The sequence below is a fragment of the Schistocerca cancellata genome, chromosome 6 (genome assembly GCF_023864275.1).
Source record: "Schistocerca cancellata isolate TAMUIC-IGC-003103 chromosome 6, iqSchCanc2.1, whole genome shotgun sequence".
Lineage (NCBI taxonomy): Eukaryota > Metazoa > Arthropoda > Insecta > Orthoptera > Acrididae > Schistocerca > Schistocerca cancellata.
Window position 1 is genome coordinate 575,010,607 of NC_064631.1, and position 576,716 is coordinate 575,587,322.

The 576,716-nt window shown below is 42.5% G+C and overlaps 2 protein-coding genes and 1 pseudogene across 9 annotated transcripts; 1 reads left to right on the top strand and 2 right to left on the bottom strand.

Moving 5' to 3' along the window:
• Positions 1 to 39,270: 39,270 nt before the first annotated feature.
• Positions 39,271 to 50,747, bottom strand: LOC126191286 (putative lipoyltransferase 2, mitochondrial). Of its 5 annotated transcripts, XM_049932099.1 has the most exons (3): positions 50,573 to 50,747; positions 49,143 to 49,493; positions 39,271 to 41,946 (listed from the first exon to the last, which is right to left on the bottom strand). In XM_049932099.1, the coding sequence occupies exon 3, from the start codon at positions 41,926 to 41,928 to the stop codon at positions 41,224 to 41,226; it is 705 nt and encodes a 234-aa protein (XP_049788056.1). In that variant the 5' UTR covers positions 41,929 to 41,946; positions 49,143 to 49,493; positions 50,573 to 50,747; the 3' UTR covers positions 39,271 to 41,223. The 5 variants fall into 5 exon arrangements, with proteins under 5 accessions (XP_049788056.1, XP_049788054.1, XP_049788052.1 ...); XM_049932097.1 differs by lacking the exon at positions 49,143 to 49,493; XM_049932095.1 differs by lacking the exon at positions 49,143 to 49,493 and having other exon boundaries at positions 50,217 to 50,747.
• Positions 50,748 to 152,164: 101,417 nt separating this feature from the next.
• Positions 152,165 to 424,698, bottom strand: LOC126088604 (glycerophosphocholine phosphodiesterase GPCPD1-like). Of its 4 annotated transcripts, XM_049906816.1 has the most exons (16): positions 424,530 to 424,698; positions 341,578 to 341,636; positions 225,104 to 225,383; positions 221,634 to 221,794; positions 220,778 to 220,938; positions 205,885 to 206,022; positions 205,661 to 205,771; positions 204,953 to 205,118; positions 193,251 to 193,392; positions 192,850 to 193,075; positions 174,118 to 174,273; positions 173,904 to 174,034; positions 173,601 to 173,736; positions 162,589 to 162,749; positions 152,746 to 152,902; positions 152,165 to 152,641 (listed from the first exon to the last, which is right to left on the bottom strand). In XM_049906816.1, exons 3-16 carry the CDS (start codon positions 225,286 to 225,288, stop codon positions 152,501 to 152,503), a joined length of 2,172 nt encoding a protein of 723 aa, XP_049762773.1. In that variant the 5' UTR covers positions 225,289 to 225,383; positions 341,578 to 341,636; positions 424,530 to 424,698; the 3' UTR covers positions 152,165 to 152,500. The 4 variants fall into 4 exon arrangements, with proteins under 4 accessions (XP_049762773.1, XP_049762776.1, XP_049762774.1 ...); XM_049906819.1 differs by lacking the exon at positions 341,578 to 341,636; XM_049906817.1 differs by lacking the exons at positions 341,578 to 341,636; positions 424,530 to 424,698 and adding an exon at positions 225,574 to 225,681.
• Positions 306,433 to 306,550, top strand: LOC126089619 (5S ribosomal RNA; annotated as a pseudogene).
• Positions 424,699 to 576,716: the final 152,018 nt, after the last annotated feature.

Consider the following 576,716-nt stretch of genomic DNA (forward strand, 5'->3'; position numbering starts at 1 on the left):
CAATGATACGATTCGCTGATGACATTGCTATCCTGAGTGAAAGTTAAGAAGAATTAAATGATCTGCTGAACGGAATGAACAGTGTAATGAGTACACAGTATGGTTTGAGAGTAAATCGGAGAAAGACGAAGGTAATGAGAAGTAGTAGAAATGAGAACAGCGAGAAACTTAACATCAGGATTGATGGTCACGAAGTCAATGAAGTTAAGGAATTCTGCTACCTAGGCAGTAAAATAACCAATGATGGACGGAGCAAGGAGGACATCAAAAGCAGACTCGTTATGGCAAAAACGGCATTTCTGGCCAAGAGAAGTCTACTAATATCAAATACCTGTCTTAATTTGAGGAAGAAATTTCTGAGGATGTACGTCTGGAGTACAGCATTGTATGGTAGTGAAGCATGGACTGTGGGAAAACCGGAACAGAAGATAATCAAAGCATTTGAGATGTGGTGCTATAGACGAATGTTGAAAATTAGGTGGACTGATAAGGTAAGGAATGAGGAGGTTCTACGCAGAATCGGAGAGGAAAGGAATATGTGGAAAACACTGATAAGGAGAAGGGACAGGATGATAGGACATCTGCTAAGACATGAGGGAATGACTTCCATGGTACTAGAGGGAGCTGTAGAGGGCAAAAACTGTAGAGGAAGACAGAGATTGGAATACATCAAGCAAATAATTGAGGACGTAGGTTGCAAGAGCTACTCTGAGATGAAGAGGTTAGCACAGGAAAGGAGTTCGTGGCGGGCCGCATCAAACCAGTCAGTAGACTGATGACCAAAAAAAAAAAGATCACCCTCTATTTTTATAGCCTTCAGACACATCTCTCTGCTGTAGAAACTAAGTTCAGTTTTTTTGCAGTAGCTCTTTGTTAAAATCATTAAATTCCATAAATTTCCATTCTCATTTATATCCCTCTCTAGAGAATCAGAATGCATGCGTACATCTGGAGATTATGACAGTGTTACTGCACTGTTAATATAGCATACAGTCAACTCGGAAAAACCACAAGTTTTTGCTGTCAGTTTACACAAATGTTGTATGAGTCCTGACTTCTTCACTGTCGCCCAGGCCAGTAAAAAACTTAATATGTTTGATCCAGCCATTTTAGTTTGTTTTTGAATGTCTTGTAGCTTTCTGCGCACACCAACCAGTGTTGCACTACATGTAGGTCCTTGTTCCTGCATTTGGCTCACTCCTGAACGCAGGTCAATGCACCTTTCCACAAAAGACTTAAACCACATGTGAACACACGATATGATGTGGGAGCACTGAACATATGTTTGGCATTGACCGGCACTGCAGCAGCATACATGTGGCAAATAAGCTGTGAAGTGAATGAATCACAGCAGCTCCCACCTGAAGACTGAACCCAGTGGATGTGACCTTGAGCTGCGTGTTCTTATGCTGGCCATGTTGTGCCTCTTTGAGGGTAATTGTTTTGTAAAGATAGAACTGTTAAACAACAATACACATATTTACTACAATCAGTGGAGAAACAAAAGACTGCATCCTAAAGGTAACGATCATAACAAATTTGGATTTTTCTATCAGAATATAAGCAGTTTCTTAAATAAGAAGGATGGGCTTCTCTTATCATTACATGATACTGAAAAGAGCTAAAACTATTTATACCGATGTACTAAGGCACATATGGATTCAGAAATGTGTGCCTGAAGAAGGGGGAAAGGGAATAATAATTTCAGTGTTTAAGAAGGGAGACAGAAAAGTATGTGATGACAGTCAAGGTTGACATACATATCACAAGTGTAAAAATAACAGAAAAAATACTGGAAAGAAGACTTGAGGCAAAAAGTGGAAGGTCAGTTGGAAGAGGAGCAGTATGGCTTTCAGCATGATAGATCAAGCAGTTGATCCAGTCTTCAGAATGATACAGCTGATGGAAAGGCACTTGGGAGTATTGGAAGGATCTGGTGATGACATTTCTTGACTTAGGCTTACAATAGTGTCCTCAGAGAAAAGGCATGAGAAAGCTTGGAGACAAAGGGAGTTTGAAAACAAACAACTGAAATTCTTCAAGCAACGTATGACAAAAGCTTCAGCTGTGTCCAGACCCAGGTTGAAGAACTGATTAGTTTAGGAATGTTACAGGATTGAAACAAGGCAATGTGGTGCCACCATTCTTATTTGTAATGGTGGTGGGTGAAATTGTGAAAGAGACAAAAGTAGTTCATAGGGGAAAGACGATGAAGTTATCGCTATTTGAGAATGACACTGTAGTGTAGGGAACCAACAGTAAGGATGTACAAGAACAAATAGACATATTAAATGAAAAAAATCGAGAAATATGGACTGAAATAAGAGTGTGGAGGAAAGCAAGGTTTTGGTGGTAACCAGAGGAGATGCAGAAGGCAAGGGACGAATTAATATTAAAGGACAGGATATTGAAATTGAGGGTAACTTTAAACATTTAGGAAGTGTGACAACAGAGAACGCAAGAATGAAGGCAGATGTCAGAAAAAGGATACAACAGAGCAATGCATTTTACCTGTGTGAGAGAGGTTTAGTCTATGGAACAGAGGTACCAATGAAGTACTATACAAGATGCACTTTACACTCATGCTGATATATGCATCGGAGACCTGGACAATGACAATAAGAGAGGAGAGCTAAATCCAAGCCAGTGAAATGGAAGTTTGTAAGAGGGAAAATGAGGAGAAACAGAGTTAAAAATACTAAAATGAGCCAAGAGGGAGCTCTAGAGCAAGATGGATTGAAACTTCCTGACAGATTAAAACTGTGTGCCGGACCGAGACGCGAACTCAGGACCTTTGCCTTTCGCAGGCAAGTGCTCTACCAACTGAGCTACCCAAGCACGACTCATGACATGTCCTCACAGCTTCAATTCTGCCAGTACCTCGTCTCCTGTCTTACAAACTTCACAGAAAGTCTTCTGCGAACCTTGCAGAACTAGCCAGTACCTGTCTCCTACCTTCCAAACCTCACAGAAGCTCTTCTGTTTGCAGAATGGGGCAATGGTACTATGTTCACCTACAGTGGGGGTGAGACCTATTGAACTGCATATGTTTTCAGAAAAATCAATTATCAGGATAAAATACCAGCAGGATAAGATACCAACTTGTCGAGGGAAACATTGTATGTGGTTTAACGTCTCATAAGCAATGAAGAGCTGGATAGTTCATACTTTTTTGTCTGCAGGAGATTCACACATGTGAGTGACATTAATGGGGAATGTATGATTTTGGTTAGCATGGATAACTTTGGCAGAGGGGTGATGCCTCTGTCAAAGGGTGCAGTGCCACTCTGCAGCTCTTGGAAGATGAGAACTTTGATAAGTCAAGTCTAGAGGAAAACCACAAGCAAACTGTCGATATGAAAGTGTTACAAGGAAAAGTGGGTTACTTGAAGGGCAGCGATTGAAGAGCTATGGTAAATTTGTTGTTGAGATTTAGTGGTTTATTTTGCTCAAAGGATTACCAGCAACTTCGATGATACAACATCATATATTGACAGGGGATGGCACACCAATTTATAGGAAGCCATACCATATATTACGGCAACAACTACAGGATGGGATCATAGAACTGAGTGGTAGCCCCTGGAACAAGAATATAGTGGTTGTGTGAAAAAAGTGATAGATGGAACAAGGAATTTGCTGTGACTGCAGATATCTAAATGTACAAACCACAGAAACTTTGGATAATTTCAGCCAGAGTCATTTCTTTACAACTATGGATCTCAGGAGCAGGTACCACGAATTGGAAGTGGCACCTAAGGATAGACTGAAAACAGCATTTACAGCACCAGGCGGCAACTTTCATTGTACACACATGCAATTTGGACTAAGGAATGCATCATAAACTTTTCAGCAGTTGTCAGATGGGTTGTTGAGAGGATTAAAACCAAAACTTGTATGATGCACTGGGATGACGTGACTGTCTTTTCAAAAGTTTTACAAGAACATGTGAAATGTTTGGAGGATGTCTTTAGTAGATTACAGTTTGCACATTTAACATTAAGTGTGGACGAGGGTCATTTTATACAAACTCAGCAGGTACAGCCATTCATCAGCCTTTGTAATTATTATAGACAGTTCAAGAGAGACTTTGCAAAAATAGCTGAAGCCTTGAACATGCTACTGAAAATGAGAGCAAGATTCCATTGGCCACAGGAATGTCAAGTGGCATTTGAAAAATTAAAACAAATATTAGTTTCAGATCCAGTATTGGTTTTTCCAGGTTACGAGAAAGAGACACTTCTAACGAAGCACTCGGTATTGTTTTGGGACAGATGGTAGATGATCAAGAACATCCAGTAGCTTACACTTCAAGGCAGCTAAACAAGGTGGAGTGTAACTACACAGTGACTGAGAAAGAGATGTTGTCGGTCATATATCATATTACGTGTTCCTGATCTTACCTGTATGGTAGAGTGTTTAAGCTGATTATGGACCGTGCCTCACTGAAATAGTTGCTTGGCTTAAAAGATTTGCTGAGTGGATTAACGTGGTGGGCACTTAAGCTTAGTAAATTCGTCTGTGAGATAATCCATAAGCCAGGAAGATGGCATGCAAATGCAGATGCATTAAGTCATGGGGTAGCACTGTTGTTGTTAGGGAGGAGCGTAGAGAATGGCAAAGAAAATGGATTGCCAGGCATTGAAGACGCAGCCACATTTTGTTATTCATGAGGGCTTGTTGTGTAGAATGACAAGGTGTGGACTGTTTGGTGGTTCCAGCAGTTTTCCAGAAGTTTTGCAGCAAGCTTATGTCCATACATTTTCAGGTCATGGAGGACTAAATGTGATTGGCAGATAAGTAGCAGAGCAGTTTTGGTGAAGGAACAGGAAATGCGACATGTAGCAGTATGATAGGGATTGTGTGCCATGTGTGAAGAGGGCAGACATTGCACATCAGGAAGTGACATTTTGAAGATTACCAGAGGCATCAATTCCATTTTCTGTGTTGGGTATGGATGTCTTCAGGCCATTTAATAAAACAACTGCAGGGAGTAGATATGTTTTCATGACCATTGATCATTTTTCTCGATTTTTGGCAATGGTACCAATGCCAGCCCAGTGAGCTAGCACTGTGGTGCAGGTGTTAGTAAATAATTGGATATTGAAGTTTTGGGTACCTGATACCATAGTTATGTATCAGGGTACAAACTTTGTTTCAGATTTAGTGAAACAACTGTGCCATGAGTTGCATATACAGAAGTCCATTTCATGTGTGGACTAATGAGAGAACCGAATGCATGCACAAGATAATGGCAAATATGTTTAGCTTTTATGTTAATTCCAGGCACAATGACTGGGACACATGTCTTTCCTATGTCTTGTGCACTTATAATTTCAAGGTCCATACTGCAGTGGGTTTATTGGCATTTAAGGTAGTGATTGGCAGGAAGATGCCATCTCCCTTTGAAATTTTGACTCCTAAATAAGAGCCAGGTGGTGAGTCAGTAAGGAAGTTTGCCGGAAGAAGATTGATATAATGGCAAAGGGACTTCACTTGCATTTGAGGGACCTGGGTTCAATCCCCCACACCAGCCACCAAATTTGGGTTTTCCATGATTTTCTCTACCACCTTAAGCAAATGTAGGAATGAGTCAATGAAGTGGCTATGCACAATCCCTCCTCTAGTGATACAGCTATAACTTTCTGACATTTTTTGCTAAGAATATTTTTCCTTTGTATGTTCATGCGTATTTATATAATGCATAAAAGTTTGAAGTAAATCATTCAAGAACTTTCTGAGATTTTTGGTAACAACATTTCCCCTTTATCTGCATACATTGACTGAAAAAAAGTCACAACACCAAGAAGAAGTTGTCTACATGAGCAAGAGTTGGCAGGTGTGTTTCTACATGTTAATCCCTACACACCAAAGGAGAAAACAAAGAAATTTTTAACAAAGTACCAAGGATCTTACCAGGTTGTGGAGATGATACTACTAGTCAATTTGAAGATACAGTTTCCCACAAAAATGTCTTGTACACATCAGTCACATAAATCCGTTTAAAGGAATGATGGAGTTGATACTGCAGTTATTGGCAACCAGCCAGGAGGAGAAAGTTACAAGGGCTAGAAAGAAAGGAACTGAAATTGGTGACCAATGTACAGTGCATGATGTGCCATATAGGTTCAGACCGCATAAATAAGTTGTATTATTGTAATTTGTTGGGGGTTTTCAGGTTAGTATGTCCGAGAGTGTGTATTTTTATTGCCATAGTGATATTTTTTCCAGAGTTATTAGTTTTATTCATATTGTTATTATTGGTGTGTGTGTGTCTGTGTCTCAGGAGGAGGGAGATGGTGACAGAGTAATGTCTTTCTGCAGGAGGCAATGTTTCATGTTGTAAATGGGCATCATAGTCCCGTATTGGTTACACTTGGGGAATTAATGATGGTATTGTGTCAAGCAGAAAAGCAGTGTCTTGTGGAGTTACCTGATATGCAGACATGTGAAACAAGTTTGTATCTGGGGGAAGTAAATGGGACAAGTTGTGGGAAGAGGCTTCTGCCAGTTCGAAATTACTTTCACAGAATGGTAATTTATTGGTTATACTCAGTTTTCACACAGGAATCCATACAGTTGAATTGCTGGAAAGGAGGAAGATTGGTAGGGTTCAGAAAACTCGAGCTTTGGGAAAGTGAAATGATTATTAATGGCATACCTTGGGAGATTATTAGGATGGACTTTCATCTTCTGGCTGCACTCACACATGACATTGTCACAGAATACATTGTATTGGCCAGAAGGATCTCTGACAATACTGACTGTTCAAAATTTAATCTATTTAAGTGCACTCAATCCAGAGAGTATGTACTCCTTGAATAAATTAATAGAGTCCTGGAAAGGGAGACTTTTGATGGAATAAATGTGGCAGCATCTACGCCATTATCAGGAACAGCAGCAGCAGCACAAAATGTTAGCAGAAAGTGTATTGGCTACCAATTGCATGTTTCTTGCAGGCTTTTGCATATTGTACTTCTGAGTCAAATGGAAGCAGGTACAGGCTGTAGATGTGCCAACACAGCAACTATTGGTAGAATTATTGACTGACACTGACTTAATTAATATCTAAGAGTATAAAAGGGGTAGATGGTAGTTAGTTAAGATGGGGGAGAGGGGCAATACAGGTGTGGGGAAAAGTTTCATGTGCGAGCACTACATTGTGAATTGGGTGGGTTGTCCTCATTATGTAAATTATTATAATTAAGGTAGTTTAGTGACAAATCTTCTCAGAAGTGAGGATGGATGCTGCACCACGAGTAAGTATAGACATGGATTTGGGAAATTCTTGAAAATTTTACACATTTATGGCTGGAAGGTAGAAGTTAACCCTGTAACGGCAAGTTGAAGTTTCCTGACACAAACGGTAAAACGGGGTAAAATAAAAAAATGAATAATGGGAAAAAGTTTTATTATCAATTAAACACATGTAATATTTGTTATAACAACAAGTTTTTTTTTATTTTTATAGTCAATAAGTAAGAATATAAAGTACTTTGGAAAGAAATAGGAACTTGATTACAAAAAAATACCTTAATAGAAATATTCTCTCTAAAATTATTGAAAACATAGTTAAAATCAATAGATTCAGTCATCAACTAGGAACTTGAGTGCTTTAGAAATTCTAAAGATAGGAACTAAATGAGAAACATCTCTTACTAATTGTAGAAAATAATTATAATGTCAGTAGTTTCGAAATATAAAGTTCTCAATAATAAATGTCTTTGTACACATAATGTAATAGGAACAAATAATAAATGTATAATGTTATCCTGGAAATGATCACATACAGCCCTGAAAATACATATTTCGCACAATTTATCACATCTCAGTTTCTTTACAGCCAGGGCATATAATAACTTTATGCTCCCCACATATAGAACAATTAACTTACTACAAAAAGCATTCCCCTTCCTACCTTTTGATCTGTCACAAAAATCGCATCACCTTTTCTTTAGTGGCTGTGCTTGGGTAGGCTTGTCTAATTCGATTGGTTCTTTTTCTAAAAGTTTTCCCATAGACGAACGGAGCTCACGGGGAAGATGTGTGTTATTCAACCTTTTTTCCATAAGAGGTTTTGTCAAAGAGAGCGCAAGATTTTTGAGAAATGATATTCTCGCGTCATTTGAAAAGCTGTCCATTTTGCTATTGCTTTTGTAAATGATAAAACTATTTATAGCAGCATAAAAGTACCACATGGGCCATCTTCTCGATTTTATTTTTGTGGTCCTGCTGTGGCAAAGCATATGTAATACATTGACCCCTCCTTTAGTTAGATTGTAGAACTCCACAATTTCAGGCTTATTTGATTTTTCATTTATCTCTCCAATGAAGTGCATAGACAATATCAGTAAAACTTTTTTATTTTTCTTTGGGGTAAATGACACCAAAGTTTTGTCGTCCTGATACATAAATGATGAAGAGCCTACTGGAGCGGAAAGCAGCGTTGATGGTGGTATTTGTGGTTTGTTCCTCCTCAGTGTACCTACAAATGTGAGTTTCTTTTGGAGAAGGGCATCAGTCACCTCCAGTGAGGAGAACCAATTGTCTGCTGTAATGTTTCTATTAGAACCCCCGATAGATTCCGTCAGGTGCAAAACATACTGGTCAGGTAAAGGCAAATCTCCAGGTCTCCTCTTTATTCTGTTGTCCTTGCCAGTGTATGGAATGCCACGTCCTTGCATCGCATAGTGACATTATTTTCAACCCATATTTGTCGGGTTTCGATAGGATATACGTTTTGAATGGACAGGCACCCCAAAAACTCAGTAGAGTCTCATCTACTGTGACATATTCAGATGGACTATAATTTTTTTCACTGTTAAATTCAAACATGTCCCACACTTCTCTGTAAGCCGCAAATTGGTCGCTGATTTTTCTGGCCTCTCTGGTGGCTTTATCATCGAAGCGGAGGTATTCTAGAAGAAATGCAAACCTTTTCTTGCACATAGTGCAACGGAATACCAGAGGTCCATATGTTGCTGAGAACATCTCAGCATAGAATTTTTTAGGACACCACTCATGAAGAGAAGGCCCCTCAACCCTTTTATTTCAACACTCTCTGTTGGTGAATGAAACCACTGGACTGTATCGTACTTTTGCCTAGATTTCTAGATCTCAAGATTTGTGCACAAAACAATTTTTTCTATAATTTTCGAATCTATAAATAATAAAAATATTTGCAATTCACTAGTGACCCCCCTTGCTTCCCCATGTGGACCAGGGACATGAGTAATAAGATTTGACGGTGGTGTCCTAGAAAATTTTGAATGGATGGGTTTCTTGGTTCATATTGTCTCTAAGTCTTTACGTAGCTCAAAATTTCTCGCATCATCTACATCTGACTGAGAATTATCAAACTCGACTGCTCCTGCCACACAATGAAATACATCATCCTCATCATCAGTATTAGGTAATACATCATCCTCAGTTTCCGAACAGTTTTCTGCATCGATGTTGTTGCCATCCTTTGACTCAGCCTCCTGTCGGAGAAACTTGTTGTATATCTCCTCAGGAGTTCTAAGGAGTTGATGCGCCATTTTAGTAAGATACTAGAAGAGAAAATAAAACTTAGATTCAATATGGGGTTGAATCCTCCCCACAAAAGAAACTAATAAGTGTGGTGTAAACAGTAAGGTGGGGTCGGATCCAACCCGAGTGCGGGTATGTAGGTTTCGGATAGAGAGGGTAGCAGCAGGTCACTCACCAGACTGATGTGGTCTCCTCAGCGTTCTCAGGACCACTGGCTGGTAGGGTAGGTGGAACCATAGTGCTCTCAGAAAATGGAGTGGGGAGTTATAAACAAAACAGACTCGCTGGGTTTGGATCCAACCCCAACCTTACTGTTACAGGGTTAAGGGACCAATGGACACATCAGGTAGCAGGCACTAGCAATTTTGTTATTAAGCAAACAGTTCTGTGAGGTACATTTATGACACCTCATGCAGGTGAGGAAGCACAGCCTTGCAGGCACTATAAGTAAGTGTGGAGATAGGTATGAGCACACAGGTGCAACACAGAGCACTGACATGCTATAAAACTTGTACATTGCATTTAAACAGCACCTAGTAACCTATATGTAGGGGCTGAAGTGGGCTGAAAAATGTTGACTATCACGGGACACTCCACTCACCCCATCTGGAGGGACTATATCAGAAGCATAGGAAGCAAACTCACAGTCTCTTGGATCCAAGGCTGTCCTCAATCATTGACTGAACCACCTTGAGCAGGTGACTGGAGCTGCTGAGGCTCTACTATAATGACGGGTGTTGGCTTTTACCCATTGGTGCTCTACGTGGTGGTCTGAACCTATTGTCAGAGTGAAGTTTGACACTGCCACAGTGAAGTTTGACACAGTCCATAATAATAATAATAATAATAATGCATTCACTGTCCATTTAATCATTGGAAACATTGACTTAACTACAGAGTGATTTCCTGGATGTGAAATTTAGATAAAACTTGGCACATTTTATGGCCTGTGATTTGTGCAGACTCATCTGTGTACTTTGTGCAGTACTGTTAGGCACAGATCTTGGTTAAATCAGACCTTCCACAGGTTGACTGAAATGGGTTCTGAGAAATTTCTTATATAGATTTACAATAACTTGAATTTCATTCAGCTATTGTTGTTTGCTCTCTTTTTACAAATTACAATTAAAGACTTCCATTTCTGAATAACTGAATGGTGAAAGAAGATTTGTTGAATTAATGTCTTTTAGATACAATGATAATTTCTATTAAATTATGTTGTTCAGTTTGCCAAAATTTGGGAGTCTAATTCAGTAACAATGTTTTGCGTAAAAGTGTTAATTGCTCTGAAACTGAATGAATGCATGTCTTTCTAACATGTTCTCATCATTAGCTGTATAGGCACTTCATTTATTTACACTCCTGGAAAATGAAATATGAACACCTTGGCGCAAGTGAATGAGACCCACCATACTTGCACTAGACACTACGAGAGGGCGGTGCATGCGCTGATCAAATGCGCAGCACTGCAGACACACCAGGGACCATGTTATTGGGTGTGGGATGTTGCTAGCTGTGCATCAGTTGGTCACCACCAGAACCAATGGCAGCCAGTTTGCCCTGGCATAGAGAGCTCCATCTGTGCCTGCAACATTGTTAGCATGCTCCGACAGTTCATATGTGAACTGTCTGTGCAATTGATGGAGTTCGAGTGAGGGCTTCTAGTGGACCTGTGGGAGTCTGGGGGATGTACCATAGAATTGGGCCACACATGGGGCATGAGGTCTCTACAAGGCATCAACGTTGTTGCCAGTGTTCAGCAGAAGGTGCACATGCCCGTCGACCTCGGTCTGGACAGCGGCGACGCACAGTTGCATGCCATGACTGTCACATCCTGCAAAGTGCCAATTGGGCCACACAGTCACTTCACAACAGCTTAGGGGCACCATTGCCCCAGAAGTATCAGCAAGAACCATTCACAACTTTCTCCATGAAGTAGGGTTATGGTCCCACATTACATTAGGGTGTCTTCTGCTCATGCCACAGCATCGTTCAGCCCACCTCCAGTGGTGTTACGATAAGCGTTTATGGAAGGACAAATGGAGACTTGTCATCTTCAGTGTTGAGAGTCACTTCCGCCTTGGTGCCAATGATGGTCATACACGTGTGTGGCGTCATGCAGATGAGTGCGAAAATCAGGAGTGCATATGACAGAGGCATAAAGAGCCAACACCCGGCATCATGGTATGGGGGGCAATATCCTGTACTCCTCTGGTGATTGTTGAGGGAACATTGAACAGTGGACAGTACATTAAAACTATCATTCAACGCATCATGCTTCTGTTCATGGGCCGGCAAGTTGATGTGCTTTTCCAACAGGTCAGTGCACGTCCACATGTATCCCATACCACCCAATGTGCTCTTGAAAGTGTACATCAACTACCCTGGCCAGCACAAACCCCAGATCTGCCCCCATTGAGCATGTTTGGAACAGGATGAAATGTCATCTTTTGCGGTCTGCATGTTCAGCATAAACTCTGGCCGAACTGAGGCACTAGGGGAAATTGCATGGCAGGCCATTGTGCAAGACTACAGTCAGCACATCTAAGATCATCTCCATGGAAGAACTGCAGCCTGCATTGCTGCAAAAGGAGGGCATACACAGTACTATCGCTGACATTGTGCGTACTCTATTGACTGTACTCACATGCGTATGGCTCTGTCTGTGTGATCGTGAGTTGTATACGTCCTCAAGAACGTGTCAGTAAAATTTGCTGCTTCTTGGGCAATGAATGCATGATGTTCATTTTTTATTTTCCAGGAGTGTATATAAAATTTTGATGTATTTTGTCAGGAAGTTAGCAATCAGGTACTTGTTTACACATGGACAATGATAACAAAGTTCGAAATTACTGGTATTTATAATTAGCACAGTTTTCAGGCAAGTTTGTCCCGCCAATGGATTCTAACTAACCAAACGAATGTCATAGATAATAAAGTTATGTCGAATAAGCCCTGAGTTAGTATTCACGATTTTGGTTACTGTACATATGCCATATAAGTGATCATATCAATGATTTTTGCAAAAAATAAAATAAAATGAAATAAACAAACAAAAATTTTGGCTGCAAGAAAGACATAATAGCTCAATGGAATTCACTTGTTTTGTTACAAGCTCCACAAAATATTTGTGCTCTTCTCCATGATAGCTTATTTTATGGCTTTCATTCATGAGTATCATTTACTGAGATGGATAGGCAGGGGTGCACATCACTCACCTGGCATGGTATGCAACACCACAGAAGCTATCAAGGCAGATGATCAATGAAGAAAACTTGATGCTGTACCATCAACTGAACAGTGAGGCAGTGTCGAGGAATGGGTGACCACATCATAAGTGCGATGTAACTTTGCATTAAATTATGAGAGGCATTCAATAAGTAAAATGAAACATTTTTTTTTCTGAAAACAGATTGGTTTTATTCAGTATTCCAATACACAATATTCTGGTTCAAATCGCTATTTTTTAACATAATCTGCATACAATGCAGCGGCCTTACACCACCTTACCAGGAGGACTTGTATGCCCTCATGGTACCACTCTACTAGGTGACATTGGAGCCAACATCTTGCTGAATCTATAACCTTCCCATCATCTATGTAAAACAAATACTAACAAAGAGATAGAGTGGCTGGCCAGTACTTACCTCAGCTCAGTACAGCCGATAGATACACATAAAACAGAACCGAAAATTACATTCCTAGCTTTCGGAACAAATGTTCCTTCATCAGGGAGGAGAGAGGGGAAAGAAAGGGAAGAAGGGAAAGGAGATTCAGTTACTCACAACCCAGGCTATGAAGCAACAGGGAAAGGAAAATAGGGAGGGTAGCAAGGATGGAAGCATGGTTGTCAGAGGGAAGCCAAAGATATTCTACTGTAAGTACTGTGCCAGCTTCAAACCAAAGAGGATGCATACAGAAGTAAAGAGGTATATAGTATAAAGATAAAGATAAACAGAACTATGTAGGATGAAAAGATGCGTGAATGGTTAAAGAGGAAAGGGAAAGAGGAGAAGACTGAAGAGTAAATGGGAGTGAGGTTGTTTAACGTAGGTTCAGTCCAGGGGGATGGCGGGATGAAAGGATGTGTTGGAGTGCAAGTTCCCATCTCCGCAGTTCAGAGGGACTGGTGTTGGGTGGGAGAAGCCAAATGGCACATACGGTGTAGCAGGTTCCTAGGTCCCTAGAATTATGCTGGAGGGCATGCTCCGCTACTGGGTATTGGGCATCTCCTAGGCGGACAGTTCGTCTGTGTCCGTTCATGCGCTCAGCCAGTTTAGTTGTTGTCATGCCGATGTAAAAGGCTGTGCAGTGCAGACATGTCAGTTGATAAATGACGTGTGTAGTTTCACACGTGGCCCTGCCTTGAATTGTGTATGTTTTACCAGTAGCGGGGCTGGAGTAGGTGGTTGTGGGGGGATGCATGGGGCAGGTTTTGCAGCGGGGTCGGTTACAGGGGTAGGAACCGCTGGGTAGAGAAGGTGGTCTGGGAATATTGTAGGGTTTAACAAGGATGTTACGGAGGTTAGGGGGGCGACGAAAGGCGACTCTGGGTGGTGTGGGGAGAATTTTGTCAAGGGATGATCTCATTTCAGGGGTTGACTTGAGAAAGTCATATCCCTGGCGGAGTAATTTGTTGATGTTTTCGAGGCCAGGATAATATTGGGTGACAAGGGGGATGCTTCTGTGTGGTCTGGGGGTAGGAACATTGTTGTTGGACGGGGAGGAATGTATTGCTCGGGAGATCTGTTTGTGGACAAGGTCTGTAGGATAGTTGCGGGAGAGGAAAGCACTGGTCAGGTTATTGGTGTAATTGTTGAGGGATTCATCACTGGAGCAGATGTGTTTGCCACGAATAGCTAGGCTGTAGGGAAGGAAGCGTTTGATGTGGAATGGATGGCAACTATCAAAGTGAAGGTACTGTTGTTTGTTTGTGGGTTTGATATGGACAGAGGTGTGGATGTGAGCTTCAACAAGACGAAGGTCAACATCCAGGAAGGTGGCTTGGGTTTTGGAGAAGGACCAGGTGAAATTCAGATTCGAAAAGGAGTTGAGGTTATGGAGGAAATTAAGGAGTGTTTCTTCACCATGAGTCCAGACCACAAAGATGTCATCTATAAACCTATACCAGGCCAGGGGAAGCAGCTGTTGGGTCTTCAGGAAAGCCTCCTCCATGCGGCCCATGAAGAGGTTGGCATAGGACGGAGCCATCCTGGTTCCCATGGCCGTTCCCCTGATTTGTTTGTAGGTCTGGCCTTCAAAAGTGAAGTAGTTATGGGTGAGGATGAAGTTGGTAAGTGTGATAAGGAACGAGGTTTTTGGAAGATCTTCGGGTGGGCGTTGGGAGAGGTAGTGCTCAAGGGCAGAGAGACCATGGGTATGTGGGATGTTTGTGTAAAGGGATGTAGCATCTATGGTGACAAGAAAGGTTTCAGGTGGGAGAGGAGTGGGAATGGATTTGAGGCGTTCTAGGAAGTGGTTTGTGTCTTTGATGTAGGATGGGAGTCTGCGGGTGATAGGTTGGAGGTGCTGGTCAACCAAAGCTGAGATACGTTCAGTTGGGGCTTTGAAGCCTGCTACAATGGGACGGCCAGGATGGTTCTCTTTGTGGATTTTTGGTAGTAGGTAAAAGGTAGGGGTACGTGGCTCAGGTGGAATGAGTAAGTCTATGGAAGCCGTTGTGAGGCCTTGTGAGGGACCTTGGATTTTTAGGATTTTTTGCAGCTCAGTCTGGATGGAGGGAATGGGATCCTGGGTAACAGCTTTGTAGGTTGAGGTGTCGGAGAGTTGACGCAGTCCTTCTGCCACATACTCCACACGGTCAAGTACGACAGTTGTGGAGCCTTTATCCGCCGGGAGGATGACTATAGAGCGGTCTATTTTCAGCTCCTTAATGGCACGGGATTCAGCTGGGGTGATGTTGGGGGTTGTCGGGATGTTCTTCAAGAAGGACTGGGAGGCAACACTGGATGTGAGGAATTCCTGAAATGTCTGCAACGGATGGTTTTGGGGGAGGGGAGGAGGATCCCTTTGGGAAGGCAGTCGGAACTGTTCTAGACAGGGTTCAACACTGGGTCTAGTATTTGGGGGCTGTGTTTGGGTAGTGAAGTGATATTTCCAGTTGAGGTTCCGGGTGAATGAGAGGAGATCTTTAACCAGGCCAGTGTGGTTGAATTTAGGCGTGGGGCTAAAGGTTAAGCCTTTTGATAGAACAGATGTCTCTGGAGGAGAGAGGGATCTGGATGAGAGGTTTAGGACTGAATTGGGACTAGTGATATGTGACATTTGACTGTGGTTATAATTGAGATTTGGTCTGTGTGGGGTATGTGCTGGGATGGGGAGATTGAGTAGGGTGGCTAGGCTAGGTTTGTTGGCTATGAGGGGGGTTTGTTGAAGGTTCTGTTGTGGTTGGTGTTTGTGAGGGATAGGGAGAGGGACCCCACTTCTTAGGTGTTGCACTAGCACTGTGGATAGTTTTTTCAGGTGGTGTGTGGCATGGAATTCAAGTTTGCAGCTGGCTTCTAGGATGATGTTCCTGAGTGTGTTCTCCAAGCAAGGGTTTGAGAGGCGAAGGACTTTGAAGAGAGATAGGAGCTGTTGGGAGTGGTGGTTACATGAAGAAGCTGGCACAGTACTTACAGTAGAATATCTTTGGCTTCCCTCTGACAACCATGCTTCCATCCTTGCTACCCTCCCTATTTTCCTTTCCCTGTTGCTTCATAGCCTGGGTTGTGAGTAACTGAATCTCCTTTCCCTTCTTCCCTTTCTTTCCCCTCTCTCCTCCCTGATGAAGGAACATTTGTTCCGAAAGCTAGGAATGTAATTTTCGGTTCTGTTTTATGTGTATCTATCGGCTGTACTGAGCTGAGGTAAGTACTGGCCAGCCACTCTATCTCTTTGTTAGTATTTGTTTCACATCTTTATATGAGATTTTCCATTAATCATTTCCATCATCTATGTACTATTTCCAGCTGAGTGCATCCTTCATTGGGCCACCACAGACAGAATTAGGAAGGAACAAAATTCAGGCTGTAGGAGCAAGGATAGCCTACAAAGTTTTGTGAGGTCCTCGCAGGTGCGCAAACTTGTGTGAGGCCTTGCATTGTCATGGAGAGGGAGAAATTCATTTTCTTTTTTGTGGAAGTTCATTTGCATTTTTATGGAGATGAACATGCTGAAGTTTCTTCAATTTCCTGAGGGTAGTGCAATACGCTTCAGAGTTGATCATTGCACCATGAGGGATGACATCAAACAGAATAACCCTTTCAGAGTCCCAGAAGATCATCACCATGACTTTACCGACTGAGGATGTGGCTTTGAACACTTTCTTCAGAGGAGAAATGTTGTGGCATCAACCCATGGATTGCCATTTTGTTTCCAGTTCGAAATGATGAACCCAAGTTTCATCACCTGGGACAATGTTCGACAAAAAATTGTCATGATGAGCCTTGTAATAGGCAAGTAACTCCACACAGGTGGTCCTTCATTGCTCTTTATGGTTTTCTGTTAGGCGGTGCGGAACCCAGTGGACACACACCTTTCAGCAGCCCAACTGATAGATGAGTGTTTTAGCACTACCAAAAAAGATGTCCAGTTGAGCAGTAAAGTGTATGATTGTGATCAATTGATCATCTTGAATGAGAGTGTTTGCATGTTCCGGCAATGCAGAAGTCACAGTTGTGTGTGGCCAGTCAGCACATGGTAGACTGGACAGGTTAGCATGACCTCATTGTGATGATGACGGACTCGTTGTGCTTTTGTTCACTGCCAGGTCTCTGTAAGACATTCTGCAAGCACCTATGAATATCTGCAGTGCTCTGGGTTCCTGCCAAAATAAACTCAATGACAGCTCTCTGCTTGGATTGCACCTCCATTACAGATGTCATTTTGAAGGCTACGTATAGCACCACCACCTATCAGAACTTCATGAAACTATACGGGCTGAAGCAGGAATATCCTATGATGTCCCACAACAAATTCTGCATTTTTTCAACTGAAATTGGGTGAGAAAAAAAAAAGTGTTGCATTGCTTACTGAATGCTTCCCATATTTATCTGCCATAAGTCATCACTCCAAGCCTTTGAACAACAAAGGCTAAATATTGACTTCCAGCAAAACAAAGGAAAATTGTCGTGACTGGTGTTCCTGCACTCTATCAACCATTCGACTTAATTTTATAAAGATACGGAAATCTATCAGGAGGCTTTCTGGTAAATACATTCAGCCTCATTTAGCAGTACGGCTGTCTCCATACACCTCCAGAAGACATCACCCAAGCAATTGCAAAGCATTTTGGAATGAATGCTTGTACTTACAATTAAAAGCCAGCATTCTGCTGCTATTCTGCAAATATGAAAAGAAATGAATTGGACTTCTGAGTAACGTAACTCTCCTTCTCCATGTGGGAGATGAAATGGACCCTTTCCGAAGTTTGTGAAATTACACCCAGTCACGAGCAAATCCAGTGTCATTTTCAAATTGTATCAAAGCAAATCCTATAATGTTTCTATTCAGTACAGCACTCCTGACAATTTCCTACCCTGTGAAACGAGGCAATTTTTGACACCTCTCCTCAAACCTGCATAGGAACAAACATACCACAGTCATTACAGAAGCACTACCTTCATGAGCTGTGTGAGAAAAAGTGTGGTTCGGATGATCAGCCATCATCTGATCTAGACATTGGAAACCGGACAGCTCCTTAGCCACTCTCAGTATGGATTTTAGGGGAAGTCAATCCATTGTTAAAACCTGACTCTGCCTGAGGAATCTATGTAGCAATCTTTAATTAATATGGATATTATTTAACATAGAGTGTGCAACACTGCTTGGGGCAAAATATTCTAGGACATCTCCAACAACATGGCCATCTGTCCATATTCACTTGGTCCTTCTTATCACAACACTTTGTGAAGTATCAAGCTAGTGAAGAGATAATGGTGCCCCAATTTAAATATTATCCTCTTTGCCATCACCATAAGCAGTATAATTCCCTCAGTAAAGAGACATGCTCCTTATTTATTTTAGACGATTTTGCAGTTTTTTGTTCCTTCTCCAATGCTGGATCAGGATCTCACCAGTTACAGCTTGTGAAGTCACTGTTGCTGCATCTTGATCAATAAAAGGCCAACAACAATCTCTGTGAGGTGTGTCAATGTGTGGTTAAGCACCACTGAGCTCAACAATGAGTTTTATATTTCCTCGTTTTTCAGTGCATACCAGTGTGTCAGCTGTTAAAGATACATAATACACTAATCATAATAAAGCCCAAAGATAAAATTACAATATTAAAAGAAGAAGACATTATGTGATGATCAAAGAACATCAGGCTGTTGTTAAGTGTTGCTGGTATATCAGTGGTATTGTTTCTTTGATTAGAGATGGAGAGGATAAACATTCAAATTTAGACAGTGTCTGAAGTGGTGACAAGGATACATTACCCAAAAATCTGTGCCACATTTGCATACAAAACTAAATAACCCTTCAACATAGGTACTTTTCACTCCAAAACTAGAGCAATCTACAGTAATCAAACACTCCATATGTATTATGCATTTACTCTGTTACATAGCATTGTGCAAAAATCATTATTGTAACAAGTTTTATACACACTATGTGATCAAAAGTATCTGGACACCCCCAAAAACATAAATTTTTCATATTAGGTGCATTGTGCTGCCACCTACTGTCAGGTGTTCTTTATCAGCGGCCTCAGTAGTCATTAGACATTGTGAGAGAGCAGAATGGGGCACTCTGTGGAACTCAGAGACTTCAAACCTGGTCAGGTGATTGGGTGTCACTTGTGTCATATGTCTGTATGCAAGATTTCCACACTCCTAAGCATCCCTAGGTCCACTGTTTCCGATGTGGCAGTGAAGTGGAAACGTGAAGGGACACGTACAGCACAAAAGCGTGCAGGCCGAACTCGTCTGTTGACTGACAGATACCGCCGACAGGTGAAGAGGATCATAATGTGTAATAGGCAGACATCTATCCAGACCATCAAACAGGAATTCCAAACTGCATCAAGATCCACTGCAAGTACTATGACAGTTAGGCAGGAGGTGAGAAAACTTAGATTTCATTGTCAAGTATCTGCTCATAAGCCACACATTACGCCGGTAAATGCCAAATGAAGCCTCACTTGGTGTAAGGAGCATAAACAGGAGATGGAAAATATTTGAATGATGTAAAATTTGATATAGAATATTTTTTTGTGTGTTCCAATGGTGGTTGTGAATGACCTACATAATTTTTATCAATATAGTACTTGGTAATACTTTCAATGACATTGGTACATAAAACTTGTCATTATCGTGAGTTATGCTCAATGTTATGTAACATAGTAAACACATAATATGTGTGGAGTATTTGATTACTGTAGATTTCTCTAGTTTAGGAATGAAAAATACCTATGTTTAGGGCTTATTTAGTTTTGTATGCAAATATGGCGTAGATTTTTGGGTAATGCGTCCTTCTTACCACTACTAGTAGACACCATCTGAACTTGAATGTTTTCCACTTCATCTGTCATCAAAGAAGCAGTACAGTAGATATATCGGCTACACGTAACTATAGCCATATCTTTTTTGAAGAACATGTAATGTCTCCTTCCTTTAATATTGTAATTTTGTCTGTGGGCATTAATATGACCTGTGTACAATATATATCAATGAAATAGTGTCTTAATGTATAGATCGTGCTCTGACTGAGTTGGTGGTGTTTATTTTATGTTAAGATCAAGAATGTACATGTTATCACACTTCGATTGCGTGAATCTTCTACACTGGCAACTCTGTAACAATTATTGTGATAATTTGCTACTTACCATAAAGAAGACACATCAAGTTGCAGACAGGCACAATTAAAAGACAGTCACATAAAGGTTTTGACCACAGCCTTCATTAGTAAAAGAGGTGGGGAGAGAGATGGAAGCTATCTGGTGGAGTGTGCAGGGACTAGACTGCTAACAGGTGCAGCACCAGGAGGTTGTGGGCAGGGTGGTGGGGAAGAAAGGAGCAAAAAAGGAGAGAAATGGGGAAAGACAGGTTGATGCGTTTTGCGGAGGGCTGCAAAGAAACAGGGTGGGAGGTGAGAATGAGAAGGAGGTGATAGGAGAGAGGGAATGGAAACTGTTGGGTGGAGGGTGTGGGAACAGTATGTTGCTGTAGGTTATGGCCGGGATAATTACGGGAGTGGAGAATATGCTGTAAGGATAACTTAAGGATAACTCCCATCTGTGCAGTTCAGAAAAGCTGGAGGTGGATGGAAGGATCAAGATGGCTCAGGTAATGAAGCAACTATTGAAATCAAGTGCGTTGTGTTCAGCTGTATGTTGTGCAACAGGGTGGTCTACTTTTGTCATGGCCACAGTTTGGCAGTGGCCATTCATCCAGGTGAATAGCTGGTTGGTAGTGATACCAGTATAAGAAGATGTGCAATGATTGCAGCAAAGCTGGTAAATGACATGGCTGCCTTTGCAGGTGGCCTGGCCCTTGATGGGGTGCCCTGAAATGAGGGAAATCCTACCCCAGATACTTTCCACCCCTCCTAAAGTGGTTTGGTCCCCTACCCCATATCAAAGAATCCTAAAGTGGTGTTCCATCACTCACCCAACCTCCACAACATCCTATTCCATCCCTATGCCATTCCCAATCCCAACCCCTTGCCACAAGGATCATACCCCTTTGGAAGAATGAGGTGCAGAACCTGCCCAATCTACTCATCCTCCTCTTCCTATTCTTGTCTTGTCATGGGTTACCCTACCTCATCCTGGCCCAGGCCACCTGTAAAAGCAGCCATGTCATTTATCAGCTCTGCTTCAATCATTGCACAGCTTTTTATGCTCGTATGACTACCAACCAGCTAGCTGTCCACCAGGATGAACAGCCATTGCCAAACTGTGGACAAGAGCAAAATAGACCATCCTGTGGCACGACATACAGAAGATTGATTTCAATGGCTACTTCACTACCTGAGCCATCTGGATCCTTCCCTCTACCACCAGCTTCTCTGAACTGTGCAGATGGGAGTTATTCTTACACCACATTCTCGTCTCCTGTAATTATCCCAGCCTCAACCTATGGTTACATACTGTCCCCACACTCTCCACCCAACAGTTTCCAGCATCTTTGTCCTATCATCTCCTCCCCACGCTCATTTCCCACCCTGTTTATTTGGAACCACCTGCCAATGCATCTGCCCATCTTTCCCCCTCCTCTCCTTTTTTGATCCTGTTTGCCTGTCTCCCTGCCCCATACCTCCTGGTGTGCTGTAAGCGTCTTAACATAAATGGGATCAGCTACAAATTAACAATGTGATGACTATGGGTTGAGCTACATGTTACACCACCCAATCTGTTCAATGTGCACGACTGCACAAGTTCGGCAGTCAACAGTTGTGGCATTTTTAGTTAGGTGAGCCCATCCACCATGGCAAGGTTGTACAACATTGGATGGGAAAAATCTATTTTTAACTGTCCTGATGCCAAAAAGTGTATAAAAACCAAAATGACATGGGTTTCTAATTGTCCTGAGGCCAAAGACTGGATAAATAGCAAAATGACATTGGTTTTTAAGTGTCTTGAGGCCACAGACTGCATAAGAAACAAAATGAAATCTGTTTCTAATTGTCATGAGACTGGTGCAAGATATTTCAGTATGCTGTCCAACATTTTCTGCCACAAGTTGAAATTGAGGAACAGTATATTCCATGACAGGTTGGACTGTCGCAGAAGTCTTGTTCAGAATGTGTTGTGTAACGCATGCCATCAATTCAGCTACATTCATAACTGAAGCCCTGAACACGTCTTTCAGATATCCCCCCAGTGAGAAGTCACACAGATCAAAATCAGGTGATCTGGGTGGCCAGGCAATTCTAGTGTTTCCATAATACCTCTGCAGCAGCTGCTTCACTGGCTTTGCAAGTGCAGAGGAGTGCTATTTGCATAAAAATGATACTACCCACACATCTACACTTTTGAAGGGTTGTTTAATTGGGTAGATAAAAAAATCTACTCACCAAGTGATGGCAGAACACACACATAAAAGACGGTCGTAATTGGCAAGCTTTTGGAGCCAGTGGCTCCTTCTTCAGGCAGAAGGGTTGAAGGGGCAGGAAGAGGAGTGAAGGAAAAGTACTGGAGAGGTCTAGGAAAAGGGGCAGATTTCAGGAAAGTCACCCAGAACCGTGGGTCAGGGGAGATTTACCATATGGGATGAGAAGGAAAGCATAGGTTATTAATTACATTGCCAGCATGCATTATCAGCACGCGGTTCCCCCTCACCTTACTGCTAGATCATCATACTACACATCAGTATTGGCTAAACTGCAGAAGCGTGCTGCAAGGAAACAAGCAGAACTTTCTTGGACTGGGTGGCGACTCCATCATGATGATGTGAGGGCCTCAGGCCACAAATCAAGTCATGCAGTTTCTGGCTCAGTTCAACATTACCTATGTACCAAATCTGCCTTATAGTCCCGACCTTGCATCTTGTGATTTTCTTTTATTTTTGTTCTCATAACTAAAGGCAAAGCTTCAGGGCATTCCATTTGAGAACTCTAAAGCAATGCCCCAGAAAAATGAGGCAATACTCAAGGAACTGACTAAGAATGGCTTGCACCATGTATTCAAAGACCAGCTGAGCTGCTGCAAGAAGTGCATTCACATAGGAGGGCAGCACTTTGACAAAGATCATGTAAACACTGAATTGGAATAATAAACATCTCTGAAAAAACAAGTCAGCCTGAGTCTTTGTTGATCAGTCCTTGTATGTTTGTTACGTGTATAAATAATGAAATTCATCTAAGCAAGATCAATCAGTTAATGCAGTCGTTTCTGATGAAAGAAATCAAGACACGTGGAAATGTTTGTTTATTCAACGAATTGCAGCAGATCTGCATTTTAATTGTTAAAACAATTACACGACTTGCCTGCAAGCAATCTGTAGTGATTGAACAGCCTTGTGCTTCTCTTACGTAGGAAAAAAAAAAAAAAATAGAAACCCTCCCCAGGTGTGGTTATCAAGCATAATTCCCCCCTATGAAACTAAAAACAATAATGTACAAAACCTAACAAAGTTATACACAAATTTTGTCCTCCTAGTCAGTAATCCTAAAAAAATTTTCTTGTTAAACCTTCAATAATTTATAAATAGTACATAATACCTAAACATTTTGGCCCCCTAGCATGGTATTCAAAATGTAGAGACTCGTAAATGGTTTAAGTCCCATTTAGTCCTATTGCTAACAAGATTAATCATAGCTGCAAAGGTTTATACCCACTATTGACAACCGGTGAACTGCAGTCTACGTCAAGACCACTGAAGGTCAAAAACTGGACTGCCAAAAATGTTTTAAATATATAAAGCGCTCAAGTAAATTATTTAAAAACATATTTTTCTGCAAATAACAATGCATTTGAGTGCCACCCTCATCATTTTTAGAGTATTTTACAACTAACTGCATGATTGATTTGTGCCTTGATGGTTAGCACATAGATTAAATACATAGTTGCTATGCTGTGTAGCACTGTGTGCACTGGAAAGCAGGGGCAGAAGGGAGCAAGCTGTCCAACTGGCACGTCATGGTATGCTGATCCACATAAAAATCTTTGTACACCTGAAAGCACAAGTATTTTATTTAATGAAAGAGAAGTTTTATAAATCAATCTTCGACTCTTGCAACCTATGAACTCTCTTTTAATCAGAGGAGGCGTATTCATTCTAAAACAGTTTTTGTGCTCATAACTCAAATGGAAGCTTAACACCACTTTAGGAAACTTTGATGTGAAACGACAATCTTATTTTTTCGGCGGCTGTATGTGGTAGTGGCAACCTGTAACATGGAAGTGGCTCCTTTGCACTGCATCATTGTACATTCCGACATTGAAGCAAATCATTTGCAGTGCTTCGGCATGGGCTCTGTACTGGGCAGCAGTATTTTTATAAACAATGAGTCTAAGTAAAACAGACAAATTTTATCATCACTTCATCAGTAGTTCTTGCAATCACATACAAAGTTGTTCTCAGTTTGTTTTGTTATTGCTGAGACTTGTAACACTTTTTTTGCTTTGATATGGACATTAAAAATCAAAAAGTTGATAGTGAAAATAGGAAGGTTTTGACAGAGTGGACTGAACAATAGTTTTACACTGTCTGGTACACTTGAAGCTGTTCCAGTTTGCCTCACATGTAACAAATCTGTCACTCTTGTTTAAAGTGCCAATTTAAAGCAACACTATGAAACAACTCATCAGTAGTTCCATAAAAATTTTCCTCTGAGTAGTGAAGCTCAACAATTAAAAATCCAGGAATATCTTTTTACAATAAAAGCACAGCCTTAGTAAACTGCTCTGTGTGCAGGCAACAGAAATCTGCTAAAGCAGTGTGAAGGGAAAAAGGATGTTGTTGTCACAATTCAGGGTATTACATTGTCGGCTAGAAGCAGTACAAGAAGACACGAAATTTTGGTTGCTGCTAATACGAGGTGCATTCAAGTTCTAAGGCCTCCGATTTTTTTTCTCCGGACTGGAAAGAGATAGAAACATGCGCATTGTTTTAAAATGAGGCCGCGTTTATTGTCAATACGTCCCAGAGATGGCAGCATCGTATGGCAGATGGAATTTTACCGCCAGCGGCGAGAATGAGAACTGTTTTAAATACTTAAAATGGCGACATTTTCCTTACTTGAACAGCGTGCAATCATTCGTTTTCTGAATTTGTGTGGTGTGAAACCAATTGAAATTCATCGACAGTTGAAGGAGGCATGTGGTGATGGAGTTATGGATGTGTTGAAAGTGCATTTGTGGGTGCGACAGTTTAATGAAGGCAGAACATCGTGTGACAACAAACCGAAACAACCTCGGGCACGCACAAGCCGGTCTGATGACATGATCGAGAAAGTGGAGAGAATTGTTTTGGGAGATCGCCGAATGACTGTTGAACAGATCGCCTCCAGAGTTGGCATTTCTGTTGGTTCTGTGCACACAATCCTGCATGACGACCTGAAAATGCGAAAAGTGTCATCCAGGTGGGTGCCACGAATGCTGACGGACGACCACATGGCTGCCCGTGTAGCATGTTGCCAAGCAATGTTGACGCGCAACGACAGCACGAATGGGACTTTCTTTTCATCAGTTGTGACAATGGATGAGACGTGGATGCCATTTTTCAATCCAGAAACAAAGCGCCAGTCAGCTCAATGGAAGCACACAGATTCACCGCCACCAAAAAAATTTCAGGCAACCGACAGTGCTGAAAAAATGATGGTGTCCATGTTCTGGGACAGCGAGGGCGTAATCCTTACCCATTGCGTTCCAAAGGGCACTACGGTAACAGGTGCATCCTACGAAAATGTTTTGAAGAACAAATTCCTTCCTGCACTGCAACAAAAACGTCCGGGAAGGGCTGCGCGTGTGCTGTTTCACCAAGACAACGCACCCGCACATCGAGCTAACGTTATGCAACAGTTTCTTCATGATAACAACTTTGAAGTGATTCCTCATGCTCCCTACTGACCTGACCTGGCTCCTAGTGACTTTTGGCTTTTTCCAACAATGAAAGACACTCTCTGTGGCCGCACATTCACCAGCCGTGCTGCTATTGCCTCAGTGATTTTCCAATGGTCAAAACAGACTCCTAAAGAAGCCTTCGCCGCTGCCATGGAATCATGGCATCAGCGTTGTGAAAAATGTGTGCGTCTGCATGGCGATTACATCGAGAAGTAATGCCAGTTTCATCGATTTCGGATGAGTAGTTAATTAGAAAAAAAATTGGAGGCCTTAGAACTTGAATGCACCTCGTAAAAGCAGTTTGCTTGAACGTCTGCGGAAGATGCCTTGCTATGCCACAGCATTACCCAAATCATGTGACATCAGACAATTTTTGGATATGGAAATTGACGTGTCGTAAGCACAGCACACACCACCAGGCAGCACCACAGGTGTCAAAGATCAACAACCCACTCCAGAAATGGTGTGTAGCCCAGTGACTGCTGCAGAGGTGGCTCCACCGGAGAAGTTATATGTGCTGGCACCATAGCAGAATGGGCAGTTGCAAGTCAACTGGACTACAGAGACCAGCTTCTATTAGTGTACTTCACACCATATTGTCTGCTTCTAGCAAGTCCACAGCAGCCCAACTCCAGAGAACATTCTAGTGGGACAAGAACTGTTTACTATCCAGCCATCGCTTCAGGAATAGTAGCTGAATTTCAGGATCTGCTGCCTGAGCCAGTTATACAAAGTTGAATATTCATCAATAAGTGTGTGTGTTCTTGCTGCTAATCATTATCAGTGTTCTCCTAATTTACTGACCCCTACTATATCTAAATTGAGCTTCTGCCTTTCCCTTTTCAGATTTTCTAGCTTCCCTGTCACATTCAAGCTTCTGACATTCCATGCCTCAACTTGTAGAACATTATCCTTTCATTGATTATTCAATCTTTTTCTCGTAGTCACCTGCCCCTTGACAATCCCCTCCTGCAGATCTGAATGGGGAACTATTCCAGAATCTTTTGCCAATGGAGAGATCATCATGACACCTTTTCTATTACAGGCCACAAGTCCTGTAGATACATGTCATGTGTCTTTAATGTAGTGGCTTCCACTGTATCCTCATGCCGTTGATCATTGCTGACATTACATACAGAGAGAAACAGTTCCATGCTGTGCCAGCAGAACACCAGTAGACAGAAAAAAATGCGAAGTCTTGTACAAAGTGCTTTAGAGCCCAAGTTGCAACACTAGTTGTTATTTTTGCAACACAAAAGATCATGTTCAGTCGGTGTGCACGGAAAAGCTGCATGGACAGCAAATTCCCAAGCAACATGTCAATAAACCAATTCAAATTATTAACGCTGTCGTGGCGCAGCCAGCCACAGAGCAGTGTGACTTGGTGGCTGTAGTAAACTTTGTGAAAGGTCACTGAGGTACAAAACTTAGCAAACATCAGTTGGGTGATTTTCATGGGCCTAACAAGTCACACTGATGCAAACATAGGTCCACTACTAAATCTTTGACCACTTCACCTGTCACACATTGTAGTAGATCACAGCAACAGGCAGGAAGTGGTAGTTCTCTCTTAGATGTTGAACATAGCTGGAACAAGGTGTTTGTTACTTTGACAGTAGCTAAGAAAAATGTCAAATTGCAACTGGACACAGTTAACCTTCTGAACAAACTTACTTATGAAAAATTAGGTTCACCAATACTGAGTCCAGCTTCACAAGTGTTTTTAGCTTATGAGGGACAGGAAATTCCAGTTTTAGGAGTTTTCAATATGCTAGCTACTTTTCAAGGTGTAACGAAGACAGTTGTATTCACAGCACTTTCTGCTAAACCTTCGCAGTATATTTTTGGCTTGGAGTCTTTAGACATTTTTGGATTGTCAATTCACAGGTCAGTGTTGCAAATTTAAACAGATGTGCCTACAGACAAGCTTCAAGCTCTATGTGACAAGGTTAGTGAAAGTTTTAGCAATGGTCTCAGTTGTGTGAACAATTTTTTAACTCATGTGTCACTCGAAGACAATGCACAACCAAAGTTTTGTCAAGCTAGGCAAGTGCACACTGGCATTATGGAACAAGTCACTGAAAAAATTACGGCAATGGCAAGCTGATGAGGTCATCAAGCCCATCAGTGCAAGTCAGTGGTCTTCGCCATTAGCAATCCTTCACAAACCTTCAGGACGTCTTCAACTGTGTGTTGATTTTAAATCGACAGTGTACTCTCGGACAGTGATAGATATGTAGCCTTTGCCCCGCCCATAGGAACTCAGGAGATTAGCCGAGGGTCGTTATTTTTCCAAGACAGACTTTGTGTATGCTTACCTCCAATTGACTTGGATAACTACTCTAAGAAATTTTTGATTATTAACACTCATCTTGGGTTATTTGAATTGCAATGCCTGCCCTTCATTAGTACTTCAGCACTGGCGATCTTTCAACACTTCATGGAACGAGTGAGTGCCAAGGTGCCTTCTTGCTCAAATTACCTGGATGACAGTGTCATGTCTGGATGTACTGCAGAAGAATCTTGAGTGCCTTTTTCGAGTACTGTTGTTGGCAGGCATCAAGTGTCGCACAGACAAGTGCTCTTTTTCTCCATGTGGAAACAGAATATCTGAGACATGTCATTAGTGTGCAGGGTATTCATCCCACCCAGGCTCATTTGCAAGTCATCAAAGATTTTTCAGCTCCAAAAAATCTAAAGGAACTGCAAGCAGAATTAGGCAAAAACGAACTACTACTTCAAATTCATTCCATGCACCTCTTAGATTGCAGTTCCACTTCACAAGTTACGGTGTAAGGATGTTGGCTTTTATCAACTGAAACAGGCACTACTTAGTAACACGTGCCTCATATATTCTGATCTGGCTAAACCAGTGGCATAAGGGTTGGTGCTTCTTCTATTGGTCTAGGCACCATTCTGTCACATCAATGGATCATCCAATAGCATTTGCCTTCAAACTTCTATGACTCAGGCAAATTACAGTTGATTGAAAAAGAAGCAATGGCAATCATTTATGGTGTAACCAAGTTTCATCAATACCTCCGTGGAACAAAGTTCTACACAGTCACGGATCATAAGTTACTCACTTCACTCTTCCACCCAACCAATCGTGCTCCACCAAATAAGGCGCAGAAACTGCAATGGTGGGCTTTATTGCTTTTGAACTACAACTACGAAATCTTTTACTGCCCTACAGCTCACCATTCCAATGCCAATGTGTTGTCAAGGTTACCAATGGACAAGGATGATCAGTTCAGCTCCTCTGTAGCATAGTGTTGTCAGACAGACACTCTGGACACTTTTGAAGTTCACAATTTTGCCATGGACTTTTTGTCGCACAGCATAGGGGACACCTGTAGATGTGGATATAAGCATTGTGCGGAATTGCGTGCACACAGGGTAGCCAAAGAGACTGAAAGACATTATTCAGCTGGAAGTACATAGATACTTCACTCACCATCCAGTCTTGTCAGTACAGAGTAGTGTTTTACTGTCACACACTGACCGGGTCCGGTCATCATCCCATGCAACCTTCTGCAGAATGTTTTAGAGTTGTTGCTTTAGGGACACTGGAGTGTGAGAACAAAGCAGCTTGCTCAATGCCATTGTTCTTGGCCAGGGATGGACACCAGATTGAAGACACGACATCAGGCTGCACTGCTTGCATGGAGCAACAGGCAGCTCCACCTCAATGCTTTTCTGAATGGCAATGCCCAACAGTCCATGGACCTGCATCCACGTTGATGTTGCTGGACCTTTCTGGAACACACGATGGCTTATTGAAGTGGAGGCCTTCAGTCATTTTCCCTTTGTGGTTCCAATGAACTCTGTGATGTTGGCCAGTGCTATCAGAATGCTTATTTCAATATTTTGCATCAAGGGCATGCTGGAACTACTAGTGTCTGATAATGGACTGTAGTTCTCCTGACAGAAATTTGAACAATTTTTCACAACAAGTTGTATTGAACATGTGACCATGTGCCATTCCACATGCAATCAAATGGTGAAGCTGGACATTTTCTGTGAAAATTCAAGGTGCAGATGAATAAATTCGATGGAACTCACTCATGGGAGCAGGCTCTGCAACTGTTCCTGTCCACCTACCATCCTCGAGATGGACCTTCCCAGCTGAGTTCCTCCACAGCCACCGGTATCACACCCTACTTCAGGCATATAAGATCATCACCATTTCAAATTTTCCAGCATATCAATCCATTACTTGCTCTACAATGCAGAAAATTTTCCTAATTCATCTGCGAACAACAAGGTCAATTGGGATTTCTGTGTTTGCACAAATATGATCAATAATAGGTTCTCGTCACAGCATCATCTGTGCTTAACGAGTGTTTATTTTCAAAAACTGATGTGATTATGATTCAGAGTAGGAATAAGTTGTCTCCTAAATATTTACAGCAACTGCTCTTTTTGGGAAATCTTCCAAAAGGTGACTTTTTTGTTTAACGATTATCATTAATAAAATTATAAAAGTATTTAATGTGTTTTATTAAACAGTATAAAATTATCAATCAAGTAAAATGTCATATATACTCAGAATTACTTCTGTCACAAAAAAAAATAAAAATAAAAAAGATATCAATATGAACAGAACATTAGTTTGATGGTATGATTACTTCTCTAAATATGACATATTTTAATTGACTGTGTTTTACATTCTGACAAAATGCACTGAGTAATTTAGCTGCAAATCTGCTCTAAGATTCTGTGAAACATCCAACTTGCTCAGTACATTATTAGGGAAGAGTTTTTAATGTGTTACCAGGGTGGCTGCCTCATCCATTTTCTTTTTTTTTTTTTTAATTCCTCTAATACTAATATGTGTTTTAAAAAAAGTTTTTGAATATTTGATCAAATTTACAGTATTGTCCACACTGCATGATCGTATAAAGTGTTTGCACGGAATTTACTTACACACACACACACACACACACACACACACACACTCTCTCTCTCTCTCTCTCTCTCTCTCTCTCTCTCTCTCTCTCTCTCTCTCTGTATTCCGACCAAATATTGCACTGGCTTGGTAACATCCCCAATGATTTACCTTCATAACCAGTCAGTGACTCATGGTACATTACTTGAAATGCTGAAGTATGTGGTAGTAACTGTGGCCACACCACCCAGAGATAACAATGGGCATGTGTATCTGGCTGTTTGTTTATGAACAAATGTATGCGTTTCTTCATCTGACGAAGGACTTTCTTCAGAAACTAATAACATCCAACAACCTAATTTTAAATGTGCCCGATTCGTGCCCAACACCTCATCCATGTGGTGAATAGTTATCTACCCTAATTCATACTGTTAGTACAAACCCTAATTTTGAAAACACAATTTCTGTGCTCCTGAAAAATTGGTTCACATTTTATTAAACTAATTCAGTTTCTTTTGTAGTACAGTATTTAGTCATTTTTAAAATATAGCTAGACCCAAGATGTCACAGATAACCAAAAACACTGGAAAATAACTGTTGACTTTTTTCCTGACTATGGTTCCCATTTTCCGAAGAGTCCAACTATTAGTATAATCAAATGAATTTTGTCTTTTATACTTTAGTAATAAATGAACACATTTCAGTGCATGACTATGGATTACTCAACCACCTCACTTAGTTGCTCAGATCCCAGTTAACAAGCATTGCTGTTTGACAACTTGTGAATGATTTTGTAATCTCCATCATCAAAACCAGAAAGTTCTTTCACAAGATTGGCTGGATGAGTAGAATTTTACATCCATCACCAATATAACCTTCAAAGCTGCTTTCAGCAAAAGGCGCTGCAATTTTCTTCAAAGAGCAAGTTATTGCTGTTAACTTCAAGTTGTCCCAAGACTTACAAACACCACAGATTATATCGAGCACATTCCGCACTTCCAGAAACTGAGGTGGTTTGAAACTGCTTTTTGATGTTAAAACTTAAAGTCAAGTGCCGGCATGCCAGTTGTGAATGACAGGGAAAAGAAGGCTGTGAGAAGAAGTCAACCAGTCACATGCTGACCAGACCTCCCTCCAGGACAACAATGTGCCGTGACCGACTGGTGGTGCCTAGTTCAATAGCAACTTCAAGATTAGCAACTTCTCTTGCACACTCTAGGTAGCACAGACTAGGATTGTTTGTACTGAAGAACATTGCTTATTTTGTATGTAACCCTTTGCTTGTGACACACCTGCGTAATTGCAAAAGTTAAGTACTGTAATTTTTTATTGAAATAAAACTCTTTAATATGACTTGTTTGTCTAGTGAACCAAGTATGCGGGCTTCCTAGACACTACACATGAGGCCTGACTAGAGGTGATGTTCAGCAGCCATGATCACACATTGATACATTGACTATAAGATGATGTAATGCAAGGCATCAGTCTTCCAAAACAAGTACATCTGCAGGATGATATATTACTTTGTCCAGTAAAAGAACAGCTCTTCCATGGAAACATTTCCCTTCCAAATACGTATGCACACTAGGAATAAACTCTGAATAGAACTAGTCTCTCAAGACAGTGCTGTCCATCCAGTTTCCTTTCTGATGCATGTAATATAGTGGTAAGTTCATTATTCCATTGCATACACATTACTATTTCAATTTACTGATAATGAGTGGTTCCAGTTTGAGTTCACCCACTGAATTTGCACAGAAAAGAAGAGTCAGCCTTTCTCTACTACATTTACATCCCGTAGCATGCACTCAGTACTGAGAGGCTAAAGGTCATTGGGGAATGCCCTATCAGTACAGCACAGTTGCATCAGCATTGTAAATCTATTTTGTTCAATGAAATTTTAAAATTCATCACAAAAAAACATCAGCTGAATATTCGTTAGCACTACGCCCCAAACAGCAATTTCTCAAATGCAGCAGAAATGTTTAAATCAGGCCAGCCATCCTGATTATGTGTTAAATTTTCCTCCAGTCCCCAGAGTTTCCTGAAATTCTCCTGCTTTCTCTATTAACATCAAATCTGATATGGGATCTATCCCTCCTCTCTTCAGCTGGAATAACAAGTGCAGTGCTTCATCTCCTTTCACGAAAGCTTAGGTTCAATAGGGGGAGTGGGAGGAGGACGAGGAGGGAGAGGGAGGGCGAGGGACTGGAGATAGTGTGAATCCTAGTGTCCATAACATCTCCCCCTCCACCCCCCCCCCCCCTACCCCACCCCAATAAAAAAAGGAAAAAAATATTTTAGTAATAGCATTTATATTTTTACATACATAATTTCCCAAATTTCTCAGCTAATTTTCAGAGAGTAAAGTAGCATACATACTGCCTTCAGAGAAAATTCATCTACATAAAAGTAAAGGCACCCATTCACAGGTTGATTGTACCTGGTGCTAACAACAAATCTGACAGTCTGAAAGTTAACAGGTATGAACTAGAGTAAGCTCAGGCACTAAGAGAAAGAACACTCTCCCACATTAACATACTAGGAAGAAAATGACAGAAAGACTAATTACCTTTCATGTAGGCAGGAATGACTGAATGCAACAGAATTCCCTAATTCACATTTTCATGTAACCACAGTCTGCAGACCTGCATTCACAATCATAGTGGTAGGTGAAATATCAACAAATCTGACAGTTTTAAAGTCAACAGGTATGAAGTAGAGTATGCTGAGACACAAAGAGGAAGAACATCCTCCCACATACACATACTAGGAAGAAAACAACAGAAAGACTGATTCCCTTACATGTAGGCAGAAATGACTGAATGCAACAGCATTCCATGATTTACACATTCACGTAACCATAGTCTGCAAACCTGTATTCACATTTGTAGTGGTAGGTGAAATATTAATAGTGGTGAATTGACGCTTCAGATTTGTATCATTCTAATTCTGATTTTGTCAAAGTTATGAGAGCTTGTTGCAATTATCTGTATAGTTCACAAAACAAAAGCTAGAATATGAAATTCTCACTTGTTTGGATGAATGGTTCCCAAAGGCTATATTTCTCTGAAATGCAATTTCTCAAAGGTTACATTAAAGTAATGTACGGGTGCTAAACCATCATGTAAACAAATTATGATAGCTAATATACAGGGTGTCAGAGGCATGGTCAATAGTCATGGATGATGTGAACAATCATTTGAAGAAAAAAAGTCTAATACAGATGAGTTGTAAAATGCATACCTGAAGATCTATGAGCACTTTTTTTATCTTCGATATTATGACACAACCAAGCTCTTTCTTTCCATATTTTGAGAGGTATGTAAAAAAAAGGTCTGGTAAACATGGGCTCTAAAATGCATACCTTAAATCTATGAGCACTTGTTCAGTAGAAGAGATGTGTTTCACAGTAGCAAAGATGAACAAGTGGTCATGGCTCCTTAAGCTACATGTTTTTGAGCCCATGTTGACCTTATTGCTTTGAATGATCATTCTTCTCATGTCACTGAATATTGGTCATTCCTCCTGGGACATACTGTATAGGGTAATTATAAAGTCTACAAAACAATTTTAAAGATCAGTATAGGTAAATGAACAATATTATGAAAAAGATAGAATGCTACTCCCATAAAGACAGCATGTTGAGTTGCAGACAGGCACAATGAAAAGACAGTTACACACTGAGCTTTTGGCCAAAAGGAAAAGCGCGCGCCCACCCACACCCACACACACACACACACACACACACACACACACATACACACACAAAGCGTAGCTAATGTACATGTGACCGATATCTCTGACCACTGCGGCTCTGGAGAGAGATTGCAATCACATGTGTATTAGCTATGCCTGCTTGTGCGAACATATACAGTGAGTAGCAGTCTATCCTTTTCATAATATTGTTGATAGTCCAACCTGGACTTTCTATGTAAAAGAAAATTTCTCAATGTTTTTTCTTGAATGTGTTGCCGGCAAGTTAATTTGTAAAATGACTGACAGTGGTACCACCGACAACAGTTGCTGAAAATAGTGGTGAACCTGGTAGAGAAAGCATTTTGTCAAACCAGAGAGAGAATGCATTTTGTGTGCTAGAATTTGCCTGTTGCCAACCATAGTGTGTATGCTACGGGCTTCCCATTCCAAGTTTCACAAGACACCAACAATTTAAAACTCCATAGTGATGTGGTACAAGAAATTTGAGGAGTTATTTGTGCTATTCAAAACACTCAGGCCAACAAGGTGTGTTAGAAAAGATAGTGGGTTGTGTGAGTGATGTGATGTTGCGATGTCCCATACAGGCTAACCATTGAGCTAGTGCAGAACTGAACATCCCTCAGCCAACAGTGTGGAGAATACTTCACAAGTGATTAAGAGTGAAGCCTTGCAAATTGCAGCTCCTCCAAGCCATAAGCAATGACACTAAATTGTGCACTCTGCAGTGATATACAGAACCATCTCTAAAATGGTGTCTTCATAAGAAAATTAATCTTTTAATGAAGAAGTCACCTTTTATCTGTTGGGAATGCTCAACCACCACAAGACAGCCACATCGGGCACAGACAATCCACATGCAACTATGAAACATGTCAAACTATGGACCCTTCTTCACTGAGAGAGTTGTCAATGGTACCACCTATCTTGACATGCTGCAACTGTGGCTCATACCGCAGCTTGAAACCGATAGAAGGATGTCATCTTTCAAGATAATGCCTCTCCACTGCAACAGTTGTGTATGAGATTATCTGAATGAGAGGTTGCCACATCACATTTTGTAGTTGTTGACCTAGTGCCACTCAAGTGACCACCACAGTTGTTTTCCAGTGGGAGTTACATCAAGGATAACGTTTGTGTTCTACCTCTACCATTGAACCACGAAGATCTGTGACACTGCAACGCAGCAGCTGTTCTTACCATCAGCCCTGATATGCTGGGTTAGATATGAGAAGAATTGGACTACCAATTAGGTGTGTGTTCCCTGGTGAAGGGTACACATGCAAAACATTCATGAAGAAAAACAAAAAACTTTGAGAGTTTGTTTCATGTACTGTAACATTTTTTATGTTGTTCTTAGCGATTTATCTGCACTGACTTCGGAAAAATTTCCTGGACTTTATAATTACTATGTATTAAAATATTATATATTTTTTTTATTATAGTCACAGGTAAGTCTAGCACATCAAAAGTGAGGCTGATGCCAAATTAAATTTGGTAGTTGAGGGGATGTAAGATTGTAATAGACTGTGAACTCCTCCTCCAGACCCTTCCTGGATCTGCACTTGGTTCCATTTTGATGGTCCCACTTGGCTGTCAGTTTAGACTATGAAGTTTTGCGGCATTTCTTTACATCTATTTAATACTCTCACTGTTCATACACCTAACCTATAGCCATGAGAAAGTTTTATTACAGATTTCCCCTTACCAATACCCTCCACTTTTTTTTCGACGATTAGAACATGCTTGTTTTTATCTTTCATATTCTTAGCATGTATAAACCATCTGTAACTTTAGTAATAACAAGAAATGTGACATAGAGTAAAGCTCACTGTCAACGATCCATTTTAGACACTATTACTGAGGTCCATCAATGGATAGAAAAGTATGATCAACAACACATTCCTCACAGCGATGTTTAACCGTATGCTTTCATTTCCTATCGACAAAAATCAAGAATTCTGAAAGAAACCATTCCTGAAGAAAATCTAAATCTTTTTCTTTAACTATCCACTTTAAGCAAGTTTGAGATTATCGATCATTAACCTCCATGGGAAAGTTTCTACGCAAACAGATAGAAAGGCAATAAGCCACAGAATATTACAATTGTAGAATCCCCTATTTACTGGAAGACAGGATATTTCAGGCATGTCTGATGGTGATATCTGGACCTGTGCCTTTTGCCAGAAGTAAAACATGGTTCATGTGCACAATAGTGTATTCTAAATGAAAATATTCATCCTAATTAGAACAGAACACATCAATTTTTGTTTCTTATTTTTCAAAAAGTCACCAAACTATGCACATATAATCCACACCCTACTCATTGTAAGTTTGCTGTATTTTGAATTACTATTGTAGCTGCACAATTGGTTTAGTTATTACAGAAGCTGCTGCAAGGATACCAACAGTCAGTTCCTGATTAAGATGTTACATCACTTGATACACCCTTTACTTGTGAACTGCTGAAGGGTATTTCAACAATGTGTTACTTTAGTATAGATCCAAGAGCTGTTAATCTACTCAGGATCACAAGTAAACCAAGTTGTTCTACAGAAGAGCATTGAATGAAATTTTCTTTAATCTCATGAATACCAGGCTCAGACTAGATATTCTGATCAAATATAACATTATGACCATCGGCCTTATAACCGGTATGTCTACCCTTGGCATGGATAACAGTGGCGACACATCATGGCATGGAAGCAATGAAGCTTTACTAGGTCGCTGGAGGGAACTGGCACCACATCTGCACACATACAAGTCACTTAAATCCCGTGAATTCCTGGGAGGGAGCAATGAGCTCTGACTTTATGTTCAATCACATGCCATGTGTGTGTGACTGGGTTCAGAACTGGCGAGTTGGGAGGCCAGCACATCAACTGGGAGAGTTCTCCCCTGTGTTCCTCAAACCACTCCATCACATTCCTAGCCCTGTGACATGGTGCATTATCTTGTTGAAAAATGCCACTGCAGTCAGGAAACAGGATCATCATGAAGGGGTGTACGTGGTCTGCAACCGGGATACGATACTCCTTGGCCATCATGGTGCACATGCATGAGCTCCACTAGCCCCATGGATACCCATGTGAATGTTTCCCAGACTATAATGGAGCCAACGCCAGCTTGTCTCCATTCCGCAGTACATACGTCAAGGAGCTTTTCCCCTAGAAAATTATGGATTTGCGCCCTCCAATCAGCACAATGAAGAAGGTATCGAGGTTCATCATACCATGCAATACACTGCCATTGCACTAATGGCCACGTGCCCATTGCAGACGTAGTTGCTGATGTCGTGGTGTTAACATTGGCATATGCACTGGTCATTGGCTACGGAGTCCCATCGTGAGGAGTGTTTGATGCAATGTGCTCCAAACACACTTGTAGTCTGCCCAGCAGTCTGATGTTAGTTCTGCCACAGTCCACTGCCTGTCCTGTTTTACCAGCCTGCCAGCCTACAATGTCCAACATCTGTAATGAGGGGTAGCTGCCCAATCCCATAACGTCTGGACATGGTTTTACCTTGCTTTTGTCACATGTTGAAGACACTCGCCACAGCACTCCTGAAGCACCGAAAAAGCCGCACAGTTTCCAAAATGCTCAAGCTGAGCCTCCAGGCCATTACAATCTGCCCTCAGTCAAACTCAAATAGATTGCGCACCTTCCCCATTCTACACATGAACATGCTCACTGATACTACATGCACCTTGCATGTGTCTGGCTAGCAGTCATTCCTTATCAGGTGACACTGCTATCCCCTGGATGGGTTTCTATCGATAGTAGGTTGGTGGTCATAATGATCAGGTTGGTCAGTTTATGAGCCACACTAATTTAAAGAAACCTGTTATCCAATAAAGGATGATAACTAGTTAATCTTTTGGATAAAGTAGTTCCAGTCTCAGTCTCTCCCTCTAACTTTGCTTGCATCCTAATTCATTGCATTTCTGGAATGCAGTAACTCAAATTCCATATCTTCCACTGACATATCAGCCACATATCTTGTGGCCATTCTCAGAGTGAGCCTACAGACTGGCCAAATGGTGCCATATATGCACCACCCTGGCAGCAATGCACCTGATGGTTGGAATCACAGATACTGATCAGTGACGAAGAGGTGTAACTTGCACTGAGCACCCCCTGTGACAGGTACAGAAAATGCTCAAATCATTGAGTCCTTAGCCGATGTAGATTCAGCAATGACAGTACTGTGATAGCTTGTCTGCAATTTTATTTTAGCAAAGGCTGGATTCCATATCTTGTCTGAATTAAAACCACTACCACAATTTATTAAATGACTTGCCAATCAAATTTACTCACATCTGCAAGGTATACTTGGCGGTATACCATGTGGGGCATATAACACCACTCTAAGACAGTCATCAGTCTCTTGGCTCACTTTGAGGATGGTCACAAGATATGTGACTGTAATGTCAGTGGAAGAGATTCCAGAAATAAAGGGTGTTTCATAAAGAATGACCACATTTCAAAACACCATATTTGCTGATAAAAACATACTACAAACATGGGCTATATTACAAAATACTCACAAAATCTTAAAGTTTTGAGCTATGCTATCAAAAATGCCCTGTGTCCACCATCAGCAACATGAACAACAACGAGAAATGGAAAAAAAAGTTCATTTTAGGTGAGTCTCTTTTGTGTTCAATAATGTCATGAGGGTTCTGGGGTCCCCATATGTGCATGTTATGTCAGTTTACTTTATCGCTGACACAAAATGTTGCTTCATCACTGAAAATTAACCATGGCAGAAACTGTATCATCCTACATGTCCTCTAGCAGAGCACTGTTGAAGTCAACCTGTTTCCTTTTAGCACCAAACCGAGGGTCTTGCCCAATTGCAGTCTGCATGGTTTGTAGACCAAATGACATCTTAACGCTCGCCAGACAGTCATATGAGGTGTTGCTAGTCCTCTGCTTGCATGGCGAGTAGACTTTCGAGGACTACCCTCAAACATTTGCAGAATTTTTCCTACATGTCATCAGAAATGTAAGGTCAATTTGGATTCTTACTGTTGCACAAGCATCCTGCCTCTTCAAATTGGCGATACCACCTATGAATTTTTTTGGGTGCAGGTGGATCAATGCCAAAATGCTGACAAAAAGCAAGCTGGACTGAGATCAATGACTCACTCTTTGCAAACTTCAGCAAGCAAAACACCTTCCATTGAGTGGACACCGTCTTTCTTCTGACTGACTGCAAACTGAGACAATGCACTGACCGACATCTAATGCCAATTTTCTGAAACTCTAGGCCATGCCCATTCAAACAACACACATTTCCTTGCTGACACATCCCATGTATTGTAATTATTACTGTCCAAAATCAGGTCATTCTTTTTCAAACACCCCGTATAATGGATTATTCATTACCCCATGAAAAACTAAAAATGCACTTGTTCATATCCTTTTACATGCCTGTCTACTGATTAACGCCTCTTCTGTTTGATGAGTAGCCATCTCATATACATAATTAGTTGATGGAGAATACAGAATGTTTGGAAGGTAAGAGACTGGTGGAAGTAAAGCTGTGAGGACGGGGCGCGAGTTGTGCCTGCATAGCTCAGATGGTAGAGCCCTTGCCTGCGAAAGGCAAAGGTCCCGAGTTGGAGTCTTGGTCTGGCACATAGTTTTAATCTGCCAGGAAGTTTCAAGTTTCAATATAGAATGTGTTTCTACTTATTAATCATTAAAATAGCAAATTTAAAATGCCACAGCTAAACTGCTAGCATTCGTACCTTAACAATCCCTTTCGATAAAAAAGAGAGAGTACTCTGAGGGATTTTTTTTCCTAAAAGCTAAGCATTATTCTGTCTCCAGCTGATTACTAGGCACCTCTTCTGTTAAATAATAGGATAAGATGTACAGGTACTGAAACACAGGAAAAACAACCTGAAACCAGGGGTTAGGAGCTGAACAAGATGCTGGAGAGCATTTGGCAATAACCATGGACTAAAAGTACAGATTCAAATAACCAAGTCCAAATAACAAACAAGTCCTGAAAAATCACAGGATGCAGACTGCGACCAAAAATGAAAAATAGTAAATGTAGAAAAATGCAAGCTGTTTTACTGTCATTAGCACCTTGTTTATAAGCCTACACAGTGTTCAACAGTTATTTTATATGCTGAGCACATCTTTCTTCAGATCTCAGTAAGTTGCTAAAGAATCAGGTAGTATTCTTTCCTTCTACTTCAGATATTTCATCACAGATTATGCTCATATTGGTTTCTCATTTCTTGCTTAATGTTGGAAACTTGGTAATACAAGGAAATTACATTTTCAGCCAATTTATACACAAGTGATTACAAAATAAATCTTTATGTATTCTATCAAAACAAAACAGTTGACTGTATGGAAAATAAATGTTGCAAAAACCTCACACATTACATAACAGACAAGATCATTCATTTGATCTCCATCACATATTTTGCATCCCAGGGGAGACCAATGAAGAATTATTCCCCTCCCACGGCAAGCAGGTGGGAGAACAACACATTTCTCATTTATTTTTATTAATACAAAGCACGAGTTTCACAACATAAGGTCAGTTCTTTCACATTTCTACATATAGTTTCTGTTTCTCTGCTGCAGGATAATCTGCAAGATGGCATTGAAAGACAGTAGCAAAAGCAGTAAGGAAATAAGGTACCACTTCCTCAATCTCAACTCTTCGTTTTAACTGTTGAGATAATGAGGTTACTTCACAGCCTTCAAGTCCACAAGGAATGATATGCTTAAACCAATCCAAATCTACACAGCAATTGAGTGCTAGTCCATGTGTTGTAACTTGACGACTTGCTCGTACCCCAATAGCACAAATTTTTGCGTTACCAAGCCAGACGCCAGTGTATGGTGCAGGCCTCGCTTCGACATTTTGTAGTGCAAATCCATTACTGATTGTGTGTATTACAGTATTCTCCAACCTAGACACATATGATCGTAAACCTCCTTTCCAAAAGCGGAGATTAAGCACAGGATAAGCTACCATCTGACCTGGTCCATGAAATGTAACCAAGCCTCCACGATCCACTACATGGAATTCTGCACCCAGTGCACAGAGACGTGACTGATCTTGAGCATACTCTTCCCTCTTCCGGATGCCAATGGTATACACTGGTGGATGTTCAACAAGAATTAATGTACCAGCAAGCTGAGGGTTGCCATTTATGTGTTCTTTTGCCAGTATTCTCTGTAGATGACAGGCACGACCATAAGTCATTGGTCCCACCTGAAGTACTCTTATCACTGGTGTTATCATCCCAAAACAAAGAATGGCCTGAAGCAACAGATAATCATTAAATAAATATCAGCACATTTATGGAAAAGTGTTACTAGACTTAACATAAAATGTTATGATTGGATAACACTAGTTTAAGAAGGGGCAAACCCAAAATTGCACTTCAAGAAAATGCTTATAACATCTAAGATAACTACTTTTAGCACTGGCAACAAAAGATACTTTGTGCATATATGTGGAAAGTTTTACAACTATTGTTTTTCTACATTTTCTGTTACATAAAAGAACACATTCAAAGAACAAGTGATCCTTGGCTGTTGACAATAGAAACTTTATACTGCAGACATAGTTCAGTTCAGAACAAAGATATTAATGTTTTCTTACAAATTGAGCTGAAGGAATAGCATAAATTTAAATACCATAAGAAAATATGGGTTGTGCTTTCAGGAGGGTGCCATGGGATCAGTGTAACCATTCTAGATTCTAAGATTTTACTGTATGCATCGCTTCTGCATAATCTTTCAGCGATTGTATCAGTGTATCCCGAAATATTATTAAATTCTGAACTTTTGTGAGAGCCATGATAAATCATACTACTATAATCAACTGTAGGAATAAACTTAAATTGTGCTCCTTTAGAAAGTTTGGCAACTGTAGGTCTATCCTCATTCAAATACTATTGTTCCCCAATTTCTTTGTATAATTATGTGAGAAACAGATTTATCTATGAGAATTTTTGGACACTTACAAGAGTATATTTTTGAAAACTGTTGTAAGTTACAGATGTTGTGGATAACTTATTTCACAGCAAATCAGCATTTGTGATTTACAGTTACTGTCAAAGAATATTTCACCCAGAATTTCATTGTATATCTGTGCAAATAAACATGCATTTCTGAGAATTTTCAGAAATTACCATTGTCGTATTTCGCAGTAAATCAGCAATTTTGATACAGTTACTGTGACATATTATGACTAACATATTGTGTTACATCTGTTTTTCCCGTTCAAGTGGCATGTATATTATCTACATTTATTGTAACTTAATGCTGTTTTTTAGTTTCTTGGCGATATACTCGAAAAGTTTCAGGAATCTAGAAATTTCTACCACATGTTTTTCTGTTGTCTTAATGGAAATCTCATTTTGTGTACTAATTGTTTCAGTTCTTAAAGGTAGTTAGTAATAGTTTTCACTCGACAGTTTAAAAGATAATCTGCAGGGTTAGTTTAAAGGTATTTACCCAGTGTCCTGGAAAACACTGCACCATCCACAATGCAGGCTCACTGAATGCCATGCTCGAACATGTGATGAGTTAGCTGATATTTGTAAGCAGATGGAAATTGCTCTTACTACTGTCAAATGATTGGCAGCTGCTGCAAACTGGTATGTTGGGACAGCTCACAGGAGTCAATTTACCAGAGGTACCTCGTGTACTATCCTCTCCTGCAGATCCTGTCTCCTTTGCAGGAAGATTGGGATCTGTCATTACTCATCCACGTGACTGTGTGGTATGCAAGTAGAAGCATCCTCCACAGGGTGGACAGAAACTGTGAGGACTGAGGGTGTTATACCGATCTGAAACTAACTCAGTGGGACTCACTTCACCTGTTGGGAAACCTGCTTTGTCTTGGGTCAAGAGCAAGAAAATCCATTAATCGTCGGCCATTCAAATGTATAGCAAATAATGGTATTCCCGAGAGAAATGGCAGCAAGGAACAGAAAGCAACACCCGGTGCACCCAGTGTGTATGCCTGGAGGCCTCAGTCAAAACGCTGAAGAGGCTGTTTCAGCAGCCGTTGAAGGAACAGCAATCAACTGCAGACTGACACACATTGGAACAAGTAATGCCTGTTGTTTGTACTCCAAGGTCATTGTTGGATCATTCCAGTGATTAGCAGATAAGCCTGAGAACACCAGTCTTGCGCAGGCTGCGACTCCCAAGACTTGCGCCATATGGCTGAGAACTGTAGGATCCTCCTAAATGAGTTGGGTGTGCACTACACATCAGGGACTGCTGCCCAGGTAACTGACTGTGTGTGTGGAGTGGACGCAAGGAGTACGCTACTCTCCATATGGTCAGATGATGAAAGCTGTAGGAGACACAGGATTATTGAGAGTAAGACCTGAAGGAATGCCCCTCTCCCGCAGGCAACAGTATTAAAATCTCAGTAGTTAACTGCCGAAGTATTCACAACAAAATTCCAAGAGTTTGAGGTGGTCCTGAAAAGTAGCAAAGCTCACTAGGCACATAAAGCTGTTTAAAACCTAAAGCTGGTAGCTGTGGAATTTTTGGGGAAAATTTAAGTGTATGTCGAAAGGATAGGCTAATGGAAAATGGAGGCAATATATTTGTCGCAATAGGTAAGAGACAGAATCTACCAACATAGAAATAAAAGCTGCATGTGAGATTGTTTGTTCAAGACTCAGTATCAGCAGTGGCCATAAAACTGTAACTGGATCCTTCTATCAACCACCAGTCTCACTTCCTGATGCAACCAAAAACTTTACAGAAAACCAAGTGTGCTTGTAAGCAGGTCCCTCAAGCATACTGTAATCATTGGTGCAGGCTTTAATCATTCATCAATCAATTGAGAAAATTACAGTTTTGTTAGTGGTGGGCATGACAAGGCATCCTGTGAAATGTTACTAAATGCTTTCTATGAAAACTACTTGGAACAGATGCTTCAGAACACCACTCATGATGGAAATAGAGGGTGATTCTTATTAATGTTTGGATACCTCCAAAGTGATGTACATGACACCGAGATAAGTAATTCAACGTAAGACACACAGGCCACAAATGTCAGGAAATCTCCAAAAGTGGAAGACAAATGTTGAGCATGTGATATTGCCAGATGACATACCTTACGGCACAAACAGCAGTTGCATACCTTATTTTACCAGTCAAGTCGAGTGTTCATGTTGGTGCGGCTCCTGGCCTATGTGCATGACTTTAGTGCATGGGGCTTGGGGTTCGAGTCTTGTGTCTGACAGGCAATATTTTTCTCACTGCATTATGACAATTATGTGTGTACATTGAGGCAAAATTTATTTTTTTATTTACCAGTCACACAGTCTTCGCTGGTTTATTGCAAAGTACTGTAAAACAAATATAAGTTTCCGATTTGTGTCGTTACCAATAAATGACCTATGCTTTCTTTACACAATAATGCCTGTAATCAAAAAAGGAAGGAACAAAAGGAAAGAAACACAAGATAAGAATGCCTTTTGCTTGGCTACAGTGAGGACAATTATTCTGTAATTTAAAACATTTGCAACTGATCATATTTACAAAAGGTATTCAAAATTTCCATCATTTGCTTGAATGCAAGTAATACATTGCTCAATCATTCCTCCATGCACATGTTCAAAAATACCCACTGTATTTTGGGTTACCACAGTGGCAATGGCTATGCAGGCTGTGAGGTCCATTTGGGACTCTACTGGGGTGCTAAAACCAGCTCCTTCGTATGACCCCAAAACAGAAAAGTCTAGTGGGTTTAAATCCTGGGATCTTGCTGGTCAGCAAATTGGTCCGTTGCGCCCTATCCACCTATCTGGATACATCTGATTTAAGTACTTTCTTGTTGCAATGGCATAATGTGGTGGAGCTCTATCCTGCTGTAGCCACAGGTTGCTTACTTCTGGGGGAACATCTTCAAGTGGTTCTGGTAGATAATTCCTTAAAAAGACTGAGCAATTATGCCCATTTTAATTATCAGGTGAAATGAGCAGTCCTATTCTTTGGTTGCCTAAAATACCCGCCCATACATTGATCTTAAATTTGTCCTGGCATCCGTGCTTGTCCATTTTATGGGTCCAATAAATGTTATTTTTGATGTTGAAGAATCCTTCTCCATTAAATGTTGCTTTGTCAGTAAACATAACCATGGAAGTAAAGTTAGTATCCTTTAGCCATGCATGAAACAGTTCACAAAATTCTGTGCAAAGCCTTCTGTCCAACTTGTGAACTTTAGCTTTGTGGTAAGCTTTCAGGCCTTTTCCATCCCACACATGCCAAACTGTTGACTGCAAAACATCCAACTGGCCCACGACTTGTTGTGTACTTCTTTCAGCATCCGATGTACTAGTGCCAAAGCAGCTACCTCAATTTGGTTTCTTACACATGGACGAGGCCCAAAATCACCACACCTCCAAGATATTGGAAGGTTGAAGTTAACGATAAACATCCACCTGTGACGGGAAAATCTTGAAATACAGTATCAGTGGAAAAGTTGTGATGACATTTATGTTTAAACACTCAAAACAAAAGAAGTTGGAAGCTACTGTATGTATTTACAAAACATACTTTATAAGCGTTCACAGTAAACCTACAAAACAAATACAACAAAGTTGAAATAATTTCATATGTCAGATTCTGTAACCTTTATTTCAGAACACAACATGTCTGATCACTGTGTTATTGCCCTCAATATATATGTTTTGCCTTCAGTGTTTCCGTATACAGTGTGTCCCTGTTTTATGGCTTCGACAATCCACAGGAACAAATGACATTTGAGAAGATAAATCATGCTATGGAAAATATTCTGTGTAAATATGTGTCACTGCAAGTGCAGTGGAATTAACAGCTCTATAATAAAGATGCATGTCTGCAAGCTCATTAATTGAAAACGAACTCATCATAGTCCTTTATAACCACCACTACAAGTACTACCACACCACATCAGATAATGCAAGAGTGAAAACAGAATAACCTAGAAGAGTGACTCGTAGCAGTGACCACGACTGAGAAGGGTAGGACGACCAAGTCCAGCCACTGCACGTGCAGCAAGGTACGTCATCTGGTGACATCACACGTTCGACATTTGTCATTCTCTTTGAGGTACTTCCCAACATTTGCAGCCCCATATGTCTTATATTAAATTATTTGTCTCAGAGTCATCTACATTGCTTTGCTTAATTTTATAAGTTAATAAGAATTACATTGTATTGTAGATCCAATGGCAACGAACAGACCTGAAGATGTCCACATCAAAACTGGTACCAGAAATAATTAAGTGGCCGTGGCAACAATAATTAGCAAAGTACAAAGGGCAAATAAAACACGTAGAAAGATATGAGTGTTCAGTAAACTAGATAAAAAAGCAGTAGTGTCATATCTCATTGAGGAAGTAGAAACTTTTAGCACAGGATAGGAGCATGTAGAGGAACTATAGCTAAAGTTTAAAGAAGTAGCTGGCCATGCACTGTATAGATATGTACCCAGTAGGACAGTTGGTAGAGGGAGAGCATCTCCTTGGTGTACAGTTACTGCAAAGGAACTTCTAAATAAACAGGACTACTGCATAATAGATGTAAAACACAGCATAGGGCTAGAGATAAAGAGATTCTGAGACATTGGCCATCAAGAGAGCAATTCATTAAGCCTTCAGTGACTACCATAGTAGAACACTGTCAATTGATCTTTCACAAAAACAACAGAAATTCTGGTCACACATAAACCTGAAGATATTAGTGGCATGTAAGAGTTAGGGGTCAAGAGGAATGTTCGACACGAGTTGTTGGCTTTGGACAGTGACATAATGTTAATGGCTGCTGTCATGTCACCTTTTGGTGCACGTATTCACAGTTTTAAGCCAATGAACGTGATACTGAAAAAAACCTGGTTGTGGTGCCAGACTGATCTGTACCTTAGCCCATTTGAAAAATCTCCAATAACATCACTTTATAGTCACCATATTGTTTACAGTGTTTGTTGCATGTTTCCTATGTCAATGGTCAAAGCCGATGACTCATATTGAACATTCCTCTACATCCAAAGTTAGTGTCAAGTCACTCAAAGATGAGACAGAAACTGAAATTGAGGGTGGCACAGCAAAAGCTGAAATACTTAACTCTGTTTTCATGTTTCTTTACGAAGGAAAAACCTGAAGAACTGTCCTGATTTAAGCCTCATACAACTTAAAAGATAAGTAAAATAAGTGTTGGCCTCAATGGTGTTGAGAAACAGCTGAAATAGTTAAACATAGATCCAGAGCACGATGGAATGCTTATCAGATTCTATATTAAATTTGTAGTCAAGTTACCCCCCCCTCCTTCTATTTTTTAAACTATAATCTATTACACACCTCCGCGAACAAAAACCATGTCCAGTAGTTTGAAAAGAACAAGTCAGACCCATTTGTATGAAGGGTAGTAGAAGTGATCCACAAAACCAATGTCTGTGACATTGGATTGTTGTAGAATCTTAAAACATATTCTGAACTCAAACAAAAAGAGGTATCTTGAACAGAACTCCAACGTGGCAACCAGCGTGGATTCCAGAAATATCCATCATGTGGACTCCAACTTGCACTTTTCTCACATGAAATATTGAAAGCCTTGGATCAAGGTAGTTACTTAGATGCAGTATTTTGCAGTTTCCAAAAAGCATTTGACTCATTTGCTTTTAGAATAATGATACTTGTCTCCCTTTTTTGCTTCAATATACATGAATGAAGCAAAATGTACTAAACAAATACTCAATTAGGGATTTTTCAATTTATATAAAGTTCCAGTATGTGTCACAAAAGTATCTTCATTTCCTTTACCTACAACTGAGGTCATGGAATTGATCTATTTCATTCCTCCACATTTGTTACATCTAGATACATGATATTATTACTTTAAATACTGGGTGATTCTTTTGTGAAGAAGTCAATCATTAACGGTAGGCTTTTGGCTGAACACCCAAAAGCATACCATTAACCAATCTTGCCGAGGCCTGAGAGATCAAATTAGTCATCAATAAAACTTATGCAAAACTTGTGAACTCTGGAACAGCCTATTACATCTGCTTGGTCATTGGAACAACACTGAAAGAGGCTTCCCTCCTCTCTGGATGCCACAGAGTTCCAGAAATGTTTGGTCAGAATAAACACGGGTGTCAGAGTGATTTTACCCTTCATATTCTATTCTCTTTCTAGTGTTCAACTTCATGCAGATTCATCTGTTATACCCGACTTTTATTTACCTCCTTAATCCTCAATCAACCTTCGAGTAATACAAATCTAACTATAGGATGAATTGTTGTAACAAAGGAAGTAAGTATCCCCGTGGCAATAACATTAATACTGCTCTGATACAGATTTTCACATTCATCAGTCATTTTTAAAGTGACTGCAACTACAGTTACACAGAACATTTATGACTTGTGAATTTGCCAGTGCTGTGCCAGCTTTTAATCTTTCCACATAAAGTTGACAACTGTAGCCATACTTCACACAGAATTTACCTATGCTCCCTGTCATGCTGTAAGGAGCTTCCACTAATTTCTTAATTCTCCCAATGTGTCATCACCATCTTTTTGAAAGCAGCAAGGAAAATGTTAGACATTAATAGATCAACATTATATAACTTTACAAAACATCATACATATTCCCCTCAGTTGCTGTTTACAATCAATAAGAGCTTGGCATGATGCACTTTGGCAGCACTCTGCCAGCTTCAGGTGCTCATATTAAACTGATACATTATCCTGTCTGATTCACACTTTGTCACCCGTTGCTGCTGGGTGTTGCAGTCAGGTAATGTCACAAATTGTTGTTGCCAATATTGTGAGCATACCTAAATGTTTGTGGCCTCACTGAAAACAAGAATAATAATAAATACTGATTCACACGTTTTCTTTACACAAATATTTATACTAGTGTAGCAATTCCACCATGTGTTTTGTAGGAAGTTGAGGAAGGAAGGCAGCAGCCTTAAGTAGATATTACAGCCTGAAAAATATTTTCTTAGTTGAAATGTTTATTTTCTCCCTCATGCAAAGTATGAATTCATCATTAAGTTTAAAAGGGGATACACTATCCTACTTTTAAATGAAACCCCAGCTGTTGAAGCTAATAGGCTAGTTTACGGACTCCAGACAAATAAAATATCAGCAGCCTATATAAGTTAACGATGGGAATCAGCACTTGGCCCAAATCTATACTAAAAAAAAAAACTATAGTCTATTATTAACTGTGATCATGGTAACATCTTAGCAGGCTATGTTTCTGAAACCACGTTTCAGCATTACTAATAAAACAATACCCAGGTTATTACATAAAATATTGATATAAATTAGCATGAGCGGGGCACATCACAAATAAAAATTTTAACATTAGGGGTAGCTGGAAACCTGCACATCCGTTATCTTGATCAAATGCGGATGTTATCATCTGTACAATCTCTTATGTGCCCATTCAGGAAAACAATACAACGATGCGACGGTACTTTCATTTGCATAGTTCCAATGACTAATCTTTTGATAATTAAAGTGAACTAGACACGCTGTGGGTGCACTTGATGCATAGATATCACGTACAGCTGCGCCAAAACCGCCGTGGAACCATCCCATTTACCAGCAACTATACAAATTTCACAAAGGAAACAAGTAATATGCGTCTGGATTAAGCGGTGTTCAAAGAGGTGTGTAGAACTCAGAAAGTGTTCTTTAATTTGATACCACAAGATTAGAAACCTTTATTTGAAACTGACACTTTCAGTTAAAAGTATTTTTTTCGATGAATTCCAAGTCTCTGCAAAATTAATCTACGTCTTTCTATTTCTGCCCATTTAAAATTTAATTTCTTCATTGTCAATAGAGTATCAACAGAGCTATTAATAATTTTATTCCTGTAGTTCATATCGTCAGCCACAAATAAATGACACGCCACTCACAAGTTAAAAAAGAAAGTAAACGTGGAGTCGTCTTTGGCACTGCCTGTTGTGCATGATATTGTCATCACCTTAACGCGCATGACCCATGAACGGATGTTGTAAACTAATACACACGAACGCACGGTGTATAGCTGAAGTTATTCTGCGGATTTGCGCCCTGTAGGCCTGGCAATGTCCCAACCACGCCGTAATAGCGCTAAAAGCGACCAATGAAATGTCAGGACTGGATGCCAATAGAAAATCGGTGTTAGACCCGCGTGCAGGTTTAAATTAGTAAACTGTGTTACACGTGCCTTGCATTCTCGCTCTGGTTTTGCCTGTTTAAAGCTCACAGAAAATCCAGTTTATGCTGCACTCTTAGGTTGCTGCCTAATCCCACCCTCTGAAATCGCGGCACATTCGGAAATAAAAGTCAAGTATTTGTGACAAGCGAGGAATATAAACGTCATTTCCGCAATTTTAGCTGATACATTTACATGGGCCACACGAATTACATATTGCCGACAGTATATCCCGACAATATTGTCCGGCACCATTGCGGCCACACGAATCGCAGCCAGATTTACTAAAACATTATTCGTCAATACTGCCCGGCAACGTTTGCGACAATACATTGCCGACTCAAAAATATGTGGGAAGACAGCATAAACAGTTACGCACAGTGCAATAGTCGGTGGCAAAGACGTTGATTATTTGAGTGCTGTTTATTCTTAACCTTTGTTGATTACTCGCTTTTGTGTTTTACAAGAAAGAGAAATAAAGTCGTATGTTCTCGCATGTGCGTATAAGAAATTATTATTTAATATGATGTTACGTAGCGGCCATAAATTGGTGACACCGGATTTAAATGTACAGTGGCAGTCTTGGATGTGGGAGACCGCTGACCTCCTCGCGCCTGTGGCGGCCTCGCAAAAAAGTTGAAGCTGTTAAAATTTTAGCTACTTAGTTGTCAGTCACTTTTTCTTACAAACGCAGTAGTATTTTTCTTGGGTTGTCTGGCACAATTATGACAGTTATGCCCCATTACAAGATGCATCTAAGGTGTACACCTATGCTGCGTTGTCCCAAGCTTACAAGTTTGGGACTACAGACTGGTTCTGGTAGACCTGTTACATTACACGAATCGCGCGGGATATAACTGATAAGAAATTGATTACACAAATAACTTAAGACAGAACTCAACTTGCATGAGCACTCTTTGATTAACTTTGTTGATTTGTTATCATACCCACTGGAATACTTAGATTTTAAGGATTTTATGATGGATGCTACTTCTTAGAGAGACATGATAAACTCCAGTGGAAGACTCTGCAGGAGAGACACTCAGTAGCTCAGTACGGGCTTTTGTTGAGGTTTCGAGAACATACCTTCACCGAGGAGTCAAGCTGTATATTGCTCCCTCTTACGTATATCTCGCGAAGAGACCATGAGGATAAAATCAGAGAGATTAGAGCCCACACAGAGGCATACCAACAATCCTCCTTTCCACGAACAATACGAGACTGGAATAGAAGGGAGAACCGATATAGGTACTCAAGGTACCCTCCGCCGCACACCGTCAGGTGGCTTGCAGAGTATGGATGTAACTGTAGATGCTATTTCCATTTTACTGAAGTTATTTTTAAAGACTGGTCTCAGATACTCCATTGCACTGTTCACCAAACCTGTTAGCCCCAAGCTCTCAGTAACAGAAATGAAGTAATTGTTTAAGAGGGTTGCAACACATGTGCTTGTTACCAAAGTATCATTTACTTTTAGAGCTATCTGTTCCTCTTCCTTTTTGGCCCCACATTTCTCTGTCTTCACAATATCCCATACAGTTTCTATTTTGTGATAACTGCACAGTTTTGATCTGCCAGGAAGTTTCATATCAGCACACACTTCACTGCAGAGTGAAAATCTCATTCTGGGAACTGCACAGCTTATTCGCTGTATACTACTACATTGCCCCCCCCCCCCAAGCCCCCCCACCCGAATTAACCATAGACCTTACCGTTGGTGGGGAGGCTTGTGTGCCTCAGTGATACAGATAGCTGTACTGTAGGTGCAACTACAATGGAGGAGTATCTGTTGAGAGGCCAGACAAACGTGTGCTTCCTGAAGAGGGGCAGCAACCTTTTCAGTAGTTGCAGGGGCAACAGTCTGGATGATTGACTGATCTGGCCTTGTAACACTAACCAAAACGGCCTTGCTGTGCTGGTACTGCAAACAGCTGAAAGCAAGGGGAAACTACAGCCATAATTTTTCCTGAGGGCACGCAGCTTTACTGTATGGTTTAATGACAATGGCGTCCTCTTGGGTAAAATATTCCGGAGGTAAAATAGCCCCCATTTGGATCTCCGGGCGGGGACTACTCAAGTGGACGTCATTATCACGAGAAAGAAAACTGGAGTCCTATGGATCGGAGGGTGGCATGTCAGATCCCTTAATCGGGCACGTAGGTTAGAAAATTTGAAAAGGGAAATGGATGGGTTAAAGTTAGATATAGCGGCAGGAGGAACAAGACTTTTGATCAGGTGAATACAGGGCTATAAATAAAAAATCAAATAGGGGTAATGCAGGAGTAGATTTAATAATGAATAAAAAAAATAGGAGTGCGGGTAAGCTACTACAAACACAGAGCACAGAGCATAACTTAATCGTAGCTAACACTTGGTTCAGGAATCATGAATGAAGGTTGTATACATGGAGGAAGCCTGGAGATACTAGAAGGTATCAGATAGATTATATAATGGTAAGGCAGAGATTTAGGAACCAGGTTTTAAATTGTAAGACATTTCCAGGGGCATATGTGGATTCTGACCACAATCTATTGGTTATGGCCTGTAGATTAAAACTGAAGAAACTGCAAAAAGGTGGGAATTTAAGGAGATGGGACCTGGATAAACCGACTAAACCAGAGGTTGTACAGAGTTTCAGGGAGAGCATAAGGGAACAATTGACAGGAATGGGGGAAAGAAATACAGTAGAAGAAGAATGGGTAGCTTTGAGGGATGAAGTAGTGAAGGCAGCAGAGGATCAAGTAGGTAAAAAGACCAGGGCTAGTAGAAATCCTTGGGTAACAGAAGAAATATTGAATTTAATTGATGAAAGGAGAAAATATAAAAATGCAGTAAATGAACTAGGCAAAAAGGAATACAAACGTCTAAAAATGATATCGACAGGAAGTGCAAACTGGCTAAGCAGGGATGGCTAGAGGACAAATATAAGGATGTATAGGCTTATCTCACTAGGGGTAAGATTGATACTGCCTACAGGAAAATTAAAGAGACCTTTGGAGAAAAGAGAACCACTTGTATGAACATCAAGAGCTCAGATGAAAACCCAGTTCTAAACAAAGAAGGGAAAGCAGAAAGGTGGAAGGAGTATATAGAGGGTCTATACAAGGGCGATGTACTTGAGGACAATATTATGGAAATGGAAGAGCATGTAGATGATGATGAAGTGGGAGATACGATACTGCTTGAAGATTTTGACAGAGCATTGGAAGACCTAAGTCGAAACAAGGCCCCGGGAGCAGACAACATTCCATTAGAACTACTGACGGCCTTGGGAGAGCCAGTCCTGACAACTCTACCATCTGGTGAGCAAGATGTATGAGACAGGCGAAATACCCTCAGACTTCAAGAAGAATATAATAATTCCAATCCCAAAGAAAGCAGGTGTTGACAGATGTGAAAATTACCGAACTATCAGTTTAATAAGTCACAGCTGCAAAATACTAACACGAATTCTTTACAGACGAATGGAAAAACTAGTAGAAGCCGACCTTGGGGAAGATCAGTTTGGATTCTGCAGAAATATTGGAACACGTGAGGCAATACTGACCCTACGACTTATCTTAGAAGCTAGATTAAGGAAAGGCAAACCTACGTTTCTAGCATTTGTAGACATAGAGAAAGCTTTTGACAATGTTGACTGGAATACTCTCTTTCAAATTCTGAAGCTGGCAGGGGTAAAATACAGGGAGCGAAAGGCTATTTACAATTTGTACAAGACGCAGATGGCAGTTATAAGAGTCGAGGGGCATGAAAGGGAAGCAGTGGTTGGGAAGGGAGTGAGATAGGGTTGTAGCCTCTCCCCGATGTTATTCAATCTGTATATTGAGCAAGCAGAGAAGGAAACAAAAGAAATATTCGGAGTAGGTATCAAAATTCATGGAGAAGAAATAAAAACTTTGAGGTTACCCGAAGACATTGTAATTCTGTCAGAGACAGCAAAGGACTTGGAAGAGCAGTTGAACGGAATGGATAGTGTCTTGAAAGGAGGATATAAGATGAACATCAACAAAAGCAAAACGAGGATAATGGAATGTAGTCGAATTAAGTCGGGTGATGCTGAGGGTATTAGATTAGGAAATGAGACACTTAAAGTAGTAAAGGAGTTTTGCTATTTGGGGAGCAAAATAACTGATGATGGTCGAAGTAGAGAGGATATAAAATGTAGACCGGCAATGGGAAGGAAAGCGTTTCTGAAGAAGAGAAATTTGTTAACATCGAGTATAGATTTAAGTGTCAGGAAGTCGTTTCTGAAAGTATTTGTACGGAGTGTAGCCATGTATGGAAGTGAAACATGGACGATAAATAGTTTAGACAAGAACAGAATAGAAGCTTTCGAAATGTGGTGCTACAGAAGAATGCTGAAGATTAGATGGGTAAATCACATAACTAATGAGGAGGTATTGAATAGAATTGGAGAGAAGAGAAGTTTGTGGTTCAACTTGACTAGAAGAAGGGATCGGTTGGTAGGACATGTTCTAAGGCATCAAGGGATCACCAATTTAGTATTGGAGGGCAGCATGGAGGGTAAAAATCGTAGAGGGAGACCAAGAGATGAATAAACCAAGCAGATTCAGAAGGATGTAGGTTGCAGTAGGTACTGGGAGATGAAGAAGCTTGCACAGGATAGAGTAGCATGGAGAACTGCATCAAACCAGTCTCAGGACTGAAGACCACAACAACAACATGATTTCATTTAAAATGGTCTCCAACAAAACCTAGAAAAACCTGATGAAAATTACCCCAAAGATGCAAATAAAAGACATTTTACTAAATTTCGTTTTACTAGAAAATTGAGTAATTGTGAAAGGCAACATCGTAGATGGCCAGCTTACTCAATACCTCAAGACAATGTTCATTGCTTTCCACGTCGACTTTTCGGCAGTTGCAGACACATGTGGTAAAATAAGGATGCTGGACTGGAAAGATCTGAGGAGGATATTGCAAAGGCATGAACAAAGTGAAAGATGCATGGAGTGCATGATTAGATGGATGGAATTCTGTAAAGGAATCAAATACGGAAAAACAATACATAAGGAAAACTAGAGACTGATTAGGGAATCACAACAGTATTGGTATAAATTGTTTGGAAGATTGATCGATATTATAAAATACTTAGCTTCATAAAATCTAGTGTTTTAGAGGGCATCGAGAATCCCTTAACCTGAACGATAGCGGAATAAGTGGAAGTTTTATAGGCGTATTTAAATTGTTATCCAAATACAATGTAACACTAAAAGAGCACTTGCAACGTATTAATGAAAAGCTACTTGACAGCATTACCTGAGCCACAACATACAAAATGAATTAATTACATCCGTGTCCAAATCCGTTATCAACGAAATTATAAACAAAGTCAAACAAGCTCAACTGTACCAGGGATTCGAGCCGTGTGGAACAAATGTCAATAATATTAAGATTTTGTAATTCATCAACTGGAGAGACAGGGAAACATTTCGTTGTATTTACTGTCATCGCAGAAACAATGGAAGGGTATTTAATAAATGCCATTCTAAAGGACCTAGGAAATAATGACCCAGACGACCAACACTGTCGTGGACAGGGATATGATAACAGGCCAATATGGTTGGCATTAATAAAGGTGTTAGAACAAGAATAGTCAATATTAATCCACGAGCTTTGTTCACGCCATGCGGATGCCATTGTTGGAATTTGCTTTTGCTATAGTACGTTTAAAATAAGTTACGACTTCTGACAGTTCAGCATGGAGCGAGTGGAGGGAAGCGTAGTTGCCAGCGTGCGTAGCGCGTCAACAGATGACCACAGTATAACGCCAGTCCTATTTGGTGCGGAACTTGAAGTGTCTGTCGCTTGACTGTGTGAACAGCAAGCTGGCCGATCCATGATCTTTCTGAAACGATTTTAAAGAAACTATTCGGTTATAAGCTCACATTCTCACGCACCCTATAGTTTAAGTCGTCAGCTTCATGACGAACCTCCTATCATTTCGTTAATGGTCATAGTTACTGTGATATTTCAGTAATGGGCAGTACTGCAAGAAATCCTTAGTTTATAGTGAAAAATAGGGGTCACCATGAATTTGTGTTTGATGTATGTTAGGTTACATGTTACTGTGTTTTAAATTTAGATAATGTATCGAATTACTCTGTAAACGTGCCAGGATATCATTGTCTGTTTCCAGTCTTGAGAAAATGAAATGTACGTAAAGTGCTCCAATACGAACTCGAGCGTCTGTCAAAAAACTAGAATGAAATATTCATAAATTCCTCGTGTCTCATAAATGTTTTGAGATATAGAAACAAGATTGTGGCAAGTGATAGCGATTACGAGACTGTTTTGCCAAATGATTAATATGCGGAATTTCCACATCTGCAGTGGTTTACAAGCGACTACAGATTTTTTCAGTGAGATAATGTAATTATTGAAGGCCATGGTGAAACGAAAACTGCTGTGGGTTTTGTAACAATATAAGTGAAGAAGTTACATGTTTACTTTTATAGTGACAATTTTCTGTTTCGTATCTATTGACCTGACTTGCAGTCAACTGTTAGTTTAATAAGACACTACTCAGGATTCTGTCGCAATTTGAACTGCATTACTGTTACTGAGATGAATATTTCTAAACTTTGCTGCTTTTTGACAGGAAATGCAGATTTAATGTGGCAACAGGAGAAGTTACGTATTCCTCAAAACTCGTCACTGTCCTTCATGAATCAATGTCTCCTCAACGGCCTGTTTGGTATTGTGGCTGACAACTCAAGACCTGTCCTGTAGTGTAACATTTGCAGTAGCTTCTCTTATCAGCATCTTAATCTCAGTGAGCGTAAACTTCTGTCTGTTATTTGCCACATTACTTTTCACGTAGGCCCCTAGACTCTGCCGGATTTCGATGAGCATCATACGGATGAAGCCTGATTAAACTGTTCTTTGCTGTTAGCCAGTTCATTGACATGGTAGCGTGAAGTTTTGGCTTGTACAACACTAAAAGTTCCATTAACTACATGGTAGGTTAAACCTTATCTCATGCAACATTTCGTTGTACCCGGAGCAAAATATTCGCTTTCCTCCATTGAATATTTGGAGCTGTAAGCACCACAACAGAGCGGTATGGAGTTTTGTCCATTACTATTGTCCAATTTCAAGGAATGTTTTGCAGCAGAATGTTATCTTCCTAGCCAGTAAACGTGTTCTTGGACGACACTTTTATTGCAAATCTCGTATTCAGATGTGCTGCACTGTTGTCATTAATGCAACGCCAACACAAAACACTCGTTCACAATACCTGACAACTACAAATACACTCCTGGAAATTGAAATAAGAACACCGTGAATTCATTGTCCCAGGAAGGGGAAACTTTATTGACACATTCCTGGGGTCAGATACATCACATGATCACACTGACAGAACCACAGGCACATAGACACAGGCAACAGAGCATGCACAATGTCGGCACTAGTACAGTGTATATCCACCTTTCGCAGCAATGCAGGCTCTCCCATGGAGACGATCGTAGAGATGCTGGATGTAGTCCTGTGGAACGGCTTGCCGTGCCATTTCCACCTGGCGCCTCAGTTGGACCAGCGTTCGTGCTGGGCGTGCAGACCGCGTGAGACGACGCTTCATCCAGTCCCAAACATGCTCAATGGGGGACAGATCCGGAGATCTTGCTGGCCAGGGTAGTTGACTTAAACCTTCTAGAGCACGTTGGATGGCACGGGATACATGCGGACGTGCATTGTCCTGTTGGAACAGCAAGTTCCCTTGCCGGTCTAGGAATGGTAGAACGATGGGTTCGATGACGGTTTGGATGTACCGTGCACTATTCAGTGTCCCCTCGACGATCACCAGTGGTGTACCGCCAGTGTAGGAGATCGCTCCCCACACCATGATGCCGGGTGTTGGCCCTGTGTGCCTCGGTCGTATGCAGTCCTGATTGTGGCGCTCACCTGCACGACGCCAAACACGCATACGACCATCATTGGCACCAAGGCAGAAGCGACTCTCATCGCTGAAGACAACACGTCTCCATTCGTCCCTCCATTCACGCCTGTCGCGACACCACTGGAGGCGGGCTGCACGATGTTTGGGCGTGAGCGGAAGACGGCCTAACGGTGTGCGGGACCGTAGCCCAGCTTCATGGAGACGGTTGCGAATGGTCCTCGCCCATACCCCAGGAGCAACAGTGTCCCTAATTTGCTGGGAAGTGGCGGTGCGGTCCCCTACGGCACTGCGTAGGATCCTACGGTCTTGGCATGCATCCGTGCGTCGCTGCGGTCCGGTCCCAGGTCGACGGGCACGTGCACCTTCCGCCGACCATTGGCGACAACATCGATGTACTGTGGAGACCTCACGCCCCACGTGTTGAGCAATTCGGCGGTACGTCCACCCGGCCTCCCGCATGCCCACTATACGCCCTCGCTCAAAGTCCGTCAACTGCACATACGGTTCACGTCCACGCTGTCGCGGCATGCTACCAGTGTTAAAGACTGCGATGGAGCTCCGTATGCCACGGCAAACTGGCTGACACTGACGGCGGCGGTGCACAAATGCTGCGCAGCTAGCGCCATTCGACGGCCAACACCGCGGTTCCTGGTGTGTCCGCTGTGCCGTGCGTGTGATCATTGCTTGTACAGCCCTCTCGCAGTGTCCGGAGCAAGTATGATGGGTCTGACACACCGGTGTCAATGTGTTCTTTTTTCCATTTCCAGGAGTGTACTTCAACGCGAGAAAATACGACTTTACTACGAGATCTGACAAACGTTGATGCATCTAATGCGTGACACCATGTGGTAGTGTTTACTCATAGTGTGGCAACAAGGGAGCTTTACCAGCCGAACCACTGGCGGTGTGGTAGGGAAAACCGGCTCGCCATTGGTGTTACCTGAGCAATGACATCACGTCCCTCTCTGGTCAGCCAAACGTCAAAAGTCGCAACTAATTATAAACGCACTATAGATGCCGCTTACACTTCTACAACCCAAAATGTTTTTTGGCTTCATCAGTAAAGTTCATACGCTTTTTACAAAATCAAGAAAGCGTTGGAAAAACTAAATTGGAATTGACATTGCAACCTCTGTCTGAGACACGATGGAAAAGAGGAATCGGACCTGTAAAAGCGATATTATTGCAATGTGATGATGTTATCGAAAGTTTGAGTGACATGAAAAATACAGCTGATGATTCCGTAACTCTTAGCAACTGTGAAACAGTCTCGGAGGAAATGTTAACTTTTGAGTTTATTGTTCCAATACACATGTGGTATGGGATTTTTACAATGTGTCAACAATATAAGTAAACTATGGAAATCGATTCAAATAAATTGGAAAGTCGCTATTGATACTTAATGTTCATTTCGTAACTAGATTCAAGAATTTCGTAACACAGGATTTGAGACACGTATTGCAGAAGCTCGATTGTTTGTGGAAAAAAGTAGTTACGAAAATGAGTCTCAAGGAAAAAAAAACCACACAGACAAAAGAATGTTGACTTATGAACAAGCTGATGAACCTGTACAATCTGCTGAAATGCAGCACAGAGTTAGCTTTTTTAACACAATGATATGTGCCATAATAGTCGACACTGAATGTCGATCCAAAGGGCTTAACGAATATTTTGAATGATTTGGTTTTATTTACGATATGAATTATTTGAAATCGTTAGCCAAGGATGACCGCAAACATACTCCGAGAAGACGAAAATAACGACATACAGCCTTTCGAACCTTATGAGGACTCCAACTTTTAAAATCCAACCTACAAGACTGAATCAAAGACGCAAAAAACTTATGCCGCACATATTAGAAAATAATTGGCAAGAAATATATACAAATATTTACATAACAATCAGAATAATTCTCACAGTTCCAGTCGGTACAGCTTCTGCCAAGAGAAGTTTCTCAAAGTTAAAATTCATTAAAACACATTTAAGAAGCACAGTGTCCCAAGAAAGACTATTGCATTATCAGTACTATCAACTGAAGCGGAAATAGCAGCTGGTATTAACTAGGACGTAATCTTTAAAAAATCAGTGTGGCGAAAAGCCTGAAATTTCGTTTATTTTAATGTGTGTTTTTTAATTGTGTGTTTGTTTAATGTAATTTTTCTCATTGCAGTAATCCTTGTTTATTATAATAATAAAATTTGTGTGTAATTATTATTAGCGCATAATTCAACTCATTTAATGTAACACTTTCTTTCTGACGGAAAGTGAAAGGGGCCTCGCAAACCTGATTTGTCACCGATATTCAGTTTTCGCCTAGAGCCGCCACCGCAGATGAACGCGCACGGCAAGAAGCAGGAAAGCGAAGAGCCGCAAATTCGCCGACGCATACAACAGAGGACAGAGGTCCCACGACACATTTACTACAGCTACAGAGTACGCTGCGCAGTCAGATACAAGACCTACGGAACGAAATAGCGCGGCATGGAAACGTTTCGCAGGAACAAACTAATGATTTGCGCGTGAGAGGTTCCCCAGTTGACGAAACTACGAGAAACGATGATTCATCAAGAGCGCGTACGAAGATGCTGTGGGGTGGCTGGTAAATTAGTAAAACAAAGCTTCGCCGTTTTTACAAGAGCCTGAAAACTATTTTTGCAATCAGCCAAAAAGCAGTGGAGAACATACTGACCATAATTTCCAGCCTGCAATCTACATTATTCTACTGCCCACCGAAAGAAAATGTTCCTACTTGCAATTTACTCAGCAGTCAGGAAACTTTTAGGAGTAGGGAAAAGTATGTTCTACTCCACATTTCATTGTTGCCAAATTTATTCCAGATGGCTTATCTAAGATGGGGGTCATAGATGTGGCAAAGTCGCTGTGACATCATGACGGGAAGTTCAAATTTTGGCAGGAAAATAGGTCAATTGGGTTACCTCCACTAACCTAACCCGTCCCCTCCCCTCTCCCCACCATCCCATCCACCATCAGGAAATTGGCAAGAAAAGGACTCTGTGCTGGGCTGCTGGACTGCATGGACGTAAGTCTCTATTTTGCATGCATTGTTTATGTAACCAATTTGAGTTGTCATAGAACCTAGCTCCATCCAGCAAGTTCACTATGAGGTCCAGAGTCCAACTAACCTAGATCGCATTACCACCACCAGAGGACGCTGTCGTCCCTCCCCCTCACCCCTCCCTTGACATAATCCAAAATGGCGGTCTGGCGGAAAAATAGCGGCAAAAGGACTCAGTCTTGTCTAGCTGCTGGACTGAGAGGACAGATGTAATTGTTTGCTGTTTTCAATTAACGAAATGTCTGTGCTGGAGACAGGAGTAATTAGCATCTGAGGACTGTGTCGATAGCATTGATATTTGGTGAAACCGAATAAGGGCTAAGTTACACTTTGCAACTCATACTGATAAATGTGTGTGCTGTATATGTAGATCATTGCATCAAGTCCAGTAGCATTAACATTTGGTGAAGACGAATATGAGCTAATTTATGCTTCACAACTCATACTGAAAAATGCGTGTGCTGTAAATGTAGATCATTCGATAAAAGTCCAGTCAGTCAGTCTTCTGAGCGCAAGTGACAAGACATTCACCCAGTCCAGTGTGCGGGCTCAGGGACTCGGGCAGGCAATGCGCCATCTACCTGCCCCAAGTCTCCGAGCCGGCTTACGGCATGGTGACATTGCAGCCGCTAAGCACTTCCTGTCATGTTGGAAATACCCAAGGCCTACTCCCTTCCCATCTGCAGGGCATGGATACCGTTTGTCATTGAACATGGACTGCTTCTGGAGTTATTACATCTGGTGTTGTGGAATATTGTCACATACATAACTTGAAGATATCACAGGAACTAAATGTTCAACTGAACAAAGAGAGAGCGAGAGAGAAAGAGAGAGAGAGAGAAAGAGAGAGAGAGAGAAAGAGAGAGAGAGAGAGAGAGAGAGAGAGAGAGAGAGAGTGTGCTTTGCAGATGACATGAGAATCTTTAAGAAATCACACGCTTTATTGCAAGAAATATCGTCACTGACACACACTTGAACATGAAAGCTAAAAGAAAACGATCGCGACACAGTTGTGAAACTGACCCAGAGACTTTTCGCGCGCTTTTGTGGGAAATACCCTTGTCTTCGAGCATAAGCTGCTTCAGGAGTTACTAAGTCCAACTGAATATGTCTCTAAACGCACGGTAGTTTGCGTCAATTTTGCGGCGTATACTGGCATTCTCGAGCATGGACTCTAAAAACAGATCGCTATGCACTTGTGAAACCTCCCTGAGACCCCGAAACCGATATCAGCTGCAACATCTGATTTTACACACAGAAACAATGATATTTGGAAGTCGAAATAAATATCTCTATACCTCTAAACAAGATGCTCACCACTTCTGAGTGTTAGCTGCTTGTTTGAAGGCACTGCCAGGGAGAGAGAAAACTTTCTATGTCCTACTGCTGCTGTGGTGTTCATCACTTTTCTGAAACAGTGAGTGGGTTTAGTTTACATTTTCTGCTGCTGAAGTCAGGGACGTTATTTTTACCTCACTTCTCGAAGCACACACTGATTTCTAAGCACAAACGGGAAAATCAGAAAGATTACACAAACATAATTCGAAGCACTGTCCTACACATGAGAAAGATGGCTGGATTTTTCAGGGAATTTTCAGTGTCTTACAACTACTGGTCTGGAGATGATCTAAAGTCACAATGGTGAACAAGGGACGGTATCTCACAAGAGATGGATGGTCTGCTTGATCTTATCTGTGAACACTCGAAAAAAGAAGACATCTCTTTACCCTCAGAACTATCCATAGATACCTATCCCCTATCTTGTTCGAACCAGTCTATAGAAGCCCCTATGCTCTGCACAAAGGATGTCTTGTGAATGAATGGAGCATTATGATGGGCTATTACTGAATTTATCTGCCAAAATGCTGCTGCTCCCGATGTGGGAGCACAGTCCGCCATTTTTTTTCTGCAGACAGAAGAATTACTAGAGTTTCAGTGGCAGAACTATTTTGTATAGCCCGAAAAAAACATACACACCCATATTGCACAGACAGTTAAACCCTGCAAAAGTGATCTACAGATCATGAAATATGGAAAGCCACTTCCTCAATTACACTGCCTTGCTAATATCGAGAAAAACTTGAAATTTTCGGTGTGAGACGCGCCAAACTGCTGCTGTTGCCTCAATGTGAGAGCACTGTCCGCTATTTTCAACAGACGAAACTTTCACCGGTAAAACTGTTTTGTACAGATCGAAAATAAAAATCAGATACAGCAGCCATATTGCACTGACCCAACAAAAGTTGTCTATAGGTCATGAAATACAGAAAGACACTTCCTCAATTACACTGCTCTGCTACTGTCGAGGAAAGCTTGAATATTTCAGCGTGAAACTGATCTCCAACCTGGTCATATCAACACATACCATATCGATGTACTAGTAAATACAATTTGTACCCTGCACCATACAAAATCATCACTTCTGCGTTCTGCATATATTTATCGACCACCAGACACTTGTACATATACTGCGAAGACAGACAGCAAAAGCACGTGCACCGTATATAGTTCTCACAACACTAGATATTTCCAACAAGGTCGCTCGATCATCCACCACAGCCAACGGTCATGAGTCATCTTCCACCACACATATGCTTGCCCGACGCGCAATCAGAGCTCCTACAGCAGACCGTGGTCCCTCTCCAAACTGTTGTACAAAGGCTGGCCTGGTTCGCCTCGGCACAAATATGTTATTGTTTCTGGCCCCGACCTGCTTCTTTGCTTGCTTTCTACACCCATATCAAGACGTTGGAATTATAAAAACACATGTCACATCATTTAAGTGATACTTCTTCATATCAAGTACACAGCCCTATGCTACTGATCGCATGAACAGTATAATTCCGAAGATAAATACTGGAAATTAATTCTCTAGAAACTCAAAACTTTAGCGAGGTGCAGCGAAGTAGTACATGCTGTAAACCACTGAGAACTAGAAACTTATCTCGTCTGCAAAGATCTTTAGGTGAAAACTCAAAAAATAGAAGAAACTGATAGTAACACTCATGAATACTATGTCAGTGATATAACGTATTTCAAATTATCCTTCTAATTTGCAGAGGAAACTAAGATGTTTCTCATATCTAGAGAACCAGCAAACGAGTCTTCCACCTGTCTTTCACCATCTAGATGCACAATACACACACCACAATCGATGTTTTCTCTACCAAATAAAGACAGGAAAAGTGAAGAAGCAGTCAACCAGGACAATTTACATGGAAGCTAATAAATGTCCAGTGCAAACACACGTCCATATTGAATCTCAAATTTCCACACGCAATCACGAAAGCTGTCCAACAAATATTAAGTGTCAGTTAGCTATTCAGCCGTCTACAGGGCGATAAAGTTAGGTCGCTAATTTCCTGTAACCCAGCCAGCCTCTCCATTCAGATAGCTCCCGCCATAAGCGGAAACGGCAAACATTCCCGCCACCGCCCAATGCCGCAGCGCGCTTCGCACCACAGACAGAATCGTCCTAGGAAACCAGCCACATACGAGGATTGGAACTTAAATAGTGGCAACTATTTTTTCACAACCGATACAAAAGAGTTACATGTTTGCAACTGTTGCTGTCCTTCAAAGCAATCACCAGCATTGTGTAGAACCCGTTCCCAGCGATGTGGAAGGCATAATGTACCATTAGCAGAGCCTCTTCTGTTGATGGTGCGAATGGAGTGGTCTACTGCCTGTTGAATCTCTGGAACAGTTCTGAAGCGAATGCCAAGAAGTGGTTCCTTCATCTTCGGAATCAAATCAAAGTAACAAGGACTTAAGTCCGGGGAGTATGGTGGATAGTGCAGTACTTCCCAGCCCCATCGACCGAACAGAGCAGCCACAGCTTGCACTTTATGCGCTCGCGCATTGTCGTGCAAAATGATGGGTGGGTTGCGCAGAAAGTGTCGCCGCTTCTTTCGCAAAGCCGGTCGCAGGAGAGGTCCCAAAAACGACTTTTTTCTTTTAGTATATGTCGGGGAGGGGAGGGGGGTATTCCTCGGAATATAACGTGTAATTGTTCAAAGATTCTTGTGTCATCTGCAAAGCATTCACTCTCTCTCTCTCTCTCTCTCTCTCTCTCTCCCTCCCTTCCTATCCTCTCTCTCTTTGTGCAGTGGTATATTTAGTTCTTGTGATATCGTCATGTATGTGACAATATTCTTCAACACTAGATGTAATAACTGCTGAAGCAGTTCGTGTTCAACGATAAAGGGTATCCCTGCGCCGGAGATGGAAAGGGAGGAGGTTTTGGGTAGTTCCAACGTGACAGGAAGTGCTTAGCGGCTTCTATTGACGATGCCGTAAGCCAGCGTGGAGACTTGGGGCAGATAGACGGCGCGTTGCCTACCCGAGTCTCTGGGCTCATTGGAAGAGGCCATGTGCCTGAGCGGGTGAACGTCTTGCCTCTTGCACTTCGGAAGACTGACTGGCTAAACTTTAATCGAATGATCTACATTTACAGCACACACATTTATCAGTATGAGTTGTGAAGCGTAACTTTGCCCATATTCTTTTTTACCTAATGTTAATGCTATCGACACAGTTCTCAGATGCTAATATAATCCTCCTTCTCCAATATAGACATCTCGCCCATTGAACACAGTAAACAATTGCGTCCGTCCTCCCAATCCAGCAACTAGACACAGACTGGGTCCTTTTCCCGCCATTTTTCACCCAGACCGCCATCTTGGATTACTTCATAGGAGGAGAGTGGGGGAGGGACGACAGCACCCTCTGGAGGCGGTACTGTGAACTAGGTCAGTTGGACTCTGAACCTCATGGTGAACACACTGGATGGAGCTACTGCCTATAGCAGCTTAAATAGTTTAATTTTTTTTTTTTTACACACATCAATTTCCATAGGATCAAACTGAGGAGCAACACTGGCTCGGTTTCAAATAGTGCAGTTCATAACCTAAGTTCATGGCTTGTAGAAAATAAACTAACGCTAAATCACAGTAGGACTCAGTTTTTACAGTTTCTAACACATAATTCAACAAAACCTGACATTTTAATTTCACAGAATGGGCATATGATGAGTGAAACTGAGTAGGAGTGACCCCAACACTGATCCCTGCCCCCCCCATCCCCCCCACTTGGCTGTGACCGTTCAGACCCCACATCACAGCCATTCTCAACATTGTGAATAATGACCTTTTGCTGTCTGTTGCTAAAGTAAGAGGTGAACCAATTTTGAACTACTCCCAGTATTCTGTAATGGCCCAACTTCTGGAGCAGTATTTTGTGATCAAACGCCTTAATAAATCAAAAAATATGCCTAGCGCTCGCAACCTTTTGTTTAACCCCTCACAGAGAAAAGAGAATATAGAATTTTCAGTTGTTAAACGACTTCTAACGCCGAACTGTACATTTGATAGCAAATCGTGTGATATAAAATGATCAATTATCCTTACATAAACAGCCTTTCAATAACTTTAGCGAACTCTGATAGCATAGAAATAGGCCTAAAATTGTCTACATTATCCCTTTCTCCCTTTTAATAAGGTGGTTTTACCGCTGAATACTTTAAATAAGTAATACTTGCAAAATAAAGACTTATGTCCACCCTATCCAGCAGCCCACCACAGACTGAGTCCTTTTCCTGCCTATTTACAGATGCAGGAGGGGATGGGAGGGAAGGGGTGATAAAGGGAGTAGGGGAGCGGTCAAGTTAGTGGAGGTAGCCTAATTGACCCATTTTTCCGCCAGAATTTGAACTTCCCTCCATGACGTCACTGCGACATTGCCACATCTGTGGACGTCATCTTGGATCCGCCAACTGAATAATTTTGGCAAATTTGCAACGTGGAGTAGAACATAGTACTGTTACTATAAATATATTCAGGTAAAAGTTAACATACGCGAAATACACTCCTGGAAATGGAAAAAAGAACACATTGACACCGGTGTGTCAGGCCCACCATACTTGCTCCGGACACTGCGAGAGGGCTGTACAAGCAATGATCACACGCACAGCACAGCGGACACACCAGGAACCGCGGTGTTGGCCGTCGAATGGCGCTAGCTGCGCAGCATTTGTGCACCGCCGCCGTCAGTGTCAGCCAGTTTGCCGTGGCATACGGAGCTCCATCGCAGTCTTCAACACTGGTAGCATGCCGCGACAGCGTGGACGTGAACCGTATGTGCAGTTGACGGACTTTGAGCGAGGGCGTATAGTGGGCACGCGGGAGGCCGGGTGGACGTACTGCCGAATTGCTCAACACGTGGGGCGTGAGGTCTCCACAGTACATCGATGTTGTCGCCAGTGGTCGGCGGAAGGTGCACGTGCCCGTCGACCTGGGACCGGACCGCAGCGACGCACGGATGCATGCCAAGACCGTAGGATCCTACGCAGTGCCGTAGGGGACCGCACCGCCACTTCCCAGCAAATTAGGGACACTGTTGCTCCTGGGGTATCGGCGAGGACCATTCGCAACCGTCTCCATGAAGCTGGGCTACGGTCCCGCAAACTGTTAGGCCGTCTTCCGCTCACGCCCCAACATCGTGCAGCCCGCCTCCAGTGGTGTCGCGACAGGCGTGAATGGAGGGACGAATGGAGACGTGTCGTCTTCAGCGATGAGAGTCGCTTCTGCCTTGGTGCCAATGATGGTCGTATGCGTGTTTGGCGCCGTGCAGGTGAGCGCCACAATCAGGACTGCATACGACCGAGGCACACAGGGCCAACACCCGGCATCATGGTGTGGGGAGCGATCTCCACACTGGTCGTACACCACTGGTGATCGTCGAGGGGACACTGAATAGTGCACGGTACATCCAAACCGTCATCGAACCCATCGTTCTACCATTCCTAGACCGGCAAGGGAACTTGCTGTTCCAACAGGACAATGCACGTCCGCATGTATCCCGTGCCACCCAACGTGCTCTAGAAGGTGTAAGTCAACTACCCTGGCCAGCAAGATCTCCGGATCTGTCCCCCATTGAGCATGTTTGGGACTGGATGAAGCGTCGTCTCACGCGGTCTGCACGTCCAGCACGAACGCTGGTCCAACTGAGGCGCTTGGTGGAAATGGCATGGCAAGCCGTTCCACAGGACTACATCCAGCATCTCTACGATCGTCTCCATGGGAGAATAGCAGCCTGCATTGCTGCGAAAGGTGGATATACACTGTACTAGTGCCGACATTGTGCATGCTCTGTTGCCTGCGTCTATGTGCCTGTGGTTCTGTCAGTGTGATCATGTGATGTATCTGACCCCAGGAATGTGTCAATAAAGTTTCCCCTTCCTGGGACAATGAATTCACGGTGTTCTTATTTCAATTTCCAGGAGTGTATAATAATATTCCTGATATTGATAATAATGTCCCTATGTTAAAAAGCAGTATTAATAGTTCAGAGACGAACTCTATGGGAAGTTCCAGGTAAAATGGTCTCTCACCCTGACTTTAAATCTGCCCCTTCAAAGTGGAAATCTCGTTACTTGCCACATCGTTTTGTCAACATTACAGGCAGCGCTTCTATGAAATCCAAGGATGGTGTACAGTCCTAACTAGTTCACGTCCTACTTTTACCGAAGACGCTTTAGGTTGGTGCCTAGCTTTCATGTCATACGAGGCACAGCATATGCCAGCATTTGACTGAAGTGGACAGATTTATGTCTTGGTGTGCTAGTTTCTCTTCTGACTGCCTCTGTGCCCATATTTACATGCAGGCATAACAAACCACGGAATGGAACATCTGCTGTTAACCATTGTAGGCACAGGTAGCAGCACCTAATGTCCCCTTTCTTGGACAAATATTAATTAATATTTCTGTCATTTAACAATGTACAAACTTCTAAATTTTTATATGAATGGAGTTAAGTTGGCTTTAGTTGCTGTAAAAGTTTTAGGTCAATTGTATTAAACTTTGCCCACTATAATTTTTAGAATGGAACCGACAGTAGAACATGATCTCTCAACTGATTCTTTAAGATTCCTTGTAATGATTGTTATTTACAGTAAAGTCTTGACACTTGGTACTGCTGCATTATTTCATCTGTGTAATCGAGTGCTGTAATTAGAGCTTTGTATACAGATATAAATGATACTTTATCTATTATCAATAGGAACATTTTCATTCCAAATTTAGTTTTTAGTAAATAACTTGAAGCGTAATTGAGCCACGTAGTTAATGTTTTTGTATGAAACTGAGGCCACGTACGAATTTTCATCTTTCTGAGTCAAATACTTAGAGCCGTCAAGTTTTCGTAAAATGTTGATTTTGACCAAAATGTTGCACCAATCAGGTTGAGACTTGTGACCTTCTATAGCAACACCCATTTGCACATTCTGAACAATTTTTAGCTTCATTATTTAGTTATGTTCTTCTTAAAATAATATATTTAGCAAAACTTATTTATCTTATCATTCTGAGATTTAACAGTTTGGACATCAATATACTGAAGTATACAGAAACAAAGTTTGGAAAAATTGTTTCAATTTTTAATTTCAATGTTAGATTATGCCGAACGAGTTTGCATGGTACGCGCAGCCAAATTATGATTATGTGGCGCTAGTAGCAATGTACTGGGGTAAGTGCTTGCCTCCGTATCTCTCACAACGATACGGCACTTGTTTTGCCATAGTACTCAGGCCTCAGTTCCTGTCTGATAAACCGTAGCTCTCGTTTTCGATGTTGGGAGTTGACGTTCTCATAATAAAGCAACAAACGATCAAGAAAAGTTCGTGACAGCAGTCAACAGTCTGGATGCCAGAGCAGCAGCATTAGTAGAAGACGAAATTAAATGTCCACTAACAAAGAGCAATATACAAGCCTAAAGATGATTTCGATACGCAGGCTTCGTAAATCATTAGATGACGTATTACGCATTACACAGTGAGCGATGAGGTGACAGATCCGCCTCAGAATTTAGGCGGCAGTTACCAGGGTAGTGACGGGTGCAGAATTTTCAATTTCAACGCTCTGGTACGTTTGGACATCACAACCTCCCACACCAGTATGAGTGGCGGTAACTACGAAGGATGGGTATGACATGACTACTATTCTTCAGATGGGCGACAGAGTTAATGCAACAAAGGAGACAGCAAGTACATTGAGCATGGCTAAGCCGTAGCGAAGCCAGAAGAGTATCAGGTGGAGACGATTCACAAACGTCAACTGGCGGATACAGTCTATACATAATACCATAGCCGGTAGATGCGCACTTGATAGAACACGCATGGGGAGAGTTGTAGTGGTGGAGGTTACAGGCGGGAGTTGTAGGGAAAATGCTGAGTGCTGGAGGAGAAGTTCTAAACTAATGCTCACATTTTTTTGTAAATATTAAGTGGAGCCCCTCCACACCCACACATGCATGGTGACCGTTCAAAAAGACCTGTCACCTCTGATTTCGTTTACATCTACAAAGAATTCCGCTGGAAATACAACGCTTTATTTTCACTTGTCTTACTAACCATTTGTAACTTTCAGAAAAGTTGTCGTGAGTGGCGAATTTTGAGTAAAACATACACATTTCTCTTGTTGCCATGTTAAAATTTGTTTCTTTTGCCAAAACACCTCGCTAACGTGTTGTGCATCCACAATTCCGTGAGAATTCTGAAGCAGTGGTTCATTAAATTTATTAAGTGAGAAACTGAGGAAAAGTAGGGTCAATAGCTTATGAAAAAGCGCATCCTCGGCACAAAATAAACGTGTAGTGTCTTCAGTTATGTTGTATCCAAAACATTAATTTTTCGAGATTGAGACCTCCACCAAAGTCTAACGAAAAATTCCGTAAGTCAGCTAAATTTCATGAGCAGCAACATATTACGTAATATGCACAAAAAGCAAAATCATAGCGATCACTATTTTTCATTGCAAACTTTTTCCAATTTCTCACAGTATCTTACTTCTACGTAAACATCACACTAACTATGACCGTTAATGAATTGATGGTTATATCGTCATCAGCCCGGCATATAAAGCTGTAAGTAACGCAAAAATGATATTTTTTACCAAATAGTTTCCGCAAAACCGCTTGAGAAAGAGTGCAGGGTGTGCACCTCGATTTTGTCAGTGACTACCGGCCGAAAGGCGCCTAACACTCTAGTCCTCCCCTTCTGAACGAATAAATGAAACCTCCCAGCGCGTTGGACGAAAATTGGTCACCACGCATCGTCCGCTGGTACAAACTCACACAGGGCTACATTTGCAGGCTACAAGTTGTCACCACTCTGCACATTGCAGTAGTGTGTTACGCTCTTTGGTGCGTAGAGCACATGCAGTCTCACATGCCAACAGTCTACCTGGTGAGCTACAGCACCTAAGAACGATATTCCAACAGAATGGCTATTCCAATAGACATATACGTCATACATTCCGTTCTAAGAAAATTCAAAGCAGGGACGTAAATGAGGTGTGGAGGCACCCATTGCAACCACTTCCTTACCGTATTTTGGCGGCATGTCTTGAAGTTTGGAAAGGATCCTCAAAAGGCACGATATTAATTGTGTTTTTTGGCCACCAGCAAAACTGAGGAATTTGTTGTGCCCAGTCAAAGACAACCTTGGCCTTAGGAAACATGGCGTTTATAAGATTCCATAGCAATGTGAAAAACCTTATGTCGGGCAGACATGCCATACTGTGCTAGAATGTTGCGTCGAACAACATCGTCATACACGCCTTGGGCATGTTGATAAATCAGCAGTAGCAGAGCACTGCCTGGACATGTGGCATCACATGTTTTACGAAAAGACAGAGATTTTATCCCCAGCATCATCTGTCCAGGACTGTGTTGTGAAGGAGGCCATATATATCTTTACAGCGGACAATCTTATCAACAGGGGTGTAGGTTTTCAAATAAGGACTTCGAGAATGCACAACTGTATGGCATTAAATCAACAGTTAAAATAAGAACTTATGATTCATGATTCTACGCAATGCACTACTGAGATTTAATTCAGCTTTTAACCACAGGAGCATCCGGCAGCACAGTCATTGAGGACAGCAAATGCGTGAAAGGCCTCTCTGTGGCTCCCAGCAGGGAGCACTAGGAGCGTCGCTTTCCTCCAACTATGGGCGTCTTCCCTCTCACACATATTGCCTGGACCTGGACTGATAAATTTCGACGCCGCTGTGCGATTATCATTATCTTGCAACAGTAACAGCAGGAACTACCACTACCTGAAGATCTCGAGCAGTTACATCGACGAAATATTGTGGAATTATCAGAATATGATCCAGCGGCCAAGCCAAAATGTGTATTTCCATCAGATCCATCGGGAAAGCCTGAAATGTCTTATCGTAGGAGACTATTTCTCAAGGATTTATAACAGTAACATCTATCACTCTAATGTGAAACACGCTAGTGTTACCCTCTAAGAGGATTTCGAAGACTGACCACGTGTATGTCTAATGGACAAAGGTATCAGACTATAATTTTGAATTTGTTGAAATTAACAGAAAAACCAAATGGACTTTAACCTTGGGAGTTAATGAAAGTGGAAAATTATAAGCGAATGAAAGAAATGAACAGTCGCCAGCCCAATTGGGCACTTTAATTTGGAAATATATGTTTAAGAAAATTGAATATTGGTTATTGAATTTACTTTCTTTGAAATTTCCCTTTGAATAGCAAACAGGATACAAGCTGACACTGTGCACTCTGAACTATGTGTAGCAGCAGTTGCCAATAACGCACACACCAGTAAATTATAGTAAGTAATTTTGCACAAAGCTCATACTAGAAACAGCTACACACAAGACCATTTCTTAATCAAATACTAAAATGTTACTGCATGAAATACAGAACCAAATTTGGTCATGAGGGGCTTTTATCTTGACTGGTATGAAAAGAAAAACACAAGTAAAAAAGAATAATATCATTAATACACTGTTTATGCTCCTCTACATATATCAGTTTTCATTAATAACAGTAATACTTCAATTTTTTTCCTAATAGGTGGGAAATATGATGGGGACCCATAAACTAGTGTAGTTTCACTATTCAATGTTCTTTGATTATTGCATTAGAAAAGACTAACTAATCATCCACTTCACTTGGAGTAGTTCATAATTTCTTTTACAAGACAATAAAATACAACACTGGGCTTAATTAACTTCAAAACAGGAACCATTCCCGATAGAAATCAAAACCACACTATTTTTGAAAATGAGCGTAACTTATTTGCCTTTTTATCACCTGTGACAAAGGTATTCCAGACAATAATATTTACACAATCTTGCACTGTAATCCTACAAAATTATATTTTGTAATAAACTAAGGGTACCCTAGCAAAAGCCTATCCGACATTACTTTTGTGGTTATAACTTTTACTACTCCTTTTGCATTAGACAAAAAATCACTTTTAAACACTTGAAGCAAGAAATGTTCATTTAAATCAGGATACTCGGTTTTAGTAGCACTTAGGTGAGGACCCAGCATTGGTTCACGATCAGGATAGAAAATATGGTTCTGGACACGAATTTATGTTTTGTGATCTTATTAAAACAACACACAAATTATCTGGTCCATGCCTATATTCGTTACTAAATGTATGAAGTTAGTGAAACAGTGGCGAAGATTGGTGGCAAGCGACATGGTGGCTAACTGTATTCATGGCTCTTGATGTTCGAATGCTCTATAAAATTTTCAGCATAATGGAGCCATTCCTTTATGGCGAGAATATCAAATAATAGCCAGATCCACATCCTAGCGAATCCTTTATAAAGCAGCTTCCAATTGCATCTCATAGTACTGTCAAAGTGTACTGTGTCATGGCTAGCCACATACTGTGTGTCGTTCACACAAAGGGGCTGCTCAGTTCGACCACCGAAACCACCTTTTACATTGCACCATTCCACTTTCATTGCAGGGGACTTCTCTACAGATTTTACATGTTACAAATACAAGTTCCCTAAGCACAAAGCAGCTTTCAATAAACATTTTCTTGTTTTGAACATACACATATTACAATAATTTATCATTTTTACATATCCTTTTGCTTTTTTCATATACGCATCACAAAACTCTAATTTTCTTGCTACAGATCAAGGAGTTTAAATAAGACACAGAATACACACTTCATAATTGCAGATAGACAGTTGCATAATCTAAACCTAATTCTAATTGATATAAGTGTTGCACAAGGCCCTTTTTTTTAGTTTTCCCAAAGGGATACATCAATGAAACGTCAATTACACTTCAAAACAGTGTAGCGCAAATATATTACACAACATATACTTCACATAACTGTTTAAATAAACACTGTTTCATCAAATACTAAAAAAAACATTAATTTTTGTTGCATTAAGAAAATATATACTATTCTATACATGTGTACATGTTGTGAAAATTATATTTAGGAATTTACATATCACTTACACACACAGCTTACAGTACACATTGTTAGTCCACACCTATTTCTCACTGCATGATCATTAAGAAACTATGTTTTGTCTGCTTTAAATATTCATGTAGTTCATCATGAAAACCTTAATACTCAGAACACTATATAAACTTTTCATCCTTTGTCTGTCTATAGACATATTTGACAGTCTTCCATTATTTTCAACATCAACACTTTTCTGCCTATTGACACATTTGGCAATCCTCCTGATCATCCTGTGACATTCAATCACTACAGTCCTTATGTAGTCCATATCCTGGAGTTTACATGTAATTCGTATGCTTAATTACATTATACAAAATCTGAAACTAATAGATATGTGACAGTAGTCTCATAACAAAAAAGTTTTTTCCAACACAACTACACTTGACAACACAACATTATGAACAAGAACATGAGAGTAAAATACTATTTGATTAATTCCATATACATTTTTTCATGTTGCCCCTTATTACTCATTTTTGTGGATGTAAAGTTTTGAATCTGCAATGTTATGAACACCTAATGGCTTCTTTGACTTAGGATGAACAAGATAATAGGCGTTAGTATGTGGAGTTCCTTGCACTTCAAAGGGACCATTATAAATATATTTGAACTTAGAAATTTCTTGATTTATTTCACAAGATTTTCCGCGAGTTTTTATGAGAACAAAATCCCCAATTTCGAACTTGGTTACTTTTAATACCCTTATCGTGCCTTTTAGATCTGGCTTCCACTTTTTCTTTCCTTCTTTTTCTTACTAAGTCTTTCTTCAGAATCAGATCTAGTTCTACATAGGGTGGAAATTGTAAGGTTTATTCAACTATACTTTTAGTCTTATGATTAAGTAGAATTTCCTCAGGTGTAAATCCTGTAGTTTCATGGTGGAGGGTATTCATTACAATTTCAAAGTCTGCAATAAATCTGCCCCATGCTTTATGATTGTGGTGGCAATATGTTTGACACAATCTGCCTAGTTCATGCAAATAAAGCCCCACTGGATTACTTGCAGGATGGTATGGCGAAATATATTTCACTTGAATACCATACTGTGCTATCCCTTCCTTCCATATTTTTGAAATGAATTGAGGTCTATTATCTGATAGTACTGCCTTTGTTTTTTCGTATCATTTTGAAACATTCACTCATTCTATTAAATACTGGTTTTGCGCTAGCTTTCCTAATGGGAAAGAGTTTGATAAACTTCAAAAATACTTCTAATATTACTACAATGTAGGTAAAATTACCAGGTGTTTTCGGGAGAGGCTCATACAGATCCACTGACAATAAGTCAAGAGTATCTTCCGGTACATTGTTTCGCATATAAGCTTGGTTGGTTTGATTTATGACCTTTGCCCTCTGGCAAATATCACATGACTTAATTCGATCTGTTAATTTCTTTGTTGCACTGATATTTAGTATTATTATTTCAAAGTTTTCTGATACACCTTTTCGGACTTCAGTGTCCTAGGGCGAGGCGACAATAGTCTATTACTTTGGTTGCAAATTGAGATGGCCATTAAAATTTCCACTCCTTTCTACTCAAGTCTTTTCGTTTGTATAAAATATTTTTAAAGATCTTATAATATTTAATAAATTGAGTGTATTTGGTATTATTAAAATTTACTTTACCTAACTTCCAGACTTCATATTCATTTTGGTAGTACTGCATATTTTTCCAAATTTGTTCGATTTTCTTTTTCCCAAGTACCTATTTAATGAATCTCATATGAAAAAGGGCCATATTCGTTATTTTCCTTTGGCACATTGTCTATCCCTTCAGATAGTCTGGATAGAGCATCTGCTACATAATTGTCACTTCCTTTAACATAGAAAATTTCGTAGACAAACTGCTGGAGGTACAGTGCTCAATGACTTAATCTGCTGGTAAACATGCAGCAGTCTTTAATAAACGTCAATGCTTTTTGATCAGTATGTATAATTGTTTTATGCCCCCACAAATAGTTTCGAAACTCTTTCAAACCCTATATAATGGCTACAGCTTCCTTTTCTGAAAAGGTGTAATTTCTTTCATACTTAGTTAGGGTTTAACTAGCGAAAGCTATTGTCCTACGTTTTGGTTCTACTATGTTTTCTTGGAAAATTTCTAAACTGATTCCATATGCACTGCTATTAGTACTCTTATGAAATGTTTCACTCAAAAGAGGGTGATGCAAGATATTGTTCCTTATTAATTCATCTATCAAATTTTCGAAATCTTGTTGGCATTCTTCTGTCCAAATAAATGCATTATTTTTCTTAAGTAACCCATTTGAATAAGGACTATTAAATGCTTGTGCCTTCGCAAATTTGCAGTAAAGTCCGCAGAGACCGAGATATGCTTTTAATTGTTTTCGGTTCTTAGTTGGTGGGTATTTTTCAATGGCATTACACTTCTCTGGGTCCTTTCCAATCCCAAAAATGGTAATAATATGTCCCAAGAATTTTATTTCCTGCTTTACTAATTCGCACTTCTTCAGTGTTAGTGTCATCCCTCCTGCTTGAAGAGCAGAAAAAGTTTTGTCTAATAATTTGCAGTGTTCTTTCCAATTTTCCCTGGCGATCAACAAGTCGTCTACATATATGGTCAATCTGGCACTTAGTTCCCTTCATAACACGGAATATAAAGCCCTAATAAAGACTGAGATGGAAGTATTAAGACCAAAAGGGCCAACTTTATATTGGTAACATTTTCCCACAAATAGTAATGCGGTATACTTTCGAGACTCTTTGTGCAATGGGATTTTCCAATACCCCTCTGTGAGATCTAAGCTAGTCAAATACAGCAAAGTGTGAAATTTTTGAAACGGATCATCTAAATTTTCTGGACGATCTACAAGGGCATTTGAAAAGTCTGTGGAACATAAAAACTAATTATGTGTTTGGGGTAAACCTTTTTTATTTTTAACATAGTCTCCTTTTAGACTTAGACACTTCGTCCAACACTGTTGTAATTTGTTGGTCCCTTCTGAATAATAGGAATTGTCTGCAAAATAGATATTAGTTGCTGCAGTCACCTCCTCGTTAGAATAAAATCTTTATCCTGCCAGCCATTTCTTCAAATTGGGGAACAAATAGTAGTCCGAGGGAGCCAAGTCTGCATAATAGGGGGATGTGAAACGAGTTGGAATCCTATTTCCAATCATTTTGCGACCTCAACTGCTGAGGTGTGTGCTGGTGCATTGTCGGGATGGAAAAGGACTTTTTTGCGGTCCAGTCGTCGGCGTTTTTCTTACAGCTCGGTTTTCAAACAGTCCAGTAACGATAATTAATATGCACCTGTACTAGTTTTACCCTTTTCCAGATAGTCAATGAGGATTATCCCTTGCAAATCCCAAAAGACATTCGCCATAATCTTTCCAGCCGAAGGAATGGTCTTCGCCTTTTTTGCTGCAGATTCTCCCTTGGTAACCCATTGTTTAGATTGTGTCCTGCAGGATCTTCCTAAACAGCTGCAAACCATCCTTGCAACTCTTCACACGATTCCGTTTTTGGTCAAGCGTGAGCCATCGTGGAACCCAACTTGCAGATAGCTTTCTCATGCCCAAATGTTTATGCAAAATATTATGTACCCATTCATTCGAGATGCCCACAGCAATAGCAATCTCACGCACCTTAACTCTTCTGTCATCCATCAGCATTTCATGGATTATATCAATGATCTCTGGAGTCATAACCTCCACAGGCCGTCCTGAACGTTCAGCATCACTTGTGCCCATATGGCCACTCTGAAAATTTTGAAACTACTTATAAACTGTTCTAATCGAATGTGCGGAGCCACCGTAATGGTTATCAAACTTCTCTTTAGTCTCCTGAGGCGTTTTGCCTTTCATATAGTAAAGTTTAATCGCCACACGAAATTCTTTTTCGTCCACTTTTTGACAATCACTCGACTTCCTTGATTCACATGAATGCCAAACACAAAGATATTGACAAAAATGGCTGAAACTTGGTGTGCGTTCTTTCTAAAGATGCTACTAACTAAACATGACCTCAATACGTGCTGGTGGTGCCATCTCTCGGGCTTTGCACGGACATCTCAAATGCCCCTCGTACTTCACTTTTGACAACTTTGTTTAGTGTTAGTGCATCGATTACTACTCGCATGCCTCCATCTATTTTGTTTACAATAATGGAAGGGCTATTATACTCACTATTGCTCCTTTCGATAATTCCCCATACAATAATTTTGTCGATTTCCACCTGTATGGCTTCTCTCATAGCTAAAGGTACTGGCTAAGGTCTCACGAAAAATGGTTCAGGTTCTGTTACTTTAATATGGTATTCAAAATTCTTTACTATTCCCAGTTTATCTGAAAAGATTTCCTGATTATTAGTCAGAATGCTAAATAGATCAGCTTTCTGTTCCAACGTAAGTTCCTGTATCTCTTTAATAATTTATTTAAAAGTTTCTACTTTTGGGTCATTAATCATTACATTCTTTTTATGGTATATTTCATATAAATTGGACAAACCATCATTTCCAGGATCTAATTATAATATCAATGAATCAACTTTGGTGTACTGTAAAATTTCGTTCTCCTCAATCTAACTTCCAAAATATCAGACTTATTATCAATTTTGACCATCTTGCTACCATAATTAATGAATACCTTTTCCTTATCTAAGCAATCGATACCTAAATTCATCTCAGTATTCAATTCAGGCACAACCAGGAAGTCGTGTTCAAATTTTCGTCCATTTCTTTCAGATTCCACCAACAATTGTCTTCGAATAAGCTTGCTGGATTTGCCAGTTGCTCCTACAATTTTCACACCATTCACTGACACCATAACTAACCCAGGTTTATTGGAAATGTGTTCAACGAAAAACTGTGGAATAGCGCTAATTTGGGATCCAGTGTCTAACAGTAGTTGCAATTTAATACTGCAAATTTCGACTGGAATGATAATTAGTTTGATCGTCCTATTTTCAGAATTTTCTTGTTTCTCCCCAAATCTTGTTTGACCATCAGATCGCTGCAAGATATGTTATATACTGGCAAATCACACATGTCTGGGGGCTTCTTCAGTCTTCTGATTTCTACGTCTTTTACAGCTCTAATCATATCTCACCCCAGTATCGCATCGTCTGGTTTCTCTTTCTTTTTCGGTTCCTTATTTACTGCTGGATTTTGTTTGGATAAGACTTCATTTTGCTTTTTATATACATCTTCTATTATACATTGTTCCCTTTCTTCTATTTCTACAGTTCTTCATCTGAGCTATCATTTATTTCATATTCACTGTCTGATTCTAACATGAAAGCTACTCTTAGAAACAAGGAAGCTCTTCTCTTTACCTTCAATCAGTTTTCTTATTTTCAAAATTTCGATTCTTTCGTAAAATTTCTATTTCATTTTCAGTCGCAGGCGTTTATTCAATATCACTTTTGAGAAAGCCAACTTTAACTTCATATTTGGTATAATCGCCTTGGATTTCAGTGGTTTGCGCATACTCATCTGAATCTATGTTTGCATGACCACCAACAACATCTAATTGTACGAGTCTTTCGTCAGCCAGGATCGCCTCATCTGCACTATTGAGGATTTCATCCTCCTCCAGATTCCTATTTATACCGACCATTTTTCTGTTTCTAACACCAATTTCTTTAACATCAGCAGCTTGTGTGCTTTGCACGGCACCTTCCACTCCCTTAGCAACCACTTCATCTGAAATCACTGTTCACGCACTATGTGTGGCACTAATTACTTTCATCTCCTTTTCATTTTCGGACAACGCCCTCTTTTCGACGTTTCCACTTTCGTTTCTCCTTTTTATTAATTCTTTGGCTGTATAACCCTTTTCAATGTTTTCCCACTCATATTGCTTGAAACTGTAAAACAAAACATGACGCTACCCCGCGATCCCTGAAGACCCCTTTTCGCACAAACTGTCTATCTTTGCTTGGTTGTCGATGCTTTCGCTTTTACTTAATAATGTGTCCAATTCCTTTCTCATTTTGGTAATATTTCCCACCGAAACAGAACCACTAAATTCCCTTGTGACGTCATCTCTTCCTACTGCCACTACTGCAGCCATACTACGAGCAGCTGATCGCTCCGCCAAGTTCAATACACGCGGTTGCTTCGTTCACACGGTAGCCCCTGTAGCATAGTCTGTCGCCAGTGACTCACTCATGCCCGCACCATTTGTTCTGCAAGCACCATCTTGTGACACAGCTCTGCTGCGTACTTCTGTCTTAAATTAACATTGTTTTAGCCGGTATGATTTCTTTAGTTTGGGCCGGTAATATTTGTCGGCGCGAATGTGGCCCCTAAAACACGCACTCCGTAGTTTTCCACGTCATTTCGGTTTTGATAGTTTCACGGTGCAAATCCTTTACTGCGAAATGACATGTTATCGCGACCTCTGCCTCTACCTCTTGGCTTCATATTTATTCAGTAATGTTCGTTCTCATTCTGTTCATTATTCTCGTGATTATCCCTATTCCAGCTGTTATTATTTTGACGATAGTCACGGTTCCCTCTTCAGTGTTCCTCGCCTTCAACCCTTTCTAAAAATGACAAGATGCTTTTGTGATTACTTACCGTGTAAAGTTTTGAATACTCCAGGAGCTTTTTCCATAGTTCCCACACTATTTTGGATTCTGTACATCTGCTTCTCAAGCGTGTACCACATTTCACAAAACTGTTTCATTGAGCTTCTGCCTTTGTTGTGATATAACCTGCCCATGACAAATTCCCCCCTAAGGCAATCCTGATTTTCTCTGACCAGTATTCCTCTATAAATTTCTGTTTAAATTCGCCAAATGACATTTGTTCTGTATCCAGATTTAGGCCCCATCTTTTCGCATCGCCAGCTAATGTGCTAATAACTACATTGATCTTTCCTGGTCCATTATGTAATGAGCGTAATTCCTTTCACAATTTTTCAAAAAATCTAATGGGTGCCATTCGTTATGCCTTTTTGCCGGATAGAATCGTTCTTCGCCCTCTAGCAATTTGCTGCACATTATTCTGTCAGTAGCATAATTCGGTTTTTCTCTTATTTTCCGTTCAAGGTCGCTCACTTTACCTTGAATTTGGGAAGTGTTAATTTCACACTTCTTCTCGCATGTTCTCACTTGTTTACTCAGTTCCTTTTCGGAATAATTCACCGTTTGTCAAATGGTTAAAATGGCTCTGAGCACTATGGGACTTAACATCTATGGTCATTAGTCCCCTAGAACTTAGAACTACTTAAACCTAACTAACCTAAGGACATCACATTGTCTGTCTCAATTGAAAAATTTCTGTTTTATGACTAAAAACTTTGCACCACCAATTGATTCAACTGACGTTGGCCAGTGCATGTCTGAATGAATTCCCCTGGTTTTGTTGAACGATTTGTGTCTTTGTTGCTGAACTTCAGCCAATGTGCCTTGCCTAGCTGGCATGATTCACAGAAAAAATCTTTTTTTTTTTTTTTTTTTTTTTTTTTTTTTTTTTTTTTTTTTTTTTTTTACATTTAGTCCTTCGACCATCACTTTTGCTGACATCCGTTGAATTGTTCGTGTACTGACATGTCTTAATTGTCCATGCCGCTGTATCAGATCGGCCACTGCAACATTAACTTCACTCCATAGTGTGGATTCTGTCACGAAACACATACTATAAATATTGTTCTCTTCCTTCAAGCCTTCAGCTACAGTTTCTCCGTCACGTATTAGTACAACTTGATCTTCTTTGAAAACTGCAGTAATTTTCTTCGACATGCGTACTCCGACACTAAACAAGTCCTTTTTGTTATCTGCTACATACAAAACTTTTTCGATACGTGCCTCATCCCATTTCGCGCTAACTTCTTTGCTGACAACAATAGTACCAACACCGGCGACTTGGCATTCTTTATCATTACCCAGCAACACATGCCCCCAGTCACTGGACAGAACTTCGAAAACCATTCCCGTCGAAAAGTCATGTGATGTGATGCACCGCTGTCCAGCAGCCACATATTTGACTGATCACTTTCTGACAACTCGACCCGTTATCTGCTGTCACAATAAATGCACACTTGGATTTATTTTCGCCACTCTTACGTTCTCTGTCTCACGCTTTTTCTTCTGGCAATCGCGAGCTGACCACGTATCTTGCAACAAAAATACTCGACATCTGTTCTTGTTTTTCGTTCTTGTGAACTTTTGGTTTTATCAGGATATCTAGCTTTTTCCTTTCGTCTGTTAATAGACATCACTGCCAAAGCACCAATTTCACCGTCACTCGTATTCAACTGGGACTCTTCTTTGATGAGACGTTCTGTCAAAGTGTCCATGTTTTGCTGACTAGCTGGCACACTGTGCCAAGCTGTTTTAAATGCGTTATACTTTGATGTTAATGACGCAATGATTTCCGCCATTACAGCTACATCTGAAACTTTTTCTACAGCATTTCTGAGTTGTAATGCTAGATTTTCGGTAATTTCCAAGGATGTTTGCCTATCGAAGCCGCGGGCTCCAAACGGTAGATATCTAACGTGCGATTCCAGATCGATTACGTGACTATGGTGGCGGGCGTTATGAGCATGTTTATAGTCTTCATTACAGCAATGACAAAAGAAGAGCGTTACTAAAATACTTGCAATTACACAGGAAACGACTTACCTCACTCGTCTTCGACGCTGTCGTCACGAGAAAGCCCATTTGATGTGTATAGTATGGGAAGCATTTCCTTTTTTCTGTAATCTGGGTAGACTCTGCTAATGTCACGCAAAAATATGGGTAGAGTGTCACAAGCGTCAACTTTTCCATGCAACCGTAAGTTATAGAAATACAGGTACTGAAAGAAGTAGAGCTTATCTCTCTCCCCTCGACGCCCTTCTCTTTTAATGGAAGATTTCACTGATTTCCCCAGCTGCTCGATGTTCTGCGTCTGCACACTGGCATCATTGGAAGACATGAACTTTACAGAGTGGTTGACGTACTCGTGGTTGAATCGTTCTGCTTTCAGTGTCTTATAGGACTGAAAGCCGTCTGTAATCATGTGATTCTTGAATTTCTCCAGGCGTATTTTATGACGAAATAAATCTCGGGTGAACAGCCTGGTATGAGTGTGCATAGGACACAGTATTTCGGCAATCGACCACGTTGCCATCTTCAGGTACGCTAGTGTACTGACCGGCGATTTAAATAGGGATGGGGCCCCTCCACGCCCGCACCAACGTGGTGACCAAACCAAAAGTTCTACTGTCACCTCCGTAAACATGTTAGTTATCTAGTGGGTGGATCACAGGATGCTGGGCTGTGATGTTGTCCGTGCGTCTGGGTAAGGCTACGCATTAACACGGTCCATCAGGTGATAGATAGTGGACGAAACGCGAGTGAGGGTAGCGATTTGAAGAGCAGAGGGAAAAAAGTGCCATGGCTCGTGCCATGGGAAAAAAACCTCTGCGACAGTGGGATGGGTAGTAAGAGCAGTAGTGGCTTACTAGCTGCGATAGTTCATGCAAGGTTGGATTTGTTAGTATAGGTATCATGCATCATTACCGTGACAGGCGATGGCGATGTGTCCCAGTTGCTGCGGCTGCTACTTTCCTGGAACAATCAATATCGTTATACAGTAGTGGGAGATCAGACATAGATCATCTCATTGTGTGGGAGATGTGTGGAGCTTGTTTGCATGCAGTGTACGGTACGGCTTCCCTGTATGGTGCCAGTTATTCGGCAGTGTATTTCAGCTGGATATCCAGTAAATGCGTCTGATTAACAGGGGCTCGCCTGTGCCGTTATGTTTGCGTAAGCTTGGCCATAGATGTTATGTCCTTGCAAGTATGTCTTTTGGCCAGCGCCATGTATATATAGGACAATCCCCCTCCCACTCCTCCCTCAGGCGCTTCCTATGAGTTGGTGTGGTCCGCGCCCCGCGCGCGGTCCAGGTACAGCGTCCGTTCTCCCGCCGTCTGGGCGCTGCGTCCTAGGTCTTCTCGTTCAGGAGGGTCTGCCGGCACCGCTCTCGTTATTCTCCCTCCTCCCCCGAAGTCGGTACATTCTGAGAAATATCCTTTTTCTTCTTAATCCGGGTGACCGCCGGTTCACGATTTAGTTTTGGCTCCCTTACTCTGATCTCTATGGCTTCTTTGATCACACAGTCCCAGTATTTGCAAGTCTGTGTCAGGACTTTGGTTTGGTCATAATCCTTGCTTTGGAGTTCCGACAGGCAATGCTCAGCGATTGCCGACTTACTGGGCTGTTGCAGTCTAGTGTGCCGTTGATGTTCTCGGCATCGGTCCTCGATGGTACGAATGGTCTGCTCTATGTATACTGTACCGCATTGGCAAGGTATCTGATAAACCCCTGAATTACGTAAACCAACGTTGTTCTTGACACTACCAAGAAGGCTCTTGGTTTTGCTTGGAGGACGAAAGATGGTTTTCACTTGGTGTTTACGTAAAATGCGTCCAATTTTTACGGATAAGGTCCTACAAAACGGAATAATAGCCAAGGCCGCCTCCTCCTGAGGTTCATCCTCAGTTTCCGCCGGTGCTACAGGTGTGGGATGTAGAGCCTTCCGAATTTGCCATTCCTTGTAACCATTCCTCCGAAACATGGTCTTCAAATGGTCCTATTCTTGTTGGAGACTGTCCCCGTCGGAGATGGTGTTAGCTCTGTGTACTAGAGTTTTGAGCACACCATTCTTTTGTGCTGGGTGGTGGCAGCTATCCGCATGTAGGTACAAATCGGTGCGCGTCTTCTTCCTATACACGCTGTGGCCCAAAGTGCCATCAGCTCGTCTTCTAATCAAAACATATAGGAAAGGGAGCATGTCATCCATTTCGATCTCCATGGTGAACTTAATATTCTTGTGTCTGGAGTTGAGATGTGTGACGAAGTCTCCCAGTTTATCTCTTCCATGTGGACAGATAACGAAGGTATCATCCACATATCTAAAGAAGCAGGTGGGTTTTAGATGTGCTGATTCAAGAGCTTCTTCCTCGAAATGTTCCATGTACATATTTGCGACAACGGGTGAGAGTGGACTCCCCATGGCTACTACTCCTGTTTGCTCATAGTATTCACCGTCAAATAAGAACTAAGTTGATGTCAGAACACGTCTGAAAAGGTTGGTGGCCTCTTCGCCAAATTTCTGGCTGATGAGTTCCAAGGATTCCTGTAATGGAACTTTAGTGAATAGAGATACCACGTCGAAGCTCACCAGTATGTCAGATTCCTTAAGCGCTAGGTTGTTGATGCGTCCCAGGAAATCCACGGAGTTGCAGATATGGTGTGTACATCTCCCAACGTAAGGGCTAAGCAGTTGTTTGAGGTCCTTGGCGAGAAGGTACGTTGAGGCACCAATATTGCTGACAATGGGACGTCACGGAATCGATTCCTTGTGCACCTTTGGCAGTCCGTAAAGTCTAGGAGGAACAGCGTCCCTCGGGCGTAACTTCTTGGTAATCTCGTAAGGGAAGCCGGAATCCTTGAGAAGCGCCAGAGTCTTCCTCTCGACCCTCTTGGTAGGATCAGTGTCAAACTTGCGGTATGCACTGTCACCAAGTAGGCCCCTCATCTTCTCAGCATAATCCTGTTGGGGCAGGATCACTGTTGCGTTGCCCTTGTCTGCAGGTAATATTACTATGTCTGGATCTTCTCTTAGCTCCCATATGGCGGCTCTCTCCCTGTAGGAAATGTTCGGTTTCATCAGCTTTGTTTTGGTTAGAGCTCTGCAGGTTTCGCAACGAACTTCTTCAGCAGCTTCAGGTGGAAGTCGAGCAGCTGTTTGTTCCACTGTGCTGATGATGTCAGCAATGGGTACATCTTTAGGAGTCAGAGCGAAATTGAATCCTTTCTTAAGAACCGAAATAGCGTTATCATCCAGTTCCTTGTTGGTGAGATTGATGACGGTCTTTCTGCTGTCATCAGAAAGTTGTTACTCCGATATACATTCAAACTTGGATGCCTGTCGTTCAACTGACTTCCTCTGGGTTGAGTTCGCTCGGGTGAACAGCCTGGTATGAGTGAGCATAGGACACAATATTTCGGCAATCGACCATGTTGCCATCATCAGGTGCACATTCTTGGTAGTGTCAAGGATAACCTTGGTCTACGTAAATCAGAGGTTTATCAGATACCTTGCCAATGCGGTAGTGTATACATAGGTCGGACCATTCATACCATTGAGGACCGATGCCAAAAACATCAACAGCACACTAGACTGCAACAGCCCAGTAAGTTGGCAATCGCTGAGCATTGCCTGTCGGAACTCCAAAGCAAGGATTATGACCAAACCAAAGTCCTGACACAGACTTCCAAATACTGGGACTGTGCATTCAAAGAAGCCATAGAGATCAGAGTAAGGGAGCCACAAGTAAATCGTGACAGCAGTTACATCCTTAGCAAGGCGTGGGAATCCGCGATCACCCAGATTTAGAAGAAAAAGGACATTTCCCAGAGTGTACCGACTTTGGGGGAGGAGGGAAGAATAACGAGAGCCGTGCTGGCAGACCCTCCTGAATGAGAAGACCTAGGACGCAGCGCCCAGATGGCGGGAGAACGGACGCTGTACCTGGACCGCACTGACTCATAGGAAGCGCCTGAGGGAGGAGCAGGAGGGAGGAGTGGGAGGGGGATTGTCCTATATATACATGGCGCCGGCCCACCGCCTGTCAGTACATCAGCGCACCTGATGATGGCAACGTGGTCGATTGCTGAAATATTGTGTCCTATGCACACTCATACCAGGCAGTCCACCCAAGATTTATTTCGTCGTCTGCAATCACTTTGCTACCAGGCAGTATTATCAAACCGACCAAAGGTACCTTGTCTCTCGATAACACTTTTACCACAAAACACTTCTGGAACTCTTGTTCTATACCACCGAATACCCAAATATGCTTGAGTTCATTTTTTAAGTTGTTCTCCCTGGTTTTTCCTTCTTCCTATGAGCGATTCATCCAATTCAACAATTTTATTTGGTCCACCGATCGGTACACTGTCGTTTGTCACTATTACATAACACACTTCTCTGTAAAACCTGCAATAGTCGCACACAGTATTAGTATATAATAAATGAGTTTCCGATGCTGTTGCTTGCAGGGTGTAGTCCCCAATTCAGCAAGATACAAGAATTATGTTAGTGTGGATCGATAAAGTGGAATAGTCAAACGATGTATTCTTCCTGATAGTCGTTCGTTTACCACAATTTCCTGTCATCATCATCATCATCATTTCGTCCTCATCATCGGCTGCAAGTCGCCCAATGTGGCCCCGAGCTAAATAAGACTTGCGCCTGGCGGCCAAACCCGAATGAGGCCTCCTGGCCAACAATGCCATACGATCATTTTTTCCGCAATGAAACTATCAGAACTCTTCTTACGAACTTTTATAGACTTCGCCCCGCAGGAGTCCCTCCTTTCGTCATCCGGTATTAGTCCGTATTTCAGACAAACATTCAAACAATTTTCTAAATTGCATAAGCATGATATTAGATTCTTCCACGAAAGGCAATCGGCCTAAGAAACGACTACAATACTAGACATCCCACTCAGTACCGACATAAATCGTTTGAGTTTCCCTAGCAACTTACAAATAATTTATCATAACGCCCGCCACCACAGTCGTGAGATCGATTTAAAATCTTATGTTTGATATCTGTCGTTTGGAGCCCACGGCTTCAATAGCAAATATTCTTGGAAATTACATGTGCAATAACATAATCATTTGCATTCATCCGATATTCATGAAATGTTAAGCTACTGTTGGTTTGTTGGCTTCTGACCGTTGCTCATGTGTTGATCTAAGCTTGTTCCACATTTCGTAGGTTGCCTCACAAGCCAACAACTTGGCATTTGTGTATGGTCTACTGACGTGGAAATCAGAAACGTACCTTTTGCATTTTATTTTGTCTATGCTTTCAAGGAGGCATCGTCGTCTTCGTTAGGTTGACCTCGAGTACTAATTACAACATCGAAAATTCCGAAAGCCTTCTAAGATTGAAGTTATCTGGAATTTCCATATCTGATAATTTTTCGCATTCAGCTTTGAGATTTATTTTGAGGACACTTCTTCAACCATTGCAGATTTCTCTCTCTTCTTTTCATCCGAAAACGTCACAGTCGGGATACCGAAAGTTTATGTGAAATAACAACTTTCCTCACGCAAACCGAGCGATGCCTGGGCCCATAACCTGATGCGGATTGTGGAGGTTGCTAAGAGAGATTAGAGGTGTATATGAACTTATTTTATTAATTAAAATAACTGGCTTTCTTTACAACGGCTGACTTTTCACATGCAACAAAAATACAAAGAATACTACTACTGCAAAGAAGACAAAGGTAAACAGCTGCGCTCAAATAAACTCGATACAGTAGTGGTCAGAATGTGGGCATAAACAAGAACTGCAAACACGCGCAAATGCCATTATGCAAAACCGTTCCAACAGTGACAAGGAAGATTGCAAATGTTATTGATGGCCATGGAATCTGTACGAACGCGAAGAAGGGGAAGGAAAGAAGCAGATGGCAGGACGCGAACCGACTACTTTTGACTCTGTAGTTATATGCTGAATTGTAACCGAGTGTTACCACAGTCTAAAAATGTTAGACTGTGGTGTTACTACCATTATAGTTCTCATTAGGGTCTCCTGAAGGCATTTGCCACCGATACTTCGTTACTTGACAGTTAGTTATAAGAAATCGTACCAAGGGTGACGTGTTTGTCACAAATATTCATTACGCCAAAAACAGCATTAATAAGATAAGCCTGCATGCGGGTGAAATACATCGCCCTTCGATTGACCGTCCGGTTATGGCCTTTCATCTGTCGCTTGTTTAGAGCTCAGACGGCATATTGGGGACATTGCTAGTTCCGGTGTTGTTTCTGAAGTCTCTTCCAGAGAACAAGAGAAAAGAGAAACGCAACTCCCGTGTTAAAAGTGGGAAACACACATTCTTACCTCCTCTCCATGGAAACACAGACCGACAGCAGCGCCTCAAGTGGTATGAAGATGAACTAAAATATTAAACATTGCGGGTTGCATCCCCCCTAGTTTACTTACGTTGTAGGTTTTTATTTTTTTTTAAGTCTATTACCTTATTTTTCTGTGCGTGCTATGTAATTATTTTGGCTGGCATAGTAAAATAATTGAAACCCAGCTATAGCACACTGTACTACAGCAGAGAGAAACTTATTCAGTAGTATTTTCAGTCTATTTTTGGCGTTTGCGTCTGACAGACAAGAAAACATGATAGATGCAGCGACTGTCAGGTGCAAACGTCAAAAATAGACTTTTAAATTGACATGCTTATATTGTTATCTATCAACATGTAGAAGCTCCAGCATGTTTTATGGCTCATAAGAACTAGATGCAACACTTGAAACTGAGAGTAAGTCGAAGCAAGCTTGTAGTGTAAATAATTGAAGCAAAAGAAAAATAACATTGTAGCAGCTAAACTGGACTACAAATGTTCCTGAATAATGTCATAATTTTTACGTCATACAAGTTGCTGGATCAATGGAGAAAAAAAAAGCAGAATAAGCAGCAGTTAAAAGAGGTTCAATTAAGAAATATTTATCACAGTATTAATTAATGAAGAATTCTAAAATTTGTTACAACTACATTTCAGCTATGTTTGCCTAGCAAACTTGCACTACTGACCATTAATTTCTTAAAAAGGTTCCTACATCTTACTACTGTAAATGCTTCAACACAAAAAAGAAAATATCAATACCAAGTACCAAAAGCAGGAAAGGGGGATAAAAACAGTGAAATGAACACAAAACTTACTTTTTATTTCTCAAGCACACAAGAAAAATATTCTTTTAACTGTTATGAAGCTTTAAACCATTTGCTGAATTTGTCTTTAACAATATCAAGTCTTTTATTACTGATGGTTTGTTTACAATCTTTCACATACTTGTAAATCAATAGAGGTACACATTGTCTTAAAATATACTGTTCAGAAAAATGGGCCTTGCAAAATGTAATTTCCTCTGGAAACTTAAACAATGAATAGAATGTATTCTCCGATTGTTCCTGGTGTCCACATTTATCTAAGAATGCATACAACTGACTATGAACATTTGCTACAAAGGACATTAAGCTGTCACTAGCATTTTGGGTTTACAGCATCATATTCTTTGAAACTTGTAAATAAATGATGCTCTGTGGGTGTTGGTGAGAACAGAGTTGTTTTACAGTCACTACAGTTGGTTTCAGGTGTTACACCCATCTTTCGTAGAATGTAACCAGCTACATATGGTAGTGCTTGTCTGTCATTTCTTACATCAGCCCAACCACTACCAGCAGAAGCTTCATTATCAGCAAGGGCACAATATAAAGCACTTTGATCTATAATGGAATGGTCTGTTGTGGAGTCAAGAAAGTTGTCATCACTAGCTCCCAAAAATTGCCTTAAATTGCTTAATGGCATGCATCTATCATCCTCACAATTACCTATGACTTTGTAGGTAAGGACATGTTATTGACTATAACTGTTTTCAATGCTGCTTTGAACTGGAAGCAAGTTGGGTTGGTGTTTGCAACACCATGCTGCCTCACACAACAAAATACATTCTCCACTGGGTCTTGATTGGAAAGCCCTCATGCTTAAAAAATTAAAGACTTTTTTTAAATCTGTTCCAAATGAACATCAGTGATCTTATTGTAGTTTGCCACCCACTTATGAAACTGAACATATTTGTCTTATCTCTGCCTGTGCCTAGCTCCAACACTTTCCAATTTTCCATTTCCTTTAACAGACTGTACCACATTTCAATATGTGGGGACTCTGCAGAGAGGGCACACTTATAAGACTTTCCATCTTGTGGATAACAATAGGAACTGTTTAGTGAATCAAATAAACAATCCATCTTTCCAACAAATTCTGCAGTGTATATTGCCTCAGCAGGTAAGATATTAAATGCAACTTAAGTTTCAATAACTGCAGCAACTGTATGGCTAAGCTGGGCTGCAGCTACCTTGACTTTCATTTGAGTAAAAGAATCCTTTAATTCAAAACGATTCCTATGTAGTTTTGGCAATGTCTTAAACATCTTCTGCTGATCCAGAAGAAAAGCCCTGTGAATATATTCAAAACTGGCCTCTTTTTTTTTTAAAACCCAAACTGTATTTTGTTTCCTAGCAGAGCATTTCTAGTATTTTTTAATAGATGTGGGACATTATAAATGACTGCAATAGGTTCATCTCTGACTACAAAATGAAATCAACTGGACTCAGTAGATTTCTCACAGCAGAGGTCCTTCAATGCTCTCTGGTTGGTTGCACCCTGGTCACAAACTGTACAGCCTATTTCTTGCAATTGCCTTATGACATAGTTAATAAGACTTTTTAATGTGATACTTGAAACTGTGAATGAAATAATAAGCAACAACCTGCTTCCAGCTTTTATGTATGCCTCTAACCATGAAAACTAATGCATGATTTGCATGAACATTTGACTCCCCTAAATGCCCTAAATCTTGAAACCCTGAAATTTCTTGTTTGCTTGCATTATAATACAACCCTCTTTCTAAAGACATTTCATCAAACAACAAAGCACAATATTTGTCACTGTTGTTCATTACTTCAACTTCTGCTTTCATTACATTCATGACTGAAGTATTCAATCCTGGTTCAAAAGGTATAGAAGACAACAGACATTTCAGATACCTCACAGAAGGAAGATAAAAATGGACTGACAAATATCTGTACAGGCGGGGACCTCGTTTGTATAAGGATAAAGCAAATACATTGCCCTCGGGTGTCCATCGCCTTGCATTTGCTGATCAATGAGCATTTCATAATTGGCTGTTTATGAAATCTTTGGCAACAGAGTTTTAATTAGATTCTATGACAGAGAAACTATTGCTGTCATATAAATCTTTAAATGCTTTCAGTTCTGATTTTTCATGATGTAGCTTTGCTTTCAGTTTTGATAGCCTTGTTAGAGTATTCCTATGAATCTTGTACAGTTTTGATTTTCCTGGAGTTAAGTCTGCTTTTGAAACCCCTGTACCTAAAACACCACTTTCCTCATTACAAAATGTTTCAGATAAGAATGTGTACTCACAATCTGCAGATTCATTTTGAGGGGAGATAAAAAATTTAAGAGATGCATCACTCAATGAATTACTCTGCTCAGCACAACTAGTGCTAGGTAATTCTCTAACACCAGTTTCACCTCTGGTATTGGCACCTGTATAATAAAGATTTTCCATGGTACCACTAGTGCTTGGTAAGTCTAATTCACTAACACCAGTTTCACCTGATCCACTTCTGGTACAAACACCTACATGAGAACTATTGCCACAGCACAACTAAGGCTTTGTAGTTCATTAACACCAGTTTCACTTCTGGTATTAGCAGCTGTAAAATGAACAGTTGCCATAGCACCACTAGTGCTTGGTAGGCCCAATTCACTATTAACAACAGTGTTACCTGATTCACTACCGATTTTGGCAATTTCACAAGGAACACCTGTCACACGTTTTGGAAACACACCCCTGTTTCGCCTATGCCTACTTTTATTCATAAAATCTTCTTCGAAAAAATGATCTTCACAAACAAAATAAAAAGCACAGTTCACATCTGGTGACAGTTTACAAACATTCTTCCACTTTAGAAGCAAGTCTTGAGGTTGTTTTGGAAACCTGTAGAAATGCTTGTTGCAAATTTTCTCCGTTGAACTCACGTAATAGCCAGATGAACAGCCGGGGAACTTGCAGGAGTATTTCAACGTCAATCTGTTGTGTTGAATATTCTGAAAAAAAAAAAAAAAAAAAAAAAAACAAAACATAAATGTCTTCATTAAATAAAACTACTACAGACGTATCAAAGTTATTTAAATAAACAAACGGAAACCACACTGCTTAATTCACGATAGAAGAGAATACATTTCATTTATAAGCTATGAGATTATTTAATGAAAAATTAAATGTCTTACCTTACAATAAATTGTGGACATTTTTCAGCAGGAAATTTCTTCAATTCCACGGTGAGCTTTATGAATTTAAAGTAAAAAATCTGTTTATAATGAAGATGACTAGTATGTAAATACGAAACAAATACAAAGACAACTGTAACCGAGGACCACAGACTTCAGTGCAGAGCAAGACGATAGAATATTTCAAAACAACCACCACTGGAGTTTAGACAGCTCTCATTGGTCAATTCCAGCTTTGTTTGACCCCTAGCGCCTCTAGAGGTCTGGAATGGAACTATGTGGCTTGTTGCCTCTTTGCCCATATAGATTTCACCCCCGTGGTAACTTCCATCTTCACTTTTCTGCAAATGGATTGATTACTCCAGTTGATGTAGTCTACATCGATCCACATAGAACTGAATGAATTAATTCGAGAATTCGATTGTTTACAATATAACACGGGATAACTTGGAGAAACCTTTCTCGGAAATCGTTCTGTGTCACCATGAAAGTTAATGCCATACCGTACCCAAACAGAGATTATACTGGACACCGAAGTAGTGGAAACCAACGACTCTCAGATACCAGAAAACTGTATGGTTGCAGATTGACAAGCACTCATGACTTGCCCTTGCACACAATCACACTTTTTTTCTCAGATTCACTCTTCTATATCCACGGGTTTGTCAAACGAGCCCGTACATGACTGACACCAAAAACACGAACATTACCATGCCTAAGACCCTGTAGCAAAACCACTGGCATTCAAAACATATTTCAGTCATCTTGGAATGAATAAATACAGGTGCTGTATGGTTCTCAAGAGAATTCTCGTGGAAAATAGTGGCAAGTTCAGGTAACGATGATGGAGGTCGATAACAATCACACACCCATCTCTTCAAAGTAGACTGCAAAGGCTCAATAATATTGCTATCACAGATCAAAATTTAGTAATAATGAAAAGTAAGCTGAAGTTTAAGAGACTAGTCAGGAAGGAGCAATGTGCAAAGAAGAGGGAAACAGAAATACCAAGGAATGAAGAGAGACACTTGAAATTCTCTGAGGCTATAGACACTGCAGTAATGAATTGTTCAGTAGGCAGGTTAGCTGAAGAGGAATGGACATATCTAAAAAGGGCCATCACAGAAGTTGGAAAGGAAAGTGTAGGTGCAAGGAAGGGAATTGCGACGAAATCATGCGTAACAGTAGAAATACTTCACCTGATCGAGAAAAGAAGGAAGTACAAAAATGTTAAAGGAAATTCTGGAACACAGAGAGATAAGTCACTAAGGAATGAAATAGACAGGAAATGTAGGGAAGCTAAGGTGAAATGGCTGCACAAAAAACGTGAAAAAATGGAAAAATAAATGGTTGTCAGAAGGAGTGACTCAGCATATAGGGAAGTCAAAATAATCTTCCATGAAATTAAAAGCAAAGGTCGTAACATTAAGAGTGCAATGGGAATTCACTGTTAAATGCAGAAGGAGAGAGGATAGGTGGAAAAAGTACATTGAATGCCTCTGTGGGTATTATACATGGTAGTGACTACCATGGTGTGACTACATGGTGTGACTACTCTAGTACCTTCAGCAGGGGTAACGTTGGCCCATTTTTCCCAGTATTTGACATGTTAAGCTCTTGGTAGCTAACAGAGTACTGGTAAACTGTAATACAATATTTTTTAAAGCATCTATATTCCATGTGTGACAAAATCAGTTGAGTGTTATCAAATTTTAGAAACAGTTTATGACCATAATTATTTATTTTTTTTCTTTTTTTTTTTTTTTAAAAAAAAACGGGCCAATGTTATCTTTACTTGGGGTAACTTTGTCGCGCATGTTCAAATCTGTCTACAAAAACCTAAAAAATGCAATGAGCCAATGTTCACCCAAACAAAAAGTATCATGAAATTATAAAATGTTACTAACTTCAATAACTCATTTAAATCCCAAAATTGAGTTAGCTTACTAACATTTAAAGATAGAGAATGAAAAGGAAATACCGATTAGTTTATTTTTATTTTATTCTTTATTGTAAAAGCTCAGAACAGTTTAAATATTGCAGAAATTGATTAAATTAAGTTGTCCAACTCATGAGCTGAAAATCGGTTCCTTTTAGACACCTTTTTAGGGTTCTTTTGTTTTGAACAACTCATCTTTCCAAGAATATAACATCAAATCTGGGCTTTCAGGCCACCTCCAACACTTAAGTCTCTTCTCCACGCATTTAACAACACAGCCCATCTCATTAATCTGTCTTATTTGTCCTGGATACTTTTCCCCTTTGAAAAGGACAGTTACAAAGTCATTTTTAACATAATCCTCATTACAGTTTGATGAACACTCCTCAAGCACTGAAAATGTTTCTTTTTTTCACTTGATTCTTCCAATGATACATCATCAGGATCATCATCACATGAGCAACTTGGCAGTCTGATTCTCTTCTGTCTTTCCTTATTTTTCTGGGAAAATGGAGAAGAGGCAGGTATCTCGGCAGAAAGCGGTTTCAGATTGTTAACCAAGCTGCTTTTCCCAGCAGGCACATCTAGCTTCTTTCTTCCTTTCTTAGCATCAGTTGAGGAAGTTAAATAGTCACTTCTTTTTCTCTCTACCTGTTCTAGGAATGCCTCTCCTACCATGTCAACTTGATTTTTATATTTTTGTTCATCGGCAAGCATTCTATAAGTTTTTCCCTGTTTAATGGAAAAAATCCACAATTTTCAAACACAGATATAAGATTTTTGGATTTGTTCACTTTGAAGCCATCCATTAGTTCATACAGGAGCACAGGAAATTTGTCTTTAGGCACTGTAGTAAACTTGTAGCTGGACTTTGACTCTTTCCACTTCCTCAAGATCTCCTGCCATAGTTTTATCATCGGAGCAAAAACAGCAACATCCAATGGATGTGCGAGATAACTGGTGTTAAATGGTAAACACACAAACCTAATTGCATTTCCTCACACACCTGAAGCAATTGTTGGCTAATATGGCAAGATAGATTATCACCAATGAGTACAAATGATTGTTTTTTATGCTTCACTGCAGGGAGAAAGTGAGATAAAAATCAATCTTCAAATGTCACTCCATCAAACCAGCCACTTTTGGTTCTGTTGTAACGAGTGTGCTGAGGTCTGTTTTCTGCCCATGTGGACCAAACATGCTCAGTTTCATACACTACATAAGCTGGCAAGTACCTGCCCTCAGCATTGCCACAGAACATTACAGAAGTTGAGTTCTTGGTATAGCTACAAATGTTTTCTACATATTTTGCACCTCATTTGCAAATCACCTTCTTACTTCCTGGGTCATCACAGAGGTTCATTTCATCATAATTCCAGATTGTGGACAGTGGATCCTCTTTCACAGCTTCACTGAGTTATTCATATAACTGTTCAAGTCTGCTTCACTGATTTGAGCTCTGACCTTTTTGATGTTTGAGCTCATTTGAACAGAGAGTTCATTGTGGCGTTTCAAAAAGTATTTTGTCCACTCATAACCAGGCAAATTATTCTTGAACACAGGAATATTGTCACACTTTTTAGATAAATAACTTTTGACGGCCATAGGAAGTCCAGTTCATCAATTGGAAATCCAAAATCGCACAATTTTATGAGATGGTGTTGAAAGGAAAGTTCTGCCTCATCTGTTAACAGTCGAGATCGACCTGCATTTTTTTGAATGCTTGGCAGCAAGCTTGTTTTTTATGGTCGATCTGGGTATCCCAAACCTCTGTTCTGCATCTCATAAGCTTAATCTGGAAGAGGGTGGATGACTGCATCTGGCTTAAAGACTTCTTCAGCCACAGATAATGCCCAAAACCTGTTTGTCAAACAAACTGGGGAGGCCATATGATCAGCCCCTCAGAAAGTCTTTTGCTGTCTGTCACTCTTTGGAATGATCTCCCATTTGACTACGGGTGAGGGGTCAACCTCAGTGCAGGCAGTACCTGGGCCGGCCACAGTAGTGGACCGATCGGGGGGACACGTGGGTCGTGCTCAATGTCCCTCACATCCCAGTGTCCAAACACCCCCCCCCCCCCCCCCCACAATGATACCCCTTGGCAGCAGCCTCAAACTGTGTGACAGAAGCCAATGCAGCCTGGAGCAAAGGATCACCGACACAGCTCGCACCTGTACACAGCAATCACAGTTCCTATCCATTACTGAAGTCGCTACTGTTTGAAGCACGTAGAAATATGTAGCAAATGAACAGTTTACTTGGCTTATTAGCAGCAGGAATTCTAAGTGCTCTCTCACTAATGGTCTAACCAACACTGAGTTTTACTAACAAAAAGCAAACAAAGGCCTACATGATAACAATGGCAGTACTGTACACTACACTATCTTTAAAATAAAAGATTGTGCCTAGTAAGCACTCGAACATGCAAGAAATTACAAAAATAAACTAGTAACTATGCAGGTATCTGTAAAAAAGTCACTCCTGTTTGCAAGTATCTGTAAAAAAGTTGCTCCTGTTGGAAACTCATAAAAATATATAACAAATGATCAGTGTTCTCGCCTTATTAGCAGCAGGAACATGAGGTGCTCTGTCTCTGCTGGTCTATCTGACGCTAAAAAATATCCTTATCTTACCCGAATGGCCAAATGGTCTTCCTTTCACTAAAAGAAATATTACTCTGTGCTGGTAGTGTTTGATGAAGATGATGAGAGATTTCCTGCTAATTTCTTCTGTCCAATCTTTAGAAAAGCGAGTGATGGCCTGTCCCACAGCACTAATATATTCAGCGGCAGGCTAGTTCCTTGGTGTTGGAATGAAATTCATGCCTTCCTCCAAAAAGCCTGGTGCCAGTTTTGACAATGTAGTTAAAAGTGTTAACAAAGATTGCTCAAAACTCACAAAAAAAGACAGTGTGGTGATAATAGGAGGTGCAAACAATGTTTACAGAAATGAAGCCACGGCCTTTGTTAAGAAGCTGATTACAGTGCTGCGGTTCCTGCATTTTACAAACGTAATTGTAACAACACTCCCACAAAGGTATGATCTTCCGGACTGGTTGTGTGTTAACAAAGAAATTCGACGAACGAATTATAAGTTAAAAACTTTTTGTGCTAAATTTGTAAATGTAAAGCTCATAGATATTGATACTTATGAAAGAAACTGTTTTACACGCCATGGAATGCATCACAACAAACATGGTAGGAAAAGATTAGCTGCGAATGTTAACGATGTACTTGAACTGATATCTCATGATAACGAAAACAGACCTGTTACTGCAATGGAAGCTCCTTCACAGGGAAACTAATACGGCAGACCAATTCCTGTGGAATTAGGTCCAAAAGAACTAACAAAGTGAGGGACCGTAAATTTGCAGTAAAAACTCACATCGGTGTAAACTTCGTCGACAGTTTAATAGATACTGTAAATTCTTTAGTCGGTAAAAATAGCTTCATAATGCACTTAAACATAGGTGGTGTCTCGGGAGAAATGATGAACAAACTATATGACTTAGAAATACTCTTAGGGCAAATTAACTCTGTAAAAGTCATATGTTTGAATGAACATTGGCTTAAATGGGACAATACCAAGCTACTAAATTCACTCTCAGGATACAAGTTAGCATCGAGTTTTTGCAGGAAAAAGGGGTATGGGGGATCATGTATATCAGTTGAACAGACACAAAACTTCGAAGCCAACATTCGATTGTTGAAATGAGGAACAGGTATTCGAAAGCTGTTGCATTGAGCTGTCTGAATACGGTTTACTAATCATAAGCATATATCATGTCCCGGAATATTGGGCTACGAGGGCATTTCTAGAGAAATTTGAAACTCTGCTAAGTAGGTTGCAGGTAGGGAAACCATATAAAAAGATTGTAATTTGTTCTGACTTTAATATAGATATAAGAGACGAAAACAGATTTGTTACCACCCTGAAGGATTTGTTGGCTACAAACGGCTTAACACTAAATTTTACTGAGTACACCAGGGTAACAGCCACTTCTGCCGCAAGCATTGATAATATAGTGAGCAGCAAAAATTATGGGAATACACAAAAACATGTATTAGACTTAGGAATATCTGATCACTCAGCACTTGTTATGTCATTGCCATACATAGACAAAACATATAGGCCCACAGTGAAATTGGTCAGAAATTTCAGCCAGCCAAATATAAACACATTTTTTTTTTAAATCAAAGGAAACCCATTGGACCTTCAGCAACCAGTGTTCAGTAAACAATAATTACAACACTTTCATATCTGAATTCAAGAACATTTTCAATGAATGCTTCCCCCTCATATCAACAAATGATAAATACAATAAAAGTAAGACATGGATTACGGAAGGTATCAGGATCTCTAGTATTAGAAAGAGGGAAATGCATGAGGAAGCGAAAACCAACCGTGATGCTGAATTTATTAGATACAAAATCCAATACAAAAAAATATTTGATCGGGTAGTTAAACAAGCAAAACAATTGGCAAACAGTAAATATATAGCTAATGTCTCAAATAAATCAAAAGCAGTATGGCAGGTTGTCAAGAAAGCAACAGGTACTGAAGAAACAAAACATTTTAGTTACAAACTAGAAATTGGTGGGAATACTGTTACTAACACTCGGCACATCTGTGAAGAATTTAATAAATACTTCATAACCACAAACAAAATTCATAACTTCTTACTTCCACAAATAAGACCTGATGAAGTACTGCAGGAATCAAGAGAGTTTAAATTTACTGCAGTATCATGTCATGAAGTAGCTAACATCATACAATCCCTAAAAAATCTTATCTGTGGGCTGGGATGAAATTCCAACAAATATCATAAAGGCAGGAAGTGACAGCATTGCACCTCAACTCTATAAAATAATAAACCAATCATTTGATGAGGGCTGCTTTCCAGACAGACTGAAATATGCTGAAGTCTCTCCAGTCTACAAAAAGGGAAAACAACATGATTTAGTAAATTTCCGCCCAGTGTCTATACTCCCAGTTTTCTCTAAAATAGTTGAACAAATAGTATGTAATCAATTAGAAAAGTAAAATAAGGAAGGTAATATTATTCTCAATAACCAATATGGGTTTAGGAAGAGACAAAACACTTTACAAGCTGTAAATGAACTAATCTCCAAAGTAAGTAAATGCCTTGACAACAAACAAAGTGTATCTGGTATTTTCTGTGACCTCTCAAAGGCGTCTCACACAGTAACCCATAAGCTACTGCTCCAAAAATTGGGTACCTGTGGCTTTGATGGAAAATCTATAAGATGGTTTTCATCTTATCTCAAAAACAGATACCAAAGGGTGGTGATACATCAAAAGGAAGAGAAAACTTGCTCTAGCTGGAAAGAAATTCAAGCAGGCATGCCCCAGGGCTCGATATTAGGACCACTTCTGTTCTTATATTACATAAATGACATGCCTAGCAAAGTAAATACAGATACAATACTTTACGCAGATGCCTCAACTGCTGTAGTCTGCTGCAAAAACACTGACGAATTAATAAGGACCACAAAACAAACTCTCTGCCTACGTAGATCAACACCTTCAACCCATTACATGCAGTCTCCCATCCTTCATAAAAGACACCAACCACTTTCTCGAACGCCTGGAATCCCTACCCAGTCTGTTACCCCCGGAAACCATCCTTGTAACCATTGATGCCACTTCCTTATACACAAATATTCCGCATGTCCAGGGCCTCGCTGCGATGGAGCACTTCCTTTCACGCCGATCACCTGCCGCCCTACCTAAAACCTCTTTCCTCATTACCTTAGCCAGCTTCATCCTGACCCACAACTTCTTCACTTTGGAAGCCCAGACATACCAACAATTAAAGGGAACAGCCATGGGTACCAGGATGGCCCCCTCGTACGCCAACCTATTCATGGGTCGCTTAGAGGAAGCCTTCTTGGTTACCCAGGCCTGCCAACCCAAAGTTTGGTACAGATTTATTGATGACATTTTCATGATCTGGACTCACAGTGAAGAAGAACTCCAGAATTTCCTCTCCAACCTCAACTCCTTTGGTTCCATCAGATTCACCTGGTCCACTCTAAATCCCATGCCACTTTCCTTGACGTTGACCTCCACCTGTCCAATGGCCAGCTTCACACGTCCGTCCACATCAAACCCACCAACAAGCAACAGTACCTCCATTACGACAGCTGCCACCCATTCCACATCAAACGGTCCCTTCCCTACAGCCTAGGTCTTCGTGGCAAACGAATCTGCTCCAGTCCGGAATCCTTGAACCATTACACCAACAACCTGAAAACAGCTTTTGCATCCCGTAACTACCCTCCCGACCTGGTACAGAAGCAAATAACCAGAGCCACTTCCTCATCTCCTCAAACCCGGAACCTTCCACAGAAGAACCCCAAAAGTGCCCCACTTGTGACAGGATACTTTCCGGGACTGGATCAGATTCTGAATGTGGCTCTCCAGCAGGGATACGACTTCCTCAAATCCTGCCCTGAAATGAGATCCATCCTTCATTAAATCCTCCCCACTCCACCAAGAGTGTCTTTCCGCCGTCCACCTAACCTTCGTAACCTCTTAGTTCATCCCTATGAAATCCCCAAACCACCTTCCCTACCCTCTGGCTCCTACCCCTGTAACCGCCCCCGGTGTAAAACCTGTCCCACCACCACCTATTCCAGTCCTGTAACCCGGAAGGTGTACACGATCAAAGGCAGAGCCACGTGTGAAAGCACCCACGTGATTTACCAACTGACCTGCCTACACTGTGAAGCGTTCTATCTGTGAATGACCAGCAACAAACTGTCCATTCACATGAATGGACACAGGCAGACAGTGTTTGTTGGTAATGAGGATCACCCTGTGGCTAAACATGCCTTGGTGCACGGCCAGCACATCTTGGCACAGTGTTACACCGTCCGGGTTATCTGGATACTTCCCACTAACACCAACCTGTCAGAACTCAGGAGATGGGAACTTGCCCTTCAGCATATCCTCTCTTCTCGCTATCCGCCAGGCCTCAATCTCCGCTAATTTCTAATTTCAATTTGCCGCCGCTCATACCTCACCTGTCTTTCAACATCATCTTTGCCTCTGTACTTCCGCCCCGACTGACATCTCTGCCCAAACTCTTTGCCTTTACAAATGTCTGCTTGTGTCTGTGTATATGCGGATGGATATGTGTGTGTGTGCGAGTGTATACCTGTCCTTTTTTCCCCCTAAGGTAAGTCTTTCCGCTCCCGGGATTGGAATGACTCCTTACCCTCTCCCTTAAAACCCAAATCCTTTTGTCTTTCCCTCTCCTTCCCTCTTTCCTGACGAGGCAACTGTTGGTTGCGAAAGCTAGAATTTTGTGTGTATGTTTGTGTTTGTTTGTGTGTCTATTGACCTGCCAGCGCTTTTGTTTGGTAAGTCTCATCATCTTTGTTTTTAGATATGTTTATATATAGAATTATATGGCGGTTTGTATCCCGTTCAGTACATCCATACTTCATATAGATGTGTGAAGGCTATAGTAATGATTCAATGAGTTACGAAAAGATTTAAAATATGATGTTGTATTTTTATTATAATAAGCAATGTATGTATGACGTATTTCCTGTAGTATATAAAATACTGTAACAACTTAGGTTAAAGACTGACGAGTCACCAATGTTCTCAATCGAATTATTGTATAAAAACACGTTATGTGACAATAAAGTATCTTATCTTATCTTATCTTATCAAAACCGACAAAGTAACATCATAATCTGCTGGTGAGTGATATCACCAGTTATGGATGCTTGTTTGCAAAGTCAATGAAATTTGAAAGACTGTTTCTTAAAGAGTGCTCTTCTGCATTGACCTTAACAGTGCTCTTCTGTGATGGCTCTGAATAGGCCCATGAAGCTTCGTCAACCCAATGCCACAATGTGGAAGACAGGCTAGAATGCGCCAAATACAAAAAATACAAAATCTTTGGATGTTGAATCCAGTCGTTGACAAGACTAATTTTAAGAGAGCATTTACTTAAAGAAGAGGGGGAAAGTCCTCCTCCCCCCCCCCCCCCCCCACCTCCACCAATGCTTTCAGGGAAAGGCAAAAATATAGATTAGTCTGGTGTTTTTCTTTCAAGAAAATGATTGAAAAGTTGGTATTATGCAGGTTTTCAACATAGTTGGAACAGAAACTTTTTATGGATACTTACAAGTCTCCCATTCCCTCTTCAAAAATATTAAAAATACTCCATACCCTCAGGTCTAGTCCCATCCCCCCCCCCCCCCCCTCAAACAAATAAACTATCATATGGGCATCCCTGGATGTCAGTAATTATCAAGGCAATATGGAGCTGTAGGCAAAGATTGCACTTACATGGATGACATAGTTATAGCAACCAAGATGTGGGAGGAGCAGTGTCAAATTCTGTACGAACTATTTCAAGCCTTAATAAAAGGAGGAAAGACTCTCAAGCTGTCAGACTAAGACAAAAATAAGACTTCTTGGGCATACAGTGCCCGGTGGTCAAGTTCTATTTGACCCTGAGAAGAACAATTAAAGATTTCTCAAACCAAACAACGAGAAGCAACTTGAGTTGCTCCTGGTGTCATATGAATTTTTTAGGTAATTCATGCCTGAACAAGTGTTCAGTAACCAAAACTTGCATGCACTGTTAAAGAACAATGTTTCATGGAAGTAGACAAAAGAATGTCAAGAGGCTTTTAATAGAGTGAAAGAGTCATTTGATATAAAATAATGTTATTCTATCCGGATGTAGATAAACCTTTTTGTCTTTCAACTGACAGTAGTTTTTTTATAGGATTTTGTCAGAGTTATTCTAGCTGATCCAAGCAAATGGTAGCGTAGAACACTGAACCATTTCATTCTCTAGCAGCATACTATCCAAATGTGAAAGCAACTACATTATATCAGAGAAAGAAGTTTTAAATATTGTGTGGAGCCTTAAAAAGCTTATTCTTTGCTTGGCAATAAAAATATGATTTTTACAAACCATTAATCTTTTACCTTCTTGATATACTGAAAATTAATCATGGGCAGGTAATGATATGGCCCTTATTCATTCAGCAGTATGATATAGAAGTCAGTCATGTGAAAGTATTGGAACACATAGTGATAGACACCTTTTCAAGACTCCCCTCAAAGGAGACCCTGAAGGGGAAAGGAAGGAAACAGAGGTACATGAACCTCTGATGATGCGTTGTTTGAAGGGAGTTAAATATGAAAAGGAAGAAGAGGTACAAACCTGCAGAAGTTGTGAAGATTAAAAAATGAAGGCGAATGATTGAGGTTAGTCAAGTCTTATTTAGGAAAGCTAGACTGAGAGAAAGTGAAAATGTTCTACATAGTGCATCATGGGATTTTATTTAGGAGGAGACAGGAGAATTCACTGAACTGGTAAATTTGTTGGCCTGAAAAGTGTGTAGATGTCTTGGTGGATTATTCTCATTTAAGCCACGGACATGTAGGACCTCAAAAGAGTTTAGAGAGTAGAGCATGATAGAGAAGAACATGATAAAGAAAGTAAATGAGTGAATGTGATAAGTGCAAAAAGGTGAAAGTGAACAATTGTAATAGTAAAAGGCTAATGCTGAATATTAACCCAAAGATATTTTTCGAGTTGGCATCAGTGGATTTTTAAGGACCCCTGCCTGCTACAAGTCTTAACTGAAAGTATGTTTCAGTTGTACTGGACATATTTTCAGAATTTGTGAAATTGTGTGGTGTAAAAGAGAGCTACTGTTAAAGCACTGTAGGGAAAGATGAGAAAAGATTACTTTGTAAATGTAGACAAATCTGGAGTAGTCCTGTCTGATAATGGTGTTCAATTTACTTCAAGGATTTGAAAATTTGAATGGAAGACCATGGAGTGGAAGCAAAATATATTTCAGCTTACAGATCAATTAGTAACCCACTGGAAAGATGTTTGCAGGAGATTGGACAGTACAAACAAGAGAGCACTGGTGTTGTGGCATATGAATTGATGAACAGAGAGCAAACTGGTAAATTTGTTAACAGAAATTGAAATGATGAGACCAGTAGTTTTATAGTGGAGATCTTGTTAAGGTTAAGACATAGGAAAAGTCTAAGGAAACTCATTAGGAGATATACAAGTTTTTTGAGATTTACAGCGCCGAGAGCCAGCAAAACCTGACACCAAACACCTACTGTCCAGTCTATACAACGACTAGAAAGAAATTAGCCAAGGGACATGCAGAATATTTGAAACTACAAAAATCCTGTAAATAATATTTGAAATGTGATGTCACTGTGTATTTTTAAGTTTTTCCAATTAGATGTACTTTCTCCAGTATTAGTGTAAATTCAGTGTTTTGAGAGTAATGCCATGCACAACAGGTGGATATAATAATGGGAAGCTGATGAACATGTAAGGTGAGAATATTTTCTCGATTTTTTCATATTTTTTGCATCTCTCAGAGGGTGAGGTCAGCATAAAATAGTGGACCTTGAGTGCTGAGTAATTTATTTTTTTGCTACAGCCATGACATAACTATTTTGGAAATTTATTGGAGCATGTTTGACTAGTTTAAGTCTTCTTGAGATGAAGTGATCAAAACTGTGAGTAGCAAATTAATCTAACTAATTTTTGTGCAATTTGTAGAGTATGTTTTCATGCCTATGGCCAATAATGTTATGTTGTATGAATTCATATGTATTTCTATGTCATGTATCTGGGAAGTTGCCAGTTTATCATTCTTCAAGCAGATATCAATGTAATATTTCTCCTGTAAAATTATTGTTTGTATTTACTTTGTGTGTAGCTTGGAATCATCTTTAAGTTTCTTGCATTGAGTGACAATGGGAGGTGGATGGTCTCTTTCAGACTGTGTGGAGAGGAGCCAGATGAGCATTTCCAAAGGTGCTCAAGAGTTGAGGCTCTTGAAAAGTGAAGGGGCAAGTGAAATGGAATGACACACTTGGAAGACACTCCCAGATGATTTCTGTTTTCCCCACAAGAGTGCAGCATTGGGTGACAAGTGATCTAAATCGAGGTAAAGGTATTGTTTAATTGAGGGGGACCAGACTATCGGAGGAGGAGCATCAGATGAGTACGGAGTGTCACATGGCTAAATGAGGAATACTGAAGTGTAGCTGCAAAATGTAACGAACAAGGATGTGAGCTGAAATGGCTTCAATAGTGTTTTTTAATAGTGATACTTTGTTGGAGTTTAAAGTATGGTGTTGGGTTTAATTTTTCTCAAAATACGAACAACAAAAATTTCAGTCAACTGAAATGACTTTATTATTACCCAACGTGTGAATGTGCAAATAATGCTGACTGCAATAGCTTAGTCAGTGTTCTGTTTTTACTGGTTTTCAATACAATGTAGTTATGTCAAGTGAAAAGTGTTACATTCCAAATTGAAGTTTTCAGGTGAACAGTTGTGAAGTTTACAAAATGAAACCAGTGTTATGAATGTGTGAACTTTAACAATAAGATACTGATTGCTCCCATTTCAACTTACATCTACAGCTACATACATACCTCACAAGCCACAATAGGGTGTGTGGTGTAGGGTATCTTGTACCACATCTAGTCGTTTCCTTTCCTGTTCCAATCACAAATAGAGCAAGGGAAAAACAACTGTCTATATGCCTTTGTATGAGCCCTAATTTCTTGAATCTTCGTGGTTCTCACATGTAATGTATGTTGGCAGCAGCAGAATCACTCTGAAGTCAGCCTCAAATGCTGGTTCTCTAAATTTTCTCCATAATGTTTCTTGAAAAGAACTTTGAACTTATGTGTGTATCTGTGTGATGCCAAAAGTGATATTAGCCCTATTAGCCCATATTTTGAAAATGAAAGGTGGATGTCTGAAAAATGGCAGCTTTTTTTCATGTTTACTGCTGACTGTAGAGAGATATTATTTTCTTTTTGGAGTGATGGAGCTTGGCGTCTGCGTTATGCATCGTACAGTTCAACTGAGTGTTGCTGCTGCTAAATGCCAAGTAATTCTGTTACACTCCATGAAGTGTAACACCCTGCAGCAGAACAGACTGTTGGTGGATGAAGGACGAGATGCTGATCTGTTTGCACTGTAGATGTCCAGGACACATTGTATGCTACAGCAGAGAAAGATGATGATTTTTCAACGAGTACTATCCTGCCAGATGTCAACCATCACAATTCATGCCAGTCAACTGCAGACAATTATAATGAATCTGTGGGACAAAGATCATAACTGCATCCTGAACAAGATCACTTCCCAACACGGCACAGCCATTCCTCATCGCCATACAGAGGTACCAGCCAATCACCCAACCACAGAGTTCAGGAAAATACAGAGGTGAGGCAGCCACAGATAAAATTCCTCCATGGACGACTGTTATTAAAGTGTCAGGAAATACCACCACCACCACCGAAGACCAACCTGCCCAGGCACTACTCAGCTCAGGAGCTAATTTTTCTGTGATATCAAGTTCTTATCATCACCAGCGAAAACTATGTTCCATGATACAAAAGTAATTTGGGCTGAATGCTGTATATGAGAAATACGTCTACCCTGACAAAGTTGCTCAGTTTGTCACTGAAGACATTGTTATGATGCCATCATCATCAAGAGGAATTCCAGTCACCAGTTATGTGCTTAGTTAAACTGTGAAGTTTTTGTCAGTTGCAGAAAATTCTGCAGAGTTCTAGTCAGTGCCATTGATTTCATGATGTCAGGAAAAAAATCATAAAATTTTTTGTGTTAATATGAAATTTAATTATAAATCTTTTTGATACAACAGTTACATAGAGTAGTATAAGTGCAATAGAAGAGATAAATCAGATGTTTATTGCATGTAGCAAAGGTCTGTGGTAGCTATGTAACACACATACACCTCACAGTGCACAGAATTCATTTCTTTGTGATGCTGCAGCAGCTCTCATGTTTACTCTGCCCTAGACTTTCATCCTTTTTGGATTATTTTTGACAGGAGCTTTCCTCAGACTTGCTTTTTCCATAATTCTGAGAACATTTAGGATCATATGAGTTGACACACATCATTACTTGGTAATTTTCAATTAAACATCAATTTTCACTTACATTCTGGTGAATAATCTTAATGTTTCACTTTGCATCCTAATAGTGCCCCGCTAGCACTTCACAATGATCTCTGAATCAATGTACTAGCTAAAGGCATTTCCATGCCATACTAATTTGTAACTTTACACGAAGCTAATATGTAGCAATTGTATATTTGCCTGAACTGGCATAATAACATCACAGGCAAAACAAATACTGCATGACAAACATTTACAGACATGATCTGACCATTGTCAGCTCAACCATTATTTACACAATATCAGTCTCGTAATTATTAACAATTCACATCCGACTGTATTTTGTCACACAAAAAAGTGTAACTGACGAGCAACTAGCCTCTTTATGTCAAAAATTACTCAGGCTCACAAAAATAAATAAATCTATATACTAGCAACAATCACAAATATTGCAAGTGGTCAAGGAGACCTTACAATCACTAATTGTTATGAGTGGCCACAGCTCATCTCTGAAGGTACAACAGCTGAACCAGTCCAGAATGGACAGCTCTGTGACATCAATAAAGAATTGAGCTCGACTATCACTACTGATGACACAGTGTGGGAAATTACTGTCGAACTACCAACAATATCTGCCCTGATCGAGGAATGAAGTTGGTGAGTATTAGCTGTTAGGTGCCAATTTTTGGGTGGTTTAAAATCCTGAGCAGAGAAAAGACCAACCAAGCGGCCTGAATCAGTACTGGAGATCATCCTCCAATTAGTCAGTGCTTGTATAAGGGGTCACTGGCTAAATGACATAATGTGGAAGGAAGTGAAGAAGATGCTGCAAGATGACAACTGAACTTTCATAGTGTCCTTGGTCTTCTACCGTTGTCCTCATGGAGAATAAGAATTGCACTTGGCACTTCTGCGCTTAATACCAATGAGTGAACAAAAATCAAGAGGAAAGGTGTCTACCCTTTCTGCGCATTGATGACACCCTAGACTGCCTAAAATTATTTTTCAATTATGGGCACGCATGCAGCCAGGCTACTGGCAAACAGGTTGAATGGGGAAAGACTACCTTCATAAGAGCTCAAGGCCTTGTGGATTATGTAATTTTCCAGCCAGCTTCAAATGTATGATGGATAACCAGTTTCGACACCTTAAGTGGAAGTGTCTTCATTATCTGGATGATACTCTCATTTTTAATACATATGAAAAACATCTAGGTCACCTGAAAACCACATTGAAGTGTGTTCAGACTGCAATCCTTTGCCCAAATCCAAGAAACTGCCTCTTCGTTGCCAGTGAAACAAAAAATTTGGGGCACCAAGTGGATGGTAATGTTCCAATTCAGAGAAAATGAGAGCAGTCACAGATATTCTGATTCCTTGACACATTTCTGATGTGAGACTTTTTCTCTTAACGTGTTCATACTACCAGTGATTTATAAAGGGCTTCTGCAGCAAAGCACGCCCCTTGTAAGAACTAATGCAGAGAAAGGCAAAATTTTCCTGAAATGAGATATACGAATGATCTTTCTTTGTCTTGAAGAAGACACTGGGGGTTTTGAGCAGTTTCATTGGAAGGAAAAATGAGGTTTCAAAATTTTTTCGAATTTTCCATTTTAATTTTCTTTCATATGACATACAGTATTGCTTCTTTGGTAAGATGTGGCTGAGCCTGCGCCAGCGTAGTACTGGATGTTTCGTGTAACACCCACACACAGTCCCCGTGAACATCGTCCTTTGGAAGAACCACTGAATAGGAATTCTGTGTTAAGTATCAGTGATGGAAAGATGCCCAATGAAGCATCCTCTCCGACCAATAGGACACCTGGGGGGGGGGGGGGGGGTCACATGGGGCATACCAGAGGAGTTGGTGACAATGCATCTGCATTGAGAACACTCTCTTGGCTGACCAGCTTGTTCCACAACAGGACATGTCCACTAGTTCCTCCCTTTGGGGGCACAATGCCTCTCAATTTAACTGCGGCAGCCTCCTGTTGCAATAGCAAGTTTGAGTAATGTAACCCATTAGGTGTAGGCTTTTGGAGAAATAAAACCTCCAATGATGACTGGAAACTAATTTTTTTTCGCAGGTTTTCTCCTAACACAACTGAATGCCCTGCTTCCTGCTCATTTTCTCATTCTGACAAAGCTGAGCATATACAAATGTGTGTTAGAAATGAGATCAACTTCCTGTTAGGTCTGGCTGACATGTTCCCTTCATGAATTGTTGCCACTTTAATTTGATGAATACGAACTAGCACAGCATGCTTGCCTCATACTTACAATGTAACCTGGCAATGATAGAAAACTTAGATGTCCTGTTTGGCTTGGAAGTACATAAGGCCATAGATGGCTCCTTTGGTGCGTCAGTGTGCTCTTCCGGACTGCGTCACACTGGTACCACAAAATGTGTAGTTGCAGGTGCAGTCTGGTGACCACGCAATACTTTCTTAGTCACACCATTTGTCATGCTGCTGAGGTCCATGCCGACACGCCGCTGCACACAGGTGCTGCCACTGCTGCATTCGTTGTCTTGATGCCCACCGCTGCCGTACCACTAGTTCGTTGACACTGCTACCTTTGCCGCTGTCTCCATCGACACGGGACATTAATGTAAATGTCACTGCCGTGTGTCCCTACTTTTCTTCACTGCCTGCACTGTGAGCTTCCACTGAGGGAACTCATCACTGCTTAATCTAGAATAGGTTACTATTGAGACCCTTCTTTTGTAACATTGCTGGTCTACAGAAATACACATTCATGTACTTTGGCAGGGTGGCCAGAAGCAGCTTCTGCAGCCACTGCTGCTTCTAATGATGAGGTAGATTGTCCTGTTCTCTTACAAGTGCATCTTAATGAAATGGCACTTGACAAATTAAAGAGACAGCTTGATGATGCTTTATGTAAGCCTCGCTGTGAATTCTGGCAGGTGTCAATACAGATTGCTGCAAGCTTTTCCAAAGCCACTGCAGTGGATCCTATCATGTACATATCTAATATTGCCAGTACTCTCCCTGCAATTAATTTTGTAGCTTCAGTTCCTGGAAAACCAGTGGAAATGTCACCATGTTCCTCCAAAATGTCCTCGATGAAGGGCAAAGATGTACCTGGCCCAATAGCTTACTTTTAAACATAACAAAATTAAAACTTTCTGGCAATGCATGTACATATGTGCAGGATGCAGTCACTTTTAATATACTGATGAAGCATTTAGTGGGAAAGAAGCAAACACGTAATTATTTGCTAACCGAGGAGACCGAAGCCAGAGCGATTGATGTATTTATAAGGGGAAAGAACCTGCAGATCAGGAGTGAGGCAAAAGTAGTCTCTGCCACCTCTCTGCAATAACGTTAATATGCAATGAAGCAAGATGATTCATTTCGACCCTTGCATACAGTAATGAATCGCTCCAAATTTTTATTAATGATACCAATTACAAGCAGTGTGAAAAGCCAAACCATGCTGCAGAGCATTGTTGTGCTCCTCATTGCACAAAACGCTGCATGATCGGGCATCCAAGCAACAAAATGTCCAAAACTAAGAAACAAAGTTTTTAAGACAAAATCACTACCCCTGACACACACTATCCCACATCAACTGAAACATTGGACCGAATAGGGAACTGTAAGAATTTTATCACCTTCACATGTGCTCTGGGTACCACCAAATTAATATTGCACCACAAGATTGACCTGAAACAGCTTTTGTGGTTCCTACTAGATTATATGAGTTTCTCTGTACGCATTTGGGCCTAAGGAATGCGCCTGCCACTTTTCAAGAGTTTGCTTTCTTACTGTTGAGAGGTTTGAAGTCTACTATGTGTCTCTTGGATCTGGATGATATAATAACTTTTTCAAGGACAACAGAGAAACATGCAGAGAGATTAAAGAGTGTGTTGTCTATGTCGCAAAATGTAAAGTTTGAAGACAGCACAGTCACAGATGTGGTATCTGGGACATATTATTAGTGCAGATGGGGTTAAACCAGACCCTAGGTTGACAGAAGCTGTAGACAATTTTCCAGAACCTACAAACGTTAAAGGGTTGCAATCATTTCTTGGAATAACTAATTATTATCACTGTTTTGTGGAGGATTATGCTACAATAGCCAAGCCATTGACGAAGTTGATAAAGAAGTGTACTGCATCTGAGTGGACAGAGGAACGCGACATAGCTATGAAGAAAATTAAGGACTTTAAAATGAGTTCACCTTTGTTAATCTGCCCAGATTTTGAAAATCCATTTATTCTTTTCATGGATGCACCCGATTATGCTGTGGGTGCAAGTCTTGCTCAGGAATACAATGGTGAGGAAAGGCATATAGGTTATGCCTCTAGACAGATAAACTCAGCTGAGATTACTTGTAGCACTACTGAGAAAGAGCTTTTAGCCCTTATGTCTGGAGTTAATTATTTTAAATGCTGCCTGTATGGATGCAAGTTTGTTGTGGTCACTGATAAAACCGTCCGCCCCGGTAGCTGAGTGGTCAGCGCAACAGAATGTCAATCCTAAGGGCCCGGGTTCAGTTCCTGGCTGGGTCAGAGATTTTCTCTGTTCAGGGACTGGGTGTTGTGTTGTCCTAATCATCATCATTTCATCCCCATCAATGCGCAAGTCACCGAAGTGGCGTCAAATCAAAAGACTTGCACCTGGTGAATGGTCTACCGAATGGGAGGCCCTAGTCACACATCATTTACATTTACTGATAACACCACCCTTGTATGGATGTTGAGTTTAAAGGACCCCAGTAATCACTTAACTGGATGGGCATTAAAGCAGGCAGAGTATGATTATACAGCATGTCACAAATCTGGCTGTCTCCACCAAAATGCAGATGGATTAAGTCGCAAAGTCACAATTGTTCAGACAGGTAGTGTTTCAATAGAGGAGCTACAGGAAGCACAAGTGGGAGTTGTAGAATGTCTCCAGTATGCATCTCACATGGACTTTGTCACTGAAGATGGTATTCTATATTGCAAGACCCCCTCCCCCCCCCCCCCTTGGGTAACAGAGTGACAATACCTAAAGAATTACAGCAGCACATTATGGCACAACTCATGACAGTTTACAGGCTTGCCATAATAGGTGACATGCCACCAACACTAGGATAGCCTCTCACTTTTAGGTGGACAGGCAGACAGACAGATGTACAGAAGTACACTGAAGTGAGGCAAAACAATGTGGCCTAGACTTAACTACTGTCTAAAGTAGTGCTGCAGGGAACTGACACCACGAATCCTGCAGAACTTTCCGTAAATCTGTAAGAGTATGAGGGGATGGAGATCTCTTCTGAAGTCATATCCCAGATATGCTCAATTGCTCAATAATGTTCATGTCTGGGGAGTTTGGTGGTCATCGGAAGTGTTTAAACTCAGAAGAGTGTTCCTGGCGCTACACTGTAGCAATTCTGGACTTGTAGGGTATTGCATTGTCCTGCTGGAATTGCAGTCCGTTGGAACGCACAAAGGACATGAATGGTTGCAGGTGATCAGACAGGATACTTATGTATGTGTCACCTGTCAGAGTAGTATCTAGACATATCAGGGCTCCCATATCACTCCAACTGCACACACCCCACACCATTACAGAGCCTCCACTAGCTTGAACAGTCCCCTGCTGAGATGCAGGGTCCATGGATTCCTGAGGTTGTCTCCATACTCATACTCGTCCAGCTGCTCAATACACTTTGAAATGAGACTCGTCCGACCAGGCAACATGTTTCCAGTCATCAACAGTCCATTGTTGGTGTTGACGGGCCCAGGCAAGACATAAAGCTTTGTGTCGTGCAGTCATCAAGGGTACAAGAGGGGTACTTAGGCTTAGAAAGCCCTTATCATGGTTTCATTGAATGGTTCACACATTGACACTTGTTGATGGCCCAGAATTGAAATCTGCAGCAATTTGCAGAGGGGCTGTACTACTGTCATGCTGAACAATTCTCTTCAGTTGTCATTGGTTCCGTTCCTGCAGGATCTTTTTCTGGCCACAGCGACACTGGAGAGTCCCCCCAGGGGGTCCACAACTCTTTTGTGGATACGTGCGTAGCGAGCACGGGACCCCGAGCTAATGTGGCCTTCCTTCCTTTCCGGGCTGCATACCTTCCCTTTCCACATCCTTCCCCATCCCTTTCTTCGCCCCTCCTCCCCTCACCTCTGGCTCTTTCCTTCCCTTTCTCCCCATCTGGGAGTATGGTTTGTGCCTACGTCCGGAGACGGACGCTCGTAAATGTACTGCATTCTTCGCCTTCCTTGCTTTTATGTCTTCTTCCTTCCTTTGTCCTTCTCTTTTCCTTACCTCTTCTCTTTCCCTTTTCTCCGCTGCGGCGTTTGAGACCTCTCTTCTTTCCTTTCCCTTTCTCTTTCTTCCTCCCTGTGCGTGTCTGAAGGCCGACCCACGCCTTTTGTGCGTAGCCGGTGATGGGTTAACGCGTAATTCCCCGCCCCGGGTAGACAGGTAGGACACGTACGTACCCCTTGTAACGGCCAGGCCCAGGGAGGGGTGATTACCCGAGCTGATACCTTCCAAAAGTGCCGATTGGTCCCTCCGTCCGTTTGTCGGGAGGTGTGACCTGAGGTGTGAACAATCACCTAAGGCGGGAGTGCCCTCAGAGAGGGCCCCCACAAGGGAGGAGCGCGCCATCGGAGATGCCGGTAATCGTGGGGGATTCTTCCGCAATGGTTTCCTCACCTTCCACTATGTCTGCTCACAAACGTAAGTATACTGAGTCTCAGCCACAGACGATTCTTCCATCGTTGCCACAGTTCCTTGTTGTTTCTCGGTCTGATGAAGGTCACGACTTCTCCACAGTCAACCCTTTCATTATTCAGAAAGGTGTCGACGCAATTGCAGGTCCTGTAAAGTCTTGTTCCAGATTACGAAATGGCACCCTGTTGTTAGAAACACACAGTGCCCTCCAGGCACAAAAATTGCTGCATACTTCTCTGCTCCACACCTTCCCTGTCCGGGTGGAACCGCACCATACCTTAAATTCCTCGCGTGGAGTCGTTTATACACGCTCCCTCGATGGTTTGTCTGACGAAGAAATTCAGCACTACCTGTCTGACGAGGGCGTAACGGCTGTTCATAGAGTTACGAAAAGGGTTGACACGAACATCATTCCAACCCGCACTGTCTTCTTGACATGTGACAAAGTTCAACTCCCATCCAAAATCAAAGCAGGCTATGATATAATTTCCGTTTGCCCTTATGTCCCAAACCCTACGCGTTGCTATCGGTGTCAGCGGTTCAATCACACCAGCCAGTCCTGTTCCAATCCAGCCAAATGTGTTGCGTGTGGCAAGGATGCCCATGAGGGTGCTTGTCCACCTCCATCCCCTCGCTGCATCAACTGTATGGGTGACCACGCTGCTTCCTCTCGAGATTGCCCCGTTTTTAGGGACGAAAAGCTCATCCAGGAAATAAGAGTGAAGGAAAAGGTGTCGACCTTTGCTGCTCGAAAATTATTCGCCAGTCGCAAGCCCACCGTGCCTCAGACAGGAAAATACAGCACTGTCCTTGCTTCTCCTCGGCCAACAAAGGAGGCGGCCACGCAGACATGCGACCTCACCTTTAGTGCCACGGTCGTCAGATTGGCCAGCGCAAAGATCGCTCGTTCAACCTCACCACTTTCGCCTGCCCACTCTATGGCTCACCCTTCGTCGGGTTCTGCTAAATCTCGAGCCCAAAAGTCAGACGCCAAGTCTTCGAAAAAAGAGCATACTCGTGAAGAGTTTTTACGTACCGCAACTTCACAACCATTGGTTCCTCCTTCATCTAAACATCATTCTTCCAAGAAGGCTACAAGAAAACCCAGTTCCTCTCCTTCTCCGCCAAGGCGTGTCCCATCTACAGCACCACCTGGCGGAAATCGCCCTCGGCCGTCTTCTGTGTCGCCGAGGCACACTGCTGGTGGCCGGTCAACCGGCCGATCGCTGGTGGCAGGGGCTGCTCCTGACGAACCTATGGATCAGGATCTTCTGCCTTCAGCTGAATGCCATTCCATGCTGTCGGTCACAAGCTCAGAGCAGTCGTTGAGTTGACAGCACCTTTGGTCACATTCCTCCATTTTCCGTTCACCCTATGTCCATTATCCACTGGAATATCTGCGGCATTCGAGCCAATCGGGATGAATTGTCGGTCCTTTTACGATCCTACTCGCCGGTCATCTTCTGTCTTCAGGAAACAAAGCTGCGTCACCATGACCGCTTTGTTCTCCCTCCTTTTCAGTCCGTCCGATATGACCTCCCCTCTGTTGAAGGCACTCCAGCCCATGGAGGACTCATGATTCTTCTCCATGATACTCTCCATTATCACCCAATCCCCTTAAACAGTTCCTTTCAAGCTGTCGCCATCCGTCTTTCCCTTTCTGGATACACGTTCTCTCTTTGTACTGTATACATTCCATCATCCACACCAATGGCACGAGCTGATCTCCTTCATCTTCTTGGTCAGCTTCCACCCCCCTATTTGCTGGTTGGGGACTTCAATGCCCACCACCCGCTTTGGGGATCTCCACATCCTTGTCCACGTGGCTCTCTATTGCTAGACGTCTTCCACCAAGCGGATCTAGTTTGCCTCAACACTGGGGTCCCCACATTTTTGTCTGCCTCCACGACAAATTTATCTCATTTGGACCTTGCGGTTGGTACTGTTCCGCTAGCTCGGCGCTTCGAATGGTTCGCCCTTGATGATACACACTCGAGTGACCACTTTCCATGTGTCCTTAGACTGCAGCCTCCACTGCCATATATGTGCTCGCGACGCTGGAAATTTGCCCAAGCCGATTGGACACTTTTTTCGTCTCTAGCGACATTCGATGACCGTCGCTTTCCCAGCGTCGACGATGAGGTCACACATATTACCGACGTTATTCTTACAGCTGCGGAACGTTCAATACCACGCACCTCCGAATTGCCCCGGCGCCCCCCAGTTCCTTGGTGGAACGAGGCATGCCGTGACGCAATACGTGAGCGGCGACATACTCTTCGCATTTTCCGTCACCATCCTACTTTGGCCAACTGTATCCGCTATAAGCAGCTCCGTGCGCGATGCCGTCACGTCATCCGCGATAGCAAGAAGGCAAGCTGGAAATTCTTTATTAGCTCATTTAACACCTTCACTCCCTCCTCGGAAGTTTGGAGTCGGCTTCGACGGTTCTCAGGCGCGCCTAGTTTCTCCCCGGTCTCTGGGCTCACTGTCGCGCATGATACCTTAGTGGACCCCGTCGCAATTTCTAACTCGTTGGGTCAGCACTTTGCTGAGATTTCGAGCTCTTCAAATTATCCGCCAGCATTTCTCCCGAAGAAACGTGCAGCGGAAGTGCGACATCTTGCTTTCTCCTCTCAAAATCACGAAAGCTACAATACTGTTTTCTCCATGCGGGAACTCCAACATGCCCTCTCTTCTTCTCACTCCTCCGCCCCAGGACCGGATGGTATCCACGTCCAAATGTTGCTGCATTTATCAACCCATAGTCTGCGTTACCTCCTTTGCCTTTATAATCGAATTTGGACCGACAGTACCTTTCCCAGACGGTGGCGGGAAGCTGTTGTCGTTCCCGTTCCGAAACCTGGAAAGGACAAACATCTCCCCTCTAGCTATCGCCCCATTTCTCTCACGAGTAGTGTCTGTAAGGTTTTGGAGCGTATGGTGAATTACCGTTTGCTTGGTGGCTGGAATCCCGCAGTCTTTTAACACCAGCCCAATGCGGATTTCGGAAGCATCGTTCTGCAGTTGACCATCTTGTTGCTCTCTCCACTTATATCATGAACAATTTTCTCCGGAAATGCCAAACGGTAGCAATATTTTTCGATCTGGAGAGAGCATATGATGCCTGTTGGAGGACAGGCATCCTCCGCACACTGTACTCTTGGGGCTTTCGAGGCCGGCTGCCCCTTTTTCTTCGCGAATTTATGGCAGAGCGCACTTTTAGGGTGCGGGTGAACACTACTCTCTCCCGTACTTTCTCCCAAGAAAACGGGGTACCCCAGGGATCCGTGCTGAGTGTTGTACTGTTTGCCATCGCCATAAATCCAATTATGGATTGTCTCCTTCCTGATGTCTCAGGCTCCCTCTTTGTGGACGATTTTGCGATCTACTACAGCTCTCAACGGACCAGTCTTCTTGAACGACGTCTTCAAGGATGTCTCGATCGTCTCCACTCGTGGAGCATCGAAACCGGCTTCCGTTTCTCACCCAGTAAGACCGTTTGTGTCAATTTTTGGCGACGTAAGGAGTTTCTTCCGCTCTCCTTACATCTAGGTCCTGTCAACCTTCCGTTTTCAGACATCGCTAAATTCTTGGGTCTTATGTTTGACAGAAAACTGTGCTGGTCCTCCCACGTTTCCTGTCTTTTGGCTCGCTGTCTGCGATCGCTTAACACCCTCCGTGTCCTGAATGGTACCTCCTGGGGAGCGGACCGAGTGGTCCTTCTCTGCCTCTATCGCGCCTTAGTGCGCTCGAAATTGGATTATGGTAGCATATTCTACTCCTCTGCTCGGCCATCTGTTCTTCGGCGTCTCGACTCTATCCACCACCGTGGATTACGTTTAGTGTCTGGAGCTTTTTACACTAGCCCTGTGGAAAGCCTTTATGCTGAGACTGCTGAACCTCTGCTGTCCAATTGGCGAGCAGTCCTCCTGAGTCGTTATGCTAGCCATCTGTCTTCCATGCCTGCTAATCCAGCCCATGACCTTTTTTTCGACGCCTCCTTTGATGTTGGGTATGCAGGCCGCTCCTCCTCCCTACTACCCCCGGGAGTCCGCTTCCGTCAACTGCTCCATTCTCTTTCCTTTCGCTTTCCTAAAACCTTCTTGACAACTTGGGGTACAGCACCGCCTTGGCTCCGTCCCCGGATCTGCCTGCTCCGTGACCTTTGTCAATTTCCCAAGGATGGTACCCCTACACTTGTTTATCGTTGGGCATTTGCTGCTCTATGTGCACAAATGACGGACGCCACATTTATTTACACCGACGGCTCGAAAACATCGTTAGGTGTAGGGAGTGCCTATATTGTTGGCGACACACCAAATCGCTTTCGGCTTCCCGACCAGTGTTCGGTTTATACTGCGGAGCTTTACGCTGTTCTCCAGGCTGTCCACTACATCCGCTGCCATCAGCAGATACAGTATGTTATTTGCTCCGATTCTCTCAGCTCTCTCCTCAGTCTCCAAGCTCTTTACCCTGTGCACCCTCTGGTCCACCGGATTCAGGACTGTCTGCGCTTGCTCCACCTGGGGGGCGTCTCGGTGACGTTCCTCTGGCTCCCGGGACACGCTGGTATCTGTGGGAATGAGGCGGCCGATATAGCGGCCAAGGCTGCAGTCTCTCTTCCTCGGCCAGCTATTCAGTCGCTTCCCTTCACCGATCTACGGAGCGGTTTATGTCACCAAGTTGCTCATTTATGGCATGCGCATTGGTCAACACTTTCCCGTAATAAATTGCGGGAAGTGAAAGCCCTTCCTTGCGCTTGGACCTCTTCCTCCCGAACGCGTCGTCGGGAGGAGGTAATTTTAGCTAGACTCCGGATAGGGCACTGTCTTTTTAGCCATCGACATCTTTTAAGCGGCGATCCTCCCCCACTCTGTCCCCACTGCTTTCAGCTGTGGACAGTAAGACACCTTTTAATTGAATGCCCCTATTTTAATCCGTTACGCTCCCGTCTACAGCTATCGCCTGATCTATCGTCGATTTTAGCAGATGACACGCGCTCAGCCGACCGCGTTCTCCAGTTTATTAGTGACAGTGAAATGATGTCAGTCATTTGAAGCTTTTTTTGGGGACAACCACCCCCTTTCTGTAGTGGATTTTTAAGCATTCCTTCTATTTTTAGTTTCTCCACTTTTATGACTTTGTTTCCATTGCTGCTGGTTTTCACTTTCGGTTTTTTACTGTCTTAAGTCACGGGCTGGGCGCTAATGATCATAGAAGTTTTGCGCCCTAAAACAAAAAGCGACACTGGAGATCTGATGTTTTATCGTATTCCTGACATTCACAGTACACTTGTGAAATGGTCATATGGGAAAATCCCCACTTCATCACTACCTCGGAGATGCTGTGTCCCATCGCTTGTGTGCCAACTATAACACCACATTCAAACTCATTTAAATCTTGGTAACCTGCCATTGTAGCATCAGTAACTGATCTAACAACTGTGGCAGACACTTGTCTTATATAGGTATTGCTGACCCACAGTGCCGTATTCTGCCTGTTTACATATCCCTGTATTTGAATACGCATGCCTATAGCAATTTCTTTGGCACTTCAGTGTACGTACAAAATTGTTTACCTTGTGTGCAGACAGCACTCCCTCCAAGGAACAAAATCTCTTTACAGTCAGTCACAGAAGCTACAAAACCATTTCAAACCATTGTCAGACACTGTGAGCCTCTTTCCACGAAGTATTCAAAATAATAAGTATATATTGTCTATTCTTTATCACTTTTCCCAGTAATTAATTCTAGTACCATTTACAGACATGACTGCTGAAATGTTTGCTTGAGGACTTGTCAATCACTTGGTACTCCCATTCAGAAGCCCCAATGCTGTATTAACTGACAAAGGTTCCAACTTCATGTCTGCCCGATTGTGTAAACTGGGTGCCCTAGTGTCTAAATTGTTAATCAAGAAATGGTTCACAATGCTCTTTCATCCAAAGCCTAACGGCCACCTTGAACATATCCATAAGAAGATCGTTTGAATGCTATCTTATTACGTGGGAAAGGCTCATATACAGAAGGGTCCAGAAAAATGTACACACATTGACAGCCAATACTAAGGAAACAAAATGACAAGCCAATACTAAGGAAACAAAATGACATACCAATACAATTTTTGCAAGGGGAGGGGGGGAAGTTGTTTTGTGTGTTCAAAGTGACCCCCATTAGCATCCAAACAATGCCGATGGCACTGAATTGTTGACTAAACTACAGCTGTCAGTGTTGCCAGTGTGATAGCCACACAGGACGTCCCAACGGTTTCTCATAGCTTGTTCAGTGTAGCTGGCTTCTATTGATAATTTTCATTTTTCAAGGTCCTCCATAGGTAGAAGTCAAGAGATGTAAGGGCTGAAGTTGGTGGTTGGTACGCAACAGCTCCTCTTCTACCTATCCATCATCCAGACTGATATTTATCCAAGTAGGCTCTGACATCTCTGTGGTAGTGAGGTGGAGCACCATTTGTTGAAGGTAAAAGCCTTCCTTTCCAAACACCTCTTGGCTGGCAGGTAAAATTGATGTTTGCAGCGCATGAAGATACAACTTATCAGTTATGGTACCTCCAACGAAGAGTGGCCCAATCAAACTGCGCAACGACTGACCACACCACACATTAACACCTAGTAGATTAACATGTTTTCCACGTGAATTTGAGGATTTTCAGGAGCCCAATACACACAGTTGTGGTGGTTCACAGTACTGTTCATTTTGAATTGTGCCTTGTCAGACCAGTTAACCATCCCTGCAAACCATTCACCCTCGTAAAGCAAGCGTTCAAACCACTTGCAGTACTCCATCCCTCAATCTGGTTCTTCCTCACTCATAGTGTGTAGTGATCATAGAATGTACACTTTCGACTTTGCAGCCTTCAGAATTCATAGTATGCTCGATCAACTTTCCCCGTTTTCACGTGCACCCTGCTTCATAGATTTTTTAGGCGACTTAGTAAAATGTTGCAACACAGCAGTACTGGAAGCTGGACTACTTGATGCTTTTGGTCGACCTGATCTTTCCTTATGCTTATCCTGAACAGTACCATCAGCTTCAAATTTATCACGAATGTAACAAATTGTTGTACGTGTTGGTGCCTGAGTTCCATACACATTATGCCACTGCTGTCATACCTCCATCATGTTTTCATACTTCCAGTACAACTTCAATATGGGCTTTCATTGCTAAAATGACAATATTACTCCATTCGTTGCTGCACTGTCATCTGCTGGGAAACACATGCCAAGATCTGTTAAGAAAATAACAGACTACGCTACCAGGCAAAATTTCAATGATATGTCATTTTTTTCCAAATATATTAACTATCAAAGCATGTGTACATTTTTCTGGATCCCTCTGTAGACTGGGGTAAATATATCACTTCAGTGTATAACATGCACATGCATGAATCAATTGTGTATACACCCTACGAGGCAGTCTATGGAAGGACTGTGAACTCCCCATCTGAACTCAATGAACTCCCATCTGGAGCAAATATAAGCGAAGTAAAAGGATTAGTCCACCACCTTGGTAAATTTGGAAACAGGTTAAGGAGAACAACATCAAAACTACTTAGAAGACAGTTGTGGTGTAGTAACAAAGGAGCTACGCTTCCGTGGTATAAACCAAGTGATTTTGTGCTGCTCAGAAATCCAATAGTAAGAAAGGGAAGAACTAAAAAGTTCACTCCTCAGTAAGGGGGGGCCATACCCTGTTTTACAGAGGACATCCCCTTCAAATGAGATATTCAGTTGTCCAATCATACCATGGTGGTGGTGCATTTTGACCAGCTTAAATCATACCCTGGTCCAGATGTGCTGCCGCCTGCTGTACCACCTAGCCCTGCACCAAGCAAAGGTGTTACTGCAAAAAAAAAAAAAAAAAAAAAAAAAAAAAAAAAAAAAAAAAAAAAAAAAAAAAGAATGATAAGCCACTGCCTGCACATCCTTGCTATCCCTTAAGAAATTGGTGCCCCTATGCCCTAAGGTCTAGAGATGAAGTTTTTATGTCAACAGAAAATACATTGCCAGACTTATGGCAGGGTATAAAAATGCAAGGAATAATTTATGTACACGTATGAGGAAGTCTGGAGGGCCAGTTTGCTTTGTTATTTGAATTGTGTGTATGAACATGTATCAGAAAGGCAGATTTAATTGCCATAGAGATGCATGCTGCCCTTCAAAATGATAGAAGAAGGAACTTGTGCCACTTTATCACATATATTTTACTGTAGGATAAGCAAAGGATTAGTAACTAGAGCAATGGAAAATGAACTGTGTTGTTTTAACAGAGGAAATGAGCAGAATGCTGATCTACCAAACAGCAGAATCTGTCATAATTGTGGAAATTTGTGCCATGTAGTCGAGGAACAACAGTGAAGGTACTGTTAGGCCTATGAAAACATTAGCTATCGAGTCAAACGGATAGCAACTATTAAGCTATCAATTACCTAGATTGTATGTAGCAAAGCTGTTTACTAAGAAAGAGGTTTTACAAGGTTTACTGCATTTTTGCTGTTTGGTCTAAATAACTTTGAATTTAACCCAATACAATTCTGTGACAACTAATATTAGATAGAGCTGATGACTATGTTGTTGTTGTGGTCTTCAGTCCTGAGACTGGTTTGATGCAGCTCTCCATGCTACTCTATCCTGTGCAAGCTTCTTCATCTCCCAGTACCTACTGCAACCTACATCCTTCTGAATCTGCTTAGTGTATTCATCTCTTGGTCTCCCCCTACGATTTTTACCCTCCATGCTGCCCTCCAATATTAAATTGGTGATCCCTTGATGCCTCAGAACATGTCCTACCAACCGATCCCTTCTTCCTATTCAATACTTCCTCATTAGTTATGTGATCTACCCATATAATCTTCAGCATTCTTCTGTAGCACCACATTTCGAAAGCTTCTATTCTCTTCTTGTCCAAAATATTTACCGTCCATGTTTCACTTCCATACATGGCTACACTCCATACAAATACTTTCAGAAATGACTTCCTGACACTTAAATCTATACTCGATGTTAACAAATTTCTCTTCTTCAGAAACGCTTTCCTTGCCATTGCCAGTCTACATTTTATATCCTCTCTACTTCGACCATCATCAGTTATTTTGCTCCCCAAATAGCAAAACTCCTTTACTACTTTAAGTGTCTCATTTCCTAATCTAATTCCCTCAGCATCACCTGACTTAATTCGACTACATTCCATTATCCTCATTTTACTTTTGTTGATGTTCATCTTATATCCTCCTTTCAAGACACTGTCCATTCCGTTCAACTGCTCTTCCAGGTTCTTTGCTGTCTCTGACAGAATTACAATGTCATCGGCAAACCTCAAGGTTTTTATTTCTTCTCCATGGATTTTAATACCTACTCCGAATTTTTCTTTTGCTTCCTTTACTGCTTGCTCAATATACAGATTGAATAACATCGGGGAGAGGATACAACCCTGTCTCACTCCCTTCCCAACCACTGCTTCCCTTTCATGTCCCTCAACTCTTATAACTGCCATCTGGTTTCTGTACAAATTGTAAATAGCCTTTCACTCCCTGTATTTTACCCCTGCCACCTTTAGAATTTGAAAGAGAGTATTCCAGTCAACATTGTCAAAAGCTTTCTCTAAGTCTACAAATGCTAGAAACGTAGGTTTGCCTTTCCTTAATCTTTCTTCTAAGATAAGTCGTAAGGTCAGTATTGCCTCACGTGTTCCAGTATTTCTACGGAATCCAAACTGATCTTCCCCGAGGTCGGCTTCTACAAGTTTTTCCATTCGACTGTAAAGAATTCGTGTTAGTATTTTGCAGCTGTGGCTTATTAAACTGATTGTTCGGTAATTTTCACATCTGTCAACACCTGGTTTCTTTGGGATTGGAATTATTATATTCTTCTTGAAGTCTGAGGGTATTTCGCCTGTTTCATACATCTTGCTCACCAGATGGTAGAGTTTTGTCAGGACTGGCTCTCCCAAGGCCGTCAGTAGTTCCAATGGAATGTTGTCTACTCCAGGGGCCTTGTTTCGACTCAGGTCTTTCAGTGCTCTGTCAAACTCTTCACGCAGTATCGTATCTCCCATTTCATCTTCATCTACATCCTCTTCCATTTCCATAATATTGTCCTCAAGTACATCGCCCTTGTATAGACCCTCTATATACTCCTTCCACCTTTCTGCTTCCCCTTCTTTGCTTAGAACTGGGTTTCCATCTGAGCTCTTGATGTTCATACAAGTGGTTCTCTTATCTCCAAAGGTCTCTTTAATTTTCCTGTAGGCAGTATCTATCTTACCCCTAGTGAGATAAGCCTCTACATCCTTACATTTGTCCTCTAGCCATCCCTGCTTAGCCCTTCTGCACTTCCTGTCGATCTCATTTTTGAGACGTTTGTATTCCTTTTTGCCTGCTTCATTAACTGCATTTTTATATTTTCTCCTTTCATCAATTAAATTCAATATTTCTTCTGTTACCCAAGGATTTCTAAGAGCCCTGGTCTTTTTACCTACTTGATCCTCTGCTGCCTTCACTACTTCATCCCTCAAAGCTACCCATTCTTCTTCTACTGTATTTCTTTCCCCCATTCCTGTCAATTGTTCCCTTATGCTCTCCCTAAAACTCTGTACAACCTCTGGTTCTTTCAGTTTATCCAGGTCCCATCTCCTTAAATTCCCACCTTTTTGCAGTTTCTTCAGTTTTAAACTACAGGTCATAACCAATAGATTGTGGTCAGAGTCCACATCTGCCCCTGGAAATGTCTTACAATTTAAAACCTGGTTCCTAAATCTCTGTCTTACCATTATATAATCTATCTGATACCTTTTAGTACCTCCAGGGTTCTTCCATGTATACAACCTTCTATCATGATTCTTAAACCAAGTGTTAGCTATAATTAAGTTGTGCTCTGTGCAAAATTCTACCAGGCGGCTTCCTCTTTCATTTCTTAGCCCCAATCCATATTCACCTACTACGTTTCCTTCTCTCCCTTTTCCTACACTCAAATTCCAGTCACCCATGACTATTAGATTTTCGTCTCCCTTCACTATCTGAATAATTTCTTTTATATCATCATACATTTCTTCAATTTCTTCGTCATCTGCAGAGCTAGTTGGCATATAAACTTGTACTACTGTAGTAGGCGTGGGCTTCGTGTCTATCTTGGCCACAATAATGCGTTCACTATGCTGTTTGTAGTAGCTTACCAGCATTCCTATTTTCCTATTCATTATTAAACCTACTCCTGCATTACCCCTATTTGACTTTGTGTTTATAACCCTGTAGTCACCTGACCAGAAGTCTTGTTCCTCCTGCCACCGAACTTCACTAATTCCTACTATATCTAATTTTAACCTATCCATTTCCCTTTTTAAATTTTCTAATCTACCTGCCCGATTAAGGGATCTGACATTCCACGCTCCGATCCATAGGATGCCAGTTTTCTTTCTTCTGATAACGACATCCTCTTGAGTAGTCCCCACCCAGAGATCCGAATGGGGGACTATTTTACCTCCGGAATATTTTACCCAAGAGGACACCATCATCATTTAATCATACAGTAAAGCTGCATGCCCTCGGGAAAAATTACGGCCGTAGTTTCCCCTTGCTTTCAGCCGTTCGCAGTAGCAGCACAGCAATGCCGTTTTGGTTATTGTTACAAGGCCAGATCAGTCAATCATTCAGACTGTTGCCCTTGCAACTACTGAAAAGGCTGCTGCCCCTCTTCAGGAACCACACGTTTGTCTGGCCTCTCAACAGATACCCCTCCGTTGTGGTTGTACCTATGGTACGGCCATCTGTATCGCTGAGGCACGCAAGCCTCCCCACCAACAGCAAGGTCCATGGTTCATGGGGGGCTGATGACTATACAGAAAACAATTTAGTTGCTCAAATATTATGGAGTGCCTCTCACATGCTTACCAGTAATGAATTTTGCAAGAACACTTATGTTCTATAAGAGCCTTACTCAAGTGTCTATGTACACACAATGGACATGAATTACTTTCTGGTAGAAAGTCTAACAATTTTATCTTTTCATGTGATTCTCAGGGACAGTTAATGAATTTATTATAGTTACATGGTTGAGTAAGACTCAGCCAGGAGGACAGGGTCCTAAGCTTTCATATTGGTTCTGCTGACACATAACAAGCTTGACATTATTATCACAGCACAGTTAACTATTCATTCTCAGTCAGTCTACTACACCACTAAGTAATGACCTATTGGACACAATAGAACACCGAGAAAATATGATTAAATTGTTGAATTGATATTTTCATTAGATGAATAATCAGGCAGCCACATCTAAATAGCAATGTTAGTTATGAAGACTTACAATTAACTGAAGTACAATCACTCAAACAACTAATCCTACAAAAGTAATGGCATTTATTAATTAGATTAGTTAGAGAACAGATACTGAAGTAGGTGACATAATTGCCAACCATTTTACACTCCTTTAACAAGTTATTTTTGCAAGGGTTTATGAACTAAGGAGTCAACCAAGGTAGGTTTATTTTCGCCAGTGGCAAGAGCTGTAGTACAGTACCACAAGGAATATTATGAGAAACATTTATTCATGCTATTCACCTGTGGATTACCTAGAAAACATCATAATTATATCCTGTCAGGACTCAGCAATCTAGTTACAAGCTGAGAATACCAATAAATTTTGTGAGGGACGCCATACAGATATGTCACAATGAGCATGAATTTGTACAACACAGGTTTTCCCTTCATCGCATGGCGACCATGGCATGCAAACATAATGTGGGACGTAGCCAATCCTGGCACAATGGACAATGCACGAGTGTTTGCAATGCCCTAAGCTCACACACATGGGAATAGGGAGTAAGCAAAGTGTGACACAGCCTTTAACTCACTTTGTCATTCATTCCTAATATTACTACCCAATAGGGATTTGATCCCATTACAGTTACATCACAATGTTATTCATTGAAAATAGTGGAAAAGAAACAGTAAAATGCGAAGATTTAATGATGAACTAATAGCTCATTTAGAGTAATGTTTGGCACATAGGCAGCAAATTAATGTCATGTACCACTGTTGTATACTGCACAAACTAGTCATGGCTCTGTCTGGGCAATTCTAGGGAGAAAATCTTTTCATTGTAGCCTGCAACAGGCCTATGAGATATCTTTCGCTACCTGCACTTAGTCCCTACCAGTGCTACTTCTGTTACTCTACCTTCTGATTTTCACAATTATACAGGAATATCTGTCATATCTCTCTGCTTTTTCCAGCAGTTATTTTTATTTCAAGGAGAAATGAGTGGCCTACTCAATTGTTATAGCTTGAGTAACAGGTACCATGTGACACCATTTTCGCTGGATCACTTACGCACGAAATGAGTAGAAGGTTACCGATTACCCTCCCATCCTCCAGGATGTGCTCTGGCATTGTGTGACTAGCAACCACAGAGACCCCGAGCTGGTCATAACATTTTCTCCTGTTTGATCTTCATACTATGATCCATCTATCCCCTGACACCTTACTGTTCACACAGACACACAAACATGTCTTCCATACACTGAGAAGTACGCTATACATAGTGGGCCATAGGGGCTCCACTCACATTCAGCACAAACATAACACAAAATACAGTTACATAATACACAATATAGTATACAAGGCATACAGTTTTGTCTGCTACCTCCTCTTCTAGTCTTGTTAGCCATTGTTCATCAGTTGTAACCCTTTGGCTGCAGTTGGCATCTGTACAGGGCTATTACAAATGATTGAAGCGATTTCATAAATTCACTGTAGCTCCATTCATTGACATATGGTCACGACACACTACAGATACGTAGAAAAACTCATAAAGTTTTGTTCGGCTGAAGCCGCACTTCAGGTTTCTGCCGCCAGAGCGCTCGAGAGCGCAGTGAGACAAAATGGCGACAGGAGCCGAGAAAGCGTATGTCGTGCTTGAAATGCACTCACATCAGTCAGTCATAACAGTGCAACGACACTTCAGGACGAAGTTTAACAAAGATCCACCAATTGCTAACTCCATTTGGCGATGGTATGCGCAGTTTAAAGCTTCTGGATGCCTCTGTAAGGGGAAATCAACGGGTCGGCCTGCAGTGAGTGAAGAAACGGTTGAACGCGTGCGGGCAAGTTTCACGCATAGCTCACGGAAGTCGATGAATAAAAGCAAGCAGGGAGCTAAACGTACCACAGCCAACGGTTTGGAAAATCTTACCGAAAATGCTAGAGCAGAAGCCTTACCATTTACAATTGCTACAAGCCCTGACACCCGATCACAAAGTCAAACGCTTTGAATTTTCGGTGCGGTTGCAACAGCTCATGAAAGAGGATGCGTTCAGTGCGAAACTTGTTTTCAGTGATGAAGCAACATTTTTCCTTAATGGTGAAGTGAACAGACACAATGTGTGAATCTGGGCGGTAGAGAATCCTCACGCATTCGTGCAACAAATTTGCAATTCACCAGAAGTTAACGTGTTTTGTGCAATCTCACGGTTTAAAGTTTACGGCCCCTTTTTCTTCTGCGACAAAAACATTACAGGACACGTGTATCTGGACATGCTGGAAAATTGGCTCATGCCACAACTGGAGACAGACAGCGCCGACTTCATCTTTCAACAGGATGGTGCTCCATCGCACTTCCATCATGATGTTCGGCATTTCTTAAACAGGAGATTGGAAAACCGATGGATCGGTCGTGGTGGAGATCATGATCAGCAATTCACGTCATGGCCTCCACACTCTCCCGACTTAACCCCATGCAATTTCTTTCTGTGGGGTTATATGAAAGATTCAGTGTTTAAACCTACTCTACCAAGAAACGTGCCAGAACTGTGAGCTCGCATCAACGATGCTTTCAAACTCATTGATGGGGACATGCTGCACCGAGTGTAGGAGGAACTTGATTATCGGCTTGATGTCTACTGAATCACTAAAGGGGCACATATCGAACATTTGTGAATGCCTAAAAAAACTTTTTGAGTTTTTGTATGTGTATGCAAAGCATTGTGAAAATATCTCAAATAATAAAGTTATTGTAGAGCTGTGAAATTGCTTCAATCATTTGTAATAATCCTGTATATTCAATAAGATTCACTGACAGTATACCGCTCTACTGGCTAATATCTGTTAATATGGCCACAACAACCACCATCCTCTGCTTGCAGCCCTTTGGTTACCACCAAGAATTTGGTAACTATCTGTCTCAGCAGTGTGATTCTCTGTTATCTTAGAGTGATCAAGCATTATACAATGAAAACAGCTATCAATCGGTCAATCATCCTCATGTCAGAACTTGGTGTTAGGACAAGCAGGACTGTAACTTTACATGTGTGTTTGGTCTCTCATGTTTCTTATCATCTAGAGACATCACTGCTGCCCATTGATCACTGACACAATACAATGGTTTAACACATCTGTATGACCTTTTGTTACACCTACCATGTATTCTAATATCACTGAATGATTTCCGCCTAGTCATGGTGTACATTATCTTGTGTTTTGACTTATTTCAGCTGCTACGTTGTCAGGTATACAGCCTTTGGTTCTAGACACAGGACGCACTAGCCTGGTGCTCTGCAAATGTCTGTGAAGAGCGTGATCTGGTCTGAAGGCAATATTTGTTTTATCTACTCATGGTAGGCAATATCACACGAGGGTAGCTGTATTCGTCTTGCGGTTACTCTGCCTTTCCTGATGCAACCTCTCACCTCATCTATGCCTTGCGCAGGTTTTTCAACTTCATCCTTTTCATTAAATGTTGACTAAGCACATGCATAACAATATCCCCAGTTTCTCTGAGACTTCCAGCTAGCTCTGTATCTCAATTGAGCCCCTAGTTCTACTGTAAAAAATCTAATTGTGGAGCCCTTGCCTCCATGGACATAACCTACCAATATGGTAGGGCTCTTTTGTTCAAGTGTAATAAGCCCTTTGTTAGTTCATCACTTTACTGAGCATAAAGATCAGAACAAAATGGGGACGGCGTGCCAGTGACCGAGTCACCACATGCTGTGCTCCTTATCTATGCATTGAATGCGCTAGGTAGTCTTCAGCCTCATACTGGCGCCCTGTATTCGTGTGCAACTTGCAATGTATTCACACACGCTCAAAGTCTTGGGCTTCTCTATTATTTTACTGCTATACATGTTTTTATTTTTATCCTTTCCACATATTCTGACACTTATATGATAATGTGGTGTGATGCATTTTCCCCTTGATTACTTTTGGTGCTGCGAATGTTAAAAGGTCCATCGTGCCGTACAATTAAGTACACCACTGCGAGATCCTATGCAAAACTGATGATAGTCTGAAGTGGGAGCGCCATCTGGATTTGCTGTAATATACCGTACTATTTGGTCAGACTCAACAATTATCTGCTATGTCTTATTACTGCACACCTCCTTAGTACACAACCAAATACACTTTGTGCACACCACAACACATTACACTAACAAGTCATTTCACCTTGTTCACAGAAAATTATTTGGCTTTATTGCTATAATTCTACTACTAAAGGTAAAGAAAAATTAATTTCTGGCTTCTCAAGGTTATAACACCACTACTAATGGGCTCCTCAGCCTCCTGCCTCTCTTAGCCACTGTTAGGAAATATATGCTATTGTCTAACTGTACACCCAAGTTTGTTTGGATTTTTCCATTACTTACCATTCCGAATCAGCACTTCTTGCCATCCAATCAATTTTGCTGACCGAATGCATCGGTTGTACAACAAATGATTCCAGGCATTTTATTACACTTGCTTCCAAATGAACATCAACTCATTTGATTTGTAAGCATTCATAGCTGCACAGTATCTCATATTTCCCCCTTTTTTCCAATTCCGGGTTGACGCAAAGTATTATCACCACACTTGTGATCATGGCTCATTCTATCGGCTGTTGTCCAAGTTCAGCGTTTCACACTGCCACATTCCACATACAATAATATGCGTCACCAGTTCATTCAAAGACATACAGATAACTATCTAGCAACATTCTTTCTGCTTACAGTTACATTATGTGAAATAAGTCTTGTGTGTTATAAGCCAATTAACTGAAACGGTGCTAGAGCTTATGCACCCTAATATAACATAGTGTGTGTTATCATAGGCAGCAATGTAAGTATCAGACAGCCACTGCTACTAAAACCTCTTAAACAAGTGATAACCACATTCACTGAGACACTTCGGTACCGTCGCATTCTTATCAGCTGCTGCCGATCCGTACCATGATGTGCTGTTTTATGTTTGCTCTCCTTACAACTATGTGGGAGCCCCACCTTTCCAAAACCACTCTTTGTCACTGGGTTTAATGTTTGAGCAGTTGGATAATGCACTATACACTCCTCAACAAGTCAGAATAGTAGCTGAAGAATAGTGGCCGACTTGGACTTAACTGTTTTAAAAGAAGAAGTAGCACTACAACAAATTACCAATTGATTAATGTTGTGAAAATCATTGTTGGAATGGTCAGGCCAAAGCAGAATGCTTCATACCTTATGGAACATTAAACAGATGTTTATTATAACCCATGAACAACTGTGAAGCATTTCGGATGCCGTGCCGCTCCAATTGGCCAAGCAAGTGCAGTTCAATGCGGATGGCACTGTGCTGAAAACTGTCACTGGGATAAAAGCTTTTGACAAGTCAATTCTTTAACTGACCAAAACCATGAAACATGTGCAGCTCAGGCATATTGAAAACAATCTTCTATCTACCACCAGAAAAATTCATATTGTAGCTAATAAAACAATATGAGGAACTTCAGAATTCAATCCAGCATGAATTGGTTACTACGTACACCTAATTGCTACCCTGGAAGTAGCTAAGGCATTATAAATTCTATTGTATAAGACCCACATAACCCAGTTACATGCTACTAGTTGTGTGCTATTATTCAGCTACGTTTACAACAAAAACTTAGCCCTAACTTATTACCCGGAACTGTTCCTACAAATGCTCACTAACATTTCTTTTCAATTATTTTTGTCAATGGAAATGGCTTATCCTATATGGGAATCAGCTCTGCCAAATTATTATTCCGTTGTTGAGGTATACTTATCATGATTGGCAGACATTTTACAGGCGTTAAGATTTCTAGCTATCACTTGCGCCAATAGTGTTTCCATCTACACTCTTTTTCCGGTTGCCCGACCAGCCACCCAGAAACACATCATCTGGCAAACCCAGGATGTTCTGATCATTAATAAAGATTGTCAGACATACGCAACAATATCTCTTAATGCCTTTCAGTTCTCTACCCACACCAATTATTACATGTGTTCTATGCCATCACTTATTACTCGATTAAGGAACTGTGAAATCACACTGTTCTTAAAAAGAGACTAAAACCCCTCCTTGCCCTCTTACCGTCCTTATGATACATGAACCTTGGTTCGTCCCTGTCAGAAACAGTTTATTGTACTCTGTGCCACAATCTATCTCAGTAGTTTTGATCTGCTATCAGTCTAAGCTCGTGTCTCAGACCTACCATGTTGTCATAGTCAACTGTGAATTATTGTTTAACATTTCTTCTTGGAACATAGTTCTGCCCACTGGTATGCTTTCTGTTCATTTAACCTACTCCACAATGTTAGTCTTCAATCTTTTATGCCTGAAATACCTGCTGTGTTACCCCACCCTGACTAATTGCCAGACCTGCCCAATAGTTTTGAGACTCGACTCTTTGATTCAGTTAACATATTATTAACTTAAGAACATGGACAAATCGCTCTTGATCTCGCAGTTGCACATATCATTGAATGGAACAGCAAAGATTACATGCATTGATTGATTATTCCCAGCTCTATGACTGTCTCTCTAACTCTAATCCTTGTTTGCCTTATTGTATGGATCTTGTATACATGTGGCTATTGTGAATGTTTTAAGCCACGACTTCAACCAATACCCGAGTAGCAGTCATCGGGTAAATATCATAGTTAATATCTAACATAATTGGATAGATAAAAAAAATCTACTCACCAAGTGGCCGCAGGAGAACACACGTATAAAAAGAAAGGGTTATACTTGCGCAAGCCTATGAAGCCAGTGGCTCCAAAAGTTTGCATAAGTATAACCCTATTTTATACGTGTGTTCTCCTGCAGCCACTTGATGAGTAGATTTTTTTATCTATCCAGTTATGTTATACTGTCAATAGTTAATATCTAGACACTTCAGGCATGGTCTCCCTTATGTAAAGACGTAGAGATTAGTGGTTTGTGTTGTTACATTGACGCTCCCTTTAAATGGTCACATTTTGTGTCTTGGCATGATAACAGGCAGTCACTACAGTGGATAACTGTGTATCGAAGAATATTTACATTTGAACATTGAAAGTCCTTCATATTAGGCACAAGGGTTATTTTGCAGTTTTTATGAAGAAACATATAAGATTCCACAGTTTTGTATAACACAACCATGGATATCGCCTAATTTTATTTGTTGAAAAAAGCTCAATACGTTGCATTTATATTGATAATAAGTGAGCTAGTGTTACGTTTTAGATAGCCCCACACCCTGAATTATTCTTTTGGCCATCCAATGATGTAAGCCCCATCCTGGAGTGTTACAGTCACCTGTAATCTATGAGGCCTACTCACTGAGCCTGCTGACCCCCTACGGTAGCACCAGCCCCGTCTGTTTTGCCTGCAGGCCTACACCGCAGAGCCTGAACCCTGCCACCTAACAATCAGCCGCTGTCCAGCTGACCGTGCCCTCGCAGCATCCATCAGCTTTGATAGCAGTGGTCCTTCCGACACCACCCTCACACTGATGGTATCACATCAGCAAGCCCACATCAAGACCCAAGTCACAAGGCCACTTCTCTGCAATTTTGTTTCATTTTTTGGCCATTCTACACATGTCTTCCCCCCCATGAACCATGGACCTTGCCGCTGGTGGGGAGGCTTGCGTGCCTCAGCAGATGCAGATGGCCGTACCGTAGGTGCAACCACAACGGAGGGGTATCTGTTGAGAGGCCAGACAAACATGTGGTTCCTGAAGAGGGGCAGCAGCCTTTTCAGTAGTTGCAGGGGCAACAGTCTGGATGATTGACTGATCTGGCCTTGTAACATTAACCAAAACGGCCTTGCTGTGCTGGTACTGCGAACGGCTGAAAGCAAGGGGAAACTACAGCCGTAATTTTTCCCGAGGACATGCAGCTCTACTGTATGATTAAATGATGATGGCGTCCTCTTGGGTAAAATATTCCGGAGGTAAAATAGTCCCCCATTCGGATCTCCGGGCGGGGACTACTCAGGAGGACGTCGTTATCAGGAGAAAGAAAACTGGCGTTCTGTGGATCGGAGCGTGGAATGTCAGATCCCTTAATCGGGCAGGTAGGTTAGAAAATTTAAAAAGGGAAATGGATAGGTTAACGTTAGATATAGTGGGAATTAGTGAAGTTCGGTGGCAGGAGGAACAAGACTTTTGGTCAGGTGATTACAGGGTTATAAATACAAAATCAAATAGGGGTAATGCAGGAGTAGGTTTAATAATGAATAAAAAAATAGGAGTGCGGGTTAGCTACTACAAACAGCATAGTGAACGCATTATTGTGGCCAAGATAGACACAAAGCCCATGCCTACTACAGTAGTACAAGTTTATATGCCAACTACCTCTGCAGATGATGAAGAAATAGATGAAATGTATGACGAGATAAAAGAAATTATTCAGGTAGTGAAAGGAGACGAAAATTTAATAGTGATGGGTGACTGGAATTCGTCAGTAGGAAAAGGGAGAGAAGGAAACATAGTAGGTGAATATGGATTGGGGGGAAGGAATGAAAGAGGAAGCCGCCTTGTAGAATTTTGCACAGAGCATAACTTAATCATAGCCAACACATGGTTCAAGAATCATAAAAGAAGGTTGTATACGTGGAAGAATCCCGGAGATACTAGTAGGTATCAGATAGATTATATAATGGTAAGACAGAGATTTAGGAACCAGGTTTTAAATTGTAAGACATTTCCTGGGGCAGATGTGGATTCTGACCACAATCTATTGGTTATGAACTGCAGATTGAAACTGAAGAAACTGCAAAAAGGTGGGAATTTAAGGAGATGGGACCTGGATAAACTGAAAGAACCAGAGGTTGTAGAGAGTTTCAGGGAGAGCATAAGGGAACAATTGACAGGAATGGGGGAAAGAAATACAGTAGAAGAAGAATGGGTAGCTCTGAGAGATGAAGTAGTGAAGGCAGCAGAGGATCAAGTAGGTAAAAAGACGAGGGCTAATAGAAATCCTTGGGTAACAGAAGAAATATTGAATTTAATTGATGAAAGGAGAAAATACAAAAATGCAGTAAATGAAGCAGGCAAAAAGGAATACAGACGTCTCAAAAATGAAATCGACAGGAAGTGCAAAATGGCTAAGCAGGGATGGCTAGAGGACAAATGTAAGGATGTAGAGGCTTGTCTCACTAGGGGGAAGATAGATACTGCCTACAGGAAAATTAAAGAGACCTTTGGAGAGAAGAGAACCACTTGTATGAATATCAAGAGCTCAGATGGCAACCCAGTTCTAAGCAAAGAAGGGAAGGCAGAAAGGTGGAAGGAGTATATAGAGGGTTTATACAAGGGCGATGTACTTGAGGACAATATTATGGAACTGGAAGAGGATGTAGATGAAGACGAAATGGGAGATAAGATACTGCGTGAAGAGTTTGACAGAGCACTGAAAGACCTGAGTCGAAACAAGGCCCCGGGAGTAGACAACATTCCATTTGAACTACTGATGGCCTCGGGAGAGCCAGTCATGACAAAACTTTACCATCTGGTGAGCACGATGTATGAGACAGGCGAAATACCCTCAGACTTCAAGAAGAATATAATAATTCCAATCCCAAAGAAAGCAGGTGTTGACAGATGTGAAAATTACCGAACTATCAGTTTAATAAGTCACAGCTGCAAAATACTAACGCGAATTCTTTACAGACGAATGGAAAAACTGATAGAAGCCGACCTCGGGGAAGATCAGTTTGGATTCCGTAGAAATGTTGGAACACGTGAGGCAATACTGACCTTACGACTTATCTTGGAAGAAAGATTAAGAAAAGGCAAACCTACGTTTCTAGCATTTGTAGACTTAGAGAAAGCTTTTGACAATGTTAACTGGAATACTCTCTTTCAAATTCTGAAGGTGGCAGGGGTAAAATACAGGGAGCGAAATGCTATTTACAGTTTGTACAGAAACAAGATGGCAGTCATAAGAGTCGAGGGGCATGAAAGGGAAGCAGTGGTTGGGAAAGGAGTAAGACAGGGTTGTAGCCTCTCCCCGATGTTATTCAATCTGTATATTGAGCAAGCAGTAAAGGAAACAAAAGAAAAATTCGGAGTAGGTATTAAAATTCATGGAGAAGAAGTAAAAACTTTGAGGTTCGCCGATGACATTGTAATTCTGTCAGAGACAGCAAAGGACTTGGAAGAGCAGTTGAACGGAATGGACAGTGTCTTGAAAGGAGGATATAAGATGAACATCAACAAAAGCAAAACAACGATAATGGAATGTAGTCAAATTAAGTCGGGTGATGCTGAGGGAATTAGATTAGGAAATGAGACACTTAAAGTAGTAAAGGAGTTTTGCTATTTAGGGAGTAAAATAACCGATGATGGTCGAAGTAGAGAGGATATAAAATGTAGACTGGCAATGGCAAGGAAAGCGTTTCTCAAGAAGAGGAATTTGTTGACATCGAGTATAGATTTAAGTGTCAGGAAGTCGTTTCTGAAAGTATTTGTATGGAGTGTAGCCATGTATGGAAGTGAAACGTGGACGATAACTAGTTTGGACAAGAAGAGAATAGAAGCTTTCGAAATGTGGTGCTACAGAAGAATGCTGAAGATAAGGTGGGTAGATCACGTAACTAATGAGGAGGTATTGAATAGGATTGGGGAGAAGAGAAGTTTGTGGCACAACTTGACTAGAAGAAGGGATCGGTTGGTAGGACATGTTTTGAGGCATCAAGGGATCACAAATTTAGCATTGGAGGGCAGTGTGGAGGGTAAAAATCGTAGAGGGAGACCAAGAGATGAATACGCTAAGCAGATTCAGAAGGATGTAGGTTGCAGTAGATACTGGGAGATGAAGAAGCTTGCACAGGATAGAGTAGCATGGAGAGCTGCATCAAACCAGTCTCAGGACTGAAGACCACAACAACAACAACACATGTCTTCCACAAATGACAAAATCAAATCAATTTAAGCAATTATATGATTTGTAAATCATGCCCCTTTTAAATGATTTGCTATAATTCAATTCCCCCCCCCCTCCCCTCCCCCAATATCTCTAAAGTCCCACATTACCATGAATGTCAGCCAAACATTCCATGGAATGCATTTAAATTTGCACCCAATTTTATAATCTGTAACTCATTTTTATGATCTGTGAAACAGTTCTCATTGAAGGGGGAGGAAATGTTTGTGGTGAACAATTTTACTGAATGGAAAAATGGGTTTTCAAAATTTTTTCAAATTTTAATTTTAACTGTCTTTCATATGACATATGGTTCTGCCTCTTAGGTAAGATGTGGCTGAACGTGGGCTGACACAGTACCGGATGTTTTGCATAACACCCATGCTCAGTCCACAAGACCATCATCCCACTGTAGTATCACTGAATAAGATGCCAACTGAAGTACCCTCTGCCCACCAATAGGACTGGGGTGTTAGCCACGTGGGGCGCACCAGATGGGTTGGTGAGAATGTATCGGTATTGAGAATGCTCTCTTGCCTGCCAGCTCGGTCTGCGACCAGATGTATCCACTAGTTCCTCCACTGGTGACTGGAAGCAGTCTTTTCTTTCAGAGGTTTTCTCCTACCGCCATCAGACACCTCACTTTATGCTCATATTTCCATCCTGACAAAGTTCAGCATATACAGTGCTAACATCTTCTCCAGTCCTAGCATTATATGACGAGATTGCTGAGACATAACTTTACACTGACACTAGTCCTTTTTGGGACAGTTGGAGTTCTAGCACCAATTCAGGAAGGAGCTGAAAAGTTGGTAACTCGTGCTTCCACAGTACTCTACACGGCCAAGATGTACTACTCTACAATCAAGTTTTTTGGACCATCAATAAGTTCTGGTCACATTTATTTACAAAACCATTCACTGCTGTGATCCACCATCATTCTCCATGCTGGCTGACTAGCCTGAAGCATCAATCAGCTTGACTGGTGAGATGGCCACTGAGGTATCAGGAGTACATTGCCATAGTAGTACACAAAAACAAGGCACAAACACAAGATTGTCAACTGCTTCTCAAGGAATCCTTTGGTAGAACACAGCAGCATGGACAAAGTCTCAGTCATTGCTGCATTAAATGACACTGCTGCTGAATAGAAGGAAGATTCGCAATGCTGAAAACCATAGAAGCCTTCAAGAAGAAGGAACCTGCCAAAGAAGAATTCCGATTAATAAACTTAATAAAAGCAAGTCTTCCGGTCCAGACTACATACCAATTAGGTATGCTGATGCAAATGCTAAATACAACTGTTTGCTCGATGAAAGATCCATACCCAAAGCCTGGAAAGTTGCACATGTCACACCAATATTCAAGAAAGGTAGTAGGAGTAATCCACTAAATTACAGGCCCATATCATTAACGTCGATATGCAGCAGGGTTTTGGAATACATATTGTGCTCGAACGTTATGAATTACCTCGAAGAAAACGGTCTGTTCACACACAGTCAAAACGAATTTAGAAAACATCATTCTTGTGAAACACAACTAGCCCTTTACTTACAAGAAGTGTTGAGTGCTACTGACAACGAATTTAAAATGATTCCATATTTCTGGAAGGCTTTTGACATTGTACCACACAAGTGGCTTGTAGTGAAATTGCATGCTTATGGAATATTGTCTCAGTTATGTGACTGGATTCATGATTTCCTGTCAGAGGGGTTACAGTTCATAGTAATTGACAGAAAGCCATAGAGTAAAACAGAAGTGATTTCAGGCATTCCCAAGGTAGTATTATAGGCTCATTAGTGTTCCTTATCTATAAAAAAGATGTGGGAGACAATCTGAGCAGCTGTCTTAGGTTGTTTGCAAGTGACCGACTAGTAAATTCATCAGTAGATCAAAAGAAATTGCAAAACGATTTAGAAAAGATTCCTATATGGTGCGAAAATTGGCAATTGACTTTAAATAACAAAAAGTGTGAGGTCATCCACATGAGTGCTAAAGGTAATCTGCGAAACTTCAGTTACGTTATAAATCAGTCAAATCTAATGGCCGTAAATTCAACTAAATTCCTAGGAATTACAATTGTGAGCAACTTAAATTGGAAAGAACACAAAGAAAATGTTGTGGAGAAGATTAACCAAAGACTGCATTTTATTGGCAGGACACTTAGAAAATGTAACAGATCTACTAAAGAGACTGCCTACACTATGCTTGTCCATCCTCTTTTAGAATACTGCTGCGCATTGTGGGATCCTTACCAGATAGGACTGACAGAGTACATTTAAAAAGTTCGAAGAAGGGAAGCACATTTTGTATTATCGTGAAACAGGGGGGAGAGTGTCAGTAAAATGATACAGAATTTAGGATGGACACCATTAAAACAAAGACATTTTTTGTTGCAGAGGAATCTTCTTACGAAATTCCAATCACCAACTTTCTCTTCCGAATGCGAAAATATTTTCTTGATTCCGACCTACATAGGGAGAAATGATCTCCCTGATAAAATAAGGGAAATAAGAGCTCACTCGGAAAGATATAGATGTTCGCTCTTTCCGTGCGCTATACGAGGTTGTAATAATAGAGAATTGTTAAGGTGGTTCGATGAACCCTCTTGCCAGGCACTTAAATGTGATTTGCAGAGTATTCCTGTAGATGTAGAGACAGATGCGGGTATTACTGGCCACACCTCTACTGCTCTGTTAAACACTATGTGAGCCACTGAAAGAAATGACATGAATGGAAGCATGTGCTACAATCACCTCTGGGGGATCTGATAGCAATTTTGCCTGCAACAGTGCCATTCCATCAAATTGGAATCAATCTATTGGAAAGACTCCCAAAGTCAATAAATAGGAACCAATGAATAACCGTCTGCACTGACTACCTGACCCACTACACTGTCGCCAAAGCCCTGCTGACAGCTAAAGCTTCAGATATTGCAAGGTTCGTTGAAAAAGACATCAATTTGAAGCACGGAGCAACATGTGTGATGACCTCTGGTGGTGGAAATGTTTTCCAGTCAAGGTTAGTACCAGAGGTAATTTCACTTTTGGATGTCACCCAAAGGATGACGACTGCCTACCAGCTACAGAGGAAAGGACTCACAGTATGTTTTAATGAGGAATTGGCAGATATGGTCTCAATGTTTGTTGTTGTCGTCAAGCAGAGAGATTGGGATTCAAAACTGCTCTTCATGACATTCGCACGTAACATGACCAGACACTACAGGCTTCACACCGTTCTTTCTGCTCCATGGTTGTGAGGCCAAAATGACAATGGATAAACTCTTTCTGTTTCACCCAGATGTTTCTCAGGATGACTACATGAAACACATCACCACGACCAAAGAAACAAGAGAGCTGGCTTGCACAGGATCTCTGGATGTCCAGGATAAAAGACCATGAATGCTATGACACCAAGCACAGCCAGTGAGATACAACTTCAGAGACTTGGTATGGACTTTTATGCCTGAATGGAAAGTGGGATTATCAGAAAAATAAAGTGCTACTTTGGGCAGTCATTATATGTCCAATGTCCCATACATAGTCGAGGATATGGCCCTTCATCAAGCAGTCAAAAGTGCAGAAACATCATCCATGTTCTCCATATGATACCTACTGATCTCCTGAGACGCAGGTTGATGATGGAGGCTTCTTGTTCAGATTATTACAAAACTTCAACAGGAAGGGTTACCTTTAAAGTTCAGCACAGTGAATGAATGGGATGTGACAACATGATCAGAATGCAAGGCAGATTTACTTTTCTACATTCATGCAAATGATTTTACCCATTTATCTATTTTGACTGGGAAGTCACCTACCATCTATATCAGTTAATTCCAACAAACCTAAAAGAAAGAAAGTAAATAAACTATCTTGCATTCAATGCAATTCTTTTCAGAGATGTGTTAAAATTTTGTGATTCCCTATGGCTCGTAACAGTGAAATATATTACGCACATGGTCACTGAAACTTCTGATAGCAATATTAAACTTTGTTTAAATACATAAAAAGAGAAAGGACATTGAATCAATCATAGACAATATGCCAACTGTCACATTAAACACAGTAAGTCATTCAATGTTTTCCTCAGGAATCAATTATGCAACAGAAATATACAGTGCAAACAACTCAAACTAACTTCTGCTGTAAAGTCTTCAGTGGAACTGGGTCTACACAATCTTATGAAGTTTATTCCCAAGAATTGATATTTTAGCTTTAATTGGCATGAACATTTGATTAGTAATTTTGTTTGCCAGAACATTCCAGTCAAACATTAAGCTAACCAATATTTGACAGGAAATAAAGAAACTCCCATCTTAATAGTCGTGGGACAGCACTGTACAGGAAGTTTGCTGCTAGTAGGAAAGCTTAAAAAATGTGTTGGCCAGTGCTGCTCAGGGGGGTGAAACTCATATAGGGATTTCCGGTAACACGGCGTTGGTTTGGTCCCAGGCCACTTGGAGCGCTGCAAGTTTAGCAATATATAGTCTCGTGTTCCTATTGGATGACAGTCTTCCATAATTGTTTTGGTATCGTAGCAACGTGATCGTGATTTTTCGTTTAAATTGCAGTGTAAGTATGTTGCTATTATTCTGCTTAATTTTTGGGTGCATTCGTAATATTTGATGGTGTGATGATTCAGTATTTACTTTTTTACTTTTGTTTCATATAGAACACGAGGTTGTATCATCACATTACGTTCTATGGACTCTTGTATATTTGTTCCTGCAAAGAAATACAATTTCCGTTGCTCAGTTTACTTAAATGGTAAGTATATTTCTTATTTCTGTTCATATTTCCTTGTATTTCATGGAGAATCCCATACTAGCAGCTTTTGACTCAGTTGGTATTCAGCTTTCCGAATCCCGTAATGGAATATAATTCTGGCTTTGATTCATCTTCCTTTTTGCCACGAAGTACTCTTAGTGACAGAATAAGTACCATTTATTGTGCCGTTTACTACATACCAAATATGGGACGTGTTACAATTGATTCATAATGCCTCGAGTGTGTTCTATTTCCCGTTTTCGAAAGTAAATATTCTGTACAGTACATAACACTCTATCCAGGTAAAAAGTGTTTGTTGCTGTTGTATCGACAAAGGTTGTGTTCTCACATAATAAGACATTTGTTTGGAAGTCACACAAAGCAGGTCCTTCAAGCAGGGATGGAAAACAATTTAGGTGCGCTTTATCAGAAAATTCGCCACATTTTTAAATGTGGTATAGCATATTGAGGGAAATAGGCAGCTGGCAAATAATAGATTTAAAAACGGGAAGAAACAAGACTAATATGTTTAGCTTCATAAAAGGATGGCAGATTACATTACAGTCTATTATTTTCTCGTGGAAGACCTTGAAAGTGGTTGGCTTTAAGTACTTAAATTTAAAGGCGTTCAATCAAGATGCTTTAGAAAATTTCTTTTGTTGTATAAGACAACATGGTATTGCTAATACAAACCCAACTTGTTTTCAGTTTGTACAAGCTCTGAAGACTTGTGTTGTCAATCATATGACTTTGCCTTTCAAAGCCATGAGTGTAAGTAACTGTGAAAACGATGATTACACTCCCTTGAGCAGTTTGTGTTACTTTTTGGCAGCTAGTGGTAGGAGTGAACATTTAAGTGAATGTGAGATGAATGACACTGATACAACTGAGCAAATTTATTCTTACTCAGATGGTATCATCAAGTCTGTAGAAGATCAACAAGCCTTAGCCTATGTAGCAGGCTATGTACTAAAAGCCATAGATGTACCAGATGATTGTGAAACATGTAATACCAGTCTCTACTCCTCTGTCATGACTGAAAATCATTTGTTTACCTCATTTAAAGAGAATAGTGAGGAGCATTCTCATTTGAAATATGCAAGTGAAAGAGTCATGATTTTCCTAAGGGCACTCCATGATCAGCTGTATGAGTATCTAAATAGTCATGGTCACAGAACAAGACTACATGATAATTAAAAAAAATTGTTCTGTCTCATACAACAATTTGTAATAAACATGACATTGAAGAGAGACTTCTGAAGACAAGTATTCCATTTACAATATACAAGTATGTGAAAGAAAAGAAATTTACAAACAAGAGGAAATTGTGTATGCAACAACTTAAAAAGAAGTGCAAATCATGTTAAAAGACTTTGTATTTCAGTGTTTATTGTGTGTTCAATGAGAGTAAGCTCCCTATACATATACAAATGTTGTGTTAAAAGCAGAGAATTACATGTTCTTGTACCAAAATCATGCCTTTGATTTGTTATGACAAACTCTGGTAATTCAGCAGGAACATAACTTAACACTTTCTAGATGTAATGATGGGACTCTAAAAGTATAATGAATAAAGTGCTGTCAAGGGGAATGTGTGTTAATTTTCAGTAGTTTACCAAACAAAGTTTTCAAAGAGGAAGTAAATAAATAAAAATGTTAAAAATAAATGTTGTACCAGCATCTTCTTTCATTATTGAAACATGATGGGTGTTGCCAAAATAACTGCCAAGTTGGGGAAAAAAGAAAAAAAAATGTTACGTGTTGCAGTTCATTTTCTTTGTATGTCTCATTGGCAAAAACATTTTGGCTACATTCATGGAGTGTCTACCTGCTCTGCTCCCAATTTGTTTTTCAGTTGATGTAAAGTAGTATTTTGTGTGTTTCATAAATTTATTTGAACTGTGCTGAAGTTCAGTTTCAGATGACTGAATATCTACAAGTAACTATCAACAAAAAAATAATAAATCGGATTTTGTAGACTTTACAGTACATCCTTAGTTTGTAGCACAGATTTTTTTTTCCTTTTCTTTTTTTTAACGACCTTTGGTTATCCTTTAGCTGTGTAGTTATTTATTTGTGTAACCTAATATTCCACTTTCGATCACACGAATGGACATAATGTGCTTTAGGATATGTGGAAACCTAAAAATCATTTATATATGCATTCAATGTCAGATGATTTTTTAGTCTGACATGTGCTAAAGCTCATTTATTTCCACATGATAATGGCAACACGGCCAAAATCGCAATATTGAGTTTTACAAAAAAATTTCACAGTCAAAAGGTGACGTTGTAATTTACGAAAATTTTCACAATGTAAACTGCAGCTGCGAGTAGTTAATTTTTGTTTTTGATTGAGATTTCTTTTATATATTACTTTGCAAGATCTCAAAAACCTTTATTACTGCACTATGCGGCCCACATTCAAAGATTAAATGAAAAATATTGTCATCTAATTCGCGTATTTAGAAATAAACATAAGATTTTCGTGCCATATTTTTTCATATTGAAGTTCACAGCCAGGCCACAAGTAGCGCTGGTGTCGTTGTGTGTTTCCGTATAATAACGTGGTCTTTGCACTTCTACTATATTGGTGTTCTGTGGTGCTGCTGTCACTCTTCCAATACTAAAAGTCTAGCAAAAGAACTACTTATCAGTAATTCTTTTTGCACCTTTCAGTATTATTTTCATGAGTAATAAAAGAATTATACAATTAAAAACTTTCTGATGAATGTCTTATTATGTTAGTGCAAATAATTTAGGAGTAAATAAGACAGATAACCAAAGTTAAATTAGAATTATACTGATACCTTCAGCTGCTTACAGGCGTTGATACAAATCAACAAGGAAAGGTGTAAATGTGTGCCCCGACCGGGAATCGAACCCGGGATCTCCTGCTTACATGGCAGACACTATCCATCTGAGCCACCGAGGGCACAGAGGATAGTGCGACTGCAGGGACTATCTCACGCACGCCTCCCATGAGACCCACATTCTCACCTTGTATGCCCACACACTACATTCATAGTGTCCCATCCCAACACACTCATTACTCATGGAAGACATTCTTACCAAGTCCCGTAAGAGTTCGGAGAATGTGTGTGCATCCGCTCAGAAGAAGGAGGTCTTGGCCGGTACTGCCAGAACTATTACTTATATGGATATGATGTCTGTTCTTTCGGACATGTCCGAAAGAACAGACACCATTGATGACCTGCAGCCGTCTAGAACAAAATTAGAATTATACTGATACCTTCAGCTGCTTACGGGCGTTGATACATATCAACGGGGACAGGTGAAAATGTGTGCCCCGACTGGGACTCGAACCCGGTATCTCTTGCTTACATGGCAGACGCTCTATCCATCTGATCTAATTTCATTCTAGATGGCTGCAGGTCATCAATGGTGTCTGTTCTTTTGGACGTGTTCGAAAGAACAGACACCATATCCATATAAGTAATAGTTCTGGCAATACCGACCATGACCTCCTCCTCCTCCTGTGCAGATGCACACATATTCCTCGAACTCTTACGGGACTTGGTAAGAATGTCTTCCATGAGTAATGAGTGTGTTGGGGTGGGACACTACGAATGTAGTGTGTGGACATACAAGGTGAGAATGTGGGTCTCACGGGAGGCGTGGGCAAGACACTCCCTACAGTTGCGCTATCCTCTGTGCCCTCGGTGGCTCACATGGCTAGTAGCGCATCTGCCATGTAAGCAGGAGATCCCGGGTTCAAGTCCCCAGTCGGGGCACACATTTTCACCTATCCCCATTCATATGTATCAACGCCCGTAAGCAGCTGAAGGTATCAGTATAATTCTAATTTTGTTCTAGACGGCTGCAGGTCATCAATGGTATCTGTTCTTTCGGATATGTCCAAAAGAAAAGACACCATATCCATATAAGAGTGGAAGCACCGAGTAGTTGACAGGAAGAAGAAGAAGAAGAAGAAGAAGAAGAAGGAGGAGGAGGAGGAAGAGGAAAGAAAGAAAGAACTGAAAATTCTGCTAGCTTTTGGGTGAATACTGTCACAAGCGAAAGTACACATTCGATTCGTCCGAAAGCTAGTGAAGTTTCAATTCTTTTTTATGACTCTGGCAACAACTCAATACTTCTATTATTCAGTGAGTTGTCTCATTTATTCCTAAATTATTTACATTCTGCCAGAACTTTCCTTACCATATTTATGTTAGCATAAAATTATATATAGCAAAGTAGGTAAGAGATGATTTCTGTGTAAAAACAATCTTGCAACATGTATGGCATGTTCAGAAAAGTGACTTTTTAATGCGTCAGGAAACTGTAATAATTTTACATTTTGGGCATATTCAAAAGCATTTGATGTTGAATAAGATATTATTATTGTACTTACTGAAGCATTATGGTGTTACAACCAATCCCTATATTTAAGAGACCTCTGCTTTACAATGACTTGGAAATGGGATGCAACATCTATGATGGAGAATAAATGAATGTTATTCAATTGGAAGCATTTCTTATCTTATATCAGGAACATAAATCAGCACTTTTGTTATTCCAGCTGGTATATTCCTGTCTCTTGGTACCAGTGTGTGAAGGATATTTTAGAACACTTACAAAGAGATTCTCTGAGAAGTTGTGCATATGGGTTGCCACACAGCTCTGATCCCAGTCTTATTCAACACTGGCTGAATACCCTAGATGAATAAAAGCAGTGATTTTAAAACTGTAGAGTAGAATCGGATTTGGAGTTCGATCAAGTGGAGCATGTAGGTGCTGTAAAATAATGCTATTCACACTGCCTAAAATAATGCTATTCACACTGCCTTGATCCTGAATTTTGGAGGGGCCTTTTTGGGACATGGGAAAGCTAGCATACTCCATACACTGATATTCATTTGTATTCTAGATTACCTTACAGCATGAAGTCTTATCTACTGCTTTCAGTATTAAATTTATTGTCACCTTAGCTACTTCATTTAAATATTCTCTAATGGCATGACTGGGTTCATAATATCCAATCCCATTCTCAAATTCTCACAAACATTTTCTCCTTAACAAAAAGAAGGCAATGCACAACTTCATCACAAATCAGAATCAGCTGTACATTCAGCTTAACTCCTAGTGAAGATAGTATGAAGTAAGCAATAGATGAGAACAGGATAACGAGTAGGCATAAGGTGAAGAAAAGCAAATCAATTATAGACATTTAAATTAAAACAAGATATTTGTGTTTTTAACACAAGAGACAGTGTGTTATAACCAAACAGAGTCAATGGAAATACCCAAAATTATTTTGTCGAAAAAAAGAGTTAATCGAAAATTGTTTGACTTAACCAATAATCATGAATGTGCGTGATAAGATCATAAGCAATGTAATAGTGTATACAAAATCCTTGGTGGAATATATATAATGAAAGGAGCAAAGGTAACAGCTCACCAATATAGCTGATGTGTTGAGTGGTAAATAAGCATATTACAGACTGCAAACACTACTAATCTTTCAGACAATGTCCCCTTTCAGAGTAAACTTGAGCTGAAAAAACACCTACATACCCAGAGTTGCATTGTAATGGCTGTCAAACTGTACCAGCTCAAGCTACAGTACTAAAGTAATGAAGTTGGCCAGGAATATTTAGCCGAGATCAATGTCAATTACTGTTAAATAACACAGTAACAGAAAAGGAGAAAGAAAGAGACGGTAAGATAATGAGAGAGATAAACATTGTAGAAGAATAACAAAGAATTTAAAATCAATGATAGACTGATGGTAGATGAGGGAAACAATGCAGAGAAGATCTTACACCCTGTATCCACAAGTACATGAATCTACATTCAATTTGTGTACCTGTGGATATAGGGTGCAAGGTCAATCACAGCTATACACAAAAGGTGCCAAATTTTGATTATGTACTGTTGATTTGTGATTGGGGTTCTGCATTGTTATCTTTGTAACTATGAGACTGCGTTTGTGGACATTTGAGACAGGAACTGAGTGTCCTGAACAGGTCATGCCAAAAAAAAAAAAAAAAAATTCCGTAAACTAGCTGTGGAAAGAGTAAATTTCATATCCAATATTCATGCAATTGCATACTCAACATCCACTTCATCACAACAAAGAAAATAATGCACATATTCACTGCTACAATGGTCAGCAGAAACGATGGAGTTCGAGAGATGATGACTACTGAAAATTTCACTGATATGTCACCATTTGGTTTGTCAGTCGATTTCAGCACAAACGTAGAATAGATCATTGGTACCACAATCACTGAGAGCTATAACATTAACACAGTATTTCCTACTGCCCAATTCCTCCTACATGTACTTGGAGACAACTACTGATAATTGTGAAAGCACCTGTCACACTTGTTCGGTGTTGTCTCATTATTCTTGGTAGCCATCAAATTTGCTGTGGTGCATCAGCAGAAGCATTTTCTTGTGATAACTGACGTTCATATAACTGCACCAACATCACATTTGTTTCGGCCAATACTTTTTTTTAATAAAACTGTGTGTGTGTGTTTTTTCCTTCCCAAGTTCACTATGATATGAGTCTTCAAACTCCCAACATTTGACAAACTGCAGCAGACAAATTTTCTTCAGCCAATTTTTTGTTACTACGTGATGCTTCCTGATGTGCTTCTCCTTGAATATGCCACTTGTAACCCATGTTTTCATGCATGTAATTAGTTTATTTCAATAACTATAGACTTATTAATTCTATTGAAGTCACTGAAAAATTACAAATGCTTCTTCTATAGCCACATATGTATGTATAAATGATTGGTATACTTAAATCATTTTTGTAATGTGGTACTACTGGCATAGCAGGGAATATGAAATTGCATTTGTATAATGCAGATGCTTATATATAAAACTATGTTGTTAGCACCTGTTGTTTGGTTTTAGGCAGTTAGTGCATACTCAACACTTATTGAAAGTGGTAACACTCAAATTATGAAGTGTTCCACTTTTTTTCTTTTTTTTTCAAATTTTGACTGCTTTAACATATGAACATGGAAAAAATTGAAGTCTTATCGCATGCGCATCCACGCGTACGTGGGTCGATGGAAGAACTAAATGCAAATATTTTATGTTAGGCCAAACCATGACTGGTTTTAGTTACTTATATATTTCAGTAGCTATTTGTAAGTCACATTTATTGATCTTTCCACTGCATGTTTTCATAGAGGGGAATTTATAATAATAATAATAATAATAATAATAATAATAATAATAATAATTTTTACATAAGATTATTCTGGGAAACTTTTGAGATTGTCTAGTAGCAAAAGACAAAAAAAACTATTTTAGTACATGGCTCCAACACATTAAAAATATTTAAAATATAATTATGCTGCCAACAGCCGTGAATATACATGCACGCCCATTCCAATAAAATTTTTAGATACATTTCCCCCCTGTTGGCAACATCATTCGTCATATTTTGATATTATGAAAAGGATAGATTGCTACTCACCATAAAGCAGAGACGTTGAGTCACAGACAGGAACAACAAAAAGACTTATAACCATGTAAGCTTTCGGGCAAAAGGCCTTCTTCCAAAATAGGCAACATACACACACACATTCACATAAATGCAGCTCACACACAGTTGACCACTGTCTCTGGCTGTTGGGGCCTGGTCCTCACGCGCAGTTGCTTGCACTCTGGCCCCTGCAGTCAGAGACAGTGGTCATATGTGTGTGTGTGTGTGTGTGTGTGTGTGTGTGTTTGTGTGTTTGTTTTGTCTATTTCAGAAGGCCTTCTGGCCAAAAGCTTACACATTTAGTAGTCTGTTTGTTGTGCCTGTCTGTGACTCAACATCTCTGCTATAGGGTGAGTAGCAATCTATCCTTTTCATAATATTGTCATTCTTCTACCCTGGATATTCCATTCTTTGATTTCATTACATTTTAAGTTATTTACATTGATTACCTCCTAGTAAACAACTTTTACAGTGTCTGTTGGTAGTATCATTTGCCACTATGTTTAGAGTTCTTTGCATTATTTACCTCCTATTAGACAATCTTTATGGTGTGTGTAGTATTAAAAGTATTTTACAATTTTTACCTGTGATCGAAGCACTAATATTTTAGGGCCATATTTTGTCTTTGCTGTCAGAGTGAGCAACATGTTTTGTTAATTTAAGTAGCTTCATCTGGTGACGGAGGTGTAATCCTCCAAAATGATAGTGAAAGATCAATAAAAGTGACTGGTTACAGGTATATGTTTATTTAAATAAAATTATTTTTTTTCAATGCTTTCAGGTTTCAGCTTTATATGATGTCATGAAATTCTAAACACAGGGTGTTTGTTTGCATTTGGAGACTATATCCACAAAAGTGAGGCCTTCAGTTAACAAGGCAATCCACCTAGAGCAAAGATTATTGGAATATTGTTTACAGACATATATTCAAAGAAGCATGTATGGTATGTTTACGATCTACTGAAAGTCAAACACACACCAGACAATTATTTAATAGTCAGAAGCCAAACTACAACATACGTAGTTCTTTCTACAACTATGAGTTAATTATTATTGTGAGGAATAGAAAAAGAAACTTTTCAAATAGAAATTGTAATAGGATGTATTTGTGGTGAATTAATTCAAGAATGGCATCTTAAACATATTGACTTCAAACAATTATGCAATGAATATGAGGTCATATAATAATTTTCAAGTCAGATCACTGGCTTGAGTAATAAGTTAAATTACATTAGAGATCACTCAGATTCTGAATACTAAATTATTGCTTATGAAACAAAACTAAGAGGCTTCACTTAACATTTCCAATCACTGTCCCTATTAAAATAAATATTTTTCCTCTTGCACCATAATTACGGGGTGTGGTCAAATTATTTTGGTGTCAATTGTATTGCCTACTCAACATTTTAACATCAGCTTGACTTTATACTAGTAAGAGTACTGGGTTCAGAGACATCCATAGACGACCCCAAATTTTTCATAAGCACTGCTGAGGCTGAAAGAGGATCATCATTTAGAGGAGTGCAGTTTGTAGAAATGTGCAGCTGGTAATCCTGAAACAAATATCAGAAATATCAAGGAGAAGTAGACCAAAGAAAAACGGAATTGAAAGCAATGTTGTTGAAAAACTGAAAGCAATGTTTTTAATTTCACTTACTGCAGCAGGCGTGACAGAGGCGTGCATCAATGGACTGTTATCAGAGGACTGCTTCTTATCCACTTCTTGTGCAATCTGCAATAAATTTTTCTGTCCTTCTCTAGCTTCCACAAGGAATATGCTCTCCTTTACTTCTTTTGTCCCAAACTTATCAATTCTGAAAAGAAGTGTGTAATAATTATCATGTCAAGGCAGCCAAAGAACACAAGAGGGAATTCAACTTTGAAATAGTATGAAGAGATGACATTTGAAAACATGAGAAATGGTAGAAAGCAGACAAGTGAGATAGAACAAAATAATATCAAATGCTTATAAACCATTGTACTGAATGTCAAACATTTAAAACATTTTCTTTGCATGGGCTGGTACAGAACTCTTTGTACTTATACAAATGTGTGATGAAAGTTTACTACTGTTCAGTTTTTGTCAGTGAAATTCGTGAGAACATTTTTTACTTTTTATTTCTGGTAGTTGGGAAAATTTATCTTATCACATCTACTACAAATCTTCATCCGCTGGGTATCACTGTCCTTTCGACTAAATCTTTAGTTTTTGAAATGAAGAACAACCACATGGGCAACAGCCATATGGTCTGGGAGTCTTCAAAATCTCTGAAGCCAATTGTTGCTAAACAATCAGCACAAATATTTTAATACTGCAATTATAGAGAAGAAAACAGCTACCACACACACTTTCCAACATTACTCTATTTTGGGAATATGGCAGTTTTACCTTGACTCTGAATATCAATTTAATGTTTTAGCAAGTCCATTGAAATGTGTATCTAAAGCCACATTTTCCCACATCTCAAAATGTGCACTGTCATGGAGCAAAGAATTACTCTTCTAGACTTATTGTGGTACTGAGAAAGCGAATACAAACAAATCCAAGACTTCACCTACAGGTAGTATCATATTTCCCTGGTTTTTCTACTGCAGTAATTGTCCTCAAAGACCAACACAGCTAGTCAACTTGAGAGACAAATAGCATAGAGACTTGAACTGCTGATACACTGTTGGCGCTTATGGAGCTCAGTACTCCACAACTATTTCACTCTTTCTTCCATAGTGAAACCTTTTAACAAACATCTACAATCACAGTTACAAACTGACTGCAGGAGAGATCAATCTCAACAAATTAACTCTGCAATAATGCAATACACACAAAGGCTATTTCCAACACTCATGCTGACCATACCTATTTCCACAGTCTTCGACTGTTGAAAATTCATACCCGTCAGCACAAAAGGAGATAGCTTAACTTAACTGAACTCATTCATCATGTTTAGATCACATTATAGGCAACATTCTGTATCAGAATGAGACAAGGCCTAATTTGACAACATATGTAATCTTGTTTTAGCATTTTTGTATTAGACTATATGTTGTTGTTGTTGTTGTTGTGGTCTTCAGTCCTGAGACTGGTTTGATGCAGCTCTCCATGCTACTCTATCCTGTGCAAGCTTCTTCATCTCCCAGTACCTACTGCAACCTACATCCTTCTGAATCTGCTTAGTGTATTCATCTCTTGGTCTCCCCCTACGATTTTTACCCTCCACGCTGCCCTCCAATATTAAATTGGTGATCCCTTGATGCCTCAGAACATGTCCTACCAACCGATCCCTTCTTCTGGTCAAGTTGTGCCACAAACTCCTCTTCTCCCCAATTCTATTCAATACTTCCTCATTAGTTATGTGATCTACCCATCTAATCTTCAGCATTCTTCTGTAGCACCACATTTCGAAAGCTTCTATTCTTTTCTTGTCCAAACTATTTACCGTCCATGTTTCACTTCCATACATGGCTACACTCCATACAAATACTTTCAGAAATGACTTCCTGACATTTAAATCTATACTCGATGTTAACAAATTTCTCTTCTTCAGAAACGCTTTCCTTGCCATTGCCAGTCTACATTTTATATCCTCTCTACTTCGACCATCATCAGTTATTTTGCTCCCCAAATAGCAAAACTCCTTTACTACTTTAAGTATCTCATTTCCTAATCTAATTCTCTCAGCATCACCCGACTTAATTCGACTACATTCCATTATCCTCGTTTTGCTTTTGTTGATGTTCATCTTATATCCTCCTTTCAAGACACTGTCCATTCCGTTCAACTGCTCTTCCAGGTCCTTTGCTGTCTCTGACAGAATTACAATGTCATCTATATGTGACTTACTTAATTCAAATTCCATGCCATTCAATGAACTTACAATAACACATGTTCATGCCTACAAGTGGGACTTAAAGATCCTCAAACGGGACACAGGAGCAGAAGCATCTAATAAAGAAATTCAGATCCAGATAATGCAAATCATTTGTCCATTGATCCTGGAGATTGCAGTGTCACAGTTTAAATGTAACTTCCAATTAGCATCTCCAGTTTAAATATATTTGGGAACACCTGACTGGTAGGAAGGGTGGCACCATCACATTCGTTCACAAATCGGCACTGAATGGTGCTGCATACACTATGATCAGCTCTTCAGCTCATGCCAACACAAGTAAAATTATAATGTGGCTTATTTACAATTCACCGAGATCACTCGTGTCCATTGATGGGCTACATGAAATTGTGTTTCATTTCATATAAAAAAGAGCTATGTGAAATTTGGGCTTGAAAGGGGAAAGGATGTTTCCATGCATTCAAATCCAAGCATCATGGGGAGCAGGAATAACTTTATAAATTATTACTTCTCAATAAATTTATTTGTTACCAATATAAACAGGTTGTTTACTTCAGTCTCCTTAATTGAAAATGTTCTTATTTCACAAATCACATTTGTCAGATGATGTGACTGGTCAGTGACCAGAAGCTGGATAAAGTGGCCAGACAGAGCCAAATTGTCCCTTTTTTACAACACAGTCCAAACCAACCCCTTTTGTTTTGTTTTTTTCCCTTTAAATATAAGTTAACAGCCATAAATAGTAAAATTTCTTCATCTTCAGTATGATTGTGGGAGACAATTTATTTGCTCAGGTACTACTTTTGTGAACTAACTGGGAGCAAATTGTTAAAGAATTTCTTCTAGAATTTGTGGACGTACAAACTAACTGGGTGCCAAAGTGCCACACTAGCTGTAAAGATAGTTGTTCTTTTTTTGTGGGACTGGAGGTGGCATGAATTCTGTCAAAGTAGTTGGGAATCTGCATACTATACCAGTACCAAAATTAGAAGCTTTGTATCAACTTTGGGAGGCAAACTACAAATAAATGCTGGAAGATCAACAGATGTTCATAAGAGAAAAGGAATAGATTATTTTTCGCCAAAAACTTCAGGAAGAAGCACATAATATCATTACTGTAAAAAAAAAAAGGCCAGTTTTTGAACTATCAATGGTTGATACAAGAGCTGAGATTAATGCTTAGAATCAATCTCCAGTTATTTGATCAAGAGTAGTGACAGCTATGAAGAGGAAAGAGACTATAGGGTGAACCAAAATTTATGCATTCTGATGCCACAGTGCAATTCCTTGCATATTAATGATATAAAAATGTGTCTAAACTTCATCCCCTCCATATATTCAGTATAAAATCAATGTCAAAGAAAGGGAACTTGGTAACATTTTAAGCAAACATATGACTAGTATCTTGATTCAGTAATGTGTATCTGTGCTGTCCAGTTGGTGCAGTGAGTAGAGTTTTGTGTTAGAATGCTCGAGTTTGATACTGGGTCAGGTGGTTTTTTTGAAGATTTTGTTCCAGAGTCCAAAAGACACCTACATAAAGCAATCTTAGTGCTTGACCACGCTGGTTCACACCCTGATGAGGAAGAATTACAATGCGATGGTACTCGCACATTTTTCTCACCAATTGATGTGACAAGTTTAATACAACCTAAAGACCAAGGTGTTTTCAAAACTTTAATAATAATAATAATAATAATAATAATAATAATAAAACATCACTATCGTTTGCTTCAGATTCTTCTGCAAACTACAGAAGGTGTATTAGCATACCATTAAGCATGTGGTCATCTGTTTTGGCTTATCAGTGAATGTATCTAGTAGAGCAGCTAGTGATGGGGGGGCCCTCCACAGTATACATCCAGTACAAATAAACTTTTAAGGAAACAGCAAGCACTGCACAAAAGTTGTAAAACAAAGCATAAGACTATAGTTAGAGATGCTGAATTAAACACATTTAGCTGTTAAAAAGTGCAATGAGTGAAGCCTTTGAAGATTACTGAAGCACAATTTTATTGAAAGATTTCTCACAAAATCCATAGTAATTTTTGGCACATATAAAGGCTGAGAGTCGAACCCAAATTACTTATACTCACACAAGTACGGAGGAACAAACACTGAGATAGCAAAAATGCTGAAAGACTGCAAATGTTACAACAGAGGACCCACAACTACTGTCCCAGTTTACAGTTTAATTCTGGAAACACTTTAAAGATGAGTGATGATAGTGTTAGTGGCACAAAGGAGCAGTTAGATTTATTACTACTGACAAGGCTCATGGCATGATGGAATAACTATCATATTCCATACAGGATTTGTAGCCAAGTTAGCTCGCTTGTAACGCCGATACACTGAAGACACTTCGCGCAAAAAATTTTTGCCAAGTGGAGCGAAGAAAACATAGATTATACCTGTGTACAAAAGGGATAGCATAACAGATAAACAAAGCTACCATCCAATATCACTGACCTGCATCTGTTGCAGAATACTCAAACACAATGAAATAATATAACAAAAACAATCTATTTTTGACAAAATAATTTAATTGGATGGATAAAAGATCTACCCACCACACAGGCAGCAGAACACACACATAAAAGAAGCTTATAATTAGGTAAGCTTTCAAAGGCAGTGGCTCCTCCCCTTCAGGCACAAGGGTTGAAGGGGAAAGAAGAGGGGTGAAGGAAAAGGACTGGAGAGGTCTAGGAAAAGGAGTAGATTTCGGAAAAATCACCCAGAACTACAGTCAGGGGAGACTTACCGGACGGGATGAGAAGGAAGATGATTGTTGAGGACTGCATCGGATGAGATTTGAAAATGTGAGAGCTGAAAGGAGAGAGACGGGGTAATATGCAAGACAAAGATTATTGCTTAAACATCGTGCGCAAGTTAATAAGAGTGAAAAGCTATGTGCATTGTATGTATCAGAGGTAGGAGGGGGCAGTGAAAAATAGACAGGTAAGAAATGAAAGATGTAGAAAACTAAAACGGAGTGAAGGAAAGAGCAGTTACTGTGGAGAAGTGCTGAGACAGAAGAAATTAATATAAGTTAAGGCCAGGAGGGCGGCGAGAACCAAGGGCATGTCATAGTGTTATAGTTCAAACCTGCAGAGTTCTGAGAAACTGAGTCTGGGGAAGAATCCAGATGGCACGTGTGGTGAAACAGGCACCAAGGTCACAATTGTCTTCTTGTACAGCATGCTCTGCAACAGGATATTGGGTGTTGCCAGATTACATCTTCTGCCTATGCCTGTTCATCCTAATTGATAATTTGGTGGTAATCGTGCCAAGGTAAAAAGCTGAACAGTGTTGCCATAACAGCAGGTATATGAGGCATATCATTTCACAGGTGGCTCTCCCTTTGATAGTATATGTCTTGCCAGTTCCTGGGCTGGTATAGATGGCAATAGGAAGGTGCATAGGGCAACTCTTGCAGCAGAGACGGTCACAGGGGTAGGAGCCATAGGGTAGGGACTTGGATGCAGAAGAAGCATAGGGTCCGGCAATAATATTGCGAAGATTGGGAGCCCAGTAACTAGCAAAACATATACTATTAAAGGGAGAGCCACCTGTGAAATGACATGTGTCATATACCATCTGTTATGTAAACACTGTTCAGCCTTTTACATCAGCACAACCACAACCAAATTATTAATGATGAACAGGCATAAGCAGAGGGTGTATACTGGTAACACCCAATATACTGTTACAGAGCATGCTCTACAACAAGACAATCGTGACCTTAGTGCCCATTTCTTAACATACACCATCTGGATTCTTCCCCCAGACGATTTCTCAGAATTCTGCAGGTGGGAACTAGCACTACAACATGCCCTTGGTTCTTGCCACCCACCTGGCCTTAACTTACGTTAATTTCTTCTGTCCCAGCATTTCTTCACAGTAACTACTCTTTCCTTCACTCCATTTTAGTTTTCTACATCTTTCATTTCTTACCTGTCCATTTTTCACCACCCCCCTTTATTACATACAATGCATTCAGCTTTTCACTCTTATTAACTCATGCACAATGTTTATGCCGTAATCTCTGTCTTGCATATTACCCTATTTTCCACCTTTAAGCTCTCAGGTTTTCAAATCTCGTCCAAAGCAGTCCCCAACAATCAGTCTTTCCTTCTCATCCCATCCGGTAAGTTTCCCCTGATCCATGGTTCTGGGCAACTTTTCAAAAATCTACCCCTTTCCCTAGACCTCTCTAGTCCTTTTTCTTCATCCCTATTCCTTCCCCTTCAACCCTTTTGCCTGAAGAACAAGCCACTGGCTCCGATAGCTTGCCTAATTATAACTTTCTTTTATGTGTGTGTTCAAACATATGAAGTAGTTCTAACAAATTCCGATAACAGTTATCAAGCAACACCCAACTTGCTTTTGTTTCAGATGAAACCCTGAAAGTCCTGTATCAACACAATGACATGGATGCAGTATTTTACAACTTCTGGAAAGCATTTGACTTGATACCACACCTATGCTTATTATGGAAAGCATGATCATATGGGAGTATCAAACAGAATTTGTGACTGGATTGAGGATTTTTTAGTCAGGAGGGTGCAGGATCTTATCTTAGATGGAGATTCAACATCGGCATATCTCCAATTTCAAGCATAGACCAGAGAAGTGTGTTACACCAATGTTGCACATTAATGACCTTGCAAAAAATTTTAATAGTAACCTAACTCTTGCTGCAAGTGATGCAAATATTTACAGTGGGATTCAAAAATAAAGAACTGATTTCAATTGTTTATTACAGACAAATTATGAAAGACAGAACCACATTGTGCACATTACTGGATAGAGAAAGGGAAAGGTTGTTTGCCCAGACACTATAGTTTACACTCAAATTGAGCACCAAGTATTCTTGTGAAACATAAAAATCAAAACGGTAGTCAACCTCATTCCACACCGAAGCAACTGGTTGCTGTTTACTGAATTGACAGCTCAACAGTTTGATTTCTGAGCTCTTGAAGAGAAGCTGCCACAGATGGGAAAAGATTCTTTCTTTTATGTACCCTCAAAGAAAAATGTCACAAGATGTGAGGAATGCACTTTGCATTTGAACAAGGGATTGACTCTGTGCAACTTCCAACACACAACATGATTTTTCTTGTGGTGTAGTCACCCTGATGCAACAAACAAACAACAGCACCATTATGTCAAAACTTTGAACCTTCTTCCATCCAGTGACATGTGTAATGTGTTTCTATCTTTTACAGTTTTTCTATAACAATTGAAACCTGTTTTTTCTTTTTGAATTGCCAATTATAACAAAGTACTTTCTACAAAAAACTGCAAAAATATCCACAGAATCTTGATATAAAAGGCTCCTGTGGACTTCTCACTGTGTTAGAATCTTCAGCTACACTCTTCCACATTGCTCCAGTGTGCTCTCTAATGTCATCTACCCAGCTTGTCACCTCAGTCTCTTCTAATTTCTTTGAATTCAGCAAAAAGCTTCCTTGCTCATGAACCATCTGTTTGCTACATGGTTTACCCACTGCAATTTAATTTTGGTTACAGTCGTAGTTAGCTCACCCAGTCCAGTCTGTTCCCTTGTTTTCCCACCTCTCCTGGTAGTGTCCAATGAGCCTCCCTTAACTGCTTGCCAAGTAACTCTCAGTTCAAAAATAGTTTTCTCACTGAAGTCCATACATCACAGTCATATGTCAAAACTGGCAGTATACACAAATTATAAACTTCCCTTTCTCAAACATCAGAAGCCTCATTTTAGAAACCCCATTTAATTTGTCAATTGGATTCCAAACCAGAAGTATAATAATTTAGTTAGCATACACTCAATGTAAAGGCAATGCCAAAAATAATCCCTACATGAGTTAACTAATTTGAAAGTTAAGAATCAAATGTACAATATTAACAGAACTTTACCTTTAATGCATGTACTTAATTCTGTTTTATTTAGTTGCATCTTATAATTTAAATTAACACTGCACAATAAGACAAATTTCTATACATAATTCTTACAAATTACCAGGTGACTGTAATTGAACTGATGGTGTTCTGAGTGCTGCAGTGTGGGCTGCATACATCGCAGGATGCTGAAACATCATAGGTGTTCATTAATTGGTGTGCACACAGAATATGCTGAAAAACATAATAGTTTCACTTTCTGCCACCAGGTGAAAATATGGCACTGTAAGCTGCCAGAATGTGAAATGTTTACTGTTTTGACATCAGTATGCTATTTGTTGCTTGACGAGACTTGTTGATTTCTTTTTTGAAGTGACTCTTGGTATAAAGGGTTAAGAAAGTTTAAGTTTTCTGTATGAAACACAATGGCTATTGAGAAAAATGGCCATACACTGCTGGTAAAGTTTTTTTCTCAAAATGGCCGCAATAGCCATGCTGCATTGCGGGAATATTGCCGACATAAACAGCTGCAAAGAGGCCCCATGTCAATAAATGAGCTAAATAATATGATCAAGAAATTTGAAGAAATAGTTAAATTATGTGGTGCAGCAGGGAGAGGGAGGCGGCCTGTGCAGAACACACCTCTAATTCTGCAGCCAGTGCTTCAATGAGCTGTGAAACAGGACTTCTCTCTCCCCCTCATCAACAATTCAAAAGATTTTTGTGGCACATTTTACACTGGTATCCCCACAAGATTCAGAGTGTGCACCGAATGAAGCCCCAAGATAGACTACAATGTTGTGACTTTACCTTTTGTTTGTTGGCACGCACTGAAATGGATGATATGTGGATGGGGAATATTCTTTGAACAGACGAGTCACATTTTACAATGCAGGGTTCCATAAATGCACAGAACTGTTCATATGGAGTTTTACTCATCCACATGTTATGCAGGAACAGCACTCAGTTTAGGGAGTGTGACTCTGTGGTGTGCTTTCACAAGCTCCTTCACTCTCAGTCCAATTTCCTTCTGGAGGTGACACCATGCAGACCTGTTAGGTGGACAGCTGACACTTGCTTGTAAGGACCTCCTTGTGCAATATGTGAGTTCAGATTTGCAAGAACTTAACAGTGTCCAAACCACTATTTTCATGCAAGATAGGGTGACACCACACTTGGCAGGTGACAGGTTTGCTTCAAGATACCTTTGATAATGAATGCATCATCTCTATGCAATTTCGAGATGTGTAGCTTTCCAGATCCCCTGACCTAATCCATGTGACTTCTGGTTGTGGGGATATCTGAAAGATAGTGTCAATCAGAAACATATCCAGATTCTTCCTGATCTGAAGGCTAACATACGACATCATACCACTCTGATTACACCAGATATGCTGTGAGCAATTGTCGACCAAGCTGTGGTGTGAAAACAGCACACTGTTGAACTGGAAGAACATATGAACACATTTTGTAACTAGTGAGAATATCCTAATAATGTGCCATAGTTATCATGAATTTGAACATTTGTCCCATTGGTCCTACATGCACCAAATTTTCAACTGGTGACAGAAAGTGGAGCTATTGTATTTACAGCATACTCCACAAGCAAACCTATTAACAAACAGGTATCTATGATGTTTCAGCATCCTACAGTGTATACAGCCCACATTGCAGCACTCTGAACACCGTCGGTTTAATTATAACCACTCAGTATTTTCTGAGTCAATTAGTGAACATGAAATCCATAATGATAACATTTAAGCTTGTATACTCACTTATCATAAATTATAGCATGAAGTCCAAGGCTCTTCAGATGTTTAATAGTGGCAGTATCATTGTTATCCTCACCCCAACAGAAAATTATTAATCCCGCATCAGTTACCAATTTTATTTGTGATGGATCCCTCAATATGTCCTCAGTATGTACGTTTATACCCTAAATTGAAAAATTAAAGTATTCTGCATTAAAAAAAATATTTTAGGTTTACTGAACTTAAATTCATCTAAATCTGCCACAAAAAATTATGTAACTCATTCAGATAATAAGAAACTTACAGCGTACAATGATACCTATTAAGATTAACTGAATAATTATTCTGTCCGATTCTTTCATCTGTTTCTCCACAGTCATTTTAAGCAATGAGATATCAGTGATACAGTTAAGCAGTACCTTCTTACATCTGGCAATTCAATCACATAGTGTCAATTCTGGAAATTTCCAAGATGTGTGATGTATCTGAATGCAAAATATTTCTTCATTGTCATGGACCAGGGAAATGACAATGAAAGCTTGTGCCAACAAAAATGCTTACGGTCCTGTGATGGTCCAAGAAAAGAACAAAAAGTTCATAATTTTTTTACAAAGGTGAATTTTGTTGGAATTTCTGTAATTTCGGTAGCATATGACCATAGTATTACAACATACATTTCCATTTTCTTCCTACAGGATATCGAAGAGATACTGTTCAATGTGTGTGTGGCCATCACATTCATAATTATACAGTAATATTAATGTAGCTCTTACTTTTGGGGATCTGCAAATATCATGGGCACCATATGCACTGTGCCAGTTCTGCAGTGAAACTGATGCTCAGAAACAATTTAATACTGAAATGACTGAGACACTGATACAATTTTGTTGATTTTGAGCTACTGATTCATGTAAGACTTAGCCACCCAATTTTTCCGAACCACAAATACCTGTTTACTCAGGCTTGAACATTACCTATATGGTTGGTGAATAATGCAAACAGCCATAAATTTGTGGATGGTTACATTATTCATAAAAATCATTAATGACTGTGGTGTTCATGAAATTCAGCACAGAAAAAATAACATTACTTAAAATTGTTGTGTTCCATCTCATAGCTTGTTACACTCTGAATGTGAACAGCCCACAGTATTCCTATATTAACCAAGCTTTAATCCCCAACTTATTGAACAGAGAGAGAAAATGGCCAGGTGCCACAAAGCAGCTGTGCAACATCTTCATGCTTACTTGATGAATGATTTTTGCAGTAAAATGCAAGTTATTGATGGAAAATGCACACTTGAATACAAAACATGCACAAACACAAATATCAGTTCAGTCTTTTTCTTCTTTGCTATGTACTGTGAACATGTGTGGCAATGTCATACCACTTAAGTCTAAACATTTCTGAAGAATATAATATGTAGTTAGCAGCTTATGTACAAAGTAACTCTCTTCTGAATGGATCTCTGTTACACCACACAGTTCTCTAATGAAATGATGTTTTTCTGTAAATAGTGATTTAACTTAATTACAATGAACGAATCACTCATAATCTGAATCTGGGCATTTTTATGTGAAGTAAGTACTCTCTAATCACGTGATCACTAACCTGGATCTTAACTTGAGGGACATACTCAGAAAAAGAAGAAAAGTTGCATGAAATGCTGTTTATTCAACTTATGAACATGGCATGAGGAGTATTGATAAGAGTAATTTGCATTGTAATAATCATCATCATTTCATCCCCATCGATGTGCAAGTCGCTGAAGTGGCGTCAAATCTAAAGACTTGCACCTGGCGAACAGGCTACCCGACAGGAGGCGTTAGTCACACGACATTTCCATTTCCATAAGAGTAACTTTCTTCTTCCTTGTAGAATAACACACTGATAGACGTTCTCATCACAGCTGACTGATGTTCACAATTACTGACTGAACTGAGGCAAAACAATTCCTAATAGTGTAAAGTCATAGCATATCTACAGCAAAATGTTTTCTTCTCTTCTTTGTCATTCTAACTGCCATGACCATATGTTTCAGCTTCTTCTTCACAACAGCATTGTGCATTTCTCATTCATATAGAAGTGGAAGTCAGCATGTTGTCACAAGAAACAACCACTAAATGTCCCACTTGCCAAGTCATGCATTATTACTTTCAATTCTTCTTTAGGGAAATAATCATCTGCAGCAACCAATATTTTAACAAAGTCAATATTTACAACATAGTTCAATGAAATCTGGTTCGTTACAGCATTCCAGGCAGAAAAAAAGTCCACTATATTTTGCAGGCACTGAATGCCCAGATCCAGAGGTGCAGATGACAATTGCTGTTTTCAGAATAACACAATATTACCATTCTTGAAAGGGTATGACCACTGAATGTAAATTGCATGTTAGTTATAAGAAAAGTCTTTCACATTCACTGCTCCAATCAGGGATCCAAGCAACCTCATAAATATGTGCTGTTATTCTTTAATTGCAACTGTAGTCTTAAGTATGTTCTTAAAACATCCAGTTACTACTGGCAGCGACTTTTCATGTCCATAAATATTAACAAGCAACCATTGTGCTGAATTTTCATTGCTCCTTTTTGCTTCCTGAACAATGTCCATTGCTGTGAGAATTAAACAGTAAAAGTTTCAATAAATGTAGAAATTCTTCTGGGATCATATTTTTCTTTCAGCTATGGAAAAGTTTTATTGTACAATGTTTCAGATCCTCACTTTATCTACTTAATTTTAGGGCATTCTTTCTAATCAAGGTGGCCAGATCAATGTATTCAAGACTTCGCATGATTTTTTGCAGATTCCAAGATACAATACCCAAAGAAAGGCATTCTTTCACTGACCTCATGGAACCATTTGAAGAGGACAGTCATAACCTACGAATGATGTTGCACTTCTCTCTCTATGTATATTGGACAGTTTCATGTTACACTTGTCTTTTCAGTACCATAAAAATCACCAGCTTCTGTTGAATAGTTGGTTTCTGGTTTCTTTTGCTTGTTGAACATAATTACATGAAACTATAACACGTACACAATTTGATACTTCAATGAACAATGTGTCATGTTGACTGTTTCGATTTTAATGTAAAAAGATTTCAGTAATCATGAATTTTACTTACGTATTCTGGACAGAAATTTTTCTATTTTAAGTGCATTTCATATTAATTTATGATGACTTTAAGATGAGACATATTGTATGTGAACTACTGCATTGTTCTGCAAACTTAATGGTAATGTAAATGAGCAAAGAGTCCACAACTTAATAAGTGAAGCTGGTAGAACGGATTTCGAAATTTCTCACCACCAGAATCAATTGAGAATTACTCCTGTTTACTTTATTAGCATTTTGGCAAAATGTCTTGGTGTAAATGCAAGAAAAGCCATATTGTCGTATATCTAAGAAATTTCTCACAAATGAATCTTACATAGTAAATCGATTCATATTCAAGTAAACTATTTCCTGAGGCAGATTTAATTAAAAATAAAGTTTCAGTAGTATTCTCCTGGTGACTGGTAAAAATACTAATTACACACAGGAATTTCTTAAAAGTGGATTAATTATTATGAGGTTTTTACTGTATTAGGATATTCACAATTTACGAAACAGAGGAACTGCATAGCAGCAAACCAGTGCAAATAATATTTATAGAAATGAAAAGTTGCCACCATTAGTAACTGGAAGCTCTAAGAAAATTTAAAAAGCACCATGTACTTCAGACTTCATTTGCAATTCGAGGATGACTGCATATATTTGACTTGTCTCATGTTTTCTGACATTGTAGCAGCATCAGGAGACAACAGACTGTATTTGTGGAGGTATAACTTTATCTGCATGTTAAGCAATATACAGGGTGTATCAAAAAGAATCACAAGCTCTAAAAAAAAAAATCATAATATTATGCTATTTGAGATAAGTGCATGAACTACATACTGTTGGAAAGAGCAAACTCTTCAGTTTTACATGGTTCCCATTAGGTAGTAACACTGGCATCTGGAAGTGCAGTAATTTTTAAATCAAATAATTATTGAACGATGGATCAGCCACACTTGATCAAATGGTTAGCTTTACATTACTGGCGTCCAAGGTCACTGGACCTGACTGTATGTGATTACTTCTTGTGGGTGTTTATAAAAGACTTTTTATGTGCCTCCATTACCAAAAACAATGAATGAACTGAGACTCGCTCGCTGCATTGTGGGTTGGTTGGTTTAAAGGAGGGGGTGGGGTGGGGTGGGGGGGGAAGAGACCAAACTACGAGGTCATCAGTCCCTTTTTCCGAAGGAAACAATGACACAAGGTTGAGAATAAGGCAATGAGACAACACAAAACAGAATGAAAGGAAAAACCACAACAACGACTGAAGGGCAACAACCACTTACATGGACAAAAGGGGACATGAAAACCACAAAGACGCAAGAAACAGGTGGAAGAGGTTAAAACAAGAAAGCAGGTTACCGTGGCTGGCTGACCATGAGGATAAAAAGGAAAAGCCAACCACTCTGCAACACATTAAAACCCTCACCCTGAAAGCACTAGGGTGGAGGACACACAGGGACAAAGGACATGTGCTAAAATTTAGAGCAAATGATAAAACTCACTCTCACAATTAAAACGTAAAACTAAAGCTGCTGTTGAGGCATTGTTGCCCAACACCGAAGGTAGGGTGCTGAGAAAGTTAAAAGTCCACCACAGAGCGGCTAAAAGTGCACAGTCCAGCAAGAGATGGACAACAGTCATTCGTGAGCCACAGCGACACCAAGGTGGGACCTCGCGATGGAGGAGGTAACCATGCGTCAGCCACATATGGCCAATGTAGAGCCAACAGAGGACCACAGTCCCTGTGAGAGGCATGCACGGAGGTCTTCCACACATTCGTCGTTTCCTTAATGGCACCCAGCTTGTTGTGCGTACTAAGGTTATGCCATTCTGTCTCCCAAAGCCACAAACCCTTGCGGTGTAATATTGAATGCAGGTCAGTTTCAGAAAAGCCGACCTCCAAAAGCAGTTTCTGCACTGCCTGTTTGGCCAGCCTGTTGGCAAGTTGATTGCTTGGGATTCCGACATGACCTGGAGTCTAGACAAACAACACTAAATGACTAGATCATTCCAGGGCATAGATGGATTCCTGGATGGTCGCTACCAAAGGATGACGAGGATAGCACTGGTTGATAGCTTGTAGGTTGCTCAAGGAGTCAGTACACAAGAGAAATGACTCGCCTGGGCATGAGCCGATGTGCTCAAGAGCACGAGATATGGTTGCCAGCTCTGTAGTGAAAACACTGCAGCCATCTGACAAGGAGTGCTGTTCTATATGTCCTCCATGAACATAGGCAAAGCCAACGTGATGATCAGCCATCGAGTCATTGGTGTAAACCACTTCATGGCTATGGTTCATGTTGAGAATCAAGAGGAAGTGACAGCAGAGGGTCACAGGGTTAACTGAGTCCTTAGGGCCATGTGATAGGTCCAGGTGAAGCTGCGGCCAAGTTGTACTCCATGGAGGTGAATGTGAATGAACCTCAACTATAGGCGGTAAAGGCAAGGACTCCAGTTCGGAGAGGAGGGATCGCACATGAACTGCAACTGTAAGACCTGAACCGGGCTGCCAATGCGGGAGATGAACCACCTTGGGCGGGAAAAGGAGACGGTAATTCGGATGCACAGGAGAACTACGAACATAAGCAACATAACTGGAGAGCAATTGTGCACGTCTAACCTGCAATGGAGGGACTCCTGCCTCCACCAGGGCACTGGTCACTGGACTCGTCCTAAAAGCTCCCGTCACAAAGCGAACGCCACAGTGGTGCAATGGGTCAAGTAAACGCAACGCTGAGGGTGCCGCTGAACCATAAACCAGACTCCCACAGTCAAGACGTGATTGAACAAGGGCTCTGTAGAGCTGCAGCAGCGTAGAGTGATCTGAACCCCAGTTGGTGTTGCTCAGGCAGCAGAGGGCATTGAGGTGTTGCCAGCACTTCCGCTTAAGCTGATGAAGATGAGGAAGTCAAGTCAATTGGGTGTCTAAAACCAGTCCTAACAATCGATATGTCTCTACTACAGTGAATGGACTGTCATTAAGATAAAGTTCTGGTTCCAGATGAATGGTACGATGCTGACAGAAGTGCACAACACACGTCTTTGCGGCCGAAAACTGGAAACCATGGGCTAGGGCCCATAACTGTGCCTTGTGGATGGCTCCCCATACGCACCTCTCAGCAACACCAGCACTGGTGGTCCAGTACAAAATGCAGAAGTCGTCTGCATACAGCGAAGGTGAGACGGACAGCTCTACAGCTGCTGCTGACCATTAATGGCCACTAAAAGAAGAGATACACTTAATACAGAGCCCTGCAGGACCCCATTCTCCTGGATATGGGGCGAACTATCAGAGGCACCAACTTGGACATGGAAAGTACGAAGCGACAGGAAATTTTGGATAAAAATCAGGAACGGGACTCTGAGACCCCATTCGTATAATATGGCAAGGATATGATGTCGCCAGGTCGTGTCATACACTTTTGGTAAATAAAAAAAGATGGCAACTAGATGTTGGCATCTGTAAAAGGCTGTTCGGATGGCAGATTCGAGGGACACAATATTATCGGTGGTAGAGCGACCCTGGCAGAAGCTGCAATGACATGGAGCCAGTAGGCCACGTGACTCCAGGACCCAAACCAACCGCCAACACACCAAACGTTCCAGCAGCTTACAAAGAATGTTGATAAGGCTGATGGGCCGATAGCTATCCACATCAAGCAGGTTATAAACCGGGTTTAAGTGGAGGAATGATGGTGATCTCCTACCACTGCGATGGAAAGACACCATCACACCAGATCCGGTTGAAGATGACGAGGAGATGTTGTAGTCAGATGAGAGACGTTTAATCATCTGACCGTGGATCCGATCTGGCCTAGGATCTGTGTCAGGGCAATGTGTCAGGGCAATGTGCAAGGGCACTGAGGAGCTCCCACTCTGTAAATGGGGCATTATAGGGTTCACTGTGGCGTGTAACGAACGAGATGACTTTTCTTTCCATCCACCGTTTGAGGGTGCGAAAGGGTGGGGGATAGTTCTCTGACGCAGAGGCTTGAGCGTTTGCGTCGGTAGACAACAGGCCATTTATGTTAATGCCAGGGACACCTTTTGGGGTCTGGTACTCAAAAAGACATCTGATCTTCGTCCAGGCTTTGGTAGGTAACGTATGGCATACAATGGTCAAGACATATCTCTCCCAACACTCCTGCTTCTGTCTTTTGAAAAACTGGCGGCACAGAGCCGCTTAAAGGCTATGGGGTGCTCCAGGGAAGGATGCTGCTTATGCTGCTGTAGAGCTCGCAGACACTCCTTAATTGCTTCAGAGACGTCCCGCGACCACCGAGAGAACACCTTTTGCCGGGGGGCACCCTAAAGAGCGACGGATCACATTATTCGCCGCATTAACGATTGTTGTAGTCACCTGCTCAACTATCACATCGATGTAACCGTGTGGGGGATATTCAGTGCTGACAGCAGAGGTGAAAGTACCCCAGACCGCCTTGTTTTTGCCCATCTGGGCAAGCATCTATGGGCCTGATGCAGGGGCAGCAGCAGGACGATGGGGAAGTGATCACTACCACACGCCCCAAGGTGTTATGGGAGTTAAAATCTCTCAAAAGTAGGAAAAGTTTAGGGAGTTGATCAATCAGCGCAGCTAATATTTTTCAGGGGTACTGCACCCATCTGGAGGAAGATATACACTGCAGACAGTTATTTCCTGCATCGTCCTTATTCTGACAACCACAGCTTCAATGGGGGTTTGAAGGGGCACAGGTTCACTACAGACAAAGTTTAGGACATAAACGCAAACTCCACCTGACACTTCATTATAGTCACTACGGTTCCTGTAATATAACTTATAGCGGCAGAGGACAGGGGTCCGCATTGCTGGGAACCAGGTTTCTTGGAGGGAAATGCAGAAAGCAGGTGTAAAGCTTAGTTGCTGTAGCTCAGCCAGGCGGTGGAAAAAACCGCTGCAATTCCACTGGAGGATGACATCGTGAGACTGGGAAGGCATCGAAAATTCAATGAGGCAGTTTACGCCTCAGGGTCACCTGCAGCCACCGACTTATTGCCTGAGCAGTCTATATCCATTGTATTTGAGGGTCTGGCGAGATATATGTCCACAGCGGACACCAGAATCTCCACCTCATCTCCAGACGCAGAGCTTGTAGGTAGTGGTGGTGTGGGTGCCACCGCAATTTCCTTGTGACAAAAAATAAAAACACCTACAGCCGTCCTTATGATTTTATTTTATTTTGTCACTATCAGTTTCAGTGCTTCATTACATCATCTTCAGGCTGTTTTGATGGGGTACAGGTTGATACAATCCCCATGCATAACTCATCAGTTGCCAGCATTACTAGATTCGCAGATAATGTGTCAGCACTCAGCATGGTTGGAGTGCTGACACATTATCTGTGAATCCAGTAATGCTGGCAACTGATGAGTTATGCATGGGGATCGTATCAACCTGTACCCCATCAAAACAGCCTGAAGATGATGCAATGAAGCGTTGAAACTGATAGTGACAAAATAAAATAAAATCATAAGGACGGCTGTAGGTGTTTTTATTTTTGGTCACGATAGTAAACGGCCGTTGTCCCAGAGACCTTCTGCTAAAAGGATAGACTTGCAAAAGCAATTTCCTTGGTCTTAGGGGTCTTCTTTTTGGACTTTTCTTGCTGCTCCTTGGGATTCTCCAGCTGGGAGGGCTTCACTGGTACAGTCTCCAGGACTGAGGAGGAGGGAGTGACCCAAGGAATCACTTTCTGGCGAGAGGAGCCGAAGAAGACTTACACTTCTCTGGCTGGGAAGTGGGAGACTGGTGTCTCCGATGGTTGGGGGGCCAGTGCTCCCGAGGTAAGTGGTGCGGGAGCAATGGGGAGGGGAGATTGCCCCCGCACCATCAAGGGGGCAGGTGAAGCCTTCTGACTCTGAGAGCTGACCGGAATTCGCAGAACTGATGGGGCTACAACTGTTCTCATAATGGCAGCGTATGAGGAGGTCATAGCCACTGGATGTAGGTGCTCATATTTTCTCTTAGCCTCAGTGTAGGTCAGTCAGTTCAAGGTCTTGTATTCCACGATTTTCCTCTCTTTTTGTAAAATCCTGCAGTCTGGCGAGCAAGGTGGATGATGCTCTCCACAGCTGACACAGATGGGAGGCGGGGCACATGGAGTATTGGGATGTGATGGATGTCCACAATCTCGACATGTGATGCTGGAAGTACAGCGGAAAGACGTATGGCTAAACTTCCAGCACTTAAAGCACCGCATTGGGGGAGGGGTATATGGTTTGACATCTCAGCGACAGACCATCACCTTGACCTTCTCGGGTAAGGTCTCACCCTCAAAGGCCAAGATGAAGACACCCCTCAGACCCCAATGGACGCACTGCACGAAATGAACACATTGCTGCTCTAAATTGGGATGCAGCTTGTCGTCAGACTGCAAAAGAAAGTCCCTGTGGAATATAATACCTTGGACTATATTTAAGCTCTTATGTGGCATGATGGTAACAAAAACATCCTCCAACTTGTTACAAGCAAGTTAAGCCTGTGACTGGGCAGAGGATGTTGTTCATATCAAGACTGACCCAGAGCGCATTTCGGACAAGCCCTCCACCTTCCCAAACTTGTCCTCTAAATGCTCTACAAAAAACTGTGGCTTCATCGAAACAATGGTGTCCATCAGTTCTCGTACGTACGAGGTACCAGGGTGAATAAGGTTCGCTGCCATCCTTAGCCTGGCGTTCCTCCCATGGTGTGGCCAGGGAGGGGAATGATTTAGGGTCGTACTTTCTTGCATTCTACTGAGACTTGGAATGCTTATAGACTGCTGATGTCTGATCACCAGCAAGTGATGATGTGGTATGCTTCATCACGCGTCATCCGTCCTGATGCCACCCACTCCGACCAGGGGCCCTACCCACAGGTGCCACCCAGCTACAACAAAAGCCACCTGACAGGATGGCCATTTCTGGGAGTCCCAATGTCCCAGGATGATGGGCATCTACTCCTTGGCATACACAGGGAGTTAACAATGCAGGCATCAGCAGAGCGATCCCTGTGTTGTCAGGGGGTTACAACCAACAGGGTACATGGCGGCCCCACCACAATGAATTTGCTACGGTGCTGGTGCAAAGAAGTCCATAGTCACCGTTGTTGCAGAAACTGACACTGCAGAGTGCATGGTGGAAAACGCACCCAGGAAAGTGTCCTCACCCAAGAGATGGAGAATGAGCTGGAATGCAATGTGACAATGAGAAAGTGGGCTAAAGATCAAGGCATGATGGACACAATGCACCATATAAGGTGCCATCCCCAGTTGGCTCCTCTTCGGGAAAATTTTGAAAATGGATGTCAAACCCTACAGGGGACCATCACATAAAGGCCAAAGCATGAGAGACTCCTTTTAGCAGCCTCTTACGAAAAGCAGGAATACCTCGGGCCTATTCTAATCCCCGGACTCGCAGGGGGGTGCAGTATGAGAACAATTTGAATACAGCATTGACAAATGCTGTGCATCTCAAGTGGGGCATATTGAGCACCTATGACAAGGTATGAAAAAAAAACTTTTTGAGTTTACCGTTCATCAAAAAACAAAATTCATTGTACATGTTTATTAGTTTCAGAAATATAGACATGCCAAATTGGCTGATTCTTTTTGATACACCTTGTACATAAAGTGCAAAAGTGATGCAAATAAAGCAAACAGGAATAAATTAACCCATAAAATTACTATTTTATTATTTCTTTTCCAATGCCTTCTTACACTCTTTTCCCTTTTTGTCTTCATGTGCTCCCATCTGGGGGGAAAATACCAGATTTTAACTACTGCCTTATCACTATTACTGTCAACTGTATTGCCTGTACATTATTTGAATGGCTCACATTACTTAGGAGCTAAAAGCTACATTCAAAAATTGCCATCATGTCAGAAAATTTTCATTAAACTAACATTTTTATAAAATCTGCATACTTAACTCACCAATATACCAGCAGACAGGGCATAATATACTGCCATTGGTATATTCCAAGTCCTCATATCACGATATGGTGGATACTTCGCTGTTATCCCCTGAGTAAGGAACATGACGGGATACAAATTCTGCTTGAGCCGTATCCTGTGCACAAATTTTAACATTTTTCCAATTAAATTTATTAACAAAAGACAGCACTTTTAGTTTTATGCATTCAACATTAAAATATGAAATCTAAATGATTCATTATTCATCTAACCACGAAACTTTTGGAATACTGATTATATTTGTTAATACTGATGAATGCTTACATTGTGCATATATCTGGGTGGAAGCACGAAAACACAATCTTGCGGCTACCACCGTGTTGCAGAATTACTTTGAGCACAGTATCGAGATACATGTTGAGATCAAATGGATCAACAAGCTCATATGTCCCATCCTAAGAGGAGTTAAAAAATCTTTAAGTTAGTTCTAAAATACCGCGACAACCAAAAAACTCAGTAAAAAAAGAAAGACTTTTACCTTAAGTTCCATTGTCCATTTAATCTCAACATTGAAGCCCACATGTGGATCTATTATCTCTAATGCTTCTTGAAGAGTTGGGAAAGGCTGATGTTCTTCCAAATCATCATCAAAAAATCTGGGATTCCTGTTCTTCCCTTCTTCTAGATGATACACCTTAGTCAATAAATAAAATCTGTTAGTCTGCGAAATACAAGGTCCACTCGTCAACAGCAGTTCATACAATTTACTTTAATATCTGAGGAGTGTTCACAAGTTTCAATTTGCCTGAGGATTAAACCAAGGGAGCCTCACAGCATGGGGGTACATCACACTCATTCACCTGTGGAAAAGTCAGTTTGGAGTAACTAGTAAGTCAATTATCAACTGAAGGAAGGAAGAAAACCCCTGATGACTACAAGATTATTATGAGACTGAGCAAAGATTTGGATATGACAAGAGAAGAAAATATTTCACAGGAACTATCCCAACATTCATCCAGGGGGAGGGAGAGGGAAAAAACTGCACTCTGCTGTTGTGCACATCACAGTCAACTACCTTATGAGCAAGAATATTAATGCTGATGGGAAAAAATAATTTTGTAACCCTGCATGAAATACTGGTGTAAAGAGTTCAAGAAAACAACCACCACCACCACCACCACCACCACCACCACCACCACCACCACCGTACAGAACAGCAAGACATTGCTATCTGCAAAGTTGTCGAAGGTGACCAGCATTTAACTGTGCTTGAAATCTCTCAGAAACTACAATTATTGAAGTGTCCAGTCAATTATTCAGTATGAGTTGAATTTGTGGAGAGTGCCACAGAAAGCTACACGAGCAGCAATTTCTTGCACGTTTCTCACAGAATTCAAGACAGAAGCCGATGCTGTTTTTGGCAAAAATAGTCAGTTGTGATGAGACTAGTCCCTAATTACACCCCCTAGTTGAAGTCCAACAATATGGCCTCACAAGGGAATGGCAAGAGGACACCAGTGAACATGATACAGCCGTCTGCCAGAAAGGCCACTGTCAGTGTTCTAGTACTGCAAAAGCATGTAACAGGTTGATTTCCTACAGGAACACAAGGCCCCCCAGAAAGGTCACTGTCAGTGTTCTAGTACTGCAAAAGCATGGAACAGGTTGATTTCCAACAGGAGCGTAAGGCCGTTAATGCTGCCTACTACTGCAATCATCTTTGTCAGGTTTGAGCTGGCTACCACTCAAAAAGGTGCAGCACATTAATTGGGGTCGTTCTTCTTCACACCAATGTCAGACCTCACATCGCACCAGTATTCCTGCAAACATTGGCCAATATGCATGTGACTGCCCTTAAGCATCCAACCTCCAGTACAGACAAGTCAGCACGTGACTTCCGCAAGTTTGGACTATTCAAGTTAGCTCTTAATAAAGTATTTCAAAACCAGCAAGGAATATAACAGTTTCTCCGCAATTGCTTTGGTGGTCGTCTCACACTTTCTTCGAAAATGGGATTAAAACATACCCAAACAATGGCAAGTCTATCAATAACATGGGTGATTATTTAGAAAAATAGCACTAGTAAATCTGAATTATCTTTAAACAGTAAAGGCTTGCTTATGTTTGGTCTACCTACATCAGTGTGAAATGAAGTACAGAGTTTAGGGTTCAAGTATGAAAACATAAATTGAAAACATTTAGCGTGAAGAGAGATTATATACCTATTATTTTTTTTATTCTTAAAACAGATTTAGCCAAAACACAAAGTGTTATAGATTAATTCACTCAATCGCAATGTAGTATTTAATGCTATCAGATAATGAACATGTCTTAAAATGTAATATTTTTGTTGACAAAATAAACAGAAGTAAGGCCATAAAGTGGAGAGTTATTATTTGTATGTGTGTAAAAGCAGCCCAAAGTCCATGAAGATGATACAGTAACACAACAGCAGTACCCACCAAAAATGGCACTGCCCTGATTCTTCCCCATCCAAACAAAATGGCAAGGTTTGTGGAAAACTGTAGGTTGCTATTTGAATCTAACAAAACCCTCAATTACCATAAAGAAATAAGTGGAGAGGTGTTTCCGTGGTGGTTCGAGAGCTGCCCATTAAAAATTTTGGTTGAGCTGCTTGAACTGTTACATACAATGCCTCTTATCATTAGATGATACTTAACGTGGTGCCTAGAGCTTCCTCCAGAGAACATGACTTTCGATTGGCTAAAACAAAAGAACATTTCTGTGTCAAACTATTTCAGAAAGTGCAAATTTTTGGATGTGTGGTTCTTCATAGAAATTTGTGTTGCTGGGCGAGGATAATAGCAAAAGAGTTTGTTTCATTTTAATGGCAAACAGAATGACGAAATGTTTGTATTTTTTAATTTCTTTGCAAGTTTCATGTTAAATCTTTGTGTTGCAACTTGGGAATGACTGGAACCTCTTACATCATAATTGAAGCTTCCAAAATTAATTAAATAATTTGAAAATTTATGACATAACGATCAAATCATTTCCCTACTCCCACCACTATCCCTCCTAATCCACCCTACAACACTGAAAAAGAATAAGGCAACAGAGCACACATATTGTTTATAGGCACCACCCAGCATCAACCTCCTCCCCTTCCTCCGATGCACAATCATCAAAAAGTTACTTTCGCCAAGGTATACAGTAGGCCAGTATAATTCTCAATAGTATTAAATGACTCCAATGTCAACTAACATGAGATGACAGAAATAAGCATTTTTTAAAACATACAATATAATTTTTTAAACATACAATACAATGTAATAACACTATTTTCATGCTAAAAGAAAACATTCTGATGAGAATCATCCAATGCAATATGATGACAGTCCTATCAAGTCAATAGCAACATCTGACGCAATGTTATGAAGCTACTATCTGCTAATTTCAACATACTAAGATAGAAAGTGTGGAAACATTGCAGCAAATTTGAATAATAACTGCCTTTGTCCACAAACATAGCACAAACATTGTGCATTTTATTAATGCATATGTTGCTTTGCTGATGCAGATCTTTCAAGTACATGCAATAACTGCCATATTATTCAGCAAAAAAGATATGTGGCTTCTCTCAATTAGTCTCTAGGACACAAATGTTCGGAAGGCAGGTACTAGTATTTCTAGAAAGAAATTTATGAAGGGAAACTATATGAGGTCTCTATTCTTCTTCTTTTTTTTTTATTCAATGTACAAACTTTTGAGAAACTGATCTTCTGCTAATATCTCCCAAGTGTAGCTATGCCAAGATTGTTATGACCTACAAATCACTAAGTACTATCCATTTCTGTCAAAATCTTGAAAAGAAATTAACTTCAAACCTCTCAAATGAGTAGTTACTATCAATGTCTGTGTCTACTCAAATTCTAAGTTTTTTCTTGTAACACTCTTTTGAAAGTAGTAAAATCCACTTTTGAACGGGGAAGGAGTGGTCTGAAAGCTGTAAACGCTTTGCCGTACCGCTATCCAATTAAACTGTCCCTTCACAAACAGTAAGAACTGGAAACCATCTAAGTTTTTTATAAGCTCAATGGACAAAATACCAGTTAGCCCCTTGAAAGAAAACACTTGTCTCTTTGGAGCACTAAATATGGCATAGAGCTGATGCCACGAATTATCTGTCCATCCACCACTGACCGAGTTAAATCAGCATTTTGTGTGTGTGTGTGTGTGTGTGTGTGTGTGTGTGTGTGTGTGTGTGTGTGTGTGTGTGTGTGTGTGTCAGACATAGAGAGAGAAATGCATGTGCCTCCCCATTGGTAGTGAGGCACCAGCACAATAAGACATATTGACTGGAGACATGAGAGAGTGGCAGAGGGCAATTATCAGTCAGCAGCAGCCGCCCGAGACAAGCAGCCACAGGGAAGTAACCGATTTTGTGTCATTTTATGAGTTCCTAACCAGGAGTGAATTTTATGATTTCATCTGTGTGTTTTGGTAGTTTAGTTTTTTAAATTTCTGCATGTTAATTAAATACTTAGTAGGCATATCCTCATATTTCTGTTCGCATCGGAAAGTAAACCGATTTTGTGACATATTAAAAGTTCCTAATCACCTGTGTGCTTTGGTAGTTCAGTTTTTGAATCTCTGTGTCGTAATCTAATATAATGGACACAGTTCTTGCATTTTCCTTCGAGTCTACAGTAGAGCTCCATAGCGTGTATCAATAATCATTTGCTTGTCTGTGTAATGTAGTTTTCCATGATCTTATGACATCAGCAGTTTGGTCCCTTACGAATTCACACATTTTTTTTTTTTTATTGTGAAGGCTGTTTGCAGATGCAGGTCAAATTGATGACATTTCGCTCTTAACTCTAGGCTGTGATGACTTCTGTTACACAGCTCGGAGCTGCAGTGGAAGGCCATCACTGTTGTGGGCTGGCCGTGTGGGGCCAAAGGGTGTCCCAACACGTCTGAGTGTGCCAATTGGCCCGCACCAGTAACCAGCCCAGTTACTGCTTGCACTGATGATGGCACTTCACCTGTGGTCAAGAGGGAGATTGCCTCGAGGTGTGGCAGGCAGTGAAAGAAAGACTCTGCAGGGGCCACAAGTAAGGCCTCCCTGGTTAGTCTGATGAACAGGTTCCAGGTGCTGTCTATGGCTGACACTGCCTCCAGCCAGATGCAGTCGCTTGTGCTGTTTCAGAGGGAACCTCTCAGCCTGCAAGATGCAGTAAATCACAAAGGATGGGATTACTGGTAGTTAAGAGCTTCAATATTATGCAGGTTATGGTGCTCCTTAGGGACATGGCTGCCAAGGAGCCAAGGACAGGAAGAAAGCCAATGTGCACTCCGTGTGCATACCGGGCGGAGTCATTGCAGACATGGAAAGGGTCCTTCCAGATGCCATCAAGAGCACAGGATGTAGCCAACTGCAGGTGGTGCCTCATATCGGTACCAATGATGTATGTCGCTTTGGACAGGAAGAGATTCTCTCTGGTTTCAAGCAGCTAATAGAAGAGGCAAAGGCTGCTTGTCTTGCTTGCGAGGTGAAAGCAGAGCTCACCACTTGCAGCACAGTTGACAGAACCAATTGCAGATATGTGGTACAGAGCTGAGTGGAGAGTCTTAATCAAATGCTCAGACAGTTCTGCGACTGTAGAGGCTGTAGAGGGTGGAGGAACAAAGGGGGGGGGAGAGGGGGGGAGAGAGAGAGAAGGGGGGAGAGAGGGGGCGAGAGAGAGAGAGAGAGAGAGAGAGAGAGGGGGAGAGAGGGGGAGAGGGGGGGAGAGGGGGGGAGAGGGGGGAGAGGGGGAGGCAGAGGGGGAGTGAGGGGGAGAGAGGGGCAGAGAGAGGGGGAGAGAGGGGCAGAGAGAGGGGGAGGGGGAGTGAGGGAGAGAGAGGGGGAGGGGGAGTGAGGGAGAGAGAGGGGGAGGGGGAGTGAGGGAGAGAGAGGGGGAGGGGGAGTGAGGGAGAGAGAGGGGGAGGGGGAGTGAGGGAGAGAGAGGGGGAGGGGGAGTGAGGGAGAGAGAGGGGGAGGGGGAGTGAGGGAGAGAGAGGGGGAGGGGGAGTGAGGGAGAGAGGGGGAGGGGGAGTGAGGTAGAGGGGAAAATGCAGGCAATTGGGTTTTCAATGGGCAATGCTACAAGCAGAATGATTTTTCAGCCAGCGAAAACGTAAATGTAGTCTTAAGATAAGCTGTGAGATGAATAAGAAGTTGCAAACATCTTTTCAAGTATCAAATTAACTATGATACCCACAACAGTAACACAAGTGCAGTACTGACTCTGCCTCTCATACAAGGAATAAAGGTTCTATAAATTGCTGGAAAAAATGAACAAGTCATCCAGAAACATTGGACCAAAAATTATAGATTTTCAGAAATTAATAGTAACATGAAAAATTACATCTTACCAGGAAATTCCATACATAAATCACCTAAAAATTTGTAAACAAGAGCTGCAAATCCTATTGTACACCTTGTTCGCTATAAGTCTCTGTCATATAGCAAATAATAACTAGTATTCATTCAACAGCACTCAGTATATCTACATAGGTATGAAGTACATTTTCATATGTGTACAACTATATGTATCTCTGTGTGTGTCTCAGTTAATGAAATACTAGTCTTCGCGCATTCTATTTTCATCACCATCATAGATTTTTGAGCAATCAATTAAAGCAGTGTTTTCAGATGCAAATTAAATGTTCCTACAAATCATGTATTGCTGTTCGTATTCATTCTTTATGATAGTAATTAATCGTTGGGTGTAAGTTTGCAAGTTGCCACTAGATAAAATTTGATCCAGCATACAAATTCAAAGACACAATGACAACTGGAGAAATTACAGTATGTGAATAGTGCATAAATGATTCACTGTTGTTTCAAACAGACAAAAGGTCATGCAAATTAATTTTGAAACAAATTGCAGACAGTATTTCAGATTATGAAGCTGGTTGTAGGGGATTTGTCAATGTTACAGCATAGTCTGACCAAATGATAAGAAAATTAGAACAAACAGTGCTTCCAAGCCAAAAAGTGATTTACCAGCCATCCCATCTCCTGGGATTACTCTCTTTCAAATTTACAAGCTGGCAAATGAATCATCAATATTAGTTTGAATAAGTTAGAACTACTAATTACGAAGCAGTTCATATTACCCACACAGCCAACTTCCAACAGAACTGTTATCACCTTGTACTGATCAAAGTTTGTAATAATTTCAAGAGCAGTAGAGTAAACCAACCAAAAATGAGAGCTTTGCGCACAACCTATACTCCTGATAAGGAAAATGAGGTAAGAAAAGAGACGTCCTGAAGCAAGAGGTGTGTGTGTGTGTGTGTGTGTGTGTGTGTGTGTGTGTGTGTGTGTGTGCGCGCGCGTGTGCGTGTCAGAGTGTGAAGACAGATACAGAGACAGAAACTGAGACTGACTCGACAGCACTATTTTGATTGTTACAGCAAAGCTTCAGTTGCTTTCCCAAAAATGATACTGCTCTTTATTTTTCCTTTACTCCTCCTGTTCTCAATATTAACATTTACATGACTTTCAACCCACAAATGCACACAAGTAAACTATTTCACATGCTGTAGTAGCAAGATCATTCAAAGAAACCAAATCATGCGTCCAGTTATCTCTTGCTCTAAATGAATCACTGTTCAATGAATATCTTGTATTAAGTTTGAAGCACAGTCTTCCTACTGTCTGCTTAGTAGGAACTACAGAAGCGTACAGGTATATGGAGGCCACAACAAATGGCAAAAGCATGATATAACTTCAAAGTGAAAAATAATCTTTTTGGAACTGCAAGCAACTTATCTTAATTACAGGTGACAGATTTAAAAAAAATGTAAAACTTGCAAAGTTGTCAGGTACAAATGACAATTTCACAATGCAAAACCAGAATATTAAAAAGAAAGCAGTGAATTCCAAGAAGCTTTGACAATCTCATTTTATAAAAATGATGCACAACAAGCTTCAGGAAACTGTCATGCCTAAAATATTGTCGCACTTTATCACCTGTGCTTACCCCACGCACCTCACATTCTGCTAAATCTCTATCATAATCACACAAGTGAAGGATCTTACTTCTTGGGGATGAAGCCTGAAATAATTTTAAACATCAAATATCTTTCCAGGACTGTTAACATCTGTTGCTGAAAGTCATACTTAGCACACATGTGCCAATTAAATGTCACCACTGCTTGTACAAATACACACAAGGTCCTCGTAAGATATGTGCAACATTTGAAGGTTATGTAAGTTCCTACACATCTAAAATTTTCAATAACTTGAGGAACAAAATTGAGAGTTCACTTACTTTTATAGTAAGGACAGTTCCAGCAGAATATAAATACTTTAGGAATAAAGCAACCAAATGAATCTGAGTCACTGAAAGGCATACAATAAAGGATTAGAACTTTGCTAGCTTTCAGAAATATTCTTTAATGAGCTAGAGTACATTTACGTGAGTACAAGGCCCCCAACCCCATGGCCCCCAACCCCGCCCCCCCCCCCTCTCTCTCTCTTCACACACACACACACACACACACACACACACACACACACACACACACACACCACATACCCATACCCATACCCTCTGTGCTGTTTACATTCCTTTTACATCCAACCAATTATATCCTCACACATGACTATTTCTCCTGTTTATGGCCCAAATAGAGGAAACCTTCCTAGCATCTTGTCTGGTTCAGGTTTGCTGATGATACCTTCATGATCTGAATCCAGGACTGTGACAGTATCTCCATTTCTCCACCATTTAAACATCTTGTCTATTATCTGTTTCACTCAGTTCTCCTCAACCCAACACACACTTTCCTGGAAGCAGACTACTTCTTGGATGGCTACCTCCATACCTCTGTCCATATTAAGCCAACTAATCACCAACAGCACTTCACTTTGGCAGCTGTCACACCTGCCACACAAAAAAATCATTCCCCTATAGCCCAGCATCCAGTGAAAGGTGTATTTCCAATGACAAGAATTCCCTGTCCCAATATACTGAAAGTTTCACAAAGACCTTCACAGACAATTACTAGCTCCAAATGTATATCCAATTTCCTGTCAGAAGGGTCACAGTTTGTAGTAACTGACGGAACGTCAGAGTAAAACAGAAGCTATTTCTGGTGTTCCCCAAGATAGTGTTATACGCCCTCTGCTGTTCCTTATCTATGAAACAATTTATGAGACAATCTGAGCAGCCATCTTAGGTTGATTGCAGTTGATGATGTAGTTTATTGTCTAGTACAGTCATCAGTAGATAAAAAAAATTGCAAAACGATTTAGGAAAGATAACGGTATGATCTGAAAATTGGCAATTGAACCTACATAAGGAAAAGTGTGAGGTCAACCACATGAGTGCTAAAAGAAATCAGTTAAACTTTGGTTAACTAATAAATCAATCAAATCTAAAGACTGTAAAATCCATATAATACCTAGGAATTACAATTATTAACAACTTAAATTGGAAAAAACACACAGAAAATGTTGTAGACAAGGTGAACCAAAGACTGTGTTTTATTGATGGAACACTCAGAAGATGCAACAGATCTACTAAAGAGACTGCCTACACTATACTTGTCCATCCTCTTTCGGAGTACTGCTGCACTGTGTGGGATTCTTACCAGATAGGATTAATGGAGTACATCAAGAAAGTTCAAAGAAGGGCAGCACATTTTGTACTATCAAGAAATAGGGGTGGACACCATAAAAAAAGGGTGTTTCTCACTGCAGCTGGATCCTTCCATGAAATTTCAACCACCAACATTCTCTTCTGAATGCAAAAATATTTTTTTGATGCCAAGCTACATAGGGAGAAACAATCATCATAATAAAGTAAGAGAAATCAAAGCTTGCACAGAAAGATATGGGTGTTCATTTTTTTTTCTGCAGACTGTTCAAGAGTGGATTAATAGATAATTGGTGTGAAGGCGGATCGATGAACCCTCTGGCAGTGTGATCTGCAGAGAAGCCATGCTAATGTAGATGTGGCCTGTAAACAGAATTTCTGCATCATACCCTCACACACTCCTAATCCTCCCACAACCACCAAGAATCAGCTGCACATGGAGGCAGGGCCTCCTGTGAAAGCATATACTAGCTCTGTATCAACTTCTGCACAGCATTTTATGTAGGCATGACCACCAACCAGCTACCCACCAGAACAAATAGCCACCATAAACTATGGGTCAGAGTAGAAATGACCACACAGTGTCAAATATGCTGTGAAGCACAATATTCTTGAGTTCAATGGTTGCCTCATAACCCTTGTCATCCGAATCCTTCCCTCCGGCCCAAGTTCTTGCAACAATGTAGAGGGGAGTTATCCCTGCAACACCCTTTGCTTCCATAATCATCCCAACTGCAATCTCCATTAATCCATTGTCACCAAACCCTGTACCCATCAGTTCCTCGTTCCTCTGTCCTGTCACCCTCTCCCAATCCACATCGTCATCATCATCATCCTGCACTGCACAAACTCATCAGCTACGGTGCACCCACACATTGCATGCCTAACCAGTGCACCTGCCTGCCACCCTTCCTTCCTGCATTCCTATCCTGCATATCTGCTGCCTCCAAGTTTTCCTCCACTTGATACTCATTCCCACCCCATCCTCCTCCTCCTCATTTCTTCTCTACCTACCCCACCCGACACAACCCGTTACCCCAATCCATCTGCCGAACTGCAACCCCAACACTGTGCGGCGAGCTGGCACAAAGTAGGTGCACTTTGTGTGTGTGTGTGTGTGTGTGTGTGTGTGTGTGTGTGTGTCCATACTCTAGCTTGTTAAAGATTATTTTCCAAAAGCTAGTAAAGTTTACATTCTTTCTTGTGTGCTTGTTGCCGACTCATTGTTCTGCAACTTGTGAGTGATCTTAAGTTCGTTTAAGCAGCTGCCAGTGGGCTCACATGCATGCACAGTTGTGAAATCACATATAAGCAGGGCCTTCTCCCAATTCTGGCTACTTGAGTGTGGTTGTTTGCTGTACAAGCAGTGAAAGCAAGTAGCCAGACTCTAGCCTGAAAAATTTTTCTGGCACTCCCAAGCTGCCAGATCTGCACATCTGCAGAGCTGTCAGAGTTAGAGTGGGGATACTCTCCAAATGACTTGGGTTTTGTTTTGTGGGAAATTCTTCAATCATTTGAAAGCTGTAGCAGTTCCCTTGTTGGACTATTTCATGTTCAACTTAATCACTGATTGTAAGGTAAGTATTTTACTTATTCCTACAAAATCATCACTGATTGAAACATGACACTTATAACTGCCATTTATTCCAGATGTCTAGCAAATCGGAATTGGATTTTCTGTTGAGTGATGTGGAGTTGGAATTGTTAAATAGAACAAAAACACAAAAAAATGAAAATTATTTTGGAAATGTGGTGACACAATATAGTGACACTGAATTTATGGAATGTTTTCATGTGTGGCATCATGGGACAGAGGAGTTAATGCTTTGGAGACAGGCCACTTAGGAAAATATTGTGCCTAGGAAATAGGCCATTTAAGCTATTTTTAAAGCATTACTGTCACATATGTAATTTATGTATCTTCAAGAGTAACCTATACTAAGAAATAGGCTATCTTCAAGATTTGTTTTCCATATTTGCTTTAGTTCCAAGATAGATTATATACATCAAAATAATGATGAAAGAAAGTATAATTATCCTCCCAAGAAAACAGTGCGGGGTGAGTTATTGAGCAATTTATTATTCTTGATGTTTCAAAACTTCTTGCTCACTCAACAAATGTGATGTATCTGTAGTAGAATTACAGCAAACTGTGAAACCTAATGAATATTATAAAAAGGAAAGATTGCTCCACACAGTATAGCAGGCATGTTGAGTTACTACCCCTTTCTGATCATGTGCAGCTGCTCACAGTCTGGTCCCAGAAGCCAGGGACAGAGGTCATGTGTGTGTAAGCTGCGCGTGTGTGTGTGTGTGTGTGTGTGTGTGTGTGTGTGTGTGTGTGTGTGTGTGTACATTGTCTATTTCAGAAGAAGGCCTTCTAGCTGAAAGCTCAAGTGTTTAGTAGTCTTTTTGTTGTGCCTGTCTACAACTCAACATCTCTGCTCTATGGTGAGTAGAAATTTTTCCTTTTCAAAATACTGTCATTGTCCCATCCTGGGTTTTCCATTGTTTGATTAAACCTAAAGAGTACACACATCAAATTATGTCAATGCAATCATATTGGCTCAGCCACTCACAACAGCAATTGTTACATTTGTAATGTTTCTCTCGAAATAATTCTAGAAATTGATAACAGAAAGAAGCACTAGTCAAGAAGCAGGTCGCAAGACACCTGTACATTGTTCTTGTATGAAATGAGTTCAGTTTTTAAGCAATGGGTGGCCCATACATCGAGAAAATTGTGGCCCGACCTATACTTGTGCATGGTCCTTTTAACACAAAGCTGTGGCCTGAGCTATGCTCTGATTTGATCTCTAAAGTGTTAAGTGAAAAATTCAGGAACACTAGCTATTATCAGTATCACGCAGGGAGAAATGGGAAGCTGCTTCCACTGCAACGCATTCTGATTTTTTCCTGGTTTGTGAGCATGAAGCGGCAAGTTTAAGAGATTTGACATATCAGTTGTTGATCCACCACTATGCATGAGAATCCAACCAGAAATGGGGTGGGAAGCGTTTAAGCAGAACAAATAACAAACACATGTTTCTATGTAATCGTAGATGCATATGCAAAGTAATGCCTGTTGTTTTTTGTGCTTGAAAGTAGTTCTCTGGCAGCTGCTTGAGCAAACCTCTTTACTCATTAGTTATTTATAGTTTACTTACTAAAACAGCCATTTCACGATTACAAAAAAGGAATGTTAACATAATTATAACCAACAACTTCAGTTTCCTTGCATCAAGTTTACATAGTTATTCCTCAAACTTCTCTTCATCTTAAATTGGTTTTGACTGTTGCAAATTCAACCAATAAATATTGTGTTAAGTGGAGTTTCTACCATTAAAGAAGTTTGTTCAGTGCCTAAACATAAAGCAGAACACAAAACATTGTGCTTCATCACAGCATAAGGGAACTCTGGGAAAATTTATGGGAGCTGGAAACGAATTGTGTAAATGGCAGATGTCAACCTGTCTTAACTGACGGCCAAGTATTTTGTGGTATGTGGATGCATATTTTATTTATTAGGTCACTGTAAAATGGCATTAAATGCCATCTGTAAATCAAGGAATGGAGCAATAGCTTAGCAATAATAATTTTCAAAAAATGTGAAAACTGCGACACTGTCAGTACAGAAATGGGAGTACAAGTGCTGTGACATTAAATGACAAGTGGTGTAGGTCTGGTAGATAAAGAATGCTTTTTATGAAGTGTGCTTTTTACAGGACCAAGGAGAAGAGCACCTACTGCAAATGCTAAAGGAAAATATTTTCCACCACCATACTGGAAAATATGACAGCAAAAAAGTCACATGTTTGAAAATGCTGTGTATTCAAATAGAGTGCAAAATAACTGTCAAATTTGGAAATGGGACAGAAGATGAAGTTCCTTCCAATATTTGGATGCACATGAAGTTAATGATAATCTACAACAGCTCATAACTGAACTAATCTAGATGGTGTTATGTGGCATCCACACACAATTGCACTCAAGCAGATCTGACAGTACGTGCAGCAATGCCAAAATATGTTGAAATTATGTGCTTGAGCCCACTGAGGGCTAATTAAGTCAAACTAATCAACTTTATTAATAGATGACCTAATAAGAACACACCACTAATGTATCACTGAACAAAGAGCTCTACACTCAGAAAAGTTCAAAGCCAACCTGACTGATAAGTCACACAGTACTGGCAAAACCTGCTTTTTAGCATCCTGCTGAGTGTGCCATGACAAACAAAATTCAATATACAACAGATTGTCTACATCAGAGAAAGGCCTTGTTTTTCAAAGAGGAAGTTATGAATGACACACACTGACAGTGATGTATCATAGATGTGGAACAGAGAGGAAGAAAGAGGCTGGTTGGGAGTACACCTTCATCTGTCAACGAAATATGGAGATAAAGGAGGGCAAAAACTCTATTGTCAAGTTTAATATACTCTGTTCCTCATAAGAATAAACCTGATGTAAACATTACGCCATGTATTCTTCCGTATTTGTTTGAATATCATTGGATTTTGTTTAATGTGGAGCAGAAGCCAAGCTGTGACCAGTACAGTCAAGTACAATCATAAGCATACATTTTATGCTGTGTTGCACGCACATAGCCCGAGTGGTAATGTGGGACAACAGCTTTATCAGTGCATTGAACTTGGACAGCACTGGGCAACCAGTGGTCCAACTAAACTGCAATGATGTGAGCAGTTGCAGTTCAGATGTAAAAAAGAGATGAGCAAAGAAACAACATAGCTTCAAATGTCATTTAATTTTTAAAGAAAATTAAATAATATTTGGAGAAACTTCAGCACCACCGCGTGCTTCTTAGGTGACCAAACGAAAAGCATATAATGCTCTCGTTCTCACCTGACATGGAATTCTAATTACAAACAAGAGTGATGAAAATTTCTAACTTAAAAGTAGGGTAATTTTTCTGAGCAAGCTATTTGTAATGCAAAAGCCTACTGCAGGGATTTCACTGTACTGTTGAATACTGAAGCCACTGAACGTATTAATTACAGTCAGCTGTCTGGTAATCTCTTAGCTGCTTCCTTATCCAAATCCGAGAATTACATTTCAGTTCTGGAAGTGTCATCTGCTACATTGATAACGAGCCTATCAACAACAGAATCCACGAAGCCAACCAGGTGCCACATTTTCCCTTCTTGTTTTATGACAAGTCATTCTATATTCCACCAGTGCTTGGCAGTGAGGTGAAAAAACTGTGTGTGTTAGTTCCAGTACGCCTGGCAGCTTAACAGTCTTGTTACTTCTCAGGCTAAATCCCGGGCTCCAGATCACTTCTGTTGGGTTCATATTGTAAAGGTACAGTAGCAAATGTAAAAATGCAGCATTGATATGATATGCTCGATACTGTGAAAACAGCCTCAGCCTCAGCCATCTTCATACTATGCATTAACAGTGTGACAATCAGAGCTCAATGCTAGATTGACTATACACAATTTTCGAAATAAAAACTAGATAGCTAAAGCGAGATTAAGAAAAAAGTTGATAGCTGTTAATACATTTGACTATCTTAAAGTTTCATCTAATGTAGCTTAGTAATGATATATATAATTCATAAGTAGGACCTACTTCCAAGAGCATAACACCACCAGTGTACGTGTGCTATGGCTTCTGACCAATCATTGCGTTTGTGTTTGTTTACATCAGATTTATTCTTATGATGAGCGGATTATAGTAATTTATCCACAAGTCATCCGAATGTAAATTCATAACAGTATTTGAGGTAACAATTCAATGCCTCACAATAAGCATGAATACTGATGTTTGAAAAGAACTGAGACACAAGAGAAATGTATTCATATGCATATGTTGCAGATTCCAGTAACTCAAATACACTTAAGGAAGAGCAAGTGGGAGAGTCCCACACATAATGGCATATCACAAAGAACCATAACTTTGAGCTATACAAGATTACAGCTTTGCAGAATTTAAAGCCTGTAATTACCCACACATTACTACACTAACCCACATGTTACTACATCTCCACCACTACGGCTGCAGTGCACATCTCATTCGAGTATTGTACTGTTCATTAGCTCTTGTATTTCCACTGGAGACTGCCAACCATGGATGGTGCCTCAGTTGCTGCTGCAGGAAACCAGTGGTCCCTGGCAGGTGAATACCTTTATACTGTCTTGCCCCGGCTCTGGCTGGTCCATTTAGTACAAGTTCCTAAACGATTACGTTCTGCCTTTGTTATGCTGTCATGTCATGACTCAAAGGTTGTTGATTTCTACAACAGCTTGTTGCTGCTATCGTGGCTTTCCCTCATCTCTCCAATTTGCGGGAACGGCAGATGTTACTGTCACAGGTCTCTTCTGGATGCTGCCACTCTGGGCTCACCCTCTGCACCAGTTGCTTTGTAAAAACATTCCTTTCAAGTGGTCATCAGCCTGTGAGTATGCATTTGTGCAACTCAAAGCAAGTTACGCTCCATGCCTTGCCTTGGGGCCTTCCAACCTGGTAAATATTATGTTTTGCAACAGATACGTTCCAGTAAGGGGTGCGGGGCGGAGGCTATTCTGGCCCATCATCATGCAGACAGCTATGAGCAACCTATTGCTTTTGCATCTAAAACATTCAATGCAACTCAGCAGCACTATTTGCAGGTTGAAAAAGAAGCCCCTCTGATCATTTATGCCATCAAGAAATTTCATGTATTCTTACAAGGTATGAAATTCCACTTAGTCACAGGTCATAAACCCTTAATTTCCTTGTTTCGCCTTTCAGCTGCTTTACCTAATAAAGCCGTTCATTGCCTTCAGCATTGGGCCTTAATTTTGTCAAGGTATAATTACGAGATTCATCTCCATCCTACATCGCATCATGCAAATGTCCACACAATGTCACGGGTGCCCGCGGGGCCCGATCTGCTGTTTGATCAAGAAGATCTGTTGTTTTCAACTTGACACAGAAGCACGACAGGCTTTAGGTGGTTTTCCCACTGCCAGCACCACAATCATATCAACATAGCTGCAGGCCTGGTGCTTAAACAAGTCCACACGATAGGATAGGGCCTGACCACCCACCGGGCTAGACATCTGACCTGTTGCAGAACTACTACGCTTTCGGTCATCATCTTTCCCTGTTGGATGGTGTCATTCTCTTTATAACAAAGGGGTACTTCCCAGGTTACGATTTCCGCACATCTCAGAGAGGTTCTCATCCCGTTAAGTCAAAGTCATTAGGGAGCCTACCACAATAAGCAATCGGCATGTGTTCTTGCCTGGTATTCACTGTGAGATGGAGTGCCTGGTCACGGCCTGCTACCAGTGCACTTTTTGCCCCCCTTGGCCAGTGCCCACACTACCTTGGGAATGAATCCATGTAGATTTTGCTGGACGTTTTTTGGACACTTTTTGGCTGTTGATTGTAGACATATTTTCCAGGTTTCATTACATTGTTTGCAGTCCATCTACCACAGATGAAGCGACGATCAAGGCATTGTCAGTGATTTTTTTTTCTACTGAACACCTGCCCTGTACAGTGGTTTTGAAAAATGGTCCCCAACTTGTGGCTCAATCCATAAAGGAGTTTTGCTCCACAATGGCCTCCACCACATTAGTGATGCCTTCCCTGCTGCTGCCAACCCTTCTTATGTTGTCTCCAGATGCCAAGGCTCCCCAGTTCCTGGCACCCAGTTCCACATCTGACATTAATATGCCTTCTGCCTATGAGGAGCAAGAGTCCTCTGCCTGGTCTCCAGGATGAGGAGGAAGAAGTGCATGTCCATGCTCATGCCAGTTCTGCCCCTATGGGCATGTCTTCACGTATCGATAACTGTTTGCACTCAGAATGAATGCATCCGACACCATGGGCATGTCAACCATCAGAATGTTGCAAAGGAGACAGCACCTTGGTGCTCTTCTCCCAAAGGAGGGAGGAGCGCAGTAATCCACACATTATTACACCTCCGCTGCTACAGCTGCATAGCGCACCTCATTCCAGTAGGGTACTGTTCGGCAGCTCCAGGAACTCCACCAGAGCCCACTGACTGGATGGCGCCTCAGTTGCTTTTGGAAGGATAACAGCAGCTGCTGGCATGAAAATACCCTTTATACTGCTTACACTGCCTCTGGCTGGTCTGTCTTGTACAAGTTACCAAACGATTATGTTCCATCTTTGTTACGCTGTCAATGCTGTCAAGGTTGTTGGTTTCTTATAACCACATTTCTTATTGTGTTCAGAGTTAGAACAAATCCCACAAATCATGCTACACATGTAAAGTACTGCACGTTGTTAATGCAGGAAATAAAAACACAATATTATCTATCATTGCAAATGAGGCACAGTTTGGCCTAAAGTGCTACTTTAATTCACAACATTACTTCACACTCAGCATTGGCCAGTCAGAAGCACACAAACCATATTGTAGCTACTGCTGCAGAACTCAAAAGACTGGTATGTGGTGTACTGAGTCAGCAACGAGAACCAATGGAGACCAATTACATTTGAAAACATAGGTAACGTTAGGTGTTACATTGCTAATGTCTCTGAGTGGTTCACACATCAACTGATACCACACAGTATACATCCTTCAAAGCAGAGCCTATTTCTTTTACACCTTACAGTAGACTCTAAAGATCTATGGCCCCCATTGTCTTCCAATACAGCCAGTGGTGATGTTTGTTTGTACAGTAATCTAATGGGCAATGTGTAAACAAGAATCTATGCAGTACTGACATACTGAAAGATAAATTGTTTACCTTCTCAAACTCATCAGTGAACATATTTCTTGAAACTAAGACAGGAGGAATGAAGATTATGGCATACAGTTCTGTTGTGGTCAGGGGCAAGACAAGCTGTGAATGAACAAAGGTAGGGCAATAAACTGGCCATAGCCTTTTTAGTGTATCTACTGCAGTATTTACCATTAATGAGGTGACTATATGAAGTCTAAATGTGGGCAACTAATTGACTTTTAACCCATTTTCTTCCTAATTTAAGGAAAACATCTTAACCATTGCACTATACTGTTCAGTGCTTCATACTAGGACGAAAACACAGTTGTAGAATGGTACTAAGTCATTCCTAAAATGATATTAATAGTGCAAAGACTTGCTGTGAAAAATTCAACACTATAAAAGGAAATTATACCAGAATTACAAGTACTCAAAATAATACTTTTGTGTATTCACTGTCAGGGTGAATGTATTTTCAGAAAATCCTTCTATGCTTAAACAGGACAGGTTCACAATGCAGATGTAACCGGCAACTCACATTTCACTCTATATTTGACAGTAGCTGTATTTTCACAAACAACTCCATCATTATTAATCCTAAGTGTATTGGTAGCTTGATGAAAATAATTAACTGTATAAAATGAGGTGCTGTTAGTAAGCATGGAATAAAGTACATGCAGACAGAGGAAGGAGGCTGTTTTAAACATACTAGAGTCATATTTACAAAAATGAAATAAAAATTTTCTGGAACTGATTACTAAATCTCACAGTACATGCAAAGAATCTACTAAACAGCTATTTCATTACATTACACTAACTTAACCAAATATAAATGTATGGTTAAATAATAAAAATTCAGAACACCTTAGTTACATAAGGTATAACTCTGACAACACCAAACTGCCTGAACTACATGATCCCCGAATGTCGATTAAATTTCGTCTACCTTTAGCATACGGAGCTGCTCCAAAGTAAGATCTTTAACTGGTAACTGAAGCATATCATGCTGTTCCAAATGCTTCTTCTTTTTCATTGCAATACAGACATGGAAGTCATGGTAGATTACTGGAACACCATCTTTTGTTAACTGCACATCAAACTCAACAAAATCAGCTCCATGTGATGCAGCAGTCTTCAGTGACGCTATTGTATTCTCACGGATATCAGCACAGCTGTAGCAAAAAGGCAATACAGATGATTGTGTCATATATATCTCTCTCTCTCTCTCTCTCTCTCTCTCTCTCTCTCTCTCTCTCTCTCTCTCACACACACACACACACACACACACACACACACACACACACACACACACACACACAGTGTGAAGGACTATTACCAATGACTTACGTCTGCATTTCTAATTTAAATGATGTTCCAAGTCCTCGATGACCAACATCCAAGCCTAACCAGGACTTCTTCCAGAAACGAGAGTATGAAACACTCATGTTACAGTCATACTGCTTGATTGGTTCCACAACGAGGAAGTCAACTGGAAAAAAAAGGAACATAATATGTTACTCTTTATAAGGAGCCTAAACAATGTTCTTGACTATAATCTAATAATAACAACAACAACACACTTTTGGTAAATAGTACATTATTCCATACTGAAAGCAAACAGCAATGTCCCCTGAATACTTTACACTATCTCCACTGGAACTAAGATCTCCATAAATACAACTGACTGGCAAAGTTTACAGGATAATGTCTCAATGACAAGGAAGTTTCAAGCAATCAGCCACAAGCGCAAACGGAGTTGTATGGGGAAGCAAATATGCCACCGTCACTTTCAAGAGTCCATCAAAGCAGTTTACGAAACCACAGACAAAAATCTCAAATGGATGGGTATTTACTGTAACACAAATGCTGACTACAGTATTACATCTACTGAACTGATCTCTGGCTTAAAAAGTTGTCTCTCCTGGTAATCATGAACATGCAACACTGAATAGTCTTCTGTTTATAAACACATTTTGCATGCACAGTTCCTGTGTATCATTAAATCATACCAAGTAATACACAATGATTGTAATATTTGTGTTTCAGAGAGGGGAATCTCCATTTCAAAAGCTATCATGTTCCAGCTTTATTTTCTGAGTTAAGGGCTCTGAGAAGGTCCTCTAACACTGTTCTTGTCCAACTTTCCTATCAATGTGGAATTTCCTTCTACCTTGATGAAGTCTACTAGAAGCAGTAGCATTGACATATACATTCTTGAAGGTAATAACAAGACGAATCAATACCTTCTTTCTAAAGAGCTCCTCTGTGCAGATTTTGTTGCAACTGAATCATAAGCGCTCTCAAAATCAATGAATCCCAGACAAAGTGGTAATTCATGCTAATCATTTCATTATATGATTTTGCTCACAACTTGCAAATAATTAACTGTGCTATGTCAACTTCTAGCCCAGCATGGTCCTCTGCCTGATTAAAATTCAGTGTTTTTTCTATGGCATTGGTAGTAAGGTTAGTGAATATCTTTTATATTATAGGAGGAGACAAGTACATCTTGTCTCTCTTGTTCCTTGAGAAGCAGAACAATTACAATATTGTTCCAGTTTTGGGGAATTATCTTCCAACACAGTCATTCTCTAAAAAATTTTTGCAAGTGCCTTTTGTATTACTTTTCCTCTATTTTTAATCATTTCTGCTGTTGCACCATTTCCAGATGAACGCCCTCTCTTCATGCCTCAAATGGTTTTATAACCTCATCTGGAACTACTTCCAGAATGTCATTACTTTCATTATTAACTGTGTGTTCTAGTCATGTCCTGAAATATACAATTCCTTAAAAGAACTCTAAAATTCACATAGAGAGTTCCCTCTGGTGTTAATTAGTGTGTGGTCTGTCGTCTTAACATATGAAATATTATCTCCATGCAATCTGTATTTATTTCCTTCACACATGTATTGTTTTAATTTGTTTCTTTTGCCAAATTTTCACTGTTTTTCTCCCACCCTCTTGAAGACATTCCTGAATTTTGTTTACTTCAGCATATCCTACCCTTTTCCTATAATTTGCGTTCAATGAATTCGAAAGTAAAGTTCTATGTACTGACTTGGCAGAAAATCCTAAGAAATTTTGGTATTATGTCAAAGCGGTGGGTGGATCAAAACAAAATGTCCAGACACTCTGTGACCAAAATGGTACTGAAACAGAGGATGACAGACTAATGGCCAAAATACTAAATGTCTTTTTCCAAAGCTGTTTCACAAAGGAAGACTGCACTGTAGTTCCTTCTCTAAATTGTCGTACAGATGACAAAATGGTAGATATCGAAATAGACGACAGAGGGATAGAGAAACAATTAAAATCGCTCAAAAGAGGAAAGGCCGCTGGACCTGATGGGATACCAGTTCGATTTTACACAGGAACTTGCCCCCCTTCTTGCAGCGGTGTACCGTAGATCTCTAGAAGAGCGTAGCATTCCAAAGGATTGGAAAAGGGCACAGGTCATCCCCGTTTTCATGAAGGGACATTGAACAGATGTGCAGAACTATAGACCTATATCTCTAACATCGATCAGTTGTAGAATTTTGGAACATGTATTATGTTCAAGTACAATGACTTCCGAAGTAAGAGTGATTTCAGGTGTGCCGCAGGGGAGTGTCATAGGACCGTTGCTATTCACAATATACATAAATGACCTGGTGGATGACATCGGAAGTTCACTGAGGCTTTTTGCAGATGATGCTGTGGTGTATCGAGAGGTTGTAACAATGGAAAATTGTACTGAAATGCAGGAGGATCTGCAGCGAATTGACGCATGGTGCAGGGAATGGCAATTGAATCTCAATGTAGACAAGTGTAATGTGCGGTGAATACATAGAAAGATAGATCCCTTATCATTTAGCTACAAAATAGCAGGTCAGCAACTGGAAGCAGTTAATACCATAAATTATCTGGGAGTACGCATTAGGAGTGATTTAAAATGGAATGATGATATAAAGTTGATCGTCGGTAAAGCAGATGCCAGACTGAGATTCATTGGAAGAATTCTAAGGAAATGCAATCCGAAAACAAAGGAAGTAGGTCACAGTACGCTTGTTCGCCCACTGCTTGAATACTGCTCAGCAGTGTGGGATCCGTACCAGATAGGGTTGATAGAAGAGATAGAGAAGATCCAATGAAGAGCAGCGCGCTTCATTACAGGATCATTTAGTAATCGCGAAAGCTTTATGGAGATGATAGATAAACTCCAGTGGAAGACTCTGCAGGAGAGACGCTCAGTAGCTCGGTACGGGCTTTTGTTAAAGTTTCGAGAACATATCTTCACCGAAGAGTCAAGCAGTATATTGCTCCCTCCTACGTATATCTCGTGAAGAGACCATGAGGATAAAATCAGAGAGATTAGAGCCCACACAGACGCGATAGAGGTACTCAGGGTACCCTCCGCCGCACACCGTCAGGTGGCTTGCGGAGTATGGATACTCTTGCCTTCTCTTTATAGTTACTGGCTTTTATTTGAGATTTTCTTTTCTTTTGTCACCTTCATACCTGCCATATATTTTCCTCTTTGTTAATACCATTCTAAATGATACTTACTCCTTTCTGAGTATGCAGAACCATTTTACAATGTGCTGAAGTTTTTATCTAATCCATTATACATCCCTAGCCTTAAAGAAATTCTCACGACAAGGAAATGCTCATAACATTTGAGCATGCTGAGTGGATGCTGAGTGTTTCTACAAACTTCTATATCTATCTTTACATTTTACATGAAAAATGTTGTTACTAGCAAATTCTACGATTTTATCACTTTTTGTCATTCTACTATCATATCCAAAACTGCCCATGAATAATTGATCTTTACTTTATTCAACACCTCTTTCCACTTCCTAAACTTCTATAATTTATTGTTCCCCTCCTCCACATACATGCAAAAAAAAAAAAAAAAAAAAAAAAAAAAAAAAAAAAAAAAATGTCAGGTTCCTAATGTAGACATGCTTATTTTTGTAGCATCACCTCGAATACCTAAGGGTGGGCACAGAAATAGCGAGGCATGCCCCACAGTCTACTCCCAATGTTCTTCCTTCACCCACCCACAGCAATACAGCCTCCAACAATCCTACCCCAGATACAACAGCCTGACAAGGTCTTAACGTTATGGTGAGTCATGTAAAGTCTAAGCCTCTGCAGTGTTATGTTCCCAGTGGTCTTCAGCCAGGCACAAGCTCTTTTAAATCTCAGAATCAGGGTTCAATATAACTAGTTCACATGCTTATCTCATGCTATCTGGGACCCTGCAGCTATACTGTCATTCAGCTGTCAGTCTCTGTAACCCACAACTTATTTTGTGGAATGGATTGTTTAACAACCCATCTATATTTGCTTCTCTGCAGAATTATGAAAGTCATAAACAATGTTGCCTTATGGATATGAACTGGGTTGTTTCCCTTAATCCCCACTAAGATACAATTAAGAATTTTCCTGTAGAGTCATCTGTTTCAGCCATTATAATTATACTTAGGACTATTTTTTGAGAGATATTGGTTACTACAAGGGACATAAAGCATATTATAGTTGCAAATCTTATGTTTAAAGAGGTTGTTCTAGAGTTAACTCAAGATATGTTTTAAAAAGTGTTTATGCAACAAAAATAACTGGGATGTAAATGCAAATGATCTCATATTCAAGATACCGCACTGAGCTTTGCTACAAGTTCTTAATAAACATCACTATCATTATATGACTATCTATCTTAATCTCCACATAAGAGGGTAGATGAAAAGAATATCGAGACAAGTGATGAAAATTAAAATGATGGGATGAAGTGTATGAAAGTCAATATTTGCAGCTAACGGAATAGCCAATATGTAGCAGCAAAATGGAAAACAAAGAGGTAATGAAAAACACAGTGTACATATGACCACATTCAAAAGCAAAATAACGAAAGTGAACAGAAACACGTTAATTAACAACACAGTGGAAAATGCGCACTTTTAGAGAGATGTGCAATGATGAAGTTTTTTGTTAGAGAATGTTTGGTGCCAATCAAAATTGATTCAAGATTTTTAAATATGTATGATGAGTTTCCTCCTCCAGTTTCAATCATGGATAAACAGGCTGCCAAAATTAGATGAGACCATGGAAGTATCCAAAATTATCGGTGTGAAGGATGTCAAACAGGAATTGTAGAAAAAATGCATGATTATTATCTTGGAAGCTTGGTGTACGAATGTATGTGAAATGCCAAGTATGTAGGAATTTCAAAAGAACACATCAGCTACATTTTGCACGAAGAATTGCACACAAAAGCTTTGTGCAATACAGGTGTATCGATGAACAAAATTATACTACAAACCAATAGTCAATGGACTCTCAGACCAAGACAGGTAGTTAAAGTTCTTTTCTTACACAGAGTTTAATAAAATACCATCAAACTTCTGTCCAATTTCACTGTTGCCAGCATTTCATGAAAATTTTATAAAATGTTATATACAAGCAGCTTCTTAAACATCTGGCTACAAATAATATATTGCCACGATCACAATTTGGATTCCCAAAATTCTCCTATATTGAAAAGGCTATTTACACACAGAAGCAGACTATGCTTGATTTATTAAGACAAGAAACTGGAAGCTACTGGTATAGTCTGTGATATATCAAAGGAATTAACTGGTTAAATCGTAATAGCCTTTTAAGTAAATTAGAATATTATAGTGTAACAGGAAATGTTGCATAATGGTTCAAATCTCATCTCTTTGGTAGGAACGAAGAGCTGTCAATATGAAAGAGACCTGTATTAAGCTATTAATCATCATGCAACTGTGAACTAATGAAATGTGGTGTCTCACAATGTTTCATCGTAGGACCTTTACTTTTACTTGTTATGTATTAATTACCTTTCATTACTAACATTACCAAATGCCACATTTCTTTTGTTTGCAGATGTTACAAACATTGCAATAAATAACAAATCAAGTGTAGTTTAGAAAGATCAAATAATGAAATTTTCATGGACACTGTTAAATGGTTCCTACACTCTTCTTTGTTACCTAACTTTGAAAAGACATACTATGCACAGTTCATAACTTTTAAGATGTTTCCCCCCAGTATATGTCTAAAATATGATCACAAGCAGATAAACAGCAGCTCACCATCATCAATACAAAAATCTAAGCAGTGATGTCATTAGCGAGGATGATCAAGCTACTGATGTTTGGAATGAGAAAGTTAAGTCTATTAATTGGCTATCTTCAAAAAGGTACAACAATGGCTGGGAATATTATTCTGACTTTAGAAGGCAGTTCTGGTTTACAGAAGAAAGAAAATCAGAAAATCAGCTTTTGCCAAGACAACACACCAGCCCACAAAAAGTCTTGGCAATGAGAACAATGGGCAGCCTGAGCTATAATGTGTTAGAACATAGGCCCTATTCCCCAGATGTCTCCCTCACACTACTATATCTTACAAAAACTGAAAATATTCCTTGTTAGCCACAGTTTTTCGTCTCACCAGGAAGCAATTGCAACTGTAGATGATGATGTGATGATGAATATGTGGATGAGATTTACAAACTAATTAGGGGAATACTGTGATTACTGTTAAAACTGGTGAGCACAACAATCCTACTGGCTTATCACAATAAGGATACACTGGTGTGTGTGTGTGGGGGGGGGGGGGGGGGGTTAGCTGTGATATGATAAAAGAAAGGGGGCAGTTAGACTGAAGTTTTGGGGGAAGGGTGGAGTGTTGGTGAGGACAGTCGTCAGACCTACGGATAATGAATGCTTGGTATCAAATATCCAAAAGAAGATAGCACATACAGAAAGTCCCACAGAACAATAGCCAACATCCAACAGATGTTACCCTTACCCCCTCCCCTCCCCACAGATTTACAAATTACCCCTTTCCCAGGCAAAAAAACAACTTCCGTGATTATTATGAGCAGATGTCAATTCAAACCACAACCTATTTTTGATTGGTGTGGACAAGACAAAGTTGTTACTTGCAAAGTAAAAATTGAAACACACTGACAAAAAAATCTCAACACCTAAATTAATTAATGCAGAGTAATGAAATTTCAGGAATACATTTGTCTATGTAACACATGTAAGTGATTCACATAGCATAGTAAGTGTGAGATAAGTCATTGAAAATGTGAAATGCTGTTACAGTAATAACCGGTGAAACTGCCAAAATGTTGGATGCAAGGATACAAACCTGTATGAATTGTGTTGTACAAGTGCTGGGTGACAGTTTTTAGAATGGAATTCCAAGCCTGTTGCATTTGGTCAGTCAAAATAGGGATGGGTAATGCTGTTTGTGGATGACACTGGAGTTGTCATCCGATGATGTCCCACATGTGTTGAAGTGGAGACATCCGGTGATCGAGCAGTCCAAGGAAACACACAGCATGTTGGGTCACAACAGCAGTATGTGGGTGAGTGTTATCATGCTGGAAAACACCTTCTGTAGTGGTGTTCACGAATAGCACCACAACAGATTGAATCACCAGACTGACATACACATTTGCAGTCAGGGTGCTCCTGGTGTCATGTGAAATCACACCCCAGACCATAACTCCAGGAATAGGTCTGTTATGTATAGTGCACACACACAGATTGGGTGCAGGTCCTCAACTGGCCGCCTCCTAAATGAAACACAGCCAGCACTGGCATCGAGACAGAGCCACCTTTCACCAGTGAAAGCAACAGACACCCACCCTGCCCTCTAATGAGCTCTCACTTAACACCACTGAAGTCGCAAATGGTGGAGGTTTAGGATCAGTGGAATGCATGCTAAATGCACACTACAGGCCACCTGGCTCAGAGTTGTCCTTGAACTAACCAATTTGTAACAGTTCGTTGTGTCACTGTGGTGCCAACTGCTTCTTGAATTGCTACTGCAGATGCAGTATGATGTGACACAGCCATATGCCGAACATAATGGTTTTCCCTCTGATAGTGCCACGTGGCCGTCTACTGTACATTATCGTGACCATCGCTGCCGCAATCACGTATAGTGGCCACTTCCCCGCCAAGCCTTTCTGCAACATTGCAGAAGGAACATCCAGCTTCTTGTATCCCTATTACACGGTCTCATTCCAACTCGGCGAGGCATTGAGTGCATTCTCGGCTAACATCATTTCACTATATCCAATCTCAATGGTAACTCACACTCACAACCGTTACAGCGTGGATGTAAAACAAACCTGATTTGCGTCCTCATAGTGGCACAACCAGCACCACTCTTATGTGACTGGTGCAAAGTTTGAACAGACATAATCTTTCAGAGGTAGAAACAAACCTACCAACTTCCATTTATGTTGCACAACTCCTCCTTGGTGTTGTGATTTTTTTTTCCATCAGCATAGTTCGCAACTACAAGGAAGGAGGTGCACCTTTCAAACTACAAAGAAATTGAAGATACTTTCAAAACACAATAATGTCATAGTATGAATATCAATAAAAATCAAGGAAGCAGCCTTAAGAACTTTAAAAGAGTCTGCTGGGAAAGTAGAGTGTGAGATAGTTAAGAAGGAAGGGATCACAAGGATAAGATGGAACCAATGTCAAATAATACACATGTATGAATGATAATCATTTGAGGGGAAACTTCAGATCCAACAACTAAAAAAAGCTTCTGCTTCATTATTATGTACAAGACCTATATGAATTGAACTTGTATAGACAAGTATAACGAAGTAGAAATAGAAGAATGTGACAGGGCCGGGTGTGCCCCAAACATCACAAAAGCAGAAGCTGAGACATCCATAGCAGATTTCAGGAAAGGAAAGCAGTGGGCAGTTATTGCATACCACACGATTTGTGAAAGTTTTTACGAGAAAATGTAATAGAGAGATTGTCTTTGCCCATAAACATTGTTTTCTTAAGCTACCTGAACAAACGAAAGCTATGTGAAGTAGTGCTATGATTTATGGCGTTGTATTAGTACCGTACAGTACAGTACAGGAGTGGCATGAGTTTACCATTGATAAAATACTCAAAAAGGTTTCACTAATGCTTTTAAAACTATCAACTATGGATATAAATATATTATCACACAACAGCTATTCATTCTAAGGCTACGTCAAGTGGACAACAAACTCTTAACAATTAGAACTATAAAGCTGCCCATATCATTCAATTATCAATTTAGGTAAATGTCTTTAAAATGGCAACAAAGCAATTTGCTATCAAGTAAGTAATATTGAGCTCTGCACTTTAGATCATAATATGGATCCAAACAATGTGTCAGAACAATTCTGCTAAATGAAAAATATAAAAAGTTAATTTTAATGTAACACTTATCTTCTTGCTAATATCATCCTACATTGCGTAATTTTGAACTTTCCACATATGTTCTATGACAAAAATAAAAAGAGACAATAAGCTGTCTTAGTGAAAATATAAACACTTGTAAATTAACATACTTGAAGTTTCATGTTACCTTCCATTCAGAAGGCTGTTGCACACAGCGACTGTTATATTCACTTGTAAATAATAGATTTCAGCTAGAAACTAGCCATTCTCAATGCACTATCATTTTTGATCAATGCATGTAATACCTGTTGGTCGGGCTTCATCCACAGTTCATTGAATACTGGTTGGTATTGATAGTATTCAATGAAATGTGGATGAAGCCTGACCAAAAGGCATTACATGCATTGATCAAAAATGATAGTGCATTGAGAATGGCTAGTTTCTAGCTGAAATCTAGATCTGCCAATAAAATTTAACAAGAATACTTGAAGTTTACTTCTTTCATCCAAAAACCGTTGAAACTGCAACTCTTAAGCTGCACTTTTTTGTATACGATTCGCGGGCATATAATTTTTGCACTTCCTGTTGATCTCATTTTTGAGACATTTGTATTCCTTTTTGCCTGCTTCATTTACTGCATTTTTATATTTTCTCCTTTCATCAATTAAATTCAATATTTCTTCTGTTACCCACGGATTTCTACTAGCCCTCATCTTTTTACCTACTTGATCCTCTGCTGCCTTCACTACTTCATCCCTCAGAGCTACCCATTCTTCTTCTTCTACTGTACTTCTTTCCCCCATTCCTGTCAATTGTTCCCTTATGCTCTCCCTGAAACTCTCTACAACCTCTGGTTTAGTCAGTTTATCCAGGTCCCATCTCCTTAAATTCCCACCTTTTAGCAGTTTCTTCAGTTTTAATCTACAGTTCATAACCAATAGATTGTGGTCAGAGTCCACATCTGCCCCTGGAAATGTCTTACAATTTAAAACCTGGTTCCTAAATCTCTTGTCTTACCATTATATACCTACTATGTTTCCTTCTCTCCCTTTTCCTACTCTTGAATTCCAGTCACCTATGACTATTAAATTTTCGTCTCCCTTCACTACCTGAATAATTTCTTTTATCTCATCATACATTTCATCAATTTCTTCATCATCTCCAGAGCTAGTTGGCATATAAAATTGTACTACTGTAGTAGGCGTGGGCTTCGTTTCTATTTTGGCCACAATAATGCGTTCACTACGCTGTTTGTAGTAGCTTACCCGCACTACTATTTTTTTTATTCATTATTGTGGTTGCACCTACGGTACAGCCATCTGTATCGCTGAGGCACGCAAGCCTCCCCACCAACAGCAAGGTCCATGGTTCACGGTTCACGGGAGGGGGGGGGGGGGGGGATAGGGGTGAGGGAGTAACAAAACTGATTAGAAAGACAGGTCTAGGACACCAAACTATAAAGGGATACAACAAGCTCAACATATTCCGAGCTTCTCACCTTGACAAGCTGGCAAAATAGTCACAGATATACAATGTGAAACTGATTTTCTAATTTCTCACAGGTATGGTATCAGGCTAAGCTACAGGGCTGAATAATTCAAATTTGTTTATGAAATCTGAAGAATCTTGAGTCTGCCATTTAACAAAAGTTGCAGACCGAAAATATGTGCCACTAATCTAAGTACAGATCTGATGTTGACAGTAACACTTTCATTTGTGGGAAGAAACAGTTGCTTATACATTAGTAAGGGTTTAAAAAATTACAATAAGTGTACAAGATAGCCATACTACAGCAGTAGCTTACCATTGGTGAATTTACAGGGTTATTACAAATGATCGAAGTGATTTCACAGCTCTACAATAACTTTATGATTTGAGATATTTTCAAAATGATTTGCACACACGTACAAAAACTCAAAAAGTTTTTTTAGAAATTCACAAATGTTCGATATGTGCCCCTTTAGTGATTTGGCAGACATCAAGCCGATAATCAAGTTCCTTCCACACTCGGCGCAGCATGTCCCCATCAATGAGTTCGAAAGCATTGTTGATGCGAGCTCACAGTTCTGGCACGTTTCTTGGTAGAGGAGGTTTAAACACTGAATCTTTCACATAACCCCACAGAAAGAAATCGCATGGGGTTAAGTCGGGAGAGCGTGGAGGCTATGACATCAATTGCTGATCATGATCTCCACCACAACTGATCCATCGGTTTTCCAATCTCCTGTTTAAGAAATGCCGAACATCATGATGGAAGTTCGGTGGAGCACCATCCTGTTGAAAGATGAAGTCGGCGCTGTCGGTCTCCAGTTGTGGCATGAGCCAATTTTCCGCAGGCTACGCGTGAAACTTGCACGCACGCATTCAACCGTTTCTTCGCTCACTGCAGGCCGACCCATTGATTTCCCCTTACAGAGGCATCCAGAAGCTTTAAACTGCGCATACCATCGCCGAATGGAGTTAGCAGTTGGCGGATCTTTGTTGAACTTTGTCCTGAAGTGTCGTTGCACTGTGATGACTGACTGATGTGAGTGCATTTCAAGCACGACATACGCTTTCTTGGCTCCTGTCGCCATTTTGTCTCACTGCGCTCTCGAGCACTCTGACGGCAGAAACCTGAAGTGCGGCTTCAGCCGAACAAAACTTTATGAGTTTTTCTACATATCTGAAGTGTGTCGTGACCATATGTCAATGAATGGAGCTACAGTGAATTTATGAAATCGCTTCAATCATTTGTAATAGCCCTGTACTATCTGTTATCCACCACTTTAACTATTAGTCAATATGTTCTACTTTCATGTTGTCAGCAACAACAATTTTACATTAATAATAACACAAACCTTTTAATTCACCAACTGGGCGCCGATTAGCATCAGTTAGTGGAACAACAGCACGCCCTTCACTTCTCAACAAAACATTTGGCAGAATATAACCAAATCCTATATGCATTGGTGGTTCTCCATCGACGGGCAATGACATGTGTGCAAAAACATCTACCAAGTATGCCTGAAAATAATTTACATGCTCATTCAGAAGGACACGACAACAGAAAAATGAACAGATTCATAATGGAACAAAACTTGAAATACTGTGAAACAGCTACCACCTCAAGAAAATGCATGACCACAGAAAATGTGTATTGCAAACTGACTGAACTTTTTCCTTGTCAGATCAACTATAAATTGCGTAGGTATATTTCAGATCAGAATTTAATTACTTTATGAGTGAATAATTTCACCACACATTAACACTACACGTTAAGTTGTAATATGTGCAAATATGCTACCTACATCTGTTACAACAACCTAAAGTCCTTCAAACTTTAAACTGCATTAAAAGCCACAATAACTTACAGTAAAAATGATACACAGAAAAATTTCATGATATTCACAGAAAAATGCAGACCACAGGACTGGACCAACAGAGGCACTACACCATGTGGCCACGTCAGAAGGGGTTCAAAGGTGAGATTATGGCAAGAGATTCAATGTCTGGTATTAGTGCAAACAAATGTCATACACAAATAACATTAGGTAACTGATATTTACCACATCTTTTGGATTGTGAACGTTTATGCTAAAAATTACAAATTCTTCAGGATTGTATGCTCGTCCAAACTGCTCCTGGAGCTTGAATTCATATTCAGTTTCATTCATAACCTGCAAAACAACAAAAATACATCAGGTTAAATTATCAGTTGCACCGTTGCAAAATTGGACTTGAGATAGACAAATCATTTCCATTATGTAAGTTATAAGTGACTGCTACTAACAGCAACTTCTGTAATTGGCCATATGTTATCCTGGCCATTCTCATGTGTATCCATACTCTCATCAAGACTGTCACTGAATGATGCGGAATTTGTGACTGGTGGCATTGAAATGATTACAGGTGTGATTTTGATGTAAGCCTGAAACAAAACACATTTTCATGAAAGTATGGAAAAAACACAACACACATGCCCATGTGCTGTAATATCATCAACATATTACATGCATTTAGGAGTACACCACTGCCACATGGAGAAAAACACTTACATAACAGTAATCTGACATCCATGAATGCAATGTTAATTTAAACAAACACTTTGAGTAACTAGTCCATCTATCACCCAGAAAGTCAGGAACACTCTCACCACAGGAAAATCAAGAAGAAATACCCAGTTGATGCAGGTGATAAACAGTGAGATGTCTGCAAAGACAATGAGAAGTGGGTATATTTTCTGGCAATTGCTATTCCTGATAAAGACCATAAAATTAATTTTATCTGTAATAATTATTCAGACGAAGAAACCGACATATGAGGATAAAATTTAACAATCATAAAACTACAAATAACATTAATCAGAGCTATGTATACAACTTAAATAAGTGTCTTAGAGCAAGAGAACACCACAGCTTTACAACAGAATTAAAATAATTAATGACTACAATATGTGAAATAAGTGTGTTTGCCTTCCTAGTCTTATGGCTTCCTGTAGCCCTCGTGTTTTTTTTTTTTTTAAATCAAGACATGACGACATTCAAAACACAAATGACAGTTTAAAACTGCGTGGTTAAGCAAGAGAGACAAACAATACAGTAATTATGGCACATTCACAAAAGAAAGCACAACAACGATCTTGTACAGCAGAGAAAGCAGGTAAGGACCAATGAGATCTTCATTAGGAAATCTCAAGAATGGCTGTAATAAGCAATACATGAGAGACACACCAATGTAAAAAGGTTTATCTCTACTGAATCATTTCAAATGTCAAAGTAACAAAATTCATGCAACTTTGAGGCCAAACTAGCACTTAGAATAATATAAATACTATGACTGTAAAGTAAAACACGGTAATTTAACATAAGACAAACCAATAAAAGAATCAAGAACAGTAATATCAAGACAGTGACTATTGGCATTACTTCCTCAACCATTTTGAAATAATATATAGTAAAAAGACCACAGCAACCTAAGTTGAGAAAAGTAAGTGCAGTTTGATGATTGCAGCTGCAATCTTTGAAGTTTATATACTGTAGCTCACAAGATAATGGCCACAGGAACATAATATTACATAACACGTCATCAAAGGCAAGTGTTGCATGTATGGAGAGCTGACCCTGACACCAAATAGGAACTGAGTGAGTTTATTGTCCTAGAGGCAGAATACACTTTTAGCGTACCATATTTTTTGTAAGTTAATTATCAATATTTTAATGCATCCCATTTCAACAAATGTAATTGTTGCACTATGAACTGTAACTATCTACCTCATTCTCGCTCGCCATAAACTTGTGGGGACTCTGTCAGTGACAGCAGCTGCCACAGAGATGAAACACACTGGCTATCGACAGTGGCCTGGTCTGGAATGTCTGAGGAACTATGATTCAATGTCCTTTATGCCTGCCGTGAAATTGGACATGTATTCATCCTATGTCAATTATGGAACAAAATGCACATTACACGTTAATTGTGTTGTTACTACATATTACCATTATCCTATTTCCAGGCGACATCCACAATGGTGACCTGCTATGACTGTGTATGGGTCACTTTAAAGCTTCTGTTCCTAGTTCGAATGCTGTGTGTTGACAATGGAGCCATCTTGCCATTGTCGAGCACCAAATTCCAATGAAAAGACAGTGACTTTCAGACGGAGGCATTTAATGCTTCGCAGCAAAATATGAGGTATGTAAAAAAAGATTCCGGAACTTTATCCACAAAATTTTTCTATGCCTACCTTTTACATACTGTGTGTGGTCTCCTTCAAAATACTCTCCTCCACAATTGATACACCACTCCCAACACTGCTTCAACTTTCGGAAGCAGTCTTGACATGCCTCTCCCTCGATCACACAGAGAGCCGTCAGTAAATTTTCTTTTATCTCATCTATCATTGCAAATATTTGTTCTTTCAACGGGGATTCCAACTTTGGAATTGGGGGGGGGGGGGGGGGGAGGAGTCCGCAGAGGCCAGCTATGGAGAGCACAGAGATTTCATTTTTTGTGCATTGTCGTGCAGTACTGGAGATGAAAGTGCAGGTGCGTTATCACTGCAAAATTTGTCGATCTGCTCAGCCACTTCAGTGAACAAGCTGACACAATCTGTGATATTATTCTGGCACCCCCAGACAGTAATAAATACAACACCGTGAAGTACACACTATTTCAACGCCTTTTACAGACTCTGGAGGAACAATTAAAACTAGTCATCTATGATGGACGCCTGGACAACAAGATGCCTTCTGAACTTTGGGGTCAATTACATACACTGGTGGACATTGAATTCACGGCTGATCACACACTTTGGACTCTGGATTGTCCAGCTTCCGCCTCACGTGCAATTGGTCACTGTTTCACATGAACATGAATCACTGAAAGGCAAATTAATACTGGCAGACACAATTTTCACTATTTTGTAATATCGTCAATGCATTAATGCCACAGATAATAATGTCTCCGACCAGGACTCACAGCAGCTATGTCACGCCAATCGCCTGGGTGCAGGCAAACCAAATGGACCACACTCTACCAACACTGAGCACGGCATCAACTCTGCTCCAGGGGAAGGTGACCTTCAGCCAAACACAACATACCAACCGTCAACTACATCTTATGAATTGATATTCTTGTACAGGGATGCCTTTGCTGGTTTCATATGCAGCTCGACCACTGTCAGGCCACTGTGTGATTACCCAAAAGCTAAGTGTGATCCGCAATAAGCACACCGGACACAGCGAGAATTCGTGTCACCCCACCTTGCAATGTATCAACGAAACATCTTGCACACCACCTCTTCAACAGAGCGGCTGACCCAGCATCTTTGATGACTTACATAGACAATATTTTCTCACGGACATGGGTTCAGATGCAAGTAACTCCTCTCCCTGCACTATCTCCACTGAAAAGCAACATACCTGTCATCCAGCTCTGTGCCACAAATGTCTCCTCTATTACTGTCTACAGATGTGCATCTTTTACCAAAGATCTCGGTTTCAGGGTGTTGTTTTCATGCACCTTTCTCATTGCAGGCATCAATGAACTGGTTCTCAGGGCCGACTTCCTCCAACAATTCCCTATATCGTCATATTTAGCTTGTGGCGCACTACAACATCAAGACAGTGGTTGCTCCACTCTAGGTGTCATCAGATACAGGCCACCGCCACCATGTCAGCCTTCTACTACCTCTCTCTTGACAGGCATGCAGTATAATGCCATGAGTGACCAACATCAATGATAACTGCATGTAAAGTGTCACATGACTGGCCAACTCCAATAATGTTACTTCGAGACAAGGTTAGAGTCGTTATGCCTACAGGACGAAATTGGAAACATACAATGAGTCATTGGGTGATGTAGGATGAACACTCTACCACACATCACCACTTGGTAACACAACACCATCTGGCCTTCACCCTGAAACAACACTCCACCTGTCTGCTCCTACAGACTCCAATGTAGCATCTCAACTTGAACACTGTTCAACAGGGACACCTACCAGTGCAGCAAACATGATAACAATCCTTTTACATATAACCCAGGTTAGTAATGTTCATTCCTGTTTATTGATTCGGTGTGTTACTACGCCCAATACACAGCTGCTACAACATTTTACAGAGCGCTGTAGACAACAGGACAGTCCACAACATTACCATCGCCCAGCGTCCTCCAACTCACCACAGACTGCGTCAGTTACTGGATTACTAACAGACAAGCTCTATACAACCAAAACGCCGCTAACTACTAAAAGCTAGAATTATGTGACCTGATAGTTCATGGGTGTCCCCTATCAGGTGCATAAGAAAGATGGTACAATTAGGCTATGTGGAGACTGCATAGCCTTGAATCCCCCACACAATCTTTGATAGCTGCCCACTATCCAAACATTCAAGACTTCATTTTCTGTGTCTCAGTTAGAAAAAAGCATACCTGCAGATACTGATGGGTGAGGAGGGCATTCAAAGGATGTCAATCATCATGCCCTTCAGTTTATATGAATTTTTGTACATGCCTTACGACATCAAGAATACAGTCCAGACCTGGCAATGATTTATATCATAATACCCTGTTTAAGCTGCTTTTCTGCTATGCAAATTTGATCAACATTCTAATTTTCTCCCCTTCACGAGAAGAGCACAAGCTGCATGTCAAACATTTCTCAATGTACTTACTGACAACTGCGTTATCATCAACGACGATAAGTGACAACTTTGTCAGCCCGAATTAGTCTTCCTCAACCACCTGGTTAACACTACTGGATTCCATCCTACACCACAATGTACTGAGTTTATTAAGCAACTACATTGACCATAAGATTTCCACAAACTACATCATTTTCTCGGCATGATTAACTTTTATCACTGACACCTCCTTAGCAGTGTTGCCATACAGACACCTTTCACAGAATTTATATCTGGCAAGAACATGATCAGTAAGCACAAAATGAAGTGTATCTCACATATGTAACATAGCTTTGACAAGATTAAACACTGTCTCACACATGCCATGACTTTAGTACCCACTACCTAATGCTCATTAACAATTGCACTGGACACACGTGACTTTCCCCTCAGAGCAATTCTACAGGAAAAAGTACCGTATTTACTCGAATCTAAGCCGCACTGGAATCTAAGCCGCACCTGAAAAATTTGACTCGAAATAAAGGAAAAAAAAATTCCCGAATCTAAGCCGCACCTGAAATTTGAGACTCGAAATTCAAGGGGAGAGAACAGTTTTAGGCCGCACCTCCAAATCGAAACAAAGTTGGGTCATTGTAATATGAGACACAATTTTGGTCGAATGAATGACGATACAGCTACAGTAGTTTGGTTACAGCCGTAAGCTTAGCAGTTAAGCTTTACCACGTAGCCATTGCTTTGCGTCAGGCGCTCCGTCTGTATTTATACGGGTACCCTTCCTTTTTCACGTGCTTCGTCTGGTTTGAATCGATTGCTTATTTTGCTTTGATCTGATAAATGCCGTTTTCTTTGTTATAGGTGTTCGCGTCACTCTTAAGCTGAAAATGCATTACTGCATTGTGTCATTCATTGTTTGTCGCATTCTGATAGTGCGTGTTTACGGCCTGTCACGGCATGACTTGCTTTTGTGCGCGCTACCGCCGCGTACAATAAAAAGAAGAGAGAGGAATCGTCTCATAAGCGAAACAATGACAAGACTGCTATTTGTTGTTACTTACACTGCTACTTTCTTTGATAATGATCAACAAGAATCAAATAATAGACTGCGTATGATAGAACATGTTCTGAACGAGAGTTGGGCGAAAATTTTTCTCCGTTTGAAAATCTTTGCGGCCGCTTCTTTATTACATCAAATTCTGCACAGAAATTAGAGTCATCTTAGATTTAAAAATCTAAGTCACTTGCCGTGCTTCATTTCTGGCTGTATCACTATTAGGCATAAGAATAATACGAATATAAACATGAGACGATACGTATATTCTTCCGCGTTTGCTGTTGTCTCTAGTTTCATGGTTTATTAGGCAGACAGGATTTAAATGATACAGCAGCACACACGAAGGAATACATGGCAAAATGTTTATATTCGTATTATTCTTATGGTGAAGAGAATACTGTATGTGATTCAAATTTCATCAGGTTCATATTAGCAACCATCTCTTCTCACAGATAGGAAAAAAATCAGAACGTAGAGTTGGCCATATTGACAAACATCCCAAACAGTCTTGCCAGTCAGATTTTCGTAGTACACCGAAATTATGCTACATTCGAAGATGAACAATACGGAATTTGTATTTACTTCGTTGGATAATGAATGAAAATGCAGTGGTCGAAACTTGCGGCGGAGAAAAAAACCTCGTCTTCCACTTTTTTTAAAAAAATTATTTACTGACGCAGAGGTTTTGGCGCCAGTATTTATCTTTGTGCCTACAAAGCATGCGTGCGTAGCGCTACATAGTACATATATTCGACGGCAGAAGTGAGTTGTGGCGGCACGTACCAACATTTTTCATAACTTCCGCTTGCTTTGCACTTGATTCTAAGCCGCAGGCGGTTTTTTGGATTACGAAAACCGGAAAAAAGTGCGGCTTAGATTCGAGTAAATACGGTAGTAGGCATAAAAGAAGCTACTTCATTTTTTCTTGTAAACTGATAGATTCTCAGCACAAGTGGTCCATTCACAGTTGTGAATTGTTGGAGGTGTATGAGGCAGTCTGTCAGTTTAAAGATGATGTTGAGGGCAGACCTGTCATCATTTACACAGACCACAAACATTAGGTGGACTTGATACATAACCCTTCGAAAGATTCCCGCCCTCAATGATTCTGTCACCTAGATTATCAGTGTAATTCGCAACTGATGTCAGACATCTCCACAGAGTGGACAATGTCTTTGCAGAGTATCTGTTGAGAATAAATGCCATCTCCACAGGCAGACAACAATAAATTAGCAGAGACAAAGCTGCGAGACTGACAAATTATGGAGCTCCTTCGGGAATCTACAACCAACTTACATATAGAAGGAAGTCCTACCCCTGGATCCACCCCGCAAGTACCATAGGATGTTTCGCAAAATGAAAATTGACCTCTCGTGCCCACATCAATGAGGAAGATCATAATCGACCAACTTCACAATCATCACATCTTGGCACACACCAGCTGATGCGACTTGTCACAGGCCAATTTGCATGGCCTAATGACGAAAAGAATTGCCGAGACTGGGATCATACATGCACAGCCTGCTAGAGCAGCAAAGTTGTTGACCAAATTCACAATCTGTTACACTCTGGCATACATCCATCAACACAACTCATCAATGTCTGGTTCATACGGTCTAACATCGAAAAGAATTGCCGAGATTGGACATGTACGTGTACAGCCTGCCAGCACAGAAAAGTGGGTCATCCTGCACAGTTGCCACTCAATAATTCTGATATTCCAAAAGGTCCATTTCAACATCTCCATATTGGACTGGTAGGACCTCTTCTCAATTATGAAGACTATCGTTAAATACTCTCCGTCCGTCATCATCTCTCTGATGCGCTGGGAGGAAGCCGTTCCCCTCAAGGACATTATGACAGAGGTGACAGCAAGAACATTTGTCAACACACGGATATCATGTTTCATCTGCCCAATCTCTACAATCACTGTCCAAGAATGACAGTCTGAATTGGTCCCATTAATGAACTATCTCTGTGGTATATGATGTTACTGCAAAACAGTCTTTTGTCCCTAAAGCAACAGCCTTGTGGAACAAAGGCTCTGTACACTTAAAGTGGCCCTCATCTGTCTTGGCAGTTGCTGGACAGACCTTGGTGCTATTAGGTCCATGCACATCCCACAAAGACAATCTCCATGCCTCCCTAACAGATATCCTCTACACTGAGTCACTCACACTACCTGTAGACTTCATTCTCCAAGTACCACGACAAAGACTTAAGAACTCCTCACTCTTGTCACACGAGCCAGACAACACGTCACACAGCTCAGGAGAACACCTTGACAGGTGCACAGTTCTCCAAAAATCTCTGTTGGTAGCAAATGAGCAGACTGTGACTATGTCATGCTCCAGGATGACACTATCTTCCCCGCACTACAAACACCTTACACCAGCCTCCAAAGTTATCAGATGAGGTACCAACATTTTCAACATATTGCTTCATGGTAAGCCTACCACTGTGGTGGTCGACTGCTTAAAACTGACTTGGACCTTATGCGACATCACCCAAACCGATGACACACAAACTAGCCTGACTGATGCACTTCGTCTAATCCCTTAATAGCCCGATAACATGTCACCTCGCTCAAACACTGAAAACACTTTTGAGTTTCAACTAGAAGTGCAGCACTTTCTGCTGGATGACATCCAGGTCAAAATAGTCAACAATTTCCTCGTGATTGAGTAGCGGCGTGAGGTACGTCAAGTTGGGAACAGATTTGTCATCCGAAATTTCTTTTGTAGTTACAAAAACCCAAGAGACATGGACACAGCTACAATCACATCATGACTCTCACCTGAAGGCTTCCTTGCCATTGGGACCCCCAGTACATCACAAAGACCTGCAACCAATCTTTTGGATCCTGACGTCACCACCACCGCTGCTTTGCCATGCCCACACTCTAGCCGCACACCGTTGACAATGATAGTTGATTATTTTCATTACAGCTGACCTCCACCTCACCTTAACAAATCCACGTATAAGCAACAGAATACAATTGAAGTCATTGTATCCTTTCTCTGTGTTCAATGAGAAATAGCCCAACCGCACCCTCCTCTGCAGCAGCCATAGCACGGCTGGTCACGCGTGTGGGAATGAAGATGATCGGAACAGCGATTCTCTTCAGCTACCCCTTCCTCCAGTGCTCCATACTTGTTGAGGAGAGGCTCTGTTGACATTGACAGTGACTGCCAGAGATACTAATGACACTCTGACTAGTGACAGCAACCTGGTGTGGAATATCAAAGGAACTATTATCAGTGTGTTTTATGTGTATTTGTCCTATACTGATTATGGAATGAAGTGCATGTTATATGTCATTACTACATGTTAAAATCTTCTCATAATAGGGTAAAATCCACAAGCCAGTACCTACCACAAATTGCTCAATGGAATTTTTGAACATACATCTGTCAAGCAGAAATCTACTATCTGAACTGAGTTTATGAGTAAATTTCATTTTCTTTTACATTCACACAGTCCTGTCTTAAGATGAGAATTTCTTTAGCTTCCAAACTTAGGCTTCTGATAATTATGTTGAATGTATGAAAAAACAACCACATTATTGTTGCAATCTTGTTGGCTCTTTCTCAGATTTCATTTTATTAATGCAAGGGGACAAAAACAACAGTGGTCTTCGCCCACTGTTGCCCACACCGAAACTGAGTTTACTGTGCTGTTTCACCCCCTGTGATTCTAATAAAACCAACCTGTAGCCTTAAAACTAGCCTTATTAGACACGATTTCTTCAGGCTCTACTGACCTGAATATTCTGTGTCTTTTTGCCCTCCAGAACTTTACATTGGAAAATTGGATGTTGTGCAGTTTCATCCTCCTCATCATGTAGTCTACACTTCGTGGCTTCTTCCTCGAAACCCAATGTATGGATTGAGGTCAGCAAAGTTTTATTACAATACACACTTTGTGGCTAGAATTAATCAGTAAACATCAAAGCTGCCATAAGACAAGCATTGGGTTGTATTATTTTCAGATCTAGAATGTCAGTTTGAGATAAGAAGGCCACATTTTCCATTTCACATACTACTGCATCAAATGAACAAAAATATAAAAACAATTTATTTATGCATATTGCCTACTGGCAGTCAGAAAGATTTAATCATCATCCCAAAAAACTGAAGTTACGTAATTCATAGTTTGCAGTCCAGGTACACACTGTAATCCCACATTGTTGCAAGAGCCAAAACAAAACCACACGCACCATTGATGAAGTGGCATCTTATGTGGTAATTTGTTTCCTACATTTGAAGTGGAACACTGCAGCAATAATCCACACTCAAGTGGTGGAAGTGTATGGCATCATCACTTGACACAGCGGCCATGTGGCACAGGTGCATCCAGTGTGCTCAAACAAGCACAAATGATGAACAAAGTGGCATAACATCTATCTATGAAGAAACAGAAACTGCATGAGAAGGGGCAGGTACAAAGATTATGGCTTAACGTCGCATCAACAACAAGGTCATTATACACAGAGCACAAGCTCCGATTGTTTAAAGGTCAGGAAAGAAAATTGACCATACTCTTTCAAAGGAACCATCCTGGCACTTGCCTGGAGCAATTTAGAGAAACCAGGGGAAACCTAAATCAGGAAGGTCAGATGTGGATTTGAACCATTGTCCTAAGAAATGCAAGTGCAGTGTGCTAGATTGATATCAGAATTAAGATGATAGTGGAAAAAGTCAAAACCAGTTGCAGATCAGGTTTCAACATCTTGCACAACATTTTTAATATGAGGTAGGTTGCTTGCCGAGTTCCGCGACTGCTTACACACATACTTAAAAAGCCTGTCAAACTAAGGCAGCATTGAAAATGTTGCACTGGTATCAGGCCAATCCAAATGACTTCTTCAGCAAACTATTCACAATGGATGAGTGCTGTGGGAATCACTGCAGTTCCAAGACATAGGAGGAAAATGGGCAATGAACATGATGAGTGTTTTATGGGACTATCATGGTGTAGCTCTAACAGATTAGGCTCTTAAGGAGCATACCATCAGTGAAGCATATTACCAGCATCTCCTGAAGATGTTATAGGAGGCTGTCAAGAGGAAGTGTTATAAATTTTGCCTCACCCCTCATATTATTCTGACATGGCACCCAGTGAATTCTTCCTCTTACCTCAGATTTTATAAGAAAAGTCTCGGGCAAGTCAGCCGGTATTGGGAAAAATGTGTCTCACTGTAGCATGTGTATGCAGAGAAAAGAAGGACTAACAGTATCACTAAGTTTCATCATTGCAGCTTGATTTTTTGTAGGTGATAATTAAAACTATATGATTACCCACTGTTTATCACAATTAAAAAAAAAACCTCCTCGCATAAGGTAACACACTGGTTACCTGAAAAAATTTGAACATGATGCACAGAAGGAACACTGATCTCTAATGGCCACTGTAACATTTCCAAGTGGCTTAACAGCAATTTAAAATTCAATACTGCTTGGCTAATTCAGAGCATTCAGTATCACCCATCCATCATCTCTGAATATCATAATATCAAGTCCCAAGATGTATCATTCATATATCCAGACAAAGCAGGCCAATACTACTGCAACACAACACACCTATCATGCAGGGAAGCCTACCCAACAGGGCCGTGAAAACTGTTTCTTGCCCAATATGTATGCTGCCCTGCAACACAGGCTGATTTGGCAGGCCGATACTGTTCCCACACATCATGCTGTCATGCATGGCAGCCTATATAGCAGGGGTTGGAAAAAAATATTTCTGCTATATCCCCACTCCTATTGGAGTTAGGAAGTTATAAACCCCACAGAGCTGATACTCTCGAGGCCTGCTGTTTCTGTGCCAAATAAACTAAAAATCAGACATAACTGAAAATCACAACAAAAGTAACATCTACAAAATGCAACAACAGAACCACGGCAAACTGAAGTTACAGCAAAGCAAAAAAAGCACAATTAGGACAAATAAACTAACTGGTACTGACAACATCAGTTAACCCATATAGCTCAACCTGGAAGACTGATACATATAAAAAAATATACTAAAACAGATAACACTACAAAAAGCCAAAAGGCAACACAAATACACACAGCTAAGAATCGTGAAAATTAACGAAACAGCATCGATAACATCAGTTGACCTGTATAGCTCCAAAGAAAACATTGATACCAATATAGTGAGGCCAAAACTTTCATAACAAAAACAACTTTATCAAAACAAAGAATTAAACTTACCAACATCAAATTTCCCATGAATGAGAGAGAGATTCAAATACATAAAAAATATGGTGAACAATAATTAAATAACACAATTCACCAATCAATTTAAACACTAAGAATGAAACCAATCAATTACTGTGCTTTAAGAAACGCCCGTTACGTGCAAGGCATTTTTAACAGAGGACTGATAAATAAATTAGTGCACCGTGCAACACCGTAACTATTACATAAACACTGAATCTTGACCTTTCAAACCATGACCCCACCTGATGGACCGCCACTAATTATTCCAGAGACATCTCTAAATGTAGCCATCAGAAGAACGTTGACACGACACCTTTGTCAATCACATATTATTGTCACAGGTTACATTTACAATCCTCTCCAATGACACCTAGCATTTGTATTAATTTAACAGCTGATTCCACATCCCCCCTCTCATTCCACAACACTGAATATTCAATTTTGGATTCATGTTGTACAAAATAATACATCAAGATCACAAATCAAAACAAGTAACGAAAGAAACTGTATACCACAGATTTTACAGGGTTGCCACAAGTTTCCCCAAGTGAAATTTCCTGATATTTCCCTGATTTCCGGACAACTTTTAGCATTTTTCCCTGACAAATGTTGAGATCTCAAGGGTAAGTCAAGATGTAAGTTGACAATCTGTCTTTGCAGCTGTGGTACAATAAACAATAGTGGAAACAGGAAATATCTAAACAACTTGCAAGCAAATGGTGTTCCTGGTGTGAATAAAAATATTAAGTACTAACATTAACATCTTTTGTGATGAAGTGTTTTTAGATGGAGAAAGCAATCCAAATGGTATGTGTGTTTCATTAAGACCATGGATGTTATTTTACTTCAATAACAAATCACATTTTATTACAAAAATACGCATTTCCTTGGAAGTGGCAAGATGGATTTAAAGTACCTTCACTGATTTCAGAAAAAAGTTGGCCTCTTGACAGAAGTGTATAACACAGAGAAGAACTGTGTAAACCAACATTGTAGGTGACCGCCAATAAAATGTTGGTTCTACTATGTTCATTATTGGTTATTATCCATTTGTTACACCTATTTTTTTACAGGTATTGTGTGATTTTTCTTTTGAGAAATATATGAGTACATAGCGTACTAACAGCCAGCGACTGGCACCACACACACACACACACACACACACACACACACACACACACAAAAAATCACTCTGATGCAACTCGTGCATACATGGCAGCTGTCCCCTGCCACTGCGCCTACAGCCTCGGAGAATCAGAGCCAAAGAAACCACTCCTCACGCCTCCCTGCCTCTTGTCGGCAGCTCAGCTGCACCCAGCCAATGATGATGGGTGGCACCTCAGTAAACAAACCATTTCATCTACTTAAACAAAAATGAGATCTTTCCGGTGTTTTTTCCCCCCTCCATACTGCCCAGACGTGTTCGAAACTCCCTGATTTCCAGAACCTGTGGCAACCCTGTTATATACAACATAAAAAAAGGAGTACACCACAGAAACAGATGAAAGGACATATCACACAATTACAAAACATAACATAGTAATTAGTTACCTACAATTTCATTAAAATATAAATTGCACATATAATTCACATTTCATGTAAAAGTCAGTCACAGTTTTCTCCAGATACTGAGACAACATAGATAATATTTAATCTCGGGATGCTTACGGATTTCACATCTTAACCAAATGAAGTTACAGCTCAAAGCCAATGCATGGTATCAAATGTTCAAGTTTATCCCATTGTTTGTGTACAGTTGCCAGCTCTTCTCTCTATAGCACAGCAATTGGTCACCAAATGACGGATATACAGTGAGTTGCACGAGGCCTATTAGCTTCCGTACAGTACATATTTTCCTTTCAGTTTGTTTGCTAGTGAACAAAGACTTTCATGTAGGATTTGACAGTTTACTTTTATAAAACACATGAAAGTACGCTTATATAAAAATAAGCAAATCATCTTTCCTTTCTATCCAGTAGAAGGTCTAGTGGCCCATTATGGCCTCAATCCACCTCCTACAACTCTTCTGTCTCTGGGCTGGTAGTTTTCAAGGGATTTAGTTGGTCTTCATCTGTTGCATTTTTTTCCCCCAAGGTTTTCTGTAGTCCAGTACAGTGCTGAGACTTTGTTTCACTTCAAGATCCTAAAAGACATCATCACATCTTTTCTTGTCCCATTGTGCGAAGCCAACTGTTCTCCTCATTAACCACATCTTGGGATTCCATTTGTCATTTCTATGGAGTGTCAAAACTCCACTGCCATAAAAGAGGGTAGGTTTGGCCATGGTGTTGTACAGCTTTAGTATGGTGTGCCACTGAATGAGAGATTGTCTGAAGGTGCTATTTATTTCTCCTGTTACTTTCATGAAGTTTATGCTTTTGTGTTGCATGTCATTTTCTAAAATATAGTTGAGGTTGATAAGTACCTGGTCATTTGCAAACAATATTGTACTTAGGTCAGTTTGTCTGCAAATCTTGATTTTGCTGTTGGGATTCAGTCTTCATCCATTGATTTTATGTGTCAAATTGAAGTGGTCAGAGGCAACATCCCAGTCCAACTGCTTGGTGAACGATTCCGACAGCTGTCATCCAGATGTGACTGCAATCACATTTTGGCTGTACATGTTCTGAATTGTTTCTATGGATATGTGATGGATATTACATTTATCCAGGATTTTTCAAAGTTATCCTCTATCAACTGCATTGTAAGATTTCTTAAAATTAATAAATACCATATCTGTTTTCAGAGTGAATTCTTTCTTCTTTTCAGCTATGTCTTGAGTGTTGCACAAGAGCAACTCGTGTGCGAGTGTATACCCGTCCTTTTTTCCCCCTAAGGTAAGTCTTTCCGCTTCCGGGATTGGAATGACTCCTTACCCTCTCCCTTAAAACCCACATCCTTTCGTCTTTCCCTCTCCTTCCCTCTTTCCTGATGAGGCAACAGTTTGTTGCGAAAGCTTGAATTTTGTGTGTCTGTCGACCTGCCAGCACTTTCATTTGGTAAGTCACATCATCTTTGTTTTTAGGTATATTTTTCCTACGTGGAATGTTTCCTTCTATATATATATATATATATATATATATATATATATATATATAAGACGGGGGGGGGGGGGGCACGGAATGCAGTTTACAAATTCATTTCATGTAGATAAAAACAAGAATCTACATAATGAAACCTCTTAATGCTTGATCTTCTACTACATACTTGGAATAATAACTCAATATTATCTCACATCTGACAAAAAGTAAGCAAAGAAGGTACCTTTTTATCTAGATATTTCCTTCTGCAGAATTGTAATGCACTGTTGAAGATTTTAAACTGAATCACAGTTTCGCTTGTCAGCCAACCTCTATCAACCATTGAATAATCATCATGGAAACCAAAAGTTTCATCCTCCACTTGTCTCTCAACATTTGAAGTCACTAAAATAAAATCAGAACAAATTCACTGGTTTCATTAGTGAAAACAGTACCAGAAGTAGAAAATATGGAAAAACCAACACACTCCTCTGAACTATTTTCCATTATCCTTGTTAAATAACATACACTATGAGAAAACTCACATTATAAAGATGCTAGCATGGTAAGATAATCTTTCCATTAGCTGAACAAACAAACATGAGTTGGAAGTATTAATTCAATTCCAAACTGTTGCCTTTAAATTATATACAATGCACAAACCACAAATTATCTAAACATTCCTAGGTGAGCACAATACCATATCAGTAATATTACCAGTAAAAAACTATCAAAACCTCATTTCACACGCTCCAAAACATTTATTAGAATCTAAGACTTTACTTTCAGAATGAAATATTCAATCTGCAGTGGAGTGTGCACTGAGATGAAACTTCCTGGCAGATTAAAACTGTGTGCCAGACTGAAACTCGAACTTGGAACCTCTGCCTTTTGCGGGCAAGTGCTCTACCATCTGAGCTACCCAAGTACGATTCATGCCCCATCCTCACAGCTTTATTTCCACCAGTACCTCACCCAGATGATAGAGCACTTGCCCGTAAAAGGCAAATGTCCCGAGATCGAGTCTGGGTTCGGTTCACAATTTTAATCTGCCAGGAAGTTTCATAAGAATTTACTTCTACGCAACAAGAAAAAATTACCATTCTTTGGAATAATGCGAGGTTGCCAATGAGTCTCCCAGCGTCGAATTATTAATCTTTTCTCATGAGAGATTGCCACATCTGGCTCAATTACAACACATATAAAATAACGGTATTCAACTGCTTGCAATGGTATATCGACGACACCAGACCACATGCACCTGTAACAAATTTATAACACGCCACATTTTACAGCTCAAACAGTTAGTTACTCAATACAATGATGATATACACATACTGGCATAGACGTAATATTTATCACTTCAGGCAGGGAGGTTACCTTCAAAGTGCCAGATGTTATTGAATTTAGTTGATGTAAGTAAGGGGAGGGGGGGGGGGGAATTACAGGCCTCCCAAGATGACACTGCAAACACCATTTTAAAAATGGGGATTTCAGAAAATTTTTTAAAATGCTGTATCTCTGTAACAGTTCTAGATATTTATTTAGAGTTTTTTTATTTGAAATATAATTGCTTTATGATTACAATGGTATCCTCCACTTGGACAGGCCTGTCGAAGTTCTTTTACTGTCACCTTTTGAATTTTTTTATAATTTGCAGATGGTTCAAATGGCCCTGAGCACGATGGGACTTAAGATCTGAGGTCATCAGTCCCCTAGAACTTAGAACTACTTAAACCTAACTAACCTAAGGACATCACATACATCCATGCCTAAGGCAGGATTCGAACCAGTGACCATATATAATTTACAGATTCCCCCCCCCCCCCCCCCCCCTTCAGAAGTGCCAGTCAAGCAGCTCAAGTTCACATAGTGCAGTCATTTTATCTGGAAGATAAATGGGACTGTTCTTGCCAGAGTGCCAACAAAAAGATACTATAACTGTAACAGCTGAATGTCAAAAAGTTGTGAAAGTGAAGAGGTACAGGACTTGCAGTATTAAAGAAACTTTTGCAATTTATAAGAGCAACTATACACTTCACATATTGGAAGATCAAAATTTTATGCACTACACCCAAAGTCGGTAGTTCCACACCCACCTAGAGATGTCTGTTTACGTGTTTGTGTGATAACTTTGAAGAACTTACTGGACATGTGACACCTGGGTTGGGCGTGTGAAGTCATTAATAGTCTGTGACGTAAAGCGAGAGATTTGTTTGTTTCAAGAATGTGGTGACTGCCCTGAAAACGGAGGACTGTCTTTATAGACCCTTGCTCTGGAAGACATAGAAGGGGGATGTTTGTGGCTTGTGTGTATGACTGTGACTGATGGATTGCAGAGATTATAGACACCACTTATGAGTTAAACAAAATTGTAGTGAACTTCATGCTACCACATGGTAGCTGCATATAGGTTTCCAGCTGAAGGACAGCATCAACACTATCAGTGCTTACTTCCTGTTCACAATGTTTTGAAGACTGTAAGTGCTCCAGTTCCTATTGGTTCAACAGGAAGGTATCTAAGGAAGATACTGAAGCAGTGGAACATATTTTTAGTTGAAATGAAACTTCCTGGCAGATTAAAACTGTGTGCTGGACCAAGACTCGAACTCGGGACCTTTGCCTTTTGCGGGCAAGTGCTCTACCACTGAGCTACCCAAGCACGACTCACGCCCCGTCCTCACAGCTTTACTTCTGCCAGTACCTCGTCTCCTACCTTCCAAACTGATTTATTCGTAATCATAAAGCAATTATCTTTTAAAAAAAAAAAAAAAAAAACTTAATATCTCGAACTGTTCCGGAGATACAGCATTTTAAAATTTTTACCAAAATTTGCATCTTCAAAATGGTGCGCACAGTGTCATCCTTGGAGGGCTGTATCTCAGAGTAGACTTTTTTTTGGAGAAAACAAAAAAATTGTGTGTTCCACACTTAATTCTTCATTTTAAAATATGCTAAATTCAACAACATCTGAGATTATGAAGGTAAGATTTTTTTTCCTAGCCTGCCTGAATTGATATGCACTACGCCTATACATTTCTATGGGAGAAAGCAATACAGTTGTGTTCAGGATCAGAAACTCCCCAAAAGCAAGAAAATTTTTTCTTATGGGATTCCAAAGGCAGTTTGACATACAAAGGCAATAAAATGGCTAAATATTTTACCATAGGAAACAAATGCTGTTTTCCAATACACAAAGGCCCTTTAAAGCTTACCATTGCCACACACCTGCTCGACAAATACCTGTGGACCTCCTATGCCCATATCAAAGAAATATGGTACAAAAATGAAGGATAAGGCCCTGAGAATGGTTAAACCATGAGAAAATGAATTCTAGAAATGTGACAACACAATGGATTAAATTGAAAGGGTTGGTATTTATGAATGAGAAATTAAAATTAAAATTTGCTATTTTTGTAGTCATTCACCATAACGGACATTGCCTTTCTCTATTACTGAAATAAATAATAAACTTACAATTGCTTAGATATTCTAGAGGGAGAGCAAACTTCTGCTTTGAACACAATCTACCACAATGAGAGGGCAGTGTTGCAGAGGAAACAAACTTTTCCTTGCCAATGCTGTGCAGTTCTTCTTCATCTACTGAAGTGCTTCCACAGAAACTGTTTAATCGGCAAAGTTTGCTACGGTTGAATGGGAAACGTTAGCGACCTGATGTCTTCAGACTCTTACTGATTCAGAACAACAGGTCCAAGTACTAAATGAAAATGACTAGTGACATAGTGCCTCAGATGGTCCAGAAACTGCACCACTCTTGAAACAATACAAATATGGCACAAAAAAGGTAAGGCAGCATTCATCAATCATTTTATACCACATTACTGGATCATTAAGGCTGAACACAAAGAGACCAAACACCAACAGGTCTAAGTCTTCAGGATTTAGAAGAGGTATCCAGGCTCTAACTTTACACTTCATGTCCTCACTGATGTTTCATACTAGGAGAATCAATATTTATTTATTAACCTGCCCTGTTGCATAGACTTTGTGTATCCACAACCACCTTTGGACTAGATGTAGTCATTAACCAACAACAAAGGGCCAAAAAAATCTACACAGTAAACATCAGTTTGAGCTCACAAACGATTATACAATAAAAAAGAAATCCTTTGCAGGGTAGAAAAAGCTATCCACAGATTTAGTTGTTTTTTATATTTAGTCAAATCCCCTATGGCTGACTGGACATGAAATGAAAGTATACTGTACACCTGTATGCTTAAACTCCCTCCTGTACCAAGCTACGATTTTGTATGTGTTTCTGAAGACCATTTTTACTTTTGCATCAATAAGCACAGTTTATTTAGTAAACTGTACGATCCTTGTTGGCAAAACACACAAGTGAAAAAAATATAATTACTGGTATGACACAGTAAGGATTCCAAGCTGTCATCAAAACAGTATGTGATAATCAGCAAGAAACTAGCATCACTACTAATTTATTCTTTACCAAAAAAGAGAAAGGGGTTTGATGAAAAACTTTCTTAATTTGGCGCAGACTCAGACAAAATAACACAGTAAACAGAACTTAGTAAAATACATTAATACTTACCCATCCCCCGAATCTAATACTTTAGTAAGCTGGACAGCTTGGCTGCTCTTCCAATTGCCCAATTGTTCACAATTTCCAACCACACAAACTGATTCTCCGGGCAATGTATCTGCCTTGACGCGAAAATTCCACTGTCGCGCAAGTTCTGTCATATTTGTCGTAAGATCAGCCTCTTGTTTTGTCATTTTGTTTCAATTTCAATTCTTGTGGTAACTATTTAAACTGTGATGAGACATAAATTTCGCTTCATTTAGCCATTCTTCAATCCGCGTTTTTTGACCTGCGGCAAAACATTAACATATGCATCAGTCTCTGAAGCATGATTTGAACAATGGAAGAAATCTTTCAACAAGTTCCCACAAAAACATTCCCTAACGTAATACATAAACCATATGAGACATAATTAATATTAAAACCCGATATTATTTACAAACAAACTGAGATGTGTCTAGAAAATTATCGGAACTAACTTTACGAATCGCGATTAGCAACATATTTCCAAAATGCTTCGCAAGATCCTCACTCTAACACGTATCGCACTCAACTGTACTCCAACTTCGCTACGAGAGCGATGCGTGTCAGAGATTTGTGATAAAATGGGAACTACCAACATCTGAAAAATGAATGATTGAAGTTGGTATAATGGATATCAGTTGATTATTCGCTGTGACTCTTGTTGCTAAAGTGAAGATTGTTCATTTTACTCTTAAGCAACAGTACAAAATGCTCACAAATTACACCCTAAAGTTGCCAAATCCACAAATTCTTCTTACGGAACTAGTTCGACGAACTAGTTAAAAAGAAACTACATAGTTCATTTTTACTGTTAAGTACCAATAAATAAGAGTTCTGAGAAAAACCCTTAAACTAATAAATTTGCAGCTAAATTTATCGCCTGCAAAAACTGAATGAACTTTAGGAACAGATCCAGTGTGTGTATTGCTAATAAGTGATTTTTTTTTTTTTTTTTTTTTGCACATGCAATCTTTTAATTAGGAAGGGCTGATGCATTCAATTATAACCCAAGCATTTACTTGGGAAGTTGGGTAGTGGGAAACTCTAAAAATTAAAATATTCACATTGTCACCAAGAGTGTTTATCTGGCGTTTCTTTTCTGACAGGGCTCGGCAAAAGGAAAAACTCATTTAACTGTTAACACAAATGAATTCTTATGATGGGAAAGAACTATTTAGATAAGGGTACAGAAAATAAAGTGCGCAAAAACAATAAAACTATGTAGTAAGTGTAAACAGGGCTCCAAGGAGGAGAAGGTCGGAATTGGAGCTTGAACTAAGATAAGTGAACTACTGGAGCGATTTTGGTCTACCAGTCTGACGCAGTTCAAACTGGAGCCTGAGCTGAACTAAGTGAACTAACGGAACTGTGTCGGTCTTCTGATCTAACGCTGTTCACACAATTCAGAACTGCAGCCTGAACTGTCAAGTCATAAGAATGGTACAGATATTTCCATCTCGAGGTCCACAGCCGTCAGCAGGGTGTACTTCCGATACTTCGCTCATTGTCGAATGTCGTCAAATTGAGACCGCGATCGTAATATTTATTTGTAAGTACAGTGATAAAAAATATATGTGGCTGGCTTCCTAAGATGATGATTCTGCCTATGCTTTATTGGTGTGCAGCGCCAGTGACCTGTGCCGGGAATGATTCGCGTTTTCGGCTAATGGTAGGAACTGTCAGAATGGAGAGGCCTGTTGGGGTTGACTTAACCGTGTCGTCCTCTAGACGGCCGAATAGCGAACTAATACTTAGTATGTGTCGGACAGCTTTCGTGATCGCGTGGAAATTTGAGAAGATTCATTATGGACGTGTGTTTACGCTGGACCATTTTGTTCCCTCCCATGTAAATTGTCCTGTTGTCTGCTTCATTAAATTTCGTGCCTTTATTTAGTTGAGGGAACATCGATTGTGGTGTGTGCATCTAACAGGAGAAAGACAGGTGGAAGACACGTTTTCTGGTTCTCTAGACATGAGAAACGCCTTACGTGACTTTGTAAATTATAGGGATGATTTGGAATCTGTTACATCATGGACACTGGTATTAGCTGACCACAACTTTGTACAACAGTTCTGAGGGTGACTTCGGTTTGCTGAGGGCGCTCTGGTCATGGTGGACACACTGGACGGAGCTACTGCGTCAAATTGTTTAAATAAAGACTGCCCACAAAATAGAAACTTATGTCCATCCTATTCGGCAGCCCACCAGTCTGAATTCTTTCCCCACCAATTCCTAGGAAGAACTGGCGGTCGGATGACTTAGTTTAGTGGAGGTAGTCCAAGTGATGTATTTTCCCGCCATTTTCTTAGGTTAGTGGAGGTAGCTATGGTGTGTTGCATTGTCCTACTGGAATTTGAACATCCCGCCATTATCTGGGAGAGTAAAGAGGGGGGGAGGGTGTTAGGTTAGTGGTGATAGCCTAATTGACCTATCTTCCCGCCAAAATTTGAACTTCCTGCCATGTCATGATGGCGATGTTGCCATATCCATCGCCGCCATCTTGGACGCCATCTTGAATAAATTTGGCAACAATGGAGAGTGGGGTTACGTGCAGGGTGCTCCACTACTGACTTTGGCTTTGTCGTCGACCAGTAGAGTGGTAGGTACCATGCAAGCATACAGGACTTCCCAGTAAGGCAAAAAAATGGCTCTGAGCACTCTGGGTCTTAACATCTGAGGTCATCAGTCCCCTAGACTTATAACTACGTAAACCTAACTAACCTAAGGACATCACACACATCCATGCCCGAGGCAGGATTCGAACCTGCGACCGTAGCAGCCGCGTGGTTCTAGACTGAAGCGCCTAGAATCGCTTTGCCACCGCGGCCGGCCCAGTAAGGCAGTCAAACAAACATCGATGAATGCTGCAGACTCTGGCAGTTGATCCTGAACGTAAATAAATGTAACATATTGCGCATACATAGGAAAAGAAATCCCCTACTCTACAGCTACACTATTGATGACATCAGCTGGAGACAGCGTCTGCCGTAAAATATCTAGGCGTAATTATCTAGAGCGACCTTAAGTGGAATGACCATTTAAAACAAATAGTGGTAAAAGCAGACACCAGACTCAGATTCATCGGAAGAATCTTAAGAAAGTGTAACTCATTCACGAAAGACGTGGCTTATAAGGCGCTTGTCTGCCCGATTCTTGAGTATTGTTCATCTATCTGGGACCCCTATCAGGTATGACTGATAGAGGAGATAGAAGAAGATCCAACGAAGAGAGGCGCGTTTCGTCACGGGATCGTTTAGCTGGCGAGAGAGCGTTACGGAGATGCTAAACAAACTATACTGGCAGACGTTACTAGAGAGACGTTGTGCAACACGGAGAGATTTAGTATTGAAATTTCGGGACAGCACTTTTCAGAAGGAATTAGACAACATATTACTTCGCCCCACATACATCTCGCACATTGGCCAAGAGGAGAAAATTCGAGAAATTAGAGCCAGTACAGAGTCTTACCACAACCATTCTTCCTACGCACTATTCGCGGATGGAACAGCGTTGGAGGGATCAGATAGTGTAGACGTAGACAGTCAAGTCCTTTTTCCGTCACTAAGACATGCCACCATTATACAAAACGAGCTGGGAGTAACATAATTAACGTTCTTCCTAATGTATCGCGAAATTTGCTTTCGAAGGTTAATTATTGTGTACGTCTCTTTTACCACGTAAATTATGGAGTAAGAAGGATTTTACGTTCAATAGCCAAGAACGTTAGTCGCCTGGCAAGATCAAATTAATAGTTTCGGCGAAGACAAATAGGTCAAACTTAGGTCGTTTCGAAAATATATAAAACAGGTTGTCTTTATGCTGTCAGCTATCAATCTCGTATCTTCATATCTGGACACTGACTTTTTTTATGTAAATATAATTCCGCTTCGTGACTAACAATCATATACTTCAGCAAACCCTCATCCTGTTTGACAACGGCCATGCAATTTTTACATAACGTCTCCCTCTCTTATACGACAACTAGTTGACAAATTCGGCATTGCCCAGATATTCATTTTTGCCATTTTTTTAATTAGAAACGAAACCTTGTATGTACTCCTGCAATCGACTCGGTATGAGATGACACCGGACAGTTTCTGTACGTTACTTGTCTACAATGCGATTTTGTAAACGTCTTATGGCAACGTCTCTTCATAACTCTACAGCCGTCTGCACTTCACATTTGAGAGTTGTCAAAAGCGCTGCCAGGTGTCCGGTATTTCCTTTAAGTTGATCAGACTGTAGCAGCGCCTCGGTGGTAAAGAATAATGTATTAAAACTTCACGCATGATGCGGTATTTTTCACGCATATTTACGACATATCTCTTGAGCTGTGTGTCCCACCGTGATATACTTTGGTAGAAAAATCCAACGGTAAATGTGGATACTGTATAGGAAAAATGCTGCGAATACATTTTGTAGTAGAGAAGTAATAAATTTAAACGTCACGCATTATGCGGCAGTTTTTCAAGCATTTCAGTGTTTATGACGTCATATCTTCCGAACTATTTCGGTTCCGTGATATATTTTGTAGGTTCCTTTAGCTATATATATATATATATATATATATATATATATATACTGTCTGCGAAGTTCATTGCGAATGGAGTTAGTAGCTCAGAAGTAATAATTTGAGCAGTAATGACTGAGCAATAATGATTGAGCAGTTTTCCATGCATCTCATTGTTTATGACGTTATATCTCCTGAACTATGGCTGGTAGGTAGTTCTTATCTCCAAAGCGACTTTTGCCTGACAGTAAGGGATATACGTTCCAAGTTGAGTTGAAATCAGTTCAGTGGTTTAGGAGCAGATACGGGAAAAAACACACACACACACACACACACACACACACACACACACACACACACACGCACATTCCTACATCCCTTTTTGTATATGTATGGATTTACACACGCACTCACTCTCTCTCCCTCTCTCTCTCTCTCTCTCTCTCTCTCTATATATATATATATATATATATATATATATATATATATATATCTCACACAAACATACATTCCTTTTTATAATATGTATGGATTAGGCTACAGTTGTTGTATCAGTAGCAGATGTATGCGGGATGCACTGCAGTCCCTTCCGTAGAACCTTCCCCACTGTTGACTTCGGCAACTGCAACTGTTGGCTGATCCTGCGTTCTGACTTGCTGCCTTAATATGAAACTCGCCGGACTGCATGGGCTACACACGTCCGTCGCGAAATTATCTGCACCAGTTGACTAACGTCAAGACAGTACTCTAGCAAACATCTCCTGAGAGTGATCGGTAGTGCCACTATCTTGTCAAACAGCAAACAAGTAGATGTCTCCTTCTTTACACCATGTGCATTCGAATGCTAACAATGAAAATTTGCATTTCCTTCTTTCAGATGATGGTAATGTCACCTATTTATGTTCGATGCTGGTGCAAATACACCATTGTGAAACGATCAATAATCTGTAATCATCATGCAGAATTTCTAATTAATATACAGTTTAAACATTTCAGTTAAAACTTCCGCGACGAGAGGCCGCGGTCCAAGTGCAAAAACTGCCATTTCATCCACATCTGCGGGAATAATTTTTCAGAGAAATTGGCAAATGCTTGGGGAGGAAGAGACCGTCAGTGAATAATTAAATACTTCGAGAACTGCCTGTCAGCCCGAAAGGTTTAAAAGAAGCTCTTTTTTTTTTGAGTCATCAGTCTTCTGTCTGCTTTGATGCGGCCCGCCACCATCTCCTCTCCTGTAGCAACCTTCTCATCTCAGAGTGGCAGTTGTACCCTACGGGCTTACACCCTCAATTACACTACTGGCCATTAAAATCGCTACGCCACGAAGATGACGTGCTACAGACGCGAAATTTAACCGACAGGAAGAAGATGCTGTGATATGCAAATGATTAGCTTTCCAGAGCATTCACACAAGGTTGGCGCCGGTGGCGACACGTGCTGATATGAGGAAAGTTTCCAACCGATTTTTCACACACAAACAGCAGCTGACCGGCGTTGCCTGGTGAAACGTTGTTGTGATGGCTCGTGTAAGGAGGAGAAATGCGTACCATCACGTTTCCGACTTTGATAAAGGTCGGATTGTAGCCTATTGCGATTGCGGTTTATCGAATCCGACATTGCTGCTCGCGTTGGTCGAGATCCAATGACTTAGCAGAATACAGAATCGGTGGGTTCAGGAGGGTAATACGGAACGCCGTAATGGATCCCAACGGCCTCGTATCACTAGCAGTCGAGATAACAGGCATCGTATCCGCATGGCTGCAACGGATCGTGCAGCAACGTCTCGATCCCTGAGTCAACAGATGGGGACGTTTGCAAGACAACAACCACTGCACGAACAGTCCGACGACGTTTGCAGCAGCATGGACTATCAGCTCGGAGACCGTGGCTGCTGTTACCCTTGACGCTGAATCCCAGAAAGGAGCGCCTGCGATGGTGTACTCAACGACGAACCTGGGTGCACGAATGGCAAAACTTCATTTTTTTCGGATGAATCCAGGTTCTGTTTACAGCATCATGATGGTCGCATCCGTGTTTGGCTACATCGCGGTGAACGCACATTGGAAGCGTGTATTCGTCATCGCCATACTGGCGTATCACCCGGCGGGATGGTATGGGGTACCATTGTATACACGTCTCGTCACCTCTTCTTCGCATTGACGGCACTTTGAACAGTGGACGTTACATTTCAGATGTGTTACGACCCGTGGCTCTACCCTTCATTCGATCCCTGCGAAACTCTACATTTCAGCAGGATAATGCACGACAGCATGTTGCAGGTTCCTTTCGGGCCTTTCTGGATGCAATGTTCGACTGATGTCCTGGCCAGCACATTCTCCAGATCTCTCACCAATTGAAAACGTCTGATCAATGGTGGCCGAGCAACTGGCTCGTCACAATACGCCAGTCACTACTCTCGATGAACTGTGGTATCGTGTTGAAGCTGCATGGGCAGCCATCCAAGCTCTGTTTGACTCAATGTCCAGGCGTATCAAGGCCGTTATTACGTCCAGAGGTGGTTGTTGTGGTTACTGATTTCGCAGGATCTATGCACCCAAATTGCGTGCAAATGTAATCACGTGCCAGTTCTAGTATAATACACTCCTGGAAATTGAAATAAGAACACCGTGAATTCATTGTCCCAGGAAGGGGAAACTTTATTGACACATTCCTGGGGTCAGATACATCACATGATCACACTGACAGAACCACAGGCACATAGACACAGGCAACAGAGCATGCACAATGTCAGCACTAGTGCAGTGTATATCCACCTTTCGCAGCAATTCAGGCTGCTATTCTCCCATGGAGACGATCGTAGAGATGCTGGATGTAGTCCTGTGGAACGGCTTGCCATGCCATTTCCACCTGGCGCCTCAGTTGGACCAGCGTTCGTGCTGGACGTGCAGACCGCGTGAGACGACGCTTCATCCAGTCCCAAACATGCTCAATGGGGGACAGATCCGGAGATCTTGCTGGCCAGGGTAGTTGACTTACACCATCTAGAGCACGTTGGGTGGCACGGGATACATGCGGACGTGCATTGTCCTGTTGGAACAGCAAGTTCCCTTGCCGGTCTAGGAATGGTAGAACGATGGGTTCGATGACGGTTTGGATGTACCGTGCACTATTCAGTGTCCCCTCGACGATCACCAGTGGTGTACGGCCAGTGTAGGAGATCGCTCCCCACACCATGATGCCGGGTGTTGGCCCTGTGTGCCTCGGTCGTATGCAGTCCTGATTGTGGCGCTCACCTGCACGGCGCCAAACACGCATACGACCATCATTGGCACCAAGGCAGAAGCGACTCTCATCGCTGAAGACGACACGTCTCCATTCGTCCCTCCATTCACGCCTGTCGCGACACCACTGGAGGCGGGCTGCACGATGTTGGGGCGTGAGCGGAAGACGGCCTAACGGTGTGCGGGACCGTAGCCCAGCTTCATGGAGACGGTTGCGAATGGTCCTCGCCGATACCCCAGGAGCAACAGTGTCCCTAATTTGCTGGGAAGTGGCGGTGCGGTCCCCTACGGCACTGCGTAGGATCCTACGGTCTTGGCGTGCATCCGTGCGTCGCTGCGGTCCGGTCCCAGGTCGACGGGCACGTGCACCTTCCGCCGACCACTGGCGACAACATCGATGTACTGTGGAGACCTCACGCCCCACGTGTTGAGCAATTCGGCGGTACGTCCACCCGGCCTCCCGCATGCCCACTATACGCCCTCGCTCAAAGTCCGTCAACTGCACATACGGTTCACGTCCACGCTGTCGCGGCATGCTACCAGTGTTAAAGACTGCGATGGAGCTCCGTATGCCACGGCAAACTGGCTGACACTGACGGCGGCAGTGCACAAATGCTGCGCAGCTAGCGCCATTCGACGGCCAACACCGCGGTTCCTGGTGTGTCCGCTGTGCCGTGCGTGTGATCATTGCTTGTACAGCCCTCTCGCAGTGTCCGGAGCAAGTATGGTGGGTCTGACACACCGGTGTCAATGTGTTCTTTTTTCCATTTCCAGGAGTGTATATTTGTCCAATGAATACCCGTTTATCATTTGCATTTCTTCTTGGTGTAGCAATTTTAATGGCCAGTAGTGTATTTATATTTGCTTGATGTATTCGAATCTCTGTGTACCTCTACAGTTTGTACCGTCTACAGCTCCCGCTAGTACGATGCACGTTCTCCCCTGATGCCTTAACAAATGTCCTACCATCCTGTCCCTTCTGCTTGTCAGCGTTTCTCATATGTTCCCTTCCTCAACGATTCTGTGGAGAACCTCCTCACTCCGTAACTTATCAGTTCACTTAATTTTCAACATTCGTCTGTAGCACCACATCTCAAAGGGTTCGATTCTCTTCTGTTCTGGTTTTCCCAGAGTCCATGTCTCACTATCATACAATGCTGTGCTCTCAACGTACATTCTCAGAAATTTCTTCCTCAAGTTAAGACTTATTTTTGATACTTCTCCTGGCCAGGAATCCCTTTTTCGCCAGTGATAGTCTGCTTGTCCGCTTTTTATGTCCTCCTTGCTTCGTCCGTAATAGTTTATTTTGCTGGCTAGGTAGCAGAATTCCTTAGTTTCATATATTTTGTGGCCCCCAAAGTTTCTCGCTATTCTCATTTCTGCTACTTCTCATTACTTTGGTCGTTCTTCTATTCACTCTCAATCCATATTTCGTGCTCATTTAACTATTCATTCGTTTCAGCAGATGCTGTAATTCTTCTTCACTTCCACGCAGGGTAGCAATGTCATCAGAAAACCTTATCATTGATATCTTTTTTCTCTCTGAAGAAGTAAATACCAGTCATGAAATCTAGATGGTGTTAAAGTAAACACTATCCAGCCTAGGAGCTGGTGATGAACCAGTCAGGAAAATAAGCAGATGTACTTCCTAGGTATTTTGGTCAGTGGAATGTTATTTATTCCTCTTAATTACTGCAATATTGAGTCAAGCGGAGATATATAACATACGAGGAGAGCACTTCGTATTTAGTAGTTGTAGAATCATGCTCACATTACGTGAATTAATCCTCAAGGGCTACAAGATCTGTTACATTAACAGCCGTTGCAGGACAGTAAGACACTAACTCTCACTCGTCACGATATTACCAACTTAACATTGTCCTTGAGTAGTAGCTATGTAACGGAACTGCGGTTGCTAAAGGGCTTTACACATCTTCAATTTAGCTGTGCTGTTTATCAAATGTGACGTCATATCCGAGTGACAAACTGTACGACTAACAAACTAAAGACAACCCCAGACAAGTTTGAAACTTCCTGGCAGATTATAACTGTGTGCCGGACCGAGATTCTAACTCGGGACCTTTGCCTTTCGCGGGCAAGTGCTCTACCCCAGACAAGTTTTTCGAATACTACAGGACGTCGGGTAACTCATTTGAAATGTTTTTCATCATGGTCAGGAACGGAATCTCTATAAGGAAACAACCATGAGGCAGTGTACCTGTGCAGAGGAAAAGCTCGCAGTTAACTTTAAAGTACTTTTATTTATTTATTTTAGGTCCTTTGTGACAGTTTAAGCAGAAATATTAATTTAATTTGTTTTCGCCAGTGTTGAAATTCTTTCCGCTCAAATAATTCAGAAAATTTAAGAGGGTGTTCAATAAGTAATGCAACACTTTTTTGCTGAAAGCAGGTTGTTTTTATTCAGTATTCCAATACACCATTTTATTCCCCACTCCATTGGCTACAAAAGCCTACTTTTCAACATAATCTTCTTTCGATGCGACGGCCTTAAGCCACCTTATTGGGAGGGCCTGTAAGCTCACATGGTACCGCTGTATTGGTCGACGTTGGAGTCAACGTCTTGTTGCATCGATAACCTCCGCATTATCCACGTATAGCTTGTCACTAAGAGCATCCTTCATTGGGTCAAACAGATGGAAGCCGAAAGGTGCGAGATCCGGGCAGATGAGGAAAAACAGTCCAACGAGTTTTTCTGAGCTCCTCTCGGGTGGGCAGAATTGTCGGACGTCCAGTTGAGTAGCAAGGTGTCTGATTGTAATCTGCTGATCACCTCGAATGAGAGTGTCCGCACATTTCGAAGTCCCACAACAAATTCTGCATTTTTCAATCGAAATTGGCCGAGAAAAAATTTGTTGCATTGCTTATTGTTTGCCCTCGAAGAATCACTGTTCAAAAGTGTAACGAAAGGTTATTCACTGGCTGTCTCGTATTGTTCGGTGCACTGTGAGACACTGCTTTCATAGTGTTGGGCAGAAGGCTGATTAACTCTGAAAGTGCTGCCACTTGGAGAAGACGGAGAAGAGGAAGATGTGGGTATTGTGTGTGGCTGTAAAAGCTGAATGACTTTTAATTGAAGAGGAAGTCTGTCCTATTGTTTCCGTTTCCTAAACAGGTCTCATCCGCATGAACCACATCAGCCATAGATTGTGCCAAATCTCCTTTCAGCACCTGTACTATTTCTCCAAACGGATCCTGTTTTTTTTTTTTCTTCTTACATTGTGGCCTCAGCGTACTTTTTGTGGATTGAGGTTCAGGTGTATGTATGGTCTCAGTACTCTGAACACTTCCTGGCAGACCACTTCCCACAATATTGCACGCTGCTCAGACAGATTAGAAAAGCCGGCCGATGTGGCCGAGCGGTTCTAGGCTCTTCAGTCTGGAACCGCGCGGCAGCTACGGTCGCAGGTTCGAACCCTGCTTCGGGCATGGATGTGTGTGATGTCCTTAGGTTAGTTATGTTCAAGTAGTTCTAAGTTCTAGGGGACTGATGACCTCAAATGTTAAGTCCCATAGTGCTCAGAGCCATTTGAACATTTTTGAGAACAGAAAAGGTTTTAGATGGTGCTGAGCCACAGCCATGCAGCATTTTTTGAAAGAATACACCACCATTTGAATGCGTATTACTGTATTTTTCGTCTGTACAATGTAGATTTCGGTTTTCACGCCATTATCGAGCACAATGTTCTTAGACCGTTAATATAATTTTGTTGTCACCTTGCACAAACACGATAAAACTATATTAATGGTCTAAAAACATTTTACTCGGTAATTGCGTGAAAGGCGAAATCTACTAGCAGATTGTACAGAAGAAAAATGCAGTAATAGACAGTCAAATGGTGGCGTATTCTTTCAAACAAAGAAAAAAATCATAGAAATGCAGCTAGTTTCCCGTACGTGTGGCCTACGTAGGGTGACCATACGTCCCGATTAATCGGGATTGTCCCGTTTTTTGAGGCTCAAAAATTTGTCCGACTTTTTTTTTTAAACAAACAATTTGTCCCGATTTTCAAGGACTATTTCCAGACATTTACAAAGTGGTTAAAATATTTTCTGAGCGTCGATTTTATAAACAATCAATTGAAACTGACATTCCGTACGTTGGTACCCCCAGATAATGTACAAATTAAGCACTATAATTGCTGCGTACTCTTATTTTCTTTGCTTTTGCTTGCCATTGTTGTCAGCTCTCAGTATCAGTTTCGTGAAGTGCTAGCACGTCGTGGTGATGCCGAAACGAAAATCAAAATTTTCGGAAGAGCTTCAGAGGAAATTTCCTTGCTTCAGTGCTACAGACAATGACTGTTCAGCAAAATGTAACGTATGTAACTGTGTTGTATCCGTGTCTCAAGGTGGTGCTGCAGATCTCAAGCATCATATGGAATCAGAGAAACACAGGAAGAATCTTCGATCGGCAGGTTCCTCGCAAAAAATGACGAGATATTTTTTAACTTCAAATACACAGGAACAGAAAAACATAGCTGCAGCAGAAGGAAACCTCTCATTCCATGTTAAACACCACCAAAGCTATCGTTCTAATGACTGCAGTGTTCAACTTAACAAAAAAAAAAAAAAAAAACAATTCCTGATTCTAAGATTGCAGAAAATGTTTCGTGCGGAAGAACAAAGTGTGAAGCAATTATCAACAATGTTATAGCTCCGCATTCCCAGAAACAGGTAATAGCTGCTGTAAACAGTGCAAAATACTTTTCAATATCTGCTGATGCTAGCAACCATGGGTATCAGAATATTTTTCCTGTGATAGTTCAGTATTTTTCTGTAAGTGAGGGTGGACTGCAGACGAAATTGCTTGATCTTGATGAATTGCAGAACGAAAAGTCCGGATCAATTTCCAATTATCTCTCTCATGCTATACAGTCATTCAGTATCATCTCAAAGTGTGTTGCATTTGATGCAGACAATACTTACTGTAATTTTGGGGGGTTAATGAATAAAGAGGGTAGTAATGTTTTCACACATCTGAAGGAAAAATTAAAAAACTCTAACATTGTTGCCATAGGTCCAGCACATGTTGTTCATAACACACTTCAAAGTGCTTGTGATCTTTTACCTGTTGACATTGACTGTATTGTCATGAAGTTGTACAACCATTTTCATATTTTATCTATTCTTGTGGCAGAACTCATTGAATTCTGTGAATTTGTTGGTGTCACTTACAAAAATTTACTTTCCTTTTTCAAAACAAGGTGGCTTTCATTGTTGCCAGCCATAGAAAGGATCTTGAAAATGTATGAACCTTTGAAAGCTTACTTTTTGTCACATTCTAACCCAAAGTGCCCTGCAATCTTAAAGATTTTTTTCAGTGATCCTAAAAATGAATGTTATTTACTTTTTGTACTTTCACAAATGAGTGTTTTCCAACAACCCATTCTGAGCATTGAGAAACAGAATAATTCCATATGTGAAGTATTAGCAGTCTTAAATAAAGCTTTGACAAGTCTAAATTCAAGGAAACATGAACATTTTGTACCACTAAGTGTAAAAAAACTGCTGAATGATTGTGATGACCAGTCTGTTAAGAAATTTGACATAGCAGTATCAACATTTTATGATTCTTCAGTAGACTATTTATCATCATGGTTACAGGGAATAGCTGAGTTTTCTGTATTCTCATGGATGATGCTCACAGAACCACCAGAATGGTCAGTAGTTGAAAATACTCTAATGTGGGTAAATGAAAAGGGCATTCTAGTAAATGACAGCCCCTTATTTGATGAAATAGATAATATACAGTCATTTGTAAAACAACAAGTGGAAACAGACAGTGAACAATGGAATCAGTTGGTGGCACATGAAAAATTGTGTAGGTTTTTCAGATCTTGCCAGTGTAATGAACAGTTCAGAGAATCCTTAATATAGCGCAATACTTCTTTTCACTCCCTGCCCACAATGCAAATGTTGAAAGAGTTTTCAGCTTACTATCGTCACAATGGACAGATGAGAGGAATAGATTTACAGTGAGGAGCGTTAAGTGTATTTTACTGACCTGTTTAAACTTCACTAAATACAGTTGCACTGACTTCTATTCATACCAATTAGGCAAACCTGAGTTGCTGAATGAAATTTCATCTTCAAAGAAATATGATTGCAGTGTGGAATCCACAAAACCATAAATTCCTTGTGTTCACGAAGAACTTTTTTGTAGTGATTGTTACTGTATGTCTTTCTACATTCTGTGTTATAAATGTTACATTTCTTAATAAGTAAATTTCTGAAAACTTGAAATGTACTTCTTTCCAGTGTTTCCATTCTTTGTTTGGTTTTGTACACACACACACACACACACACACACACACACACACACACACACACAAATATCAGTGAAGGCTATATTTGCAGAGGAAGAAGAAATGTTAGCACTAAAAGTGATATTTAACGAGAAATAAAAATTGTCCCACTTTTTGGCCAAGAAAATGTAAGAAAGTCCCACTTTTGTCCGAAGAAAATATGGTCACCCTAGGCCTACGTCAACTAGCCCGCAGTGTGCAAAAAACGCAAAATCAATGGAGCCCTTCGCTTTACGTGAACGCAGTCAGTCCGTGTGGACAGCCAGCCCCATTCAACAAAGCGTGGTCTATCTCGGCACAAAGGCGCGTGGATAAAACTCTCCTGTGGCTGTAGCCTCATTGCCGGTAGCCCATTAGGCTGCCTATTTGTAGCTTCTCGCGCCGAGTTATTTTGCTGTCTGGCGGCGACAGCGTGCACGGCCGACTGACGCAACGCATCGACAAGTCGTTACCATGGTGTTGCTACACATTGACGTACCGCGTGGGGTGGTTTGTTGGTCGGATGCGTCGTCAGCCACGTATCTTTGGCACATGAAGTGGATCTTTGAGTCTTAAAATTGCTCTGCGCCGCTATATGTCGTCCATATCGCATTACTTGATTCTGCCGACAACGTGTGTCTGACTCCTTGCAGGTCGAGTATGGGCTAAGTGACGCTCCTTTCGTATACTCCGTGCATTACCAGGTTCCACTGCATTACAGCCAGTGGGGACATGTCATTATCGACTTGTCATCAAAGTTTTCGATGTGCTAGATTGTCCGTTTTTCCTCTGACGATGACCGTAGCAAATGCTGTACACCACACACACATCAAAAAAAGTTTTGCATCACCTCGGTTCGGAGAGTTCCGAAACCTGTAAAGAAAATTGGAATAGAGATCAACATAAACATTATTTCCGCCCTTTTTATTGCTCACGGAAGCCACACATTGCATGTTGTACCACCACACAGCGAGACCTTCAGAAGTGGTGGTCCAGATTGCTGTACACACCGGTACCTCTAATAACCAGTAGCACGTCCTCTTGCATGGATGCATGCCTGTATTCATCATGGCATACTTCATCAAGGCACTGCTGGTCCAGATTGTCCCACTCCTCAAGGGCGTTTCGGCCTAGATCCCTCAGAGTGGTTGGTGGGCCACGTTGTCCATAAACAGCCCTATTCAGTCTATCCCAGGCATGTTCTATATGGTTCATGTCTAGAGAACATGCTGGCCACTCTAGTCGAGCGATGTGTTATCCTGAAGGAAGTCATTCACAAGATGTGCACGATGGGGATGCGAATTGTCGTCCATGAAGACGACTGCCTCGCCGACATGCTGCCGATGTGGTTGCACTATCGGTCGGAGGATGGCATTCACGTACCGTACAGCCGTGACGGCGCCTTCCATGACCACAAGCGGCGTACGTCGGCCCCACATAAAGCCACCCCAAATCATTAGGGAACCTCCACCTTGCTGCAGTCGCTGGATAGTGTGTCTAAGGCATTCAGCCTGACCGGGTTGTCTCCAAACACGTCTCCGGCGATTGTATGGTTGAAGGCATATGCGACACTCATCGGTGAAGAGAACGTGATGCCAATCCTTAGCGGTCCATTCGGCATGTTGCTGGGCCCATCTGTAGGGCGCTGCATGGTGTCGTGGTTGCAAAGATGGACCTCGCCATGGTCGTCGGGAGTGAAGTTGGGCATCATGCAGCCTATTGCGCACAGTGAGAGTCGTAATACGACGTCCTGTGGTTGCCGAAAAGCATTATTGAACATGGTGGCGTTGCTGTCAGGGTTCCTCCGAGCCATAATCCATAGGTAGCGGTAATCCACTGCAGTAGTAGCCCTTGGGCGGCCAGAGCGAGTCATGTCATCGACATTTCCTGTCTCTCTATATCTCCTCCATGTCCGAACAACATCGCTTAGGTTCGCTCCGAGACGCCTGGACACTTCTCTTATTGAGAGACCTTCCTGGCTAATAGCTTTCAAGTCAAGGCTTGGGAACGCATTTCACAGCGAAAAAGAAAGCAATTGCAGAAACGACTGTTTCATAGCTTATGCATGGTGTGGCAGAAAACTAGTGTCGAGTTCAAAAGCCTCCTCATAGTTACGATTCTCAAGAAACCTTACAGAAGTCTGTAGCTACTGCGATGTCAGTTATGTTTCCATCCCAACAACAAACGGTTACACCTTTCGAAAGACTAAATATCAACTGTTTTTCTGGTCTTACACGTAAGTCTGACATGGGAACAGGACTGCAGCAGTTAATAGTGAATCTGACTGTACGACACATTTGTGTATTTCTGATCGTTTAAAGTTTAATTCCAGTAAAGGGTTCTGTCAGCTAAGTCCTTGCCTCTATTCTAATATAAATTGTAAGGAACTGATTTGCTTGTCGATACTGAAAATTACCTGCATGTGAAATACTGCGGTTGCGTGTAGCAGATACGGAAGCTGCAACAAATGTGCGTGTACAGCTTTGATCATTGCAGACGAACATTGTCACATAAGATTGTTGTTTTGAACATTTTACTGTGTTTCGATGACCTCAAATTGTTTACGAACAATTTATGTAAACAACAAAACCGCAATATTTGATGACAATTTATATTTTACATCTCGTCCAGTTGAGCCAGTCTATAATAGCACAAGAATGCTGACGCGATCGAACCTTGGTGTATTGACCGTCCAGGCATGGTTGAATTACAGCCAACACGAGTCGTGTACTTCCTTCCTGGTGGAATGACTGGAACTGATCGGCTGTCGGACCCCTTCGTCTAATAGACGCTGCTCATGCACGGTTGTTTACATCTTTGGGCGGGTGATACAATATCCACGGTCAACGTCTATCTTCAGAATTTCTGGGAACTGGGGAGATACAAAACTTTTTTTGATGTGTGTACTTAGGAAATAGGGTTGTGATCCACACGCTGTAAAAGCTCTGCTGAAAGGCGCAAAATCCAATGACCATGCGGAATATTGTTTTCAGTCTCAGGTTCCAGGGTGTAAACAAAGCAACAATCGCATTAGAGTAGTTTTATTGGAAAAATAGCAACGATTCCATTTGAGCGACCTTTATGTAAGGTAAAGGTGTCCTCATACCGAAGTCCCTGCAAGGACCAGTGGGAACTCTGGGTATTATAGTCGCTCTCAGAACCAATAAGTCTGAGGTGCTGTCTTCGACTGAAGCTGAAGCTGTCACACACACTTCACCTGTTGGAAGTCAGAATACATTCTGTTTCGAGCTACCAGAGATGACGGTCATGCGTGTGTGAGGTACACTTTCTTGTGTGAATGAATGTGAGTGTGTTTCTCCTTTCCTGATGAGCGCTGTGGTCGAAAGCTGACGTGTAAGTGGCTTCTGATTATGTCTGTCTGAATCTTAACGAGCCATCTTTACGTTAAGTAGCAATCAATCTTTTCCTTACATTGTTAACATGAATTGCTGTTGTCATGGGACCACTGCTGTTGTCCGAGTTTATAACCTACTTTAGATTTATCTCTATATATCTAAGCCTATGACACGCAAATATTTCAAGAAGATGTGTAAAACTATTCACATAAATGACAATAGGCTGAATCCTCCAAGAGGGCATCCACACCATGATAAACGTCGTAAGGTCAGACTCCTTATAACCTTTTTGAATAAAACAATCCGTAAGCCGCACACTGCCAGTTAAGTGTAGGCTGTGGATGAAAGCATGATATCTTTAAAGGGATAGACATTGCTCAAGCGAAGTCAATGAAACGAGGATGCAAAGATAGGCTATGTCACGAAGTCTGATATTTACACAGGAAAACCAGACGGTGAATCTACAGAAAATTTTCTGGGAGAGCCTAGGGTCATTAGCCTGCCTCAAGACCAGAAACATACTGACAGTGTGGTAGCGTTTGACAAGTTCTTCACCATAGTGAACCTAATGCAAATGATGTTGAACAATGGTACCCATTCTACAGACACTTTAAGAACAAATCGGAAAGGGCTCCTTCATTGCTGAAAGAGAAATGTACCTTGAAAAAGGGAGAAGTTCAGTTCCAACGCAAACGTGGTACTGCAGCTACGAAATGGGCGGACAATACAACTTTGACAACTTCAGGGAACCCCAGAGACTCTACACTTATCTCTAGGAAGAATAAGGATGGGCGCATTATTATTTGCCAAAAGCTGTAGCAACATACAATAATGTAATGTAGGGTGTAAATCACTTCGATCAATGTAGAAAACGTTATTCAATAGACTGCCGTAAGATTTCCTAAGCGATGGCATCGGATTCTCTGCTTCCTACTAGACATGGCAATTGTGAACATCTTTATATTGCACAAAATGAATAAAGAACAAGAAGGATACGAAGATCAATTGAACTTTTGATTACAACTCGCAAAACAATTGATCGATGGCTTCACATCCCACACAATCCCACACAAAGAAAGACCGTCCAATAACCATTTTAACCAAGAAGAACGCAGTAACAAATCATGATCGACTGGAAAAAGCAGGGGTTCATATGGCTGTCTGCAAAAAACAAACAGACCGTGCCGAAAGTGTTCTACAAAAGCTCGAGACAAGAGAACATAATAAATATGCTGGTCATGCAAAGTGCCCCTGTGTATCGAACCATGCTTCCACCAGTTTCATGCAAAATAAAAAACTGTGACAATCATTTGAACATTTGTTTCAGAAAGAGACATTGCGTGTATACAGGCATTAAGTTGTTCTAGTTGAACATGAAACATGAAACGTAAATATTTTTGAAATAAAGTACAGTACTTCAGAGACGAGTCTAATAATTCTTGACTGCATGTTTAAAGGCACGAGCGTTCTTGGTAGCACATGAAAAAATTAAGGCCTTTGGAGGGTACCTTTTCAATTAAATATTGACAAGCCGAGTGTTCGCGAAGTGTGGCAGGCAAGCGAACTAGTGTAACGTCACAAGTTCATTAGAGTACCCGTATAACTCGTTGGCCCCGTACACGATGCGGTTTCCACTGTGAAAGTTTGGTACAACCTATGACCCGTCATATTTTATGCATTTCTCTCATATTAGATCGCACCCGTAGAGGTATTGAGATAGGATAGTAGCAACTATGAGGGCATGCTGTAAAGTAATGCCCCAGAAATTTTTATGTGAAAACTTTTAAACCTTTTTAAATAAAACGAACTTTATTAATATTCTATATTCTTATTTTTCATGTCTACGTATTTACATTACTGGCCATTAAAATTGCTACACCACGAAGATGACGTGCTACAGACGCGAAATTTAACCGACAGGAAGAAGATGCTGTGATATGAAAATGATTAGCTTTTCAGAGCAGTCACACACGGTTGGCGCCGGTGGCGACACCTACAACGTGCTGACATAAGGGAAGTTTCCAACCGATTTCTCATACACAAACAGCAGTTGACGGGCGTTGACTGGTGAAACGTTGTTGTGATGCCTCGTGTAAGGAGGAGAAATGCGTACCATCACGTTTCCGACTTTGATAAAGGTCGGATTGTAGCCTATCGCAATTGCGGTTCATAGTATCGCGACATTGCTGCTCGCGTTGGTCGAGATCCAATGACTGTTAGCAGAATATGGAATCGGTGGGTTCAGGAGGGTAATACGGATCGCCTTGCTGGATCCCAACGGCCTCGTATCACTAGCAATCGAGATGACAGGCATCTTATCCGCATGGCTGTAACGGATCGTGCAGCCACGTCTCGATCCCTGAGTCAACAGATGGGGACGTTTGCAAGACATCAACCATCTGCACGAACAGTTCGACGACGTTTCCAGCAGCATGGATCATCAGCTCGGAGACCATGGCTGCGTTTACCCTTGACGATGCATCACAGACAGGAGCGAAGGCGATGGTGTACCCAACGACGAACCTGGGTGCACAAATGGCAAAACTTCATTTTTTCGGATGAATCCAGGTTCTGTTTACAGCATCATGATGGTCGTATCCGTGTTTGGCGACATCGCGGTGAACGCACATTGGAAGCGTGTATTCGTCATCGCCATACTGGTGTATCACCCGGCGTGATGGTATGGGGTGCCAGTGGTTACACTGTAAGGCGTATGCGTTGCCGGCGATGGGCGAGGCATAGGAGAGTCTCTGACCAGAGAGTAGTATGTAGTTAGTTGTTGCTTGTCGTGAGTCGGCGGTAGTCTTGAGTAGTCTGCAGTAGTCTTGAGTAGTCGACAGGAGTCGGCGCGTGCCTGCGCGTGTCGGCAGTCTGCTCTGGTCGGGACTTTGGAGGATGAGTATTATTGTAGAAGGTAAAGAAGCAGCCTTCCGCATATCTAGTAATGTATATTAACTGTCATTAATTTCTTTAAAAAAATGCCCCAATAATAATTTTTTACAATATAAAGTAATCTTTTTAAGAAAAGCATTCATTTCAATTTAAAGAATATATCCAATGCATGATCATTCCTTCCAAGAATCAAAGAAAAAATATAGCCCAGCATTGCACGAAGCTGTGCCGAAAAGTTTTTACGTAAGAGCAGATATATTCGCAGTTTTTATTGAGGTAAGAATTTTTCCTTTTTTTATTCAGAACACAGGGTCGAGGCGCAGCGCTGCTGTCGTCATAAAATTTACCAGGTTACTGAATATTTTTATTATTTTGGTGATTAGGAATTTTTCTGTTTCGAACTTAACATTAAATGAGAAAAGAAATTTGTGGTTGCATTAAATGTGAATGCATTTCTGCACGGAGTCTATAAATGGGAACCAATTTTGTTCAGAGGTTACATTAAAATTAATTTTGTTCAGAGTTTACAATATTTAAAATTCATTTAATTATTATTTTTGTGCGGAGGTTACACTTGGTTCCAAGAACCAAAGAAAAAATATAGCCCAGCATTGCACGAAGTTGTGCCGAAAAGTTTTTACGTAAGAGCAGATATATTCGCAGTTTTTATTGAGGTAAGAATTTTTCCTTTTTTTATTCAGAAGACAGGGCCGAGGCGCAGCGCTACTGTCGTCATAAAATTTACCAGGTTACTGAATATTTTTATTATTTTGATGATTAGGAATTTTTCTGTTTCGAACTTAACATTAAATGAGAAAAGAATTTTGTGGTTGCATTAAATGTGAATGCATTTCTGCACGGAGACTATAAATGGGAACCAATTTTGTTCAGAGGTTACAATAAAATTAATTTTGTTCAGAGTTTACAATATTTAAAATTCATTTAATTATTATTTTTGTGCGGAGGTTACACTTGGTTCCTGGTTTCTAATTTTTAATTAATTCTGTGGGGAGGTTACACTTGGCGACATCCGGCCAGGATCGTATTTCTTGGTGAATGTTCTGATAAGTAGTCATATATCTGCTCTTATTTACTTAAATGTAGTTTGAATCTGGCGCAACGCATTTACTAATTTGTCACTCTTTCTTTCACAGATCATCGGCAATTTGTTGCTCTTTCTTGTAATTGTGTTTGTTGCATTTTAATTGTCCTTGTTTCGTTTGTGCTTAATTTTGATTTGTGAAAAACGCCGCGAAAAACTGTTAACAGTACATCGCGATGTGCAATGAGCGAAATAGCCGACTCTAATAATTTGACCGATAATACTTGCGACACTCAGTGTAATGATGATAATCCTCTAATTGTAGACAATCAGTGCGTACTGATCACTAATAATGATTTTAATGCTAATAATGACCAAACATTCAATTGTGTCCTCTGTTAATTAACGACAATTGATGACGCGGGACGTTCTGTTACAATGAACGCTGCGCAGCTTGATACACCCGGTTTGCAAAATTTACGTAATGAACAGACAAATTTTTCTAACGAAAATGAACAGTGTAATCAGAATACGTCAGATTTATTTGATTCCGAGGTAGTGACTAACAGTGCACATCCGATTAGCAAACATTTTCAAGAATCACAGAATATTCAAATGGATAAACAAAACGTGACAATTGCAGATACACCATCACACAGCACAGAGAATAGAGTTGCTAATTTTTGCTTGGATCAAATTATGGCATTGTTGCTACAAATTAATGAACATAATAAAAAACACGACGAAAATTCCAAACAACGGAATGAAAGACAACAATCACAAACAACTTAGTGAAAATTTCAAACAACTTAATGAAAAACAAGACAACCTTAATGAAAATTTCAAACAAGTTAGTGAACAGAACACACAACTTAGTGAAAATTTTAAACAACTTAATGAACACAACAAACAACTTAGTGAACAGATTACAGCCGTTGCCGCGCAATGTCATGATAGTAAGGAACAATTACGTGAAGAAATTAAGGCTTGTGCTAGGAAAAGTAGTGAAGAAATTAGATCTGTTGCTCAAGAATTAAGATACGCAAACAACTACAACAGAATCACTTAGAGACGAAATTAGTGCAGTCGGTAAGCAATGCTCTGAAAACGCAACACAGTTACGCGACGAGTTTAAATTAATGTTAGCAGAACTTTCGCGCACACTGGATGCAAAAGTAGACGCGAAATTTGACCAACAGAACAGTGAAATTGACGAACGTTTTAATCACCACCTACAAAACAGTGAAACGCGTTACCGTAAATTCATACGGGAACAGAATAAAGTAAAGCGACAAGTCATGGAAACAATTACTGCACAGAGACAGGAAGATAAGCGTAAATTGTTTACGAAAGCAAAAACATAAGTAGATAACAATATTGCTACAGTATCAGACGAAATTAATACTATCAAACAGTTGAACACCGAATTGCGTGATGAAATTTCCGATCTTAAATCAAAAACAGATACACACACAGTAGACTTTCAGACAATGACCGACAGACTTGAACAATTAGAATTAATACAGGATCCTGATGCCATCAAAGCAGACGTTAAAAAATTGAACGAAACCACACGTAAAATACAAAAACAAGTTAATGCTTGTGACACTAAAAACGATAGTCAAGTAAAAATACTGACTGAAAAATATGATGAATTGGCCAGTCGTATTGACGTTATTGAAAGTAATAATGACAGCAAATCAGACGATACTTCACCGATTTCGTTTAATCAAACACCTGAATTTCAAAATTTACAGCAGACAATCAGTGAGATAGATTCGTCCAATAATACATTACGTAGAAAATTGTCAACTTTACAGCAAGAAGTGACAGAGATTAAATGTTTCAGTCAATAACACGTCACAGCATACGGCACATTCCGAACATTTGTCACACTCACACAGCCAGTATAATTTAGGTAATTTACAGAGAGTATGTGACTTAGATTCCGAACAATCACAGACAAATAGATTCTCATACAATCCTGAACCTGTTCAGACGTACAGATTCTGGATCTCCTATGTCAGTCATAAATGAGGAAACTTTCAACGAATGTAATAAAGAGAATACCTATCCTACGCTACCATTAGGCAAAACTAAAGTAAAAGGAGCAGTATCTGGTAAAGGAGTAGATGTTAAATTACAGACACATTTATCATTTTGTAATGCAGGTCATACATTTCACTCAAATTTTTGGATTTTTCCCTTATTGACGACAGACGTTATTTTAGGTACGAATTTTCTGGTACAACACGACGCAATTATTGACTTTCAAAATTCCTATTTAATGTTAAAGGATGAAAATGTACAACTGGCTTTAGAATTTCAGCACTCTTTATCTGCAGAAGAACAAACAATTAATCGTACAGAGGTCATTTCCGCATCACGTAACATAGACTGTCATTCCACATTGTTCACAGATACATCTACATCTACATCTACATCTATACTCCGCGAGCCACCTTACGGTGTGTGGCGGAGGGTACTTATTGTACCACTATCTGATCCCCCCTTCCCTGTTCCATTCACGAATTGTGCGTGGGAAGAACGACTGCTTGTAAGTCTCCGTATTTGCTCTAATTTCTCGGATCTTTTCGTTGTGATCATTACGCGAGATATATGTGGGCGGTAGTAATATGTTGCCCATCTCTTCCCGGAATGTGCTCTCTCGTAATTTCGATAATAAACCTCTCCGTATTGCGTAACGCCTTTCTTGAAGTGTCCGCCACTGGAGCTTGTTCAGCATCTCCGTAACGCTTTCGCGCTGACTAAATGTCCCCATGACGAATCGCGCTGCTTTTCGCTGGATCATGTCTATCTCTTCTATTAATCCAACCTGGTAAGGGTCCCATACTGATGAGCAATACTCAAGAATCGGACGAACAAGCGTTTTGTAAGCTACTTCTTTCGTCGATGAGTCACATTTTCTTAGAATTCTTCCTATGAATCTCAACCTGGCGCCTGCTTTTCCCACTATTTGTTTTATGTGATCATTCCACTTCAGATCGCTCCGGATAGTAACTCCTAAGTATTTTACGGTCGTTACCGCTTCCAATGATTTACCACCTATGGCATAATCGTACTGGAATGGATTTCTGCCCCTATGTATGCGCATTATATTACATTTATCTACGTTTAGGGAAAGCTGCCAGCTGTCGCACCATGCATTAATCCTCTGCAGGTCTTCCTGGAGTACGTACGAGTCTTCTGATGTTGCTACTTTCTTGTAGACAACCGTGTCATCTGCAAATAGCCTCATGGAGCTACCGATGTTGTCAACTAAGTCATTTATGTATATTGTAAACAATAAAGGTCCTATCACGCTTCCTTGCGGTACTCCCGAAATTACCTCTACATCTGCAGATTTTGAACCGTTAAGAATGACATGTTGTGTTCTTTCTTCTAGGAAATCCTGAATCCAATCACAAACCTGATCCGATATTCCGTAAGCTCGTATTTTTTTCACTAAACGTAAGTGCGGAACCGTATCAAATGCCTTCCTGAAGTCCAGGAATACGTCATCAATCTGCTCGCCAGTGTCTACGGCACTGTGAATTTCTGGGGCAAATAGGGCGAGCTGAGTTTCACATGATCTCTATTTGCGGAATCCATGTTGGTTATGATGAAGGAGATTTGTATTATCTAAGAACGTCATAATACGAGAACACAAAACATGTTCCATTATTCTACAACAGATTGACGTAAGCGAAATAGGCCTATAATTATTCGCATCTGATTTATGACCCTTCTTGAAAATGGGAACGACCTGCGCTTTCTTCCAGTCGCTAGGTACTTTACGTTCTTCCAGCGATCTACGATAAATTGCTGATAGAAAGGGGGCAAGTTCTTTAGCATAATCACTGTAGAATCTTAAGGGTATCTCGTCTGGTCCGGATGCTTTTCCGCTACTAAGTGATAGCAGTTGTTTTTCAATTCCGATATCGTTTATTTCAATATTTTCCATTTTGGCGTCCGTGCGACGGCTGAAGTCAGGGACCGTGTTACGATTTTCCGCAGTGAAACAGTTTCGGAACACTGAATTCAGTATTTCTGCCTTTCTTCGGTCGTCCTCTGTTTCGGTGCCATCGTGGTCAACGAGTGACTGAATAGGGGATTTAGATCCGCTTACCGATTTTACATATGACCAAAACTTTTTAGGGTTCTTGTTTAGATTGTTTGCCAATGTTTTATGTTCGAATTCGTTGAATGCTTCTCTCATTGCTCTCTTTACGCTCTTTTCCGCTTCGTTCAGCTTTTCCTTATCAGCTATGATTCGACTACTCTTAAACCTATGATGAAGCTTTCTTTGTTTCCGTAGTACCTTTCGTACATGATTGTTATACCACGGTGGATCTTTCCCCTCGCTTTGGACCTTAGTCGGTACGAACTTATCTAAGGCGTACTGGACGATGTTTCTGAATTTTTTCCATTTTTGTTCCACATCCTCTTCCTCAGAAATGAACGTTTGATGGTGGTCACTCAGATATTCTGCGATTTGTGCCCTATCACTCTTGTTAAGCAAATATATTTTCCTTCCTTTCTTGGCATTTCTTATTACACTTGTAGTCATTGATGCAACCACTGACTTATGATCACTGATACCCTCTTCTACATTCACGGAGTCGAAAAGTTTCGGTCTATTTGTTGCTATGGGGTCTAAAACGTTAGCTTCACGAGTTGGTTCTCTAACTATCTGCTCGAAGTAATTCTCGGACAAGGCAGTCAGGGTAATGTCACAAGAGTCTCTGTCCCTGGCTCCAGTTCTGATTGTGTGACTATCCCATTCTATACCTGGTAGATTGAAGTCTCCCCCTATTACAATAGTATGATCACGAAACTTCTTCACGACGTTCTGCAGGTTCTCTCTGAGGCGCTCAACTACTACGGTTGATGATGCAGGTGGTCTATAGAAGCATCCGACTATCATATCTGACCCACCTTTGATACTTAGCTTAACCCAGATTATTTCACATTCGCATTCGCTAATAACTTCACTGGATATTATTGAATTCTTTACTGCTATAAATACTCCTCCACCATTGGCGTTTATCCTATCCTTGCGGTATATATTCCATTCTGTGTCTAGGATTTCGTTACTGTTCACTTCCGGTTTTAACCAACTTTCCGTTCCTAATACTATATGCGCACTATTTCCTTCAATAAGAGATACTAATTCAGGAACCTTGCCCTGGATACTCCTGCAGTTTACCAATATTACATTAACTTTTCCTGTTTTTGGTCTCTGAGGACGGACGTTCTTTATCAACGATGATAACGTCCTCTCTGGTAAGCCGTCAGGTATTTTATCGTTTCGCCCAAGGGGGGGTCCCTCTAACCTAAAAAACCCCCGTGTGCACGCCACACGTACTCTGCTACCCTAGTAGCTGCTTCCGGTGTGTAGTGCACGCCTGACCTGTCTAGGTCTACAGAAATTTCAGATACGTACGTATACAACTATAATACTCCAGACGAAGCCGACTATGACGTTATACTGATGATTTCTGATAAAGTTAAACAGAGCAGTGCAAATACAGACGACGAACGCACGCAACAACGCAAAATTCTTTTACAGCAAGCTCCAGTTTTTGACAACGTGCCTGGTACTATGTCCGGTTTTATGTATGAATTTCAAGTTAAACAGCACGACACATTTAAAGCCAAACATTATCCCATTCCGTATCTTTACAGAGAACAAGTTAAGAAAGAATTGCAAGCTATGCTTGATCAAGGAATTATTGAACCGGCAGTTAGTCCGTACATAAACCCGCTCCATATTGTTAAGAAAAAGGATGGTTCACTTCGCCTCGTACTTGATTCGCGTCACATCAATGACATTATTATTAATGAAACGGATCGCCCACAGACACTAGAAGAACTTCTACAGAAATTTCATGGTACTGCTATTTATTCCACATTAGATTTGAAATCGGGATTTTGGCAAATTCAACTCCATCCGAACTGCAGAAAGTACACGGCTTTTCTCTGTTTTGGTGACTATTATCAATTTTGTAAATTACCGTTCGGTTTAACTATTTCTTCAGCAGCCTTTACTCGCGGTTTGAATACAATACTTCCGACAGAACTTACAGACAGAATCACAACGTTACGTAGACGACATTCTTATTGCAGAAGCTAACTGGTATGAACACAATCTGATTCTTGAACAACTGTTGCAAACTTTTCGTGCGAAAGGACTCACAGTTAACCTCAGTAAATCGCACTTTGGCAAAACTTCTATAAAATTTCTTGGACATGTAATTTCAGCAGAAGGCATTGCGCCTGACCCGGAAAAACTTCAAGCTTTACGTGACATTACTGTTCCTACGACGAAGAAACAACTACGCAGCTTTTTGGGTTTAATTAACTTTTTTCGTAAATTTATTCATTACTCTGCTTTAGACACCCCTAGATTATGTCAATTGACGGGTAAAAACACTATTTGGTCCTGGGATAGGCAAGCACATTCTGAATTTATGAACCTGAAAGAAGCTTTGTTGAATGCACCACTTTTATCACATCCAGATCTTACTAGAAATTTTTCCATTGCCACCGACAGTTCTAACACCGCTTTAGGCGTACACATTTTTCAGGAAATTGAAGAAGATGGTTCTACAGTAATTAAAAACATCGCCTTTGCGAGTCGCATTCTGTCACCTGCTGAACGCAATTATTCTGTTACAGAACTTGAAACATTATGTGTTGTATGGGCATTTACGAGATTTCGGCATTTCCTTTATGGAAGACATACGACCGCTTATACAGACCACAGAGCGATACAGTTTTTACTTTCCGCTAAATTTACACACGACAGATTAAGCAGATGGAAACTTTATTTGCAGGAATTTGATTTTACAATTGTTCATATTCCCGGTACTCAAAATATTGTAGCACACGCACTATCACGTTCCCTCAGCAACAATCAGCAAGACATCGTAACCAACTTCTGCCAAGCAAATTCTAGCGTCATGTACATTCAACAAGTTGCATTTGAAAATTTCATTTCGTCGTCATTACAAGACACAGCACAAGAGCAGAGTAAAGACAACGTGTGGAAAGAAATTAAACACCTTTGGCAAGATAGAAATAATGTTACCATTAGAAACCATTACACTGTACGCAATAATATTCTGTTTCGCCGCTCTTCACCTGACAGCAACAATTGGTTATTATGCATTCCTGACAAACTTGTTAACAAATTAATCTGGTATACTCATTTAAGTTACACACATTACGGAGCCAGAAAATGTTTTCTTATACTGAGACAGAACTGTTATTTTACCAACATGGAGAAACGTATTCGACGAGTTTTAGCGTCATGCAAAATCTGCCAGAAAGCTAAGTCAGATACGACTTCACATATTCCTACATTACATCCCATTGTACCTGTTAAATTGAGACACATGGCCGCTGTAGACATTTTTGGTCCGATTCCCAGAACTAATAGTTTTTGCTACATCTTTGTCGCTGTTGAACTCACTTCAAAATTTGTTACCTTCAGTAAAACATTTTCTATTTCAAGTAGGGCATGTGTTGAAAGTAATTTCCGACAATGGACCACAGTTTCGATCTGCTATATGGACACGTATGTTACGAGCTAGAAACATTTCTCTGATCTATATATCCAGGTACCATGCTTCTTCGAACCCTTGTGAACGATTAATGAAAGAAATTGGTAAACTGTGTAGAATATACTGCCATAAAAGACGTATTGATTGGGACACACACATACTCTCATTCCAGGATGTAATTAATTCCATACCAAATGAATCTACTATGCTATCTCCGTCTGTTATACTGAAAAATGTTGAACCACCTAACAAAATTAAAGAATTAGCAACCTTTCCTACATCTCGTCGACTACGACACCATGAAATTATTGACATTGCGCTGAACAACATCAAACGTGCCGCAGAGCGCCGGAGAAGACAGCAAAAACAGGTTTGTACACGCCGTGACTTTCACATTGGACAGAAGATATTAGTACGTACACACTATTTATCCAACAGAGGAAAGAGTAGATGCAGTAAATTTGAGCTTCTATACGCAGGTCCATATCGAATTCGCAGCATTCCTCACCCCAATGTAGTACACGTCGAAACTTTGAGAACCAGAAAAAGCAAGGGCAATCACCATATCTCCAACATCAAACCCTTTATTGAATGAACATACTTTATGATTTATCACACTGTAATGCCATTTCCTAATTTTTTTTATGACCACTTATGCAATTATATTCACATGAACACTTACTGATGATTATCGTATTTTTTCTTGGCAAGTGCCCGGCAAGGTAAGGTTAGCAGGTCGCCTTTCTTGTCGTTACACATCAGACCGTGCACATTTTTCATGTATGTATGATTGTTTTCCTGTTTTGTTTGTATGCACTATGAAATATTTACGATATAACAAACACCAGTTGACTTTGACATTTTGCCTTATGATATCTCAACATCGTGACTATTTTACATTTTTTTTTTTTTTTTGCTGCTACATTGTGATACTCTGTGTACATTTTTACACCTGCACACTGTCTATGTTTTTGACATATTACGTTTTCTGTCATGCTATGCTGTATGCTCAATTATGTTACTATAAACCAGTTTTTATTTAATGGGTATATGATTTAAATGCAAGACATTAATCTTTGTTCATCATTTTCAGAAAGAAATAACGTGTAAAAGAAATAAATTAAACAGAAATGGGAATTTCACCTTCGGAATGAACGAAAGAAGATGCAATACCTCGTCACGAAGAGTAAATGGATCAGAATTAACAAGCATTAACAAGAATATACTATACACATCGTAGAATAGCAGTCTTAACTAATTTTTTCTTTCAGAATACGAGGCGATTGATGCAGGCTGTCAAACAGAACTACACATCTTAGTTTTAGTGATGAAATATGCTAGAAATGAGGAATAGTTGTATAATGAATAATGAAGTGACTTTTTTGCAGATGATAATGAATGGTGATGAATAATGATGAAGAATATGTTAATATGGATAATAAAGTTTTTCTTTACAGGTGATGATAATAATGGAATTATGATGATATGGATAATGAAGTTTTTGTTTGCAGATGAGGATAATGATGAAGTTTATATATTTACTGTTAGTTAAGAAATGCTATGTAGTTATTTAGGTATTTGTTGCAGTTCGTTTTGACAGTATGTCTTATGTCGCATGGTATGATGACTGAAGGTTTTGGAAAGGACAGCTAGAGAATATATATATTTTATACACATTTCATTACCTGTTAATTCGAAGTTCACTACTTTTCAGCATAATATGCGTTTCTTCTTTCAGTTTAATAATCCATTTTGTATTTTTTGCAGGAGAAATTATTCATGAAATTAATGTACTATAAGCAGTTGGTCATTAAACCTGTGTCATTCATAAATGTGATCACATATACTCTATTTGTTTCATAACCTTGCTATAGCTGACTCATGACGAATGACGTTACACATCTTCATTTGCAGCAATAAGTCGAATGCAAATATTGTTATGCCCCAGTAATTAATTATCGATCCCAACGCAATGCATTGCTAGCACAAAAAAATGTATTACCTGTCCCAAATAATGCTACCAGTTTAAGAGAGTTCTGAGTATTACTGAATGATGTTTTCTAGTCACAGACGTTGAATAATAGTTACAGTATGTTACATTTTCAATATGTCCTATGTCACTGGGCTGATCAGTTCTGAGTAATACTGAATGATGTTTTCTAGTCACAGACGTTGAATAATAGTTACAGTATGTTACATTTTCAATATGTCCTATGTCACTGGAATGATCAGTTCTGAGTAATACTGAATGATGCTTTGTAATAATGCATAAATACTATGCCAATAATATCTGTAAATAATATTTTGTTATACTCTATCAATGCTATGCCAATAATTGACTCTCATTTTGAATGATAACTTCTGAATAATACTGAATAAGGTTTTATAAAAACATAAGAATACTTTGTAACTGGCCAATGATTACTGTAACTAAGTGAATTATGTTAATACTATGCCATTCATTAGCTCCTGTTTTCAGTGATGACTTCTGATGGTTTGTACCTGGCCAATGAGTGCCAATGTTCACTGTAATCAGATGATTTATGAACATTATTCTGTAATACTTCAGACATGGTACAGAAATGTTCAGTAACTGGGCGATTAGTGCCACCAATTACTCAAATCAGTTGTTAGACTAGTGTAATTCTCAATGAAGACTAGTATGTGACTTAATGTCCTTCACCTTCTGACCTAATTACCAGAAATTACTGCAATATTCGTTTGTCCTGTCTATCCTCATGATCATGGAGCACTATATTTGGTTTTTTTCACTAATTCTACGTTGGTGTACCTTACAAGAACGTGGTGTTGACACGACATACTGTACACCACCTTGAGCGATGGAGTTGTTATTATGGTCCCACTGTTTGGTATACCTAATGTACTACCAAAATGATAACATGGAATATTACTACGACATTTCAGTGTCTTGGCTACACTGATTAATACTTCAAGCAAAAGAACTTCAGATTGTCTCACTTGATGTTGTGCTTCTGTAGAAAGATATGGACTTTCAATGCAGCTGCGTGCAACCTAAAGTGCTACAACCATGATGCAATCCTTCCCTTTCCTATCCTAGTTCTTGTAAAATAGTAAAAAAAGTATATACAGTGCGTGTGCACTTTTGTCATTTTTTTAACATGATTTGTATTCATTGCATATACATTTTGTGATTTGCTGATATGTTCTGAACTACAGTGCATGCGCACTTTTGCCATTTGTTAATATGATTTGTACTCATTGCCTATACATTTGTGATTTCCTGATATGTTCTGTACTACAGTGCGTTTGCACTTTTGTCATTTTGTTAACATGATTTGTATTCATTGCATATACATTTGTGATTTCTTGATATGTTCTGTACTACAGTGTGTGTGCACTTTTATCATTTTGTTAATATGATTTGTATTCATTGCATATACATTTTGTGATTTGCTGATATATTCTGAACTACAGTGCGTATGCACTTTTGCCATTTGTTAATATGATTTGTACTCATTGCCTTTACATTTGTGATTTCCTGATATGTTCAGTATTACAGTGCGTGTGCACTTTATGTCATTTGTTAATATGTTTTGTACTCATTGTGTATACATTTTGTCATTGCTTGATACGTTCTGTACTCAGTGCATGTGCACTATATTTTATTTCATGTTCTGCACATATATGTATATATTCTGTGATTGTAAACTTAGTTAATTAAGAAAAATTTGTTGCTCACAGCAAGTCCAATTGACTCACCATTGCTGCCAATTTTTTGCCCCCTCCCAGTGGAGGGTTATGTAAGACGTATGCGTTGCCGGCGATGGGTGAGGCATAGGAGAGTCTCTGACCAGAGAGTAGTATGAAGTTAGTTGTTGCTTGTCGTGAGTCAGCAGTAGTCGACAGTAGTCTGTAGTAGTCTGCAGTAGTCTTGAGTAGTCTGCAGTAGTCGACAGGAGTCGGTGCGTGCCTGCGCGTGTCGGCAGTCTGCTCTGGTCGGGACTTTGGAGGATGAGTATTATTGTAGAAGGTAAAGAAGCAGCCTTCCGCATATCTAGTAATGTATAATAACTGTCATTAATTTCTTTAAAAAATGTCCCAATAATAATTTTTATAATATAAAGTAATTTTTTTAAGAAAAGCATTCATTTCAATTTAAAGAATATATCCAATGCATGATCATTCCTTCCAAGAATCAAAGAAAAAATATAGCCCAGCATTGCACGAAGCTGTGCCGAAAAGTTTTTACGTAAGAGCAGATATATTCGCAGTTTTTATTGAGGTAAGAATTTTTCCTTTTTTTATTCAGAACACAGGGTCGAGGCGCAGCGCTGCTGTCGTCATAACATTTACCAGGTTACTGAATTTTTTTATTATTTTGGTGAAAAGGAATTTTTCTGTTTCGAACTTAACATTAAATGAGAAAAGAATTTTGTGGTTACATTAAATGTGAATGCATTTCTGCACGGAGACTATAAATGAGAACCAATTTTGTTCAGAGGTTACATTAAAATTAATTTTGTTCAGAGGTTACAATATTTAAAATTCATTTAATTATTATTTTTGTGCGGAGGTTACACTTGGTTCCTGGTTTCTAATTTTTAATTAATTCTGTGGGGAGGTTACAACATGTCTCGGTCGCCTGTTGTTCGCAATGATGGCACATTGAACAGTGGACGTTACATTTCAGATGTGTCACGACCCGTGGCTCTACCCTTCATTCGATCCCTGCGAAACCCTACATTTCAGCAGGATAATGCACGACCGCATGTTGTAGATCCTGTACGGGCCTTTCTGGATACAGAAAATGTTCGACTGCTGCCCTGGCCAGCACATTCTCCAGATCTCTCACCAATTGAAAACGTCTGGTCAATGGTGGCCGAGCAACTGGCTCGTCACAGTACGCCAGTCACTACTCCTGATGAACTGTGGTATCATGTTGAAGCTGCATGGGCAGCTGTACCTGTACATGCCATCGAAGCTCTGTTTGACTCAATCCCCAGGCGAACCAAGGCCGTTATTACGGCTAGGGGTGGTTGTTCTGGGTACTGATTTCTCAGGAACTAACAACCCAAATTGCGTGATAATGTAATCACATGTCAGTTCTAGTATAATATATTTGTCCAATGAATACCCGTTTATCATCTGCATTTCTTCTTTGTGTAGCAATTTTAATGGCCAGTAGTGTATTTCTCAACGTAGTCACCCTACCGACGAACAAATTTCTCCCAACAACAGACCAGTTTGTTGATATTGTCCCTGTAGAATGTTTGACTTTGTTGACGGAGCCACAACTTCTCCGCTACTTGCACCGCTCCATCAGCATCTAAGTAAAGTTGTCGAAGGTTTCTTCAAGTTTCGGAAACAGATGAAAATCGGATGGGTACAAGTATGTACTGTAGCTAGGATAATCGATGATGTTAGAGAGGTCGTAGCGCTCGTGTATGGTCGGGCACTGTCATGCTGAACGAAAGGGAACTCCATGTAGGGATGAAGTTTTCTGCTGTTAGAAACTCGATTACATCGAGCTCTTTCTCACGCACCGACAGTTACGTTACACACCGCCATGTCACACGCTACAATTCGGAGCCCTTTAGCGGCAGAGGGCTGCAAATATTTAAAGATGAAGAGTAAATATGTAGAATGTTAATAAGGTTTGTTTTATTTAGAAAGCATTAAGAGTATTTATATAAAAAATTTGGAAGCATTACTTTCAGCATGCCCTCGTAGAAACACTCTTCAGCAATGTTATCTAAAACGCAACTTATCTTCAGCGAGATTACTTGTTTCATCTTCCAGATTTTGTAAAATGTGCAGCTTTGGCGCTTGATGTTGTAAAAAACAACCTTTATGTCATGTGGTAAGATTAACAAACATTGAGGATGAAAATCTACTAAGGAAAACAGACACCACTACAGAGAAATGTGCATTTATTCTGAACGTGTAAGTAACTTTCATCCAGTGTTTTGTACAAGATAGTTGTTCTTTATTTTAGTGTATTGGTTTGAGAAAATATTTCTCAAAAAGTGACATACTTTTCCAAATATTTTCTTTTACCTCTTTACCACAAGCACACGCTTCAGAAAAGCGAGTATAGTCAAGTGCCATTTCCAGAAGGTGTTTAAATATTTCTCTATGATTTACACTGCTTACGAACAATCTTTCAGAGTCATCAGATATTAGTGTTTGAAACAATTTGTACTCTTTAACGAAAATTTGAAATATTAAAGAAGATTGTTGCTTCTTGGAGCTTATGCACAAATTGAGTAAATATAAATTAATGTCAATAGACATCTCGCTTTCAGTGAAATCGCCACTGGCAATACGCGCTTTACATTTATCTTACACCTTTACGACTATTAATAAAAATGTGATACGTAACCTCTTACACAGGAAGTACACTTATGTCATTCAGAGTGTCACCTAGTGTTTCTGTCAATTTGTGATGAGTTTTCTGATATGCAGACACAAAAATCTAGGAACAAATTCAACTCTAAGCAGACGATTGCCTTCGCACAGTCTTTAAACCTTGCTGAAAGCACGGATTGGGACTGTAGGCTACATAACTTGAAGATTACAGGGGGATTTCACATAGGACCCGGCCTGGCAAGCCATCAGCTTCGTGGTGTCAAGCGGACTATAGTCCTGTGTGATATGTAATATGTCCATTCAAACTACTTCCTTACGCAGCGCGCGCTGTATTGCCTGTTAACATCGTATGCATCTGATTCCATACGCAGAAGAACGGCCACGCCAAGTACTTGTAATCTGAGAACAACCACTGTGTGTTAGAAACATCCACTACAAATTTGTTTCTGAGTGGCAAAATGGTTCACGAGGAAAAATTTGACATTGGCTATTTAGCTTTATTTCCTTCTAATGAGTGTCAATATGCTGTTAACGGCTCCTTGCTTTGAATTATACAAAAGCAAATTTAGTAAAAGTTAGTTTTACACCATGAAAACCGAGTTTTCTTGGATGTATCACATTTTATATGTTTGGTTTTCGCGACTCCATTTCATGTAAGTATGAGCGAGCGGCAGTCGATTTTTATATGGCCATCCTCGACTCCAACAACATTTTATTGTCCTTAGGACACCCATATCAATTGCAATAATGAATTGTTTTCCGTAAGTTTAGGATGTGTCGAGAACATGAGTACCACACTTTTTTTTTTAGCATTGCCGAATCATACAGTGAATATACGAATGCTGCACTTGTAGAAAAACGGCTAAGTACACAAAAAATGGATTCCTTCAATATATTGCGGAAAATCTGATGAACAATAACACTAAAAGGGGAAACACCACCATAAGAGAAACAGAAACTGAAGGAGAGCAAGGAGAAGAGGAAAAGAAAACCAAACGAAAATAAATTCCGTCACTACTATTACTGCCTCTGAACATGTCAAAGAAATTACTAAAAAAAAGAGTTGATTAACATGCAGCGGATAGAGTTATTCAGGCCTTGCAAATGTGTGTGCTTTGAAGGTAACATATGCTTTAGCGTTACTTCGGTAAGTAGCTGTGTTACGAAGTTTCATTCATAGTTCGAAATTTTTCCATTTTTAAAGTAATTTTTTGTAGTTTTTATACTTTAGAATGTTCTTCAGATTTTATATATCAACGCAGAACAGTAAAGAGAAAAAAGTCTACAATGTCATACAGTACACAGCATGGAAAGGGGTTTGTACTACTTTAGTAAATTAAAATAATATAATTTATTTTTACCCAAATGTCATTTTCTCTCGTTAGCAAAATGATTATTAATTGATACATTTATTTAGATAAACTGGCAAGATTAGGTCCATCAGAGCCTCTCTTATATCGAACCAGACATTCTACATGTTTTGCATTACATATAATACAATAAGCATGTTATACTACATTTAGAAATTATAGATTACAACAGCACAGATAATAAAAACACACATGGTTTGATATAATTGAACTCCAACCAAAGTGCACTGAAATTGTTACAACACTGAGGTCTGTGGATCTTCTAACCGTCAAAGTATTACATAATATGCAAGTCATACACTGTCTGATGATTTTTGTTATCATACGGGGTGTCCCAGAAGTCTTTCCCTGATTATAAACATTCATAAGGCATCAAATATGGCACATGCACTACTACTTTTCATCTTGAATTGCCATGACATATTCAAGTTTTTGTGCATATACTGTACATACTTACTGTTACTTTGTTTGTTACATGCCCCAGTGACGTAAAAAGGATCAAGATGGGTTAGGGAAGTTCAAGGAAGCAGGTAGTACCTGTGGTCTTCCTAGAACACGCACGCCTGGACCCATTGCGCTGACAGTTCAGACAGTGAGAGATGTTTTCGTGAGAAGTCCCAAGACGTCAGTCCGCAGAGCCTCACATCTGTGCGCTGCACCCTACAGAAACAACGTCTTTTCCTTGCACACATAGCTCATCGTGCAGTCCGTCCAACAGCACTCGTTATGACTCTGCTGCTACCATGCTACCTGAGATTGAGGAAGTTGATAACTATTTGAAACGTGTCCTTTTCTCAGATGAGGCAACATTTCATTTGTAAGGTGTTGTCAACCGACATAGTGCTAGGATCCGGGGGTCCGAGAATCTCAACACTGTCGGGCACACAGTTTTAATCTGCCAGGAAGTTTCATATCAGCGCACACTCCGCTGCAGAGTGATAATCTCATTCTGGAAACATCCCCCAGGCTGTGGCTAAGCCATGTCTCCGCAATATCCTTTCTTTCAGGAGTGCTAGTTCTGCAAGGTCCGCAGGAGAGCTTCTGTAAAGTTTGGAAGGTAGGAGACGAGGTATTGGCAGAAGTAAAGCTGTGAGTACCGGCCGTGAGTCGTGCTTCGGTAGCTCAGACGGTAGAGCACTTGCCCGCGAAAGGCAAAGGTTCCGAGTTCGAGTCTCGGTCGGGCACACAGTTTTAATCTGGCAGGAAGTTTCATATCAGCGCACACTCCGCTGCAGAGTGATAATCTCATTCTGGAAACATCCCCCAGGCTGTGGCTAAGGCCGGTATTACACTATCAAATTTCTTTGTCAAAGATTTGATCAAAGATGTGATCCAATATTCCGTCCAATATATTTGACAAAGATCTTTGACGTAGCGCTAGAGGGGGTATTACACTGTCATCAAGTTTTTCGTCAAAGTTCAAGATGGCTGACAACAACTTGTTACTAAGCGTAGCAGTTCTACGTACTCCAATTGCATTGTGTGCGCACAGTGGGGGGAAAAATGGAACCATACATACGAGGTTGACAGTCTTAAAATTCCTGGGATTACAACTTGATAATAAATTCAGTTGGGAGGAGCACACCACAGAACTGCAGAAAGGCCTTAACAAATCTGTATTTGCAATTCGAGTGTTAGCAGACATAGGAAACATAAAAATGAAAAAGCTTGCATACTTTCATTCCATAATGTCATATGGGATAATATTTTAGGGTAAATCTTTTAAATCAAACAAGTTTTCAAGGTCCAAAAGCGTGTAATACGTATTATTTGTGGAGTAAATTCACGGACCTCCTGCAGAAACCTCTTCAAAGAACTGGGTATACTAACTACTGCCTCTCAGTATATTTACTTCTTAATGAAATTTGTCGTAAATAATATATCTCTTTTTCCAACAAACAACTCACTTCATACATACAATACCAGGAACAAGAATGATCTGCACAAGGACTTAAAAGCTTCTGTGATCTATTCTGTTACTCGTTTTTATTCTCTGTGGGTGTTTTTAGTATTTGGAAAAAGGGACTGATGACCATCGCAGTCTGGTCCCTTTAATCCCACAAACCAACCAACTTACTTTAGTTCAAAAAGGGGTCCACTACTCGGGAACAATCATCTTCAAAATTTGCCAGGAAACATAAAAAAATTTAGTTAGAAATAAAGATCAGTTTAAAAGGAGCCTGAAAGACTTACTACTGGCCAACTCCTTCTACTCCATTGGCGAAATTTTTAATAGAAACAAATGATGTATTGTATTTATTCATACTATTAGTATTGTTATTTCAGCTTAAAAAAATCAACATGTTCCACATCCACGAGGCTTTCCTAAGCACGGATCTATGGAACGAAAAACTAATCTAATCTGGGTGAAGCCGTGGGTTTTACGACGACACGATAAAAGCATTCAACAAAACTTGTTACGTGAGCTTACAGTGGAAGACGTCAAGTCGTACATCAATTACTTAAGAATGGATGAGCATACATTTCTGTATGTGCTCAATGAAGTATATCCTCATATCACAAAGCACAATATTCACTTAAGAACTGCTACATCTTCAGAAGACAGGCTCACTATAACACTCCCATTCCTTGCTACAGGAGAGGGTTATGTTAGGTTAGGTTAGATCAGGTTAGGTCTCCAATCTTCTTAATCTATTTTTGTATTCAGAGTGCTTCATGTTGTAAAGCGCCTCATCAGCTTCAGACATCTCTATTAATTTTGTAGTTGTCGGCACACACCAATTGTATTTACCGGCAATGGCTATAAAAACACTACAGACGACAGTACGCTGCAGCGATGCTAGCGCTCCATGTGGTAACATGTCACATTGCAGTGAACAGAAGACAAGCGGTTTCTTTGATCAAATATACAGCGAGGCCCTAGATTTGATCAAATATTGGACGACATTTGACAAAGTCCCTATTACACTATCAAATATCTTTGACGAAGATATTGGACAAAGATATTGGACAAAGAAATTTGATAGTGTAATACCGGCCTAAGCCATGTCTCCGCAATATCCTTTCTTTCAGGAGTGCTAGTTCTGCAAGGTTCGCAGGAGAGCTTCTGTAAAGTTTGGAAGGTAGGAGACGAGATACTGGCAGAATTAAAGCTGTGAGTACCGGCCGTGAGTCGTGCTTCGGTAGCTCAGATGGTAGAGCACTTGCCCGCGAAAGGCAAAGGTCCCGAGTTCGAGTCTCGGTCGGGCACACAGTTTTAATCTGCCAGGAAGTTTCATATCAGCGCACACTCCGCTGCAGAGTGATAATCTCATTCATCTCAGCACTGTGTTTGAGACCATCAGAGACAGCCCTAAGCTGAACATGTTTTGTGGTCCTGTGCATAATAAAATCATAGGGTTTTTCACCTTCAGTGAAACGACACTCACACCCAATACCTATCTTGTTATGTAGCTTGATTTGCTGTTCCACAGCTTTAGAACATTCCGGACTTAATTTTCCTACAAGATGGTGTGCCATCTCATTGGGGGTTAGATGTTTGTGCCTATTTGGATACAAAATTCCGAGAAGATGGATTGGGCGTGGTGGTCGCTGCAGCTGACCTCCGCGATCGCCGGTCATAACACAACTGGATTCTTCAAATGTTCAAATGTGTGTGAATTCCTAAGGAACCAAACTGCTAAGGTCATCGGTCCCTAGACATACATACTACTTAAACTAACTTATGCTAAGAGTAACACACACACACATGCCTGAGGGTGGACTCGAACCTCCGGCGGGAGGGGCCGCGCAATCCGTTACATGGCGCCTCAAACCGCACGGACACTCCGCGCGGCCTGAATTCTTCCTTTGGGATTATGTGAAGGACTAGGTTTATCAAACACCAGCATTACAGTGCAGAATTACTGACGCCATAACATATACCCTTCACGAAATGTTGACTAGCACATGGGTGGAATTGGAATATCGCCTGGATATCCTTCGGACAATGAAAGGAGCACACGCCGGAATTTATTAATTGGATGTGTGTACATAAAAACTTAAATATGTTATCTGCACCTCAAGGTACAAAATGAGTGTCTTTGTGTCCTATTTTCTGCCTTATGCATGTTTGTAATCAGGGAAAGACTTCTAAGACACCCTGTATACGTGGCCTTGGAATTCCATAAAATGCTGGATTTCACAGTTTGCCGGTAACAGATACACGAAACAACACAGACGATCACTTGAGCATACTTATCACGCGGCGACTTTTGCCGGGCACTAGGATACAGTAGCAGGTGAAAATGTGGCCTCGTTTATGTTCTTCTCGCGTGACTTTGTGACGCCAGGCGACGGCACTGCCTGCCCCCCCCCCCCCCCCCTCACTGACCGATTGCGCGGGTCACGATTGCGGTGTCGGTGCCCACCACCCAGTCCCGTCGCTGCCACAACAGGTCACGTGGTCTCCTCGCCTGTAAATCGGCATTTACTCTAATCAATAAACTCCTCGCGGCCACAAAAGTAGCCGATATAGCCGGTGAGGCCGACTAGCTCTATCCACGATTGCAAATTTCATCTTTTTCATGTAATCAGCCTTTCGACTGCTTTCCTGCTGGCCGCGATATCCTCTCTTTAGCACCGCGGAAGTTATTCCCTAATGTCTTCTTGTGCCTCAAGCAACATAAAAATGCAGCTTGTCGTGTGAAGAACTTAGCATGCTACAAAGAAAAAGATGACACTTAGATAGATTACTAGTTTGCAACGACATTGATTTTCATGGTTTCCTTGATTACCCAACAACTAATAAACCTTTCGTATTAATTCAGATTTAATTTTATAGCTATAACACACAGGTATATCATGTACTAAAGTCATCAAGTCACTCTCTGTGGAAACTGTTTTATAATAAACTGAGTTCCTCAGCAAGGTTTTTACCAATTTTAGACCCATTAAAAATCTAGAACTTGAAAGGTTTTAAGCCCTCAACAAAAATTCTAGTGTATGTTGGAGGCCACCACAAGTAGAGTACCCTCCGGAAATTATAACGTGACTCGAGCATTAGACAAAAAGTTACGAGAAAAACTATTTTGTAGATATGCGAACTGAGAAAATCAGCTTAGAAGATTGAAAAATGCTTTAGTGTACTCTACGATAACTTTGCGAGCTAAGACTGTCCAGGTGAATGACATACTACTTCCTCTTAGACCTTCCTTGCTTTATTTTGTAGTTTCAATTTCTTTCTTACTTTCCTTCCCTCCTTGGTGGACCAGTCTGCGCCTTTTTTCTCTGCATGTCTTTATTTTTCAAACATTTAATCATAATTTACCCCCCTCCCCCATATATTTTAAGTCTCTCAGTAACTTTTAATCTGCCATCCATTTCATCACTGAAATAATGAAAACATTAAATGTCGCTATTTGCACTATGTTTCTTCTTGGACACAGCTTCCAAAATTTGGACTGGAATGACTTATTAGCATTCTGAGTTAATGTATCCATACACGCTTTTATTTCCTTAAAAATTAAATCTCCATTACAAATAACATTTGTTTTATTTCTTGTAGATTCCGTAGGACAAAAATAAGTTTTCAATTTTCTCATCATAAAAATTATTCTGTGGTTACGATCATTAACATTTCCCAGTAAATTGCTATGTCTGTTTCCTCGAAAAAATGCCTTTTTCGCTTTATACGATGCTTTGAGCTTTCCCATTTCTGAATCAAAAAGAAACACCTCAAAAGACGTACTAAAGCAGTTACAGAAAGCAGTCAGTACACTCAATGACACAACACAATTCAACCAACAAACAGTACTAAGGCGAACTATTGAATGACTGAACTATTAATAAAAAGTATGAGGTCACTATTGCAGTGCTTTCTATAACATAGAAGTATGAGAAGTACATGCCAAAGTAAAATTGACAGTCCAGAATTAACAGGTAGTAACTAACGGATGAAGTGGGCGTGGAATGTTCAAATGTCACACGCACATCAACTTATGATTACACACTGTGAATAAGTTCACCTGTAACTCGGCAACAAATAAATATTTTGTCCAGATAACTGTATCCACCTCCTTAAGGAAGTCGCAAACATGTCGCTGCAGTTCAGCTAATAATCATACAGCGATATCCCAGCAAAGGTTGATCGCGGAGCCACAGTAACAATTTACGCAAGTTCTTCGCTGCCGATGAATCTCTCTGGCGCTTGTGCATCAACAGCTATCAATAGTTTAAAGAAACGGGACGATTGCTGTAGATTCAATCGGTCGGGTCGCTGAAGATGGCCGAAAGGAAAACGGCGCCAAAATATTAGAAAAAAAAAAAGAAATAGACTTTTGCGGTTGCATTGCCGGAATTAAATTCACTTATTTTGCGGTAGGTAGGGGGAAAGGGTGGGTGAACAGTGTAACACGGTGCACAGTGTAACATTTCGATTTGTGTGTAAGTTATCATGTGTTTTATCTTTTTACAATTGTCATTTGTTACCACTTTTGGCCAGCGAACTTTGGAAGTGATTAAAGTTTGTATTTGGTGTGTAGGGAAAAAAATATGTTTTGAGATATGTGAAGTAAATCTTTTATCATAGACTAATATTCTCTGTTATTTACACTCATGAAGAATTACGTTAATTCTGAATATTATGGCTATAGTCGTATACTACTGTATCACACTACATTGTGAAAACTTCTTAATGTTTCGTATTTTTTTCGAAACTTACAAAAATATGCAAAGCTGCCCCGTGTCGTGTAAACTGTGCAACCCAAGTTCTAGGAGGCACTGACAATGAGGAGGGTCAAAGTGAATCACAGGAAGAACTTTCTACGTAATACACAAAGTGAGGAGGATGCACCATGCAAAGATTTGATTCTTCTTGATATTTGTCGAAGTTTCCCTAAAGCTGATGAAGGAGAGAGCAACCAAAGAAATAGAAAGAGGGGAATAAGTTGCATTACAACAGATAAACCAGTTAAAAAAAGTGCTTGAAGATTATTCAAGACAGTGAGTGGTGATGCAGGAAAAGAAAACTAAAACCAATAACAGAAGTCCGTTTTCCGAAGAACATGACTTGCCTGGAGCAATGAAATACAAAATGTGTGATCCTTTAGATTACTAAGACAATGGAGATATTAAAGGAAAAAAGGAGGACAATGAAGAAACCATTAGACCAGGTGTTCGTTTTAGTAGGGTTCCCTGACAAGAGCTCAGATCACTGTATTGGTAAAGTATTTAGGGAAAAGATGATGATGGTGAGTAGGAAGTAATATATCTCCATCGAGGGACCAACACATGTGTCAAAAAATGTGTAGCAATGGTTTCTATTAAAGTATTCCAAGCTGTTATGGCATGGTCGAATTAATTTTTTAAATATTAATTTTGTCTAACATTAAACTGTAGATTGTTTTCTGAAGCAGCTGAACAATACAAGTTACGCCAGTATGAATGTAGTTTGTAATGCCTGTTACACTGTACCTCAGTATGTGTTACACTCTGCCCCACAGTGTGGCGCATTGTAACAGTTCACATTCATACATAACATTCTCAGTGTTGTTGTTGTTGTGGTCTTCAGTCCTGAGACTGGTTTGATGCAGCTCACCATGCTACTCTACCCCTCTGTTCTGTGGAAGCTTCTTCGTCTCCCAGTACCTACTGCAATCTACGTCCTTCTGAATCTGCTTAGTGTATTCATCTCTTCGACTCCCTCTACGATTTTTAACCTCCACGCTGCCCTCCAATACTAAATTGGTGATCCCTTGATGCCCCAGAACATGTCCTACCAACCGATCCCTTCTTCTAGTCAATTTGTGCTACAAATTTCTCTTCTCCACAATTCTATTCAGTACCTCCTCATTAGAATGTGATCTACCCATTTAATCTTCAGCATTCTTTTGTAGCACCACATTTCGAAAGCTTCTATTCTCTTCTTGTCTACACTATTTATCGTCCATGGTTCACTTCCATACAAATACTTTCAGAAACGACTTCCTGACACTTAAATCTACACTCGATGTTAACAAATTTCTCTTCTTCAGAAACGCTTTCCTTCCCATTGCCAACCTACATTTTATATCCTCTCTACGTCGACCATCATCGGTTATTTTACTCCCCAAATAGCAAAACCCCTTTACTACTTTAAGCGTATCCTTTCCTAATCTAATTCCTTCAGCATCACCCGATTTAATTCGACTACATTCCATTATCTTCGTTTTGCTTTTGTTGATGTTCATCTCATATATTCCTCTCAAAACACTGTCCATTCCGTTCAACTGCTCTTCCAGGTCCTTTGCTGTCTCTGACAGAATTACAATGTCATCGGCAAACCTCAAAGTTTTTATTTCTTCTCCAAGGATTTTAATTCCTACTCCGAATTTTTCTTTTGTTTCCTTTACTGCTTGCTCAATATACAGATTGAATAACATCGGGGATAGGCTACAAACCTGTCTCACTGCCTTCCCAACCACTGCTTCCCCTTCATGCTCCTCGACTCTTATTATTGGTGGTGGTGGTTGTTGGGATGTTTAAGGGGGACTAAACTCTTATTATTGCCATCTGGTTTCTGTAAACATTGTAAATAGCTTTTCGCTCCCTGTATTTTACCCCTGCCACTCTCTGAATTTGAAAGAGAGTGTTCCAGTCAACATTGTCAACGTAGGTTTGCCTTTCCTTAATCTATCTTCTAAGATATGTCGTAGGGTCAGTATTGCCTCACGTGTTCCAACATTTCCACGGAATCCAACTGATCTTCCCCGAGGTCGGCTTCTACCTGTTTTTCCATTCGTTTGTAAAGAATTCGTGTTAGTATTTTGCAGCCGTGACTTATTAAACTGATAGTTCGGTAATTTTTACACCTGTGAACACCTGCTTTCTTTGGGATTGGAATTATTATGTTCTTCTTGAAGTCTGAGGGTATTTCGCCTGTCTCATACGTCTTGCTCACCAGATGGTAGAGTTTTGTCAGGACTGGCTCTCCCAAGGATGTCAGTAGTTCTAATGGAATGTTTCCTACTCCCCGGGCCTTGTTTTGACTCAGGTCTTTCAGTGCTCTGTCACTCTCTTCACGCAGTATCATATCTCCCATTTCATCTTCATCTACATCCTCTTCCATTTCCATAATATTGTCCTCTAGTACATCGCCCTTGTATAGACTCTCTATATACTCCTTCCACCTTTCTGCTTTCCCTTCTTTGCTAAGAACTGGGTTTCCATCTGAGATCTTGATATTCATACAAGTGGTTCTCTTTTTTCCAAAGGTCTCTTTAATTTTCCTGTAGGCAGTATCTTACTCCTAGTGATATATGCCTCTACATCTTTACATTTGTCCTCTAGCCATTCCTGCTTAGCCATTTTGCGCTTCCTGTCGATCTCATTTTTGAGACTTTTGTATTCCTTTTTGCCTGCTTCATTTACTAGATTTTTGTATTTCTTCTATTACCCAAGGATTTCTACTAGCCCTCGTCTTTTTATCTACTTGATCCTCTGCTGCCTTCACTATTTCATCTCTGAAAGCTATATTACTATATTTTCGCCGTCACCGGTGAGCTAAACCCAGCCGAGGATTCCAGATTTTTACGATATGTTCCTAAGATCCCTGTTTCGAACAAACTCGAAAATTTTCCTGGCAATATTTATCCGTTTCCAAAATACAGAGGTTCAAAGTGACGCTACTTGTACACACAAAATCCGGAATGAGGCAGTATCTAAATAACAAATAACCGCAGAACATTGCTCATATTTTAACTGTTTATTCTATAGGCATTTATCTAGAAAGTCATATCCCCGTTTTCAAAAACCTTTATTCGTTATCGAGAGAGATCCCAAAAACTTGTTTTTTGTGTACCACAACCCTGTCGCGGATTCCATGACGAATACACAAAGCAAATAAGTGTAATTTTTATGATGTGTTCCTAAGGTTCCGATCTCGCTGGCGTACCAGCAGTCTCCTTCTACCTTCCTCAGCACCTTGAAAAACTTTTCCAAACAGTTTGGCATGCTAACATATTCGCTCATTTTTATGTTGGGAGAAGAAAACGATGGCAATGGCAAAGAGACGGAAAAGTAATAAATACTGGAAGGTAGAAGACAGCGGTTGTGTTATAGAAAGAGCGAAGGGAACAATGCCAAAGTAAGAGGAAGAGTGGGACAAATGCCAGGGTGGAGGGGGAGGGGGGAGGAATAAAGAGAAAGAGAAAGTGGAAGTGGGTGAGGCCCAGTGATAATGAGAGACAGAGCATATGTCAATGACAACGAGGAAGAGAGATATAGTGAACAGTGAGAAGAGACAGCAACGGTAGGATGGAAGGAATGAGACATTAGCAGTAAGAGAGAGCAAGAGGGACACAGCGACAGTGAGTTGAGACAGTAGTAGTAGGGCAGACGATTGACTGTGGCTGTGACACAGGAGACAATGATAGACACAAAGAGATAACGACAGTGAGCTGGGCTGAAGGAATGAGTGAGATAGGGCAGCTGGAAGAGGATGGGTATGAGCAGTTTAGAGCGATGGACTAGTGGGTGTGAGTCAGTTACAGTTAGAGGAGCTTGTGGGTGAGGTGATTTTCATGATAAAAAATTTTGACAGGTGCTGAGGAAGATAGAATGAGGCGATCGGTACCCCACTTTTCTGTCAGAGCCTTTTAATTAAACAGCATTAGCATTTTTTGTTCTTAGAGAGGAGCATTTTTCCGCTGATTAAAAATATATTCGAAAAAGTTTTAACATATTTTACAGCACTTAAATCTGTAGCAAGCTAAATATTTACAGATACTGCTCAAATCGCAGCCCCATATCAACAACAACTATAGAAAATGGGGGAGGGAGACTGATTACGGCAGTACTCTATCCTCTAAGTACAGACACTGCCTCTGTTTTGAGTTCGCAATGTTTAAATTGTTTTTGGCAGAAGAGTACTGTTTTCGCAGTAGTGGGGGCAGATTGCCAGTAAAAGTGAATCCTTGGACAGCAGCGGTTCTGAGAGCTCTTCTTCCCGAGAAACGTAGTTGAAGGTCGGGGCCTCGTGTCGTGGCGGCTTCTTTCTCTGCCGCCCCTGGATCGATGGAGACGGGGCGGTGTTATACAGCCTCCGAGTGGCGCCAGTCAGCCTTCCGCTCCCAATGATGGGACAACCGACTGCTTTTAACAACTAATTGCCCAATCGATTGTTTTCTCGTTCGGTCGATTTTTTCAGTCGAATGACACAACCGAAAGACACTAGCCTCTGCAGCCACATCAGCTATATGAACGTTTTTCACTCAGTTTTTGCGACTGAGTGGTTTCAGTAAATGTAAGACAACCGACTGACACAAGTCTCTCACGGTTAGGCCACATATATAAATGTTTTCACTCAGTCTCTGGGATTGAGTGACTTCACTTACATACTCTTTCAGCCTTTTGGGTTATACGTGAAACGTGACAGGGTTTACAAACGTTTTTAGAGACAAATAACGTACATTGTTTCAAGGAGAAGTGCTTAAAATGCATATTTGTAAAAATTAAGTACACTCCTGGAAATTGAAATAAGAACACCGTGAATTCATTGTCCCAGGAAGGGGAAACTTTATTGACACATTCCTGGGTTCAGATACATCACATGATCACACTGACAGAACCACAGGCACATAGACACAGGCAACAGAGCATGCACAATGTCGGCACTAGTACAGTGTATATCCACCTTTCGCAGCAATGCAGGCTGCTATTCTCCCATGGAGACGATCGTAGAGATGCTGGATGTAGTCCTGTGGAACGGCTTGCCATGCCATTTCCACCTGGCGCCTCAGTAGGACCAGCGTTCGTGCTGGACGTGCAGACCGCGTGAGACGACGCTTCATCCAGTCCCAAACATGCTCAATGGGGGACAGATCCGGAGATCTTGCTGGCCAGGGTAGTTGACTTACACCTTCTAGAGCACGTTGGGTGGCACGGGATACATGCGGACGTGCATTGTCCTGTTGGAACAGCAAGTTCCCTTGCCGGTCTAGGAATGGTAGAACGATGGGTTCGATGACGGTTTGGATGTACCGTGCACTATTCAGTGTCCCCTCGACGATCACCAGTGGTGTACGGCCAGTGTAGGAGATCGCTCCCCACACCATGATGCCGGGTGTTGGCCCTGTGTGCCTCGGTCGTATGCAGTCCTGATTGTGGCGCTCACCTGCACGGCGCCAAACACGCATACGACCATCATTGGCACCAAGGCAGAAGCGACTCTCATCGCTGAAGACGACACGTCTCCATTCGTCCCTCCATTCACGCCTGTCGCGACACCACTGGAGGCGGGCTGCACGATGTTGAGGCGTGAGCGGAAGACGGCCTAACGGTGTGCGGGACCGTAGCCCAGCTTCATGGAGACGGTTGCGAATGGTCCTCGCGGATACCCCAGGAGCAACAGTGTCCCTAATTTGCTGGGAAGTGGCGGTGCGGTCCCCTACGGCACTGCGTAGGATCCTACGGTCTTGGCGTGCATCCGTGCGTCGCTGCGGTCCGGTCCCAGGTCGACGGGCACGTGCACCTTCCGCCGACCACTGGCGACAACATCGATGTACTGTGGAGACCTCACGCCCCACGTGTTGAGCAATTCGGCGGTACGTCCACCCGGCCTCCCGCATGCCCACTATACGCCCTCGCTCAAAGTCCGTCAACTGCTCATACGGTTCACGTCCACGCTGTCGCGGCATGCTACCAGTGTTAAAGACTGCGATGGAGCTCCGTATGCCACGGCAAACTGGCTGACATTGACGGAGGCGGTGCACAAATGCTGCGCAGCTAGCGCCATTCGACGGCCAACACCGCGGTTCCTGGTGTGTCCGCTGTGCCGTGCGCGTGATCATTGCTTGTACAGCCCTCTCGCAGTGTCCGGAGCAAGTGTGGTGGGTCTGACACACCGGTGTCAATGTGTTCTTTTTTCCATTTCCAGGAGTGTATTTTCAAACTCCATGTCTTAAATACGAATATTCCTTACTTCTGGACCTAAATATAGGTTCTGATTGATTTTAAAAGATTAATAACTAGTGCTACATTATAAATTTACGTTTAAATAAATGAACAACTGCTTTTTTATTTGTCTCTCTATTCCAACCGATTTGCACCCATCACCGTTAATTCTCTTTAGGTAAGTTCTGAGGTGGCGTGAACAGAAAGCATGTAAGATACAAGTTTTTAGTGTCCCGAAACTCAGTCGGTAAAAACGGAACCCTTGTAGCATCACTTTGTTGTTCGTTTGTCTGTTCGACTGTTAAGACTCCTTTTTCTCAGGAACGGGTGGGCGTATCAAGTTGAAATTTATGTCACATACTAAGGTCTATGAACCCTTGGCGATGTAAAACCGTGAAACTTCCAACTCAATGCAGTCTGAAAGGCACAGCTATATATGTATCATATTTTCATTTTCGCAAACTCACTCATTAAAACGTATACGGCACTTTCCCTTGACTTAGAATCATGAGCCAGCCGGTGTGGCCGAGCGGTTCTAGGCGCATCAGTCTGGAACCGCGCGACCGCTACGGTCACAGGTTCGAATCCTGCCTCGGGCATGGATGTGTGTGATGTCCTTAGATTAGTTCGGTTTAAGTAGTTTAAAGTTCTAGGCGACTGATGACCTCCCGTAGTGCTCAGAGCCATTTGAACCATATAGAATCATGATATTTGGTAAGAAGCAAGAGTTTTACAGTACAAGTAAAGACAAATATCCGAAAATTGTTAATTTGTAATTATCAGTTTGTTAAGACCCCTTCTCCTCAGGAACGGGTAGACGTATTAGGTTGAAATTTATATCACATACTAAGTTTTGTGGTACCTCGGAGATGTAAAAAAAATTAAGCTTCTACGTCAGTGCAGTCAAAAGATATGGCTATGTATGTCACATACTTTCATATCTTGCCGGTATCGATATGAATGACAAATAAATGTCGAAATTCACGATTCCCGGGATGGATGAACTGTCTATGAACAGACACTACTGGCCATTAAAATTGCTACACCACGAAGATGACGTCCTACAGACGTGAAATTAACCGACAGGAAGAAGATGCTGTGATATGCAAATGATTAGCTTTTCATAGCATTCACACAAGGTTGGCGCCGGTGGCGACACATACAACGTGCTGACATGAGGAAAGTTTCCAACCGATTTCTCATACACAAAACAGCAGTTGACCGGCGTTGCCTGGAGAAACGTTGTCGTGATGCCTTGTGTAAGGAGGAGAAATGCGTACCATCACGTTTCCGCCTTTGATAAAGGTCGGATTGTAGCTTATCGTGATTGCAGTTTATCGTATCGCGACATTGCTGCTCGCGTTGGTCGAGATCAAAAAAATGGTTCAAATGGCTCTGAGAACTATGGGACTCAACATCTTAGGTCATAAGTCCCCTAGAACTTAGAACTACTTAAACCTAACTAACCTAAGGACATCACAAACACCCATGCCCGAGGCAGGATTCGAACCTGCGACCGTAGCAGTCCCGCGGTTCCGGTCTGCAGCGCCAGAACCGCACGGCCAACGCGGACGGCGGTCGAGATCCAATGACTGTTAGCAGAATATGGAATCGGTGGGTTCAGGATCCCAACGGCCTCGTATCACTAGCAGTCGAGATGACAGGCATCTTATCCGCATGGCTGTAACGGATCGTACAGCCACGTCTCGATCCCTGAGTCAACAGATGGCGACGTTTGCAAGACAACAACCATCTGCACGAACAGTTCGACGACGTTTGCAACAGCATGGACTATCAGCTCGGAGACCATGGCTGCGGTTACCCTTGACGCTGCATCACAGACAGGAGCGCCTGCGATGGTGTACTCAACGGCGAACCTGGGTGCACGAATGGCAAAAGTCATTTTTTCGGATGAATCCAGGTTCTGTTTACAGCATCATGATGGTCTCATCCGTGTTTGGCGACATCGCGGTGAACGCACATTGGAAGCGTGTATTGGTCATCGCCATATTGGCGTATCACCCGGCGTGATGGTATGGGGTGCCATTGGTTACACGTCTCGGTCACCTCTTGTTCGCATTGACGGCACTTTGAACAGTGGACGTTACATTTCAGATGTGTTACGACCCGTGGATCTACCCTTCATTCGATCCCTGCAAAACCCTACATTTCAGTAGGAAAATGCACGATCGCATGTTGCAGGTCCTGTACGGGCCTTTATGGATACAGAAAATGTTCGACTGCTGCTCTGGCCAGCACATTCTCCAGAGATCTCACCGATTGAAAACTTCTGGTCAATGGTGGCCGAGCAACTGGCTCGTCACAATACGCCAGTCACTACTCTTGATGAACTGTGGCATTGTGTTGAAGCTGCATGGGCAGCTGTACCTGTACACGCCATCCAAGCTCTGTTTGACTCAATGCCCAGTCGTATCAAGGCCGTTATTAGGGCCAGAGGTGGTTGTTCTGGGTACTGATTTCTCAGGATCTATGCACCCAAATTGCGTGAAAATGTTATCACATGTCAGTTCTAGTATAATATATTCGTCCAATGAATACCCGTTTATTATCTGCATTTCTTCTCGATGTACCAATTTTAATGGCCAGTAGTGTAGATAATTTCGTATGGAACCCTCGGTGTGCGAATCCGACTTGCACTCATCCGGACTTTTTTGATTGTTGACGTCTTAATCACTTGCTCTTTAAACATACTTTATCATTTGTTGGAAGTATTTGTTTCGCGAGAAATATTTGTCACCATTCTTTAGTTTTCTTAATTGTGAGCCAGGTTGGTCTGTGCTGCAGGCCCATATTGCATACGTGGGCATTCACGAAAATCTGTTTCACCAGTTTCTCTGATATGCATTTAAATGTGGGCTCGACGACGGTGTGCTTTGGGCCCTTACGGTTCTCGGCACCTCAGTTTTAGAGTGTAATTCATGTTATTGGGATAGTGTTTACCCAAGAACTCTGATAGAAAATACTAACATTCTTTCATGTTCCTAGGCTCAATATCTTCTTCATTATGGTAGGAAATTTGTCAGTTTCTTAGACTGAAAAATGGAAAAGCATAGTGAACGCATTGGCGAGGCAAGGGTAACGTCGTGGTCTTGATATTGGCCGAAAAGATGTGTCTTTAGTGTGTGCAACGTGTGCAGTGCATCGTTACGAGGAAAGAATAGATCAAATGGTTCAAATGGCTCTAAGCACTATGGGACTTAACATCTGAGATCATCAGTCCCCTAGACTTAGGACTACTTAAACCTAATTAACTTAAGGACTTCACACACACCCATGCCCGAGGCAGGAATCGAACCTGCGACCGTAGTAGCAGCACGGTTCCAGACTGAAGTGCCTAGAACCGCTCGGCCACAAAGGCCGGCGTTGAAAGAATAGACACCTTAAAATTAGTTTTTAAATTAACTAGACGAGCAAATAGTTACATGCCATCGGGATTTTTATCTGTTAATTAGGTTTTATTGTTGTATTAAGTTGGCGAATCTAAAGTCTTTCTCAAATTATCTGTGGATGAACGAAGAACTAAATAGTTGATGCACAATAATAGCAAAACTCAAACATTTTAACTATAGATCCAAATAAGTTCATTCATTTGTTCTAATTATAGGCGATTGTCCTGACTGTTTATGAGTGTCAAGTTCATTAGCGGTTTGAGAATGACTGCTCGAGACACACTAATCTAATTTAACGTTGTCCTAATTCGAATCGATTTTTGCAAGCTGGTTAGCAGCCACATGTATAAATGAACGGCTAATAACTCGCAATCACATGACTGACACGTTTTCATGTTTCGTATACGAGGTGAACCAGAACTCCACTGACAAACTTTGAGAGGTTGTTCAGGGATACTTCCTGAGTCTTTTTTTATGAGAGAGCCACGATCTCCTGCGACTCGTTACGGAGTTATTGCATTTTGTTTGCTTTCTCACCCCAATTATCTTTGTATCTGTATTGCACTCAAAACAGTGCACAGCAGAGGAAATGTCGACGGTATGCGCCGTGTGTCTTGTTTCCTTTCGCTCACGTGCCCACTGTTGACAACAGTAATGCCCTGAAGTTCGCATTCAGTAGTGCTTGGTTCTGCCTGAGGTTTTATTTCCCGGCAGTGTTGGTTATGCGTAAACAGTGATACAAAGCAGAACGGTGGATGGTTGCTGATGAAGAGTTGGCCGATATGCAACTCGTATACGGGTTCACTGAATGCAACGACGAAAATTTGATCTGTCCCTGCAGCGACGCTAGTCACGTCAGCTGTACTTAGTCGCCTAAGATAAACCAAATCCTCTGTGTTATGACCAAACGAAACTACAGTCGTCCAGCCAAAACTGTAGGTTCTTGATTGCTCTGGTAGATGGCTCATTAGAACTTCAGTATGATATATCAGTTCACTTTATTAAATGAATGATAAAGAGATTTACTTAACTTGATACAATTCTTTGCTACAGAGTGCTTGACAATTTACAACTGTCATTGACTATTAAAACATCATTTCATAGATTGATTAACAAACTGTTGTCTTGAAGTTCGAAATGGTTCAAATGGCTCTGAGCACTATGGGACTTAACATCTGTGGTCATCAGTCCCCTAGAACTTAGAACTACTTAAACCTAACTAACCTAAGGACATCACACACATCCATGCCCGAGGCAGGATTCGAACCTGCGACCGTAGCAGTCGCGCGGTTCCGGACTGAGCGCCTAGAACCGCTAGACCACCGCGGCCGGCTGTCTTGAAGTACAATTATTAAACATTTACAAAAGTACATTGCCATCCGAGGCTTAACTAACTCTTTAGTCCTGTTTTATGATGTTGACTGCTTCATCTGAGGTCACGAACTGGGGCTGAACGCTTCTACGCTCGACTCTATAGTGACTTCCGTCCGACGGCGCTGCTATGGTGGTCGAGAGGGCGTTTCTTCTTTGGCCTCTCCCATTCATCGTTGCGGGATTGTAGCGAGACATCGCTAATGTCTGTGGTATCGATGCCCGATGCTGACGTTGGTGTGGCACTGTGATCTTTGGACGATACCACACACTGTTTTGTTTTGTATATTTTTGGCGATTACATATTACCGACTTTTTGACTATTGAGAATGTATTTGCTCAGAAACAAAAGTAACTGGGGTAACAAACTGAGTAAATCATTATTACATTATTAGTCTGTAACGAGCTGCCAGAGACTGTGGATTCTTCGTAAGAAAATACTCAGAAGGTATCCCTGAACTGAAAATTTGTCGCTGTACCTGACACAATATGTGTGAATGTGTAGTAAACAATTTCATTGAGTTTCAACCGTCGTATTATTAGTAAAGTTTCGCTCTCCCATTAGTAAACAATGTCTCGGAGATCAAACTGCAGAACGTAGCTTGTTCCGGTAACAGTTTGTTGAAGATATCACACATTCGTGTTATGCTATATTAGGGTGTTATAACGACAATGATGGTGTCATAATTATCCTACTTTCTGAAGAAAGAAACACTTTGAATGAGTCCTGAAACTGAATAAATATTATCTATCTCATATTTGCTCAACAGCTGGTTGTTTCAGTTTCGCATAGAAGTAGTAACTAATGTAGCCGTATTTCAACTAGCACCAACGAGATAATTGAGAAGTATAAGAAATAAAACAGTTAATTGCTCTCCGAAATCACCAGTTAACGAAATGAAAAGTGTACAAATTTCACACCAGAGAGGTAAACACCAATGACAGTCCATAAATAGATGCGAGATTACATTACTACAGTTAAATTATCTTATTTATCGCGAAATGCTGGTTTATATAATGACTTTACATACCAAAGAAGAAACAGCACTGTTATACTTGACCATGGTTAACCTATAGTTATAAAGTAGTTGATACATTCACTCGCAAATGAAACAAACTATAATAAATAATACACATTTAGCTGATTTAGAGTATTAAGCCATAATGTTTAAGAACACAGGTCAATAATATCAAGGGCTGATAAACATAACAGGTGAGAAGTCATTCTGCAGAAAACATATAGGTCTGATAATAAAATAAAGGAGAATAGCTTTGTATTACCAGAGGAATACACCAGTGGTGATAGTACGAGTCGGAAATTAAAACTGCACATAACGAAAGAAAGCTCTGTATATACATGGGGTACTGGTGATAAGAATTCCTTACGGAGATGAGAATGCTGAGCCCATAGAAACTGAATTTTACTTGTCGAAAGAGTGATCTGTTGTTTCGAGCATCGTACTGGTTAGCAAACAATAAGGGCATGCCCGTAACGCGCGATCGAAGACAGTTTTTGCAAGTACTGTATTTCGGAGAGGTTGTGTTGTTGGCTCATAGGAGGCTGGATGGTTCTTCCGAAAAGCTGTCCAATACATCGGACATAAGGTACCATTGTGTATGGATGTTGATGCTGGTGACGCAACAAAGGCACATATGAAACAATCATTTTTTTTTCTTTGCTGTAATTAAATGACATCTGAGCGAAACCAGTTACAGTCAGCTATCTTTTATTTAACGTCTTACAAATAAAATACAAGATGTATCACAATTAGCTGCGAAAACCGACCGGGTAAAAGGTACGATGATAAAACCAAAAACTTCCCAGTAAACAAGGGTTTAGCCCTTTACGAGGCACCTGCGAATGTCTTGGTTACGTGCCATCACTGGCTTCAGTAAGAAATATTGTTTGTATAACTGTCATCTCTTTTCGTCTGCGGTTCTCTCTTGTTTCAATAGGGAATGCGTTAATAGGCCATGGCAGCTAAGGAAAGAACTGATCCGAGGAATGACGGGAGGATTTAATTTTGGTCCTGAGCTTACTTTTTATGGTCACTGTCAGTAGCGTGGAACAGACTGTACTGCTCCTTCCACAAGACATCGCCAATGAAGTAAAGTCCTGCCGCAAATGCAACTCACACACACAAATGCCCACAGTCCTTGGCAGCGGAAGTCAGAGACTGTGGTCATGTGTGCGTGAGTTGCGTTTGAATGAGTGTGTGTGTGTGTGTGTGTGTGTGTGTGTGTGTGTGTGTGTGCCTGTTGTCTATTTTTGACAAAGGCCTTGAGGGCCGAAAGCTTATTTTGTGACAGTCTCTTTGTTGTGCCTATCTGCGACTCAGCATCTCCGCTCTAAGGCGAGTAGCAACTATCCTTTTCAAAAAATTGTTACGTCCCAGCCATAGTTGTTACTTATACAGGGTGTTACAAGAAGGTACGGCCAAACTTTCAGGAAACATTCCTCACACACAAAGAAAGAAAATATGTTATGTGGACATGTGTCCGGAAACGCTTACTTTCCATGTTAGAGCTCATTTTATTACTTCTCTTCAAATCACATTAATCATGGAATGGAAACACACAGCAACAGAACGTACCAGCGTGACTTCAAACACTTTGTTACAGGAAATGTTCAAAATGTCCTCCGTTAGCGAGGATACATGCATCCACCCTCAGTCGCATGGAATCCCTGATGTGCTGATGCAGCCCTGGAGAATGGCGTATTGTATCACAGCCGTCCACAATACGAGCACGAAGAGTCTCTACATTTGGTACCGGGGTTGCGTAGACAAGAGCTTTCAAATGCCCCCATAATCGAAAGTCCAGAGGGTTGAGGTCAGGAGAGCGTGGAGGCCATGGAATTGGTCCGCCTCTACCAATCCATCGGTCACCGAATCTGTTGTTGAGAAGCGTACGAACACTTCGAGTGAAATGAGCAGGAGCTCCATCGTGCATGAACCACATGTTGTGTCGTACTTGTAAAGGCACATGTTCTAGCAGCACAGGTAGAGTATCCTGTATGAAATCATGATAACGTACTCCATTGAGCGTAGGTGGAAGAACAAACTAAAATGAGCTCTAACATGGAAATTAAGCGTTTCCGGACACATGTCTACATAACATCTTTTCTTTATTTGTGTGTGAGGAATGTTTCCTGAAAGTTTGGCCGTACCTTTTTGTAACACCCTGTATATAATTCTACCACTGTTAGCAACATAAATATTGTACTTAACGTTTGCAATATGTTGGCCGAGGTGGCCGAGCGGTTCTAGGCGCTACAGTCTGGAACCGCGCGACCGCTACGGTCGCAGGTTCGAATCCTGCCTCTGGCATGGATGTGTGTGATGTCCTTAGGTTAGTTAGGTTTAAGTAGTTCTAAGTTCTATGGGACTGATGACCTCAGAAGTTAAGTCCCATAGTGCTCAGAGCCATTTTATTCTGAAATAATAGTGTTCTTTTGATATTTATTCTTCGTACTTCGAGATAATGTCTCTGGTTTGCTGTATGTTCTTTGAACCTATCGGTTTCCAGACACCATCTTTGTTTACAAACTGTGTGAGTTTACATGGTATGTATTACGACAGAAAAAGGCGCCTGTGACCACTGGAGATATCCTATATTATTTGTTTTATTTTGACATTTGGATAAACTTTTAGTTCTGAGGCAAAAACCTTTCCAAAACATATTCTGAAATGGTGTTTTTGTTTCTCCACCAGGCAGTGCCACTGGTTACCCCAAAGTCGTAAAACAAAACACACATGTCGTACGAACACATGTAAAACCACATGATGATGCAGATTAAACATCCGAAACGCGTTGTGGATATAAGTAAACACTCCCTGGTAACAGTAAACTTAGGCCGGCCGGAGTGGCCGTGCGGTTCTAGGCGCTACAGTCTGGAAGCGAGCGACCGCCACGGTCGCAGGTTCGAATCCTGCCTCGGGCATGGATGTGTGTGATGTCCTTAGGGTAGTTAGGTTTAGTTAGTTCTAAGTTCTAGGCGACTGATGACCTCATTAGTTAAGTCGCATAGTGCTCAGAGCCAGAGCCAACAGTAAACTTATTGTTGCATTCGGTATCAGTAACAGTCGCGGTAAAGCCTAAGCTAAAATGTTCGCATTTAAAGTTTAGGGAACAACTTGAAAAGACATACCACATTCGTGTCCTTGTGATTTAAAATAGAGGACAAATCGGTTGACAAATTAGCTTCTGCCCGCTTGTCTGAATAGAAAATACAGTCTGTCCGCCACAAGCACCACATATTGGTGAGTTTAGACGCCGAAGGAAGAAGCCATGAGACAGAGGGCCGTGTTCTTTGCGAAGACGAGTGAGAATGACATCCCGTCTGCGTGGCTGGATAGAGGTACTCCACGGCCGAGTTCTGAACTTTACCAGACGCAGTTTTTTGTCTATCAAGTCGAGCCACTCGTCTTCCCATCTGTGCATGACTCGGTACCTCAACAATGAGGCGACAGCCTGCTGGGGAGTGGCACAGTGAAGTATTTGAGGATCACGACACGCCTCCTTGGCTACTACAACCGACCTTTCGTTTCCTCTCATACACACGTGCCCTGGCACCCAGCAGAAAAACACGTCCTTCCCCCAGCATATTTGAGTGGAGAACGTTGCATATTATCTATCCCGCACATTTCAACAGTTTAAAAATAATCAAAATACCTACAAGGAATTGGCATATAGGAACCTCATTTCAGAAACCTACCTCTAGGAAATGAAGCACTGCCGGAAGTCATGCTTCAACACGAAGAATCACTTAGAGTTGTGACAGTTTTAAGAAATGACTATTAGCTGTTCGTAAATGTTATTGGTTTGTATTTTGTGTTAACTCAAAAGAAGAAATATCTTGTCTCTATATATGACTGTAATATCAATGAGCCCCTGTTGAAATCGGCCAACTCATATAAATACCTGGGTGTAACACTTTGCAGGGGAATGACCACATATACTCAGTGGTGGTTGAAGTGTAGGTGGCAGTTTGCGGAAGACTGGTAGAAGAGTGAGGAAACGCAATCAATCTACACTCCTGGAAATTGAAATAAGAACACCGTGAATTCATTGTCCCAGGAAGGGGAAACTTTATTGACACATTCCTGGGGTCAGATACATCACATGATCACACTGACAGAACCACAGGTACATAGACACAGACAACAGAGCATGCACAATTTCGGCACTAGTACAGTGTATATCCACCTTTCGCAGCAATGCAGGCTGCTATTCTCCCATGGAGACGATCGTAGAGATGCTGGATGTAGTCCTGTGGAACGGCTTGCCATGCCATTTCCACCTGGCGCCTCAGTTGGACCAGCGTTCGTGCTGGACGTGCAGACCGCGTGAGACGACGCTTCATCCAGTCCCAAACATGCTCAATGGGGGACATATCCGGAGATCTTGCTGGCCAGGGTAGTTGACTTACACCTTCTAGAGCACGTTGGGTGGCACGGGATACATGCGGACGTGCATTGTCCTGTTGGAACAGCAAGTTCCCTTGCCGGTCTAGGAATGGTAGAACGATGGGTTCGATGACGGTTTGGATGTACCGTGCACTATTCAGTGTCCCCTCGACGATCACCAGTGGTGTACGGCCAGTGTAGGAGATCGCTCCCCACACCATGATGCCGGGTGTTGGCCCTGTGTGCCTCGGTCGTATGCAGTCCTGATTGTGGCGCTCACCTGCACGGCGCCAAACACGCATACGACCATCATTGGCACCAAGGCAGAAGCGACTCTCATCGCTGAAGACGACACGTCTCCATTCGTCCCTCCATTCACGCCTGTCGCGACACCACTGGAGGCGGGCTGACGATGTTGGGGCGTGAGCGGAAGACGGCCTAACGGTGTGCGGGACCGTAGCCCAGCTTCATGGAGACGGTTGCGAATGGTCCTCGCCGATACCCCAGGAGCAACAGTGTCCCTAATTTGCTGGGAAGTGGCGGTGCGGTCCCCTACGGCACTGCGTAGGATCCTACGGTCTTGGCGTGCATCCGTGCGTCGCTGCGGTCCGGTCCCAGGTCGACGGGCACGTGCACCTTCCGCCGACCACTGGCGACAACATCGATGTACTGTGGAGACCTCACGCCCCACGTGTTGAGCAATTCGGCGGTACGTCCACCCGGCCTCCCGCATGCCCACTATACGCCCTCGCTCAAAGTCCGTCAACTGCACATACGGTTCACGTCCACGCTGTCGCGGCATGCTACCAGTGTTAAAGACTGCGATGGAGCTCCGTATGCCACGGCAAACTGGCTGACACTGACGGCGGCAGTGCACAAATGCTGCGCAGCTAGCGCCATTCGACGGCCAACACCGCGGTTCCTGGTGTGTCCGCTGTGCCGTGCGTGTGATCATTGCTTGTACAGCCCTCTCGCAGTGTCCGGAGCAAGTATGGTGGGTCTGACACACCGGTGTCAATGTGTTCTTTTTTCCATTTCCAGGAGTGTATAAAGGAGACTGAGTAGAAAGTACTCGTGCAACCCATTCTAGAGTATTGCTCCAGTGTATGGCACCCGTACCAGACAGGACGAACAGAGGATATTGAACATATACAGAGGAGGACAGCACGAATGGCCACAGGTTTGTTTGACAGGAAGATGTTGAAAGAACTAAACTGGCAACGCTTGAAGATAGACTCAAACTATTCCGTGAAACGCTACATAGAAATTTTCTAGAAAGAACTTTAAGTGGTGAATCAAGAAATATACTACAACCCTCCTTGTATCGATCCCACAGGGATCGCGAGGGGAAGATTAGCTTAATTAGAGCACACACTGACGCATTTAAACATTCAGTCTTCACGCCCTGCATACGCGAATGGAATGGGAAGCAACCCTAAGAACTGGTACAATGGGACGTATCCTCTGACGTGCACTTCGCAGTGGTTTGTTGCGTATAGATGTCCGTGTAGATGGCGCAGTTCGTTTCGTTATATCTGCGAATGGTTAACTCTAAAATAGCAAAAACGCAGACTTACTCTCGTAAAGAAATGCAACGAACTTTATTCGAATGTTAGGTAGGCGACCATAACTAAAACTGGGCTTCCACATATGCTTCTTGTCGTGCACTACTTTAGTGTTGGCTGGTTGAAAGAATCACATCAAATGTCCTTTACTATTCCCATGATTTGAAGGCAAACAATAGACCACAAAATGGACTGTTATTTTTGTCTGACAAAAATAGATGGAGCCACCTCCAACACAAAGAGATCTGTGCAATATCCTAATTTATCGTCTGATATAAGGCCTGTATATCATAGCGGATAACTGTCAATACCATTGTCTTCTGAGAGTGCGACAGTGAGTGGAGATGAGTATAGTGCAGAGCATGCATGGGAACAAATTTACTTCTGTTCCGATTGCTCATGCAGTTTGTCGAACGAGACATATGAGAACTTAAACTGCTACTCGTTCTTATCCAGCAAGAGAAATACGAATGGCGTATCTGTGGGGATCTCACAGAAATTTGTAATTCTACTCGACATGCACCTAGGGTACACAAAGCACTGCTGCTTTTAGTGAGAGTGGAACAACAGAGACAGGAAAAAGCACCGTTATGGTAAAAACTGGCTTGCTCTGAATGAAGTACTGCCTGGACAGAAGAATGTGGTGAACGTTCCTCTTGATGCCACCAAAAATGTTCATCTACCTCCGCTACACATTAAATTGCATCTCGTCAAAAACTTTGTGAAAACCACTTAGAAAAGTCAACATAGATTAAGCCACTTGCGAGAGAGGTTCCTAGGGATCAGAAAATCAAAAAAAGGAAATACCATTTGTAGGAGCGCAAATTAGGGAATTAATATCTGATCAATATTTTCTTTATTTGGTGAGTGATGCTGAAAGAATAGCAGCTCTGTCTTTCAGAAATGTCTGCAAGACCTCTTTTTTTCCAGTCATAGGGAAGATAACTATCGCGATATTGTACAAGAATGAATGAGATCGTAGCATCTTACGGGCTGTAGCATGTCGCTTAATTGATATTTTTTGAATGATCGTGGGTCACAGGTAGTGAAGAACATAGAGAAAGGTTTCACAATGATATTTCTCAAATGGAAAAGCGTTATATCGACAATGACGGGGAAAAGTATCACAGGAAACCGGGAAGCAAATATTTTAGGTACGATAGGTTAATTTTCTTTACTCTTAACTAACTAATTTCTTTGGTATCTTTGTGTGCTGAGAGCTTTTTGTTATTTTCATTGGGAAGTGTTCTTGCGAGAGCGCGTCAATTTATCAGATGCATATAATACACAGGTTGCTGTAAACATCTACCTAAACCAACATTATTCAGACCACTACAGGAATGTCGAAATAATTTCAGAATTCAGGGACAAATTATTTTCCAGAAACAGTTATACTGTTCTTGAAAGTGAAAACAATTGTTGATCAGTCTAGCTATTACGTTTCATTCGGTATAATGTGTTGAAAATCCTTGTACACTCCTGGAAATTGAAATAAGAACACCGTGAATTCATTGTCCCAGGAAGGGGAAACTTTATTGACACATTCCTGGGGTCAGATACATCACATGATCACACTGACAGAACCAGAGGCACATAGACACAGGCAACAGAGCATGCACAATGTCGGCACTAGTACAGTGTATATCCACCTTTCGCAGCAATGCAGGCTGCTATTCTCCCATGGAGACGATCGTAGAGATGCTGGATGTAGTCCTGTGGAACGGCTTGCCATGCCATTTCCACTTGGCGCCTCAGTTGGACCAGCGTTCGTGCTGGACGTGCAGACCGCGTGAGACGACGCTTCATCCAGTCCCAAACATGCTCAATGGGGGACAGATCCGGAGATCTTGCTGGCCAGGGTAGTTGACTTACACCTTCTAGAGCACGTTGGGTGGCACGGGATACATGCGGACGTGCATTGTCCTGTTGGAACAGCAAGTTCCCTTGCCGGTCTAGGAATGGTAGAACGATGGGTTCGATGACGGTTTGGATGTACCGTGCACTATTCAGTGTCCCCTCGACGATCACCAGTGGTGTACGGCCAGTGTAGGAGATCGCTCCCCACACCATGATGCCGGGTGTTGGCCCTGTGTGCCTCGGTCGTATGCAGTCCTGATTGTGGCGCTCACCTGCACGGCGCCAAACACGCATACGACCATCATTGGCACCAAGGCAGAAGCGACTCTCATCGCTGAAGACGACACTTCTCCATTCGTCCCTCCATTCACGCCTGTCGCGACACCACTGGAGGCGGGCTGCACGATGTTGGGGCGTGAGCGGAAGACGGCCTAACGGTGTGCGGGACCGTAGCCCAGCTTCATGGAGACGGTTGCGAATGGTCCTCGCCGATACCCCAGGAGCAACAGTGTCCCTAATTTGCTGGGAAGTGGCGGTGCGGTCCCCTACGGCACTGCGTAGGATCCTACGGTCTTGGCGTGCATCCGTGCGTCGCTGCGGTCCGGTCCCAGGTCGACGGGCACGTGCACCTTCCGCCGACCACTGGCGACAACATCGATGTACTGTGGAGACCTCACGCCCCACGTGTTGAGCAATTCGGCGGTACGTCCACCCGGCCTCCCGCATGCCCACTATACGCCCTCGCTCAAAGTCCGTCAACTGCACATACGGTTCACGTCCACGCTGTCGCGGCATGCTACCAGTGCTAAAGACTGCGATGGAGCTCCGTATGCCACGGCAAACTGGCTGACACTGACGGCGGCGGTGCACAAATGCTGCGCAGCTAGCGCCATTCGACGGCCAACACCGCGGTTCCTGGTGTGTCCGCTGTGCCGTGCGTGTGATCATTGCTTGTACAGCCCTCTCGCAGTGTCCGGAGCAAGTATGGTGGGTCTGACACACCGGTGTCAATGTGTTCTTTTTTCCATTTCCAGGAGTGTATTTATACAGTGTCTGATCACAGGTTTCCGGAAACCTAGTAGTGGACATTAAAATAGGACGTGTCTACCCTTCGCTTTTCTGACAGCTTGAACTCTGTTGGGGAGACTTCAAATGATGTGTGTGAATGCCTGCAGAGTAATGGCAGCCCTTTCTTCTTCAACAGCCGAAACCAGAAATGATGATGTTGGTGACTGGAATGCGGAGCGAAGTCGACTTTCTAACGAAGCTCAAAGGTGTTCCGTAGTGTTTTCAGGTCATGGCTCTGGGCAGGCCAGTCCATTTCAGAAACGTTATTGTCCACACACCACTGCCCCAGAGATACTGCATTATGACACGGTGTACTGTTACGCTGACACAGTCATCATCTGCGAACTGCTGAACGCAGTACGCACTGTGGTAAAAAATGTCAATATCTCACTGCATTTAGATTCTGTTCAGCGATGTAGGACGACCATACTTAACCACGGAAAGAGTCCCATTACCGTTACAACAACACCTCTACACTATGTGAACAAAACTATCAGGACACCCCCAAAAACATATTAGGCACATCGTGCTGCCACCTACTGCCAGGTACTCCATATCAGCGACCTCAGCAGTCATTAGACATCGTGGGAGAGCAGAATGGGGCGCTCGGCGGAACTCACGGACTTCGAACGTGGTCAGGTGGTTGGCTGTCACTTGTGTCATACGTCTGTACGCGAGATTTCCACAGTCCTAAACATCCCTAGGTCCACTGTTTCCGATTTGATAGTGAAGTGGAAACGTGAAGGGACACGTACAGCACAAAAGCGTACAGCCCGACCTCGTCTGTTAACCGCCGACAGTTGAAGAGGGTCGTAATGTGTAATAGGCAGACATCTATCCAGACCATCACACAGGAATTCCAAATTGCATCAGGATCCACTGCAAGTACCGTGACAGTTAGGCGGGAGGTGAGAAAACTTGGATTTCATGGTCGAGCGTCTGTTCATAAGTCACACATCACGCCGGTAAACGCCAAACGACGCCTCGCTTGGTGTAAGTAGCGTAAACATTGGACTATTGCGCAGTGGAAAAATGTTGTATGGAGTGATGAATCACGGTACACAATTTGGCGATCCGATGGCAGGGTGTGGGTATGGCGAATGCCCGGTGAACGTCATCCGCCAGCGTGTGCAGTGCCAACAGTAAAATTCGGTGGCGGTGGTGTTATGGTGTGGTCGTGTTTTTCATGGAGGGGGCTTGCACCCCTTGTTGTTTTGCGTGGCACTATCATAGCACAGGCCTACATTGATGTTTTAAGTACCTACTTGCTTCCCACTGTTGAAGAGCGTTTCAGGGATGGCGGTTGCATCTTTCAACACGATCGAGCGCCTGTTCATAATGCACGGCCTGTGGCGGAGAGGTTAAACGACAATAACATCCCTGTAATGGACTGACTGCACAGAGTCCTGACATGAATCCTATGGAACAACTTTGGGACGTTTTGAAACGCCGACTTCGTGCCAGGCCTCACCGACCTACATCGATACCTATCCTCAGTGCAGCTCTCCGTGAAGAATGGGCCTCCATTCCCCAAGAAACCTTACAGCACGTGATTGAACGTATGCCTGCGAGAGTGGAAGCTGTCATCAAGGCTAAGGGTGGGTCAACACCATACTGAAATCCAGCAATACCGATGGAGGGCGCCACGAAGTTGTGAGTCATTTTGAGCCAGGTGTCCGGATCTTTTGATCACATAGTGTATACTTCACCGTTGGTACTACACCTGATGACAGCTAACGTTCTCGATGCCTTCACCCAATCCAAACCCTATCAATGGATTGTCATAGGGTACAGTATGATTCGTCACTCGAATCCAGGTATCAGATGGTTCAAATGGCTCTGAGCACTATGGGACTTAACATCTGTGGTCATCAGTCCCCTAGAACTTAGAACTACTTAAACCTAACTAACCTAAGGACATCACACACATCCATGCCCGAGGCAGGTTCGAACCTGCGACCGTAGCGGTCACGCGGTTCCAGACTGAAGCGCCTAGAACCGCTCGGCCACTTCCAGGTATCCACTGCCCAGTGATGCCGCTCTTTGCAACCGCCTCAAGCCTCGCGTAACACTGAGTTTAGATTTGTGTCGCTCATGAGGAGCTGCTCGACCATTGCATCCGTTCTTTATAACATCCTGGGCATAGTCGTTGTGCTGGCTGGACACTCGTAGCACTTTGGAACTCAAGAGTGGTCCCTAGTGGTGATTTCATGCTATTTTTTACAACCGTCCTCGGCAATGCCCGACGGTCCCCGTCCGCCAGTACATGAGGTCTGCTTGGTCTTGGCTTTAGCTGGGGTTGTTTGTTCGCGTTTCCACTTCACAATCACACCACCGCAGTCTACTTGGACAGTTTTAGAAGGGTTGACGGATTTGTCAGTCCGGTGACATTCGACCTCTCCTGCTCGACACATTCTGGTCTCTACTGACAACGCCACACTCACCGCCTCCTGTTGTACTGACGGGTTCGCCTCTCGGGACATCTAGTGGTGAGTTCTGCATTGTATAGGGATGTACTGAGTCCTTTGTTCAGATGGTGTATGTATTTCCTTAAAAGTTTCTACTCATCCGCAATCATTGTACAGGGTAGAGCAGAGGAAACACATATTTTTTTAACCGCTAGTACGTGGAGACGAGAGGGGGTATTGACCTTGAATGAATATTGGCAGACTGCCCATACAATGCATACAATGCAGTTTCAGTCGCTACGGATCGTTGGAGCGTAGAGCCCTGTGTTTTCGTTGTCGCGCAGTACTTTAGAAACAATGATTCCGTAGTCACAGTACAACGTCTTTTCCGTCAAAATTTTACATTTGGACGTCGAGGTGCAGTGCCTGATCGAAATACTGTACTCCGATGGGTTGCAGCGTTTAGAAGTAGTGGATCTGTGATGAAAAAGGAACATTCGGAAAATGTAGACCGAATGAGAACAGCAGTTCTTGCTAGTCCGAAATGATAGACGACAGGCTGTAGCTCGCTTCACCGTATCTTACATTATGATCTTAAGTTTCACCCGTACAAGTTAATGATCGGCCAGCAGCTTAATGAAGGGGATTTTGTGCAGCGCTGAGAGCTTTGTCGCGTAATGGACGAAATTTTTACGGAAGACGCAGATGCTACGGTCTACATGTGTTATGAAGCACATTTTCATGTAGACGGTTACGTCATTGTTCAAAATTGTCGGTATTGGGCGCTCGAGAACCCACATGAATTAGACCAAATACCTCTCCACAGTTTAAAAATAACAGTGTGGTGCTGCATTTCAAAGATGGGGATTGCTGGAGCCTATTTTTTTGAAGAGGAAGGAACTGCAGTTACTGTGACACCAGCGCGCTACGTTAAAATGTTAAACAACTTTCTTCATCCTGAACTTGAAAGGCTTCAAGTGAACCTGAGGGAAATATGGTTTCAGCAGGATGGTGCCACAGCTCACACGACTAGAGCATCCGTGGAAGTGGTTCGACAAATGTTCCCGGGACATGTTATTTCGAGATATGGTGATGTTTACTGGCCCCCTCGCTCACCTGATTTGTCGATATGCGACTTCTTTTTGTGGGGATATTTAAAATCGAAAGTCTACATGAACAAGCAACACAATCGATGACCTGAAGAATTCCATTCGTCGTGAAACTGAAGCCGTACCTAACGAAATTTTGGAGAGAGCCATGCGTAACTTTCGGGAGAGGATCCAAATTTGTATCCAACAAGAAGGATGTCATCTCCACGACATTTTTTTCGAACCTAATTAGCCGGCCGGGATAGCCGAGCGGTTCTAGGCGCTACAGTCTGGAACTGCGTGACTGCTACGGTCGTAGGTTCGAATCCTGACTCGGGCATGGATTTGTGTGATGTCCTTAGGTTAGTTAGGTTTAAGTAGTTCTAAGATGTAGGGGACTGATGACCTCAGAAGTTAAGCGCCATAGTGCTCAGAGCCATTTGAACCTAATTAAAGTATGTATATTTCAAAACTGCATTTAAACATCTATCAATTAATGCTTGTTTTCATTATTTTTACCATTCAATAGTGAAAAACATGCGTTTCCTCTGCTCTACCCTGTACTCTTATTTGAAGCTTTTGGAACCCACTTTGCGCTGCTGACAAGTACACTACTGGCCATTAAAATTGCTACACCACGAAGATGACGTGCTACAGACGCGAAATTTAACCGACAGGAAGAAGATGCTGTGATATGCAAATGATTAGCTTTTCAGAGCATTCACACAAGGTTGGCGCCGGTGGCGACACCTACAACGTGCTGACATGAGGAAAGTTTCCAACCGATTTCTCATACACAAACAGCAGTTGACCGCCGTTGCCTGGTGAAACGTTGCTGTGATGCCTCGTGCAAGGAGGAGAAATGCGTACCATCACGTTTCCGACTTTGATAAAGATCGGATTGTAGCCTATCGCGACTGCGGTTTATCATATCGCGACATTGCTGCTCCCGTTGGTCGAGATCCAATAACTGTTAGCAGAATATGGAATCGGTGGGTTCAGGAGGGTAATACGGAACGCCGTGCTGGATCCCAACGGCCTCGTATCACTAGCAGTCGAGATGACAGGCATATTATTCGCATGGCTGTAACGGATCGTGCAGCCACGTCTCGATCCCTGAGTCAACAAATGGGGACGTTTGCAAGACAACAACCATCTGCACGAACAGTTCGACGATGTTTGCAGCAGCCCGGACTATCAGCTCGGATACCATAGTTGCGGTTACCCTTGACGCTGCATCACAGACAGGAGCGCCTGCGATGGTGTACTCAACGACGAACCTGAGTGCACGAATGGCAAAACGTCATTTTTTCGGATGAATCTAGGTTCTGTTTACAGCATCATGATGGTCGCATCCGTGTTTGGCGATATCGCGGTGAACACACATTGGAAGCGTGTATTCGTCATCGCCATACTGGCGTATCACCCGGCGTGATGGTATGGGGTGCCATTGGTTACACGTCTCGGTCACCTCTTGTTCGCATTGACGGCACTTTGAACACTGGACGTTACATTTCAGATGTGTTACGACCCGTGGCTCTACCCTTCACTCGATCCCTGCGAAACCTTGAATTTCAGCAGGATAATGCACGACCGCATGTTGCAGGTCCTTTACGGGCCTTTCTGGATACAGAAAATGTTCGACTGCTGCCCTGGCCAGCGCATTCTCCAGATCTCTCACCAATTGAAAGCGTCGGGTCAATGGTGGCCGAGCAACTGGCACGCCACAATCGCCAGTCACTACTCTTGATGAACTGTGGTATCGTGTTGAAGTTGCATGGGCAGCTGTACCTGTATGCGCCATCCAAGCTCTGTTTGACTCAATGCATAGGCCTATCAAGGCTGTTATTACGGCCAGAGGTGGTTGTTCTTTGTGCTGATTTCTCAGGATCTATGCACCCAAATTGCGTGAAAATGTAATGACATGTCAGTTCTAGTATTACATATTTGTCCAATGAATACCCGTTTATCATCTGCATTTCTTCTTGGTGTCGCAATTTTAATGGCCAGTTGTGTATTAACAGCGCAAACATCACAGGTCGCGAGACGACATTGACGAGGCCGTCTGGACCAGCGAGGTGTTGCGAGGCTCAGGAGGGAACCAGGATGGGGGCGGGAAGCAGGAAGCGTTGCGACACGCCACTCATCGGCGCCGCGGGTGGCCGCCGGCCGGCTGGCACGCCTCCGCCACTCGTCCGTCGCTTTGGTCTACTTCTCTGCTCTGCTGTTCACCAAAGGAAGCGCCTTATTACGGCTCCTGCAGGCTCACTCCAGTTAAGCGTACTACAGGCAACGTTTCTACAACACAATGGCACGCAGAACGAATAATTGGGCTGTGAGAACACTCGAGTCACGGCTTTACTGAAATTCGATTCAGGTAAATGACAGTGTTGGAAATCTCAGAGAAATTGTATAAACGAATGAAATTCTCCAAGTAGACCCCACGAATCCAAAACTGTTCGACATCTATACAGCGGATGTGATAAACATAACACCGGAAGGCCCAAAAGCAAAAATGTTTCTCTACGAAGATCACATAGAATCAGCAATAAGTATGGAAGGCACTACGGAGACCTGAAACTTGGGCAAAGCAAAATGATCCAAAAATAAACCAAGAGAAGGTAGTTAACATGACATTCAGGCAGGCAGGAAAAATATCACCCCCATATTTTACGACTCTATACGATGAACCACTACAAATAGTATCGAAATACCGGACGGTTGTAATTAAAAAGCAGCTATTCGCGAAGGCCCAGTGTGGGCTGTAGTTATCGTATGGCGACGAAACATGGTAGATATAGTAGTGCGTTAATGGCTAACCGATTTACGCTGGCAAAAGATTAATTTCAGTTTTGGCCACCAGGTGCACATCTTTCGCTGTGCAGCAACTCGTCGACGTGTTCAGTGCTCATATTGGACTAAGTGTGTTAGCGCAAGTAATACACTACTGGCCATTAAAATTGCTACACGAAGAAGAAATGCAGATGATAAACGAGTATTCATTGGAAAAATATATTATACTAGAACTGACATGTCATTACATTTTCACGCAATTTGGGTGTATAGATCCTGATAAATCAGTACACAGAACAACCACCTCTGGCCGGAATAACAGCCTTGATACGCCTGAGTCAAACAGAGCTTGGATGGCGTGTATAGGTACAGCTGCCCATGCAGCCTCGACACGATACCGCAGTATCCAATTGGTGAGAGATCTGGAGAATGTGCTGGCCAGGGCAGCAGTCGAACATTGTCTGCATCCAGGAAGGCCCGTACAGGACCTGCAACATGCGGTCGTGCATTATCCTGCTGAAATTCAAGGTTTCGCAGGGATCGAGTGAAGGGTAGAGCCACGGGTCGTAACACATCTGAAATGTAACGTCCACTGTTCAAAGTGCCGTCAATGCGAACAAGAGGTGACCGAGACGTGTAACCAATGGCACCCCATACCATCATGCCGGGTGATACGCCAGTATGGCGATGACGAATACACGCTTCCAATGTGTGTTCACCACGATATCGCCAAACACGGATGCGACCATCATGATGCTGTAAACAGAATCTGGATTCATCCGAAAAAATGACTTTTTGCCATTCGTGCACTCAGGTTCGTCGTTGAGTACACCATCGCAGGCGCTCCTGTCTATGATGCAGCGTCAAGGGTAACCGCAACCATGGTATCCGAGCTGATAGTCCGTGCTGCTGCAAACATCGTCGAACTGTTCGTGCAGATGGTTGTTGTCTTGCAAACGTCCCCATTTGTTGACTCAGGGATCGAGACGTGGCTGCACGATCCGTTACAGCCATGCGGATAAGATGCCTGTCATCTCGACTGCTAGTGATACGAGGCCATTGGGATCCAGCACGGAGTTCCGTATTATCCTCCTGAACCCACCGATTCCATATTCTGCTAACAGTTATTGGATCTCGACCAACGGGAGCAGCAATGTCGCGATATGATAAACCGCAGTCGCGATAGGCTACAATCCGATCTTTATCAAAGTCGGATACGTGATGGTACGCATTTCTCCTCCTTGCACGAGGCATCACGACAACGTTTCACCAGGCAACGGCGGTCAACTGCTGTTTGTGTATGCGAAATCGGTTTGAAACTTTCCTCATGTCAGCATGTTGTAGGTGTCGCCACCGGCGCCAACCTTGTGTGAATGCTCTGAAAAGCTAATCATTTGCATATCACAGCATCTTCTTCCTGTCGGTTAAATTTCGCGTCTGTAGCACGTCATCTTTGTAGTGTAGCAGTTTTAATGGCCAATAGCGTAATAAAATCAACGTTATGGTTTTCTTAAAAAATGGTTCAACTGGCTCTGAGCACTATGGGACTTAACTTCTGAGGTCATCAGTGCCCTAGAACGTAGAACTACTTAAACCTAACTAACCTAAGGACTTCACATACATCCATGCCCAGTGCAGTATTCGAACCTGCGACCGTAGCGGTCGCGCGGTTCCAAACTATAGCGCCTACAACCTCTCGGCCACCCAGGCCGGCTGTCTGTCTCACTTGTTTGGCTTTTCCCGCCCACGTCCCGTTCCTAATCCATTACATATAGCAACATTTCTGTATGTCTTTGTTGCATTCACAGTGCCAGATTTGCACCTAGTGATCAAAATTTTAACTAATTTTTTTTTCCAGCATAAATCGATTCTGTATTAACGCATCAGAATATCTACCACGTGTCGCTACCATACGGTAATCATAGCCCACACTGGGCCCCTGTGAGTAGCTGCACTTCAATCGTGGTATAAATACCTGGGAACTGCGTTACAGACAACAGCAACAAATTCGGGAAAGAACAGCTGTAGCCATCAAAACTTGATGCAATATACCGAACGCAACGAATCTATCAACCAGCGTTGCGATGACACTATACAAAGCGGCGGAGGCGCAGACATAACGTATGGAATAGAAAACAAATGGGAAAAACTTAAGATTGTCGATATGAAAAAGAATAGAAAAAGTCAAGGCGCTGTTCATGAAACGGATGAAAGGAGTGGGAAAAACAGCTCCATCCCGACTTACATATGAATTCATGAAAGAGACTTATTTAATAGAGGACATCAGGTTACAACACTGGCTACCTTCCACAGGAGTTATCACGAACTGATTAACATCGTGGACCGGAAGAAGACGGAGATAGATGTAGGGTCTACAACCCACCTGCCATGCTGCAGACAGCTGAACCAAAGAACCACAGACATGTAACGACGAGACTCTCAGTACATTGGACTCATCATAAAATTCGTACCAGCAACAAATTCCACGAAACGACTGAAAAGTGAAATGTGTGCATCACGGACAAGGATGTAAAAAATTCAACACTATTACATTCGCGAAGACAACGAAAACTATAACAGATTATATCAGAGATTTAAACTCGTGATACTTGCTTAAACTTGTGCGTTAATGATCAGTGTGAGCACACTTTTCTCATTAATAAAAAAAATGGTCTCGTACGAATAAAGACGATGGTAGATTGATGAGTTTGGATAAAAGCCTTAGTAAATAACAGAACACAGTTTTATTTCTACAATTAAGCTCCATTTTCGTCGAAGCGCAGTTCAGAACTTTTTTTATTACCTAAAAAATAAATTCGTTTCCAACTCATTCAGATGACAGAAGATCCCATCCATTTAAGAAATTTTTCCCCTTGATTCATTTTTGAGGTATTATATACAGAAATAGAGCACGTATGACCAAGTCTGGCGACTAGGTTAGTTGGAAAATTGTTTAGGAGCCTACCGTATACCGTTTCGCCATCGTAACCGCCATTGTGTCAGGACGTGCATCATTCTGGGGCTTCACTTATACTTGCTTCTAATTCAATTCATTGTACGGACGATTGAGTAGTGTCGCATAATAAAATCTTGCCATTGTTTTTCCCTTTGCCAGGTGGGAAACCGAGATAATGTCCAGAGCGTCGCAGAACAGATTTCCGTCACTTTTCCAGCCGACATAACGGTTTCATATATTTACTATCGGCTGTAACCCACTCTTTTGGCGGCATTTCTGGTTCTAGTTTCACACACAGCCACGTGTTGGTGCTATTTGTCTTTCCGGTTATACTTCGACATTGCGGAATACAATTTTGTATGCTACCCATCGAGTTCTTTTTTTTTTCTTTATAGAGTAAACAATTTCGTTCCTTTTCCTTCTACGGAGATTCACACCCACTGACATGGAATACCAGCCATCCAAACAGTCTAACAGATCTTAATGTAACGATTTTGTTCTTCTATACCACGAATCATACCGGTCGTACCTGCAGAGAAACTCCACTCAGATGTCCAGAATGTGTCGGAGCTGCAGTGGTTTTGTGTGACTGTGTTCCAATTCGTTTGTGTATCAATAAATAGCCTTGAATGCCAGTGTTATATCGCCATGAACTCCACTCATCGCACTTTATACCTGAGACCGCAGTTTACTATATTGAATAAAAATATATATCAGCACACGATACTAGAATTTATCCATTTCTACAAAACTTGTAACACCTACCACTTAAAATAAATTTAACGACTGTTAGGAAAGATGAACAAAACCTTGACACAAGTCATACCAAAAGTCATACAGCTTCACAAAATTTGCCTCTGGTTTCAGGAAATTTACCACATTTCTCAATCCACTCTCGTACACCATAGTAATTTATTTTATTGAAGCCAAGAGGATCTGGCTGGTTGGACTAGCCTTACAACGGGCAGTAAGCAGTTTTTAATAATAGATTGGGTACAGAAACGATGGGAATCACACTTTAGAGCGAGTTACTTGTCTGGCTTTAACGTCCGAAAATGTTACATTTCTCAAAATTTTACGGCCTTTAATACAGTAATCGAATAAAATACTTTGGTTAGGAGAAAGTGTACCTACGAAAACATGTTTACTGGTCGGTCTTTCAATCAAGTGAACGATCTTAGAAACATATGAAGGAATGCGCACTTCAGGCGGCCATAAGCAGTTTCCGACATATTTTACTGTTTTTGTTGCTGGGAGACATTTGTACGCATTTGCGAACATTACGGAAGTGTTCTATAATATGTTAAAATATTTTGACAATATTGTTAATTCTTCAGTTAAAGAGTTTTATGGTGAGTTAAATTCTGGATATTTTTAAAACTATGGACTGTTAACCAATACTTCGTCAGTTGCGCACCATCTTATTACTTTGAAATAGAGATTCTCTGTAGTGGGGAACACGTGGTAGGCCTATTTGCAAGGGAACTGAGTTTTTTAACTGTCTCAACAATTTTGTCTCGAAAATGAAAATTAGTGTTAGCTGCCAATAGATTTTCTCGAGTGCGGTAGTTTTAAACTAACAATTCACTGTCGTTGCATCACTGCAGACGACTGCACTTTTTAGACAGTGATTAGTACTTACGAAGAATAGTAGGAAGTCAGTTAGTGGTAAGGCAGAACAATAAGACGTGTGTCGAGCAGTTTCATTTCCCAATACAATTAGAGCGTTGCATAAGTTTTGGGAAGGGACGCCCCATACTTGAGCTCCATACATTAGCTACAGGAGATAGGCAAAGTAATGTGAACACCCGTACTTACTTGGGAATGGTTTATTAATAAGGAGCTGGACTCCATTTGCCCGTAATACAGCTGCAGTTCTTCTTGGAATACTGGCGTATAATGATTGTTTAGTCTCCAGTGGAATTTTATGCCACTCTTGGATCAGAACCTCTTCTAACTCCTGTAGTGACGAGGGAGGCGGAAATCTGCTCTGGGGTGTGCGCTCCAATACATCTACATCTACATCCATACTCCGCAAGCCACCTGACGGTGTGTGGCGGAGGGTACTTTGAGTACCTCTATGGGTTCTCCCTTCTATTCCAGTCTCGTATTGTTCGTGGAAAGAAAGATTGTCGGTATGCCTCTGCGTGGGCTCTAATCTCTCTGATTGTATCCCCATGGTCTCTTCGCGATATATACGTACGAGGGAGCAATATACTGCTTGACTCCTCGGTGAAGGTATGTTCTCGAAACTTCAACAAAAGCCCGTACCGAGCTACTGAGCGTCTCTCACTAATGATTTGGGTATAGCAGGTCGTCCATGAAAATTCGCTTTATGGAGTTCTCAGCGGACAGCATAGATAGATACGTGGTCTCGAAGATTGCTATTGAGCTCGCTTTAGCCACCATAGTTTTGTGCTCTTCTGACACAATTCGTGTCACCTTACGACCATCTCTGTCATTTAGTTCTGATTTGCTCCCACTGTTACGTTTACACGATGATGTCTTCCTATGTTTTGTGTAGGCTGTCATGACTGTTGAAACAGTTGCTCTTGAAACGTTCAATAAGTTGGCCGTCTTGGTTATTGATGCTCTATCTAATCGGGCCCCCACATCTGCCCTCTTTGTAATTCTGTTAGGTCTTGCACTGTACATCGACCTCGGCCTCTGAATGCAAATACGAAGTGTGCACTACTCGTAAATAACCAGCACCGATGTCTAATCCGTACTGAACACTCGCAGTCCAGCGCGTCACGGGCCTTACCTGCGTTGTTGACCATCAAACACAACCATCCCATTACTACCACTGTTCACATTATTTTGCCTTTCCCATGGAAGGTTAGAGCCCAACAGCACGTCGACCAGGAGGTCGTTAGAGACGGCTCACAAGGTCAGGCTGGGGAAAGGTGAGGAAGGAAAACGGCAGTATGCTTTCAAAGAAACCATCGGGGCATTGGACGTAAGCGATTTAGGGAAATCACTGTAAACCTAAAGCTGGACGGATGGAGGGGCATTTGAACCGCCGCGTCCTCGCTAGTGCGAGCCCAGTCTTACCACTGCGCCACCTCTGTTCATAACTCTGCTGAAGTTCTGAATCTGCCGCTCATGAGTTCACATGTTTGCGTGAGCTTGATGCAGCAGATGGAACAGTAAAGACTGCATCATGAACTTCTTTTGCATAACCAACGGTCATTTGATTTATATTCCACCAGTTATCGGATATTCTGCTATGTTGGACAATTATTTCACACAGTCCATTGACTTCTCCGTCAAGTAGTACTGTAGTAGCAACATGTATGACGAGTAGATTACTCTTGCAAACCAGATACCATTCATTTAATTTGTCTGGAAATAGTGACGTATGCGAGTCACGTGCTTTTAGTGGTACCAATACAATAGTTCCCCAGTTTGAGAATGTGAAGAGATGACTACGAGCCACAGAGAATTTTAGAATAATGAGGTGCCAGATGTGTGTGTGTGTTATGCTGGTAACTGATGTGCATGTGCAGCATAGTCATGTTTTACATTGTTGACAAGAAAGAAGAAAAAACGGTTAAGCTGGATGCTGGCATGCAGTTGTAGTGGCATTGGCCAGTGCAAACGCTCGATGTTGTAATCACTCTGCTTGCAGTAATCAACTACTGCAGCAGTTCGTCATCAAGCCCGTATGGGTACACAAGCGTGACCACCCAGTCTGTAACAAGCAGTGTTCGAAATTCAGGATACTTCAGCAAAGTTGCAGCAAGGGGACTACGTGACGTTTCGGTCTTCTGTTTACAAACACGCTCGAGCCTGACAATGTACCGGCCACTCAGCCGGCAGGAGGCATCAAATCGACGAGCACTGAGGAGTGGGCGAGAGTCTGAGTCCGCACAGGACACCGTGGCCGATGCGCAGTGACCAGTTTTCGTCAGAAGCACTGGGCGGGTTCATTCGTTTATTCGGAAGGAGGCCAACATCATTTGTCTGCCAGTTTTCGGCCAGTTGGCGACGCACTGCTTTGACAGAATCGAGGCGGACGCCCTGTCATCTTTCTCAAACGATTTTACACAAACTACAATCATTTTTGCGTTACTTATAGTTTCATACACTCCTGGAAATTGAAATAAGAACACCGTGAATTCATTGTCCCAGGAAGGGGAAACTTTATTGACACATTCCTGGGGTCAGATACATCACATGATCACACTGACAGAACCACAGGCACATAGACACAGGCAACACAGCATGCACAATGTCGGCACTAGTACAGTGTATATCCACCTTTCGCAGCAATGCAGGCTGCTATTCTCCCATGGAGACGATCGTAGAGATGCTGGATGTAGTCCTGTGGAACGGCTTGCCATGCCATTTCCACCTGGCGCCTCAGTTGGACCAGCGTTCGTGCTGGACGTGCAGACCGCGTGAGACGACGCTTCATCCAGTCCCAAACATGCTCAATGGGGGACAGATCCGGAGATCTTGCTGGCCAGGGTAGTTGACTTACACCTTCTAGAGCACGTTGGGTGGCACGGGATACATGCGGACGTGCATTGTCCTGTTGGAACAGCAAGTTCCCTTGCCGGTCTAGGAATGGTAGAACGATGGGTTCGATGACGGTTTGGATGTACCGTGCACTATTCAGTGTCCCCTCGACGATCACCAGTGGTGTACGGCCAGTGTAGGAGATCGCTCCCCACACCATGATGCCGGGTGTTGGCCCTGTGTGCCTCGGTCGTATGCAGTCCTGATTGTGGCGCTCACCTGCACGGCGCCAAACACGCATACGACCATCATTGGCACCAAGGCAGAAGCGACTCTCATCGCTGAAGACGACACGTCTCCATTCGTCCCTCCATTCACGCCTGTCGTGACATCACTGGAGGCGGGCTGCACGATGTTGGGGCGTGAGCGGAAGACGGCCTAACGGTGTGCGGGACCGTAGCCCAGCTTCATGGAGACGGTTGCGAATGGTCCTCGCCGATACCCCAGGAGCAACAGTGTCCCTAATTTGCTGGGAAGTGGCGGTGCGGTCCCCTACGGCACTGCGTAGGATCCTACGGTCTTGGCGTGCATCCGTGCGTCGCTGCGGTCCGGTCCCAGGTCGACGGGCACGTGCACCTTCCGCCGACCACTGGCGACAACATCGATGTACTGTGGAGACCTCACGCCCCACGTGTTGAGCAATTCGGCGGTACGTCCACCCGGCCTCCCGCATGCCCACTATACGCCCTCGCTCAAAGTCCGTCAACTGCACATACGGTTCACGTCCACGCCGTCGCGGCATGCTACCAGTGTTAAAGACTGCGATGGAGCTCCGTATGCCACGGCAAACTGGCTGACACTGACGGCGGCGGTGCACAAATGCTGCGCAGCTAGCGCCATTCGACGGCCAACACCGCGGTTCCTGGTGTGTCCGCTGTGCCGTGCGTGTGATCATTGCTTGTACAGCCCTCTCGCAGTGTCCGGAGCAAGTATGGTGGGTCTGACACACCGGTGTCAATGTGTACTTTTTTCCATTTCCAGGAGTGTATGTCAACTTCATGATGATGTGCCCATAATTTCATTGATGGTCATAGTTATTGTGATATTCGCAGTTAAGTAAGACACTACGCGAATTTCGAAAAAGTTTGCAGTGAAACACAGCGGTCGCTATGAAGTTGCGTTTGGTGCATATTATATTGCTGAGTAGGAAATTTAGCTAACATATTTTATTTTTCTTTAGATTTGGATGGAAGTCTCTACGTGTCACCAGTCTCGAGAAAACTGACCTTATAAATACACTCATTTGTCATTGGGTGTGCCAGCGATAAAGCTGGAATGAAATATCTGTACATTCCTCATATTTCATAAAGGGTTTGAGGTATTGAACAAAACTTCGGCAAATGACGGGACACAAAAAGTAGAGTATTTTGCCTCATAGTTTCTATGTGAAACTTCATTATCTACCACTTTAGTCCACTAAATACTGGCTTTTTCGATAAAAGAATGTGGTTTTAAGGGTCATCGATAGTTGTTGAAATGAGAAATGCTTTGGGTTCTGGAACAGCATAATTGAAGACATTACACATTTATTTTTTCACCGAGGATGTGCTTTTTCATAAGCTATTAACATTACTTGTTCTCAGGTCCTCACTTAAAAAAACGTGATAAACCACTGCTTCTGAATTCTCTCGCAGCTGTGTCTGAACAAGGTGTTAGTGAGGAGGCATTGACTACAGTCTTCTGTGTTTTGGCAAAGGTAGCAAATTTTATCATGACAGCAAGAGGAATGTACGTTTTCATCAAAATTCAACACTCATGACGCTTCTCTGACAGCCACAAATACACTCCTGGAAATGGAAAAAAGTACACATTGACACCGGTGTGTCAGACCCACCATACTTGCTCCGGACACTGCGAGAGGGCTGTACAAGCAATGATCACACGCACGGCACAGCGGACACACCAGGAACCGCGGTGTTGGCCGTCGAATGGCGCTAGCTGCGCAGCATTTGTGCACCGCCGCCGTCAGTGTCAGCCAGTTTGCCGTGGCATACGGAGCTCCATCGCAGTCTTTAACACTGGTAGCATGCCGCGACGGCGTGGACGTGAACCGTATGTGCAGTTGACGGACTTTGAGCGAGGGCGTATAGTGGGCATGCGGGAGGCCGGGTGGACGTACCGCCGAATTGCTCAACACGTGGGGCGTGAGGTCTCCACAGTACATCGATGTTGTCGCCAGTGGTCGGCGGAAGGTGCACGTGCCCGTCGACCTGGGACCGGACCGCAGCGACGCACGGATGCACGCCAAGACCGTAGGATCCTACGCAGTGCCGTAGGGGACCGCACCGCCACTTCCCAGCAAATTAGGGACACTGTTGCTCCTGGGGTATCGGCGAGGACCATTCGCAACCGTCTCCATGAAGCTGGGCTAAGGTCCCGCACACCGTTAGGCCGTCTTCCGCTCACGCCCCAACATCGTGCAGCCCGCCTCCAGTGGTGTCGCGACAGGCGTGAATGGAGGGACGAATGGAGACGTGTCGTCTTCAGCGATGAGAGTCGCTTCTGCCTTGGTGCCAATGATGGTCGTATGCGTGTTTGGCGCCGTGCAGGTGAGCGCCACAATCAGGACTGCATACGACCGAGGCACACAGGGCCAACACCCGGCATCATGGTGTGGGGAGCGATCTCCTACACTGGCCGTACACCACTGGTGATCGTCGAGGGGACACTGAATAGTGCACGGTACATCCAAACCGTCATCGAACCCATCGTTCTACCATTCCTAGACCGGCAAGGGAACTTGCTGTTCCAACAGGACAATGCACGTCCGCACGTATCCCGTGCCACCCAACGTGCTCTAGAAGGTGTAAGTCAACTACCCTGGCCAGCAAGATCTCCGGATCTGTCCCCCATTGAGCATGTTTGGGACTGGATGAAGCGTCGTCTCACGCGGTGTGCACGTCCAGCACGAACGCTGGTCCAATTGAGGCGCCAGGTGGAAATGGCATGGCAAGCCGTTCCACAGGACTACATCCAGCATCTCTACGATCGTCTCCATGGGAGAATAGCAGCCTGCATTGCTGCGAAAGGTGGATATACACTGTACTAGTGCCGACATTGTGCATGCTCTGTTGCCTGTGTCTATGTGCCTGTGGTTCTGTCAGTGTGATCATGTGATGTATCTGACCCCAGGAATGTGTCAATAGTTTCCCCTTCCTGGGACAATGAATTCACGGTGTTCTTATTTCAATTTCCAGGAGTGTAGTTAACAAGATAGGGAGAGCGGGAGATAGGCTAACAGAATTTGAATAAATACACACGCAGGCAACGCCGGATACCCAGCTGATAGAAGATGTAAATATAAACACGGATGCTCAAACGAGCCGTCTGCGAGATAACTGCAGGTGTGTGGCTATGAGGCCAACGGCCTTGCCGCAGTGGTAACACTGGTTCCCGTCAGATCACCTAAGTTAAGCGCTGTCGGACTGGGCTAGCACCTGGATGGGTGACCATCCGATCTGCCGAGCGCTGTTGGCAAGCGGGGTGCACTCGCCCTTGTGAGGAAAACTGAGGAGCTACTTGATTGAAAAGTAGAGGCTCCGGTCTCGTGAACTGATATACGGCCGGGAGAGCGGTGTGCTGACCACATGCCCCTCTATATCCGCATCCAGTGGCGCCTGTGGTCTGGGGATGACACGGCGGCCGGTCGGTACCGTTGGGCCCTCCAAGGCCTGTTCGGAAGGACTTTGTGGTTATGAGCCACCGCTGACTTTTCTGCAAAAGCTTAGGTCTTCTGCTGCTTGCCAGCAATTTTTTGTTTTAAAAGAAAGTCACATATCTCATTAAATATCTTTAGGTCGCTATGGAATGGTAAATACACTACACTGTAATGCATCGTTTCATATCTCTCAGGGTCCTTAGGAAACCAAAGAAACAGAAAAACGGTTTAATTTTTTAGATATTGCCGATTTTTATGGCACTACGTAGGTTCTCTATTCTGAAAACTATGTAACAGATCAATATAAACTATACTACTCGCAGCCGTCCGACATCACATTCACGAGTGTAGCTTTCTGTCCGCTTGAAGCGCTGCTGTCGCAGTGCATAACAAAAATGAGCAGTAGTGTCATGATTGTGTGTGTTAACACTGTGATGTGGCCACGCGGTTGATCCACGCTGGGATATCGATTTGTCATTATTACCTGCTCTGTAGTGACATTTTTGCGAGTGTATTACAGAAAGCGCCGAATTCTATGGTTTATCCCGGATGAAACTGCTATCTTTTTGGTTAAATTTCTCGCCAAACGAATTTCGATCGCCTCTTTCACCACCGAATGTCAAAAAAGATGAAGTTGACGCCGGAATATTATTTTCATACCGTATAGAGTGGCCGATTTCAATGTCGTGCTCTGGCGTGCAAGAGTCGGATGCACCTAGGGTGTCGCATGCATCCTTCTTGTACTGTAGGAGTCGTGCGCCCCATGCACGAAAGGGGACAATCGCAGCACTTCCGGCTTCCTTCAAAGATGACTCGATGTTCCATAAGGCAGGGATTAACAAAATTCCCTGCGAATTAAGTTTGTATGTTTTTGGCCCATTGAAGGCGTGGAGCTTTATGTGTCACTGTAACCAGTGGCCTTGTACAAACGCTGGACAATCCGATTTGATACACCAACCAACCGGGCAACTACGTTCAAGGTGTGGCCATGGGCATGTGCAAATCATGATAGGTCCTTTCCGTCATTCTGTCACGTCTCCACGTCGACTCATATAACTATACTGATCTCATAGAAATGAATGGCACATACGCACTACTTCGCTACCAGGGTTATGTCGGCGATGGACTGCCACGTGACCGAGCGGTACCAATTCTACCACGTTACAAAGGGGTCTTTGTATTCAGTTAAAGCCGGCCGGATTGGCCGTGCGGTTCTAGGCGCTACAGTCTGGAGCCGAGCGACCGCTCTGGTCGCAGGTTCGAATCCTGCCTCGGGCATGCATGTGTGTGATGTCCTTAGGTTAGTTAGGTTTAAGTAGTTCTAAGTTCTAGGCGACTGATGACCTCAGAAGTTAAGTTCTCAGAGCCATTTGAACCATTATTCAGTTAAGGGTGTGACTAACTTCCTATCCAGTGAGCCAACTTCCTCCAGCATACGAAGGGTGTTCAATATGTAATGCAAACACATTTTTTTTCTCGGCCACTTTCAGTTGAAAAATTTGCTCTTGGTAGTGGGACATCCTGTACTATTCCTTCTTCAGCCCCCTATAGTTTCATGAAACTCCGATAGGTGGCGGTGCTATATGAAGCCTTCAAAATGGCGTCTTTAACGGAAGCGCACGTCATTCCCGTTTTTAAGAAAGGCCGTAGGACAGATCCACACAATTATAGACCTATATCGTTGACGTCGATCTGTTGTAGAATTATGGAACATGTTTTATGCCCAAGAATTATGACGTTCTTGGAAAATGAACAGCTCCTCTATAAAAATCAACATGGATTCCGGAAGCAGAGATCCTGTGAAACTCAGCTCGCTCTGTCCGTCCATGAGATCCACAGCGCAGTGGACAACGGCTCTCAGGTTGATGCCGTGTTCCTTGATTTCAGTGAGGCATTTGACACCGTCCTGTACTGCCGTTTAATGAAAGACAATACGAGCTTACGGAGTATCGGAGCAGACCTGCGATTGGATTCAAGTGTTTCTTGCACATAGAACTCAACACGTCGCTCTTAGCGGAACTAAATCGACAGAGGTAAAGGTAATATCCGGAGTACCACAGGGAAATGTGATAAGACCATTGCTGTTCACAGTGTATATAAATGATCTAGTAGAAAGCGCGGGATGCTCTTTAAGACTATTCGCAGATGATGCAGTTGTTTATACCAAAGAAGCAACGCCTGAAGATAGTAAACATTTGCAGAACGACCTGCAGAGAATTGATGAATGGTGCAGACTCTGGCAGTTGACCCTGAAAGTAAATAAATGTAACATATGACGCATACATAGGAAAAGAAATCCACTACTCTACAGCTAGACTTTTGATGACAAACAGCCGGAGACAGCATCTGTCGTAAAATATCTAGGCGTAACTATCTAGAGCGACCTTAAGTGGAATCACCATATAAAACAGATAGTGGGAAAAGCAGACGCAAGACTCAGATTCATCGGAAGAATATTAAGGAATTGTTACTCATCCACGAAAGAAGTGGCTTATAAGGCTCTTGTTCGCCCGATTCTTGAGTATTGTTCATCTACCTGGGATCACTATCAGGTAGGGCTGATAAAGGAGATAGAGAAGATCCAACGAAGAGCGGCGCATTTCGTCACGGGACCGTTTAGCTGGCGACAGAGCGTTACGGAGATGCCAAACAAACTCCACTGGCAGACGTTGCAAGAGAGACGTTGCTCATCACGGAGAGATTTACTGTTGAAATTTGGGAACAGCACTTTCCAGGAGGAGTCAAACAACATATTACAACGCCCCCCCCCTCACCCCCCCCACCCCCACACACACATACATCTCGCGTATTGACCACGAGGAGGAAATCTGAGAAATTAGAGCCAATACAGAGGCTTACCGACAATCATTCTTCCCACGCACTATTCGCGAGTGGAACAGGGTTGGAGGGATCAGATAGTAGTGCCGAAAGTACCCTCTGCCACACACCATTAGGTGGCTTGCGCAGTATGATGTACATGTAGATGAAGTGCGTTCCAAGCAGAGAGCCGGCCGGAGTGGTCGTGCGGTTCTAGGCGCTACAGTCCGGAGCCGAGCGACCGCTACGGTCGCAGGTTCGAATCCTGCCTCGGGCATGAATGTGTGTGATGTCCTTAGCTTAGTTACGTTTCATTAGTTTCTAAGTTATAGGCGACTAATGACCTCAGAAGTTAAGTCGTATAGTGCTCAGAGCCATTTGAACCATTTTTGAGCCCAGCAGAGAGCTGTCACCGAGTTTGCTTTGACGGAAAACCAGAGCATTCTAAATGTTCGTAGGCGCTTACAAATGTCTACGGAGTCCTAGCAGCGAACAAAAGCACGGTGAATCGTTTGGCGAGGCGGCTATCATCACCGCAACAAGTCGTGCAAACCTATCGATTTCCCGCGTGCCGGCCAGCCGTACGCAGTTGTGACTCCTGCAATGTTGCAGCGTGCGGACACTCTCATCCGAGGTGATCGACGGATCACAGCCAAACACCTTGATACTCAACTGGACGTATCTACTGATAGTGTTCGTCCACTGTCGACACAAGTTGGATACTCAAAGGTGCGTGTCCATTGCAGAAGACCATAAAGAGCATCGGTTTGGCACAATGGCGGAAGTACACTCCTGGAAATGGAAAAAAGAACACATTGACACCGGTGTGTCAGACCCACCATACTTGCTCCGGACACTGCGAGAGGGCTGTACAAGCAATGATCACACGCACGGCACAGCGGACACACCAGGAACCGCGGTGTTGGCCGTCGAATGGCGCTAGCTGCGCAGCATTTGTGCACCGCCGCCGTCAGTATCAGCCAGTTTGCCGTGGCATACGGAGCTCCATCGCAGTCTTTAACACTGGTAGCATGCAGCGACAGCGTGGACGTGAACCGTATGTGCAGTTGACGGACTTTGAGTGAGGGCGTATAGTGGGCATGCGGGAGGCCGGGTGGACGTACCGCCGAATTGCTCAACACGTGGGGCGTGAGGTCTCCACAGTACATCGATGTTGTCGCCAGTGGTCGGCGGAAGGTGCACGTGCCCGTCGCCTTGGGACCGGACCGCAGCGACGCACGGATGCACGCCAAGACCGTAGGATCCTACGCAGTGCCGTAGGGGACCGCACCGCCACTTCCCAGCAAATTAGGGACACTGTTGCTCCTGGGGTATCGGCGAGGACCATTCGCAACCGTCTCCATGAAGCTGGGCTACAGTCCCGCACACCGTTAGGCCGTCTTCCGCTCACGCCCCAACATCGTGCAGCCCGCCTCCAGTGGTGTCGCGACAGGCGTGAATGGAGGGACGAATGGAGACGTGTCGTCTTCAGCGATGAGAGTCGCTTCTGCCTTGGTGCCAATGATGGTCGTATGCGTGTTTGGCGCCGTGCAGGTGAGCGCCACAATCAGGACTGCATACGACCGAGGCACACAGGGCCAACACCCGGCATCATGGTGTGGGGAGCGATCTCCTACACTGGCCGTACACCACTGGTGATCGTCTAGGGGACACTGAATAGTGCACGGTACATCCAAACCGTCATCGAACCCATCGTTCTACCATTCCTACACCGGCAAGGGAACTTGCTGTTCCAACAGGACAATGCACGTCCGCATGTATCCCGTGCCACCCAACGTGCTCTAGAAGGTGTAAGTCAACTACCCTGGCCAGCAAGATCTCCGGATCTGTCCCCCATTGAGCATGTTTGGGACTGGATGAAGCGTCGTCTCACGCGGTCTGCACGTCCAGCACGAACGCTGGTCCAACCGAGGCGCCAGGTGGAAATGGCATGGCAAGCCGTTCCACAGGACTACATCCAGCATCTCTACGATCGTCTCCATGGGAGAATAGCAGCCTGCATTGCTGCGAAAGGTGGATATACACTGTACTAGTGCCGACATTGTGCATGCTGTGTTGCCTGTGTCTATGTGCCTGTGGTTCTGTCAGTGTGATCATGCGATGTATCTGACCCCAGGAATGTGTCAATAAAGTTTCCCCTTCCTGGGACAATGAATTCACGGTGGTCTTATTTCAATTTCCAGGAGTGTAGTACCTGGATGATGGGGAGGTTATTGATGCAGCAACACGTTGGATCCGACGACTACCATTTGAGTGACAGCTTGCGGGCAACAGACCTGTCCCTCCCCCCCTCCCACCAGGAAGGTAGCTTAAGGGGCTCCGGAACGCCCTATACTTGCAATGTTAAAATAACGCTTATAAATTACATCTTTCCTCACAAAGTATTTGAGGTAGGAAGTTGAACTTTTTACAGATTATTTATTGGAATATGGGCTACAACTTAACACAGGGATTTTACAAAATTTTAGTTCAGTTATTAAAGATGATTTTTTTTCAATTGTAATGAAAATTCACAACATTTTTTTGCAATTTTTTATTTATATATTCAAAAATATACAGTTTTTTGGAAAAAGGCTGTGTTAAATTATGCAGAAGGTACTGTGTAACATTTACTGAAAGTTTGAAACAAATATGTTTGGAAGATCCTTAGAAAACATGTAATTAGTAAGAGAAAATAAAAGTTTTGGGAATCGAGCGACAAAGATTGGATTAACTTTTTAGTGCATTCCAGGTCCATAGGATGGATTATCTTCATCCTCTGCAAACTCCTCCTCCAGCTTCCTCTTGTTCCTCCTCCTGTTTACTCTTGCTTGTATTTCTAGACTCTTTACAGCCCTGTCTGCAGCCCGAATGCGTTCCTTGTCTAAAGCAAGCATCGCTCGTACCATGTTAGAACCTATCTTCATTCCCATATTTCTAAATACCTTGCACTTTACAATGTTGCCATCATTGAAAGTCGCAACAGCATCATACACACCAAAGTGAAGTGTTTCTATTCCAACAAATACATAATTAATTACGAATATTTTCGAGATAACGACAGAGTAAATAAACATGAAACAATCGACAATCACGCCAGCGATATATATTGAACCATCACAGGTTAGCCACAACACATACTTTATCTCACATCACTAAAATGTACCTGATGAACACGGACGTTAATAATAACACCATTTGACAGCAGTTTAACAGCGCCACAGTGGGTCACGCCCATGTAGAACACATTTCAAAAAAAAATTTAAAAATAGTTGTAGTCTTCGGAATTGAATAAATTATATATCTATTAAAAGGTAATAGTCTGCAGATTCAGAAAACGCAAAAAAGTAAAAATTGAACTTTTCATGATTTTGAGCCTTTCCGGAGCCCCTTAAGGCCGTCGCATTGAACGAAGATTATTTTGAAAAACAGTGTTTTGTAGACAGAAGAGTGGGGCATAACGTGGTATATTGGAATCTTGAACCAAACCAACCTGCTTTGAGATAAAAATCTGTCGTGTTTACTTACTGCATGCCCCTGTACATCTAACGTAATGACCACAACAATAGCATCACGGATACCGAGCTTATACGAAATCATATCGACAGTATTTCTTCTCACGTACGTGTGAAGTGCGGATGGTGTGGATGTGGATAGAGGTGGTAACGTGACTTTCCCACGCGGAAACCTGAGTCGAAATGCGTACTCAGAGAGTGCCCGTATGGCTGAACCAGCCACCCGAAACAGCAGTAGGCGGCTCCGGCGGGGGTGGGCGTTGCACTCCGTGCTGAGACGGCGGGCGCCGCTGCTGAGCCGGTGTCGGGTGGCGCTAGCACCGATACGCCGCGCGCAGCTGCGTCAGCTGGACGTCTTCCAGTTACGTGCGTCCACCGACCGACAAGGTTTTGCGGCCTTGCTTATGTACTAAGCCGCCACAAGCTGAAAGTAAATCAAACGCAATTCTTTTCAAAGCACTTTGATAAACTAAAACTCGAAATAACTCTATCGTCAGTCGCTAACGTTGAGATTCATTTTATTCCACAGTTTAAATAATTGTACGGGGTGTTCAAAAAGTCTCTCCGCAGTGCCGTATGATTGTTAGCCACGCGTGCCGTACGCCGCAGTGAATATACTGAAATGAAACTCAGTGAAAATACACATTTAAAAAAAAAATTAAAAATAGTTGTAGTCTTCGGAATTGAATAAATTATATATCTATTAAAAGGTAATAGTCTGCAGATTCAGAAAACGCAAAAAAGTAAAAATTCATATCAGCGCACACTCCGCTGCAGAGTGAAAATCTCATTCTGGAAACATCCCCCAGGCTGTGGCTAAGCCATGTCTCCGCAATATCCTTTCTTTCAGGAGTGCTAGTTCTGCAAGGTTCGCAGGAGAGCTTCTGTAAAGTTTGGAAGGTAGGAGACGAGGTACTGGCAGAAGTAAAGCTGTGAGTACGGGGCGTTAGTCGTGCTTCGGTAGCTCAGTTGGTAGAGCACTTGCCCGCGAAAGGCAAAGGTCCCGAGTTCGAGTCTCGGTCGGGCACACAGTTTTAATCTGCCAGGAAGTTTCATATCAGCGCACACTCCGCTGCAGAGTGAAAATCTCATTCTGGAAGTTATTAATTTATTGAATATTCATTTTTGCTTACAAATTTCCACATTAAATGCTGAAAGTGTCCCCCCTGTTGTTGAATACACAATTCAATTAGTCTAATCATGTTTCCAAACACAAGCTGAAAAATTGCTTCTGCAACAGAAACAGTGAAAGTGGATATTGCAGTTTTCAATTTATCGACGGATTTTGGACGGTTTTTATAGACAGTTGCTTTCCCTGCACCCCAGAAGAAAAAGTCTGGTTGTGTTAGGTCAGGCGATCGTGTAGGCCAAAGTCCCTGTGAAATTATGCGATCACCAAAAACATCACCAAGCAGTGACATTGAAACGCGAGCTGTATGCGCGGTTGCACCATCTTGTTGAAAACAACCGTTCAGTATTTCACTTAACACAGGTTCTCCTATGAATGGGTACAGAATATCACTGCATTATCGTTGTGCGTTTATTGTTTCGTTGAAAAATATGGGAACCACAATCCGACGTCTAGAAATTGAAATACAAACTCCTATTTTCGCAGAATGAAGTGGTTCCTCATGAATACACAATGGACTTGCAGTACTCTACATACGAGAATTTTGCGAGTTCATGTACCCGGAAAAATGAAACGACGCCTCATCAGTGAAAAACGTTTTGTTGAACGAAATTTTTGAACCATTGGCAATAACGCAGTATCTTGCCACGATCAGTATCTTTCAGTTCTTGCACGACTGTGGACCGTTCCGACACTAACATAGATTTCCTGGGTGAGTTTCCTTACTGACTTGTTTGGACTCATGGACATTTTATCGGAAATATCGAGTAGTTTATCCTCAGACAAAACGCTAGGACGACCACTTCTCGGCGCATCTGCCACCGAACCCGTACTTCGAAATTTGTTGATCAAATCTCGAACAGTATCGCGATGTGGGAGTGTTGTCTCCGGGAAAACTGAATTAAATGTTCGACGAACTGAAACTGTGCATTTACTGCCAGCTTTGAACACTTATTCGACTAAAAACACACGTTCTTCAATGGTTAGCATTTTGACAGTGACAAAAACGAAACAAACGAACAAAGGAGTTCACGTCAACGCGTAACGACACGCACCAACGATACTACTGACGCCGGCTGAGATAAACGAAGCAGTGGAATGCTGGGAGAGTACACTTGAAGGGAAGTAACCCAGGCAGGCGAAGAACCACGCGGCACGCGCGGCTAACAATCATACGGCACTGCGGAGAGAGTTTTTGAACAATCCCCGTATTATAATGTCTTTCACCTGCATGTTGCATATTCACTATTGAAAGTGTTACTCTACCTTCCAGCGGTCTTCAGTACGTAACGCAACACCTTTTTTCTGGAAACAGGTTGGTTCTGATCAGGATTCCAATACACCATACGACGTGCATTCAAGTTCTAAGGCCTCCGATTTTTTTTCGAATTAACTACTCACCCGAAATCGATGAAACTGGCGTTACTTCCCGACGTAATCGCCCTGCAGACGTACACATGTTTCACAACGCTGACGCCATGATTCCATGGCAGCGGCGAAGGCTTCTTTAGGAGTCTGAGGCTGAGGCAATAGCAGCACGGCTGGTGAATGTGCGGCCACGGAGAGTGTCTTTCATTGTTGAAAAAAGCCAAAAGTCACTGGGAGCCAGGTCAGGTGAGTAGGGAGCATGAGGAATTACTTCAAAGTTGTTATCACGAAGAAACTGTTGCGTAACGTTAGCTCGATGTGCGAGTGCGTTGTCTTGGCGAAACAGCACACGCGCAGCCCTTCCTGGACGTTTTTGTTGCAGTGCAGGAAGTAATTTGTTCTTCAAAACATTTTCCTAGGATGCACCTGTTACCGTAGTGCCCTTTGGAACGCAATGGGTAAGGATTACGCCCTCGCTGTCCCAGAACATGGACACCATCATTTTTTCAGCACTGGCGGTTACCCGAAATTTTTTTGGTGGCGGTGAATCTGTGTGCTTCTATTGAGCTGACTGGCGCTTTGTTTCTGGATTGAAAAATGGCATCCACGTCTCATCCATTGTCACAACCGACGAAAAGAAAGTCCCATTCATGCTGTTGTTGCGCGTCAACATTGCTTGGCAACATGCCACACGGGCAGCCATGTGGTCATCCGTCAGCATTCGTGGCACCCACCTGGATGACACTTTTCGCATTTTCAGGTCGTCATGTAGGATTGTGTGCACAGAACCCACAGAAATGCCAACTCTGGAGGCGATCTGTTCAACAGTCATTCGGCAATCCCCCAAAACAATTCTCTCCACTTTCTCGATTATGTCGTCAGACGGGCTTGTGCGAGCCTGAGGTTGTTTCGGTTTGTTGTCACATGATGTTCTGCCTTCATTAAACTGTCGCACCCACGAACGCACTTTCGACACATCCATAACTCCACCACCACATGTCTCCTTCAACTGTCGATGAATTTCGATTGGTTTCACACCACGCAAAATCAGAAAACGAATGATTGCACGCTGTTCAAGTAAGGAAAACGTCGCCTTTTTAAGTATTTAAAACAGTTCTCATTCTCGCCGCTGGCGGTAAAATTCCATCTGCCGTACGGTGCTGCCATCTCTGGGACGTATTGACAATGAACGCGGCCTCATTTTAAAACAATGTGCATGTTTCTATGTCTTTCCAGTCCAGAGAAAAAAAAGTCGGAGGCCTTAGAACTTGAATGCACCTCATATTATTCCCCACTGATTTGGCTACGAAATCCTATTTTTCAACATAACCTCCTATCAACGCGACGGCCTTTCGCCACTTTACTGGGACGGCCTGTATGCCCGGATAATACCTCTCTACTGGTCGATGTTGGAGCCAACGACTTGCTGCATCAATAACCTTCACATCATCCATGTACTGCTTCCCGCGGAGCGTAATCTTCGTTACTCTTTATGGTCCTCAGTTAGGCGGCCAGGAATCCTTGTGGGCACACAACTTGGACTACCCTACATGGTGGATGAATGTGTCAGTACTACCAACAGAGACATCCAGTTGTGTAGCGATGTGTCTGATGGTGATTTTCGATCATCTCGAATGATAGTGTCCGCACGATCCAACATTGCAGGAGTCACAGTTGTACGCGACCAGTTGGCGCACAGGAAATTAGACAGATGTGCGTGACTCTGTTGCGATGATGTCATACGCCTCGCCCAACGATTCACCGTGTTTTTGTTCACCACCAGATCTCCACAGACATTCTGTGAGCACTTATCAATATCTGCGACGTTCTGGTTTCTCGCCAAAAGAAACTCAATGATAGCTGTCTCTTTGGAAGACACCTCCGTTACAGACGCCATTTTGAAGGCTAAGTATTGCGCCACCACCTATCGGAGCTTCATGAAACTACAGGCCCTGAAGCGGGAATATTTCACGAGGTCCCACTACAAATTCCGCATTTTTTCAGCCGAAATTGGACGAGAAAAAAAGTGTGTTGCATTACTTATTGAACGCCACTCCAACATTACAAATTATTAAATTTACAAAATAAGTCGGTAATCTCCACAGCCATTTCAGATAACGATTCATATATACTCACTAGTATTTGGCTTCTGCATTGTCATATAAAATTTATAGAACTAAAGGTGAGAGACCTAAATATTTGTCATACAACAAGGAACATGGGCTGGTGTTGCTTAACGTATTGTTATTGTTGTGGTGGTGGTCTTCAGTCCGAAGAGTGGTCTGATGCAATTTTCCACTCCTATTTCTCCTGTGCAAGCTTCTTCATATCCAAATAACTACTGCAGCTTACATCCATTTGAACTGGTATCCATCCTTTGGTCTCTCTTTACAATTTTTACCCTTCCACGCTTTCCTTCATTACCAAATTGACGATATCTTCATGTTTCAGGATGTGGAATATCAACTGACCCTTTCTTTTAGTCAAGTTGTGCCATAAATCTCTTTTCCTCATTTCAAATGGTTCAAATGGGTCTAAGCACTATGGGACTTAACATCTGAGGTCATCAGTCCCCTAGACTTAGAACTACTTAAACGTAACTAACCTAAGGACATCACACACATCCATGCCCGAGGCAGGATTCGAATCTACGACCGTAGCAGCAGCGCGGTTCCGGACTGAAGCGCCTAGAACCGCTCGGCCACAGCGGCCGGCTCCCCATTTCGGTAAACTACGTTCTCATCAGTTATTCGTTCTACCGTCTAATCTTCAGCATTCTTATGTAAAACCACATTTCAAAATCTTGTACTCTCTTGTAGTCTGAGCTGCTTATCGGTCGAGTTTCATCCGTACAAGGTTACACTCGTGACAAACACTTGCAGAAAAGACTTCCTATCGCTTTAGTTTTTATTAGATGTTAACAAATTTCCTCTTTTTAAGGAATACTTTTCATGTATAGGCAAACCTCAAAGTTTTTATTTCCACTCTATGAACTCTAACCCCTTTCTAAATTTCTCATCGACTTACTTTACTGCTTATTGAATGTACAGACCGGATAACATCGAGCATTAGGCTACAACCTCGTCTCACTACCTTCTCAACACAGCTTCCAGTTCATGTCCTTCGACTTGTAACTGCAGACTTGTTTCTGTATAAGTTGTAAATACCTTTCGCTCCCTGTATTTTACCTCTGCTACTCTCAGAATTTCGAAGAATGTATTCCAACCGACACTGTAAGAAGCTTTCTCTAAATCTACAACTATTGCAATTGTAGGTTTCCCTTTATGCGACAGATCTTCTAATATAACTCGAAGGGTCAGAATTGCTACATGTGTTCATACATTTCTCCGGAACCAAAAGCGGTCTTCCCCAAGGCGGGCTGCTACCAGCTTCTCCATTTTTCAGTAAATAATTCGTGTTAGCTTTTTGCAAGCACGATTTATTAAACCGAAAGTTCGATGCTATTCACACTTGCTAGCAGTTACTTTCTATGGAATTGGAATTACTACATAATTGAAGTTTGAGGGTATTTCAGCAGTCTCACAGATCTTGCACACCAGGTGGAATAACTTTGTCAGTTCTTCCAATGATCTGTCTTTCTATGGGAAAGTCGTCTACTGCAGGAGCCCAGTTTCGACTTACGTCTTTCAGTACCCTATCAATTTTTTTTCTCCTAGTGTGATAGTGCTTGTATCCTATTCGGTTCCTGGTGTAAGAAGTATTCATCACACGCACTTAGCCTGAAGAAGGAACAGGTGTGTAGCCAAAACAGTAGTGATGCCCGCCCTATGTCGAAGCTGGAAGTTCCTCATAGTGTCTCAAGGGTTAAGGCATGTGACAGTGTCACATGGGTGGCAACTTGATCTTTATGAAATTTTGAAACAATAATGAAATCAAAATATGGCGCATTCGTTGAATAAGGGACACAGAACCACGCTTCGCATACACAGCGACGGAAAAAATCAAATATCACAAATTGCATTCCCTTTTGATGGTATTAATTTGAATGAATCACGGAGCGTGATCAATTCTTGAACAATAATAGCTTTTCCCATATGTGTCGCACGATGAACAACATTGGGGCACAGAAATATACTGCACAGGATGGTGCGTTGGCCGATTGTAAAAATTCGGCAACTTTTTTAGTTGCTTCTGCTGTTACTACAATGCTTGAAATGTTAACACTCAGTTTCTCAGCAACTGTGTCGGACTTCATGTCTACTTCAGGTAGTGTAACGCTTCGTTACATAGTTAATTCACACAACCGTAGACTGCAAAATAAAACCATTAACATTTTGTTACAGACGGCATTTGCTTCCAGTCATTGCATGCCAGTAATACCCAAGAAAATAAAACGTCCCTCAAACGAACTGATGACGAAAGCGTTGTGCTTGCTGTGACTAAAACGTTCCATCAAAAGCGAAAGATGAATCGGATAGTTTGGGTTAGGTCGTGAAAAGGAACGGTTCGGCTTGGGTTATTTGAAAACTGCTCCCAGTAAAATTTGAACTCACACAAATATCTGTGATATTCACTAAGTCACGGCCTGCTTGAACATCGAGATTCCTCGTCTACCGGTAAGGCTCCCTATTGTTCCAGTCACACGAGACACAATTTCCGCAAGACGAACACCGAATTTCAGAATCCGCTTTCGCTGTCATGTTTACATGTTAAGGCCTGAAGCTGTTTTTATAGACGGGTCAAATATCGATTTACTGATGGTCAGTTGTTTTACGCAAGTGGTCTCTGGATATCAGCTGTTCCAGTTTCTGATTTAATCAGTGCAATGGCTCTTTCTCTTCTATTACATGTCGAAGGTAGACGTTTCCAGAATCGATACTGGAGTGTTTTCATGATCAATCAGAAGTGGTATTGGGAAATCAGTTTACAGAATAGGGTTTTGGAAGCCTTATACTGGGTGATTCACGAAGATATGCAAATATTGTAATATGTGATTCTACAAGTAAAACTAAATTAAAGAGTTCATAGAAGCATAGGTCCGCAAATGCTTAGTTACGGAGTTACGGCTAATAAAAGATTTTTTTCTGAAATTTAGAAACTTCGTTAATATGAAGCCATCGCAAAACTGTACGAGGTTAAATTAGAGCACGATTTCCATTTATTTTGTTGTTATTGATCTGGTGAATCTAATAAAACATGTCCCAGACGTTTATGTGCAGTAATTTTCCAGAACATCCAGAGAAGCAAAGACGTATTTTCGTAAAATTTTTAATTTATTAACTACTTCGCCCAATTTGTTTTTTTTTTTTAATTCCAGACAAATGCACAAAGTTTTCAAAAGAAGTCGTAGAGAATTTAACTAACGGTTGCCAACAATGACATAAACGTTTCTATGTTCTTAATGGAAAGTAAACACATTTACTTGTGTAATAATCATTGCTCTTCTGGATGTTCTGAAAAACTACTGCCGATACATGTCTGGGGCATGTTTTATTAGATTCACTAGACCAATAATAACAAAATAAATGGTAATCGTTCTTTACTTTAACTTCGTACAGTTTTGCGATTGGTTCATATCAGAGAAGTTGCTAAATTTCAGGCAAAATATTTTACTAGTCGTAACTCCGCAACTAAACATTAGGGGATGTATGTTAATATGAATTTTTTCTATTGTTTTACTTGTATAATAACATATTAAAGTATTTGCATATCTTCGTGAATCGCCCTGTATAAACGTAGTGTACGAGTCTATCTGCACTCTGAAGATCCTCGCCCACCCAGTGGATGACCGATTTAACGATCATCCTTGGTGCAACTTTTGGCTGGTCCCCTCAGTGAGTTGTTATGGCACCCTGTCCGAGTCGCATCTACGCCGCCAAACAAATGACCAGCAGCGCGAACATCCTGCCGCCGCGCCAGAAGAAAAGGCAGAGCGCCGCCAACAGTCGACAGAACGTTCTACGATATGCCATCGTACATACGCTTAATGCACTTATTCTAGTCATTCCAGCTTTTAAATACTGCTTTCCCCTCTTGCATGGTGCATGCGTTGTACTAATACGAAAAATCAGGTTACACCATTGTCAACTTAAATTTTAATTTTTTTGTTATTATTTAAGTTATTTTATGACGCATAGTCTTCCCTTTTAAAGTATATCTTACTTGGTATACATTTTTATAATGTTCATCTTCCTCCTGGCAATACTAACAATGATCTGCAAAATTATAGTTACAAAGAAAATTGTTTTTGTATTTTGAAGTTACATACACAGGACGCGCGCTACGTACAGATCATGTCCCTGTGTGAGCCGTACGCGCATACCTTTTAGTTACTATGCCAACGCATCTTATGTACTATCACGCTCAAAAGTTTCCAAACGCTCTAATTGCGTTCCACCTGGTTTGTATGCAACCCACATAACGTAACTGTCTTGCAGGTCCTATAATCTATTTTCATTGACTACACAAAATGGTTACTACAGGAGATAACAAGAGAAAGCTGATCAGTGTGGCTATCATTCCGGATGCAAATTAATGCCACAGTAATGGAATATCAAGAAACACGCTATTAGAGATAACACGTTCTTTAGTGCTTGTATGGAAATGGAAATGAAGTCCCAGGCTCCTTGACGGAGCGTAGGGGAACGATGCGTGAGATCCGCACGGCCGTACTAGGCCAGGTCCTAATGGAGGTGATTTGCCGTTGCCTTCCTCCGACCGTAATGGTGATGAATCAAGACGACACAACAACACCTAATTGTCTCGGGGTAGGTGAAAATCCCTGACTCCACCGGGAATCGAACCCGGCACCCCGTGCTCGGGAAGCGAGAACGCTACCGCGAGATCACGAGCTGCGGACAGTGCTTGTATACTAAAATTTATTGCCACAAATAACATTTCAAAAAGCAAGTTTCAACTATAAATTGTATGGCGAACATTTTTGTGCTGGACTGGGACCTGGGACTCTAATCCAGCAACTATTGTCCCTATTAACTAACCATGAAAGATCTTAAATATGGTTTCAGCTACAACAATACTGATAACTTTCATATGTGGAACATTCAATAAGTCAGCGCAGAAACAATTTAAATCCTCAAATAAAATAATGGCGATTGATAAATGTACTTATAGCAACGTACGTGACAGCACGCCAAACGAAATCTCCACAAAGTTATGCACCAATTATGTTTTACAGGTCAATTTCGCCTTGATAGATTACATACATCAATATTCTACGCATAATATGGTGCATGAGAAAATGTCGCTACGCCTTTCCACACGCAGTTGTGTCAAGGTGCGGTTTAAAAAAATAAAGAGAAGAATGTGTTTGATATCTGGCTTTTGCGTTTACACTGCGCCAGATTTACCACTAGATCATAAGTACATACAACACAACAGTAGCTCAAGTGAAAGGCAAAACTTCCTACAAAAATCTCTATATCCTACTGTTTTGCCAGTTCGTGCAGCTGACCGTTATGAAATTTTATTTCAGTGGTTAAAAAAGCAAGTTGAAAGTATGCAATACGTAACTAAGGTAGTCAGTGAACATCTATGCGGACGAACAAGGAAATGAATGTTTGGAATAAGCTGTAATCTGCCTGCAGGGAATCAGAATTGCCATCCACTGTGGAACATCCTTGGTTACAACAAAATCATGAAGCCATCTCATGTGTAGGTTGGTGGTCTGTTCGAATGATTGTAGTTTCGTATGCTTAGAGCCAGTGTTGGATTCACACCTCAGGTAACCATTTTCAACAAGCAATAAACAAGCCCTCTTCACTTCTGGCAACTCCACATGAACAACGCAGGGTTGTCACCTTGGTTTCAAATCCACATTAAGCAAGATGCCCCTTCGCTGTCGACTGGAGGAGAGTCAGTGTAAGTTGGGCCATGGGAGAAGTGAATGTCGCGGCAAGCAGTAACTCTGTCGGTAATAAGCTTCCTCACACCATACGTTTTATTTTATTATTGTACCAGTCGTCACATAAGGTCACAGTGCACTTGTTTCTTAGTGTATTTGGACTTCAGATATTGATAATAATGGTGCTGGAATGGGATTCGAACTCAGATCTCCCCTTTCGCAGAATTTGAGACCTTTTGCGACGATAGAGTTCGATTGTTTCGTTGTTCCCCAACGTCGCAAACTCCTCAAGGTCTCCGCGGATGCGTGTATCTGGGTTCGTATCCTAGCCGGACACAAAAATTTTCGTCGTGTCATTTCGAGTTGTAGCATGCGCACACCAAACTACAGGTGAGAAATAATTATTATTTCTAACTTCTCTCCGTGAGTTGTCAACATTAACGTTTGAAAGCAGTGTGGACTTCCAGTTAGACAGAATTTTTCATCATGTCATTTTGGGTTCAATCATGCCAACACTAGTTACTGGTGAGAACGAATCCGATAACTAACGTCTCTTCGCGTGTAGTCAACAACGATTGTATGTGCAGGGTTCGACTCGCAGTCATCACAGGCATGTTCGTCGCCTTATTGCCAGTTCAGGCATGAGTACATCTCGCTATTGATGAAATATACCGATATTTAACGTCTGTTCGTGGCTAAGAAACAACGATGATAGATGCCGGGTTCGAATCCCTGTAAGGCAAAACTTTTTCGTCTTCTCATTTCAGTTTCAATCATCTCGCTAATCGTGAAAAATTTCAATATCTAACATTTGATTGTGCTTAGTTAACAGTACAATTAGCTACTGGATTCGAATTCCCGTCCAACACAAAACTTAACGCCACGTCAAGCTTAAACATACACACGGTTTGTTACTTTTGCTGAACCCATATTTAAGTTCTTTCGCTCCTGGTTAAAGGGACAATAAAGCTGGCCCCAATGCGCTACAAAAACTTTCATCGCGTAATTTAAAGCTGAAACTTACTTTTTGATATGTCATTTGTTGTAATAAAATCGATTCGAGTTTACAGACTTAAAGACTTCGTTATCTCTAATAAAGTGTTTCCTGATATTTATTATCGTGGTATTGATTTGCATTTGGACTGATAGCCATCCGGAGCAGTTTTCGGACTGACAGCTGTTTTTTTCTTTTCTTTTGAATCATCGGGCTTCTGGCCAGTTTGGTGCGGCCCACCATGTTATTCCTCTCCTGTGCCAACTTCTTCATCTCAGAATAGGACTGTATGTATCCCAATCTCTGTCTTCCTCTACAGTTTTTACTCTCTACCGCTCCCTCTAGTCCCACGGAAGTTATTCCCTAATGCTTAACAGACGTCTTATCATCCTACCCCACCTTCTTGTGTGTGTTTTTATGCATCCCTTTCTTCGCCGATTCTGCGGAAAACCTCCTTATTCCTTAGCTTATCAGTCCACCTAATTTCCAACATTCTTCTGTAGCACCACACCTGAAATGCTTCTATTCTCTTCTGTTCCGGTTTTCCCACAGTCCATGTTTAATTGCCATACTATACTGTGTTCCATACACACAGAGCAGTTTTCTCTAGTTGTCTCTTGTAGTTACTGTTTTGTATGGTCTAACGACTGTACCGTAAGGAGCTTTAGGAACTGCAAAACACTTACGTTATGTGGGTTGCATGCAAATCAAGCGAAACGGAATTCAGGTTGTTCAGATACTTTTGAGCATGACAGTACATTATACTCTTAAGAGCCAAAGAAACTGGTACACCTGCCTAATATCGTGTAGTGCCCACGCGAGCACACAGAAATGACGCTACACGACGTGGCATGGACTCGACTAATGTCTAAAGTAGAGCTGGAGGGAACTGACACCGTGAAGCCTCCAGGGCTCTCCATAAATCCGCAGCAGTACAAGGAGGTGGAGATCTCTTCTGAACAGCACGTTGAAGGAATCCCAGATATGCTTAACAATGTTCATGTCGGGGGAGTTTGGCGGCCAGCGAAAGCGTTTTAACTCAGAAGACTTCCTGGAGCCACAACGTAGCAATTGTGAACGCGTGGGGTGTCGTATTGTCCAGATGAAATTGCCCAAGTCCGTCGGAATGCACAATAGACATGAATGGATGCAGGGGATCAGACAGGATACTTACGTGCGTTTCACCTGTCAGAGTCGTATCCAGACGTATCAGGGGTCCCGTATCACTCCAACTGCACACACCCCACACCATTACGGAACCTCTACCAGTTTGAACAGTCCCCTGCTGACATGCAGGGTCCATGGATTCATGAGATTGTCTCCATACCGGTACACACGTCCATCTGCATGATACAATTTGAAACGCGACTCGTCCGACCAGGCAATATGTTTCCAGCCATCAACAGTCCAATGTCAGTGTTGACGGGCCTTGGCGAGATATAAAGCTTTGTGTCGTTCAGTCTTCAAGGGTACACAAGTGGGTCTTCGGCTCCGAAAGCCCTTATCGACGATGTTTCGTTGAATGGTTTGCACGCTGACACTTGTTGACGGCCTAGCACTAAAATCTGCAGCAATTTGCGGAAGGGTTGCACTTCTGCTCCGTTGAACGATTCTCCTCAGTCGTCGTTGGTCCTTTCCCTACAGGATCGTTTTCAGGCCTCAGCGATGTCGGAGATTTGATGTTCTATCGGATTCCTCATATTCACAGTACACTCGTGAAATGGTCGTAAGGGCAAATCCCCACTACATCTCTACCTCGGAGATGCAGTGTCCCATCGCTCGTACGCCGACGATAATACCACGTCCCAACCCACTTAAATCTTGATAGCCTGACATTGTAGCAGCAGTAACCGATCTAACAACTGCGCCAGACACTTGTCTTACACAGGCGTTGGCGACCGCAGTGTCGTATTCTACCTGTTTACATGTCTCTGTATTTGAATACGCATACCTAAACCACTTTCTTTGAAGCTTCAGAGTATGTATGCTTGTGCTCAGGGCTGGACCACATTTTATTTTATATTATTTTAAAGTATGCGTTGTCAAATAAAAAAGACACGATTTTTAGTTGTGTGTTTCTAGTTCGGCTTTCATGTTTTCTAGTGTAGTTCCTGAAGATCCGGATGTAAGTAATAATTTCGTTATTGTTCAAGACAGAAAATAAATTAAATTATGTTCACTTCCCATTCCAAAAATTTGACCATTAGATTTTTGTTCAGGTGTCTCATAGTCTCCTTCGTCGGTAGTTGTCATGAAGTTCTCGGCTCCTCTTCCTGGAAGGCAAGTTGTGGAGTTGGGAGGGGGGATTAGCTGACCTCTCCTCAATCTTTTCCGCCGCGCGGGATTAGCCGAGCGGTTTAAGGCGCTGCAGTCATGGTCTGTGCTGTTGCTCCCGGCGGAGGTTCGAGTCCTCCCTCGGGCATGGGTGTGTGTGTTTGTCCTTAGGATAATTTAGGTTAAGTAGTGTGTAAGCTTACGGACTGATGACCTTAGCAGTTAAGTCCCATAAGATTTCACACACATTTGAACTTTTTTTTTCTCAATCTTTTCTGGACACAACTTTCTCATGATGCTGTTTACAGGCCACCCTTGGCTTGCTCTGACGACTGTCATCTCTCAACCAGACTTGGTGTCACTGAACCGTCACGTTATCCAATCAACATGATCTGTGAAATGAGAACGGGATTAGTCAACGAAACTGAAGCAAACTACCTCCCTATATAGGTGATGAATGAATTTATCATTCAAAAGTAATATTTTTAAGAGTTGATTTTATTTATATTTTGAAGGCTCACATCTTCCTGTGTTCTCATTTAGTATATATGTTACATCAAACTCATATTTTTTCCAGTTCAGGCAATCAAATTTGCAGTGCCAGCTCGCAGTGTGTACTTTACATGTGCTTTCTGTGCATTAGGTTTCAGGATCTGACTGAAGAATGTTTACAGCAGTGTCACCATTTCTTCTAGAAATAGTAATTTTGAACTGGAATGTGTTTAGAATAAGCTGTAATAAGCTAATGTACCATACACTACCGAATAAGTGGATGTTTATTTCCTCACAACAATGTGGCGATACATCTTCTTCGATGTAGGCCTGGGTCTACATTCTGCAACGACCTATACCTTCACATTCACGTGAGAGAAAGCAAGACGAAAAAGACAATGAAGAATAGTATGATGACAAAGATGCTGCATTTGCAATGAGTAAACACCCCAGAATACCAAAGCCTGTCCCAACAGCAAGGGCGTTCCATACCACACGTCTCCCTGAGACGATGAGTAAAGCTCAGAAAAGTCCGTTTCAGATATGGGTTGTTTGCATGTTAAGGTGTCCCATTCATGACATGCACTAAATGTAAAATACATATTTGTTTCACAGAAAAAAGAAATCGCTTTCTGCAATCCTATAAAAAAATAGCAGAATGGAACATGTACTTAGGGCGTTCAGGAACTGATATTACTGCACAAGAGTGGCACATTGTCGTAAGGCAGTACACGTTCTGTGCGTTCTTCAGGCACAGTTCTGCTGCGGTCGGATAAAAGCTTGAAACTTTTTCCAGTTAAATTTATGGTATTGTTAGCGGTCGAAAAATATAGCAGCCTCAGTTTTATTTTAATGACCTTGATTTAATGGATAAGGGTTAATCGTTTTTCATGGCTATTGGAGTTGTTTCAATCGCTTTTTTGCTGATCATTAATGCTACATTCGAAGAAGGGAGTTTTTTTTTGCATTAATCAAAGACGAAAAAATTTGCACAAAGTTATAAGTTCAGATGTTTCTGTTGGTGAGTGAATACAGTGCACTGGACAAGATTAATCAGTATTTACGTTAATTGTAGATTCATAATTATGGCTATTATAAGTCGTATGTTTTTAGTCTGGATAGGTCTTCAATGTAAATGTGGTAAGAGCAAGCGATTAATGCTTATTTTCCCCTGGGCGGCAGTTCAGGTGTTGGAGTGTGGTCACATGGGCGCAAAATGGTCAGTCTATACTCACAGGCGTAGTCCACTTAGTGGTGCAATTCCAACCTCACAGAAAACGTCAGGTAGTAAGGTCTGTGATGTGTCTAGGGAACACTGTTCGACGCAGGGAAAAAACAACCAACATACTGATGTGTGTACATATTGAGGTACCACATACAAAAATAGCTGCATTATTCCCGTTACATCCTGCACTCTGCTGTTAAAATTGGAGACCATCACTATCACTCTGTCTGTACATGCGTATTCACGATTAATTCCGCCAGCAGTCAAATGCATTGAAATATCGTCTCACGCTGTTATAATAACGTGCATACGTTATCCTCTATGCAGAGTATTGGCCATCGATAGACGCGAACACGCAATATCGCCACTCCGTACTTACGATCACTTCGCGGTAATAACACTTTGTCACAATTAGGTGTAATTGTCACGTTTACTGGGAGTCAGTCCACGACGATGGGGACACACGAGCACCCGTTACGATACACTCGCTCTTCGCTGACTCAACTGCGTCTCACAACAATATCACTTGCTCGGCTCATTCGGCGAGTGAAATATGCTCGTCTTAGAGTCAGGGACCGTGGATCCCATACAAGCTGCATCAAAGTGGGAGAGAAAGGGCAGGGCAAAAGGAAATGTACTGCAAAGTTGAAGCACGCAGGACAGTACGATTCCTATGGGCAGAATGTGTAAACTGCACACAGATTCACTGTGAAATTCTGGCAGTATGCAATGTCGCGTCCTGCCGTAGTGAAATGGCGCCAGTAACTTGACCAAAGCCGCAGAGACAGGTAGGGAGGGTGTCGACATCGAGATGGAAGACAGACGACAATGCTTAGGCAATCGAGGACCTGATTCGCAGCAGTCGCAGATTTTGCGGCGACGAAGACGTTCACACAGCGGTTCTCGAAAGTCTCCGTGAGAAAGGAGTGGATTTTACTGTCGAGAAACTAAAATAAAGGTAGACTGTTCCGACTATTGTTTACAGAGACTTGTTTAGTATGTTGAAAAATGGTGTCATGTATCTGTGGCACTTTGAAGTACAGTTAGAGGTTCCATGCCCTCTTTTGCATGTCGCCTCTCATTTTCATCAATTTTATTAATGTTCTACGTCATTGCACGGTAGTAACAGACCGAATAAGGTTATTGTAATGAGAGTATTTGTACTGAGAGCTCAAAAAATACTTTTCACTTGATCGAGTTACTTCCCTGGGTGGCTTGTGCGAGGCAAGAATCGGAGGACGCGGCGCCCGCATCTCGTGGTCGTGCGGTAGCGTTCTCGCTTCCCACGCCCGGGTTCCCGGGTTCGATTCCCGACGGGGTCAGGGATTTTCTCTGCCTCGTGATGGCTGGGTGTGGTGTGCTGTCCTTAGGTTAGTTAGGTTTAAGAAATTCTACGTTCTAGGGGACTGATGACCATAGATGTTAAGTCCCATAGCGCTCAGAGCCATTTGAACCATTTTTGGAGGACGTGGCACACAGCATTTCCGGTTGGGGGTTGCGGTTCCCTGAATTCTGAGGGGTTCGTACAACAGGCTTAAGCGCCAGGGAGAAACGGCCTGTGAGACGTCTGAGTGTCGCCATAGTTTATGTGTCTACCGTTCCGGCGTGACCGGAACGAAGATTGCTGGCACTGACTGACTGCATTGTCCTCTTGATTCTGAGAATACTGGTAGACTGTGCCCTGCTGGGTGCGACTGTCTGGCGGCGGATGGCCGGTGGTCTAGGCAGGTTGTTTTCGTAGCCGGTCAAATGGCAAGTTCAGTGCCCTCAGCTGAATGGCAGTGGCATGATTCGTCAACTTAAGCTGAGGCTAGTTGACGTCATAAAGCCCTGCTCGAAATTGGAGGGAACGGTCGCTATTGGCGCGAATGATGTTCTGAGACAGTGTGGGGGAATTTTGGAATCAGCACTGAATGTTTGATTCGCGGTTTTCGAGGAGAGTGAGTTGAGAAATGCTTCGCTCTGGCATCGCAACACAGAGTGGACACTCGGGATCTGATCTTCCTCCGAGTCGGACGGTCTTGCGACTTGGTCACTCGTTTTCGGAAGAACTTAGGATTCTCGGACAGAATTCTCGGCCAGGGGTTGACACAGAGTTGCTGCACGGCTGAAGTCGGCGCCTGCATCATCAGAACGCTGCCTACCGACGACTTGCTGCAGATTTCAGTACTGGTACAGTATTTTTGCGGCTCCGGCATTGTAGGACCCTATCAATTTTATACTGAATCCCTCAGCAGCATGCGCGCTCGCTTTGCTACAAGTCCACCTTGCTTGTTTCTCCATGTGATACCATTTGAGCTCTCACTACTAATTGCGATACTGCTGTATAGTCGAGAGATTAATATTTGATTCATTAGGACCTCCAGTCACTATTGTCAATCTATTGCATCACAACTCTTATTCTCATAATATTTCGGTATACCCTATCCTTTAACCTACTGTGTGTGTCGACAATCATGCGCATTTATGTTCTGATATATAATAAACCTCATTGTGATATTTAATCCGCATATCACTTCGTAGATATAGGCGGAATCCCATTTCCTGCTGTTTATTATGATAATGTCCTCTTTTTTGAGTAGATTACGATTTTTATTAAATTATTGTGAGTGTGCACTCCTTATCTTACCAACTAGCAGGGTCCACCATCATTTCCTTCCGTTACCGTTGTGCGCATAATTAATTAGCTGGTAGATAAGGAGGGGGTTGAGTGCATGTCTCGTTCTCATGCAATATTCGTCTGAATTAAATAGGTACAAACTCTTCTCCACCCGGCACCGCGCAGCAGCATTCAATAAATGTTACTTCACCTACATTAATAATGTGTAACTCGGGTTTCGAAGCCATTCGAATGACAAATGTCCTGATTGCAATTTCTGATATATTAAGCATATACCATTTTCAAACAATGGAAAATCCCTCCCTGTCCCAGCCTCCCTAACCCCACACAGTTGTCTCTCCCATCATGCACTGCTGCTGCTATTCATAGTGTGGCTTCAGCTGCCGGAGACTATGGTCATGTGTGTGTGAGTTGCGTTTGCGGGAGTGTGTGTGTGTGTCGTCTCTTTTTGACAAAGGGCTTGTTGTCCGAAAGCTTATTTTGCGACAGTCTTTTTGTTGTGCCCATCTGCGACTCAGCATCTCTGCTGTATAAAATACCATTTTGTGGTACTTAACAGAAATATAATTGTATACTAGGGTTGGATTAGAAGCAGTGGCAATAATGCCATAACGTGAAGGTTATGCGTCCAATGTAGCTGGTAGCAGAAGGTCAGCTGAAGTAGTGCAGTGAATGGCGACAGCTGTGTTTGAGTCAGCTGCAGCGTGTATTTTCTTAAGTGTGGGAGGCCAGTTCAAACGCCATAACAGTCTGCTTAGGAAACACGAAAAACGTGCGTGGATCAAGATTGAAGTGGCATATGGTCGCTACGCATAACAATGTTTCCACAGCCCGTGTGAGGCACGTGGTTGATGCAGCATTCCATATCGTACGGTGAGGGGACTGGTGACAGCGTTTCGGTATGGCAGGAATGCCATTCAAGATCGGCCAGTGAATGGAAACGCCCTGGTTCTCCTCGCCCACAGAACGTGCACTGAGATCCAGCTGGTACCAAAGTGTTGGTTATTGTGGCTTTCAATATCCATGGGTTAATTCAGCATCATATTGTTCCGCAGGGGTACACAGTCACTGCAGCCTCCTACTGCAGTTTCTTACATCACATTCGTCCTGCACTGAGAAGAAAGAGACAGCATCTTCTGGCAGCGCATCCCATCATTCTTCATGACCATGCACGATGCCATACAGTAAACACCGTGCAGGAGCTCCTCCGTACGTGGAGGTGGAGGTGCTGGAAATCCACCGTATTCACTCGATATGAGTCCGTGCAATTATGACTATTCACCAAAATGAAAGGACCTCACAACACAAGAGATGACATCACTCATGCCACAGGGCGGTCCCTGCGGGACATCGACATTGATGGACGCGCTGACTGTGTACGACGTCTACTACCTGTGTGGTGGGAGGTTATCGTACGCGAGGCGATAATATTGAGGGCATGTAATAAGGTGTACATCTGTCAGTGAAGTTTGGTATGAACTATAACAGCGTTGTCACCAATTTTTATTCAGCTCTTGTATTTCAGTTGTCAGTTTATAAATAAAATCAATCAAAGGACTCATAGGAAACATGACATTACTAGAATAAAGAACGTATTTGAATGCTGATGTAGCATATATACTACTGGGCCTAATATTTTGATGAATCACAACAGTTTTTAAATTTAGTATTTTAGTCTTATTTTGTCCCAGAACGACACACTGGCCACCGACATAATCGTTTCGTCTATAAAATATGAACTCAGGACTGAGGAGGGTAGCCTACTGACCCCTAATTTCGTACGTCTCATTTTTACATGGAATTCGAATAAGTCCAGGAGTAGCCCAAGAAAAATGATCAAAAGTTTAGAAAGTTTAATGTAAGAGCCACCCTAATATGGCACTGTTGATAGTGGTGCCTCCGTCAGTTGGAAATGAAAACTCTAGACCATTCCCTTGCTGACAAACTGCCTATTGGCTTCTGTCTCGGGTTCTTCGGCCGACGTTCATCTAATGATTTTACTGACGTTTCGCCAGCACGAGTGGCTGGCATCGTCAAAGCTTCACCCTCCATTGCCGGTGGTGAACTTAACAATTTTGCATTCCCTTACTGTCAGTGGAGACGAGTGGACTGTAAGCCGACACCGGTTTCTATCTCTTCCTTTCTCTCATTTCATAACAATTCATAAAGTGACAAGCACAACTCTATAAGACGAACGTAGCGACGGATCGCAGGGGTCAAGCGGTGGACTGTCATTCGAAAGGACGGCCGTTGCATCCCCTGACGAGGCATTAGGATTTAGATTTCCCGTGATTTGCCTAAACTTTGGAAAAGACATGGCCGATTTCCTTCCGCTTCCTTCACGAGGCTGCGCTTCCTCTCCGTCTGCAGTGACATATCGACAACGGCATGCTAAACCCTAATCTTCTTTCCTTTCTTTCTATAATACAACCCCGCTCATTACAGCCATCCAGTGCAATAGACACCACGCAAAGGAAAGAAGAGAGACTGCCTCATAATATCATTATTTCTCACGAACATCTATACAAATAGTGTCACAGTGTTCACGTTACTGACAAAAAAATCCCCATTTGTTTTTAAAACCTACGAAGGAACAGTTGTGCATTATACATATGAAAGTAATTTTAAACTTGCCAGTTTTTAAACGTCATAGGTTTTATAATGCAAGAACGAATTGGATCAGACCTTATAACAGGGCGTTAGCGCAATAACTGCAGATATTTTTGTTGGTGACTGAGGACAGTGTACGGAACAATAATGTACCAGTATTTACTTTATTTGCAGAATAATTATTATGCTATTAGGAGTAATACTTGTTAGGTTTCTTTATTATCTTCAAGTACGTGTAACAAGAGCGAGCCGTTAGTGCTTATTTCCACATGGGCAGCATATCAGGTGTCGAAGTTTTGACATGTGGACGCAAAATGGTTAATTTAAACAGACAGACGTAGACCACATGGTTGTGCAGTTACAACCGTGCACAAGACATCAGTTAGTATACTATATGACGTGTTTGCGACAACACTGGTAGAAGCAGAGAAAAACAACTAACACACTGAAATAGGTACATATTAATGTGCCAATGATCACAATACACGCTTATGTTCTTAAAAAAACACACAGTTGAAGTTCTCTGTATGTATATAAATGTTTTATTTGACATCTAAAACATTAGCGTGATATAAAAATCTACTAAGTGCTGGACTCGACGGCATACATAGCCAAGAAAGTCAATAGTTTTTGCAAAGACCTCTACGAATTCTGGGAGATGTGTGCCTTGGGTGAGCAGCCAGCTGCGAAGACCTGTTCATGTTTTATGCATTCCGAATTCTTTGACCTGGCAACGACGCGCTGACGTAGGTCCACAAAATCATTGCAGTTTTCTTTCCTTACGTCATCAAGTGTCTCATACTAGATATCTTCAGTTTAGGCTGTAAGTAAATTTGAAAACTTGTTAGGTATCTGCGGACTTCTCATAGAAAAGTTTTTGACGAGTACTGAACTTTCCCTTTGCCCTGGAGAGTGACACTGGATTCGTACTCTGGAGGCATATGCTTAAATTCCCGATTTTTTTCCTCCTGCTATCAGGTTTCTTGCTGCTTCCCTCGAACTACAGCCAAGAAGCCGTGGCCGATATCCACCTCCGTCCATGCAATACCCTCCCTAATGGCCTTAATGTGCCAGGACCTTGAAATCAAATATTTCTTCGTTCATCGTGAAGTCACTTTACAAAACACGGTCTCTTACGATAGCTGGAGTTTCGATTTGGCTTTTGTGTTTCTTGGATAACTGCATTTACAGCATTCATAATTTTTCCGTTTAGTTGACTTACGCAGAATAAAAGTTTGTAAACCTCTTACACTTCTAATTTTATAACATTGGTAACAAAATTTATTTCAACAGCAACCATGTGAAGTCACGTGTGCCAAAAGACTACAGCTCTTTGCATGTTTGCATTCTTGGATAATTATTTTTCTAATTATTTTGTAATTGAGCTCAATAATATTTTTCCAACATTCCATTTTGTTTCGTAACTGAGATACAGAATTTCCGTTGAGAGTCTGATAATTACCTCGAATACTTCCCATTTCTGAAATACCGAGTTTAACTTCGTCTAAGAAGGGGACCACGCCTGCTCGTTATCAACGATTTCGTCCACATTTATGGTATATGCAGGACTTGGTCAGAAATAAAAGTGACAGAAAAAGAAGCACCAGATGGCGAAGCCTTTAGAAAAAAACAGCATTTTTGGCGTAATTCGGGCGAGGCATAAGCCATTTATGCTATCGTAGTTTTCAGGAAGCGGTTGGCGCGGCGGAAAGAGCACAGAACGGTAGTCAGAGGGTCGTGGAGTCGAGTCTCTAACTGGAAACTTTTTATTTTATTTTCAGGTTTTACCTTACTCGCACTGCATATAAACCGAAAAACACTAAGGTGACAAAAGTCATGGGATAGCGATATGCAGATGGCATTTTTATCGCGTATACAAGACGTCAAAGGACAGTGCATTGACGGAGCTGTCATTTGTACTCAGGTGATTCATATGAAAAGGTTTCCGACCTTATTATGGCCGCACGACGGAAATTAACTGACTTTGAACGCGAAATTGCAGTTGGAGCTAGACGCCTGTGCCATTCCATTTAGGAAATCGTTAGAGGATTCAATACTCCGAGATCCAAGTATTAAGAAAGTTCCGAGCATACCAAATTTCAGGCGTTACCTCTCACCGCGGACAACGCAGTGGCCGACAGCCTTTACTTAACGACCGAGAGCAGCGGCTTTTGCGTAGAGTTGTCAGTGGTGATAGGCAAGGAACACTGCATGAAATCGCGGCAGAAATCAATGTGGGACGTACGACGAACGAATATGTTAGGACCGTGAGGCGAAATTTGGCTTTAATGGGCTACGGCAGCAGACGGGCGATGCGAGTGCTTTTGCTAACAGCATGACATCGCTGGGCTCGCGACCATATCGGTTGGACCCTTGGCGACTGGAAAACCGTGTCCTGGTCAGATGAGTCCCGACTGCAGCTGTTAATAGCTGATAGACGGGTTCGAATGTGGCGCAGACCGCACGAAGCCATTGACCCAAGTTGTCAGCAAGGCACTGTGCAAGCTGGTCGTGGCTCCACAATGGTGTGGGCTGTGCTGACATGGAATGGACTGAGTCCTTCAGTCTGACTGAACCGATCATTGACTGGAAATGGTTATTTTCTGTTACTTGAACTTTACTGTCGCAAACAACGATGCAATATTTATGGATGACAATTCGCCATGTAACCGGGTCACAATTGGCGATTGGTTTGAAGAACATTTGGACGGTTCGTGCGAATGATTTGGCCACACAGATCGCCCGAATTGAGTCCCATCGAACATTTATGGGACATAATCGACAGGTCAGTTCGTGCAGAAAATCCTGCTCCGACAATACTTTCGCAATTATGGATGGATATATAGGCAGCATGGCTCAATGTTTTTGCAGGGGACTTCCAGAATCTTATTTAATCCATGCTACGTCGTGTTGTTGCACTAAACCGAACAAAAGGAGGTCCGACATGATATTATTTGAGATGTAAGTAATGTAAGAATTGAAACTAAAGTAGTTTCCACATAGAAACTCGACCCCACGACTCTCGGATTACCGTTCTGTTGTTCTCTTTCGGCTGCGCCAATCGCTTGCTAGAAACTACGGTAACATAAATAGCGCATGTCTCGTCCGATCTGCAGCAAAAATGCTATTTTGACTAAACGTTCGGCCGTGTATCATAAGTTAAGACCCTTCGATAATGACTAGTAGGTGTGGCTCCCTTGTGAACAGAAGACCCTCGCTGCCAGGAAAAAATATTGGTAGCCATTTACAAACCTTACTTACTTGGGCTTCTTTGTTTACTCGTGGTATTCATCACTTGACCTACCAATTAAGTTATCGTCAAACACACGTGAGCTATATATAATGCTCTCCCTTTACGGCGCGCCGGGGTGAAAAATTAAATTTTGAAGGTTATGTAGTCTTCCAACAACCTTGTGCCTCCGAAAGTCGTCGCCACAAAATTTCAATTTACTTGATTATGAAACACAAGTATCTCCCGTACAGTGTTGTGGTACGAGGAATAACGATCATACTATTAAAATTAGCTATTTAAAACTATACGCTCTGTCGACCGTTGTAATGTCTTTATTTTGTTCACGAGACACATAGAAATTTACTAAACTAAGGAACAAGAGCGTATTGATTATGTATAAATATGATGTAAATCATTATGACTGTCCCTGGTCACTGTCAATAGCCGCATAGGGTAGCCGCGTGGTCTGGCTCCCCCCCCCCCCCTCCCCCCCCCCCCGTCGGAGGTTCGAATCGAGTCCTCCCTCGGGCATGGGTGTGTGTGTCGTCCTTAGCGTACATAAGTTAGATTAAGTAGTGTGTAAGCGTAGGGACCGATGACCTCAGCAGTTTGGTCCCATAAGACCTTACCACAAATTTCAAAATTTCCCCTGTCAATAATTAATGTAATTTCCCCTATTGTTTATTCCAACAGTCTTGAAATATTCTCGTCTGAAACTGATTGAAGGACTGAACATTCCAACCAATTTATCTTGAAAGGCGTGACTAGGCGGGAACAGTTCTATTCTATTTCCATGGAGATTACTGCCTCAGAAAAAAATAATTGATTTAGAAAGAATAGCCTGTAGTTGTATTTCAGGATAGCAAAATTAAGTGCAGACCGCCTGTTTTTCATGAGCTTAAATCCAAACATCGTTTGGCGCTGTTGTATCATCATAGGTGGAGGTAAATGATTCACGTTATATGTTCTTTAAAGTAATGTAACTGGGGAAAGGATTGAGATGTTGGTCTGGACGGATGTGATTGTGAGAGGTGTAGGAGAAGGAAGATAAACTATGGGTGAAGTATGGAAAAGTGCAAATAGAGAGTATGAGAACGTTCTGCAACTTATTATAACAAACACACATAAGCCCAAAAAATGTTTGAAAATACGAGGGTGCATATGAAGAATAAAGATGAAAAATACTAATAACGTTAAGCTGTAATAGCTGTCACATAAGAAATTCGGAGGCATTACTTTTCAGCACGCCTTCACAATATACAACAATGTTCAATAAAAACAACACCAGCGAGCACGTATTGCCGTAATAGCTATTACGAGACCAGTTAAAGGCACTGCTATATTTGTAACACGAAGGTTACTGGATTGGAGCAGTTTAGGCCTGAAGATGACATAGTATAACGTCGAAACCGGTTGCCTAGAAATAAACCTATAAAACGTCGATTGGTATTGTTTTTGTTGAACATTGAACAGCATTAGTCCCATACTCCACCAGAAGATGGAGTTACGTTCATTTAATATAAAACAATGTCTTATTTCTGCCTCACAGTGATTGTTTCATTGCAGGCTTAATGGCAAGCCAAAATAATTTTATGCTCCTGGCCTGAAAGCAAGCTCTTAATACAATATTGGTAGATTTACCACAAAGCAAACACACTCGTTATCTGTTACCAAAGCTTTCTCGATGCAGAAACACGTTACCTGTCTTGTCATCAATGCGACATTGGAAATTATATCCCTCGCTTTTAACCTTGTTACTCGCAGAAATAGCTTCTGAGCATGAGAATGTCTTCTTTCCATGTGTATCTTCAATTAACGTTACTTTAAAATAAGCATTGTACTTTCGCAGAAACCTTTGTCACATGAGCAGTGCAGCTTTATTCGTGCTATTGGCTTGTTTAGACTGACGCAATAGAGCCACGTAGAGTCCGTGCACGATATGGTGCACTGGGGCGAGTTCATTCGTTTGTTTGGGAGGGGAGGCCGACAGCGTTCGCCCCCTTTCGGCCGGTCGGCAGTAACAGGATTGAGGTGCACGTCCTGCAATTTTTCTCTGTCGATTTTACAGAAAGTATTTGTACAAAATTTTCATTTTTGCGTTACTTGCATAGCTCTATATGTCAGATTCATGATGATGTGCCCATCGTTCAGTTAATGGTCATAGTTATTGTGATATTTGCATGTAACTAAGATAAGTGAAATTCGAAAAAGTTTGCAATGAAAATAGGTGTCGCTATGACCTTGCGTTTGGAGTATGTTACATAATATGTTGTTGCACATGAAATTTAACGAAGATATCGAATTTTTCTTTAGACTTCGATGGAGGTCTCTATCTGTCACCAATATCAAGAAGATCGATCTGGTTTAGAACACTCTCTTGCAATGCGCGCGCCAGCAATAAAGTTAGAGTGAAATATCCACAACATTCCTCGTATTACATAAATTGTTTGAGGTATCGAAATGAGATCTTGGAAAATATAGCACGCAAAGAGGAGAATATTTTGCTTTATGGTTATTAAGGGCCATTGGTAGCTGGTGAAACGAGAAATGCTATGGGTTTTGGAACAACGTAAGTGCAGACACGACACATTTATTTTTGTTCTGGGGATGTGCTTTTTCATAAGCTACTGACCTTACTTTTCCTCAGTTCCTCGAGTAATAAGCTTAATAAACCACCGTTTCAGAATTCACTCACAACTGTGTCTGTACAACATATTAGTGAGGTGATGTAGTGTAAACTCAAAAAAAAAAAAAAGATTCAAATGGCTCTGAGCACTATGGGACTTAACATCTATGGTCATCAGTCCCCTAGAACTTAGAACTACTTAAACCTAACTAACCTAAGGACAGCACACAACACCCAGTCATCACGAGGCAGAGAAAATCCCTGACCCCGCCGGGAATCGAACCCGGGAACCCGGGAAGCGAGAACGCTACCGCACGACCACGAGCTGCGGACAGTGTAAACTCCACTGGTTTTTGGCAAAAGAAGCAAATTTTAATATGGCAACAATAGAAATGTGTAGGTTTTACTCAAAATTTGTCACATGACGCTTCTCTGAAAATTTCAAGTGGTTATAATCAAGGCGAAAAAAAATCGCTCTTTTTCTTGCGTTTTGAGCGGCATTATTTTTAGATACTAACCAAAGCACATGTGACAGCCCTTTCTGAATCTTCACCAGGCAAGTGTGGGTGTGGAGAGGTCCACTTAATATTTACAAACAATGTGAGTATAGAGTTCAGTTAGGAACGGCACTTTCGTTCCTGCAGCGCTCAGCGTTTCTTCTACAGTGCTTTCCCGTAACCTCCACCACTAACGCTCTCCCCAAGCGTGCCCCGTTTATTGCGCATCTAACCACCAGCTATATGCGCGGACTCTACACACCGTGTTCGCTCAGTAGTGTAGAGAAACGTTCGCCAGTGGGAAACGTTTCCGTTATATTTGTTGAGTGTTTCTCGCCGAGTCAAGGCTCTCATTCTTAAGTTACCGCCACTTGTCTGCACAATTACGCCGCAAGAGCTCCAGACTGGGGATCTCGTTTCCAGCTGTTCCCGTAGCTCCAGTCATACTGAAACTAACCACTAATTGCACGCATGAGCTGCTGGTCAGATCTCTTAAAAAATGCATGTTTCAGCCATCTGGAAACGTATGGTAATCATACCAATGAGCACTAAAAAAAGTGTGCTTGGTAATTTTTAATATAAAAACAGGTAAAATTGCATGTGTTCACGAGAAGTATAATGTGAAGTAATCTTCTAAAACATAAAATGTAGCATAGGCAAGTTCGAAGGTGGCGCAAAAGCAACGAAGTAAATTCAGAATGATAAAAATCACTGAGAAAGTTCAGATCTCCAGCATTATTTCTGTACTGCATTTTGCCCCTGCCTCAGGTCTACGAATGCCTTAATATTTAAATGTTTTTCTTCTTCCGTTTATGAGTACAAGACATCATTGATTATCGTTTACCTTGTATTTCAACAGTAAATCATGTCATGCAAAATTATTTAGGCGCTCTTACGACACTAAAGTCTTGTCGCAACATGGAGTTTTGGATTTACTTTGAAATGGTCTATTTGTAGACATACATTTGGACGTGCAAGCGCTAACAGCGATGATAGTCATTATCACGTAACACTTGTTCTTGGGATCCAACTATAGAGAATAATTTCCATAGATATAAATGTTCCACCTGCTTACATTCGTATAAGAAACGTTTCACGTCGCAAGTTGCAGTTGCCACAACGAAGAGAAGTAATAATGGTATTGCCGTCAGAGACGTTTTATCCATACAGCACAGTGACATGGATTGCTGCAATATCCAGTTTTTCAGAGCAAATTAACCATTGGTGGTTTTGAATTGAAAGGAGTAATACTATTTATGATTGTGTAATAGTTTTGAACCAATGTAACTAATACGTGACTGACATAACTGTGTGTATCTATGAACATTAAAAGAGTGCATTCGAGGAAAAATGGACTTGCAAGGTGACCATCACACGAAGTTGTACTACCATCATTTTAAAAAGGGTTAGCATTTCAATCGGGTATCACATGATGCGGGTTTGTGATACTGTCCGTACGTGTGGGTGCGATCACCAATTAATATGGTTCCATATAGGATGTTGAATCGTGGGAAAACAAAACTTCTGCAACCGTCTGGACAGGTGTTAGGGTTGCTGGCGGAAATGTACAGCCAACAGCGACAGTTCATGCAGAGTGCAAAGACTGTTAGTGAAAGGAAAGTTACCGTTGCTGCTGGGAACCGACGATGTCTCCTGGCTCCACAACAATCGTCTCGTCTCGGACCTGTAACATACCGAGATCGTCATCAGAGTGGTCCATTTGATTATGAAATTAACTGCTCAGTGTAATTTATCGTCTGAGATTTGTTTGTGATTTTTGTATTGTCAGCTGTCATGGGGTAGCCGGTTTTCTGTTTTCAAATGGTGCAAATGGCTCTGAGCACTATGGGACTTAACAACTGAGGTCATCAGTCCCTAAGAACTTAGAACTACTTAAACCGAAGGGCATCACACACATCCATGCCCGAGGTAGGACTCGAACCTGCGACCGTAGTGGTCGCGCGGTTCCAGACTGCAGCGCCTAGAACCGCTCGGCCACCACGGCCGGCGTTTGCTGTTTTGATAGTACGACTGGCAGAGGCAGTCAAGCATTCTATGATACAAAAAATCGCCGACCTAATGGTATTTGTGGTTCTCAGTTTGAACTACACAAAAGTACTCAGTTGGCACTGTTAAAGAGAGTCTTTGGTCTGTTACGCTTCTACATTTGGTTGTTGGTGGTTTCTCAGGTAAGAATGAAGGGATTGTTCGAATGGCTCTAGTTCATGTACACGCGTGGGGCGAGTTTCTTGAATATCTCGAGGATGGTCTGGAGGTGGAATTCATTGTGCTCGTCCACAGAACGTGTGTTTGGTGGAGCATTGATTATGATTCGTAAAATCTTGGTCTGAAGGACCTGCATAAGACGCAGTTGTGTTGGAACTGCATATATCTAGAGTGGAGCACTGTACACATCATTGGTCTAGTAAAGTTATGAACAGGGAGCTCTGCATTTGTAGTTACGCTTTATAAAACCACGCTATGAATTACAAATGCACAGAAGAGTTTCATTTGCATGTTTTGTTCTCGTCTTGTCTGCTGTACGTCGTTACTAACTTGTAAAACAATGTTTACAAAAGATTTTTTGCTACAAATTGTTAACAAAGCTCTCCTAAAAAAAACATTTGTTGATATACCCTCGCACAGTACGAAGCACATTGCTAAGCGAAACAGCTGAGGAACAAAAATACTCTCTTGATCTGATAGTTACTCGTTTAAATTAAGATTAGTAATAACATATATAGCTCAGTTATTTCTGTTTTCGCGATCTGTTTTACTTTTCTTTCAATAAAAGTTTTTATCCGTGCTTCAATGTTTAACCCGTTTAGCTATGCCAGAGTGCTCCTTCTCTCTGGCCGAGTGTCCTAGTGCTTCCCCCGCAAACTACAACGTAGATCAGACTTTCCCAACCGTTAAGTTGCGCCATTTTATTTTGTTCGTATTTTACTTGACGATCTACAGCTGTCGAAATATTTTTCAAAATATATTCTCTAAATTTCGAATTCTTGTAGCATCAATTGTACTGAGCATAGCTATGCTACCTATCGATGACAGCTTAGACTCGGTGACAGATTAGACTACGACATAAGGATATGGACAGCGTGACGTGTGGAAGTTTGGGTCAGTCTGGGGAGCGTGCTTGGATAGCCCAAATGGTAAGGCGACTGCTCGCAATAAGCGGGAAACTTGGGTTCGAATCCCAGTTCGGCACAAAATTTAATATGTCACAGTTGGGAAGTATAGCTCCACCTAATAAAGCTGGTGGTAAAAGAATTCGCAGTTTACCGAATATACTTCGAAAAAACTTTTATTTTGTGCCATAGTGCTATGAAGTCTGTCGCGAAATTTTTTTCTGTTCAGAGACCTAAATTTGAAACACAACATTTTTCTTTTTAACTTAAGCTATAACAATTTACAATCGAGACAAAAGGTACAAGTTACTCCTTATAATGGTGATGACTACAATTTAGTGACAGTAGAAAATTGTAATAACGGTTACCTCCTATTATGCAGGTCAGGATGTGCTCAAAGGTTAAATTGCTTAGCATTTGTTAGTGTTCAATTAAGTGAAATTAAATTTTATTAGCCACTACCCATTAGGCCATAAAAAAACATAAAATCAAGCCAACCTGCACAATTACATCTTCACAGTTAATGTGTCTGCTATAGTTTACAGGCCTAAAATATAAAAATCAATAACGTACAAAAATGGTCCAAATGGCTCTGAGCACTATGGGACTTAACTTCTAAGGTCATCAGTCCCCTAGAACTTAGAACTACTTAAACCTAACTAACCTAAGGACATCACAGACATCCATGCCCAAGCCATGATTCGAACCTGCGACCGTAGCGGTCGCGCGATTCCAAACTGAAGCGTATAGGACCGCTCGGCCACACCGGCCGGCCAATAAGGTACATCGTATAATATTTATTCCAAAAATAAATCGACGGACACTGAAGATGTCACATACATCTTGAAACATCTTTGGGTGGAGAGTAGAAAAAAAGAAAAACATTGTACTTTGCAGAAGGTGGACTTTTAAAAACCCAAGTTTAATTCGCAGCCACAGAAAAAAACATCTCCACAGGAGCTTCCATCTCTAGCAAGAGGATAATTACCCCCACATACACACACCAAAAAAAGTTTTGCATCATCCCGGTTCCCAGAACTCCTGAAGACAGATGTTGACTGTGGATAGTGGATCACAGACACAGACGCTTTGACTGTTCAGAGATGTCACTAAACCTGCCCAAAGATTTATACAACCGTGCATGAGCAACGCCTATTAGACGGAGGGGGTCCGACAGCCAATCAGTTCCAGTCATTCCACCAAGAAGGAGGTACACGGCCCTTGTTGGTTGCAGTTTAACCATGCCTAGACGGTCAATACCGGGGTTCGATCGCGTCCGCATTATTACTTTGTGCCACGAAGGGCTCTAAACAAGCGAAGTGTCCAGGCATCTCGGAGTGAACCAAAGCGATGATGTTCGTACATGGAGGAGGTACAGAGAGACAGGAACTGTCGATGACATGTCTCGCTCAAGCCGCCCAAGGGCTACGACTGCAATGGATGACCATTACCTATGAATTATAGCTCGGAGGAACCCTGACAGCAAAGCCACCATGTTGGATAATGCTTTTCGTGCAGCCACAGGACGTCGTGTTACGACTCAAACTGTGCGCAATAGGCTGCATGATGCGCAACTTCACTCCCGACGTCCATGGCGAGGTCCATCTTTGCAACCACGACACCATGCAGCGCAGTACAGATGGGCCCAACAACCTGCCGAACGGACCGCTCAGGATTGGCATCACGTTCTCTTCACCGATGAGTGTCGCATATGTCTTCAACCAGACAATCGTTGGAGACGTATTTGGAGGCAACCCGGTCAGGCTGAACGTCTTGGACACACTGTCCAGCGAGTCCAGCAAGGTTGAGGTTCCATGATGTTTTGGGGTGGCATTATGTGGGGCCGACGTACACCGCTGGCGGTCATGGAATGCGCCGTAACGGCTGGAAGATACGTGAATACTATCCTCCAACCGATAGTGCAACCATATCGGCAGCATGTTGGCGAGGCATTCGTCTTCATGGACGACAATTCGCGTCCCCATCGTGCACATCTTGTAAATGACTTCCTTCAGGATAACACATCGCTCGACTAGAGTGGCTAGCATGTTCTCCAGACATGAACGCTGTCGAAAATGCCTGGGTAGATTGAAAACGGCTGTTTATGGACGACGTGACCCTCCAACCACTCTGAGGGATCTACGCCAAATATCTGTTGAGGAGTGGGACAATCTGGACCAACAGTGCCTTGATGAACTTGTGGATAGTATGCCACGACGAATATTGGCACGCATCAATGCAAGAGGACATGTTACTGGGTATTAGAGGTACCGGTGTATGCAGCAATCTGGACCACCAGCTCTGAAGGTCTCGCTGGATGGTGGTACAACATGTAATGTGCGGTTTTCATGATTAATAAAAAGGGCGGAAATGATGTTTATGTTGATCTCTATTCCAATTTTCTGTACAGGTTCCGGAACTGTGGGAACCGAGGTGATGCAAAACTTTTTTTGATGTGTGTATTATGCGGAAGCAAAATAATGAGTTTAAAAAATGTAAGCACATATTTTTGTACAGAGGCTCGGTATTTAATCAGTGCTAAAGGTTGTGCGTTATCTTAAACCAGCCTTGACAGCCATAACATTTCGGTAATTTCAGATACCACTCACATATAATATTTTTGCGACGTTCTATGGTGGGACAGGGTCTCTGTCGAATCATATACATGGACGGACGATATTCAAAAATAGTTAAGACTACTTAATGTGAAGAGAGTTGAAGGGTTGACTGAATTCCATTTAGAGTTTACACTGAATACGCCGTGGAGTTAGCTCCTTTCCGAACTCACGTTTACTGAGAATATTTTGCACAGTGAATATTCTCGTGTGAATTGAAGAGAGGGCAGGACACTCCTGTTTATAAAAAGGGTACGAGAACGGATACATGGATCTGTAGAACCATGCCGGCCGCGGTGGTCTAGCGGTTCTAGGCGCTCAGTCCGGAACCGCGCGACTGCTACGGTCGCAGGTTCGAATCCTGCCTCGGGCATGGATGTGTGTGATGTCCTTAGGTTAGTTAGGTTTAAGTAGTTCTAAGTTCTAGGAGACTGATGACCACAGATGTTAAGTCCCATAGTACTCAGAGCCATTTTAACCATTTTTTGTAGAACCATTTTGCTGACGTTGGTCTGTTGCAGGATCCTAGAACACATTCTAAATGTAAACACTACGACGTTCCTGGAGGAAGAATAAATACGAATTAAGGAAAAACTACTAGTAAAATACAGGTTGCTTTATTCGTACACAATTTTCTAACAACAGATACAAGTGAACGGGTAGATTCCAACTTCCTAGATTTCTTAAAGACTCGAGGAATATTTTGCTAACAGGGTCCACTACGCTATATGGAAGACGAATCTCGCGCAAAAACAAAAGAAACGACGGCCGTGGCCCTAGAAAGCCTATCAGTACCTCTGATGTTCACAGTAAATATAAACGAGCTGTCAGACAGGACCAGTGTATATAAACGATAAACTCATCCAGGGAGCCTCCACTCGCGCGTGGAGAAGCAGTGGTAGCCGTTGCGTCTGGCCCATACAAAGAGAGAGTACAATCGGTTAATTTGAATTCCAACCGTACATTCATACACAACGTGAATTACGAATGCAATGAGAACAACTACGGGTCGACTGCGTGCGTTTTATGTGTGCTGAAAAAGTTAATACGCAAATTTGCCCTTTTACATGAATTTTATTCGAGATCCCATTCAAAACAATGTGTTGAAAAAGTGTGGGATCATCGGATGATAAGGTCAGAATGAATTTGGGATACTCGCAAAGCATGTTGTTAAAAGAATCTCAAAAGAAAACAAAAGCCGTTTTGCTCCGTGGCCACGTTGTCGTGCAGCAACACGTTTTTGCTCAGTGCCCTCGAGTTGACGCCACAGTGTGGTATCCAAATTCACACCTTGGAAGAGACTCTAGTCCCCACAGCAGGGAAGCAGCGGGAGATATCAGCACAGCCTCCCTTGCAAGGTTGGCTCTGCGGTCTATGTTTCAGGGATGCAGGAACTCTAGCAAGGTGATAAAACAGGCGGATAAACGGTCTCCAGTCGTACACAGTCTTTCGTCTCGTCTGTGCGTGTCGATCGCTCGTGAAGATTAGCGCAGAAGTCTGCTGACATCTGAGCTTACAGGTGTTCCAATCTACATCACTTTGGAGTCGGACGTGCCGAGTTTAATGACGATACCACTTCGGTCTTATCACTAGAAGTTGTGCTCGATTACCGCGGATTTCGCGACCACGTACAGCCACAATCTGCGCTGCGAGCCGACTTCCAACAGCACTCTGAGGCGGTTTTGACAAGCTTGCCGCACACGCTACCCGTTGCAATTAGTCTCGATTACTCTCACGGTCAACCAACGTTTACGCTCTTTTTCTCAGAGTGGTTTTACGCGCCCTTTGCCCAGTTAGAACTCTCGAGGGGATTGGACGAACTTGTTCATTTATCACTTGTATTCTCCTTTATATAAATTCTTTTGTCTTGGAGAAAAGGCTATCAACTATCACCACTGACAATCCTACATTGTCGATTGGTGGTTTTTCCACACATTAAATGCCACACCTATTTCGTTTCGTCTTATTGAGACAATTTACAGAAACTGTTACTTGTTTGTAATCTTCCTCCTGTCCCTAATTCTACATATACTTTTCGGTTGAAAGACCTGCTACAGGTTCCGATCTTCTACGCTGCCACGGTTAGCGAGACAGGTAAATCGTTCCAGGTAAGAAAATACTTACCTGTAGGTAGAGACAGGAAGTAACTGTTAGAGGTGAAGATCCGTTGTTACCTTCACTAATGTATCATCAATGGGATTTCACCGTTTCTTTTAATTTAATTTGTAATTGGTCCTATAGAACCGATTGTACCACCACTTCATTCATTACTCACCACAAGAGTTACAAACTCGATGACAAATCTTTATACATGCTACGAGCAGCACTATAAGACTGTTTACTAGCGCTGCCGTAGGCTGCAGGTAATTAATGTGTTTGGTCGGTCGTACTGAACTGCAAATAAACTTCCAGAAAATTTCCTCTTAGTAATAAGAATGACAGATTTCTTTAAATGCAGATAAAATAACAAATAGAAAGAACCTGAGAATGTCTGATTAAAAGATTAGTGCCGAACCACTTGAGAACGTCACGTTGTGTAAGTAAATTGAGGTGATATTAATTTTACGTGACAAATTAGTAAGGAAAAGAGAAAACAAAATTTTTTAACTTCGAAAAACCGGCGTTACTCAGTCAGGCGGAAGTATGAACAGCCACTATCAGGGAAGCATAAACATTTCAACATCGTTACTCGGTATGGGAGACAGCAATCTCAACACTGTTGGGTGTGACTGCGAGTGAACTCAGCACAAAACGGTTAGAAGTAAAGCTGTGAGTACCGGGCGTGAGTCGTGCTTCGGTAGCTCAGATGGTAGAGCACTTGCCCGCGAAAGGCAAAGGTCCCGAGTTCGAGTCTCTGTCGGGCACACAGTTTTAATCTGCCAGGAAGTTTCAATCTTGAATACTGTTTTATTGTGTCTAACGATGCCATATGTGTCCTCGGTATGTAGCCTGACAAAACAGTACGGGTTTCCAGCCCGGCAGTGGGCGATAATTACAGTATGAAGTGCTGTGTAATGGGACGGACAAGTAAAATCTGCATTAGGGATGGCGAATGGAGGACTTAGATTTGTTGGAAGGACTGTTAGAAAATGCACTGCATCTATAAAGGAAAACTTATATGAGATGATAGTGCGGCCGATTCTATATTGTCCCAGTGGTTGTAATTATTTTCAGGTAGGCATTGTGAGATATGATTATTATTTTGGTGGCTCGGTAAATTCTGTTTCTCACGTAAATATCGATATACATAGCTCACACAACGGAAAACCTTGTAGCTGAAGTAATCTTTGACTATTGCTACAATATCTTTGTGTTGCTACACCGCCTCTGGCTGTGAGCACTTGCAAAGTTACACGCATTCTAAGTTGGCATTGTTGGGTAGCAGACGTATTTTGAAGAATGGTCAAGAAATTGTTTTGTAAGAGTGTTATGAGATTAATGGAATTGGAGTTCGAATATTTTTGATGCAATATGGAGAGAGAAGCTAAGGAGGTTATTTGAGACTGAGGTAAGCACGCAAGCGCGTAGCACTGTTCGGTGTTACTGAGATTGAAGTAACGGATATACGGATTGCTCTGATAGAAAGATGAGATTCCCCTTGGTTAAAGTTATTTCTTGAAATCATGTTATGTAACTGCTATGTGAACATTCACTTGATTTTCAAAGCATTACTTTTGAATATAGAGTTTCATTTGAATTTTATCAGAAGTCATTTGTTACCAGTTAAAATTACCACCCTTCATTCAGTTTATTATGTACATACGAACGTTGCACTTTGTGTTACGGAATTTTCAGTCGTCTTTTCTTAATGTTGCTTTGCTGCTGTACGATGGCATTGCTTTCGAGAAATCTGCAAAAATGTTTTTCAAGACACGAGGTAAATGAAAGTACAGTTCAGAGGCAGGAATTTCTTTGTAAGTTCAGTTGCGCATTTATTTCAGAAGTCAGGCTACATTCAGGGCAACATTACACTTTTATAGAAAAAGTTGGCTTCAATTTGTAGACAGTACTGAGCAAATCATACTAAGTTTCTGTATAATTCAGGAGAGTGAGCGTTTTGCACAATACACGAGTTTAAGTTAAGAATTAGTTTGTTTGGTAATCATTTTTTGAGAAGTTTTGGTAGATAATCTTAGTATGATTCACTCAGAGAAATGCAGACATGCGGTTAAGCTACAACCTGATAACAGATATCATAAAAATTCAAAGGCGTGCAGTCAGGAGTATAACAGGTCTGTAGAGCCCATACGAAAGTGTAAGAGATATGCTCGGGGAAATCAAATGTGAATCTTTGGAAACACCACGTAGTTCTCCCGTGGCCCTGTCGAGTAAATTTGGAGAGCTTGTATTCGAAGAATGTGTGACCATTGTGCTGCCATCGCCACACATCTTGCGTAGGGGTCATGAGAGTAACATAACGGAGATTAGGGTGCGTGCTGAGGCATACAGAAAGTCATTTTACCCTTTCTCAGTACGCGAACACAACAGGAAAGAAAATCGATAATATTGGTACTATGTATCCCCTGCCATGCAATGTACGATGACTTGCTGACAAGGGGAATTCCCCAGCGCACCCCTCCCTCCACCTCAGCCCTCAGATTTTATAGTAAGATGGCGCAGTGGATAGCCCGTCAGAAACTGAACATGGACCATGCATGAAAATAGGAAGAAGGCGTACCTCTTCACAAAAAAATGGTTTAAATGGCTCTGAGCACTATGGGACTTAACATCTTAGGTCATCAGTCCCCTAGAACTTAGAACTACTTAAACCTGACTAACCTAAGGACATCACACACATCCATGCCCGAGGCAGGATTCGAACCTGCGACCGTAGCAGTCGCGCGGTTCCGGAATGAAGCGCCTAGAACCGCACGGGTACCTATTCACAGTGCAACACCGTAACCACAGAGCTACAACGTCGCTCGATGTTGCACATCTTGAGCTTGGACCGTTCATTGTTTCGATTTTGCTTCTTTTCTCCCAGTTCGGTACACCTTGTTCCTGTTTTCATTCTTTATTTATGTTCAGTTTTTAATGGGCTATCCACTGACCCATTTTACCACTAAATCTGGGGGGGGGGGGGAGGGGGGTCGATGGGGAGTATGCCAATATATCTGGAGAGCGACATAATTCCATAATAGATTATCAATTAATTAAGCGAAGTCAGTCGCGACACCTAGCGACAGTCTCTTTGACCGTAACCGAAATTATTACTGTGTAAATTCTATATTTCCATTTGTAAGTACAACATTGCTGACTACTTGCTGATTCTGTATGCACCATAGAGCCCTCCCGAAATTGTGTTTTAGGTTTCTGTAAGAAATTCATATTTCGAAACAATTGAATTCATCGGCCTATTTTTGGTGCCATGAACTGAGGATGTATAACAACCAAAACCCATAACAGAATAATAGGGTTCGTGAGAAACCTACTCGTTTCACCAATTCCAAAACTGTGTCACGTATTGTGTTTCAAAAGTAACATTCATTCAACTAATACTAGAGTGTAAAAGATAATGTTTTGCACAAACAGCTGTAACCCAAATTTAACATGTCAATTAATATTAACAAAATATTAATCATAATATTAAGTGCTGCATAAATTCTGAAATATTACAGACTCGCAAAATCTAAGACTAGTTTCGGAATCAGCACAAAAATTTCTTTAAGATCAGAAGTTTTACACATCATTTCACAGCTGGTTTTAATTGAGAAAAAATTTTATTTTGCTAAAACGGCAGAACGAGTTGTGGAAGGAATAATTGACTCAGATATAGTTGCTACTGCATTAATAAACATTACGACTAATTTAACATACAAAGGAAAAATTCTTTTATGTTAAAACTAATGTAAATTAGCAATCCGGCAGCTTAATTCTACTACGAAATACATATTCATACCTCGTTTTCGTGACCTCACACCCCTTAAACTAGTGGGGAGAGTCATGTTTATATAAACATTGTGACCCAAAAGTCCATTAACATTCGAAAATTAAATACTTCATGCAATAATGTAGATAGTGAGATAAAAATTGACGGAGGTGCTTGAAATCCCATGTGGTTTCATTGAAAGCAAGAAACAGTGCACAAAATGACCAACAGGTGACGCTCCATAAGATAGAAAAGCCATAATTAGCATAAAGCAAATGCTCAACATATCGACCATTTATCAACAATACCAGCATCACTAATGAGGTAGGGCTATCGTAGTAGAGTCGCGACTTCAGGTAAGCCCACAGCCAATAATTACAGGCAATGAGGACGGGGGACATGAGCGGCCAAGCGTGAAGGACGTGGCGGCCCAGCACGCGATGCTCACCAAACGATGTGCGCAGGTGATGTTTCACACGTTTAACAATATGAGATTGAGCACCATTCTGCATAGAAGTTGTACCTTCCAGTAGCTGTCTACCAGTCAGGCTTAGGGATTATCTGACTCCCTCTCTCGCTACAGCCCATATTATACACGAATCTCGTGCGGAGTCACTGACTTGTTACTGTCCAGCACCATCTGTTGGCCAGTTTTTGCACTCGTTTTTGGTTTCAATTAAGTCCCATGTCACTTCAGACATGTGTGTCAATTTTTATCTTCCTACCTGCATTATTCAAATGTTGACAGACTTTTGGACCACCCTGTAGATGTTTTAGAGGTGCCAGAAGGCGGTTCATTGTGAGTAGATATTGAGGTAAGTCGGTGAGACCGGCAGTACTTGTATTTTTGTGAAAGCCTTCCAAAAGGAGACTGACAACAGTGTAAAAACCTGGCCGCTGGCTGTTGTTACTGTTGAAACATCCCCTTAGAACAATTATACAAGACTGTGCTTAAACTGACACACAATATTTTTAGCGCAACGCAATCTGACTTTCAAAAATCCCTACAAAAGAATGGCCCTGACTAACATTAACCTATACCTTTCACAAATCACTTACCTCACAAAAATCTTCGTTACTAAAGCTACAGCAATACAGCGAGCACCACTACTGCCAGCTAAATAACAGATTCAAACTACGGAAGGCACTAACTACTAGTAGGCATAGTTAGCAAATGAAAGATTTTAGTAGAGAACAAACTATGTATTTACCTTAATAATCATAATATATATAGCAGTTCATGACATCCATTTTTACAAATTTCAAAACTCCGCCATTTCTCTCCCCACATCCACCACTGCTGGCGGCTCACCTCCAACTGCGCAACGCTACGCGCTGTTAACATCCAGCTGCCCAACACTACAATGGCAGACAACAATGCTAACTAGCCACAGACTGCACACAGCACAGCCAGTGATTTTCATACAGAGCGCTACGTAACGTTGCCAATAAGAAAATATAAACAGCCTACTTACACTGTGAACTCTGCGAAGTGTCTTTACGAAACACGCTGAGGTGACAAAGGTTATGAGGTAGCGATATGCACGTATACAGATGGGCGTAGTATTGCGTACACAAGGTACAAAAGAGCAGTGATTTGACGGAGCTGTCATTTGTAGGTGAGACATGTGATTATGGCCGCACGACGGGAACTAACAGACTTTGAACGCGGAATGGTAGTTGATACACAGCACAATCCATTTCCGAAATCGTTAGGGAATTCAGTACTCCGAGGTCCACAGTGTCAAAAGTATGCCGAGAATATCAAATTTCAGGCATTACCTCTCACCATGGACAACACACTTTCCGACGGCCTTCACTTAACGTACGAGAGCAGTAGCTTTTGCGTAGAGTTGTCAGTGCTGACAGACAGGCGTATGGCGTATGGCGAACGTATCCGTTAGGACAGTGAGGTGAAATATGGCGTTAACAATTTCGCTGCGGCATCGGTGCAGGCGCGCAACTCTCCAGTGCGGCTCGGCAACGTGCGAGTGCGGGCCGGTAACACTCCGAAACGGCAGGTACCGCTCGTAACCGACGCTCCTAACAAGGGAACCTCCCCATCGCACCCCCCTCAGATTTAGTTATAAGTTGGCACAATGGATAAGCCTTGAAAAACTGAACACACATCAATCGAGAAAACAGCAAGGAGTTGGGTCGAACTATGAAAAAATGAGCAAAATACACTCCTGGAAATGGAAAAAAGAACACATTGACACCGGTGTGTCAGACCCACCATACTTGCTCCGGACACTGCGAGAGGGCTGTACAAGCAATGATCACACGCACGGCACAGCGGACACACCAGGAACCGCGGTGTTGGCCGTCGAATGGCGCTAGCTGCGCAGCATTTGTGCACCGCCGCCGTCAGTGTCAGCCAGTTTGCCGTGGCATACGGAGCTCCATCGCAGTCTTTAACACTGGTAGCATGCCGCGACAGCGTGGACGTGAACCGTATGTGCAGTTGGCGGACTTTGAGCGAGGGCGTATAGTGGGCATGCGGGAGGCCGGGTGGACGTACCGCCAAATTGCTCAACACGTGGGGCGTGAGGTCTCCACAGTACATCGATGTTGTCGCCAGTGGTCGGCGGAAGGTGCACGTGCCCGTCGACCTGGGACCGGACCGCAGCGACGCACGGATGCACGCCAAGACCGTAGGATCCTACGCAGTGCCGTAGGGGACCGCACCGCCACTTCCCAGCAAATTAGGGACACTGTTGCTCCTGGGGTATCGGCGAGGACCATTCGCAACCGTCTCCATGAAGCTGGGCTACGGTCCCGCACACCGTTAGGCCGTCTTCCGCTCACGCCCCAACATCGTGCAGCCCGCCTCCAGTGGTGTCGCGACAGGCGTGAATGGAGGGACGAATGGAGACGTGTCGTCTTCAGCGATGAGAGTCGCTTCTGCCTTGGTGCCAATGATGGTCGTATGCGTGTTTGGCGCCGTGCAGGTGAACGCCACGATCAGGACTGCATACGACCGAGGCACACAGGGCCAACACCCGGCATCATGGTGTGGGGAGCGATCTCCTACACTGGCCGTACGCCACTGATGATCGTCGAGGGGACACTGAATAGTGCACGGCACATCCAAACCGTCATCGAACCCATCGTTCTACCATTCCTAGACCGGCAAGGGAACTTGCTGTTCCAGCAGGACAATGCACGTCCGCATGTATCCCGTGCCACCCAACGTGCTCTAGAAGGTGTAAGTCAACTACCCTGGCCAGCAAGATCTCCGGATCTGTCCCCCATTGAGCATGTTTGGGACTGGATGAAGCGTCGTCTCACGCGGTCTGCACGTCCAGCACGAACGCTGGTCCAACTGAGGCGCCAGTTGGAAATGGCATGGCAAGCCGTTCCACAGGACTACATCCAGCATCTCTACGATCGTCTCCATGGGAGAATAGCAGCCTGCATTGCTGCGAAAGGTGGATATACACTGTACTAGTGCCGACATTGTGCATGCTCTGTTGCCTGTGTCTATGTGCCTGTGGTTCTGTCAGTGTGATCATGTGATGTATCTGACCCCAGGAATGTGTCAATAAAGTTTCCCCTTCCTGGGACAATGAATTCACGGTGTTCTTATTTCAATTTCCAGGAGTGTATATAAACTGAGTAGTCCATGTGCAAGATAAGCAACATCAAGGATAACACAAACACAAGAGCGTCGCGGTCTCGTGGTTAGTGTGAGTAGCTGCGGAACGAAAGGTCCTTGGTTAAAGTCTTCCCTCGAGTGAAAAGTTTAATTTTTTATTTTCAGTTTATGTGACAAACTATTATGTTTTCATCAGTGTTTTGGGAGTGATTATCACGTCCACAAGAAAACCTAAATCGGGCGAGGTAGAAGAATCTTTTTACCCATTCGCCAAGTGTACAAGTTGGGTGGGTCGACAACAAATTCCTGTCATGTGACACACATGCCGTCACCAGTGTCGTATAGAATATATCAGACGTGTTTTTCTGTGGAGGAATCGGTTGACCTATGACCTTGCGATCAAATGTTTTCGGTTCCCATTCGAGAGGCACATCCTTTCGTCTACTAATCGCACGGTTTTGCGGTGCGGTCGCAAAACACAGACACTAAACTTATTACAGTGAACAGTGACGTCAATGAACGAATGGACAGATCATAACTTTGCGAAAATAAAATTTTTCACTCGAAGGAAGACTTGAACCAACGACCTCTCATTCCGGAGCTGCTCACGCTAACCACGGGACGACGGCGCTACAGCGCCTACGCTCTCCTTGATGTTGCCTATGCTGCACATGGACTACTCTTTTTGTATATTTTGCTTATTTTTTCATAGTTGCATACAACTTCTTCCTGTTTTCTCGATTGATGTGTGTTCAGTTTTTCAAGGCCTATCCACTGTGCCAACTTATAACTAAATCTGAGGGGGGTGCGATGGGGAGGTTCTCTTGTAAACACACCTGAGCTACAGCATGACGTCAAGATCTTGTAAGATCTGTAGGATCATGTTCTATACCGACTTAATGATGACAAGATGCATTACTTGAAATAAGCTTCGACTGTATTGTAGTCATGTTTTGAAGTCCGTTTGCTGTCTGACACCTATAGGGATCACACAGGCGTCATTCAAATGCTCATTAGCCGCCATTACGAACAATATACATTCGATAAACAAAACAAAAGTTTACACGCTTTGATGCTAGCTTAGACACTGCAACTAGACTGAGTAATCCGATGGTGAGCGCGGACGCTTCTAAGCGTCAGCCGCACTGGCTCGTTGTGACGGTTATCAGTGTCAGCCACAGCGAAAGTGTTGTAAGTAGGCTGTTTAGGTTCTTATATTGGTAACGCCGCCGCCACGTAGCGCTCTCTGTATGAAAATCACTGGCTGTGCTGTGTGCAGTCTGTGGCTAGTTTGCATTGTTGTCTGCCATTGTAGTGTTGGGCAGCTGGATGTGAACAGCGCGTAGCGTTGCGCAGTTGGAGGTGAGCCGCCAGCAGTGGTGGATGTGGGGAGAGAGATGACGGAGTTTCGAAGTTTGTAATACTGGATATCATATATTATGACTATTAAGGTAAATACATTGTTTGTTCTCTATTAAAATCTTTCATTTGCTAACTATCCCTATCAGTAGTTAGTGCCTTCAGTAATTTGAATCTTTTATTTAGCTGGCAGTAGTGGCGCTCGCTGTATTGCAGTACTTCGAGTAATGAAGATTTTTGTGAGGTAAGTGATTTGTGAAAGGTATAGGTTAATGTTAGTCAGGGCCATTCTTTTGTAGGGATTTTTGAAAGTCAGATTGCGTTGTGCTAAATAATATTGTATGTCAGTTTAAGCACAGTCCTGTACTATTTTTCTAAGGGGACGTTACAGTGTTAATGCGCTATGGTAGGAGACGACCGACGCTAACAGCACAACATCGCCTGCAGCGCCTTTCCAGGGCTCGTGACCATATCGGTTGGACCCTAGACAACTGGAAAAGCGTGTCCTCATCAGATCAGTCCCGATTTCAATTGGCAAGAGCTGATGGTAGCGTTCGAGTGTTAGTTACATTGATCAGTCTTGCGGTAACCGCTATGATGTAGAACGTGTCACGTGCATAAGAAACGCACACATGAATTCAAGGTTTCTCTTTTTAAAAAAAACTTAAAATTTTTAATGCTTACCCCATTCCCTTAAATGGTACAGAAGGCGTATATTATATCTTTAGATTTATTTATTCCTATTCAAGAATTCTCCTATGGTATAGAAGCAGGTGTCAAAGAGATTTGATGTCAATATATTTTTTGAAACTATTACTGCTGTCTGTTCAAAAATGGTTCAAATGCCTCTGAGCACTATGGGACTTAACTTCTGAGGTCTTCAGTCCCCTAGAACTTAGAACTACTTAAACCTAACTAAACTAAGGACGTCACACACATCCGTGCCCGAGGCAGGATTCGAACCTGCGTCCGTAGCGGTCGCGCGGTTCCAGACTGTAGCGCCTAGAACCGCTCGGCCACTCCGGCCATCTGCTGTCTGTCAGACATTTTATTTCATCTGGTAATTTATCGAAAAGTTTTAAAACAGCATATTTTACCCCTTTCTGTGACAAAGACAAGGTTAAGTAGAGGATAGAGCAAATCTTTCTTTCTTCTGGTGTTATAATCATGAATGTCACTGTTGTTTTTTTAACTGCTCCATGTTGATGAGAATAGACCCCACGAAACGATGGACCCAAGTTGCCAACGAGGCATTGTGCAAGCTGGTGGTGGCTCCATAATTGTGTGGACACAGTTTACACGGAATTAACTGGGTCCTCTGGTCCAACTGAACCGATCATTGACTGGAAATATTTATGTTCGGCTACTTGGAGACCATTTGCAGCCATTCTTGGACTTCATGATTCCAAACAACGATGGGAATTATTTGGATGACAATGCGCCATGTCCCTGAGCCACAATTGTTCGCGACAGGTTTCAAGAACATTCTGGGCAATTCGAGCGATAATATGGCCACTCAGATCGCCCGGCATGAATCCCGTCGAACATTTATGGGACACAATCGAGAGGTCAGTTAATGCACAATACCCTGCACCGACAACACTTTCCCAATTATGGACGGCTATAGAGGCAGCATGGCTCAATTTTTTCTGGAGAGGACTCCCAGCGACTTGTGGAGTCCATGCCACGTCGAGTTGCTGCACTACGCTGGGGGAAGGATGTCCGACACTATTTTAGGAGATATCCTATGACTTTTGTAACCTCGGTGCAAACTTCTTATACGAATACATGGTATACATGGTTCTGACTTATTAATATCTACGTCAGGGGCGGGCAGGAATCCTGCACGTGTGCGGTGCACTTGCACGCGAGCAGTTAACAGGTGTTCTGCGTGCACACAGGGGCAAGCTGCCCACCCGCTTGTCTCCCCTCCCCACCATACCTTCTGTCCGCTCTTTCCCCTGCAATGTGTTTTGGTTCCTAGCTTGCTTTATTGAATGAAGGAATAAGATTAGTAGGAGTGCTTGAAAGATGTCGTGTTTTGAAAGAGTACCTATTACCTACGAAAAGTTTTATTTAATTATCACAGGTGGAGTGGAACAAAATTTCTACATACGGACAAATGCAAACAGTTACTTAAATTTTCATCACTGATGTTTTCTCTTAATCGACACTTACTAATTCAGCAAATGGTTTTCCAGCTCTCGCTATATTAAGCGTAATCTTATAACTTGCACGTACCGCTGGGCTATTATTGTTGTCGTCCTGAAAAATTGAAAACAGTGCTCCACAAAATGTTAAATCAGTTAGATGAGAGACATGACGAAAGGAGGTCGCAGATCTCTCGTGACCACAGCAACTACGACAGATTCATCTAGTATCGTCAGATCGCTCTTCTTAAGCTCAGTCAATTTCCCCATGCACTCAGAATCCGACAAGAAATTGTACTCGTCCTTGTGAAATTTGTTATAATGGCCTTCAATACTAAACTTCCGCTGACCAGCGAGAACACTGCCACATTTCGAATTTTCACGTTTTTGCACAAAGAAAAAAAGATCTCCCATTACTTTTTAAAAGATAGCAAATCTCCGCTTCTCCGTTTCCTTATTTTACTCTGCATTTTCCGGTTCTTGAAATACAACGTTCACTACGTAGTGGTCGCTACGCATCGACGTCCGCAGCTTAAGTTACGTTGTGCAAGACGCGACAGTTGGCTGCGACTGCGACGCTGCCCCCTCCTCTTTTCCCACCCTGGCAGACGGCGACACGGCCGCAAGACGACTGGAGTCGTCGCCGTTTCCCAAGCTGCGGCCGGCGGCGGCGGATTCAAATACATAAGAAAAATAAGAATTCCGATTTTCTTCCTGTAAAAAATACTGTATGTTAATGCAACAAAGTTACATCGGCTCCCAGAGTTAGTTTTTCGATACAGATTCTCCTTTTACTTTAAAAAATTGAAAAGTATCTCTTCCGGTTTTGCGTGTTTTTTTCGCTGTATATTACTTCTCTATCAATTGTGAGGAAAGTAAAAGGCACAAAAAATTTATGTTTGCCTATCTTACAGTTTCACATCACAGCTTGATAATGAGGTGTCTATTTTTCCGATATTCGTCACAGTTATCCCGATACTTAATTTACAAGTAACCTACTGCATAAAATTTGAATTGTGTACAGTGAAAAATGTGGTCGCTGGCTACTTTACGTATGGTTTACGTTAGGTCATACATCGTTGCCGATGAAAAGAAGCTAACATATTGAAATTATTTTTAAAGTTGAGATCAGAATGATATCGAACTTCGTTACCGAGATTTGGGCTCATATATCTCCGGGAGCGTCGCGACTAGCCGCCAGTTCTATCGACGCGCAACGAGAATCGTGCGGTCATCACACGATAGAGAATGCATTTGTTTTGTTTCGCTGACACATTTGGACCTAATGAAACCATTTTATGTCATATTTCTCCGGTATGAGTTACTAATATTTCTCCATATGCTCTTGACAATTTCATTTAAAATGCCACGAAATGTAGGTTTCTTAAACCCAAGTGATCAAGCAGAACCCATTTTCGTGGGTTTGCTGAGGCATCTGAACCTGTTCCAAGCTTTCTTTCTCGTTTATTTCTCTGATACGAGTCCCGAATATTCCTCCATCTGTTTTTGCACATTTCACCTAAAATTCCAATGAAAGATAAGTTTATTAACAATAACCGCATGCTTGCGTCATTGCATTGTTTCAAGTTCCTGACAACAAGATAGGGTTACACCTTAAACATCTCTAGAATTTTCATTCTGAACGTCTACAGTATACACTGGCAGAAATGTGGAAGAAATAATGTCCGTGCTTGTTCACAAAATTTCCCCAAATTATACTTGTCAGTTTCTCCCATGCAGAAACTTTTGGAACAAGCTAAGGCAACTTTCATAGTCTTTATTCCCATCCAAATGAACTTCCATATTCTTATATTCTGACAGCATACATCGTTATGGATGACATGAACATTTAATCTTGCCAAGCTGCACTCAAAAGATGACTCCAGGATTTACAAAAGACGAATTTCAATTGTGAACTGTGTCAGACCAGAAGGGCCTTGTAAAACAGTAGTGCACTTTTGGCACAATTTTTTTGAGCACCATCTTCTACCAATGAATTGAAGCGAATGTGACAAATTACTTATTGCAGCATACTGTTTGCGCAATCTGTTGAGAAACGCCTTCCTCAAAAACGAGCATCTATTGATTACAGAAAGCTGTACAACAATCTGGTGGTGGTTTTTCACAACTAGAAGGTATCATCAAGACACCAATCTACCGTTTACTTTCAAAGTGAAGGTATTGTAAAATGTAACTTTCTCGTTGTTCTTTAGATTGTTCATTTTATAATGTACTTGACGTTTTCAATTTTTATCGTCACAAAAAAGAGTAATGCGAAAATTGACCTTCAAGTTCATTTTCATCATTCTAATTCTACATCTGCATGGATTATACTGATTTTCATAACAGGCCTGAAAAATTTGCATTAATGGGAAAATATTATATATTTCACTCACATGCCAGTTTCAACTGTGCACCAATTTCTTCGCAAATTCTGTCTCTGAACATAGTGTCTCAATATTTAGGGTTCTTCAAATCGTAAAGGCAAGGATGTTGCGAGACCAGCTCACAGAGAATCACATCCTATGAGTGGCTCATTTCAGTTTTCCTTGACTGGCTCGACATCTTTCTGGCAGCCGTACGTCTTTGTGTCGTGCGACTCCCGTCGCAACACTGCTCACTGGTGCAGTGCTGCGGCAGCTGTCGCAACAGCCGCGCGTCGCATCCCAAACTCGAACTGCGCATGCGCCAGCAAGCAACTTCTGACGTCACGTAGCGACCCGTCGCAGTCGCTAGTGTGCGTCGCGTCTTGGACAACGTACCTTAGCCTGGTACTACACTGCCGCAACCTGCTGGCTGTCGCCACTGCCCCATTCGACGATTGCACGCGAGCAGCACATGTGCAGCGCTCTGCGCTCATGAGCCGCGTGCAACGTTTGCCCGCCCGTGATCTACGTAGCACAAGTGGATTGCGGGTCCAAAATCCTGCAATCGACAGCAGCCAGTTTAATTAATCGTCTGGTACAAATGGTAGCTGTACGTTGGATTTCTGGCGACAGTTGAATGAGAGTGATTATTTAATTTTTTATTGACCACGATGATGATGGTATTTTCGTTTTTGGGACGTCCATACAAATTCCCAGCCTTTGCTCAGCCCAATCTCGCCACTTTCATGAATGATGATGAAATGATGAGGACAACATAAACATCTCGAGGTACATCACTGACCCCGCCAGGAATCGAACCCGGAACCCCGTGCTCGGAAAGCGTGAACGCGACCGCGAGACCACGACCTGCCGACTATTATTGACCACGAGTTTAGGAAACGCCACAAGTGTCGGATGTAGGAACTCGTTTTACGAGAGAAACGTGTTGAATTTGGATGAGGCCTAACGACCGGCGTAGTGGTCTGCCGAGTTTCTGCTCGCGTCACTCCTGCGGCAAAGCGCAGCAAATGGCGAGTTGAGCCGGCGGCCGTGCCGGCTGGGCTGGTATTGAGGTCTCGTCCTGGGCGTGCGGCCACGCCTCCAGCAGACCAGCCGCTGCACTGGCCTCTCGCTGGTCCAAGGCCGGGGCCCACGAGAAATACGGGCCAAGCAACGAACTTGTGACGTCACACTGCTCGGCTTTTGCGCCACACTTCTCAAACGCTCGGCTCGGTGGAGAGCCCACGGGAAATCAATACGCAATCGAAAAGGTATTCACTAAAGGTCTTAATTTTGTCGTGTGCTGCGCATTTAAATGCGCAATCGTGAATTATTAAACTCGTCTGAGATAGTTGTTCGCTCCCCGCCGGAGACGGCTGCCGGTACTCGGAAGGCCTGTAGTGTCACGTGCTGTGACGTAAGCGCCGCGGCCTTTCTCGTGGACCTCGTCCAAGACGAACGCACTACTATTAGGTTGTTGTTCTCACCGGCTATCTCGCGTCAAAACACAGTCACACGGCGATTTCTCAGCGTCCCTAAGGTAACTGATAAGGCGTCTATATCGTAACACGCTGATTCACAACTGGATCTCGAACAAGTTTGTGACGCAGTTGACACTCTCTTACTGCTCTTCATTGATGAGGTCACTCACTGTCCCTGGACAGTTAAACGTACTCCACAGCCCACCGTATGATACGTGTGGCAGAGGGTGCTTTGTGCAACTACCAGTCATTCTCTTTCCGTTCCACCTGCAAATAGAGCGAGGGAAAAACGACCCTCTATGTTCCTCCGAACGAACCCAAATTTCTCTTATTTTCGTAGTCCATATGGGAAATGTACGTTCTGCAGTCAACAATGTTTGTTCAAGGCAGCTAACGGCATCTATATACTTGTAGAAATGCGTGATAAACACTGTGCTGTCTTACAATATATTTATTCATACCGGTTTCCGATCATAGACCAAAAAGAGAGTGGAAACAGTGCACTAACGTGGCCGATGGCTGTTGTTATTGTGAACTCTGCGAACTGTGCTGACGAAGTAAACTTCGTATACGAGTACATGGCTCTGACTCGCGAACAGAGCAAGGGAAAAATGATTGTTGTATGCCTCCTTAGGAGCCCTAATTTCTCTTATGTTAGTGGTCCTCATGCAAAATGTATACGTTGGTGGCGGTCCAATCGTTCTGCAGTCACTTTTTTTTCAGGCAGCTGTCAAAATCATCGATATATGCTTGTTCTGCCTGAGCAATGATGGGCTGCACTTACTCCTCTTACATGTTTTCATGTTTCCAACGTTGTTTTCTGGTTGGCTAAGCCGGTATTACGGCGCCAAGTATAAATGGCGTATACTTTCCTGGTTACATAGCATTTATGTCATGTGAAGTTGTCGCAATAGGTATTTCTCCACTGTGAAGATGGTCCATGATCGAAACCAGTAGACAGTAAATGTATTGTAAGACAGCACAGTGTGTATCATACATTTCTCCAAATCCTTCAGTCGACTCGAAATGCCGGTTCCCTAAATGTTCTCACTAATGTTCTTCGGAAACAATATCGCCTTCCCTCTAGGGATTACCATTTGAGTTGCCGAAACACCTCCGCAATTTTTGCGTGTCGGTCAAACCTACCGGTAGCAAATCTACCAACCTGCTCCTGAAATGCTTCGATGTCATTTTTTAATCTGACCTGGTGCGCTACGAAACAATCGAGCAATACTCAAGAATGAAGAATGAGAACATGGTCCAAGTTGTTTGTATTCTTTTTATTATCCGTGCAACTGGCCAACTTCAAATGTGGATCAGTTCGAAGTACATATTTTAAGCTTTTCACGTTTATGTGCTTGGAAATGACCCAAGGATGAAGTTGGCCAATTGCATGAGTAATAAAAGGAATATAGCCTGTTGGACCATGTTTTCATTCTCGAAACACGTTGAGGCCGTCGGTCTGCACAGAAATAAAATTTTAAAAACTCAAGAATGGATCGCACAAGTGTTGTATCACAGTCTCATTTGCAGATGAACTACACTTGCCTAAAATTCTCCCACTAAGTCCAAGTCGACCATTTACCTTACTTACTACAGTATTTACATGCTCGTTCCATTTCATGTCGCTTTGCAACTTTACGCTTAGGTATTTGTCATCCAGTACACTACAAATACTCTGTTCGAACATTATGGATCGTTTTTCCTACTCATCTGCATTAACCTACGTTTTTTCTATACTCAGAGCACGCTGCCATTCATCACACCAACTAGAAATTTTGTCTAAGTCACCTCGTATCTTCCCACAGTCACTCGACGACGAGACCTTCCCGTACGACACAGCATTATCAGCAAACAGCCGCAATTGCTGCTGACCCTGTCCGTCGGATCCTTTATGTATACAGGCTGTTACAAAAAGGTACGGCCAAACTTTCAAGAAACATTCCTCACAGACAATGAAATAAAATATGCTATGTGGACATGTGTCCGGAAACGCTTACTTTCCATCTTAGAGCTCATTTTATTACTTCTCTTCAAATCGCATTAATCATGGAATGTAAACACACAGCATCAGAACGTACCAGCGTGACCTCAAACACTTTGTTACAGGAAATGTTCAAAATGTCCTCCGTTAGCGAGGATACGTGCGTCCACCCTCCGTCGCATGGAATCCCTGATGCGCTGATGCAGCCCTGGAGAATGGCGTATTGTATCACAGCCGTCCACAATACGAGCACGAAGAGTCTCTACATTTCGTACCGGGGTTGCGTAGACAAGAGCTTTCAAATGCCCCTATAAATGAAAGTCCAGAGGGTTGAGGTCAGGAGAGCGTGGAGGCCATGAAATTGGTCCGCCTCTACCAATCCATCGGTCACCGAATCTGTTGTTGAGAAGCGTACGAACACTTCGACTGAAATGTGCAGGAGCAGCATCGTGCATGAACCACATGTTGTGTCGTACTTGTAAAGGCACATGTTCTAGCAGCACAGGTAGAGTATCCCGTATGAAATCATGATAACGTGCTCCATTGAGCGTAGGTGGAAGAACATGGGGTCCAATCAAGACATCACCAACAATGCCTGCCCAAAAGTTCGCAGAAAATCTGTGTTGATGACGTGATTGCACAATTGCGTGCGGATTCTCGTCAGCCCACACATGTCGATTGTGAAAATTTACAATTTGATCACGTTGGAATGAAGCCTCATCCGTAAAGAGAACATTTGCACTGAAATGAGGATTGACACATTGTTGGATGAACCACTCGCAGAAGTGTACCCGTGGAGGCCAATCAGCTGCTGATAGTGCCTGCACACGCTGTACATGGAACGGAAACAACTGGTTCTCCCGTAGCACTCTCCATACAGTGACGTGGTCAACGTTACCTTGTACAGCAGCAACTTCTCTGACGCAAACATTAGGGTTATCGTCAACTGCACGAAGAATTGCCTCGTCCATTGCAGGTGTCCTCGTCGTTCTAGGCCTTCCCCAGTCGCGAGTCATAGGCTGGAATGTTCCGTGCTCCCTAAGACGCCGATCAATTGCTTCGAACGTCTTCCTGTAGGGACACCTTCGTTCTGGAAATCTATCTCGATACAAACGTACCGCGCCACGGCTATTGCCCCGTGCTAATCCATACATCAAATGGGCATCTGCCAACTCCGCATTTGTAAACATTGCACTGACTGCAAAACCACGTTCGTGATGAACACTAACCTGTTGATGCTACGTACTGATGTGCTTGATGCTAGTACTGTAGAGCAATGAGTCGCATGCCAACACAAGCACCGAAGTCAACATTACCTTCCTTCAATTGGGCCAACTGGCGGTGAATCGAGCAAGTACAGTACATACGAAACTAAAATGAGCTCTAACTTGGAAATTAAGCGTTTCCGGACACATGTCCACATAACATCTTTTCTTTATTTGTGTGTGAGGAATGTTTCCTGAAAGTTTGGCCGTACCTTTTTGTAACACCCTGTATAGAGAATAAGAGCGATCCTATCACACTTCCCCGAGGCATTCTTGAAGAAACCCTTGTCTTTGGTGAATACTCGCCGTCGCGTACAACGTACTGAGTTCTGTTACTAAATACGTCTTCGAGCCTCTCACATATCTGCGAACCTATTCCGTGTGCTCGGACCTCCGTTAATAGTTTACAGTGGAGCACCATGTCGAGCGCTTCTCTTAAATCTAGGAATAAGGAATCTGCCTGTTGCCCCTCATCTATGGTTGCAAGACACCATATGAGAAAAGGGCAAGCTGAGTTTCGCATTATCGATGCTTTCTAAAAGTACGCTGATTTCCGAACAAAAGCCTCTCAGTCTCAAGGAAATTTATTATATTCGAACTGAGAATATGTTCAAGAATTCTGCAGCATATCTATATTAAGGATTTTGGTCTGTAATTTTGGGGGTCCGTTTCCTTAATCCTTCTTATATATATGACTTAACGCAGGGCGAGAGAATTGCGATAAATTCAAGTTAAGTACGGGGCCAAGGCCGTAGAACACTCTCTGTAAAATCGAATTTGGGTTCCACCCGTCTGGCAACCTATTTGTTTTCTACTGCTTCAGTTGCTTCTCTGCGCCAGCGATGCTTGTCATTCAGCCGGCCGTGGTGGCCGAGCGGTTCTAGGCGCTTCACTCCGGAACCGCGCGACTGCTACGGTCGCAGGTTCGAATGCTGCATGGGCATGGATGTGTGCGATGTTCTTAGGTTAGCAAGGTTTAAGTAGTTTTAAGTTCTAGGGGACTGATGACCTCAGATGTTAAGTCCCATAGTGCTCAGAGCCATTTGAACCATTTTTTTGATGCCTGTCATTCTGTCCTGAATACGGGAATCTGTGCTACGGTCAAACGACGGTATGTTCGTACGATGCTCCTGCGTGAACGATCTCTTAAAAGCGAAATTTAAAACTTTGGCTTTCCTTTTGCTGTCTGCTACTGCCACACTAGACTGCTCAACGAGTGACGAATGACTTCGACCCGCTTCGCTGAAATATGGCGCTGGTAGTGGCCGTATATTTCGGGCATCTATCTTTTATTACAGACGTACGAATCTCTGTTATCTTTTGCCTGTCGCCATTCGTGAGTTCTCTTTTAAACCGAGAGAACAACAGTCTTTTCTTCGTCAGCATTTCGCGATTTTTGTAATTAAACCACGGTGGGTCTTTTCTGTCCTTAATCCACTTATTCGGCACATACTTCTCCAAGGTACGATTAGTAATTCTTTTAAATGTCGGCCATAATACCTCTACGTCCATTGTACTGGAACTAAATGATGTCAATTCACTGTCTAAGTGAGATGCTAACAACTGCTTATCTCCTCATTCTAGCAAAAATACTCGCCTAGTCTTCTTGATTTACTAACTGCAGTACCATCGTCGCTATTTTATCACTGTCACTACTCTCCTACTGACACTGTCGATAAGGTCAGGCCTGTTTATAGCCGCAAGGTCTAAAATATTTCGATTGGATGTCATATCTAGGACTTGTTGTTCAAGACATCTTTCGGAAAACATGTTCAAAAGTACTTTCCAATATTCTCTGTCCATACCACCTGTAATGAATCCATAGATGTCCCGGTCTATAATCGGTAGGTTGAAGTCGCCTCCAAATAATACTGCGGGATTTAGGTATTTCCGTGCCACTGAGCGTAGACTTTTTTTTGAATGATTCTAAAACTGGTGCAGCGAAAGCGGGGGCCGGTAAAAACATCCAAAAATTAATCCGATTTCAGCCAGACCTGTTAGACGCAGCCAGATAACTTCACACTCGCACTCAAATTCGACCTCAATAGAGAGAATAACTGTATCTTTGTCGACTGCAATGAACACTTCCCCTCCTATGGCGTCTACTCTGTCTTTCCGAGATACTTTCCATGACTCGATAAATGTCTCAGAACCTTATAGTTCGGTTTTCAGCCAGGTCTCTCTCCCGATAATAATTTGAGCGCGGAAAATTTCCTGGAGGGCAGTAAATTCGAGAAGTTCGTTATGAATAGTTCGACAATTTACTGATAAAATTTTGACAGTCGGTGTGTCTTTAGTCTGAACGCAGTCTGATTTCGCTATCTGCGTCTCATCTGGCGAGTGTTCATTAGAGAACCCCAACCTACCGACTAGCCAAGAAAACCCCATGTGCACTTCACAAGTACTCTGCTACCCGAATAGTCGGCTCCTTTGTGTACTGAACCCCTGACATATTAAGGTGAGTCCTATAATGATCCACCCGATAACGCAGGTCCAGAAATCTGCAGCCAAGAGCGTCACAGGGGAGTGAGACAGGGTTGTAGCTTATCCCCGATGTTATTCATTCTGTATAATGAGCAAGCGGTAAAGGAAACAAAAGAAAAATTCGGAGTAGGAATTAGAGTCCATGGAGAAGAAATAAAAACTTTGACGTTCGCCGATGACACTGTAATTCTATCAGAGACAGCAAAGGACTTGGAAGAGCAGTTGAATGGTATGGACAGTGTCTTGAAAGGAGGATATAAGATGAACATCAAGAAAAGCAAAACTAGGATAATGGAATGTAGTCGAATTAAATTGGTTCATGCTGAGGAAATTAGATTAGGAAATGAGACACTTAAAGTAGTAAAGGAGTTTTTCTATTTGGGGAGCAAGATAACTGATGATGGTCGAAGTAGAGAGGATATAAAATGTAGACTGGCAATGGCAAGGAATGCGTTTCTGAAGAAGAGAAATTTGTTAACATCGAGAATAGATCTAAGTGTCAGGAAGTATTTGTGTGGAGTGTAGTCATGTATGGAAGTGAAAGATGGACGATAACTAGTTTGGACAAGAAGAGAATAGAAGCTTTCGAAATGTGGTGCTACAGAAGAATGTTGAAGATTAGGTGGGTAGATCACGTAACTAATGAGGAGGTATTGAATAGAATTAGGGAGAAGAGAAGTTTGAAGCACAACTTGACTAGAAGAAGTGATCGGTTGGTAGTACATGTTCTGAGGCATCAAGGGATCACCAATTTTGTATTGGAGGGCAGCGTGGAGGGTAAAAATCGTAGAGGGGGACCAAGAGATGAATACACTAAGCAGATTGAGAAGGATGTATGTTGCAGTAGGTACTGGGAGATGAAGAAGCTTGAACAGGATAGAGTAGCATTGAGAGCTGCATCAAACCAGTCTCTGGACTGAAGACCACAACAACAAAAACATGTTTGATACCCCCCAAACCAAACTTTGATAACAAAAGCTGCAAACTGCGAGATCTGCTTGCACCCAGCGCGTGGGGCCAGCAGCTTTCACCACTCCTGCTAACCGCCTTCATGAACTGAGGATGGCCTCAGAACTCTAGCGAAAGGGGTCATTGGTGACGATGTGAGCCACACCCTGCACGCTCGATAGCCGCATGCAAGGCTACCTCCACATCTCGCATGAGGCTCCCCAGTAGACGTACTGAGTGCACATTTGATTTCTTTCTGACCCTGAACGCTTTTTCCCCAAGGGGATGTATAAAGCGCCTACTACCGGAGCACCCGCTTACTAGCAAACTTTCCCCTCCGTGTGCCTGCACAGATCTTGCTGAAGAGCGGCCAACTGTCCACTCACAGGGTGAATACGAGGGTCAAACGGCCAGTTTCCATACTGATCCTCCCCCTCGAGCGACGCGAAACGTTATCAACGGCCACTCACCCTGCGGCTCGAGCGTATCCACCGCGTCGGGTACAATGCAAGGTGCCTTGACAGTACCTGAGGCGTCTTACGCTACACGCCAGATTCTCCGCCCTAAACCTCGTGGTAGCAGCCTGAAGACGGCTGACAATCGCCAAAAGCGCCTTCAACTATTCGCAAACTGCGGTCAGCTCCACCTGTGTCTGCATGCAATATTCACACGTTCTATCCTTGCCAGGACGACTAACTAAGGAAGTAAACTATAATAGCACACCGAGAAACATAAATACGCAAATTTCTACTCTTCTAACGTGTCACCAATGGAGGCTGATGCCTTATTGAGCTGTGGTGCTGGCCGTTCAAAAGAAATGACAACTACACCATAGTTTACACTTACAAAAAAAAACCAAGATTACACCTTTTAAATACAAAAAAACTCACAGAATTTAAGAATTAAAGTACGAAGAAAACAAAGAAAAAGCTAAATACACTGACGGGAAAAAGTCGAAACTTCAAAAAATAATTAATATAGAGTAATGATGTAGTGGACTGACAAGACAGCCAGTCCACAGTGACGGGTAACCGAAAGGCACGCGTTTACACACGCCGGCTGGCGTTAGGTCTGAAACAGGATACGTAATGAATGCTATAAAGAAAAGTACGTAGCTGCTGGAATACTTAACTTTAATCCATCATTTGTATACAGCATTCTTGATGATACAAGTGAGGCTCTCTCTAGAAATGGTTAATGGCGCCTTGCTAGGTCGTAGCCATGGACTTAGTTGAAGGCTATTCTAACTATCTCTCGGCAAATGAGAGAAAGGCGGCGTCAGTGTAGTCGCTAGCAAAGTCGTCGTCTCTCTAGACCTGCCGTGTGGTGGCGCTCGGTCTGCAATTACTGACAGTGGCGACACGCGGGTCCGACATGTACTAATGGACCGCGGCCGATTTTTAAGCTACCACCTAGCAAGTGTGGTGTCTGGCGGTGACACCACAAATGAAATATCGGGAATACATTTGTCTAGGTAACACATTTAAGTAATTAACATTGCAAGATCAGATTTTAATGTAAGCGCGAGACAAGGCTTTGCAAGTGTGAAATGCTGGTACATTAATAACCGGTGCAAACAGCACAGTGTTGAATGCAAGCACGCAGATGTGCTTGCATTGTGTTGTACAGGTGCCGTGGTCAGTTCGTTGGATAGGGTTCCATGCCTGTTGCACTAGGTCGGTCAGCACAGAGTCGGTTAATGCTGTTTGTGGATGACGCCGGAGTTGTCGTCCTATGATGTCCCATACGTGCTCGACTGGAGACAAATCTAGTGACCGAGCAGGCCAAGGCAACATGTCGAAACTGTGAAGAGTATCTTGGGCTACAACAGCGGTATGTGGACGAGCATTATCCTGTTGGAAAACACACCCTGAAATGTTGTTCATGAATGGCAGTACAACAGGTTAAATCACCAGACTGACGTAGGGTTTTGTAGTGAGAGTGCGTGGGATAACCATGGGAGTACTCCTACTGTCGTACGACACCGCACCCCAGAGAATTCGAGGTGTATGTCCTGTTTGACTAGCGCGCATACAGATCGATTGCTGTCTCTCGCCGGCCGGTGTGGCCGAACGGTTCTAGGCGCTACAGTCTGGAACCGCGCCACCGCTACGATCGCAGGTTCTAATCCTGCCTCGGGCATGGATGTGTGTGATGTCCTTAGGTTAGTTACGTTTAAGTAGTTCTAAGTTCTAGGGGACTAACGACCTCAGAAGTTAAGTCCCATAGTGCTCAGAGCCATTTGACCCATTTTTGCTGTCTCTCAACTAGCCTGGCTGTGTTGATAATGGCTTCTTTGTCGCCTTAAAGGCATTCTTTACGAACATCAGCTCACCGCGTCCAGTCTCAAAGGTAACTAACGCTCACGCCCTTACAGCGTGCAATTAAAGCAGATCTGATTTGCATTCTCATAATGGTGCTACTAACGCCACTCTCATGCCACTGACACGAAATCTGAATACACGTCAACTTTCACATGAAGTAAAACATCTACCAACTTTCGTTGATGTCGCGCAACTGCTTCTTGGTGCTGAGATTTATCCCCCAGTGTACGTAACTAGCCAATGGCCTTCCCGCAGTGGTAACACAGGTTCCCCTCAGATCACCGAAGTTAAGCGCTGTCGTCCGGGACAGACGAGCCCTGTTGGCAAGCGGGTTGCACTCTGCCCTTGTTAGGGCAATTGAGTAGCTACTTGATTGAGGAATAGCGGCTCCGGTCAACGGCCGGGAGAGCGGTTTGCAGACCACATGACCCTCCATATCCGCATCCAGTGGCGCCTGTCGGCTGAGGACGATATGGCGGTCAGTCGGTGCCATTGGGCCTTGCGAGGCATGTTCGGACGGAATTTAGTTTTAGCGTACGGAACTTGCTGTTCGGCTGGTGCACACAGACGGCGGCTGGAACCTGATTGACTGTCTAGGCTGAAGAGAACTGGTGCTGGCTCTTAAAAACAGACATATAAATGAATGACAACTGCGCTACACACTACCTGAATCTAACCTTTACAGCTACAAAAGAGAGGTTAAATCTCTTAAATACAAAAACACGCATGGAATTTGAGAATGAAACTACGAAAAAACACAGAAAATGCTAAATACGTAATTTGTTGCTCGGACTGTACGTAACACTCGACAACTGAAACCTGTAACGAATCAGTCTGCTATGTACACTGCTAGCCATTAAACTTGCAACACTACGGAGGCGGCATACACCAAAGGTCATATTAGCGTATTAGGCTTGCATTTACCGAGAATCTCTCACCCAGCGGAAAATATCAAACGATTGTTTGGGATCCCCGGCAGTTCAGATTAAACATTTCAGAGACGTGCTGCTAGCTTTATCACCGGTGGATTCGGGTCCCTAGAGGGAAGACCCTTTTCGACAAACTCTATAGGAGGAGCCTGGAGATGGCATTTGCGAACAACACATCTCGTATAAGGACTGCGAAGATAAGGTAACAGGAATCAGAACTCATGCGGAAACCAGTCATTTCCCCTTAGCTCCATTAGCGAGTGGAACAGGAAAGGGAAGTCTTTTTGAAGAGAGCTGGATAAGTAACAATAAGCATGAGAAACTCAGTGGCAGTCTGATACACATCTCTGACATCGCCCCTTTCTGGCACGAATCGATGTCTGAACATATCTTGTTCTGCCGTCCCCCCCTCTCTTCCCCATCCTGCCCCCTTCCTTGCTGAAAGCTAACATTTTCGGTTGGGAAAATGCTAACTATTGACGTCAAACACTTGGACGTCGTCCATTGAGCGGCCTTCATGAGTCTATAGACACGACACTTCTCGCACGGCACGCTGTATTACACTTTACTGTTTCTCAGTCGATCTTCAGGCTCATACAGAGAAATTCAGCAAAACAGTGCTGTTTGTTTTCAGAAGAGCAAAATAATATTTAAAATGATATTAAATGTACTCTATTCTAATGATTACGATCTGCGGCTATCACGTCGGCCTTAAATTCCATTTCCTTCCGGAACCAGAGTTCAGATCCAGCCGCAACCAACAGTGGCATTGACAGTGCATTGACTGCACTTGCACAAATTTCACCTTAGGGTTTACAGGCGTTTAAGCAGCACTGGTTGTTAAATGAAGAACGTCAACGTATAAAGTAGTGTGCCTTGCTTGTGATAGTCTACTCATAACCCTGCTTGCCTCAAAATACGCCAATCAAGCATAAAATGTATAACGAAGGCACGTGTCTTCCGTTGATGGAAAAATGTCATAAAAAGTATTTTTTTTGGGGCATATGAAGCCTTTGTATTTATTACAATTCATTGGAGACTTATGAAACAACTTAAAACAATGTCAATATTTGTATCTACATCTACAGCTACATAACTACTCTGCAATTTACAATTAAGAGACTGGCAGAGGGTTCATCGAATAACCTTTAATCTATTTCTCTGCTGTTCCACTCTCGAACGGCGCACGGGTAAAACGAACTCTTTAAATCTTTCCTTGTGAGCTCTATTTTTTTTTATTTTCTTATGAGGATCATTTCTTCCTATGTAGGTCGGCGTCAACAAAATATTTTCTCATTCGGAGGAGAAATTTGGTGATCGAAATTTCGTGAGAAGATTCCACCGCAGCGAAAGACGCCTTTGTTTTAATGATGTCCTCCCCAAATCCTGTGTCACTTCGGTGACACTCTCTCCACTATTCCGCGATAATACAAAACGCGCTGTCCTTCGTTGAATTTGTTCCATATTCTCCGTCAATCCCATCTGATGCGGACCCCACACACCACAGCAATACTCCAGAAGTGGGCGAACAAGCGAAGTACAAGCTGTCTCTTTTAGCAGACCCGTTACAGTTTCTAAGTGTTCTGCCAATAAATCGTAGTCTTTGGTTTGTTTTCCCCGCAACATTACCTATGTGATCGTTCCAGTTATCCGTAACTGTAATCCCTAGGTATTTGGTTGAGTTTACAGCCTTTGGTTGGACACTTGAATGATGTCGTCCAGGATACCGATCAGCATACATAGCACCCGCCCGTTGGGCATTTTGATCACAATAGCCATACATCAACACGATATCGACCTTCTCCGCAATTGGTAAACAGTCCATTTTAACACGGGTAATGTATCACGAAGCAAATACCGTCCGCACTGGCGGAATGCTACGTGATACCATGTACTTATACGTTTGTGACTATTACAGCGCCATCTATCACAAACCGAAAAAAGTGGTCCAACTAAAACATTCATATTTCTATACGTACTACACGAATATGCAATAAAAATGGGGGTTCCTATTAAAAAAAAAAAAACGCAGTTGATATCCGTTTGACCTATGGCAGCGCCATCTAGCGGGCCAACCATAGCGCCATCTGGTTTCCCCCTTCAAGCTAGACAAGTTTCGTTCTTTGTAGTTTTTTCGTTTGACGCTTATTTCGTGAGATATTTGGCCCGGTCGCGATCAATGGACCACCCTGTACAATGCAGACATGTATTCTACATCTACATCTACATTTATACTCCACAAGCCACCCAACGGTGTGTGGCGGAGGGCACTTTACGTGCCGCTGTCATTACCTCCCTTTCCTGTTCCAGTCGCGTATGGTTCGTGGGAAGAACGACTGCCGGAAAGCCTCCGTGCGCGCTCGAATCTCTCTAATTTTACATTCGCGATCTTCCCGGGAGGTATAAGTAAGTGGAAGCAATATATTCGATACCTCATCCAGAAACGCACCTTCTCGAAACCTGGACAGCAACCTACACCGCGATGCAGAACGCCTCTCTTGCAGAGTCTGCTACTTGAGTTTGCTAAACATCTCTGTAACGCTATCACGCTTACCAAATAACCCTGTGACGAAACGCGCCGCTCTTCTTTGGATCTCCTCTATCTCCTCTGTCAACCCGACCTGGTACGGATCTCACACTGATGAGCAATACTCAAGTATAGGTCGAACGAGTGTTTTGTAAGCCACCTCCTTTGTTGATGGACTACATTTTCTAAGGACTCCCGCAATGAATCTCAAACTGGCACCCGCCTTACCAACAATTAATTTTATATGATCATTCCACTTCAAATCGTTCCGCACGCATACTCCCAGATATTTTACAGAAGTAACTGCTACCAGTGCTTGTTCCGCTATCATATAATCATACAATAAAGGATCCTTCTTTCTATGCATTCGCAATACATTACATTTGTCTATGTTAAGGGTCAGTTGCCACTCCCTGCACCAAGTGCCTATCCGCTGCAGATCTTCCTGCATTCGTTGTAATTTTCTAATGCTGCAACTTCTCTGTATACTACAGCATCATCCGCGAAAAGCCACATGGAACTTCCGACACTATCTATTAGGTCATTTATATGTATTGTGAAAAGCAATGGTCCTATAACACTCCCCTGTGGCACGCCAGAGGTTACTTTAACGTCTGTTGACGTCTCTCCATTGAGAACAACATGCTGTGTTCTGTTTGCTAAAAACTCTTCAATCCAGCCACACAGCTGGTCTGATAATCCGTAGGCTCTCACTTTGTTTATCAGGCGACAGTGCGGAACTGTATCGAACGCCTTCCGGAAGTCAAGGAAAATGGCACCTACCTGGGTGCCTGTATCTAATATTTTCTGGGTCTCATGAACAAATAAAGCGAGTTGGGTCTCACACGATCGCTGTTTTCTAACTTTGTTGTTGAACCTCGGTGGGTTTTTCCAGTCCCTCACAGTTTTACTCGGCACGTACCTGTCTAAAACGCATTTTACGATTGCCTTTAACTTTTTCCATAAACACTCAACATTGTCAGTGTCGGAACAGAAATTTTCGTTTTGATCTGTTAGGTAGTCTGAAATCTGCCTTCTATTACTATTGCTAAACAGGTAAACCTTCCTCCCTTTTTTATATTCCTATTAACTTCCATATTCAGGGATGTTGCAACGGCCTTATGATCACTGATTCCCTATTCTGCGCTTACAGAGTCGAAAAGTTCGGGTCTGTTTGTTGTCAGTAGGTCCAAGATGTTATCTCCACGAGTCGGTTCTCTGTTTAATTGCTCGAGGTAATTTTCGGATAGTGCACTCAGTATAATGTCACTCGATGCTCTGTCCTTACCACCCGTCCTAAACATCTGAGTGTCCCAGTCTATATCTGGTAAATTGAAATCTCCATCTAAGACTATAACATGCTGAGAAAATTTATGTGAAATGTATTCCAGATTTTCTCTCAGTTGTTCTGCCACTAATGCTGCTGAGTCGGGAGGTCGGTAAAAGGAGCCAATTATTAATCTAGCTCGGTTGTTGAGTGTAACCTCTACCCATAATAATTCACAGGAACTACCCACTTCACTACAGGATAAACTACTACTAACAGCGACAAACACGCCACCACCGGTTGCATGAAATCTATCCTTTCTAAACACCGTCTGGGACTTTGTAAATTTTCGGCAGAATTTATCTCTGGCTTCAGCCAGCTTTCCGTACCTATAACGATTTCAGCTTCGGTGCTTTCTATCAGCGCTTGAAGTACCAACGCACTTCGACATTTTACAATTACAATACCGATTGCTGCTTGGTCCCCGCATGTCCTGACTTCGCCCCGCACCCTTTGAGGCTGTTGCCCTTTCTGTACTTGCCCGAGGCCATCTAACCTAAAAAACCTCCTAGTCGACGCCACACAACCCCTGCTACCCGTGTAGCCGCCTGCTGTGTGTAGTGGTCTCCTGACCTATCCAGCGGAACCCGAAACCCCACCACCCTATGGCGCAAGTCGAGGAATCTGCAGCCCACACGGTCGCAGAACCGTCTCAGCCTCTGATTCAGACCCTACACTTGGCTCTGTACCAAAGGTCCGCAGTCAGTCCTGTCGACGATGTTGTAGATGGTGAGCTCTGCTTTCATCCCGCTAGCGAGACTGGCAGTCTTCACCAAATAAAATAGCCGCTGGAAGCCAGAGAGGATTTCCTCCGATCCATAGCGACACACATCATTGGTGCCGACATGAGCTACCACCTGCAGATGGGTGCACCCTGCACCCTTCATGGCATCTGGAAGGACGCTTTCCACATTTGGAAGGACTCCCCCCCGGTATGCACACGGAGTGCACATTGGTTTTCTTCCCCTCTCTTGCTGTCATATCCCTAAGGGGCCCCATTACGCGCCTGACGTTGGAGCTCCCAATTACCAGTAAGCCCACCCTCTGCGACCGCCCGGATCTTGCAGACTGAGGGGCAGCCTCTGGAACAGGACAAGCAGCCATGTCCAGCCGAAGATCAGTATCAGCCTGAGACAGAGCCTGAAACTGGTTCGTCAGACTGGAGAGGCCTTCCGTTCAGCCCTCCAGAATGTCTTTCGCCCCCTGCCACACCTCGAGATGACCTCCCATTCTACCACGGGTGAGGGGTCAGCCTCAATGTGGGCAGTATCCCGGGCAGCCACAGCTGTAGTCCGATTAGGGGATGCGTTGGACGAGCTGGCCGTCCCCGACAAACCCCCATTCGGACCCCAACAGTGATGCTCATTAGCAACAGCCTCAAGCTGTGTGACCAAAGCCAACACTGCCTGAAGCTGCGAGCGAAGGGATGCCAACTCAGCCCGCATCCTAACACAGCAGTCGCAATCCCTATCCATGCTAAATACTGTTGTGCAAAGAACGTCTGAACTAATCTACAGAGAGCACAAATGCCTAAATACAGAGCAAATTATGCAGGCCAAATAAAACAAAAAATTGATTTGGGCATGCTTTGGAAGTAACAGCTGGAGTTATCTCCAAACAGATACGAACCTAAGCATTTTGACTCTTCGGAAAATGGTTAGTGGCATGCAGTGCACGGGTCTAATAGCGTAAATACATAAAAACCTTAACATTTGACATATCCAAATACCCGAATTTTCATATCTAACTGAAAAGTGGGAAAATGACAAATGGTGTATCAAATTGACCACCGCGAGGTCTAGTTTTAGGAAAGAAGACTGATTCGCTTGAAAGTAATGACGGTAAATTAACAAAAGCTTAATCATTTGAGGAAAAATTTTTACCAGAATTTTCATACGAAGCGTGGGGAATGAACAACAGTGGTATCGAACTGAAGAGCGTGAGGTCAAGTTTTCGAAAAAAAATATTTGTTGAAAACTTCCTACAGATTAAAGCTAGGTTCCAGACCGGTATCGAATCTGGAACCTCAGTCTTTCGCGGGCAAGAGTGGTATCGGCTGAGCTATCCAAGTACGAATGAGAGCCTCCCTCACAGCTGTAGTTCCACCAATATCGTATCTGCTACCTTCCAAACTTCAAAAAGTTCTCCTGCATACCTTGTGGGACTAGCACTCCTGATAGAACAGGTATACGTTTGGAAGGTAGGACAGGAGGAACTGGCGGACGTAAAGTGGTGATGGTAGGTCGTTAGTCATGCCTGGGTAACTCAATCGGTAGAACACTTCCCCATGAAAGGTAAAGGTCCCAGATTAGCGTCCTCTTCCGGCACACAGTTTTAATCTACCAGTATGATTAAAATCAGAGCACATCCTGTTGCAGAGCTGAAAATCCATTCTGGAAAGGATTGAAAATGTTGAAAGCAATCAGGCTAATTAAGAAAAATCACACGAAATATCCTCTAGTACTTTTTAAAATTCCAACTTAAACATTGAACTTTAAATTCTAGTAGACGTTGATCTAACACGGAAAAGGGCAACTTACACTCCAGAAATGTTAAGCGAGTTTATTAAGCGATACGGAATGTTTCTTGTTATTAGCAGCCTAAAATTGTAAGACAGCTAGCATGTACCGGAGTGACAACCTGGGTAGTCGGCATAAATCTATCACCAGAACAGCTTGTGAGGTCATAAAATATTGGTAACTAATGAGACGGCGAAGAAACCTCCAGTATGAGTGCGGAAAAGCTTGGTTCAAATGTTAAAATGTGTATGAAATCTTATGGGACTTAACTGCTAAGGTCATCAGTCCTTAAGCTTACACACTACTTAAGCTAAATTATCCTAAGGACAAACACACACACTCGAACCTCCACCGGGACCAGCCGCACAGGAAAAGGTAGGTTATCACCGGAAAAGCGACGAAACTGTTGCGTAGCGGCATCCCCTGTAAAGTACTGGAAGTAAATAGAAACAGGTTGCACAATCAGCTAACAATTCTGCTGCGCACTGTGCGTTTGTTTCGACAATTGTCCGTGGACACAGAAGCAACTAAATTTTGTGTTAATAAATACGAGTATTGAAACTGTCAATGAGTGTTTAATTAACTGTGTCAAAGGAGTTGTCCGAACACATCCGACTTCCTAGTTCTAGCTAGCGTGACGATGACCTCGTGCTAAATGGCTTCTTCATTGCATGCTGAAGTTATCTTAATCATATTAAAATTGACGACTTATCTCTGAATTATTTTCTGGCCATTACAGGGCGTGTCTGATGCTTGGTAAAAAAAAAGACAGCTGCCCTCTGTAGTGATTAATGCAAATCATCTTTGAAGCTGCCTCTACTCTTAACGATCTGTAGATTGAGCACTGACTTATGGAGTAACATATCAGTGGAAAAGACTTCCTGGAACATGAAAACCTATCTTCATGCCTGCCCTCGCCTACGTAACCCCATCCGTCAAGCAGTAACAGTCAGGAATTTACTCTCGCTGTAGATAAACCTTACACACAAGATAACGGACACCTGTCTTGCTTTCATTTTGATTGTATAAGACTACTGCGAAAACTTGTAAGTCCTTAAAATTTCAAAAACGTACTGCACAATAGTGGATTACAGCAAGTAATGGATACACTGATTCTCGCTTTGTCAATAATCTGAATTGCTCAATGCACCAAAGGGCATACTGTGAAAGGGTCCTGTAGCCACCTTTCATTGCCAACTCTCGTAGTGGTCAAGTCGGCAAAGAGGTTTCCGCTACTTGTGAGAAATCCACCTGCGTTAGGTTGGTGGCGGAAATGGCATCCTGGGGTTTTCCGGTCCACGCGGAGCGTGGAAGAGGCTGGAGAAGCGGGAGGCAGTCTGCCGCCGGTACGGGAAGCGTACACAGCTGTGCTCCAGTCGAAGAAGGGTGAGTTGGACTGACCGCGTGGCGCGTTGTCACATAGAGAGGGGAGCTTTTAGCTTTTGGTCTCGAATTTCGTCTTATAAAGATTTACTTGCTGGGTTGCAGCAGGGAATGCAAGGCTTTTGTAGACTTTCAGTTTGATTCCCAATGCAGTCTTGACTTTGATCCGTGAGAGAAACGCGGCACAAAGGAGTTGCATATGTTGAAGTGCCCTCGGTTCAGTGTGAATGTTTATGTGCCTACAACTGTGTGTGTATGCTTCTAATCTTTTCCGGATCTTGGTAATTTTTGTGTATTTGTGAATTTTCTTTGTCTCATGTGATTAAAATTTGGCCACGGTCCATAGAAATTGTCTCCGTGGACCGAGTGGGCATGCGAGTCTGTTATGAAACGTGTAGTGTTTCACAAGCAATTGTACACAGTTAGCATGCAACAGCAGTTTATAGATGCACTACATCATTGTTTTAAGGAATAAATAATTTTGCCTTCAATCTTATCTTGTGTACCGATGTTACGTCGCCGTTACCTTCGCCATTTACCTTGTAGTTTTCCTTGTTGGCCCACCTATAGCGTTTCCATGTGCACAGGTGTAGTGATTAGTGTCCCTTTTTTTATCTGAAACAAATGCCCTGGAATAGATCGTGTTTTCACGAATCTTGCTGCAGGCTGCACTTACGCATGGTGTTCACGCCCTCTTTACTTTACTCAATATTTGATTCACGGGAAGAATGCCTGGATCATATTAATAACTACATCCCATTCTTTATCAATGACTTTACAATGAATGTTCTTTTGTGAGGTTTTCTTATTAATAAATTAAGTAATTTTCCGACTCAGTGCTACCTCTTCTTTGTCGTGTGGCTAGAGTTGGTGGCGACCCTATCTTTTATATTGATTTCAGTGTCAAGTAGCATTTTCTTATTCAAAGTGCGCGTGGCTCTTTTAGCTATCAGGATACATTCAAAGGGCGCTTCATGCTTCTTGCACATAGCGTCCTTTTATTCACGCTACTTATATTCACGCCACTTACAACTGACTTATCTGTGTGATGAGTGGGCATATCAAACCAAAGGTCAGGCTCCACATGTTCAGAATTCTGAATATGCAGAAAGTGGTTGTACCTTAGTTAACGAATCAAAATCTCATTTTGTATTTGAATGTTAAATTCAGAGCTGCGTGGCAGATTGTAGGTGGTTGACTGACTCTCCAGATGTAAATATGTTGTTTCCCTTGTGCCTAGCACTATTGTTTGTAATTTCATATTGTTGTAATTAACTCTGGGTAGTGACATTCTTTTGTAGTAACTAAATAAGGTATAGACGTGTAAAGGACTCCCAACCTTAAAAAGAAACACGTGAGGTGAAGCAAAGCACAATTTGAAAGAGAAACGTGGACCTTGTGAAAACAGGGTCAGAAGAAACTGGGAGCATTTGAAGGACGTTAAAAATTAATAAGGACGAAATGAAGAGGTACCATTCAGGATGGGCCTGTAAATAAGTTTACGGAAAACACGTACCACACGAAGCAACAGACTAATGCAAAACCCTGCGCTCAGTATTTTTTATGGGTAAGATACTAGTCTGCTTCCATTTTTCCTGAACTAAACATCTCTTTCAGTGGGGAAGGATGCTGACTCAGGTTTTCAGACAGATATAAAAACATGAAAAACATACTATAATGGCAGATGTATCGGTGTGTGTAGCGTGTGCAGAACATGCAGTGCTGTGTAGTGTAGTGTAAGCAGAGGACAGTGGCTCAATATGAATAAATAGCGCATCAGGATTTTTGAAGTCATTGATAGTAAATACGTGTATTGAAGAAGCGTTGTACATAACGTGTGAATCCGTTGTCAGCTAATGCTGACTGTAAGAACGTGACTCCATGTATAAATTAATTAAAATATTAATTGGTTATCTCTTTATACTAAGATCTTATGTCAAGTTTCATTGTATAAATGATCTCTCGGCGAGTAAACAAACTAACTGACTAATTGCTACAAATAATTAACTAGGAGGGGCATGAATTGTAGGTGTAGAAAAAGATTAAAATATGCAACACAGTTTATCGAGGATTCAGAATGAAATTTTCACTCTGTAGCGGGGTGTTCGCTGATATGAAACTTCTTGGCAGATTAAAACTGTATGTGGGAGTGGGACTCGAACTCAGGACCTTTGCCTTTTGCAAGTAAGTGCTCTACCGTCTGAGCTACCCAAGCACAACACACAAACGCTCCTCACAGTTTTACTTCCGCCAGTACCTCGTCTCGTACGTTCCAAACTTCACAGAAACTCTCCTGCGAAACTTGCAGAACTAGCACTCCTGAAAGAAAGGATACTGCGGAGACATAGCTTTGCCGCAGCCTGGGGGGAAGTTTCCAGAATGAAATTTTCGCTCTGCAACCGAGTGTGCGCTGGTATGAAACAACTTCCTGGCAGATTAAAACTGTGTGCAGGACCGAGACTCGAACTCGGTTTCATATCAGCGCACACCCCGCTGCAGAGTGAAATTTTCATTCTGGAAACATCCCCCAGAATGCGGCAAAGCTATGCCTCCGCAGTATCCTTTCTTTCAGGAGTGCTAGTTCTGCAAGTTTCGCAGGAGAGCTTCTGTGAAGTTTGGAACGTACGAGACGAGGTACTGGCGGAAGTAAAACTGAGAGGAGGGGTTGTGAGGCGCCCATAAATAGCTCAGACGGTAGAGCACTTGTCCACGAAAGGCAAAGGTTCTGATTTCGGGTCTCGGTCCCGCACACAGTTTTAATCTGCCAGGAAGTTTCAATTTGTCGGGGATATTTGGCATAGTACGTGTGTAGATTAACACTAGCTGGGGAGGTAGAAAGAAACGGTATATGATACCAAATGATTTGAAAGACTAATGATTAAAAATGATAAAATTTTGTTTCATCCAAATTAGTATTATAGGGCACAAAATGAAAACAAGTAAATGTCTTCGTATTTGGATCAGTTTTTTACTCTCTGCATAGAGCGCCTTCTGAAAAGTGTTAACAAGTATAGAAATAAATGAATTCCAATGAAGAAGGCGTAAGAAGCTTGAGGGAGCACTCGAGTTATTAATTATAGACACACGTTGGCAGTTGCTTGTGATCGATTTTTTGGAAATATTATGCTCTGAAGTTCACCCTCTAATTGCAGAGAAGACTGGGGGACTGGCAGCAATCAGAGCAATCCATTAAAAAATGTGCTATTATCAACATCTAAAGAAACTTTTGAGTTTTCTTGCTTCACACATTTATCGCTAAAATGTGTTGTTAATGTGGCGGAATTATAATCGAAACCGGGTCCCTGCTTTTCGATGGGCAGTGTGCCACCAAGTAAGTTACGCGAGCAATTCCTCAAATACCTACTCAATACTGCAACTTTCCACTGTTTCTTCACCAAATATATGTATTCGAAGCTCGATCAAGCACAATGTATTTACTTGACGCAGATGTTAATTGGAGCGTATATTCCACTAAAAAGTAGACATATGTCATCTCATTAATTATTTTATCACTAGCAGATTGCCATTTTCTTTGACGTTTAGCATTTTAGCGTGAAGATACCTTGTTGCGAATAGTGTCCCAGGAGATTAATACTGAATAATAGTGCAGAGCTGCAAAGGGTGAGACGGTGGAATCGTTTGAGGTCATTTTCGATTCGGTGATCATGACTTTGTTTCTTGTGATTTATTTTCGTTATTTTGTTATTATTATTAATTGCTATTTATGTTATTCTTAAAGTTTTACACACATTCTTTAATGCCGTACATCGTTGGAATGTTGTCTTGCTAATTTGCAAGACATATTTTGTCCTGTAGTATAAGCAAATAAAATCCTGAGCCACTATAGTGAACGGTAGATAGACATTTAATGTGACTCTCAGATGTATATGGAAACTCGCTGATGACGTCGGTATTTCGCTGAAATTAGTCAGGGGAACTAATAAATAAAACAGTGTTTGCAACTAGACGGAATCACAAAATGGTTCAAATGGATCTGAGCACTATGGGACTTAACTTCTGAGGTCATCAGTCCCCTAGAACTCAGAACTATTTAAACCTAACTAACCTAAGGACATCACACACATCCATGACCGAGGCAGGATTCGAACCTGCGCCGTAGCGGTCGCGCTGTTCCAGACTGTAGCGCCTAGAACTGGTCGGCCACTCCGGGCGGCTCGGAATCACAATCCTATACTTTTTACACAGATAAGTACCTACACAAGAGCTCAATTTAAGAATGATAATATCTCTGTATATTTAGCTCCTTGTGAATAAAGGTCTAACGAGTTTGCTTGACAGTGTAATAAGCAAGGAAATGTCACTCGACAGTCCTGTACGGTCATGCTAGTCACATGTCACTTCTCCCTGTTCATTATACCGCTTTGTCGCTAAGCTATACCAAAAGAGTCTTTTCTTCTGGAAAAAAGGAGACCAATTCATCCCTGCCCACCACATCTTGGCCGTTTTCATAGTTCTAAAATGGTTCAAATGGCTCTGAGCACTATGGGACTTAACATCTTAGGTCATCAGTCCCCTAGAACTTAGAACTACTTAAACCTAACTAACCTAAGGACACCACACATATCCATGCCTGAGGTAGGATTCGAACCTGCGACCGTAGCAGTCCCACGGTTCCGGACTGCAGCACCTAGAACCGCACGTCCACCGCGGCCGGCTTCATAGTTCTACGCCCGGTTAACTTCAGTAGTAAAAGCACTTTCTGTTCCTTCCCCACCTCTACACAACCTGCATAGTGATCTATTAATGATTCTGTATAGACGTACCGTTAAATTCTTTCGACCCTGCGCAATGTCCTATCTTAGCAACCTTCCATTTATTTCCTGTCCTGTGAAAAAATACAGAGGCTAACAGAGTTTCCCCACTGCCGGCGTCAAGTCATCTGACGCCAACATATTTATAAATAGTAACACGCCAAGATAAGTTTTACATATTAACTCTCGGTATTTCGGTCGACGTGGTTCCATGATCCACTTCAAAGTGCCACAGTGAGACATATGGATGAATTTTGACTAGCATTTTTATGAAGCTATACTTGGTTATTCACTTCCCACTCTGAAAAGCAGACCAGACGGCAGTCTGTGGCGTAACTGACATGCAGGGCCGTGTAGTGAAAGGTATACATATGTCATAAGACACCGTTTATCGCACGTTGTGCAAAGGGCAATCCTCGACAGGATGTACATCTGTTGACCTTCGCCATCTTCGGTTATGATTGCAAATTGGCGAAAGATCGAGTATGGAGCGTGGACAATAGAAATGTGTCTTCCAGTCAGATTACTGTTACATGGAGTTGTAAAACTACCGTAGGCTACCGTACGTAAGCACAGACTATGGCCGGCCGTGGTGGCCAAGCGGTTAAAGGCGCTACAGTCTGGAACCGCGCGACCGCTACGGTCGCAGGTTCGAATCCTGCCTCGGGCATGGATGTGTGTGATGTCCTTAGCTTAGTTAGGTTTAAGTAGTTCTAAGTTCTAGGGGACTGATGACCTTAGAAGTTAAGTCCCATAGTGCTCAGAGCCATTTGAACCAACCACAGACTATGGCGGTTTTCCTTGCAGCATTGGTCACTTAATGTCTACACGCGTTACCTGTACGTTGGGCGTGTTGCATGCCTATCGTGCGTTGCCTCATAACGATATCTTTAAGTACGTGATCAGTGTCTTTCCACGTTCCCATTAAACCCGGAAGAGGTGAACCATCTATAAACTGTGTGAGGGTATACACTATGTGGTAAAAAGTATCCGGTCATCCGCAAAAACATACGTTTTTCATATTAGGTGCATTGTGCTGCCACCTACTGCCACGTACTCCATATCAGTGACCTCAGTAGTCATTAGACATCGTGAGAGAGCAGAATGGGACGCTCTGCGGGACTCACGCACTTCGAACGTGGTCAACTGATTGGGTATCACTTGTTTCATTCGTCTGTACGCGAGATTTCCACACACCCAAACAATCCTAGGTCCACTGTTTCCGATGTGATAGTGAAGTGGTAACGTGAAGGGACACGTACAGCACAAAAGCGTACAGGACGACCTTATTTGCTGACTGAGAGAGACCGCCGAGTAGAAGAGGGTCGTAATGTGTAATAGGCAGACATCTATCCAGAAAATCACACAGCAATTCCAAATTGCATCAGGATCCACTGCAAGTACTATGAGAGTTAGGCGAGAGGTAAGAAAACTCGGATTTCATGGTCGAGCGGCTGTTCATATGTCACACATCACGCCGGTGAATGCGAAACGACACCTCGCTTCGTGTAAGGAGCGTAAACATTGAACGATTGAACAGTGCAAAAAACGCTGTGCGAAGCGACGAATCACGTACACAGTGTGGCGATCCGATGGCAGGGTGTGGGTATGTCGCCGGCCGAAGTGGCCGTGCGGTTAAAGGCGCTGCAGTCTGGAACCGCAGGACCGCTACGGTCGCAGGTTCGAATCCTGCCTCGGGCATGGATGTTTGTGATGTCCTTAGGTTAGTTAGGTTTAACTAGTTCTAAGTTCTAGGGGACTAAAGACCTCAGCAGTTGAGTCCCATAGTGCTCAGAGCCATTTTTTTGTGGGTATGTCGAATGTGCGGTGAACACTATCTGTCAGCGTGTGTAGTGCCAACAGTAAAATTCGAAAATTCGTAGGCGGTGGTGTTATGGCGTGGTCGTGTTTTTCATGGAGGGGACTTGCACCCCTTGTTGTTTTGCGTGGCACTATCACAGCACAGGCCTACATTGATGTTTTAAGTACCTTCTTGCTTCTCACTGTTGAAGAGCAATTCGGGGATGGCGATTGCATCTTTCAACAAGACGAGCACCTCTTCATAATGCGTGGCCTGTGGCGGTGTGGTTACACGACAGTAACATCCCCGTAATGGACTGGCCTGCACAGAGTCCTGACCTGAATCCTACAGAACATTTTTGGGATGTTTTGAAACGCCGACTTCGTGCCAGGCTTCTCCGACCGACATTGATACTTCTCCTCTGTGCAGCACTCCGTGATGAATGGGCTGCCATTCCCCAAGAAACCTTCCAGCACCCGATTGAACGTATGCCTGCAAGAGTGGAAGCTGTCATCGAGGCTAAGGGTGGGCCAACACCGTATTAGATTCAAGCATTACTGATGGTGGGCGCCACTAACTTGTATGTCATTTTCAACCAGGTGTCCGGATACTTTTGATCCCATAGTGTATAAAGAAGAAGGGTAATGTAGTAAAAATAAGAAAATAATACAGATTTATCATACGATATTAGAAGACGCTTTTTCTCAACAAAAAGGCAAAATAAAGAAAACGCAAAACAAAAATATATTAAACAATGCTTTAGTACTTCGTCGAACTTATATAAAACATGTTTCTATTATTCAGAAACAACTTTGGCATTTGTCAATAATATCAGGAAACCCTTGCCTTTGATCATGATGAAGGAGGTTCTGTTGAGTACAAAATAACAATAATAATTATACATATTTTTATGTTTCTATGTGCAAACTACACTTGCATCAGAAGTAATTGATTTTCTTACGTAAAAGTACAGAAGTTCTGCAGTCAACTAATTTTTATTACTTACAGAATACAACTTATAATCTCTGAGGAGATAAAATACAAAATTGACTAATACTGAATGATGTTTAGTTCTAATTACGTGCAAAACAAACAACCAGCCAATAATAATTTAAAAAAAATAGAAATCGTCGGCTCCTATTTCCTCTGTTACACATTCATTTGTTTATTTCCTTACGAATGCTACTAATATTACCGGTAATCCTGCCACTCTACTTCATTTATGTAGAGTATTAAAGCCACCGAACCGCAGTTTTGGTAGACAGCAGTTCTACTCTTACATCAACTCAACAGTCGTGTCTTCCGGAACGCTAAGTACTCAACACAAGCTGTTGCATTGGCCGCTGGCTTGTCAGTATGGGCAGTGATTTGCTGTGGAAGACCTGCCTGGGTATTCTCATACCTGTGATTCTCACAGACGTTACCACGAAATATACCAGTTACGTCAGCATACTGTATTACTATTACACCATTCGATGGCTCAGCGGATAAGGCGTTTCCCAGTAGAATGCTTGTTTCGTCTAGAAGAGCATGACATAATGACCAATAGCGTTTTCCAGTAGGACCATTAACTATACCATAAAGCTATATGAACACTCGTTAGAAAAGACGGCGATTTAAATCCCCATCGGAATATCCAGATTTAGGTTGGTTCAAATGGTTCTGAGCACTATGGTACTTAACTTCTGAGGTCATTAGTCCCCTACAACTTAGAACTACTTAAACCTAACTAACCTAAGGACATCACACACACCTATGGCCGAGGCAGGATTTGAACCTGCGACCGCAGCTGTCGCGCGGCTCCAGTCTGTAGCGCCTAGAACCGCTCGGCCACTCCGGCCGGCAGATTTTGGTTTTGCGCGATTTCCCTAAATCGCTTAACGCAAATACCGGATGTGTACCTCTGAACCTCGATCCTCGATGTCCTTCCTCGTCCTCCCCCATTCCGGTCTCGTGCTCCGCCTTCAGCGACCTAATCGTCCACGGGACATTGAACCCTAACCCTCCTTTTCTTCACATGGCTGTAACTGCACAACAGCAGATTGAAAAGCACTGAATGCCAGTTGGTATCCTGGGTGCCAGATTTTACAGCCACCAATACTTCCTGATACATCTACGATGGGGTTCGATAAGTAACACAACATATTTTTTTGAAAGCAGGGTGGTGTTATTCAGGGTTCCAATGCACCGTACTATACCCCACTCTTTTGGCTACAAAACCCTATTTTTCGACATATTCTCAGTTCAATGAGAGGGCGTTACCGCGCCTTACTGTGAGGGTCTGCATAGTGCCACTCTGTTGGTCGTTGTCAGGGCATCCACGTATTGCTTCCCGCAGAGTGCATCATTTATTGGGGCAAACAGATGGAAGTCAGAGGGTGCGAGATCCGAGGTGTAAGGTGGATGAGGAAGAACAGTCTCATGAAACTTTGTTAGCTCCTCTCGGGTTCACATACTTGTATGAGGCCTTACGTTTCACGGAGAAGGAGAAGTTCGTTTGAATTTCTATGGCGACAAAGACATTGAAGTCGTTTCTTCGATTTCCTGAGGGTAACACAGTACACTTCAGAGTTGATCGTTGCAGCTTGAGAGAGGACATCAAACATAATAACCCTTCGGAGTTCCATAAAACCGTCGCCATGACTTTAGCGGCTGAAGGTGTGGCTTTGAAATTTATTTTCGGAGAAGTGGTATGGTGCCACTCCATGAATTGCATTGCCTTTTTATTTCCTTTTCGAAGTGATGAACGTGTGTTTCATTGCCTGTGTACGATCCTCGACGAAAATTGTTACGATCAGCCTCATAAAGCTGAAGCTATTCCGCACAGATGGTCCTATGTTGCTCTTTGTGGTCTTCTGTTAGGTGGCGAGGAACCCAGCGGGCACACGTATCCAAAGTGGTGGAGCAGTGGGTGAGTACTACCAACAGAGGCGTCTAGCTGTACAGCGAGATGTTTGATTGTGAGCCGTCTGTCACCTCGAATGAGAGTGTCCGCACGTTCCAACATTGCAGGAGTCACAGCCGTGTGCTGCTGGCCGACATGCGGGAGATCGGACTGGTTTGTGCAATCTTGTTGCGATGATGACAGACGCCTCGATCAACAACGCACCGTGCTTTTATTCACCGCTAGGTCTCCGAGATATTCTACAACGCCTACGAATATCTGCGATGCTCTGGTTTTCCGCCAAAAGAAACTCAGTGACAGCTCTCTGCTTGGAACGCTCATCCGTTACACGCCATTTTGAAGGCTACATATAGCACAGCCACCTATGGGAAATTCATGAAACTACAGGAGCTGAAGCAGGAATATTCCACTATGTCCGACAACAAATTCTGCATTTTTTCAATCGAAATTGGCGAGAAAAAAGGTGTTGCATCACTTATTGAACGCACTCGTTACTGGACATGAATCGACAGCGGCTCCTAAATTACAGTATATACATGAGAAGTGCAAGTATCGTGCATCTCTGGTTTTCTCTCTCTCTGGTCCGGTACCAACGACTAGTGGAGTGAAATCCCTGTCACTGCCAATTGTGACATATTCGTATGCCAAAATTACACATACTATCACGCTGTGAAGTAAAAGACAACGGCTTTCGGTTGTCTCCCACGGCGATAACTTTCTCCTCTTCGGGACAAGGATTTAGAGAGATAAGAAACATATGTATCGATGACAGACATTCTTTACTTGAATATCGCGAAACTGTCTGCAAAATAAATCTCCAACTATAACAATAGACAGCGCTTTATACAAAAGGCACTAAGTCGGTAAGTACGCCATCGCTCGAGATCATGCATCAGGGGCGTTCAATAAATAATGCAACACTTTTTTTCTGATATCAGGTTGGCTTTATTCAGGATTCTAATACACCATATTCTTCCTTACTCTTTTGGCCATAAGACCCTATTTTTCAACAAAATCTCCAGCCTTATGCCTGCATGGTACCACTCTACTGGTCGACGTCGGAACGAACGTCTTGTTGCATCAATAACCTCCCCTTGGTCCACGTTCTGCTTCCCGCGGAGTGCATCGTTCATTGGGCCAGAGAGATGGAAATCGGAAGGTGCGAGATCCATGCTGTAGGGTGGACGAGGAAGAACAGTCCAATGATGTTTTGCGAGCTCCTCTCGGGTGCGCAGACTTAAGTCACGCGTTGCGCTGTCATGGAGAAGCAGCGAGGTGTTTGTGACCCGTCGGCCCCCTCGAATGAGAGTGTCCGCACGTTTTAATATGCAGGACTCACAGCTGTGTGCGGTCGGCTGGCACTCTAGAGATCGAACACGTTTGCGTGACCTTGATGCGATGGTGGCAGACGCCTCGACCAAGGACTCATCGTGCTTAGACATTCTGCAAGCGCCTATCTGCGGTGCTCTGAATTTCGCGAAAAGAAACACAATGACAACCCTCTCCTTGGAACACACCTCCGTTAGTGACGCCATTTTAAAGGATACGTGTAACACCGCCACCTATCGAAACTTCATGAAACTACAGGGGTTGAAGCGGTAGTATTCCATGATGTCCCATAAGAAATTCCGCATTTTTCCAACTGAAATTAGCTGAAAAAAGTGCTGCATTACTTATTGAACGCCCCTCGTAATTCGAGATTAACTGATTACTCATACCATACGGCCAAACTACAAGATAATGAAAATGGCAGCTCCAGCATTACAGGAGTATTCAGATGTAAAAAATGGTTCGACAATTCTCCTATTTTTTTTTTCGTATCCAGTGGACAGCGAGGTCATTGTTAACAGTGCATTATTTCATTTTCTAACACGGCATTGGTAAGAAATGACGTGGCACAATCTAAGTATAGTATAGTATAAGGGTTGTGTGGGCGCACGACAGCAAGGTCTTCAGCGCCCGTTCAGTATCATAGTGAGACGGGTGTCAAGAAAAAAACTCAGAACATTTACATATAACGGAACAGAAAACACGGGGAACAATCATTGAAAAATATGTGCTCACCCACACCGAAGCGTGGGATGAAGCAGGGCGTCAGCAGTAAAACATGGACAACACAGGAAGAAAAAGTTAGAGGGAGCTAAAACAATGGAGCTGATGGAAGTGGCTGGCTGACCGCAAGGAAAAAAGGGAGGAGTCAGCCACTCTGCAATACACTAAAACCGCCAGCCTAAAAGTTTAGGCCAGAGTCCAGACACATCACAAAACTTAAAAACCTTAGGCACACACGTCTCATCGTTAGCTAAAACATAGGGCAGATCCCCATCAACTTGTGCTTCTGCCCTTGCATCACGGTATAAAATGCAGTCTGTCAAAATGTGCCGGACAGAGATGTGCACACCACAAGCATCACAAAACGGAGGATCCTCCCGCCGTAATAAATAGCTATGTGTCAGAGGACAGTGCCCGATCCGAAGACGTGTGAGCGCCACCTCTTCCCGCCTGAGCAGCCGGCAGGAGGAACGCCACGGCCGAGTGGTTGACTTTACCGACCGCAGTTTATTGGCCGTCACCGCCAGCCATTCGTCCTCCCATAACTCCATGCACTTCCTGTGGAGTGCAGCGATGACTGACTACAAGGGGATAGGACACTGGACCACATCCTGTTCTCTGCAGGCCTCCTTGGCAGCCCGATCAGCCTGTTCGTTGCCCCATATGCCGACATGACCAGGCACCTAGCAGAAGGATACCTCTTTACCCAGCCGTTGGAGCAAGTACAGTTGGTCATGTATCAGCTGGACCATCTCTTCAGTCGGGTACAGGTTCTGCAGTGACTGTAAGGCACTAAGAGAATCGGAGCAGAGAAGAAATCGATCGCCCCGAACACGATGCATCTGCTCCAGTGCCGTCAGGATCGCGTGGAGCTCCGCTGCGAAAACGGTATATTCAGCAGGGAGGCGAATCCGGGTAACATGATCAGGGAACACCACAGAACAGCCAAGGAAAGTCTCCTGTTTGGAGCCATCAGTATAAACGACACAATCTAAATCGAAATGGATTGCTTCCGCGAAAACAAGACCAACGCCTTATCTCTAGGCGATATTTCACGATTGTATAGGTTCATGGTATCTGTAACTAATGTGATACTGTACTGGAAATAAGGTAATACTATTCACAAATGATTAACTGATCTCGGTTATTGAAACCAGATATCGAATCATATGTAAAAATGTATTGGAGTAAACATGACAAATGTGAAATAACTGGTCATTGATTTAGATTGTTTTTATTCCGTAAATACACTCACTTAGACTATGGAAAGGTTCTTGAAACAGTAAATAGGAATCTACTGTGGCTGAGAAAGCAACAAAAGAAATTACGCCATACTGTTTTTAACACTCAACTCCTATGCACTGGAATAAAAATAACATGAGGCGTATTACAAGGATGAGTTGCTTTTCTCCTACTTTCATTATTTTTTAATATCTAAATACTACGGAATAAACAGAAACTTGAGACATCATAAACATAGAAAAGAATAATTCAACCTGTATATACGAGATGCATTCAAGTTCTAAGGCCTCCAATTTTTTTTCTAATTAACTACTCATCCGAAACCGATGAAACTGGCGTTACTTCTCGACGTAATCGCCCTGCAGACGTACACATTTTCCACAACGCTGACGCCATGATTCCATGGCAGCGGCGAAGGCTTCTTTAGGAGTCTGTATTGACCACTGGAAAATCGCTGAGGCAATAGCAGCACGGCTGGTGAATGTGCGGCCACAGAGAGTGTCTTTCATTGTTGAAAAAAGCCAAAAGTCACTGGGAGCCAGGTCAGGTGAGTAGGGAGCATGAGGAATCACTTCAAAGTTGTTATCACGAAGAAACTGTTGCGTAACGTTAGCTCGATGTGCGGGTGCGTTGTCTTGGCGAAACAGCACACGCGCAGCCCTTCCTGGACGTTTTTGTTGCAGTGCAGGAAGGAATTTGTTCTTCAAAACATTTTCGTAGGATGCACCTGTTACCGTAGTGCCCTTTGGAACGCAATGGGTAAGGATTACGCCCTCGCTGTCCCAGAACATAGACACCATCAATTTTTCAGCACTGGCGGTTACCCGAAATTTTTTTGGTGGCGGTGAATCTGTGTACTTCCATTGAGCTGACTGGCGCTTTGTTTCTGGATTGAAAAATGGCATCCACATCTCATCCATTGTCACAACCGACGAAAAGAAAGTCCCATTCATGCTGTCGTTCTGTGTCAACATTACTTGGCAACATGCCACACAGGCAGCCATGTGGTCGTCCGTCAGCATTCGTGGCACCCACCTGGATGACACTTTTCACATTTTCAGGTCGTCATGCAGGATTGTGTGCGCAGAACCCACAGAAATGCCAACTCTGGAGGCGATCTGTTCAACAGTCATTCGGCGATCCCCCAAAACAATTCTCTCCACTTTCTCGGTCATGTCGTCAGACCGGCTTGTGCGAGCCCGAGGTTGTTTCGGTTTGTTGTCACACGATGTTGTGCCTTCATTAGACTGTCGCACCCACGAACACACTTTCGACACATCCATAACTCCATCACCACATGTCTCCTTGAACTGTCGATGAATTTCAATTGGTTTCACACCACGCAAATTCAGAAAACGAATGATTGCACGCTGTTCAAGTAAGGAAAACGTCGCCATTTTAAGTGTTTCAAACAGTTCCATTCTCGCCGCTGGCGGTAAAATTCCATCTGCCGTACGGTGCTGCCATCTCTGGGACGTATTGACAATGAACGCGGCCTCATTTTAAAACAATGCGCATGTTTCTATCTCTTTCCAGTCCGGAGAAAAAAAATCGGAGGCCTTAGAACTTGAATGCACCTCGTATATCGTCCATAATCTTTACGGTCAGAATTACACAGATGGTAGAGGATCCGAAAGAGAGTACTTTGGAACACGGAACTAATGATCGGAAATAAATATTAAGTTTTTGTATGTCCATCCTTTTGGCAGGAGGTCTCTGGGACGACGGCCGTTTACTATTGTGACAAAAGAAAAACACCTTCAGACGTCCTTATGATTTTATTTTATTTTGTTGCAACCAGTTTCAATGCTTCAATGCATCATCTTCAGGCTGTTGTTGATATGATCCCTATATATATATATATATATATATATATATATATATATATATATATATATCAGTTGCCAGCATAATGTGTCAGCACTTCAACCTTCAACTGCCAAATCAGTTGATGGTTGAAGTGCTGACACATTATCGGTGTATCCAGTAATACTGGCAACTAATGTGATATATATAGGGATCATATGAACAACAGCCTGAAGAAGACACATTGAAGCGTTGAAACTGGTTGCAACAAAATAAAATAAAATCATAAGGTCGGCTGTAGGTGTTTTTCTTTTATCACAATAAATATTAAGATTTTATCTACAAGGTGGGAATTTAAGGAGATGGGGCCTGGATAAAATGAAAGAACCAGAGATTGTAGAGAATTTCAGGGAGAGCATTAGGAAACGATTGACAAGAACGGGAGAAAGAAATACAGTAGAAGAAGAATGGGTAAGTTTGGGAGATGAAATAGTGAAGGAAGCAGAGGATCAATTCGGTAAAAAGACGAGGGCTAGTAGAAATCCTTGGGTAACCGAAGAGCTACTGAATTTAATTGATGAAAGGAGACAGTATAAACATGCAGTAAATGAAGCAGGCGAAAAGGAATACAAACGTCTCAAAAACGAGATCGACAGGAAGTGCAAAATGGGTGGCTAGAGGACAAATGTAAGAATGTAGAGGCTTATCGCACTAGGAGTAAGATAGATACTGCCTACAGGAAAGTTAAAGAGACCTTTGGAAACAAGGGAACCACCTGTATGAGTACCAAGAGCTCAGATGGAAATGTCAGTTATAAGTAAGGGAGAGAGAGAGCAGAGAAATGGAAGGAGTTCATAGAGGGTCTATACAAGGGCGATGTACTTGAGGGCAATATTATGGAAATGGAAGAGGACGTAAATGAATATGAAATGGAAGATATGATACTGCGTGAAGAATCTGATAGATCACTGGAAGACTTAAGTTGCAATAAGGCCCGGGGAGTAGACAACATTCTATTAGAACTACTAATAGACATGACGAAAATCTTCCAGCCGGTGAGCAATATGTATGAGACAGGCGAAATACCCTCAGACTTCAAGAAGAGTATAATAATTCCAATCTCAAAGAAAGCAGGTGTTGACAGATGTGAAAATTACAGAACTATCAGTTTGATAAGTCACGGTTTGAAAATACTAACACGAATTCTTTACAGACGAATGAAAAAACTGGTCGTAGCCGACCGCGGGGTATATCAGTTTGGATTCCGTGGAGATGTTGGAACACTTGAGGCAATACTGACCCTACGACTTATCTTAGAAGATAGATTAAGGAAAGGCAAATCTATGTTACTAGCATTTGTAGACTTAGAGTAAGCTTTTGACAATGTTGACTGGAACACTCTCTTTCAAATCCTGAAGGGGTAAAATACAGGGAGCCAAAGGCTATTTACAATTTGTACAGAAACCAGATGGCAGTTAAGAGAGTCGAGGAACATGAAAGGGATGCAGTGGTTGGGAAGGGAGTGAGAGAGGGTTGTAGCCTGTCCTCGATGTTGTTCAATCTATGTACTGAACAAGGAGTAAAGAAAAAAAAGAAAACTTTGGAGTAGGAATTAAAATACATGAAGAAAAAATAAAGACTTTGAGGTTTGCCGATGACATAGTAATTCTGTCAGAGACAGCAAAGGACCTGGAAGAGCAATTGAACGGAATGGACAGTGTCTTGAAAGGAGGATGTAAGATGAACATCAACAAAAGCAAAACGAGGATAATGGAATGTATTAGAATTAAATCAGTTGATGCTGAGGGAATTAGATTAGGAAATGAGACACTTACAGTAGTAAATGAGTTTTGCTATTTGGGGAGCAAAATAACTGATGATGGTCGGAGCAGAGAGGATATAAAATGTAGACTGGCAATGGCAAAAAAAAGCGATTCTGAAGAAGAGAAATTTGTTAACATCGAATATAGATTTAAATGTCAGAAAGTCGTTTCTGAAAGTATTTGTATGGAGTGTAGCCATGTATGGAAGTGAAACATGGACGATAAATAGTTTGGACAAGAAGAGAATAAAAGCTTTCGAAATGTGGTGCTACAGAAGAATGCTGAACATTAGATCACATAACTAATGAGGAGGTACTGAATAGAACTGAGGGAAAAAGGAATTTGTGGCACAACTTGACTAGAAGAAGGGATCGGTTGGTAGGACACGTTCTGAGGCGTCAAGAGATCACCAATTGAGTATTGGAGGGAAGCGTGAGGGTAAAAATCGAAGAGAGAGACCAAGAGATGAGTACACTAAGCAGATTCAGAAGGATGTAGGTTGCAGTCGTTACTCGGAGATGAAGAAGCTTGCACAGGATAGAGTAGCATGGAGAGCTGCATCAAACCAGTCTCTGGACTGAGGACCACAACAACAACATTTACAAAAAAAAACAGTGTACATTTTATGGTAATAGCTTAAACTCATGGCATCTGTGGCGACTGCCAGTGTGATTGCTGACATTACAAAACAGCCCACTGTCAGTCTGTAACATTACGAGGAGCCGTCTCGTGGAGCGAGAAGCAGCGATGAGTGCTTTGACGGCTCACTGCTGCCAGCCTTATGGGCTATAAATGCAGGTAGGACAGTGGCTGAACTCCAGAATGTGGAGTTTTTCGCGAGGCTGGAGAATATTAACGTGGGATAGACGACTCAATGACAGCTGAAGTGGATGAAATGAAAGATGAATGTTATATTTTCAACGAAACAATGTTACAGACCCAACCAACAAGATAAAGCAAAAGCAAGTACGCCTGAAAAATTGCCGCATTGAGACGAGCTCATTGTAACTTGAAGCATGATTGTAAGATAAATATTACGAAAGGTAAAATTTTTTAAACACTGATAGATTATAAAATTAATAAGAACTGAACCACTGAAGCGGACCGCGGTCGGAACGGCTAGTGGGGCAGGGGATATTAGTTGGCCACGCGCCCTCAGGAACTCAGTTCGTCAGTACAACTAACGATGGCGACATGTCTAATCACCAAAATATTGTGCCCATTGAACACTACGAACCAGCAGTACACGCGTGGACTGTACACCCTTGGATCTTCGATTGACACGAGTTTGTAATCACTGAAATATGATCACATGCCATCTCAACCTGTGAAATTTCACTCCTTTCCTTCTTGCCTTATGACTGCTCCACATTATTTTCGTCAGGTAGTGTATTTAAGGGTGATCCGTAGCACGCATGTGATGTTTCTCTTTGGTCTTTTGCTGATCAGTGGTCACGGTGAGCCAGTCGAGAGGACAGAGCGACCGAGCAGCCATGTGAATTACATACTTCAACTTTTCGGTAGACCTGGAGTAGTTTTGTGAGGTGCAGTTACATACTTTATCACTGGACTTGGAATAATTTTTGTGAGTGAAGTTACATGCCTTCTGTTTTCACTGTACTTGGATCATTTGACTGCGCGGTTATTTTCGTGCAGTTTTAGAAACTTTAACTGTTGTTTACGGGATTCGAGGCCACCGTGAACTGTAACTATTGGATGCAGTTGGCGTGTAATGGGCTTGTTGCATGTTTTCGCAGTGATTAATCAATATAACGAGCTTCAGTTTAAGCTGCATCTGATAGTGTGAAACATTACTTTCGGAGTGTTTGTTGCTGGTCTTCGTGAACTGACCTGCAGTTAACTGGATTTTGCTCGGATGTGTTTCTGTATTTGCTACACTGCTCGCACTACATACATAAATATTGTTTAATTCTTTCATTTGAATCCACATTTCATGTGAGACCACCACCCTTACTTGTGTATGATTCAATAAACACTTATTTAGTTTCACATGTAATCCTTTAGTTTTGTCTCATCTTCTGTCCTAATGTATTTGTCCAGTGAATTCACATATCTGTATAGATATATCTATATTGTTAAAAGGCTACAACGATCACCGTTTTCCAATTGCAGATTGCCTGTCTAAAGGCTTTCAGGGACAAAAAAAATTGATATTCTATATTTCATTTAATTACTGATTGAACTTTAAAATTTAAAATGCTTCATAATCTATTCATTAAGTGGTATAATCTTACGTTAAAAGTTTAGCACAGTAAGTGTACGTCTTGAGGCAGCGTAACTCACGGCACGCAGATCACACAGACTATATTCATCCAGTGGGCAACGGCCTTGCAGCGGTGGATACACCGGTTCCCGTGAGATCACCGAAATTAAGCGCTGTCGGGCGAGGTCGGTGGTTGGATGGGTGACCATCCAGGCCGCCATGCGCTGTTGCCATTTTGCGGGGTGCACTGAGCCTCGTGATGCCAATTGAGGAGCTACTCGACCGAATAGTAGCGGCTCCGGTCACGGAAAACCATCATAACGGCCGGAGCGGTGTGCTGACCCCACGCCCCTCCTGGTTCAAATGGCTCTGAGCACTATGGGACTTAACACCTATGGTCATCAGTCCCCTAGAACTTAGAACTACTTAAACCTAACTAACCTAAGGACATCACACAACACCCAGCCATCACGAGGCAGAGAAAATCCCTGACCCCGCCGGGAATCGAATCCGGGAACCCGGGCGCGGGAAGCGAGAACGCTACCGCACGACCACGAGTTGCGGGCCCACGACCCTCCTATCCGCATCCTCCACTGGGGATGACATGGCGGTCGGATGGTCCCGCTAGGCCACTCGTGGCCTGAAGACGGAGTGTTTTATATTCATCTAATATTAGAGAATGATAGCCCACACCAAACAATTGAAGAAAAAAAAAAGTTTATCGCTTACTACATTTTCTCTGTTCAAGCAGTAAACCTTCAACGACAGACGTGGCTTTTTCAAATATTTAACACATTAACTCATCTGTAAAGTAATCGGACGCTTGAAACTGTTTTTCACAAAGAAGTTCGTTTCTTCAGAGAACTGGGATGGAATACTGAAACGTGAGATATTATTGATGAATTTAGCAAAGATTTTACATAACTTATCATTTACTCTTATAATCTAATTACTGTTAGTGTTTCAGAGTAATTCAGTGTCCAGAGTATCGTTTATAACAGAGTTAAAAGCTGTTTTATACACGGGAGTTCTGTTCTTTGAGGAATCGGGGAGTGAGTTCGGGGTTACTGATTATTCTCTAAGTTATCGACTTGCTAAGCGGGGTAGCGCAATGATTAGCACAGTAGACTTGCATTCGGCAGGCAGGAGGTTCAAACCCGAGTCCAGCCATCCTGATTGAGGTTTTCCGTGTTTTCCCTAAATCGCTTAAGGCAAATGACAGTTTTAGTCTTTCGAAAGTGCACTGCCGCTTTCCTTCTCCGTCCTTCCCTAATCCGAGCTTGTGCTTAGTTTGTAATGACATCGCTGTTGACAGGACTTTAAATACTAATCTCCGTCTCCTGTTACCTTCTTATTCGACAGGGTTCGAGGATCAATTATATATTAAATGTAAAGACTTTAAAGGGCCGGTACATGACAAACCCCTGTGATATAAGAACGAGTCAAGCCAAACAATTATGTAGTGCATTGCCCACACCAACAGCGATAAATAAAATCGCCGGTGTGCTCGTGAGACGTGGGCTCTGGACTCAGATTAATTTATCACCATTGTCTGTACGCTTTGTTTACGACAGGAACGTAAGTGAGTTTCATTTGGGCAGATCACCAGAGCGAGAAGCAAGGGGTACTACATCATCAAAGCCTCTGGACTTTCGCTGACTGTTGTGTGGAGGTTTTACTGTAAATATTTCTGTTTGGTTCAAATTACTATTGTCCATATCTACTGGCATGGTTGCATAATAGGAATGACAGGATCCCACAGGCCAAGTGTGAACACAGGAACAGGCCAATTGATGAATGAAGCAAGTAGATGACCGCTTTGGAAGTTGAATAGTAATAAATAATGGACACGCTAATGAAGGGTTAAGTGTTCCTAAAGGTACATTAAGGTCTGGATTACTCTTAGCAGATTATTGCAGATGAAGCAGGTTGTGGTACAATTTATGAATAGGCGATGTTACGTTGAATCAATTGGGATCCAAGGCAAGTCTGCCTGTGACTCTCTTAACTGATATACGTTGGCACCTGTTGTCATATCGTACGGATGAGTCGGTTCACCTAAAGCACTCCTTCAAGAAGTGATACTTCCAGCAAGACAATACTCTGTCCCATCACACCCTTATTGTGTCAGAATTATTTGACAAATAAGCTGCAAAAATGAAGCCACTAGAATCATATTCCGATGGCAGTCCTATTGAACACATGGAGCGCTGTTTACAGGGATATGAACTCTGCTCCTCTCACCAGCGTCAGTTGTGTTATGTGATTATGCATCAGCATGGGTTGGCAGCTCATCTGGTGCTCTATGGAGACTACACCACACTGACTCGCAGCTGATGTCAGGGCACAACTACACTCTACGTGAGAAATTTCGCCGGCCAGAGTGGCCGAGCGGTTCTAGGCGCTTCAGTCTGGAACCGCGCGACCGCTACGGTCGCAGGTTCGAATCCTGCCTCGGGCATGGATGTGTGTGATGTCCTTGGGTTAGTTAGGTTTAAGTAGTTATAAGTTCTAGGGGACTGATGACCTCAGAAGTTAATTCCCATAGTGCTCAGAGCCATTTGAACCATTTGAGAAATTTCTCTGATTCGGTGTCTTCTCAGTGTACACTCCTCCAAAACTTCAGCAGTAAATTTCCCAGACAACTGGCTTAAGATATCAAATAAGCGCTGTCCTCCGACCGCAACTGCAATACAACACCCGATCTATAAGTCCGTCTGGCTGTAAGACTTTATCGAACTCTTTCACAACCATCCAGACGTTAACACAACATCCTGTCTCTTGCGTAATACTGAATAGCAAACCGCAGTTCAGAGGACTCTGAGGAGCCTCCTGCTACGCTCCTAGTATCTAGTGTCTGTATACTTTGAACAACCTCAGTTCAAATTCCTTTTTTTATTTTTCTCATTTTCCTCTTGTTTTGTTGTTTCTCTCTGCGAAAAATTCTAATACTCTTTCTTTTCCCCTTTTTCTCTTATTTTTCTCAGTCTGACGATTTCAGGGTTAAACTCCCAGATTTAATACATCTCTTTCCTCCATTGTTGGCCCAGCTTATAACTAAACTTACGTTTATTGCTGTAATATTTCCCACACTTTTTTCGGCGTTCATCAGTGCCCATATATTTAATTCTTTATTGCATTTATTATTAAAATAACATATTTTACAAACTACATTACTATGGTGTATAGCTTAGAATAGTCTGGAGCCTAGACACTATTGCAAAACCATTAGTATATCACGGATATTTGGATTTGGTCATATTGGCGGTGCTACCGTTATTACTACGGCAAAATTTTACTTCCGTTCTGTATGAACTGACCTTGATTTGATTTCCCTTCCCTGCCCTTGCCGAACTGCACTAGTGCTACGTTTATGATGGCGTCTATGCTGACGATGCCATCTGTAACCTAACCTACCTTCTGACCATAAAACGAGATCACGAAGACAGTAGCAAGCTAATATCAACTCTCACAGACCTACTAAAGCAGGCCATCTGTGAATAGAAGAAATCTTAGTATAGGAAAGAAACATATCCATACTGTTTCCGTGATAAAGAGCGCGGAAACATAAGAAAATGAAACTTCGATGTGGAAAAAAATCGACTCAAGAGTTATAAAACAGAATATTTGCCAGTAGGAAGTAACAACAGCCCTTACACGTCTAACAAGAATGTAAGCAAAGCTTCAAAAACGCCAGGTCAAGTGAGGAACGGCTACTACGCAGTGACGGCAGTATTCGTGCCAAACACTACAGTGAAGAGGACAGTTCGGTAGCCATCGTTGCTGAGCGTCACAGCAAACATCAAGCGTGATATTTTCAGCGGCCATTCCACACAACGCGGCAGGCAAAATTAGACGTATTGAGAGCCATCTGAAGAACAACAGTTCCACCGGAGACTCAAAGTACTGCCCCTCCTACAGACCATTTCACAAGACATACACTACTGACCATTAAAATTGCTACACCACGCAGATGACGTGCTACAGACGCGAAATGCACAACCGCATGTTGCAGGTCCTGTACGGGTCTTTCTGGATACAGAAAATGTTCGACTGCTGCCCTGGCCAGCACATTCTCCAGATCTCTCACCAATTGAAAACGTCTGGTCAATGGTGGCCGAGCAACTGGCTCGTCACAATACACCAGTCACTATTCTTGATGAATTGTGGTATCGTGTTGAAGCTGCATGGGCAGCTGTACCTGTACACGCCATCCAAGCTCTGTTCGGCTCAATGCCCAGGCGTATCAAGGCCGTTATTACGGCCAGAGGTGGTTGTTCTGGGTACTGATTTCTCAGGATCTATGCACCCAAATTGCGTGAAAATGTAATCATATGTCAGTTCTAGTATAATATATTTGTCCAATGAATACCCATTTATCATCTGCATTTCTTCTTGGAGTAGCAATTTTAATGGCCAGTAGTGTATGTTATATTCAATGATAGCTATTATTTCTATGTCTATAGGCTCAACAGCAATCCTGTGCATAGGTTCTTTGAGTTTTAGGTCCATTTACTATCGCCGAAGATTCCACCATAGCCTTCTAGTCCCCTTAAATAACTTTGAAGTACAATACTTTATTCATCGTCAAACACGAGGAAAAGGTTCCACTTAATCCAGCTTGTCTTGGGAAGTAAAATATTTTTCCATTAATATCATACAGACAGAAAACTTGATTTTCAACAATTTCACGATTGCTATGACGTCCATCAACTACAGTCTTCAAGTGTTTCCATTTCAGCCCACAAGCGGTACTACTTTGCTAATTTTGCTCTCTTCATTTTGATATCATCCTCCTAATTTCTTCTTAGCTGCGAATTATTTCGGAAACACATTCCTACACAAAATTTGAAGCTTATAAGGAACACACACAGTTAAAACACAACTGTATGAAAATTGTAAGGTCTTGTTCTGTAGAAGAAGACAACGAGATTGTACTGCTGACGCACAGGGATCACTTCTTACATGAGGCCGAGTTGGATGGAAAGTGGACGTACTATTTCTTGGCCTGCAACATTCACCCGATCTGACTCAATACGATGTTTTTTCTTATGCAGTCGCGAAAACTGAGTAGTTTACTACACACCTGTAGAGCCTGTAGAGTAAATAACGAGGATCATTGTTAAGTGTGATCGTTTCCAAATGTAATAAGATTTGTCGAAACAGATGTTGGTTAGATATTCCGCTAATTATTTGCACGAGTTTTATCGAAATGCTGTGCAACAAATCAATTTAAACTCTACACGTTCTTGATTTGCTTATGCGTCTGCTGCTCATTCACAGTTTACTGGCTTAAATTTAATAAGAGTCTATATATTAGTCTTTAAAATCACTCGCATAATTAGTCATACGCTTAAATTTATTTTTCTTTTAGCTACTCACGTTGTCAGTTTTTAATTAGACTTTCACGTACTGAATAGAGATTGTGCAAAAGAAATGATTTTAGACTACCGTTTAAAGTTTTCTTTACTTCCTGCCGGACATTTTATGTTATAGTGCAAATGATCAACGATTGTTGTAACTGAAAATTGAATTATTTTCAACCTCTTACAGATTTAGTAATTAATAATAAAGGCCATTTTTTCTTCTAGTGTTGCAGTTGTGAACATCACTAATCTTCTTAAATTCTGATTGATTATTTGTGAAGAATATCACCAGCCGAAATACGTATGGTGAAGGAGCAATTAAAATGCTAAATCTCCGAAGACGCGTCTACTAGGTGATCGTAAGTGAACACCACATATTATTGTCACTGTTTGCTCTTGTGCAACCAATACTTTCTTTCTAAGTGATGAGTTGCTCAACAAATTATTCCATAAGACACTAATGTTTGAGAAAAATTCAAAAATATAAGTAGGTAAGATTTCTTTGTTTCCTAACAAGCAAACATACAAAGAGACGCTACTTTTGAGCAGCTCGGGTACTAACTTCTATTCGAAATTTTTATCAACATGTGCACACAAAATGTTTTCCCCTATTTACCGGCTACTGTTCATCTGCTACATTAATTATTGGTGTTATTCTATTTTTTGTCCGAAACTGACCCGAAATTAACTGAGAGTCATTTTCAGGGATTCGGTTATAATGCTTTGAAAAACATTCTTGACAATGTGTTACTTGAAGTTTTACAGGCAGATAATGTTAACTCCACACAGTTAAGTTCTTTAAAAATCTAGCAACCGATTCACCTGGAGATCGGCTGAAAGGTTGTCAACCGAAATACCGGTTCAAATGGTTCAAATGGCTCTGAGCACTATGGGTCATCAATCCCCTAGAACTTAGAACTACTTAAACCTAACTAACCTAAGGACATCACACAACACCCAGTCATCACGAGGCAGAGAAAATTCCTGACCCCGCCGGGAATCGAAATACCGGAAAAAGATTTAATAATATCACGAATGTACTCCAGAAAAACGACGGAATATTGTTTACAATATTTTATGTTGCTTTCTCACTAATATCATTAATTATAATGTTTGCGTAATCTACAAAAAGGACTGACTGGGCTTGGTGAATGTTAAGTGGGAGGTCACTCACAAATATAACGTATGGTACTGCACCCAATACTGAACTCTGTGCAACTCCCTTCGTGATATCTCCTCAGTCACTAAAATTTTGCTTCCTCCCAGTATTGCCTCAGTGTAACAGAAATTATTACGATGCATCGAAATCGATGTGCACAGCACTGAACGGGCCCTTCGAAAAATGGAACAACTACTGCCTGCTGGCTGTGGCTTTACTTCCAGATCTCGGCAGTAATTTCACAACTCTGAAAGTTTGTTACATCATCAGGAAACATCTCTATTTTCCTCAGCTTATGTCAGTAAAGAGTTGTTAATAACAAGTTCTTAACTGCGATGTGTTTCGGAGAACTGGTGCTCATTCTCAGATTTTTGACCCGTCTGTCATAGATTCCCCGATTGAGGGACAGAATAGGCAGTATATTGTGCAAATGCGGCGTAAAGGCTATTTACAAAACGACAAATAAGATCAAAGAGTGTCCCAGATCGGGAAAGGAGAAAAGGACCCACTAGCAATGTTGGAAATGTACCACATACCATGCACATGTGGAAAAGTCTATGTTGGACTGACTGGACGATCAGTCAACACAAGGATCACCGAACATAAGCGGTATTGCACGTTGGAGCAGGTGAAGAAATCGTCTGTGGCATATGTGAGACTGACCACAAAGTAAAAATCGCTGACATGAAAGTTCTTGCTGTAGAAAAGAGCTTTCACACACGCTTTTTAAGGGAAGCTGAATGACCACTGCAACGGGAGAACTGCAGGGATAAATGTAAATGTCGTGTGACGTAACCACGGAAAAGTCCTTGGATGTCGACGCGCTAGTTACATACTTAATCTGCGGCAGCGAGTTCAACTTCAGTCTACCACCGGCAATAGAGGGTGAAGCTTTGACTCACGCTGGCGAAACGTCAAAAAAATCATAAAGCAAACGTCAACCGAAGAACCCGAGACAGAAGTCAACAGGCAATTTGTCGTCTTTACAAAGAGATACTAGACATTTTATGCTACCGTAAGGGAGCTTATGGAGTGAAGACGAGCTTTTCTTTCTCCTGTGGCTCGGTGGGTATACAAAAAAGGTACGATATTTACCTAATTTTATGACAGATCTGTGAAAAAGTAAAAAGTCAAGGTTCTCTCTCTCTTCTTTTGTTCTTTCTAATGTGTCCGTGGAACAATGTATGTGGTGAAATCATAGGGGAATGAAGTATTCCCCACAGCAGGTATTCTGCGTAGCTGTGGGTAGAAATAGATGTTTATCAGAATCCGTTTGTATGTTAGGAGAGGATGAGCGAATCCAGAAATGACTGAATTTAATTCCAAGTGTCTTTCTCTCACCTGAAAATTTACTGTTTGCATGTTACCGAATTGACGACAGACGAGAGTTGCAACAACGGACGTGAACGACACAAACAAGTAAATACTTGATAACGTCTCTGTCCTATGTTTTATGAAAGGTTGGAAAACGAGTAAATATTCGCCATTGTTTCATGTGGATTTTGAACGACTGACACCTGGCATTTGGTTTTGTACACTTTTTGATCAAAAGTATCCGGACACCTGGCTCAAAATGACTTACAAGTTCGTGGCGGCCTCCATCAGTAATGCTTGATTTCAATATTGTGTTGGTGCACCCTTAGCCTCGATGACAGCTTCCACTCTCGCAGGCATACGTATCAATCAGGTGCTGGAAGGTTTCTTGGGGAATGGCAGCCCATTCTTCACGGAGTGCTGCACTGAGGAGAGGTATCGATGTCGGTCAGAGAGGCCTGACACGAAGTCGGCGTTCCAAAATATCCCAAAGTTGTTCCATAGGATTCAGGTCAGGACTCTGTGTAGGCCAGTCCATTACGGGGATGTTATCGTCGTGTAACCACTCCTCCCGATGCCGTCCAATATGATGGATCGATCGTATTGAAAGATGCAATCGCTATCTCCGAATATCTCTTCAATAATGGGAAGCAAGAAGGTGCTTAAAACATCAATGTAGGCCTGTACTGTGATAGTGCCACGCAAAACAACAAGGGGTGCAAGCCCCCTCCATGAAAAACACGACCACACCGTAACACCAGTGCCTCTGGATTTTCGAATTTTACTGCTGGCAATACACACGCTGGCAGATGGCGTTCATCGGGCATTCGCCATACCCACACCATGCCATCGGATCGCCACATTGTGTACCGTAATTCGTCACTCCAAACAACGTTTTTCCACTGTTCAAACGTGCAATGTTTACGCTCCTTAAACCCAACGAGGCGTCGTTTGGCATTTATCGGTGTGACGTGTGGCTTATGAGCAGCCGCTCGACCATGAAACGCAAGTTTTATCACCTCCCGCGTAACTGTCATAGTGTTTTCAGTGGATCCTGGTTCAGTTTGGAACTCCTGTGTGATGGTCTGGATAGATATCTGCCCACTACGCATTACGACCCTCTTCAACTATCGGCGGTCTCCGTCAGTCAACCGACGAGGTCGGCCTGTACGCTTTTGTGTTGTACGTGTGCTTCATGTTTCCACTTCACTATCATATCAGGCCTAGGGATGTTTAGGCGTGTTTAATTCTCGCGTACAGACGTATGACACAAGTGGCACCCAATCTCCTGACAGCGTTCGAAGTCCGTGGGATCCGCTGAGCGCCCCTTCTGATCTCTCAAGATGTCTTATGATTATTCAGGTCGCTGATATGGCGTGCCTGGCAGTAGGTGGCAGCACAATGCACCTAATATGAAAAACATATGTTTTTGGGAGTGTCCGGATACTTTTGATCACATAATGTATATGTTATCTGAAGAGCACGGTACTGTCTTCTTACATTAATGAGTTTTACGTCGGTAATCCAAGAGCGTCTTTCAAAAGGAACGTAACGTTTATGAAACAAAACAGATTTCTTGGTGACGGAATTCGCTTCATGAAATCTGACCTCCAAATATTATTTATCTTACAGAAAATGGTTTTTTACAACGGAAGACGTTACGAGTAGAAGAAAACTAACTGCATTATTTTTCAGACACAATAATGTTCATTAATAAACATCGAGAGATCGAGATTATTTACTGTAAGTAGCACCAAAAAATAATGTATTGACAGAATAATTTTCGCTCATACACGTGGCAAGGTACAGGATTATTTACTCTATGGCACAAAAACGAAGCCACATAGCCGCAGAAAAGTTTTTACGGAACACGATCGTAATTTTAAGGATTTTTTTAGAAGTCTGAGTTCACTGTTAGCTGGGAAGTACGGTGAAGAAGTGAAGATAAAAAACATTCGCTTATTTGAAAAAGTGAAATTTTAAAACTATTACATAAAAACAAGGAAATTATTGATAAATAAGCGCTCAGATAGACAGCAAAAAAAATGAAAACATTGTAAAGTGTCAGCGTTAAAGTAATAAATCTGAATATGACGATTACGTAGAGAGATAGCAGGGAAAAGGGTTGGAAATATGGCAAATAAGATGGTGTCGGAGAGAGTCCAATGGGAACAGACTTGTAGACCACGAAGGTTAGTGCCGTTGACGTCTATCGTCAACTCTGATCGGGCGCTGATCACCGCACAGTTGAGCGCCCCACAAACCAAACATCATCATCATCATCATCGCCAAGTCTGACAGCTGTACCCAGAATCAGATGCAAATGTGAGCCTTCTGAACGCAGCCGAAATGAAAGTAAATCAATGGGAAGTTTACGAAAAATATCACTATTGACTTATGCCTTAACTTGCAAGTCAAGACTTGAACGCAGATCAAGTTTCAAACCCCCCCCCCTCCCCCCCCCCTCTTCATCGGCCGCCAAAGATCATAGCAGCGCTAAGAAATTACTGAATGCAACAATTTTATGCGGTAGGCTTGCTTGGGAGAATCATCGCTACAACTTTTGCCCTCGCACAGTAGATTACGTAAGTGTCATTGTCTTCAGAAAACAGGAAGGTCGTAGATATCTATGGAGCAGAACTTCTCACCCTATTTTTCGACTTGTATTTATGCGTGATGGTTAGACGACCTGCAAGCCTTCACAAAGAGTCTTGGCAAAACAGTCGTACCTGTAAACAACAGCGCATCACGTGTCACCGCGTGGCTCGCAGTAAACAAGGCACGAGCGCCTCCTCCGCACATTCTCCTGCCACCTTGCAGCTGTCGAGTGCTGCTCGTGCGAGATAGCTAAGCAGCAGCAATGCCAGCTCATCTTAAGGGCCCTTTACACCGAAGTGAACACAAACGAATGCGCAATCGCAAGCAATGCGCAGGGAGTTCGCTTGCGCTCGGCTTCATTGGCTTGCACTTGCAAACAAGCGTTTACTGTAGAGCGAACGAAGGAGAAACCACAGGATATGTTTTGTTTTTTGGTGCCGGAACGTTGTCGCGGAAAAGTTGCTTAATCTATAATACCGCGTGCTGGAGAAAAGACAGTTTATTTTGGCTCGTCTCTGAGCACTATGGGACTTAACATCTATGGCCATCAGTCCCCTAGAACTTAGAACTACTTAAACCTACCTAACCTAAGGACACCACGCAACACCCAGTCATCACGAGGCAGGGAAAATCCCTGACCCCGCCGGGAATCGAACCCGGGAACCAGGGCGCGGGAAGCGAGAACGCTACCGCACGACAGTTTATTTTGTATAGCGAGAACGCTGTTGGTCATGAAATCAAAACGGCATAGACAAAGAAAAATGTGGGACTGTAAATAATTGTTCAGGCGTGAAAGAAGTGGTGGTTTGTCGCTGGTGAGTGATCTGCGGCTGCAAACATCGCTTGGTTTATTACAAAACTTCACCCACATGTTGATGGATGACTTTCGCCTTCTTCTAGCTGCAATTGAACCGGAAATTTCAAAACAAGATAGAAATTATCGACGACCCGTATCAGAAAGAGAGAGGCTAGGATTAACGATACGATTCTTAGCAATAGGTGACAGTTACGCTACCCTCAAATATTTATTTCGTATATCAACCGCATCTGTTTTCCAAATAATTCCTGAAACATCTAGTGCGTTATGCGAAACACTCGTGGATTATATGAACGTAAATGTGAAGGAGACACAGTCATTAAAAAATGAGGAGACTAATGTAATTTAAAAATATACGATGGACCAGTCTCATCTTTATGGGAGGGAAAACAATTTTCACTTATTCTGTTCCCGTATTTATATCTCGTAAAATAGTAGCTAAACTATGACGTTAAGACAGATACACTATGTGATCAAAAGTATCCGGACACCTGGCTGAAAATAACTTACAAGTACGTGGCGCCCTCCACCAGTAATGCTGTAATTCAATATGGTGTTGGTCCACCCTTAGCCTTGATGACATCTTCCACTCTCGCAGGCATACTTTCAATCAGGTGCTTTCTTGGGGAATCGCAGCCCATTCTTCACGGAGTGCTGCACTGAGGAGAGGTATCCATGTCGGTCGGAGAGGCCTGGCACGAAGTCGGCTTGCCAAAACATCCCAAAGGCGTTCTATAGGATTCAGGTCAGGACCCTGTGCAGGCTAATCCATTACAGGGATGCTGCTGTCGTGTAACCATTCCGCCACAGGTGTTCCTCGAGCGTGTTGAAAGATGCAATCGTCATCCCCGAATTACCCTTCGACATTGGGAAGCAAGACGTTGCTTAAAACATCGATGTAGGACTGTGCTGTGATAGTGCTACGCAAAACAACAAGGGGTGCAAGCCCCCTCCATGAAGAAACGACCGACCACACCATAATACCACCGCCACCGAATTTTACTGTTGGCACTACACACGCTGGCGGATGACGTTCACCGAGCATTCGCACATACTCACACCATGCCATCGGATCGCCACATTGTGTACTGTGATTCATCGCTTCGCATAACGTTTTTTGCACTTTTCAATCGTCCAATGTTTACGCTCCTTACACCAAGCGAGGCATCGTTTGGCATTTACCGGCGTGATGTATGGCATAAGCAGACGCTCGACCATGAAATCCAAGTTTTCTCACCTCCCGCCTAACTTTCATAGTAGTTTTAGTGGATCCTGATGCAGTTTGGAATTCCTGTGTGATGGCCTGGATAGATGTCTGCCTGTTACACATTACGACCTTCTTCAAATGTCGACGGTCTCTGTCAGTCAACAGACGATTTCGGCCTGTACGCTTTTTTGCAGTACGTGTTCCTTTAAGTTTCCACTTCACTATCACATCGTAAACAGTGGCCCTAGGGAAGTTTAGGAGTGTGGAAATCTCGCGTACAGACGTATGACGCAAGTGACACCCAATCAGCTGACTGCGTTCCAAATCCGTGAGTTCTGAAGAGCGCCGCATTCTGCTAACTCACGATGTCTAATGACTACTGAGGTCGCTGATATTGAGTACCTGGCAGTAGGTGGCAGCACAATGCACCTAATATGAAAAACGCATGTTTTGGGGAATGTCCGGATACTTTTGATCACATAGCGTACCTTGGATGTAAGTCATGAGAATGGTCAGGTCTTCCGCGCATTTTTATTTTACATTAATCTACGTAATATGCTTATTTTAATGGCAATTTTCGACTATGGACATTGCAAGAAACAACTTAAATTGCTGTGTTTTCATAGCCAGCACTTTGGAAATTTCTTGTCAAGCATCGTTTTATTTTATGATGTGGATCTTTAGGATCCCACAACAACATATGGGGTCCATACTATTCTATCAACAGTGGTTCGCTTTCATCCAATCTCTCCATTACCACAATAAACAACACCAACAACAGATTGCGCGCGAAAAACAGCACACTGCGGCAAAGCAAGTGCACTGTCTGTCTCATCGAAGCCAGCGCCGAAGCGAAGAGGACACGAAATTCCTTTGATGGTTCGATCTAAGGCCGACACCCAACGAATCACAAACGAACACTTGCGAATGCGAACCGCCCACGACCGAACCACACACGTCAAGCTTTTACGCCAGAAGGAATTCTCGTTCGCCGCTGCGCGTTCGCTTCGGTGTAAAGGGGGCTTAACGCACTGAGGTAGCTCAACAGTAGGCAAGTACACTACAGAGGAAGACCCAACGCGGCCAGGGGTCTGACGGGGCCCGCGAGAAAGGCAGGCCGCGGCATGCGCGCGACAACACGTGACACTACGCGAGTGCCAGCAGGCGACTCCGGCGAAGAGCGAGTAACCATTTCAGACGAGTTTAATCATTCTTGACTGCGCGTTTAAGAAAATCTTCAAATGTGTGTGAAATCTTATGGGACTTAACTGCTAAGGTCATCAGTCCCTAAGCTTACACACTACTCAACCTAAATTATCCTATGGACAAACACGCACACCCATACCCGAGGAAGGACTCGAACCTCCGCCGGAACCAGCCGCACAGTCCATGACTGCAGCGCCGGAGACCGCCCGGCTAATCCCACACGGCGACTGCGCGTCTAGAAGAATGCAAGCTCTCGATAGCGTACGACAAAGTTAAGACCTTTAATGGGTACCTGCCAACGGCCTTGCCGCAGTGGTAACACTGGTTCCTGTCAGATCATCAAAGTTACGTGCTGTCGGGCTTGGCTGGCACTTGGATGAGTGACTGTGCGGTCTGCCGAGCGCTATTGGCAAGCGGGGTGCAGTCAGCCTTTGGGAAGCCAATTCAGGAGCTACTTGATTGGGAAGTAGCGGCTCCGGTCACGAAAACTGACCACGGTCAGGAGAGCGGTGTACTGACCACGTGACCCTCCATATCCGCATCCAGTGACGCCTCTAGGCTGAGGATGACACGGTGGTCGGCCGGAGCCGTTGGGCCTTCAAGGCCTGTTCGGATGGAGTTTAGTTTTAATGGGTACCTATTCCATTACATATTGATTTCCCGTGAGTCCTGCATGGAGCCGAGAGTTCGCGAAGTGTGGCGGACAAGCCGACTAGTGTGACGTCACAAGTTCGTTGCCTGGCCTGCATATCTCATTGGCTTCGGAGATCTGATTACTGACGTCACGGCTGACCTACTGTTGGATTTTAGGCGATTATTTCCGTCAGTAATACGAGTTGACGTATAGAGTGCCCCAATTATTTCCGTCAAAATTACACGCGTGGTAAGGGATCATAAAAAGAGAAAGTCGAGGTCAAGAGCCGGTTATCTATACTGAATATGTTATGTGATGCGAGACCTAGATTGAGCAACTTTGAAAGAACTATTCTGTGCAGCTGAGAAGAATATTCTCGGCAGAAATATGGCTACGGATGGGGTGGCGTGGTCTAGACAGGATAGTACACAGAAACATTTTCGTGCATACAATTACGTGAAGATTGTAACTGTGAAGAGGTTAGAGCGACGTCAGCACAGCCTTCGAAATAACGAGGGGCGGGAGTGGGACTTTTTCCTCTCATTAAGTTATTTTCCCGGCGGCTCGTCAAACAAGGATTCTTTCACTGCCACGCCGGCCGGTGTGGCAGGGAATATATAATTAAGAGCAGGACGGCCAACGACCTCTTCTGTGCGGATGCACACCAGTCTCGAACTCTTTCGCCGGTCGGTGTGGCCGTGCGGTTCAAGGCGCTACAGTCTGGAACCGCGTGACCGCTACGGTCGCAGGTTCGAATCCTGCCTCGGGCATGGATGTGTGTGATGTCCTTAGGTTAGTTACGTTTAAGTAGTTCTAAGTTCTAGCGGACTGATGACCACAGATGTTAAGTCCCATGGTGCTCAGAGCCATTTGAACCTTCCCTGCCAGGGAAGAATTTTTTTCTTTTTACTGTAAGTACTATTACTGCTCTTCGAAAATAGAAGAATGCACGAAACAGTTTCGTTGCAGGCTGTTACATGGTACGAGAGCGAGATAAGTACGCAAGCAAAAGTATCATATCGCTAATAACAAGTAACCTAAACGATAAACAATTCTCAGTTTCATTAGTTGGGTTGGCATTTAGAGTCGCAATTTCAGCAGGCTCTGAGTCAGCAATGACGGAATTTGTGACAAGATAGCGTAAAGTTACAGAGAGTAATGACAGTGATGTAGTCCAATTCGAATCCCACTATTCGTTGAGTACAAACGTATTCAAGAGAGTGAGCGAGTACCATATTCCATGTCAATAACACACCAATAATGCTGCTACTATTGGTATTACCACCATTACTGCTACAAATATTGTTTCTTAAGTTCCTCTCCACACAACCCACCCCCCTCCCCTCTTCGGAAACTCTGATTCTGATTCGAACACCGCGTAAACATTTTAAATCTTTCACGTTTTCAATGGACTGATATTTCCTAAATATAATTGGTATACCTGGTATCAGTAAATAAGTAAATACTGTATTAATAATTTACTGTATCAGTAATTTTATTGGGTCTGTGAATGCAGGTACTGAAATGCGTTATTCTCGTTACGCCACAAGTTTCAGTTCATTCAGTTAAAACATCGCCAGGATGACCACCTACCTATAACCGGTATTTCCATCTTTGGCACGGATAACAGCGGCGACGCGTCGTGGCATGGAAGCAGTGAGGCCTTGGTAGGGCGCTGGAGGGCGTTGCCACCACATCTGCACCCACGAGTCACCTAATTCCCGTAAATTGCGGGGAGGGGGCGATGAGCTGTGACGGCACGTTCAGTCACATCCCAGATGTGTTCGATCGGGTCCACTTCTGGCGAGTTGGGGGACCCCCACATCAATTGGAACTCGCCACTGTGGTCCTCGAAACACTCCGTCACACACCTTGCCTTGTGACGTTGTGCATTATCTTGCTGAAAAGAGACACTACTGTCGGGAAACATGATCGTCATGAAGGGGTGTACATGGTCTGCAACCAATGTACGGTACTCCTCGGCCGTTATGGTGCCTTACACGAGCTTCGCTGGACCCATGGGTGCCCACTTAAATATTCCCCACAGCATAATGGAGCCGCCGCCAGCTTGTCTCCGTCCCACCGTACAGGTGTCAAGGAGCTATTCCCCTGGAAGACGACGGATTCCCGCCCTCCCATCGGCATGATGAAGAAGTATTGGGATTCATCAGACCGTGCAACGCTCTGCCACTGCGCCAACGTCCAGTGCTGATGGTCACGTGCCCATTCCAGTCGTTGTTACCGATGTCGTGGTGTTAATACACTCCTGGAAATTGAAATAAGAACACCGTGAATTCATTGTCCCAGGAAGGGGAAACTTTATTGACACATTCCTGGGGTCAGATACATCACATGATCACACTGACAGAACCACAGGCACATACACACAGGCAACAGAGCATGCACAATGTCGGCACTAGTACAGTGTATATCCACCTTTCGCAGCAATGCAGGCTGCTATTCTCCCATGGAGACGATCGTAGAGATGCTGGATGTAGTCCTGTGGAACGGCTTGCCATGCCATTTCCACCTGGCGCCTCAGTTGGACCAGCGTTCGTGCTGGACGTGCAGACCGCGTGAGACGACGCTTCATCCAGTCCCAAACATGCTCAATGGGGGACAGATCCGGAGATCTTGCTGGCCAGGGTAGTTGACTTACACCTTCTAGAGCACGTTGGGTGGCACGGGATACATGCGGACGTGCATTGACCTGTTGGAACAGCAAGTTCCCTTGCCGGTCTAGGAATGGTAGAACGATGGGTTCGATGACGGTTTGGATGTACCGTGCACTATTCAGTGTCCCCTCGACGATCACCAGTGGTGTACGGCCAGTGTAGGAGATCGCTCCCCCACACCATGATGCCGGGTGTTGGCCCTGTGTGCCTCGGTCGTATGCAGTCCTGATTGTGGCGCTCACCTGCACGGCGCCAAACACGCATACGACCATCATTGGCACCAAGGCAGAAGCGACTCTCATCGCTGAAGACGACACGTCTCCATTCGTCCCTCCATTCACGCCTGTCGCGACACCACTGGAGGCGGGCTGCACGATGTTGGGGCGTGAGCGGAAGACGGCCTAACGGTGTGCGGGACCGTAGCCCAGCTTCATGGAGACGGTTGCGAATGGTCCTCGCCGATACCCCAGGAGCAACAGTGTCCCTAATTTGCTGGGAAGTGGCGGTGCGGTCCCCTACGGCACTGCGTAGGATCCTACGGTCTTGGCGTGCATCCGTGCGTCGCTGCGGTCCGGTCCCAGGTCGACGGGCACGTGCACCTTCCGCCGACCACTGGCGACAACATCGATGTACTGTGGAGACCTCACGCCCCACGTGTTGAGCAATTCGGCGGTACGTCCACCCGGCCTCCCGCATGCCCACTATACGCCCTCGCTCAAAGTCCGTCAACTGCACATACGGTTCACGTCCACGCTGTCGCGGCATGCTACCAGTGTTAAAGACTGCGATGGAGCTCCGTATGCCACGGCAAACTGGCTGATAGGCCGGCCGGAGTGGCCGAGCGGTTAAAGGCGCTACAGTCTGGAGCCGCACGACCACTACGGTCGCAGGTTCGAATCCTGCCTCGGGCATGGATGTGTGTGATGTCCTTAGGTTAGTTAGGTTTAAGTAGTTCTATGTTCTAGGGGACTTATGACCACAGCAGTTGAGTCCCATAGTGCTCAGAGCCATTTGAACTGGCTGACACTGACGGCGGCGGTGCACAAATGCTGCGCAGCTAGCGCCATTCGACGGCCAACACCGCGGTTCCTGGTGTGTCCGCTGTGCCGTGCGTGTGATCATTGCTTGTACAGTCCTCTCGCAGTGTCCGGAGCAAGTATGGTGGGTCTGACACACCGGTGTCAATGTGTTCTTTTTTCCATTTCCAGGAGTGTATTCGCACATGCATTGGTCGTCGGATGCGGGGGCCCATAGTTAGAAGTATTCGGTGCGCTGTGTGTTCAGACACACTTGTACTCTGGTGGACTGTGTGTTCAGACACACTTGTACTCCGCCCATCATTAAGAAAAGGTTTACTACCTTTGGCCCGAAAAAAGCATGTTCTTTGAGAATTTTTCTCTCGGGATGTGTTATAGATATCAATTTCAAATTTAGTCAAAATGTTTATTGATATTTCCTCTGCAAACTGGAATTTTTTCGACCGGAAATGTCTAAGAACAAAGGCGGAAGTGCCGTAGGATCGAAACAAAATTTCGATGTAGACCTCCGCGCGCGGTATGTCACAGGTCACCCGGCTCGTATGAAATCAAAATTGAGTTGACGTTAGCGAAGTATATAAGATTCTTTAGGAGTTGTACCTCGCTTAAGTTATTTGGACCATAGGAAACAAAATGGTGGCCATTTGAAAAAAAAGTAGAGTTTTTTCATCGATTTGTCGACTTCGTCGGCCAAGTAAAAATATTTGTAGTTGATGGATCGGAATAAAAGAGGTACAACTCCTAGACAATTTAGTTAGGTTCCTCGGAAACTAAGAATCATGCCAATCGGTTCAGTAGATTTGAAGTTACCATACCGCGCGATAAAAAAAAAAAAGTCATTTCGAGAAAAACGCGTTTGAAGTTTTGACTACATAGAAATGAAATATTATGCAACTTACGTCCAATCTTCCATTCCAGGTCCATAAACTAGTCCTTCCTCTTCCTCATAGAGAGCGTTCTTCTCGATCTGGGACATCCTGCGCTGCTCTGGAGCCGCTCGTACGGCCGGTGACAAGCGGTTTTCGGCCGCTTGAATCCGTTGGTTGTCCGAATGCTAGGCGAACTAGAGACCCAGGGTGACGTCCGTCGTTGTCATGGTCTTCAGAATTGCTGAATACCCTTCGTTGAAGCTGCTCACTGCCAGGGAAGTCGCAGTCTCCACAGTCTTCTCACCAGAATGCAAATGGTTGGGGGCTAACTTCCAAACACACGCATTCAGACTTTCATTTGAATTTTGTTGTGTTTCCTCCCAAGCACCGGTACAATAACTCGTCCTCCGAAAGAAAAAAAAAACTGGTGTGTGAAGAAGGCCGATTTCAGACAGGTGCATTTTAATGTTCAACCGCGAATAACAAACATTTCCGTTCCGAATTCGGAAAAACCGTTTCAGGAGTGGATTCTGAACACTTTTGTGCATCCAAAAATGCAATTTAAAAAATCAATTTTTTGAGCCAAAAGATAGTAAACCTCGCCTTAAAGTCTGATGTTAGTTACACCACAGTTTGCCGCCTGTCCTGTTTTACCAGTCTGCCTAGCCTACGACGTCCGATCACCTTATTTTCTTCACTTGTTGAAGACACAGACCACAGCACTCCTCGAACACCGCACAGCTTACGAAACGCTCGCGCCAAGCGTCCGGGCCATCACGGTCTGCCCTCGGTGAATTACATAGATCGCGCGCCTTCTCCATTCTGCACACCTCAGGACGCTTACTGATACTACAGTCACCGTACGTGTGTCTGACTAACAGTCGTTGCTCACCAGATGACGATGCTATCGCGTGGACGCGTTTACATCGATAGTCCGTCGATGGTCGTAAAGTTCTGGCTGACCAGTGTAGATGTGATGTCTGCATTCACTTTTTGCTAGAATTTTCGCCTTTGGCAGTGGAGCTGTAAATAACACACAACGACGCTGTCAGTCAAGTCTACCGGTAAGGCAATATTTTCTGGACTGTTAAAACAGTCCATAGGCAGCCGCAAGGCGGAAGACGTGAGGGGCTTAACTGTTTCCCCACTCCCTCACTCACCCTTCGCTAACAGTCCATAGGCAGCCGCAAGGCGGAAGACGTGAGGGGCTTAACTGTTTCCCCGCTCCCTCACTTACCCTTCGCTAACAGTCCATAGGCAGCCCCAAGGCAGAAGACGTGAGGGGCTTAACTGTTTCCCCACTCCCTCACTCACCCTTCGCTAACAGTCCATAGGCAGCCCCTAGGCGGAAGACGTGAGAGGCTTAACTGTTTCCCCGCTCCCTCACTCACCCTTCGCTAACAGTCCATAGGCAGCCCCAAGGCGGAGGGACATGAGGGGCTTAACTGTTTCCCCGCTCTCTCACTCACCCTTCGCTAACAGTCCATAGGCAGCCGCAAGGCAGAAGACGTGAGGGGCTTAACTGTTTCCCCGCTCCCTCACTCACCCTTCGCTAACAGTCCATAGGCAGCCGCAAGGCAGAAGACGTGACGGGCTTAACTGTTTCCCCGCTCCCTCACTCACACTTCGCTAACAGTCCATAGGCAGCCCCAAGGCGGAAGGACGTAAGGGGCTTAAATGTTTCCACGCTCCCTCACTCACCCTTCGCTAACAGTCCATAGGCAGCCCCAAGGCGGAATACGTGAGGGGCTTAACTGTTTCCCCGCTCCCTCACTCACCCTTCGCTAACAGTCCATAGGCAGCCGCAAGGCGGAAGACGTGAGGGGCTTAACTGTTTCCCCGCTCCCTCACTCACCCTTCGCTAACAGTCCACAGGCAGCCCCAAGGCGGAAGGACGTGAGGGGCTTTAATGTTTCCCCGCTCCCTCACTCACCCTTCGCTAACAGTCCATAGGCAGCCCCAAGGCGGAAGACGTGAGGGGCTTAACTGTTTCCCCGCTCCCTCACTCACCCTTCGCTAACAGTCCATAGGCAGCCGCTAGGCGGAAGACTTGAGGGGCTTAACTGTTTCCCCGCTCCCTCACTCACCCTTCGCTAACAGTCCATAGGCAGCCCCAAGGCGGAAGGACATGAGGGGCTTAACTGTTTCCCCGCTCCCTCACTCACCCTTCGCTAACAGTCCATAGGCAGCCACAAGGCAGAAGACGTGAGGGGCTTAACTGTTTCCCCGCTCCCTCACTCACCCTTCGCTAACAGTCCATAGGCAACTGCAAGGCAGAAGACGTGAGGGGCTTAACTGTTTCCCCGCTCCCTCACTCACCCTTCGCTAACAGTCCATAGGCAGCCACTAGGCGGAAGACGTGAGGGGCTTAACTGTTTCCCCGCTCCCTCACTCACCCTTCGCTAACAGTCCATAGGCAACCCCAAGGCGGAAGGACGTGAGGGGCTTAAATGTTTCCCCGCTCCCTCACTCACCCTTCGCTAACAGTCCATAGGCAGCCGCAAGGAGGAGGACGTGAGGGGCTTAACTGTTTCCCCGCTCCCTCACTCACCCTTCGCTAACAGTCCATAGGCAGCCCCAAGGCGGAAGGACGTGAGGGGCTTAAATGTTTCCACGCTCCCTCACTCACCCTTCGCTAACAGTCCATAGGCAGCCCCAAGGCGGAAGACGTGAGGGGCTTAAATGTTTCCACGCTCCCTCACTCACCCTTCGCTAACAGTCCATAGGCAGCCCCAAGGCGGAAGACGTGAGGGGCTTAACTGTTTTCCCGCTCCCTCACTCACCCTTCGCTAACAGTCCATAGGCAGCCGCAAGCCGGAAGACGTGAGGGGCTTAACTGTTTCCCCGTTCCCTCACTCACCCTTCGCTAACAGTCCATAGGCAGCCCCAAGGCGGAGGGACGTGAGGGGCTTAAATGTTTCCACGCTCCCTCACTCACCCTTCGCTAGCATTCGTCTCAGCTGCCTGTTGCACATGTTTGTAAACTATTTATGTTCCAAAACAGAGAACCGTCTGCCTCATCTATTAATACACTGGTGGCGCTGGCTTTAGAACCAATACATAATCGTCTATGATGTGTGCGCGGTAGAGTGAACCATAGTTTACGTTTTATGACTGGTAGTCGAAGATGGAGCATTAATCGTCACAGGGACTAGCAGACATGCATTTACTGTACGGTGCAGCAGGATGCAGAGCGTGGGAAGACGAATGAATCCATAGAGAAGAGTTTGCTAATAATTGTCATTCCAACTGGAACAAATTTATCAGCATCGATAGAAACTTACGAGAAACTGTGACGCTGAAGGAATATGTTATGGTTAATTGTAACAGAACTTGCAAAAGATGAAAATCGAATTTCGGGAACCGTTTTTCGCTGTCGCTTTTATATGTTAAGGCCTGTATCGATTTTGCTAGCTCTGTGAAATATAAATTTGTCGATCGTCAGTCTTTAATAGGAATGACCTCTGAAAATCTACTATTCTGGTTTCTCTTCAATAGTGGAAAAGGACTTCAAATGGTTCAAATGGCTCTGAGCACTATGCGACTCAACTGCTGTGATCATAAGTCCCCTAGAACTTAGAACCACTTAAACCTAACTAACCTAAGGACATCACACACATCCATGCCCGAGGCAGGATTCGAACCTGCGACCGTAGCGGTCGTGCGGTTCCAGACTGTAGCGCCTTTAACCGCTCGGCCACTCCGGCCGGCGGAAAAGGACTGCTTTTTCCTGAGTCTAATAATACTTCTTCTGCTTCACTGTTCAAATAGTTACTCCGTCCACCAGATTAGCGGCTACATTTTTTCTTTTTTAAAAAACCGTCGAGCGTTCACATAGTACTGAAAAATCAATTGTGGGGCAGAATATTTGGCAGCTAGATACGCATTTCTCATCTCGACATTGTTTACACGGCCTGCCAGAAGCTGTACTGGGAAATCGGTTCACGAAAACCCATTTCGGGAGCCCATGGAAAAGTGGTAACGGAGATGCGCAAAGTTTCCCATAAAGAACTGTTCGCACAGTAGAATTTGAGGAAATTATGTTGGGTCGTGTGAGAGAGGGTGCTTCGATAAACACTCGACAACACGCCAGTGAAATGCTGTGCTTAGGAGAATACAGTAACGAAAGTGCTTGTAGACCAACTGTTGCACCCTTATATACAACGTATGCAAGAAAGGGGACTAAAAGATTTGAACTCAGAGTTTAGTTCTATCGATGGATTATCCTGTAACGCATATACTGATGATCGTTTGAATATTCGCTGTGAGTCACTGTGAGAAAACACTTGACCGCCTTCTGCACTGTACCCTTGCAACCACCACGGGTGCGCCACCGCACTATTGACACCGATGTCCTATTTTATTCATTTCGACGACTTCCCCTCTTCAGGGGTTTGATATTTGACTACGAGCGTTTCGGGCGCCTTCGTGCGCTAATTTGACACTGTTTTCACCTGAGGATGCTGTTTTAATGAAGCGAAACCGGTTGTGGCAATAAAGAAATCTCCAATTACAGCTGTATTGCGGTTCATTCTACTTTCATTCATTATGAAAGCTGTACTGGCTTCTCACACGGCGCCGTAGAAAGTTTATTGCCACTATTTCCTTGGAAGCACTGATACGCAGAGCATGACTTCTGTTGGAACTAAACACCGCGCTGAAAGTTTCAACAACCTAAACCATCTCGACGTCGGTTTTATATTTTCTTTCGAACATGTTTCCAGTATGCCCGCAAGTTGAGTAACCGAGGACCAAGCTTGGCTCAAGATCAACAGACGTATAACGAGAAACAAACCTCCGTCGAAGTCCACATTATTCACGGCAAAAGAAGGGGGATGAACCCAATGTACTTGCTTGTGATAGCAGAAGTCAATTTAGAAAATTGATGCCATGTGATAACCGTTATGTGTCATTTCGCGGATGAATCTATTTTCACTGAACTTTTTTCCTCGTTTTGTGTACGCATTTCGTCCTCGATATAATGTTGTAATAGATAAAATAAATAACTATAATTTTTACTTTGAATTTCGGGAGATGATCAAAGAATCCAGCTACTGACCCACATTCCACCGTTCTCTGAATGAAACACATTGAAAATACAAATCAAACAAAATACCTGCCGGCAGCGCCATCTGCCTCAGAATTATTTCATGCAAAGTAAGAATAAAATAATTCAGGGACAGGAAAAAGCTAACCTAATTTTGTGAAATAGTGATTGACATAGATATGGCAGTGGATTTGTTTCTCAGTTTTCAGGTTGTGAGGCTCCGGAGGGCAGTATGGCAGTTTCTGTTTGTTGTTGCTCTATTCGCATCATCCACGTGACACGTGCAGTGTATTTTGAGTCTGAAGCCATGGACGTTGAGCAACGTTGTCCTTGTGCGAAACTGGCAGTCTTCAATCTCCCTCGTTCCCCGTGGACTAAACTTAACAGGTTACTCCGTGTAGTCGGAAAAAGTGCTTCGGTTCTGTACTGGTGGGAACTGCTCAAAGTTGACTGACGTTGATTAGTGCTGAAATGGAAACCATGGCGCACACCTTTAGTACGTGCCCTGGTTCAATAGCCGAACTAAATCGAGACAAAGGGGAAGGGTGATGGGTTGGTTATCGACTGGGAGTATATAGGTGGCGGGAATGACCAGTTCCGACATTTGCCTTAGAACCAAAGGAAACCTCCCGAAAACCTTGCTGTGTACCATGGTACTGCTGCTATCTTTAAGTTATTTTGCGAAAATACGTAATATACAAAAAAAGATGGCTTAGTACACGCTCGAGGACTCGTTCATGTGTGTAACTTAGTGAAGACCCGATGTGCTGACTTGAATGGAAGTACTGGACATTCACTTGTGAGACATCGTCAGAGAATGTGAAGTCCTCCAAGTTTGCTGTATTTCAATTTTCTGCTTTATGAACATATTTGTGTTTATGGGAATATATTATCAGTGTAGCATCATATATTAAACAAATAAAATAGTACGGAGAGATTCAGTGCTTACTGGTTTCTATCATTTCTAGTTTTGAAATAATATTAGAAGAACCAGCTACTATAATGCTGGGGTCGATATCAACAATATCCTCATTAATAATCAGTAGCGACTTTTGTATATCATGATGACTGACAGCTTTTAAGTTCCATTTCTTTTGTGGTTTTTAAGAATACGGGGTTTTAAATAAATGTTAAAAAAATCTTAAAAATGCTGTGTCGCTTTGACAAGAGTTTTTCTCTGAGAAATGTCTGTTTTGATTTACATTAGACCGGGTTAATTGATGGCAGTACAACTGGCGTATTCTGTATTCTGTGACAGTAACAAACACAATATATAAGCAATGTTGAGATATTTTACACCGTGTCTTTAAACAATCGTAATTTTCCATATTATGACAGCTGCTACAAATATTTTTTTACTGAACGGGAGAGCAGTACAAAGTCGTATACCCGTTGGTGTCAGGTTGCTGACAGTGCCATGTTTAAGACTTGTAAAATAAATGAAACATTCGGTATTCGACACACGAGCAGTTTCTTAACACCAGTTACGTTTTTAAATAGCCATAATTTACGAGTATTATGACAGCTAGCTATAGATGCTTTTTTACTGAACAGGAGCGCAGTGCAGAATCGTTTATCAGTTGTTGCCAATGTTGCTGACAACGCCATATGCATGACTTGTAAATAGCGGAACACTGGATATTACGACATACGAGCAGGTTATTAACAGCAGTGTTATAGAGTAATCGAAACTCGCACTTGGGAACCGCACAACAATATGAGCGGAGAAATATTAAATACCAGTAAGAGAACTGCCACTTTTACCTGCTTTCCCTTCTAGCGTCTTGCTCTCCGTGTAGAAAGAGGAAATTGGTGGAGTGTGAGCGACGGACACTGTAAGGCTGTGCTAACACGATTTTGTCTGCAGACCACACTCAGAGAAAACCGATGGCCAGGTGCAGGCCTACCCACGTCAGGTGGTCAGCGTACAATGACCAGAATAGTCTCACGGTGTGACGTGGCGGGCAGACCCGTTGCCAAAGCCCTGCCTTGTGCCTCGTGCCACTACCCAAGGCTCTGGCAAGCGCTGGCGCTGCACAAGTCACGCCTCGTCTCTCTCTCTCCCTCCCCCCCCCCCCTCTCTCACACTCTCGTTCTCCCTCTCTCTTTCTCCCCCTCTGTCTCTCTCTCTCCCTCCGACGCTGCCACCAAACAGTACACTAAACGAGGCGCTCTATTTGCAAATTCCGACAGCTTACTGCCTTCGATTCAAATCCTCTGTATTTCTAATAAAGTCAGGCTCGATCTTTTTTGTGGAACTTTCATCAGGAAAAAATTCCTGTCTGCCCTCCTCTGCCCGCTTCACCTATTCCTCAGCTCTTTGTTAACCAGTGGCTACTGTGTGACACCACCTTTTTTGAGTGGACTTCCTAGATTATCAGTATTCTGATACCAGACCCATGACGCTTACTAGTAGCTACTTACCTCTGGCAGCAACCCCTAGTATTCAATATTCTAATTCTCCATGTATCCTGGTTTTGAGATTACCGTCGTTAAAGCACGTTTCTTGTGTGCTCCAGCGTCTATAATCTGTTTTTTTGTTTGTGTTTACATATCCTAGAAAATTTTAGTTTTTGTTGACGGCAAGTGTTGATCGGTCTTCACCATTATGTTCTACTAGCAGAGTACCCGGCATTGTCCGGATGTGTTTCTTTTCCAATCATCTCGTCCTTCCCCCTCTCTCGGTCCTGCTTCTCCAGCCCCAATCTCTGTCCATCTTCTTCCATCTGCTCATTCCCCCTTTCCCTCTATCTCCTCCCCCCTCTATTTCCGTTTCCTCCTCCCCTCTCTCTTTCTTTTCCCCCCTCTCAAAAATGGTTCAAATGGCTCTGAGCACTATGGGACTCAACTGCTGTGGTCATAAGTCCCCTAGAACTCAGAACTACTTAAACCTAACTAACCGAAGGACATCACACACATCCATGCCCGAGGCAGGATTCGAACCTGCGACCGTAGCGGTCGTGCGGTTCCAGACTGTAGCGCCTTTAACCGCTCGGCCACTCCGGCCGGCCCCCCTCTCACTGTCCATCACCTCCTCTCCCCCTCTCTCTCTCCATATTCTCCTCTTTCCCCTGTCTGTCCATCTCCTCCTCTCGCGTCCGCAGCTCGCGGTGTAGTGGCTAGCGTTGCTGCCTGTGTATCACGAGGTCTCGGGTTCGATTCCGGGGCGGGTCTGGGATTCTCTCTGCCCGGGGAATAGATATTTGCATTGTCCTCGTCATTTCATCGTCATTCGATAAAGTGGCATGACTGGACTCTGTCAAGATTGGGAATTTGTACGGGCGTTCATAACCATGCAGTTGAGCTGCCCACAAATCAAATATCATCACCATTATCGTCTCCCATCTCTGTGTCCATTTCCCCCTTCCCCCTCTCTGTCCATCTCCTCCTGCCCCCTGTCTGTGCCAATCTCCTGCTTCCCCCTCGATTTCTGTTCATCTCCTGCTGCCCCCTTCTCTCACCAAGATATTACGCTCGCCCCAACAGGAGGCTGGTGCTTCTGGCCCCCACAGTATTTCTTTCATGTTGTAACTAATACGTCTACCAAATTTGGTTGAAGTCGTTCTAAGGCTTTAGGATGAGCTTTTTACCGGTGACTTCGCCCAGCTACGCACATGTCAAATATATTTCAAATATGTTTAAAATATTTCACATATTTGTGAACGTGTTGCACTTGTATCTCTACCGAATTTTGGCCTGTAGTTTCATTTTCAAGCAACTCTGTGTTTATGAAGTCTTATCTGCTGCACTATGTGCTGTAGAATGTCATAATTTTGCAGGTACATACATCCAGTTGTGTATGTGCCTACATTCTTCAAAACCTTGTGAATTTAGTGAGCAGTAAAGAAATACTAAATTAAAACGTCATGAATTATGAGCTAGTTTTTCAAGCATCTCAGTGCTGATGACGTCATATCTCCTGAACTATGTGTAGTATAATAATATGTTGTTCTAGGTACATTCAGCGGCAGATGTAGATACTGTCTATGAAAAGTGTTGCGAATAGAGTTAGTAGCAAAGAAGTAATACATTTAAATGGCTTGCATGATGCGGCAGTTTTTCACGCACCTCAGTTTGTGACATCATATCTCCTGAACTATGGGCTGTACAACGATATAATTTTTGTGGTACATTGACTGTTGCATCTGAATACTATCTGCAAAACGTGTCTCGAATACAGGCAGTAATAAAGAAATAATAAATTAAAACGTCACGCATCAAGAGGCAGTTTAACTGCATGAACAGTGAACCTGTAGAAGGATAAACTTTTTTCCCTGCATCATTTTACGGATTTCGTCAGCGAGAAACAGTTTCGGTAAGTTTTTATCTACTTTTGTTTTTTTACGTTTATGATGACTGACGGTCGTTCCACATTAGATCGAAATAAAATCGCTGAATGTGAATAACTTGGCGCCAGTTGTATCAGGTCACTAACAAGTGACACCAAGTTATAATCATTCTGCAAATTTATTTCGATCTAGTTTCTTAAAAGTTTGAGATTCTGTGTGACGCCTGTTGCTGTTCTCTAAGTGGTCTCAATATTAAATAATGGATGACCAAAGTATGGGTATTCGCGCGTCGTGGGCCACACAGCTTTCTCACCCAAACCTCTTTGATAAGCGGGTTGTTCTTATACTCACAGCGATCATTTTCAGACAGTAAGTGATACTTTTTCCAGGTCTGGTTGAAACCTGTCCAGTGATTTAGGAGGAGATGTGGAACATACTTTATAGCTTTTCTAATATTTAAGGATGTGACCGACGGCATTACTATGAGACAATTTTCTTACTAAACAAGTCAATTACAAGGAATTCAGTCCGTAATTACGAGTAAGTAAGGGTAGTGTCATGTTCTCTTCTCAGCAAAGGAATTTGTATGCTGCTGACATAACTACTGTAGAAGCTATTGGATGACTACGATGTGGTCAGTAACCTTCGACAGTGAAAACAGAAGTGAAGTGGCAGCGACGTGTGATGTGGCGTATTACTGATGCGGTTGTTGTAAACGCCAGCTTTACCTTCAGCGACCTTAATCTGAGATTAGAATGAATTTGGGGGAGGTTAGAGCTACTGTCATTCCGAGGCTTGTGGGAGTGTCAAAGAGAATGCCAACAACAGAAGAAAATAAAGCACTACGCGCCAGCTGTTACAAATCTTCCGTTCCACGAGCTAAAGAGGCAAATAAAGCAGGACATATGCCAGCAAAGGGAACATCAAGAATGTGTGTATTGTGTAGCACAGTCAGACGCCACACCGTTCTAACCGGAGGAGCCAGACATGTGATGTTGCCCTCTATGTAGGTAGTAGTAAGTCACACGAAGTAATGCGCAATAGAGACCGCTATTAGCAGTTTCCGCCGTTTTCTACATGTTCTTTTGTTGTCAGACATGAAGTTGTGTTTTGCGCAACATTTGTAAATTTTTGCGTCCTACACTTTTAAGTGCGGTATAATATAGCGTGTATCAAAAAGAATCATCCGATTAAAAAAACTTAACTATTATGTTATTTGAGGCAAGTGCGTAAACAACGTTCTGCTGGAAAGAGCAAACTCTCAAGTTTTACATGGCCCCGCCACACTGGTATCTGGAAGCGCGGGAATTTTTAAATCAAAGGAATGCTGAACGATAGATCGGTCGCAGTGGACCACATGATTCAGCCTTACATTACTGGCTCCAAGGTCACCGGACCTGGCTGTATGTGATTATTTCTTGTGAAGGTTTATAAAAGAATCTTTATGTTCCTCCGTTACCAACAACAATGAATGAACTGAGACATCGCATAACAGCATCTGTGGAAGCTGTAACTCAAGACATGCTCGCTGCAGTGTGGGAACAATCTGAATACCGCATTGACGTATGCCATGCATCTCAAGGGGGGCACATTGAACACCTATGAAATGGTATGAAAAAAAAAACTCTTTGAGTTTCCCGTTCATCGAAAAACAAAGTTCATTGTATTATGTTTATTAGTTTCAGAAATATAGACGTGCCAAATCGGATGATTCTTTTTAATACACCCTGTATATTAAAGCTATTTGGATTATAATGTGAAGTCTTCAGAAACAGGACTGTATGGTGAGTAATAACATCCTACATCCTTTTCGAACTATTTACGTAGCAAGCGTACTGTTACCCATACTCCGTCGGTCGTGCACCATCTTGTATCTTGAAAGAGAAAGAAGTTTTCTCACATGAATCATATGATACATATATGATACATACAAAAGAACAAAGTTTTTTCTAATGTCGTAGTAATTTTACCAGTCTTGAAATTGGATATTTGTGTGAGTTTCCAACTTCTATTTAAAAATTTAATTTCTAACTGGTTCTTCATAATACCTCTCCTTGACTTGATTTCCTTATTGAATATTGAGTGTGTAGCATAGTAGTAATGTACTAGATAGAACGATAAACACAGTAATGACATGATTTCCTCGACTGCAATGCTTTTAAATTTCAGTCGAATATTTGTTCCTAGGTACATGACCCTGTTTTCTTATTTGGAAAAGCCTTAATTTTACGGATTAAGTTTTGTACTTTCAGTAAAAGACTGCAGCACATAAAAATGAAATGTCATCATTTAAAAATAAAATAAGAAAATATATTAAACATCTATTATAGAGCTGCGTAGAGGCGGAAGCCTGAAACGTGTACCAAGGTTCTCTCCTACTATTTTGCAGAATACAATAAGGAATTAATAAACTCCTGGCTCCCAGTGGTTTTGGTGTGAAATCACACACAATAAGATACTATAAAATACTTTTCCAGAAATATTTGTCCTTGAACTATCTGATCAAAAGTATCGGAACACCTGTTAGTGCACATTAAAATGGGGTGCGATCAGCCTTCACCTTTATGTCGGTCTGAACACTGCTGAGGACATTTCTAATGAGGGTTTCCGAATGTAGGCGGAGTAACGACAGCGCATTCTTCCTCAAGAGTCGAAATGAGAGCAGTTAGTGATGTTGATCGCCGGGGTCTGGAACGCAGTCGGGGCACCAATTCGTCGCAAAGGTGTTACATTGGGTTCAGGTCACGACTATCGGCAGGGCAGTCCATTTCACGAATGATATTCACAAACCTCATAGATGCTGCGTTATGACAGGGTGCATTGTCACGATGATACACTGACAGAAAAAAACTGCAACACCAAAAAATAATTAATGTAGAGTAATGAAATTTAGGGAATACATTTTGTCTAGGTAACATATGTGAGTGGTTAACATTGCAAGATCACAGGCTAATGGAAGCGTAATGCACATCGCAAACTTGAAATGTTGATGCATTAATAATCGGTGCAACAGCCACAACGTTGAATGCAAGCACGCAGACGTTCATGCGCTGCGTTGCACAGGTGCGGAATGTCAGTTTGCGAGATGGAGTTCCATGCCTGTTGCACTTCGTCGGTCAATACAGGGACGGTTGTGGACAACGCTGGAGTCGTCGTCCGATGATGTCCCATATGTGCTCCATTGGGTACAGATCTGGTCATCGAGCAGGCCAAAGCAACATGTCGACACTCTCCAGAGCGTGTTAGGTTACAACAGCGGTATGTGAGCGAGCGTTATCCGGTTCGAAAACACCTCACTGGAATGCTGTTCATAAATGGCAGCACAACAGGTCGAATCGCCAGACTGACGTACGTACACTCCTGGAAATGGAAAAAAGAACACATTGACACCGGTGTGTCAGACCCACCATACTTGCTCCGGACACTGCGAGAGGGCTGTACAAGCAATGATCACACGCACGGCACAGCGGACACACCAGGAACCGCGGTGCTGGCCGTCGAATGGCGCTAGCTGCGCAGCATTTGTGCACCGCCGCCGTCAGTGTCAGCCAGTTTGCCGTGGCATACGGAGCTCCATCGCAGTCTTTAACACTGGTAGCATGCCGCGACAGCGTGGACGTGAACCGTATGTGCAGTTGACGGACTTTGAGCGAGGGCGTATAGTGGGCATGCGGGAGGCCGGGTGGACGTACCGCCGAATTGCTCAACACGTGGGGCGTGAGGTCTCCACAGTACATCGATGTTGTCGCCAGTGGTCGGCGGAAGGTGCACGTGCCCGTCGACCTGGGACCGGACCGCAGCGACGCACGGATGCACGCCAAGACCGTAGGATCCTACGCAGTGCCGTAGGGGACCGCACCGCCACTTCCCAGCAAATTAGGGACACTGTTGCTCCTGGGGTATCGGCGAGGACCATTCGCAACCGTCTCTATGAAACTGGGCTACGGTCCCGCACACCGTTAGGCCGTCTTCCGCTCACGCCCCAACATCGTGCAGCCCGCCTCCAGTGGTGTCGCGACAGGCGTGAATGGAGGGACGAATGGAGACGTGTCGTCTTCAGCGATGAGAGTCGCTTCTGCCTTGGTGCCAATGATGGTCGTATGCGTGTTTGGCGCCGTGCAGGTGAGCGCCACAATCAGGACTGCATACGACCGAGGCACACAGGGCCAACACCCGGCATCATGGTGTGGGGAGCGATCTCCTACACTGGCCGTACACCACTGGTGATCGTCGAGGGGACACTGAATAGTGCACGGTACATCCAAACCGTCATCGAACCCATCGTTCTACCATTCCAAGACCGGCAAGGGAACTTGCTGTTCCAACAGGACAATGCACGTCCGCATGTATCCCGTGCCACCCAACGTGCTCTAGAAGGTGTAAGTCAACTACCCTAGCCAGCAAGATCTCCGGATCTGTCCCCCATTGAGCATGTTTGGGACTGGATGAAGCGTCGTTCACGCGGTCTGCACGTCCAGCACGAACGCTGGTCCAACTGAGGCGCCAGGTGGAAATGGCATGGCAAGCCGTTCCACAGGACTACATCCAGCATCTCTACGATCGTCTCCATGGGAGAATAGCAGCCTGCATTGCTGCGAAAGGTGGATATACACTGTACTAGTGCCGACATTGTGCATGCTCTGTTGGCTGTGTCTATGTGCCTGTGGTTCTGTCAGTGTGGTCATGTGATGTATCTGACCCCAGGAATGTGTCAATAAAGTTTCCCCTTCCTGGGACAATGAATTCACGGTGTTCTTATTTCAATTTCCAGGAGTGTATTTGCAGTTAGGGTGCGTGGGATAACCACGAGAGTGCTCCTGCCCTCAGGCAAAATCGCACCTCAGACCATAATTCCACGTGTAGGTCCAGTGTGTCTAGCACGCAGACAGGTTGGTAGCCGGCCGGAATGGCCGAGCGGTTCTAGGCGCTACAGTCTGGAACCGCGCGACCGCTACGGTCGCAGATTCGAATCCTGCCACGGGCATGGATGTGTGTGATGTCCTTAGGTTAGTTAGGTTTAAGTAGTTCTAAGTTCTAGGGGACTGATGACCTCAGAAGTTAAGCCCCGTAGTGCTCAGAGCCATTCAGACAGGTTGGTTTCAGGGCCTCAACTGGCCTCTTCCTAACCAACATACGTCCATCACTGGCACCGAGACAGAACCAGCTGTCACCAGAAACCAGAACAGATCCCCACATGCCCTCTAATGAGCTGTGGCTTGACACCAGTGACGTCCCAAATGGTTGTGATGTGGGATCAGTGAAATACACGCTACAGCGCGCCCCACTCAGAGCTGCCCTTGAAGTAGGCTTAAGTGATTTGTAACAGTTCACTGTGTGACTGCAGTGTTGCTGCTGCAGATGCAGTACCATGCACCATTGCCGTACAACGAATATGATGGTCTTCCCTCTCGGTAGTGCCACGTGGCCGTCCAGAGCCCGGTCTTCTCGCGACAGTACATTCTCGTGACCATCGCTGCTAGCAATGATGTGCGATGGCTACATTCCTGCCAAGTCTATCTGCAGGCCCGCAGAAGAAACATCCAACGTCTCATAATCCTGTTACACGATCTCGTTCAAATCAGTGAGGTGCTGGAGTCTTCGTCGCCTTGAAGGCATTCTTGGCTGATATCAACTCACCACCTCCAATCTCAAAGGTAACTTAATGCTCACTACCGCTACAACATGTATTTAAAGCTAACCTGATTTGTATGTTCATAGTATCGCAACTAGTGCCACTCTTCTGCGATTGGCGAGTAATTTTAACAGACACCGTCTTTGAGATGTGGAAACACGCCTAGTAACTTCCGTTTGTTAAAATTAAAATTTAAAACAGTCTTGATCGCAATTTAAAAATTTTTTTTATATTTTTATTGGACTGCTCTTACACGAGCGTCGAGGGTCTACGGATCTCGTCTGGCAGTGTCCATCCATCGCTCCGGAGTCTGAAGATGACTCTATGAAAGAGTCACTCACTCCAATAAAAATAAAAAAAATTTTAAAAATTGCGATCAAGACTGTTTTAAATTTTAATTTTAACAAATTTTAAGATCGCTGACTATGTTTTCAAAAATTTCAGAAATTTTAACTTCCGTTTATCATCGCACATCTGCACAACTGCTTCCTGGTGTTGCGATTTTGTTTTTTTGGTCTCCGAATTATTCCTCTACTGTGTTCAAATACTTCCGCATTTAACTTTTTCTTAAGCACAACAAGGGAACCGCACCTTAACGTCTAAAAAACACCATCTCCTCCGTACTTTACTGTTGGCACTACGTGTGATGGCAAGTAACGTTCGTGATTCACCAAACCGAAACTCTACCATCGGACTGCCACAGGGTACAGCGTGATTCATTACTTCACATCACTCGTCTCCAGTCACCGATTGTCCAGTGGCGTCGTTCTTTACAACGCCTCAAACGTCGGTTAGACGCGACTAAAGAAATGTGTGGATAAGTTGGGTACTGCTCGACCACTATATGTTAGTCTTTTTAACTCCCTACGCACAATCGTTGTGTTAAGTCGACTATTGGTAGCGCACTGGAACTCGCAAGTTCCAGTTTCCATGCCGGCCGGAGTGGCCGAGCTGTTCTAGGCGCTAGAGTCGGGACCCGCGCGACCGCTACGGTCGCAAGTTCGAATGCAGCCTCGGGCATGGATGTGTGTGATGACCTTAGGTTTGTTAGGTTTAAGTAGTTCTGAGTTCTAGGGGACTGATGACCTCAGAAGTTAAGTCCCATAGTGCTCAGAGCCATTTGAACCATTTTGAACCAGTTTCCATACCGGCTTTTTACGACCTTAAGACGCTCTGGAATGTTAGACTGTTCCCGTCCGTCATTAAATGAGGTCTGCCTGATCTTGGTTTAGCTGTGGTTGTTCCTTCGCGTTTCCACTTCACAGCCACTTCACCAAGCGGAGAATTGGGCAGTTAAAGAAGGATCGAAAGGTCTGTCATCGATTTGTTACTCACATGGCATCCAATGACTAGTTTACGTTCAAGTTAATATGTGCTCCTGACCGACCCGATCTGCTATTACTGCACCTCTACTGACAACACCATACTCGTCGCCTCCGTTTATATTTGCGAGCCTGCCTCTCGTGACATCTAACGGTCAATTTCGCATTGCATAAAGGCGTCAGGACACTTTTTATCTTGTAGTATATGTTAATTTCACATACGCTTGATTGAAACTGTGTTTAGAAAATACGTATTTTATGCTGTTAAGAAAACAATAATTGTAATACAGATTTTACGCCGATAGGCAAAAGGATAGCAGACCGTCAGTAACTGATATCTAAGTGAAAAATTTTTCTAAATGAAACAGTCACACTGATCTGTGAGAATATTATGATCACCTACCTAATAGCTAGTACGTCCACCTTTGGCACCGATAACAGCAGCGACGCGTCGTGGCATGGAAGCAATGAGGTCTTGGTAGGTCGCTGGAGGGAGTTGGCACCACATCTGCACCCACAAGTCAACCCATTGCCGTAAGTTCCGGGGAGGGGGGCGATGAGCTGTGACGGAACGTTCAATCACATCCCAGATGAGTTCGATCACGTTCACATCTGGCGAGTTGGGGGCCAGCACATCAATTGGAACTCGACACTGTGTTCCTCGAAACACTCCATCACGCTCCTGGCCTTGTGTCATTATCTTGCTGAAAATGCCACTGCCACTACCGTCGGGAAACATGAACGCCATGAAGGGGTGTACGTAGCCTGCAACCAATGTATGATCCTCCCTGGACGTTATGGTGCTTTACACGAGCACATCTGGACCCATGGGTGCCCACGTGGATATTCCCCATAGCATAATGGAGCCGCCGCCAGCTTGTCTCTGTCCCACAGTACGGCTGTCAAGGAGCTGTTCCCCTGGAAGACAACAGATTCGTGCTCACCATCGGCACGATGAAGAAGGTATTGGGATTCACCAGACCGTGCAGCACTCTGCCACTGCACCAACGTCCAGTGCCGATTGTCACGTGCCGTCCGAAGTGGCCGTGCGGTTCTAGGTGCTGCAGTCTGGAACCGCGAGACCGCTGCGGTCGCAGGTTCGAATCCTGCCTCGGGCATGGATGTGTGTGATGTCCTTAGGTTAGTTAGGTTTAACTAGTTCTAAGTTCTAGGGGACTAATGACCTCAGCAGTTGAGTCCCATAGTGCTCAGAGCCATTTGAACCATTTTTGATTGTCACGTGCCCATTTCATTCGCAATTGCCGGTGTCGTGTTGTTAACATTGACACATGCAGGGGTCGTCGGCCGCGGAGGCCCATCGTTAAGAGCACTATGTGTGTGTGTGTTCAGACACACTTGTACTCCGCCCAGCGTTTAAAGTCTGACGTTAGTTCCGCCACAGTTCGCAGCCTGTGCTGCTTTACCAGTCTGCCCAGCCTACGACGTCCGACGTCTGTAATGACCGGTGACCGCCCAGGCTCACGACGTCTGGACGTGATTTCACCTAGGTTTCGACACGTGTTGAAGACACTCACCACGTCACTCCTCGAATACCCAGCAAGTCGTGCAGTTTCCAAATTGCTCTTGCCAGGCCTCCGGGCCATCAAACTCTGCCCTCGGTCAAACTGGGATAGATCGCGCGCCTTCCCGATTCAGCACGTTCCCTGATACCACATGCACCGTGTTTGTGTCTGACTAGCAGCCATTCCTCGCCAGATGACGTTGCTATCGCCTGGACGGGTTTGTATAGATAGTAGGACGGTGGTCATAATGTTCTGGCTGATCAGTGTATATTTCCTGCTTGTTCCTTGATATTGACCGGTAAGTCTTTCAATATGCATGTGTGTTACTGAGGCTTATTTATATTACGTAATTGTTTATTTGCACTTTTTTAATTTTTGTGTTTTTCGTAAATGTGGCCGATTGTCACTCAAATTGAACTCCTTTAAGGGCCTAAACTGAACCCCCGTTTTTTTCAAGCTCAAATTGCCCTTTTACACTATTTCTTCACCCATTCACTATTTGAGGTCTGTTGCAGATAATACGGGAGGACTTTGGAGACAGATACGAAGAAGAGTAGATTCAGTATTGTCTTTCTATGATCGCTTCCTTTTCTTCTTTTCTGTACAAATACACAGGAAAATATCTTTGTAGATCCTTTTGTGGACGAAACTGCTGGGAAAAGTGGGTTACACCTTTACAAATAGGACTCAAACTCTACCGGAACTTCCTACAGCAGGGCCTTTGCATTTAGCAACGAAAACACACAAAATTCTATAAACTCTAAAATTTAATAACGGTTTCTCTCAGTTTATCGTTCTCATATATTTTTAGTGTTATTTTGAGTTTTTGTACTAAGGAGTATTCTTTATGCAACCTTTTTCAATACTGCATTAAATGTAATGTTTTGGAACACTATTACTATCACTCAGTGGCGGCTCGTGACCAAAGATGGTGGTGCACTTTGCTCACGACGGAAAACATCAACAAAAGAGAGAAAATCAGTACACTGCTCATGTTTTCGTAATGCCTGATATAAACAGACCGCTCGCTCGTGTCACTCCTGTATCTACTCATAATAAAACCAAAAGGCGCACACAGAAAAAAGTATTACTTTTGCAGAATAAAAGAAATTAAAATCAACTGCATCACTATGTACTCAAAAAGTGGTAGGCATGCCTTACTAACCTTTTTCAGCAGGACTGATGTTAACGCCGTTCGATTTTATCTCTGAATTTGGATGTGGTGGTGATCACTTGTACAGGAACTCTATTCTTCTTTCCTTCATATTTGCAAATCTTTCAATCACTCTTTGATTGAAGTCTGCAATTCCTAAAACGAGGTCTCGTTCAACAGAGAGCATCGCGGGTGCTGATAGTGTTTCTTGGTCCATAGTATTCCGCAAGAAAGTTGTGATGCGTTTCGGAGAAGAAAAACAACGTTCTGCTTCTGATGTGGTCATTGGAATTGTAATTATCTCTTTCAAGAGCTTCACATATTCGCTCAGTGTATCACAAACATTATTGTCTGTTATGTAATCCAGAAAGCTCAAAGCTCCACACATGCTTTTGAACTCCTCTCTTCCATAAATAACAGAGAGTTCTGTTCGAAGTTTCTTTGCTTCCAAAAAAGAGTAGCATTCAGTAGCAGCTCTGAAAGATGTTTCTAGAAAACTGGAAGAGTAAGTGGCGGATTTCTCTGGTAGAAAGAGAGAGGCTGCAAAATGTATCCAGTGAACTTGGATCTTTCTTTTGCCTCGTAACTTATGACATCACATACTTCTTTTGCCTCCCACAGTAGATTACACATCGCTGCGCCATCTTCAATTCTCTTTCTTTTATGGGACTCGTGTAAACCTGTTGAGTTTTCACTCACTCCTTCCCTAATGTTCGCAATTTCACGCTCAAAAGCTGTCAGCTGATTTTGTGCGTGTTGGGTCAATATCCCTTTTTTGTAGCTGGTTATACAAAATATGCACATGGATCATGATATTATGAAAAAATGAAAGCCAAAAAATGAACTTTTCACCATTCAAAATTGTTACTAAGCCACAGGCTTGCAGAATCGTGTTCTCATTACACAGTTTTTCCCCCTGGCTCATATTATTCACGCACGTGATAATATCTTACCTATATCCGGAAACGGTATTGACGCTCCTCGACTGAAAATTCCAACGAGTAGGCACTGAACGTGGCAGTCGTTTTCGTACTGTTTCGGCGAGAACTGCTGTTCTTTGAGGAGATGCTGAAAAGAAGCTGCAAAGTCCCTGAAGTTTACTGAAGAATATTCGTACATTTTTATTAATGGAAGCGGCTTTAAGCATAATGAGATTCAGCTGGTGGACATAACAATGAATGTATGAAGCACTGGAAAACTTTTCCTTAACAAGAGCGTGCACCCCACGTGACGAACCACTCATACTGCTGCACCATCATATGTTTGCGCTGTTAGTTTATCTGGACAATTCCCCAAATGATTATTTATCTGTTAGATGATGGACACCATCATATGTTTGCGCTGTTAGCTTATATGGACAATTCCTCAAATGATTATTTATCTGTTAGATGATGGATGTTACCAAAGACTGGGCATCATGCTTTTCTGGTGCTATGAAGTCCCAAAATCTTTCAACTATTTTTCCGTTAATTATGTACCTATATACTATAACCATTTGGAAAACACAGGGTACGTCACTGCTTTCGTCAGCTATTACGGCCAAAAACTCAGCACCCTTAATTTCCTTTCTAATTTCCTCTTGGCAGACTTGAAGCATGCACTGGAGGAGTTAATTCTGGATGGTTTTTGAGGTTTCTTTGAAAACTGTAGCTTTCTCTAAATGCGATTTTAATACAGAATCTAATTCTGCACTAAAATTAATCAAGGAACGAAAAACACCAGGATTGGAAGATGATTCAGTCTCATCATGTTCTCTAAGGGCAAGTTCCAACGTACCACAGAAACGAATACAGTTAATAATTAGATTCAATATGTACCTATTATCGATAACTTTTTTGTTGTGTAATACCACAAACCTTCTGTACCCACTGTCTAACTGGGTGGCTTTATTTGCATTGCCAAGACTTTCCATATTCAAAACGTTATTTACATGGACTGAAAAAAGTTCGTGTTTTCTAATTTTGCCATGGAGGTGTTGAATGTCAAAGACTCCGTCTTTAGACCATGAAAGATCTCCTCCAAATAATAAACAAGGAAAACAAAATAAGGCGTTTTTCATGTCACAACCACACAGCCATTCATGCTTGTTGTACAATTCAAATTTCCTATTGAATTGGTGACTTTTCGTTTTAACGGTCTGCGAAATTGTTAAAGCAGGAGTCGGCCTACCTAGCCTCTTGATTTCTAATTTTTCTTCAAACGTCCGTGAACTGAAGAGTTCAGAGAGCATTACCTGATTCATTATTTCACGTATTCGCTTGTCATTTGAGCCTCAAAATTCACTGTAGCACACGCTAAAAATGGCTAAAACAACGCACAGGAAATAGCTAGTTCGCTCGCAGCTACACCTGAACTGGTAAGGTGACGCGAGAATCCCACTTTGTTCGAATATCCGATAGTTCCGTTCCTCTTCGGAAGAGCTCGGGCCCTCTTCCTGCGGCTGGCAGGGTGGCCTGGGTGAGGTGTTTATATACACAAGGCCCGCATACGAGTACATTGTTGCCAAGCGCTGCCCCCGCACCCCGCAACCCCTTTGAGACACCCCGCGTTTGCAGCCACAGTGCAAACCCGCTGTCGCTGTTAGCACGTTCCGTCCAACTCCGCTGCGTTCGGCGTTTGGAGGCCGGGCATTTCAACAGAGATAAACGGTGCACTACTTCTCCACTAGTATAGAGCGCTCAGAAGGCAAACACACTTTTTGATAAATAAAGTAAATATAGTATACAGCATTACGAAGTATATATGAGATGCTATGAAAGATAACTTTTAACAATTCTCAGTTAAAAAAGTTAAACAGAATTGCGGTGACTTTCGGATAATCAATTGAGTAGAGCTGTCTGGAGGTTAGCCCATCGGAGGAAATGGGATGTCACTACTGATGGAAAATTAAAAAAAAAAAAGCTGCATTTAATGTCAACTACGTTTGCACGCAGTGAAGCAATATTCATTATCAAGACAAGTGTATTAAACCGTCAAAACGACCACTTGCATCATTGTCTGGAACTCATCTCGTCTAAGGATATCGAAGGAGATGAGACTCCCGTATTTCATTGTTTGTAACTTTTCATTTAAATTAAATATATTTTTCTGTAACAAAAACTGACAAACATTTCTCGGCATTAGCCCCAGCTTTCATTTATCCGCGTGTAAAGAACGACCTTGCGATGACACCTGCAGTATTAAAGATCTCAGTCCTTAATATGGCCAAAGTGTTCGCTGATTCTACCCCAAAGACAGAGCGATCTACCATAACATAGGGGAGACGGAAGCTGTACCAAAGGTGACGCCGTACTGGGTGATGAGAGCTGTTAACGCAGAGGAACTCAGGAGACTGGCAAATGACTCGGAAAAGATGAACTACTGAAGAAAGAGAGAAACACGATAGCAAAAAATAAGGTGAAGGAAGCATCGCACTGTATATACAAATTATAATAGCATAGTTTTGTGTACAGTATTTCTTCTTAGTGGTGTGGTGGATTAGGCAAGAAATTGCGCGACTGACTAAAGCACTTGACGAAACGAGAATTATTTCCGCGACAATCAAGCTGCTTTGTTATTAACCATGTTTATCCGTTTAATATTTTCGTAAATAAATAAACCCAGAGTAATATCTCCAGTCCATGTCAGACTATCCTATGATCCCAGCCACTAATGTCGCCACTCCTTGTTGCAGTAACATCTTTTTGCATCTGGTCTTCAGGCTAACGTCTTACGATTCTCCACGCCCGTCACTGACCCCTTATTTGCTTGATGCGGTATGATATCTTCGTCTGTGCTTTAGAATAATAATGTTGAAACGTCCCCTTAGGAAAATTATACGCGACTGTGCTTAAACTGACACACAATATTTTTAGCGCAACGCAATCTGACTTTAAAAAATCCCTACAAAAGAATGGCCCTGACTAACATTAACCTATAGCTTTCACAAATCACTTACCTCACAAAAATCTTCATTACTCGAAGTACTGCAATACAGCGAGCGCCACTACTGCCAGCTAAATAAAAGATTCAAACTACGGAAGTCACTAACTACTGATAGGCATAGTTAGCAAATGAAAGATTTTAATAGAGAACAAACAATGTATTTACCTTAATAGTCATAATATATATAGCAGTTCATGACATCCAGTCTTACAAATTTCGAAACTCCGCCATCTCTCTCCCCACATCCACCACTGCTGGCGGCTCACCTCCAACTGCGCAACGCTACGCGCTGTTCACATCCAGCTGCCCAACACTACAATGGCAGACAACAATGCAAACTAGCCACAGACTGCACACAGCACAACCAGTGATTTACATACAGAGCGCTACGTGGCGTTACCAATATAACAACCTAAACAACCTACTTACAATGTCACTTCTCTGATTTTTTCTCGGTATTCTCCTTAATCTCAGCTTTACCAGTTACTCGTGACATATGACGTGATATAATAGTATACAGATTACTGCAGCTGAGGTCACCGTCTCGTAGTGCATGGTTTCCCTGACAAAATATTCCTGTAGTTGGAAATTAGTATGCAATCGGTGCCCTTGTATATGAATTAATCACAGGGCACACTGGCGCCTAAGGGACAGATCTCAAAATAGAAAATTTCATCCTAAAATGTATCTACACTCCTGGAAATTGAAATAAGAACACCGTGAATTCATTGTCCCAGGAAGGGGAAACTTTATTGACACATTCCTGGGGTCAGATACATCACATGATCACACTGACAGAACCACAGGCACATAGACACAGGCAACAGAGCATGCACAATGTCGGCACTAGTACAGTGTATATCCACCTTTCGCAGCAATGCAGGCTGCTATTCTCCCATGGAGACGATCGTAGAGATGCTGGATGTATTCCTGTGGAACGGCTTGCCATGCCATTTCCACCTGGCGCCTCAGTTGGACCAGCGTTCGTGCTAGACTTGCAGACCGCGTGAGACGACGTTTCATCCAGTCCCAAACATGCTCAATTGGGGACAAATCCGGAGATCTTTCTGGCCAGGGTAGTTGACTTACACCTTCTAGAGCACGTTGGGTGGCACGGGATACATGCGGACGTGCATTGTCCTGTTGGAACAGCAAGTTCCCTTGCCGGTCTAGGAATGGTAGAACGATGGGTTCGATGACGGTTTGGATGTACCGTACACTATTCAGTGTCCCCTCGACGATCACCAGTGGTGTACGGCCAGTGTAGGAGATCGCTCCCCACACCATGATGCCGGGTGTTGGCCCTGTGTGCCTCGGTCGTATGCAGTCCTGATTGTGGCGCTCACCTGCACGGCGCCAAACACGCATACGACCATCATTGGCACCAAGGCAGAAGCGACTCTCATCGCTGAAGACGACACGTCTCCATTCGTCCCTCCATTCACGCCTGTCGCGACACCACTGGAGGCGGGCTGCACGATGTTGGGGCGTGAGCGGAAGACGGCCTAACGGTGTGCGGGACCGTAGCCCAGCTTCATGGAGACGGTTGCGAATGGTCCTCGCCGATACCCCAGGAGCAACAGTGTCCCTAATTAGCTGGGAAGTGGCGGTGCGGTCCCCTACGGCACTGCGTAGGATCCTAAGGTCTTGGCGTGCATCCGTGCGTCGCTGCGGTCCGGTCCCAGGTCGACGGACACGTGCACCTTCCGCCGACCACTGGCGACAACATCGATGTACTGTGGAGACCTCACGCCCCACGTGTTGAGCAATTCGGCAGTACGTCCACCCGGCCTCCCGCATGCCCACTATACGCCCTCGCTCAAAGTCCGTCAACTGCACATAAGGTTCACGTCCACGGTGTCGCGGCATGCTACCATTGTTAAAGACTGCGATGGAGCTCCGTATGCCACGGCAAACTGGCTGACACTGACGGCGGCGGTGCACAAATGCTGCGCAGCTAGCGCCATTCGACGGCCAACACCGCGGTTCCTGGTGTGTCCGCTGTGCCGTGCGTGTGATCATTGCTTGTACAGCCCTCTCGCAGTGTCCGGAGGAAGTATGGTGGGTCTGACACACCGGTGTCAATGTGTTCTTTTTTCCATTTCCAGGAGTGTATGTTGTCTGCGTATATTCATGTGACTGGCTATCTGCTGTGCATGCCACATTTCTTACGAAACCAGTGGTCCGATTTCTACCAAACTTGGTACACATCTATGGCTGTCAGGCAACCGTCGCTGTGGGGGTAAGAAGTACCAACCTATCATAGGTCAGGAGATAATGTCGTCATAAGCCATGAGATCCATGAAAAACTGCCACGTCATGCACGACCTTTAAATGTATTACTTCTGTGCTACTAACTTTTGCGCAATAAATGTTGCAGACATTATCCACATATGACGCTAAATGCAGTTACAAAATTATATTATTGTACCACACATAGTTCAGGCGATATGGCGTCGTGAACGTAGATATGCATGAAAAAACGTCGCATCATGCACGAAGTTTTAACACCTTCATTCTTCAGTACCACAGTCGAGTCAACTTACGGAAATCCATGACACCTGCCAGCGGTTTTGACAACTTTCATCTGCGAACGCAAACGGCTGTAGGCGAAAACGGTAGCCGTCAATAGATCTATGAAGCGAAGTTTCCATAGAGCTGTTTAGAAAATCGCGTTGTAGACAGGCGAAGCAACTACACCTTACTTATAGTAATACTATGTTTGTTAATGTATATCCCGAACTTATACATTTGTACATGTTTCTTTGTGCAACTGTTTCATAATTTCAAAGGTGTTTCCACGAATACATGGAAATGAAATTTTTTCGACGTTACACTACCAGCACAGTTAATTCATTTTTTCGTTTCTAATAGAAAATTGGCAAAATGAATACCCAGGCAATGCCAAGTTTGCCAGCTAGAACCGAAATAAAAGGCACTTGGACCTTTCTCGACTACCATTACGAGCGTAAGCAACGATTTCTAACATGGCGGGAAGAGAGGTAATAACGGCGTGACAAGGAATTCCCAAACCTAATCAGCTGTTTTCGACGCCATCCGTTGCATTTTCTTATTTAAATACACAAACATATTCAGGCTCACACGCTGCTATCATAAACCGTTTCATTTTCTTCCTGAAACAATCAAATCGTAATATTCAATCATGTTTACAGGGCAGGTCTCACAAAAGTGTGCTGTGGAGATTTGAATCACACCGACGGAGTAGATATACTGCCAGTTACACATGGGGAACAATAAAAATCAGAGTGTACAATAAAAGACAACAGATTACAAACGAGTGGATGTTTGGATACAGAAACTACTAGCGGGAGTAACTGAATCACGCAACATTTCTTCAGAGAAAATGATGATTTACGTGTTTCAAAAATGGTTCAAATGGCTCTGAGCACTGTGGGACTTAACATCTGAGGTCATCAGTCCCCTAGAACTTAGAACTACTTAAACGTAACTAACCTAAGGACATCACACACATCCATGCCCGAGGCAGGATTCGAACCTGCGACCGTAGCGGTCCCGCCGTTCCAGACTGAAGCGCCTAGAACCGGACGGCCACCCAGGCTGGCTTAGGTGTTTCACTGCCCAAGCAGTTTGTATGAAGACGTAAGGAGTATAATCGAAATGAATGGCATCCTCATAGCTATTTATAAACTATTAAAGAGAGGATGTTGGAGTTGGGTCTCATTGTTATCAAGCTAAATAAAGGCCGAGCGTTACCTCATTTGAACCAGAATGTGGGCAGCAATCAATCGCTGCATTGTCCAAGTCGTCACCTCCGCATTATTACTAACATATTGCATGGGGGCTTATTTTATATAAATAATGCAAATATTTTTAGTAGCTGTCTGTCCGATTACGCAAGTCTCGTAAACGGCTGGCCCTGACTAGTATTAGTACGCAATCTGACTGCATAGAATAACAACAAACAATGAAACAAAATTTTCGTTAACACAGTTAATTAATTAAGTCCCCAGCAACTATAAAATCTACGAATCCAACAAAGCACAAGTGTAGCTGTTCTGTATGTGGTAGTATGACTCAACGCACATCTGGCACGGTTCTTCTTCAACAAGACAAGAATTTTTAAATATCATATATACTGACGTGATAAAGGAAAATTAGAAATACTATAATTGCGTAAGGAAAGCAGAATTACACTCTAATACAAGAACACAAGCCAGATGCTTTGTTGACTGAACCTGTAATGGCACATTATTCAGGACACACAAATAATAAAAGAATAAAAGAAAATACCTCCATATATATTGACGAAATGCACTCTGACCATTACAATATCTCCATTAGAACAACATCTGCTATCTCTCCCATCAAACCAATGCATAAAACATGGAACAACACTCTCCACTACCGCATCTCACTCTGACTTCAGCTGCAAGCAGTGTCCGCCACAACTTCTCGGCAAGAACTGCCTGTCGCTGCGTCTCAATAATCACTGCCAGTGGAGGCGGCGGAACAATACTCTCTGGCGCTGTGGCTCAGTGTAGCCACCTTTCATATGCCCTTCCTCCACGGGCTAGAATTTGATGGTATTTTTGCCAGCATTGGTGGTGAAAATACCACCAAATTCGTCAAAAAAAAATACAGACAAAAATAAAAGATAATATTAATACGTAAGTATCATATAACTAGATAAAATTTTGGCTTTGCACTGACCTTTCAATAGCCTAATATATAAAATACAGTAAGGAATACAAATTCTTTCATACATATGACTTTACATAATAGTTTACACAAATATCATGTGGTTAAACAATTCAATCGATAGCGTCAGCAATGACGAATATGAGCAGGTAAGAGTCTTATAACTTTTCACAAACAGTAATACACAAAAAATCAGTTTATACAAATATTCACATAAAATGTTTTCATAACAAGTGGTTGACAGTTCCAGCAGTAGCACCCAGCAATGTTGAGTAGGTGCAGACACCATCAGGTGACATCATTTCAGTAGAAGCAGTCCATCAGTGGCACCCAGCATTGTGGAAGAGGTGCAGACTCCAACAGGTGACATCATTTCAGTAGAAGCAGTCCATCAGTGGCACCCAGCAATGTTGAGTAGGTGCAGACTCCAACAGGTGATATCATTTCAGTAGAAGCAGTCCATCAGTGGCACCCAGCATTGTGGAACAGGTGCAGACTCCAACAGGTGACATCATTTCAGTAGAAGCAGTCCATCAGTGGCACCCAGCATTGTGGACCAGGTGCAGACTCCAACAGGTGAGATCATTTCAGTAGAAGCAGTCCATCAGTGGCACCCATCATGTAGAAAAAGTACAAGTAACAGTCCATAATATTTACTATCACTAATCAGACAGTTCAAGCATGAACAATAGTTTGAATGCACATACAAATGCTTTTACAATGCTCTTACACTAAACATACAAATCATAACAAACACACAAATGATATCAGATAATTGTCATATTACTATTACAAATACACAAACATCAGTAAACCTATAATATTTATGGGTGTCAGTGCAAGCCACTACAAACAAATAAAATAATATTTAGGAGATAGGTGGGTAGGATTAGGAAAGGAAAACACACAAAACACACTCACTCATCTTTCATCCACATTAAGTACTACTGTGTAATTGGATAGTGTTAACTGTGTGAATCCACTTCTGTCAAAATTTCATGTTCATCATGTGTATCAAGTAGTAGTGACAGCAATGTATAACAGTCAATAATAGTTAAGTCAACGTCATAGTCATCATGTCAAGACCAATGTTTGCCAAGCCAGATCAAAATGTACGGTTGCTGAACAACTGTCAGTGTGCCAAGATATGCAACTTCCTCTCTCCAAAAAAAAGTACATACTGCTTAGTGATTTAACAAAGTGTGTGTAGACAATCTTCCTTCCATTTTAGTGTTCTAGTCTGCTATCTTCATCCTCCTTGTTCCATATAGACCAACAACAAAAAAAATATGCACCTCACTTATTTTACCTCTTATACACCATAACTCCAATCAACTTCATATAATCTCAATACCTCAATAATACCTCTTCAATACGTCGATACATATAAACCTTATTGCCAGTTTCATTTCACTTCCATAACAGCTCTTTCCTCTAGTCAGTTTCCTCGAACAAGTACAGATAAAATCCTAATGCAAACCTCCACATCCCATACAATCCGAAGACACACTGTCAACACACAACCTCTGTGTAATCCATCTGACCAAAATCTTCTACTCATTATGAATTATAAACAAAGAATGCATACATGACCTCTAACAGACTTAGTTCGAATAACTCTCAGTAATTAAGTACGATTACGGAGTGTAAATGATCCTAATATTTCACAGTGTGTACACCACTTCAAGAATTATGGCAAACAGAAGCAAACATGTGGAGTATTTCTTGTGTCAAGTGTCACTTCCTATTTCAATTGCTCACGAAAAATGCAGTGTAATAACTGTGTTGGTATGTCATGTCGTTAGCTTCCTTCCTATTGGCATACATTTATACAGCTTTCATAAAACCTCCTGCTCATGTGACTTCTATGATGTTTCTTGTACTAAAGTCGCTCGTCGAATTACTGCAGTTCATTTTCTTATGTTAAAATATAAAGCACTGAGCGTAAGCAAAACAAGCAACAGCGAGTAAATATACCAGTAGTGAACAGAATGTCAACAAGTGGATGCAGCACAATTTCTATAACGAGGCTTCGCCAAGCGAACAATCCGTAACCCATACCACATCGTAACCCACACTCCATGTCCGTACACTGTACATCAGCATTGCTATATACCAAATTAAAGTATAGTTGTGACGACAAACAGAAATGTATAAATATATAATCCATACGCATAGCAGCAAACAGGTAATTAGCATTGTATTATCGTAAGCAAATAATGTTCATATGTAATCTTAATAAGTAAACATGAAGGCGCAAGCAGATAAATCACAAAGTATAACTTACATACCTAACCACATCAGCATAATTAATCAGGTGACAATTATAATTTAAATAAATAAGCACAGCAGGCACATAATAAAAAAAATATAACATCAGTGAAAAAGCAGTGCAGTCAAGCGATGCATAATATACACAAGTTACAACCCAGTTCATTAGTAATCATTGTCAAAATCAGTTAACGTACGCAAGCACGTCGCTTCACAAGTAAATTCATAGAACATGAAATTTAGCACAAAGTATGAATCACGTAATCGCGAGCAGCAAATTACGTCTAAAGTACGTACCTAAGTGGAAATATGTTACCTGAAAAATAAACTCAATTAATAATTACCTTTTTAGTTTATTACTTTCTTCTTCGAAATGACATTTTTCCTGAAATTTTCTCGATAGCAAGTCGTCTTAACGTTGGACACGCACAGAATTTACCTGAAGTTCTTAAATATTTTATAGAACCGTATCCTGAAAAATACTGAATGTTAATAACAGAATTCATCAAGTCACTATAGCTTTATACTGAATTTAGTCGGAGAAATTAGACTGTGTATTTATTTACGGCTGTCAGTGCATTCGCACTGAGCGCTCGATCAGCTGTAGGCGCGTGACGTAGGAAGTGATTGTTTGCGGCCAACGACTGCCTTGTGCTGCGCGCAGACTTGACTGTTGCTTTGAGTATATGCCGCCGCCAAAACACAGCGCGGTATCCTTGTACTCTCCGTGTGTTAACATACAACTGTTAGTTTCTCAAAAGTATGTCATTCTACAAAAATTTTTCAAAAGTATATCATTCCACAAAAATTTTAACGTTAGATATATGATGTATTCCCTTAGAGCGTCGTGATTTAAGAGTTTCTACTTCGACAGTGTTATCATGAATAATTTTGCGAATTCTATATGGACCGTTATAAAACAGAAAAAATTTGCGACACAAGCCTTTTCCTTTGTGGACAATCGATGAGACTTAATTAACACTTTTTGACCAACTGACAAGATTTTTAAACGACCAGGACGCTTAGCTGATTTCTCTCGTCTAGCAGCCGCAGATGTAATATTTTGCAGAGCCATGTTCACAACTTCAGAATGCCGCAGTTTCCGTGTAGGCGGGAAAGGAACGATTTCAGAAATGCGATTTGTCGGTGCTTTGTTTTTTAATATCAGTATAGGTGGTAAAGAAGTTGAGTCGTTAGGAAGTTCATTCAGAATGTTTTGAAAAATATGAAGATACTGATCCCAAGTTCTGTGATTCTGATGACAATAAAGACGACACAATTTATTGATTTCCTTCATCCATCTCTCTGAAGCGTTAGATTGAGGGTGAAAAAGTGAAATGAAAATTGGTTTAATTTTACAACGCCGTAGAGTATGAAGCCAAATTTTAGAACGAATCCATTATCTGATATAACCTTATCAACATGACCAACTTCTTTAAGAAAATGGTTAATGAAAGCATTAGATACTGAACGAGCTGTTGCTTTGCGTAACGGTGTAAAACACACATATTTTGATGTCAACTCCACTGCTACGAAAATGTACGCAAAACCATTAGTAGATCGAACCACTGGACCGAACAAATCAACTGCAGCCATGTCCTTTAATTTTGCTGGAATTATAGGAAACAACGGTGCTCTGTGAGAAATAGTTGGCGGCTTTTGACATAATTTGCATAAACGAGGTGTGGCCAAATCGTCCAATCTAACAAAACGTCTAAGAAAATTACAGACGCCAAGGAAACTACGAACATCACGTTTTGTGGTAGGAACAGCATAATTACGAATTGCGTCTAGTTTCTCTGGATCAGGCAGAATACCTTCTGTAGAAATAATTCGACCGAGAAATTTCACCTGAGAACGACCAAATTCAGATTTTTCTAAGTTCACTGTAATGCCAACTCTTGCAAAAATACGTAATAATGAATCCAAAATTTTGTTGTGCTCACTCCAAGAACGTTTAGCAATAAGAATATCGTCAACATATGAAGTAATATTGTCACGAAGATAAACAGGTAAAATTTCATTTAGGCTACGAATGAATGCTGCTGAAGATACAGTAAGTCCAAACGGTAATTTCCGAAGTCACTTTTGGGTAAAACAGTCATATCCGGTTATTGTTTACTTACTCACTAGATAGATTGATAGTCGAAGAGTTGTTTCGATAGATGCAAAGAATAGTAAAAGAGTAGGCAGCGGTGCAGAAAACTAAATGAGAAATAGCACCACTACAGCTCGAGGCCCTGTGCACGCTACGGCACATGTTCACTTAGTGTAGTGAATCCCCTGAGGACGTTAATAGCTGCACATAAATTTCAGTTTGTGACTTAGTGGCAAATTTGGCGGAAGTGCGTACGTAAATTGACCTAACCATGCACATGGATGTATGTCATTCTTAGAATTTCGAAATATCTTAATCTTCCGAACAGTTAAGAAGTGTTTATAGTCAATGTTTTCGCCTCGTGGCGACAAAGACCTACCGCGTCTGTCCCAGTACGAATGTCGATTATTGTCAAGTTCGCGCGCCTGGCGCTCTCTTGTTGCATCTCGTAAATGAAACAAATTACTATCTTCAAAACCCGCTGCTATCGGTGATTCCAAATTTCTTCTACCGTCTTTTCCTACGATTTTGCTTTCAATTTGTTTGACTTGCTTTCCTAATGCCTCAAATTCCCTTTTAACGCGTTCATTAAATTTTCCGTGATTTTCAACATGCTTATTTATGTTCTGGTACTCTTCGGTTTCTGAAAATGGCAATGGAGTTGTATCATCTGAATCTCTGTCCCCATTTAAACTAAGATTTGTCAATTTATCTGAAATCTCCTCCACTCTTTCCGATAAGTTTAAGTCTTTCGTAAGTGTCGCGACTCTTGTTTCGGTATTGTCACATTTAGTAGTTAACTGTTCACACTGTTGCGTTAAGTTATTTATTCTGTCATTTGTTACGGATTCCTCGATTCTTTCAATTATTTCTTCCTTATCGTGTGCACGTTGTAAATTTAATTCTGAAAATTTCTGTACTATCACGCGATCTTTTTCTTCCTGTTCCCTGTCCTGTTCCTCTTGTCTAATTCCTGGTGAAATTAAACTATTATTGTGAGCATTCAAAATCGGTTGTACTTCTTCTCTAATTTCTTTCTTTGATTCATCTTTCATGTTTTTGAAACGTCCCTATTCGTGAGCCTAACTGTGTTTCCATTGTTTCCATCTCGGTTTTACTTGTTCCTATTTGTGAGCCTAACCGTATTGTCATTGCTTTCATCTTGGTTTTAATTGTTCCTATCTCAGTTTTAATTGTTCCTATCTCTGTTTTAAATTCAGATCGAAAATTTAAAATTGCACTCATCAACTGCTCCATATTAACTGGTTCAAAATTCTTTTCGCCCCTAACATTTCCCGCAAAACCAGTTTCCCTCGTCATAGCTGTAAAGCTATCTGAGTTCGATACTATTCCAGAATCTTCTGTCGTTAATCTCGGATTCTGTGAATTTTCTGATTGAGAAAAATTTTGAAATGGTTCCGGACTGTCTTCCCGACTTATTAAATTGTTTTCAACTCCATTATTCATCATACCGTTGTCCTGTGTTGGCGAGTTCGCCATGTCAACAATTTCGTCATTCTCACTATTCATCATTTTCGCCTTTTTCATCGACCGCGTAATCATTTACAAAACATAAAAAATTCGTCACTGTACGAAAATTACACACAATGACTCTTTATCTCCAACAATACCATTTACATGAAATGTTTCCCTCAAACACGATTAATCGAACAATTGAAATAATTGCACTAAATTGTCAAACGCGTATACAAGACAACAAATCAAATTCTGAGAAAAAAATACCATTAGAAGAATGATAATTACCAAATCTACACATGCAACATAGACTACAATTACTAAACTACAGATTACAACAACAATACTACTGTCTACTATTTTTACAATCAGAAGAATTCCAAGGGACGATCCGAAGCAGCGGTCGCCACGTGCATGGGGGCTTATTTTATATAAATAATGCAAATATTTTTAGTAGCTGTCTGTCCGATTACGCAAGTCTCGTAAACGGCTGGCCCTGACTAGTATTAGTACGCAATCTGACTGCATAGAATAACAACAAACAATGAAACAAAATTTTCGTTAACACAGTTAATTAATTAAGTCCCCAGCAACTATAAAATCTACGAATCCAACAAAGCACAAGTGTAGCTGTTCTGTATGTGGTAGTATGACTCAACGCACATCTGGCACGGTTCTTCTTCAACAAGACAAGAATTTTTAAATATCATTTATACTGACGTGATAAAGGAAAATTAGAAATACTATAATTGCGTAAGGAAAGCAGAATTACACTCTAATACAAGAACACAAGCCAGATGCTTTGTTGACTGAACCTGTAATGGCACATTATTCAGGACACACAAATAATAAAAGAATAAAAGAAAATACCTCCATATATATTGACGAAATGCACTCTGACCATTACAATATCTCCATTAGAACAACATCTGCTATCTCTCCCATCAAACCAATGCATAAAACATGGAACAACACTCTCCACTACCACATCTCACTCTGACTTCACGACCAGCAGTCTCCACCACAACTTCTCGGTAAGAACTGCCTGCCGCTACGTCTCAATAATCACTGCCAGTGGAGGCGGCGGAACAATACTCTCTGGCGCGATTTCTGGCGCTGTGCCTCAGTGTAGCCACCTTTCAATATTTCGGAAAACAGCTGAAAATGTAAATCAGTTTAGGTGGGCGCTGATCTGAACGCCGCTACCCGTGAGTTCATGTCTCGTGTCCTTGCCGGCCGCCCGGCACTCACACATTGTTGATAGTGATACGATTTGTATTGGGCGATTCAGCGTTCACTATTTTCAGAAATCACTTACCAATCTTATGTTCTTGGTGGGAAAACCATGTCTGTTAGAAGTCAACCGAAAGCATTACACACGTATTCCTTACTCACGAAGCGCGGCAATTTTGCTGATCACCTTATTTCTCAGATGCTGTCCTCTCGTGCAGCTGGATTATCTCCGTGTCTGTCACTATTACCATTCCAGAGACTAATTTAGTCTCTGTGTTTATGTGTCAGGCATCTAATAAATATATCTAGGATGCCGTCGTATTTGAGCAGTCTCGGGTCCACGTGGGACTGCATGCAGCTCTTCATGTTGTCCACATATTTTCTTTGCAATATATGTCTCTATAATTTCATTTGATGTATAGTATCAACTTCCATCTACATCACTGTGAATCGAGTATCAGCACCTTCATAAAATCAGGACTTAGTTGCGAGGAAGATTGACTATCCCTGACTGTGAACCAATTTGAGCTTCCCTAGCTCATTGGAAAATTACCTTCTGAGACATTGTGTACGTTCCATTGATGTATCGACACACAGGACACCTTCATTCGGGAGTCTGTGACACAAATCTAGCAACGGCAGCCACAATGGAAGCGCGCAACTGTAGCGCTGCTATGGGGACACTCTTGAGAACTCACAAAATGGGCCGGCAGGTGTGGCCGAGCGGTTCTAGGCGCTTCAGTCTGGAACCGCGCGACCGCTACGGTCGCAGGTTCGAATCCTGCCTTGGGCTTGGATGTGTGTGATGTCCTTAGGTTAGTTAGGTTTAAGTAGTTCTAGGTTCCAGGGGACTGATGACCTCAGATGTTAAGTCCCATAGTGCTCAGAGCCATTTGAACCATTTTTGAGCCACAAAAATGGGTGGGTGGTGAATGGTTCATATCATACTCGTACACTCATATTAAGAGAAAAACAGAACGCATTAAACGACAAGAAACAGGACATGTACATTAGTATGTCCTGCAGAAATGATAAGCATTTCAGTCACCTCGCTTCAGCACGTGCCATGTTGCCTACTACGCACAGGTTCTGCCATGGGCCCTGATAACTTGTCCCACGTGCGATGGTATCGCATATAAGGAGCGAACTGCGTCCTGTGTTATAACCAGCATTGCTACATTCACCTGGTTCCATAGTTTATCTGTGGTATTTGGCAATGACTCGCAGCGCTGCACCCGTCGTTTCACAATATACCACACATTTTTCGAATGGCGACATGAAACTTCCTGGCAGATTAAAACTGTGTGCCGGACCAAGCATCGAACTCGGGACATTTGCCTTTCACGGGCAAGTGCTCACATCAGCGCACACTCCGCTGCACAGTGAAAATCTCATTCTGGAAACATCCCACAGGCTGTGGCTAAGCCATGTCTCCGCAATATCCTTTCTTCCAGGAGTGCTAGGTCTGCAAGGCTCGCAGGAGAGCTTCTGTGAAGTCTGGAAGGTAGGAGACGAGGTACTGGCAGAAGTGAAGCTGTGAGGACGGGGCGTGAGTCGTGCTTGGGTAGCCCAGATGGCCAGCCGGCATGGTAGCTCAGCGTGTTCGGTCAGAGGGCTGCTCCCCCTCTGTAATAAAAAACTGAGTAAAGGAATCAACGTTCAACTTGAACGGGTGTCTTGCGACGTCCGCCCAGACCAAACGCAACGAACAATACCGAAGAAAATGAAAAAACAGAAAAAAAGTGTGCGCTGATATGAAAAAGTGTGCGCTGATATGAAACTTCCTGGCAGATTAAAACTGTGAGACGGACCGAGACTGGAACTCGGGACCTTTGCCTTTCGCGGCCAAGTGCTCTACCATCTTTGATTGTTTTAAAGATGGTAGAGCACTTGCCCGCGAAAGGCAAAGGTCCCGAGTTCGAGTCTCGGTCCGTCTCACAGTTTTAATCTGCCAGGAACTTTCATATCAGCGCACACTCCGCTGCAGAGTGAAAATCTCGTTCTCTCCATGCTACTCTATCGTGTGCGACCCTGTTCATCTCTGAGTAACTACTGCAACCTATATCCTTCTGAATCTGCTTACTGTGTTCATCTCTTAGTCTTTCTCTACTTTCTCTACAACGATTAGCACCCATACTTCCCTCCAGTACCAAGTTGGTGGTTCCTTGAAGTCTCAGGATGTGTCTTATCAATCGATCCATTCTTTTGCTCAAGTTGCGCCACAAATTTCTTGTCTCCCAAATTCTATTCAGTACCTCCTCATCAGTTGCGTGATCTACACGCCTAATCCTCAACATTCTTCTGTAGCACCACATTTCGGAAGCTTCTATTCTCTTTTTGTCCAAACTGTTTACAAAGCATGTTTCACTTCCATACATTGCTAACCTCCAGACAAACACTTTCAGAAAAGACTTCCTAACAGTTAAAGCTATAGCCGATTTTAGAAAATGTCTCTTCTTCAGAAATTCTTTTCTTTCCATTGTCAGTCTGTATTTTATATCATCTCTACTTCGTCCATAATCAGTTATTTTGCTTTCCAGACGGCACAACTCATCTACTACTTTAAGTGTCTCCTTTCCTAATCTAATTCCCTTAGCATCATCTGATTTAATTCGACTACATTCCATTATCCTTGTTTTTCTTGTGTTGGTATTTATTTTATATCCTTCTTTCAAGACAATGTCGGTTCCGTTCAACTATACTTCGAAGCCATTTGCTGTACCTGATAGAATCAGAATGTCATCAGCAAACTTCAAAGCTTTTATTTCTTCTCCCTGAACTTCAATTCCTACTCCAAATTTTTCAATGGTTTCTCTAACTGCTTGTTCAGTGTATGTCTTGAATAACATCGGGGATAAGCTATAATCCTGTCTCACTCCCTTTTAAACTAGTGCCTCCTTTTCACACCCTCGACTCTTCTAGCTGTCGTCTGGTTTCTGTACAGGTTGCAAATAGCCTTTCGCTCCATTCCAGTCAACGTTCTCAAAAGATTTCTCTAAGTCTAACAATGCTGTAAATGTAGGTTTGCCTTTCCTTAACCTATCTTCTAAGATAAGTCGTAGTGTCAGTATTGCCTCGCATGTTCCTACATTTCTCCAGAACCGAAACTGATATTCCCCGAGACCGGCTTCTTCCAATTAATTAAGGAATTCGTGTTAATATTTTGCAACCATGACTTATTAAACTGATAGTTCGGATATTTTCACACCTGCCAGCACCTGATTCCTTTGGAATTGGAATTATTATATTCTTCTTAAAATGTAAGGGTATTTCGCCTGTTTCATACATCTTACAGACCAGATGGAAGAGTTTTTTATGGCTGACTCTCCCAAGGTTATCATAGTCTAGACGGAATATCGTCTACTACTGGGAACTTATTTCGATTTCGATTTTTCAGAGCTCTGTCAAATTCTTCTCGCAGTATCGTATCTCCCATCTCTTCTTCATCTACGTCCACTTTCTTTTCTATAATACTGCCTTCAAGTATATCTCCCCTGTATAGACCCTCTATATACTCCTTCCACCTTTCAGCTTTCCCTTTTTTGCTTAGGACTAGTTTTTCATCTGTGCTCTTCATATGCATACAGCTGCTCTCTTTTCTCCAAAGGCTTCTTTAACTTTTCTGTAGGCGGTATCTGTCTTACCCCTGGTGATATGTGCTTCTAAATCCTTACATTTGTCCTCTGGCCATTTCTGCTTAGCCATTTTACACTTCTGTCAATCTCATTTTTTAGACGTTTGTATTCCCTTTCACCTGCTACATTTGGTGCATTTTTATATTTTTTACCTATTTTATTCTCTGCTGCCTTCACTATTTCATCTCTCAAAGCTACCCGTTCGTCTTCTACTGTATTCCATTTCCCTAGTCTAGTCAGACATCTGCTGTCTAACGCTCCCTCCGAAACTCCCATCATCATTTAACCGTACAGCAAAGTTGCATGTCCTCGGGAAAGATTACGACTCTAGTTTCCCCTTGTTCTCAGCTGTTCTCAGTGCCAACACAACAAGGCCGTTTTGGTTGATGTTACAAAGCCATTTCAGTCAATCATCCAGACTGTTGTCCCGGCAACTTCTGAAAACGCTGCAGCCCCTCTTCAAGAACCACACGTTTGTCTGGCCTCTGAACAGATACCCCTCCGTTGTGGCACCAAAGCGTACAACAGCCCATTAATAAATAACGTGATTCATCCAAGGAATGATAGAAAGTGGATGAAGGGACGACAGGGAGGAGCGTATTAGGACAGTCAAAAACGAATGTAATTAATACAGTTCACACAGATGAGAGGCAATAATATACGAACTTGTCGAATGTTACTGGCTCTCATATGTGTGTTCTAATACGCTCCCCACTGTCGTCCCTTCATCCCCATCCCAGCATTCCTTAGGTGAATCAAGTCACTTACTAGTGTAATTCTGTGTATACACTCAAGACTAGTTACAGAGCATTTGTCCACCCGAGCGACATATCATTTGGCGCCACCCCACCGTTCCATTTTTCCACCCAGGCGACTTGTTATTCGCAGCTCCGTCCTCCGTTGCCTCCCTACCTGATACGTTAGTTAACGTTCCTTGAGTTCTCGGTAAAACATTTAAAAATAAATCTAAATCTTGCGATTCTGAAAGTAGGTTGTTTTCTCTTTCAAGACTACACTGACATAAATAAATTTCTAAATATTATTCTAGGGCTAAATATTATGCAGAAAACATAATTTAAGATAATTCCAGAGATCTTTAAAAGCTTTCAATGAAAAAATTGTTATTTTGTATACGGGGTGGATCGTAGTTAATAGCGAAAACTGACACTGAGAAGAAATACGATAACAGAAGCGAAACCATTGCGTTAAACACTGGTCCACAAACGAACAGCTTTTCTGTGAAGGGTCACATCAAAAACATAGGGTACAGCACTCTTATTGATACTGTTGAAGAAATGCAGCAGTGCACTGTAGCACTGCATTTTGTGAAGGTTTAGGAGACGATGCGGGGTATTTGAAAGAATTCGTAACTCAGTACAGGGAAGAGAACAGTATTGACTCGAAACGTGAAGACGGCAAGTGGAACAGTTTCTTTAACATTTTACATTTCACATGCTTTTGTACCGACTATGACAACAGTTGATTACTGAAGTCACTGACGGCTCGTAACGTCACGTTCCCCAATACTTTGCAAACAGCTCATTTGCGGAAACATGTACACTGTAGCATGTTTGCTTCTACGAGTATTATGACCGACTTTCACCAGCGCTAGTTTTTGCCACTAATTATTTTTCTCGTTGTACAGAAATTTTGCACCTGAGCGCCTCTGGCCTCTCAGTTTGGCTCCCCAAATGGCCGTTTGTTTCGCATGAACCTTAAGCCGGCCATGTAAATGCCACTTAGGACTACTGTTTTTAATTTTCCTTGTAGTCGTCTGCTCGTACTATTTTTAAATTTTCTTCTAATAATGTTCTTGTAATTAACTTGTGCATCTACTTTTAATGTACAGTTTTAACGCCATATTTGTAACGGCTGCCTGCGATCAGTTGAGGAGCGACGATGAGAATGTAGTTATGGCCACGGCCGGTTCGAGAACATTTTTCCACACATCCGACATATAATTTGCACCCCCTCTCCATTTCTCTTCCTCCCTCATACTTTATGTGTCGTCCCTTGGGCTCTTGGTAAGACCTTTAAGAATGGCCTAAATCTAAATCTAGCGAGCGCAGAAATACGTCATATCGCTACTACTTGTGATACAACCTGTACACAAATTTTGTATTTGGCCCCTACCAGCTTGGCGTCCTTTGCGGCCATTTGTGTCACTCTGGCCTTAAACCGGCCCTAATTATGCAATACATTGCTATGTATTAAGATATTTTTTGCGGTATGCGCATTTAATTATGAACTTTTTAAGTATTTGCATTCTTGATGTCACTTATACATAGCCCGGGAACTTCCATGGCATTTACGTATGTAACATATGTAAGGTTCTCATATGTTTTCTGTTATTCTAAATAATTCACCGTTACTGTACTGGGAGAAAGATGACTGAGCGCATCGCACGAGTAGTGAATAAGATCATTGACTCCGTGTTCAGTTTTATCTGTCGTTGACTTGCCAGTCATCCAGTTGTGCAGCGCTGAGGCACTCTTATTTGGAGGGATCGTAGCGAGCTGTTGAGTTTTTCTGAGAATGAGATCTGTTTTTAGTAAATCTGGGAGAAGCTATCTGTAATACTTTATCATGGAGATGAAAACACATTTATAATACTTTCTCGTTCTTGATACTGATGCAGAAGATTTTGGAGGAATTTTAAAGGTGGCGAAGACATGCACAAGAATGAAATGTTTGTCAGAATTGTTGATCGAAAGAAATCTTTGTCTTTCAGATAACTAATGATTTTCATGATTAGTATTAAATTGATATCTTTGTTTTTCATTCGTCACAAATAACTCAGTTGGTTGAAATGTTTGTAGCTTTTTGTAAAGAGAGAATTTTGTAACTGTTAGAGTCCTCTTATGCTGTGAAGTCTTTTTGCCAATAATCAGAGTTTTATTTCAAAAGAAAGATTTTGTTTAAAGTAAAACCCACCTCCATGATTAATAGTAAAGTTTTTAAATATACTGTCGCGTGTGCATTGCACTTTACGTCACGCGCAGCAGTGGGTTGTATCTGAAAAGCAAAACAAAATTAGAGTTGATTATTTATCTTTAACTGCTGCGTCGCTGATTTGTGTTTGCTTTCGAGAACGGCATACATCAAACACAAAACACCATGTTATGCAACAGATAAGTCACTTTCATTTCAGAACAGATCTCACCTTACATTCTTGAGCAAACAGTGTATAATCGGATTTTCACATGTGCTAGCAAGCAGATTAATTTTCAGTGAACAGTGTTGATAATTTCAAACAGTTATTTTCTTCTAAGTAGGGCAGAAATTTATTTTTGTAGCTATTCCAAGTCAAACATTGAACTTCATATCATGCAACGTTCATAACGTGCCTCGGTACTGAGTTTTAACTGTATAGTTTTCACTGAGCACAAAGTTAGTTTCTTATGGCATTCAATTACTTTCATTTCTTTATTTCATTTTTGTATTTCATGAAGTTAAAGTTTTGTTTCAAGACACTGTTCACGTGCGCAACTCAAGGCCAATCAACAGTCAGCTTTTCTCTGCAATTGAATACGACATCTAAAGTACTCGTTACATGAGGAGAAAGTTTGTGAAATAAGTATATTTAATTTTATGACATTCAGAAAATTATTGTTTATATAAAGCTCACATACAGGGTGTTTCAAAAATGACCGGTATATTTGAAACGGCAATAAAAACTAAACGAGCAGCGATAGAAATACACCGTTTGTTGCAATATGCTTGGGACAACAGTACATTTTCAGGCAGACAAACTTTCGAAATTACAGTAGTTACAATTTTCAACAACAGATGGCGCTGCAGTCTGGGAAACTCTATAGTACGATATTTTCCACATATCCACCATGCGTAGCAATAATATGGCGTAGTCTCTGAATGAAATTACCCGAAACCTTTGACAACGTGTCTGGCGGAATGGCTTCACATGCAGATGAGATGTACTGCTTCAGCTGTTCAATTGTTTCTGGATTCTGGCGGTACACCTGGTCTTTCAAGTGTCCCCACAGAAAGAAGTCACAGGGGTTCATGTCTGGCGAATGGGGAGGCCAATCCACGCCGCCTCCTGTATGTTTCGGATAGCCCAAAGCAATCACACGATCATCGAAATATTCATTCAGGAAATTAAAGACGTCGGCCGTGCGATGTGGCCGGGCACCATCTTGCATAAACCACGAGGTGTTCGCAGTGTCGTCTAAGGCAGTTTGTACCGACACAAATTCACGAAGAATGTCCAGATAGCGTGATGCAGTAATCGTTTCGGATCTGAAAAATGGGCCAATGATTCCTTTGGAAGAAATGGCGACCCAGACCAGTACTTTTTGAGGATGCAGGGACGATGGGACTGCAACATGGGGCTTTTCGGTTCCCCATATGCGCCAGTTCTGTTTATTGACGAAGCCGTCCAGGTAAAAATAAGCTTCGTCAGTAAACCAAATGCTGCCCACATGCATATCGCCGTCATCAATCCTGTGCACTATATCGTTAGCGAATGTCTCTCGTGCAGCAATGGTAGCGGCGCTGAGGGGTTGCCGCGTTTGAATTTTGTATGGATAGAGGTGTAAACTCTGGCGCATGAGACGATACGTGGACGTTGGCGTCATTTGGACCGCAGCTGCAACATGGCGAACGGAAACCCGAGGCCGCTGTCGGATCACCTGCTGCACTAGCTACGCGTTGCCCTCTGTGGTTGCCATACGCGGTCGCCCTACCTTTCCAGCACGTTCATCCGTCACGTTCCCAGTCCGTTGAAATTTTTCAAACAGATCCTTTATTGTATCGCTTTTCGGTCCTTTGGTTACATTAAACCTCCGTTGAAAACTTCGTCTTGTTGCAACAACACTGTGTTCTAGGCGGTGGAATTCCAACACCAGAAAAATCCTCTGTTCTAAGGAATAAACCATGTTGTCTACAGCACACTTGTACGTTGTGAACAGCACACGCTTACAGCAGAAAGACGACGTACAGAATGGCGCACCCACAGACTGCGTTGTCTTCTATATCTTTCACATCACTTGCAGCGCCATCTGTTGTTGAAAATTGTAACTACTGTAATTTCGAAAGTTTGTCTGCCTGAAAATGTACTGTTGTCCCAAGCATATTGCAACAAACGGTGTATTTCTATCGCTGCTCGTTTAGTTTTTATTGCCGTTTCAAATATACCGGTCATTTTTGAAACACCCTGTATATACCATTTTCTCTGTGTTTTATAAAAATGCTACTATGCAGCATATGATGATTTTATGTACGTGTCGAGCGCGGGGTTCTACTCCTTCCTAACTCCCACTAATTTTTGCAATTTTGTAGTTATGAAATCTTATGTTTTTGTGTTTTATGTTGTTAGCACAACGCTTCCACCAAGATGGCTTGTTATCTTTGTAAACATACAAACGAACAGACTTTATTGTACAAGGGCTACCATAACCGTTCGTTTAATTTTAGTATTTTTATCGTTTTGAATGTTTGCTTGAGTGTTTAGGGTGGTATACTGCCCTTTTGTATGATATGGGACACAGCGCGCTATACAGATGTCTTACATCAGCTACATTTTGTTAATCTGTCTGTATTATAGTTGATGTGTCGTAATGCCTTTCATAGTTTCCCTGCGTTATAGTTTTAGAGCACCCCGTGTGTGGCGCCATAGTACCTGGTGTACTTTTATTTTTATATTTTATAACATATTACGTAGGTTGGAACTTGAATAGTGGTAACACTGCTGTGGAATCTGATAGCACACGTTGTTGACATACCTACCTTGCCTCCGAGCAAATGGACTCGCCCGTCCCACGTCAGCGGCGTGCACACAATCGAGGGAAACACAGTCACTTGTGAGCGAGCGGTCTAACGTAACGGAGTCACTACGCTTTTGTAACAGGAACAACGGAGTTGCATCAAGGTTGAATGTGCCAGAGGTCGTACAGTTCGACAGTGTCATCAAGATCTTCAAGAGGCGTGCGGGGAATCGGCATTGCCGTACAGAACAGTGGCACGTTGGGTAAAAGCCTTCAACGAAGGTCGGCAAACTGTGGCAGACATGGATCGGGTAGGTCGTCCTAGCGTCTCTGATGAAGACGTGCATGCTGTTGCCGCGTTAGTGGACAGTGATCGACGCCATACGATTCGTGAGCTCGCCCACGAAACCGGACTAGCGCATACGACTGTGCTTCGCATCCCGAAGGAACGTCTGAGCATGCGAAAAATTGCATCACGATGGGTTCCGCATCAACTGAGGGAAATGCAGAAATGGATGCGTTACGACGCTGCTCAGACGCACTTGGAGCGCTATGAGCGCGAAGGAGAGGCTTTCTTATGCCATATCGTAAAACTGGATGAGACATGGGCCACATCGTACGAGCCAAAACTGAAACACCGATCCAACGAATGGCGTCGCCGCGAAAGTCGAAAGTACGTCAGAGCCCCAGTATGGTGAAAGTTATGGTAATTCTCGTGTACGACTGTGATGGTGTTATCCTAACGAATTACGTTTCTCCACGGCAGACCGAAAACGTTCAAATGTGTGTGAAATCTTATGAGACTTAACTGCTAAGGTCATCAGTCCCTAAGCTTACACACTACTTAACCTAAAGTATCCTAAGGACAAAACACACACACCTATGCCCGAGGGGCCGGCCGGAGTGGCCGAGCGGTTCTAGGCGCTACAGTCTGGAACCGCGAGACCGCTACAGTCGCAGGTTCGAATCCTGCCTCGGGCATGTATGTGTGTGATGTCCTTAGGTTAGTTAGGTTTAAGTAGTTCTAAGTTCTAGGGGACTGATGACCTCAGCAGTTAAGTCCCATAGTGCTCAGAGCCATTTGAGCCATGCCCGAGGGAGGACTTGAACCTCCGCCGGGAACAGCCGCACAGTCCATGACTGTAGCGCCAAAGACCGCTCGGCTAATCCCGCGCGGCACCACGGCAGACCGTCAATGCACAGTATTATTGTTCGTTTTTGGAGCATCACCTGCGACCAGCTTCGCAAAAGAAGCGGCGACACTTTCTACGCAACCCACCCATCATTTTGCACGACAATGCAAGCTGTGGCTGCTCTGTTCGGTCGACGGGACTGCGAAGTACTGTACCATCCATCATACTCCCCGGACTTAAGTCCTTGTGACTTTGATTTGATTCCGAAGATGAAGGAACCACGTCGTGGCGTTCGTTTCAGAACTGTTCCAAAGATTCGACAGGCAATAGACCGCTCCATTCGCACCATCAACAGAACATGCTCGGCTAACGGTATACTGCGCCTTCCATATAGCTGGCAACGGGTTCTACACAACGCTGGTGACTACTTTGAAGGACAGTAACAGGTGCAAACATGTAACTCTTTTGTATCGGTTGTGAATAAATAGTTGCCACTATTTACGTTCCAACACTCGTATCATGTAGACTCTTCGCAATTTATTAATATTGTAATCTACCGGTGATTTCGTAAACTGTGTTTGTATTACAACGTGGCCGCTGCCCTCAATATGAGTTTACGTTCATGTGTTGACACTATGTGGGATTGTGCTACGTTTACATCGTTTTGTGGCCTATAAACACGTCTGGTTCTAACGCAAGACTTATGTACATGGTATGTTATCCACCTTCGGACAGTATAGAATCTTATTTTGTCTCCATTGCTGTGTATTATAACAACCACTATATTTTGCTGCAGGATGATTTGATAATGGACGGGCCGGCCGGTGTGGCCGAGCGGTTCTAGGCGCTTCAGTCCGAAACCGCGCTGCTGCTACGGTCGCAAGTTCGAATCCTGCCTCGGGCATGGATGTGTGTGATGTCCTTAGGTTAGTTAGGTTTAAGTAGTTCTAAGTCTAGGGGACTGATGACCTCAGATGTGAAGTCCCATAGTGCTTAAAGCCATTTGAACCATTTGATAACGGACGAGCTGTCCTAAACTAGTCATCAGTGAATAAATAAACTTCCTACGCGACTTAAGGCGGTTTCTTTAGCAGTTATTGTAATCACATATAAGTTCCAGACCTGTTCAGCCGCTGGATTCTGGCGATACAGAATTACGTCTAATTTCGCAGATGTTCTGATGATGGGCTACATCCGAAACGAGCCAGCAAATACAGTATTTAACAACAAATGACCTGTTGATTTTGTGACCTAATAAAGCAGCGTTGTAATACGTGCTCAGATTTTTACATCAAGGTTTCAGGTGCCCTGGGCGACTTTATGTCGCAACTTCAGTTCCTTTATTTGAGCCTGCTTCACACATACGTGGCATTAAATTCTAAATGTTGTTGTACCGGTTTTTTCAGGAGTTTGCGACAGGTAGTCATAAATTTTTAACTTTCACCTCGCTGAAATACAGCAATATAATTAGTTTTTTGGGGTTCCGTGCCTCAACCGGTTAAAACGGTACCCTCATAGAATCACTTTGTTGTTCGCCTGCCTGTCTGTCCAACCGTTAAAAACCTGTTTCCTCATAAACGAGTAGATGTATCAGGTTGACATTGACGTCACTTACTGACATCTACAGTCCATTGGCTGTGTCAAAAAAAAAAAAAAAAAAAAAAAAAAAAAAGAAACGGAAGCTTCTATGTCAATGGAATCAAAAGATATGGCCATTTATGTCGCATATTTTGAAACTCACTCAATACAATCTATTGGGTACTTCCCTTTGACCTACAATGGTGAAATTTGTCAAGAAGCATGAATTCACAGTACAAGCAAAGGAAAAACTCAAAAAATTGTTGTAATTATATCACCCGGAAAAAGTTTTGCTTTTGCAATTTGCTATCTGAGTCCAGAATTAAAACTGAAACATTCTCGAAAGTTTTGGAATTCCAGTATCAGTGTCGATTGCAGGCAAAAATTGTTGATATTCTCGATTCCCAGGATGGATGAACTGGTTTTACACATAATCAAGTTTCCACGGAACCCTCAGTGCGCGAGTACTATTCGCACCTGGCCACTTTTTTTCCTTTTTTTTTTTTTCTTCGAGAATATGCCTGCAGCCATGACACACTGAAACCACTGTGGGACAATGCTACAGGAGCAAGAACAAAATGTGGCATGATATTGATAAAGTGGACTATTGTGTGGTAATTAGTTTTCTGATCTTGAAGAGGAAAAACACTACACCCAGCCACGCTCAGTCGGTGGAAGTGTACGCCAACGATTTACCATCGCGAATGGCGCAGATGCTTCCAGTGCGGTCAAAAATGGGCGTAGCAAAATTATTTTGGGTGATAATTACATCTTTATGAGTACATCTCGTATGTCAGCTGGTCGTCCTCGGACTGCAGCGTCTGTTTGCTGTTGCCCCAGCAGCTGGACACGCGCTGTGGTTTCCCGGACTGCGCATGCGCCGTGGCCGACGTCACTGCGGCTCCGCAGTCGCTATCGATTCCCGCTACGGGCTACTGTCTGCGGACTTCCCGGCAGTGGCCGTTGGCCTGTGTGAAAGGCTCCCGTCCTTCCCACCCTCGCCGCTGCACACGGGAAGGATACCATTTGAAAGCTAGTGCCAGGGAGAACCTACTTCTGCAGTTTCTTGTCTGAGCTATGTTTTTCACCACCGCATGGGTGTAGCACAGCTGCTGACGGCGAACTGACGCGACACTGTGCTTCCGGTCGAGCAGAAGGGGTTACGTGTTTGCCATCCACACCTCACGCGAACCTGCTGACCAGCTGCAGAATCCCATTTGAAATTTTTTTAACTGCGGCTCTTCTGAAATACGAGGCAGGGGGCAAGCTCTTTCACTCCCTGTTATATCCCCTGCCGAAGCTTCTAAGCTTTCCCTTCATAATGTCTCATGGACATCAGCACATACGAGGGGGGGACCCAAAAGAAACCGGATTGTTGTCATAAAAAATTTATTGATGAACCTTTTCACAAAATTACTTCAGTCACCTTCAAAATACTCTCCATTACATGCGATGAACATGTCAAGTCTCTTTTCCCACTGTTGGAAGCATGTTTGGAACTCTTCAAGTTTGATATTGTCCAGTGCCCTTTGCGAAGCTGTTTTTACCGCCTCCACGTCGTCATAACGCTCCCCTTTTAGCGTTTTTTTCATTCGTGGAAACAGGAAAAAGTCGCACGGGGCTAGGTCCGGCGAATACGGAGCGTGGGGTACGACAGACCACCTCTGAGATGCCAAATAGTGGGTCACTCGTAAGGCCGTGTGTGCTGGAGAGTTGTCGTGATGCAGAAACCAGTCACCTGATCGCCAAAGTTCCGGGCGTTTCCTCCTCACATCCTCTCGCAGACGCCTTAAAACATCCAAGTAAAAGTGCTGGTTAACAGTCTGGCCAGGGGGTACCAATTCTCGATGCACAATTCCACGAACATCAAAAAAGACAATGATCATCGTCTTCATATTTGACCTCACTTGCCTTGCTCTTTTTGGTCTGGGAGTGTTGGGAGTCCTCCACTGGCTTGACGCTTGGTTGGTTTCTGGGTCATACCCGTAACACCAACTCTCATCCCCTGTAATGACTTTTTTTTAAAGAAGTTTGGATCACGTGCAATTTCTGTTTTCAAGTCCTGACACACATTCATGCGGATGGTTTTTTTGCTCCTGTGTGAGAAGGCGCGGAACAAATTTAGCAGCAACACGTCTCATGTGCAAATCCTCACTCAAAATCCGCTGGCACGAGCTCCAATTGATTCCTATCTCCGCTGAAATTTGGTCGATCGTTTGGCGACGATCTTCGTTGATCTTTTGGTGGACCTTTTCAATGTTCTCCTCATTTCGCGATGTTGAAGGGCGTCCAGAACGAGCTTGAACTTCAACACACATCTCACCACGTTTAAAGCGCTCAAACCACTCGAAAACCTGTGTGCGGCTCATAGCGCCCTGCTGGAAAGCTTCCTGAAGCATTTGGTGTGTCTCTGTTGTAGTTTTTTTAAGCAGGAAACAAAATTTCACACACTCTTTGTGCTTTTTAAGTTGCCATAACGACTTCGCAGAGGTAACCTGCCAACAGTCAGAGAAACACAATACCACACTTGAACGCTCAGCTCTACACTGACGCCGTCTGCACAACTGTTTCATGAAGGTCTCTACTAACACCATCTAGCATGAAACCCTGCACTACGTTTACGAGTGGTAGCGCCCTCTGAGTCCGGTTACTTTTGGGTGCCCCCTCGTACATCTTTGCTGCGTAAGTGATATTGCGGTGTATGGCTGAGATTACTTTTTGTACCACTATCATTTCCAACATCTCTTCCTCCTTCCCTGATACATTCGTGAATGGTATGTGGGGAGAAAGATTGTTGTTAAGCTTTCCCATGATATGTGGGACGGACTAATATGTTGTCCGACTCCTCTTGGAACATACGCCCACGGTTTTAGCAGTAAACCTCTCCTTGATGCACAACGCCTTTCGTGTAACGTATGTCACCTGAGTTTGTTAAGTATCTCCGTAACGTTTTCGTGCCGAGTAAACGATACCGTGTCGAAACCCGCCGCTCTCCATTATATTCTCTATCTCTTCTAGTAATCTAAGTTGGTGAAGTACCCAGAGTGATGAACATTACAGAATCGGTCGAACGAGTTTTTTTGGAAGTTGCTTCTTCCGTGGATGAATAACATTTTCTAAAATTCTTCCAGTGCATCTCAAACGGTCAACCTGTTTTTCTGTACAGCTATAAAGGTCAGTCAAATGAAACGTGACAGATGGAAAAAGTAAGTAAATTATTTATTATTTCAAAAGTAATCGTCACAACTATTAATACATTTATCCCACTGTGAGACAAGACCGTCAATCCCCTCCGGGAAAAAATGTTTGCGGTTGCCTGCTGGCCATGATTGTATCCAGGCATGCATCTCTTCGCCGGAAACAGACAGGGCTCTAAAAACATGGAAATCGCATAGCAGAAATTTCGCTGAGAAACCCTTACACAGCCTCCATGCATCCCAATCTCTCTCCATATGATTTCCATATTTTTGGAGTCCTGAAAGAAGACGTTCGCGGCCATCGATTTGCTTCGGACGAAGAAGGAAACGTCTGGGTACAATCATGATTCTGTACGAAACCGCAAATATTTTTCCATTAAGGCACTGACCATTCTGTCTCACAGTGGGTTATACATTACCAGTTATGTCGATTTCTTTCGAAATAATAAACAGTTTACTTACTTTTTCCCTCTGTCTGGTTTTCGTTTGACTGTCCCTTAGAGTATAAGGTGGTCATTCACTTTAGGGCGCACCAGCCAGTTACTTCTAAGTATAGAACGTACGAGGGCAGTTCAATAAGTAATGCAACACATTTTTTTTCTGAAACAGGGGTTGTTTTATTCAGCATTGAAATACACCAGGTTATTCCCCAATCTTTTAGCTACACAACACTATTTTTCAACGTAATCTCCATTCAATGCTACGGCCTTACGCCACCTCGAAATGAGGGCCTGTATGCCTGCACGGTACCATTCCACTGGTCAATGTCGGAGCCAACGTCGTACTGCATCAATAACTTCTTCATCATCCGCATAGTGCCTCCCACGGATTGCGTCCTTCATTGGGCCAAACATATGGAAATCCGACGGTGCGAGATCGGGGCTGTAGGGTGCATGAGGAAGAACAGTCCACTGAAGTTTTGTGAGCTCCTCTCGGGTGCGAAGACTTGTGTGAGGTCTTGCGTTGTCATGAAGAAGGAGAAGTTCGTTCAGATTTTTGTACCTACGAACACGCTGAAGTCGTTTCTTCAATTTCTGAAGAGTACCACAATACACTTCAGAGTTGATCGTTTGACCATGGGGAAGAACATCGAGCAGAATAACCCCTTCAGCGTCCCTGAAGACTGTAACCATGACTTTACGGGCTGAGGGTATAGCTTTAAACTTTTTCTTGGTACGGGAGTGGGTGTGGCGCCACTCCATTGATTGCCGTTTTGTTTCAGGTTCGAAGTGATGAACCCATGTTTCATCGCCTGTAACAATCTCTGACAAGAAATTGTCACCCTCAGCCACATGACGAGCAAGCAATTCCGCACAGATGGTTCTCCTTTGCTCTTTATGGTGTTCAGTTAGACAACGAGGAACCCAGCGGGAACAAACCTTTGAATATCCCAACTGGTGAACAATTGTGACAGCACTACCAACAGAGTTGTCAAGTTGAGCACTGAGTTGTTTGATGGTGATCCGTCGATCATCTCGAACGAGTGTGTTCGCACGCTCCGCCATTGCAGGAGTCACAGCTGTGCACGGCCGGCCCGCACGCGGGAGATCAGACAGTCTTGCTTGATCTTCCGGCGATGATAACACACGCTTTGCCCAACGACTCACCGTACTTTTGTCCACTGCCAGATCACCGTTGACATTCTGCAAGCGCCTATGAATATCTGAGATGCCCTGGTTTTCCGCCAAAAGAAACTCGATCACTGCCCGTTGTTTGCAACGCACATCCGTTACAGACGCCATTTTAACAGCTCCGTACAGCGCTGCCACCTGTCGGAAGTCAATGAAACTATACGAGACGAAGCGGGAATGTTTGAAAATATTCCACAAGAAATTTCCGGTTTTTTCCACCAAAATTGGCCGAGAAAAAAAAAAGTGTTGCATTACTTATTGAACTGCCCTCGTATAAGAAAGGACTTTACAACTTAAATTCGTACGAACTTATTCATATGACTTACAGACGTAGCACTGGTGTCATCTTGTAGGAAAATAGATCACGTTTTGACTGTCTGGTAAGACGTCCGGAATTTCCTAAATGTCCACTTCCCACGTTAGTGAATGCGCCAATTGCATGGCCGCCACGTTTGCTAGACCTGACACTTCTTGACTTTTTCTTTTCGGGAACCATCAAGGGTACTTTGTATGTTCCACCTCTACTAGGTGCTCTAGCACAGCTTAGAGCTAAAATATATCTCACAAATGAAAAAACCACGCCTGACGCGCTTCAGCGATTTGTGCGAGAAATCTACTTCAGGTGAAATGTGTGCCACACAACCTACGGAAACCATTTTTAACCTGTTTAGGTACGAGGTTAAAAAAACTTGATGTGTTTTTCTGTAAAATGACACCAAAACCATCAGTGTAGGTTCATTCAATAATTCCACATTACTTTTCAAATTCGTAAAGTCCTTATGATATACCCTATATTTTACAGTTGTTACTATTGCGAATGATTTTTCACCAATTGCATAGTCGAACAGGAACGGATTTCTTCACCTGTTTGTACGCAATACATTACCTTCAAGATGAACTACTAACCCCGGCACCAATTGTCGAGCCGGCCAGAGTGGTCGTGCGGTTCTAGGCGCTACAGTCTGGAACCGAGCCAACGCTACAGTCGCAGGTTCGAATCCTGCCTCGGGCATGGATGTGTGTGATGTCCTTAGGTTAGTTAGGTTTAATTAGTTCTAAGTTCTAGACGACTGATGACCTCAGAAGTTAAGTCGCATAGTGCTCAGAGCCACCAATTGTCGATCTTCTCAGCTCTTCCTGAAGCTCGCAACTGTCTTCTGGTGACGCACCGTTTTTGCAGGCAACAGCATCGTCACAGAGTTTCTGATGTGATTTATATTACACTGAGGTGACAAAACTCGTGGGATACCTCCTAATATAACGTCGGACCTCCGTTTCCCCGACATACTGCAGCAACTTGACGTGGCACTCACTCAATAAGTCTTTGGAAGTCCCCTGCAGAAATATTGATCCATTCTGCCTCTATAGCCGTCCATAATTGCGAAAGTGTTGTCGGTATAGGGAACTGACCTTCCGATGAAGTCCCATAAACGTTCGATGGGATTCATGTCGTGCAATCTGGGTGGTTAAATCATTCACTCGAATTTTCCAGAATGTTCTGAAACTTCTTTATTAAATATTTTACTCAAACTCCTGAGTGAAACTGAATGCAAGTGAACCTTCTTTCTCTTCACGTATTCTTATCACGTCAACACTGACCCACAATATTCCAGCAAAACGCCTTCTGACTGCTCAAAAAAGGGTAACCTGACTTCAAATAATTAATTCAAAACAATGGCCCTGACTAAAAAGAAATCTTAAAAATAACCTATATATTTCATTAAGCACTTACCTCACAAAAATCTTCATTACGCGAATTACTGCAATACAGCGAGCGTCAATACTGCCAGCTCAATACAGGGTTATTACAAATGATTGAAGCGATTTCACAGCACTACAATAACTTTATTATTTGAGATATTTTCACAATGCTTTGCACAAACATACAAAAACTCAAAAAGTTTTTTTAGGCATTCACAAATGTTCGATATGTGCCCCTTTAGTGATTCGGCAGACATCAAGCCGATAATCAAGTTCCTCCCACACTCGGCGCAGCATGTCTCCATCAATGAGTTCGAAAGCATCGTTGATGCGAGCTCGCAGTTCTGGCACGTTTCTTGGTAGAGGAGGTTTAAACACTGAATCTTTCACATAACCCCACAGAAAGAAATCGCATGGGGTTAAGTCGGGAGAGCGTGGAGGCCATGACATGAATTGCTGATCATGATCTCCACCACGACCGATCCATCGGTTTTCCAATCTCCTGTTTAAGAAATGCCGAACATCATGATGGAAGTGCGGTGGAGCACCATGCTGTTGAAAGATGAAGTCGGCGCTTTAAACCGTGAGATTGCACAAAACATGTTAACTTTTGGTGAATTGAGAATTTGCTGCACGAATGCGTGAGGATTCTCTACCGCCCAGATTCGCACATTGTGTCTGTTCACTTCACCATTAAGAAAAAATGTTGCTTCATCACTGAAAACAAGTTTCGCACTGAACGCATCCTCTTCCATGAGCTGTTGCAACCGCGCCGAAAATTCAAAGCGTTTGACTTTGTCATCGGGTGTCAGGGCTTGTAGCAATTGTAAACGGTAAGGCTTCTGCTTTAGCCTTTTCCGTAAGATTTTCCAAACCGTCAGCTGTGGTACGTTTAGCTCCCTGCTTGCTTTATTCGTCGACTTCCACGGGCTACGCGTGAAACTTGCCCGCACGCGTTCAACCGTTTCTTCGCTCACTGCAGGCCGACCCGTTGATTTCCCCTTACAGAGGCATCCAGAAGCTTTAAACTGCGCATACCATCGCCGAATGGAGTTAGCAGTTGGTGGATCTTTGTTGAACTTCGTCCTGAAGTGTCGTTGCACTGTTATGACTGACTGATGTGAGTGCATTTCAAGCACGACATACGCTTTCTCGGCTCCTGTCGCCATTTTGCCTCACTGCGCTCTCGAGCGCTCTGGCGGCAGAAACCTCAAGTGCGGCTTCAGCCGAACAAAACTTTATGAGTTTTTCTACGTATCTGTAGTGTGTCGTGACCATATGTCAATGAATGGAGCTACAGTGAATTTATGAAATCGCTTCAATCATTTGTAATAGCCCTGTATAATATTCTAACTACTAAAGCCACTAACTACTAATAGGCATGTGATTAGCAAAGGAAAGATTTTGTTGCAAACAAAATAATGTTTTTTTTTACCTTTATAATGTGACATCCAGTTCAGACACAAACATAAATCGTCATTGACATCTAGTAAAATGTATATAGTCATGAATAATATTCAATCTCCAAGTCGAACATGTACAGATCGTTAGCCTACGCTAACACTTCAGGCCTCTACCCTCCATCAATAATAACTTCTCACACCTAACATCCATCACTGCTGGCTGTGCACCTGCAACTGCGCAACAGTACTTCCATCACTGCTGGCGACTAATTTACAACTGCCCAACACTACTGACGATTAACTTCCAACAACGAGTCCAACCAGCCACAGAGTCTCTTACAAAGAAAGCGCAGTCAGAGATCCAATGCAAAGCGCTACACAGCGCTGCCAACACAGAAGCAGCCCACTTACAGTTCTTCAAACCAATCGTGAACAGTCGTGGCCCGATGACTCGGCGCACCGTCATCCATAAAAATTTCATCGTTGTTTGGGATCATGAAGTCCACGAATGGCTGCTGATGCTCTCCAAGCAGCCCAACATAGCCATTTCCAGTCAATGATCGGTTCACTTGGAGCAGAGAACCCAGTCCATTCCATGTAAACATGGCCCACACCACTATAGAGCGACCACCAGCTTGCGCTGTGCGTTGTTGACAACTTGGGTCAATGGTTTCGTGGGACCTGCGCCACTTTCCAACCATACTATCAGCTCTTACCAAATGAGATCGGGACTCATCTGACCAGGCCACGATTTTCCAGTCGTCTAGGGTCCAATCGGTATGGTTACGAGCCCAGGAGAGGCACTGCAGGCGATGTCGTGTTGTTAGCACAGGTGAAAGGTCTCTGTTGGATTCCTTTCATGTTAATTTCTTAAATATGTTGTCATTTACGGCATAAATTCCTCTTCTAAAATTTACTGTGGCGTTTCTGACTAACTGGGAGGAGACTGAGTAGTGGAACGTGTTACTTTTACACATAAACAAGAACGATCTGTCACACTACTACACTTTAAAACACAGTTTATATGTAATTCATGTCACACAGTCTCATACGGAACCTACACCCGCTTTCTTTTATATACTGTATATGATAAGATACTGTCATCCCCCTTCCCTTCTGTGTGAGAGGATGAATGAGCAAATGTATTTCTAGTTGCATGCTTGAGGGTAGCAGACAAGCCTGTCTGCTAGAGAACAGTAGGAACAACGTCGGAACAGGTGGCTACGCTTTCTAAAAGCAAAGAGGTTTCTATCCTTAGTATGGTCCTGTCCGTCTCTTGTCATGTTGGTATAGGAAGCTGCCCCTCTGGCCACTTCCGTTTGTATTTGTGAGCCACCACTCAGGAAGGGATCAGGTCAGTCTGTCCGTGGCGAGCGTCTGAAGTGGTAAGATCCCCTGCTAAGCGCGTGTCTACTAAGTCCGTAGGACAATGGATTTCTAAAGTTCAGCCTAACAGAAAATTTAATCACCTTTATTTCAGGTTTATCTCTAAAATATCTAATGTTATCTTAAATTTCAACGCAGTGTAATTCGCGTGTGAAGTTCAGAATATTTTCCAGTAGTCGCTTTGTCACCACTTTGTGAGTAAAGTGGAACCACGTGTTGATCAGTAACTCTAACTAAGATCATCAATCCTAAATGCGAGTGTATGTGAGATTATAACATCTCGTCTTGACGATATTTTTCAATATAGCAACTTTTCTTTATGTTCAACCCACGTGGGGTGTACTTTGTGAGACCACTACCACGTGCTTATATAATTGTTTGACCCATCAGGTTAATAGTAAGACGTTAGTAACCAGTTCGAGGTTTTTCTTTTGTAAATTGCTTTTCGATCTAATTTATTTTAATTATCAAAATTAATGTGGAGTTACACGCTTTGTGTAAACCAAGTTGACCACATGAAGCATGTGGTGTAATCATCAAAGTAGCCCTCAGCTATTCTTTTCCGGAAGATTTCACAGAGAGTTAGTATGAATTTAGTATACCAGTGTGTGGTAATTACATGACGGACAGGATTGTGCTACGAATGTAACTTCTTTGGGTGAAAATTGAATCGGTTGGTTGTGTTTATTTTCCTCTTGCATATGTCTCAACGTTCTTCGTGTGTTATTTTATGAATGCAGTGTTGTATGCAGTCTCCCAATCTTGGCTCCATATTTGATGTGTTCCGTAAGATTACAAACTCACATTTTCCACAATCCTAAATAAGGCACCAGTTTATTTATGAATCAAATTTAATATGCTGAAATTTCAATGATCAATGTTAAAATAAATTTCCAAATATAAACTGATTTATTTCTTTTTATTTAAATTCTCTTTTATATATATATATATATATATATATATATATATATATATATATATATATATATATATATATATCACCGGTTGTCGTATGACTATTAAAAGATTATAATTAATGTTAGTCTGGTTGGGAATTTGGTAAGCTAGACTGGATACCTGGTGAAACAGTTGCGCAGTAATGCAAGGTTAACTTCCCCAGACAGCTCACAGCTTTTAAACCGCTTTTATTGGCTAGCAGCACCGCTTACACCACAAAATAAAGCGACAACGTTATACAGGCACTGGAGTCGGTCGTCTGCTGCCATAGTCAATTAATTGCAAATTTCACGCACTGTCCTGACGGATGCGTTCGTCGTGCTCCCACATTATTTGTGCGGTTATTTCACGCAGTGCTGCTTGTATGTTAATCGTATTCTCGGGACAGTCTTGTCACTGTGGATCTCGGAGTACTGAATTCCCTAACGATTTCCGAAATGCAATGTCCCATGCGTCTAGCTCCAACTACCATTCCGCGTTCGAAGTCTGTCGTGCGGGCACAATCACGTCGGAAACCTTTCCACATGACTCACCTGAGTACAAATGGTACCTCCGCTAGTGGACTGGCCTTTTATATCTTGTGTCCGCCATACTACCGCCGTCTGTGTACGTGCACATCGCTATCTCATGACTTTCGTCATTTCCGCGTACAAACAACAACGGCGCTGTAACACTTACTCGAGGCATCCACGAAATTATCTTTACTACGTTAAACTACACTGCTTGATAAAAATCAGAATAGTAATAAACAAATTATCATCGAGTGTTAAATTAATGAACGGTATAATAGCATGACTGCTGATACTTTGCCAATCTATCCGAGCTGAAACGATTTCGTAGCTCTGACGAATTAGAACCAGACTGTTTGCTGCGATGACTCCCTCAGGTGTGTCATACAGAGTCGGAGGCGTTACGTAGTGTCAGGCAGATGTACACTCATGAGCCAAAGAAACTGGTACACCTGCCTAATATCGTGTAGGGCCCCCGCGAGTACGCAGAAATGCTGCAACACGACGTGGCATGGACTCGAATAATATCTGAAGTAGTGCTGGATGGAACTGACTCCATGAATCCTGCAGGACTGTCCAAAAATCTGTAAGAGTACGATGGGGAGGAGTTCTCTTCTGAACAGCACGTTGCAAGGCATCCCAGATATGCTGAATAATTTTCATATCTGGGGAGTTTGTTGGCCAGCAGAAGTGTTTAAACTCATAAGAGTGTTCCTGGATGCACTCCGTAGCAATTCTGGACGTGTGGGGTGTTGCATTGTCCTGCTGGAATTGGCCAAGTCCGTCGGAATGCACAATGGACAAGAATGGATGCAGGTGATCACACAGGATGCTTACGTACGTGTCACCTACCAGAGTCGTATCTAGACGTCTCAGGGGTCCCATATCACTTCAACTGCATACGCTCCAGGCCATTACAGAGCCTCCACCAGCTTGAATAGTTCCCTGCTGACATGCAGGGTCCACGGATTCATGAGGCTGTCTCCACACCCGTACACGTCCGTCCGCTCGATACAATTTGAAACGAGACTCGTCCGACCAGGCAACATGTTTCCAGTCATCAACAGTCCAGTGGCGGTGTTGACGGGTCCAGGCGTGGTGTAAAGCATTGTCATGCAGTCATCAAGGCCACACGAGTGGTTCTTCGGCTCCTAAAGCCCATATCGATGAGGTTTCATTGGATGGCTCACACGCTGACACTTGTTGGCGGCCCACCATTGAAATCTGAAACAATTTGCGGAACGGTTGCACTTCTGTCACGCTGAACGATACTCTTCAGTCGTCTTAGGTCCCGTTCTTGCAAGATCTTTCTCCGGCCGTAGTGATGTCGGTGACCTGGTGTTTTACCGGACTCTTATATTCACGGTACACTCGTGAGATGGTCATATGGGAAAATCCCCACTTCATCGCTACCTCGGAGATGCTGTGTCCTATCGCTCGCGCGCCGACTGTAACACCACTTCAAACTCACTTAAATCTCGATAACCTGCCACTGTAACAGCAGTAACCGATCCAACAACTGCGCCAGACTCTTTTTGTCTTATACAGGCGTTGCCGACCGCACCGCCGTATTCTGCCTGTTTACATATCTGTGTGTTTGAATACACATGGCTATACCAGTTTCTTTGGCGAAAGTGCCGAGATTGGACTCAGCAAAGGTTGAGAATTCGTACGGCAGCTGATAACCGCGCAGCTGAGCGCCCCACAAACCAAAACTTCATCATCATCTTTGGCGCTTCAGTGTACATCATACAACAAACTGAAGCCTTGTGTTAATCTCTCAGCAATAGAAACTTTCAACCATGCATTTTGGAGCCCTATCTCGATTATCTAAGTTAAAAAGGGAAAGGAAGAATATAGGTTTTACTGCAGTGTCCTATCAACATAGAAATGAAATAATATTTTCTATAACTACGAAGAATACGCCGATGGAAACGCAGCATTAGGACGATATTTTCGGGTACATTTAGCTGAGGAAAGGATTGGACGCTGTCCATGTGTCAAAAGCATGCTACCAACAGACATTGGCTATTGTAATAAATTTCTTCCAGAACAATCATAGTAAGAAGTAGATAATGTCTTAGTGATTTACGATGATTTTCTTTCTTATAGCATTGTCAAAATTTTAACTAACTTCTGCATTAAAATCTTCAGTGACTCGTAAATGATTACTGGCATTTTGATTTGCGAAAGTCGAATCACTCTGTAGCATTCATCCGTCAGAAGAAAACATGACGTATTCCGATACTATATTACATACAGACATAGTGCCTTATAAATACGAAAATTGGGGAGGAAGGAAAAGCGAATTTGTTAGAAAATTTATGCTGAAATGTGTAAAGTTATGTGTATGTATCGTACACCTATATATTCTATTATATGAGTGCTATGCCCAGAGAGATATATATTTGAGTAATATCAGAGGGCCGATCGGGCTGGCCGAGCGGTTTTTGGCGTTACAGTCTGGAACCGCGCGATCGCTACGGACGCAGGTTCGAATCCTGCCTCGGGCATGGATGTGTGTGATGTCCTTAGCTTAGTTAGGTTTAAGTAGTTCTAAGTTCGAGGGGACTGATGACCTCAGAAGTTAAGTCCCATAGTGGTCAAAGCCATTTGAACCAACATCAGAGGTACGTACAGTTGAAATCAGTTGAAATAAGGCGGAAACAGAAGAGAGCAGAGACAGACAGTAATGACGTGAGTTGTTCTAAACTTCGAACGTACAAAAACGACTCAAGGAGTAAGTAAGAAAAAGATACGATTCCAAGTGACTTAATTTACTGAGATTCTGCGGACGGTTTTTGAGCTTTGAAGAGCTGATATATGAGCCACAAATGACAAAAGAGTGTGGCTTTTTACTGAATCACGGAGAAGTATGATTGATAACTTAATAACAGTTCTGTGTAGAAGTAGCACACCTAATTGCGTTTTCTGTTTGACACAGGCCACGCTCCCACCATTATATATCTGGCGTTCCTATGAAATGTGAATGAAAATTGGCGATTCCGGATAAATTGTAGATACTAGCCCCAGCTGGACCTTCCTTCATATACTGCTCCAAATGTGTTTGTACTTTTCAGAAAAGCTGTGTGGATCAAGCCAGTTTGTCGCCCAAGTGAGTCAATAATTAATTTAGTGCATATCGGTGTCAGATAAAGAAACGCGTCACACCATCTTAGCAAAGTCAGAGAAGACGAGAGACTGCAGACTGCACCATCACTCACCGTCTTCATACGTCACTAGCTAGGAGAGACTTCTTTGACTGTATGTTCGGTCATTGAGTATCACTGACAGCAAAAAATGAACAAAATGAAAAAGAGTCACGTATACATAACGAGGTCCGCAGCTCGTGGTCTTGCGGTAGCGTTCTCGCTTCCCGAGCACGGAGTCCCGGGTTCGATTTCCGGCGGGCTCAGGGATTTTCACCTGCCCCGAGATAACTCGGTGTTGTTGTGTCGTCTTCATCATCATCATTCATCCTCATAACGGTCGGAGGAAGGTAACGGCAAACCACTTCCATTCAGACCTTGCCTAGTACGGTTGTGCGGATCTCCCTCATTGTTCCCCTACACTCTGTCAAGCAGCATGGGACTTCATTTCATTTCCATACATAACGAGAACCAACACACAGTTTAAATTCTTCCTTCTGTTACGTAGCAAAGACAAAATTATTTATCTAGAAGTGATTTCGCAGGGAAATTAACTGAACAGCTGATATATTTATTTTGTTGTAAAAATGGTTCAAATGGCTCTGACCACTATGGGACTTAACTTCTCAGGTCATCAGTCCCCTAGAACTTAGAACTACTTAAACCTAACTAACCTAAGGACATCACACACATCCAAGCCCGAGGCAGGATTCGAACCTGCGGCCGTAGCGGTCGCAGTCTCTAGACTATAGCGCCTAGAATCGCTCGGTCACTCCGGCCGGCTATTTCGTTGTACTGGAACACAGGTATGTAGAAGCATACACAATAGCTTGAAGCTAAGAATAAGGCATAGAACCAACAATAAACTAATTATTGGCATGTAAATTCACAATTTTAGTCATACTTTGCAGAACATACAGATGTCCAATGTGATGTATATCCAACACTCAAATGTCTGTTGTGAATGCAATTCTGGCATAGAAGAAAAGTTAAGTAGCGGAAGAACATAAATAAGGAAGTAAACTAAAGTAAAATAGAATAATGACACAGTTATAGTACAAGGCGATAGGTCTTATTCTTAGGAAACTTGCAAGGCAACTTCTGAGGCTAGTTATGGAAAAAAATTCTAGACATCTCTTCTACGCTGGGAACGCGACCTTAGCATATCACCAGTCAAGCCCCACCCCAGATTCTGTAAAGAGACGAACTCTCAAGTATAAAATAAGTTCAAACGTCTGATTACTTTACAAATCAGTTAAAAAGTATGAAGTTATGTTTAATGCCGCTATGTGCTCTCATTATGAAACACTGGATGAATATAGTTCGGATAATTTGCTCTCAGTTTTAGCAAAAGATAATTTTTCACGCAACTCAATGTTTTGGGTGTCATAATCTCCTGCAGGCACATTCAGTGGAATCTACATCTGCATCTGCATGCGTTCTCCGCAAACCACCGTGAGACGCGTGGCGGGGGTACCCTGTACCACTAGTGGTGGTTTCCTTTCCTGGTCCACTCACAGACAGAGCGAGGAAAACCGTTTTTATGACTACGTATCAGCCCTAATTTCTCGTATCTTCGTGGTCCTTACGCGCAGTGTATGTTGGCGGCAGTAAAATCGTTCTGCAGCGAGCTTCAAATGCCGGTTCTCTAACTTTTTTCAATAGTGTTCCTTGAAAAGAACGTCGCCTTACCTCCAGGGATTCCCATTTGAGTTCTCGAAGCATCGCCGTAGTACCGGCTCGATATTGGAACCTACCGGTAACAAATCAAGCAGCCCACCTCTGGACTGCTTCCTCTAATCCGACCTGGTACAGATCCCAACAACTCGAGCAATACTCAAGAATAGGTCGTACCAGTGCCCCATATGCGGTCTCTTTTACAGGTGAATCACTCTTTCCTAAAATTCTCCCAATATACCGAAGTCTACCATTCGCCTTCCCTACCACAGTCGTCACTTGTTCGTTCCATTTCATATCGCTTTGCAACGTTACGCCCAGATATTTAAACTATGTGACAGAGTTAAGCAGGACACTACTAATGCTATTTCCGAACATCACGGGTTTGTTTTCCCTACTCATCCGCTTTAACTTATATTTTTCTGCATTTGGAGCTTCTGCCAATCATTACGCCAACTAAAAATTTATGAAGATGGCATCTGTTCTTTCGGACCTGTCCGAAAGAATAGATGCCATTCTCATATCGTTAAGGCTAACCGTCTAATGACCTCCTTCGGTGCGGATGCACACGAATTGCCTGAACTCTTACGGGACTCTGTGGATTGTTAGTCGCGAGTAATGGGTATAATGGCAGGGGCACTACGAATGTAGTGTGTGCACTATAAGTTGAGAATGTGGGTCTCACGGGGAGTGTGCCGGCCATAAGTCCCTGCAGTAGCAATATCATCTGTGGCCTCCGTGGCTCTAATGGATAGAGCGTATCCCATGTAAGCAGGAGGCCCTGCGCTCGAGTCCCGGTCGGGGCACACATTTTCAACTGTCCCAGTTGGTGTATATCAACGGCCGTCAGCAGCTAATGGTATTGATTTAATTGTAATTTCAAACTAAAAATTTTGTCTAAGTCATCTTGTATCGTCCTACAGCCACTCAACTTCGACACGTTACTGTACACCACGGCATCATCAGCAAACAGCTACAAATTGCTGCCCATCCTGTCCTCGAAATCATTTATGTATATAGAAAGTAACAGCGCTCATGTCACACTTCCCTGAGACACTCCTGATTATACTCTCGTCCTTGACCAACACTCACCATCGAGGACAACTTGGTGAGTTTGGAACGTTCCCTTAGAAAAATTATACACGACTGTGCTTAAACTGACACACAATGTTTTTAGCGCAACGCAATCTATCAAAGATCCCTGCAAAAGAATGGCCCTGAGTAACATTAAACTATACCTTTCAGAAATCACTTACCTCACCAAAAATCTTCCTTACTCGAACTACTGCAATACAACGAGCGCCACTACTGCCAGCTAAATAAAAGATTCAAACTACAGAAGGCACTAACTACTGATAGGGATAGTTAGCAAATGAAAGATATTAATAGAGAACAAACAATGTATTTACCTTAATAGTCATAATATATATATATATATATATATATATATATATATATATATATATATATATATATATATATATATATATATATAGCAGTTCATGACAAATTACAAAACTCCGCCATCTCTCTCCCCACATCCACCACTGCTGGCGGCTCACCTCCAACTGCGCAACGCTATGCGCTGTTCACATCCAGCTGCCGCTGCCCAACACTACAATGGCAGACAACAATGCAAACTAGCCACAGGCTGCACACAGCACAGCCAGTGATTTTCATACAGAGAGCGCTACGTGGCGGCGGCGTTACCAATATAAGAACCTAAACAGCCTACTTACATAAAGAAAACATAAACAGCCTACTTACATCATGTCGGTAGTTCCTGTAGTTTCTTTCTTGTCGGTTAAGTGGTGGAGAATTTCTCCCTGAATTATCACTGCACGGTGGACCGTTGCGTCTGAAGTTATTCTGTCTCCCGTGATAATAATTGTTCTGGTTGCCAAATTGTCTGTTTCTATGATTGTCTCTGTCATATTCATTACTACAGAAATGCGATCTTTCTCTGTAACTATTATTACTCTGCCAACGGTTGTCATACGGGTGGTGTCTGTTTTGGTCACGCTTTGCGTTGTAAGAATAGCCTTGTTGTGCCCATTTATTATTTCTTTCATCGCGGAATTGCGACGAGTGTGACCTGTAATGATTGTTTTCCTGTTTTCGTATCCCGCGACTGTCTGTGTTAATTTCTAATTCTTGTAAGTGTCCCTGAAAAGATTCAATGTCGTCTTTGCAACGCCCTGCCAAAATAATATGTCGTAAATGTTCAGGCAGTTTGATTAAGCAAATGCGGATGAGTTCTGTGGGGCTGTATGGGTTTGACAGGTACTGATTCTTGTGCAACATGTCTTCAAAATATTTCTCAAGACTGGAAAATTCAGATTGTTCGAAATGTTTCATCATTATGATGCCATGTTTTACTCGGTCTTGTGTGGCTTGAGACCAATATGCTGAGAGGAAGGCATGATAAAAATCTCCTTCACTGTGACAATCGTGAATGACCGATCGCATTCTTACAGCTGGTTCATTCTCCAAGTAGCCACACATAAATTCTAACCTGTGCTCCAATGACCAGTTGGGAGGGAAACAATGAGAGAATTGATGGAGCCACGCTTGTGGATGAATGTCGTTGGCAGAATTCTTAAACGTTTTGAATTTACGTGTAGTAATGAACAGCTTATAGTCAAAATCATCATGTCGGCGAGTCGCATGTCGGTCATTGTTACGTCGTGTCGGCGGTTCCATCTCAAAATTCGGTGCACATTGCCAATTTCTTTCATAACTTCCGAAATGCCCTGTGTTATTATTTTGTGGCTGTTCCGTATTTCTATGTCCCTCTTCCCGTATTGGAGCGCGAGTGGCCTCTGAAATATGTAATTCTTGTATTACCTGTATCAGCTGATCTTGTACTTCCCGGATTTCTCTTAGGTGTTGCGTATTAATTTGATTCTGATTTTGTTTGAATTTCCTAATTTGTTCGCACTCTTCTGTGTCAGTGATGGCTACAGGTCTTGTGTCATTCAGATCATCATCTACCTTTATAGATAAGTTAGTGACCTGATCCGAAAGTTCGGCTACTTTCTCCTATAGTGAACACATTTCCTCAGTGTGTCTTTCTACTGTGTCCTTTAAGTTTTCCTGAGTTTTTGCAAGTTGCGTAACCGAATCGGTAGATGCAACTGAGTCCATTTTAGCTTGCAAGGTCTCATGATTTTCATGAACAATGGTTTGCAGTTCTTTTATGGCTGCTTCGTGATTCTGTAATGCATTTTCATGCCGCGAAAAAATAGGTTGAAAATGCTCACAAATTTGTGTTTTTACGTCATTACAGACTTTTTGACATTTCGATTCAATGTTATGTAACTCAGTAGTTAAATCCTCATGGGTTTGTTCAAGTGTGGTGTGAAGATTTTGTTCCATTGCGTCTAACTGTTGCTGTGTTTTCTCTGGTGTTGTTCCATTGTGTCTAACTTTTGAAGCTTTTGCTGTGTTTGTCTCTGATTTTGTTCCATTGTGTCTAACTGTTGCTGTGTTTGTCTCTGATTTTGTTCCATTGCGTCTAACTGTTGCTGTGTTTGTTTCTGATTTTGTTCCATTTTTTGCATTAATTGCAATAATAATGTATTAGTGTCTGGAATCTGTTTCTCTATGATTTTTGGCAGTGCATTATCACCGGCAACATTCACATTTTGACAAGCAGAAAATGTGTCTTGACTCATTTGAGAAAACGGTGAGGACCCAAAGTCTACAGTATTTGCAATATTGTGTTCTGTCATTTCGGATTCCTGAGGCGAGCTGTTGCCGACCGATCGATCGATAATGCTTCCCTGTTCACTAATTGTTTCACCGTCTACACCATTATTTGCCGCCCGCTCCATTTCCCTATGCACAATTACCAAATTACTACTTTGAATATTAGTTAATTCATTACATGGTGGCGTTAACACACTGCTTTCGTCTTCACTGTCATTTCTCAGTTTACTTTGGAGCCTAGTGTTACGTTTTTCACACGCCATTATTGTCACAATATTTCACACGACAACACAGAAAAACACAATTTGAAGAGCAAAAATAGGAGAACACATTAACATAGCACTGAAAATAATATCTAGTTAATTGCAAGCGTAGCTGCGAAATACTTGGTGCAAATCTATATGCATGCCACAATTGTTTTACTGTACAACAATGAAAGGCTGCAACTACAAAGGAGATTCTCTCTACAATTACGCGCTAGCAATAAACAAAATCTACACTAATTACACAAACTACAAGAAAAAATCAGAAGATTCCAGTGAGGTAGCCTAGGCTAAGGGTCGACATATGGAACGTCCCCTTAGAAAAATTATACACGACTGTGCTTAAACTGACACACAATGTTTTTAGCGCAACGCAATCTGACTATCAAAGATCCCTGCAAAAGAATGGCCCTGAGTAACATTAAACTATACCTTTCAGAAATCACTTACCTCACCAAAAATCTTCCTTACTCGAACTACTGCAATACAGCGAGCGCCACTACTGCCAGCTAAATAAAAGATTCAAACTACGGAAGGCACTAACTACTGATAGGGATAGTTAGCAAATGAAAGATATTAATAGAGAACAAACAATGTATTTACCTTAATAGTCATAATATATATATATATATATATATATATATATATATATATATATAGCAGTTCATGACAAATTACAAAACTCCGCCATCTCTCTCCCCACATCCACCACTGCTGGCGGCTCACCTCCAACTGCGCAACGCTATGCGCTGTTCACATCCAGCTGCCGCTGCCCAACACTACAATGGCAGACAACAATGCAAACTAGCCACAGGCTGCACACAGCACAGCCAGTGATTTTCATACAGAGAGCGCTACGTGGCGGCGGCGTTACCAATATAAGAACCTAAACAGCCTACTTACAAGTTCTGTAACTTAAGAAGTCTTCAAGCCTTTCAAATATCTGTGAACTTATTCCATATATTCGTACCTTCCTTAACAGCCTGCAAAGGGGTACGTTTCTGGAAATCTAGAAATATGGGGCCTACATGTTGCCCTTGATCCGAAATTCGCAGTATGTCGTGTGAGAAAAGAGCAAGCTGAGTTTCGCACGGGCCTTACTTTCTAAAACCGTGCTGATTCTTGGACATAAGCAACTCGATCTCAAGAAAATTTATGATATTCGAACTGAGAATATGCTGAAGGATTCTGCAGCAAATCGATATCAGGAATATTGGTCTGCAATTTTGCGGGTCCGTTCTTTTGCCCATCTTATGTACTGAAGTCACCTGCGCTTTTTCCCAGTCGCTTGGGACAATGTGCTGGGCGATAAAGACAAACAGGGTAAGGAGTCAATGCCATAGCGTACGCCTTGTAAAACCGAACTGAGATTCCTTCCGGACCTGGTGACTTACTTTCTTTCAACTCTTTCAGTTGTTTCTCTACGCCAGGGATGCTTATTACTATGTCGTCCATACGAGATTCTGTTCGATTGTCAAACGACGGTATGTTTGTATATGTGTATACTGTCTGCAGAATGTGTTCCGACTAGAGTTCTTTGTAAAGAAGTAATAAAACGTCATACCCGCTGCTGAAGTTTTACTCATGAACAGCAAGAATGTAAGCAACAATTTTTTCTTTCATCACTTTGTGGGGGAAAGTCAGTGAGAAAAGGTTTCGCAGAGGATTGTAATTTTGGGAAAAGTCTTTTGCAAGTCATTAAGTGCTCTTTTTCTCAGATACTGAAACAATATAGTCTGGGTACTTACGCGCCCTGAGTGACAATGCCTCAAGGTATATATACGGTTTGTAACTGTAATAATTATCTTACTGTGTTAAATCTTTCACGTACGATCGTACCTCTTAATGAGTAAATTATGACAGCTTTTTAATTTTTTAACATCGGTCAGTAATTACATTAAATATTGAAAATCAAATTTTTGTTGCCTCTGGAAGCCATTATATAGGCAACCTGGAACTGGAACCGCGCACCAGGTTAGCCGTTCCTGAATCCGAAAGTTAGTCGACCCTAAAAGCCATCAAAACTCGTGTCTGTAGCGGACGCGAGCGGCTGTTCGCCTGGTTGAAGGGGTGACGCAGAGAAGCAGGTTAATTAAGTCTTCCCTCAAAAGGGGCATCGTAGCTGACAACGCTCTTATACAGCGGTGTGTTCGGCCGTAACAGAGGGGACGGAAAGTGCAACAGTTTTCGACAGTTCGCGCTTGTTAATGTTCAGCACCGTCATAGTATTTGTCAGCCTACAAAAAGCGTTCGACATCATAACATGGTGTACGGTGTTTGAAACTCTTACAAAAACAATTGTAAATTTGAAGTACAGGAACTGATTAGTAATATACAATAAATACAAGAATGAAGAGGGTACAGTAAGATTGGAGGACCAAGAACGAAATACGCGGATGAAAAAGGGTGTAAGACAGGGGTGCAGTCTTTCGGCCCTACTGTTCAAACTATACATCGAAGATGCAGAGACGCAAATAAAAGGTGGTGTCAGGAATGTGATTAAAATTCAGGGATGTCAATGACAAGATCTACTGAAGACATTGCTACCGTCAGTGAAAGTGAGCAAGAACTGAAGTACCTCTCGAATGAAATGAACATTCTGATAAGCACAGGAACTGGACCGAAATAAACCATAGAGAGACGTAAGTAATGAGGAATATCAGAAATGAGATTAGCATTAAGGCGACTACGTAGCAGACGAAGTGAAGTAATTCTGCTACTTTGCAACTAAAATAATGCATGACAGACGAAGCAAGGAGAATATAATAATCAGGCTAGAACAGGTAAAGGGAGCATTTGTCACTATAAAAACATACTAGCAAGAAATATAGACCTTAATTTGAGGAAAACATTTCTGAGTATGTACGTCTGGAGCACAACATTGTCTGCAAGTGAATCAAGGACTGTTGAAAAACTGAAATTAAAGACACTCGGAACATTTAAGGTGTAGTGTTACAGAAGATGCGGGAAACTAAATGAAATGATCAGATAAGAAATCAGGAATCTCCCTGTAAAATAGTCCAGGAAAGGAATATGTGAAAAAAACTGACTAGAGAAGCAACAGGGTGATAAGATGTGTGTTGAGAGATTAAAGAACAACTTCCATAGTACTAGAGGGAGCCGCAGTGGCCGGCCGGAGTGGCCGAGCGGCTCTAGGCGCTGCAGTCTGGAACCGCGAGACCGCTACGGTCGCAGCTTCGAATCCTGCCTCTGGCATGGATGTGTGTGATGTCCTTAGGTTAGTTAGGTTTAAGTAGCTCTAAGTTCTAGGGGACTGATGACCACAGCAGTTAAGTCCCATAGTGCTCAGAGCCATTTGAACCATTTGAGCCGTAGTGAGTTATGGGAAGATATTGCGATATACCCAACAAATAATTGAGAACTTCGGGATAAAAATCTGCCTGAGGGACCCTTACAATTCCTCAAGTAACGACGCCCCCATCCTCATCCCTCGTTACTGGTGCTTTTGCTCTGTTGCAGGATCTTTACCTCGACAGAAAGAAAGGGGAAGGCAATGGTTTTTAATTACATCACAGTGGGACATCGAATGAGAACTGAAGCTCTTGAGACAGTCAAGGACTATGTTTCTTTCCCTTCGAGAAACCTAAGAGACACTGTCAGTCCTGAGTAAACGCCGCCTGAGTAAGGACGGCCTCAGTTGGCAGAGAGAGCCACAGGTGTAGTAATCCTATTCATCGACGACGATTACCATGCCTCGGCTCTCCCCCTCAACGCCGTATTGCAAGCATTGGCAGACTCAGTGTATGTGCCATGCAGTGTAATAGTACGCGCCCACTACTTGGCATGACATGAAGCATTAGGCAAGTAGTCTCTGCATACACTGGTGTCCAAATTTAAAGCAACAACCACTATTTCCCCGTCCTGTATCTAATTCACGATATAGTCACACAAACTGTCAACAGATGTGTGTTCTGCTCGAAAGATGGCATTCCGGTCAGTGAAAAATGACGTCAAGGCACCTATAAAAGGGGGTAGTGTTTGCCGGGTACTCCCACAACCACAATCGCTGTGTGTACTGTCACAGACGATGCAGTAGGGCACAAAGAAGACGCCTAGTCTGCAGTGGAGGACCGTAGGAAGATTGGAAGCAGGACAGTCGCAAACTGATGTGGCCCGATGGCTCAATGCGAATCGTTCTGTTGTTTTCAGAATCAGATTTTCTCTCTGCAGCGGAGTGTGCGCTGATATGAAACTTCCTGGCAGATTAAAACTGTGCGCCCGAGCCGGCCGCGATGGTCTAGCGGTTCTAGGCGCTCAGTCCGGAGCCGCGCGACCGCTACGGTCGCAGGTTCGAGTCCTGCCTCGGGCATGGATGTGTGTGATGTCCTCAGGTTAGTTAGGTTTAAGTAGTTCTAAGTTCTAGGGGTCTGATGACCACAGGTGTTAAGTTCCATAGTGCTCAGAGCCATTTGAACCAATTTTTGTGTGCCCGACCGAGACTCGAACTCGGGATCTTTGCCTTTCGCGGGCAAGTGCTCTACCAGCTGAGGCGAGGTACTGGCATTAGTAAAGCTATGAGGACGGGGCGTGAGTCGTGCTTGGGTAGCTCAGTGGGTAGAGCATTTGCCCGCGAAAGGCAAAGGTCCCGAGTTCCAGTCTCGGTCCGGCACAGAGTTTTAATCTGCCAGGAAGTTTCGTTCTGTTGTTTCTCGGACGCTGTGATTGTTTATAGAGAACGAAACTGTATTCCGAAGACCAGGTCAGAGCCGACCACGTGTGGCATCAGAAAGAGAGGATCGTTATTTGGCTGCAAGGACACGACATGCCGTCTTAGTACTGCACTGCAACTGGCATCTGAGCTTGCAGCCCCCACTGGACGTGTTGTATAGAAGTAAACAGTGTACAGAAGGCTTCGGCAGAGTGGCCTTTATTGTCGGAGACCTGCTGTATGTTTACCTCTGACTCGTCTTAACAGAAGAGTACGTCTAGAGTGGAGCAGTCAACATGCTACCTGCAAGGTCGAACAGAGGCTAATGTTCTTTTTACAGACGAGTGCTGATTTGATCTGGAGGGTGATTCTCGACGGACTCGCATCTGGAGCGCACGTGGATCACGATTTCGGGACCTAAACATTGCGGAAAGAGACCGATATCGAAGAGAATCGCTAACGGCGTGGGCAGGAATTATGTTGACCACTCTGATACCTCTCTATGAAATTATGCAGGTGTATCGGCAATGTTTAAGTGCTGTCAGGTGTTGTGACGAGATTTTGGGGCCCCATGTACGGTTCTTGCGAGTCGCTGTGGGCTCAGGATTCGTATTCAAGGACGATAATGCTCAACCTCATATAAAATGGGTGGTTGATATTTTCTTGGAAAATATTCCACGCCTGGCATGGGCTGCTCGATCTCTCGATTTTAATCCCATAGAGCATATCTGTGACGCACTAAGGAGACGGGTTGCGTCACATCAGCATCCACCAACCACTCTCCAAGCGAGCAGCGTTGCAGGAAGAATGGGCATTATTGCTTCAACATGAGATTGATGACGTCATTCACACCATGCTCCGTCGTTGTCAGGCCTGTATTGTTGCAAGAGGTGGCCGCACCCCATACTGAGTACATAACCAATTATCGGAATGTGTATGGAAACCCGCTAAGTTGGAAAAAACGAAGACCATTTTTATCTACCATTATGCTTCTTGCAGTTGTTTACGTTCTGTACTCTACCCTTTGTTCCTACTTTACTATCACCTTTTGTAGTGTTTTGTGACAAAATAACAAAATAAATGCAATCTTACAAAATTTCCGTTTGTTGCTTTAATTTTGGACACTAGTGTACATCGTTACATAGTCCCCCCCCCCCCCCCCCCCAAACCATTTCATCTTTGTAAGATTTTAATACATGTAACTTGATATGGAACCACACAACTACGTGGCCGTTGGTTGGTGCAGATAGAAGCTTCGTACAGGCTGAAGAAATGTGTCTCTTTGATGCAAAGCTGAGAGCGCATTTACGCGCTCCTACAGTGACACGTGCCACCGATCTCCCAAAGTACACTCTAAGACAAAGGAGTTATACAAATGGGTCACAAATTGATGTTTATACGGGTGTCGACGGAAAACGCAAAACTCCAGACTTTGCCAGCCAATGGATGAATGGGTGACGCAGCAGCTCAATTTCACGGCCCAGCTGGCAAGAATAGTAAACAGGGGACATGTCGATACCAGGGCATAAACTATTTGCAACTTTCAGTCCATGTAGGCCTACTCAGTTCGATAGTAACTATGCCTCGGAGCAGGCGCATGTACAGTATACGCAGATGTCAGTATTTGAGAGAGGCCGTGTGGTAGGGCTCAAAGAAGCCGGTTGGAGCAATCGGCTAATCGCTCGGTATTTGAATAGGAACGATGCCACTATTCCACGATGTTGGCCAGAATGAGTGACCCATGTTTAAACACAGCGTAAAGAACGAAGCCGTGCACCTAGAGAGACGACAGAACGAGAGTACCTAGCAACCATCAGGGAGGCTGTCAGACCCGAATCGTCATCATCATCGTCGATCCGACGTGCAACTGGTGCTTCAGTGACCACAAGGACCATTAATAGGCGGTTCACAGAAAAGGCCTGAACTCACCGCGCTCTTTGCGCTGAATTCCACTGACCTTCGTACACCAACAAGCCTGTTTGCAGTGGCATCGAGTACATTTGGGCTGGAATCTCTTTCACTGGAGTAGAATCGTCTTCATTGATGAGTGTCGCCCCGAAATGAGCGCCGATGACCAGCGAAGATGAGTCTGGAGACGCCATGGGCAGCGGTGGGACATCAACCTGACTGTCACCCGCCATACGGACCCATAACGAGGAGTGATGGTCTGGGGTACCATTTCATTTCACAGTAGGACCTCTTTGGCTGTCATCCTCTGCATCATTACAGTACAGCGGTATCTCGACGATAGGCTACATCCCGTTTTGTTGCCTTTCGTGGTTAGCCTCCCCGACTGACATTTCAGCATGATAGACCCTACCTTGACCATTAAAGTTGCCGGATGTATTCCCAGCTGAGAACGTTGGAGCATTGTGGGCAGGGCTCTCCTGTCAGCTCGGGATTCTAACGAACTAATGCGACAGTTGGCCAGAATTTTGCACGAATGTCTCAGGAAGACATCCACCAACTCTATCAATGTCACGCTGAATAGCTGCTTGCATAAGGGCCAGAGGTAAACAATGCGTTAATGGCTTGCTCAATTTGCAAAGCTCTTTCGTTGAATAAATCATCCAATGTTTAATTTGTTTGTCTGCACACGTACATCACATCTACTGATTTATGTCCAGTTTGGATAATTCCTTCGTGGTGCGCCTTTTTTTCTCTTAGAGTGTACTTTCCTATCCCCTCTGACACAGCTTAGCGGTTAGTGACTGACGACTTGCAGTTAGATGACCCTATCCCAATGAAGGTACATATAATAGATTGTAAGTAGGCTGTTTATGTGTTTGTATGTTGGCAGCGTTTTGTGGCGCTCTACGTTATTAACTCTGACAGCGCTGTGCACACTCTGTAATAGGCTCTGTAGCTGGTCGGACGCAGTTGGAAGTTAACAGTCAGCGGTGATGGAAGTTGGAGGTGAACAGCCAGCAGTGATGGAAGTTGGGAGTGAGTAGTCAGCAGTGATGGAGGTTAGAGGTTAATAATTAGCAATGTTGGAGATTTGAAGTATTAGCGCGAGCGGACGGTCTGAATTTATATCCGTTATTGAGATTCATTATTGATGATTATATAATTTTTGAACTGGTTGTCACATTATTAAGGTAAATACATTGTTTGCTTTGCAATAAAATCTTTCCTTTGCTAACCACACACCTATCAGTAGTTAGAACCTTTTTATTCAGCAGGCAGTATTGGTGCTTGCGGCATTGCTCTAGTTCGTGTAATGAAGATTTTTGTGAGGTAAATGACTTGTGATACGTATAGGTTATTGTCAGGATTTCTTTTAATTCAGGGTCATTCTTTTGTATTAATTATTTGAAGTCAGGTTATCATTTTTGAGAGTAACATTGCGATTGTGTTGTATTTGTCAGGGCAACTTCTGTGGGTCAGTGTTTAAATGATAAGAATAACTAAAGAGAAAGTAGGCTCAATACGTTCAGTTTCACTCAGCAGTTTAAGTAAAAACTTAAGTAAGAAGTTTCAAGATCATAAGGGATGTTTGAAAGGGATGCTCACCGAAATGAACTGGACGTTCTGCAGCCAGATGGATGTGCATGTGACAGCATCCACGAGCATGTGGATTGCATCAAAAAATGAGATCCACCTGTCTGGAGATAGATCCATTCCAAATATTTCACCATTAATATGACGTATGCCCTGATGGAGTGAGGAGTGCTGGAGTTTATGGAAGACCATCACGAGAATTTTTTACACGAGGTGGGATGCCATTTGTTGGTGAAATTCACGATGAAAGTCATCAGTTTAACCCAGGAAACTTAGTCAAGACAATTGATGAATACTTTTCACAAGTGACCACTTCCATCAGCCACAAAAAAGAAAAATAGCCGACAGGGGCAGTTATAACTTTTGGTTTTACAGAGAACCTTACAACTGATCCTTCGTCATGTGAGAACTAAATTTGGGCTCGGTGTGTATCTAGTGACAAAAACATCTGGTAACGATAAAGTCTTATGTCATTTTGCGCGACCTCGCAAGAAACGCAACGTAAATCCCTTTGCCCTGTTCAACCCGTTCGGGATACAGTAGACTTTTCCGGCCGACGGAGGGAAGCCAGGGGGCTGTACTTGCCTAAGTGGAATTCGTCCATTGCCCTGAGTAAGACCACTCGCAACAGAGGCGATAACTTTGCTTTTATTAACAGAGTTCTCGGTCACGTGCTCGGAAAGGTTTTCCTGAAATGGATATCACAGAGTTGATCTCACGAGTTGCATAAGGAAGACTTTGGAGTGGTTGTTCAACTGCCGCTTGTGACTTTAAGACCTACAGCAACACTTCGAGTCATAATATCCTTGGACAACGTTAGAGAAAATTATACTGCGGCATTACCCTTTTTGCTGGGTTGCTTGGCTTTTTAGTGCTTACACTTTTCTGGAAATCTCGTACGTGGGTTAGGCACACTTTTTCAATAGAGTAATGTCGAACACTTACAACAACGAACAGTTTATTTTGTCATTATGCGTTTCAGTGGCTCACACCATCATCTGCAAGCTGAGAATTGTTTATTTACGTGGATGGTGTTGGTGAAGAGAGCACAATTTCTTTTCAGACCAAGGGCAGTGTAGGTTATTTTGCATCTTTTGCTAATGATAAAAATTTTTTTATTTAGGAAAGACACTTTCTGATAACGAATTGCTCGTGTATGGACGGTAGTGTTGTAAATGGTCTGCATACTTTTGCTTGATGTTTTGTGCTCTCCACTGTCCACTGAACATTACATTTACACTGTCGTAAGTGAGGACATTGTAAGTAGGCTGTTTATGTTTTCTTATTGGCAACGTTACATAGCGCTCTATATGAAAATCACTGGCTGTGCTGTGTGCAGCCTGTGTGCTAGTTTGCATTGTTGTCTGCCATTGTAGTGTTGGGCAGCGGCAGCTGGATGTTAACAGCGCATAGCGTTGCGCAGTTGGAGGTGAGCCGCCAGCAGTGGTGGATGTGGGGAGAGAGACGGCGGAGTTTTGTAATTTGTCATGAACTGCTATATATATTATGACTATTAAGGTAAATACATTGTTTGTTCTCTATTAATATCTTTCATTTCCTAACTATCCCTATCAGTAGTTAGTGCATTCAGTAGTTTGAATCTTTTATTTAGCTGGCAGTAGTGGCGCTCGCTGTATTGCAGTAGTTCCAGTAACGAAGATTTTTGTGAGGTAAGTGATTTGTGAAAGGTATAGGTTAATGTTAGTCAGGGCCATTCTTTTGTAGGGATTTTTGAAAGTCAGATTGCGTTGCGCTAAATAAAATTGTGTGTCAGGTTAAGCACAGTCGTGTATAAATTGTTCTAAGGGGACGTTTCAACATAACGTCAAGCAACAGTATGCAAGCATTTTACAACATTACCGTCCCTATAAGAACAATTCACTGTCAGAAATTCAGGATTTTTTTAATCTCTAAAGTGCCTTTTCTAAACAAATTTTTGTCATTAGCAAAACACACAAAATAACTTACACTGACCTTGGGCTGCCACTGTGAAGAGACGTTTATACTCTTCACCAACGCCAGCCATGCATTTAAACAATTGTGATAGTGTGAACCATCGAAAAGCATAGTGGTAAAATAAACAAGTGACTGACTCAGAAACTGTTTTATTCGTATTTATCAACAGTCGCAGCTGTCATAATGCCGTCCATTAGGGACGAAATAGTCAACGCACAGTTTTCTTTGGCCGTACAGGAAATCGGTTGTCTTCGGCTGTCGTGAACGGCCATGTATTAAGTATTTGTACGCGAGCAAATGCCTACTGTTCGCAGCTGAGTGTGCTTTGCAATGTGCTCTAGATAGAAAAGTACACACTGCTATAAAACATATTCAAGAGCGCAATTATTTCTCGTTGTAACTATGATTGATCTAAAGAGGTTCGAGCGGCGTAGAAGTGAAGTATCCAGAAGGGGACGAGGAAACGAAATTAAACTTCACAGGTTGAGAGGATATGTGATGTTGTTTCTGTGGCTGCGAATTCGCGTCAAATTTACAAAGAAGTTGGGAGTATCGTCCCACTTGTCAGTATGACGTTGCACTCTCTGTGGCCAGTATGCGTGCTCTGATTCGGATGGTAAAAGAGTTTCATAAAGTCGTTGCACCCTCTGTTGAGACAAGCTGACCCTAAACTGTGGTAACTGGTCGTTGATGTCTTGTATGTAATGGCAGAGCTTCTTCCAGACATATTCTGCTGGGGACAGATCTGGTGATCTTGCTGGCCACAGGAGTAGCTAAACGCCCCACAGACAGGTCATAGAATCAAGTGTCATTTGTGGAGGAGCATTGTCCTGTTGCAAAGTGGCACCACGGCACAGTCGCATGAGAGGTAACACATGAGGGCGCAGGACATCGTGACGTACCATTGTGCTATGACAGTTCCCTCGATCACTACTAGCCGCCACCTGAAGTCAGTCACGGCTGCTCACACGATGACGACAGGAGTAACGCCACTGCGTCTTCTCAGGACACTGGAAGAATGGGGCCTTTCCCCAGGTCGCCGCCATACTCGCCGACGACGGTCATGTGGAGTAGTGCGGACCCGTGATTCATCGCTGAGAGCATTGCAACTTCATCAGCTGTCCATGTTTGCGGTCACGGCCCAGCTCCAAACGCAGCCGTTTGCGTTGTGGTGTTAACGGCAGCCTACGTATGGGGCGGTAATTCCCTAGACCGGCTGCTGCTGGTCTCCAACCGTAGGTGCAGAATGAGTTAGAATGTAGCAGGGAGTCCATTAACTGTTCTTGGACAGCAGGCACAGATGTGAAGGGGTTGCGAAATGCCTGGCGATCCTCTCAAGTGATGGTCAGAAATGAACGACATGAACCTTGTCGACGATTACGCCTGCTCTCATGTTCCCATACAGCGCAACATCGGAGCACTGTCACATCCGAATGTCCCACAAATCTGGCTATTGTGCATTTTGATCAGCCGCCCAAATAGACACTCACTATGAGGCCATTTTCAAACTCTGTCAGGTGCTAATAACGCTGTCTCACAGGGGTATGTGGCATCTCCATGTCTTTCACAGTGGTCACTGAACGTGTGACACTATTCACGCCCCTTACATACCCTATCAGGCCCGCTAATAACACTCTAAACGCGAACAACATTATCGCACTCTGATGACCGTTCTGCGTGTCACAAACAATTGCAAGTATAATCGTTTACATACCTGCCGATGGTGTGTATATGTACGAAGTAACACAGACATCCGATCAAGTCTTCTGGAAGTTTCGCTTTTTTTGTCAAACAGGTTATACTTTTCTCTTTTTCACTGGTGCTGTACTTAAAAGATAAAATAAAGCCGGCCGAAGTGGCCGTGCGGTTAAAGGCGCTGCAGCCTGGAACCGCAAGACCGCTACGGTCGCAGGTTCGAATCCTGCCTCGGGCATGGATGTTTGTGATGTCCTTAGGTTAGTTAGGTTTAACTAGTTCTAAGTTCTAGGGGACTAATGACCTCAGCAGTTGAGTCCCATAGTACTCAGAACCATTTTTGATAAAATAAACGGGGAGACCATACAAAGCGAACGAAGTTGAGAATACAGTTTCTGACTGCCAATGTCACAGACCACTGGCACCCGCGGAGCAAAAAGGAACGAGTGTTTGGGATCGCCACCAGGTCGGATGAAAGTAAGACATCGGAGCAATTCAGAGGCGGGCTGCTAGATTTGTAGTGAACGCAAATGGGAGATCGTGGAGGGAAGATGACGTTCTTTTCGCGGAGTACTATCGAGAAAATTTAAAGAACCAGCATTGCAGGTGACTTCAGAACGATTCTACTTCCACCAACGCACATTTCGCGTTATAAGAGAAACTAGGGGTCATATGGAGGTATATAGATAGTCGTTTTTCCCTCGCTTTATTTTCGAGTGGAACAGGAAAGGGAATAGCGAGCAGCAGTGCAAGGTACCCTCCGCTACGCACCACTCCGAGCCTTGTCGAGTATGCACGTATATGTAGATATAGACTGTTTGTTCGTTTCTTTTTTCTGTCCTCGCTGGCATCCTTCTCAGTTGCCTACTGCAATTGGCCGACTTGTGTGGGTTACGGAATTAAGCCACGATTTAAAATGAAGATTAATGATTAATTCATGCCCACGAAGAGATATACATCGATCAGCCAGAGCAGTATGACCACCGACCTACTATCGATATAAACTCGTCCAGGAGATAGTCGCGTCACTTGGCGAGGAATGATTGCTAATCAGACACACGCACTGTGCACGTAGTATCAGTGAGCGTGCTGTCCGTGTGCAGAATGGGGAAGGCGCGCGATCTACACTCCTGGAAATTGAAATAAGAACACCGTGAATTCATTGTCCCAGGAAGGGGAAACTTTATTGACACATTCCTGGGGTCAGATACATCACATGATCACACTGACAGAACCATAGGCACATAGACACAGGCAACAGAGCATGCACAATGTCGGCACTAGTACAGTGTATATCCACCTTTCGCAGCAATGCAGGCTGCTATTCTCCCATGGAGACGATCGTAGAGATGCTGGATGTAGTCCTGTGGAACGGCTTGCCATGCCATTTCCACCTGGCGCCTCAGTTGGACCAGCGTTCGTGCTGGACGTGCAGACCGCGTGAGACGACGCTTCATCCAGTCCCAAACATGCTCAATGGGGGACAGATCCGGAGATCTTGCTGGCCAGGGTAGTTGACTTACACCTTCTAGAGCACGTTGGGTGGCACGGGATACATGCGGACGTGCATTGTCCTGTTGGAACAGCAAGTTCCCTTGCCGGTCTAGGAATGGTAGAACGATGGGTTCGATGACGGTTTGGATGTACCGTGCACTATTCAGTGTCCCCTCGACGATCACCAGTGGTGTACGGCCAGTGTAGGAGATCGCTCCCCACACCATGATGCCGGGTGTTGGCCCTGTGTGCCTCGGTCGTATGCAGTCCTGATTGTGGCGCTCACCTGCACGGCGCCAAACACGCATACGACCATCATTGGCACCAAGGCAGAAGCGACTCTCATCGCTGAAGACGACACGTCTCCATTCGTCCCTCGATTCACGCCTGTCGCGACACCACTGGAGGCGGGCTGCACGATGTTGGGGCGTGAGCGGAAGACGGCCTAACGGTGTGCGGGACCGTAGCCCAGCTTCATGGAGACGGTTGCGAATGGTCCTCGCCGATACCCCAGGAGCAACAGTGTCCCTAATTTGCTGGGAAGTGGCGGTGCGGTCCCCTACGGCACTGCGTAGGATCCTACGGTCTTGGCGTGCATCCGTGCGTCGCTGCGGTCCGGTCCCAGGTCGACGGGCACGTGCACCTTCCGCCGACCACTGGCGACAACATCGATGTACTGTGGAGACCTCACGCCCCACGTGTTGAGCAATTCGGCGGTACGTCCACCCGGCCTCCCGCATGCCCACTATACGCCCTCGCTCAAAGTCCGTCAACTGCACATACGGTTCACGTCCACGCTGTCGCGGCATGCTACCAGTGTTAAAGACTGCGATGGAGCTCCGTATGCCACGGCAAACTGGCTGACACTGACGGCGGCGGTGCACAAATGCTGCGCAGCTAGCGCCATTCGACGGCCAACACCGCGGTTCCTGGTGTGTCCGCTGTGCCGTGCGTGTGATCATTGCTTGTACAGCCCTCTCGCAGTGTCCGGAGCAAGTATGGTGGGTCTGACACACCGGTGTCAATGTGTTCTTTTTTCCATTTCCAGGAGTGTATAATAACATCAGACTTCAATGCTGGGCAGAGTACAAGTGTGTCTGAACACTCCTAACGATGGGTCTCCGCAGCCGACGATCCACGCATGTGTTCAAAAATGTTCAAATGTGTATGAAATCTTATGCGACTTAACTGCCAAGGTCATCAGTCCCTAAGCTTACACACTACTTAACCTAAATTATCCCAAGGACAAACACACACATCCATGCCCGAGGGAGGACTCGAACCTCCGCCGGGACCATACGCATGTGTCAATGTTAAGACCACGACATCGGCAACTACGCCTAAAATGGGCACGTGACCGTCGGTCTAATGAATACCAATACCTACTTCATCATGCTGATGGGAGGACGCGAATCCGTGGTCTTTAAGGGGGAACAGCTCCATGACACCTGTGCTGAGGAATAGAGACAAAGCTGGCGGCGGCTCCATTATGCTCTGGGGAACATTCATGTATGCATCCGTGGGTTCAGTTGAGCCTGTGCAAGGCATCATGACGCAGGAGATGGTACACACGTTGCACACCACTTACACCCCATCGTGACGATTATGTTTCCCGACGGTAGTGCCATTTTTCAACAAGATAATACGCCATGTGACAACGTCAGCAGTGTGATGGAGTGGTTCGAGGAACACAGTGGTGAGTTGATGTGCTGCCCCCCAACTCGCCGGATATGAACCCAATGGTACACATCCGGGATGTGATGGAACGTGGCGTCAGAGTTAGTCGCACCCCTCTCCGTAACTTACGGGAATTAGGGGACTTATGTGTGCACATGTGGTGCCAACTCCCTCCAGGAACCTACCAAGGCGTCACTGCTTCCGTGCCACGAGGCGTCGCTACTGTTATCCGTGCCAAAGGTGGACATACCGGCTATTAGCTAGGTGACCATAATGTTCTGGCAGATCAGTGTAAGTGACAGAAACTGTGAGTTAAGGGAAGTATTGCATTTCCTTACGGAACTAAAGAACAGAACAGACAACAAACTTAGCGACGTAGTTTATCCCAGAATGAAACGAGAACTGTGATACAGAGTAATCGGTATGAGTGCTATCAACAGTATGCACGTAGCATTGAAGGTCGACGTGGGTGCAGTTAAGAACTGCCATCGAGAGTCTGACGGCTATTTTGCGACCGTATTATCGGTAATGATTTACAGCAGCTACTCCAGTGCGGCTAATGGCAATCTTTTCTCATCTTTATATAGTAGTACTTTCTCTTTCGATCATATTTGAGATACTGTAAACAGCAAGTGGTATCGCCATGGTCTAAAGAGGAGAACTGCGACTCTCTAGGAAAGGTCCTAACTCTCGTCCTATTTGCTGTGGTCATTAGTATCGTAAGATTCGCAATAACTAATCTACAGATTGCTCTTTATTTGTGATCAGCTCCTCTATACTCTGCTGTTCCTCCGACCCTGCAGTAAAAATACGTGAGCTGCACCTGACATATTTCTACCCTAACATACACTCCTGGAAATTGAAATAAGAACACCGTGAATTCATTGTCCCAGGAAGGGGAAACTTTATTGACACATTCCTGGGGTCAGATACATCACATGATCACACTGACAGAACCACAGGCACATAGACACAGGAAACAGAGCATGCACAATGTCGGCACTAGTACAGTGTATATCCACCTTTCGCAGCAATGCAGGCTGCTATTCTCCCATGGAGACGATCGTAGAGATGCTGGATGTAGTCCTGTGGAACGGCTTGCCATGCCATTTCCACCTGGCGCCTCAGTTGGACCAGCGTTCGTGCTGGACGTGCAGACCGCGTGAGACGACGCTTCATCCAGTCCCAAACATGCTCAATGGGGGACAGATCCGGAGATCTTGCTGGCCAGGGTAGTTGACTTACACTTTCTAGAGCACGTTGGGTGGCACGGGATACATGCGGACGTGCATTGTCCTGTTGGAACAGCAAGTTCCCTTGCCGGTCTAGGAATGGTAGAACGATGGGTTCGATGACGGTTTGGATGTACCGTGCACTATTCAGTGTCCCCTCGACGATCACCAGTGGTGTACGGCCAGTGTAGGAGATCGCTCCCCACACCATGATGCCGGGTGTTGGCCCTGTGTGCCTCGGTCGTATGCAGTCCTGATTGTGGCGCTCACCTGCACGGCGCCAAACACGCATACGACCATCATTGGCACCAAGGCAGAAGCGACTCTCATCGCTGAAGACGACACGTCTCCATTCGTCCCTCGATTCACGCCTGTCGCGACACCACTGGAGGCGGGCTGCACGATGTTGGGGCGTGAGCGGAAGACGGCCTAACGGTGTGCGGGACCGTAGCCCAGCTTCATGGAGACGGTTGCGAATGGTCCTCGCCGATACCCCAGGAGCAACAGTGTCCTTAATTTGCTGGGAAGTGGCGGTGCGGTCCCCTACGGCACTGCGTAGGATCCTACGGTCTTGGCGTGCATCCGTGCGTCGCTGCGGTCCGGTCCCAGATCGACGGGCACGTGCACCTTCCGCCGACCACTGGCGACAACATCGATGTACTGTGGAGACCTCACGCCCCACGTGTTGAGCAATTCGGCGGTACGTCCACCCGGCCTCCCGCATGCCCACTATATGCCCTCGCTCAAAGTCCGTCAACTGCACTTACGGTTCACGTCCACGCTGTCGCGGCATGCTATCAGTGTTAAAGACTGCGATGGAGCTCCGTATGCCACGGCAAACTGGCTGACACTGACGGCGGCGGTGCACAAATGCTGCGCAGCTAGCGCCATTCGACGGCCAACACCGCGGTTCCTGGTGTGTCCGCTGTGCCGTGCGTGTGATCATTGCTTGTACAGCCCTCTCGCAGTGTCCGGAGCAAGTATGGTGGGTCTGACACACCGGTGTCAATGTGTTCTTTTTTCCATTTCCAGGAGTGTAGATCATATTAGGTCAGTGCACAAGTTCGTAGAGCGTTTCCATAAGTTTAATAAACACAACAGCTACACATATCACAGACTTAGTCATCAATAGCATATCATCCTTCACTATTTACAGCAGTTTGCTAACGCTGGAGCAACTTTTCGGTTCTCCGACTGTAGAAACCACGTGTTTTTGAGGTGAAGAACTCTTCGAGCCACGTTCGGAGCGCATTTTCATCAGGAAAGAAAGTTCCTTGAAGGTTGTGCGACAGAGCGGAAAAAGTGAAAATCTTAGGCGCAAGATCAGGTGGATAAGATGGGTGCGGAATGACTTCCTAACATAACGCCTGTAAACTGTTTTCTGTCAGTCAAGCAGAAAGAGGGCGGGCGTTATCGTTGAGTAGCATCACTTCACGCAGTCTTCCTGGTCGTTGTTCTTGGCGTCTGCAAGACGCCTCAGTTGGTCAGCAGTGATGGTTACGTCTCGGGAAACACACTATCGCCGTTCCAACAGATGCATAACATCATCTTTTGGGGATGCTCGCAGGTTTTTGTACGAGGAGCCGCCTCTTTGTTTGGGCTCAACCCTCCCTTTCTTTTCCTCATGTTAGCTTGATGACACCTTTTCTCCTCACCAGTAACGATACGTGATAGGAATGGTCGGCACTGTTCACAGGCCAACTGATGACAAACAGGCAGAGATGCACATAAGGCCACTCGCTAATTTTTGTAATTCTGACATAGGGCATGCAGTACCCAACACCCGATTTGTGAACCCTCCGCATGGCGTGCAAATATCGTACGATAGAGGAATGATCACATTTATTCACATCTGGCAGTTCTCGAGTACATTGGCGTGCACCACTGGTGATTAATGCGTTCAAACGATCTTGATCAAACCCAGATCATCTTCCTGTACGTGGAGAGTCACTAACGTCAAAATGATCCTCCTTAAAACGAGGCGCTCTGTCCATTGTCAGTAACCACATACGCGGCGCAAATGTTTCTGGCTGCCTCGGCTGCTGTCACCCTTGTATTGAACTCATACAGAAGAAAATATCGGAAATGTTCCAATTTCTCCACTTGGCACTCCATTTTCTAGCTCCACAGCTCCACTCACTGTCTCCAAATGACAAAATGATAATATGTAAACTCAAATAGCAACAGTGAAGTACAAATAAAAAATTATAATCGATAAATGGACCCATAGCATCCGGGATACCAATATGCAACACAAAGGCGCTACGAACTAATTCACCAATCTAATAGATTACATCGTTTTGTTTAGTGGTACTTTTATTTACTTCCGAGTAGAGGTGAACAGTAGCTGATTATTTAGCTGTCTGTTTGCGCATATTTCGACTGAGTTCAGTTTTTGGGTTAGTGTTACATTACCTATAGCTCAGAAAACAATTGATTAAAAATGAATAGGGACTGCGCCTGTCATGACGGACGCAGGGGGGACCGGCCACTGTCGGTAAACAGCTGGAAGTTGTGTTGTCCACGGGTCGACAGACTTCAGGTTGCTGTCCTGGCTGGGGTGGCGTTGGCGTATCTGAGGCGAATGCTTTGTCACCTCTGGAGGCTTCAGCATCGCCTGAGACGCCTGATGCCACTGCATATTCCGATTCGCACGTTCCGCCTGGTCGACACTTTCCTCTTATTCGGGAGGACGACGCTTCAAATCCCCTTCCGCCCGTCCTGATTGAGGTTTTCGGTGATTTACCTAAATCGCTTCACACAAATGTTGGAATAGTTCCTTTGGAACGGCACGGCCGATTGTCCTCCCCATCTTTCTCTAATCCGAACTTGTGCTCCGTCTCTAATGACCTCGTTGTCGACGAGACGTTAAACACTAATCTCTCATCCCCCCCCCCTCTCTCTCTCGATACTTCCGTGGTGGTGATCGGTGAACAGTGGCGGGATCGCGAACCTCTGAGCGGAAGGCGAAAGTCGGTGACAGCCGCATGGCAGTCTCCTAATGTCTTAAAAACAGATCTGGGTATTGGCTGCTGTTGAAAGGACATCTGAACCAGCACAAGACGCCTCGCTTGTTGGGAATGTGACCGATATTCCTGAGAGGTCTGGATAGGTGCAGAGGGTGAGATTGCTTGTCATTGGGAGCTCCAATGTTAGGCGGGTGATGGAACTGCTCAGGAAAATAGAGGACAGTTTGGGAAAGGAGACCAGTTCCCACTTTGTTTGCCTGCCAGGGTATCTCGTCTGAGATGCGGAGGAGGCAGCAATTGAGTGCACTGGGTGCACCCGGCTGGAAATCGTGGCTCATATAGGCAGGAATGACGCCTGCTACCTGAGTTCAGAGGCCATCATCGGTTCCTACAGGCGGCTGGCTGATTTGATGAAGACAGCTAGCTTTGCCCACGGAGTGGAAGCAGAGCTATGTCTTACAGCATCGTTCCTAGGAGCGGTCGTGGTTCTCTGACTTGCTCCAAAGTGGAAGCTCTAAACCAGAGTCAGATGATTCAGCGACGGTATCAGATGCAAGTGTCATGACTCCCGCTTTTGGGTGAAGAATTCCACGGTCCCCTTAATAGGACAGACGTGCACTAAATGCAGGAAGCGGCTACTAGGTTAGCGGAGTATGTGTAGCGAGAACATGTTGGTTTTTTAGGACACAGAAATCTCTCCACAGGCCCGATCAGATTTGATCCCAGACAGGTTAGTATTCGCAATTGCAATTCGGAGAAATAAAATATTAACATGGCATTAGCTAACTATAAGAGAGTTTATAGAAGGGTCTCGGAATTAGTGTCGCTTATATAGGGTAACAATGGCCACGTTGTACTTGGGACAGAAAGCTGACTGAATCAGGATGTCTACAGGAATTAAATACTAAATTGCGACTGGTTTGTATATCGCAAAGATAGGTTGAACGCTGGTATAGAGCCGTGTGTATCAATATAAAAATACGATAATATCTAGTGAGATTAGTACATATCCGAATGCTAAATAATTTGCGTAAAGGTAAGTATTAAAGGTGGAATAAACATAGTCATCGAATACTTTCATAGGCTTCTGCCTCAGGAACGGTAATGACGTAACACTTGTGGGGAAACTTGGGGAATATTATACATAAATTTCTTGGGCATGTAGTAGTATTAAGTGGAGATTTTATCTTATGAACTATAAACTGAATAGTACGGACAGGGAATCGTGTGAAATAGTTTTAAATGCATTACCCGAAAATTACCTTGAGCAGTTAATCAGAGAACCGACTTGTGCAGGTAACGTCTTAGATATCTGGTGACAAAAAGACCCGAACTTTTCGATGCAGGTAGTGCAGAACAGGGAATCAGTTACCATAAGGCCGTTACGGCTGTAAACAGGAATGCAAAGAAAGTTAAGAACTTTCTGCTTAGCCAGAGCGACAAGAAACATACCGGGTGATCAAAAAGTCAGTATAAGTTTGAAAACTGAATAAATCACGGAATAATGTAGATAGAGAGGTACAAATTGACACACATGTTTGGAATGGCATGGGGTTTTATTAGAACCAAAAAAATACAAAAGTTCACAAAATGTCCGACAGATGGCGCTTCATCTGATCAGAATAGCAATAATTAGCATAACAAAGTAAGACAAAGCAAAGATGATGTTCTTTACAGGAAATGCTCAATATGTCCACCATCATTCCTCAACAATAGCTGTAGTCGAGGAATAATGTTGTGAACAGCACTGTAAAGCATGTCCGGAGTTTGTTGTCTTTCAGCATTCCTAGAGATGTCGGTCGATCACGATACACTTGCGACTTCAGGTAACTCCAAAGCCAATAATCGCACGGACTGAGTTCTGGGACCTGGGAGGCCAAGCGTGACGAAAGTGGTGGCTGAGCATACGATCATCACCAAACGACGCGCGCAAGAGATGTTTCACGCGCCTAGCAATACTTTGGTTTCTTTGTTCTAATAAAACCCCATGTCATTCCAAGCATGTGTGTCAATTTTTACCTCTCTGTTTACATTATTCCGTGGTTTATTAAGTTTTCACATTTATACTGACTTTGTGATCACCGGTATTTATGATTACCTGTGGGGTCAGCACACAAAATTTTATCCCCAGCACTAACAACGTTGCGTATGAATGGACAAAATTCCAGAGAATTATACAATACGCAATGGACAAATATGTGCCCCTCAAAGACCCTCTGTGATTAGACAGTCATGTTACAAAACTGCAACTAAAGCAAAGAGAGTTTCACTGCAAGTTTAATCATAGCCAAAGTTGGGCTTACAGACAAGCAAAAATCAAACGAAGCCTTAATTAGCGTAAGAAGAGCCATGCTTGAAGCGTTCTACAAATTCGAAGATAGAATTCTGTCTACCATCTTGACAGAAAATGCTAACACGTTTTGGTCTTGTGTTAAATCATTAAGCGCATCGAAGCCACCTGCCCAATGACAGGATATTAGATATCGAATTAAGAGAACACGGGATGGAAAAGCAACCGAAATCGCTCAACAGAGGGAAGGCTACTGGGTAACGGGATATCAGTACGACTCTGTACAGAGTGTGAGAAAGAACTTACCCCTCTTCTAGCAGCAATGTACCTTATGTCTTTGGAGGAGTAAAGCGTACCTCACGACTGGAAAAAAAAGCACAGGTCATTCTCGTTTCTAAGAAGGGTCCTCGAACAGGTAGGTGCCCGTTCCTTGACTTCCGTAAGACATTCGACACAGTTCCCCGCTAAAGCCTAATAAACAAAATACGATGGTACGGAATACCAGACCAGTTGTGTGATTGGCTCGAAGAGTTTGTAGCAAACAAAATACACCATGTCATTCTCAGGCGAGTCTTCAGCAGTAAACGCAACTTCTGCCTTACCACAGACGAGTGTTATAGGTCCATTACTTTCACAACATACGTAAATGACTCAGAAGACAAAACAACATGGAAAGTTCCATGAGGCTTTCTGCGGGTGATGCTGTTGGATGCAGAGAAGTCGCACGACGTGCAGGGGATCGACGCTTGGTACAGGGAATGGCCGTCGACCCTCAGTATAAAAAGATGTATTCCGTACACATACGAGGTGCATTCAAGTTCTAAGGCCTCCGATTTTTTTTCTAATTAACTACTCACCCGAAATCGATGAAACTGACGTTACTTCTCGACGTAATCGCCCTGCAGATGTACAAATTTTTCACAACGCTGACGCCATGATTCCATGGCAGCGGCGAAGGCTTCTTTAGGAGTCTGTTTTGACCACTGGAAAATCGCTGAAGCAATAGCAGCACGGCTGGTGAATGTGCGGCTACGGAGAGTTTCATTGTTGAAAAAAGCCAAAAGTCACTAGGAGCCAGGTCAGGTAAGTAGGGAGCATGAGAAATCACTTCAAAGTTGTTATCACGAAGAAACTGTTGAGTAACGTTAGCTCGATGTGGGGGTGCGTTGTCTTGGTCAAACAGCACACGCGCAGCCCTTCCCGGACGTTTTTGTTGCAGTGCAGGAAGGAATTTGTTCTTCAAAACATTTTCGTAGGATGCACCTGTTACCGTAGTGCCCTTTGGAACGCAATGGGTAAGGATTACGCCCTCGCTGTCCCAGAACATGGACACCATCATTTTTTCAGCACTGGCGGTTACCCGAAATTTTTTTGGTGGCGGTGAATCTGTGTGCTTCCATTGAGCTGACTGGCGCTTTGTTTCTGGATTGAAAAATGGCATCCACGTCTCATCCATTGTCACAACCGACGAAAAGAAAGTCCCATTCATGCTGTTGTTGCGCGTCAACATTGCTTGGCAACATGCCACACGGGCAGCCATGTGGTCGTCTGTTAGCATTCATGGCACCCACCTGGATGACACTTTTCGCATTTTCAGGTCGTCATGCAGGATTGTGTGCACAGACCCCCCAGAAATGCCAACTCTGGAGGCAATCTGTTCAACAGTCATTCGGCGATCCCCCAAAACAATTCTCTCCACTTTCTTGATCATGCTGTCAGACTGGCTTGTGCGAGCCCGAGGTTGTTTCGGTTTGTTGTCACACAATGTTCTGCCTTCATTAAACTGTCGCACCCACGAACGCACTTTCGACACATCCATAACTCCATCACCACATGTCTCCTTCAACTGTAAATGAATTTCAATTGGTTTCACACCACGCAAATTCAGAAAACGAATGATTGCACGCTGTTCAAGTAAGGAAAACGTCGCAATTTTAAGTATTTAAAACAGTTATCATTCTCGCCGCTGGCGGTAAAATTCCATCTGCCGTACGGTGCTGCCATCTCTGGGACGTATTGACAATGAACAAGGCCTCATTTTAAAACAATGCGCATGTTTCTATCTCTTTCCAGTCCGGAGAAAAAAAAATCGGAGGCCTTAGAACTTGAATGCACCTCGTAGACGGAAAGAGCCGTTATTGTAAGATTACACTATCGCAAAACAATACTGGAAGCGCTTACTTCTATAAAATGTCTGGGAGTATGCATAGGGAGCGATTTCAAGTGACAAGACCACATAAAACTAATTTCAGGAAAGCCAGGTGCCAGACTGACATTCATTGGAAGAACCCTCTGGAAACGTAGTCCGTCAGCAGCTTACAACACCCTCGTTCGACCAACACTTGAATATTGCTCGTCAATATGGGATCCGTACCAGATAGGATTGATAGAGGAGCTAGAGAAGATCCAAAAAAGAGCAGCACGTTTCGTTACGTGTTCATTTAGTTGACACGAAAGCGCCGAAGAGATGGCCAACCGACTCCAGTGGCAGACACTGCAAGAGAGTCGTTCTGTACCTTAGTATAGATTGTAGTTAAAAGTTTCGGAAGCACACATCCCTAGAGCTGTCAACAAATACATTGCATTGCTTTCTCCAAAGTATACCTCGCTAAAAGACCATGAAGATAAAATCAGAGACATTCGAGCCCACACATTGGCTTACCGGAAATTGTTCTCCCACAAACTATTCGCCACTGGAACATTAAACGGGGGAAGTGACAGACGTACATGAAGTATCCTCCGCCACAAACCGTGAGGTGACTTGCAGGGTATAGATGTGGATGTAAATGTGCGTAGGTTTTCTACCCAGAGTGTAATGAGTATAAGTGCATATATTTTTATGTGTAGTACTGTAATATGTACATACATCAGTGTGTAAGGGGTTCATTAGGGGTTCATTACTATTCGACAGCGCACTTGAGCAGATGTAATTTCGATGGATTGCTCACGCGCTGCCTGCGATACGGAATATCTATGCTACAACAGAATCGCAGATTAGAGCAGTGTTGGCAGTAAGTCGAGTTTAGTAGTTCGTAGAGAGCAGTCGGGTTTTGTAGCTCGCACAGAGCACTTGAGTTCTGGAGCTAGGACAGGGAAGTCCAGCGGTTGACTCATGTTGGGTCGGTCGTGCAGAACGATGGCATTGCCTGAGCGATGTAGTATAAGGTAAAAAAATTATTGTTCTTTGTTGCCGCACACATATGTTAATTGCCACAACTGATTTAACCACAATTATAATGTTAAAGTCCCATGTAATTCCTTCCAGAAATGTTTCAATAATAACTTTTGTTCTGAAAAAAAAAAACAAGTGTAACCTCCCAACAGAAAATTCCTCAAAATACTGATAATAATTATGGTGTAGCTCTGCATTCAACCAGCACTCAATAATAAAAATTCACCCTGTTGTAAACAACTTTATTTTCGCTCGTAAACGAAATTACATCACAATACGTTATGGCAATTCCGGACTACTGAGCACTGGTCGGGTTCACTCTGACGTCAGCGGTGCTGCTTGCTGCCGCGTATACAGGGTGTGGTAGATAAGTAATGAGACTGGCCGCCGCGCGGCGCCCGAGTCGCTCGCAGGGCGGTCTCCACCTGTACGTCACGTGGTGGGGGATCTGAGCTAACAATAGAACCGGTTCGCAGTCGCGTCGGTGCTCTGGTGCAGTGAGGTTCGAGCTTCGCGTATTACGTTGTTTGTGTGCCCGTGACACTTGTGAAAATGCTGAAGATGGATCGCTCGATAGAACAGCGGTATGCAATCAAATTTTGCTTTCGCTTGGGCAAAACTGCTTCGGAAACTTTTGCTATGATTACGGAGGCCTACAAAGAAGACTCCCTATCAAGAGCTCAAGTGTTCCGGTGGTTTAATGAATTTAAAAACGGGAGGGAATCCGTTGAAGACATGGAACGATCTGGACGCCCTTCAACGAGTCGTGTGGATGAAACGGTGGCCAAACTGAAAGAACTCCTGGACTCCGACCGTCGTTTAAGTCTCAAAATGATCGCCGATGAGGTCTCCGTGAATAAATTTGCGGTTCACCAAATTGTTACGCAAGATTTGATGATGAGGAAAGTTTGCGCAAAATTGGTTCCCCAAGTGCTCATCGCCGAACAAAAGCAACAACGAATGGACGTTTGCCGTGAGATGTTGAATGATTTGGAAAATAATCCACACTTTTTAGACAACGTAGTAACAGGCGACGAATCGTGGACATTCCAGTACGACCTGGAGACGAAAGCCCAGAGCTCGGAGTGGCACACACCGGCATCCCCGCAGCCGAAGAAAGCAAGAATGTCAAAGTCCCGCATCAAGACAATGCTGATTGTGTTTTTCGACAAGCGGGGGTTAATTCACACAGAGTTTGTCCCTCAGGGGAAGACTGTCAATCCCGAATTCTACAAAGAAGTCCTTCAGCGATTGCACAGAGCCGTCAAACGGAAGCGACAGGACCTTGCTCAACGCTGGCGTCTCCACCACGACAATGCTCCGGCGCACACAGCGTTCCTCGTGACCTCCTACTTGACCCAAATTGGAGTTGAAGTTTTGCCACAGCCACCATACAGCCCTGACTTGAGTCCTCCTGATTTCTTCCTATTTCTAAAGGTCAAAAGATGCCTGAAGGGTCATCGTTTCGACGATATTCCGAACATCCAACGTGCTGTCACGAAGGCACTAACTGGGATAACTCAAACGGACTACAGTGGGGCCTATGAAGCTTGGAAAACGCGCTGGCAACGTTGTGTCGACGCCCAAGGCGAGTACTTTGAAGAATATTAACGTTTTGTACAAATTGGATCAATAAATTTGTTTTTCTAGACTGAGTCTCATTACTTATCTACCACACCCTGTACACCTCGTGATCCCTACCGTGCATTCTGGTATACACGGCACAGCCTGCTGTCCGCTCTGTGAGCTGTGCGGAGGCGAAGGCGCCTTTCCGTGTTTTGCGGATCTCCTTTGCAGATAGCCGTCTACCACTTGTAGAAAGCGTGGGCCACAGGTACCAAAGTCCAGCCACGTAGCGGTTCTCGATTATTTCTCGAGCCCTGAGGTGCGAGAGTAACGGCATAAGCGGGAGAACGCGCGATTGGCATAATAGTGTGTGATTCAAGAGCGCAGCTCTGAAGTCAGTGCTTTTTCGGCAGTAGGGGAGATGCTCTTGTTGTGACTGGCGTCTAAAGGAGACGCACTGTTTTGGCGGGATTCATTATTTGGAAGGAATCCACAGGCTTGGACAGCAGTGCTTCCTATCTTTGCTATTGGTAACTACCACTGTTTTTGCGGGAAATAATCAGGAAGGTGTCTTCACGGAGGGTCAGCTCTTCTGCAGTGTACTGCAGGGCACAACACAATCATGCTCACGTTGAACGATATCTGAGTGTAAATTTCTTTTCATTGAGGAACACTGACTTATTGTATAAATCTCACATGTAAAACAATAGTTGTGTTCCCATTTCTTCATCGAAAGCGTTCTTGAATTTGCCTATCTGAGGAGTTCATGTTACGGAATTACTTTGCTTAATTCCTGTTATCCTGTCTCCTAAGTGTGCTTTGAGATATAGAAAACGTTTCAGCTGCCTCTCACACGGTCTTTTTGTTAGACATGACATTGCTCACAGGCATTTTCATGAGCTCTTCATTCAATTTTCCTCTTATTATTTTCTCATTTTCCGCCGTGTCAGTCTGAAAATACGTAAGATGAAGGAATTACAATTTAAAAATTGAAATTACTTCTGGCTACTACTAAGAGACAATCAGGTGGCCACTACTGCACGACAAACACACCGTAGGATCTATTTGTACTGTACGTACCTTACAGAAATTATCATGAAAAGTTTGGTAGATGTGATTCCACACATGACATAGATAACCAAATATAGCAACGAAATTAATCACTTACCTTAAAAAGATGTACCGCAGGGCGCAAATTATCATCGGTGCGCTAAGAGCTACAGCAACCAACACCAGGCACTCGAAGAAGACAAAGCACTGAACAGAGGAAGAATACATCCGACTCCAGTGCACATGCGTACACAAGCTTGCTACTGATTACTGAACACTTCTGTTATCTGGAGGCGGAAAGGGAAATCACGGTAGTGGCCGGTGCTGTAAGCCGGCCGATACCTCACGACTCTACCCTAAATCCTCGATGCCACGCGGTGTAAATAAACCAGACAGACGCAGCTCATGCGCAGAGGTACTGGAGTTGGCTTTATTTAGCTTGTATGTCAATCGTGATACAAATACTACAAAGTATATTCCAGGTATTGTGCAAGAGAGTATTACTTCGATGAACTTAGACAACTATTACTCAAGACCCTGAGAGTAATGATTAGCTTATGGAAGGTAATAAGATGCATTCGGGTAGTTAAGGGATAAGGGAACGAGTTTTTGTGGATACATTACTACGTGGGTAAAAGCAGGGTAGAGAGCACACAAAGTTCCTATCAAGCAACTACTAAGTAATTTGTAAGACATGACGTTTCGGGTGAAGGGGGAACAGTGATCTGTATTATTCAATACATATTTTAAAGATCCTGACCGCATTTTATTACTTTAAAATTTATAACATTAACTAATTATTGGAATTTTATGCCGAAACGAAGAAACGGATATGTTGTCTTTCCTTTGCACTTCTCTCCCAGTAATGTTGAGACGATAACTGAATAAGTCAAAATTTATTTCCATCTTCCGTTGCATTTACCGTCAGATTCTTCTGGACATGAAAAACGGTTAGCATGATGGAAGCAGTTGTTTCTTATATCGAAGCCTAGATAAAAGTGACACTTAACTGATCTAGGTTGTGGTCAGCGACATAATAAGGCGTGTCCGAAAATAGGAACAGTATGTACGTTCGTTTCGAAATTGTAGAGTTTGATATTACGAAGTTATATAACAAAAGAGATTCTGTAATTCCGGTGACCAGATGTTGAGGCTTTTAATAAAAGAACACCGGACAAAACATTAATAACACCCCAGAAGACGTCACTCTTATGTCGCATTACACCACCTCTGGTCTTAATACAGGGCTCAACTCGGCGAGTAAGAGAGTCCACATGCTTTTTCAGATGTGCCACATCCAACTCAAGCCACCCATTGATGATTAGATCCCTTGGAGCTACCAGACTGCGGGGGTATTGATTGCCACGTTTCGCCGCTGTTCGAACAGTGCCGGACATTTTCTATGCGTGTGAATGTCTGCTGTCATCTTGAAAGCATAAAAATCATGAAGATGAAAAAAGGGTGATATTTGATCACCTAGAGTGTTGAAATGAACATTTTGATTTATGTTCATGAGGGTATGAAGAACATCCCCAAAATATGACAGAACCACCTCCCACCTGACCTACAGCCCCCACACGCTGCGAGTTAACGCCTCATTAGAGTGTCGGCGCACTTGACGCCTCGCTCAAAAGAAGGCCAAATCCCGTTTCTTCGGACCACACTTCACGCCTCCAGTCGTCTACTGCCCAGTACGTTGCCGTACAGTTTGAAAGCTGTCTTCACAACATCTGGCGGGACTTCGAATGGCAGCTCGAAGACCCTCAGAGTGCGAAGTGTGCCGGCACACAACACAGGGGACGCCTCTTCATTGATCAGTTTTATGTGTACGACACGTTGTGTTACAGAAAAGTGGATCCCAATGATGTCTTGAGGCGCAATATGAAGTTCTTCCCAGATGAATCGTTCAGTGTGAAGTGCTCGAGGTCTTGCGTAGTCCGCTTGAAACGTGATCTCAATTGTGGACTTGCGGCACGCGTCACGGCACTACCGAGACACGGTCGCGTGACACTCACCGCAGCGGAAGGTAAAAGGAAACACTCGCGCGCGCGCGCGGTACGCAAACAGGCGGGAAACGGGCACGACGACCTTGCCCCACCGCTGCTAACAGCGGACTGCCATTGGGCTATCCGTATAGCTGTCCACACTCCTAATTGCGAATCGTAACTGCTGTAGTCGCTGCACTGCCTGCTCCTCTGCTACTCTGGTGTCGTGGAAGAATTGACTGGGGGCTGTAATGGCGCTCTGTTGTCTTCAGTGACGAGAGTAGGTTCTGACTGCAAGCGAGTGATGGACGTACCCGTGTATGGCATATGCACGCATGTCCAAAGGAACTTTGCATCGTATTTGGAATAACACAGGCACTACAATATCGTATTTATGCGCAGGCAGTGGCCATGCTATTTTCAAGTGAAATGCCTCAGCTGTACGGGAATATATACAGTGGATGTGCGAGCACAGACATATAGAACTTTGCACCTGCTACGGAGAGCCTAATGGTAAGGCGACCGCTCTCCATGAGCGGGAAATCCGTCTTAGCGTTCCGATCCGGTACAAATTTTCACTGTCGTCATTCCTTCCTATAGCTGATGTTTGTCCATGTTAATAATTTCTAATACATTTAATGGATATTCTTGAAAAAATATACGACATCGATGTCACGCTAAAGCCCCTGAATGTTATATACGACTACTTAAAGCTTCGAAATTCGTTGCAAATAGTATTTAAAAAACCACACAGATGACTGGAGAAAATATAATAAGCGAATAAATAGTTTTTATTTGCCACAATAAAATATGTATAAGCTGACGTATACATTTCTTCCAGCACTACGGGAGCAACACCAAGTACATTCTGTCCTTGAACACTGTAGGGGGAAAAGTACATCATCATCAAGGACTGTGTACAGTGGCACCAGGATATCATATGCGCATACTGATGGGTCGTAGTGTTTGTGAATCATTTGTCTCCGTCATTGGCGATCACATGGGGCTCAGGAGACTTATCTGTGCGCCCTCTGTTTCAAATTTGCAGGCAGTAACTTAGCTAAGTTTAGATGTGCACAGTGTTTGCAACATTCATTCTTTGGTACAACTATGTCCCACGGACGAGGACAAACTCCTGTTGAACAACTTCAGCCATTTGAACAGGGTCGCACTGCGGGCCTGCATGAGGGTATCGACAGATTGCTGCACATCCTGTCACTGTTTCCAACAGTGGTCTGTGAAACATTCCCAGACCAGTTTCTGGACGTCCACGTCGCACAGACGAACGTCGAGATCGACATACTGTCGAACAGTGGTGGCTGACTGGACATCATCCACGTTGCACATGTTGTGATATCAGGGACCAATGGCAACCGTTTGCTCGTAGCAGAATTAAAATCACCTGTGTCTCTGGCCAGGCTACCACTAACACCACAACACCGCCAACCATGGCTACTCTGGTGTCGTGGAAGAATTGACTGGGGGCTGTAATGGCGCTCTGTTGTCTTCGGTGACGAGAGTAGGTTCTGACTGCAAGCGAGTGATGGACGTACCCGTGTATGGCGTACAACTGGTTAGCCGCCTATTCCAGAGTGCATTCGCCCGTGACACACAGGTCCCTACCCAGGCTTCACGGTGTAGGGGCCATCAGTTGCAACTCGCGGTCACATTTGGTTTTTCTACAGGGTAAAATAATCACTTCCTGCTATATTGCACAGGCTCTTATTCCCTGAAAGTGCCATTTCTTCGACAGGATGGTAGAGTACTTTTTCAGGACAATGTGCGTCCACATACAACTGATGCGGCGCAACGTTCTCTTCGTTGTTTGCAACTGCCCTGGCCAGCAAGATCTGTCACAGGATGCCAATGGGCACTTTTATGACCGTTTGGGTGCGAGAATACACGCCTGCGTTACCGCCAGAGGCGGGTGCACTGTGTACTGATGGGACTGTTTAGGTATCCTTTGCTACGACCTGTTTACTTCATTTGCTCCGAATTTGTTATCATGTACTTCTACAATAATGCACTAGCTGTCACCTCACGAGTCAATAAAATGGCATTGTCTTTGAGGGTGTTGCAGTTTAACCCGCCAATGTGAGTATGAAGCCAACGGCCTTGGAACAATGGTAACACCGGTTCCCGTCATATCACCGAAGTTAAGCACTGTCCGGCACTTGGATGGCTGACCACTTGGTCTGCCGAGCGCTGTTGGCAAACCGGGTGCACTCCGCCCTTGTGAGGACAATTGAGGAGCTGCTTGATTAAGGAGAAGAGCTCAGATCACGAAAACTGACCATGTGCCCTTCCATATCCACCTACAGTGACGCCTATCGGCTGAGGATGACCCGTTTGGCCTTCCGAGGCCTGTTCGGAAGCATTTGAGTTTAGTTTATTTAGAGTGTGAGTATAGAGATGCAGAGACGTCGTTCTAGAATTTACAGTATTATCCACATAGTGCAATTTCTGTAATCACTTTGGGGAGTGCTGAGTTGACATGCATTTCGTCTTCTCTGACTCTATTAAAAAAACTATTTTCTGCGCAACAAATGTTGTACAACTGTCTGACAAGTGGAATTCTTACATTTTCTCGCTTACGAGGTGCGACAATAAAGTAATAATGATTTTCTTTGCAAGATGTGGCAACCGTGCAGGCTTGCGTAGGCACAATATCTTTGACCTTGGTCTATAAGCTGTTTCTAGTCCAAGTGGCACATCGATGCAACTGCTCAGTCGTGAGTTGTGCTGTAATAAGTTAACACGTGTTTCTGTCTCTCGTCACGGAAATGGAACCGCATACTATTGCGCGACAGTATGCCATTTCTTTTTGCGTTAAATTGGGTGAAAACGCGACGACAACTTACGGAAAGCTTCAGAAGGCTTTTGGGGAGGAGGTAATGTCAAGAGCTCAAGTTTTTCGTTGGCATAAAATGTTTAGTAAAGGCAGAACGAATGTTAAAGATGAAGACCACAGTGGACAACCGTCAATCACCAGCCTCACAGACAGATGTCAACTTGGCCAGGGTGCGTGAACTCGTACGATCTGATCGAAGATTATCCGTAAAAATGATTGCAAAAGAACTGAACGTCGATCGAGAAATGGTTCGCCGAATAATAACTGAGCATCTTGGTATGAGAAATATTTGTGCCAAAATGGTCCCCAAAAATTTCACCCACAACAGCGAGAAACAAGGAAAAATGTGGCAGCCGATCTGTTAGAGCAAACGGAAATCAATCTAGAATTGATAAGCCGTGTTGTCATTGGTAATGAAAGTTGGTTTTTTCAGTACGATCCAGAGACAAAACGCCAAAGTTCGCAATGGTGCTCAAAGGGATCACCCAGACAAAAAAGCTCGCATGTCAAAGTCAAAAGCGAAATGCATGCATGCTTGTGTGGTTCTTTGATTCCAAGGGAATTATTCATAAACAGTGGGTGCCTCCTGGACAAACAGTTAACCAATATTACTACGAAGAAATTTTAGAAGGACTTTGTAAAAGAGTTCTTCATGTCCGTGCCAACATTGCTGATAATTGGATTCTGCATCACGATAATGCGCCATCCCGTACTGCTCTGTCAGTACAGCAATTTTTAACGTCAAAACAAATTTCAGTACTACCACAGCCACCTTATTCACCAGATTTCGCTCCATACGACTTTTTTTTCTATTTCCAAGAGTCAAAACGGCGGTCAAGGGACACTATTTTCAAAGTAACACAAGATGTCCAAAAAGCTGTGACGAGGGTGTTAGAGGATATTACAGAAGATGAGTACGAGAAATTTTACCATCAGTGGCAGAAAAAGTGGCTGGAAAAAGTGTGTGCAATCAGAAGGGAACTACTTTGAAGGAGACAACACTAAACTTGAATAAACGGTAAGCAACATTTTTTTTCCACATCAATACTTTATTGTCGCACCTCGTATGTTCAGGTCTAAGGCTAGTCATTTCTGTTGGCCTCAGCAACAACTAACGACTTTAAGACACCTTAGAAAGGTGTTATTTTGAAGTATGTGGCAGATGGGGTAGGAGCTGGTTTCAGTAGCTTACTAGCAAACAATAATTCCTTGACGCTGAAGTGAAACCTGTATTCTGGCTGCACCTTGTAGCTGCGCGGTCTAGGCGCCTTGCCACGTTTCGCGCTGCTCTCCCCGTTGGAGGTTCGAGTCCTCTCTCGGGCATGGGTGTGTGTGTGTTGTCCTTAGTGTAAGTTAGTTTAAGTTAGATTAAGTAGTCTGTAAGCCTAGGGACCGATGACCTCAGCAGTTTGGTCCCATAGGATCTTACTACAAATTTCCAAAATTTCATATATTCGAATATATGACTTAGCTTGTTTGCTCATGTGCTATAACAGAACTTCATAGACTCTAGTGCATCGTTAGTAAGGATGAGTATAGAAAATCGTTTAACTTCTCTCGGTGGTCGTTCAATGCTTCTGTGATATCCACACAGCCCCAAGTTTCACTCGTAAGTGTTGGCCAGAACCACATTCCCACGCACGTTTTTGTTACCGTTAAACCCTTTATATTAAAGTTTCTAGTGAAAGTCTTTCAGTTTCTTTGTTTGCATAAAAATCAAAAAAAGCTGTCAGAAATATCGGCTGAAAAGGCGGGAGTTGCCATTCATTCTTGTCTTCCTTGAACACGTTCAAGAGTTCTGTCTTAGCAAACGCTGAACGGATACTACTTTAAAAAAAAGTTACAATTTAACATTTATTCGCGAAGGTCTCAGTAGAAATGAGCCAGTAATAAGTCTATTGGAGGGATCAAATGTGACCCAGATGCCATCGTAGCATTCATCTGAAGTGACTTTGAGAAACGACGGTAAACCAGTGACAGTATGGCCGGAGAGTGATTGAAAGCTTGCTATCGTTTCTTCGCCCAGTCTCCCTCCAAGCAGTGACCGAACATTTTGCGCAAAGCTTACGACAAGATACGTGAAATCGTGATCAGTGACACGTACGTCCAGCACACAGTGGAGGATACGTTATCGGGCTACTTACACATCGAGGCCAAGGTGGTCGCGTGATCTCAAGGCGGGCCGCCGCATATCACGAGATCGAGCCGTCTGCTACTTGCAGTTATTGTTCCAAAGCAGTATGCGTATTTTCTGTCTCATTTGAAACATTTCACGAGTTGGTGGACGCAACATTCACAACTTGACGCTGTCGATATTATCCAAGTTCCGATGACAAAGAAAGAATTACTGTAAAGAACCTTTAACAAAACGCAGCAATTATAAACGAAGATGTGTACTTAATTGTGTGTTGTATTCTCTAACAGAATAGTAGAACCAATAGATCAGAGTATTGCAGATGTTAAGTTACCTCGTTGCTTCATGTAAGTGAGACTATTTTCATTGTCTCCCTGCAAAATCTGATGCTTCGTTGATGTGTAGGCTACCTCGTACATGCGGGCTGTGTTACAACCCCTTTGGTTGTCTGCCTTGCTGGGATCGTCACAAAATCGTCGCAACGGCGGTAATTCTTCAATGAGTACTGCGTCTGGATTATTAATATTCTACTTGAATTACGCACAAGTTTATTTCGAATTCTGAACTCACCAAGTTTGTTTTATTTAGCACAATCATCGTGACGTATTGAATTTCAGAACAGTCTGTACAGTTTTAATCGCATTCATAGCCTGCTTTAAAGTTGCGTCTGTCGACTTCCGCTCAGAGGTCACAAGGGTTCCATTTCGTTTTATAAAATGGATGATGGACGAAACTGAGTTCACATATCTGGTATGAGACCGCAATGTTTCTATTCCGGCCATTATTGCTATCGTTTGCCAAGCACTTCAGTGTGAATTGCAGAGTAGTTATATAGATGTAGATCGTTTTATGCAAATAAATGGTCCAAATCTGACAGTCTTCTTTACAGTGATTATTTTGCTTCTGGCCGCTGTGGCCGAGCGGTTCTAGACGCTTTACTCCGGAACCGCGTGACTGCTACGGTCGCAGGTTCGAATCCTGCCTCGGGCATGGATGTGTATGACGTCCTTAGGTTAGTTAGGTTTAAGTAGTTCTAAGTTCTCGGGGACTGATGACCTCAGATGTTAAGTCCCATACTGCTCAGAGCCATTTGAACCATTTTTTTTATTATCATTATTTTGCCGATTCACGTCCCTGCAGTGCTTGAGGATGTCACAACTCATAAAAATGGTACGAAAGTGTACACATTGGTAAGGAATTGTGTGTCGTGTTGCGTTGGTGCACGACAGTTTTCGATCGTGTTTTTACGCTGTGACGATGTTCATGAAAATCTGTCGTCGCTCTGACAATAGACCACAATCTACCACAGACATGTAGCTCCGCTCCTGGAAGGAAAAAAAAAGCCCTGCTCTTTCGCAGCCTCTAGGGAAGCAGTAGATACGTTTTTATCTATGAAAGTAACGGATGTTGACGCGTATGGACTCAAACGGGTAGTACTTTGAAGGTCACCCTGACTTACTCAACACATTTAATACGAACACAGCTTAGCAACTTCAGTTTCTTTGTGTGCTGACTGACTTGGCACTCAACATTTCCAGATGAGCGCAGGAATACATCTGTAGTAAACTGCCAATGAGCTGATCGAGTTTCATGATTCTTGTCAGTGTTGTGACACAGTTCTTGGTCGAAGAGCAACCGTGCGGTAACATGTCAATACAAACAGGACTTCAGTAATACGGCTATCCTCCTTCCTTTTGTCTCAGCTCTACGTCAATTAAAGAATTACTGTGCACCATGTGGTGTGTGGGGGCGAATACTGTAAGAAGCAAGCAAAATTTATCTTTGATAAGTAGTCACACGTTTGACTCCGTGCATGCACGTGTCATTTTGCAGCAACGTTTTAATTTTTGTCCCCATGTTTTCTCCTAAATCTCCATAGAAATCATTATTCTAGAGACTTTCTGTAAGTAAAATTGAACTCAGTCCTGTACTAGAAGGACCTGCCGTCACTGACGCATGCTCTTGTGGTGCTACTCGATGCGGAGGCAATTTGTTTGAATCTTGGTGGGAGAAGAAGTTCTCACCGCTAGCATCTGGTTGGTAAGGGAAGGAGAGCTGACGATGTACAGGTAACTGACTGTCCACTATCGTCCCGTGTTAAATTTCATGCCTCTCCGCAGCGTCTAATGATAGAACGGAAGCGATACACCCGTTGATCACAGCCAGTAAGCTCAACGGCTGCTTAAATGCTGTTCGACGGATACATTATGTACAGGTTGTATCCACAAACATGCGTGAAGTCCCAGGCATCGATCTCAATTCAAATCTACATCTACATCTACATCTACATCTACATGATTACTCTGCAATTCACATTTAAGTGCTTGGCAGAGGGTTCATTGAACCACAATCATACTATCTCCCTACCATTCCACTCCCGAACAGCGCCTGGGAAAAACGAACACCTAAACCTTTCTGTTCGAGCTCTGATTTCTCTTATTTTATTTTGATGATCATTCCTACCTATGTAGGTTGGGCTCAACAAAATATTTTCGCATTCGGAAGAGAAAGTTGGTGACTGAAATTTCGTAAATAGATCTCGCCGCGACGAAAAACGTCTTTGCTTCAATGACTTCCATCCCAACTGGCGTATCATATCTGCCACACTCTCTCCCCTATTACGCGATAATACAAAACGAGCTGCCCTTTTTTGCACCCTTTCGATGTCCTCGGTCAATCCCACCTGGTAAGGATCCCACACCGCGCAGCAATATTCCAACAGAGGACGAACGAGTGTAGTGTAAGCCGTCTCTTTAGTGGACTTGTTGCATCTTCTAAGTGTCCTGCCAATGAAACGCAACCTTTGGCTCGCCTTCCTCACAATATTATCTATGTGGTCTTTCCAACTGAAGTTGTTCGTAATTTTTACACACAGGTACTTAGTTGAATTGACAGCCTTGAGAATTGTACTATTTATCGAGTAATCGAATTCCAACGGATTTCTTTTGGAACTCATGTGGATCACCTCACACTTATCGTTATTTAGCGTCAACTGCCACCTGCCACACCATACAGCAATCTTTTCTAAACCGCTTTGAAACTGATACTGGTCTTCGGATGACCTTACTAGACGGTAAATTACAGCATCATCTGCGAACAACCTAAGAGAACTCCTCAGATTGTCACCCAGGTCATTTATATAGATCAGGAACAGCAGAGGTCCCAGGACGCTTCCCTGGGGAACACCTCATATCACTTCAGTTTTACTCGATGATTTGCCGTCTATTACTACGAACTGCGACCTTCCTGACAGGAAATCACGAATCCAGTCGCACAACTGAGACGACACCCCATAGGCCCGCAGCTTGATTAGAAGTCGCTTGTGAGGAACGGTGTCAAAAGCTTTCCGGAAATCTAGAAATACGGAATCAACTTGAGATCCCCTGTCGATAGCGGCCATTACTTCGTGCGAATAAAGGGCTAGCTGCGTTGCACAAGAACGATGTTTCCTGAAACCATGCTGATTACGTATCAATAGATCGTTCCCCTCGAGGTGATTCATTATGTTTGAATACAGTATATGCTCCAAAACCCTACTGCAAACCGACGTCAATGATATAGGTCTGTAGTTCGATGGATTACTCCTACTACCCTTCTTAAACACTGGTGCGACCTGCGCAATTTTCCAATCTGTAGGTACAGATCTATCGGTGAGCGAGCGGTTATATATGATTGCTAAGTAGGGAGCTATTGTATCGGCGTAATCTGTAAGGAACCTAATCGGTATACAATGTGGACCTGAAGACTTGCCCGTATCAAGCGATTTGAGTTGCTTCGCAACCCCTAAGGTATCTACTTCCAAGAAACTCATGCCAGCAGCTGTTCGTGTTTCAAATTCTGGAATATTCAATTCGTCTTCCCTGGTGAAGGAATTTCGGAAAACTGCGTTCAATAACTCCGCTTTAGAGGCACAATCGTCGGTAACAGTACCATCGGCACTGCGCAGCGAAGGTATTGACTGCGTCTTACCGCTTGTGTACTTAACATACGACCAGAATTTCTTCGGATTTTCTACCAAATTTCGAGACAATGTTTCGTTGTGGAACCTATTAAAGGCATCTCGCATTGAAGTCAGTGCCATATTTCGCGCGTCTGTAAATTTTAGCCAATCTTCGGGATTTCGCGTTCTTCTGAACTTCGCATGCTTTTTCCGTTGCCTCTGTAACAGCGTTCGGACCTGTTTTGTGTACCATGGGGGATCAGTTCCATCTCTTACCAATTTATGAGGTATAAATCTCTCAATTGCTGTTGCTACTATATCTTTGAATTTGAGCCACATCTCGTCTACATTTGCATAGTCAGTTCGGAAGGAATGGAGATTCTCTCTTAGGAAAGCTTCTAGTGACACTTTATCCGCTTTTTTAAATAAAATTATTTTGCGTCTGTTTCTGGTGGATCTGGAAGAAACGGTATTGAGCCTAGCTACAACGACCTTGTGATCACTAATCCCTGTATCAGTCATGATGCTCTCTATTAGCTCTGGATTGTTTGTGGCTAAGAGGTCAAGTGTGTTTTCGCAACCATTTACAATTAGCGTGGGTTCGTGGACTAACTACTCGAAATAATTTTCGGAAAAAGCATTTAGGACACTCTCGGAAGATGTTTTCTGCCTACCACCGGTTTTGAACAAGTATTTTTGCCAACATATCGAGGGAAGGTTGAAGTCCCCACCAACTATAACCGTATGAGTGGGGTATTTATTTGTTACGAGACTCAAATGTTCTCTGAACTGTTCAGCAACTATATCATCGGAGTCTGGGGGTCGGTAGAAGGAGCCAATTACTAACTTAGTTCGGCTGTTGAGTATAACCTCCACCCATACCAATTCGCACGGAGTATCTACTTCGACTTCACTCTCTAACCTAAGGACATCACACACATCCATGCCCGAGGCAGGATTCGAACCTGCGACCGTAGCGGTCGCGCGGTTCCGGACTGACGCGCCTAGAACCGCTCGGCCACACTGGCCGGCTTCTGTTTGGTGATGAGTCACTAAATTTCACTACACGTAACAACAGAACGAACAGCTGATGAAGAGGCACAACTGTGCGACATCGGCCTTTCTACTAGAGGACAGTTCTTCGAATCGGGTGACCAGTTGCGGGGTGAATCACGGGATTCTACTGATAAGAAGGCTAACTCAAATTCCCACTGGGTCAGCCGTTTGGGTTTCCCCCAAATCAGCCTTTGCAAGTGTTAGCACGGTTCATAAATTCCTTCGCTCTCACAATATACAGGGCTTTTCAGTTAAGGCGTTTTCTCTGTATCATTAATTAGATAGGTGAACCTATCAATCGTTGCCCTTACCACGGAGTTGTGAACAAAATTTAGTTCGTTATCTGTCAAATGTTTGAGCGGAGTGGGAAAAGACTCTCAAGAAATTACACAATGAAATTTTGCCCGAATTTTCATAGCCAAACGAAGAAAATGGATATCAAATTGAGTGGTGTGAGTTCTAGGTTTGAAAAAATATTTAATTTTTGTTAAAAACTAATCATAGTAATTAAGAAAAACGTATTAGTGATTTGAGGGAGAAGTGGGACATTTCACGAACAGCTGCTGCTAGCTAAGTCAATGAAATGTCAAAAAAATATAAAATCATCGCATAAATTGAAATTCTCTGCTTTCTCTTAATTAATGTACTCTTAATAATAATACAGTACCGACCTGTATTTCAATGAACGAAGATTGTTTGATAGGTCTGATTAAAAAGCAAGAACAAATGTTTATTTCTTAAACAAATCACATTACTTCTCGACGTCGTCTCTCTTAAGGGATATACAGTTGATCCAGCGACCCTCCACCTTCTTCATCCCATCATAAGAATGGGTTCTTTCAAACCCTGCAAAATACTCGTTGAGTGGAAGTATCACTTTCTTATTTGACGGCAACTTCTTCCCGGTAAGCAAAAGTTTCTAAGTTGGGGAACAGGAAGGCCTCAGTCGGGGCTAAGTCTGATGAATAGGGTGGATGAAGAACCAGTTCAAATACAATTTATGAACTTTGGCCATTGTTATCGCTGACTGTGGGATGCTGCGTTATCATGGTGAAAGAGCAGTTTTTTTACGTACCAACCTTCGTCTTTTCTCGGTCAACGGAAGTTTCAGATGATGAAGCATAATAGCGTCCAGTTATGGTTCTGCCTTTTTCCAAGTACTCTATGAGGCTTATTCCTTGGGAATCCCAAAAACAGCGGTCATCACCTTACCAGCTAACAAAATGGTCGTTGGCCTCTTCGATGTACTTTCACCAGACTTTATTGTTTTGATGCCGTTTTCACTTTGGTGTATAATGATGGATCCAGATTTCATCAATAGTCACAATTGGCACAAAACATCTTGCGAACTGCGATTAAACATTGCCAGATATTGTGATGAAATGTAGTTCCGGATGCGCTTTTGGTCGACTCTGAGCAGTAGCGGCACCCACCTTGAACACAGATCCTTCATCGCCAACTCTCCTTTCAGGACGTTGTACACACACTCATTTGAGATGCATACAGTCTCAGCAATCACACGAACTTTTATTCGGCGGTCTTACATTACCATATCATGGATTTCGTCAATGGCTGCCCTTCTTGTGACCTCAATTGGACGACCGAAAAGCGTTTCGTCTTCGGTGTTTGTCTGACCACGTTTAAATACTTTAATCCAAAAGAAAATTGTCTTCAGTGACGGTTCTGAGTCCGCGTGAACTTCACCCAATTCTGTTTTGATTTGTGTGGCAGTGCAACCCTTCAAATGAATATCTTTAATAACAGCACGAAAATCGGTTTTCAACATTTTCAGTGGCAGTCGGCACACTACTCAGTTCAGACGGCTGTCAGCAATGAACTGTTCGCTGTACATTGTCGATATTCCATATACGATCCTTTGAATAATCAAGCTTACCTGACATTAAGGCTAGGGTTTTCGTATCTAGGTGGGATCTTGGCGGGACACTCTGAGATGTAGAAGTGAAGTAAAAATTTATTTAATGGAAATACTTTTTGTTTAGATCTCAAGTAAGTGGAACTTTGTGAGGCAGAAGTAGTTGGTATACAACATTTTGCGAAATATTTCACCTTTTTCAGGAAGTCGTTTTCCCCTTTCAGTATTTATGCAAGTCAGATTCTAGTGAAATTGCACTGCAAGACTGATTCCACAGCCCTCGGCAGCAGTCAATTACTGTCATCAGCCCACCGAGCCGACATCAGCGAAAATACTCTTTCCACAGTGTGTGCGGGAACAGAAAACAAATACTCTCATAAATTTAGCAGTTGGCATTTGCATTCAGGATTTTCGGTTTTCTTAAGAAAGTAAATCCCCCTTTCTTGCACAGGGCGTTCCATTTTTCCGAGTCATGCTTAGCTTCTGAAAAGGTCGTCCGCCGCTCGTGGTCTCGCGGTAGCGTTCTCGCTTCCCGAGCACGGGGTCCCGGGTTCGATTCCCGGCGGGGTCAGGGATTTTCACCTGCCTCGAGATGACTGGGTGTTTGTGTTGTCCTCATCATTTCATCATCATCCAGGAAAGTGGCGAAATTGGACTGAGCAAAGGTTGGAAAATTGTACGGGCGCTGATAACTACGCAGTTGAGCGCCCCACAAACCAAACATCATCATCATCATCATCTGAAAAGGTCTTCAGACACATATGTTCCTGAAAATAATTGTAGCCTGATATCTTTACACCATTTTTAGTCAGGTATATTAATAGCGTTTTCGATCATCTGCCGATCTGGGGTTTCAAACAGTCATCCGATCAAATACATGGTATTTATTAAAATAAACAGCCCATTTCTCTAAGTGAGCAAATGCTGTGGTATAGAAAGCAATTCACCCTTCCTCAGATTTCGAAATCAAATTAATTATTTCTTGGTTAGGGTTCTTATTCTATAATTTGTTCAATTTCATCTTGGTTTGCATGAAAAAAAATTGGCAATCTTCCTTTTATTCATACATCTTTGAATGTCGAATAATATATTTCTTTTTTCATTTATCAAGATTTTATTCTTCTCCATGCTTTTTACGTTTTTTTTTTTTTTTTGACAGATCCAAGTTTGACTGCAGGAAATGAAGTAAATTTCACTGATCGGACTACTGAAAAAAATCTGAAATTATTTTAGGTGGCCTGTTTTCGGCGGCAAAAAATCGTTTTAATGGAATTCAGAGCTTAAGAATTCTCTCAATTGCGGGCATTAACGACAGCCATCTTGTTTTTGAGTGAGATAGAAGTGTCTGATGATTGACATCAACGTATAAGCAGAACTCTTTAAACTTCTCCGTCCATATCGTTTATAGTGAAATGTTTTCATTACGATTATCTAAATGTCGACAGCTAAGACTCCAACAGCGCTTTGCATAATATTTTTGAGAATATGAGCAGGGCATCCAATTCCTTCTACATTTTTTCCTGGTTCTTTTTTAATTTGGTGAAACACGTTCCATTGGCTGCATTGATGAAACCTTCCGACGCTGGCATTTATATTGCCTCCACAATATGCAATTAATTTAACTAATGGAATTTGCAGTTGTCTTAAAGCGTCTAGACAAAACTTTGAAACTGTCTCCGATGTTTCGTTATTCATCAAATCAAACTTTACCAGTTTCTGTTGGATTTCGTCAATTTCAGTTAAGTATTGAACACCTAAAGGCAATATCGTTTGAGCCTTATGGTTCGATTAGTTGGTGTCTATGCCGTGAAATGAAACTTCTTGCAATTGTTCTATGCATTCGAACATGAAGTGAGGTGAGGGAATATTTTTAACAATCCTCTAGCTTTGATTCAGGTTTTAGACTGCTTTGCTTCGACTTTGTAGTCAGGACACATCGCGGCATTCAGTTTTACGGTACAGTCAAGAGAACTGAAGGACTGATGATGCTTGATAACTTTATAGGCTGTCGTTAGTTCTCAAGCAGCAACGAGCAGTTCTTCCTGGGTAACTTCTTTAATCATGAATGTAGAAATAGGCCTTGAAGTCGACACTGCTGGAAATCTATTTGTATGATTCTTCGTAGAAATGTGATGCCTCACATCTGCCTTATCTTTGTGAGAAACGAAACGAAACAGCTTCAAATCCCACACACTGCTTCCTGATCCGTACATCATTTCTTGACAAAAGACCATGCTTTTGTGTAATTATCCGAAAAGTGACACTTTCTCCTTCTATCTTTAGGCATTTTTGTAAGCTGTGATAAGGTAAGTGTATTTGACGGTAAACAGTCGACAATAACACTCTAGTCATTGAAGTACACGTCACTAAACACTTCACTCCTTATATGCCTGCAGTAAACACTTCAAACATTACTAACTTGCATTTGTTTTTCGTATAACGCATAGAAAGAATCGACTTATCAGAAAGCTATTCAAATGGGAACTGCTCGATTCTTCTTCGTGGCGCTGCTTAAATAGTTCTAGGCCTCTACTACTGGAGAAACCTGGTATTTTCTCGAATGATGGTGCTAGTTATAGAAGGAGCTTCCATCGTCTATACAGGATATGTAACATGTAACGCTATGTGTAAGATTACCTTGTCAACAAACTTGTTGACATAGATAAAACTATTTGAAGCTGCATTTACATGTTGCGCCAATAGAGGCGTTACTTCTTTACTTGAGCCAAGCTCTTAACAGCGTTTTGAAAAATTGGAACAAAACTGGGCCTTATTGGGATGTCGAGAGAAGAAGGTCCTTAACGGGTACGGCCCGATATCACGGGGCGGATGGCAACCCTAATCAAGGCGCAACATCTTCGTATTATAGATTATTATTTATGAACAAAACTTGAAGGAAAAGAAACCTTAGAATAAAGGACAAATATTTTGTAAAGTAATTTGTCTAAAAGTAAGAAATTAAATGGATTAGAGAAACATTTGACGTACCTTTGAATGATGATCGAAATCATGCGCAGCAAATGAGGTGCCACTGAGAATTTAAAATTCAGTGTTTAACTTAGAATTATAGAATTTTAAAGAGTAGTAGAGGATTGTTTTCTAATGTAATTTCACTCGGTGATCTCCTTGCGTCACTAACGTATGAGCTGCTGTAAATGATTTCGAGTATTATTCAAAGGTGCTTGAAATGTTTCTATAATCTGTTTTATTTCTTACTTTTAGACAAGTCATTTCAGAAAACATCTGACCGTTTTTATCATTTTTAAAAAAATATTCCAGTGAGTTACAGAAACGAAATATATATATATATATATAAATCATAGTGTTATATATATATATATATATATATATATATATATATATATATATATATATATAGAACACTATTTTTTAATATCGTGTAGGTGAGATATTTAAACTGAGTACAATTCAAACTTATATCAGTTTTAGTTAAGAAGTTAAACATGTTCAAAGTTTTGAGGTGGAAGCAATATGCTGTAATTACGTAAAGTTGCTGGTGTCACGGAGAGAGAATCTTCCTCGAAGCACTGAACTCGCCTGAAGTTTTGTGTTCGGTGACATAAGCGCGACTCCTTAGATATCCCTACAAAAAGCAATCTCTGCTGTTCAATTGAGAGACGTGCGGGCCATTCCTGAGAATCTTCCAGGAATCTATTGTTCAGATCTTTCACAACATCACGCATCAGTGGGTTGGGAGACCATTGTGCTGCATAGTATACGGCCTCTAATGCCAAACTGACACTTTCATGGACAGCATCTAAATTTTCGACTATAAAAGAAATGTGGTCCGATGCTTTCATCTCCAAAGATTCCACACCACATATTAATGCAACACCTTTGACGTTCGAAGTGTCGTCCTCTCCTAGGGTTTTCTGTGATGCATGTTATGACGGTTCACTGCATCGTAATTTGTGAACGTGGATTCATCGGAGAACATAACGTTTTGTAAGGTGTTCAGGGCGAAATTTTTCACGGCCGATTCGCAGAATGTAATTCTCCATTGAAATCATTCACTTGCACCTCCTGTGTCAGTGACAGGTAGTACGTTTGAAACGTGATAATTCGCGACACAGATGTAAGTGGTACCAGTGACTGCAGCATCTTCTCGTTAGCTGGCACGGGGGTCATAGTCTACTGCAGCTAAAACAAACCTTCCACGTCCTCACTTCTTGTTGGTAACCGTCTCGATGATTTATTAGCTCTTCATCTTATCAATCTGCTTATTTCTCGAAGCCGTTATTCAGCGCCTAAGAACATAATGTCTGGTGAAGTTCTTCGACAGGATATCTTGCGGCTAAAGGCATGACTGCTTCAGTGGCATAGTGTCGGTATTTGCTGAGCGTCATCAACATGTCAACATATTCTCTGGATGTGTATATCATATTTATTCCATACTAATATCAGTGGCGGGTAACACTCCTCTCACAACACATCCTCCAAACGTGACGTCATTTTCACGTCACGCGCAATATCGCGAGGCCCACCGCAGTATCGATAATCGATTCGGGAGGTGCCATATTTATATTGGTATATTCAGCTGTTTTTTATATAATTTGCAGTGTGCCATTTCAAGGTGTAGGCGACTTGCTTACAACAAATAATTGCATAGCCGTCCGGTATAATGAGTTAACGGAGTACAATTTATTCGTGAAAAACTCACACTGAGAAGAAAACTAAAAACAACAGAGAAGTAACAAAAACTAGGAGATTCTATAGTCTTACGGCAAAGATAAAAAACAACACATGACCAAAAAAAACTCTCGCGCACTTTTGATCTCACTTTGCACTAGACATGAAAAATATCACTGCCACAAAGGCAACGGCGCATTGACGATTTATCACAAACTCATTAAATGTCAGTTAATAACGCGCCAACGATATAAGCCTTCAAGAGATACTATGATAACTGAGACTCAAACATCGCATGAATAGTCTGTAGCGTAATGGATAAGGTTGTCGGTAAGAGAGCCGAAGAATGTAAGCTAGGATCTCACAACGTGTTTATTTTTTTAAAATCTTGGTGTTGTTAACACATTCTGTGTTTTTCTTATGAATTTAATGCCAGTATTTTTGCAATGTTCCATGTTATCTAAAATTTTCGTCTGATCAGACAACAACAAACGTAATAAATGTTTGGCTGTTTATTTAGGAATTTGTGGAGATTTTCGAGTGTGTGGTTAGGCAGGAACCTGAGAGGATATCTTAAGTTGCTTCCTTGTCACTAATATTTTGCGGGTAAGAGTCATCTCACAAGTCCTTCAGCAAACCAATGGCACTTCTGGCTGGTATATTTCTGCCGCTAAAAACACGTATGAGCTATTACCCATGCGAGAGAGGCCCACATCGAACGCTAACGAAAGTCGATGACAGTTCCTCTTGTCGTCGATATTGCTCGTGACGTCAAAATGACTTCACGTTTGCAGGAAGTGTTGTGAAGCGAGCGTTAGCCATCCAGTGGCACACCGAGCCCCGTTTGTTTGCTCATTCGGACCTGCCTTAGCTATCGCAGTGTAAGGATACATTCCGCACGATAACGGAACATGACATCAAACAGCGCATCGACGAAACTTGTCTCTCCGTCATACCATCAACTTAATGTGCAGCATATTGCATTCACCCTCAAAACGTTGAACGTTTCAAGCTCACTATCCAAAATCGAATTAAGCTGACTTGTGCACGGATGACTGAAATATATCAAGTACATGATGGAAAACATGTTCTATTTGAAAAGTTATGAGCTGCAGCTATCTAGAATCTTACGTGAATACCATCTGCATCTGTGTCATCTAAAGAAAGTACAGTTATTGCAGCAGCATGCTTCCCATGTCGAGCTGAGTTCATATATTGACTCCTACAGTCATGCACAGAAAACCACAGTTTTCCTGCTTTTGTGTTTTTTACAGACGAGTCCATGTTTACAAGGTAAGGGTTGTTCAACACAGGAATAGCTATGTATCTTATCAATAGAAGTTCGCTGTGAATGCGATATTGCCAACCATTATGTGATTGAACTTCTCGATAAACTGAATGGAGTTGTATGAACTGAACGGAGTGGTGTACGAAACGCTCCTTCAACACGTCCTCGCACATTTCTAGAAAATGTGCTGCCGAAAACTCATAAGTTTACGTGGTTACAAAGTGACGGGGGCTGACACATTTTACATTCGATGTTACGAACCACTCTGACGTACAATTCTGACAGCATTATGTTAATCACGGTGGTCCTGTTCCATGTCATTCTTAACGGTTCAAAATCTGCAGATGTAGAGGTAATTTCGGGAGTACCGCAAGGAAGCGTGATAGGACCTTTATTGTTTACAATATACATAAATGACTTAATTGACAACATCGGTAGCTCCGTGAGGCTATTTGCAGATGACACGGTTGTCTACAAGAAAGTAGCAACATCAGAAGACTCGTACGTACTCCAGGAAGACCTGCAGAGGATTAATGCATGGTGCGACAGCTGGCAGCTTTCCCTAAACGTAGATAAATGTAATATAATGCGCATACATAGGGGCAGAAATCCATTCCAGTACGATTATGCCATAGGTGGTAAATCATTGGAAGCGGTAACGACCGTAAAATACTTAGGAGTTACTATCCGGAGCGATCTGAAGTGGAATGATCACATAAAACAAATAGTGGGAAAAGCAGGCGCCAGGTTGAGATTCATAGGAAGAATTCTAAGAAAATGTGACTCATCGACGAAAGAAGTAGCTTACAAAACGCTTGTTCGTCCGATTCTTGAGTATTGCTCATCAGTATGGGACCCTTACCAGGTTGGATTAATAGAAGAGATAGACATGATCCAGCGAAAAGCAGCGCGATTCGTCATGGAGACATTTAGTCAGCGCGAGAGCGTTACGGAGATGCTGAACAAGCTCCAGTGGCGGACACTTCAAGAAAGGCGTTACGCAATACGGAGAGGTTTATTATCGAAATTACGAGAGAGCACATTCCGGGAAGAGATGGGCAACATATTACTACCGCCCACATATATCTCGCGTAATGATCACAACGAAAAGATCCGAGAAATTAGAGCAAATACGGAGACTTACAGGCAGTCGTTCTTCCCACGCACAATTCGTGAATGGAACAGGGAAGGGGGGATCAGATAGTGGTACAATAAGTACCCTCCGCCACACACCGTAAGGTGGCTCGCGGAGTATAGATGTAGATGTAGATGTAGATATACAGCTCGGTCATCGGAAGTGACATCGATGGACTTTTTTCCTGGGGGAGGGGGGGGGGTGCATGTGACAACTCTAGTTTACGACTGCGGGTGATACTCACATGGACCTGGTTGTTAGGGTTGTAGCAGTCTTTCTTCTATAAATTATTTACATGATCAGTGTAATGCGGACACTCTCGTCTTCGGAGAGGACAACAACGGCATTCGCAGAGCTGACGCATACGTTCTTTTTGACGAACATCCAGGTACATGTCGCATCACCCCTGATCCACTAAATAACTCGATCTTAATTCCATATAAAATGTCTGGGACTATTTCGAGCTGTGGGTAATACGTAGAAATCAACATCCCCGCAATCCGGTAGCTCTACGGAATCCAGTCATGGTTTGGATGTGTAACATCTGAGGAAACTTGTCGACTCTGTTCGTCTCTGAACTGAGGCCATTATCAATGGTAGCAGCAACGGTACACGGTATCAGCGCCATATTTCCTGGAAGCGAGAACTTTTTTTGTCCATTGTGCTACTTTTGTCTGTAACGGGAAACAAACCGACGCTTTATGTTGACAAGTGGCGTCACATGAAACACATGATGAGCAGTATTTGTTTGGACTGACTCTTCTACATATAATGTCAGAAGTGAAATTGTGAATGTCTGCCGAAATACCAGAGAAAATGCGTCTCACTACTCTTAGGAAGGCTCCAGGTTAACTCTCCACTGTGCCTCAGAAAATTTCGTGAGGCTTAATGGACGGGTGCAAGGCTTTCAATTGGACCCCAGTTCGGTGATTTCTGTGCCCTTAATCTAACCCAGTTATCTAACTGCGGAAAGGCTGCCTGCAGTTTAACGCGGAATCCGAATCACGTGTAGTTCGTGGCGACTCTTGGCGTGCTTGAGAAATGTAGGCTCGATTAAAGGCAGACCGAAAATATCCGTGATCCGACCAGGAACTGCAGGCAGCCTTTCCGCAGTTAGATAACCGGGTTAGATTAAGGGCACAGAAGTCACCGAACTGGGGTCAAATTGAAAGCCTTGCACCCGTCCATTAAGCCTCACGAAATTTTCTGAGGCACAGTGGAGAGTAAACCTGGAGCCTCTCCTAAGAGTAGTGAGGCGCATTTTCTCTGGTATTTCGGTAGAGGGTGCTCCTTATGTGGACGCAGTTTTCTAAGGTTAGAAACTCGATTACGGCAGGGTGTAGAAACGATGATAGGCAGGTGAGGATATGAATCCTGTTCCTGCAGAATATGAGTCCAGAGATTGAACCTCTCGGTTCCCAGGCGCGCGCTTTACCCCTAGACCACCAGACCCGACGCCTTAGAAAAGATAACCACGGAAAGGAGAAAAGCTCTCACAGAAAAGAAAAGAAAAAAATGAACCCAAACTGTCATGCTACTATTGCTGGAAAGTGGGTGACTGGCTCTTTAGGAAGATGAGACCGAACAAGATTACAGTAAACACAAGCGTGGCGTGGTGCTATAGTCAAGCTCTGGACTAATATCTGCAGGAACATGGTTCATATCCTCACCTGCCTATCACCGTTTCTACGTTTTCTTTGATGTACGCGCATCACTTGACTGTATGTCGTGATGACGCCTCGAACACAAGGCCGCCGCAGATTTCTTCTGCATTGTCCAACTGAGCTATTGATCCGTCTCTAATTACCTCTAACTGTCAAACTTGAGACACTTGCTATGGATCCACGAGGGCGTACTGAAAAGTAATGCCTCCGAATTTTTTATGTGAAAACTCGTAAAGCTTTCTAAATAAAACAACCGTTATTAACATTCTACACCTTTATTTTTCAAGTCTACATATTTGCAGCCCTCTGCCTCTAGAGGGCTACGAATTGTAGCGTGTAACGTGGCGGTAAGTAACTTAACTATGTCGGTACGTGAGAAACAGCCTGCTGTAATCGAGTTTATAACCGTAGAAAACTGCGTCCACACATGGGGCACCCCCTCCTTCAGCATGTCGATGCCAGACTACGCTCGAGAGCAGCGACATCTGCAACAATTCGACGCCTTGGGCTTATTGTCATCGATCACCCTCCACTTAAACAACACTTTCGAGGACTTCACTTCGATAATGATGAAACAGTGCAAGGAGAGGTGACTTTGTGGCTCCGTCAACAAAGCCAAACATTCTAGAGCGACGGTATCGACAAACAGATCTCTCGTTGGGACAAATGCATTCGTCGATGTGGTGACTATGCTGAGAAAGAAATATGTACGAGGTGCATTCACGTTCTAAGGCCTCCGATTTTTTTTCTAATTAACTACTCACCCGAAATCGATGAAACTGACGTTACATCTCGACGTAATCGCCCTGCAGACGTACACATTTTTCACAACGCCGACGCCATGATTCCATGGCAGCGGCGAAGGTTTCTTTAGGAGTCTGTTTTGACCACTGGAAAATCGCTGAGGCAATAGCAGCACGGCTGGTGAATGTGCGGCCACGGAGAGTGTCTTTCATTGTTGGAAACAGCCAAAAGTCACTAGGAGCCAGGTCAGGTGAGTAGGGAGCATGAGGAATCACTTCAAAGTTGTTATCACGAAGAAATTGTTGCATAACGTTAGCTCGATGTGCGGGTGCGTTGTCTTGGTGAAACAGCACACACGCAGCCCTTCCCGGACGTTTTTATTGCAGTGCAGGAAGGAATTTGTTCTTCAAAACATTTTCGTAGGATGCACCTGTTACCGTAGTGCCATTTGGAACGCAATGGGTAAGGATTACGCCCTCGCTGTCCCAGAACATGGACACTATCATTTTTTCAGCACTGGCGGTTACCCGAAATTTTTTTGGTGGTGGTGAATCTGTGTGCTTCCATTGAGCTGACTGGCGCTTTGTTTCTGGATTGAAAAACGGCATCCACGTCTCATCCATTGTCACAACCGACGAAAAGAAAGTCCCATTCGTGCTGTCCTTGCGCGTCGACATTGCTTGGCGACGTGCCACACGGGCAGCCATGTGGTTGTCCGTCAGCATTCGCGGCACCCACCTGGATGACATTTTTCGCATTTTCAGGTCGTCGTGCAGGATTGTGTGCACAGAACCCACAGAAATGCCAACTCTGGAGGCGATCTGTTCAACAGTCATTCGGCGATCCCCCAAAACTATTCTCTCCACTTTCTCGATCATGTCGTCAGACCGGCTTGTGCGAGCCCGAGGTTGTTTCAGTTTGTTGTCACACGATGTTCTGCCTTCATTAAATTGTCGCACCCACGAACGCACTTTCGACACATCCATAACTCCATCACCACATGTCTCCTTCAACTGTCGATGAATTTCAATTGGTTTCATACCACGCAAATTCAGAAAACGAATGATTGCACGCTGTTCAAGTAAGGAAAACGTCACCATTTTAAGTATTTAAAGCAGTTCTCATTCTCGCTGCTGGCGGTAAAATTCCATCTGCCGTACGGTGCTGCCATCTCTGGGATGTATTGACAATGAACGCGGCCTCATTTTAAAACAATGCACATGTTTCTATCTCTTTCCAGTCCGGAGAAAAAAAATCGGAGGTCTTAGAACTTGAATGCACCTCGTAGATGTGATGAATGAAGATGTAGAATGTTAATAGCGTTCATTTTATTTAAAAATCCTTAGGAGCTTTCACATAAGAAAATCCGGAGGCATTACTTTTCATCTCGCCCTAATCTGAAAGGTTTTGTCAAGGTGACTCTAGGAATTTGAATTTTAAGAGCAAGTGTAACTTTGCTAATACTGGCGAATAACACGAGCTTGGTTGGCTCTAGCATTTACGATAAACAAAATAACGTCTGATCGAATATTTGCTAAGAAAAAGAAAATAGCTTTCCGTCTTATCCAATTTTCTCCCTCATGTGTCAGAGAAGTTATGAGCAAAGCAGTTCTTTACAGTTTAGATTTTGTTCGCAATGCATGCTTTCTTTCCTTCATTTGTACGGCAGTCCTGTATGCGTTCTCTGGCTTGCAAATATTTCTTTCATCTGATAATAAACTGAAACAGTCTAGGCCATTAACTAAAAGCAGCGCAGTGCAAATACCATTAAATAACAGTGAAGGGCATTACACGCCAGCATTTTCGGCCTGAAACTCGTTCCAGTTATGAAGTTCTAATTTATTTTATTTATATCTGAATCCGGACGAATCTTCAGAGTCAGATACCTCAGCACATCGGAATCACTCTAGTACTGAAGACAGCGGCGTGGAAACTGCGCAGCGGACACTTTCAGCACTCACAGCTGATTGCCGATAACAAGGCACATTCCCCATAGTGACTGCTTTGTTATTTGCAGCTTACGACTCCTGATTACGTTAGTTGTGTCACCATTATTTCCGCTTCTTCACCTGGTGTTAGCGTGTCAAGTTTATCAGTTAATCGACTCTCGTGAATTAACCTGTTACGCCAGGTATCACTCTAGCGCTGCTTCATGGGCATTTCCATTTCCTCCGCTGCCACAACAGGTAAACAGAACTCACTGTCAGATCCTTTTTTTTCTGCTTAAACATACCCATTTACTGCACTCAGAGAATGAAGTTCGGATTCTTGCCGCATTCCTGTACTTGTATCCTGCACTCTGTCCGATTCAATTCCAGAGGCACAGCTTCGCATGAATTCTGCGTTCCTCATTAAATGCAAGTAACGAGGATGTGAAAACCATATGAGTTTAGCTATCAGTTACCTGCATTATGATAATACAGTCTACCAGTCAGTAATGCTAAAAATTTTAAATCACTGGAATGAGCATGTATTACCTAATTTGTATTAATTCGTGTCTTCGGGGCACAGAAAAAGGGGCACAAATAGGGCAAAGCAGGAGATACTATAATGAAATTACAGGTAAACACTTTCGTATACCAATTATTATGAAGATAGGCCCACAAACCCTAATTTCTTTGTTCGAGGTGGCTGATTACTGTTCTTTCACTGTGAATAGAAGGAAAGAGAAAGAACGAAAACATTGTATTTAAAAAATAAGAGAGAGAGATAGAGAAGCAAAACTGCTAAACTTTTACCTTTCGCTCAATCTTTGAAGATACTAGACGCGTTGGCTGATGGGGGCTAGTAGAATCGGCGCAAATCGAAGGTACTCGACCAATTCTGCCAACTTTTCCTCGCTGCCAATATAGCCTGACTTCGTTAGCAGACAGCACTGAATTCTGATTTTTTATACGAAAGCAGACGTGGTACGCGGAGTTAGTGGTATACGAAAGAAAACTCTGCACTTCGAATACAACCCAAACATCCCGTTTACATGGGGCTCCCAAAACCGGACTTCGTACACCGACTTCCCAGTAACGCTCCTGGTTGGTCACGTAAACGCTTCAAAATCGATTCTGGAAATCCGTTTCTAATTGCCGGTGTTGCAATTCCGCAATCTATTTTCACTCCCATGTAAACGCCACCGGTTTTTAAACGTGTTGGGGCTGTCAGGTTTCGTCTTGTTTTTAAGAATTTTCGGCTAATACGGACGGAGTGGTTTTTTGTGCAGTGAAGGAAAAATTGAAATATTTGACTGAAGCTGTTTACACCTCATCTAATTAAAGAGAAATAGAGATTGTGCTGACTAAATTGGAAACTGTAACTGCTGTTTTTCAGACGCCATGTTTAAATGAGCTAGCAAACGCCGCATCAGACCTTTAACATGTAAACATGACACAGAAAGTCGGTTTCCGAAAAAAAAAAAAAAAAAGGTTCAAATGGCTCTGAGCACTATGGGACTTAACTTCTGAGGTCATCAGTCCCCTAGAACTTAGAACTACTTAAACCTAATTAACCTAAGGACATCACAAACATCCATGCCCGAGGTAGGATTCGAACCTGCGACCCTAGCGGTCACGCGGTTCCAGACTGTAGCGCCTAGAACCGCTCGGCCACTCCGGCCGGCTCGGTTTCCGAAATTCGCTTTTCGGCTTTCGGAAAAGGTGTCGCACGTAAACGTAGTGAGAATGACGACCACAATACCGGTGTGTGTTAGGCTATAGTTGGTATCAACTTGAAAAAAGTGAATATCTGTTCCAAGACGTACACTGTCTATTGACTTAATGCCGATTCTGCAACTCCTATTAGGCAGTGCAACAATGGTCTTTGTAGAGTATGCGATTAGTGCTGCCATTTGTTCGTTGTCGAAGGGCTTCTGGTTTTCAAGCCAGTATCCAGGCAACAAATATGGAAGGTAGTTTTACCGCACATATACCATCGTTTACGTCAAAGACATTAGGTAGTCACGCGCTGACCGCCTTCAGTGTATCGCAGCATAAATAAACGAATACCCATACAATTATCTCAGGCTTCTGCTCTTAACTGTTACGTGTTAAAGTGACCTGCTAAAGGGCTCCGGAGGAGTGTTAATACAGACTCGTTTAGCGTATTCTCTCTCACGACTGAGCAGTACGTCAGCGCGTCTAGGTAATGATTTCCGCTTCTACTAGCCTATTCCTGTTAGACTTCCGATATTGGTAAATCATCGTTTCAGGTCATACTGACGAGAAGTAGCAACGTCTTGCACTGAACCTGTACACAAAGAGGACTTCAGCTTGCTCCATGCATAAATGTCTAATAAAAAGATGCGTGCGGCCCAAACCAAGTATCAATGTGGCCTAAGAAGTGAGCGTCTGTCACACCATCGGAAAAAAATCCATAAAATTCCGTTTATGTAAGGCTGTGGTGCTACAGACGAATGTTGAAAATTAGGTGGACTCATAAGGTAAGGAATCAGGAGGTTCTGCGCAGAATCGGAGAGGAAAGAAACATGCGGAAAACACGGATAACGAGAAGGGACAGAATGATAGCACATCTGTTAAGACATGAGGGAAGGACTTCCATGCTACTAGAGGGAAAAGTAGTGGGTAAAAATTGTAGAGGGAGACAGAGACTGGAATACATCCTGCAAATAATTGAAGACGTAGTTTGCAAGTGCTACTCTGAGATGAAGAGGTTAGCACAGGAGAGGAATTCGTGGCGGGCCGCATCAAACCATACAGAAGACTGTTGACAAAAAAAAGAGGCTGTGACAAAATGAATATTTTCAATCTGAAACTCCCACCGCGCCTTTCGCCATCCCTTTCTCTTTCTCACCCCCTCCCCCCTCCTCCCTATCTCTCTCCCTTTTTTCTCAGCGTGTTTATGTTAAGTATATTATGTGCGGCCCAAAAACACTCGTCTTCTTGGAGTGTGGCTCCATTGTGACCCAGGTAAGGTAAAACTTTGGACATCCATGATGTAATGGATTTAAAATCGATTGTTAAGGAACTTACGTTTCACAAATCAATCGAGAGCCCTATATTTATTGTGTACTCATTGTTTCGTATTTTCAATGAGACTGTGTCTAATGCAAGCGGTTCTTCCTCTAGGAAACCAGGCAGTTCCTTCGATTATGCATACCTGAAAGAACAAGACGCACAATCTAACTAACAACGAGTCCTGTAAGTGCAAAGGTTCCCAGTGAATGAACCATTAGTCTGTCATACACCCACCGCTGGGATAATTTATCAGCTGATTTTCCGTATCAATCAAACAGCCTTCTGTCACGATTGAGACTGTTTCTAATCTCACGCTAATGTAACTTTTTTAATTCTCTGTTGCCTGTCCTGTGCTACTGTATCATCCCTTATCCTAGGAGAATTTTTTGCTTATTTTCACAGAAATAACTAGTAGTTCAGCCTGTAAATTAGTAGAGAGAACCAACATCTTTCGAATATTTCACATCCTTCGGAAATTATTACATTCAGGGATGACGAATAGGTGATTTATTATTAATTCCGATTTTGCTTAGCGCCATATATTAATCATAAGGTCTGCGCGGGTAGTAAGATTCACTTGATGTAGGATATTAGAAGACTCATTAATAAATCGAATCTCTTACTTAAAGGCTTGCATTATCGAGAAAGAGTATAACACTTCGAAAAATGGAGCTCTTTCCATACTCCTTCTGCGACTTGTACATGAGCGGCGTGTAAATATCTACGAGGTTACAGTACTGACGAAAAGATATGTGATCATCATATTCATTTCCATCGTAACCGATTTAGGTCATGAATTCTTGCGCTTAAACTGAGAGAAATGGTTGCAGCCCACAGTCACTACGGAAACAACAATTCTTATCACTATTTTTGTTAGAATTTTTGCTCTGTGGTTGTCGAGTTCCGTATGGATTACTTACAGCGCGTTCCACTGTTTGTAAGTAATAAATGCGCGAGTTAATTAATGTCTTACATGAATGGTATATGCATCACTTAATAAGCAAGAGAAACTGCGTGTACTAGCTTTTTTCAAAGGAAGGCTTGATAGCAACCAGGCGCTGTTTGGTATTCAAATTCACTTTGTTACCCATGCCAGTTACTGAGGTTTTCACAGCCGTCTATGGGTGGTACATTACTACATAAAACAACCAGATGCAATGATGCTCACTTTACATGACACTTTTCTGAATGTGGAACTTCGTAGATAGCTGTGCAAACAAAGTGAATTTGAATACCTATTTAGCGTTTGGTGGCTGCAATCATTTCGTCAGTTATATGCGTTACAACAACGGTGTTCCTTGGTTCATAATTGGGAAAATTTGAACAATGCTACGACATGAAATAAGGTCTTCCCGCATCTTTGAATATTATTCTACCAATAGTTTAGGATGTAGAAAGAAAATTTTGCAATTTTAACAATAAACATTTCTTTTTCGTATTTCAATGTATCGCACGAGATTCTGATGTTGGAGCCATCGTAAATTCGTATTTCCTTGTAAGTGTTGGTTTGCCATGCGTTCAATAGCATACTGACAGATCGCCCTTCAATAGGACACCAGTGTGTTAGCAGAGTAAAGTTGGCTGGAGTTGTATTCACCAAAAACGGGTTTCAAACCTTCATCCTGTCACCCTGATTTTGGATGCAGCTGGTTTCCCACATCACTGAAGCCACGTGATTCCTCGAACAAATTAGACCTCAGCCCCTACGTAAATGCTGATGATGTATCAAACGTGAATACTTCTTCCGTAACAGACTCACATCTCTCATCCTTGTTGACGTCCTTTCATTGTGCAGTAATGATGAACCACAAATGAGGCTAAAGATGAGGTCTTCATCTGAATCATAAAGTAATGGAAAAATCGCTTACAATCTATTACTAGTTGCTATTGTAGTTTCTGATTACTGTCACAAATCATAAATCAGTGGTTCCCGACCTGGGCGTAACCACCTCCCTCCCCCCCAAAAGGGTTCGAACACGTATCTGTCACAGAACTAAATTATTTTTAAAAGATCATTACTGTTACCGCTATTTTGTAAAACTGAGACACGTATGTTTAAATATCTCATCAAAATAACTTCTCAGAGTGACAGGTAGTTCTCGCAATGGACCAGATATTGCTTCATTATTTATTTCGTTACAGAAAAACAACCTAATTGAGAACCAAGTACAGCAGTATTTATGTAATGACTACTCCATTGCTGTAGGGCCTACACTTTATTATTATTAGTAATAGTGGTCAGACACAAAGCGTTGGCTTCCTAAAGCCTTCTAATTTCTGCCAGTTTAGAAATAAGGAGCCCAACAATATAGTGATTTACAAACAGAAAGTATAGCGCATTCATTTTAGCTTGGTTGGTTTTAAACGTGAGTGCAGAGAGTGGGCGAAGCGCTTGTCGCCGGCGATATGATTGGCGCAGGAGCAGCAACTTTTGTAACCAGTGTCCACCCTCAACGTGGACAGGATTCTTTCCGAGGAGTTATAGGTAGCACTTGAGATGCACAGAGAATTGCTTCATTATACCATAGCCGGCCAGTGTGGCCGAGCGGTTCTAGGCGCTTCAGTCTGGAACCGCGCGGCCGCTACGGTCGCAAGTTCGAATACTGCCTCGGGCATGGATGTGTGTGATGTCCTTAGGTCAGTTAGGTTTAAGTAGTTCTAAGTTCTAGGGGACTGATGACCTCAGAAGTTAAGTCCCATAGTGCTCAGAGCCATTTGAACCATAATAACATTAAAAAAAGGTTGTTAGAAATAAGCACCATAGTACCCATTGTCTCACTGACTCTTTCGTTCGCGGTTTATGAAAACACCTACAAAAACTGAATGTTATTTCTCTTACTATATTAAAAATACAAGTATTCGAAGAAAATTCTTTTTCATTCTAAAATTTAGGTAGATGCTAATGCTAATGTAGGTGAGGGAAGAGGTGTGCTAGCCAATATCTAACTGCAATCGGTCCTAGAAAGATTGGGAACCACTGTTATAGATTGACAGGTAAGTACTCTTCAGTGCAAACGGCACTGACGGCGTTGCCGTGAAAATAACGAGAAGAAAAATAAGTAAATAAAACACGTGGAACTTTTTATAATTGAAAGTAAGGAAGGAAGAAATATCGAAATTAGTGCGCATATCGTTGATAGTTTAGGTTTCTAATATATCCGCTGCTGACCCTATGGGCTTCGTGACGTCTGCAAGTAGGCTGTTTAGGTTTTTATGTTGGTGACGTCACGTAGCGCTCTGTATGGAAATCACTGGCTGTGCTGTGTGCAGTCTGTGGCTGGTTGGCATTGTTGGAATATTTGCTATTGTAGAGTTGGGCAGTTGGAATAGCGTTGCGCAGTTGGAGATGAGCCACCAGCAGTGGTGGATGTGGGGAGAGAGATTGCAGAATTTTGAGAGCGGACGATCTGGACGTTTGTCCATCAGAAAGAGTAAATTTGTAATACTGTATATCATGAACTTATATATATTAAGGTAAATACATTGTTTGTTCTCTATCAAAATCTTTGATTTGCGAACTATGCCTATCAGTAGTTAGTGCCTTCAGTAGTAAGAATCTTTTATTTAGCTGTCAGTATTGGCGCTCACTGTATTGCAGTAGTTCGAGTGACGAAGATTTTTGTGAGGTAAGTGATTCATGAAAGGTATAGGTTATTGTTAGTCAGGACCATTCTTTTGTAGGGATTATTGAAAATCAGATTGCGTTGCGCTAAAAATATTGTGTGTCAGTTTAGTGTTGATTAGAATAAGTAAAGAGAGAAATGTCTGAGTACGTTCAGTTCTGCTCAGCTGTTTGAAAATCAAATAACGTAAGAGGTTTATCAGCACAGTAATTCACTAATTTTTCTAAGGGGATGTTACATGTCTTACACAGTCTTTTTGGGACTAACATGTTAACAGCACTAGCGCCAGACTACGTGCCTGGCTCCTGTGCTCAGCAACGTGAGATTAGCGTGCGTAGCGCTGCATGTGTCGTCAGCGCCCGCTAGCATAACCAGCTTTAGCAGCTCGCCTTACTTCGCGCTAATCTCATAAACAACGTGGCATCAGCCAGCTGACAGGCCGAATGTTAGATACGGCCCGACTCCGCTGGGGTCGACGTCTGATTGCAGCGTAGAATGTTATCTTCTAGAAACGCGCATCTGCCTGAGACAGCACTCACTCCCGTCTCTGAGTGTCGGAGTAATACCTCGTTTGCAAGTATGCTGAACTTTCTGGTTTTCTTTCGTACACAGGCCACACAGTCTCGTGCGCCGGGAAAATTGGAAACCAATAAACAACCATTACTCAACAGGTCAGTAAGTGACCAGGGGAAAAATGTTTCTTGTTACCCATCTTCTTTTTCTTGTGCGTTTGGCCCGCATCGGCTCATGGTCGGTATTTTTAGTAACTAATGTGGTATGGTTAATTTTAAGGGGTGGACGTATTCCCTTCCTGTCGCTACCCCGTTATAGCCCGGAAGGGAATATGTGCACCCCAATTGTCTACAGTGATATTCATGTGAACGCGAGCAGGATATTCATCTGGCGTGTGTGGGAAACCGGCAAGAAACCACATCGAGGATAGCCGACATACCGACCCTTGTCCTTGATCAGCCGGGTGGATTCGATCCGTGGCCAGTGCAACACCCCGTCCCGGAAGCGGTGCTTTAACGAGCACAGCAATTCGGGCGTGTTAACGCTTATTACCCATGAACTTCGAATTCAGAATATGGATATCGTTTTATTAAACGAAAGCTATTATTAGGAACGCATCCACATCTACATCCGTAAGTCACGTGACTATGACGAAGGGCACTTCTGATAGCAGATAGATGGTCCCTCCTATTCTGTTCGCGAATGGTGCGTTGGAAGAAAGATTGGCGGCAAATCTCCATATTAGCTCTAATTTCGCGAATGTTCTTGTTATGATCATTTCACGAGACGTATGTGGGAGGAAGTAATATTTGTCCGACTCTTCCCGGAACTCACTCTCTCGGAACTCCAATACCAAACGTCTCCGCGATGCACAACGGCTGCCTTGTAGAGCCCGCCACGGGAGTTGGTTGAGCGTCTCCGTTACGCACTCGCGCTGCATAAACGATCCCGTTACGAAACGCGCCGCTCTTCGCCGGATTTTGTCTACCGCTTCTACACGCATCAAAAAAAGTTTTGCATCACCTCGGTTCTGAGATTTCCGGAACCTGTTCGGAAAATGGGAATAGAGATCAACATAAACATCATTTCCGCCCTTTTTATTGCTCATGAAAACCACTCATTGCATGTTGTACCACCATACAGCGAGACCTTCAGAGGTGGAGGTCCAGATTGCTGTACACACCGGTGCCTCTAATACCCAGTAGCACATTCTCTTACACTGATGCATGCCTATATTCGTCGTGGCGTACTATCCACAAGTTCATCAAGACGCTGTTGGTCCGGATTGTCCCACTCATCAACGGCGATTCGGCGTAGATCGCTCAGAGTGGTTGGTGGGTCACGTCGTCCATGAACAGCTCTTTTCAATCTATCCCGGGCATGTTCGATAGGGTTCATGTCTGGAGAAGATGCTGACACTCTAGTCGGATGATGTTATCCTGAAGGAAATCATTCACAAGATGGCCACGATGGGGCGCGAATTGTCGCCCATGAAGACGAATGCCTCGCCAATATGCTGCCGATATGGTTGCACTATCAAATGGCCTGAGCCCTATGGGACTTAACATCTATGGTCATCAGTCCCCTAGAACTTAGAACTACTTAAACCTAACTAACCTAATGACAGCACACAACACCCAGTCATCACGAGGCAGAGAAAATCCCTGACCCCGCCGGGAATCGAACCCGGGAACCCGGGCGCGGGAAGCGAGAACGCTAACGCACGACCACGAGCTGCGGACGGTTGCACTATCGATCGGAGGATGTCAGTCAAGTATCATACAGCCGTTACGGCGTCTCCCATGATCACTAGCGGCGTACGTCGGCCCCAAAATACACTCCTGGAAATTGAAATAAGAACACCGTGAATTCATTGTCCCAGGAAGGGGAAACTTTATTGACACATTCCTGGGGTCAGATATATCACATGATCACACTGACAGAACCACAGGCACATAGACACAGGCAACAGAGCATGCACAATGTCGGCACTAGTACAGTGTATATCCACCTTTCGCAGCAATGCAGGCTGCTAATCTCCCATGGAGACGATCGTAGAGATGCTGGATGTAGTCCTGTGGAACGGCTTGCCATGCCATTTCCACCTGGCGCCTCAGTTGGACCAGCGTTCGTGCTGGACGTGCAGACCGCGTGAGACGACGCTTCATCCAGTCCCAAACATGCTCAATGGGGGACAGATCCGGAGATCTTGCTGGCCAGGGTAGTTGACTTACACCTTCTAGAGCACGTTGGGTGGCACGGGATACATGCGGACGTGCATTGTCCTGTTGGAACAGCAAGTTCCCTTGCCGGTCTAGGAATGGTAGAACGATGGGTTCGATGGCGGTTTGGATGTACCGTGCACTATTCAGTGTCCCCTCGACGATCACCAGTGGTGTACGGCCAGTGTAGGAGATCGCTCCCCACACCATGATGCCGGGTGTTGGCCCTGTGTGCCTCGGTCGTATGCAGTCCTGATTGTGGCGCTCACCTGCACGGCGCCAAACACGCATACGACCATCATTGGCACCAAGGCAGAAGCGACTCTCATCGCTGAAGACGACACGTCTCCATTCGTCCCTCCATTCACGCCTGTCGCGACACCACTGGAGGCGGGCTGCACGATATTGGGGCGTGAGCGGAAGACGGCCTAACGGTGTGCGGGACCGTAGCCCAGCTTCATGGGGACGGTTGCGAATGGTCCTCGCCGATACCCCAGGAGCAACAATGTCCCTAATTTGCTGGGAAGTGGCGGTGCGGTCCCCTACGGCACTGCGTAGGATCCTACGGTCTTGGCGTGCATCCGTGCGTCGCTGTGGTCCGGTCCCAGGTCGACGGGCACGTGCACCTTCCGCCGACCACTGGCGACAACATCGATGTACTGTGGAGACCTCACGCCCCACGTGTTGAGCAATTCGGCGGTACGTCCACCCGGCCTCCCGCATGCCCACTATACGCCCTCGCTCAAAGTCCGTCAACTGCACATACGGTTCACGTCCACGCTGTCGCGGCATGCTACCAGTGTTAAAGACTGCGATGGAGCTCCGTATGCCACGGCAAACTGGCTGACACTGACGGCGGCGGTGCACAAATGCTGCGCAGCTAGCGCCATTCGACGGCCAACACCGCGGTTCCTGGTGTGTCCGCTGTGCCGTGCGTGTGATCATTGCTTGTACAGCCCTCTCGCAGTGTCCGGAGCAAGTATGGTGGGTCTGACACACCGGTGTCAATGTGTTCTTTTTTCCATTTCCAGGAGTGTAGAAGGGAACCTCCACCTTGCTGCACTAGCTAGACAGTGTGTCTAAGGCGTTCAGCCTGACAGGGTTGCCTCCAAACACGTCTCTGACGATTGTCTGGTTGAAGGCATATGCGACACTCATATGTGAAGACAACGTGATGCCAGTCCTGAGCGGTCCATTCGGCATGTTGTTCGGCCTATCTGTACAGCGCTGCATGGTGTCGTGGTTGCAAAGATGGACCCCGCCACGGACGTCGGGAGTGAAGTTGCGCATCATGCAGCCCATTGCGCACAATTTGAGTCGTAACACGACGTTCTGTGGCTGCACGAAAAGCCTTATTTAACATGATGGCGTTGCTGTCAGGGTTCCTGCGAACCATAATTCGTAGGTAGCGGTCATCCACTGCAATAATAGCCCTCGAGCGGCCTGAGCGAGGCATGTCATCTACAGTTCCTGCCTCTCTGTAGCTCCTCCATGTCCGAACAACATAACTTTGGTTCACTCCGAGACGCCTGGACACTTCCCTTGTTGAGAGCCCTTCCTCTCATAAAGTGACAATGGGGACGCGATCGAATCTCGGTATTGACCGTCTAGGCATGGTTGAACTACAGACAACACGATCTATGTACCTCCTTCCTGGTGGGGAGCCTGCCGGCCCCTTCCGTCTAATATGCGCTGCTCAAGCATGGTTGTTTACATCTTTGGGCGGGTTTAGTGACATCTCTGAACAGTCAAAGGGACTGTGTGTGTGATACAATATCCACAGTCAATGTCTATCTTCAGGAGTTCTGGGAACCGGGGTGATCCAATTTTTTTTTTTTTTTTTAATGTGTATTAGCTCAACCTGGTAAGGGACCCATACTGATACGCAATACTCAAGAATCTACCGAACAAGTGTTTCGTAAGCCACTTATACATCTACATCTACATGGATACTCTGCAAATCACATGTAGGTGCTTGGCAGGGGGTTCATCTAACCAGCTTCACAATTCTCTATTATTCCAATCTCGTATAGCGCGCAAAGAATGAACACCTATATCTTTCCGTAGGAGCTCTGATTTCCCTTATTTTACCGTGGTGATCGTTCCTCCCTATGTAGGTCGGTGTCAACAAAATATTTGCGCATTCGGAAGAGAAAGTTGGTGATTGGAATTTCGTGAGAAGATTCAGTCGCAACGAAAAACGCCTTTCTTTTAATGATTTCCAGCCCAAATCCTATATTGTAAGTAGGCTGTTTAGGTTTTTATATTGGTAACGCCACGTAGCGCTCTGTATGAAAATCACTGGCTGTGCTGTGTGCAGTCTGTGGCTAGTTTGCATTGTTGTCTGCCATTGTAGTGTTGGGCAGCTGGACGTTAACAGCGCGTAGCGTTGCGCAGTTGGAGGTGAACCGCCAGCAGTGGTGGATGTGGAGAGAGAAATGGCGGAGTTTTGAAATTTTTAAGACTGGATGTCATGAACTGATTATATTATGACTTTTGAACACCTTTAAGGTAAATACATTGTTTGTTCTCTATCAAAATCTTTCATTTGCTAACTATGCGTATCAGTAGTTAGTGCCTTCAGTAGTTTGAATCTTTTATTTAGCTGGCAGTAGTGGCGCTCGCTGTATTGCAATAGCTCGAGTAACTAAGATTTTTGTGAGGTAAGTGATTTGTGAAAGGTATAGATTAATGTTAGTCAGGGCCATTCCTTTGTAGGGATTATTGAAAGTCAGATTACGTTGCGCTAAAAAATATTGTGTGTCAGTTTAAGCACAGCCATGTATAATTTTTCTAAGGGGACGTTTCAATATCATTTCTGTGACTCTCTCCCATATTTCGCGATAATACAAATCGTGCTGCCTTTCTTTGAACTTTTTCGATGTACTCCGTCAGTCCTATCTGATAAGGACCCCACACCGCGCAGCAGTATTCTAAAAGAGGACGGACAAGCGTAGTGTAGGCAGTCTCCTTAGTAGATCTGTTACATTCTCTAAGTGTTCTGCCAATAAAACGCAGTCTTTGGTTAGCCTTCCCCAACACATTTTCTATGTGTTCCTTCCAATTCAAGTTGTTCGTAATTGTAATACCTAGGTATTTAGTTGAATTTACGGCTTTTAGATCAGACAGATTTATCGTGTAACCGAAGTTTAACGAGTTCCTTTTAGCACTCATGTGGCCGACCTCACACTTTTCGTTATTTAGGGTCAACTGCCACTTTTCGCACCATTCACATATTTTTGCTAAATCGTTATGCAGTTTGTTTTGATCTTCTGATGACTTTATTAGTCGAGATCTTTCGTCGAGCGAATGTTTGTATATGATTGTTAAGTATGGAGCTAATGCATCATCATACTCCGAAAGGAACCTAATTGGTATACAGTCTGGACCAGAAGACTTGCTTTTATTAAGTGATTTGAGTTGCTTCACTACTCCGAGGATATTTGCTTCTACGTTACTCATATTGACAGCTGTTCTCGATTCGAATTCTGGAATATTTACTTCGTCTTCTTTTGTGAAGGCATTTCGGAAGGCTGTGTTTAGTAACTCTGCTTTGGCAGCACTGTCTTCGATAGTATCTCCATTGCTATAGCGCAGAGAAGGCATTGATTGTTTCTTGCCGCTAACATACTTCACTTACGAACAGAATCTGTGTGGATTTTCTGCCAGGTTTAGAGACAAAGTTTCGTTGTGGAAACTGTCATAGGCGTCTCGCATTGAACTCCGCGCTAAATTTCGAGCTTCTGTAAAAGATCGCCAATCTTGGGGATTTTGCGTCAGTTGAAATTTGGCATGTTTGTTTCGTTGTTTCTGCAACAGTGTTCTAACCCGTTTTGTGCACCAAGGGAGATCAGCTCCGTCGTTTGTTGATTTATTTGGTATAAATCTCTCAATTGCTGCCGATACTATTTCTTTGAATTTAAACCACATCTGGTCTACACTTATATTATTAGTGGTTAGCACACTGGACTCGCATTCGGGAGGACGACGGTTCAATCCCGTCTCCAGCCATCCTGATTTAGGTTTTCCGTGATTTCCCTAAATCGTTTCAGGCAAATGCCGGGATGGTTCCTTTGAAAGGGCACGGCCGATTTCCTTCCCAATCCTTCCCTAACCCGAGCTTGCGCTCCGTCTCTAATGACCCCGTTGTCGATGGGACGTTAAACACTACCCACCACCACCACTTATATTATTAATTTGGAATGAGTGGATGAATTATATTTCCTTAAGATCCGGTCTACGAATCTCATTCTGGCATCTGTTTTTCCTACAGTTGACTTTGTTTCTCTCTCTCTCTCTCTCTCTCTCTCTCTCTCTTTCTCTTTCTCTGAGTCTTCATTAGTGTGCCCCTTATTCCCGGATGTTACGGAGTGTAAGCATTACTGTCATTTCTCGTTAATCTTCTTAATGTTTGTGGCTTCTGCATATTTGTTTGTGTCTTCATGACGCCCGTCCCAAGTTGCGTTCTGCTTCTCTTTGCCGGCAGTGCAGGCAACGTGTTGTACTGTCTTCATTGTTCCCCGGCATGGGCGTCGGAGGGTGTAGCCACAGTTGCAACCGATGTGGCAGCCGGCGTCACGGTCTCGACGACAACTAACTGGAGCGCCTCGGCAAGGTGTGTTACCTGCTCGAGGGCCACAGTGAGCGTCAAGACGAGTGCAGCCAAGTCGACAGCAGCTGCTTTTGCGCCTTTATGCGAGGCAGCCATTGTGACACGACGTCTTGCGACATCATTGCGGCTGGCGGGTGGGGCGCTCGCGCTCCTGTCGAGCTGGCGTTTTCTGTTTGTCTGCGAGCTTTCTCCTCAGGTAGGTCGGCTCCCAGGCCGGTCGGCGTTCCGTCACATTCGCGCTTTCTGGCGCGCAGACGCCGTCTCCTTCGGCTTCCAGGTGCCCCTGCGAGTCATCACGGAGCCATTGCCCGCGCGCCTGGGCGTGGACGCCTACATCTACATCCACATATACATGGTTGTTCTGCAATTCACACTTAAGTGCCTGGTTCATCGAACTATTTTCATACTACTTCTCTACCATACCACTCTCGAATGGCGCGTGGGAAAAAGGAACACCTACATCTTTCCGTTCAAGCTCTGATTTCTTTCATTTTATTATGACGATCATTTCTCCCTACTTACAAGGGAACCTCCCCATCGCACGCCCCTCAGATTTCGTTATAAGTTGGCGCAGTGGATAGGCCTTGAAAAACTGAACACAGATCAATCGAGAAAACAGGAAGAAGTTGTGTGGAACTATGGAAAAAAAGCAAAATATACAAACTGAGTAGTCCAAGCGCAACATAGGCAACATGAAGGATAATGTGAGCTCAGGAGCGCCGTGGTCCCGTGATTAACGTGAGCAGCTGCGGAACGAGAGGTCCTTGGTTCAAGTCTTCCTTCGAATGAAAATTTTACTTTCTTTATTTTCGCAAAGTTATGATCTGTCCGTTCGTTCATTGACGTCTCTGTTAACTGTAATAAGTTTAGTGTCTGTGTTTTGCGACCGCACTGCAAAACCGCGTGATTAGTAGACGAAAGGACGTGCCTCTCCAATGGGAACCGAAAACGTTTGATCGCAAGGTCACAGGTCAAACGATTCCTCCACAGGAAAACACGTCTAATATATTCTATACGACACTGGTGACGGCATGTGCGTCACATGACAGGAATATGTTGTCGACCCATCTAACTTGTACACTTGGCGAATGGGTAAAAAGATTCTTCTACCTTGCCCGATTTAGGTTTTCTTGTGGATGTCATAATCACTCCCAAAAAAGTGATGAAAACATAAGAGTTTGTCGCATAAACTGCAACAAATGAATGCAACAGTTTCACAGTCGCACAGTTTTCCCTGTTCTCTGCCAAAACACACGTTTTTAACGTTTTCAAATTTTTGCGTGTGTAGACCGTCGTGTGTTACGATGTTTGTTTAGGTGTAGCGTCCCCATTCTACGGTGCAGTTACCTCGCATCGGACGGACGGACGGACAGAGAATAATCGTCTGAAAATAAAAAATTAACTTATCACTCGAGGGAAGACTTGAACCAAGGACCTCTCGTTCCGCAGCTGCTCACGCTAACCACAAGACCACGGCGCTGCTGAGCACTTATTGTCATTGATGTTGCCTATCTTGCGAATGGACTACTCAGTTTGTATATTTTGCTTATTTTTTTCATAGTTCCACACAACTTCTTCCTGTTTTCTCGATTCAACTGTGTTCAGTTTTTCAAGTCCTATCCACTGTGCCAACTTATAACTAAATCTGAGGGGGGGTGCGATGGGGAGGTTCCCTTGTTAGGTGGGTACCAACAAAATATTTTCGCATTTGGAAGAGAAAGTTGGTGATTGAAATTTCGTAAATATATCTCGCCGCAAAGAAAACCGCCTTTGTTTCAGTGACTGCCACCCCAACTCGCGTATCATATCAATGACACACCTATTGAGCGATAACACGAAACGAGCTGACCTTCTTTACACTTTTTCGATGTCCTTGCCGGCCGCGGTGGTCTAGCGGTTCTGGCGCTGCAGTCCGGAACCGCGGGACTGCTACGGTCGCAAGTTCGAATACTGCCTCGGGCATGGGTGTGTGTGCTGTCCTTAGGTTAGTTAGGTTTAAGTAGTTCTAAGTTCTAGGGGACTTATGACCTAAGATGTTGAGTCCCATAGTGCTCAGAGCCATTTGAACCATTTTCGATGTCCTCCGTCAATCCTACCTGGTCCCGGCGGAGGTTCGAGTCCTCGCTCGGGCATGTGTGTGTGTGTGTTTGTCCTTAGGATAATTTAGGTTAAGCAGTGTGTAAGCTTAGCAGTTAAGTCCCATAAGATTTCACACATTTGAATCCTACCTGGTAAGGATCCCATACCTCGCAGCAATATTCCAGCAGAGGACGGACAAGTGTAATGTAGGCTGTCTCTTTAGTGGGTTTGTCGCATCTTCTAAGTGTTCTGCCAACAAAGCGCAGTCTTTGTTTCGCCTTCCCCACAATATTATCGACGTCATTGGGAGCGGGCTATCTTCGGCCTGAACGGCTCACCTCACTGGTGGACCGCCGCAGCTTCCAAGTATTCACAGCGGCGGTAATTCGCCTTGCGTGTACCGCAACAGTTCTTACACTGTGGTGTGTGCGTCCTCGGCAGTTGGCATACCTTGTTCGTGTGGTTGCTGGCGCAATTCACGCGTGCGTCGGGGAAGGAGCAGTGGTGATCCACATGCTCCACCCTCTGGCCTCAAAAGCACTCGACGAAGCTTTTTTATTTATTTTTATTTTTTATTTTTTTTGAATCATCAGTCTTCTGACTGATTTGAAGCGGCCCGCCACGAATTCCACTCTTGTACTAGCCTCTTCATCTCAAAGTAGCACTAGCAACCTACGTCCTCAGTTATTTGCTAGGTGTATTCCAGTCTCTGTCTTCCTCTACAGTTTTTGCCTTCTACAGCTCCCTCTGATACCTAAGAGTCATTCCCTGCTGTCTTAACAGATGTCCTTTATGTCCTATCATTCCATTCCTTCTGCTTGTCAGCGTTTTCCACATATTCCTTACCTCTCCAATTCCGCACAGAACCTCCTCATTTCTTTTCTTACCAGTCCACCTAATTTTCAATATTCGCCTACAGCACCAAATCTCAAATCCTTCGATTCTGTTCCTGTTTTCCACAGTCCACGTTTCACTGCCATACAATGCTGAGCTACAAACGTAGATTCTCAGAAATTTCTTCCTCAAATTAAGGCCTGTGTTTGATACTACTAGAGTTCACTTGGCTAGGAATGCCCTTTGTGCCAGTGGTAGTCTGCTTTCGATGTCCTCCTTGCTCCGTCTGCCATTGGTTATTTTGTTGCCAATGTAGCAGAGTTCCTTAACTTCATCTACTTCGCGACCATCAGTCCTGATTCTAAGTTTCTCGCTGTTCTCATTGCTGCTACTTTTCGACTTTCTTCGATTTACTCTCAATCCATATCCTGTACTCATTACACTGTTCATTCCATTCAGCAGATCATGTAATTCTTCTTCACTTTCACTCAGGATAGCAATGTCATCAGGGAATCGTATCATTGATTTCCTTTCACATTGAATTTTAATTCCACTCCTGAACCTTTCTTTTACTCCCGTAATTGATTCTTCGATGTACAGATTGAACAGTAGGGGCGAAAGACTGCATACCTTCCTTACACCCTTTTTAATCCGACCACTTCGTTCTTGGTCGTCCACTCTTGTTATTCCCTCTTGGCTCTTGTACATAATGCATGTTACCCGTCTCTGCCTATAGGTTACCTCTATTTTTCTGAAAATTTCGAACATCTTGCACCGTTTTACATTGTCGAACGCCTTTTCCAGGTCGACAAATCCTAAGAATGTGTCTTTACTTTTCTTTAGTCTTACTTCCATTATCAACTGCAACGTCAGAATTGTCTTCTGGTGCCTTTATCTTTCCTAAAGCCAAACTGATCATCATCTTACACATTCTCAGTTTCCTTTTCCATTCTTCTTTATATTATCCTTGTAATCAACTTGGATGCATGAGCTGTTAAGCTGATTGTGGGATAATTCTCTGCTTGTCAGCTCTTGCAGTCTTCGGAATTGCGTGTATGATATTTTTCATAAAGTCAGATGGTGTGTCGCCAGACTCATACATTCTACACACCAAAGTGAATAGTCGTTTTATTTCCACTTCCCCCAATGATTTTAGAAATTCTGATGGAATGTTATCTATCCCTTCAGACTTATTTGATCTTAAGTCCTCCAAAGCTCTCTTCAATTCTGATTCTAATACTGGATCCCCTATCTCTTCTATATCGACTCCTGTCTCTTCCTCTAGCGCATTAGACAAATCTTCCCCCTCATAGAGGCCTTCAATGTGCTCTTTCCACCTATCCACTCTCTCCTCTGCCTTTAACAGTGGAATTCTCGTTGCACTCTTAATGTTACCATCCTTGCTTTTAATTTCACTGAAGGTTATTTTAACTTCCCTAAATACTGAGTCAGTTCTTCCAACAATCATTTCTTTTTCGATTTCTTCACATTTTTGATGCAGCCATTTAGTCTTAGCATCCCTGCACTTCCTATTTATTTCATTCTTCAGCGACTTGTATTTCTGTGTTCCTGAGTTTCCCTCAACATTTTTATACTTTCTTCTTTCATTGAGCAACTGAAGTATTTCTTCTATTACCCATGGCTTCTTCGCAGTTACCTTCTTTGTACCTATGTTTTTCTTTCCAATTTCTGTGTTTGCCCTTTTCAGTGATGTGCATTCCTCTTCAACTGCTCTACTCAAAACTGTACTGCCTACTGGGATATTCTTTATCACTTTATCAACAGTCTTAGAGAACTTCAGGCGTATCTCAACATTCCTTAGTACTTCCATACCCCACTTCGTTGCATATTGATTCCTTCTGATTAAGCTCTTAAACTTCAGCTTTGTGATCTGAATCTATATCTGCTCCTGGGTCAACAGCTAAGGCCTATAATTGAAAGAGTGGCATAATGATCTCTCCATTGGCAAAAAATTCCGATTTAGTCCCCCAGTCGGATCTCCTGGAGGGCACTGCCAAGGGGGAGATGGCAAGGAGACATGACAACGAGAAAAAGATGGAATGACCAATGTCGCGATAACGTTCTATGAGTAGGAGCATGGAATGTCAGAAGTCTGAATATGGTGGGAAAGTTGATAAATCTGAAATGGGAATTACAAAGGCTCAATTTAGATGTTGTAGGGGTAGTGAAATGAAATAGAAAGAAGATAAGGTTTATGGTCAGACGAATATAGGGTAATATGAAAAGCAGCAGAAAATAGTGCAATTCTGTAGGATTCGTCATAAATAGGAAAGTAGGGCAGAGAGTGAGCTACTGTGAACAGTTAAGTAATAGGGCGGTTCTCTTCAGATTCGACAGCTTGTTCAAATGTTCAAATGTGTGTGAAATCTTATGGGACTTAACTGCTAAGGTCATCAGTCCCTAAGCTTACACACTACTTAACCTAATTTATCCTAAGGACAAACACACACACCCATGCCCGAGGGAGGACTCGAACCTCCGCCGGGACCAGCCGCACAGTCCATGACTGCAGTGCCTTAGCCGGCCGGAGTGACCGAGCGGTTGTAGGCGCTACAGTCTGGAACCGCGCGACCGCTACGGTCGCAGGTTTGAATCCTGCCTGGGGCATGGATGTGTGTGATGTCCGTAGGTTAGTTAGGTTTAAGTAGTTCTAAGTTCTAGGGGACTGATGACCTCAGAAGTTAATTCCCATAGTGCTCAGAGCCATTTTTTTGCAGCACCTAGAACGCTCGGTTAACCCCGCGCGGCGATTCGACAGCAAATCAAAGCCGACAATGATAGTTCAGGTATACATGCCAACGTCGCAAGAAGCAGCAGAAGAAATAGAGAAAGTATATGAGAGTACTGAATGGGTAATTCAGAATGTAAAGGGAAATGAAAATCTAATAATCATGGGGGACTGGAACGCAGTTGTAGGGAACAATAGAAAAAGGGATTACGGGAGAATATGGACTTGGCAACAGCAGTGAGAGAGATGAAAGATTAATTGGGTTCTGCAATAAATTTCAAATGGCAACACCGAATACTCTGTTCAAAAATCACAAGAGAGGGACGTGAACGTGGAATAAACCCAGAGACACTGGAAGGTTCCAGCTGGATTACATCATCGTCAAACAGAGATTCTGGAATCAGAAATTGGATTGTAACGCGTGTCCAGAAGCAGATATAGATTTTAGTAATGATGAACAGTAGACTGAAGTTTAAGAGAATTGACCGAAATAATCAGAATGTGTGGAAGTGGGATACTGAATTATTGACGAACGACGAGACGCGTTTCAAGTTCGCTAAGGATGTTGAAAATTCGGTAAGAAACTCCAGAATAGGCAGTTCAGTTGAAGAGGAGTGGACATCTCTGAAAAGGGCAATCACCGATGTTCGAGAGACAAACATAGTTACAAGGAAGATAACTGTGAAGTAACTTTGGGTAACAGATGAAACACTTTAATTGATCGACGAACGAAGGAAATACAAAAATGTTCGGGGAAAGACAAGAGTACAGCAATGCAAATCACTTAGGATTGAGATAAACAGCAAGTGCAGGGCAAAAAATGGTTCAAATGGCTCTGAGCACTATGGGACTTAACATCTCTGGTCATCAGTCCCCTAGATCTTAGAACTACTTAAACCTAACTAACCTAAAGACAACACACACATCCATGCCCAAGGCAGGATTCGAACCTGCGACCGTAGCAGTCGCGCGGTTCCGGACTGAGCGCCTAGAACCGCTAGACCACCGCGGCCGCCCCAAGTGCAGGGCAGTCAAGGAGAAATGAGTACGCGAAATATGTGAAGAAATCGAAACAGAAATGATCGTCGGGAAGACTGGCTCACTGCAACGGGAATTCCACTGTAAAATGCAGAGAAGAGAGCGGAGGGTGGAAAGAGTACGCTGAAGGCCTCTGTGGGGGGAGGAGTTGTCTGATGACGTGATAGAAGAAGAAACAGGAGTCGATAGGGAAGAGGTAGGTCACCCTGTATTAGAATTTAAGAGAGTACTTATGGCCAAATAAGGCAGAAGGAACAGCTACCGTTCCATCAGAATTTCTAAAATCATTGGAGGATGTGGCAATAAAACGACTATTCACGCTGGTGTGTAGAATGTATGAGACTGGCGACATACTCATCAGACTTTCGGAAAAATATCACCAACACAATCGTAAAGATAGTAAGAGAAGATAAGTGCAAAAACTATCGCACAATCATCTTAGCACCTCATCCATTCAAGATGCCGACTAGAATAACATACAGAAGACTGCAAAAGAAAACTGAGGATGTGTCAGATGGTGATCAGTTTCGCTTTAGAAAAGGCAAAGACACCAAAGAGACAGTTCTGACGTTGCGCTTGATAATGGAAGCAGGGCTGAAGAAAAATCAAGACGAGCCAGTAGGATTCGTTGATCAAGATAAAGCGTTCGACAATGTAAAACGATCCAATATTTTCTAAATACTGAGAAAAATAGGAGTAAGCTATTCTGAAAGACGGGTAATGCACAATATGCACAAGAACCAAGAAGGAACAATAAGATTGAAAGACCAACAACGAAGTGCTCGGATTAAAATGGTTCAAATGGCTCTGAGCACTATGGGACTTTACTGCTACGGTCATCAGTCCCCTAGAACTTAGAACTACTTTAACCTAACTAACCTAAGGACAGCACACAACACCCAGCCATCACGAGGCAGAGAAAATGCTCGGATTAAAAACCTTGTAAGACTGGGATGCAGTCTCTCGTCCCTGCTGTTCTTCAGTCTATACATCGAAGAAGCACTGACAGAAGTAGAAGAAAAATTCAAGTGTGGAATTAATATTCAAGGTGAAAGGATATCAATGATAAGACTTCCTGATGACATTGCTATCCTCGGTGAATGTGAAGAACAATTAAAGGATCTGCTGCGTGGAATGAACAGTCTAATGAGTGCAGTACATGGACTGAGAGAAAACTGGAAAAAAACAAAAGTAATGAGAAATGGCAGAAATGGGAGTAGCGAGAAACTTATTATCAAAATTTATGATCACGAAGTGAACGAAGTTAAGAAATTTTGCTACCTTGGAAGCAAAATTACTGATAACGGACGAAGCATAGAGGAAATAAAAAGCAGGCTAGCACAGGCAAAGAGGACATTCCTGGCCAAGAGAATTCTGCTGGTATCAAACATAGGTCTTAATTTGAGAACGAAATGTCTGAGGATGTAAGTTTGGAGCACAGCATTGTATGGTAGTTAATCACGGACAATGGGAAAACCGGTACAGAAGAGAATCGAAGCGTTTGGGATGGGGCACTACAGAAGAAAGTTGAGATTTAGGTGCACTGATGAAGTTAAAGACTGAGAAAGCTCTGAGGAGAAAGGAACAAATGGAAATCACTGACAACAGGAAGGGAGAGGGTGATAGGACACGTGTCATGACGTAAGGAAACAATTTCCATGGTACTAGAGGGGGCTGTGGAGGTAAGACAGAGATTTGGATACATCCAACAAGTAATTGAGGACGTAGGGTGCAAGTGCTACCCTGAGATGAAGAGGTTAGCGCAGGAGAAGAATTCGTGGTGGGCTACAAAAGCGTTCTCCAAATCTACAAATGCAATTTATTGTTTCTTGTTCTTCCTAAATTTGCCCTCTATTATTGGCCGCAATGCTAAAATGGCTTCTAGAGTGTTCCTAATTCTTCAGAAACCAAACTGTTCCTCTCCTAATCTTCCCTCAAATTTTCTCTTTTACTTTTTTACGAAAATTTTTTAGCTACATGGAATTACTTTTTTTATAACATTTTCTGTACTATTCAGTGAACGTCTGCTATGAGTATGCCTTGATGTTCGACCTTAGATTTTATTTCCTGCCTAACTCTTTGTGAAGAGTCATTAATGGTAAAAGGGAGACATTTTTCTGATTTTCGTGTCGGAAATCCACTGGCAACAAATGCCCTGGAAAGACACGAATTAGGTGGGACGTAGCGTAAAATAAAAAGCTGTTCCAGGAAGGAGAACCTAAAACAGCGTCGCAATCCGGCAAACTGTTCGTCGTTTCCCCTTTTCTGTCTGTCTCCGGCCCACAACGTTCTGAGCTAAGCTGACAAGCTCCGCCTCACCACTCTCATCACAGCCGCGTGTTTTCAGAGCAGCGGCAGGCTGGGGGTCGTAGTCCATTCGTCCCAGGCGTAATGTTTGGGCATTCCGAAAACAAGAGATTACTGAGGCCACAAACACTCTCAAAGCTCAAATATGACTATCACCGTTCAGGGTTTATGTCGTGGAATTACACGTGGCAAGGGTAACGATGTACCTGATAAGAAGTCTATCTCTTTAAACAGATTTCTTTTGTTTCTCAAGTATTTCGCGAATGCGTCGCCAGGAAGATCCGAACAGTTTAATATTATCAGCCATATCTGTGGACGCGACGTTGCAGTTGCTACGCTCAACAATAACGTCTCCGTGGCATTCAACACTCATAGAAAAATGGTCACACAACACAGCAATGTGTCGAGAGTCAAGGCTTTCATCTGTCAATATTCAAACCATATCCCAAAAACCGACTATTATGACTAGGATTTTAGGTCCCACACATTTTATATTATGACGGTTAATAGGCTTCTTGTGGTAGTTTTTGGTGAGATAGTCTCTAAACGCGTCGTGCTGTGTTATGTACACACTATTTTAAGTGTAACGTCTCAACAGTTTGTTAGTCGACTGACTTTCTTGTGGCAAAGACCTTTACCAGACATTTTGTCGCGTTACAAAACGGTACATCTATATGTACATCTACATGGTTACCCTGCAATTCACACTTAAGTGCCTGGCAGAAGGTTCATCGAAGCATTTTCATACTACTTCTCTACCATTCCACTCTCGAATGGCGCGTGGGAAAAAGGAACACCTAAATCTTTCCGTTCGAGCTCTGATTTCTGTTATTTTATTATGACGATCATTTCTCCCTACTTAAGTGGGTGTCAACAAAATAATTTCGCATTCGGAAGAGAAAGTTGGAGATTGAAATTTCGTAAATAGATCTCGCCGCAAAGAAAACCGCCTTTGTTTCAGTGACTGCCACCCCAACTCGCGTATCATATCAGTGACACTCTCACCCCATTGCGCGATAACACGAAACGAGCTGCCCTTCTTTGCACTTTTTCGATGTCCTCCGTCAATCCCACCTGGTAACGATCCCATACCGCGCAGCAATATTACAGCAGAGGACGGACGAGTGTAATGTAGGCTGTCTCTTTAGTGGGTTTGTCGCATCTTCTAAGTGTTCTGCCAACAAAGGGCAGTCTTTGTTTCGCCTTCCCCACAATATTATCTATGTAGTCTTTCCAATTAAAGTTGCTTGTAATTGTAATTCCTAAGTATTTAGTCAAATTGACAGACTTTGATTTGTGCGATTTATCGTATACCCCAAATTTATCGGATTTCTTTTAGTACCCATGTGGATGACCTCGCACCTTTCCTTGTTTAGTTCCAATTGCCACTTTTCGCACAATTCAGAAATTGTCTCTAGATCATTTTGTAATTGGAATTGATCGTCTGATGATTTCACTAGACGGTAAATTACAGCGTCATCTGCAAATAATTTAAGGGGGCTGCTCAGATTTTCACTTAGATCATTTATGTAAATTAGGAACAGCAGAGGGCCTGTGACACTACCTTTCGGAACTCCAGATATCACTTCTTTTACAGATTTATAAGACTTGTAGAGAAGAGTTACTAGATAGTATTTTCAATGGGAATCCATGTCCGGAAAAGTAATGCTTTTTGCTACAGCCGTTTGAAAACACGTTTGTTAGGTAGGTTTGCAACAGAGTAGGCTTGATGGGGTCATACACGTGTCTGTGAGTACTAGAATAACATGGTTAAGTACACGTTTGCAGCATACATTGACATTATCCTTCTGTATGACGAGGTTCACAGTAATGGAAAAGCTGCTCGTCGCCTTTATCAAGATCGTTCTCTAGAACGTCCAACTCCACCTCATACCCTTTTCGCCACAATTACTCAACGGCTTCAAGGAAGGGTACCTTCACTGTCAGTAGGCGTGATTCTGGTGCTCCAAGGAGCCGCCGCACACCCGAATTGGAAGAGGCCGTATTTTATCATGTTGAAGAGAACCCGTCAGCCGGCCGCGGTGACCGGGCGGTTCTAGGTGCTTCAGTCAAGAATCGCGCGACTGCTACGGTCGCAGGTTCGAATCCTGCCTCGGCCATGGATGTGTGTGATGTCCTTAGGTTAGTTAGGTTTAAGTAGTTCTAAGTTCTAGGGGAGTGATGACCTCAGATGTTGTCCCATAGTGCTCAGAGACATTTGAACAATTTTTGAAGAACCCGTCAACGAGTACACAAGCAATTACACTTGCAATGGATGTTGCGCCCAGCACTGTCTGGTATGTTGTGGATAAGCAACGACTATATCCATACCATCCCCAACACTCCATACCACTTCTAGCACTCACAGACACGCGAATGAGGCTCGAACAAGGTGAGTGATGTAGGGCAGACGTCAAATGGCGTCATACAATGTGAAGTAAGAAGCCCCCCACAGTGACTACCCTGTTGCGAACTTATCTAGCAATCGTGATTTCAAATGACTGTAGTACGGAAACAGTACGTTTCCGGACATCGGTTCCTGTTCAGAATACTACCTATCCACTAGCCTATACAAGTCCTAGAAGTTTGTAACGGGAATTTCCTAACATCCTGCAGAGAGTTTGTGTGCTGTCATATGAATTACAGTGGATGGTCGCTACGTGCGAGTACTGACAACTGACCCTCAATATAAGCAAATGTAGCGTCCTGCGCACCAAATAGGAACAAAGACACAGCACTGTTCGAGTAGGCCGTTGACTATTAATTTCTGGGAACAGAAAAAATTGAAGAACAAGCATCCGGAGACATATGAGAAAGAAGTGGCATACAAAACACTCAGTCGGCGAATTATTGTGCATTGTTCGTGAGTCTGGATGCCTTGCCAGGTAGGATTAATAGCGGAGATAGAGAAAGTGCAAACAGGAGCAGCATGTTTCGTCACGGGCCCGACATCGTATCGTAATTGGAGCCTGTCATTGTTTCACCCTCTTCCAAATAGCCATTCGTGACGATGCCTTCCGAGTCCTTAAAACACAGTAAACATAGCTTCCCTCACGGGATGGTTGTTAGCTGTTGTTTATTTCGATGGACTTAGTTCACAGCCTGATCAGAGTCCGGGCAGCGAGTACACGTAACGGCAGAACTCGCAGCACCCGAAGAAGATGGCTGGGTCGGTCATCGAAGTACCGGGTGAGACAAAAACGACCTTACGAATTGAAACGATATAGAAATTTATAGAGATAATTTATAGCAACGGTAGATGTGTCATTTTATAGAAAACAACCTCAGATTTCACATAAAAGTATCGAGTGTCATTAGCGTTCGGTGTGACTACCATTTGAGATGCGACAAACATCCCACCGGTAAACAACTTCGTGCCCACTCGTTGCAGCAAAACGGGGGTAACTTGTGCAACGGCAGCGTAGATTTGATTTTTCAGGTCGGCTAAATGTTTGGACGTGGTTATCAGAAGAAACAAAACTGGCGTTTTACAGATCGGAACGTGGAATATCAGATCCCTTACCGGGCAGGTAGTTTAGAAAACTTAAAAAGGAAAATGGTTAGGTTAAACTTAGATAGAGTTGGAATTAGTGAGGTTCGGTGCAGCAGGAACAGGACTTCTGGTCAGGTGAATACAGGGTTATAAATACAAAATAAAATACGGTAACGCAAGAGTAGGTTTAATAAAGTGTAAAAAATAGGAACTCGGATAAGCTACTATAAACAGCATAGTGAACGCGTTATTGGAGCCAAGATAGACACGAAGCCCACATCCACCACAATGGTATAAGTTTATATGCCAACTAGCTCCGCAGATAAAGAGAAGATCAAGGAAATGCATAATGTGGTAAAAGAAATTATCCAGATAGTTAAGAGAGCCGAAAATTTAATACTCATGGGGGACTGGAATTCGATAGCAGGAAAAAGAGGAGAAGGAAAAGCAGTAGAAGAATATGGACTAGAGGAAAGGAATGAAAGAGGAAGCCGGCTGGTAGAATTTTGGACAGAGCATAATTTAATCAGAGCTAACACTTCGTTTAAGAATCATGAAACAAGGTTGCATACGTCGAAGAAACATGGAAACACTGGAAGATTTCAGACAGATTATATATTGATGAGACAGAGATTTAGTAACCAGATTTTAAATTGTCAGCCAGGGGCAGATGTGGACTCTGACCAAAATTTATTCGTTATGAACTGAAGATTAAAACTGAAGAAACTGCAAAAGGCAGGAATTTAAGAAGATGGGACCTGGATCAACTGAAAGAACCAGAGATTCTCAAGTGTTTCAGAGGGAGCATTAGCGAATGATTGACAAGAACAGGGGAAAGGAATACAGTAGAAGAAGAATATGTAGCTTTGAGAGATGAAATAGTGAAGGCAGCAGAAGATCAAGTTGGTAAAAGACGAGGGCTAGTACAAATCCTTGGATAACACAAGAGATATTGAATTTAATCGATGAAAGGAGAAAATACAAAAATTCAATAAATGAAGCAGGCGAAAGGGATTACAAATGTCTAAAAAATGAGGTCGACAGGAAGTGCCAAAATGCTAAGCAGGAGAAGCATATATCACTAGGAGTATGATAGATGCCGCCTACATGGAGACAAGAGAACCACCTGTATGAATATCAAGAGCACAAATGGAAAACCAGTTGTAAGCATGAAGGGAAAGCAGGAAGATAGACAGAGTATGTCGAGCGTCTGTACAAAGGAGATGTACTTGAAGGCAATATTGTGGAAATGGAAGAGGATGTACAGGAAGATGAGAAGGAAGATATGATACTCCATGAAGAATTTACCAAAGTACTGAAAGACATGTCGAAACAAGGCTCTGGGAGTAGACAAAGTTCCGGTAGAGCTACTGATAGCCTTGGGAGAAGCAGCCATGACAAAACTCTTCCATCAGGTGAGCAAGAGGTTCGAGACAGGCGAAATACCCTCGGACTTCAAGAAGAGTTTAATTATTCAAAATCCAAAGAAAGCATGTTCCGACAGATGTGAATATTACCGAACTATCAGTTTAATAAGTCATGGCTAAAAAATACTAACACGGATCCTTGATAGAAGAATGGAAAACTGGTGGAAGCCGACCTCGGGGAAGATCAGTTTGGATTCCGGAGAATATAGGAACACTCGAGGCAATACTGACTCTACGTCTTCTCATGGAAGATACATTAAGGAAAGGCAAACCTACGTTTCTAGTATTTGTAGACTTAGAAAAAGCTTTTGACGATGTTGACTGGAAAAACTCCCTTTCTAATTCTAAAGATGGCAGGGATAAAATATAGGGAGCGAAAGGCTATTTACCACTTGTACAGAAACCAGATGGCAACTCTAAGAGTCGAGGGGCACGAAACGCAGGCAATGGTTGAGAAAGGAGTGAGAAAGAATTTTAGCCTATCCCCGACGTTATTCAATCTGTGTATCGAGCAAGCAGTAAAAGAAACAAAAGAAAAATTTGGAGTTGGAATTTAAGTCCAGGAAGAAAAAATAAAAACTTTGAGGTTTGCCGACGGCATCATAATTCTGTCAGAGACAGCAAAGGACTTGCAAGAGCAATTGAACGGAATGGACAGTGTCTGGAAAGGAGGATATAAGATGATCATCAACAAAAGCAAAACGAGGATAATGGAATGTAGTAGAATTAAATCAGGTGATGCTGAGGGAATTAGATTAGGAAATGAGACACTTAAAGTAGTAAATGAGTTTTGGTTTTTGGGAAGCTAAATAACTGATGATGGTCGAAGTAGGGAGGATATAAAATGTAGACTGGCGTTTCTGAAGAAGAGAATTTCGTTGACATCGAGTATAGATTTCTGAAAATATTTGTATGGAGTGTAGCCATGTATAGAAGTGAAACAGACGATAAACAGTTAAGACAAGAAGAGAATAGAAGCTTTAGAAATGTGGTGCTACAGAAGAATGCTGAAGATTAGATGGGTGGATCACGTAAGTAATGTGGAGGCACTGAATAGAATCGGGAAGGAGAGAAATTTGTGGTACAAAGAAGGGATTGTGGTAAAAGAAGGGATCGGTTGGTAGAAGACACCGTGAGGCATCAAGGGACCACCAGTTCAGTACTGGGGGGGGGGGGGGGGGGGAGGGAAGCGTGACGGGTAAAAATCGTAGACAGAGACCAAGAGATGAATACAGTAAGCAGCTTCAGAGGGATGTAGATTGCAGTAGTTACTCGGAGATGAACAGGCTTGCACAGTATAGAGTAGCATGGTGTGCTGCATCAAACCAGTCTTTGGACTGAAGACCACAACAACAACAAATGTTCGGTAGGGGAGGAACGTACACACAGCGTTTAATGAAACCCCAGAGAAGAAATCCGGTGGTGTCAAGTCTGGGGAGGAGGTGGCCAAGCGAGTGGCAGTTCACGGCAAATCCGCCGCCCAGGGTAGTGGTTATGGAGGAAACTTCGAACTTCTACAAAATAACACATCTATCGATTATGTAAATTATTTCAATAAATTCCTACGAGTATATCACTCAAAAATTGTGGAGTCCATTTGACTCACCTTGTATTGTGTAAAAATGGAAGTACTGACTCCACTGAGAAGCTGGAAGTACACCATTAGCCATTTTGTTGGGCCTAGGACTCCTGCATACTCGGTTCGCTAGACAAGCAATCAAATAACTCGTATTAATGAGTTTTATTACAACAAGTACAAATGCTTAACTTTGGTCCTACTACAAAAGACTGCCAACTGAACTGCAGTGACTGCTGATCTCTAACTGTGTTATGCAGAGTTTGCTAATGAAGAGGTTACGACGCGTCGGCTAACGAAGAGGCTGACGTTGAAACTACTACTGAAGTGGGCTGCCACCAGTCGGGCGCGGCATCGTCTTCACCTAGAACCCACTGCTTTCGCGTTATTGTCCTGGAAGGTGGTCGGTCAGTGTGCGATTGGCTGACCTCTTCTCACAGCCTTCTCTTTTCTGTCGTTCCCGACTGACGTGCTGGCGCTGAATTTACGCCGTAACAATTTTCGCCTTTGTCAGCCACAGTTTTGATTGCAGTTTTCTCTACGAGGTATAGCGGTGTATCCAAGTGACAACGATCAGCGCACCCAGGATGTGAACAAAGGGAGAGGGTGGCAGCGAGAGAGAGGGACGCGGGAAGATTCAAATGGCTCAAATGGCTGTGAGCACTATGGGACTTAACATCTGAGGTCATCGGTCCCCTAGAACTTAGAACTATTTAAACCTAACTAACCTAAGGACATGACACACATCTATGCCCGAGGCAGGATTCGAACCTGCGACGTAGTGGTCGCGCGGTTCCAGACTGAAGCGCCTAGAACCGCTCGGCCCACTGGCCGGCTACGCGGGAAGGGATGGAGGTGTGGAACTTACAGTGGTTCTGAGACGTGTTCTGGCTCTCTGGACAGGATAAGGGTTCGGTTTGCGTGAAGTTTTTATGTATTTATTTATTTTAAGGTGGGTGAGATGACAGTTGCTACCCGCAGCCGCTCGCCACTTACGTCCTGGAAATCATCGCTGCAAGTCCTTCAGGTTAAGCTTTAACTTTCCCGAAAGCGATTTTGAAATGCAATTTTTCGAGTGTTTTTAATATAGCGTCAGCAAATACGGCATCCATTCCAAATTGATTTCTCCATACACACAATTTGATTCAGTATGTTATACGCAGATTCCTTTCGAAGCATACCATCTCAAAAATCTCGTGAATTTTAATACAAGGGTCTTCTGTCACGATAACACAAATTTTGTTCACATTTGGTTCAGAAGAAACAGGTGTCTCACAACTTGTTCCGGCAATGTTCACTTGACCGTTTACATTCATGTATGGAAAAACCAGTAATGAAATGTTTGGAGCGCTGGCGAAGAATTCCTGTGATCGCCCCTAATTTAATTTATATCTCAGCCAAGTTAAACTTTCCCAAATAAAAAGTTTTATCACTGTTTGATACTCGTCTTTATCAGTTACTAGAAAACGTTTAACTCTGATCATTTAATACAGGTGCCAACAAGAAACTGTGCTCTGTATCTTTAAGAATATATAAAAACTTACAAGAATCGCGTATATTAACAGTCACACAGTTAAGTAAAACATCATAAGCTTTCACATCAAATTCACGGAACTTGTCTTCTGTCGTAACGGATTATTGCAAGGCCTCCTAAACCTGACCCAGGCGACAGGAAGAAGTAATGGTACAGTTACTGCAGTGCATTATAAATGACAACGTGCCACGAACAAAGGCTGTCGTACCTCGACCTTACGGGAACCCCTGTCGGCTGCAACCACTGCTTCTTCTCTCGTGAGAGCACTGCGTCAGATGTCAGCACTGGTTTACTTTGTTCCTCCGTTTGTCCTTGCAGCAGCACAAGTGCAGTCCTATTATGCAAGCTGTCGCAGTAAAAACTGGTTTGAAGTCAGCTGTATGCGCTAAGCTATTCCCCACCGTCGGTTACGACATGACACGACTCACTCACACAGAGGGAGAGTCGCTAGCCTCGAGGTAAATGCCCAGCTGATATGACTTCACGTGTTGGTTTCTACTGGCTGCAGGGCCAAATGAAAACAGTTCAGATGTTCACCGTGTGTCTTGTTTGAGAACAAATGGTTCCAATTCACGCACGGTGCCCACTGTCGACAACAGCAATGTCATTTTTCCCCACCGAGGGAGGTGGCGCAGTGGTTGCACACTGAACCCGCGTCCGGACACCCTGATTTAGGTTTTCCACGATTTCCTCAAATCGCTTCAGGTAAATACGGGGATGGTTTCTATGAAAGGGCACGGCCGACTGCCTTCCGCATCCTTCTCTAACCCGATGGGACCGATGACCTCGCTGTTTGGTCCCGTTCCCTGAATGAACCAACCAACTATAACTTTTCCCCTGGCCCTCGAGCTTGCATTTGTACCGCTTGGTTCTGTCTCGAGCTTTTTTCCCCGAAAGCGTTAGTTGCAAATTAGCGGTGATACACACTAGTGTGGACAGATTTACTGAAGAAGAGTTGGCCGTTTTTCACTTTTTTATGGGTTCACTGCATGTCCAGTATCAGAGAGGCACAACGACGCTTTGACCAGTTGTTCAGGCAACGGTGGCTGTATATCACAGTTTTTTTCGCTGCTGTGGAGGTATGCTTACAGGAAGAAAGGTAACTGGGGTAACAAATCGATTAGAACATAACGAGCCTCAGTGGAGAATGGGTCCATTATACCAAAATCAAATATCGCTGAACAGCCATCGAAATTTTGTCGCTGGAGCTCGAGTCCATCTTGCATCCAAAACGTAACCTGTAATTGGTTACGACTGAGTGAGACCTTATGTTGTGAGAAAGTAAAGTCTTTTATTTCTAATACATATCTGTCAATTTGTCGTTAATTCAGTGCCTTCTTGACAGCGGAGACTGACTACACATAACTGATACCAAGAAACACGAATGCCCAGCCGTAGTTCTGGTCATCGCTCAGCCATATCTGGAAAGCTCGCTCACAAAACCGCGAAGCTTCAACTAGTTCTACTGTTCTGTCTCATTGTTGAATATTACTAAACTGCCTGACAAAAAAAGTGAAGCACCCAGAAGGCAGGAGGAAACTAAATAAAACTTCGCGGATTTAGAGGGTATGTGATGTTACTGCAGTGATTACAACATCGAGTCAAATTGACAAAGAATTTGGCATTATGAGCTCACTCATCAATATGACGTCCCACTCGCTCTGTCCTGGACTGACTCGGTTGGGTAGGGTGTCATAAAGCTGTTATAAGGCTGAAACGCGTATGTTCTGTAGCAGCGATGGCGAGCCATGACAATCTCTGACCAGAGAGCTGTAGCGCGAGAGTTCTGTTGCATGTAGGGAGTCAGTAGTAGTTGTTGCTAGTCGCGCTCTGTCAGTGCTAGTGGCGCGCGAGAGATGGCCGGAGTTGTGTGTGAGGAGTCGGCGGGTGTCGATATGGGTCTCTGGTCGAGATTCAGGACAAGGTATATTGTTAAATAAGGTAATGAAGCAGCATTGCGCTCAGCTAATAATGTATGGTAATTGTAATTAATTTATTCAAGAAATGCCCCAATAATAATTTTGTTTTCAAAGCAAAAAAAAAGTGTAACCTCCCCAGAGAAATTTGAATGACAATATTTAAATGTTAACGAGAATAGAACCAAGTGTAACTTCCCAGCAGTTAAATTTAAAGACAAATGACAATAAACGAGAACTAGCAATCTGAGCCAAATGTAAGCTGCCCACAAAAATGTAAGACAATTCAATGGTAATGAAATCTCAGTGACAATGAAAACGCAAATAGACCGAAATGTCGATCTTAGGCCCTGTGCAACTTTGAATTTAAGTGAAACTTTTCTTTAGGGAAATGCATTGGAAACTTTCTTTCAATTCATATGATTGTTTTCTTAAAAAAAAATTGCTTTGAAAACAAAATTATTATTGGGGCATTTCTTGAATAAATTAATTACAATTACCATACATTATTAGCTGAGCGCAATGCTGCTTCATTACCTTATTTAACAATATACCTTGTCCTGAATCTCGACCAGAGACCCATATCGACACCCGCCGACTCCTCACACATAACTTCGGCCATCTCTCGCGCGCCACTAGCACTGACAGAGCGCGACTAGCAACAACTACTACTGACTCCCTACATGCAACAGAACTCTCGCGCTACAGCTCTCTGGTCAGAGATTGTCATGGCTCGCCATCGCTGCTACAGAACATACGCGTTTCAAGGCAAGCTCGCCCACAGCTGGTACTTGATATCCTAGATACTGGAGTTGACGTCCGAGCTGGTCCCACTCATATTCCATCAAGGGACAGGTCTGGAAATCTTGCTGGCCAGAGGAGTAAGCATCACGCAGGTGCAGTCTAGCAAGCGTTCTACCTGTCACAGAGAAGTGCAACTCTAATAGTTTACATACTCACTGTTGTTGTTTGCGTGCGCGATGTAACACTGACCATGACATCTCGGCACTTCAATTTTTTTTGTCAGGCGGTGTATACACTGAGGTGACAAAAGTCATGGATTACCTCCTAATACCGTGTCGGACCTCCTTTTCCCCGCCGTAGTGCAGCAACTGGACGTGGCGTGGACTCAACAAGTCGTTGGAGATCTTCTGCAGAAATACTGTGTCGTGTTGCCTCTATGCCATCCATAACTGAGAAAGTTCCGCCGATGCAGAATTTTGTGCACAAACTGACCTCTCGATTATGTGACATAAATCTTCGATGGGATTCATGTCGAGCGATCTGAGTCGCCAGCTGGGTCGCCAAGCCATTCGATCGAATGTCCAGAAGGTTCTTCAAACCAGTCGCGAACGATTGTGGCACGGTGACATGGCACATGGTCATCCATAAAAATTCCATCATTATTTGGGATTATGAAGTCCACGAATGGCTGCAAATGGTCTCCAAGTATCCGAACTTAGGTATTCTCAGTCAATGATCGGTTCAGCTGGACCAGAGGACCGAGTCCATTCCATGAACAAGCAGCTCACACCATTATGGAGCCATCACCAACATCCACAGTGCCTCGCTGATTAGTTGAGTCCGTGGCTTCGTAGAGTTGGCACCACACTCGAACCCTAACATCAGCTCTTGCCAACTGAAATCGGGACTCATTTGACCAGGTCGCCGTTTTCCAATTGTCTGGGGTCCAACAGATACGGTATAGAGCTCAGGAGAGGCGCTGCAGGGGATGTCGCGCTGTTAGCAAAGGCACTCGCGGCGGTCGTCTGCTGCCATAGCCCTTTAACGCCAAATTTCGCCACAATGTCCTAACGGATACGTTCGTCGTACGTCCCACACTGATTTCTGTGATTATTTCACGCAGTGTTGCTTGTCTGTTAGCAATGACAACTCGACTCAAACGCCTCAGCTGTGAATTGTTAAGTGAAGGGCTTCAGCCACTGCGTTGTCCGTGGTGAGAGGTAATGCCTGAAATTTGGTATTATTAGCACGCTCTTGACACTGTGGATCTCGGAATATTTAATTCTCTAACGATTTCCGAAATGGAATGTCCCATGTTGCGAGGTGCCGGGGCAAGCAGTGTATTTAACACTAAATTCTTCTAGAATCTACATATGTAAATGATGCTCTAAGCCCCCCCTATTCTATCTCCGACTTTTGCTGTTGCACATGGATAAAAAATATACGCGAACTGACTGTAATCAACCCTGCAAGTGGAGTAGAAAAGAGTTTGGCACCTGCAATAATTTAATTTGATAAATAAGTTAAATAAAGGAAGGTTTCATTAACGTAGTTAGAAATGATGGGTTGCTCTACCGATTAACAGAATGAAAGTTCTGTCCAAAATAACAATAGGATTTATTAAGACTAAACACAAAATAATAAACAAAAACACATGAAACATTTATAATACATCAAATTGGGTCAAATTGGACACTCAAACAAACGCTGTGAAGGTGAAGTTGTCCCTAAACTAGATTTTGAGGTTTAAGACGAAGTGGTATGTGGAGCCAATTCCTTGCCACTCAAATCTTAAGAGACACACACAGCTAACCCAACATTAATTGCTGCTACTCAAGACAGAACAAAGTAAGAAAAAGACGAACAGGCGCGCTCTGCTGAGCTCTGATTATCACCTAGGAAAATCCCTATCTGCCGGTGCTATGGACAAACATTACCAAACTGTCTTCTTAACTGCCAGAACACGATCTGTCGTACCGGAGGCGATGGCTGGTTGCTTCGACGTCCTCGACCGAAAGGCGAGAGCCGACTACCTAGAGCACCCGTACAGGCCGAACACACAACATTCCCGCCCCCACGACAGTGGCCGTGGTTAAATGTTCCAATCAGCAACTCGAAAACCGGCGGAAAATTCCACTCTATTGCCGGAGCACTACCATTCCACCAATGGAGATTCTTGGCGCCAATTTCTGCGCTGATTTTGCTACGTCACGGAGCTATGCCCTGAGCAAGCCAATCACAGTTACTATTTTGCAGAAAGCGCGGGAATTTTCCCGCCACAACTGCCTGGGTACACAAGTCATTCCCACGCCTCGCTGGTAGCCCGCCAGAAGGTGTTTTCGCTAATTTTCTGCAAAGTAACGGAACCTCTAGCCCAGCCGCTACTTCAGACCCCTCCGGGCATGTATTTTGACAATGTCGGCGTCTGCAAAGCATTCACTCGACTTCCTCACACCCGTCGGCTTAACGCTTTCCAGATCAGCAGAGCCCGCCCGTCACCGGACCACCCGGGTGACGAGAGACGCTGCGTGGGAAGTCCGCGTGTGAAGGAATAGCGACTTTTCACTGCATGCAATTAGAGAGGAGAATCGTAAGATAGAAATATGAGAGGGGGCTCATGCCACCTCTCAATGTGTCTAGCTACAACTACTATTCCACATTCAAAGTCTGTTAATTCCTATCGCGCAGCCATAATCACGTCGGTAACCTTCTCACATAAATCACCTTAGCACAAATGACAGCTGTATGTGTGCATATGGCTATCCTATGACTTTCATTACTTCAGTATATGCCACTATGCACTTTCTTATCAATTTTGCTTTAAAGGAAAAAGCAAAGTTTTCCTTCACCAGAAGGTGTTTTGAACACTGCAGTGCTTTATTAGGCACCGTCCTATTGGAGGCGGTGTGACCTTGTCTTCCCTCGACCTTCGAACTGGCTTAGCCAGCCAGTTATAGGACGACCTACAGTTTAGCGTGGACTCAGTTCAACGTTGAAACTCTGCGTCTCTCACATACACAAATTACTGCTTGTGGTGAAAGAAGCTGTTAATGAAAATATGTAGCAGTATCGACTCAGGCTGGAACCCCAGCCATCTCTGTATTTGTATTGTGCTCACTAAACACTAGACAGACCCAGTGAGAAAGTTCGGTCTCGCAAAGAAACGACTTACAGAAATAATATTTTATTGATCGTGGAAATATTGACTTAGAATAATACTTAATAAATTAATGATACTCGCTAGGACCGGAGATATGAGGGAAGAACAGGAATATCTACATATTAAACAAAAATAAAAAATACTACTGAGTGAGAAAAGAAGTCCGCGACACTAGGAAACGTAAACGAGCAGTTCTCTGGCGTTACTTGTAAGCAGAACTTTTGTGTGGTCTCGTTCGTCTAACAACACCATACAGACAACATTACCACAAAGAGGGGTGGAAATTTGCCTCCCTCGAGAATCTACATCTACATCTACATCCATACTCCGCAAGCCACCTGACGGTGTGTGGCGGAGGGTACCTTCAGTGCCTCTATCGGTTCTCCCTTCTATTCCAGTCTCGTATTGTTCGTGGAAAGAAGGATTGTCGGTATGCCTCCGTGTGGGCTCTAATCTCTCTGATTTTATCCTCATGGTCTCTTCGCGAGATATACGTAGGAGGGAGCAATATACTGCTTGACTCTTCGGTGAAGGTATGTTCTCGAAACTTCAATAAAAGCCCGTACCGAGCTACTGAGCGTCTCTCCTGCAGAGTCTTCCACTGGAGTTTATCTATCATCTCCGTAACGCTTTCGCGATTACTAAATGATCCTGTAACGAAGCGCGCTGCTCTCCGTTGGATCTTCTCTATCTCTTCTATCAACCCTATCTGGTACGGATCCCACACTGCTGAGCAGTATTCGAGCAGTGGGCGAACAAGCGTACTGTAACCTACTTCCTTTGTTTTTGGATTGCATTTCCTTAGAATTCTTCCAATGAATCTCAGTCTGGCATCTGCTTTACCGACGATCAACATTATATGATCATTCCATTTTAAATCACTCCTAATGCGTACTCCCAGATAATTTATGGTATTAACTACTTCCAGTTGCTGACCTGCTATTTTGTAGCTAAATGATAAAGGATCTATCTTTCTGTATATTCGCAGCACATTACACTTGTCTACATTGAGATTCAATTGCCATTCCCTGCACCATGCGTCAATTCGCTGCAGATCCTCCTGCATTTCAGTACAATTTTCCATTGTTGCAACCTCTCGGTACACCACAGCATCATCTGCAAAAAGCCTCAGTGAACTTCCGATGTCATCCACCAGGTCATTTATGTATGTTGTGAATAGCAACGGTCCTATGACACTCCCCTGCGGCACACCTGAAATCACTCTTACTTCGGAAGACTTCTCTCCATTGAGAATAACATGCTGCGTCCTGTTATCTAGGAACTCCTCAATCCAATCACACAATTGGTCTGATAGTCCATATGCTCTTACTTTGTTCATTAAACGAATCTCGTGATAAAAGGCTGGATTACAGAGAATCTCGTAAAGCCTCTTCCTGCTTCCAACGAGACGTTTATCGAGGAGTAACGGTCATATTTGCACCAAATTATTGCTCCTGCGTTACTTTTGTTGTAATGGTGTTGACTCATTATGTTCATGTAAAACCTTTTGCCTGAAGAGCGGGATGTCGTAATCCTGGCTCCTCCCACCCCTTCACTCCCCGCAGGATAAGTGGGATCAAATGACAATAAAGGGATAAATATCGATTATAAGATGGAAAATTGCCTCTCAGACGTTGAAGTGTGCTGCCCGCTCTTAACTCCGTATGCAAATCTAATTACTGCTAGTGTAAGAACCATTTCCCAGGAGTGTTGCTGTCGGATTACTCTTAGAAGTCTATGTACATAGCTTAGGTTAAGCCGAGTGTGAGCTAGCCGCGGCTGTCGAGCGTTTGTTGAGCACACAAAAGAAAAGTCACTCGCTGAAGTCGCGTATATAGACACGTGCCTTGAAATCGCCTCACTCTTTATTGACAGCCGAAAGATCTGTTCTAAATTAAAACAGAAATAATTTTAATTACAAGAGGAAATTATAAATATAAAACTACTGCAGTTGCAACTGAAGACGCCATGGTCGCTGTATAGAACTATTCTCTGACATTTTGTCTGCGACTCGAGGAATACTTCGGAGAGAATGTAGCACCTTCTTAAAGGGCTCGAGAGAACGGAATTTATTGAGCTATACAGAGGCCGCCACCATTTGTGACGTGATGCGGAATGAATTCTTGGTCATCATTCTTTTGACTGCTTTGAACGGTCCGCCACGAATTCCTCTCCTACGCCAACTTCTTCATTTCAGAGTAGCACTTTCACCTGACGTCCTCAGTTATTTGTTGGATATATTCCGATCTCTGTCTTTCCGTAGAGTTTTTACCCTCTGTAGTTCCCTCTAGTACCATGAAAGTCATTCCCTGATGCCTCAACACACGTCCTATCATTCTTTATCTTATTATAATTCCAGTCACGGACGACAAGTCTTTATCAATCAAGTTATAAATTTCAGTCAGTGATGACCATCTTCAGACATGAGTAGATACACTATACTGAGCAAATAGTGTTGTTAAGTACGGTATAGAGATATTAAATGGTTAAAATGGCTCTGAGCACTATGGGACTTAACTTCCGAAGTCATCAGTCCCCTAGAACTTAGAACGACTTAAACCTAACTAACCTGAGGACATCACACACATCCATGCCCGAGGCACGATTCGAACCTGCGACCGTAGCGGTCGCGCGGTTGCAGACTGTAGCGCCTAGAACCGCTCGGCCACTCCGGCCGGCGGAGATATTAAAGTTACAATTATTAATCACACAGTCTTTGTCACAAAGTTACATTTGAGTTCCATAAGCACCTCAGCGAGATATGTGTTAACACTTTGAGGAAACAAGTATAACTTTTCTGACTTGTTTCATGAAAGTGTCAAATTGTATGTCACAGCGTTGCTTATAGTACTTAAATTTTGTAATTTTATGACGAAACGTCTGTGTGTGTACCATCTATGTGTGTAACGACACGATATGTTTAGTATGCTACATCTACTCAGACCAAAAGATGAGCATCATTGACTGAAATTGATTACCGAATGATAAATACTTGTGGTCTGTGACTGGATCGCCGGAAAATTTCACTGTGACTATGTCGCAGCTCGTTCTTTCGTTCTCTCCCCTCTTCTTTCCAATGTTTTGCACATATTTCTCTGTTCATCGATTCTATGGAGAACCCCCTTTTTTTATTGGTCCACCTAATTTTCAACATTATTCTGTAGCACCACATCTCAAACGCTTCGAGTCCCTTCTTTCCCGATTTTCTCACAGTCCGTGATTCACTTGCAGACAAAGCTGTGCTCCAAAAGTACGTCGTCAAAAATTTCTTCCTCAAATCGGGCCGATATTTTATACCTTTGCAGCATT

What these genes read in the sequence shown, in the direction of transcription:
- LOC126191286 (XM_049932094.1), bottom strand. Translation starts at nt 43,202, where the DNA reads ATGGCATTCAGTGAGCCTGCATTGTGGATGGTGCAGTGTTTTCCAGGA. An exon ending in AGTGTTTTCCAGGACACTGG is followed by an intron (nt 41,947 to 43,148) that starts GTAAATACCTTT and finishes CTGTTGCTTCAG; the next exon opens with GCCATTCTTTGTTTTGGGAT.
- LOC126088604 (XM_049906819.1), bottom strand. Translation starts at nt 225,288, where the DNA reads ATGACAAAACAAGAGGCTGATCTTACGACAAATATGACAGAACTTGCG. An exon ending in TTTAAATTAGAAATGCAGAC is followed by an intron (nt 193,076 to 193,250) that starts GTAAGTCATTGG and finishes TTTTTGCTACAG; the next exon opens with CTGTGCTGATATCCGTGAGA. An exon ending in CATGCTATAATTTATGATAA is followed by an intron (nt 152,903 to 162,588) that starts GTGAGTATACAA and finishes ACTTCTTTTCAG; the next exon opens with AATTGATAAGTTTGGGACAA.